General features: G+C 43.9%; 5 protein-coding genes and 1 long non-coding RNA gene across 20 annotated transcripts; 3 read left to right on the forward strand and 3 right to left on the reverse strand.

Annotated features, from left to right (window-relative positions):
* Positions 1–1751: 1751 nt before the first annotated feature.
* Positions 1752–30213, reverse strand: LOC132487503 (uncharacterized). The gene is made up of 3 exons (XR_009531647.1): positions 30006–30213; positions 2397–2587; positions 1752–2267 (listed from the first exon to the last, which is right to left on the reverse strand). It is a non-coding gene; the product is annotated as an uncharacterized LOC132487503 (long non-coding RNA).
* Positions 30214–109087: 78874 nt separating this feature from the next.
* ITGA11 (integrin subunit alpha 11) lies at positions 109088–236075 on the forward strand. Of its 2 annotated transcripts, none has more exons than XM_060097100.1 (30): positions 109088–109476; positions 140715–140826; positions 172206–172306; positions 176526–176617; positions 179128–179242; positions 181849–181976; positions 183104–183252; positions 188001–188145; positions 188518–188683; positions 190025–190095; positions 199731–199875; positions 202428–202576; positions 205695–205835; positions 206064–206267; positions 207141–207271; positions 211845–212011; positions 213392–213534; positions 214977–215087; positions 218512–218597; positions 220184–220391; positions 222789–222887; positions 224448–224524; positions 226244–226333; positions 227131–227221; positions 228494–228607; positions 228810–228896; positions 230191–230301; positions 230399–230494; positions 233793–233906; positions 234593–236075. In XM_060097100.1, exons 1-30 carry the CDS (start codon positions 109425–109427, stop codon positions 234662–234664), a joined length of 3567 nt encoding a protein of 1188 aa, XP_059953083.1. In that variant the 5' UTR covers positions 109088–109424; the 3' UTR covers positions 234665–236075. The 2 variants fall into 2 exon arrangements, with proteins under 2 accessions (XP_059953083.1, XP_059953084.1); XM_060097101.1 differs by having other exon boundaries at positions 235054–236075.
* Positions 236076–242627: 6552 nt separating this feature from the next.
* On the reverse strand, positions 242628–259865 carry FEM1B (fem-1 homolog B). Of its 2 annotated transcripts, none has more exons than XM_060097103.1 (2): positions 258935–259860; positions 242628–249078 (listed from the first exon to the last, which is right to left on the reverse strand). In XM_060097103.1, the coding sequence occupies exons 1-2, from the start codon at positions 259180–259182 to the stop codon at positions 247443–247445; spliced, it is 1884 nt and encodes a 627-aa protein (XP_059953086.1). In that variant the 5' UTR covers positions 259183–259860; the 3' UTR covers positions 242628–247442. The 2 variants fall into 2 exon arrangements, with proteins under 2 accessions (XP_059953086.1, XP_059953087.1); XM_060097104.1 differs by lacking the exon at positions 242628–249078 and adding an exon at positions 253539–253609 and having other exon boundaries at positions 258935–259865.
* Positions 259320–311758, forward strand: CLN6 (CLN6 transmembrane ER protein). 13 transcript variants are annotated; one of them, XM_060097112.1, is made up of 10 exons: positions 294267–294318; positions 294714–294905; positions 297764–297823; positions 301251–301365; positions 304778–304876; positions 306013–306201; positions 306465–306561; positions 308104–308226; positions 309862–310142; positions 311603–311758. In XM_060097112.1, the coding sequence occupies exons 2-10, from the start codon at positions 294760–294762 to the stop codon at positions 311741–311743; spliced, it is 1251 nt and encodes a 416-aa protein (XP_059953095.1). In that variant the 5' UTR covers positions 294267–294318; positions 294714–294759; the 3' UTR covers positions 311744–311758. The 13 variants fall into 13 exon arrangements, with proteins under 13 accessions (XP_059953093.1, XP_059953094.1, XP_059953090.1 ...); XM_060097106.1 differs by having other exon boundaries at positions 294299–294318; positions 308143–308226; positions 310314–311695; XM_060097110.1 differs by lacking the exons at positions 294267–294318; positions 294714–294905; positions 297764–297823 and adding exons at positions 259320–260090; positions 268744–268820 and having other exon boundaries at positions 310314–311695.
* Positions 311759–317725: 5967 nt separating this feature from the next.
* On the forward strand, positions 317726–330035 carry CALML4 (calmodulin like 4). The gene is made up of 6 exons (XM_060097120.1): positions 317726–317835; positions 317936–317966; positions 322772–322912; positions 324506–324694; positions 326042–326134; positions 327365–330035. The coding sequence occupies exons 1-6, from the start codon at positions 317833–317835 to the stop codon at positions 327460–327462; spliced, it is 555 nt and encodes a 184-aa protein (XP_059953103.1). The 5' UTR covers positions 317726–317832; the 3' UTR covers positions 327463–330035.
* Positions 330036–330081: 46 nt separating this feature from the next.
* On the reverse strand, positions 330082–454724 carry PIAS1 (protein inhibitor of activated STAT 1). The gene is made up of 14 exons (XM_060097119.1): positions 454657–454724; positions 427134–427578; positions 379347–379431; positions 378799–378846; positions 375483–375573; positions 374702–374836; positions 366480–366585; positions 355306–355379; positions 343509–343669; positions 341646–341776; positions 340746–340926; positions 336995–337137; positions 334951–334988; positions 330082–334281 (listed from the first exon to the last, which is right to left on the reverse strand). The coding sequence occupies exons 1-14, from the start codon at positions 454678–454680 to the stop codon at positions 333988–333990; spliced, it is 1956 nt and encodes a 651-aa protein (XP_059953102.1). The 5' UTR covers positions 454681–454724; the 3' UTR covers positions 330082–333987.
* Between the last annotated feature and the right edge of the window lie 121992 nt (positions 454725–576716).

Consider the following 576716-nt stretch of genomic DNA (forward strand, 5'->3'; position numbering starts at 1 on the left):
GGAACGTAGTCTAGGGAAAGAAGTTTGAAGACAGAAAGCTAATAGTGTAATTTGCTTAATGTTGGCTGCATTTGGCAAGGCACTACAAAAAAGTGATAAGCTCAGATGTTATGTGGTTAAGGATGGGTCAGCCTAATACATGGGCACACATGGTAGGATGGGATCTGGAACATTTGGGGTCTTCCACCTCCAGCCAAGAGGAAGTAAAGGAATGGATTTACTGGCTTACCTGAAACAACTAAAAATATGAAACAATGGTTTTCAAGACACTGGACCTCAGTCAACAAAGGACAGGGATCCCCAAACACAACAAACAAATAAGATGGCTGCCTTATCATGCTGCCTTGAGAGTTTCCCAGCCACAGTGCAGGGTGAAGGAACACAGGCAGATCCTGGCAGACTCCCTGAGGTGAGGAGACAGAACTGAATCTAGGGAGACCAAGGCAGCTAGAACTTACAGGGCACAGTGCTGGAGAGGAGAGAGCCACACAGAGAAAGGACTGCAAAGATCCGCAGAGAGTCCCCCTCAAGTCTTCAGCAGAGTACTGAGAAGCACACTGTATGTGAGGAGACTACCTGAGCCAGAGGAAGAAGCACCTGAAAGGATAAGAGGTACAGAAGCTCACATAGGGCCAGGAATAGTACTTGTTATCCAGTCAGACTGAACAACCTCACAAATCACAGAGCATTGGGCAAAGTACTCAGAGGGTCTTGCTTCAGTGGTGGGGGATAGTTAGCTCTAAATGATGTCATTTGGGGACTTCCATGGTGGTCCAGTGGTTAAGACTCCCCGCTTGCACTACAGGGGGTGCGGGTTCGATCCCTGGTTGGGGAACTAAGATCCCACGTGCCACGTGGCATGGCCAAAAAACCATTTTTTTTACATGATGTTATTTTGATGAAACTAAACCACCATGGCAATATGATTATGGTATTGACTGCGCTGATGTAGATTCTTTTAGGTTCAGCATATTATTATCTTGTGCTGTGTGATGATCCAACTCCCCTATCACTTTTTCCTCTATCCAAACTACTATAAAACCTTTGTTCATTTAGCGGGTTTGACATCCCTTGGTGTGAGCTCATCATCTGTGTGCTATGCCTTCTGTTCTAGTTTTACTACCCCTTAAAATAAAACAGTATTACTTGGTGCCAATAGGACTCTTAATTCAAATGAAAATTAGGGCCCTGAAATTACATAATGATACGTATTTATAAAATGTTAAATAGATCCCTGATCTTCAAAGTGTGGGCTGCAGAACGCTAGAGGTTGCTGAGACCTTTCAGAGGCTCTACAAAGTCAAAACTATTTTCATAATAATACTTAGACATTATTTTCCCTTTTCACTCTGTTGAAATTTACACTAATGGTGCAAAAGCAAAGGTGAGTAGAACTGCTGGTGCTTTAGCATGAATTGTGGTAGTGGTCCAGAGTGTACTAGTAGATTCTGATTGTGTTTTTCACCACCATGCACTTGCAGAAAAAAAAAAAAAAGCCAGTTTGATTTATGGCCTTGATGAAGCAGTAAAAATTATTCATTTTATTAAATGTTGAATCTTGACTACGTGCCTTTTTAATATTCTGACTCTGTGTGATAAAATGGGAAAGATGCATTAAGCAGTTCTGCTGTATGCAAAAGTATGGGGGCTGTCTAGAGGACAAGGACTTGTGTGACTGGTTGAGTTGTGAGTTAAACTAGGTACTTTTTTCATGGAACACCATTTTTATTTGAAAGACAAAGTACAGCTCTTCAGACTTGGGTATTTGGCAGACACAATCTTGAAAATGAATGAAGTGAGCCTACCACTTCAAGAAAAATAATTGACAATAATTGCTGCCAATTATAAAATTCAAGCTTCCAAGTGCAACTTAGTATTTTGGAAAATGTGTATTTGCCACTGTGAGGTTGACAGCTTCCCAACTGGTTGCAATATTAAGGAATGTTATTTTTTAATATTGTATAACAAAATGTATCAACATTTGGAAGATCTACGTAACTCAGTGAACTAATGTTTTCCAAATGATCAATGCGTGATGTTTCAAAATCACTCACAGGCAAAATATCCATTTAAAGTGCAAGGTTGGGGGCTTCCTTGGTGGCGCAGTGGTTGAGAGTCCGCCTGCTGATGCAGGGGACGTGGGTTCATGCCCCAGTCCGGGAAGATCCCACATGCCGCGGAGCAGCTAGGCCCGTGAGCCATGGCCGCTGAGCCTGCGCGTCCGGAGCCTGTGCTCTGCAACGGGAGAGGCCACAACAGTGAGAGGCCTGCGTAACGCAAAAAGAAAACAAAAACAAAAACAAAATAAATAAAGAGCAAGGTTGACAAGTGGATTTCAATGTAACAGAGTATAGGGAGTTCACTGATATGGTTTCAGAGTCCTCACTGCAACTAACCTTTAAGAAGCCACCACTTGGGCTTCCCTGGTGGCGCAGTGGTTGAGAGTCCGCCTGCCGATGCAGGGGACGTGGGTTTGTGCCCCGGTCCGGGGGGATCCCACATGCCGCGGAGTGGCTGGGCCCGTGAGCCATGGCCGCTGAGCCTGCGCGTCCGGAGCAGAAGCCACCACTTGTTGATCTTTGGTGCACTGTCAAAGAAGAATATTTACAATCACCTTTAAAAACTATTAAAACACTCCTCTCCCCTTTTCAACTACATATCTGTGTGAAGCAAAGTTTTCTTTTTTTTAACTTTTAAAAACAGCTTTATTGAAATATCACTGACATATAAAGATATTATTTAAGGTGTACAACTTGATGTTTTGATATACATTGTGAAAAGATCAGCACTATCAGCCTAATTAACATATCCATCACCTCACACAGTTACCACTGTGTGTGTGTGTGTGCGCGTGCACATGCATGTGTGGTGAGATGCAGACTTTCTTCATTTACTTCAACCAAAACAACATATTACCATAGATTGCAGAAATAGATAGGAGAAGCCAGCTGTCTTCTACCATATCAAACATCAAAGATATTTCCAAAAATATAAAACAATGCTACTTTTCCCACTTATTTTATTTGTCTTGGAAAATAGTTATTTTCATTAAAATGCATTATGTTAATATATAACAGGTTTATTGTTGTTATTTTAAATAATTAATTAGTAAATATTTCAAAAATTTCTCCTTTTTTTTAGTATGGTAATTGTGGATAGACATAGCCCATATGTGCCAGTTATCAACTTGACTCTCAGTTCTAAATTTTCCCTTCACAGCTAGCTCTGCAAAAATGGAGCTGGGCCCTTCAAACAATTTTTCCTTTGCCAGCTGGCACAATGTTAAGCTTTGTCAGTAGAGGGTGCTAGAAAGACACTGCAGGAGGAAGGGGGTTTCCTTTCTGGTTCCAGTGTGCTTTCTTGGTAGGCTTCTGAAGCCTGGGCTTCTGCAGTACCCAGCTCTGTTATATTGTGACTAAACTTTCTCTTTGGTCACTGAACTGTTTCCTATGTTGTAGAAACTTATGGATGTTAAGTAGTATAATACAATTCAAATATATTGCAAATGTTTCAACTTAGGCACAAAAACTGAAACATAAGAGTGTGATTACCATTCTGTGATATAATTTTTTAAAAGGATCAATAATTTTTCAAACCATTAATGCCTCAGGACTTTGGCTGGCTCACCTCATAGAAATGAGGACCCTCGGCCAACTCCCCTTCCCTGATGAGACAAAGCGAGAACCAGATCTGTGACAACACCTAGTCCCCACCAGGAATCCTCCTCTTCTTTCCCACTGGATCTAGGGGAGCTGGAAGACAACACAGCTTTTTTTTTTTCATGTATTCATAAACATGTAAGTTTCTTTTCTCTAGGTAAAGATATATTCACTTAAAATGAACTTGAAGACTAGGCTTTAATCAAAATAGAAGACAGCAAGAACCAAGGAGGGGCCAAATCAGCTGGGGCAATATGGGCTCTGACCACGCCAAGGAAAAGGGAGTGCAGTCCATGAGATACGGCATCCACAAACCCCAGCAATGATGCCGGTGCCACACCCAGTACCTCCTCACAGTCACCAGTCAAGGGAGCACTCAGGACCAGCTTTTCTGAAGCTGAAATCAGCAATTCCAGAGGATACAGCATGAATCTGAAGACCTATCTCTCCCCCAAATGCCACACCTGTTCATTTTTACCTAATGAAACCAAGCATTGTTCTTAAAAAGACTAAATTATTTTATGAACTAAAAATTATTGGGGTAGATGAAATTGTAGTGTTTTTTGCCTCTGTTCCTCAATGAATAGTGACTTGAAGGAGATCAGATCAATTATTGGAGAAGAAAAATAAAATTATCAATTTATCTGATTATCTGAACGTGACATAAGTATGCATGAGACCTTGCTACCTGGGCATACTTTATTGTTTCCCTTAAATTATACCCACTCTATGAACAAGACTCACCCCTAACCCCACATCAGACATCTGATATTCAACATATACTTATTAAATTGAAGTTACTGAACTACAACCATGTGCTCTATAGTAGGAGTTGGCAAAGTTTTTCTTTACAGGGCCAGATAGTAAATATTTTAGATTTTGCAGGCTGCATATGTTCCCTATAGCAACTACTCAACTCTGCTGTTGTATTGTTAAAGCAGCCATATGTAAATATGGTTGTGTTCCAATAAAACTTTATTTACAAAAACAAGCAGTAGGCCAGTTTGACCCATGGGTTCTAGTTTGCTAACCTCTGCTCTAAGGCATAGCAGCCAGAGTCTGCCCATGCTGTTGCCTATTACTGTCTCTGGAGACTAATGACCTCTCCTCTTCTGCCTTTCAAATATCACATGAGTGCCCCTCACAGGCAAACTAATCCAGAACCACATTGAAGGGAATTCTGGGAAATGTAGTTCTTGGCTTTCCCTCTTCAAGAGCATGGCAGTGATGATTAGTTGGCAACAGATAATCCAGTGATGATTGGTTGCCAACAGATAATCTATAAATCAAGAAGATTTATAGACCATGATGCCAGAATGACAGAAACCAAGTCTTCAGAATCATCTATCATTTGTTAGATTAAAACAATGGATTTGGCTTGCTTAAATGAGGCAGTTAAATGAATTCTCTCTCATATCACGTAAATAGGGTTGGGATGGCACACCCCAGTGTCAGGAGCCCAGGCTCCTTCAATCTCAATGCTCCATCATTCATGGCCTCCCTGCAAAAATCAGTTTATCATTCAAGTGGGCTGGCTGCTGGAGCCAGGTCCACATTCCAGCTGCAGGAAGGAGGTTGGAGAGAGGAAGGGCATAGCACCTCCATATATGGACATTTTCTAGAATGTGTGTGTGTGTGCCACTTCTGTTTACATGTCATTGGCCAGAGCTTAGTCAGAAAGACAAACCTGGATGCAAGAGAGGATGAGAATTTAGTTTTAAATTCAGGTGGCCATGTGCCCAGCTAAAAATCAGGGGGTCTATAACCAAGAAAGAAAGGAAGAACAGACATTAAAAGACATCCAGTGATCTTTGACATATCAAGGTTTCACGATGGCGCTTTATAAAGACTAAGGTTCTGAAACCATACCATGTTGCTACATGCCAGTTACATAATCACGCCACATTCTTACTGGCCAAAGTTCTAAATGTTGTGCCATTATATGCCAGGATTCTGAATCACATAAGAGTCTCATTGGCCAAAGTTCTAGAATTAGACAAGATTCTTTCAGGCCCAAATTCCAGATTCACATCAAATTCTCATAAGCCAAGGTTCAGAATCACAAAGTCCAATAAACCAGCCTTCCCAGATCGCATGAGATTATTTTGATCGAGCACCCAGAATTATGAGACTCCTACAGAACAAGCTTTCAGACTCATGCAAGATTCCTATAGGCCAAGGTACGGAAATCAAGATTCCAGAATTACCGTAAGTTTCTTATGGACTAGGCTTCTAGAATCAGATAATATTTTTTTTTTAATAAATTTACTATTTATTTTATTTATTTATTATTTTTGGCTGCGTTGGGTCTTCGTTGGGTGGGCCTTCTCTAGTGGACGCAAGGCATGTGGGATCTTCCCAGACCAGGGCTCAAACGCATGTCCCCTGCATTGGCAGGCGGACTCCCAACCACTGCGCCACCAGGGAAGCCCAGATAATATTTTTGTAAGCAAGTTTCTGAAATAACACAGTGCTAACACAGTAATATTATGATAGGCAGGATCCTGGAATCAAGCATATTTCTTTCAAGCCAAGTTTTCAGAATCATGTAATGTTTTAATAAATCAAGTTTCCAGAATCATGCAAGTTTATTACAGGTCAAGTTTCCAGAAGCACATAAAGTTATGAAATGGCATAACATCATTATTAGCCAAAATTGCAAATCACATAACATTTTCACAGGCTAATGTTCCAGAATCACACATAGCTCTTTTAAACCATTGGATCTAGAAACACACAGCATTCCTAGAGTCTAATGTTCCATAAGCCTATACAATTCTCATAGACCAAGTTTCCAGAATCATGCAGTGTCCTTAAACTACCTGAGTTCTAGAATCCCACATAATTCTTACAGATGACATTCCTGGTTTCTGGTTCCTAAATCTCCCCCTGAGCCACCATCTGAAGTTGACTGCCTGCTCCCAAGTTAGGATTCACAAAACATTACCCCCTCCAATGCAGATGGCAGGCACTCTTCCTCTTTCTAGGCACCTCTAACTGTGGCATAACCCCTAACAGATTCCAGAAGTGTTTATGTATGTGTGAGAGGCAGGAGGACCAGAGTGGTAGCATCATTAGTGTACTGAGGGTTAATAGTAATAACAATTAGAACAACATTTATTGAATGCCTACTATGTGCATCATACTAAATTTATGATGTACTTTATCTCATTTAATCATCCCAGCAACCCTGTGACTGAATTATCATTATGACTAACATCATTGATAATTATCATCAACACCCTCACTTTATAGATGGTCAAACTCAGTCTCAGAAAAGTTAGGTAACCTGTCTAAGGTCATGCAACTATGAAGTAGTAGTTTCAAAATTATAAGCCTTGTTCTTGGTTCCAGGGCCACAGGGAGATGCCTCCAGCTTTGGGGGCAGAGCATAGGAAAAGACAGTCCTACCCTTGAGATCAAAACTACCATCTTCCATTAGCAAAATGATTAAAAGGAGCCATCTACTGAAATGATCCTTCTTAGGAGTGAATAGAAAGAGAGGAGCCAAGGAGACATGGGGAGGCAAGAGTCTAAGTAAGGTGACCAAGATGAACCCTTGAGTGTCCTCTCACGTAACTAAGAACCATGTACCAGGACTCATTGTTCTGGCACATGTGGAAAGAACAGATGCATTGGCAAAGAGGCTGTAACCATCAGTATGTTTTCAAAGGTTAATTTAGCAGTCTTTAATCAGTAGTGATTGGGGAAAAGGGGATGCCTTCATTGGCTGGCATGAGTATTCTGGTCCAGATAAATTCCTAAGGTAGAAGAGAGTATACCGTTCAGCAGTCATTTGTTGAGTTTCTATCATGTTCCTGGGTCTGGAGATAAAATACTATAAAAATGTATAAGGCAAAATCTTTGTCTTTAAGAAATTCCACTTGAACAGGAGGAAGAGGTGAACCAAGATCAAACCTAAGTACAGTTCTGGGGGTGCCCACATGCACGCACGTGTGTGTGTGTGTTTGTGTGTGTTTGTATGTGTGTGCATGTATACATGCATAGAGAGGTGAGTGAAGAAGACTTCATGGAGATGGAGATGGTGGGCTGGCTCTGTAAACACAAGACAGAAGAAGTCTGCTGGGGGTGGAACTGGCAGAGGTGGTGGCAAGCCTTGCCAGCCAGAGGACCCCACCAGACACACAGGTTCCTCAGGGAAAAGGCCACATGTGTACATGAAGAACCACGAGGAACTCTGCCTGCATTGGACAAAGCACTCATGTTGGGGAGCGTAGGGAGCAGGGAGATTAGGGCCAAACTCAGCCTTGTTTGGATCTATCAATGGTTATATAAAGCTACTGAATGTGAGGATCTAAGATGGGGCTATGCCCAAGCATGTGTGGAGACTGGTAGGAAAAGATATATATTGTAAGCTGTAGAACAACCAGCAAGAAATAAAACAAGGATCTATACCTAATTAGTCAATAGTGAAGACTGAATGAAATTAAAACAAAATTCAGTTAATCCAAAGGAAGGCAAGGAAAGAAAAAAAAAAGGTGCAAAGAGCCGATGGGACAAATAGGAAACAAATAACAAGATGGTAGATTCATACCAAAAGTTATATTAAATGTAAATGATCTAAACACCCCAACTTAAAAATCACTGTCAGAATAAAAAGGCAGATCCAACTATATTCTGTCTACAAAAAAACCCACTTTAAATATAAAGGTCCAGATAGTTTGCAAGTAAAAGGAATCAGATATTCCATGAAAACAACAAGCATAAGAAAACTTGTGTGATTGTATTAGTATTGGAAGAAGTAGTATTTAGAAAAAAGAATATTACTAGAGATAAAAATGAATATGTAGGATGGAGACCTTCAAGATGGAGGAGGAGTAAGACATGGAGATCACCTTCCTCCCCGCAAATACATCAGAAATACATCTACATGTGGAACAACTCCTACAGAACGACTACTGAATGCTGGCAGAAGACCTCAGACTTCCCAAAAGGCAAGAAACTCCCCACGTACCTGGGTAGGGCAAAAGAAAAAAGAATAAACAGAGACAAAAGAATAGGGACGGGACCTGCACCAGTGGGAGGGAGCCGTGAAGGAGGTAAAGTTTCCACACACTAGGAAGCCCCTTCACTGGCAGAGACGGGGGGTGGCAGGGGGGAAGCTTCGGAGCCACCGAGGAGAGCATAGCAATAGGGGTGCAGAGGGCAAAGAAGAGATATTCCTGCACAGAGGATCGGGGCTGACCAGCACTCACCAGCCTGAGAGGTTCATCTGCTCACCCACTGGGACAGGTGGGGGCTGGGAGCTAAGGCTCCGGCTTCTTCAGAGGTCAGATCCCAGGGGTTGGCTGTGTGAACACAGCCTGAAGGGGGCTAGTGTGCCACAGCTAGCTGGGAGGGAATCCGGGAAAAAGGCTGGAACTGCCTAAGAGGCAAGAGACCATTGTTTCCGTGTGCGCGAGGAGATTCAGAGCACCGCCTAAATGAGCTCCAGAGATGGGCGCGAGCCGCGACTACCAGCATAGACACCAGAGATGTGCATGAGACGCTAAGGCTGCTGCTGCAGCCACCAAGGAGCCTGTATGCAAGCACAGGTCACTATCTACACCTCCCCTCCCCGGGAGTCTGTGCAGCCCGCCACTGCCAGGGTCCTATGATCCAGGGACTTCCCTGAGAGAACACACAGCGCGCCTCAGGCTGTTGCAACATCACATTGGCCTCTGCCGCCGCAGGCTCACCCCGCATCCGTACCCCTCCCTCCTCATGGCCTGAGTGAACCAGAGCCCCGGAATCAGCTGCTACTTTAACCCCATGCTATCTGGGCAGGAACAGACGCCCTCAAGAGACCTACACACAGAGGCAGGGCCAAATTCAAACCTGAACCCCGGGAGCTCTGTGAACAAAGAAGAGAAAGGGAAATTTCTCCTACCAGCCTCAGGAGCAGCGGATTAATTCTCCACAATCAACTTGATGTACCTTGCATTTCTGGAATACCTGAATAGACAATGAATCATCCCAAAATTCAGGTGGTGGACTTTGGGAGCAACTGTAGACTTGGGGTTTGCTTTCTGCATCTAATTTGTTTCTGGTTTTATGTTTATCTTAGTTTAGTATTTAGAGTTTATTATCATTGGTGGATTTGTTTATTGATTTGGTTGCTCTCTTCCTTTTTTTTACTATATAGATATATATACATTTACTTCCTTTTTCCCTTTTCGTGAGTGTGTATGTGCATGCTTCTTTGTGTGATTTTGTCTGTATAGCTTTGGTTTTACCAATGTCCTAGGGTTTTGTCTGTCTGCTTTTTTCTTTTTTACTATAGTTTTTAGTGCTTGTGATGATTGGTGGATTTGGTTTTTGGTTTGGATGCTCTCTTCTTTCTTTTTTTTTCTTTTTCTATTACTTTTTAATTTTTATTTTTAATAATTTTTTAATTTTTAATTTTAATAACTTTATTTTATTTTATTTTTTTCTTTCTTTCGTTCTTTTCCTCTCCCTTTTCTTCTGAGCCATGTGGCTGACAGGGTCTTGGTGCTCCAGCCAGGTGTCAGGCCTGTGCCTCTGAGGTGGGAGAGCCGAGTTCAGGACACTGGTCCACCAGAGACCTCCAAGTTCCATGTAATATCAAATGGCGAAAGATCTCCCAGAGATCTCCATCTCAACACTAAGGCCCAGCTCCACTCAACGACCAGCAAGCTGCAGTGCTGGACACCCTATGCCAAACAGCTAACAAGGCAGGAAAACAACCCCACCCATTAGCAGAGAGGCTGCCTAAAATCATAATAAGGTCACAGACACCCCAAAACACATCACTGGACACAGTCCTGCCTACCAGAGACATAAGATCCAGCCTCATCCAGCAGAACACAGGCACCAGTCCCCTCCACCAGGAAGCCTACACCGCCCACTGAACCAAGCTTAGACACTGGGGGCAGACACCAAAAACAATAGGAATAATGAACCTGCAGCCTGCGAAAAGGAAACCCCAAACACAGTAAGTTAAGCAAAATGAGAAGAGAAACACACAGCAGATGAAGGAGCAAAGTAAAAACCCACCAGACCAAACAAATGAAGAGGAAATAGGCAGTCTACCTGAAAAAGAATTCAGAGTAATGATAGTAAAGATGATCCAAAACTTGGAAATAGAATGGAGAAAATACAAGAAACGTTTAACAAGGACATAGAAGAACTAAAGAGCAAACAAACAATGATGAACAACACAATAAATAAAATTGAAAATTCTCTAGAAGGAATCAATAGCAGAATAACTGAGGCAGAAGAATGGATAAGTGACCTGCAAGATAAAATAGTGGAAATAACTACCACAGATCAGAATAAAGAAAAAGGAATTAAAAGAATTGAGGACAGTCTGAGACCTCTGGGACATTAAACGCACCAAAGTTCGATTTATAGGGGTCCCAGAAGAAGAGAAAAAGAAATGGACTCAGAAAATATTTGAAGAGATTATAGTTGAAAACTTCTCTAATATGGGAAAGGAAATAGTCATCAAATCCAGGAAGCACAGAGTCCCATACAGGATATATCCAAGGAGAAACACGCCAAGACACATATTAAACAAACTATCAAAAATTAAATACCAAGAAAAAATATTAAAAGCAGCAAGGGAAAAGCAACAAATAACATATAAAGGAATCCCCATAAGGTTAACAGCTGATCTTTCAGCAGAAACTCTGCAAGCCAGAAGGGACTGGCAGGACAAATTTAAAGTGACGAAAGGCAACAACCTACAACCAATATTACTCTACCCAGCAAGGATCTCATCCAGATTAGACGGAGAACTTAAAACCTTTACAGACAAGCAAAAGCTAAGAGAATCCAGCACCACCAAACCAGCCTTACAACAAATGCTAAAGGAACTTCTCTAGGCAGGAAACACAAGAGAAGGAAAAGACCTACAATTACAAACCCAAAACAATTAAGAAAATGGTAATAGGAGCATACATATCGATAACTACCTTAAATGTAAATGGACTAAATGCTCCAACCAAAAGACATAGACTGGCTGACTGGATACAAAAATAAGACCTGTATATATGCTGTCTACAAGAGACTGACTTCAGACCTAGGGACACATACAGACTGAAAGTGAGGGGATGAAAAAAGATATTCCACGCAAATGGAAATCAAAAGAAAGCTGGAGTAGCAATTCTCATATCAGACAAAATAGACTTTAAAATAAAGACTATTAGAAGAGACAAAGAAGGACACTATATGATGATCAATGGATCAATCCAAGAAGAAGATATAACCATTATAAATATTTATGCACCCAACAGAGGAACGCCTCAATACATAAGGCAAATGCTAACAGCCATAAAAAGGGAAATTGACAGTAACACAATCATAGTAGGGGACTTTAACACCCCACTTTCACCAATGGACAGATCATCCAAAATGAAAATAAACAAGGAAACACAAACTTTAAGTGAAACATTAAACAAAATGGACTTAATTGATATTTACAGGACATTCCATCCAAAAAACAACAAAATACACTTTCTTCTCAAGTGCTCATGGAACATTCTCCAGGATAGATCATATCTTGGGTCACATATAAAGCCTTGGTAAATTTAAGAAAATTGAAATCATATCAAGTATCTTTTCCGACCACAGTGCTCTGAGACTAAATATCAATTACAGGAAAAAATCTGTAAAAAATACAAACACATGGAGGCTAAATAATACACTACTAAGTAATCAAGAGATCACTGAAGAAATCAAAGAGGAAATCAAAAAATACCTAGAAACAGATGACAATGAAAACACAATGACCCAAAACCTACGGGATGCAGCAAAAGCAGTACTAAGAGGGAAGTTTATAGCAATACAATCCTCTCTCAAGAAACAAGAAACATCTCAAATAAACAGCCTAAACTTACACCTAAAGCAATTAGAGAAAGAAGAAGAAGAACAACAAAAAAACCCAAAGTTAGCAGACGGAAAGAAATCATAAAGATTAGATCAGAAATAAATGAAAAAGAAATGAAGGAAATGCTAGCAAAGATCAATAAAACTAAAAGCTGGTTCTTTGAGAAGATAAACAAAATTGATAAACCATTAGCCAGACTCATCAAGAAAAAAAGGGAGAAGACTCAAGTTAATAGAATCAGAAATGAAAAAAGAGAAGTAACAACTGACACTGCAGAAATACAAAGGATCATGAGAGATTACTACAAGCAACTCTATGCCAATAAAATGGACAACCTGGAAGAAATGGACAAATTCTCAGAAAGGCACAACCTTCTGAGACTGAACCAGGAAGAAACAGAAAATAAAAACAGACCAATCACAAGTACTGAAATTGTGACTGTGATTAAAAATCTTCCAACAAGCAAAAGCCCAGGACCAGATGGCTTCACAGTTGAATTCTATCAAACATTTAGAGAAAAGCTAAGACCTATCCTTCTCAAACTCTTCCAAAATATACCAGAGGGAGGAACACTCCCAAAGTCATTCTACAAGGCCACCATCACCCTGATACCAAAAGCAAACACAGATGTCACAAAGAAAACTACAGGCCAATATCACTGATGCAAATAGATGCAAAAATCCTCAACAAAATACTAGCAAACAGAATCCAACAGCACATTAAAAGGACCATACAACATGATCAAGTGGGGTTTATCCCAGGAATGAAAGGATTCTTCAATATATGCAAATCAGGGCCTCCCTGGTGGCGCAAGTGGTTGAGAGTCCGCCTGCCGATGCAGGGGATACGGGTTCGTGCCCCGGTCTGGGAGGATCCCATGTGCCGCGGGGCGGCTGGGCCCGTGGGCCGTGGCCGCTGAGCCTGCGCGTCCGGAGCCTGCGCGTCCGGAGCCTGTGCTCCGCAGCGGGGGAGGCCACAGCAGTGAGAGGCCCGCATACCGCAAAAAAAAAATATATATATATATATATATATATATGCAAATCAATCACTGTGATAAACCATATTAACAAACTGAAGGAGATAACCCATATGATAATCTCAATAAATGCAGAAAAAGCTTTTGACAAAATTCAACACCCATTTATGATAAAAAACCCTCCAGAAAGTAGGCATAGAGGGAACTTATCTCAACATAATAAAGGCCATATATGACAAACCCACAGCCAACATCGTTCTCAATGGTGAAAACTGAAAGTATTTCCTCTATGATCAGGAAAAAGACAAGGTTGTCCACACTCACCACTATTATTCAACATAGTTTTGGAATTTTTAGCCACAGCAATCAGAGAAGAAAAAGAAATAAAGGAATCCAAATTGGAAAAGAAGAAGTAAAGCTGTCACTGTTTGCAGATGACATGGTACTATACATAGAGAATCCTAAAGATGCTACCAGAAAACTAGTAGAGCTAATCAATGAATTTGGTAAAGTAGCAGGATACAAAATTAATGCACAGAAATCTCTTGCATTCCTATACACTAATGATGAAAAATCTGAAGGAGAAATTAAGGAAACACTCCCATGTACCACTGCAACAAAAAGAATGAAATACCTAGGAATAAACCTATCTAAGGAGATAAAAGACCTGTATGCAGAAAATTATAAGACACAGATGAAAGAAATTAAAGATGATACAAACAGATGGAGAGGTATACCATGTTCCTGGATTGGAAGAATCAACAATGTGAAAATAACTATACCACCCAAAGCAATCTACAGATTCAATGCAATCCCTATCAAACTACCACTGGCATTTTTCACAGAACTAGAACAAAAAATTTCACAATTTGTATGGAAACACAGAAGACCCCGAATAGCCAAAGCAATCTTGAGAAAGAAAAACAGAGCTGGAGGAATCAGGCTCTCTGACTTCAGACTATACTACAAAGCTGCAGTAATCAAGACAGTATGGTACTGGCACAAAAACAGAAATATAGATCAGTGGAACAGGATAGAAAGCCCAGAGATAAACCCATGCACCTATGGTCACCTTATTTTTGATAAAGAAGGCAAGAATATACAATGGAGAAAAGACAGCCTCTTCAATAAGTGACGCTGGGAAAACTGGACAGCTACATGTAAAACAATGAAATTAGAACACACCCTAACACCATACACAAAAATAAACTCAAAATGGTTAAAGACCTAAATGTAAGGCCAGACACTATAAAACTCTTAGAGGAAAACACAGGAAGAACACTCATTGACATAAATCACAGCAAGATCCTTTTCTGACCCACCTCCTAGAGAAATGGAAATAAAAATAAAAACATACAAATGGGACCTAATGAAACTTAAAAGCTTTTGCATAGCAAAGGAAACCATAAGTAAGATGAAAACACAACACTCAGAATGGGAGAAAATACGTGCAAATGCAGCAACTGACAAAGGATTAATCTCCAAAATTTACAAGCAGCTCATGCAGCTCAATATCAAAAAAACAAACAACCCAATCCAAAAATGGGTAGGAGACCCAAATAGACATTTCTCCCAAGAAGATATACAGATTGCCAACAAACACATGAAAGGATGCTCAACAACACTAACCGTTAGAGAAATGCAAATCAAAACTACAATGAGGTATCACCTCACACCAGTTAGAATGGCCATTATCAAAATATCTACAAACAATAAATGGTGGAGAGGGTGTGGAGAAAAGGAAACCCTCCTGCACTGTTGGTGGGAATGTAAATTGATACAGCCACTATGGAGAACAGTATGGAGGTTTCTTAAAAAACTAAAAATAGAACTACCATACGATCCAGCAATCCCACTACTGAGTATATACCCTGAGAAGGCCATAATTCAAAAAGAGTCATGTACCACAATGTTCACTGCAGCACTATTTACAATAGCCAGGATATGGAAGCAACCTAAGTGTCCATTGACAGATGAATAGATAAATAAGATGTGGTACATAAATACAATGGAATATTACCCAGCCATAAAAAGAAATGAAATTGAGTTATTTGTAGTGAGGTGGATGGACCTAGAGTCCGTCATACAGAGTGAAGTAAGTCAGAAAGAGAAAAACAAATACCGTATGCTAACACATATATAAGGAATCTAAAAAAAAAAAAAGGTTCTGAAGAACCTAAGGGCAGGATAGGAATAAAGATGCAGATGTAGAGAATGGACTTGAGGACATGGGGAGGGGGAAGGGTAAGCTGGCACGAAGTGAGAAAGTGGCATGGACATATATACACTACCAAATGTAAACTAGATAGCTAGTGGGAAGCAGCCACATAGCACAGGGAGATGAGCTCAGTGCTTTGTGACCACCTAGAGGGGTGGGACAGGGAAGGTGGGAGGGAGACACAAGATGGAAGAGATATGGGGATATATGTATATGTATAACTGATTCACTTTGTTATAAATCAGAAACTAACACACCATTGTAAAGCAATTATACTCTAATAAAGATGTTAAAAAATTAATATGTAATTATAATAAAACATAGTTTATCAAGAGGACACAAAATCCCAAATATGCATACTTCTACTAATACAGCTTTAAAATGTGTGAAGTAAAACTTACAGAATTGCAGAGATAAATAGACAGATCCACAATTATTTTTGGAGATTTCAATACTCCTCTCTCAATAGAAGAATTAATCAGAAAATCAGTAAGGATAGAAAAGACTTGAACAGCACTTCCAGCCAATTTGACCTAATTGACATTTATTGAACATCTACTTGACAACAGAATGCACTCTTTTTTTTCAAGTGCACATAGAATATGTATTCAGATAGACCATTTTCTGTACCATAAAAAAGTCTCAATGTATTTTGAAGGACTGAAAACAAAGTATGCTTTCTGATCAAAATGGAATTAAACCACCAATCAATAATAGACAGGTACCTAAAATCCCAAATATGTGGCATTTGAAATAACTCTTGATTCAGAGAGTAAGTCACAAGGGATAATTTAAAAAATATCTTAACTCAGTGAAAATGAAAACTCAACATAAAATTTCTGGGACACTGCTTAATGAAAAAATTCTGGCTTTAAATGTTTATTTTAGAAATGTGTTTTATCAATATTGTAACCTTCATTCTTAAAAACACTAGGAAAAAACAAGCAAATTACACCCAAAGTAAGTGAAAAGATAATAATAAGGAACAGAAATAGGAAACGGAAAAATAATTGAGAAATCCAAGAAAACCAAGAGCTGACTTTTGAAAAGATCAATAAATTGAGAAACTTGTGACAAGATTCATGAGAGAGAGAGAGAGAGAGAGAGAGAGAGAGAGAGAGAGGAAGGATACAAATTACTAACATAATTAATGAAAGAGAAGGCATAACTACAGATTCTAGAGAGGATAACAGCATAGTAAGGGAATGTAATGAAAAACTTTATACTAATAAAATCAACAACTTGGATTAAATGGCCAATTGCTTAAAGACACAGCTTACTCAAGAAGAAATAAAAACCCAAATAATCTTATATATGTGAAGAACATGTTCCTCAAACTTGTGAATGATACCTCATCCTTAGCATTGTTTGTGTTACCTACTGTGACCTACTTTGACTGATATGACTTGTACATGTGAAAGAACGTGAGAAAATAAAATGCTTTGGCTATTTATTCCTAAATTGATAAGCACACAGAGCAAAAAGCAGTGAATAGAGTTATGCTTACCAAGACATTAAATATGGAAGCATATGGAAAAATATTGTATCTCCTGATCAGTCACCATAAGGACACACAGAGTCAGGGGGTAAAACCCCAGTCTACCACACCATCATCATCTACCACTTCCCAATGAGCAACCCATGTGCTGGGCTCTCTGTGTCTCTCCAGAAAACACCGGAATGCCAGATCAGAGGATCTGATAGTGACTGAGGCAGAGAGAATGGCTGACTAATTCAGGAATTCAGGTTTCCTACCCCAGTACCACCTAAGTTTGCTTTGGCCATTTAGCTTTTAAAGGAAATAATTGCTTGAATTTATGAATGCTTAATTAAGTCATTTGTGTGTTTTCTTAGTTCTGCTTCTGCACATAGGTTTTGCTAACAACTGAGTAGTAAAATTGAAATTGAAACAAATCAGAAACTCAAGCACAACACATATTTCATCAAAGAAATTGAATAAATAATTTCAAAGCTTTTCCCTAAATTAAAACATTCCAGATCCAGATGACTTCACTGGTGAATTCCAACCAACGTTTAAGAAAGCAATCATACCAATGCTAAACAAACTTTTTCATAAAAAAGGAGGAGGGCTTCCCTGGTGGCGCAGCGGTTGAGAGTCCGCCTGCCAATGCAGGGGACACGGGTTCATGCCGCGGAGCGGCTGGGTCCGTGAGCCATGGCCGCTGAGCCTGCGTGTCCGGAGCCCGCGTGTCCATGTCCGGAGCCTGTGCTCTGCAACGGGAGAGGCCACAACAGCGAGAGGCCCGCGTACCGCACAAAAAAAAAAAAAGGAGGAGAGAACACTTTATGTCCCAACTCTTTATGAGACCATCATACACTGACACTAAAACTATACAAAGACATCACAGGAAAAGAAAAACTACAGACCAGTATCACTCATGAACATATATCCAAAAATACTTTAAAAATATAAACAAATAGAACTAGTGATATTTTAAGGGATATACACAATGTAAAAGTAAGGTTTATCCAGGAGTGCAAGGTTGCTTTAATATTCAAAAATTAATTAATGAAATTCACAATGTTAGTAAAATGAAGGATGAAAACCATATAACCATCTTAATAGACACAGAGAAACTATCTGAGAAAATTCAGTTTATGATAAAAATTCTCAATAAACTAGGAATAGAAAGGAACTTCCTTGACGTGATAGAGAGGATCAGTTAATTATGGAAGACTACGCTTTGCTTCTAATGTGAGAAACAAGATGAATGTCTGCTTTTATCACTTCTACTCAAAATTGTCCTAGAGATCCAACTCAGGGCAAAAAGGTGAGAAAAAGAAATAAAAGGCTTCTGAACTGGAAAGGAAGAAGTAAAACTGTTTTCACTCATAGATGACATGATTCTGTGCATAGAAAATCCTAAGCAATCTTTTTTAAAAAAACTACCAGAATAAATAAGTGACTTTTGCAAGGTGACGAGGCCAATACATAAAAATCAACTGCTTTTCTCTACTAGCAACAACTAGAAATCAAAATTTAACAAAACACCATTTAGAGCAGTATCAAATAATACTTTTTTGGAAAGTAGTATTACTTTAGTAATACTTAGGGATACATTTAGGAAATACTTCAGGATAAATTTGACAAAAATATATGCAAGACCTATACTTTAAAACCTACGAAACATCTCTGGAAGAAATTTAATAAGGCCAAAATAAATGGAGAGCTGTATTAGGTTCATGGTTTAGAATACTGTTAAGATGTTAATCCACTCCACTTTGGCCGATAGATTCAAGGCAATCCCAATGAAATCTCAGAAGGCCTTTTTTTGAGACTGAGAAGCTTATTCTAAAATTTACATGAAAATGCAAAAGACTTAGGATGGCTGAAACGATTCTGGAAAAAAAGTTGGAGGACCTATATTACCTGATTTTAATACTTACTATAAAGCTACAGTTATCAAGAGAGTGTGGTACTGGCATCAAGGTAGTCATATAGATCAATGGAACAAAATAAAGAGTCAAAAATAACTCAGATAGATGGTCAATTATTTTTGACATAGTTCAAAAAAGGAAAGGACAGTCTGTTAAAACATGGTGCTGGAATATCTAGATGACTATATGGGAAGACAACTCCTCAATCCCTACTGAACATTACACATAAAAATTAACTCAAAATAGGTAAAATACCTAATGGTAAAAGATAAAACTACAAAACCTACATAACATACATGGGAGAAAATCTTTGTGACTTTGGGGTAGGCAAGGATTTCTTAGGTAGGAAAGAAAAAGCAAAAACCACAAAAGAAAAAATTGATAGGGACTTCCTTGGTGGTGCAGTGGTTAGAATCTGCCTGCCAATGCAGGGGACATGGGTTCAATCCCTGGTCCGGGAAGATCCCACGTCATGGAGCAACTAAGCCCGTGTGCCAAAACTACTGAAGCCTGCACACCCTAGAGCCCACACGCCACAACTACTGAGCCCATGCACCGCAACTACTGAAGCCTATGTGCTCTAGGGCCTGCATGCCTCAACTACTGAGCCCACATACTGCAACTACTGAAGACCGCATGCCTAGAGCCCATGCTCCACAACAAGAAGCCACCGCAATGAGAAGTCCGCACACCACAACGAAGAGTAGCCCCCACTCGCCACAACTAGAGAAAGCCTGTGCACAGCAATGAAGACCCAATACAGCCAAAAAAAAAAAAAAAATGATAACTTGGTCTTTGTATTAGTCTGCTAGGCCTTCCACAACAGAATACCACAGACTGGGTGGCTGAAACATCAGGAATTGGTATTCTCACAGTTCTGAAGACTAGGAGTCTAAGATCAAGGTGCCAGCAGGCTGGTTTTTACTGAGGCCTCTCTCCTTGGCTTGCAGATGGCTGCCTTTTCACTGCGTCCTCACATGACCTTCTCTCTATATCTGAGCATCTCTATGTCTCTTCCTCTTCCTATAAGGACACCAGCTCTATTGGATTAGGGCCCCACCCTTATTATATAATTTAACCTTAATTACTACTTTAAAGGTCCTATCTCCAAACACAGCCACTTGGGGCTTAGGGCTTCAGCATATGAATTTCATGGGGAACACAATTCAGTTCATAATGATCTTTATCAAAATTAAAAACTTCTGCTCTTTGAAAATTTCTTAAATAAATGAAAAGACAGGCCACAGGCTGGGGTAAAATATTCACTTCACATACATCTGACAAAGGACTTATATCCTGAATCTGTGAAGAACCCTTAGAATTCTACAATAACAGAAAGACCAACTAAAAATGTTCAGTAGGTTAGAAAAGACACTTCACCAAAGATGATGTATTAATGGCCAATAAGCATGTGAAAAGATGCCCAACATCATTAGCCACCAGGAAAATGAAAATTAAAAACCACAATGAGATATAACTATATACCCACACCTACCCATTAAAAAACTGACAATTCTAACAATTGGAAGGATGTGGAGCATTGTTGGTGATAGTGTAAAATGACATAATCCTTTCAGAAAATTTTGACAGTTTTATTAAGCAGACATTTATCATATGACCCAGCAATTCTGTTCCTAGGCATTTACCCAAGAGATATGAAAACATATGTCCATGAAAGACTCATACAGAAATGTTTGTTAGCAGCTTAATAAAAGCCAAAAACTAAATATAACCAAAATGTCCATAAACTAGTGAGTGGATAAATTGTGGGACATACATATAATGGAATATTACTCACAGTAAAAGGGAATGGCTATTGATACATGCAACCACATAGATGAATCTCAAAATAATTGTGCTGTGTGAAAGAAGCCAGGTACAAAAGAAAACATATTTAGGATTCCACACGTTTGAAACTCTAGAAATTCTAGAAACAACAAATCTATGCTATAGGGACAAAAAGCTGATCAGTGGTTGCCTGGGGCTGGTTGTCAATCACTCTGATTGGAAGATGGCACAAGCATACTTTTGGGGGTGAAGAAAGTTTTTTTTTTTTTTTGGCTAGGAAAACTTTATTATGCTCCACATGTCCAGGGAGCTCATACATGCACATGCACACTCACACAGGCACACACAGCTAATACTGCTCACGGCATTGGCCATGGGCACAGAGTGGCCCTTGAGTTGGGAAGAGGCCCAGAATTCTGCTCTGGTTCCTCCTCACCACAGTCTCCTGCACTGCAGGCTGGGGCCCAGATAGGTATCGTGGAAGCAGCACCTTCACACTTCCAGGCCAGGATCCTCGCTCAGTCCTAGTGCCTGTACCAGGTCCTCTGCGAGCCCACTCTTCAACATCCGTCTCAAAGACTTGAGGTTGCCACGGGAACGCTTGCCTTCCAGAGCAGCTAAGGCACGAGGACTGCTCTTGGTCACTGACTGCACCAGCAGGTCCATGATCGCATCTGAAGTGTCACTGGGTAAACTGGAGCCTGGAGGTTCTTCTCGGGGTACAGTGCAGGGCCCCACTGCTGTGGGCATGACTGGGGAGCTGCTCTGGACCATGCCTGAGGGAGCCAGCCAGATAGGGAGGTCAGGCCAAAGTGTTGTTTTGATGTTGTTTACATGGATTTATACATTTGTTAAAACTCTTTGCACTGTACACTTTAAATGGGTTCATTCTACTATATACACACATATACACATGTATATATAAATGTATATATACATGTATATATAAATAATACCTCAATAAAGTTGATTAAAATAATTTTTAAAATCCAGCAAATTTGACTCTCTACCCAGCAGCCCAACATAACCAATGTTGACAATTTCAATCTTCATGGATTGCAGTTTCTGTGCCGGAGACAGATGTAAATAAGGCTAAATTTGATACAGGAGTTTGGAGATTTTCATTGAGTGAACAAGTAACAGAAATCACACTTCTAATTTTAAACAAATAAAAAATATTTTCCCCAAACTCTGTCAAGAGTTGAGTTACTGGGACTTCCCCAGTGGCGCAGTGGTTAAGAGTCCACCTGCCAATGTAGGGGACACGGGTGCGAGCCCTGGTCTGGGAAGATCCCACATGCCACGGAGCAACTGAGCCTGTGCACCACAACTACTGAGCCTGCGCTCTGGAGCCCGCGAGCCACAACTACCGAGTCCTCATGTCATAACTACTGAGCCCTCATGCTACAACTACTGAAGCCCGCACGCCTAGAGCCCATGCCCTGCAACAAGAGAAGCCACCACGATGAGAAGCCTGCGCATCATGACGAAGTGTAGCCCCCGCTCGCCACAACTAGAGAAAGCCTGTGTGCAGCAACGAAGACTCAATGCAACAAACAAACAAACAAACAAATAAATGAGTTGAGTTACTCCCAGCTTGGTAACTCATAAAGCCTTGTTGAATCCTCCTGTGACTCAGAATGAGGGGACGCTATCCTTTTCCAAATTTTGACAAGCTCACCAGTAATCTGTTTCAAAACATCTGTAGTCCTTCCTGAATTTTTCAGCAATGTTTCACTGCTCTTTTCTTTTCAAATGCTTCAGAATTGACTTTGAAAATAAAGGTTGTATTTTCCCCACTCCTCAAATTTTGAATGACTTATTTCAGAAATGGCTTCAATTTATATGCCTGTCACTTTAGACCATAACAGTCCCCATTAACTGTTAAATGATGTCAGTTTGCTTTACTTTTCGGTTTTAGTGGGGATTTTTTGCTGGGTTTGCTGCCTGTCTGAGAGGGGCAGATTTGTCTGATTTAGTTATACCCAGATGTGCCTAAATAAAAGACAGAGGAGAACAAGATACTGAGTCAGAGTTTCAGTTAATTTATGTTGTGTTTCTCATAAATTCCTGTGGGTTTCTTTTGGCACCAAAATTTATTATTCTCTGTTCCTTTTAAAATACAATCTGATGCAATAGTTAAGGACCAGTGTCAGGCTGGGAGCCTCTACCTCTGATCAGCTGCTGCCACACAATATAAATCAATTCAGCAAGCATTCCCAGAGCATCTGCTGTGCACTCAAATCTTTGGTGAGCCCGATGGAATATTAAGAAGAAGTTCTGGCTTCAGGGAGCCTACAACAAAAAAGAAGCACGAATGGCTGCTAAGCTTCGAGCTCGGATAACTAAATTTTACTTAAGATTCCTCTGTTTAATTAGCAACATTCATTCAAGGATTCATTTAACTTCTTTGCTAAATGAATTTTAATGAGATTCCACATCATGATTTTCAAAATAGGAAAAAAAATCTTTCTATTTATAGGATTGGGGTGGGTTTCAAAGAAGATAATGCTTAGGTTGTCAGTTTATAAAATATAAATGCAATAAAATTGTGAAGTTCATTTATTAGAATGTGATTGGGGAGATAAGCCTAGACAACTCAGCAAAAAGTGTATGAAAGTATGATTTATTTGTTTATGCCCTCATAGAACAGCAAAAAGGGATCAGGGTAAACAATAGTTTCAATTAACTTGAAAATTATTAAAACAAGATTTTAAAAGATGAAAAGGTAGGGATCCACTTTGGGCTATGATGGAATAGCTTGTGTCAGATTACAGTTTTCATTGAGATCAACTGGAAAAGCTGGATAAATTTTTTAAAAAAATCTCTTTGAACCACTGTAGGACTCCCAAGGCAGTCACTATTCAAGGGGCCAAGATTTTGGAGAAAAAAAGAAAGCCCTTTGAAAGATATGACCATTTGTTCATCACTTTTCCCCTTGGGATGTCTGGTATAGGGTGAGAAGCTGAGGGGCCTGGCAGAGGTTACCCACAAAGAAGCAGAGAAGCCAGCAGAGTTTAGGCTATTTCACAGAGCAGAAAAATAAAAGCCACAGTTCTAGGCTTCCAAGGCAGCCAGGATTTGAGGAGTCAGATCTAAGAGACAATGGAGGCACAGAGAAGTGAGCCTGGCAGTTGGCATTTTTCTCCTTGAGATATTTGCCAAGTCTTAGCTATGTAGGGTAAGGAGCTAAGAAGCCAAGCAAAAGGTGGCTGAAAAGTTCCATGGTCCCTGGGAGGCAAAAATCTGAATTTAGGGTTTTCCAAGGATGAAGGACCCAAGAATTACCCCAGGTTCTCAGCTGGGACCCATGGAGGGCTACTGTCTGAAAGATTAACCAGAGGAAGACTGACTCTTAGAAAGACTGAAACCAGGCCTCAGGTCATTCAGCCTTTGATTGAACTGAAGTAGACCAGTGGCCCCTACTCTAGCTGCTTGCCACAGGACAGGGTGAATCCTCTACAGAAGAAGGTGACATCATCCAAAGCCTCCACAAATTTAAATATAAGCTTACCAGTATTCAATCAAAAATACTAGGTGTACCAAGTCACAGGGCCAAGAGAAGAAACAGACAAGAAAAACGGACAGGAAAAACAAACCCACAGAGAGCCTAGATATTAGAGTTATGAGATCCTAACTTTCAAATAACTCTGATTAATGTTCAGAAAAAGAAAGAACAGGATGGAGAATTTTAGTTGAGAACTATAATCTATATTTAAAAATCAAACAAATTCTAAAACTGAAAAATTATGTAATTCATGGTATTAAGAATTCAAAAGATGATGCAATAGTAGATTGAAACAGCTGAAGAGGATTAGTTAAATTGTACTGAAGTCATTAGAAAATATCCAGTCTGAAGTCCAAAACAAATAAACAAAAATACTGAAAACAAGACACATATGGGATATGGTGGAATGTTTAAATATACATCCAAATATGCATATAATTGAAGCCCTGGAAGGGGAAAGAGAGAAGAATAGAGAAGTAGTGGTATTTAAAGAAATAATGACCAAGAATGTTCCAACAATGACAAGACATCAAGCTAGAGATTTAGGAAGTGCTAAACTTCCAAGCAGGATAAATACGAAGAAAATCACACCTAGGAACATCATAGTGAATCTCTAAACACCAAAGAAAAAGAGAATATTCTTAAAAGTGCTTGGAGAAAAAGATGCATACCTTCAAAAGCAGAATAGTAAGATGAAAACCAGAAAAAAATGCAATGATTTCTTCAAACTGCTAAAATAATAATAATAAAACCTAGAATTCTATACCCAGTGGAAAAAATCTTCCAAAAGTGTAGGCAAAATAAAGTTATTTCTACACAGACAAGAACCAAGAGAATTCAGCACCAGTAGACCAGCACTAAAAATACCACTACAGTGTGTTCTTCAGGCAGAAGTAAAATGATCCCAGATGGGGAAAAAAGGACATGTAGGAAGGAATGAAGAACAACAGAAAGGGTAAATGTGTGGATAAGTCTAAATGAATATCGACATAAGATAATGTAATATGAAGTTTCACATACATATAGACTTGCAGTGCATGACAATAACACAAAAAGGAGTAAATGGAGTTTGTGTTCTAAGCGTCTAGCACTGCCTAAGAATTTACAAAAGGACTACTTTCTATTAGACTCTAATAAGTTAAATAATCTAAGGCAATCTCAAGTAATAGTAAAAGAATGTCAAACTGACAAGATAATGGGTAAATGGAATAATGAAATGTATTTTATTATTGCAAAAGAAAAGGAACATAAAACAGGTAGGAAAAATAGAAAACAAATAGTAAGGATGGAAAATATACAACCAAATGTGTCAGCCAAATAATGAAATACTCCAATTAAACGTAAAAATGGAAAATACTGAAAAGAAGTAAGAGATATACGGGGCATGGAATAAATACTCCATTTAAAAGACATAGATTTTCGGACTAGATTTTTTAAAAATACATGTGTCTTACAAGAGACTCACCTTAAATATTAAGTTGAAACATATGAAAAGGCCAATATTCAACCATTTTTTGACTTACAAAAATGGCAGTTTCATATGGTTCAACCTAAAATGAGGGCACAGTGAAGCTGAAGGGACAGAAAAAAATATACTATGCAAACAGTGGCCAAGAGAAAGTAGAGATTAAGGTAAGAAGCATTTCTATCATCAGAGAGATATTCTATAATGATTAAAGTGCCAATCCATCAAGATGACTCAACTATCCTAAATTCTTATGAACCTAATGGCATAGCTTCAAAATATGTAAAGCAAAAATTAACAGAACTCACAGGAAAAATAGACAAAAATCACAATCATAAGAAGAGGCTCTAATATATCTCTTTGTAACTGATGAAACAAGTAACAACAACAAAAAATCTGTAAGGATATAGATCTGAACAACGCAATTGACTAAATTCACCTAATTGGCATACACAGAACCTGCACATAACATCAACAGAAAACAAATTAATTTCAAGTGTACCTGAAACATGTACCAACACTGACCACATGCTAGACCATAAAGCAAATCTCAACAAATTTCAAGTGGTAGAAATGATTCAAAGTATATTCTTTGACTGTAGTGGACTAAATAAAAAAATCAATTAAAAAAAAGATAACTGGAAAACTCCCAGATGTTTGAAAATTCATCATTATGCTTCATATAATACATGGACCAAAAAAATCACAATAGAAATTAGAAAGTAGTGTGAACTGAATAATATGATAAATATGACCTACCAAAACTTATAAAGCTAAAGCTGTACTTAGAGGAAAGTTTATAACCTTAAATGCCTATATTAGAAGAAAAGCTGAAAATCATTTATGTAAGTATCCATCTCAAGAAATTATAAAATGAGTAACAAATTATAGCTAAAGGAAATAGAAGGAAATAATAGATATAAAAGCAGATATTAGTGAAATAGAATATAAACAATAAAAGAATATCAACAAAGTTTGTTGTTGGAAAGACTAATGAAATTGATAAACCTCTAGAAAGACTAATCAAGGAACAAAAGAGAGAGGGCACAAATTACCAAATCAGTAATGAAAGGATAAATATTCATAATGAATTAATATAGGCCACACTGCAGAGTGATTAAGAGTACAGCCTGTAAAACCCGACTGCCTAGGTTTTTGGGGTTTAAATAGAATTAATATTATTCACAATAGCCAAGATATGGAAACAACCTAAGTGTCCATCAAATGGATGAATGAATAAAGATGTGGTACATATATACATACAATGGAATGTTATTCAGCCATGAGGAAGAAGGACCTACCTAACATTGGAAACCTATTTACCGTTTGCAACAACGTGGATGCACCTTGAAGGTATTATGCTAAGTGAAATAAGTGACACAGAGAATGATATCTACTGTATGATATCACTTACATGTGGAATCTGAAAAAGCCAAACTCATAGAAACAGACTAGAATGGTTACTAGGAGTAGGTGGCAGGGGAAAGTAGGAGATGGTGATCAAATGTACAAACTTCTAGTTATAAGAGGAGTAAGTTCTGGGGCTCTAATGTACAGCATGCTGACTAAAGTTAACAATAGTGTGTTGTATATTTGAAAGTTGCTAAGAGAGTGGATCTCAAATGTTCTCACCACAAAAAAGAAATGGTAATTACGTGGTATGATGCAGGTGTTAGCTATGTTGGTAATCATTTTGCAATATATAAATGTATCAAATCAACAAGTTGTACACCTTAAACTTATACATTATATGTCAAATATATCTCAATGAAGCTAGAAACTTAAATTAAATTAAATTAACAACGTAGAATTAACCCATCCGATGGTTTTGGAAGATCCATGGCCGTTGTCTTTTCAAATATGGCTTTTGCTCCATTTCCTCCTTCTGGGACTCTAACCACACACGTTTATGGATGTGTGCTTCTGTGCATTTGCACACTTTCTGAAGTCGGATCTCCTGGGCCCTTGTCTGTCCTGGACACATTCTCTGCAAGCTACTGGGACTGGGTTCTCCTGCAGCGCCCTCTGCAGGATACTTTAGTCCTGGAGTGAGGTGGGGGAGGGGACAGGCACAGCAGAAGTGGCCCTGCAGCAGTGGTCCTGTGCACATGCATGATGAACGGCCCGGTCAGGGGCTCCCCAAATGAGAGGGGCTCGCTGGCACCCTGTGTGTTCTCTCTGCCTTTGGTCCTGTACGTGCAGGATTGGGCTGGAGCTGGACAGCCTGGGTGTGCTGTCTGAAATCAGTGACCAGAGAGCACAGGCCCTGCCCAGGCTCCTGCTAGACTGCGGGTCATCCCAGGGCGCTGAATGAGGGACCTTACACATCTGGCTTGCTCTGTGTCTACACAGGCCCCTTGACCTCTCAGTGTTTACAGTTATGAAGAGAAGCCCTTTCTTTCCTTCAGCCAGGGCACCGCCACCCACCCGCCCCGCTTCATCAGAAAGCAGAAAAGGTCATCACAGGGTTACCAGGGAGCCCCTGGGAAGCCCTCGGGTGGAGAGCAGCCCAAAGTGTGTTTCTCCAGCTGCAGCTGAAGCACATGCCCAGATGGTCCCAATTCTAGCAGCAAGACTGTGGCGCTGCTGATTGAACTCACCACAGAAATAAAGGCCTGGCCGCTGCTTCCTGGGAGCAAGGGGAGAAGAGGCCAAAGGCAAGAGGAGAGACCAGAGATGGGGGAGAAGAAAAAAACAACAACAGCAAGGAAACCGGGAGGGAGCAGCAAATGGAGGGTGGGTGGGAATGGGCAAGACAGAGGGGAGGGAACAAGGCCAGGGGAGGAGAGAAGCGGCAGAGGGGAAACGGAGGAGGGCTGAGAGGAGCGTGTCCCTAGGTCACTGCCACCCACACCTTTCACGTGATGGCTAAGACGATTTGCATTTTACCAAGGATAGAGCCTAAAATCCTAAAGCATGAAGCACGAGTGGTGGGATTCAGGCACAAGAATCTCAAGTGCCAGAGATGGCCCTTGATCTCGGAGGCCCCTTACTTCCCTTCCTAGGTTTAGGATTCATCCCAGGAAACTGCAGCCTAATGCTGGCAACTGAAAGCCGGAAATGGGAGAAACTTTTCCTGCGTTTTCAAAAAGCATCTGCTCTTTGGAAACACATTTCAGTGAGACACTTGAAAACCAGAATCATTCTCAAAGAATAAAACTGCCTCCCTCCAAGCCCGTGTTCTAGATCACAGAAGCTTCTCTGTTACCCTGGGATTGTGTGTTCAGCCTCCCCATGGCTTTGGGAAGACCCAGGAAGTATGAGGAATGTCATTTCAAAGCCGGGACAGCCAGATTATGGTTTGGCTGCTTGGCCCTTCTGGGAATGGGGATTCAGGGCAAAGGAATCTGCCTTAATGGTTTTTCCAAAGGCCCAGTTCTGTGCTTTCGTGATTGTGGCTCTTGGAGGCTCCCTTTACCTCTGCCCGGCCCTTAGCCAGGACCATCTCCTCCCTGGGCCCTCAGACTCTGAAACCGAAGGCGGCTTGTGGCCTGAGAGACTGGCCCTCAGCTGTCTGAGAGATGGATGGAGAGGGCGGTCTGTCCTTTGCGGAGAGGAGGAGAAGTGCTACCAGCTGCAAAACAGAACATGCGAGCCAGGCCACCGCTGGCAGGGGAGGGTGCTTTCCAAGTGGAAAGCGGTGAGAAATATGTTGGAATCTGCCTCCAGAGTCATGGAATTTTCTTTTTTTAATGTCCTTTTCAAACACATACTTTGAAAAACTATTTAAAGGCGGGGGAAATTAATTAGGGCCCTTTGTGCTGGATCCCCTTCCCCAGAGTTCCTCTAGCAAGAGAAGTAAAAATAGAACCTGTGAGGGGTTGCAAATGTACTGCAAACAAAGATCATATTTAAGAGCCCAACGAAGCATGACTGTACAAATAGGAAGAAAGGAGCGAATTATTTCCATCGCTGCAGAGGGAGACGGTGGCAGTCTTCTCGGGGTCGTTGGGAACAGCCTGAAAACTGGAAAAGCCCTAGGAGGCTGGGAGGAAAGGCCTTGCCAAGAGACAGCCCCGGCTTGTGTCCCTCAGATAATCACCACTTTTGTCCCAGCTCTATTACTGAGGAGGACTGAGGAAATCAGGAAGAAGTAGAGAAAAGCAGAGTTTGGAGGATATTAAAAATCTCTTCCACTTACGGAACAATTCGACCTTTTAAATATATTCTTCCATTCATTTCATCCTCAAGTGCCCCCCAAAAACGTAGACATGGTGGGAGTTTTCATTTTCTCCCAATGAGAATGCTTGGCGAGTCCAAAGTAATGCAAAAGTGTTTCTGGCAGGCCACGTAAGGTGGGGAGTCAGATGTATGACTCCCAGGCTGGCCAGGTTTCAGTGCAGCACAGCAGTGAGGAGTGCAGGCTTGCAGCCAGGGAGGCCTGGGAGTGAGGCTCAGTCCAACCACTCTCCTGCAAGTCACTCCCACACTTGGAGCCTCAGCTTCCTCTTCTCTCCTGGGAACATTCTCTCCTGGGAGCATTCAGCCTGAGCAGACCCCCCACACACACTTTTAAAGGCTGTCATGATGATGAAAGGAAAGGAGGTATCTGAAAACTTAGCACGTGCCTGGTGAATAGCAAGCACTAGGTCGACTGTTGCTATCAGCTTTGTCATCGTGCTGGGATGCAGACAAAGGAGAATGATGCTGGAAAAGGGAGGGGGGATGCATACCTTCTACACTGAGGCACAAGTCCTAACTCAAGGAGTCAAAGATCCTTAAGTCATGTGACCTGGGATAAATTACATCATCTTCAAGTCTCAGTCTCCTCATCTGTATAATGGGGATAATAGCATCTTCTGTGGCTGAGACAATGCTCTATGTTCACCCTACCACGTCTTCTTCCTGAGCTCACAGTAGAACTGTATTTCCCAGCTCCCTTGCTGTTAGATGGAGGGCCTAGAACTGAGTTCTTCCCAATGGAATATAGGTGAAAGTGATGCAAGGTATCCCAGCCCTGAGTCTTAAAAGCATCCATGTGTTCCTGCAGCCCGATTTTCTCCCTCAGAGGAGATGGAGATGGTGTAGCTCCAGGATGGAGGAGTCATGACACAGAACGAAGCCACCCAACCTGCAGTGGATTCTGCTGTGAGGAAGAAAGCCTTTGCTGTGAAGAGTCACTGAGATTAGGGGTTATTTGTGTCTCAGCACATCCCAGCTCCTGGTTAACACACCTCCCGGGGTCGGGGGAGGGGCAGGGGGCATGAGGATCAAATGAAATCATGTGGGGCAGGACTCAGCCAAACATGGATGGCTACTCTGCCGGTTTCAGGACAGAGGGCTTGGGCACAGAAACGGTACTAGAAACCCTTGTGTCCCTGGGATCTTTAGGCTTACATACTACTAATACACAAAAAGCTGCCATCTAGTGAGCTTATACTATGTGCCAGACACTGGCTGAGGAGCTTTCTCTGCATTAGCACTCACACTCGGGATGGCCGTGGGAGGGAGGGGATAGGGTGCACCTAGAGGGTCAGCGGAGCATGGTAGTTCTGAGTGAGGACACAGGGGCCCTCTGGCCAGGGTGTGACTCTGGATTTACAGTGTGACTTTGGACAGTTTACTTGATCTTTCTGTGCCTCAGCAACCACATCTGCACAATGTTGTGAGGGTTTAAATGAGTTATTCCACGTAAAGCACTTAGCACATAATAAATACTCTAACAACGTTGGCTATTCCAAGTGTTTCCTTTTACAGATGATGAGGCTCAGAGAGGTAACATGACTTGCCCGTGGACACACGTCTAGTAAGAGGTTGAGCCTGGAACTGAAGACAGTGTGACTCCAGAGCTGGTGCTCATCTCTCTGTATTTGCAGGAGTAAATGCTCTGTGCCCCATCAGGAGACCCCAGGAGAATCACAGCTATCACTCCTCATCATTGACACCATCATCACCACCACCAGCACCCCCTACTTTGTAATAGCACTTCACAGTTTTCACAATGAGTTTTAACATTCTACCTCATTTCATCCTCATAGAAATTCTGATTCCCATTGTACAAACAAGAAAGAGAGCAATGGCTTACCCAGGATTGCTCACTCCATGGTGGGAGAGCAGGGCTTGAACCCAGGTCTTTTACCCCACATAGCAGTGCCACTGGGTGGTACGATGGGGCACCTTCAGGCTTGCCTTAAGCAGCCACATTTCCTCCATAGCCCACTCCTCTCTACCTAGGTTAGCCTCCAGCTTCTCTGTGGTCAGTGGACTGGGGAGACCTGGCCTGGGGGAGCAGGGCAGTGCCATCTCCTGCAGCGGCGCCACCTGACTATGTTGGGAGCAGAGTGACACACCATCCCCAGGGCTGAGTGGAGACCCTGTGAAGGGGCAGGGCCAAGATCTGCCGTGGCGCAGGTTGCTAAGGAGGATCTGGCTGGAGCACATGCTGTACAGATGCCCAGAACAGAGGATGTTTGGCCAGAGGGATCCAGCCTGGGCCTCTCTGCAGTGTACAGGGTAGTGAGAGCTGCTCATGGGGTCAAGGCCAGCCTCACGCCCCACATGAGCTGTGCTCTGGTCCATGGTCCAGCCACACACTGATGTCTAACCCTAGCCAGGACTGACCTCAACCCTGGCCATACACAGACCCTTAAACCAGGCACAGACTGGCTCCAAACCTCAGTCACAGGCTGACCTTGAACCCAGCCATGGTGTTACCCCACCTAGAGACCGACTAGAGACTGCCTCTGAGAATGACCCATACTTGACCCCAGCCCTCAAGGGCTGCCCTTAACTGCCATGAATTAACCACTCACTGATCACAGACTGACCCCTGATCACTAACCCCTAACCCTGGGCCAGGCTGACCCTACAATAGCCTAATCTAGAGCATGAGTCACTGGACATACAAATAGAGGGCAAGTGAATCTTCACTGTACAACACTTAGACCCCCCATAAGGTTGGGGAGCGGGGGGCATGGTCATCTCTACAAACGTATGTAACCCGTATTCTCTGAGGAAGAACCCTGATGTGAGGAAAACACATGGTGAGATGGTCTCAGCTACCTCCTCCAGGCTGGGCAGCACTTGAGTCCACCCTAGTAGAAATCCTAACAGAAAGAGAGAAACCTGCCTAACTCTTTTATGAGGACACTGTAACCCTGCTTTCAAAACTTTATAAGGACATTACAAGAAAATTACAGACTATTTCACTCATTGCCATAGCTGTAGTTCTTCATAAAACATTAGTAATATTATTTTTAAAATAGCACATCATGACTAAAAAAGGTTTATCCCAGGAATGTAAGGATGGTCCAGTATCAGGAAAGCTATCCATGTATCTCAAACATCAATAAACTAAGAGATAAAAATCACATGTGTCTCAACAGGCGCATAGAAATTGTTTGAAAAGGTCATGTCTCTTTATGATAAAAAGTCTTAGAGCCTAAAAATAGAAGGATATTTTTTAAACCCTAAAAAGGTTCTCTACTAAAATCCTACAGCAAATATGCTTTATGATACATTTTTTAGAAGTTTAGATACATCCTTCTTTCGTTAAGGTACAAGACAGTTATGACTACCATTATTCAGTATAGTACAGGAGGGCCTGGTCAATGCAATATAATAAGAAAAAGAAATGAGGATTATAATATAACTATTATAATGGAAGAGATGAAACTATCAGTGATAGAGAATATGATTATCTACAAACAAAAACTAACATCGAGCAGGTAAACTAATAGAACTAAAATACATAGTTTCACAAGATGGCTGGATATAAGATCAACCTACAAAACTCATTAGCATTCCTCTAAAATACCAACCAACAATTAGAAAATTAGTAGAAAATAAACTTCTATTCACAATAGCAACAAATCTATAAATCATATGAGGATTAACCAAGTGAATAAATAAGACGTTTGTGAATCAAACTGTAAAACTTTATAGCAAAGGTAAACACCAGCTGGATGTAAAAGGTGAATTTAAACAACTTATAGAAGACATACTAGAAGAAAAGCCTCATCTGGGGCTTCTTATGTGGCCCCAATGGTACAAACCTTAAAAGGGAAAAATGATGATTTGTCTACATCACCATTAACAATTTTCGTTCAATAAAAAACACAATGTACAAAGTTAAACAAATGATAACCTGGGAGAAAATATTTTCAGTGACTAAAATGGAGTACGGATGTAGAAGATACATAAGGAATTCTTGCAAATCAACAAGTTAAGACACACAATCCAATGCCAATTGATAAATTGTCAAAGGCGATAAAAAAGCAACTTGCAGAAGGAAAATGCCAAATGGCTAAGAAGTATATGAAGGGAAACACAAGCTCATGGCCCTTACAGAAATGCAAAGTCAGACAACTACGACATGCCCCCTGATACCCATAATCCTGACAAAAATTAGAAAGCTGTATAATATCACCCATAACCCTGACAAAATTTAGAAGATTGGAGAAGTGGGGGAGCAGAACTTACTTAGGTGGGAGCATCTATTCTGAAGAGTGACCTGGTCATACTTAGTGAATGAATTTTCTGCAGTACAAGCCCACCACAGGTATACAATCCAGAGAGACTCTCCCACAGGCCTATGGAGAAGACAGGGAAGGATAATCATCCCAGAAATGCTGGCGGCAGCAGAAGATCAGCAGAAATCCTAGCATTCTAAGTCCACTGTTGTTGATATGCACTGTGGAACCTGTGTCACAGGTGGAGCAACACTGCACGTACATACAGCAATTAGGGGTAGGTCTTAAAAAATGTAGCACAGACAGAAAAAATGCAAGGAAGTAGACAGCTAAATCACATTAACATTTATGTAAATTAAAAGCAAATACACATAAAGAGCACTACATATTTCCCCAAGATACATACATATCTAAAGACATATATTACATACTTTGGAGTGGGGTCCAATGTGAGGAAGGGAACTAGACCAGTTGAGGGATGAAAGCAAAAAGTAAAATAAAACAAGACAGGAGTTTTATTAGTTTCTATTACTGGTACACATTTCTACAAACCCAGTGGCTTACAACAACACAAATGTTATTCTTACAGTGCTGGAAGTCAGAAGTCCAAGATCAGTCTCACTGGGCTAAAGTCAAGGTGTCAGGAGGGATGGTTCCTTCTGGAGGCTCCAGGCTAGCACCATGTCCTTTCCTTTGCCTTTCCTTCTAGAGGTTGCCTGCACTCCTTGGCTCATGGCCCCTTCCTCTATCTTTGGAGCCAGCAGTGTAGCATCTTTTCATCTCCTTCACTCACTCTGCTTCCATCATCACATTGTTTTTTCTGACGCTAACCCTCCCGCTTCCCTTTTATGTGGACCCTTGTGATAACATGGAGCCCACCCAGATAATCCAGGACAGTCCCTCCATCTCAAGATCCTTTTCTTAATCACATCTGCAAAGTCTGTTTTGCCATGTAAGATAACATATTCAAAGGTTCCTGAGACTAGTACTCGGGCATCTTTGAGGGACCACTAATTTGCCTACCACAGCGACTTTGCATGGACAGATGATGTTGGAATTCCATGAATCAGAGTAATTCTCTCAAGTCTCTATAATTTAGGCTTTATAGAAAAGCGCTCTGAAGGAGAAGTGTGGAATGCTGAGAGAGTGTATGTCACTGGTACTATGTCCCTCTTAGAAGGCTTGGGATGGTTTGATGCCTATGTTTCTTATGGCTGTTGTAACAAAGTACCACAAGCTGGGTGGCTTTAAGGAACAGAAATTTATTCTTTCACAGCTCTGCAGGCTTGAAGTTCAAGATCAAGGTGTCACCAGGGCCATGCTCTCTCTGAAAGCTCTAGAGGAGAATCTGTTCCATGTCTTTCTCTTAACTTCTGATGTTGCTGTCAATTCTTTTTTTTTTTTTTTTTTTTTTTTTGCGTTACACGGGCCTCTCACTGCTGTGACCTCTCCCGTTGCGGAGCACAGGCTCCAGATGCGTAGGCTCAGCGGCCATGGCTCACGGGCCCAGCCGCTCCGCGGCATGTGGGATCCTCCCGGACCGGGGCACGAACCCGTGTCCCCTGCATCGGCAGGCGGACTCTCAACCACTGCGCCACCAGGGAAGCCCGCTGTCAATTCTTGATTTGTAGAAGCATCACTCCAATCTCTGCCTCCTCATCCCATGGCCTTCTCCCTGAGTGTCCCTGTGTCCGTGTCTCTTCTCTTCTTATAAGGACACCAGTCAAAATGGATGAAGGCCCATCCTAATGACTTCATCTTTACTTGATTATACCTACAAAGACTCTATTCCTAACTAAGGTCACATTCACAGGTACTGGGGGTTAGGACTACAGCATATCTTTTGGTGGGGGACACAGTTCAACCCATAGCAGTGCCATGTCACAGGCTCCCATAGCACAGGCAGCACTTGTCCACTGTATTATGATTGCTGGTCCACCTCCCTACTCCCCTACCAGACCGCAAGTGCTGTGAGAACAAGACCATAGCAGTCATACTCACCACTCCATCCCCAGGGCCTGGCACACAGTACACAAAATATTTTTTGAATGAGCGAATGCCCCCGGAATGAGTAAGTAGATCCCTGCTCCGACTGTACCTGCTTGCTCCCTCTTGCCTTAGTGGCCTGCCTGGATGTGATTGTATCTGGCAATTACTCCCATTTAGCACCACAGGGGAGTCTTAGTTTGAAAGAAATGGACAGCAGTGGTTAGAGTCACACCTGTGGCTTCACACCAGTTCTGCCTGGCAATAATCCAGGTGCAGATGTGTAGGTGAGTGCTGTACGCTTATCCCCAAATTGGCCCACCTGTAAACTCACTTGGAGGCTGCAGTCAATGTTGCAGGCCCAGTTCCAATTTTCCCAGCTGCACAGACTCACTGTTCAGAGGGGAGGTGAAATGCCACACGCCCAGCACCCTGAAAGTCATCTGACTCCTCATCTGAGAGCTTCCTCACCAGTGTCAGAGGTGGGGTGGGCTGGACGAGGTGGGAGGGAAAAGTGGTGAAAAGCAAACCCTTCGCCCTGGCTGTTATTTAGAAACCATGAGTTGCCCTTGTTGACGTCACCTGTGGGAGTTCAAAACAAGGGAGAAGCTGACCTGGCCCCATGTTCACTTGCTACATGGGTTTGTGTAAAGGGATTTGGAACTCTTCCAGGGCACGCAAATGTCAATACAGGAACAGTAACCACAGACAGGAACTAATTATTCCTCTAGATCTAAAAGCACCACCCCCTTTTAATTACTTGGTGTGAGGTGCTGAGGGGGTGGCCTGAAATGAATTCTGTACAAAGGAAAAAAACAGATTATGGGGAACCTTGAACCAAAGAAGCACAAACTCCTACAAACAGTTGGGACAGCGCTGTCTGACCATTACACTTATAAAGTCTCATGGACTCATTTGCTCAGCCGTCTTATGAGGTAGGAGGGCAGGAATTGTACCCAGGGAGCCCCAAGCACAGAAGGCAGAGGAGGATGCTGACCATTCCGGAGACTCAGGCCTGAGCCTGGGACCCCTTGGTACCTCCTGGCTAAAGACATAGTTTATAATAACTGGATTTTGTCCCATCCAGTAAGACCCCTGGCCGTGGTGGTTTCTCGGAGGACGGAGAAGGCTTCAGGGAGTCTGGCTGGGGGACTCTGGGACCCCAAAGCAACGGCTGTCGGGAGGCCGAGAGCTGCCGTGCACAGGAGCTAAAACACTGGCCTTGGGGCCTGCAGTGATCATTACCCCAATGAGACGTGTCTGGCTGTCCAGAACTTTCCAGTCGTTGATGAAAACCAACCTGTTAACGCTTTAGGAATTTGCTGGCTGGCTCCCTCTGCTTCCTCGGGGATGGCGTTTGCAGCAGAAGCAGGCCAGGTGTGGGGTCAATGAAGATGAACAGGAGCGGGTGGTTAGACGGAGTTCAAGGAGAGTGAGCTAGGTGCGGGTTCGGGCGGAACCGCTGACGTCTGGACCGGCTCCAGGGGCTCGGAGCAGACATTAGCATCTACCCGGAAAGGGAAATAAAATCCCCTGCTGGCAACCCACAGAAACCTAAAATTCGGTGGAGGTGAAATGGGGAAAAATTGCACTAAAGGGGTAAGACGAGAAGACGGTCTGTTCGGCCGCGAGGACGGCAGACGGCTTCCGGAAACCGCCCTGCTGCTTCCGGTTCTGCAATCCTTTCCTTCCGCGGTTCCTTCCTTCCGCGGTTCCTTTCCTTCCGCGGTTCCTTCCTTCCGCGGTGACGTACTGTCTCTGACAGAATCCTTTCCTTCCCTCAAGGCAGAGCTCAAAAGCTTCCCCTCAGCGAGGAGACTTGTCTTTTCCTCAGACCCTCCCTGGAGCCACTGTGAGTGTGTCGCCGCGTGAGCAAGTAGCCCCCAGCTTCGTGTGCTGCTGCCCAGTGATGGCCGACCCCGCCCCACCGCGGAGTCTCAGGTACGAGCTCCCTTTGTTCTCAAAGCTGCAGATGTTGTTTGTGCGAGTCCCCAAACACCGCCACCCTCCAGCGGCTCCAAGCATAATCACGCTCTTCATCCTGTTCCTGCCAAAATGTTAGCCCAGTGCTAGGGGCTCTGTGACCCAATCAGGTTACTAAAATCAAAGTCTCTTGGGTGATTGTCTAGATAATTTAAGTATTATTGTCACCATGCACCGTTCTAACTTCTCTTTAACTCTGAATCGCACTCCTCCCCTGCCCCCCTTTTCTGACTTCAAATCCTCTTGGAGGGGGTACTGTGGTGGCCCACCTCCAGCATGGCCCCGAGGGCCCACCTCCTGCTGTTCACACCTTGTGTGGGCTCCTCCCACTTGGTGTCAAGGTTGTGTGAACAATGGTGTGTGAGCAGTGGAATATGGCAGAAGTGAGGTGTGCCACATACAAGATTCGGTTCTAAAGGACACTGCAGCTTGGGGTGTCTCTCACTCTCTCATCACTTACTCTGGGGATAGCCAGCTGCCATGTCATGTGCAGCTCTGCGGAGCTGAGGCCTCTTGCCAGCAGCAACATGAGTGAGATAAGAAGCTGGTCCTCCAGCCCCAGACAAGACTTCCAATGTCTGCAGCCCAGGCTGACAGCTTGAGTACAACTTCATGAGAGGCCCGGAGCAGGGCCACCCAGCTAAGCTGCTCCCAGATTCCTGCCCGTCGGAAACTGTGGGAGACAATCAGTGTTTGTTGTTTTAAGTTGCTAAGCTTTGAGGTAATTTGTTATGCAGCAATAGCTAGCTAATAACCAGGGCTCTTGGGTAGGCGGGGGACCTCAGGCTCAGCCCCTGCCAGCAGCCAGCCAGGGCAGCAGGGAGGGGAGATTTACTCACAGGACTGGAGGCACAGCCAGGAGAAAAGAGCCCCAGGTCTGGGCTTGTTTCTGTGTGATGGCAGCAGCCTCTGCAGGTGGAGGGTGCTGGCTGAGTGGGTGGAGCATGTCCCTGGCCAGAGCACAGCTTTGCATCGCCTTTCTGTGGACAAGAAAGTCCCATGTTCAATAAATAGTGGCTATTGCTGTAACTGACTGTGCCATGCTCTTAGTTTGGACCCTACTGGGGATTTCCTTTGGTAGGAAGGTGTTAGGTTTTTGCAACTTCCAGAAGGTCCAGCTGTTTGGAGCAAGCCTAGTGTGTGTGGACAGAGTTCATTGCTGGGGGCAAGGCTGCCACGGGCTGAGCAGGGCAGGTGTTGGTTGCACAGGGCACTGCAGGGCCAGCCAGGGCAGTGAGTCAGTGGCCCATCTTCCCAGTGAGACCAATGGGTCAGTGAAGAAAGAAGCTGTGACCCGGTCAGTAGACACATCTGCGTCCAGGCTCATCAGGGCCCTGAACACCCAGGGCAGCTAGTGCCAGTCCTCGCCCAGTGCGGGTGAGGATTCTAGAGGACATGCTGCTTGATCAGAACTGGCTCACATTATGGGTGAAGGGGCCGAGGGGCTGTGGCTGAGCAGAGGTGGATTGATAGCTGTAGTATGTGGTCCTGTGGACAGTTCTGTCGTGGCAGGGCCACTTGTCAGCTTTCCTCCATGCCAGCCTTAGAAAACATCCTCAACCCTGGTTTGATGAAGCAGTGAGGACTCTTTCAGCTGCAAGTGGCAGAAACCTAGCTCGATATTGATAATAACCAATACTTACTTAGTGCTTGCATTTCCTTTATGTATATTAACTCAGGGAATCCTCACAACAACCTAAAGGTGGATATTCTTATCCCCATTTTGTAGATAAAGAATATGAGTTAGGGCCTCCCTGGTGGCGCAAGTGGTTGAGAGTCCGCCTGCCGATGCAGGGGATACGGGTTCGTGCCCCGGTCTGGGAGGATCCCATATGCCGCGGAGCGGCTGGGCCCGTGAGCCATGGCCACTGAGCCTCCGCGTCCGGAGCCTGTGCTCCGCAATGGGGGAGGCCACAACAGTGAGAGGCCCGCATACCGCAAAAAAAAAAAAAAAAAAAAAAAGAATATGAGTTAGACTGACCCAGGTCCCGCTGCTGGGAAGTGATAGAGCCAAGATCTGGCTTAGGCAGGCTGCCTCCAGAGCCCATGTCATTAACACCATGGAGAGGAAAACTCTCTCTTCAGGTTTACCTGCGTCCAGAGGCTCAAATGATTTCACCAGTACCCACTCTCCTCACCAGTTCTCAGGCAGTTCCTGGTGTTGATCTAGTCTCTGTCCTCTCCATGTGGCCATCAGCAGCCTAAGGGTTACACCACTCCCAACTGTTTAAACAACAGCACCAGAAATTAGTCTCAGTGAGCTCCCTAGGGTCATATGCTCACCTGTGAGCCACTTGCTGTGGCCCAGGGCATTTGATGCTCTAAAAGGCCAGGGTTGGGCCACAGGCCCTGAGAGCCAGGCCTGGAATCAGAACTCCAGAACCCCATGGCCTAAGAATGGGGAGAGGGGTCTTATTCGCCCAGAAAACAGGGGAGCATGTGCTCCACAAACACAACAAATGTGTCTGAAACAACATTACTGTCTTCCAATATTTTTTAATGGGGGATGAGGGGATATAACAACACCATTAAAGAATGTTCTGGAAACACACCCACCACACCCCCTCTATGCCACACCCAACACAACTCTTTTTACTCTTGCTTATTACCTCCAGGCCTTATCCCCACACGTACATCTTTTAGGCAGTGATAGCCCACAGTACAATTCTCCTGTCTGCAGGGAAGATCTTTAGAGACTAAGGCTAGCCTGGGGATGGTGTGGCTAATTTCCTTTCATACGAGCCATAAAGGAATCTTGTCACTGTGAGCCTCTGACCATAAGCTTATAGTTTCCAGGGTGTTTCTTTGGTTTGTTTGTTTTCTCACGTTGGAATTTTGCCCTTGTGGCTCCGTGAGATCAACAGTGGCTTGTTTCTGGGGTGCTGGAACGGGTAAGATGGGGAGGCATGAGGTGACAGTGCTGGCCTGACCTCCCCCTCCACAAGCCACACAGACAGCCCTTGCCAGGGTCCTGGGCAGGGGTGGCCCTTACCTTGGGCTCATCCACAGAGTCCTTCTCCAGGCACTTCCATGGGGCTGGCTTTCAATGCCTGGGCCTGTAAGCTGATGGCCAGGATCATTCTGTAAGGCAAGTGGTCACAGCAGGAATAACAAGTATAGTGCACTTTTTGGAGCACATTCTCTATATGCCAAGTGCTATGGAAAGCTTTTTTGCACACATTCTTTCACTGAACCCTCATAACAACACTGGGATATAAGTACAATTGTTGCCCCTGTTTCACGTGTGAGGTTTCATAAGCGACCTCATCAAGGTCACACAGGTGGGGAAGGTGGAGCCCTGATTCAGACCCACCAGTCAGAAGCCATGTTCACAACCACTTTGAGAGGGGGAGCAGGAGGTTAAAGGGCACAGACTCTGGACCCTTATTGTCCAGAGATAAATCCAGGCTTTGCCACTTACTGGCCGAGTGGCTCTGAGCAGGCTACTCCATGTCTCTGTGCCTTAGCTTCTCATCTGTAAAATGGGGCAGTGGTGGTGGGGACTTTTAATACCTACTTCAGAGGGTTGTTATGAGGGTACAAGCATTCATGCCCATAAAATACTTCAACTTTGGCCAGGAACAAAGGAAGTGCTCAGTAAATGCTAGCTATTAGTATCATGCTGATGCCAAATCTTGAAAGAGAGTGAGTCTTCACGAAGGGGGCTGAGGACCAGTTCAAATGGGACATGGTGCTTGGCACTGGGTGGGAGTGCAGGAAGGAGGGATAGAGCCAGAGATACATGGATGGAATAACAGATGTGTGTAGTGAGCTCTAAAGTACAGCAGACTGTGATTTGTTCTAACATACCTTTCAAAGACAGAGAGGGAATTGTTTAATTCTGGGTGGAAATCTGGAAGAGTTTCAAGGAAGAGGCAGCTTTTGACTTGGACCTTGATAGAAGCCCAAGACCATGTAGATAGACGAGGAGGAGACATTTTAAAAAGAGGCAAGGAGGTAAGGAGGGTGTGGAGTCCTGGCATGGGAGTGGAGGGTCAGTTCTGGAAGACAAGGAAAGAGGGAGGTATAGAGGGAGGGCTGGAAATGGGGGAGGAACCCAGAGTGCCCAGCAGGGTCCCACAGGAACTTGGAGGTGTGGCTCGAGGAGGAGCTCTGCCTGGCAGCAGAACAGGGGTGTTTATGATAACGTCCTGCAGCCTGGGCCACGCTCCCTGCCACCTTGTCTCTGTGTTTAGGACCCATGCGGGTCACAGCCCCATCTGCCGCCACCTGGGTGGGCCATGCTGCTTCGCCCAGGATCAGTGGCAAACCCCGCCCACACAGACCCCAGGAGGGAAAGCAGTCACTCTGCTCAGACTTGATTCCTCTTCCGGGCCCAGTCCCTGAACAAAGCCAGCATTTATAGCTCGGGCACTGTAGGGTAGGATTACCCGGGCTGTTTATGACTTGGGATAGAGGATTTTCCTGGAGAGGAGAAGCCCCTTTCTGTCCCATTTGAAAGCCATTTGGGCTTTTGGAAAGGGGCTGGGTGATGGCATTTTGCCCTTAAAAATACAGTGAAGACCAGAAACGAAAGAATTCTGATGAAGTCATTCTTCCTTCCAGAGAGCTACTTAGGCCTTGGTGGAACTCCCAGATTTCAGAAATGTGGGAAGCCCACAGAGAATGGCGGTTTTGGTCAGGAAGAGCTGTCCTCCAGGACAGGGGAGACCCGTGGTGCCCTAGCACCAGGCCAGCCTGCTGGAGGCGGGGAGAAGACCCCCAGGCCCTTGCCCAAGTGTGCTGGGGCCCGTCCCTCTCCTGTCTCCTCTCCAGGTGCTCCACCTGCAGAAGGAGATGGGGCTGAGGGACTAGCTGGGCTCCCCTTGTGTTGATGCTGTGCCCTCTTCTGAAGTCCCTTCAGGCCGGCAAGCTGGGAGTGAAGGTGGGGCATTGAGAAGATTTTCAAGCCGCTGCCACTCTCCTTACTGGGAACCATGGCTGTCCCTTTGACCCTGAGGCCCAGACTGAAGGCCTTAGCTCATCTCACATTCCATGGGCTACCCAAGGATCCCAGGCCATGCAGAGAGATGGGTGACCTCTAGCACCCCTCTCCTCGCCAGGGCATGCCCTAAGCTGTCCCCACTTCCTACTGCACTGTGTGAGTGAGGGGCTCCAGGAAACCTCTTTCCTTTCCCAAATTGTTCCTTCAACCCCTGCCATGCTCAGGCATTTCCATGGTCAGAATCAGCACTTGGGGTTCAGGGTCTGTGTCTCCAGAAGGCTCCCCTGCCAAGTAGGCATCACAAGCCAGGCAAGGGAGGAGTGAATTAGGGGCAGGGAACCAGGCAAAGGAGACAGGACTTGGGAGGATTTGGCAAACTCAGGAAAGAAAAGGGGTTTGGAGAAGGTTTTTGACCAGAATTTAAAATCTGGCAGGATGATGAAAAGTAAAGAAGAGAGGAATGGAACTAAAAAGGGAGTAGGAAGGAAGGGATGGAGAAGTAGGAGAGAGAAGGAAAGGGAAGACAGAGGAATGAGAACGAGGAGACAGGGGTCAGAAAGGAGAAAGGGGGGAGAGGGAGGGGAAGGAAAGAGGGGTGAGAGTGATAGAAGGGAACCTGGAAGCGGGGAGGGAGAGGGGGAGGCAGAAGGAACATGGGGCGGGCAGGTCTTCAGGACCTGGCCTGCCCTCTGTCCTGGGTGTCCTGGTGGTAGGCCCTCGGGGGCAGCCAGTGCCTCTCAGTGGGGACTCCTCTTCCAAGGTTCTGGACTGGGGGCTTTTTATCTCTCCCTCTACCCACCAGTTTATTACCAGCCCCCCCCCCAAAAAAAGCTTCTCTTTCCATTTTGGGGGAAAGAAAATATAAGTATTCCCAGAAAAGTAGAGCTCATTAACTGTGGGAAGCAGTTGGTTACCTATGCAGTAGATAGACAGACAGACATGCACACATGCACATGCATGCACACATGCACACTTACATAGCCCTCTAGACCTGCCAAGCTGAATATGGTAGGCATGCTGCTCTGTGTTGTACAGAACAGATATAGAATACTTCCATCATTGCAGAAAGTTCTACTAGACTGCACTGCTCTAGGTTCTTGCCAAAGCCCTGACTGTGCTTAGGTGCTCACCTTCCCACTTATTCTGGAAGGTGATGCAGAGCCCCAGGCACACTCGGGAGCAGGGTGTGGGGGGTTGTTCATTAGCCTAAGCCAATCTTGGTAATTCCCTGCTCAGTGATGGGTTTAGTCTGAGCCTGCGATGCTGCCCTGGCCAATGAGACATAAGGGGAATTCTGCTAAGGGAGAGGGGGTAGCTTCTAGAATATCTTCCTCACTAGAGATACTGGCAGGAAATGCCTGCTCCTTCCCTGAGCTCCATCCTGCCTGTGTTAATCCCCCAGGACTGCCACATCTACCCAGCCGCTCACTGGCAGTGGCAGTGAGCCCCGAATCCACCAGTTCTGGGGTCACTGGACTGCTGGTTGTGTGACGTACATTTTCCTCATATTTTAGTTATGAACTTTTACTTACAGCCAAAAGCATCCTAAAACATATAACAGTTTTTAATGAAAGAATTCACTAGCTACTCTCAGAAAGCTGAGAGATGTGACTGTCTCAGCCACAAGATGGATACTTACGTGGGGAGGTAACTGTTGGGCTTCTGGCAAGTGGAAGAACATTGAACTTGGAATGAGCAGAGCTAAGATCTAGATCTGAACCTGCTACCAACTCACTGTGTGACTTGGACAAGTCAAATACTGACTCTGAGTGTTAGTATTCCCATCTGTGAAATGGGGAGAATGAAATACCCTTCAGAGAAAAGGGTCTCAGGCAGTTATTATTGCTGATATTGATAATTCCTTTCCTTTGTACAGTTGATAAATCATTTTTATTTTCTGATCTATAAAACCCTTTTGAGATAGGAATTACTGCCTTCATTTCAGAGAAGAAAATACCAAGGTCCAGAGTGTCTTAAGCTTTGCCCAAGGCCCCCGTTGGCAAGTTATAGAGCTGGGATTTATACTTAACATCAAATCCTGGGCTCTGTCCACTGTCACCTGGGAGGGGCTGAGTAGCATTCATTCACCCTTTAGAATGAGTTAGCTTCAGACTGTCCAACTGGTGGTCATAGTTGAAACCTAGGCTCTAGGAAACAGGCCAGGGTTAGGGAGTAGGAGGACAGGAGCTTGAGAGGCCTGGAGACCTGGCTCCACGTGAGGAAGTCAGGTGGTAGGCTAGCCTAGGTGCTATGTCAGGGTGAGGGTGCGCGGGCTACTGCATGGAGGCTGAGGGCTGGCACCTTCAGAGGCGACTGATGCTGGGCAGAGTTCTGACTGAGGCCTCAGGAGACTTGGGTTCAATTCCCAACTCTGCTCTTTCTAGCTGTGTGATCATAGGCAAAGTCCCTTAACCTTTCCGAGCCTGTTAACCCACCTGTAAAATGGAAACAGTAATCCTTGCCCATTGATGTTGATATCACATAGATCAACTGAGGTGCTTTATGAACTGTAAAGCATTAGAGACATCAAAATGATTGCTTTAAGGTGGGGGGGGGGAAGAACACTGAGAAAGAAGTCCTATATACAGTCGGCCCTCCATAGCCCCGTCAGCCAATGCCAACTTTTATATAAGGGACTTGAGTACCTGCAGATTTGGGTACCCACAGGGGTCCTGGAATCAATCCCCCAATGCCCTTGGATACTGAGGGACCACTGTATGTCAGCAAAGCACAAGACCCCTTGTATGCTGGGGTCTGGGCCCTGGGGACTGGTCCCAGCACCAGGAGAAAACAGCAGTTTGCCTGGAAAACATTGACAAGAAACCAGAGCACGTTGAAGGGCAGCTTGTTAAAAACCACATATATACAATGGAATATTACTCAGCCATAAAAAGAAGTGAAATTGAGTTATTTGTAGTTAGGTGGATGGACCTAGAGTCCGTCATACAGAGTGAAGTAAGTCAGAAAGAGAAAAACAAATACTGTACGCTAACACATATATATGGAATTTAAGAAAAAAAATGTCATGAAGAACCTAGGGGTAAGACAGGAATAAAGACACAGACCTACTAGAGAATGAACTTGAGGATATGGGGAGGGGGAAGGGTAAGCTGTGACAAAACGAGAGAGAGTGGCATGGACACGTATACACTACCAAACGTAAAATAGATAGCTAGTGGGAAGCAGCTGCATAGCACAGGGAGATCAGCTCCGTGCTTTGTGACCACCTAGAGGGGTGGGATAGGGAGGGTGGGAGGGAGGGAGATGCAAGAGGGAAGAGATATGGGGACATATGTATATGTATAACTGATTCACTTTGTTATAAAGCAGAAACTAACACACCATTGTAAAGCAATTATACTCCAATAAAGATGTTAAAAACAAAACAAAACGAAACAAAACAAAAAAGCACAACCTGGTGAGGCTCAGGGATGGGGTTGTTAATGAGGTGTGATCCCAAAAGTGCCAGACCTGAGTGGATTCTGCAAAAAGCCTGCTGACTTTGATCCCTCTTCTCTTATAAAATGTTATTTGTGCTCTCAACCCCTCAAATTCCTAGACTGACGAATCAGTCTGGGCTGCCCGTGGAATTTGAAAAGAATAAGTTTTCAAAAAACCACATTTGGAAACAATAGTTACCGGAAGTGTCTGGGTCTCAGAGGAAAAACAAATACCCTAATCCTGGCTTGACCCTGTTCTCCAAGCATCCTTCCAACTACTGCCTTACACCGTGCGCCCTCCTAACAGGAGACATACCATTTAATGAGGAGCTACTTCACCCTGTGCTCCTGAGCCATGAAAATAAAACACGACCAGATGCAGCAGCTGTGCCCTAGCAGATTACTCGACACCCTTCCCTAGGGAACGAACGGTCCCAGAGGGCCGAGGGCTGCTCTGTCCAGTCCCGCTCCACCACTGTCTCCTCAGGAGGAGCTTGCTGTGTGGCAATAACAGGAGTCAGCTGGTCTCTTACCTATCTTGAACATTTTAAAATTCTAACCAGAGCTATATACGTTCTTAGTTTTAAAAAATTGAATAATACCGTAAAATTTATAGCAAAAACAGCAGTGTCCTGATTTTGAAAACAAGGCAACCACTTTCAGTACTTTTTGGAGTGCATGTACCTGCATACTTCTATATAATAAGCTTATAGTTCTGATTCTTGATTTTTCAGCTTTAGATTTAGTCATTAACTGTCAAATGACAACTTAGCTCTCTAACACTCTGTCCCAATCCTAACCACGCACACACACACACACACACACACACACACACATGCATACACATGCTTCCCAAACTCCCATCCCTTCAATATAGTTGTATCACAATTTTTACTTAATCTCTATTCAGTATTGACATGATTGTAAGTGTGTAAATAATACACATAGCACCCAGTCTACTATGTTTACATTTTTCTTTCTTTTGAAGAGCTTTTGGGTTTTTTTAGGAGTCAGTAATTGCTTTTCTTTTTTCAATTGTTCACTTTCCATGAATCTACGATTAATTCAGCCCCTAACTTTCAGTCAGAACCATAGACATTTCTCCATCAAATTCAATACACCCTGTAAGCTCAGTTCTCCTTTGCTGGGGCCAGCCCTGTCTGGGCCCCTGTCCTCTTGCTTCAATCTGGTTATGGCTGAGCCTGTGTGGATCTGCCATCTGGGCAATAACAAGAACAAGCCAGGTAAACAGGTTTGAAAACAACTCCTTGGTGAGCACACGCTGCATAGTAGGGGCAGAGCGTGAGGGCCAACAGAGAGTGGCCCAAGCAGCGTGCTCTGCAGAAGAAACGGAAGGGGTTGGCTGAGAGTGGGGAGGTTATAATGAGTATGTGTGAGTCCGGCCGTTGGGAACAGAGAGCAACAAGCATTCATTCTGACCATGGTAATCAGAGAAGGCTTCCCAGTGGAGGTGGCCTGTGAGCTGGACCTTGGGCAGTTAATAACATTTCAATATGCTGAGGAATGGGAAATCCCAAAACCGTTTGCGGCAGAGGAAAGAGTATAAGGAAGGGAGAGCAGAGACCTGAAAGTGAATTGTAAGGAGTGGTTGTGTGTTGCCAGAGCATGAAACGGATGCACTGGGAATGAGGCTGGAGGGGTGAGAGCTGGCCTGGGTGCAGAGGGTGAGGGCAACTGTGCACACATGGGTGCCAAGGAGGGTATGCCAGCGATAGTCACACATGAGCTTGTTTATTTCATTCTAACGGCCTGTAGCTTGACAAGGAACATGCACTTTATCCTTTGCTAAAGTGGAGGCACTGAATATCAAGGTTTTGAGTAAGAGACTGTTCCTCTGCTGTGGGACAGGACGAGTAAGCAGAGGCCAGAGGGGAGAATTCAGGGACAAGAGAATATCCACAGCCAGGAGCTGGAGGAAAGACGTGTGCAAGAAATGTGTTGTTATTTTCTTAAAGTCTGTCTTATTTACCACGGTATCCTTAGAACCTAGATGTGTGTGTGCACACAGTGGGTGCTGGTGAATATTTGATAAATAAATGCATGAATCTCCCTAGTCCCATAGTTCAGCCACTGGCCCAGGGAGTGGACCTCAGGTCCCCACTACCCACAGACCCATCGACTTCCAACTCCTTTCCCGAGAGCTGGGAATCTCCAACATCTGTTGCCCCCTTACCCATCCCGCAGGGACTGCTTGTCTTCTTTTCTGGCACCATCTCCTCTGAAAGCTTAGGCTTTCTCAGACCCTGAAAAGGAGATTGTTTCAAATCCACTCCTCCTTCGTCCCTGCAAATATCTCTGAAGAAGGGGATCCCCAAAGCCCAGCTTTGGTCTCAGATTGGGAAAGAACTCTATGTGAAAAATAGAAACCCAGGGCTTCCCTTGTGGCGCAGTGGTTGGGAGTCTGCCTGCTAATGCAGGGGACACGGGTTCGAACCCTGGTCTGGGAGGATCCCACATGCCGCAGAGCGGCTAGGCCCGTGAGCCACAACTGCTGAGCCTGCGCGTCTGGAGCTTGTGCTCCGCAACAAGAGGCCGCCATAGCGAGAGGCCCGCGCACTGCGATGAAGAGTGGCCCCCTCTCGCCACACTAGAGAAAGCCCTTGCACAGAAACGAAGATGCAATACAGCAAAAATAAATAAATTAATTAAAAAACCCCTACCCCCAACATCTTCTTAAAAAAAAAAAAAAGAACAATAACTGAGAATAATGATGAGTGTCCATTAAAAGAGAACAAATTAAAGCTAGATGACACATCTTTAAAAAAAAAAAAAAGAAACCCAAGGAGATAGCATCTTCCCGATTCTTCCATGGAGCAAAAATAAACACAAATGAGTATCTTCGCACTTTGCCCTGTGCCTGACATGTGACGGGCCCTCAGACCATGCTGTTATTATCAGTAATCAGCACTAAGTGCTACCTGGAGTCACCCAAGGGGCTGTCCTTGGGCAGGATGCTGTGGGACCCTCCCTCCCCTCCCAGCTTGTGGGCAGCAGAGCCCCGGAAATGATGCCGGGTCAAGGTCAGTGCTCCCGGCCACACTGGCGAGGTCTCCACTCTGAGTACTCTGCATGCTCCAGCCACCCCTCCAGACCCTGGAGAGAAGGGCTGTGAGGTCACTTCTGGCAAAGGCATTCCCCTCCACATCCTCCTTTTCTTGAGTCAAAGCAACCCGTGATTCAACCTCCAGGGAAAAGGAGTAAAGAGGAGCATTGAAAACAGCCTGAAGGGCCTGAGGAAAAGAGGTCTGCCTGAGTAACTGATGGGGTTGTATGATGGAAGCAGGGACATTGTTGCTTTTAGAGACAGATTAAATCTCTGCTCTCTGCAATTTACTAGTTTTGTGTGACCTTGGGTAGGTTACAGACCTCTCTGAGTCTCAGTTTTCTCATCTGTACATTGAGAATCATAGTCCCTCACTCTTGGGTAGTTGTGAGGTTGAAAGTGGCCAGTGCTGGTCCATCAACTGTGTTTTTACTGGCCTGCAGCAAGGTAAAAACAGCAACGGGGGAGTAAGTGTTCAGAAATGTTTGTAGAGTTTGAAATTGCCTGACATCCAAGTATGTGATCAGGGGACTTGCCTCACTGAACAGGGTGTGGACCAAAATATTGACCTTCACTGGACTGGAAATACATTCTAAAAACTAAAAACAAAAATCTGGTCCTTCACCACCGATAGTTTGGTAAGCACTGTTGTAAAGAGTATGGCCTCCCAGCACATGAACTGGGGAATGCTCCAGCGGCACTGGGTTGATGTACTTCCCCTGGCCCCAGCTGCCCAGGTTAGTCTGTGGCAGCCTCCCCCTTCCTTTCCTGAGATGTCCTCCATGCCTGGCACTGGTCTTCAGACTGGATCATCACCTTGACTCTTGCCTCCAGCTCAGCCCTCACACCCAACCAGTTGTCAAGTCCTGTCTCGCCTCCTACCTATGTGTCCCTCATTTATGTCCCCTTCCCTTCAGCTACACTGCCACTAGCAGAGCACAGGTCTTCACTGCCACAAGGATGCTGTGGTCCTTCCCACTCAACTCCATCCTCCATGATGCCTGCAGAGGGAATTTTTAATTTATTTAAATAAATATTTGAAATTTGAGAATAGTTTTAGATTTACAGGAAAGTTGCAGAGGTAGTAGAAGGAATTCCATATACCTTTCACCCCTATACAGAGGCTGGAACCTAAAAGGCAAACAAGAATTGAATTTTATTTAAAAGCTCCATCATTCTGCCAAGGGGTTTAGCACTTATAAAGAGGACCCACACGTACACACACACAAAACATATAAAAAACGATGCTGAACTCAATGGACTAAATCATAAATGGTGGAAATTCAGGCACCAGCAAGAGAGGTATTTGGGAAAAGATATTTCCTGTCTGTGCTTCTAGGGTCACACCCATCTGACTATGAACCCTGGCCACAGAGTCCTTGAATCCAGCTCCCCTGGCCCTGGAGAATTCGTCAACCACTCCACAACACGCTGCTGGATTTGATTCCCATACTGACATTGTCTCTGGGGCAATATCACCCAGCCAGTCCAGAAGTCAGCTTTAGGGACTGACACACAGGCCCCATTTGGGCAGATCCAGCAAGCAGGGCTTCCAACCACACAGGCATGCTGCCATCACATTAGTCATCAGATGTGGGCCGTGAAGAGGCCCTTAGACAACATCTCAGTGGACAGATGGGGAAACTGAGGCCCAGAGAATGGAAGGGGGTTGCCCACTGTCAGTCATCATTCATTTGTTCACTTGTTAATTCACTCATTCAATAAACATTTGGGGAACATCTTCTACAAACCAGATCCCATGCTGTTGGAGAGAAAATGAATGTGATTCCACAGTTTAAGAAAAAAGACAAACAGTCCAGGCTCAGTGGTGCAGGGACATCCCCAGAATTCCTTCCAGGCCGCTGCATCCCCCATGCTGGAGGCAGAGTCCTTGGTTCACTGTGAAGACCCGTGAATAGCTCTGGCCAATCTGGATGGAGACTGAATCCCTACAGGCACCATTCCTTCTAGTTAAAGCTTTTTTTCCTCATCAGTCACTGGTCTAGTTCTCTCTTTGCTACTTCCAATCCATTCTGTCCCCTTGCCTGTACCCTGTGTTGATTTTATTTGCCCCTGGAACCCTGGCACCTAGAACAGTGCCCAGCACATGGGAGGGGCTCAATGAATATTTACCAAACAGATGGAAATGCTACAGAAACTTGAAACCACCAGAACTAGCAGCATTGTGGTTGGGAGGGTTGCACGTGGTAGGGTTCAGTCACTGAAGCTACTGGGGAGGTCTTGGGTTCAAACCTCAGCCCCGCTTCTGGTTAGACAACTAGCTGGGTGGCTTAGAACAAGTCACTTCCCCTCTGTGAACCTGTTTCTTCCTCTGCCTCACAAGATCCAATAAGACAGCACTTCATAAAACACCTGGTTCTTTGTGTGCCTGACACATAAAGGATCATCTAGTAAAACAACTTGATTATGTTTTTTTGTTTTTTTAGTTTGTTCTTACAAAGATGGGCAGCTGGATGTTAGGGAAGGAGAACAGGGACAGGGAATAGACTCCAACCAGGGGCTCTCTTAAAATGCTCTGTTGTCATCAGCCACTGAGATCTGGGGATCATTTGTTACCACAACATTACCTAGTCTATCCTGACTAATACAGGACCTCTTTGGGAATCTGATGAAAGCTTGGACCACAAGAAAACTGCATATTCAGGCAAAATTTAGAACCTTTCAACTTCAATGTCATAAGATTTCATCTGTTTCTAAGATCCTTGATGCCACATGGCTTCCTCCTCTCAGCCTTGGAATCTGGGGCACCTGGGTGTGAGTGATGCTGGGTCAGGGGTCATGAAGGCTCGAGAGGTTAAGATATGGCAGAGGGGGACTGACCCTGTCACCATGGCGCAAGGCTTGAGTTGTACAAATGAGTCAGGAGCTGGGGAGAGCTTGAGTCCAAACTTGGTCTTTTTGGATGCTTTCTTGAGTCTGAGCTTGTTTTACAGATGCTTTCCTGAGTCTAAGCTTGTTTTTTGAATGCCTTCTGCTGCCAGCTACATTGTAGCCCCACCTAGTGTGATGACATTTTGCTATCAAAGGGATGCAGAAGAAGGGGTGCTTGTTGCTATTGTGAGCAAACACTGCATAAACAATCAGCTCACATGCATGTGCTTCCCAGAGCATGTGACCAATGGCCTGGAGGTGGCTCAGGCTATGAGGTGGAGGGAGGGGCATTTTGAGGTCAACAGAAACCTCACTTGAGGGGCATCTCCATAGGTGGGAACAGAGGAGAGAGTCATTGCCAAGGCCACATGCGCAGGATCGAGGGTCACAAGTGCTGGATGGAGCTGAGAACAGGAGGGGCTTCACACTCCAAGTGTGACTCTCAGCTTGAGTCACATGTGGAGCCTCTCCTGGGTGATACATTCCCCTCTGGCTGAAAGGGCAAGCTGCTCCAAGGCCAATTGGTGAGTTCAGACAGCTGCCCAGGGATGTCTCTGGCCACTCAAGGGTGTACACTTCAAAGTGGACAGTCAGGGGTGAAGGAAGGACCTCAGCCTGGGGTCAGGACTCTTGGTTCAAATCCTAGCCTCACCGTCAGCCACCTAGGTGACCCAAGGCTAGGTCACCACTCTCTGGGCACCTTGTTTACTGGGCACTGAAGACACTCTCCCAGCTTTGAAGGGCCTCACACAGAGGTCTCCGCCAGCTCAGGGTCAGGGCTGGCTTCTGGGGCACTGGCAAGTGACTGACTGGTGGAGCTCAACCACCCCCTTCTGTCAGATGTTCACAGCTCAGTCCCTGGTCAGGGGCCACAGGAAGCCTCCCTGCTCCCCAGTATCCCCCAATGGTCATTAGTATTCAGTGTAGGAAGAGAAGACCACTCACCTGCAATTGCAGCAGCAACAAAAGACCTACAGTTCCACCATTAGAGCTTCACACCTTTGGATGAAGCAGTGTTTCCTATTAAAATGCAGATGCCCCCAGGCATTCACAAGGTAACTTGTGAAGCTGTTATCAGTTATGTACACTCTCTATGAATTGATAAATAGGCCCTTCCCAAGAGCCAGCTGGCAGGGAACAGATTTGGGTAAAAGGGAGGAAGGAAACTTAAGTACCTAGAGGATGGAAACAAATTTGTGTGGGAGCATGATAATAAGATAGGTAATAGCAAATACTTATACATCATGCATTATGTGCCAGGAACTGTTCTAAGCAATAGATATAGATATGGATGTGGATTTACTCATTTAATTGTGACAGTAGCCCTAAGGGGTAGGTGTTATCATCACAATGTTACAAATTAGGGAAGAGTCGCAGAAAGGTCCCTTGTCCTCTGGCGGGAGGACAGGGAGATCAGAGTATGTGCCCAGCTCCCTCCCCACCAGCCCTTTCAGTCCTGGGCAGAATAACCTCCTCTGTAGGAGTTGCCCCATCCTTTATGAGTTCCCTTTCCCCTGTGCACACCTCTGTAAATAACCCCTTCTGCAAACTCTGTGAGGGGCTGTCTGTTTCCTGTGGGACCCTGCTCAAGATCACTCATCTTGCAAGAGGCAGCACCAGGTTCAAACCCTGGCAACCCAGCTGCAGGCTACCAGGAGCCTCTCATCAAAAAGACCAATGGCCCATGGCCCTGCTGCACACCAGGGTCTATAGAATGGAATCTCGCAGGGCTTGGGCCCTGTGGTCAGTGTCTCACCAGGTGAGGTTTGCAGCCTTGAGACTGACCAAGGGTCCAGAACATTCCTGCCATTCATCTTGAGTGAAATGACAGCCACAGTCTCCCTGCACTACTTAAATTCTCTCCCACGGCCAATCGTCCAAGCATGCATACTCTAATCCTTGGAAGTTACGAAGCCCTTGCTCTATGGAGAAAGGGAGTGTGCAGATGTAGCAAGGTGGTGCAGACCCAGAAGCGAGGGAAAGTTACTACTAAGCTTGCCTTGAAGTCATGGATAGGTCAGGGAGTTCTGTAGAACTCCATCCCCATCTGGCCCAACCCCCTGCATCTAGGTACCCTTTCCTGAACCAGCCTGAGCAGCTGGGCATCCATCTGATTCTCCAAGCTTGAAACCACCTCAAGAAGCCTCCCTGTGTGCCCAGCCAAGCCCACAGACAGCCTTCTCTCCCTCCTTCAAACTCATAGGTGGATAGATTTTTGCCAAAAGTTCCACCCAGTCTTCTGAATGGGAGCCACTGCCAGGGTTCAGCATTCTCTCTATAGTCTTGACAGAGGAATATACCCCTGAAACATAACTAAATAATCTAAGCGCCAGGGTCATGGCCATAGCCACCTCTGTTGCTCCTCCACACCAAAGCACAGCAGACCATGTAGAAAACAGCCAGTGGGGCCTTGAAGTCTTTCAGTCCAGCTCCTCACTTTGCGAAGGGGGAAGCTGACACCCAGAGAGGGACGTGACACACCAGTTCTCCTGGCTCCCAGTGCACTGGTCTTCCCCTGGCACCCAGCTGCCAGCAGGACTATTGGCTCCGGGCAGGTGATGACTGCTACTGGACAGAGGCTAATGTGAGGTTGGCAGGAGGAGTCAGAGCCCTCAGCCTCCCCACCACTACATTCCAAGGCTCCTCCAGCAGATGCTTGCTTTGGAGCCTAAAAGCTGGTAGTTGGGAGGAATTGGTGTGACTCATGTACCAAACACTGTTTTTGTTTTTCCTCTTTCTTAACAATCTCAACTATTGGCTATTTTTATTTCGGGGCCAGATGCAATTTCATCATTTTCTTTCTCCTTGCCTGGGATTCTTTGTCCCATTGCCATGGGAACCCTGGGCCCCCTCCCTAGCTGTCATGAAGGTGCCTGCGTGACAGTCAGGGAGCGGATGGAGGAGCTCACAGCCAGCGCAGCAGCTGCAGCCAAGGCAGGACTGAGCTCGCACACCCCAGCCTCACTCTGAGGCCAGTCCAGGATGCTTGCCTTGCCTGCCCCATGGCATTCCTGCCCTCAGCTGACCCCTCGGTCCATCAACACTTGAGTCTTCCAGGGTCCCAGACCTGCAGCTCCTCACTCAGGCCTTGCCTTTCCCAGAAAGCTTCCTCCACAGGCCCTGTCCTGTGACCCTCCCCCAGCCTCCCTGCCTCCAATCTTCCACCTGTGTCCATCCTCCACAGAGCTACCAGAGTCATCTTTTATGTTTTAATTTTTATTTAACCAAAGTACCACATACACGTTTCTTAAAATTGTGCTAAAAATCGATGAAAGACTGTAGTCCTGTGCCCCCTACTCTCCCTCTAGCGGCACCAGCTTTCAATTCTTTCAGCTCTTTCTCTGGTTGGGACTTTAGATCTTTAAAAAGAAATATGTGTATGTGTGTGTGTGTGTGTGTGTGTGTACACCGCTATTTCTTGAATAGTTTGTTTTTAGCAAAATCTCTTGGCTTCCTGTCATGGTAGTTTGGGATTTAACACTTTTACCCATGACTCTCCCACTTGCTTTACTCCCGTATTTTCAAAAGCACAAATTCTAGTGGAAGTAGTAAGCAGTGTTCCCATTATTAGACCTGTGTAGAAATTGTTCATGATGGGCCAAGTAGTGACAGTGTTTACTGCCTTTGGCCTATAACTCTGTTTCCCCCTGGAGTTCATCCCTCAGACCCGGGCCTCTGGGGTTCCTGTCCTAGGCCCCATGCTGGCCCTCCTGTGGCTACATCTCTGTGGAAGGACCGAGGCATTCACAGGGCCAAAGTGATGTCCCTTCCTGGGGCCCACACCCCTCCCCTCTAGACCATGGTTTGGGTTCCTGGGACCCCAAATTCCCTAGTCAAATGGCCCCAAGCCCACTTCCAGGGAATCTTCTCCAGAACTGTCTCTCCCAAGAAGGGTCCACACTGGTGGGTGCACACCCCTCAGCCCTGGGGGTAGCGAAGAGGCAGATGCTTTCTAGTGGGGTGTGGATGGAACGCAGATATGAAGGCTGTGTGTCCACACACACGTGCACAGGGCCCCATGTGCGGCAGGCTGTGGCAGGCCTGAGCCAGGGGGCAGGACTAGACTTAGTAATGGTTTTCTTCCTGTCTCCCACCCACCTCCATTTCCTTGGTTTTCTATATTCCCATTATTCCCCTTCGTGTTCCAAAAATACCTGTCACATGTTCATCAGGAATTTTACCAAATGCTCCAATTCCCTCAGCCACCTAATCCATCTATTCTGTTTTCCCCCTTCTTATGTGAAGAAACTAGAGAAGAAACACTCAACACCCACTGAGTGCAAGGCAATGTGCTAGGTGCTAGGGGACCATGCAATGAGCAAGGCATAGCTTCTGTCCCCCAGGGCTTGCAATCTGGTGAGGAGGAAACTGGGCTTCGAGGCAGCCTTCTGAACTCTGCATGGATCCAGGCACCCATGATGGCTGAGGGGGACCCAGATACCAGAAAAAGACAGGCAGGTGGGATACAGGCTGTGATGTTTCCATCTTATGGATCCATAAACTTCTTTTAAAAAATTTATTTATTTATTTATTTATTTTTGGCTGCGTTGGGTCTTCGTTGCTGCCTGGGGGCTTTCTCTAGTTGTGGCAAAGGGGGGGCTACTCTTTGTTGCGGTGTGCAGGCTTCTCATTGCAGTGGTTTCTCTTGTTGCAGAGCATGGGCTCTAGGCATGCGGGCTTCAGTAGTTGTGGCACGCAGGCTCAGTAGTTGTGGTGCACGGGCTTAGTTGCTTCGTGGCATGTGGGATCTTCCCGGACCAGGGCTCAAACCCATGTCCCTTGCATTGGCAGGTGGATTCTTAACCACTGCTCCACCAAGGAAGTCCTGGATCCATAAATTTCTTAATTTGAAATTTTTTCAAACAAATTGAATGGGAGAAACATAAAATCAATAAGAGAAATAGAAGCAAGTTGTTTATAGAACCCTGGGGATGGCTCAGAGCATAGTTTGAAAACCACTTCTCCAAGATATTACAGCAAAGGTGTTTATAGCCATGTTGCCTGTTTGCAACTCTAAGTGCCAAATAGGGACATCACTTGTTGCTACTTGCTCCGCATGAGTTGAAATTAAGCCAAGGGCTTCCGTTAGCCAGGGAGATGGGAGTTTCCTACCTCTACCTTAACTCAAAGCAGTAAGTGGCTAATAGTAGATGTGAGGGGCGGCACCACGCTGGGGTGGGTTGTTCAGTTCAGGGTGAGTGGATCCTGTGCTCCTCGAACCATGTCATGGAGACACCCACATACTCCAGAAAGCACCAGGCGCCCCTGCCTGTCTGGTACCCAGCTCTCCATCCATTCCTCCGTCGGCTCACTCATCATGTGCTTGGGGAGCACCAAAGTGTGCAGGTTCTCTGTCAGGTGTTTGGAGCTACAGTGGTGAACCAAATACCTGAATCTTAGAGGTCAGTAAAGGAGACAAGGCACGTGCCACAGAATGGGTACTGGTCAAGTGTTATGGGAACTCAGAGGTGGGAGAAATCTCCTCCAGCTGAAAGGTTCAGGAAGGGCTCCCTGTAGGAGATGACACTAAAGCTAACCATTGAAGGCTGGTGGAACCTGGGGAATCGGAAGGAGCCCATTTGGGGCCAAGGCTCTGGTTGGAAAGGCATGAGGAACAGTTCCTTTCAGCTAGAGCATGGTGGTGTGGAGGTGGGTAGAGCAGTGGTGAAATACATACACACCCAAAGCTGCCCTGGACCCAGACCCATCTGGACCACACCAGCTCATACATGCATCTGTGTCACCTAGGACCCTTTTCCAGCATTTTCCATGTGTGCATCTTGTCCTATTAACTCTAGCTTGAGCACCACAAGGGACAGCACTATTTCATCTTTCGTAGGACAGGTAGCTGCATAAAGGGGATGTGCAATAAAGACTTGCTTGGGACTTCCCTTGTGGCGCAGTGGTTAAGAATCCACCTGCCAATTCAGGGGACATGGGTTCGAGCCCTGGTCTGGGAAGATCCCACATGCCACAGAGCAACTAAGCCCGTGCGCCACAACTACTGAGCCTGTGCTCTAAAGCCCGTGAACCACATCTGCTGAGCCCATGTGCCACAGATACTGAAGCCCGCAAACCTAGAGTCCGTGCTCCACAACAAGAGAAGCCACCGCAATGAGAAGTCCGCACACCGCAATGAAGAGTAGCCCCCGCTCGCTGCAACTAGAGAAAGCCTGCACACAGCAATGAAGACCTAACACAGCCAAAAAAAAAAAAAAAAAAAAAAAAAGCTTTAAAAAATAAATAAAGGCTTGCTTATTGAGCTCCTCCTGGCCCTGTTCCAGGCTCTGGAATACAGAAACAAAAAGATGGTGTCCTTCCCTCATGGCACTGACACTTGAGAGAAAAGCAGCAGGCACAGGCTCTTGCATGGCTGGCTATAAATTCATTCCCCCACTTACCCTGAAGATTGGGCAAAACAAACAAGGGCTGGACCTGGGTTTTAATCTCAGCTCCCTGCTTAGCTGTGAGACTTAGGGAAAACTATTCACCTCTCTGAGCTTGTATCTGAGCTTGCACCCTAATTTATAAAAGTGGTGCTTGTAACCCTTCCCCACAGTGCCATTGTGGGGCTAAGATGAAACAGTCTGGAAAAGCATCCCCCACAGTGCCTGGCACCAGTAGTGGCCGTTTCACAAGTATTGGTCCCTTTCCCTTCCCCAGTTTGAGGTCTCAGTTTTCTCATCTTTATAAATGGCCAGTTCAGGCCAGGTGATCTGCTTGTAAAAGTCCTTCTCACAGCTGTAACAGTTTCTGATTTAAAAAACCCAAAAAGAGGGCTTCCCTGGTGGCGCAGTGGTTGAGAGTCCGCCTGCCGATGCAGGGGATGTGGGTTCGTGCCCCGATCTGGGAAGATCCCACATGCTGCGGAGCGGCTGGGCCCGTGAGCCATGGCCGCTGAGCCTGCGCGTCCGGAGCCTGTGCTCCACAACGGGAGAGGCCACAACAGTGAGAGGCCCGCGTACCGCAAAAAAAAAAGAAAAAAAAAAAAGAAAAAAACCCAAAAAGATAGGGGCAGTTGGAGGGCTTGTGTATTATTGTTCTCTGTGGTAAATCAGCCCCTGTATGAAGTCACTTCACCTCCCCGGCGTTTGTCAGGTTTTCCCTCTGTGTGCTGAGAGGGTTGGGACCTGCCAACCCCCCACCCCCACCCCGAGCCACACTGGCTGCTTCTCTGTGTGTAAATAGCTTTACCATCGTGTGCAGCTTAACCATCCCTCTGCAGTCCCGCAGGGAGGAAAACAGCCCTTCTTATGCAACCCTGTCTGGAGAGACAGACAGCAAATGAGCACAGCTAAAAATATTTCATTTTCGTGTGTGTGGTGTGAGGCAGAGAAGGAGGGGCTGTGGGAAGGTGGGTCACATTGCCAAATGCTCTGGATTTTTATCTGCGCTCAGCTGGGAATACAAGAAATAACAGGAAAGTGGTAGCTCTGGCCACGTGGAATCTATCCCATGGTGCTTTCAGTCCAGGATTCTGATTCCTCCTCCTCCTTGCTAGCTCATGCACCCAGCCTCCAGGTGCTACCCCAGGCCTCAGTCATGGACACCGTCAGTGCCCTGCCCAGATTCTCAAAGCTCCCATCCTCTAGCTTCTTGGAGCTTTGCTGCTAATGGCTAGCACCTGTGACCTTCGGCACGTTGCTCTTGGACACTGGAAACACAAGTGTCCAGGGAAAGCTACACGTGGTAGGAGTTGATCCCTATCCATCCACCCCATAGCCAATGACTGACTGGAGAGGGAGTACTGAGGTGTCATTCACACCTCAGAGCTCCCCCGGGATCGGGCTGAGCGTGGGGGCTGAGCGTGGAACTTCACCTGCAACTCCACCCTGCCTGGCTTCTTCTCTTCCCCTGACGCAACCTGCTCCACCCCTCCCTTACCAGTTTTCCCTGGGAGCACACCTTTAACCAGTCCTTTGCTCCTGACACCTCGGCTCTGAGTCTGCTTCAGGGACAACCCCACTTATGAAGCCTTCCTCCGGGAGCCCATCCTGACTCCAGACCAGCTGCCTTTTCTGCACCTTCCTAATGAACTCTTCTCTGATTGTTGGCAGCAAGCATTTAAGTGCTGTGTTCCTTTGACTCCAGGATGACCTGGGTGTTTATAAGAAGGAGGAGGTCTGCATTTTGATCAGCCTGCCCTGTTCCTCACGTTATTCTTATGCACGCTGTATTTTAAGAACCTCTGTATAGAGGATTCTTGGAGTATTCCTTATCTCTTTTGCCAGACCACAAACTCCTTGTAAGATAATAACTATTTTCTTAATGTTTTGTGCAAAATGCTTTGATATGCATCAAGCCATTTGATCCTCCCAACCACACCATGTGGTAAAAAAATTTTAAAAGTGGTTATTATCCTCACTGTGAACAAGCAAGACTCAAGAATATTAAGTGGGAGGGGTAGAAAAGATTCAAGGGTAGAATGGGTGGTCTAGATGACCTTTAAGACCCCTCCAACTATGACCTTTTAGTCTATTCTGTTTTAAATTTCTCTGTGACTCTATTCAAGTTAATCAGCTGGTTAGGAGCAGAGGAAAGGAACAAAGATGTCTGTGTATGATCTATTAAGTATGACAATCCAATGAGATTGTTATTATTATTACATCTATTTGTATAATAGATAAATAAATATACTTATATATAAGTATATAATAAAACAGGCTCAGAGCAGTTAAATGAAATAATAATAGTTGTACTTTTTTAAGGGCCAGTGACAGAAATCTCACTCAAATTAGCATAAATAGAAAAGAATATTTATTGCAGTAGCTGGCTTCAGGCCTGGCTGGATCTAGGAACTCTAACAATATCAAGTTATTGCTTCTTCCATGTGTCTGGGAAGGAAGATTCCAAGCAGTTCCCATGTCATTCTTAGAGTCCCAGTCCCAGAGGAAAAGAGAGTGCCCTTTCTGGTAGCTCTTGGGGAAGAAAAGAAGAAGGCTTAAGGAAGACTCTAATTGGCCCTGCCTTGATTATGGCCTGGTACCAGAACAAATCATTTTGGCTAGGTTGATGAGTCCTTGAATGCCCAGACCTCAGCCTTGTGCCCATACCTGGCCAGGAAGGATAGGTCAGGCCCATCTGAATCACAGGGGAATGGGAGAGAGAATCAGGGCAAACCAAGGGACTGAGCCACAAATGACTTGCCAAAGGTCAAGAGCTTAGTAAGTGGTAAAGTTAAGATTTGAACCCAGGTCTTTTGTTTTGATGTAGAGAGTTGGTTCCTTTATTCCACAGCTGTGATCCACAGTACCTAGCCAGTACCAGAGGCACCATCACGGTCAACATTAGCAGCCATGGCAGCTGTTAAGTTTTTAAATTTAACATAAAGGGCACCTTTAACTTTTCAAATTACTTTGACCAACACTCTCTTTTTCCCCATCCTCAGAAAACTTAGACATGTAGACTAATTGTAAATTCACATGCAGTTGTGGGAACCAATATAGAGAGACCCATGTATCTTTCTTTCACCCAGTTTCCCCCATGGTAACATCTGGTGAAATTATAGCACAGTATCACAGTAAGGATGTTGACATTGATACAGTTGAGAAGACACAGATCATTTCCAACCACAGGATCCCACATGATGCCCTTTTATAGCCTCATACACTTCTTTCCTGTCCCCATCTCCTCCTTAATCCCTGGCAACCACTGGAGAGCCACATGTTCTCTATTTATATAATTTTGTCATTTAAAGAATGTTGTGTAAATGGAATCATACAGTGTGTAACCTTTGGGGATTGGCTTTTTTCACGCAGCATAATTTTCTGGAGATTCGGCACAGTTGTTGCATATATCAATAGCTTATCCCTTTTTATTGCTGAACAGCATTCCGTGATGTGGATACACCACTAGCTTATTTAACCATTCACCTGTTAAGGGACATCTGAGTTGGTTCCAGTTTTGGACTGTTACAAATAAAACCGTTATTAACATTCATGTACATGTTGTTGGGGTTTTTTTAAGATTTATTTTTTAAATAAATTTATTTATTTGTTTTTTAAAAATTTTTGGCTGTGTTGGGTCTTTGTTGCTGTGCGCGGGCTTTCTCTAGTTCCAGCGAGCGGGCGCTACTTTTCATTGCGGTGCGTGGGCCTCTCATTGTCGTAGCTTCTCTTGTTCCGGAGCACGGGCTCTAGGTACGCAGACTTCAGTAGTTGTGGCTCGTGGGCTCTAGAGAGCAGGCTCAGTAGTTGTGGTGCACGGGCTTAGTTGCTCCGCGGCATGTGGGATCTTCCCGGACCACAGATCGAACCCGTGTCCCCTGCATTGGCAGGAGGATTCTTAACCACTCTGCCACCAGGGAAGCCCCATGTACATGTTTCTATGTGAACACAAGTTTTTGTTTCTTTGGAATAAGTGCCTAGGGGTGCAATTGCTGGGTCATATGGTAGTTACATGTTTAGTTTTTTAAGAAACTGCCCAATTGTTTTCCAGAGTAGCTGTACCATCTTACTTTCTCACCAGCAATGTGTGGGTGATCCAGTCTCTCCGCACTGTCACTATTTTTATTTTAGCCCTCCTGAGAGTCGTGCTATCTCACTGTAGTATTAATTTGCATGACCTTAGTGACTAATGATGATGAACATCTCTTTGTGTGCTTCTTTGCCATCTGAATATCCTCTCTGGTGAAATGTCTGTGCCTATCTTTGCCCTTTTCCTAACTGGATTGTTTGAGTTTTTTATTGTTGAGTTTTGAGAATGCTTTAGATATTCTAAATACTAGTTCTTGTCAGTTACATAGTTTGCAAGTATTTTTCCTCAGCCTGTAGCTTGTTTTTCACCCACAAGGTGAAATAAAATATTTTTTAGAATAAAAGTTTTAATTTTGATGAGGTCCAACTTATAATTTTTTCCTTTTATGGATCATGATTTTGGGTCAAGTCTAAGGACTCTTTGTTTAGACCTAGATCACAAAGATTTTCCCCCTATTTTTTTCCCCAAATGTTTTATAGTTTTATGCCTTATATTAAAGTCTGCAATTCATTTTGGATTAATTTTTATAGAAGGTGTGAGGTTTGGATCAAGGTTTATTTTTCTGCTTATGGATGTTCAATCACTCCAGCACCATTTGTGGAAAAGGCTATCCTTTCTCTGTTGAATGCTTTTGCAGCTTTGTCAAAAATCAGTTGGGTATATTTGTGTGGGTCGATTTCAGAGCTCTCTATTCTGTTCTGTTGATCTGTGTGTCTGTCCTGCCACCAATACCACACAATCTTGATTGCTATAGCTCTTCAGTAAGTCTCAAAATTGAGTAGACTGATTTCTCCCAATTTATTTTTCTTTCTCAAAATTATTCTCGCTATTCTAGCTCTTTTGTCTTTCCATATAAATTTTAGAATAAGCTTATCTATATCAACACAGTATCTTGTAGAAACTGCATTAAACTATATATTAATTTGGGGAGTTTGGACATCTTTACTATTTTGAGTCTTCAGTCCACGAACACAAACATAAACACACAAACAGCACAATACCACTTTTTTGGGGATCTCTTTCCATTTTTCTTTATTAGCATCTCAGCAGCTATAACACATGGATCAAGTAAATAATAAGGTGTTCACTCAACAACAATAACAGCAATGCACATATGTCTACGTATATTTCACATGCATTTAGAATTGGGTATACCTCGTCTCTGCTTCTAAGATAAACAGAGAAGACATTCATGTTAACTAAAACGTCCAGTACTATGTGATATGTGATTTAGTAGGTAAACACAGAAGAAACACAATGGAGAAGATGCCTACATGTTCTCTCAGATCCTATTTGAGTTAGTGATTCTGACTCACAATACCACTTTTATAAAGATTTAAAACAATAACACACTAAAACTAAACACATGTATTTGGTGAACACATTTTTAAAGTAAGGGAATGATGAATACAAGATTCGGGACAGTGGTTGACTCGGGAGGGGGAGGCAGAAAGATGGGATGGGAGAAATACATATGTTACCAGTGTTTCATTTCTTGGTATTGGATGGTAGGTTCAAGGATGTTTATTAAAACACCTACATAAAAAAATAAGCAATGACTACAGCAGTGATGAACCATACTGACATATCCATGTTGTGCAGATCCTGAAGCTTATCTAATTTGGGGAAGGAGAGACAGTGTAAGAAAAAAATATACAAATTATAAAATCAGGTATAAAAGTATTTAGAACTAGAAATCACAAATTGTAAATTTTAAAAATGTGACAATGCAAACATCACAAAATCCAAAAGAATACTATAATATTTTCATTAATAATAATTGCACTCTAACACACCTCAAGGATACTGATACTTTCTTTCCCCTGTATTTTAACATTTCTGACTGCACCCTGTTTGACCATCTATTTATATAATATGGATTTTCTAAAGAGAGGAAAGATAATTCCATTTTCGCTCTGGCATGTGTTATCAAAATATGCTTTGTGTTGTTGGTAATTTGAAAAACTTGGCTTCACAGCTTGTTACTAGTAATATCGCACATAAAACTTCCTGTGAAGTTTCCTGCTCAGCTGGTGCTTTATGCCCAGAGGTTATTCCCCGGGCATCTGGCCCAGCTCAGTCCAGTCATCACCATCACTCCCACCTGCTGGACAGGTACCCAAGGAGCAGGGTGACAGTAAAGGCTGGATCTTAGTGGTGTCTCCTTCAGAGTCTTCTCCATGGGCTTTAAAATCAGAGTTCACATGTTTGGTGATGTCCCCCAGGGATAGGTGTTGGGGAGCTCTATGTACAATACATGGAGTCATGCTGACACCACCAGGGCACAGGTGATCAGGCATCCTGCACCCCCAGCAGAGAATGCCCAGCCTTGGAAGGGCCCAGTCAAGAGAGGAGTCCTGAAGCCTCAGCTTTCTTAGCTCTACTGCCCATCACATCTGGAACCAAGACTCCTCAGAGGTCACTAATAGTGAGATCCTCCATGCTGAACCAGTGGTGGTTGCTACACCTCTTTGGAACTCCCTCTGGAGGGGAAACTTTCTTGGTCACACAACCCAGGGCATGAGAGAGCTGCAAGCCCAATGGCTTACCCACATTTACTGCCTGGCTGTATTTAGTCATTTACTCAACAAAGATACAACAAGCATCTACTATGTGTCAGGCTCTTGTGCTGGGCACTGGGGTACCACAATGGACCTGCCCTGTGGGAGCATCCTTAAAGAGAAGATGGCACCAGTTTAAGTCTGGGCACATCTCCCTCTCAGAGTTAAGTGTTCCTGACCTTAGGCCTCCTCAGGCCCCCGCTCTTACTCCGTCAAACCATCACGTGTCCATCCCAGGCACACTGGGCACGTGCTTCATGTTTCTGTGTCCCCAGTGCCCAGCACACTTGCTCAGCATGCAGCGGGAGTCAACGTTGAATGGCGCGGGGCAGCCAGAAAAGCCCAGGGCAGGTGGACTGGAGGCTGCGTTTTGAAGGAGCCCCAGGGAAGGCAGTAGAGCTTGGCTTTAGCACTGACCTTAGACTCATTCCCAGACCGGTGTGACTTTGGCTTCTGACGCTCCACAGGAACCTGGCCACAACCAAAGTGGATTCCACTCCACTCCATCCCCAGGATGATGGGGAATCAAAGCAGGGAAGCAGAACTTTCCTGAGGAGAGGGGAGGGATGAAGAAAGCGGCGGCGTCTGGTCTTTGGGAGCAGATAGCACTGGACTGAGGCTTTCCCCCTCACTACGCAGCAGCCCCAGGGCCTCCTTGTACCCTGCACACTTATGACCTTCTTCTGTGTGAACAGTGATGGGTGCCGGCCCAGCCATGTCTCGTGGGAGGGTGGAGGGAAGGCTACACATCCGGAAAGGCCAGAGTGACCTTGGTATGGACTCCCAGCCCTCTGGTCCCCACCAAGCCTCCCTGCTACACAGGCCTGATCTTACACAAGAGCAAAAGCTCCAGAAAGGTTGGGGCTAGTCCTCCTCCCCACTGGGCATCTAGGACAGTACCTGGAACATAATGGGGCAAGATAAATATTTATCAAAGGATGGAGGGACAGGTTATTACAGTACTGCAGAATATAATGAACATAAAACTGTATTGTCAAAATAACACATCATTAGGCTAGTTGCTTTGGTTAAAATGATTTCCTAACTATAAAAAATATGACCTCAAAAATGTGTTTTCCACTTTTCAGGAGTACGAATGCCAATTGGTGCTATTTGAAGCGCTCTCTCCTTTGTTGATGCTTTTATTACTAACTCACTGTGAAAAGTTCGATTGCAGACTAGGAGAAGCAGAGAGCTGCCCAGAATGAGATTGTTATAGATCTTCAGTGTAGATGTCATAAAGCAGCAGATACTCTTTCCTCCTGTAACCTCCATACTTCAGGTGTCCCAGTCAACCCCACCAGCAGCTCTGTAGTCCTAATCCCTACTCCATACCTAACAATCTCAGTGTAACAAAGGAAGGAGGGTGACTGTGTGCGCTTGTGTGTGTGACATCTGTTTTCCCGTCACATGTTCAGAATGCATGTTTCACTTGTGCCTCTGCTGAGCCCTGGAGCCCGGCCCTCCACTCTGTCATGTGCCGTTTGTCAGGAGAGGGACCAATGCACCATGTTCAATAGATATGAAACCACATAAGGATGAGCCAAACCTACAAATTATCTGCTCGCTGGTTCCCCAGCCTGGACCCACATTGAAACCTCATCTTCCTGTATACCCAGATTTATAGCTCATGTCCCTAAATATCATGCTTATACCTCCTCACCCTGACATTCACTTCTTTCTCTGTCTTCCTATACCCCCCAGCTACAGTTACTACCTGTCTATAGGCTGCCAGCCTACTGCATAGGTCTTGGCCCCCTGTAGTGTGATATAAGACCCAGATTCTCCTTGGCACAGCCCTAATCACCTTCAGACTCCCCCACTTCTGCCACCCCTCCTGTACCCTTGGAAATCTCCTTTGTGACCTCCTCATAGGTCACCTCTATCTATTATGTCTCAACCCCACCTCCCATTGCATTTTCTCCCCGCAGAGGAAAGCTAACATCATTTACCTGCTACCATTGTCTCCTTTCTTCTTTGTCCTTTGGTCTTATTCATTTTCCACTAGAAATTAAGCTCTTTGAGGGCAGGACGTGTCTGCTTTGTTCACCAAAGTATCCCCAGTGCCAGGCACAAGGTCGGCACTCAATAAATATTACTGAACACAAAAATGCATAGCGTCGTTGAGCAACTGGCCAGTGGGTTTGGAACTAGCTCAATTCGTCAGCTTCTGGGGCATTTTTAGAAACCCTAGTAGCTCCAGAAATGACGTTACTAAAGCCCCAGGAAAGGAACATTCTATTACGTGATAAACAGCCTCCACTCATAAAAGAAAAAAAAGAAAAGAAAAAACCCACTTCTCTCCTCCCCACCACCAACCCCATTAAGAATTCCATCCTTTTTTAGACAAATCTACTTGGGGAGTAAGCACAACAGAATGTGCAAAGGGTCCCAATTTTACTGGGTGCATCTCTGGTTGCCTTAGAACTGTGGTTTGCTATTTTAACTGTGCATCATAAGTCCTGGGGAATTTGTTTAAAACACTATTCCTGGGCCCTATCCCCAGCGGCTTGGTTTTAGTAGGTCTGGGATAAAGCCCAGAATCTGTGTTTTTAATGATCTCTCTAGACGACTTAGAGGCAAGGGGCTCTCACATGTCACATTGAGAGACTGTATCTTAGAGTTATGAAAATTCAACCAGTATTGTCAGATGTGACCTGACACAGAGAAGGTTAAGGGGAGCTAGTTGATGCCAATATGGTGGCATCAGACACTCTATGAACCACAACTGGAAAAGGCCGTATATGAAAACTGAAAGGACAGACAGACACACAGCCAAGGACAGATGCAAAAGCATGATGTGGAATTCTTGACAAGGCTGAAGGCCAGAGTAGACGAGGTGTTTCCTAAAGGAAATTGATATATTTGAAGACTTGCCCTGTGAAGGAGAGTATGAACTTCAGGGGAGCTGCTCCAGGGGGTAGTAGTTACAAGGAGACAGATTTCAGCTCAACATAACGAAAGAACTTTATCACAGACTCACCGTGCAGTGGAGTGGGCTTCATGATTTGCTTAAAAATTAGAGATATTTTATTTACCACAATTTCCTCTTAGAGAAAGCATTCCATAAGACTAGAAAGAGGAGTAATGACCAGCAGCTGGACTTAAGAGTTGGATAAACCTCAAGGGGACCACCTCCATAACCAAATGTGATCACTGGTGTTAAATCACTGCTGGGGAATGCAGGTCTGGGAAACTGGGAGCTTTTACCTCCCTGCATGGTGAATGCGAGTTTGGGCTGGAGCTGATCTGCTGGGCAGAGTAATTAGGAGCTGTATGGAGAAAGGTTGGAGGAAAAATAACACTGTAGCATGGTGGGTGGAGGCAAATCTGATGAGAAGGATGTCTGGAAGCTTTTATTGTTCTGATGTAGAGTATAACGTATAATAGAGCCCTCCCAAAATCTTCACTGAGCTTCATGGTTTTCACTTATGCTTTGGACAGTGAATTTGCTTTTGAGGGACATGGTAAACTCTTGGTTCCTGATTAAGACTGACCTGGGGCAAAATCAAAGTTACTCAGAGAAGAAGAGCCAAATATGGGTTTTAGTTTAAGCTCCTCCTGTATGCCTAGCATGTGTTAACTACGTCAAATGCAGTATTACATTTAATTTTCACCATAATCCTATTAGGTAGAAATTATCATCTCTGTTTTTCAAGGAAGGAAACTGAGGGTCCACAATGTCAAATGGCTTATTCAGTGATGGAACCTGGGATTCCAACCCAGGCCTGTCTGACCTGAAGGTCTGTATTTTTAAATACTGCTCCCACCTGTCACTGGAATGTTCAGTCTGAAGCTGGTGACCCTCTGTCAGGTATGTGGTAAAGGGACTTCTGCACTGATAGGAGTTTGGCCCATGAGATTATGACTACACATAACTACACTGGATGTGAACACACACAGGTACACACTCCAAGGATGCACACATGTGTCTTTCCATGCTTACAAAGGGACTGAATCATCCACAGCCCTCAACTTTGCCATGTCGTTTTCTCTGAGCCCTGTGTGGCCTCCATCAGAAGCTCCTGGGCCATGGGAGTTTGGCACCAGGAAGATACAGCATTTGCTTCCCCCACTCTACAAATAATGACTGGACACTTGCCCTGTGCCCAGCAGGGTACTAGGCACTGGGGACACAGGACTGAAAAAAAGCAGATAAGCTCCCTGCTGTCGTGGAAGAGACAGACATTAACCAAATAACCACAAAGACAAACATACAATTGCATCATGATTCTGCTGTCATGGGGAGGTCTGTGGTGCTATGGAGGGGGTCCCCTGAAGGAGCTGGGCTTGAGGACACATGGACTGAGGTCTGAGGATAAACAGGTGTTGTCAGGTAATGGATAGAGAAGAGCACTCTAGGCAGAAGGAACAGCATGTGCAAGGGTCCTGTGGTGAGAGGGAGTGTGGCCTTGGGGAATTGCAGGCAGGCTGATGTAAGCTGGGCAGTGATGGAGGTGGAACAAGGCCTGAGAGAGGGCTGACCAGGCAGGGCTTTGGAGATGTGACAGTGACAATTCCCTAAAAGCAGTAAGGAGCCATTGATGGGCTTTAAAGAAGGGGCACAGAGGAGTGTGACATATTTACATTTCAGAAAGGGGCCCTGGCTTCCTTGTGGGAAAGAGATGGAGAGGACCTAGCAGGGATGCAATTAGGCCTGCTGGGAGGTGACTGTACAGTCCAGAGCCATCACCACCAGAGATGAAGGTGACAGATGCCAAGGTCTTTAAGGAGTAAATACCAGGACTTCACTGGCCCAAGTCCTCAGCCTCTTCTGCAGGGCGCTGGGGTCCAGGATGGGATGCTCAGCCTTTTGGCCCACCTGAGAACAAAATAGACACTTGGAGGTAGCAAGAAGTCCCTGCTTTGTCCTCCTAAGAACCATTTCCTCTTTGGCTGAGCTCAGGCATTTTGTTAAGTGGTAGGGGAGTGATAGAGGGTGAAGAAGGGAGGCAAGTTCTCTAATTTCTGGGCCATTTTCCCATTTTTTTGTGGGAAAGTGCCGTACAGTTATCTGCACAGATTGTCAGATTGTCTGGCAGGAACACCAGCTGGGGCCCTCTGGGGAGAAGAAATGCATGATTCAGCTGGTGAGATGGAGCCAGGAAGGTTTGCAACTGATGGAGGAGGCTGGAGGGATGCTGGGGGTGAGGGGCAAGGAGTGAGGGGCATGGATTCCTCCAGGCAGGAGAGCTCTGGAGAGCAGGGCAGAGACAGTGAGGAAGCCAGAATGAAGCTGGCCAGTGCCTCAGGCATGCCAAGCAGAAGGCAGGCTCCTGTGTGCCACTTCCTGGAGGCGAAGCTGCTTGGCCAGGGAGCCAAGAAATAATAAGATAGGACTGATCGAGTGACTGATTCAGCAATGGGGTTGTTCTTGGTCCAGGCCCAGTCTGGAAATTACAGGCCTGGGTTGCAGCTTCCGGGACAGCCTCTGGAATCAGGGGCCTCCTGGTAGCTGTGGTTGACAGCCACATGGCCCTGCCTTGCCTTACTGGGCCATGGTCATCGATTGGAGGAGGGGGGTCTCACTCCCGGTCCAGGCTGGAGAGCTGCTCCCATGAAGGCCCTGCCAGGGTTGCCCCAGCAGCACAGATGTCAGAGAACACTGCATCTGCAACCCATTGCAAGATTATCCTGGCCTCACCTGGGTCCACCAGACAAGGGTGGTGAATTCTAAGTCTCCTTCACGGTAGTCATGAAAAATACAGGTCTGTGTAGGTGCCATCATGGTACAAAGGAGATAGGAAGTGGCTCTCTAATCCTAGCTCTGCCCTTGCTGTGTGGCTTTGGAACATTCACTCCCGCTTTCTGAGCCTCAGTTTCCCAACCAGAAAACGGAGATAATAGCATCTGTTTTGGTTCACAAGACTGTTGTGATGGCCAAAGTTCAACACATGGAAGAAAAGCAAGATAAGAATATAATGACCGTGAGGACGTCCCAACTGCCCTTCACCTCATGAGAAAAAGACCCTTAACCCTATTTTAGAGAAAGCAGAGACTTGTTGAGGTTAAGTATCTAAGATAAAGTGGATGGTGAGCGGCTGAGCCAGCGTTCCAGCCACATCCACCGACCCCAAGACAAAGGTTTCCTCCATCCCCCACCCCCACAGGTGTCTGTGGGTTAGTCTGGAGCCAATTTGCATTTAAAGAGGTTTTTTAAAAAATACTAGTCCTGAAATTCAGAACCAGAGACAACAGTTGCCTTGTTAATTTTCAGACTTGAAAGTAAGCGAGACTATTAGGGTCAGCTTATAGCAACCTCTCCATGAACTCCAACTAAATAAAATATCTGGAGGTTTGTCCCCCCAGATCTGTGAAACAAGAGTAGCATGGTTAGAGTTGGATTTTTTTTTTTTGATAGAGATCACCAAGTAGCAGGAAATTTAGAGATCAGGTATTTCCCCCACCCCCATTTTATACATAAGGAAACTGAGGTACCGAGAAGGGAGGACCAGCACAGCGTCATCCTTGGCCAGCTAGAGGCAGAGCTGGGAGTCTTCCCTATTCTCCAGTGATGATCTTTCCAAAATAGCAACTGCCTCATGAATACACCGCATGTGACTGGGTGATCTCAGGAAGGGAGGGGTGACATTTTCAAGGAGTCCTTCAGCAGGTCACAGCGGTCCTTGCCTCTGCTAAGGTACTAAGGGCTCTGTAGATGGAAGTTCAAGGCCCATGCTTAGCCCCACCAGGTCCCATCAACTATCTTTCTTCAACCCTCAAGACTCCCCAGCTCCATCTTTGTGCTCTATCCTGTCCACCAGCTACCACCTCCACCCACTCCTCCCTATTCCCTGCCTCAGTTTCCCCCACTGATGCCATCCTTTCTCTGTATCCAATTTTTACTCGTCCTTTAAGGGAGACATTCTGCCTGCTCTGTGAAGCTTATCTCAGGTTCTCTAGCCCTCTCTCTCTTCTCTGAACCAGGATAGTAATAACAATGGTAATTATTATTATTATAGTAACAATAATAATGATAATATATAATAATTATTATTATTACAGTAACTAACACTTATTGAGGTTTCAAACATGCCAAGTGCTATGCTAAGAGATCACCTCACATAAATCCTAGGTGTGTTATCACTCCCCACTGGGTACTATTTTTATCCCCATTTTGAAGGGGAGGAGGATACAGGGGATCTGGAGAGTTTAAGTAAGTTGCCCAAGGTCACACAGCTTGTCAGTGACAGAGCTGGGATGTAAGCCCAGGGCTGGCTGTGTGAGTCAGAGGCTTTGCTCTGGGACGCAGGCCCAGGGCTGGCTGTGTGAGTCAGGGGCTTTGCTCTGGGACGCAGGCCCAGGGCTGGCTATGTGAGTCAGGGGCTTTGCTCTAACCATCTGGCTTCACTGCCTCTGGGGACGGGGCCTGCAGCTCCTTCAGTCTCTACCACCCATCCTGGCAGCTTCTTACACCCTATCCCATTGGTGTCCATTTCCCTGACTGACCCTCTAGACTGTGACCTCTCAAGGGAAGAATAGGCAAGTATGTGCTCTTTTCAGTCTCCCTGGTTCCTAGAGAATTAGGCAGAATTGGCTCTCAAAAAAAGACCATCCTTACCTTGCCTTCCAGAGAAGGACTCTGCTTCTGGGAAACAGGCAGACTTAAGTCAGCTTGGCCCATCCGCTAGTCAGTTTCCACATTCCCAGAAGACCAGGGTCTCTTTTTTTGCAGCAGCAGAGCAAGTGGCCTCCTCCCATTCCATGCTGTAAATCTCTCAGGTCAGCTGCCTGTAGAATTCCCTCCTTTTTTCTTCTCCTTCCTTGACTCTCAGCAGTGCCCCTCTACTCTCTTATCACCACTGAGCACTTCCAAGGACCTTTTGCTACGTCTGTCTTGTCTGTAGACTGACAGCTCCTCACTGCCCCCAAGGCCCCAATCACTGCTCTGCCTGGCAAGTCTGGACAGCACCGGGAACAAGCTCATGCCTGCTACACAGAGGAAATGGCACCTCCCAGTTCCCTGAGCATTTCCCCCAGATGGGAGGTAATCAGCATCTCACCCTCATGCTACTCTAATGACCACCCCTGGCTGCTCCGTGATAGCCACGTAAGTGCTGTCAGTGCTGGCGACCTCAGGGACCTGCTTGCCAATAACTTAGATCAGGGCAGTAGTAAGCAAAGTTACCTTCAGAGACAGACTGGTCCCCTGTCAGCAAGACTGAGCTGCATCCTGATGGAAAGGTCTAAAGAGAGAATGTGTAGGTCACATGGGGAGGGGTTGGCTAATCACAGAAGAGAGAGACTGGTGGTGTGCCCAGGCCACCACTGGGTAGTGCCTGGAAATACAGGCAGAGGAAGCCCTGGGCCATGGACTGGAAGCATTCTTATTTACATAAATTCATTTCGTTCAATCTCTAGTCATCCATTTATTCATCAAACACACCTGTGCCATATGTTCCTCTAGCATCTAGCATTCACTGGTGAGCAGAATTGATGAGTTTCCATTGCATTTATCTCAATTTATAATTTTATTTTTAGCTCTGTGGTTATTAGTAAATATGTCCTGCTTCCTTGTTAGGCTGTAAGCTCTCTTCTGCTCAATGCTGTATCCCCAGTACCTACCATGGGATCTGGGTCAGAGTAGCACTTGATGAATATTCATTGACTGAGTATAGGACAGGTCACCCCTGTTGAGATGAGAGATGCAGGAAATTGTATCAATAGATTGTGAAGATTCCAGCCTCACTGGCAAGGCCATCCAGGTGTGATGCTCCCCCGTCCTCACTGTGAGTGCCCTGAGCCACTTCCTACTGGAGATAAGGACCCCACTTAACCCCCCTTCAGGAAGAAAATGTGGGCACACTGACAGGAGTACTGAGTTCTACTCTCGAATTAACAATGTAGTATTTAGGTTTATCCACGAGATTCACGTGCTTTGTTCAAGAGGACCTGCCCCTCCCCCACCCCCTTGGATGGAGGATGGGGCTGACAGCTGCAGGTGTCTGGTGTTCCTGGCTGCGGGTCAGTGTAATGAGTGTCCCCTTGAGGCCTTCTGGGAGATGGCTAACCTGAGATCCCCAGAGACCACGCTCAGGGTCAGCCTGGGAAACCTCTCCACTTAAGTGTCCACACCAGGACTGGCTCATGACTGCTCCCCAGTTCTGGAGCACCGTCACATCTATGTTTAAGAACTGCCTCTACTCCTCTATCACTTCCCCAGAGCCGGAGGCCATCTCGGCAAAGAGGACCCTCAGAGATCATCTAATCCAACTCCCTCACTTTATTATTTTTATTTATTGTAACATATATCACATATGCAGAAGTGCACAAGAGATGTGTGTATAGTATATAGAATCATAAAAAGGAACATCATGTACACATCATCCACATTAAGAAATGAAACATTACCAGTACATTAGAACTGCCCACCCCCATTCCATGTAGTAATAACCCCCTCCCCCTAATACACACACTAGAGGTAATCATGTCTTGATTTGGGGTTAATAAATTTTTAATTTTGAAAACAGTTTACCCACCTAATATATATTTATTATTATTGAGATATAATTCACATACCATAAATTTTGCCCTTTCAGAGTTAACAATTCAGTAGTTTTTAGTATACTTACACTGTTGTGCAACCACGATCTAATTGAAGAACATTTTTATCACCTCCAAAAGAAATTCCGTACCCCTTAGCAGTCACTCCCATTCCTCTCTCCCCATAATCCCTAGAACCGTTAATCTACTTTCCATCTCTGTAGATTTGCCTCTTCTGGACATTTTACATAAATGGATCATACAATATGTAATATTTTGTGACTGGCTTCTTTGACTAAGAATAATGTGTTCAAGGCTCAGCCATGTTGTAGCACGTATCAGTTCTTTATTCTTTTTCAAGGCCCAATAATATTCCGTTGTGTAGATGTACCACATTTTGTTTTTCTGTCTATCAGGAAGTGACAGATATCTGTGTTGTTTTCACTCTATAGCTGTTATAATAATGCTGCTATGAACATTCATGTACAAATTTTTTTAATTTTTTTTTGAGGTAACATTGGTTTGTAACATTGTGTAAGTTTCATGTGGCCAAAATTATATTTCTACTTCTGCATATACTATAGCATGCTCACAAAAATTTAGTTTCCATTTGTCACCCTACAGTTTATCATGTGCAAATTTTTGTGTGAACATATTTTCAATTCTGTTGGATATGTACCTAGGAGTGGAATTTGGGGGTCATAGGGTAACTCTGTGTTTATTCATTTGAGGAACTGCCAAACTGTTTTTCAAAGTGTCTGCACCATTTTACCACCAACAATGTATCAATATATGTTCTGATTTCTCTACATCCTCTCTACCACTTGTTATAGTCTGTCTTTTTGATCATAGCCATCCTAATGGGTGTGAAATGGTATCTCACTGTGGTTTTGATTTGCATTTCCCTAATGACTAATGATGTTGAGCATCTTTTCAAGTACTTATTGGCCATTCGTGTATTTTCTTTGGAGAAATGTCTATTCAAATCCTGTGCTTATTTTTTAAATTGGGCAATATGTATTTTTATTTTTTTTTTTTTTTTTTTTTTTTTTTTTTTTTTTTTTTTGCTGTACGCGGGCCTCTCACTGCTGTGGCCTCTCCCGTCGCGGAGCACAGGCTCCGGACACACAGGCTCCGCGGCCATGGCTCGCGGGCCCAGCCGCTCCGCGGCACGTGGGATCCTCCGGGATCGGGGCACGAACCCGTGTCCCCTGCACCGGCAGGCGGACTCTCAACCACTGCGCCACCAGGGAGGCCCAATATGTATTTTTAAATAATAAATTTCCACATGCAAAAGAATGAAGTTTGTCTCCTGCATTACACCATATGCAAAAATTAATTCAAAATGGATCAAAGACCTAAACATAAGAGCTAAAACTATAAAACTCTCAGAAGATGTGTATAGATCTTCATAACCTTGGATTAAAAATGATTTCTTAGATATGACACCAAAAGTACAGATGACAAAAGAAAAAATAGATAAACTGAACATAATCAAAATTAAAACTTTCTGTGCTTCATAGAACACCATCAAGAAAGCAAACATGGGAGAAAATTTGCACAAATCATGTATTTGACAAAGAATTTGTATCTAGAATATATAAAGAACTATAACGATTCAATAATAAAAAAACAAATAACCTAATTTTAAATAGGCAAAGGCACTAAAACTTCTTAATTTTAATGCAGTTAAATTTATCAATCTTTGCCTTTATGGTTTGCACTTATTTTATCTTATTCAAGAAATCTTTCCCTACTCTGAGGTCATAAAGATATTCTCCTATATTATCTTCAAATCTTTTTATAGTTTTTCCTTTTATATTTAAGCCTTTATTCCATCTGGAATTGATTTCTTTTTGTACTGTGTAAGGTAGGAAACTAATTTCATTTTTTTCCATATGGATAACCAATTGTCCTAGTACTGCAGATCTGCAATGTCTGGTCTGTCATAAATCAAGCATGTAATATGTGAGACTTGATTTCTGAGCTCTCTATTCTATTTCATCCCTATGCTGATATCACAGTGTTTATCATATTGCTATGATAAACCCTGATATCTGGCATGATGAGTCCACCATCTGGTTTGTTCAGGTTTTTAAATCAGAGTGTCTTAGCCATTCTTGACTTTTTTGCTCTTTCATATAAATTTGAGAATCAGCTTGTTAAAATTTTTTTTTAAAGTCTTTTTAAAAGTACTGTTGGGATTTTCATTGGAATTATATTGAATTTACATACCTACTTTGGGAGAACTGACATCACGATGATATTGGTCTTCCTATCCAAGAACGTGGTCTATCTTTCCATTTGTTTAGGTCTTCGTTAATGTCTTTCAGTTAAGTTTTATGATCTATCCATAAAAGGCTAACCCATCTCTGTTAAATTTATTTCTAAATTCTTTACATTTTTTGCTGTTTTTGTATTTGGTATTTTTTATAACTTTTTTATTGCTGTATAATATACATTAGAAAAGTACATATATCTTAAGTTAATAACCCACTGGATTGTCACATACTGAACACACCCATCTAATCAAGATCAAGAAGTAAAACATTAATAGCATCCTCAAAATCCCCTTGTGCCCCCTGTCAGTCACTACCCTCTAGGGATAAGCACTGACCCAACTCTTTCTTACCCATCTAGATATCAGTCTAGATGGGTTAGTTATTTAGTTAGAAACAGTCACCTGTTTCTGAAATTCATTTAAATGAAATCATATAGGGTTTACTCTTTGAGGTCTGGCTTCTTCACTCAGCATTATACTGGTGAGATGCATTCACATTGTTATGTGTAATTGTAGCTCACTCATTCTCATTGCAGCATTGTGTGAATATACCACAATTCATTTATCCATTCTCCTGTTCATGAGCATCCCGTAGTTTCTACTACTGGGCCTACTATGAATGGTGTGGTTAAAAAGATTCTGATACATGTCTTTTGGAAATGTATTCTGGAGTGGAATTGCCAAATCATAGAGTAGCTGTATGTTCAACTTTAGGAGATTCTGCCTAACAATTTTCCAAAGTGATTTCACCAACCTACATTCCCCCCAGCAATGTAAGAGGGTTCCGGGTGGTCCCCGCCCTTGCTACTTATTGATATCTTGTCTTTTCTCATTTTAAAATTCTGGTAGGAGTGAAGTTGTATCTCATTGTATGTTTGTTTTGAATGACTTTATTGAGATATAATTTACATACAATAAAGTTCATCTAGCAGCCGCTGGCCTTCTGAGACAGACGGCATTTTGCATTCTGCCTATGGAATGTGTGTCTCTCTAAATAAACTTGCTTTCACTTAAAAAAAAATAAAGTCATATATTTCAAGTGTACAATTCAATGGTTTTTAGTCTGTTTTTTAGAGTTTTACACCTATCACCATAATCTAATTTCAGAACATTTTCATCATCCCCAAAAGAAATTTTGTGCCCTTTACCAATTACTCTCTAATCTCTCTCCACTTCCTGTCCCTCCTACCTCAGTCCTAGGCAGTACTAATCTACTTTTTTCCCTAAAAATCTGCTTATTCTGGACATTCCATATAAGTGGATTCCAAAAATATGTAGTCAATTATGACTAGCTTCTTTCACTTAGCACAATGTTTCTAGTGTTCATCCATGCTGTAGTATATGTCAGTACTCTATTCCTTTTTATTGCCAAGTAATAGTCCATTGTATGGACATACTAAGTTTAATTTATCCATTTATCAGGTGACGAACATGTGGGACTTCTCCCCCACTTTTTGGCTGTTATAAATAATGCTGCTATGAACATCCATGTACAAGTTTTGTGTGGATATATGTTTTCATTTCTCTTGGATAGATATCTAGGAGTAATATTGCTGAATCATATGGTAACTACTTGGGAACTGCCAGACATTTTTTGCATGGTTGCTGTTTCATTTTCGTTTTATGTTCCCACCAGCAGTGTTGGAGAGTCCCAGTACTTTTTATTGTCTATTTTTATTTTTTTAATTTTTTAAATTATTATTCTGGTGTGTGTGAAGTTGTATCTCATTGTGATTTCAATTTGCATTTCCCAGATGACTAATGATATTGAACATCTTTTCCTGTGCTTATTGGCCATTTATATATCTTCTTTGGAGAAATGTCTGTTTAAATCCTTTGCTCACTTTTAATTGGGCTATTTGTCTTTATTATTATTAATGAGTTGTGAGTTCTTTATATATTCTGGATACAAATCCTTTATTAGATTTATGATTTGCAAAAATTTACTCCCATTCTGAGAATTATCTTTTACCTTCTTGGTGGTGTCCTTTGAAACACAAAGTTTTTAATCTTGGTAAAGCACAATTTAGTCTTCTCTTTTATCACCTCTAAGAAATCATTTTTTGACTCGGGTCATGAAGATTTACGCCCATGTTTTCTTCCAAGAGTTTTATAGTTTTAACTTACACTTAGATCTGTGATTTATTTTGAGTTCATTTTTGTGTATGGGTAAAGTAGGGGTCCAAATTTATTCTCATTATGGTTTTAATTTGCATTTCTCTGATGACTAATGAAGTTGAGCAGCTTTTCATGTATTTATTGGTGGTTTGGATTCCTCTTTCTAAAGTGTCGTTCACCAAGTATTTTGTCCATTTATTAATTGAGATTTTTGTCTTTATCTTAATGATTTATAGGAGTTTTGTCTATATTCTGGGTATGAGTACTTTGTGGGCTAACTCACTTTGTGGATTTCATTTTCACTCTCCTGATGGTACCTTTGGATGAACAAAATTTCTAATGTTAACATGGTTTGATTTATCATTTTTTCCTTTATAGTTAGTGCTGTTTGTGTACTATTTAAGAGACCATTGCCTACTCCAAGGTCATGAAAGTGTTCTCTAAAGTTTTCTTCTTCTTCTTCTTTTTTGCTTTTCACATTTAGATTTGTAATCCTTCTGGATTTGATTTGTGTGTGTGAGCTAGTGGAGCAAATACAATTTTTTACACAGGGATAACCAATCAACCTAACACCATTTATTGAAAAAAATGGTCTGTTCTTATACTATGTTATAGTGTTGCCTATATCATAAATCAGGCGATAGAATATTTGTGGACCAGTTAATAGACTCTCTAATCTGTCCCATTAATCTGCTTGTGTATCTACCATGCTGTTTTAACCACTATGGCTTTTTGATTTGTCTTGTTACCTGGTAGTGAAAGTCTTCCAGCTTAGTTTTTCTTGACATTATTTTAAATATTTTAGATTTTTTGCATTTCTGTATGAATTTTAGAATCAACTTGTCTATGTTCACCAAATATACAAATGCACACACATATACATGCATACAGATTTTGACACATTATGATGAATTTATAGATTAATTTGGGGAAATTGACATTTTCGTAATATTAAATCTTTCAATCCATGAAAATGGTATATTCCTCCCTCTTTTTTGGACTTTAACATTTTTCTCAGTATTATTTTATACTTTTCACCATAGAAACCTTGCACATATATTGTGAGATTTATTCCTAGGTACTGATATTTCTTACAGTTTACTATTGTAAATTGTCTTTTAAAATTCCATTTTCTAAAAAAAAAATTCCATTTCCTACTTTTTTCTGGTACATAAAAATAAAATAGATTTTTACTATTAACTTTGTATACAATGACATAGCTAAATTCACTTATTAATTCTAGCAGGTTGTCTATAGGTTATTTTTGGATTTTCTAGGCACACATTCATGTCATTTGTGAATAAAGAAAGTTTTATTTTTTCCTTTCCAATCCTTATGCCTCTCATTTCTTTTTCTTGCCTCATTGCACTTGGTAGAACCTCCAGTACAGTGTTGAAGAGACGTGATAGCAGGCATCCTTGTCTTGTTCATAATCTCAGGCAGAAAGTTCTCAAAATGTTATATTGATAATATAATATCAATGATAACAGCTTATTAAACAATTCTATAATAACAACATTTAAGCATGATGTTTGCTGGAGATTTTTTTGGTACATACTCCTTAACAGTTTAATTATGTTCCCTTCTGTTTAGTTTGATATGAGATTTTTATCATAAATGAATGTTGAATTTTGTCAAATGCATTTTCTGAATCTATCAATATGATCATATGATTTTCCCCTCTTTTGTTAATATTGTGAATTATATCAATTGATTTTCTAACATTAACCCAAATTTGCATTCCTAGAATAAATCCCAAATATCCCAAATCCCAAATATAAATAAATCCCAAATAATCCCAATATAATGTATTGTCCTTTTTTATATGTTGCCAGATTTTACTGATAAAATTGATAAAATCTATTGATAATGATTTTTGCAACTATGTTCATGGGAGATGTTGATTTTTACCTTTCATTTCTTGCAATCCTTTTCATGTTGTAATATCAAGGTGATACTGGCCTTATAAAAAGAGTTAGGAAGTGTTCCTTATTCTGATTTTCTCTGGAAAATTTGTGAAAGATTGGTATTATTTCTTCCCTAAATGTTCAGAAGAATTCACCTGTAAATCCATTTATTCCTAGAGTTTTCTTTCTAGGGAAGTTTTAATAACCAATTAAATTTCTTTAATAGATAACAGACTATTCAGATTTCCTACTTACATCAGTTTTGATAAATTATATTTTTCAAAGAACTTTGTCCTCTAAATTTTCCTTCTTTCTTTTTTCTAAAATTTTATTGAAGTATAGTTAATTTACAATGTTGTGTTAATTTCTGCTACACAACAAAGTGACTCAGTTATACATATATATATATTCTTTTCCATTATGGTTTATCACAGAATATTGAATATAGTTCCCTGTGCTACACAGTAGGACCTTGCTGTTTATCCATCCTATACATACTGATTGCATCTGCTAATCCCAAACTCCCAATCCTTCCCTCCCCCACCCCCCTCCCCCTTGGCAACCACAAGTCTGTTCTCTATGTCTGTGAGTCTGTTTCTCTTTCATAGCTATGTTCATTTGTGTCATATTTTAGGTTCCACATATAAATGATATCATATGGTATTGGTCTTTCTCTTTCTGAGTTACTTCGCTCAGTATGATAATCTCTAGGTCCATCCATGTTTCTGAAAATTGTCCTCTGAACTTTCTAATTGATTTGAATAAGGTTGTCCATAATATCTTCTTATATTTTAAGATCTATAGTGGTGTCTAGATTTTCATTTCTTATGTTGGAATTTATGTTTTCTCTCTTTCTTTCTTGATCAGTCTTGCTAGGGAGTTATCAGTTTACTAATCTTTTCAAAGAACAAGTTTTGGTTTTTTTTTCCACATTGTAATTTATTTTCTATTACATTAATTTCTGCCTTTACCTTTATTCTTTCTATCTGCTCTCTTTGGCATTATTCTGCTGATCTCTTTAATAATTGTGTTAGAAAAGTATATTAAATTTTAGTCTTTTCTCTTTTCTAAGGAACTAATTTAGAGCTAGAAATTATAAATCAACTTTGTAGGAAAAAGTCCCTACAAGTTTTTATACATAATAGTTTCACTATTGTTCAGTTATAAGTATTTTATTTCCATTGTGATTTCTTTGTTGACCCATGAATTGTTTAGTAGCATGGTATATTTAATTTTCTTAATACATGGGTTTTCTTCTAATAATCTTTCGGGTTTTTTTCTAACTCCATTGCATTGTGTTTAGAGAATATGACCTGTATGATACCAGTTCTTTGAAACTTTTGGAGATGGGTTTTGTAACCTGATATATGGTCATTTTTCATAAATGTTTCCCATATATGCTTGAAAGTTTCTGTATTCTTTAATCGCTGGTTACAATGTTCTATATATGCCCATTAGATCAAAATTTGTATACTGTGCTTACTGATTTTTAAAAAATTTTATTAGAGGAAGTGTTTACTAGAAGTGTTTTAAAAATCTTTCACTACAGTGTGTATTTGTCTATTTTTCACTGTAGCTCTATGAATTTCTGCTTTATATGTTTTGAGGATATGTTATATGCATATAAATGTAGAATTTCATATTTACTTGGTAGTTTTTTTCTATCATTATATATTGTACCTCTTTAACTCTACAATTACTTTTGATCTTAAAGTTCTTTTTTGTCTTTTATTAACACAAACATTTCAGGTTTAGTTTGTTGGTATTTGTCTAGCATATCTTTTTCCATGCTGAGACTTTTGATTTTTCTTTATTCTTTGTTATAAATACACCTGTGGTAAACAGCATATGATTGCCATATTCCTTTTTAATCTAGTCTGACAGTTTTTTTCTTTTGAGTTTTGTCTATTTACATTTATTGTGTTTACTGAAGTATTTAGATTTACTCCTAATATCTTATTGTGTACTATTTCTTTTTCCTGCTTTTTTGTCTCTTTTCCCCCCTGCTTTCTTGCTTTCTTTCACATTGAGAGTTTTTTCCTTTTCCCCTTTACTTTATTAGAAGCTGTATGTTCTTCGTCTATTTGTTGAGTGATTGTGGAAGTTATCTGTGTATGCTTATTGAACTTAGCACTTGCTAAAGATGTTTTCTGCCTTCCTACCAGATAATATAAATATCTTAGAATTCTTTAACTCCAGTTACCTCTTTCCAATTCGTTTGCTATTATTGTTCAGTATTCTATTTTTATCTTGTTTCTTCTCCATATTATTGACATTTTATGCAGTCCATATTATTCATATTTTAAGCAGACAGTTATTTTCTATTTGCCTACATATTTACAAATATCTTTACCCATCATTCCTTCTTGAATCTTAAACCTTCCATCTAGAACTATCTTTTTTTCCATCTGGAGTACATACCTTATAATTTCCTTTATGAAGATTTTGGGTAATAAACTTAGTTTTTGTTTATAAAGAAATGTCTAACTTTACCCTAATTCTTGAAGGATAGTTTCACTATGTATAGAATTCTACATTGGTAGTTATTTTCTCTCAACCTTTTTTTTTTTTTTTTTTTTCTGTTAAAACATCAGCTGCCAAACTGTCTTTTCCTCTCTGGCTGCTTTTGCAATAGTTACTATATGTCTAGGTGGGGTGTGCATGTGTGTGTGTGTGTTTATTCTTTTTGGAATTCATTAGGTTTTCTGGATATAAAGAATAGAAGCTTTCAACAATTCTGCAAAATTATTAGTATTTATCTCTTCCAACTTTATCTCTTCCCCATTTTCTCTATTACCTCTTTCTGTAATAAATGCAAAATATATTAAAATGTGTCACTCTGAAGTTAAGTCAGAAAGAGAAAAACAAATATCATATATTAACACATATATGTGGAATCTAGAAAAATGGTACAGATGAACTGGTTTGCAAGGCAGAAATAGAGACACAGATGCAGAGAACAACCGTGTGGACACCAAGAGGGGAAAGCCAGGGTGGGGGTGGTGGTGTGATGAATTGGGAGATGGGATTGACATATATACACTAATATGTATAAAACAGATAACTAATAAGAACCTGCTATATAAAAATAAAATTAAATTAAAAAAAAACTTCTCACTCTGTCTTCCATGTCTCTTGACACCTCCCTCTCTTCATGTTTTTTAGCTCTTTGTGTTACTAGACTACACTTGGCTGTTCTTTGAAACTATTTCCCAATTTACAAATTCTTCAGAGTCTAATCTGCTCATTAACCAATTCACTTGGGTTTGTAGTTTCAGTTTTTACATTTTTCAGTTCTCAATCTACTTGATTCTGTTTCAGACTTGTTTGTTTCTTGCTCATATTTATAATACTTTAAAATTTCTTCAAATGTATTAAACCTAGTTTTTCTGTCTGCTAATTCCAGAATATGAAGTCTTTATAGATCTGTCCCTGCTGTGTGTTTTTTCTGCTGACCCTACATTTTGGTACCTTATTTCCTTGTGTGCTTTGTTTTATTTTGTCTTTACTGAGGCAAAAGTTACTCATTTTCCTTGGAAGAGAGTTGCTAATTTTCCTTGGAAGTTTATTTGTGGGAATTCTTTGAGGGCTGAGTTTAAAGAGTTCCTCCAGAGCACATTTATATTTGCTCCTTCCATTGTAAGACGACTTAAAATTAAATTCTCCATTTGAGGTTTTTGTGTCCCCTGCATTGGCAAGCAGATTCTCAACCACTGCGCCACCAGGGAAGCCCAGTGGGGGCCTTTAACACCTCACTTACACCAGTGGACAGATCATCCAAACAGAAAATTAATAAGGAAACACAAGCTTTGTATGACACAGTAGACCAGATAGATTTAATTGATATTTATAGGACATTCCATCCAAAAACAGCAGATTACACTTTCTTCTCAAGTGCACATGGAACATTCTCCAGGATACATCACATCTTGGGTCACAAATCAAGCCTCAGTAAATTTAAGAAAATTGAAATCATATCAAGCATCTTTTCTGACCACGACGCTATGAGATTAGAAATTACAGGGGAAAAAAACGTAAAAAGCACTAACACATGGAGGCTAAACAACACGTTACTAAATAACCAAGAAATCACTGAAGAAATCAAAGAGGAAATGAAAAAATACCTATAGACAAATGACAATGAAAACATGACGATCCAAAACCTATGGGAAGCGGCAACAGCAGTTCTAAGAGGAAAGTTTATAGCTATACAAGCCTACCTCAAGAAACAAGAAAAATCTCAAATAAACAATCTAACCTTACACCTAAAGGAACTAGAGAAAGAAGAACAAACAAAACCCAAAGTTAGCAGAAGGAAAGAAATCATAAAGATCAGAGCAGAAATAAATGAAATAGAAACAAAGAAAACAATAGCAAGGATCAATAAAACTAAAAGCTGGTTCTTTGAGAAGATAAACAAAATTGATAAACCATTAGCCAGACTTATCAAGAAAAAGAGGGAGAGAACTCAAATCTATAAAATTAGAAACGCAAAAGGAGAAGTTACAACAGACACCGCAGAAATACAAAGCTTCCTCAGAGACTACTACAGGCAACTCTATGCCAATAAAATGGACAACCTGGAAGAAATGGACAAATTCTTAGAAAGGTATAACCTTCCAAGACTGAACCATGAAGAAAGAGAAAATATGGACAGACCAATCACAAGTAATGAAATTGAAACTGTGATTAAAAATCTTCCAACAAACAAAAGTCCAGGACCAGATGGCTTCACAGGTGAATTCTGTCAAAAATTTAGAGAAGAGCTAACACCTATCCTTCTCAAACTCTTCCAAGAATTGCAGAGGAAAGAACGCTCCCAAACTCATTCTATGAGGCCACCATCACCCTGATACCAAAACCAGAGAAAGATACTACAAAAAAAGAAAATTACAGACCAATATCACTGATGAATATAGATGCAAAAATCCTCAACAAAATACTAGCAAACAGAATCCAACAACACATTAAAAGGATCATACACCATGACCAAGTGGGATTTATCCCAGGGATGCAAGGATTCTTCAGTATATGCAAACCAATCAATGTGATATATTAACAAACTGAAGAATAAAAACAATATGATCATCTCAATAGATGCAGAAAAAGCTTTTGGCTTTTTTCAACACCCATTTATGGCTTTTTTCAACACCCATTTATGATAAAAACTCTCCAGAAAGTGCACACAGAGGGAACCTACCTCAACATAATAAAGGCCATATACGACAAAGCCACAGCAAACGTCATTCTCAATGGTGAAAAACTGAAAGCATTTCCTCTAAGATCAGGAACAAGACAAGGATGTCCACTGTCACCACTATTATTCAACACAGTTTTGGAAGTCCTAGCCACGGCAATCAGAGAAGAAAAAGTAATAAAAGGAATACAAGTTGAAAAAGAAGAAGTAAAACTGTCACTGTTTGCAGATGACATGATACTATACATAGAGAATCCTAAAGATGCCACCAGAAAACTACTAGAGCTAATCAATGATTTTGGTAAAGTTGCAGGATACAAAATTAATGCACAGAAATCTCTTGCATTCCTATACACTAATGATGAAAAATCTGAAAGAGAAATTAAGGAAACACTCCCACTTACCATTGCAACAAAAAGAATAAAATACCTATGAATAAACCTACCGAGGGAGATGAAAGACCTGTATGTGGAAAACTATAAGACAGTGATGGAAGAAATTAAAGATGATACCAACAGATGGAGAGATATACCATGTTCTTGGATTGGAAGAATCAATATTGTGAAAATGACTATACTACCCAAAGCAATCTACAGATTCAGTGCAATCCCTATCAAATTACCAATGGCAATTTTTACAGAACTGGAACAAAAAATCTTAAAATTTGTATGGAGACACAAAAGACCCCGAATAGCCAAAGCAGTCTTGAGGGAAAAAAAGCAGAGCTGGAGGAATCAGACTCCCTGACTTTAGTCTATACTACAAAGCTACAGTAATCTATACAATATGGTACTGGCACAAAAACAGAAATATAGATCAGTGGAACAAGATAGAAAGCCCAGAGATAAACCCATGCACCTATGGTCAACTAATCTATGACAAAGGAGGCAAGGATATACAATGGAGAAAAGACAGTCTCTTCAATAAGTGGTGCTGGGAAAACTGGACAGCTACATGTAAAAGAATGAAATTAGAACACTCCCTAACACCATACACAAAAATAAACTCAAAATGGATTAGAGACCTAAATATAAGACCGGACACTATAAAACTCTTAGAGGAAAATATAGGAAGGATACTCTTTGACATAAATCACAGCAACGTCTTTTTTGATCCACCTCCTAGAGTAATGGAAATAAAAACAAAAATAAACAAATGGGACCTAATGAAACTTAAAAGCTTTTGCACAGCAAAGGAAACCATAAACAAGACGAAAAGACAATCCTCAAAATGGGAGAAAATATTTACAAATGAATCAACAGACAAAGGATTAATCTCCAAAATATATAAACAGCTCATGCAGCTCAATATTAAAAAAACAACCCAATCCGAAAATGGGCAGAAGACCTAAATAGACATTTCTCCCAAGAAGACATACAGATGGCCAAGAGTCACATGATAAGCTGCTCAACATCACTAAGTATTAGCAAAATGCAAATCAAAACTACAATGAGGTATCACCTCACACCAGTTAGAATGGGCATCATCAGAAAATCTACAAACAACAAATGCTGGAGAGGGTGTGGAGAAAAGGGAACCCTCTTACACTATTGGTGGGAATGTAAATTGATACAGCCACTATGGAGAACAGTATGGAGGTTCCTTAAAAAACTAAAAATAGAATTACCATATGACCCAGCAATCCCACTACTGGGCATATACCCAGAGAAAACCATAATTCATAGAGACACGTGCACCCCAATGTTCATTGCAGCACTATTTACAATAGCCAGGTCATGGAAGCAACCTAAGTGTCTATCGACAGATGAATGGATAAAGAAGATGGCACATATATACAATGGAATATTACTCAGCCATAAAAAGGAACGAAATTGAGTCATTTGTAGAGACGTGGATGGATCTAGAGACTGTCATACAGAGTGAAGTAAGTCAGAAAGAGAAGAACAGATATCGTATATTAACACATATATGTGGAACTAGAAAAATGTTACAGATGAACCGGTTTGCAGGGCAGAAATTGAGACACAGATGTAGAGAACAAAAATATGGACACCAAGGGGGGAAAGTGGCGGGGGGCGGGGGTGGTGGTGGGATGAATTGGACAATTGGGATTGACATGTATACACTGATGTGTATAAAATTGATGACTAATAAGAACCTGCTGTATAAAAAAATAAAATAAAATTCAAAGAAAAATTTTTTCTTTTTATACAGCATTGTCCATTATTTCACTTGGTAGAGTCCTTCATGTTCTCTCGTCTGCCATCATGCAGGAAAAAGAAGTCTTACCACTTCGCAAAAGAGGATTCTAAGGACGAGGGAGAAGAAGCCAGCTCCCAGGCACACAGATGCTGACACTGTCACAGCAGTTAAATGAGTCCACCGAGAGCACTGCTCATAGAAGAATCCCCAGGGCCAGGCCTCACCTAGCAGGTTGTTTACCATGGCCACTGTGGGCAGGGTGGCCAGGAGAAGTCGCTGATTTATGGTCAAGGAGGGTGAAGTACCCCCAACAGCCTTCTATCATTCCAAGTCTGCTCTTCCCCTACCAAACTTATGTCCCACTGTGCATACCATCACTTTCCAGTTCTCAAGAGCATGGCTTGGGACACAGCAGGAGGACAAGGCCAGTCTAACTGGAGGCAGAACCATGAGCTTCTTTACAATTATGATCCACTCCAGAAAATGCTCTTTGCCCCTTCTCCTCGCATCCATCGGCACTTGCTGAGTTTCCGCTGGCCTCTCCTGGTTCCTGGCCTCCCATTTAGCAGCAGCCACCTAATGTCTAGCCTCTGGCCCTCCGGTGGCCAGCCTGATATTGGCCTGGGTGCCTGGGGAGGAAATCCCAGCCTGGGGAAGTGAAGAGCCACCTTTGACTCCTTATCACTTCACTGTACTTGCTTTCAGGTCTCTGCCCAAGGAAGAGCAATAGATGAAGTTGAGCCGAGCGCTCAGACTCACTACCTTCATCGTCTCGACAGCTCATAACTTATTTACTGAATGCTTACTTTACAGTAGGCCCTGTGCCACATTCTTAACATTCAGTAATTCATCTAATTCTCAAGCCAACTCTGGAGTTAAGTGAGGTTAACTCACTTACCCAAGGTCCTCTATTGGTAAGTGGTGCTGGGATTCAGACTGGATCCGTCTGATTCTAGAGACCATGATCCTAACCCCCTTATAGTACTTTATAACCTGAAGTGACCATTTGAATAATCTAATTTAATACTCTCCTTTTGCAAAGAGGGAAACTGAGACTCAGAGAGGAAAAGCAATTGGCCCAAGGTCACACGGCTTATTGGTGGCAGTGCCAAGCTTGCATGATTTTCCCCTTGATGTCCCAGGAGCAATAGGCAGGTGTGGAAGCCCTCTCTGTATCTTCCAAGGGTCTGGCTCTGGATGAACCACATTCTTTTGTCTGGACAGTTTGAAATCTTTTTCAACCACCCCCCTTCTAGGAACCTGAGTGCTTTCATTGATGAAAAGAACCTGTTTCTCCACCAGAGAGAAGAGAGTACAGGCTGGGGGAGAGTCCCACAACATTGCCCCTATGAAGCCCTGACGCCAGCCAGATTCTAGACACACAGGATCAAGAGAGCCCAGAACCAGGCGTTCTTCTTCACGTCTCCTACACACCCAGTGGGAAGAGGAAGCAAATTCCCTGCCTCCTTCTCTGGATCCTCCCCCAGCTGCCTGCCTGCCACCTACCCACAGGGCTGTGGTCAGGCCAGCCTGGGAAGTATCAGATGCTGCTGGATTTCCATCTTCCTGTCCAGCATTGGAAGGCCCCCTCCCAGATCTTTGGGCAACAAGCGAATTTGGAGAAAACTGCAAAATTTGGCTCTCTTTTCTGAAATCCTGTGGAGTACCAAGCATGGAGTGAAAAATAGAGCTGAGCTGCCAGGCCATGGCACAGTCTAATTTAAAGATGAGAGCTCCATTTGGGGAAAAGTCAAGCTGTCCAAAATGAATGAAGCATGCCAACCTCCAAAGACAGACAAAGGGACAAGCAACGGCCTTTTCTTTCTACTGGGTTTTGTTGTTTGTGTTGCTGTTGTTTCATTATTACTTTCCTCCTGGATGCAATTGTTTGAAGAAGTTGGTCCCTGCCCAGAGGAGTGTGTAGTATAGACCAGAGGAGTATGTAGTATAGACTAGAAGGATGTGGGTAGTGTTTATATGGGGTGGGGGAGGGCAAATAGGGGCCAGTTCAGGGAACAGCAGTGGTTCCATAGAGGAGGGATCTCATGAGACACAGTGTTTAAAAACATAGCTTCAGGGCTTCCCTGGTGGTGCAGTGGTTGAGACTCTGCCTGCCGATGCAGGGGACATGGGTTCGTGCCCTGGTCTGGGAAGATCCCACATGCCGCGGAGCGGCTGGGCCCGCGAGCCATGGCTGCTGAGCCTGCGCGTCTGGAGCCTGTGCTCCACAACGGGAGAGGCCACAACAGTGAGAGGCCCGCGTACCGCAAAAAAAACAAACAAACAAATAAACATAGCTCCAGGGCGAGCTGGAGGGACCCTCCCAGACCACCTAGCCCAGTGTCCTTATTCTACAAGTAAAGAAACTTGTAGAGACCAGCGAGGAGAGGGACCTGCCTGAGATCACATCACCAGTGAGTGGCAGCTACAGTGTAGGAGCCAGAAAGAGTCTCCTGCTCAGGGAAAGTCTTGGTTTATTCAAAGTCTGACAATTGTCAGCCAGGAACCCCAGTGGGAAACTCCTCTCCAGTGTGAACACAGGGATCATCAGCCCCAACTGTCGACAGGGAGGGAACTGGAGATATTTCAGTGGGCTGATTTGGGCATATTCCCAGGGTCTTAACGGCCCACATCCCACCTCTAGGGGTTCTTCCCTTGGTTTGTCCTGGGCCCTGACCTCTTGCGGTACAGCATCCATCACACTGTTCTGCACTCCCGTCATGTCTGTCTCCCCCATCAGACTGCGAGCTTCTGAAGGCCATCTTCATGGTGCCGGCACCATGTGACGTGGTGACACTCAGTAAATGTTTGTTGAATGAATGAACAAATAAGTGGATAGATGCGTGTGTGTTCATATGGATGAATGGATAAGCAAACCAGTACTTTCCCAGTGAACAAAATCTCAGGTCAATTGTAGAAAGTTCCCAGCATCTGGAAATAAAAGGTGGATGTTTAAATCTGAGCTCACTACTTACCAGCCATAGGACCTTATGCAGGTCTCTCAGCCCATGCCTGGCACTTGGCGATGGCTGCACTCACCATGTGCCAGTCCCTTTATTAAATGCCTCACCCACATTGCCTCATTCGAAACTCACAAATAACTAATAAATTAAGCGCTATTGTCCCTATTTTACAGATAAAAAAACAAAGGTGCAACAAGGTTAAGAAACAGTGACGTACTCCCTGAAATTAAGGTTCAATATTATGTACTGTCTCAGTGTCTGGTGAAATTAAGAGGGCCCCAGGTGTCCAAACAGCAAGATTCCCTCTCCACTCTGCTCTTGGGGATAAGGTTCTCTAGTCTATGGGAAGGCCTATCAGATGTGCAATTCTGACTTATCCCCAGATAGCAGGTTACAGTTCCCTGCCAGCCCGCAGAATTAGTCACACAAGCCAGTCACATTGTCCCGTAGGAACCCGGAGAACCACACCCTGCTGACACTGCAAAGCCTGCCTCCCACAACCCCCAGTTGTTCACCCTGCTCCCGAGTGGAACCCCCGTGTGGCCCGGATGGTGTAGGGTGTCCTCCCAGGCTGTCAGTAAAGGTGACTTGAAAATGACTGTTGATCTCATCCGCCTTGTGTTGGGTATTATGTGTTCCTTCTATCCCCATAACCCTAGGATGGTAATCTCTCCCTCACTGATGGGGTGAAGAGGAGGCAATTAAAATGGAAACTTGCCCATGGTCACACAGCTAGTGAGCCACAATGCTGGGACTTGAACCCTAGCATCTGGCGCCAGAGCCTACAGCCTTTACTTTTGTGCCAAACTGCTCACCATAGGCATTCGATCATTACGATCCCACTAGTCTGTAAGCATCATAGGGTCAAGGGCAGTGTCTTGTTCATAACAGCATCCTTAGAGTCTAGCATAGTGCCAGGAGTATTAAGGGACTCGATAAAGTTTTGTTAAGTAAGTGGATAAACGAACCTAACATTTCTGAACTTCCATTTCCTCACCTGAAAAATCAGAATAATCATCTCCATTTACCTTGCTAAAGACAGTTTTTATCAAAGAGAATAAAATCATTAGTTTGGGAACCAGACGTCCTGGGTTTAAATCCAGGTTCCACCAACCACATAACCTTGGGTAAGGCCCTCAACACTCTGTGACTCAGTTCTGCCATAATAAAATAGGATCTACTTCGTGGGGCTTCCATAAGGTCGAAATGAATTCACATATATGAACACTGAATAATATTAGTCATTGCTGTTGGTTTATGGATTAGAATGCATATGGAAAAGACTCCAGGGGAACTGTGGAATGGATGGTTTGTCTTTGGTGACCTCCTCCCTCTACTGCCAACTCCCTGTGGTGAGCACTGCTGGCCATCTGTCCAGTATCCATTCTGTTCCTTCTTTCTTTCTTCCTTCCTAACAGAACCCCACTTTTGTCGAGGAATTTACCTCTGCCCTGCATGACCCAAGGGAAGATGGCCCCATTCCCAGCCAGGAACAGATTATGACTAGTATTGTCCATTGTGGTAATTTTATTTCCTTTGCCAGTGATTGGTATAGGAGAGGGCATGTGACCCAGTTCTGCCCAATGAAAAATGAGGAGAGGTGCTCAGGGGTTTTCTGTTTTTACTCTGGATGTTTCCATGGCTGGATGAGACAAGTGGAGCTTCAGCTGCCACCTTGTAGCAGCCTGAGGACAACGAGGGAAGAGGCAGGGGAGCAGCTGAGTCATCAAGACCTCTGTCTGATGTTCCTCCACCTGTAGGCTTAGTATTTTGTGATGGATAGTTCATTCAGTCATTATTTAAGTCCATTTGGGTCCCGTTTCCTGGTGCTTGCAGACGAGGTGTCACCATTGATGTCATTCTTCTTATACTTGGCACCCTCCTGCTCTTCCTATTTCAATCAATTGTTCTCAATTTTCTTCTCAATCTCGCATCACTTTTTTAGTGCAGCTATTTTGTAATTTCCCTTTTTCTCTCTCTCCTCTCTCTCTCTCTCTGTTTCTCCCACTCTCTTTTTCTAGACCTTAAACTTTGGGAGAGAAGGGAAGGTGTCTGCTCTACTTGCCATTATATCTCCAGGGCCTAGATCAGTGTCCTGGACAGAGCAAATGCTCAATAGATATTTGTTGAATAAATGAATGAACTAATCTCTTAGTCTTCTCGTTGTTATTAGATAAGACTGGATAAAATCACCATTCCAGGGGAACTTGCTTTTGAATAGGAAATTCTAGGAGGTTCACCAGAAAATTCTTATTAAGTTTTATGAGATATTATTAAAGGTCATCTTGAGGAAATGACATTGTCGTATTTTGGATTATGCTTCCAATTTTGGCAGGTTGAGTAACGTAGACAAATATTCTCTCTGAGGAGAATTCAAAAAACTGGACAAAATATTTTCCAAAAATCAGCTTGAAAGTATGGGAAAGCTATTAAAATAGTAAAAAATGACCAGACTGAGGTATGAAAGGGGAAGGAGTTCCAGAAAGGAGAGCTTGGCATTTGGGGCATTTGCAAATGATGCAGCTGAGAAACTGGGAAACATTTTTTTTTTTTTTTTTTTTTTTGCGGTATGCGGGCCCCCCACCGCTGTGGCCTCCCCCGCCGCGGAGCACAGGCTCCGGACGCGCAGGCTCCGGACGCGCAGGCTCAGCGGCCATGGCCCACGGGCCCAGCCGCCCCGCGGCACATGGGATCCTCCCAGACCGGGGCACGAACCCGTATCCCCTGCATCGGCAGGCGGACTCCCAACCACTTGCGCCACCAGGGAGGCCCTGGGAAACATTTTTGACAATATTTGTGGGTGGGGGAAAAAGTTGTAGTTCAGGGTCTGCAGAAGTGGGGATCATGGTGAACCTCTAACATGTTTAAACCCTAAAGGGCTGTACCCTAAGAGTAAAGGGGAATTATCAGTAAACTACATAGACTACATAGACTACATAGACTATCATAGACCCATAGACTACAACCCAGCTCCTAGACATCGGGGTACCCAAGGAAGTCTCGATCCCAAAACATACTTACAGTATTAACAGTGTTCATGTGACTGAATGGCCTTGGGAGCCTAGCAGAAGCAAGTAATGCTTTTTGGAAGATAAAATTTAAGTTCTCAATCTAATTTTACAAACAGTTTTCAAGTACGACGACCTATGTACAATCAAAGATAACCAGTCCCATGAGCAGACAAGACATTATATGTGAGGATCAGGAGTAACAATGCATGGTAGAAACAGACTATAATGACTCTGGTTGAGCAAACCCAGACTTTAAAATAATGATTCTTCTGGTGTTTGAGGAGATAAAAGACAAGATTTAAAATTTTAACAGAGAACTCTAAAGAACCAAATAGAAATTCTCAAAATAAATAACTGAAAGTAAGAACTTAAAGGATAGGTTTTGAGTCAGCTAAGGAAAGACTTATAAACTGGAATATAAGGCAGAAAAAATCCAGAATGAACCAAAAGGAGAAAAAATAATTGAAAAATGCAAAGAGAAGATAAGAGATATGAAGAAAACTATCTTAGTCCTCAGGCTGCTATAACAAAAATACCATAGACCGAGTAGCTTAAACAACAAACATTTATTTCTCACAGTTCTGGAAGCTGGGAAGTCTGAGATCAAGGCACCAGGAGATTTGGTGTCTGGTGAGGACCTGCTTCCTGTTTCATAGATGGTACCTTCTTACCCTGTCCTCACAGGGCAGAAGGAGCAAGAGAACTCTCTGAGGTCTCTTTTATAAAGGCACTAATCCCATTCATGAGGGCTCCACAGTTGACCTAATCACCTCCCAAAGGCCCCACCTCCTAATACCATCACACTGGGGGTTAGGATCTCAACAAAGGAATTTTGAGAGGACACAACATTCAGTCTATAAGAGATACAGCGATAAATTCTAATACATGTTTATTGGAGTCCCCATGGTAAAGGAGAGATAAAATGGGATGGACACAATGTTTGAAGAAGTAATGGCTTATGTTTCCTCACACTGCTGAATGGCTTAAATTCATAGGTAAAAGAAGCCAAATTTATCTCAGGAGGATAAATAAAAATAAATCTACACTGTAGCAAAACTTCTTAAAGCCAAAATGAAAAGGAAACATCTTAAAGGCAGCTATAGGAAAATTAGACATTTTAACCTTCAAAGAAGAAATGATTAAACTGAAAGTGACTTCTCATCAGAAACAGCAAGAATCAGAAGACAATGGCATCATAATTTCAATGTGATGGAAGAAAAAAATAATGCCCAGAGAAAACGTCCTTTAGGAATAAAAATGAAATAATGTTACTTTCATACAAACAAGAACGGACAGAATTTGACACCAGAAAATCCACTCCTAAAGGAAATACTAAATGGTATTCTTCTGGCCAGAAGGAAAACGATTCCATGTGGAAAGACAAAGATGCAGGAAAAGCAACAAAGATGGTAAGTATGTGGATAAATCTAAATAATGACTGGCTGTAAGAAAATAAAGTCTCATGGTGTTTAAAATATAAAAAGAATTAAAATAAAATCAACTGTATATAAATCAGGAGTAGAGCAGCTGCAGTGCAAATGTTCTGAGGCCCTTGTGTTGTCTGAGGGGGTAAAAGCACTTCTTAATGTTGACTTTCATAAATCAAAGATGCATGCTGGAATCTCTGGGGAATTATTAACAAATAGCAAATGACATTACTTCCCACCTAACAGAGGGGGAAATAGAATAATTACAAATAACCTATCCAGAAGAAATCAAGAAGTAAAAAAGAAAAAGGAACATAAATCAGACAGGACAAATAGAAGGAAAATACAAAGATAGCAGATTTAAACTCAAGTATAGTGACAATTAAATTAAATGTAAATTGACCAAGTGCTCTAATTAAAAAACAGTTTAACGGATTAAACTTAAAAACAACTTAACGCTGCTGACGTGAGATAGGTCTAAAACATCAAGATACAGAAAGGTTGAAAGCAAAAGAATGGAAAATGATATTCCATGCAAACACTAACCAAAAGAAAACCTGTGTAGCTATGTCAATATCAGACAAAGTAGATATTAAGGGAAAAAGCACTCCTAAAGATAAAGACACATGAAAGGTTCAAGTCATTAGGAAGATATGACAGTTCTAAACTTGTATGACCTGATGATTTAGCCTCAAAATCTATAAATCGAAAACTGACAGTTACAAGGAGGGATACATGATTGTACAATCATTGTGGGAGATTATTTTTGTTTTTATTTTTATAAAAGCAAATAGCACTTACGATATACCAGGGACTTTTCCAAACACTTTACATGTGTTAGCTCATTTAATCCTCACAGTAGCTACACGAGGTAGGTGAGAATTCCGAAACATCAAGAGCTTAAGTAAGTCACCCGAAGTCACTGAATTACTAAATGTCAGGGCTGAGATTTGAAACCAAGCATTCCAGCTCTGGAGTCTTACTGAAAGGTAGTGGGAGGCATTAACACTGCTCTTTCAGTAACTGACAAAACATGCAGGCAAAACTCAACCAGAGTAGGAGATTTGAGTAGAGTCACATGATTCTCCATTACTGTAGCTCTTCTCAGCCCAAGTTTTATGGCACAATTATGAAGCTGGTGCTGTCTGGTAGTGGCTTGTTGTGAGGTTGAAATGAGATTGCACATGTTTATAAACTGGAAAACGCTGTACAAATATTAGTTCTATTGTTTGACTCTTGGTCTTCTATGTCTACTTTTTTATTTTTGGGCAGTTTTATGGGTTTGTCATATCTACTTTTTATTGTAATCTCTTCAGATCCCTATTATAAAAAGGTAGAGTATAAACAATTAAATTATTGTTGTATCACTGTTTATACAGTTGGGTATAAAAATGTTTGACTATATAGAATCTGAATTAAACTTAATAAAAGGTCATTTGCTGATGGTTCTTTGGCATTTGGGGCATTTTTTTTTTTTTGAGCCCGCACATATGTGATTCAGGCTCTGGTATATCCCTTCAGGCTTGCTGAAAGATGGTATGACAAGAGAGCTAGTGTGGGACCTCATGCAAGTCACTGACCTTTGGGCCTCCGTGTCCTCGTTCATCCAATAATCATGCCACTCTAAATGACCCCCTGCCCTCACAGGGCATCAGGAAGGGTTAGAGAGGACATAATTGGGAAAGCTCTTTGAATTATACACAGGGCTAAACAAATGTCAGGCATTGTGAAGAATCTCAGATGGTGCAGATAGCTCAACTAGTCTGTTTTAATGCCATTTCATATGTTGTTAATAATAAAAGCTAACATTTATTGAGAGCTTGCCATGTGGCAGGCACTGCGCCAAGCCGTTTATAGGCTGCATTCCATCCACTCCTCACAGCAACCCAAGAGGCAGAGTGGTCCAGGGCGCTGCAGCCAGACTGCCTGAGGCCATCTCCAGGCTCCACCACTTATCAGCTGGGTGTCCTTGAGCAAGTTTATGACTCTCCTTTGTGCCTCAGTTTCCTCAACTGTAAAATAAGGAATAATGAGAGCAACAACTTCATAGAGCTGTTGTAATGATTCAGTGAGTTAATAAATGTCAAGTGCTTAGAAGTGTGTCTGGCACTTGGTAAGTGGTCTCCAGGAGCTTGTTTTATCATTTGCATTTTTTTAAATTAATTTTTTTAATTTATTTTTTAAACATCTTTATTGGAGTGTAATTGCTTTACAATGCTGTGTTAGTTTCTGCTGTATAACAAAGTGAATCAGCGATACATATACATATATCCCCATATCTCTTCCCTCTTGCATCTCCCTCCCAGCCTCCCTATCCCACCCCTCTAGGTGGTCACAAAGCACCGAGCTGATCTCCTGTGCTATGCAGCTGCTTCCCACTAGCTATCTATTTTACATTTGGTAGTGTATATATGTCCATGCCACTCCCTCACTTCGTCCCAGCTTACCCTTCCCCCTCCCCGTGTCCTCAAGTCCATTCTCTACGTCTGTATCTTTATTCCTGTCCTGCCCCTAGGTTCTTCAGAACCATCTTTTTTTTTTTTTAGATTCCATATATATGTGTTAGCATATGGTATTTGTTTTTCTCTTTCTGACTTACTTCACTCTGTATGACAGACCCTAGGTCCATCCAGCTCACTACAAATAACTCAATTTTGTTTCTTTTTATGGCTGAGTAATATTCCATTGTATATATGTGCCACATCTTCTTTATCCATTTCAGTTGCATTTTACAGGTGGTGAAATGGTTGTAAGTAGCAAGTAACCAGCTGATGAAGGGCCAGATTGGAATTCTAACCCAGGTTTCTCCGAGCCCAGAGCCCACGTGTCTAACCACTACATTTCCTACCCCCACAGTCCCATGAGCAACTGCAGGGGTCACCAGCCATTTGCAAAGCCTGTTTTGAAGCTCTGCAAAGACCAAGGATGTTGCTATCTCCATTTTCCTTGCAACAATCCTCTGCATAATGCTTAATCTTTGGCCTTCACTGAGAGGGAAGTTCTTAAGAGGCCTTAAGCCCAGCACTTGCATCCATATTTTTCTCACTAATGCTCAGCAGAGGAAAAAAAAAAATGCTCACGGAAGTATTTGTTACCCAAACATCAACTAAAACATCCACACTCACCATACCTATTTCCCCATCCCCAAACACCACCACTTGACCTGTGCCTGTAGCTGCAAATTGCTTGGGAAATGTTTATTTCTGGTACATGCCTGAGGATGAGCAGCAGCTGGAGCAGTCTGGGGAAAACTTCCCCTGGCAAAGCGGGAGGTCGGTCCTCTTTGCAGAAATAAGCATAGACAAGCAGAGTCTCCAGGCAAGCACCCACTGGTGGATGCCCCAGCCTGGCTGGCATTGGATCATAGGGACAAGGGCAACCACTCAAGCCTGTGGCAGAAGAGGAGGGAGAGGGAGGTAGCATCCTTTTAACATTCTAGTCACTGGGTTGAGCAAGACTGGCTGGAGATAGAGATTAGATAGTGGGTTTTGTCAGTGGTCACGTTGTCACGAATGTTTTTTATGGTTTGTCTTGGGCTGTGCTCCCCTGTCTCTCCTCTTTAACTTTCAAGAGTAGTTATGCAACTTGTTAGGTTCAAGGTTGAGGACGTCAGCCCAGAGGGCTAGAACTGGCTCTCCGCTAAATGGGGAAACAGGATGCACTCATTTTTATCACCCTCTCAGCTGCCTTTCTGAGGGTCTGCCTTCTCCTCCTGGGCCCTCCAGCAGTATGAAAGCTAGTGCTCCTTACCTACATTCCCTATAAAATCATACTCCTTTCTCTTTCCTATTGAAGCTCCTATCCTGTTCAGTGACCTTGGGGAGGAAAATGATATGGTAAGTTCATACTATGGGTGAATGGCTGATATTAGCTAATAGGTTTATTTACTTCCCAAGGGGAATTTTCTTTTCCAATGAGTATACCTGGAGCCACAAATTCAAATGGCAGCATTTTCGGCATTCCCACGCATTCCAGATGCTTGGACAGATGTGAGACAGTCTGGAGGCAGTATAATTAGAGTGGTTTGGAGGCACTATCTGTGTTCCACCCATGTCCCCGGGTTCAAATCCGAATGCTGCCACTTTCTAGCTATGAAACTTGGGGCAAGTTGCTTCACCTGTCTAAACCATCTGCTTTATGTTGCAATCTGCGGAAGTAGACCCTGATGCAAGGATTTAAGTGCAAATGTTCGTGGGGTGGAGAAGGTAGGTGATCCCAGGAAGCACTGTCAAGGGAATGAGGAAGTAAGACAGGGATGGGAAGGATGTCTATACCGGGTGCAGTAGTGTGCAAGTGGCTACTGTGGGTAACAGGGGCTCAGTTCCACTGGGCTCCCCAGGAGGCTGTAGAACATCTCAGGGTTGCCCCTCAGGAGGGGTGTCTTAGTCCATTTGGGTTGCTCTAACAAAAATGCCACAGACTGGGTGGCACTTTTTTTCCAAAAAATTTTAAAATTCATTTTATCGAAGTATAGTGGATTTACAGTGTTGTGTTCATCTCCACTGTACAGCACAGTGATTCAGTTATACATATATACACATTCTTTTTCATCTTCTTTTCCATCATGGTTTATCACAGGATATTGCATATAGTTCCCTGGACTGGGTGGCTTTTAAACAACAGAAATGTATTTCTCACAGTTCTGGAGGCTGGGAAGTCCAAGAACAAGGTGCTGGCAGATTCAGGGTCTGGTGAGGGCCTGCTTTCTGGTCCATAGATGACGGCTTCTAGCTGTAACCTTACATGGTGAGAAAAGGAAAGGGAACTCTCTGGGCTCACTTCCATAACGACACCAATCCTGTTCATGAGGGCTCTGCCCTCTGACCTAATCACTTCCAAAAGGCTCCATCTCCTAATACTATCAGCTTGGGGGTTAGGATTCAACATATGAATTTGGCTGGGGTGGGGGACACAAATTTCAGCCCACAGCAGGGGGTGTGGGAGCTCTGGTATTCATCCACCAGCTCCTATCAGTCATTGGTTGAGGACTGCTCCCACTAATTCTGAAGCAAGCCCAGCCTGCTGTAAGAGCTCCAGGGGCCAGAGGACACCTTTGGGCTTGCAGGTGGAAGCAGTCACAGGAATGGTACGTGCTAAGCCCACACATTAGCGTATTGGCAGTGACTGTAACAGCATCCATTCGGTGGGAATAGAGAGACCCCCGAATGCTGAGGGATTGGATGAGATCGTGTCACCACTCAGCACAGTGCCTAAGTCCATGGTTAGTGATGGCCAGTGATGGCTTTTGGTCCTGTTATTCGCATGCTGGGCATGCTGAATACTAGCCACCAGATGGGAGAAACTGGTTTGTTTGGGAGAGAGGTAGGAAACTAATAAGGAAAGCAGGAGTAAGGCTTTGAAGGGCAGGCAGGGCATGGATTTGACCCAGTGGGCAACAGGGCCAGGGTGTGTGGGGCTCCTTGGTGAGCAGAAGGCCTGCCAAGGCCAAGGTGGGAAAAAGACAGCATCTTTATGGAAGCTCAAGGAATGCACATAGAAGCACATAACATCTTGGGGGGCCGTGAGGAGGTGTCTGAAAGATGATCTGTGAGGCAGTGGCATCTCCTCCACAGAACCTTCCTGAACTGGTCAAAGGGCCACAGGCGTCTGTCCTCCTGACTAGTTTGGATACAGACCTCCTTTACCCTCCCCCATCTCACTCAAAAACCTCTGAAGGCTTCTCATGACCTATCAAATGAAGACCAATTAAAAATCCCCCACAATGTGCCCCCACATTATTTTTCCACCCTTGTCTCTTAACTACCCCTTCCCCCTGAAAAAAACTAGGATTTACCCCCTTGGAATTTGACCAAAAGAAAGAAAGTATGAAAAAGATGAAAATGTAGAAGCTTTATCTGGATCTTTTTCTAACCAAAGAGTGTCCTTCAGGGTCTCTGTACCTGGCATCTAAGACATGGATGCAATGACTTATAACACTTAAGCTTCATTTGAAAGTGGGAGAAAGAACCATAAGAACCAACACTGCTCTGAGAAATAATGGAAAATGTTATCTCCAGAATCCACTGGGTAATCTGTACATCTGAGATTTACTTAGAGAGAGACGGTTCTCTTCCTTAATGTGGATTTGGATTGTGCTAAATAACAGCAAGAGTGTTATTCATTGTTGGTGTAGGTGTGCATGCATGTACACAGCTGTGTGGTGCCTGTGTGCATGTGTGTTTGGCCCAGTCACACCCACTGGAAGCCCACAGAGAGGGTGCATATCTTCACATCGCCAACCCGGCTAAAGGACACATTTGAAGTTAACCAGACTCAGATCAAAGAAGTGGCTTCCCCAGGCTAACTCAGGAGCAGACGTGAGGCAAACTCCCTCTCCCCACATATACCAGAGGGAGCTGACCCTTGAAGGGATAGAAACTCAAGGGTTTCCTCTGTTCTTGCACTTTCAACTGCTCACCAGTCCCTGGGCACAGCTTGAATTCCCACTCTCTTGCACAGTCCAGGTATGTTTGCTGCTTCCCCTACTTAGAATGCCATTCCTCACTTCCCTTCTGAAAAACTCCTACTTCCAAGGCCAGGTCAGACGTTACCTCCTTCCCTGACCCTCCTCTGGCATTTGGTCACACTTCTATTATAACACTTAACCACAGTGCCATCTACCATCCAGTGCCAAAAACCAATGAAACCAAGGGATTAGGAGCTCAGAATCTGGGATCAGTCAAGACCACGTTCAGATCCTAGGTCTGCCTTTTACAAATTCTGGGACTTCCTCTCTCTGAGCCTCAAGTTCTTTCTCTGTAAAAGGCAGATAGTAATTATACACTTTGTAGGATTGTCATGAAGATTAAAGGAAATGATGTGTCCAGTGCAATAAGTGGTCACTGATTATTACTGTACATGTTTGCCTCTGCTCCTAGATTAGGAGCTTCATGGAGAGGCAAGAACCACATCTGGTTTGTCATTCCATCCCCAGCGTGGTGCTCAGTAAAATACTTCTTCAAGGGCTCAGCGTCTGATCTCTTGCCCCTGGTGCATGTGCTGTGGGAATTCCTTTCTCTGCTGCCTGTCTTGGTTTAATGTCATGACTCTGCTTCCCAAGGCCCCTCTGTAAGCCCATCTTAACCCTTATACATTCCGTCCAGACCCCTAACTCTCATAGCTTCTCCCTGCCATCTCAGCCCAGCCAGGGCCAGGATGAAAGTTCTGGACAACCACCTGGACTGTGCTGATGACTAAAGGCAATGATGGAGAAGTGGAATTTAGCCCATATGAAGTGCTCAGTGGAAGGCAGTTATTCTTCATACGGTTGTCGCTGGGATGGTTGTTTCTGATGTGGCTCTACAGTCTGGGCCAATGTCAAGGGTTTGCTCATCTAGCTTCATCAGAAATGGCCTCTCAGCTAGCATATTGCCTGCTACCTCTAGACTTTGAAGAAGATTTGTATTCTCCCATACACTTTCACATACTTTTTCTTCAAAAGGATGTTTCCTTATCCATTTTGCGTGTCTGTTTGTGCTGTGGCCGTTCTCCTTCCCTTTGATATCTTTACTGCAAATGCTGTACATACTTGTGGCTTGAGAAATGGAGATCAGAAAATAACTTCCTGGATTTGGTATAGGTCAGATACAGGGCTTGATCTAGTAGAAATCCCAGTCACTGACTCTCTCAACGGGACTGAGACTGGGGCTCAGGCGCAGTGTTTGGAAGGAGGCAGCATCCACCCACTCCAATGTCTTGGATCGGACTTTCTACTTCAAGTGGAAAGTGCTTGAGGCAAACATAAGCTACTGGTGTAAACACATTTGTTCAAAGCTAACGTCCTCTACTCTGTTGGCAGAGATGAGACCTGGCATGACAAACAGAAACCAAGGGACACCCTGTAAGCCTCTATGTACGTGACAAATGCAGTCACCTCCCCATCATCCACGTTATTGGCCCAGAACATTGACACGTGTCATTCAAACAGCAGATAACAAAAGCAATCCTGTAGCTTTCTTTTCTACATCTTTTTGTCCTTTCTTTTTGGCTTTGGAATTTATTATATTATTTTTTTGGCAGAAGATGTGCCTTCCCAGTAAGTTTAAGTTTACTTAAGTTTATCTTAAAAAAAAAAAAAGAGTTTGCATTTTCTAAGCACAAACCGACAGACAAGGCATAGAGAAAGAGGCCATTTCTGTGCAGGAGGTTTGCGGGACCAGGGAGGAGCCGGAGAGCCAGGGTGTGCCTCAAGGTGGACCCCACACATGTTCATATGGATGCTGGCTGCATTGGAGGCACCTGGGAGCAGAGAAGGTAGAAAGAAATAACCAGAGAATGGGAGAGACAGATACCTAAGGGGGAGGGGGTGGAAAGGGAAGTGTTGGAGAGAAAAATGGATGAAAATGAGGCAGAGGTCCAAGACAGACAGAAATAGGGGGACCAATCTGTCCCAGGTGGCCAGGGATTGCCCTAGTTTTGACTCTGAAAGTCCAGCAACCCCAGAAACCCCTCAGTCCCAGGCAAACCAGGACAGTTGATTACCCTAGAGGTGAAAACACAGAGAACAGGCAAAAAGAGAGTGGTGCCCTCCAAAATGAAAGCAGATTGGGCTGCCCCAAGTACTTGCCTGGAAGAAGAGTGTGTGAGTCTGAACTGAACCAGGCCTCTCATCAGTGCCCAGGAGCTGCTGGGTTCCTTGGAAGGGAGTGGCATCTCCCCTTCCTTTCCTTCCTAGAGAAGCCAGGACACTCCCAGAGGAGGGTGCTCAGACTGAGAGCATGAGAGTCAGAGGACCTGCCCACAGGGCTCTCTGGGCTAACATTGCGCCTGAAATACCTGCTTCCCCCATCCAGCTGTGATGCTATGATGAATTCTGAATATGCTACCAGAACACCTGGATTCTAATCCCAGTTCTGTCATGTGTGTGCTGTGGGATCTTGGGTGACTCCCTTGCTGCTTTGAGCTTAGATTTCTAAAGCGGACTTAGTAACTACGAATTTTGTCTGTCCAGTATACTTTGTAATCCCCTTTTTTCTTTTTCCTTTAGGGAACTCCTCTCCTATAATATATGGTCTTGGTGGGGCTGTCAGTCATAATGCCCTTCTCCTCCCAACTTCTCATGGTTGGGCGTGTGCCCCAGATGGGGCCAATTATAATACTGTAGTCTCTAGACACTGATTGGTTCAGTGGTGGGCATGAACCAAAACCCTGAACTTTTCTGCTGGATCTAGTGGGAAAGGCTGTCTCTCTCCCTTTAGAATCTACAAAGTATAAGCTTGGGTCTGCTGGCTACGTTTTTCTAGTAGACAGAGAAATCCTGTATGCTGCAGGAAAAGAGAGCAGAGTGAAGCAAAACTAAGAGAAGACAGAGAAAAAGACAAGTGTCTCATTTGGGACTCTTGATCCAGCCATACCTGCAGCAATCACCTTTGTACTTCCTATTTACATGAACTTGTACATTCCCTTTTCTGCTTAAGTCAGTTTGTATAGAGTTTCTGTTACTTGCAACTGAAAGAATCTTCACCAATATAATCTCTTTATAAAAATGAATATAATTCCTTGCAGGACCCATCTGACCCTCTTTATTATTATTATTGTTTTTGTTGTTACTATTTTATTATTATTAAATGAGATCACAGGTATGAAAGAGATTTCAAAATTAGTAAAATATCATATACAGCCCTCATGCATTGCTGGTGGGAATGTAAAATGGTGCAGCCACTGTGGAAATAGTTTGGCAGTTTCTCAAATGATTAAACATAGAGTTACCATATGACCCAGAAATTCTACTCCTAGGTATATGCCCAAGAGAATTGAAAACATATGATCACAGGGAACTATACTTGACATCTTGTAATAATCTGTAAGGGAAAATAATCTGAAAAAGAATAGATATATCTATATCTATGTATCTGTAGATACATAGATGTAGATATAGCTGAATCACTTTGCTGTATACCTGAAACTAACACAACATTGTAAACCAACCATACTTCAATTTTAAAAAAAGAAAACATATGTCACACAAAAAATTATACACAAATGTTCATAGCAGCATCATTCATAATAGTCCAAAAGTGGAAACAACCAAATATCCATCACCTGATGAGTGGATAAACAAAATGTGATAGAGCCATACAATGGAATGTTATTTGGCAATAAAAAGGAATGAAATACTGATATGCAACAATATGGATGAACCTTGAAAACATTATGCTAAGTGATAGAAGCCGGACACAAAAGGCCACATATTGTATGATTCCATTTACATGAACTGTCCAGGATAGACAAATCCATCCAGACAGAAAGTAGATTAGTGGTTGCCAGGGACTTGAGTGAAGGAATGGAAAGTGGCTACTAATGATTAGTTTCTTTTTAGGGTGATGAAAATGTTCTGAAATTAGTAGTAAGAGTGGCACAACCTTGGGAATATCCTAAAGAATGCTGAATTGCATGGTGAGTTATGGTACGTAAATTACATCTCAACAAAAAAATAAATAAATAGTCTATGTACATATAAAGGATGATTTTTATTATTATTATTCAACTCAAATCCCAGCTTCCATAAAGCCCTTCGTTCAATTCTCTGAACTTCTCCAGACTGAATCTGGATTTTGCATTTGTTCCTCACACACTGCTGCCTTGTGTTATTTAAATAATATTCAATAATCATTAAATAATAAATGGATGATTAAATAACTGATTATGTCAATAAATACGAGGTTATATATCTTTTGTGATTCATTATTGTAGAAAATTAATTTCTTTTTAAAAAATTTTATATTGAAGTATAGTTGATTAACAATGTTGTGTTAGTTTCAGGTGTACATCAAAGTGATTGTTATACATATACATGTATCTATTCTTTTTCAAGCTCTTTCCCCAGTTAGTTTATTACAAAATATTGAGCAGAGTTTCCTGTGCTATACAGCAGGTCCTCGTTGGGACGAGGTTTTGTCTTCTCAGCTTCTCTTGTGTGACTTGCAGAGCACAGGGGCACGGTAGGCACTTAAGTTTGGGTTGAAAGAATAAGTGAGGGCACACTTCTCCCCCTCCCCACCTTCCCGGATTATCGAAAGGCACCTGTCATGTACTGAGGAGCCCCATGCCCCTGATGAGTACAATGTGAGTTAATGAATGGCAGAATTGCTACCTGAAGACCAGCACGCCCACTGCAGAGAGCCCCTTCAGCAAGCAGCATGCAGTCTCAGAGTGAGGTCCTCAGCCCACCTCCACAGCAGAGTGACCACAGTGCCCATCAGGACTCCCTGATCTCGGAGAAAATTCTTTGCAAGTGTTCCAGGCAATTCCCATGCACTTGGAATTTGAGAACACTAGGGAAAGTGTGAATTTGTGTGAGGCAGCGAAGTGGTTTGCAGCCTGCTGGATAGCTGTTATCAGAATGCTCTAAGTTCAAAGCATCCTGACTCAAACTGGCTTAAACAATAAAGGGGACTCATTGGTCACATAACTGGAAAGTTACGGGGGAGTGGACTGAGGGGGTAGCTTGATTCAGGGGACCATCAAGACCCTCCTGGACTTGGTTTCTCCATTCTGTCATCCAGCATCTGCCTCATCCCAAGGCCAGAGCTCCCTTCCCCACGCAGACCCCTATCAACTTCCAGACATATGTGATTCTTTGTCCCAGCCAGGGAAGGGACGTGGGGGTAGGAAAGGAGACACTTAGTTCGTTAGTTAATTCTAGTGGCTCTTTTAGAAGAGGAAGAATGCTTATTTCCCAGAAAAACTTCTTCCTTGGTCATGTTGCCCTTTCTTAAACTATGGCCGGGGGATGGCAATACAGTGATTCATTTCAGCCTAAACCACATGCCTCCCCCAACACACGTGCCAACACACACACACAACACACACACACACACACACCCCAGAGATAGAATCAGCTTCCTCCAAAGACTGTGGCTGAATGGGAGAGGTGAGGATACCAGAATAAAAACCAGGGTAGCTAGCAAGAGGACAGCGATGTCGGGGAGCCAGGCACAATGCCCACTACTATTCCTGCGCGAACCTGGGCCTTCTCAAAACCCAGTCCCCTCCTCTGGGAAACCTTCCAATCCCTCCCCGACTCTGTGCACCCACACACCACCTCCCCTCATCCACCTATCCATCCACCCACTTACTATGTTCCTGGGGTGCTGGGGGCTAAGTGCTCAGTGTGAACCAGAGATTTCTACCCCAGTGGTGTTTTCAATCTGGGCAAGGAGAGAAAAGTTAATCAAATGATTACACTAGTTAATGTCTAGTTTCTCGAGTAAGTACAAGGAAAAAAATGAGAGTTGTGGGGGAGAGAATGAGCTTGTGTCTGGGGACCTGACCTGTTAAGGATGCGGGGCTGGGGAGGGCGGCTTGAGGGAAGGTTTTCCCGAGAAAGTGTTGTGGGACTTCTGCTCTAGTTTTCACCACACTGGCCATCCTACCCTCTGCCTCAGCTGTCTCCCTTTCTAGAAGGGCCAGCCTCCACACCCATGGGTTGTGGTCCAGGGCCTGATTTAAAGCTTATGCAACAAATGTGCATTGAATTTAATTGTGAGCGGTTAGAAGCGCTGGGAAGGAAGGTGGCTAGGTTCCAAAGAAGAGCTTCACTGTTATGGTAACAGTGGGCACAGGGTCCTCCTGGATGCTTTGGAATGCCTCAGGGGTGGGGGGTGGACAGCGTAGAGGTGGAAGGGGGATCTGCATTTATTCCAGGGCCAGGAGAAGCACTGCGGCCTTTACATTACGAGCCCCAGGGTGCAGGAGAGCAGGGGGTTGTCTCAGAATGGAAACTGGACGGACATCCACTCCCCTTCGCCAAGGGAGACCCGAGTCATGGCCCGTGTCCCTGAGTCACCTTAGGTACCCCTCTGAGCTCTCGGAAGCTCCTTCCTCTGGGACATGAGAATAGAAGCCACTCTTCCTGAACAGACTCTGAATTTGGTGGTGGTGGTGGTGGTGGTGTGGAGGCAGGCGCTGCACTGGTGAGGTGGTTCCCAGGAGCGGTTCTCTGGAATTTTCTCCTAAGGCAGAGGTGGGGTGGAGGCAGAAGGAGAGATCCGGAGAGGCGTCGAGGCCGCAGCCCGCCGCCCGCGCAGGTGGCAGAGGGGCCGCGACTGGCCCGCAGCCAGAGCCCAGCGGTGTCCGGGCGCCCCTCCCCGCCGCTCGAGCCCTCCCACTTCCTCTGAAGCAGCCGCGGCTGTCAGGGAGCCGGGCGCCGCGCGCAGTGCAGGCTCGGGGCGCCGCGCAGAGGAGGCTGTCACTCTGGCTCGCCGCCCCCCGCCAACGCTCCGCACCGCGCCCCGCCAACGCGCCGCGGACCATGGACCTGACCAGGGGCCTCCTGGTGGCCTGGGCCCTCAGCCTGTGGCCAGGTACGTGCCCCCTTATACCCCCTCCACCCCCCGCCTCCGGGAGCCCCTCCCTGACCTTCCGAGGCCTGGGATAAACAGCTGCCAGGAGCCGGTCGCGGTGCGCTCCCAGGGTCCGACTTCAGCGGCTCTCGGGGACGTGAGTCCCCCGGGAACTGGCTGCAGTCGAGCGACTCCGCCAAGTTCCGCGCTAGAGGGAGGCTCGCGGAGGCGGCCAGAGGCCGGGACTTTGGTGGAGTTTAAGAGGCTCGAGTTGAAAAGCGCCGAGGGCTGGTGGCCCCGCCGGGCGCCCTGCTTACCTCCAAGCGCCCCGCCGAGCCTTCCGCGCCGCCGCGGGGGTCACTCGCGGTGCCTGGAGCGCCGAGGGCGCGCGTCCTGAGCGAGGGAAGGGGTCAGGGCGCCCGGAGAAAGCATCCCTAAGAGTGGGGAGCGTGCTGCGGCGGTCCCGGGGAAGGGGGGTTGCTGGGGGAGAGCCGGGAGCAAGAGCCGCCCAGGGTCCCTCGGGCCGGAACGGAGCGCAGCCTTGGGGCGGTCGGCGCCCAGGCTCTGGCGAGCCGTCGCGGGCCTAGCCGAAGGCTGCGGAGAGCAGCTCGGCAGTCCAGGGCTCCCGAAAACATTACCTGACCCTCGAGATAGGGACGGGGCATCGCCCCCCAGCCCGCGCTCAGAACTGTGCGCTCATTCAATAATGCGGGGGATTCCGCCATCGCTGAGACGTGCGCCACTGCCTAATGCACTCCAGGTGTCGCGGCGCGGCGGGGACCCCGGGCCGGCGTGGCGCGCGGCCCGGAGCGAGAGGCCAGCCCTGGGCTATCCTCACTGGGGCACCCGGCCCGGGAGTCCCCACACCCCGAGTCCCGGAGTGACCCGCCACTTGGTGGCGGCGGCCAGAGGCGCTGTTCTACGGATCGGGAAAGCTTGCGGGACCCCTCCTTGGCGTGGCCGAGTGCTCTGGCGGGGACCAGCACCTTGGAAACTGGCCGAAGGGCCTAGCCCCCCCTTCTGCGTGGGCTCCAGGTCTGGGCTGGGGCCAGTAGTAGGAGTCAGATGCGGTGGCAGGGGGAGAGGCGCCCTCAAAGAGCACAGGTGGAGATCCCCCAGCCCAAGCAAGCTCACCCAGTCCCCGGGTAGTACGGGAAACAAGTGCACCCAGCGTCGGTCTATAGTGGAGCTTCTGGGAGGGCCTGTAGTTGAAAGGGGCTGTGCTGGTGGGGTTCAGTTCAGATCGTAGAGTCACAACTGAAAACAAACACTGATGATTTAAGTTGGGGAGGAGAGAGCGTTGGGGACAGCGGGGGAAGAGCTGCGACCAGGCCAGCATATATCTAGAAACCCGCTGCCGGAGGAGGTGGTGAAGCCCTCTCTAGGTCATTTAGGCAAGAGGGGGAACTCTAGGAACTGCCTTCAAATCACTAGGAGACCCAGCCATAGAAAAAGAGAATGCACTCCTGTGTGACCCCAGATATGTGGCCCCTCCAGAACTTGAGTTGAAGTGGCTTCTTTAGGGGCTAGAGACAGTCCAGACCTCAGGAAGCTAGGGACAAAAGCTTTGAAATCAGACCTGGCTCTGCTGTTCTGGCTCTGCTGCCCACTAGCCTTACCGCCTTAGGCAGGTTATGCAATCTCTCCAACAGGTATCCTCCTCTGTGAACGGAGATAGATATTCTGAGACCATGAAGTTGTCGGCCTGATTAAGTCAGGCTGGCCCTGTAAGAAAAGTTCTTAACACAGGGTTTGGTGCACAGTAGGGCTGAATCGGTGGTTGATAATGATAAAGCAGGGATGGAGGGGGGTAAGGGAGTGTGGTGAAGGACAGGGACAGGATTTGTGACTCAGAACTCCCTTCATATGGAGAAAACCACTCCTGAGTTATGTCTGGTCAGTCTGAGTTCTTGAAATATGGGATTCATTAAACATATCAATCAGTGTTGGAACAACATCTGCCTGCAAGGAACTGGGGGTGGGGCCCAAGCATGTATGCAGTCAGGGCCCTGCCTGTAGCTAAGAACAAGGTGAGACCAGAGAAAGCTAAATAGAAGCACTGGGGAGTGAATGGCACAGAGAAGCTAAGGGCTGCAATTCGAACAGAAGTTCAGTTCTGCTTGAATAAGGCTTCCTGCAGGAGGAGATGGCATTTGGACTGGGCCTTAAAGGAGTGTGTAGAGTGTGGATAGACCTTAAAGTGGGACTGTTTGTACATTAGAGTGTTATTTCCTGGAACTACAGTAGTTAAAGAACAAAAAGATGAATATTTGAAAACCACAAAGATGACTCTGGTCAGTAGTGACTCTGAAGATTAGAAGGGTCACAGAAGTCATTGGGTCCATTCCCCCAGCTCCAGAGCAGGACTGATGTTGATCTCTCATCTGTGCATCACATGGATTCAATGTGAGGATTATCAGGAAGCTTGCCTACTGGTGATGGCACAGTTTGGCTGGTCAGGGACTTGTCACAGGCCAAGTTGGTGGGGGAGTCCTCATTAAGGCCATTATGAGTTCAGAGGCTTGATCTTTCCAGAGCTTCTGCTGCAGGCTGGGAAGGGTGATGAGATGGGCAGAACTATCAAGAAAGCCAGAAAAAATGTAGACAGGTCCAAAGACTTATAGCTGACGTTCAGAGAGAACAGACCCATTGATCAGAACTTGCCTATTGTAATGCATCTGACGATTAGGAAAAAGAATATATATATGTATAACTGAGTCACTTTGCTGTACGGCAGAAATTAAACACAACATTGTAAATCAACTATACTTCAATAAAATTTTTAAAAATAAAATAAAAGTGAAATCCTCCCAGTTTGGAAGCAGAAAAAAAGAAAAAAAAAACCCTCAGTCTTTACTGAGCACTTGTTACCTGACAGGTGACATAAAGACACATAGGGAGATCAGACAGAGCGTGGGGGTGAAGGCCCTGGGGTTTTACTGCCTGGGATGGGTCTGGCCTCTGCTAATTGGGACTCTGTTTCCTTGGCAAGTTACTAACCAGCTCTGTGCCTCAGTTTTCTCATCTGCAAAATGGGGATGATAACAATAGAACTTAAAGAGTATCCAAAGATTTATGATGTGTATAAAGTACTTGGAAAGTTGCAGGCACATATTGAGCATTTAGGAGTTTGCCTTTCTTCTCCATCATCATCATCATCATTGCTCGTTACTGGCCATTGAGTAAGGGATCTAAGGATGCAGAGATGTAACCTTCATACTTCATACTCATAAATAAACCTAAACTTTCTTAATCCCTTCTCCCAAAGGCCTGGCCCAAAATCTTGGTCATAATGGGAACTCAGGGATTTTTGTTTTTGTTTTTGTTTTTGTTTTGCCATTGAGGCTGTCTTGAAGTCAGTATGATCCTGGCATGAGTGTTTTGTGTCGTTGGAGAGGAGAAGAACGATACCACTCCCTTATGTGTCCTTGTGCGTGGGGGTCTTATTCAGCAGAAAACCTTGTATGGAAAAGGCACAGTACTGGGCACCACAGGTGTGCAAAGACTAAAAAGATCCAAGTCCTGCTCTCCAGCTTGGGAAGAGCAGGGAAGGAGATAAAGTTTGTCACTTTGCCTCCCCAGTGCCCACCCTGCTGGGAGCTTGTCAGCCAAGCCTCTCAGCCACCATCAGCCGTGGAGCTTCTGGACCCTTCCACAGGCAGACCCTGGGGGCCCTAACGAGATGAAAGTAGAATATGACCCTCTTTCTTCTTGTTCACCATGCCCCTATCTCTACCCTGCAGTGGATCCCCCAGAGATGGGATGTCTATCTCCTCAGCTAGACATCCTCATTGTTCCCAGCCCACCCACAGGGCTGTGGGTCCTTGAGAAACTCAGACAGCAGCTCACCTTCATTTTGCCCTCTGTGAACCTCTTTGTCTCCCCTCCTGCAGTGACAGCTTCCTCCAGCAGCAGGGACTTCCCTTCCATCCCCTCCCCTCATTGCTTAGGACAGAACTATGATCTTAGCTGGCGTAGCTTGGCTCTTGCTGTATAGAAGGGAGTTTTTGGAGAATTAAAAAGCCCTCTTTTCTCTCCTTAATGCCTGACTTTGGAGATTCTTGTCTCACTATAGGCTTCCAGATCTTACTTACATTGTTCTATTGCAGTTGCAAAGAGAAAGGATCCATCACAATCCTCCCCAGGTAGTGACAGCCTCTGGCTGACTCAGGGAGGGTCAGCTACAGAACAAGCTTTAAACATGCACTAACACATTCCAAAAACGGTGTCTCATCTGGCCCTCATAGCTTAATGCCCCTATCCCAACACCACCGAACCGTGGGCTACCCTCAGAAATTCATAGCCATTTGAAACTATTTTCCCAAAACAATTATGAGCTCCAAAGTCACCCACATGCCCTTAGTGTGGAGTGCTTGCTCTAGGGAGCTGTGGTCCAGCAAGGAGGGTCCCCATCCCCCAACATGTAAATCCTGAGTGTACCAATTCTTAGTTGAAATCCCAGAAGGTTACCAGCCAGGGGAGAAGGGGAGGAGACTAGAGTCGGTCATCTCGTAAGCCAAAAATAAATAAGCTCCCCCAAAATTCCATGAAGGGTTTTCATACTCTGTACTTATGACCTTCATGAGATGAATAAAATTCCTCCTGGAGAAAGAAGTCAGTGTGGTCAAACATGCCCCCATCTCCACCCCCACTGCCTCTATCCCAAACTTCCTCCACCTTCGAGTTTACTGAGCTGGAGTAGTGATCATTATGTGTGTGGCCTGGGAGCCCAACTGGATTCAAATCCTTTCGGCTTGGGTGACCCTGGATAAGTCCCTCTAGGCCTCATTTCCTCATCTGTAAAATGGGTAGAATAACGACTTCACAGGCTGATGTGTGCTTTAGATGATCTCTACGTGGTTCATTCATATCAAGTGTTTGGAACAGCATCTGGCACCCAGTAAGCCCTCAGCAAACAATAGCAGTTCATTGATCACCCTTCCCATCATTCACTTGATTCATACCAGGCACTGCATCAAGCATTTTCTCACATCTCAGCTAGGCTTTGCTATGGAAGTCACTACAGCAATCACCAGGTTACACGTGAGAAGTTAAATGGTTCATCCAGGGTCATGCTGACTGACTAAGAGGCGATGTTTGGTGTTTGCCCTTAATCTGTGCATAATGTCTCTTCAGGAGGGCACAGAAAGATGATAAGATGCCCTTGCTGGAAGATACTGTCTTCAGGGAAAATGAGATCTGTACGCAAATGGCCATCCTCACATGGACACTGGTCCAGGAGAAGCAGCTCTCTCGTTCAGACTCAGCTAGACAGCGATTTCCCACTCAAGATGCTGGCTTGGTGAGAAGTGGTCCTCACACCCTGCCTTTTAATACGGGAGCCTCTCTCCCTCACTTGCCTCCCTGCTCAGGGCTGAGTGGGGCTCTACCATCTGCCCCCAAGTCCCAATATTTTGGGCCACTCTGACTGCCTCTCCAACCCTCCTCAGGGTCTAGGCTGGGCATTGCTCTCCTCCCTTCCCTGCCTCTGCTTCCCCTAATCAAAACCTGCTCTGAGCTCCAGGCCTAACGAGTTAATTCATGCTGCACAGCACTAATGAGTGATGACAGCTTCATGTGTCCTTCAAAGTGATTTGCATTTTAACTGGGCTGTGCCTTGAGCCAAAGGATCAAGGGGCTAATGATGGAATTTCAGGTACCAGGACCTGAAATAGGTGAGACCAAAAAGTTGAGGCAAGGGACCTGCCTGGCCTGGTCCAGCCCCTTATCCCACTACTCCATCACTGATCAGATGGGTTCTACCTGGGTCCTTGTGGATGATGGGCGGCCTCATCCTGTAACATAGAAGAAGCCAGTCTGTGGCTTGGGTGATGCTGCTCTAAAGCGGGCAGAGGTTTTTCCACGTGGCATGTGGGGTGAGTTAGGCAAGTTGCTATAGCAGTGTGCTCCAGGATTCCAAACAGGATGACACAGAGAAGGGGCTCCTGCCTCCGTAGCTGGGGCTGACAGCTTTCTTCCCCCAGCAGCATCACCCAGCTGGGCCAGGCTACAGGAATCCTGACCCTGCAGATTTCCAGGACCTATTTCTTTGCAGACTGGGCCTCAAGAAGGCCATGGAAAAATCATGAAACGAGTAAGTGGATACAGCTCCCAACAGTCTGCAAAGAGCACTCCCGTATATTTGTTCTGTCAGTCAGAATAGGCCAAGTGAGGTCAGAGGTCCTGTCGAGGCTGGTATGTCCATTAGATAGAGGGGGAAACTGAGGCTTTTCACAGTTAAATGATTTCCTGTGATTTCCCCAAGATCACGTAGGAATTCAGGGACAGATCTTCTGGCCAAAGATGAGATTAGAAACCTAGTTTGCTACACTCGTCAGAGGAACTTAAGGAGCAAACAGTGCTTCGGCCAAAGGAATGAAGTTCTAATGGTAGATTTTCTACATCTGTGGCAGGCAGGTAGGACAAGATCATTGAAATCATTCTCTGTAGACCACTGGGGGTGTCTGCAGTCTCCACCATCTGTCCTTTCTGTCTCGCCCATCCCCAGGCCCTCAGACTACTGCCTTCTCCTACTGCCAGGAAGAAGACCACAAAGTGATGTCCATCTCCTCTCCTTCTACTGGAATTACTCTTTTCCTGGAGCTCATAGCCTCTCATATTTGGTGACTGGTGGCAACCATAAAGTCCCATAAATAGTATGTAGACAGAGCTCTTCTCTGAGTTTATTCCCACCACTTACCACATATGCAGGATCAGCTACATAATCTGTGGGGCCCAGTGTGAAATGAAAATACAGGGCTCCTTGTTTAAAGACTATTAAGAATTTCAAGGTGGCCACGGCAGAGCATTAAACCAAGCGGGGGCCCTTCTGAGTGTGGGGCTGAGCAACTGCTCACAGAGTTCTCCCTGCAGGCTTATGATTTGGCAAGGAAGGCACCAGGATCCCTCTTGACACATGAAGAAACTGTGTGGCTCGTCCATTTGGCCAGTATGTACTGAGCACCCACTAAACCCCAGGCATCTCCAGGTTCTGGAAATTCCAAATCAGATAAGGCCCAGCCTCTGTGAGGGCAGGAAGGCACAGATCACACACAGGCTGCAGGGCCCATGAAAAGTGCTGGTGTCTGTAGATGCAGGGGTGCCCATAGAGCAGTTCTGAAGGCACACAGCCAGGGCTGTGGAATGATTTTTAAGCCATGGAATTCAGAGGATGCTTCTGTCTCCAGTTACAGCCTCAAGACCCCTTTGAGAACCTTTGGGGGGGACCTTCAAGCATTTGATGCTGAGCTCTGGAGTAGCCCTCTTGGCGAAAGCAAGAAGCCAAAACTTGAAATGCTGGCCTTTCCACAGCCACGGGTATTGGTGCTGCCGTGGTCCTGCTGGGCTAATCCTTCTAAATAAGGGGTCACTTCTTGGGTTTTTTACCTGCCCACTTCAGCCTCCCCTCTTGGTCTGCAGACAATCAGCAAGTCCAGTGGTCCTCATTCATGGGTGAACAAGAGAATGATGGTGTAAAACAGAACTTTTCACTGTCCCCACCAGAACACACCATCACTGTCCTTGATGGAGCCTGGCCTTGGCATTTTTTAAAGCTCCCCAGTAATTCTAATGGGCAGCCAAGGCTAAGACTCACCGGTGTCATCTAAACCCAATCCCCAATCAAGCAGAAGAGAAAACACTGGCCAGGGAAGGGAAGTGACTTTCTCAGGGTCACAAACAGTCAGTGGTGAAACCAAGATGTAACCAATTGTCCTGCTTCCCAGTTTTCCAGCCCACCTCCCCAGCCTGCAGTCTCACAGGATTCATAGCCAGGCTGGGCTGGAGATGTAGGGTGGAACCAGAGTTTGAGCGGTTGAGGCACCAGGGGCAACTTGAGATGGGAGTTGGTATCTGGGGGTTATTCATTTAGTGACCCTGTCTGTGTCCCCCACAAGGCCATAGCTATTGATCACTGTGTGGCCCCAAGTGGGCCAGAGGAAAGCCAAAGAGGGGCTATGGGGACACCAATTTGGCTGAGGATCCTGGTCAGAACTGCTCACAGACAGATGGACCGGCACGGTAGGAGGTGTCCAGCAGGGGTTAAACAGAGCCCATTAAGGTCATTCCAACCCTGAGATTCTGGGCCCCACTGAAGCTGTTGTGAGTGTTCAGGTGAAGGAAACACCTGACTCAGGATGGGGACTGTCAAAGAGAAGCCCAGGTGGGGTGGGTAAGGGATGCTCCATCAGGAAAAAGAGGAGAGGCTTGCCTGCGGGAGGCAGAGCAGGAAGCCCCTGGGACCAGCCTGAGGCCCAAACTCAGTTATCATCCTCCCTCCCTCCTGACCCCATCCACCCAGACCTTCCTCAATAGCAGACAAAGTGAGGCTAAAACACAAACTGAGTGTGTAGCCACTTCCCCTGCTTAAAACCCTCAGTGGCTCCCTATTGCCTTAGGTTGAGTCCAGCCTCTTTAATAGAGCTCACCAGACCCTGAATAGCCTGCACTCAGGACTCCCCTCTAGCAGCACCATGTGCATGGGCACGTCTACACCCCTATGGCACCTCCACTAAACTGAGCTTCTTAGTTTCTCAAACACACCAGCTCTCTCTGTCCTTCACTCACATTGTTCCCTATATCCCATCCGACCCCCTCCTTTCTCCTGGCTGTCTCCCATTTATTCTTCAGGTCTTCCTCCTGAAAGCCTCACCTGACTCAGTCAGACCTTGGATCAGTTACTTTTGTGATCTCAAGATGCCTATACTTCTTACAGTGTTATACCCCATACACAACACAGTATTATAATAGCCCAAACAGCTTTGCCCACTGGACTGGAGCAGGGACCACATCTCCTATCAGTCTCTGTATTGCCAGCTTTCCCACAGTGCCAGACATAGTACTGCTCAAATAATATGTGTTGAATGAATGTAAGAACTGTCTAAGTCAACAGAAAGATATTTAAGGGCAAGATAGATGTCTTATGTTTCTTTGCAGATGCACCCCCAAGAGGTCCCAACACAGTGGCCTGTATTAGGTGCTGTGCTAGGCGCTCTGAGGGATAAAACTTAAGAGATAAGTCCTGTCCTTCAAAGAGTTTATGGTCTAATAGGAGAGAGATCTTTGGATAAATAACTAATACAGGGCTTCCCTGGTGGCACAGTGGTTGAGAATCCGCCTGCCAATGCAGGGGACACAGGTTCCAGCCCTGGTCCGGGAGGATCCCACATGCCGCAGAGCAACTAAGCCCGTGCACCACAACTACTGAGCCTGTGCTCTAGAGCCCATGAGCCACAACTACTGAGCCCACGTGCCACACCTACTGAAGCCCGTGCACCTAGAGCCTGTGCTCCGCAAGAAGAGAAGCCACCGCAATGAGAAGCCCGCACACCGCGACAAAGAATAGCCCCCACTCACCGCAGCTAGAGAAAGCCAGTGCACAGCAACGAAGACCCAATGCAGCCAAAAAGAAATAATAATAACTAATACAAGGGAGGAAATAATAAAGCTGTAAGAGAGCTACAGATAAAAGACTCTGGAATTTGAGAGGTGAAAAAGAGATGATTTGTAACTGCAAGAAGAGCAGAGAATATATCTGGGGAACAGCCTGATGTTTGGTTGACAGGATGCTGGAGTATGTGCAGAACTGCAAGAATGGAACATAGGCTGAGGCCACCGAGAGAGGACCGAATGCCAAATAAGGCATTTGGATATAGCAGATGGGAGCCACTGAAGGTTTTTGAGGGAGGGTAGAGCATGTTCTAATCTATGGTTTGAGAAGTTCCTTGGTGGGGGGGAGGGGGATATGGGTGTAGGTTGAATGTGACAGGACAACACCTAGAAGCAAGTGGATTGCTAAGATGGCTACTGCAGCAACCCAGGCAGGAGGATGCCAGAGCCTGATGTAAAGGTGGTGAGAGGAGAGAGGAAGAGGGAACCTGTGAGGGGCAGAGTGGAACATCCTTGGTCACCAGGGAAAGAAAAGGAGAGAATATGGGGGGGGCGGTGTTAAGGACCAGGAAGTTGAGTGGATCCTGGACATGTCGACTTTGTGGGGCTCTTGGGCAGGTGGAAATATTGGCTGGGAGCTTGGAAGCGAGTCTGACTTGGAATGTTTTGACTGGGAGCCTGTCACGTACACATGCTTAGTGGCACGCGGGCCTGAGAGAGGGAGCACCCGTGACATGGGCCCTCCTTTCCCTCTATCCCCTTTCCAGGCCCAGAAGCAGTGATTCATGCCCCAAACTTAAAGAGAACCCAGAATCTGATTTTAAAAAGCCTTTCAGAGCAGAAGAAACCAACGAGAAGGCCAGGCCAGACCACAAGCCAAACATCAACTGTGGAATGTGCTTGCTGCTGACAGTGAGGCCAGCCAGGGGCAGACATGCTGGCAGGCTTGGCAAGAGGCCCCTCTGGTTGTCCGGAATATGTCAGAATGGTCACCGAGATGGTCCCTGCTCTTTCCTCTCTCTTTCGGGTGCATCTCTGCATTTGAGCACATCTTAAAACTAGCCCCTCCCCCCACCCCCAGTCTGTAAGTTGCACTGGTCCCCATGATCCTTGCTGTGAAAGCTCTGGTCTGCCATCCGTCTTCCCACCTCTGCTCAGCCCGGAGGACTAGGACCAGGAGACAGGCAGGGGTCTGGGGGCTGCTCTGGGGGTGCCCAGAAAGGCTCCTGTGGCTTGTGGCAACAGCCAGCCAACTGGTCTCCCTGCATCCGCCCTGTCCCTTGAGCTCCTGCACCCAGTAGCCAGAGTGATGCTGCTTGAATGTGGGTGGGATCATGTCCTAATCCCTCTGCCACGAATTCTCCGGGGCTCCCCTTCTTCTCTGGGTGAGAGGCTTGTGTGATCTGACTCCCCTGCCTTTTCGACCTCATCTTCTACTCCTCCCCCACTTGCTGCATCTGCTTCACCCACACAGTTTCCAGAATGTTCTTCAAACATACCTGGCGCCTTGGGCTTCGCACTTGCTATTCCTTCTGCCTGGATGCTCTTCACCAAAGAGCTTCTCTCGCTTCCTTCAGGTCTTCACCCCAACACCCGCCTCTCATGGAGGCCTTTCCTGCACCCCTAACTAAAATGTCAGCCTCCCCTGCATGTACTCCCTTATATAAACCCCTGTGCCTGCTTTAGTCCCACTGGGGTATTTCTGACTAGCGAGCATTATTACCGATTTTCTTTATTCACCTTGTTTATTGTCTGTCTCCTCCAATGGAGTGTCATCATGAAAGCAAGAATTTCTATATGTTGTTTTATATGTGTATCCCAGGGTCCAGAGCAGTGCCCAGCCAGAGGAGGCAAGTAATGAGTAGTTGTGGAATGAATGAATGAATCAGTGAAAACCTCCCCCCAGCCTGCAGCAGCCTGCAATCCCATTAGTTAATCCCCTTTGAGATAAGTATCACCCTCTCCCCAGTCACCTTTCTTAGGACACCAGTCCCCTAGGCGTTCAGTCCTGACACTTCGCAGGACATTGGTTAGTAAAACCTTTCTTTCCAGACAAGAGTGTGGTGGTAGTTGCTGGTGGGCTGCTGAGGTGGAGGAGGGGATCTTGAACGAGAAGGGCCTTGAAAGGGGCAAAGTGTTCAGAGCAGGCAGCCCAGGCTGGCCCAGCTGGGCCATGCTCTTCAGTGTTATTTACTGTGACTCAGAGAGGACACAAGGAGACATGGGACAGTCCTTGTTTTTACACAGTGAAAACCTAGGTATGTAATGGACTTCCCAGGGAACAGCGGGGTGGAGCAGAAGTTTAAAATGCCTCGTTTCCCACAGAAGGGTAGTGATTCAGACATCCTCCATGGACCGCAGAATGTGGATGTGTCCTCCGGTACCCCAGAAGGAGCTGGCAGTGCCCAGAGAAGATGGCAGGGGCGAAACAGCAGACCCTAATAGTGGACCAGGTTATGGTCCAATCCCTGGGAACCACCAGACCAGATTCTGCCCTGGTGACTGGGGAGATGACAATAAACCCATTGTACAGGTGGGGAGACTGAGTCTGAGCCCAGTGAGGTTCATATTTGGGGCATGTAACCACTGACTTGTGGTTTGAATACCGGCCCTGGCACTTACTAAGTGTGTGACCTTGGGCAGGTCACATCCTGTCTTTAGAATGTATAATGGGAATTATAACGCCTACCCTGTAGGATTAGTATGAATAAATAGAAATAATACTGATTACCAAACAACATGTCTGGCAGGGACGAGGTGCTCAATAAATGTGTACTACTTGCTAACAGTCATCGGGGGCTTCCATGAATCAGGCTTTGTTCTTTTTTTTTTTTTTTTAATTTATTTATTTATTTATTTATTTTTGGCTGCGTTGGGTCTTCGTTGCTGTGTGCAGGCTTTCTCTAGTTGCAGTGAGCGGGCTTCTCGTTGCGGTGGCTCCTCTTTGTTGCGGAGCACAGGCTTCAGTAGTTGTGGCACGTGGGCTCAGTAATGGTGGCTCACGGGCTCTAGAGCACAGGCTCAGTAGTTGTGGCATATGGGCTTAGTTGCTCCGCGGCACGTGGGATCTTCCTGGACCAGGACTGGAACCCGTGTCCCCTGCATTGGCAGGCGGTTTCTTAACCACTGCACCACCAGGGAAGCCCCAGATTTTGTTCTGAGCACTCGTCTTCTCAATAATCCTAAAAGAGGGGTGCTGTTATCTCCCCCATTTTAGAGAGGAGGAAACTGATGCATGTCATTAAGTAACTTACCCAAGATCACCAGGGTCTTAAAGTCACAGCCTGGGATTGGAACCCAGGGGGTCTGACTCCAGAAACTGCAATTCCCAGAGGTCATGTGACTTGACCGAGGTCTTGCAGCTGCCGATAAAAATGAGATCCAGACTCCAAATCCAGGTTTGGTCATCTCCAAAGCCCACCTTCTTTCCTGCTTTAACTGTACTGCTCACACGGCTCTGGCCATATCTGTGTAACATCTGGAGTACGTTCACTTAATAATTTTCATTCAACTGACTTTAAATCAACTCAGTCTTTGCACTTAACCTTCATCGTAAGCAATAATTGCTGTGAAACCTAAGTTTTGATTTGCTTGTAATTTTTTAATATCCATTAAACATGAGTTGTCAAGTTTTAATGTTCACCCTTGTCCCACGTAAACTCTTCTCACCCACTATGCCCTAGGAGACACTAGGTCACCCTGTGCAGCCCTCAGCAAGGACAGATGCCCCCTAGTCCCTACTCATCCAGAACTGAAGTGCGATGGGGCTCAGGTGTGACTGGGGGACGTTTTGACGAGACAGACCTAGACTCCATTCATCTGTGGCATGATTTCTCCACTGCCCTGGCTCTGTCTCCTTGGAGGTTTAGTCAGGGCCCCCTCCAGGGCTAGTATCCCCTTGGCACACAACGGGAAGAGTCCAGAGAAGTTGGCAGGTGTGGCCATTTTCTCTCGTGCTCAGCCCACCCCAGGGTGAGGCCCAGGAGGGCACTTTCCCGCCACCTGGTAGCCAGGTCCCTTAGTGTTTCTGCAGTGCTGTTTGGCTTGGCAATGGCCCCACTGGACTGGTGCCCACTGCTGATGGAGACGGGCCAGGGAAGAGGGGTCTGCCCAGGGTGCCCCACTTATGAGGGCGGAGGGAGCTTTTATGTGGAAGCAGAGGCCAAAAGCCCCAGATCAAAGCTTTGCTGAGCATTGCGCTGGCCTGGAGTTGGGAAGGGGGCAGGGAGGGATGTGTTAGGGGGATAGCAAGGAACCACTGGGGAGGGCAGTCCAAATAAGTCTGTTGTCTCCATGAAAGAAGAGGAAACCCCCAATCCTCTCAGTAACAAATGTCCTTAGAGGATGTAGGTTAAAGTGGAGAGGAGGTTGCTGCTTTCTCTGGGCCCTAGCAGCTCCAGAAAGGCCTCCTCTTCCAAGAAGCCCTCCTGGATCACTGCCAAAGTGATGATCATATTTCTGTGAGCTTCTCTATCACATCAGCTGCATTTCATCAGCTATCATCTTATCAGCTCTACCCTCACTCTCCACAAGGCTGCCTGTCCCTTGAGCAGTGGGCACTGTTCCCTACCTTCCCTCTTACCTTCTCCTCCCCTGTATAGCGTCCCACCATCCTGCCCTACCTCCAACTCTTAGGGTCTTGACACTGCCTCAGGCAGTTCACGCCAGCCTGCGCCCCTCTTCTTTAAACCTTGACTCCACTCAGCCTGCTGGGCAGTAAAACAGCTGCAGACTAATTCACACAGAGGCGTTCATGGCTAACTGAATATTAGACCTACCCTGCCTCTTATTGATTTTATAGGAAAGGTTGTTTGAAATCAGCCATGGCTTAGCCCAGGTGGACCAATCTGGGCCAACCCTGAATGTAGCAGAAGTGGAAACCAAAGCCTGGGACTGGATTACATCTCTCACTAACTGGACCCTCCAAGCCTAGGGTAATGAAAAAGCCCTGGATTGTGGATGAGGACCTCTGGGTCAAGTTTAGGCTCCAGTTCTAGACTTAAGTGAGTCATATGCCCTCTTGAGATGTCCATTCAACCCCTTCTAAAATAAATATTTGGCCTTCATGTTTCTGAAAGCTCTTCAGCGGCCATGCTTCCATGCTTCTGTGAACATTTCCTGAGCTAGAACCTTGACTCTGGGTATAAAGCCACGTGTAACACAAGAAAGAAGTTGACAACAGGAGTTCTATTTTATTTTATTTTAAATTTATTTTATTGAAGTATAGTTGATTTGCAATGTTGTGTTAATTTCTGCTGTACAGCAAAGTGATTGTTACACATATGTATACATTCTTTTTTATATTCTTTTCTATTATGGTTTGTCACAGGATATTGAATATAATTCCCTGTGCTATACAGTAGGACCTTGTTGTTTATCCATTCTATATATAATAGTTTGCATCTGCTAATCCTAAACTCCCAATCCATCACTCCCCCAACCCCCTCTCCCCCTTGGCAACCACAAGTCTGTTCTCTATGTCTGTGAGTCTGTTTCTGTTTCGTAGATAAGTTCATTTGTGTCATATTTTAGATTCCATACATAAGTGATACCAAATATTTGTCTTTCTCTTTCTGACTTATTTCACTTAGTATGATCATCTCTAGGACCATCCATGTTGCTGCAAATGGCATTATTTCATTCTTTTTTATGGCTGAGCAGTATTCCATTGTATATATGTACCACATCTTCTTTATCTATTCATCTGTCGATGGACGTTTAGGTTGCTTTCATGTCTTGGTTATTGTGAATAGTGCTCCTGTGAACATAGGGGTGCATGTGTCTTTTTGAATTATAGTTTTGTCTGGATATATGCCCAGGAGTGGGATTGCTGGGTCATATGGCAACTCTATTTTTAGTTTTTTGAGGAACCTCCACACAGTTTTCCATAGTGACTGCACCAGTTTACACAGGAATTCTATTTTAAAACAACTTCATCTAGAACATGGGTGGACCCAGTGCATGGTTAGCCCTTCATCATCCACAGGTTCATGAGGATTCCTGGGCTTCAGACGCCTCTTGAGAGGCCTCAGTGGCAAGTGTCTGCCTGGGAGGGAACGTGGAACCTGAACATCCCAGATAAGTAGCTCTCCTTGGCTTGCATCCCTCCAATGACAAGTGGCTCACCACCTCACAAGACAGGACTTTGTTTTCTAGCAAAGGCAGAGGGAATCATGAGCCCTTAACTCTCCTAAGGACCTAAAACTGGGAGTGAACATTTGGGATAGTTTTGAAAGCATGAGTAACTGACATATACTGAAAACCAAAGAGTTCTGCATAACCCTCAGAGAACCAAAGCACTTCCACTCCCCGGCATCCTCCATCCCCACCAAGCCTAGCCAATATCATCCAGCTTAGCTTGTGTTCTGGTAGATCTATGTTGAGCTCTGTGCAGACAGAGAACTTTTCAAATGGGTAGGGTGTATCCACTGTAGGGCGGGCCCTGCAGGCTTGGAAGGGATGGGCCCTCACAATTCCTTTTTTTAGTTTGCAGTCAAAGACCAGGGACAGACAGGCCCAGCAGTTCTCCGGGTCCTCACTGCCCTACTTCCTCTCCTTCAAGGGAAAGCCTTGCCACAAATTGCATATCCTGAGCTTTGTCTTGTTCTTACTTTGTCCAAACACCCTCTGGGCTGGGGCTAACCCCAGATGCCCAGGGCTCTTGATCCACACACTTACGACAAGCAGGAGACAATCTTAGGAACTGGAAAACTAAAACCAAACCGTCTGAGCTCTTTGAGCTGGTTAGTGTGCCAGGAAAGGGAGGGACTCACTGTCTACTTCGTCTCCCCTAGAAATGGCCAATGGCCAGGAACAGAGTGGGCAGGGCCGCCACGTACAGCTGTGCAGGCTGCGCACTGCATAACTCAGTCAACTACAATGTAAACAGCCCCCTCTACAGTTGTGTAATGAAGTGCAGTGACCTGGGAGTGGGGGGTACAGAAACTGGTAACTGAGTACATAAATGGGCTTCATTAAATCCAACACAGGGGCTTAGAGATACAGAATCTAGTCCAGTGTGTGCTTTTTACAGATAAAGAAACTGAGGGCCAGAACAAAGAAGACATTGGTCCAAAGTCGTAAAACAAGTTAGAAGCTGTGCTGGGATTAAAACTAGGGCTTCTGAAGCCAGATTCAGTGCTCTGAGTTCCCTCCCTCCTTGAGGCTCTGAGTATCACATTCCCTGTCTACTCCTTGTTAGCAGGTTAGTGTGTGAGGTTAGTGAGATTCTTGGAGGCCTGAATATTTCTATTCTTTCTCTCTCTTTTTGGTCTCATGTTGTCTTATGTGTCAGTAGGTGCATATTGAGCCTCTTTCGTGTGCTAGGCATTGTTCTAGATCCTGAGGATAAAGATACAGTCCCTTCCAGTGGAGTGCTGGTAAATGTTTAACACCCGATTCTGGCTCTTGGAATGGGATGGAGAGAGTCCTTCTTTGTAGCCATTTGCCAGTTACTGTGGTGTAAATCCTCCCACCATGGTCAGCTTTAAGTGACCAACAGGCATCACTGAACGGGAAGATTGCACACAATTGTCTCTTGTGAGCAGGGACCAGCACACCACTCGTTCCTTCCCTTGTAGAACTTAAACTCTAGTGGGAGAATAAGCAAATAGCTCTTGTAGCCATCTGTTATTATGTTTAACTGTAAAAGAAACGAAGATGCTTTGAGGGAGAGGAATGGATTCTCCATAGCATGGTCAGGGAAGATTTCTCCCAGGCTGTGACATTAAAACTGGAGGTGGAGAAGGAGCTGCCTGAGCAAAGATTTGGGGGAGACTGTTCCACACAAAGGGAAAGAGCTTGAGGTGGAAAGAGCTTGGTTTGAGGAGCAAAGAGGAAGGCAGTGTGGCTGGAAGCAGGAAGTGGTGAAGTTCATGGCATAGGAGCAGACTGATCCTGCAGGGCCTGGTGGGCCCTGAGGAAGGGTCTGGAATCTACCCTACATGCAATGCGAGGAACCTGGAGGGTGTGAAGCAGGAAAGTTCCAGGATCTGTTTGGCATTTTTAAAAGATCACTATTGCTGTTATGAAGAGCATAGCTTGGCAGAAAAGGATGAGAATGACTTGGACTGGGTGATGTCAGAGGAAAGAGAGAAGAGTGGATGCACTTGAGAGGGATGGAGAGGGTAGAACCTGCACGGTTTGCTGATGGGAAGTGACAGAAAATCCTGAGGAAGGACCTCCAAGCTTCTGACTTGAGCAATCAGGATGGTACTGCCAAGTGCATCGATGGGGAGACTTTGGGGAAAAACCAGTGTGGGAGGGAAAATCTAGGGCACCTCTTCGGTCATGTGAAGTGAGGGATGCTATAAGACATCCAAGTGAAAATGTTCTATGGGCAGCTGGACATTGACTGTGGGACTCAGAAGGCAGGACTGGGCTGGGGTATGATTGGGGGTTCTTGGGAGCCTGGGCCACTTTGAGGTGAGTGGAGGAAGGCAGCAGCCCAAGGCCCCAAATACTCAGCCAGATCCTAAAGTGGATATTGGGGGTCACATCTCTTGACTCCAGTTTTTCCACGCAGCTTAGGTGTGTATGTGTGTGTGTGTGTGTGTTTGTTAATCAAGACTTCATTGCACTTTAAATGAACTTACAACACAGATTCATAATATCACTGTTGGTGTGTTTTAAAATCCGTCATGGTAGCTCCTGAAAGCTTAAAGAAAGAGCTCCATTTTGATCAGTGTCTCTACCTAGAGAGAAAGAAAAATAATGTAAGGCAGAAAATACACTGGCTTTCATCACCAAGACATCTGTCTTGTTCCTGACGGAGGTGATCCACGTGTTCTCCGAAGGCCTGGGATGGCTGTCCAAGGCTGGGAGTGAAAATAATGTTAATTACAGTAGATTTCAGCCTGGTGTTTCCGTTTTAAATTTTTAGGCCTGTTTTCCATGAACCTGACATCTGCTTAACCAGCATATTGGCAAACTCCTGATTTCTTTAAAAAATAATAAAAAGGGCAGATTTTTGCTCTCACCAGCACTTGCTGTCTCTCCATCTCCCCCCTCTGGATGCTTAGCAGTGTCTCTATTTCAGTCCGCATCTACCTGCCCCTGCAAGCGTTTGGTCTCCACCACAGATCTTAGAGATGGGGCCCTCTCCACTGCAGGAGGCTGCCCAGCCTGTGTCTGATTGTTTCTGATTTAGAGAATTCTTCCTTCGGTAGGGCTGCACATGCTTTGGAGAGTTGAAGCGATGTCGTGATAAGTCACACGTTAGCAAGCATGTGTTTATCTAGCACAAAATAGGACACCAGAACCAGTTTTTGATGAGACAAGGATACTGAAGTAGGGGAGAGAGGTTGGCAGGCCAGGGAAGACGGGGCGGGGGGACTGTCAGCACCCAGCATGTATCATGAGGGCACCGTGGAACCTGGCTGGAGTGCAGAGGGTGAATTGATAGAGGGCCGAGGGTAAAGGGAGGGCTGCCCTGTGTCCCATCTGTTCATGTTCTACTCAGATGAATATTGAGTTAATTTGATAAGCTTGTCCATGGTCATTCGTTCACTTGTTCATTCATGAGTTTGTTCTGTCCACTTTGTTGAGAGCCTGTTGTATTCCAGACACTGTGCAGGGAGCAGAGGTGAAGAGGGAGAGAACCTCCTCAGCTTGGTTAAAGTAGCCTCCCTTTTGGCACCAAAGGTAAGGTTAGCATAGGATCTTCAATGCTTCAACTCATATGAAAGCTTCTCAGAGAGGGCTATCACTGGTCCAGCTGGAAGGGTGTCATTTTCAGGTGTGAGTAGAGGGTCTTATCTGACCCCACCAAGGAGAGCTCTCAGCTGCCCTGCCTGCCCTCTCACAGACACAGCCAGCCTTGATGAGGATGCTCAAAAGCACTAAAAGATGTGTAGCCTGGGAAGCAGACAGGATGAGACCTCGGCACCAGCACCTGGGCCCCAAGCAAGTCAGTCTTGGACCTTTAGTTTCCTCACCTGTTCAATGGGGAAAAAATCCCAAATCACTTGTTAGAATTAAATGAAATACTCTTCTAAGGCACCTGGCCCATCCTGGCACTTGGTAGGTGCTCTGAGAGTGGCAGCTGAATCCCACTGGGAGATTCGGGGAAGGAGTGGAACAAGAGCCCTGCCCAGGGACTGGGGAGGGCTGGATCCCCACTCTACATGTGCCCCACCGGTCAGAAGACTGGGTCCCGGCAGGTAACCTTCCTTAGCCTCCGTTTCCCACTGGTGAAAGAGGCCCCAAGCCCTCCCTTTGTGTGTGTTGACTTCATATTTGTCCATTGCTTCCCCTAGTGTTTGTAACTCTAGGCCCCAAGGGGATGCAGGTGCAGTCCATGGCATGGTTCCGTCCCCTGGACTCTCTGCCCCAGGTGGGGAGGGTTGGCTCAGCAGGCAGGACAGTCAGGGAAGGGCACAGGGTGGGTAGATGGAAAGGGTGAGTGGGACATGCCCTGGGGTCCCTGACAGGCAGGTGCAGGATGGGGCTGACAATATGAGAAGGCATTCGGGGGGAGGGAACTGAGAGCAAAACCTTGGAGGGGAGAGGGGCAGCCAGCACTCCTGCTGTGTGGACTGCTTTTTTTTTTTTTTTTTTTTTGCGGTACGTGGGCCTCTCTCTGTTGTGGCCTCTCCTGTTGCGGAGCACAGGCTCCGGACGCACAGGCTCAGTGGCCATGGCTCACGGGCCCAGCCGCTCCGCGGCATGTGGGATCTTCCCGGACCGGGGCATGAATCCGTGTCCCCTGCATCGGCAGGCGGACTCTCAACCACTGCGCCACCAGGGAAGCCCTGGACTGCTTTTTAAGAGGCCGCCTGCAGGGACCTGATGAGCTGGTGAATATGCGAGCTCTCTCCCAGCTGACATCTCTGTGCACACATGAGGGCGTCCTCCAGACTCGGCTCTAGTGGGACCCAGAACTCTCCAGCCACGGTGGTCCCCCGCCTCATCTCACACACGAGGAAGCTTTCTGATTCTTACGTGTCCTTTTTCACACATTAAGCATTCAGGGGACATCAAAATACATATTGATTTGGGTTCTTCTTCCCTGGAAGGTGGACATGTGGCCACAGAAACCCATGGCACAGCCGCTGGCAAGCTCAGAGCCACTCGTGGCCAGAAACAGCAGTGGGTGTGGACCAGGGATGCTCTGGCTCCCAGATGAGATCACTTCCCTGAGATTCCCCTAAGAAACAAGTGTTGCGCTCATTCCGTGGGGAGGGACGACACCTTTCCACGGAAGTCACTCTCCCAATTCCCTCTGCCTTCCCTCTCTGTCCAGTCTGGGGATAGAGCTGGCCCTTCAGACTGAAGGCACCTCCCTCCCCTAAACCCACCCCTCTCTCTGGACTCTAATGGGGAGAAATCATTGCCGCCTGTCCTTACCCCTCCCCACCCTGTCCTCTCTGGCTAATCCCTTGGCCACATGTGCACGCGCATGCACACACAGCACACACACGCACACAGCAGTTGCTGCCAGCGAGCCGTGTTCTGACCTGCATGAAGCTAGGGGAGCCAAGGATAGGAGATTCCATCCAGAGATAAGGTTCTCTCCTGCTTCTTCAACAGAGGGAAGGAGAAGGAAGAACGGTGGTTGGCTGGTGATATTAGTGGCTGGAGGAGTATGAAGCAGGGTAGACTCCATAGCGTTTCCTTCTGAGGAAAAAGGCAGTGTGATAATGACCAGTTAGCAGAGAGACATGAAGCCACATCCAGAAGGCAGTCATTGTGTAAAAGAGTCAGATGCTGATTAAGTTGATAGAGAAGCTAGGAAACAGGGTGGTCTTCGCCAAGAGTAGGGAGGACGCATTTGTCTCTCTCCTGGGGAGACCCAAGTGTGGGCAGGTTTGCTCTAAAGCACCAGGTGGGCAGCAGGACCTGGTGGTAAGAAAGGGCTTGATATCACCAGACCAACCCCCACCTGATCATGGCCCCCAGTTCTAGCAGCAGGGCAGTGGCAGCTCAGGGCTAAGCCACTGGGGGGCAGCCGGGAGGGTGTTACAGCTCACTTTCATAAGTGGCTTGAAGCTGAGGGGCACTTGTGTTGGACCCAAGTGCTAGAGAGGAGGGAGGGAATGGCCCCAGTCCTGGCAGCCAACCTGATAGAGACCTGCAGGGGCAATGGCCATCTGCTTGCCCCCTTGGGGTGCCCCAGTGTTCAATTGCCTACTCCTCCCCTCTGAAGGGAGATGAATTTGGAAATGAATCCAGAGGAGAAGGGTGACACAGACTCAGAACATCCTGACTGTAAAGGTTTTTAGACCACCCGGTCTACCTTCCTCATTTTCTATATTGGAGACTAAGGCCTGGGGAGAAGTAACTTGTTCAAGGTTCAGCCAGTCAGTGACAGAACCCAGGGGAGGACCCAGGTCTCCTGGTGCCCAACCTAGTTCTACTCATCACAGCAGCCCTAGCTCTCAGGAGGTGGGCATTGTATTCCCATGTCCCCTTTTCTGAGTCCTAAAATCAGCTGTCCTAAGGTCAGTCTGGCCTTTGACCTTGGCAGTGGTCCTCCAGCCATGTCTCCTTCCTAAGGGATTCATGGCTTCCATACCTAGAAGATCCCAGGGAGAGAGAAGCTTTGGTCACTCCAAGGCCATATAGCCATGTACTCAAGGATTCAGTGCGTACCACTGGCATCCTCAATTTTTGAAATAAGACGAGTCTGGAAGGGAACCGTAGTGCCCCCTGCCCACTTGCTCTAAATTTCCTCGCTGAGGTTTTAGCAGCACAGTCCAGCTCCAGGACGAGGTTGGGCTTTCTTGGAAAGGTGATCACATTGCCTGGACCCCCACCAAGACCTTCGTCCCTTTGACATCTGGGTGTGCCCAGAAGCCACAGCCAGGGAAATAGGGCCCTGAGGCCAGGTCTCCACAGTTCAGGCAAGGGGAGAGGGAGCTGGGGCCTGGATAATGCAGAGCATTAGATGACAGTTTTCTTCAACTCTCTTTTGGCTTGGGAATGCAAAATATGATCATTTTTGCCTGGAGAATTCCCCTTCCTAAGTGTGTTTGGCTTCAGCTGACATTAAGATGAGCTTGCATTCCTCCATACCGCCTGGCCTCCAATTCTAAATTGTTTGTGGAGACTCAAGACAGATGCTCGTGTGCCGACAACTGGAAGCTGGCTGTGTGTTTGCTCTAGAGAACCTCTCCGACATGTGCCAGGGCTGGGCCTTAGTAGCAGAGAGCTCAACCCTCTCATTTGACAGATGGGGACACTGAGGCCCAGAAAGGCATAGTGACTCTCCATGGACACTCAGCCAATTTAGTGACAAAGCTGAGATTAGAACGCAGGTCACCCTGCCCTGGTCCAGCCTTCTCTGGGCTTCACTTTGGGTTCTGGTGACATGCAAACATGTCTGTTGGCTCACGCATGTGGCTGCAGACTCTGAAGACCACAAGTCATGGCCCTACTACCCAGCATGGAACCTGGAGCATCGTAGCCCCAAATGGACATTCGTGGAATTGAAGGACTATAGAGCAGGGGTATAGAGAGGCAGTGGTGGTAAATAAAGATGGACATGGTGACCTTGGACAAATCCCCACCCCTCTCCCAGCCTGAGTTCTCTCACTAACAAGGGTCTTAAACACAATCAAGTGGTTCTCAAACTATGTTCCAGGACACCCTGGGGTTCCAAAGAAATGTCTGAGGATTGTCACTGCAGGTGGGGAGTTTCCTTGTCCCCCATCCTTAACCCCAACCTCAGCTTCCTGTGTCTGCTTTTCATTGTATAGATTTTGTTTCCAAAAGATGGGATTCATTGCAGAAAAACAAAGTTTTGAGACCACTGGGTTATTGGATCTATAAGATCCCTGTTTGCTCTTAAGAATAAAATCCTAATAAGTTACCCTTCCCTGATAACATATTTGCCGCACACCATTTTTGACCCTGTGTTAAATTGTCCAGGGTTCATGTCCCCTGGCCATGGGGCAGAGAGAAAATGAGGTACGGGAGGGCCCTTGAGCCCAGCATTGATGCTAGGGGTCTATCTCTATGTCTGTTGTTCCTGTGTCTGCCATTTCTATGTCCCGATGAGGCAGGACAGCCCAGCTCCAAGGCCCTTGGTGCATGGCTCAGGCAGGAGAGGTCATGACCTGCCTGCTAGGCCGCTCTGCCCCCTGACAGGCTAGGTCCAGGCCTCCCCGTGATCTCTTGAGAAGGGAATGACTGGGTTACCACCCCAGAAACCATGAGTCCCCATTGTGTAATTATTCCTCCCCTTCCCTGATTGTCCATCATTTAAGACAGGGGTCTGCAACCCCCGGGCCGAGGACCGGTACTGGTCCTTAGCCTGTTGGAAGCAGACCACACAGCAGGAGGTGAGCGGCGGGCGAGTGAGCAAAGCTTCATCAGCCACTCCCCATCGCTTGCATTACCACCTGAGCCATCCACCCCCTCCCCACCATCCGTGGAAAAATTGTCTTCCATGAAACTGGTCCCTGGTGCCAACAAGGTTGGTGACCGCTGATTTAAGAGCCAGACTGAGTCAGTTACCAATTGCTACAATAATGCCATGTAACAAATAATCCCCCCAACTCTGAGTGACAGACAGTAATTATTTAGTTCATGTGGCTGGGTCAGCTGGATGTCAACTGACCTCAGCTAAGCTCAACTGAGAGCCCTGATGGCCTCATGGGGCTTGCTTATGTATGTGGGGGATGGCTGACCCCAGCCGGGCTTGGCTAGGGCAGTTCAGCTCCAAATATCTCTCATCCTTTTCCTGGGATCAGTGGGCCAGACTGAGCAAATACTTCTCACATTGATGGCCGAAGTGCAAGTGGGCAAGCAGAAGCAGACAAGGCATCCTAAGACCTTGGCTGGAAACAGACACACTTTAATTTCTGCCTCATATGGCCCAGCCCAGCGTTAAGTGGGGATGCTTCATAGGCGTTGTTTATTGTTGTTAGAGCTGAATCTTCTACTTTAGTTCAACACATTTTACTGAGCATCTCTGTGTCCCCAACCCTGCAGTGGGAATGAAAAGATAAGTGAAACCCAGTCCTTGTCCTCACATTGCTTGGAGTCTTGGGATGGGGAGAAGATGTATGGAATTCACTCTGCTCAGTGTAGAGGTTTAACCCCAACCCTTAACAGGTATTCACTAAACTTCACAAGTATTCATTCCTCCATGAGTGGAGGTATAGGCAGAAAGAAGCTCACAATCCAGTGTGATTCCCCTGATGCCCCAGCAGCTCTCAAGGGCAGGGCCCAGAGCCCCACCCTCCAGAGGCTTCCTGGGGGAGGGCATAGTTACTAGGTCTCCTGTGAGGGCTGCAGGCCCCCAAGGGCAGGATCCCTGGAGTCGGAGGGCTCCCTGACCTGGAGCCACCTCCTCTCCAGTGGAGGCCTTCCTGCCTCAACTGGCAGAAGCTTCTCTGATGAGGGGACCGCATTCTCCCCACACCCCACCCCTTCCCTCATATTTCACTAGCGCCTCACTAGGGCCTAGACGGGGGTGAGGGGGCCTCGCGCCTCACCAGCAATGCCCCCAAACCTGACATTGCCTTCTTAGATGCCTGTCTTTGAAACAATGGCTTCAGGTAAGAAGGGAAAGACAGCTGGGGCTGGCAGCAGATCAAGATCCACCAAGCTTTCATTATTTGCCACAGCAGAAGGGGCAGCAATGCAGAGGATGCAAATCAGCCAGGCATCTACAGCTCATCCCATCTCAGGTTGGAATGTGTGATTTTGTTTTCCATAGCAGAAGGAGGTCCACATTACCATTTCTTTTTGCTTAGGGTCTTTTCTTTTGTCAGGGTCTTTTCTCCTGTCCCCCTCCCTATCTGTAATTTGCTTTTAGACATGAAGATTCTTGAGGGGCAAGTAAAACTGGGAAGAGGGAGATAACACGAGAGAGTTCTGATACTATTTCAGCCTCCCTGGGCCCCATCCCAGCTCCCACCATCCAAGGAAAATGAAAGCTCTTGCCTACACAATGTACGTCTGCAACCCAAAGCAGGACCCGGAGAATGAGCAGAGGCCTGGCGGATGGAAGGCGGCTGAAAGATGGTCACTTTCAGGTTCCCCAGAGTAGCTTCCTCCTGCTGTCAAATCTGGTGCTTCATCCAGATTTTCAAGGTCCTTGGGACTCTGGCTGTGTCCTTCTGGCACACCTGGTCCCCTGTATTCTGCCTGTTGTGATCAGGGATGCACCTGTCAGTTCTCTAGCAAGCTGGATCTGAGGCCATGGGACCCAGGATGGGTGAGTTTTTAAGAAAGGGTGGGAGGGAGGAGGACTAGCCTGGCAGTGAGGAGCTCAAGTGACAGAAGTGGGGAGGAAGGCTTGATGGTGGCAGGCAGCCCAGGGCAGGACCGATGAGGCCTCAGAGTGCGACCCTGCCACTTCCTAGCTGCGTGACCATGGCCAGTTACCTGCCTTCTTTGTGCTTCAGTTTCCTCACCTGTAAAGTGAGAATAATAGTATACTTCAAGGGGTTGTTGGGAGGATTAAATAAATTTAGAACAGTACCCGGTGCCTAGTGAGTTCTATGTGCATGTACACTATAATTTTTATTACTGTTATCTAAATGGTAAGGGACTGTCCGTACCAATCAGAGAGCTAGGAAATAAACTAAGGGAAGAAGAGGCCAACAGGTACTGATTCTGGGAACAGGTTCTCAGAGGGTGAGAAATCCATCAGGCAAGTCTCTCTGCATATTCCTGGCACAAAGCAAAGATAAAAATATACAAAGCGGGGCTTCCCTGGTGGCGCAGTGGTTGAGAGTCCGCCTGCCGATGCAGGGGACACAGGTTCGTGCCCCGGTCCGGGAAGATCCCACATGCCGCAGAGCGGCTGGGCCCGTGAGCCATGGCCGTGGAGCCTGCGTGTCCAGAGCCTGTGCTCCGCAACGGGAGAGGCCACAACAGTGAGAGGCCTGCGTACCCCGCCCCCCCCCAAAAAATATATATACACACACAAAGCTACTCCTGAATGTTGCCCTGAATAGTGTGTAGCTGGATAAGAAAGCAGGGAAGATGCAGAAACTACTGTAATCCATGGTAGAAAGCAACAGAAGCTATGAGCAACCCAGAGGAAGGAACACGTTGTAGCAGAGGTGTCATCAGAGCTGGGCCTTGATCTTTGAGAAGAAGGGAAGAAAGGCCTTCAGTCAGGGTGAACAGCATGGGCAAAGGCACTGAGGCAGCTCAGCAGGGAATCTTGATTCAGTTCCAGTTGACCGAGATCTGCGTGCTTTCCATGGACCAGGAAATGCCACAGGTTAGTCACTGCATTCAGTTTTGTCCACCACACTTTGAGGTTGGTATTATTATTCCCATTTTATAGAAGAGTAAACTGAGGACCAGAGAAGTCCCTGACCCAGGGTCACCCATTAGTCAATGAATGCTGGAGCCAGGCTTCTCACATTGAGATCACTAGACAAAATTTGATGTAATGGGGGGGGGGTCAGGGAAGCCTCCTGGGGAGGGGTCAAGAATGGGACATTTGTGCTGAGATTTGAAGGTGATGAGAAGTTCATCAGAGGTGCTGAGGCAGAAGAAATAGCACGTGCAAGGGCCCCAAGATGGGAGGAAGCAAGGTGCATCTAAGGAGCAGAAGGGCGGCCCTGGGCCTGGACAGCAGGGAGCCGGAGGAAAACTTGATGAGACAGGCTAGGGATGCTCTGAGGGCCATGGGGCCACATGGAGACTTTGGACTTTCTCCCAAGACCCTTGGGAAGCTAGTGGCAGCAGTGGGGGGGGGGGGTGACTGGTAGAGGGTGGAGCAGCCCATCATGGATGCTCAGCTGAGTCTCCTTGAGCTCTAGTGAGCACTCCCTGTGGAGCTGTTGAGTCCACAGGAGCTTCAGACATGTGTTGGCCAGTGTGCCTCAGCATTTGGGACTGTGACCACTCTGCCTGGTGATAGGACAGTAGCCTCCACCTTAGCCTGATGTGGTGGGTTTGAGATCAAGCGATGCTCAAACATCATGCTGTGGTTTCAGTACTTTCTTGGGACTGGCTGATGCTTTTTTAAAAGATAAGATTCTGAGAAAGGGAGCAGCAGCTGATGTAACTTTGGCCATAGTCCACAGGAGAGCAGGCCAGGAACTGTGGTTTTTTTCCCCCTCTGTCATCAATATCAAGGGCAGTAAAGTGGCAAGCTGCCCAACCAGGCTCCCACTGTCTCTGCAATCGGCCTGTTGACTCCCATCAAAAACAACTTTGTTTTCTTTTATTGGTATTTGGGGTTCATAAATCTCTGAGAAGAGTACATTCCCCAAGCATGAAAGCCACGTGCCATCAGGGGAGCGGGCCAGAGATCTTGTCGGGAGCCAAGGTCAGGATGTCAGACTTGACATCACTTTTAGGAAATCCATTCTCTGGTTGGTTCGGTTTAGTCAGAAGCAAATGCCAACTCGGGGAAGAAACCAGCACTTTGTAACTTAATGCCCCGTCCCTGAGAGCGTTTGTCCTCTTCCCTGTGGCCAGATTTCACTAATCCTGTCCTGGGGGTTGGGGGGTGGGGACACTGGGGGAGACAGGACTAGTCCTAGACAAAGCCCCCTGGGGGAGGGAAGGCGCACAGGGCTGCCGACCTCCTCTCCCATCTGCTGCCCCCAACCAAACCCAAAGACAGAGGAGGTGGGACCTGAGGGCAAGAGGGAAGACCCGTTTCTCTGAAAAGAATTTTCCCTGCCTCCAGTGGGTCCTTCTCTGAAAAGCTGCTCTCCCAGGGGTAGCACATCACCCCAGTGCCCTAAGCTACCTGATCATGGGCTTGCTCTAACCTCCTCCCAGCTGAGTGATTTGGGGCAAATTACTTAACCTCCCAGAGATATGATAATATCTACTTCACAGGGTTGGTGTGAGATTTAACTAAGTAATATAAAATTACTGGTGAGATACCTAGAATAGTGCCTGGAACATATCAGTGCTCAGTGAATATTTTTTTCCCTGTTACTCGTTGAGGGGAGAGAGCGACCCAGCCAAATGTGGGTCCTGGTCTCTAACCATTCAATCAAGCAGTATCTATTGACTGCTGACTCTGAGCTAGATCTTTATTCAAGGCAGTAAGGATACAGCAGTGAGCAGCCTCTCCCGGCACTTAGAAGACATAAGAATATTATAGAATATCAGCCATGTGACAATAAACAGATAAATATGTAACATGTTAGTGATAAGTGCTATGAGGACAAATGAAGAAGAATAAGGGGGATAAGAGTGACAGGGTGTCCTGGTAAGGGACAAGATGGCATTGAAACAGAGACCCGAATGACTTGAGGGAGTGAGCCCTGCGGGTGACCCAGGGAGGAGCTTTCCAGGCAGAGGGCAAAGATGCTAAGTGGGGACGGGTCTGACACATTCTAAGAACGGCAAGGGGGACAGAGTGGCTGCAGCAGAGGGATGGACGGGGAGGACAGGAAATGAGGGGCAGAGGGAACCAGGTGGGATCATGCAGGGCCTTGCAGGTAAGGATTTTGGCTTTGACTGTGAGTTGGTGGGAAAATGATGAAGCATATGGAGCTGAGGAGTGATTGGATCCGACAGGTCTTGGAAGGATCCTTCTGGCCATGTTTGGCCAAGAAGCACTGATGGTAGAGAAGGCCCTGAAGACACAATTTACGGCCTTAGCTTCACTGGCCCTCACCCACTTGTCGGCCTGGGAGTGGTGGGTGGGTCTGGATTTCTTGACTGCCCAGCATGCCTTCCTCTTGTCAAGGTCACCTCCCTTTGCTGGGCTCAGATGCAGGAAAGGGAGGACCAAGGACCACCAGGGGACATCTCCAGGGGGCACCAGGGAGCCAGATAAAGTATTGCCCCCCAGACAGGGAATGTGCGTGGCTTGTGCATGTGTGTGCATGGATGTGTGTCTGTGTGTGGGCATGTGTGCCTCTCTGTGTGTACATACGTGCGTGTGCATGTGTGTGTCCATTCCTAGGACAGAGTTGGAGAGTTCCTCGTCTGCAACTCCCCTTCTTCTTTGACCTCTCTCTGTCCACCTCCCAGCTGTGCACAGGTGACACTAGTATCTCTCTCTGCTCTGTGACATGCCCTCATTGGCCAAGGACCTGGGCCCCTTCATCCCTCTGTGCTCACCTGACCAGACCCCTCTTCCCCAAGGCTGCCTGCTTCTAACCAGGCTGGTAAGTCCATTCGTGGGCTGGGCTTTGTAAATAAGAGTATGTAAATAACATACTCTTCTTCCCTCACCCCCACTTAGGGCTATGACACTAAGTTCATGTGGCAGATCAGCAGTCATGAAGACAGGGTTGGCAGCTACGTAGCCACTTGCCGTCACTGTCTGCTCCTGTATCCCCAGCAGGTACTGCTCACTGATCACACCAGTCTTGCCCACTGAGCCCAGACTTGACCTCAGAATCCTTCTCAACTCAGTGCTCCAGGCAACACTAATAATCAATTGACATGGATGAGTGAGAACACATGTCTAACATCCCTAATCTAAGGTATTCTAGTGTTACCTCAGGGGACTCTAATTCTGGGACTCTAATGATGGAATTTTTGGCCACTCTATCCATTTGCTGAGCAGAAAAGAAAGCGTAGAAGAAACCTCTTGTTCCTGCCTGCACAGTAGGCCTTATTCAAGTACATGGTCCAGGGCATCACTCTTGAACACTCAGACTCAGGGGGTCCGTGCCAAGGGAAGGACAGAGGGACGCTCAAGGGTACTAGCCTCAGATTCAGAGTCCCTATCCAGCAGGCTTTGGGACCTTGGGCAGGTCAGTTCACCTCTCTGACCCTCGGCTTTCCCTTTGCTGCCCACATCACAGGGTTGTAGTGGAGATCAGATGATAGCAGGCATGTGAGTGTTCTGTGAAATTTATAAAGTGCCCTACACATGAAAGGAACGACAATGATATTCTGTCTACTGTTTTGTTCTGCTGATTGGTTTTCACTTATCTGAGGGTTTTGGCTCATGGTAGGATCCCACCCCTTAAATCCCATGGGTCCCAAGTTTGGTGGTCCTGTAGGTACTGATACGTAATGAGGCCAGACATGCCTGAAAATGCCTCGTGGAGGGAAGGAGTCGCAGAGCGGGTATCTGAGGTCCTGGCTCTGATGCTGCTGCTGACCTGCTGTGTACCCCCAGACAGCCTCTTAACCTCTCTGGGTCTGAACCCCCCTCTGCCAAATGTGGATGATGCTTGCCCATTCCCCCAAAGTCCTGTGAGGGTAAATGATGGCAAATGTGAGGAGACTCAGAACCCTAAGCAGCATACAAGTGTGAATTGCTATTTCTTGTGATTCAGCACAAGAATGCCAAAGGGGTAAAGCTCTTTGCCCCAAGGCTCTCCACTAGGTGGAATCGGTTAATTGACCGATTAGGGGCCAAGGTGAAAGGGTTATGGGAGTTTCTCTCTGCTTTGCCTCAGCTGCTGCAGTGGAGCAGTATGCCAGGCGGAGCTTTGCATATGGATTCAGAAGGAGGTGGTCAGCCAGCAGCGCTGGAGCTGTGGCCACTAGGACCCCAGGCTTGGTGGGGCAGTGGGGGGAGGCGAGAGAGGTGGGAAATCAGCTCCGTGACTCTTTAGCAGGCAGAGGTGAGAGAAGGGAGAAAGAGAGGGAGGAGTGGGGAGTGAAGGAGGTGAGAGGAGGGAAAAGAGAAAGGAAAAAAACGGAAGAGGAGACCAGCAGAAGCTAGAAGAAGCAAGGCTGGAGGAAGGAGTGATGGAGGGGGACGGGGACTGTCTCTTCCTTGTGGGAGCAGGAATTCTCTCGGGAAGGGACTGGGTCTTCCCCTTCAGACCCACCTGGTCTCTCTAAGAGTAGGTTTTATGCCTATGCCATCCCTATCAGATTGGCTCCCCCAGGGCAGTGGCTGGGCCTTTCCCATCAGACTGTTGGCTCCCCAAACAGGAACTGGGGCTCCCCAGGGATAGGGGAACATACTCCATCCACAGCCAAGACCCTGGACCTCCACCTGCCTGACTCCTCTCCTCCCCACCCAGGGTTCACGGACACCTTCAACATGGACATCAAGAAGCCCCGAGTCATCACCGGCTCCAGAGCCGCCTTCTTTGGCTACACGGTGCAGCAGCATGAGATCAGCGGCAAGAAGTGGTGAGTGAGAGCTGCCGCCTCCACCGTAGCCCTGCACTGCCCCGCACCCAGCCCCTCCATCGGCTGGCCACACTGGCCCTCACGTGTAGACGCCCCCCTTGCCGGGGACTTGACTTCTTGTCGTGGCAGGTCAGGGGCTGCCTAGGATCTGCCCCTGTCCATGAAATCATGAGCATCCCATTTCACAGGCCTTGATCTTCTCATCTGAGAAATGGGAATGAACACCCCTCCTTCTCCGGGTTATGGGACAGCACAAGTAGCAGGCACCTAGAACCAATAATGACCCCCTCCCATCCCCTCTCAGGGCCTCAGGGTCTCATCAGTGGGGGCAGTGCCTCTGGTCCTGGCGGCTGGGAGAGCTGTTGGGGAGCGGGATGTCTCTGAGGGGATAGATGTGAGTGTGCTCAAAGCTAAAGTACAGGAACAGTGGGGCAAAGGAAGTGAGAGCAAGGCTGAGTGGCAGGGAGAGGGCCAGAGAGACCCCAAGGACCCCTCTGGGACGGGGGTGATCAAGAGGCGGGAAGGGTCTGCGTCTGATTTTTAATATAACTTTGTTGGATTATATTTTACATATTATATAATTTACTCATTTCAAGTGTTGATTCGGTGATTTTTTTTTTTTTTTTTTTTTTTTGCGGTACGCGGGCCTCTCACTGTTGTGGCCTCTGCCATTGCGGAGCACAGGCTCCGGACGCTCAGGCCCAGCGGCCATGGCTCACGGGCCCAGCCGCTCTGCGGCATGTGGGATCTTCCCAGACCGGGGCACAAACCCGTGTCCCCTGCATCGGCAGGCGGACTCTCAACCACTGTACCACCAGGGAAGCCCTCGGTGATTTTTTTTTAAAAGTAAATTTACCGGGCCTCCCTGGTGGCGCAGTGGTTGAGAGTCCGCCTGCCAATGCAGGGGATACGGGTTCGTGCCCCGGTCTGGGAGGATCCCATATGCCGCGGAGCGGCTGGGCCCGTGAGCCACGGCCGCTGGGCCTGCGCGTCCGGAGCCTGTGCTCCGCAACGGGAGAGGCCACAATGGTGAGAGGCCCACATAACGCAAAAAGGAAAAAAAAAAAAAAAAGTAAATTTACCAAGTTGTGCAGTTCGTCAGTTGTAGAACATTTTCATCGCCCCAATAAGATCCCTCATGCACGTGTACTGTTCATGGCCATTCTCCTCCTGCTGATTGGTTTTCAGCTGTCAGAAGGCAAGGCTTTCCTTCCTTCCTGAGATGGAAAGGACTAGGCCTCTGCTTTGCCCTCTTAGAAGCCCTTGCCGAGTCAAGGGACCATGTGAACACTGACGATAAATGTCCTACCTGCCCTCTTCCCAATCTGGCCTCTGCCTACCCTCCCACCCTCTTCTCCTTCTGCTTCCCCCACCTCCTTTCCTGCGCTCAACACTCTACCACATTGCATTATTTCCATTTTTCCAGTTCTCCAGAGCTTCTTTGCACATGCTGTTCCTTCCTCCCATGATGTCCTCTCCTACCTTCCCCACTCACCCTACCCTACCACTCAGATCTGACAAATTCTCTCATACATTTTTTGGGAAGGAGTATCTTATTATCTTTCTACTGAGGTATAACTTAGATACAGTAAAGCATAGACACCTTAAGTGTCCAAACCGGTGAACTTTTACACATGTATATGCCCATTGTGATCACCTCCCAGAACATGATATAGAACATTTCCAGCTCCCTGGAAAGCTCCTTGTGCCTCCCACCTAGTCAGTTCCCCTCCAGGTAACCACTATTCTGACTCCTATCACCATAGATTGATTTTGCCTGTTTTTGAACTTCATATAGATGATATCACACATTAAGTAGTCATTTATACCTGACCTGTTTTACTCAACATTATGTCTTTGAGGTTTAACATACTGTTGAATGTTTCATACTTGATGTTTCTTCACTGATGTGTAATATTCTACGGTAGCAATGCACCACGTTTTATTTATTTATTCTACTATTGATGGATCTTTGGATTGTTTCCATTTTTGGCTATTTCAAGTAGAGATACTATTAACATTCTTATACATGTCTTCTGATGAACATATGTACTCATTTTTATCCGGTATATACTCAGGAATAGAATCACTGAGTTAAAGGGAAGGTATATGTTTGTAGGACCTGCCAAGCATTTTTTCCCCAAATGGTTTACTAATTTAACCTCTTCTAGTAACATGAGAGTTCTAGTTGCTTCCCATCCTCGCTAACACTTGGTATTATCAGTCGTTAATTTTAGCCATTCTGATGGTGTGTAGTGGTATCTAATTGTGGGTTTAATTGGCATTTTTCTAATGACTAAAGATGTTGAGTAACCCTTGGTAAATTTATTGGCCATTTTGGTATCCTATTTTGTGAAGTGTCCAGTTGAGTCTTTTGCCCATTTTTTAAATTGTGTTGTGTGTCTTTTTCTTATTGATTTATAGGACTTTAAAAAATATATTCTATATACAAACCTTTGTCAGAGAAGAACATTGCAAAGAACTTCTCCCAGTCTATATCTTGCCTTTTCATTCTTTTAATGGTATCTTTTTATGAACAGAGTTCTTAACTTTAGTGAAGTCTAATTTATCTGTCTTTTTTATGGTTAGTGTTTCTTGTGTGTCCCATTTAAGAAATTTTTGCCTCTCCCAAGATGATGAAGATATTTTCCTCTGTTTTCTTCCAGAAGTTTGATGATTTTGCTTTCTCATTTAAGTCAGTGATTCATCTCAAATTAATTTTTGTATGAGATGTGAGATAAATATCTAAGTTTTTTTATAATATGGATATCCAATTGATCTGGCACCATTTGTTGAAGGACTATTTCCCCACTAAATTGTAGTGTCGTCTTTGTTGAAAATCAGGTGACCCTATATGTATGGGTCTATTTCTAGCCTCTATTCTACTCCATAGAATAGAAAGCTGCCTTGGTTACTGTAGCTTCAAAGCAAGTCTTGAAGTTAGTGTGAGTTCTCCATCTTTGTTCTTCTTTGACAAGATTGTTTTAGCTATACTAGGTCCTCTATATTTCCTTATGAATTTTAGAATAGGCTTGTCAATTTCCCCTAATCAAACTTGCTGAGATTTTGATTGGGATTGCATTAAATTTATAGATCAACTTGGGGAGAAATGAAATCTTGATAATACTGAGTCTTCCAAACCATGAAAATGTATATCCCTCCGGTTATTTCGTTTTTAAAAAATTTTTCTCTCAATAGTGCTTTGAAATTTTCAGTGTAAAACTCTTGCATACCGTTTATTATATTAATTCCTAGGTATTCAATATTTTATGCTAATTAAAAATAGAATATTCTTTTTATTTTTTATTTATTTGGTTGTGCCAGGTCTTAGTTGAAACAGGCAGGTTCCTTAGTTGTGGCTCATGGGGCTCCTTAGTTGCAGGTCGCTGGCTCCTTAGTTGTGGCACGTGGGCTCCTTAGTTGTGGCTCATGGGCTCCTTTAGTTGCGGCTTGCTGGCTCCTTAGTTGCGGCACATGAGCTCCTTAGCTGTGGCATGCAAACTCTTGGTTGCAGCATGCATGTGGGATCTAGTTCCCTGACCAGGGATCGAACCCAGGCCCCCTGCATTGGGAGCATGGAGTCTTAACCACTGCACCACCAGGGAAGTCCCTAAAATAGAATATTCTTATTTAATTTTCCAATCTTTTGCAAGTATAGAAAAATACAATTGACTTTTGTATATTTACATTATATCCAGCAATTTTACTAAATTCATTTATTATTTCTAATAGTTTGCTTGTAGATCCTTTTGAATTTTCTATGTATACAAGCAGATCATCTGAAGTAATTGCTTTATTTCTTCTTTTCCAATCTTCATAGCTTTTATTTCTGTTTCTCTTGCCTAATTGCAATAGCCAGGACGTTCAGTACAAGATTGAATAGAAGTTGTGATCCCAGACATGATTTTCTTACTTCCCTTATTAGAGGGAAAACTTTCAATATTTCCGAATTAAATAAGATGTTAACTGTAGTTTATTGATTTGTTTGTTGTAGATACCTTCATATTAAGAAAGTTTTCTTCTATTCCTACTTTTCTGAGGTTTATTTGTGTGTGTTTGTCTCTGTGTGTGTGTATGTAATAGGTGTTGAATTTTATCAGATGCTTTTTCTGCAAAAGATTGAGATATGATATGGTTCTCCTTTATTCTGTTATTATTAATTATATTCATTGATTTTTTTGAATATTAAGCCCAATTTGTATTCCTGGGATAAACTTGGTCACCACATATTCATATATATATATATATATACATATATATGTGTGTATATATATGTATATATATATAAATTGATTATATTTATTAATATATTCTCAGGAACTTTATTTCTATGTACATAAGGTATATTGTGCAGCTAAATGCATCCAATATATTCTTAATTACAAATACCTTGTTTTGCAATTCCTGAATTTCCACTTGATTCTTTTTATAGACTCTAATTCTATTAAAGTAATCTATCTTTCTCCCATTTGCCCATCTTTGACTCTATTTTTTTAAACATATTAATCACAGTTATTTTGAAGTCCTTCTTGGCTAAGGCTAACTCGAATATCTGGATCATCTCTGGGTCTGCTTCTAGTGACTATTTTACCTTATGGTTATCAGTCACTTTTTCCTGATTCTTTGCCTGTTTAATGTATATATTTTTGTTCTATGCTGAACATTGTGAATTGTACACAGTAGAGGCTATAGATTGTGTTACCTTCCTTTAAATACATTTTGTTCTGATGGGCAATTAAAATACTGGTGAAACCACCTAGAACTTAACCACAGCTTGGTTTGGGCCTTGGTTAGGGCAGGTATCTGGTTTTGCCCTTACTTCTAGGGTGCAGCCTTTACTCCTAGGGCATAGACTTCCTGAGGTCTCAATTGAAAGCCCACAGCAGTCATTAAAATGCCTCTATTCTGACTGGGCATGAACCCCAACATCTCCTAAGCACTGAGCAGCCTCTAAAATCTCTGATCCCTGTGGCTCTTCTCTGATAGATTTTCCAGAATCTCACACTACACATGCACAGCTTAGGGGTCAGCCAAGACCCTAAGGGGAAATGCTGGCAGAGTTTGGGGGGTCCTTTCTCTGTGGTGCTCTCCTTTCTGCCTGCTTCCACCAAATCCTAGTTATTTTTGCAGCCTCAGCCCCAATCACTGTTTCCTCTACCCAGCAAGACTGCTGCTATCTGACTGGACTCTATTTCCCTGTGCTGCAATAGGAAAGTGCCCTCAGAGAGAAAGCTGGGTAAATGTGGGTTTAGTGCCTGTACTTACCTTTGCTCAAGTATTGAGCTCTCTAGTGTTATCTATTGCCTGAAAATAGTTGTTTCATGTATTTTATCTAGCTTTCATAGTTGTTTATGGCTGGAATTAAAAGTCCTCTTTCTTTTAAAAATATTTATTTATTTATTTGGCTGCGCCGGGTCTTAGCTGTGGCATGCAGGACCTTCATTATGGCATGTGGGATCTTCAGTTGTGGCACGCGGGATCTAGGTCCCTGACTAGGGGTTGAACCTGGGCCCTCTGCATTGGGAGCACAGAGTCTTAGCCCCTGGACCACCAGGGAAGTCCCAAGGTCCTCTTTCATGTTCTTTAATCAACTTAAGTATCATTTCCTCTGAGAAACCTTCTCTGACCATCCCTTCCCATCACTAGATTAGTTGTACCCATAGAATTCTGGATTTTCCTTTTCATAACGTTTATCATAATGGATAGTAATTGCCTATTTCATTGTCTTTCTTCCTGAAATCAGGGGTATGCTCCCAGGAAATTAGTAGATGCTCAAAAGAACATACTTTGAGAGACTGAATTAATGGTTTGAGTCTCTCTCAACCAGCCCAGACATCAGATGCACAGCATTTGTATTCTATACATGATATGAATGGTCAAAGATTAAATGGGACTGACTTTTCCAAGACTGAATTTGTTTTGACCAATGCTTATTAAGCTTCTGCTAATAAATTTTACTAGACTCTGCAAAATTTTGGTATGGTTTCACTCTCAAATAACTCACAGACCAGTTGAGGAGTTGACACTAATATCCTTGAAATAATTTTAAAATAATGCAAGACAAAATACAACCTGGTGTTAATTACGTTCGTCTTTGTAAGACCACTTTCTCCATCAGGGCTTTCTGGATCCTTTTCCTAGCCTAAAATGGCCTTATCCTTCCTAAGTCCTCTCTCTGATGGCCTATATCATTTCCTACCTTGTGTTGGAGTCACTTATGCCCATGGCTCACCTCCCTTATCAGACACTAGCCTCATATCCCTGTGCATGAGAGCAGCCAGCAAGTTGTCACACTCACAGCAGAAACTCAGCCAGAGTTTGAAAGGAGAAATTTCTGTGGCTGAGGTCTCTGGGAGAGCTTCATAGAAGAGGCACATTTGAATGTGGTCTTGGAGGTTGGGCTTAGATGAGCAGAATGGTACAATAGAATTGACTCATGGTCACTCTTGCTGATCTGAGTGCAGCCGGAAGCATCATGGGAGCCACTGGACCAGAGTGTGTTTTCTGGCTGAGAGAAACAGAGAGGCCTTGGAGGCCCAGGGAGCTGCACCTCCTGCAGAATAAACAGGAGCACACAGGACCTTTCAGGAATCCCTGTCCTCACTTACATAGACCCCACTGCATACCCTACTTGGTTGCTTCCCCTCTCTGCTTTCTCCCCAGGCCCCCATTTTTTCTCATCCCATAGGCAGCATTCCAAGAGTTTTATCCAGACCTAAGACCCCATGGATGTGGATCAGGGGAAAAGACAGGTCAATGTCAATGTCATTTGGGGGACACCACCTGGCAGTTATGCACAGGGATGACTCCAGTGGTACATGTTGTTTGAAGTCCATGCCAGGAGGTACCTCAAAGGAAGGACAAGAGCAAGGGTTTGAAGTCCAAAGACTGCCACTTGGAGGAAGACCTTGGAAGAAGCTCTCTCATCCTCTCCACACCTCTATTTGCTCATGCACAAAATGGATATGAAATTACCTATCTCAGGGTGCTAGGAAAGATCAACAAATACCTAAAACTTGAATGTTATAATCAGTAAAGCAGGAAGTAGAGGATTGGGTTGCTTGCACCCAGCAAGCAGCCAAATCTGAAATCAGGCCCCTGGTGACTTGGTCAAGAGGCTCCCTTTGACCCAGGGTCTTCTGTCTCCTGGGTGTGGACCCAGCTTCCAGCCCTTCAGGTAGAGCTGGCACACCTTGGTCTGCATCTCCTGGGCCTGCAGTGGGGCCAGGGAATCTGTGTTTTAAAGACTTCCCCAGGACTCTAGCAGGGAGACTGGGGCCTCCTGAGGATCACCATTTTCATTGAGGATCGGGAGATGCCAGTGGGAAACAACATCACTCCCCAGCCCCTGACCAAAAATCCAGGTCCCAACATTGCCGCAGAGAAGGACCCACCAGTTGTCTCCAACCACAGGCACCAATGAGGTCTGGCCCCCATTTATCAGGCTGTGAGCCTCCTTGAACATCAAGGGCACCAGACCCTGATGTAAATGGGTTGGAGGACAAGGGGACTGACCTAGTGGTGCTGCCACTTTATTCTCTTAACCCTTCACCTCCTGCCCACCACATTCCCAACTCAGAACTCAAACTCGGCAAAACTGACTGTGCTTCAGACATCTTGAACGGTTTTCTACATGCCTTGGTTTCAGCAACAGTAACAACACTCACAGGCACACAAAAATGAAAAGAGAAGACAAATTCTTCTTGGGCTGAGTATTCTCTGCCCCTGCTTTTTGAGCCCTTTTGTATTTTCAGAGAAATTTAATCCACATGACTCTAATGTATGTACATTGAAATCATTAAGTCAGTTGGTTTTCAAGACCGTTTGATGTCCCAGAAACTCTGGTGTAAGATTTGCAGAGGGCCTCACCAAGGCTTTGGTCCACTGGAGCAGGAAGCCTCCTGGTGCTGAGAGAAAACAGAGCTGGGCCCCACAAATTTCCAATTTGTCACTGAAGCTTTCACCCCAGAGAAAGAAGCCTCAGCTCTCAGGGAGGCGGCGCATTTCACCCTCTCCCCTCAAGGGTGCTGGGAAGCAGGAACCTGGTAGCCCCAGTGGGTTCCACAAGGGGAACCCTTTGGAACTCAGTGGGCTTTAAGAACAAAAGGGCATGTGAATTCCCTGAGCCACAGGTTCGGGGATGTGAGCAGCTTGTAAGAGAAATAGGCTTGTCCCCATTTTACAGATGAGGCAACTGAGACTCCAAGAGATATAACATAGTAAGTGTCTGAGCTACGTCTGGAACCCAGGTCTTGTTAGGCCCAAGACAGCACAGGGCAGAAGCAGCCCCAGCCCAGAGACTGACTGGGAAACTACAGTCAGACCGCAGTGGTGCCCCTCCTGACCAGCGACACTGCTAGCCCCATAAGAGTCGAGGCTGTGAGGTCGCAAGACCCAGCACTAGCAGATTCACATAAAAATGCTGAGTCCAGTCAGAAAGAGAGGGTGTATATTCACAGAACCCCAAGCCCGGATGATAAATACCAAGAGAGGACACACAGAAAGGATCGCAGGAGTTCACGTGAGGGAGGGAATTTCTAATTCAGCAGGACTAGGTGGGGGAGGGAGTCGGGAGAGGGTTGTGGAGGAGGGGGCTTCCACATGGGTAGGATTTCTATGTGTAGAATAGACAGGGATGAGAAGAGTATAACAGATGGAAGGAACAGCATGGGTAAGAGTACAGGGCTGGAAAAGAAGAGGTCACGTTTAGAGAAAGGACACTGTCCCATGTGTCTGGAAAAGAAGGTATGGAAAGCAGGGCAGCAGACCAGACCAGAGGCTGGGAGAGGGAGGGGAGCACCACAGAGTTTCTTAAATACCCGAGTGCGGGGATGATATCTGGGAGGCAGTGGGCAGCCAGTGGAGGTTTTAGAGCAGGAGGGTGGTTCACTAGAGTTCTAATTTTTAGGGTGATCACTTACGCTGCCATATGGGAGGAGATCCTGGAGGTGAAGAGTCTGGTGGGAAGGCTATAGAAGTCTAGGTGGGTGGAGGACCTAAGGGGTGGGGCTTGGAGGAAGGGGCCTGCCTTATGAGTGTCAATAGTTCATTCATTCATTCTTGAGAACCTGTGCTAGGTCCTGGGAATTCAACGGTGAACAAAACTTCGAAGTCCCTGTCCTGATGGGACTTTTCTTCCGGTGGGGCAAGACACATTATGAAGTTGCCCATCATCTGTCACATGGTGATGTGTGCAGTGGAGAAGCATTAGGCAGGTTAAGGGGGCTTGGGAGCAGCGGGTGGGAGGGAGGGCTGCTCCCTTATACAGGCCATCAGGCAGGGCCTCAGTGCTAGGGTGACAGCAGTGAGAGACCTAAAGAAAACGGAGAGTCTGAGACAATCATGGATATCTGAGAAAAGAGTATTCCAGGCGGAGGGAATGGCAAGGGCAAAGGTGCTGAGGTGGGAAGATGCTTGGGATGTTCCAGGAACAGTGTGTGTGGCTGGAGCAGAGTGAGCCGGGCAGGAATGGAGGGGGGCGGGGTCAGAGATGAACCAGGATGAAGCATGACTGAGGACTTGTTTTGCTGACTGAGAAGATAGTGAAAAAGCAAAATCCAGCAACAGGAGACAGACTTTGGGGGAACGGGTGAGCTAATCTTTGGTCCCGTTGGTTTGAAGTATCCAAGGGTCAAAAGAGTGCAGCTGGACAGCTGGCAGCAGGGGACAGGGGCCTTCAGGTTGCCTGTTCCCAGACAGGGAGGTTGGGGTGCAGTGCTGTGAGGGCTTATCTGTGTGTGCCTCTCCCAGAAGCCGCCGAAGGGGCCTAGCTTGGGAGCTTGCAACTCTGGGCAAATGCTTACAGGACCAGCCCTTGAGATGTACGAAAGACTCATGATGTACACTCATGCGCACAGAGTAAGTCTAGAGTTCCTGCAAAGACTCATTGCAATGTACGCGAAACCTGCAGTACCACTCTAGAGCGCTGGTCCTCAAGCCTGGGTGTGCATCAGAATCCCCTGGGGGGCTTGTTAAATCGGATCACTGGGCCCCACCTCCAGAGTTCTGATTCCATAGGTCTAGGGTGGGAGCTGCGAATTTGCTTCTAACAAGTTCCCAGGTGGTGCTGCTGGGGCCCACACTCTGAGAACCACAGCCCTAGAGATTTCTATCCCCGGTTTCTTAGGTTGGTGACCCAGAGACAACTGGGAAGGGGCTGGAGGTGGGGTTGGGAGGACAGAGAGGAGGCTGTTTCTGAGAAGAGCTGCTCACACCTCATTCTTGTCCTCCACCTGAAGCCGCTCCCGTCTCTCTTAGCCCTTCCTCTGCTTTCTCCTACTTTTCCATTTTCTTTTTTCTTCTCTTGGCCCATTTCCTTGTCCTGATCTCTGCATTTCCGTCGCCGCTCCTTACTTGCTCAACTTCAGCCCCCTCCCCTTCCCCATCCCTTCTCCCCTCCTCCCCTCCTCACTTCTTCCACTCCCCTCTTGGCTCCTGCACCAGAATCTCTGATGGAAATGGGCAAGATAGGGGTTTAGAGGGTGACCAAAGCCAAGGGAGGCCACCCTGTCCCTGTACCCCGCTGCCCGCCCTGCTTCTGCACGTAGCCACCAATTTTATTAGTTTCATGGGCCTGACTGCACCCTTGCGGGAAGGGGAAGGAGCCCAGCCCAGGCTTCCTGGCACCTGTCCACCTGACCTGAGGCACCATCCGCAGGGCACTACCTGGCGGCAACCCTGGCTGGGGCCGAGAGAGTTTGCACACAGAGAGGGACAGGGCAGTGAGAGGGTGGGTCCTGGAAGCCAAGAGAAAATGGAGAAAGGCGATCTGGTGGCGGGGAGACTGAGAAGGAAGTTAGATGCACCGGCTCTTGAGGAATGACACCACAGCCTTGGTCTCCCCGATTCTGGGGTGCCATGATGGGAAACAGAGGCTTCTCCTGGGCAAAAGGGAACCTCTTAAACATAACTGTCATCACCCTCTGCAATGGAAGGACAGACTTGGTGGTTTGGCTCATCCAAAGTCACACGGGGTCCTAGACAGCCTCCTGCCGCTTTGAAGGATCCTTTTGGTTTCTTCTGCAATAATTGAACTCAGAGTTGGTGAGGTCAGACGCTGAAGGGCCTATGTGATTGGGTGCCCTGCGGACGGACCTTGAGGCAGTAGAGAGGGAGATCCAGAGACCTGCCGGGCTCGGGCTCGGAAGCAAACCCTCCCCCCAGGGCAGCTCCTGCCAGCACCCTGCCCCACCTCCACCCCTACCTCCTCCCAGAGGCCTGGCACCACACAGGATGGGCACCCTCAGCCCCTAAGGTGGATAAGCTTGGAATGCACCTGCCCGACACAGGTTCACATCCCATCTCTCCCCGGAGACCTTGCTGAAGACATGGTATCTTCACACACAGGGCTATCTCCTTAGCCTGAAAACAGGGTCACCATTGCTGGGGTCTTCAGGGGACCCTGATTCTCAGAGGCAGAGATGGGTTGAGAAGGGACAGGGTGGCTGGGAGCAGGCCCACGAGGTACAGGTGGACACACAGTGAACATGGGTGGGCTTGGCCTTCAGGACTGCTCCCACTACTGAGAGGGGTCTTAGAAATTAATTTAGCCCCAATTCTTTATTTTACAAGCAAAGAAGGCAAGGCCCAGAGCTAGAAGGAGCCTACACCAAGGTCACCCTTGAAACCCAGGTCTCCTAAAACCCAGTCCAGCATTGCTTCTACTTCCTGTAGTACTTCCACCTGCTACATGTGCGAAAACTGCCAAAGTGTTAGTCCACCCACCATCCTGGGTCCCTTGTCTCAAGATCACTAGGTGATATCTACTTAAACTAAATACTCGTAGAATTTGGGTAAGGCATTAATTCTTCTACCATACCTTCATCTACTGACCTTCCCAGATAACAAGTTTGCATTTTCACTAGGATCTTTCATGTCTAAAACCCACTGATGATGGAACTTAGGGTTGACTGGGAAGGAAATCCATGAGGAATAAATCCACAAAAATTGGTTGGCAAGCCTAGGCCCAGGGGGTGATGCCCTTGGGCCCTGTCATTTCCTCCTTACCAACCCCAAGGTTTCCCAGCCTCTCATCTGTGGCCCTTTTCTGCAGGGTTATAGCAATGTCACAAAATGGGCACAGATCTTCAGCAGATAAGTGAAGGCACACTAGGGTGGCCCTTACTGCAGGAAAAGCCTAGGCTTCAGAACCACACAAACCTGGGCTCAGCCACTTTCCAAGCCATGGGAACTTGAGCATATCACATCCACGTCCTGGACCACAGTTTCCTTATCTGTAAAATGGGCACAATGATGCAAACCCCCAAGAGTACTTTGAGGAAGAAATAGGAGATGGTGTGTGAAGTGTCTACCATGGGCAGATACTGGGTAAGTTAGTTCCCTTTGCGGGCCTGTTCCTCAAGAAAGGATATGGTATCCAGGAGAGGTTTCCAGGAAAAGGGCCCCTGGGGCCAGTTTTTTGGGCAGAATGACAGATCTTATCCAAGTCGTTCCCCCTCTTCGGTGACAGTTGTCAGGTCTGGGGCAGCCTCAGACTTTGTTGCTGTGGAAATCTCACTAAGGAACATCCTAAGCTCTTTTCCTGGCTTGGGCCCCCAGAGCGGGCTCCCAACACCACAGTGCATAAATGCCCTCTGCTATTTTCTCTTGGAACAAATAAAATCCGGCACCATGACTCATGCTGGTTAACAGATAAATCACTACAGAAGCAAAGCCCAGGATAGGATGAAACCACCCAACACATGAGAGAGTGGAAGAGAGACAAACTGTAGTCGTTGGGGACATGTTGGCCCAGGGCCCGGGGCCAAGCCACCCAGCAGACCCTGGCAGGCAGGCAGCACATGGACAAGAAAAGAGTGAGCCACAGAGGGCTGGACAGTTATGCAGACAGTCACACTCACAGGCAGGAGCTGGGGGCTCCTTCAAGCCCTCAAAAACACAAAGCAGCATTGAGAGCAGCCAAGGAAAGCGTGTTGGCCCCAGAACGAGCCAGAATTCTCGGGGCAGTGTGAGTATTTAAGATGCAGCCTGCAGATGACCCCCCATCTCCAGGAGATTTGTTTTCTCCTCTCTGCTAGCTCTCTCTCATGCTCTCTCCTTTTTTTTTTTTTTTTTCTTTTTTTAAGTCCTAGACTTGAGGAGTATGTAGCGAGGGCCCAGGTAACCTCTGACACACTCCCAACCTGGTCAACCAGAGTCAGAGCCAAGGCCAGTCCTCAGGGCCATAGAATGACCATAGTGCTGATCCAGGCGGGGCAGGGACCCAACTCCTATGTGCTTTGGGGGTAAGAGGCACAATCTCGGTAGTGGAAACATTGAAAGGAAAGTCTCCTGGTTTCTAACCTCTAAGAAAGAAAATAAATCTAATTTGGGCAGTTCGGGGAAGCCAGAGGGATTTGCCAGCTCAGCATCTCCTCCACCCGCCATCCCCGCCATCCCCCACCCCCACCCCGCGTCAGCAGCCTGTGGCTCTTCCACCTCCCTCCCTCCTCTGCCGCCAACACTGTTCCTTCTGTGACCCCAATGTCCTTCCTAAGACCAGAACAGGAGAGGGAAGGGGAGCTCCTCACATGAGGTGGAAAATAAACTAATGCTGAAATTCACTCCGTCTTGAGAATGGCATTATAATTTCACAGGCTTGAATTTTTACGACTGGTATTTAGTTTTTAATCGCTCCTTGGCACTTTATCTGCAGTCATCATAGCTGACGCTAGGGGGAGCAAGGCTGCCTGGTAACAGCTCTTCTCTCCAGTCATCTAAGCTTCCCATGGATGCCACTAAGGACCACACCTGCTTCCATTCGGTTAGGCTACAAAGTGTGAAAAACTAAATTCCTTATTGAAAACCACAAAGAGGAATAAACATGTTTTAAAGTTATATACAATTAGAAAATCAAATCAGCGTGCTATACGTGCTTTTTCCTCACTAATGTTAACTCTGATCCATCCCTAACCTAACCCTTGTTTGCTCCAGGCTTGGATAGAATGCCTTCTTCTAACTTTCCCTGACTGTTTTGTGAAGAATCAAGGGCCCCTCGGGATATCAAACTCTTGCAGGTGTTTTTTTCTTCTCTTTCAGCAACTTCTCTTCCACACAGCAGCAAGACTCAGATACACAGCCAATGGCAAAGGCTTCTTATTGATATGAGACCATCTTGACAAGGTTTCTGTCATTTTCTGTTGAGTTCCTAAATCCTCCCCACTTTCTCTCTTGAATCACTTCTTCCTGATTTAGCTGTGATGAGTCACCCTGAGCCAATAATGCAGAGAGACAGAGAGAGAGAGAGTAGTAGAAAAAGCCAGTTAAGAGAAATGGAAAATGAAATGGGGAAGAGGGAAGAGGAGAGAAGATGGAATGGGGGGTAAAGAGCTCAGAAAGTAAGGAGAGAAAGGGGGCTGTGGGCCCCAAGGGTAGGGCTTGCTTTTACTCGTCTCTGCATCTTTGATGCTAGGTGCAGGCCCACAGGAGGAGAAGGAGAGAATGGTTCTAGGAGTCTGCATTCTAAATCTCAGGGAGGCCCAAAGCTGGACATTGTTGTTATAAAGAGTCTGGGGACGATGGCCGCATGTGGGAGAGGTGGAGATTTCCTGTCTTTTTCTTTCCCCTGCAAACCTTAGAAGGGCCCAGCTGAAATGAAGTCACGCAGAGGGCAGGAGGGTGGTGGACAGTGGCTTGGCCCACCTGGGATGGCTCTACCTGCGACAGCAGCTCCCCTCTGTGCTCTCCCCTCTGCCTCTCCCCAACCTCTGAGCCAAGGATTTTTTTTTTTTAACATCTTTACTGGAGTGTAATTGCTTTACAATGGTGTGTTAGTTTCTGCTGTATAACAAAGTGAATCAGCTATACATATACATACATCCCCATATCTCCTCCCTCTTGGGTCTCCCTCCATATCCCACCCCTCTAGGTGGTCACAAAGCACCCAGCTGATCTCCCTGTGCTATGCGGCTGCTTCCCACTAGCTATCTGTTTTACATTTGGTAGTGTATATATGTCCGTGCCACTCTCTCACTTCCTCCCAACGTACCCTTCCCCCTCCCCGTGTCCTCAAGTACATTCTCTATGTCTGCATCTTTATTCCTGTCCTGCCCCTAGGTTTTTCAGAACCTTTTTTCTTTTTTTTAGATTCCATATATATGTGTTAGCATACAGTATTTGTTTTTCTCCTTCTGACGTACTTCACTCTGTATGACAGACTCTAGGTCCATCCAGCTCACTACAAATAACTCAATTTTGTTTCTTTTTATGGCTGACTAATATTCCATTGTATATATGTGCGACATCTTTATCCATTCATCTGTCAATGGACACTTAGGTTGCTTCCATGTCCTGGCAATTGTAAATAGTGCTGCAACGAACATTGTGGTACATGACTCTTTCTGAATTATGGCTTTCTCAGGGTATATGCCCAGTAGTGGGATTGCTGGGACATATGGTAGTTCTATTTTCAGTTTTTTAAGGAACCTCCATACTGTTCTCCATAGTGGCTGTATCCATTTACATTCCCACCAACAGTGTAAGAGGGTTCCCTTTTCTCCACACCCTCTCCACCATTTATTGTTTGTAGATTTTTTGATGATGGCCATTCTGACCGTGTGAGATGATACCTCATTGTAGTTTTGATCTGCATTTCTCTAATGATTAGTGATGTTGAGCATCCTTTCATGTGTGTGTTGGCAATCTGTATATCTTCTTTGGAGAAATGTCTATTTAGGTCTTCTGCCCATTTTTGGATTGGGTTGTTTGTTTTTTGATATTGAGCTGCATGAGCTGCTTGTAAATTTGGGAGATTAATCCTTTGTCAGTTGTTTCATTTGCAAATATTTTCTCCCATTCTGAGGGTTGTCTTTTCGTCTTGCTTATGTTTTCCTTTGCTGTGCAAAAGCTTTTAAGTTTCATTAGGTCCCATTTGTTTATTTTTGTTTTTATTTCCATTACTCTAGGAGTTGGGTCAAAAAGGATCTTGCTGTGATTTATGTCATAGAGTGTTCTGCCTACATTTTCCTCGAAGAGTTGCATGGTGTCTGGCCTTACATTTAGGTCTTTAATACATTTTGAGTTTATTTTTGTGTATGGTGTTAGGGAGTGTTCTAATTTCATTCTTTTACATGTAGCTGTCCAGTTTTCCCAGCACCAATTATTGAAGAGGCTGTCTTTTCTCCATTGTATATCCTTGCCTCCTTTATCAAAAATAAGGTGACCAGGGCTTCCCTGGTGGTGCAGTGGTTGAGAGTACGCCTGCCGATGCAGGGGACACGGGTTCATGCCCCGGTCCGGGAAGATCCCACATGCCGCGGAGCGGCTGGGCCCATGAGCCAAGGCCACTGAGCCTGTGCTTCTGGAGCCTGTGCTCCACAACGGGAGAGGCCACAACAGTGAGAGGCCCACGTACCGCAAATAAAAAATAATAATAATAAGGTGACCATAGGTGTGTGGGTTTATCTCTGGGCTTTCTATCCTGTTCCACGGATCTATATTTCTGTTTTTGTGCCAGTACCATAGTGTCTTGATTACTGTAGCTTTGTAGTATAGTCTGAAGTCAGGGAGCCTGATTCCTCCAGCTCCATTTTTCTTTCCCAAGATTGCGTTGGCTGTTCGGGGTCTTTTGTGTTTCCATACAAATTGTGAAATTTTTTGTTAATTTTTTCTTAACTGTTTTGGGTTTGTTATTGTAGGTCTTTTCCTTCTCTTGTGTTTCCTGCCTAGAGAAGTTCCTTTAGCCTTTGTAAAGCTGGTTTGATGATGCTGAATTCTCTTAGCTTTTCCTTGTCTATAAAGGTTTTAATTTCTCTGCAAATCTGTATGAGATCCTTGCTGGGTAGAGTAATCTCAGTTATAGGTTTTTCCCTTTCATCACTTTAAATATGTCCTGCCTTATATGTCCTCAACTCTCCCTTCTGGCTTGCAGAGTTTCTGCTGAAAGATCAGCTGTTAACCTTATGGGGATTCCTTTGTATGTTATTTGTTGTTTTTCCCTTGCTGCTTTAATATTTTTTCTTGGTATTCACTTTTTGATAGTTTGATTAATATGTGTCTTGGCATGTTTCTCCTTGGATTTATTCTGTATGGGACTCTCTGCTTCCTGGACTTGATTGATGATTTCCTTTCCCATATTAAGGAAGTTTTAAACTATAATCTCTTCAAATATTTTCTCAGTCCCTTTCTTTTTCTCTTCTTCCTCTGGGACCCCTATAATTCAAATGTTGGTGCATTTAATGTTGTCCCAGAGGTCTCTGAGAGTGTCCTCAATTCTTTTCATTCTTTTTTCTTTATTCTGCTCTGCGGTAGTTATTTCCACTATTTTATCTTCCAGGTCACTTATCTGTTCTTCTGCCTCAGTTATTCTGCTATTGATTCCTTCTAGAGAATTTATAATTTCATTTATTGTGTTGTTCATCATTATTTGTTTGCTCTTTAGTTCTTCTAGGTCCTTGTTAAACATTTCTTGTATTTTCTCCATTCTATTTCCAAGATTTTGGATCATCTTTACTATCATTACTCTGAATTCTTTTTCAAGTAGACTGCCTATTTCCTCTTCATTTGTTTGGGCTGATGGTTTTTTACCTTGCTCCTTCATCTGCTGTGTGTTTCTCTGTCTTCTCATTTTGCTTAACTTACTGTGTTTGGGGTCTCCTTTTCGCAGGTTGCAGGTTCGCAGTTCCTGTTGTTTTTGGTGTCTTCCCCCAGTGGCTAAGGTTGGTTCAGTGGGTTGTGTAGGCTTCCTGGTGGAGGGGACTGGTGCCTGTGTTCTGGTGGATGAGGCTGGACCTTGTCTTTCTGGTGGGCTGGACCACGTCCGGTAGTATATATTGGGATGTCTGTGACCTTATTATGACTTTAGGCAGCTTCTCTGCTAATGAATGGGGTTGTGTTCCTGTCTTGCTAGTTGTTTGGCATAGGATGTCCAGCACTGTAGCTTGCTGGTCATTGAGTGGAGCTGGGTCTTAGCGTTGAGATGGAGATCTCTGGGAGAGCTTTTGCCGTTTGATATTACGTGGAGCTGGGAGGTCTCTGGTGGACCAATGTCCTGAACTCAGCTCTCCCACCTCAGAAGCACAGACCTGATACCTGGCCAGAGCACCAAGACCCTGTCAGCCACACGTGAGCCAAGGATTTTGTAATCCAAGGAGGAGGACATTTCCAAAAATGTCATGATACGCTTCGCTCTCCAGTGGTTCAAGTGAGTTCTCAGCCTTTGTTTCTTCATGGCTTCTCAAAATGAGAGTAATGGCTGTCAGAGTAGCCGTTACTCATGGTTCAGAAGTGGGGAGGAGTGAAAGCAATCTGAGCTTTAACCCAACTGAAGAAAGTACTTTGAAGGATTCGGCAGAGTCAATGATTCCCTGAGGCAGCTCAGGGCTCCCTGATGGAACACAGGGCTGGCTTCTGTGTACTCTGCTCTCCTACACCCCATCCACCCCCCAGAGATGGGGAGAGGACCAGGAGGGAGAGAGAGGCCAAGGAGCTGTCCCTTAGCCAGCTGTGTGACCTGGGTGAGTGATCTAGCTTCTCTAGGCTACAGTTTCCTCAGCTTCAACACAGACTACTATCTCTCTCTCACAGGACTCTTGCGAGGATTAAGTAAGTTAATGTCAGGGGAAGCACCTAGCATGATCTCTGACACATACTAACCACAGCCCCCCAAACATTCGTTCTTGCATGCTTTCATTTATTTACTTGTTTATATAAAGTGCTTTGAAAGTAGATGAACGCATGACCCACTTTTGTCAACTCTTCTTATTGGGGCACCCTGTCCCCAGTTCCATTATTTCAAAGCCTGATGATCACCTGATAATATAATCTAGGGACTCCCAAAGCTGGCAGAATAGAATTGCCTGTGAAAGTTTAAAAAAGAATACAGATTCCTCAGGCCAATCCAAGACAACAAAATCAGACTCTCTAGAGGTAGGAATATACTTTTAAACATCTCCAAGCAAGTCTAATGCCCAGCCAGGTTCTGGAACCACTAAATCCTTTTTTAAGAGTCTGTGAGGGCTTCCCTGGTGGTGCAGTGGTTGAGAATCTGCCTGCTAATGCAGAGGACACGGGTTTGAGCCCTGGTCTGGGAGGATCCCACATGCCGCGGAGCAATTGGGCCCGTGAGCATCAACTACTGAGCCTGCACGTCTGGAGCCTGTGCTCTGCAACAAGAGAGGCCGTGATTGTGAGAGGCCCATGCACCGCGATGAAGAGTGGCCCTGCTCGCCGCAACTAGAGAAAGCCCTCACACAGAAACAAAGACCCAACACAGCAAAAATAAATTAATTAATTAATAAACTCCTACCCCCAACATCTTCTTTAAAAAAAAAAAAAAAGAGTCTGTGTGTTCCCATGCATTCAGAGGTTAGCTCCTTTCCAGGCTTATGTGGAGAGTGACCCTCACTGCCTGAATCCAAAGGAGTGACCAATGGCAGGAATATAGAGACCAGAAAGCAGGCAGCGATGACCTGATGAGGGGGGACAATGTGATGCTTCTCAACCAGGTAGGCATCTAACCGTCTGTCTAGACTTCAGGCCACTTATGTAGAGTTCTCTGGGCGAGTGAGGGGAGAATGGAGCAGATTTGGAACGTCAGGGAGGTGTGGGTGGCGAGGAAGACAAGGAATGTGTGATGCGAGCCTGGGTTGAGAATGACTCCACCACAAGCTCTGTGAAGACGGGGACTTGTCTGTCCCTCCCAGGCCTAGCCTTCACCACAGAAGACACGTTAGATAACGCACCTAAGCACTGGCACCATCAGGACCCAGCTGTCAGTCCTCCCTGCAGGGCTCAGACCCTTCTTCACCTGAATGACATCTGTCCACCCGGGAGCCTCCATCCAGGAGTTGCCTGCTCCAGGAAGCCTTCCCAGATGTCTGAGCGAGGGCTCCTCCTCTGTGCCCCGACCCCGCCCTGTCTCGCAACAATGTTCTCCACACTCTCAGCCCCACCACACCACTAAGGGTGTAAACTATGCTTCATTCACCTTCAGTCCATAGTGCCTGGCACACAGCAAGGGCTCAATAACTATTTCTTTGGATTGAAATTGTCCAAGCATCTCTTTTTACAGACGAGGAAACTGATGCCCGGAGAGGGCAGGTGGATCACCCAAGGTCACTTAGCCCATCCGGGAATAGATCAGAGCTCACCACAGACAGATCAACAGGTCCAGGACCAAAAAAGAGTATTTGTCCTTTCGCCTCCAGGCCCTCTCCTCTTGTTTGACCTCATCTGAGTCCACGTGGCTGGTGGAAAGAGCCGTGGACACAATCAGAATACCGGGTGTCCCAGTCTTGCCTCAGCCTCTACCCAGAGAATCTGGACATTCTCTGGGCCTTGCTTTCTTCTGCAGTCTGATGGGACTACCTCCCCCTGTCTGGCTGCCTCCCCTGGCTGTGGGTAGGATGAAACAAGCTGTTCAGCGTGTACACTGGTCACATACAAACTATCACTATCCTTATTATGAGCCAAAGGAAACAGGCCCGCCCAGGATGCAGAAGAGGCACATACCAAGAAATTAAAACTATACATTCCACTGAGAAACATCTGCCCACACTATGGCTATGTTTACGTTTCATTTCCAGAGGAAAGAGTTGTGATAAAACTGGGGGGGACGGGGGGAGGGGAGACTCAGCATGACTTGGAAAAACAAGCAAGAGTTTATCAGACATTTTGAAAACAGAAGGGATTTTTATACTGTGGACACAGCCTCTCTGGAGGGACATCAGACCACAGCCACTTTCCTGGGGAGAGCTGGGCCAAGGGCACCCCAAGGTTGGTGGTCCATCTTCAGATGGCACCCAGAAGAGCTCAGCCCAGCTCTGCTCCCAGCTACATCCCAAGCAGAGTGAAGATTCAGCTTGTCTTTGAAAAAGGAGCAGCCTCCTCATTTTCACTCAACAAACAGCTATTGAGCCTTGACTGTGTTCAAGGTACTTTGACCAGCACTGAGGGGAAGATTTAAAAGATGGATCACAGTCTCTCTATGCTATCTAGAGGCAGATTATCTAAAAGAGAGAAAAAAACAGACGAGAGGTACAAAGCATCATGGGAACTGAGGGAGAGCTTTCAGCTGAGAGATCAAGGGGTGCTTCCTGGAGGAAGAGGCACTGAAGCCAGTTCAGTGGAACTGGACTGGAATGGAGCCAGTTCAGCGGTTTGGGATGAGGGGACCGCATGCACAGAGGCAGGAATGAGAATGCCAGGTGTGGTGAAAAAAGGACAGCGGCCCTGTGAGACTTGGCATCAGGCTGTGAGGAGGGGAGGGCATTGAGCTAGATGGCACAAACTGGCCACTCTTTTTCTGACGGTCAGTGGGTCAGGATCTCATTTTCCCTTCAAATGGGTTGAAAATGTGCTTTGCAGTCACCTTCCCTCCCTCCTTGCTCTTCTGTTCTAACTACTTCTGTACATCAGGGGGAAAATGCTATCTGGATGTAAGCTGAGGTGGACCCAGTAGTTTCCAGGAACAAGGCAGAGAGCCAAGCTTGTGAAATCAACAGCTGTGATGATGCTTGTCAGCGGGCTCTGTGACCAAGATGACAGGGCGGCTCCAGGGCCAACCTGCATGGTGACAGGCACGCGCTTTGTACCCACTCCTGGCACTGCTATGCATCGCCACTGGTGCACAGGGGTTTTTTTATTCATTCGTATTGATAAAGGCCTTGTGCAATGGGAAAAAAATTTTTTTAAGCACCTGAACAGTTATCAGTAGGAAAAGGGATGAAACTATTTAAATATCCGTCAATAGGAGAATGATTAAAAAGACAAACATAACACTGTGCCAGCAGTATAAAGGATGAGGCGGAGCTATACTATCCATCTATACCAGGGCCGCCCCTCACATCCAAGGGGCCTGAGTCAAGAAAACAAACGGGGCTCCAGCCCACAGCCCACCATCTTTTCTTCCCACCTCTAGTTCCCTCTTGGTGATCAAGGGGCCTCACACATGTGGACACCCCACCCTATATATCCAAGCTCTGTCCACACCCCCAGCAAGCAGCCGCTCCTTGGCTAGCCCCATCAGTGGTATGATTCACCATCAAAAAGACAGATCCAGGCGGGGCTTCCCTGGTGGTGCAGTGGTTGAGAGTCCGCCTGCCGATGCAGGGAACACGGGTTCGTGCCCCGGTCCAGGAAGATCCCACATGCCGCGGAGCAGCTGGGCCCGTGAGCCATGGCCGCTGAGCCTGCGCGTCCGGAGCCTGTGCTCTGCAACGGGAGAGGCCACAACTGTGAGAGGCCCACGTACTGCAAAAAAAAAAAAAAAAGATCCAGGGAAGAAGCCTGTCCTGAGCTGTTGGAGCAGGAGACTCTGGTATCCCAGTGACCCAGAGTGGGGGGATGTGGGCTCTAGGTGCCTTGACCCCTAGGACTCCTCACCCCATAGAAAGAGGAACAGCCAGAGAAGGGTCAGTGCAGGACCCAGGGCAGGGGCCCCAGTGGCCAGGTCTAAGTGTGGAATTGATATATACTGACATGGAAAGTATAAAATAATTAAGTGAAAAAAGCACACTGCAGAACCATGTGTGTAGAATGGATTCATTTTTTTTTAATTTCCTACATAAACGCTTAGAAGGTTTTCTGCATCCCTGCTGCTAATGGTAGGTGATCTATAGAGGGCTGGGTTAAGAAGGGAAGTGAAAAGCCTTGCACGTTATACTTTGCACAGTTCTGTGCTATGAACATTGTACAAGCATGTATTATTTTTATAATCTAAAAAAATTCTTAAAGAATACTTTTTAAATGTTACTACTTTTTTGTACCAGTTAAAGTATTTCTTATGTGTTTTCTTGTGACCAAAAGAAACAAAACAAAGTTTTTTGAAAATTCAATCCTGGATCATTCCTAGACAGTCAAGGAGGTTGCTGTGGTCATGACCCCCAGATGTAGTAAAAATTCCCCAGACACACACGTTTCTCCACATGTCCAAAGGGCGTCCTATCTGCTTCTTCAGCAGATCTTTCATACAAGGGCTCCCAATCCTGCCTGCACATCTGGGAGCTTCTACAAATAGATTCCCAGGTCCCATCCCCCAACTGGCTGAATTAGAATCTTCTGGAGGTTGTGCCCAGAAATCTGCATTTGTAATTCCCCAGGTGATTCTGATGACCCTCGAAACCCTGGGTGGCAAGTAGCCCAGGCAACGGTTCAGTCCCATTTGGTAGATGAGAACACTGAGGCCCAGGGCAGTTAACAGCCTTGTCTCAGGGCAGGATGGGCAGTCTGTTGGTTCTTCTGCTAGAGCTGGTTCTTCTTCTCTCCCAGCTGAGTTAACAGGTACTGGAAGACAAAAGGGGGCCTGTTGTCAGCCGTCCCAATTTGCAGGCTATCAGATTGCAGCAGTCTCACTACGCCAGGTGATTAGCTAATTTGTTCAACAGCTATATTTGGAGGACCTACTCTGTGCCAGGCACTGTTCTGGGTATTTAGAGCTGCAAACCTGACCAACAAGGTCCTAGCTCCCTTGCATATCAAATTCTGAGAGCTAAGGACGATTAAAAGTCATATGAGGGCTTCCCTAGTGGCGCAGTGGTTGAGAGTCCGCCTGCCGATGCAGGGGACACGGGTTCGTGCCCCAGTCTGGGAGGATCCCACGTGCCGCGGAGCGGCTGGGCTCGTGAGCCATGGCCGCTGAGCCTGCGCGTCCGGAGCCTGTGCTCCGCAACGGGAGAGGCCACAGCAGTGAGAGGCCCACGTACCGCCAAAAAAAAAAAAAAAAAGTCATATGAAAAAGGCAGCATCCGAGAATGCAAAGTGCTATGAGGAAGATAAGGAAGGGTGGGGAGGTGGGGAGTGACAGGTGGTCCGGAAAGGCCTCTTTGGGGAGGTGACATTGGAGCTGAGCCCTAAATGATGACCCGGCTGTGCCCAGCATTCATAGCAGCCTTGGTAAAAGTGGGGACAGACAGGTGAGCAGCAGTGAGATAATATAGAGCCTCAGAAGGCATGATGAAGGGGATGGATTATACTGGAATGGATTTGGGCCTTTGAGCCCAACGAGGGTTCTGGTCGCCATGCCTCTGCTTCCCCTACACGGTGCTTCTCAAACATGAGTGAGTATCTGCATCCCCTGGAAGGCTTGTTAACACGCAGATGCTGGGCTCCACCTCCAGTTTCTGATTCCCTTCCTTGTTGGTCTCAGGTAGGGCCGAAGACATTACATTTCTAATAAGCTCCCAGGGGAGGTGGACACTGCTGGGCTGGGAACCACTCTGAGAACCACTGCTGCATTGTAACGGCCTGTTGACCTGTCTGTCTCCTCTACTAGGCTGGAGGTCTCCTGAAGGCAGAGACCACATCATGGTCACCATTGTGCCCCCTGTGCTTGGTGCGTTCGTAGGAGCTCAGTAGATGCTTAAGATTCAGTGAATGAATGAGGGTGTGGGTCATCAGCAACATGAAATAATATCTGTAAATGCCTTAGAACATACAAGCACTATGTAACTGTGTTAGTCAGGGTTCCTCAGAGAAACAGAACTGATAGATGATAGATAGATAGATAGATAGATAGATAGATAGATAGATAATAGATAGAAAAAGAAAGAGAGAGATTATAAAGAGTTGGCTCATAGGATTATGGAGGCTGGCAAGTCCCCAAATCTGCAGTTTGAGTCAGCAAATTGAAGACCCAGGGGAGCTGATACTGTAGTTCCAGTCTGAAAGCAAACAGGCTAGAGACTTAGGAAGAGCCAACACTTCAGTTTGAGCCAAGGTAAGAAAAAGCCAATGCCTCAACTCAGAGGCAGTCAGTTAGAAAGGATTCTCTCTTATTCAGCGGAGGGTCAGGCTTTTTGTTCTATTCGGACCTTCAACTGATTGGACAAAGCTCACCCTCATTGGGGATGACAATCTACTTTACTCAGTCTACAGATTTAAATGGTAATCTCATCCAAAAGCACCCTCACAGACACACCTAGCATAGTATTTGACCAAATATCTGGGCACCCCTTGGCCCAGTCAGGTTGACACATGCAATGAACCATCACAGTACACATAGTTGTTTAAATACACCCAGTGGATTCTCATCTCTGGTGAGGGAGTTATGGAGGCAGGGAGAGTAAGGAATGTGCTGGCAAACAGAGGGGTTCTCATTTTCCTGGACTCCTCCTCCTCAGGAGTCCAGCCCTGCCAGGCATCTGAGCCACAGTGAACCACAAGCCCCTCCAATGAGCCCAGGGAGACCTGGAGGTGCCAACCCCCCTCGACAGGTCCCGGGTCAGGGGCTCTCCCTCCGCAGCCCACCCCCAGCCAGGACCAGGGTTTGCTGCACTCAGCACTTCTCCAGCCCCATCTTGAACACATTAGGCACCATACTCAGCTGGCTGAAAGGTTACATTTTCCATGGAGAGAGGAGAGAAACGGCCTCGCTAGAGGAATAGTCTCTCTTTGTTCCCTTGAGCTCTCTGCTCCTCAAGTGGGAGCCCCTCCCTGATGCCCCGATCTGATTTCAGGGAAGGAAATGAAGCCAGGAGAGAAATGGAACAAAGGGCCTGGAGTGGGTTTGAGTGGAGGAGGGGTGCAGTCCCAGCTCCGAAACTGACCAGTGTCTCCCCACAGGCTTGCTACATCCACCTTCTGAGCCTCAGATACAATCTGCCCTTCCAGCTCCAAAGCTGTCCTGGTGATCAAAATCAAATGCAGGTCAATCACATCCAAAGGGCTTCACTAAAATGAAAAGAATTGTTGGTAATAATTGGATTTCCTGGGATGCAAGGTCCAGGTCTTGAGGAGAGGAGCAAAGAGGCTGACCAGGGAGGGGATGCAACCCACATCTTGCCTTTCCTAGGCAGTCCATGCTGGTCCCTGGGCTCAGGACCTTCTCCAGGGGCAGGCCCATCAGTTGCAAATATCCTCTTTCCTTCCCCAACAGCTGATGGCCTTTTTGTTCCCGTGGCTTCTGCCGGCCCCATCTGCTGGGGAGCTAAACTGTTCACACCTGCCTTCCCAGACACAGCCAGTCAAAGGCGGAGCAGAGCCAGCCTCTGCCTCCCGGCTTTCCAGCCTCCACGGCTCGGGTGAGGGCGAGGGCACCACCCTGGGAGTCAGGACACCCTGCACCCGTCCTGCTCTGCCACCATCTCGTCTGAGCCCTCATGCACAATACTTCCTATGCCTCGTTGGTATGTGACAAGCCTAGGCAGAGGAGCCTCCACGTTTCCTCCCAGCTCTGATGGTCTGCAAGGCCAGTTACCAGGTAACTAGAAACATCTGGAGTGCAGGGCTCCCTGTCCAAGGGGCTGTTTTAAGTGAGCTGCACACAGAACAGAAGGATTTCTGTTCCCACAAGGCTGGACCAGGGGACAGTTTTATGCATTTAGTTAAACAACCAGAGAGAAATAATATACGTGGTGTCGGCAAGTCTGCCCACCACTCACACAATAAGTATATACCCCAGATGGGACGTGAGCAGGGGTTTATGGATCTGTTCCTCTCTCATTGGTCATGGATACTGTGTTCCTCGTTATAGCATGGTAATATATTGAATTTCTAGGGGTAATTTTAACTATGTGCTTCTTTTTTTTTTTTTTTTTTGCCTTGCTCATTCTAGTTAGGATGTTTTCAGTTATAAATACCTGAAAACTTAACTCAGACTTATACAGTAAAAAGTAGTTATTGCTTATATACCTGAAAAGTCCAGCAGCAGTCACACTTCAGGTATAGTTTGATCCAGGGGTTCACAGTATCCGTGGGACTTCAGCTTTCTCTCTTGATGCTTCTCTCAGTCCTCCTTCTCTCATACCCCTCATCATTACAAGGTGGCTGCTAGCAGTTCCACGCCCTACATCTGTACACTATGGCATCCAGAGAAAAGGGACCACTTTGGTCCCTAAAGCCCAAGAGGAGGTCCTGAGATTGGGGTGACTTACGTCATTGGCCTACTCAATCCCTTCAGTCCAAGGATAACACTGGCCTGGCCTACAGTATATGCTCAGTCCCTACAACTGGGAATGAAGCCAGATTTTCTAGATCCCCAAACAGAAATGAGGACTGTTGGGAAGAGGGAAATGGAAAATCAAGCAACAGTGACTTTAAACAGGAGCTGGGTCACTGCATTGAACCTCTGCGCACAGAAACTATTCAATTTCTCAGCAACCTTTTTTCCAGGCACTGAATCTGGAGGCTCCTCCTAGGCCTGAGGCAAAACTAAAAGCTCTGGAAGCTGCTGCTGCTGTAGACTGTCAGGCAGAAGGTCAGAACAGTCCCTGGGGACCTTTTACCCTGGGCTTCAAGACCATCCTACATTAGTGAGGCAGGGCAGATGAGGGCATCTTGGTCCTCAAGGAATTATGACACGAAAGCACTGGCCACAGCAGTCAGCAGGGATCACATACTGGTTTATGTGGGAAAGCCTGGGCTAATCAGTGAGGGTTTCCTGGAGTAGGTGGGACTTTGTGTGCTGGGTCTTAAAGGGTGGGATGTGCACACCACAGCGGATGCACAGGATGGTATACTGGAGCACAGAAATAAAACGACTCAAGTTCTATTTAGGTTTATCTTTTATCTGAAAAAAATAGGATTACTGATACTCAATACACAGATTGCCAGCTGTACACTGGTATAACTTATATACAAATTTACGTATATTGGGAGTACACATTACCTTTTTTCCTTATAGGAGTGTGCAGTTTAAAAAGGTTTGGAGATTAAATTGCCTTGAAGGATGGAACCAGGGCTAAGGTCCCCACTGGGCCTTGTTGGAGAAGGTGTGAGGTAGGGATGCAGGGGCCCCTTCTCTTACGCTATGTCATGCTGGGATCCCAGGAGCCCAGCATGCAGAGGGGCCACATCCTGCCATCCTCAGGTAGCCGTCCCCACAGTGAGCCTCCTCCCTTGGCAAGGCCCTGCTTAGAAAGCAACCACTAGAGAAGGGTCCTCCAGGGCTATGGCTGAAGCCTGCCACCAATTCTCCCATCCGCAGCAGCCCTGCTCCCCGCCTCTATAGGAGGAAGGCCAGGAGCCCGCAGCCAGTGAGTCACGGCACACAGCCCACGGAGAGGGCCCAATGCTCACCACGACCTTTGGGGTTTACCATCTGGTCCCCATGCCAGAGGGTATAGGGTGTCCAGCCCCCGAGAAGCACAGTGGGCCCTGAGGCTGCAGATGGCTATATAAGGCTGAGGCCGCGGGAGTGACAGGGGTGCCAGACCCCAGGAGCAATTTGGCTGGTCTCAGTGGTGACACAAACGTTTTCCCTGTGCTTCGCCATTATCCCCCAACAGCAAGACTGAATCATATCCTCGAAACCTCAAGCCCGACGGGCAGACGTAATGCCAAGAATCAAGAACAGCAAAGAGGGCTAACCCAGGCCCTCCCTTCATGGCAAAAAAATATTGGGGACAGCACAGAGAAAGCTGCCCCAGGAGAACTAGTGCCAGCTCTGCCGCAAACTGTGGGGCCTGGGTCAGCTCACCTCTCCAGGCCTCAGTTTCTGCATCTGTATGATGGGAACAGTAAGCCCTGCCCTGCTACCTCATGAAGTGCCAAGGACGCCCAGAGGAATCAGGTTTGGGAGAATGGGGACAGGACGTGGGGGGGGGGGCCTCGTTCTTTGAAAAGGACACAGCCTGGTCTTGAGGCAAATTTGGGGTCACAACGACTTGGTGTACTTACTGCCAGATTGTCACATGTTGGCCACTTCAAGGACAGATGACTTCTAGGAAGGCTCCAGTCTTTGTGGACTTTTTGTGGACTCTCCTATATCTAGGAGCTTACCTAGATACACCCCTTTCTGTTTGTCAGTGCCTTGTGGCATCTGTGGCTCCCCAGATGACCCTAGGTGACCTACCCTAGGTGACCCTAGGAGGTAGGCAATAGTGGAACTTTTAACCCTATTTCATGACCAAGAAAACCAAGGTCAATGAACTTCTCCAGGCCACACGGCAAGCTGGTGACAGAATCAGGGTGAAGAAACACCCAGCCCTGGAATCTCAGCCCAAAGATCTTGCCCTGTAATTGGAACTCCACCAAGTTGTCTGTGGGGCCTCAAGAGTTCCACTCTGTAAAATGGGGAGAGTTGTGAGGAGCCTGCCTTGTCAGGCAGCAGGAGTGTTTTCTAGAAGACGCACGAGGATCACTTTTCTAGAAGATGGCCAGGTTTTGTTTTTTCTAATCTAGAACTTGCTGTGCCTGATTGTCCCGGAGACACCCTGCGAGATGTTCCTCGAAGGCATGCTTTCCAGAAAGCACTCACCATCAGGCAGTGGTGTCCTAGAAGGAACATCGCTCTGGGACACTTGGTCACACACCAGGTTGACCTTGAAAATGGGAGCAGCCAGAAAAGCAAACATGCTTTCCAGAAAGCACTCACCATCAGGCAGTGGTGTCCTAGAAGGAACATCGCTCTGGGACACTTGGTCACACACCAGGTTGACCTTGAAAATGGGAGCAGCCAGAAAAGCAACCTTGGAGCCCAAACTTTCCTTACTGACCTCTCTCCCATCTCCTTCTCTCTCTCTCTTTTTTTTTTTTTTTGGCTGGAAAAAATGGAGCAGCCTTGACCACACAATCACTCGCAGAATTAAGTAGCCAAAAATCACATTGTCTAGACAAATAGATTTTATGAGTCCAGTTAATTCCTGCCAGTCAAAAATAGGCATGCTTAATAAGTGGATATATTTAGAATCTGTCATTATCTGGTCCCCAGGGGAGAAACCTCAGCTCTTATTACATAGACTCTAATTTCAAACAGAGCTCTACTAACTCCCACGCTGGACCTTAGTTCTTTCCTGATGGCACAGAGAGGTGGGTGGGAGCTGGGCCGGGAGATACTTGACCACAAGAAGCTACTTAAGTCCTGTGAACCTCCAGGTCTGTCCCTCTCAACCATCTTAAGCCAGAAAATGAGCAATTGCTTCTTCTTTGGGTCATGTTTCCAGTGGGTGGCAAGTTGTCGTGAGAGCAGGGCTATGGAAAGGTCTGCACGCTCCCAATGTGCCACATGTCCCTGTGCCCCTCGGGGTCTGGGAAACCTCCAGGGCTGTGTGAGCCGTGGCACCTCCTGCCATGACAGTGCAGCTGTGCCTGGGAGAGTGGTTCCTGACTTGCTGTTAGCACCAGGGCCTGAGCCAAGCAGGCGGATGGTGGCTGAGAGCAGAACTGACACCCAAAGCCTAGAGGGGTCCAGATGTGCCAGAGGTAGGTGACGCTGAAGGGACACAGTGCCCAATTTCAGGATTTTGCTTCACGTCAGCACTGGGATTCCAGCTGCCTGGCTGGGCCACTCTGGGTCACCTCCAATGGTGCTGCCCGCTGGTGGGCCAGAGATAAGACATAGAGGGGGCTTTGGGGCACTCTAAGGAGAGGGCCTGGGGGCTGTCCAGGTTGTGGTGGGATTCTCCCTGGCCCCGAGGGAGGTGGCACTGCCGGGGCTTCGCCAGGTCAGGAGGGAGTGGCCGCTCTTTCTCTAGAAATATGTGTGCATGTAAGCAACATGCGTTAATTTCCAGTGGGTGCATAACAAATTAGCACAAAGTATTGATAGATGACTTCCCAAAACAGAAGTTTATTCTCTCACAGGTCTGGAGACCAGACCTCCAAAATCAGGTCGTCAGCAGGGCTGTGCTTCTTCTAAAGGATCTAGGAGAAATCTTCCTTGCTTCTTCCAGCTTCCAATGGTCCCAGGCATTCTTTGGCTTGCGGCAGCTTCACTCCTAGCTGTGCCTCCATCTTCACATGGCTTCCTCTTCTCTCTGGGTCTCTCCTTTGTGTGTCTCCTTAAGGACACATCATTGAATTTAGGGCCCACCTAGGTAATCCAGGATGACCTCATCTTGAGATCCTTAACTACAATTGCAAAAACCCTTTTTCCAAACAAGGTCACAAAGGCATATAGGCTCAAGGCAGAAGGCCCAGCTGGGTGTTTGCCCCTTGCCATTCTTTAGCCCAGCTGGCTGCCTTGCCCACCCTGAGCAAAGACTTAGTGCCTCAGGGGACAGCCATGAACACTGTGCAACATGCCCCAGCCCCCGGGTCACCAGCTGAAAGGCTCATGTAAGGTGAGGAATGAGGCCACCCACAGGTAGTGGCAGATGGCCAAGACTCCAAAATCATCCTTCCTCTGCCTGAATGACCCCTATTACCACAGTCCCACCATCTAGCAAACTCATATTCATCTGTTAAGACCCAAATCAAGAACACCTCCTCCATGATGTCTGCCCTGCCCTCTTCTCACAAGGATGGACTCCATCCCATTTGTTGCCAGACCCATGTGGTCTTCATCTCTGTGTCTCCAGATCCTGGCAAGAGCCTGGATAGGCCACAACATCCCTCTTTCAGGGAGATGAAGGTCTGAGTGTGAGGGTATGTGTGGGCTGCCCCGCCAGGATTCCCTCCTGCCCTCCCTACCCTACTCTCCCCTCAGCACTGCCCTGCAGGTTCCATCCTTTGCCAGGAAGGAGAACCTCCCCCAGCATCTTCACTTGTCTTCTTTTCCTTCCCAGGTTGGTCATCGGTGCTCCACTGGAAACCAACGGCCACCAGAAGACAGGAGACGTGTACAAGTGTCCAGTGACCCAAGGGAACTGCACCAAGCTCAACCTGGGTAACTTGGGCCACTGGTCTCTCCACAAGGAAGCCAACCATTGTCCAGGGTGGGGCAGGTGCTGAAACACGTCCCTGCCCACAGTCACACTGTGAGGTGACCTAGCTGGTGTTGCTGTCCCTATTTTGCAGATGAGGAAGCTGAGGCCAGAGAGAGGAAGTGACTTTCCCACAGTCACACAGCTTGTCAGGGGCTGGCCAGGATTCACACCCAGGTCTCCAGTGTCCCAGGCCATGGCTCTTTCTGCCTCATCCACGGCCCCTCAGCACAGGGGAGCCAGGAGCATTTCCTATCTCTTTTTTCTGACTTGGAAATAATAACAATAGCCAACATTCATATGTCTTATATACTGTTCACCACATGCCAGGTACTGGTTTAAGCACTTTTAGGTATTTTTGACTCATTTAATCCCCACAATAGCCGTATGAGATTTAATCATTAACGACAGCCTGTGGAGGTGAGGGGACCTGCCCAGGGTCACCCAGCTAATAAGCAGCAAGGCCAGGATTCCAACCCAGGCCATCTGCAGCCACCCTTTAACCACTGCGCAGCACTGCCTTTCTGAAATGATGACTGTGTTCCTCGCTGAAGCACTCTGGGGCACAGGGGAGACGCTGTGAGCAGCCTCAAGGCCTTCCAAGTCCTTGTAAATCTACGTGTACATGTGCGCGTGTGTGCGCACAGCCTGCGTCCACTAAAGCACACGTGCCACTCCTCTAAAGCACTTCTGCTTTGTTCTAAAGGTCAGACAGTGGCCAGGCTATCACTTTGCTTTCAAAAGGGAGCAAAAGTCCCATTTGGGCTGAGAAGCTGCGATTCCAGGACTGGCCTTCCCCAGGGCAGGACCCTCAGCCTCCCACTCTTCCAGGAGGGGAGCCTCCATCCTAGAGCAATGGAGTGGGGTCCCCTGGGGAGGCTGTGGGGAAGCAGGGCCTGGGGCGGTGGGGGGTTGGGGAGGAAGATGGCAGAGCTTTAAGAGATAAGCAGATGGATGAAAAGGCCACATCAAAGAGAAAACATGTGAAACCAGATCCCCAGGGCAGCCAGCTGTCCCAGCATATAGTGCTGGATGCTCCCTCTGGCCACATCTGTGTCAGGGCCATGGATGGGAAGTTCAAACCCCAGCACAGCCGGGGGCCCAGGCTTCAGTGAGGAAACGGTCCAGGGCAGGCTGGAGTCTGGCTGGCAGCTTATGGATCCCGGTCGTCACCACCCTGAGAGCACAGGCTCCCAAACAAGCCAAGCTGGATTCTCCTTCCAGCTGTACAGTTTCCTCACTGTGTGTCCAGGGGTAGCTCACATCCTCTCTCTGAGCCTCTGTTCACTTTTGTGTGACCCTAGGATCCATCCCAGGTCTAATATGCCCCCCAGCCTTTCATGAGCACCTAGTTTGTGCCAAGCACGATGCCAGTTACTGGGGATACAGCAGGGAACAAGGAGCCAAGGGCTCTGCTGGGAGGGCACAGTAAGCGAGGAGACAAACTACAGTAGAAAGCAGGATCATCTCAGGTGGGGAGAGATGCTGTGCGATAAACCAGGTGTTATGATAAGAGAGGCTGGGTGGGGAGGAGGTAGGGGGCGGGTACTATCTTAGCAAGGTGATCAGGGAAGGTTTCCCTGAGCAGGTAACTTTTGAGCAAAGGTCCGATGGTGAGATGGAATCAAGTGGGACCACAGCATTCCAGGTAGAGGAGAAGCAAGTGCAAAGGTCCTGAGGTAGGAATGAACTTGCTCTGTTGGAGGACGGAAAGAAGGCTGGGGCAAAGGGAGCAAGGGGGTGGTGGTAGACGTGCGCACTGAGCTTGGGGCCTGGGCCACTGAGAAAAGCCCCCGGTCCAGGTGGGGACCAAGACACATGAACCCATCATTTAGGTTCCTCTATTGCTCTGGTTTCCAATGTGGACCTAATTTCCCTCCGAAGGAGGAGGAGCCCCTGCTGACAATGGGAGACACGATGCCATCAGACTCTGAAATGGGGGCTTAAGCTGGGAGGCGGTGGGCAGCAAAGTGCATGGAGGCCGAGGAAGAGTACTGGTCAGGAAGCACCTCATTTGAGGAGTTTCTTTCCCTCCCGATGAGGAGGCAGGAAGACCATCTGTCAGTTTATCCCCACAGTGGAAAACGCAAGGCAGGGAAACCTGAGTCCTAGTTTTTCCTATGGCCTCTCCAGGCTCTGAGCCCCACTCAGCCAAGAATGTTCTTTCCTTTCTCTCCAGGGAAGTGGGTGTCAGTTATTCACACCTCAGTGTTGAAGGGTCTACCTACCTCTGGTGCTTTTTTTTCCCAACACCTGGATGAAGTCAGGGTTTTTGTTGAGCGGCAGGGGCTCAGGGGGAGGGGATGTGATTCTGGAAGGCAAGCCCTGTGTGAGGAGGGGCTTATGCCCCAGCCCTCACACAGACCCACTGAGAAAGGTTTAAGTCTCTCCTGGTCACAGAGGGGAGGTTAGTGACTGCTCCAAATCCACGAGCAGCAGAAGCTGGACTTGAACCTGAATCTTTCTTACTCCAATGCAAGGGTCTTCCCCACCATGCCGTCTGCTTCCTGGCCCACAGTTTCATTGAGGACCTCAGTCATTGAGACAAGGGAGGAAGAGAGGGGGCGGGGTGAGGTGGGGGACGTACCCTTTAAATAAATGGGGGGCAGAATTCTCCAAGCCGCTGAGGGGAGGAAGTTGCCCAGTTGGGGCTTGGAGCTTCCTCTCCAGACTTCTCACCACATCCCTCTGCAGCCACAGCCCTGCTGTCAGGTGGGGAAAGTCGGGATGTAATGTTGGCTCTGCTGGGTTCAAGTCCCCACGCTATCATTTATCAGTGATTGACCTTATAGAAGTCACTAACCCTCTGTGCGCCTTGACTTTCTCCTCTGTAAAATGAAAATGGTGACCCCTGGGCCTCCCAGGACCAAGAGGGGGTCCTGGCAGGGCAGGTGGGCGCAGCACTTTGTAAATGATTAAGGCACCGTAAAAGCACCAGGGTTGTTACTATTATTTTCTCTCCGGTTGCTTTGGACAGACAAACCAGAAAACAATCCCAGGCACCTGTAGAACAGCCAAGAGAGGCTGGATTTCAAAAGGAACCTTACTACAAACTGAAGGAAACCAAGGGGAAACAAACAACAAACACAGCCGCCCCACCCTAGCCCACAGTACAGTGGGGGGTCTGAAGTTCTGGCCTCTGCCCATGCCCAGCCCCAGGTCTTGCTGGCCTGGGCCGCAGAGGGTCGGCCAACTCTTCACACTTCCAATCGCCAACAAAGCTAAATGCTCCTGAGCCCTTAGAGATCACTCCCCTCTCCTGAAGCAGAGAACACATCTAGATCCTGCGCACAGCCGATGAGGACTTCTCGCTCCGGCTTAACAAAATACCCAACTCACTCCCCCCTGAACTCTCCCCGGCAAGTGTCTGCACATGTGTGCGCGCGCATACACCACACACACACACACACACTCTTCTGGGGACTTCAAGCTCACTTCTTTCCTTTCAGTGGCCTGACAGAATGATCTAGTAAAACCTTCCCCAATATAATCTGCTTAGTAAATTTAATCTCCACAACCCTCTCCCTCCACCCAGTTGGCTGATAATTCTGCCCCTGAATACTCCTCTGGGGACCCGCCACACAATGGCATTCTTGGGCAAGACCTTGTGCCTCTAGAAGGCTCTTGTTAAGTTGGCGATTTGCTCCCTGTGAGAAAGAATCAGCTATCGTGTGTCAGTTTATCAGCTGAGCGGAGAACCAGACCCTGAGAGAGTTGGGCAGGGGACTGCTACGTTTGATGGCAGGTTGTCTTAAAGAAAAACGTGGAGGAGGCACTGCATAGAGGAACCAGCCTCGGAGGGAGCCCTGGTTTGTGTGGGGTGGGGCACAAGGGGATGGCTGGGGGAGGGAAAGCTCTGGACGAGGAGATGGAAGGCTCTGCCATCTGCTTCCTGTGTGACTTTGGGCAGTTTGCATGACCTCTCTGAGACTCGTAGTCCTCATCTCACAGAGAGTCGAGAGGAGGTAATTAGACCATATCTGGGCAAGGCCTTAGTAAACTGTGAAAGGTTGCCCTGACCTGCAGGCGAGTGAGGCATCCAGAGGGGCAGGGAGAATGGGGGAGGACCCTGCCTGGTACCGACTCAACCTCTGGCCCCTCTGGTGGCCAGCGACAGCAGCAGAGTCCGGGCGGAGGACAGGCAGAAGGGGCTGCAGGCTGAGTTTCTCCCTCCCACCCCAGGAAGGGTCACCCTATCCAACGTGTCCGAGAGGAAAGACAACATGCGTCTCGGCCTGAGCCTGGCCACCAACCCCAAGGACAACAGCTTCCTGGTAAGAGCCACCCACCCACCCTCCCTCTGAGCCCTTCCTGCCCCACAGGCCCTCTGCTTGGGGCCGCGAGGGGCGTGTGGTGGCTGAGCATGCCCACCCACCGGGCTGCCTGTCCGCGTGCGCTCAGGGAGCAGCCCCTCCTCTGGCTTCCTGCCTGTGCCATTCTGCCTGCTGTGCCCTAAACTTCGGGGGGGTACAATTCAGGCAGGAAAAAGGATTGAGCCCTTTTGTGTACCTTCCCTTTGGGGCTGGGGGGAGTGCAAAGCAGATAGCCTGCAAAGGAATAAGAATAAATAAAGATATTCAACAGTCCAGTGGTAGGGGCATCTATCCTTTCCTTTGGGGAGCCCAATTTGCAAGGCAGAGGCTGAATCTCTGCTCCAGAATTGATGAAAGAAACAGGACACACCGCACACCCTGAGAAGACTTTGAGGGGAAGCCGTAAATGAGTGAACGCAGATTTACTACAACGGAGGGAAGGATACAGAGGGATGGGCCACCTGGACTGCATAGGATCAGATGGGAAAGCTTCCCAGAGGAGGTTTCTGTTTTGTTTTTAAAGAAGAGACTAGTCTTAGCAAGGAAGAAAGAGGAGGGGGTACTTGGGCTGAGGTGGTAGAGACATTCATTCATTTAAACTATTTTTTGAGCACTTACAATGAACGGAGCCTGATGCCAGGCACTGGGAATTCATCAGTCATCAGAGCTCTCGCCCTCCTGGAGCTTACTTTCTGGCTGGGGGAGAGACGATAAGCAAATGAGTAATGTGAACATGGTGTTGGGACAGAAAGGCAGCAGCGGGCTGTGCTGGGAGATCTCTGCACCCCGCCCAGGTGAGCATATGCAAGCTTTGCACACAGTAGGAGAGTACGGGTGGTGTGATGGATTGGCACTGCCTGCCCCTTGCCATCACGTTCGGGTGAACCACCACGAATGTGGGTGAGGCTGGGACTGATAGTTCCTAGAGTAGCTGCAAGAAGATTTCCGAGAAAAATTACCCCAGAAAGCCCAGTAAAATGCACCGCTCATTTTAAGATGGGAGGGCTTGTGTCACTCTCTGTTCTCACCCATCAGTTCATTTCTGTTGACACATGAGACATCTTGGGTGTGAAGCATCAGACATCAGGGCAGCAAGATGACTGGGATGTTCAGAGACTTGACAAGAGCATAGTGGCTCTGCCAGGGAAAGTCCTGAGGTGCCTCGATGTATGGTTGGCCCACAGCCCTCATCATCCCCAACTAAGGGCAACAGGACCCCTGGCCCTGTCCGTGCATACTTGTCAGGGGCTTTGGTCTGACCCTATTCTCCCTCTGAGACTCCTTGTCATATGCCTACTAACTTGATTTCACCTACTTCATAAGGTGGGATGAAGGTCCAAGAGGGATGGTGTGCTACAACCCCTGGGGCCTCTGTGGGTAGGTTAAGACCCTAGTTTATAAATAGCAACTTTTGTTAACTCATTCACTCATCCATTCATCCATTCACTCATCAGCCCATCCCCCAACCAAATGTCCTTCCCTCTATTCATCTATCCATCCATCCATTCATTCATCCACCCATCTGTCTACATGTCAGTCCACCCCCTCATCCTCCCATCTAATCATCCATCCTTGCATCCATCCCCTCCCACATCCATCCATCATCCATTCGTCTATCCATCATCCATCCATCCATCCATCCATCATCCTTCTAGCCCTCCAGCCATTATCCATTACCTACTCTCCCATTATTCATTCTCCCCCACTTCCAAAAATAATTTACCAGAGCTTCAACAAAGGACACAGATAATACAAAACCTTTAAAATCTGAGTTTAAAAAAAGAAAGCTAATTAAAGAAAGGGATTGGAAGTGGAATAATTATTCTTCCAAACCAAGGGAAATTAGAGCACAAATTGTAGTCCTGAGTTTTCCAGCAGCAGGACAAACATGAAGGCAGAAGCTGGACTTTCATTTTTAATGACCCTGACTCTGAGAGGGACTCATCACTCAGTCTGTAAATGAGGGGCTGACATCAATGTTTTTGGTAGCAAATTTCAGAGAAAGAGCAGAGACATTCTTTTTCCTTTCCTTAGTAAGAGCCATGGGCATGTTCTGGGGACCCTGTCCTGGAAGTCTGCCCAGAAATGACCTTCAGGCGACCTCTTCAGAAAGACCCTTTAAGGGTCCACTCCCATGGATGACAATGCTTTCCCGCATCCTGTGTGGTGGGCAGGGGGAAGGAGAGTCACAACCTGATGATGGGGTGGAGAATGGGACCCTTGAAAAGACAACAAAGGAGGACTCTAAGGTTAGTTTTTCTCCATTTCACCTGAAACCAAGGGAACTAGTACACGTTACAGCAAGAGAGATTTCAGTTAGACTCAAAGAAGACCCTCTAAATCCTAAGGACAACACTCAGACGGAGGATTCTGTCTTGGGTCTTGGAGGTCGGGACTGGGCCGAAGGCTATTGGGCCCGGACCCTCCCTGAGGTCCCCCGCTGATTAGGGGGTCCATGCTGTGCTTCACAGGCTTGCAGCCCCCTCTGGTCTCATGAGTGTGGGAGTTCCTACTACACCACAGGGATGTGTTCACGAGTCAACTCCAACTTCAGGTTCTCCAAGACCGTGGCCCCAGCTCTCCAAAGTAAGTGGCTTCAAATCTGCAGACTTGGGCTGAGCGAGCGACAGTCCATGGGAGGCTCCGAGCTCTGGTCACCACTATCCCATGGCTACAAAGCAGAACTTGGACTCTAGCCCCGCCCCACTCCAACTCTCTGGGTAGCCTGTGGGGTAATAATCTTGGCCCACCCTCCCGGGGCAAATGAGCTAAGGTTATGAAGACCATCCTGGCAGCCAGAGAGTTTCACTGCAAAACCACCCTGAGTGAGGAAGAGATTGCTGGCCCACCATGTACAGCAGGCAAGCTGCGTACTGCCGAAGTCTGGGGACATGGTTCACTTAGACTACAGCGTGCATGGCGCCCTCTGACGTTATGGGATGCAGCTGCCCTGTAGGTGAAGGGCCAAGGAGGACAGAACTACCCCTGGTGATAGTCCCATCTAATCAGTGGTCCTGGACATGAGGAAGCACTGCCCAGCTTTCCCAGAGCCTCATGGAACACAAAACCTCCCACTCTCTCCCCACCTGCCAGGAAAGTCTGGGGAAAGAACACTCAGACCTTGCTTCCTGCAAGCCCAGACTGCTTGGCTCCGAGCCTCACTATTTCCTGTAGGCTAACCACCAACACCCAAGCAGCTGCTGCCCGTTTTATTGAGGGTGAGGGGATTAGCACTTCTGGCTAGAGGCAGCCTCCCTCCAAGCACCAGGGCCCAGTCATAGATGGGAAGGTGGTGCTTGTGGGGAGGGAGGAGGAAGGTCAGTCCAGCAGGGGCTGGAAAATGATCCCCTTAGGGGCAATGAGGAAGAGTCGATTCTATTCTTACAGAACGTCAGTGGGAGGGGCAGAGGCAGTGCCGGGGCTGGGAGGAGGCTCACAGCCAGTCACGGGAGGTGTGCCACCCCCTAGAGAGGTTCTTTCCTCTGGGCCAAGGTGTGACCATCTCAGCCTCCCAGAATCTCCTGTGGCGGAGACCTCCTCACCCCGCTGACCAGCAGCGGTGCCCTGGGAGCTCAGCAGATCCAGATCGCAGGGCACCCCCCGCCACCCCTGCCAACACTACGAAGGATCTAATTCAGCAGGTCTAGGATCAGCCACAGGGCGTGTGTATGTGCGCACGTGCGTGTGTTTCAAAGGCGTGTTCTGCCATGTTTAGCAACCACAGAGGTTCTTCCCAATGTGTCTTAAAATGAAAAATTGGAAATCGTAAGAAAGAAATCAGTAATAATAAATGCGTTCTAATAAAATTGGCTTTAAAATAAAAGAAACCTGGCCCCTACCAGTAGATTAGAAACCTCTCCTAATCAAGGAGTTACTGTCTCGTGTCCTTGTGGTGCCAGCACCACACGGCGCTCCAGCACATGGCGGGTGCTCAGTCCACAGGTGTGGGGCAAAAGCACACTGGGGAAGGACAAAGCTATCAAGCACCGCTAGCCTGGAGGTGTAGGGCCATCACATGCTGTGTGCGGCATGTGCAGATGAGACCAGAGTGTACACACAGCTTCTCCTAAAGCGGAGGTGATTCTGAGCATCCAAACACTTCTAAAGTGCTCTCCCAAACACAGAACCTGTGCCAGGTGCCTAGGCTCATGCCACCACCTTCCCCTCCTGGGGAGCTCTGACATCAACATACTACACCTTCCCGATGCAGGAGTTACTGGAATGGTTAACTCACAAAGGCCCCTGCTATATTGCTGTAAAGTAGATTTGAAAACAGTGTGAAATTCTCCAGTAAAAATAAGCAGATGCCCAATATTTCAATGTGATACAGTATAGTGTATATCGTATCAGATTGTATCATCTCCTATTTCAAGGTAAGTCCTGCTGTTTCACAAACAGAAATAAATTACTTAGATGTAAAGAGAAGTTTTTTAATTTGTTAGGTTACCAATGTTTCATGTTTTCTTTGTTGCTTTCTATTATTCATTTTAATTTGGTATTAATATTACAAGAATATAGAGAAACCTTCAGGCTCAAAGCAACGAGAGCTTGACCTGATGATGTCATTGTTACATTAACCAAGTGGTTTGGTTAAAAAAAAATAAAAAGAAGATAAGCTAAGATTCTTGAGCATTTACTTGTGCTCAGCCCTAGAAGCATCACCTTGTTAATTCCTCGTGGCAATCCTCTACTATCATCATGCCTCTTTTACAGAAGAGAAAACCGATGCCAGGATGTTAAGTAACTTGCCCAGGGTCAAAGCCGGGGGTCAAACAGTCTGACGCCAGATTCCACATTCCTCGCTATTACACCATGCCTCCCTCCTAAGAAGTGAAACCCATTCATTTGGGCTGAAAGTGGTAATGCCCACCTACCCATTACAGTAAAATAAACAACAGTGAGGTACTGATTCGGGCACTGTTGGCTGCCTACCAAACATTGGCCAGCTAACGGCGGTCAGTCCCTGTTGAGGCGCAGAAGCAGTAGGGCTCCATTCATGCTTTGTTCAGGCAGCCAGTGCAGAACGGTGGGGCAGAGCCAGGAATGCCTGGGCTCCTCACTCACGTTGCCCAAATAAATGTTCAGCCTGAGGACAGCTCCCAGGCCAGGCTTCCCTGGACAGTCATCCAGGGAATCAGAGATTTGCAGACACTGGCTCCTTGGGTAGCTGTGACCATGTTCCCACTTCCCAGGGTGCCAGACCTACATGGACATCATCATTGTCCTGGATGGTTCAAACAGCATCTATCCCTGGGTGGAGGTTCAGCACTTCCTCATCAACATCCTGAAGAAGTTTTACATCGGCCCTGGGCAGATCCAGGTGAGTGTGGTTGGGACTCTTTCCTCCTCCAAATAAGGCCCCCCCAAAACCCATGGCAGATGCTGCCTTGGGGTGGGGGGGGAGCATCTGTACATGCGCTTGAAAGGTGTAGGTGAAAGGGCCAGCAGCAGGGCCCTGCAGCCCAGGACACGCATCTCTGCTGGGCGCATCATGGGACTGTGTAGGGGAGGCATCACTGAGTGGGTCAAACACTGTCCTCTGGGATAGACACCACCTATTAACAAAAACTTTGATCAGCCAGAGAGTGAGAAGACACTAGCTCCCTGCTGGGTGAGGCACAGGGAGAATTAGACACTTTGGTCTTGGAGAAGAGACGGGAAGAGGTCATAGCTGCCAGCACATATTTGAAATGCTGCCTGGCTAACTAGGGGGTAGATTTATTCCGTATTGTTTTGGCAGGCCAAAGGAGGACCAATGAATAGAACTGACAAGGTGGCAGATTTCAGGTCAATCTAAGAAATTATTTTGTAACAATTAGAGCCGTTAAAAGGGGCGTGGGCTTTCTCATGAAGTAATGAGTTCCCCACCACTGGGAGATCATCTTTTAGGGTACGGTGGATGAAAGTCCAGCGTTGGAAATGCACTTGTACCAAATAATCTCTGTGGGCCCATCCGACAGTGACATTTTTTCATTCTAGTCCTACTATAGGTAGGTTTTTGCTTATTCTTTAAGGTTTTTATTTCGAGACTATTAATATTTGAGTCTTATTAATATTTCAAACTTCTCTTCCAAATTTGAAAGAACCTTAGTTCCAGAGTTTGGTGAACAATGCCATGGCCCTCCACCCACACTGCTAAGATTTTAGACTTCAATTCTGTGCTCAACTTTTGTCTTTTTAAGTAAGAAACTCTATCTGCTGGGCCTTTCTTTAAATCACAGTCTCCTCTCTCAATATGCACCTCCCACCTGCCTCACCAAGCCAGCCATTCATTCCTGGAACTGTGCAGAACCTGCTTCCCTTCTGCTTAGTTCCTCTCCCTTGGGAAGGTCCCCAGCCCTCCTCACTCCTGAACCGTCCCAGAGAGATGACTCCAGGAAACCTCATCACCAAAGGGCCAGCCTTCAGGGGTCAAGATGTCCTGCTTCCCTCTCCTCTAACTTGCAGGTTGGAGTCGTTCAGTACGGAGAAGACGTGGTACATGAATTTCACCTCAATGACTACAGGTCTGTAAAAGATGTGGTGGAAGCTGCCAGTCACATTGAACAGAGAGGAGGAACAGAGACCCGGACGGCATTTGGCATTGAATTTGCTCGGTAAAAAAAAAAAAAAAAAAAAAATTATTTTCTAAATCTCAGATACTGTTACAGTTATCTTTTGCTACCCCACAAAATCTAGTATCTGGAGAGACAATAATTAATCCCTCAAAGTTCTGGGCATTGGCTGGGCTCAACTGATCAGTTCTCCCTTGGGTTCTCTCATGTGGTTGAAGGCTGGTGTCAGCTGGGGCTGTTGTCATCTGAAGTTTCGACTGGACTGGACATCCAGAATGGCACCCTCATGTGGCTGGCAGTAGATGTTGGCTGTTGGCTGGGAGCTCAGCTGAGGCTGGTGATGTGAGCACCCACACGTAGCCATGTGGCTTGGCTCTCTCACCGTATGGCAGCCAGGCTTTGAGAGGAAGCATCCCAAGAGTGAGTTTTCCAGGAGATCCACACAGGAACTCTAAGACTGCCTATGACCTAGCTGCAGAAGTCCCAGAATATAACTTCTGCTATAGTCTTTTGATTGAGCAAGTCACTGAAGCCAGCCCAGGTTCAAGGGGAAGAGAATTTAATTTCCCCTCTTGATGGAGGAATGGCAAGGTCATATTACAGAAGAGCATTTTGGGGCTGGGATTTCCAGTCAACTTCAGGACATATGTTCTGCCAAGAGACCCTATGAAAAGTGTGTGGGTTGTATGAAGGCAGAATCTTCTTGTGGGGTGTTCGTCATCAGTAGAATGTGAAGAACATAGTTAAATCTAACATCTGAGATTGTAGAGCAATGAGGCTGTTCCCTTAAACATCACACCAGAACTCACAATAATAATGAATGCAACTCTAGTCATCCAGACAGATAGCTACATGCTTATTCCAGTAACTCTGCCATGGCTCAGAACACTGTACTCACCCCACTGGAATCAATGAATGATTTTTTTTTTTTTTTTTTTTTTTTTTTGCTGTACGCGGGCCTCTCACTGTTGTGGCCTCTCCCGTTGCGGAGCACAGGCTCCGGACGCGCAGGCTCAGCGGCCACGGCTCACGGGCCCAGCTGCTCCGCGGCATGTGGGACCATTCCCAGACCGGGGCATGAACCCGTGTCCCCTGCATCGGCAGGCAGACTCTCAACCACTGCGCCACCAGGGAAGCCCCCAGTGAATGATTTTTAAAGTCAATTCCCCCAGATCTTTCCAGCTGTGGCCTAAACTCCTACGATAACTATGTCCAAGACATTTAGATTTTAAATGTATAAATTTTACACCTATGAATATGAGCTCTGCTATGTTCATTGAGACCACCGTCCCATTACCTTATAATCCCACCTCACATAGGGTTAGTCGACGTGTTTCGCAGAATGCTACAATGTGAAAGCTATTTAGTAGTAACATGATTTCACGTGGTCAAAAGATTAACTCTTTTTTTTTTTAGTATTTATTTATTTGGTTGCACCAGGTCTTAGTTGTGGCAAGCAGGCTCCTTAGTTGTGGCTCATGGGCTTCTTAGTTCTGGCATGAGAACTCTTAGTTGCAGCACGCATGTGGGATCTAGTTTCCTGACCAGGGATTGTACCCGGGCCCCCTGCATTGGGAGCGCAGAGCCTTAACCACTGCACTACCAGGGAAGTCACCCAACTTCACTACTCTTTATGATTAAGTTACTGCTCCACCAGTGTATTTCTGTTCACTGATAAAACCTGCTCAAGCTTTTTTCCTAAATGAGCATCCCTCTGTGTAAAGATGGCTCTTACTCACCCTCATGAGAAATGGGCCCTCATGGGGGTGAGTCCCTGAGACCCCAAGCAGGCTCTTGTGAAGTGGCCAGGGGAACGGAGGAAGCCCACACCCACTGAGCTATCAGTGAGAAGCTAACTGACTCCCACCGGGATGGAGCACGCTGCTTCCATCTCATTTCGCAGCCCATCTCCCCCAGGTCAAGTGTGTGTGACTCACCTAGTAGTTTGAACCATCATGACTCACGAGCACTGCTGGGGTGTGCGATCTACACCTCAAGTGAACTTTGAAATCTGATCTTCCCGGCCAAGTCTGGGTCCCAAATTACAGCTGGTGCCTTTTAAGGTAAAAGCCTTTCTCCCCTCACTCAGCTATTCATAATGCATTTTTTTTCTGTGTACCTACTAAAGTACAAACATCCAGGCCATGGACTTGAGGGGTTATAAAGAGGGTAACCCGTGACCCCTGGTTTAATAGGGGAGCTCTGGTAAGCATCACCCTAACTCAGTGAGGATGAGAGAGGAGGGCTCCAAGGGAGCGACCAGAGAGGACTGCCAAGATGGGGGATATCTGACAGACCCCAGGATTACAGCAGGGAGAGGTGGAGAGAAGACATTCTGCCCCAGTAAGGGCAGAGGACAGGGAAAGCTGAGGAATGTTTACATTCAGAGCCTTGCTCTGAGCATGGTTCCTGTTGGGGAGTAGTAAGCCCTGCAGCTGGGAAGATGGTTTGGAGTCAGATTGTGAGAGTTATAACATTGTAGCTAAAACAAGCGTGATTGGCCACTGAAGTTTCTTGAATGTCATCATCAAATGTGCACATGAAGGTGAGTCTGGCAGCCATGTGTGGCTTTGAGGGGAGGGGGCGGGACAGCGCTGCAATGCCACCTTCATTCACTGAACACTTTTATTGAGCATCTACTATGTGCCTCACACTGTTTTAGACATTTGGGATAGATCAGTGAACAAAGCAGATAAATATCCTGCCCTTGTGAAGCTGATATTCTAGAGGGTGAGGCAGACAATAAGCAAAAAAACAAATAACAAATAAATAGCTAGTATGCTAGAGGGAGATACAAGCTATGGGGGAAAAATAGAGTCTGGTAAAGGCAGGCAGGCAGGTTGGGGAGGGCAGGTATTTAATCAGCATTAACCAAGTAGTCAGGGAAGGCTTCACCAAGAGCTGACATTTGAGTGGAGACTTAAAGGAGGTGAGGAAGTTGGCCAAGCAGGTGCCTGGCAGGGGAGGTTCCAGAAAAGGGAGCAGCTCAGATAAAGGCCCTAAAACAGGAGCATGCCTGGTGGTTCCAGGATCAGTGAAGATTCCAGCAGGAGGAGGGGCTCAGAGGGATTACCAAGGGTTTCGCCAGACATTATCAGGACCTGGGAGAAATGGGAGCCAGGACAGGTTTTGAGCAGAAAGGAGACGTGATATGACCATTCTCCACAGGGTCACATTGGCTTCCAGGTTCATGGAAACTGTCGTGAGTATAAAGCTTTCACTGCACTCCAGGAAGTTATAGTCTGATTTACAAAGCAACAAATCCAAGTCTTTTACACAATACAAATTCACAATTTTAAATCTGATGATTCATGCCAATATTTATGCTATTACAGATTCTTACAGATATTCACACCATTCCACTCTATGGAAATATGATCCTGAAATTCCCTTGGTTCCATATGTAATAAAGCCTGTTTTTCCCGTGCCATATATTTTCTCCTGGAGTTTTGTTCCTGGACCTGGCCCTCCAATGAAGTCATGGAAGCATCTCGAGTCTCCTTTGAAGGACTAGCAGCGTTCTCCCTCCACTGAGTCAGGCTTAAGCCCAAAATATTCTCTGTATTTTGTCATGTCAAGTGTGCCTCTGCCCTGCTTCAGTCCACGCCTCATACTAAAATTAGAGGAGTTTTTAAAGCCAGCATATCCAGAATATCATAGAATTGCTAAGAGAATGACAGATGGTCTGTTTCTCTTAACTGGTAGCTTGAAGATGCTCTGAACTAATTTATTCCAAGTTTTGTGAATTCCTTAACATCTAAATCACGCACATCAGCTCATCAGCTTGCTGTGTAACAAAAGATACCCCTGGTAACCAAAGCCTTAGGGTGATGGGATTTAACCTGACATCATGGTGCTTGAACCTATGGGTCAGACCTTTGAGGACTCACTGCAGAGTCTAAGGGTAACATTTATTTTTAGGTCCTTATTGGAAAATTCACAACCTCATGGTCTGAAGGAGAGTTGGCCTCACACAGGCACCAAGAGCCAGTGATGGTTCAGGAGCCAGTTTTTCCTGCTTCGTAGATGGGTCACCAGCTCCAAGAGTCCATAGAGTGCCAGCCCCCTGGCTCCTGGTTGGACTGCCCAGCAGACAGGCCAAGCACCTGTTCCGGCCACTGAAAACAAAATAAAAAGCAAGAAAGAGAAATATTTGTCGTAGAATTTGATATTTAATAGTTCCCAAAATAGAATCAAAGTGGTTCTCCTGGGAAAAATCAGAACTTTGTCAGGCTTCATCACACATTTTATGGAACAGCATTGTTTGGCTGTTGAATTGCTCTGGCACGTCACCTTTTCAGAACTGAGGGAAGTGGTTCTCAACTCCGATGTTCATTAGAACTTTTGAAAAATGCTGGTGCCCAGGCCACACTCCAGAAGTTCTGATTTCATGAGTCCAGGTGGGACCTGGGCATCACTTTTTTTTTTTAACTCCCCAGATGATTCTAATGTGTGGCTGAGTTTTTGAACCGTGAAATTAGGGCCTCTAAAGGTCTCACCTGACCCTGAACTCCCCTCCCAGACCCACCCCGTCCCCCTGCTTCCCCCAAACAGCAAGATCATGACTTGAGAGGGGCTTTTTAAAGTCACTCTTTAAAGACAAGCAGATTTAAGACGCATCTGAGCAGCTGGCGAACGAGTAGTCTGGGCATCTCAATCCAGCCGCTTCTTTGGTTTGAGGTCCCAACACCCTGTAGGGTTGCCCGGGGGCTTAGCCCTGGCAGTAGGAGCTCCAGGGCTGCCCCATCCTCACCTTCCTCTGTGACCCTCCGCCTGTGCTTGGGTTCCAGCTCAGAGGCTTTCCAGAAGGGTGGAAGGAAAGGGGCCAAGAAGGTGATGATCGTCATCACGGATGGGGAGTCCCACGACAGCCCAGACCTGGAGAAGGTGATCCAGCAAAGCGAGAGGGACAACGTGACCAGATACGCTGTGGCCGTGAGTCCTGTCCTACCTGTCCTGCCCCTGCCCACCCTCTAGAGACTTCGCCATCAACCCCTTGGGGACTCTGGGGTGGGGGGCGGTTCTGGGCAGTGAACCAGCCATCCAGGCCCTCAAATGGGCCTCTCCTTGTTATATCTTCTAAAGAGCAGTTGAGAATTTCCTTTCCGTCCTACCCAGGTTTATCTGCAACAGCTGTGGGGGGTTTTTTCTCCATTGCCAAGGAGGTTCTGAAACCTCCGAAAACTAGAAAACACTCCCAAGCCCCAGAACCCTGTCTTAGAACAGAGTCCGAGTCTGGGGCCATGGGTGTGTGGGGAGGTCTGTGCCATGTCCCGGTTTGTCGCCCCTGCCCCTGTTCCCTGGCAGGTCCTGGGCTACTACAACCGCAGGGGGATCAATCCAGAAGCTTTTCTAAACGAAATCAAATACATCGCCAGTGACCCCGATGACAAGCACTTCTTCAACGTCACTGATGAGGCGGCCCTGAAGGACATTGTCGACGCCCTGGGGGACAGGATCTTCAGCTTGGAAGGTGAGCGCTGCTTCTTGAGAGGGGTCCACGCTCCTGGGCTCACAGCAGGTGAAGCCCACAGAGCGAAATCCAGCCCCCCGGGATGGGAGGGTTTAGCGGGAGTCCTCCCTTTGTGATGACCGCCAACACTGGAGCGCTCCTGTGCTGGACGTAAGGCTGTGCACTTTCCAGACAGCCCCGGAGGCTCGTTGGAAAAAGGATAATCCCCTCCTTTTACCATGGAGGAAACTGCAGCTCAAAGGGACCAAATGACTTGCCGGAGCTCCAACAGCTCAGGAAGGAATTGGGGTTTGAACGAGCATTGCCAGACTTAGCAAATATAAAATACAACATTTGTGGCCGACTTGTACTAAAAATCCACTAGTAGTTTGTCTGAAATTCGAATTGAACTGAGCGTCTCGTATTTTATCTGGCAACTCGAGTTGAGCCCAGCTGAGCCAGACTCCACCGCCTGAAATGCTCACCCCCCAAGTCCCACTGCTCCCGCTCCACCTTTTTGCAGGGTTTCCTCAGATTGTCTCTCTCCTTAATAATTCAAACTCCATTTTGATTTGCATGGGTCTCGTTTGCACCATATATTGCTGAGGGGCCCTTGCCATACTGGGCTCTACCATATGGGAGGATTGTCAAAAGAGATAGAGGGCAGCATCCCAGAGCCCAAGCAGTCTGCTCTGCACTGGAGATGGTGAGCCACAGACACAGGGAAAGAGAAGAAAAGCCATCATAACCCATGATAAAGGAATAGAAAGTATGAACCTGTTTGACCCTCACCTAAGAATTAAACATCCAAATCAGTGAGTTTGTTCTCGAAATGGTCGCCTTGCGTGACGAGAACGTTGGCTCCAATGACACGTCAGGAGGCCCTGTGCAGGGAGGAGCGTTCAGCACGCATGGGATTCCTGTGCAAATCTGTGGTGGTGACAGGTCTTCCTCCTAAGGGTCAATTTGATATTTGGGAACCATCCAGAAGCATCTGGAACCAAATCTGGTGAACAGTAGGAATGAACAAAGTGGGAAATTCCATTTCTTGCCAACAATGCAGATTATTTCTGTGCACTTTTCTGGATCTTTCCCCTACGTTGACATCCCTATAGTATGTGTGCCCTGTAATATAAGTCGTTTCAAGTCTTTTTCAGCAGGGAGTGAGCTGCTAATAATAAACCTACACGACCACCTGGAAGGTGCCTGCTGCTGGGGCAGATGAGCTGGTTCAGGACCGGGGCCCCCTCTCACCTCCCTGCAAGTGCTTCTGGGTCACAGGTGCTGGGGACTGAGCTGCAGGCATGTCTGGTGCTAAGAAATCAGGTGCGGAGCCAACATCTTTCTGTCCCTCTGTTTCAGGCACCAACAAGAATGAAACCTCCTTCGGGCTGGAGATGTCACAGACGGGCTTTTCCTCTCACGTAGTGGAGGTAAGGACGGGTTTCGAGCTGCCCTCCTGCCCTCTCACTCTTCTCAGCTCTCTGGGTCATCATCTCGCCATTCTTGGGCTGTCTCTCATCCCCCTTTCTCTCTTTCTTGGGGTCTCTCTGCCTCTCGTCTTCTGTGGGTGGAAGAGGGATGTCAAGGTCATCAACTTATAATAAGCTGTCTCAAGCTGCCCCGTGCATGGGGACGTGTCCCCCCAGGACCAAGGGTCCCGTTCAGTCCATAGAACTTCATGCAAAGACTAGTTCAACGTGGCAAAACCACTTGCCTGGGCTGTAATAGTGCCCTGCATGCCCCATGTGGCCTGTGTGTGCAGGGGCACGGCCCTGCATCGATGTTGGGAGGGTGTCCAGATGTGTCAGGTGTGCTCTGGAAGGCAGCCCACGTGGGCTTCTCTCTTTGTGGACTCGGCATCATGTTGCAGAGGTCCCAAGCAGACATATGGTGTACAAGCGTCATGTTCTGTCTGGGGCTTCACCTGGTTCATGTGCTTCACCTGGTTCTGATTCTCAAGATGAGGTTGAAACCTCATAGGATTGTCAGAGGGGCAGAGCGGTCCATAGCTGCATGCTTTACAAGCTGTTTGGGGTGGAGCCCCGCCTGGGAGTACCATGCAGGGAAAGCCTGTGTTGTCAGTATCAGCACATGCCCCCGTGGCATGCTTTGGACAGACAGGTGTCCTGGGTTTGCGTGCATATGCTCTGCCCTGGCTGGCCCCCATGGGAGTAGATTTGCACCTCCTAATTTGCCAGAAAAGGCCTATCAGTCCATCCCACTTATATATCACTTTCAGTAACCCACCGAATTCTCCCAACTCCTCTATGAGGTGGACAGGGCGGGATTCCTTGTTCCCAGTTTCCAGATAAAGAAGCCAAGTCCCAGGAAGGTTGAGTGACCTGCTGAAGTGACAGAAGTGAGAGAAATATTAGTCTCATGCTCTCTCCCCAGCAACGAGCAGCTGCTCCGTGAGAGCGTTTGGAATCTAAGGGGGCCTCAGTCAGAGATCCCACATCGGAGGGAGGGGGACAGATGCACAGCAGACAGCAGGCAGATGGATGGAAACGCAACTCACACTCAGCGTTTCCTGAGCTGCATCTGGACTGTCTCGTGCCTGCTTGAATACAGCAAAATATAAATATAACTGCCCTATATTGATAACAGTCATGGAATATGTGCCGAGCACTTTAATTTTTCCAGAAAATTTCTGTGCCTCATTCATGCTCAGAAACAGCCCTGCAAAGTAGGCAGATGGTAATAGTTGTCCCATTTTAGGTGGTTATATCAGCAAATCTTTTCAGTGCCTTTTCTGTGCTGGGCCCTGTGCTGGATGCCAGGAGGTTCAGAGGTGAGAGCCCTGCCCTCAAGGAGCTCCCAGTCTGAGGGTAAGGGGCCGAGTATCAGGAGGGACGAGGGCATCCATTCGTACAGGTCAGGCAGCAAGTCCTGTGCTCCAGCTGGACTAGCCCTGGTCTCCTGACTCTGGGGTCAGGGCTGATTGGAAAATGCAGCAAGGAAAATCAATTTCATTAAATCCAACAAGCATTTGTCACATGCAACTAAGGTATCAAAAGGAAGCGGAAATTATTCTTGCCAAACAGGAGTCAGTTTGCAAACAATGCAGAACAGCAGTCCTGAGCTTGGTGAGTAAGATAACAGAAACTACAGACTTCTCCTGGGTACAGGCGTTCAACTTCAGGAGCCCCCCCACCATCCATGGAGCCCCTGTGGAGACCCCCTGCTCAATGAGGAACCACCTGGACTCATCTAACACTAATTAAGGCAACATGTGATCAGGATCTTACAGAAGGAAAGGCCCAGGTTAGGGGAGAGGGGTGTCAGGGAAGGATCGGGAGAGGCTGGCACTTGGGCAGGCCCCTGAGGACAAGGATGTCAACAGCCACGGGTGGCAGCAAGCAGGAGAAGCGAGGAAGTGTGTGCACAGGCCTGGGGGAAGTCTGAGCACAGACGAGGTTGGGGAGTGGATCTAGGAGCAGCCCTGATGTTGGGGACAGCAAGAGAGAGTGAATGTCCCATGTCTCCATCTTCCATTTCGAGGTCATTTTTCGAGCATCTCCCCATGTGCCCAGCTCTGTGCGAAGCACTGGGGATGTATTGGGTTGGCCAAAAAGATCGTTCGGGTTTTTCCGTAACATCATAGGGAAAACCCGAACAAACTTTTTGGCCAACCCAATATATAGAGAGACGAAGGCAACATTTCAGCTGACAGCAGCTCACAATCTAGTTAGGGAGAAAGACTCTTAAATGGTAAGTTCAGTCTCCTGCTTCTAATTCTGTGATCTATGTGTGCCCAGGAATCAGGGAACCTAAAGAGAAGGGAGGTTAAGACAAGCTTCAGGGATTCGGGGGAGTTCAGCTGAACCCTGACAGTGGCCCAAGCAGCAGAGTGTGTCAACAAGTTGAGTCCTTGCAAAATCAATGAGCTCCCCGGCTGCAGGGGAGAGACCAGGAGCTCAGAGCCCCAGCTTGTTATTGAGGTCAAGGTCATGTGCTGCCCTGTGCAGCTTCTTCCACGTGCTCAACTCTTGTTCTCTTCTCCTAATCAAAGAAACCAGGGTGCCTCTCCTCACCCTGTAGATACAGACCCCAGTTCTTCTCTCACCCTGTGTCTTGTTTTCAAGTGACGGACATCTGGAAGTTTTTATCTGATAAGACTTTGAAAGAGATAGTGATTACATTTGAATCTGAGACTCTTTTATACTTTTTAAAAATTTTTTCTAAATAAATAAAATCCTTCCAAATCCAAAGGAATTGTGCAATGATGGTGGGCTGTCTGGCGCTGTGACTGACCATTGGGTTGCTATTTTAGAGCACAGAGGTTTTTCAGTTCCAGGCTGCTGATGCCATCATAATTGGCCACAGGGGCTTCCCTGGTGCTTCAGTGGTTAAGAATCCGCCTGCCAATGCAGGGCACATGGGTTCGAGCCCTGGTCCGGGAAGATCCCACATGCCGCGGAGCAACTAAGCCCGTGTGCCACAACTACTGAGCCTGTGCTCTAGAGCCCATGAGCCACAACTACTGAGCCCACCTGCCACAACTACTGAAGCCCGCACGCCTAGAGCCTGTGTTCTGCAACAAGAGAAGCCACCGCAATGAGAAGAAGCCCGTGCACCGCAACGAAAAGTAGCCCCCGCTAGCCTCAACTGGAGAAAGCCCGTGCACAGCAACAAAGACCCAATGCAGCCAAAAATAAATAAATAAATAAACTTATTTTAAAAATAAAATAATTGGCCACAGCTGTCCTGTCCCACGGAGTCCAACCCCGCAGCTCTCGGGGTCAGTCGGACCTCTCTGGGAACTGGAGGCAGGAAGGTCTGGCCTTTCAGCTTTGCCCGGAACTGGTCCTGAGCCCGAGTGAGTCCATCTCCTGTGTGGACCCCTGGGCTCCATCTCCACTGGAAATGCTCCACAGACAGCCTCAGGCAGCTGTTTCCTGCAAATGTGCTGAAAGGGTCTTCAGCTGCCCTGGGCCTGTTGAGCTCTGTCAGAAGGAAAGACCCCTAGTCCCAGGGGAAGGACCCAGTAGAATGTTCGCAAATGGCAGAGGAAAGGCCCAGGGTCTGATAACCTGGTCTGCTGCCATCTTACCTAGCAGTGAAATCAGCCTTCAAGTTAGGAAGGGTGAAAGCAACCAGAGGAAGGAAGGACCAGAGCCCAGGTTAGGAGAGGAGGCCCCAAGACATTCCCTGGCCTCCGGATGCACTAAAGCTCCAGGCCACAGGCATTACATTCCAGGCTAATGGCCAAAGTTCAGAGCTGCTGGGAAAACCCAGGGACCTGGAGCCCCAGGAAACTCTAGTCCTGATTAGCAAAAAGGGGAAAGAGAATATTCCAGAAATTACCATCAGGAAAATTAGCTATGGATCCCTGGTCACATTTCAGAATAGATTTGTAAGCCAATGGTTCCATTAGCGTTTGGAAATGAATGCAAAAGCCGCTAAGAGCTGGAGTGGCTTCTATTAGTGCTGGCTGCTTGCTAAGGTGATGAACTCCCTGTCAAGCTGGGTAACCAAGAAAAAGCTGCATGAATCTGCCAGAAAGCTTGCAGAAGGGATCCATACCTCTAAGTCTGTAATCCCCATGGGCCACAAGGTGTGAAGGAAGGAAGAGGACCATATATAATTGATGCCTGTGGTGATGGATGGAGCTGCAGGGGAGCCCCCTTCCGTGATGGACCCTCCTACACTGCACTCCATAAATCTCCCCAACACCAAAATTTTACAGAAGGAAGCAGTTTTATTAGGGTGGGTCTTGTCTACACAAAAGACTTGACCACTCACCCAAGATGGGAACAGTTGATTTTTCCTTTAAACTACACACTGATGGTCCGGCAGGCCCAGCCTCAGTTACATTTGAAACAAGCCAAGGGGACGGGTTGGGGGTGAGTCTTATTCCCAGACCAACAGCCCCAGCCACCCGCTGCCTCTTCAGCCTGTGCCCTTTTCAGCAGCCCTTCTGGGGCTATGGACGGGATAGCTAAGGTTATTGGCTATTATGTAAGGTTCTCAACTGTTGAAGCCTTACAGTTGTCATCTTTTTTTTTTTTTTTTTTTTTTTTTTTTTGCGGTACGCGGGCCTGTCACTGCTGTGGCCTCTCCCATTGCAGAGCACAGGCTCCGGACACGCAGGCTCAGCGGCCATGGCTCACGGGCCCAGCCGCTCCGCGGCATATGGGATCCTCCCAGCCTGGGCACGAACCTGCATCCTCTGGATCGGCAGGCGGACTCTCAACCACTGTGCCACCAGGGAAGCCCAAAGTTGTCATCTTTCCTAAGAGTTTTGCATTTGAATTCGCTTTGCATATCTGATTCAATCAAAAATAAAAGAAACTCATCCATAATGGTGAAATGAGGGGTTGACACCTAAAGGCTGTAAAGCCCTTCTGAGTCCTCTTAGCCCTAGATGGTGGACTCTTCCCCCTGCCAGCTCTGGGGCAGGCAGTCAGGGCTGCCCCCATATGAGGCCAGGATATGGTAGCCAAAGTCTGCCACCATGCTGTTCTGGATTGTTTACAAGTTGACTCCTGGTGGCAGGAATCATTTCTGGTTCATTGAGGTCCTCCAAAGCCCAGCCCCATGTCCTCAGGCTGTGCTCTGGTGCCCAGTGCCTCACTCCTGGGCCTTGTTCCAAGACCCCTTAGTAGAAATAACCCACCCTCTGATCTGGAATGAGCAGTCAAGTAACAGCGTGCCCTTTGCTCCCCACACCCGCTTCTCGACGCCCCCTCCTTGTGCCCTGACCACTGTCTTCCAGCACCACGAATGGTGTGGGACCCCTCTCCACAGAAATGTTACAGGCCTGTTTCTGAGTCTCTCCTGCCCAACCCCATCTAAAGCTCCAGGCACTCATCCCTTCCTCAGGCTCCACTTTAGGCTTGTTGAAAACATCTTCTACTGTGAGAATCTGAGCAGCTAGTTAAAGCATAACCCACCCTTTTAATGATGCATTTGCCTTAGAAGGGGCTCTTGGGAACAGAGTCCTGCCCGCCCCACGGCCACTCTGGTGATGGAAATGCAGGCGAGGGAGCCTGGGGGAGGAGGCCAGCCCTCGGTGCCCTCTAGGTGGTCTCCCTGTGAACAGAACCACCTCCACCTGCCTCCACAGTCCTGCCTCTCCAATGCCAAGAACTTCTAGCATCTGGTGTTCTCATTCCATTACTACCAGGCTGGAGGAAAGCGCTGCCTGGCCATGTGGCCTCAGACAAATCATTTAACCTCTGTGAACCTCAGTCTTTGAGCAGATGTCTGAAAAATATGTGTGGAATTGAATCTTGAGGCTTGGAATTGGAAGTGTGCCTTTCGAGACTTCCTAATAAGTAAGGTTTTCTTAAAATCCTTTCCTAACTCCACCATGCACCCACCCACCCCCTCGGCTGGTCACCCCCTCCAGTGGGTCCTCAAAATAAGTTGTCCTTGCCTCTATCAGATCATTCCTCACAGGCAGCTGTACTGACTCATAGGTAGGTCCAACTTGACTGTGAGATCTGATTCTTTGACTCCTGCCTCCCTGGAAGTGCTTTATGGGTGAATTAATGAATGAGAAGAAGTACCATGTACCCAGTCCTTATTGGCTGCCAGGTGCCCTGCCAAGGATTCAAAATGCTAGTTCTCACCACAAAACTATTTACAGCTGAGGACCCTTAGGCTAGGAGAGAGTGAGGAACTTTCCCAAGGTCACCCAGCTAGAAGTTTTGGAGCTAGAAGTGGAACTCAGGAATGTTTGACACCAGAGATCATGCTCTAACCCCCAGGCCAGGGATTCTCAACCTCTTGACCCCCTGGGCTGGTTACTTCTTTGCTGCGGGGCTGTCCTGTGTGTCGTAGGTGCTCAGCAGCATCCCTGGTCTCTACCCACCAGAGGCCATAGTAACCTCAACACCACCCCCAGCTGGGACAACCAGAGCTGTTTGCAGGCACCGCTAAATATTGCCTGGGGGAGCTAAACCACCCCCAGCTGGGAAGCACTGTTCTAGAATATGCTGCTTCCTGTGCTGGGGATGTGACCTGACCCTGGCTGGGGACAGGGACTAGCTGGAACATGGAGTTTGGGGAGATATGGCCACACACCAGGGAGCACTCAGCTCAGCTGGGAAGGTAATACTGCTGCAGGGCTGGTCAGAGGGCAGCTGAGAGCTGAGCTGGCAGGATCTGATGGTGAGTGCCAGGCTCAGGCAAGTACAGGTACAGGTCGTCCTCAGGGAGGGCACAGACTTGGCCTTAGACCTCCTGAGGGCCACGAAGCTTGTGTCCTCATTTCTTCACAGAGCACCAGGAAAGTCAGCTGGTGCCGAGAGTCCATCTGTGCAAGGCCACCCAGGTACACCCTGGTAATATCTGGTGGGGGCCCCAGAGGCCTTGTAGGAGAGGAGGCCGTAAGTCAGGGAGCCGGTGCCAGGCCGGGGGCATGGGACACGGCTCTTCCCCAGATGCCCTGCTGTTTGTTTTCCAGCTGGGCTCGCATGCCTGGCTTCTTCTGTCAAAGCTTTCGTCCTTTTCTCAGCTCCACCCTTCCAGATTTTTTCCCAACTCAAAATGTCTGGGCTCCCCCAACTGGGAGAAGATTGTGACAACCTGAGGTTTGCCTTGGTGGCCTTGGCTTGCCCTCTCAGCCCACCCACTCCTCAGTGCGCCCTCTCCACGCACAGCAGGGCCCCCAGGAGACCCTGCTCAGGAAATGGCCTCCCACTAGAGCGCAAGCCTAGAGCCACTGCTGGCTAGAATGGCACAAGGTGAGAGCCTGGGACCCTCACCCTTGCCCAGTGCTGCCAAATGCAGAAATCCCGATGGAATTCCCCAGCCCCACATGTGGTGAGTCAGCATGAGGTCTCCCCAGCTGAATCCCAGGCACCCAGGTTGAGCCAGCCCTTCTCAGTACATTGCAAAGGCTTCCAGTCATCTACAAAGCCAGACATTCATCTTCAAAGGCCTCCCCGTGAAGCAGAGACTGGTCTGCTGTTGCATCAGAAGCAGAATCTAGGGGCTTCTGGCGAAGCAGATAGTCATTTTCTCCTCTGACCAACCCCGTCCCAGCCCTGCTTCTGACTTGCTGTGTGACCTCGGGCAACTCCCTTTCCCTCTCTGAACCTCGGATGCTCATTAGTCTAGTGCAGATAATGAATATCTGTCCCACTTGTCTCTCACAAATGAGTGACTGGATGAGAAAGGGTCCCTCAAAGAATGGAGCACACCCCAAGTGCAAGGAATGTTGGCGCGAGTCCCTGAGGCCCTGGCCCGGATCCTGGACCCAGCAGATTGTCAGACTCTCCCAGGCTGAGGCACACAGAGTGGGAGGGAGAAAGCTAATGAGAAAGTGAGACTTTAAACACAACCCAGCACATTGGACTCACCCAAGAGCAGCTTATTTATAGCTGTAAAAACATCCTGTCTGAACAGTCAGTTCTACCTCTAGAATATTAGGACTTTTAAAAATCCTTATATATGATCAACTTTACTCTTTAAAGTGACACCTTGGAAATGAGAAAAGGAAGCTTAGCTTATTATGGTTCACAGTCTTGCCCTCTCCACTGCCAGTAATGAAATTAGTGCCTGGGGATTCCGCCTGTGTGTTTAGTTATGGCTCTGATTGTCCCAAGGCCAGAGTCACATTTTTCTATTGGCACCATTGCTTTGGGGGCAAGGAGAAATTGAGTGCCTCGGACCACAAGTGGTGGGGAAACCGCAAATCCCACTGACCAGCTGGGTTGAAGGAGGGCTCAGTGGGAGAGAGGTGACTTCACCAGCTTGTGCTTTAACAGCCCAAAGCTGAGAGGCAAAGCTGGATGCCCCTGGCACATGGTCACCAAGGTGACCCAGGAAGGCAGCCCCTCCCTGCTTCCACGCCCCCTCCTCAGCCCTTCATTGTCCCTAGTCACTTCTCTTCCTCTTCTGAGTGCTTGCTGTTTGTCTTCCTATACCCACTAGTTATGTGGATGGTTTGGGGGCGTGGGGATAGGGTGCAGGGGCAACCCAGGGAGTGAGTGGACCCAGTCCTCGGAAATGACCCTGGAGGCTTCCCCTCAAGGAGCCAGAGCTCTCCATCTTCCTGCCCAGGCATCGCAGCATCCACTTACCCTGCAACTAAAGACAAGCTCCTGTCCTTGGGGTGCTGGCTGTCACAAATGTGGACCTGGCTTATATGTCTAGCCTCATATTGAGCCACCTTGCCCTCTTCCTCAAGGCTCCAGCCCCATCAAACAGCTTTCAGTTCCCTAAGCCAAAGGCTCTGAACTCTCTCCAGCCTCAGGGCATCTGCACAATGCTGTAGGTTTGGTGGCCGGACCTCTGGAGCTTTTGCTGTCTGCCTAAACTTGTCCAAACACACAAATCACAGAATGAAGACTTAAGTCATAATAGTTTTCCATTTCCTTAGTTAAGATGAAGCAACCATTTCCGAGAAGGTAGAAGTATGTGACGTTTGTATTAAATTAAACTTAAATATCACCAAAAATTAAATAAATAAATCCCATCCCTCCGGGTGTCTGGGTAAGCATCACTTGCTCAAAGCGCTTTTCCTGAGCCCCCTCTCAATCTAAATTCAACCTCACCATGACATTTATCATATCCCTCATTGTGTGGCATTTACCACAGTTTGCAAGTATTATGTTTATTGGTATATTTATTTAGTATCTGTGAGCTCTGTGAGGGCAGGGACAGTATCCCCAGCACCAAGCGTCTGAAACAAGATAGACACACAGTGGCTTTTTACTGAAGAAATGAAGAAGTAGGATTTACACACTCAGGAAAGCAACTCAGACACTGCGAAGGAACGGGAAGGAGGAAAAGCATAGGGACACCACTTAAAGGAGTGTCAGAAGGAAGGGATGGCGACAAGAGATTTCCTAGAGGGGTTCTGAAGCCCAAAATGGAATGGAGGTTTGGTCCTGGATTTGGAGTTTGTTTCTAGAACATTCCTTCAAAGTTCCTAGCTGCCTTCAAAAGCCAAGAATCCTGGCTGGAAGTTGGGCTATTAAATAACAAACCCAGGAGAAGGTGCCAGAGGGGACAGGCAGATGGATGCTTCATGGTTGCGGACGTGGTGCAGCTTCCCGGCGAGGGGCACCTGGGGGACATGAGCTGATGTGCATCCCCTTCCCAATGTCAGGACGGGATTCTGTTGGGAGCCGTTGGTGCCTATGACTGGAATGGAGCTGTGCTAAAGGAAACCAGCGGCGGGAAGGTCATTCCTCTCCGAGAGTCCTACCTGAAGGAGTTCCCCGAGGAGCTCAAGAACCACGGCGCGTACCTGGGTAAGAGCCAGAGCTGAGGGGTGGCTGGCGGGCGGTGGGCGAGGAGGGGACCTGAGGGATCCAGAACCTGCCCACACCTGAGGCCAGGGGCCTGTCTGCGTATTCTGTGCTGATTCAGGCACAGTCAGGGGTCATTGCCTCTCCAGCCTGGCATCCACCACATCCAGCGCCATGCCTGGCACGTCACAAACTCTCGATAAGCAGGCAGAATAAATGACAAGCAATGCACCCCAACCTGAAACGTGTTTTGGTTGATGCTTCTAGACCCTGGGGCAGCTGTTGTTGTGTTTTCAGGTTTGAGTGCACGAAGCCTGGCTCCCCAAGGCACAATGCAAGTCGAGGATGTGTTAAGCTTTACAATCAAGGCAGAAGTCAGTTCCCATTAAGTACCTTAGAGTGGTTGTAAAAAGAAAAGCATGAATCGTTGACCTGATGGTGATAGGTCCCGGCTGTGAGACCTTTACCTGACAGATCCCAGTCGCCTCTAGCTCTGCAGGAGCAGGGCCTCCACCATCCATGCTGAGGCCCTTCTGCCATGTCCTTTCTGAAAGGGCTGAACAAGAACGAAGGGAGCAGGGGGCGAATGCCCAGGGCTCCCATTGTCTGTGAGTCCTTCTGAGTTTCTGAACGGAGTCCACCAGCTGTGAAGTTACTCATCACTAATGCAGCCTCGGACTCCACTTCTCCGTGAACTTGGGCCATCCAGAGTTGGCAGTGGATCTTTCTGCGGTGAGAAGGTCACTCATCCTCCCAGAAGATCCTGGGGGGTGCAGAGCCAGGATGAATGGCCTTCATGAGGCCAAACTGTCTCGCCTTAACTATAGTCACCACCTTGGGTGTGAGTCCTGAGGGAGTGCCTTTCTCTTCCTCCTCTTCCCTCTGGGGGTTCGTCCAGCGAGGGCAGTGTCTGGGGTCTCTGGAAGTTTCCTCCCGATGTGCCCCAGGAGAGAGGGGGAGTTCGGGGAAGGAGACAGGCCGGCCAGGCTCTCCGCCTCCACACTCGGGAAGCTTATGGACTTCTGGCCAGGGGTCCTCCTGTCAGGCCCTCAGGGAGGCTGCCCAGCTTTCGGGGGGGCCCCGCCTGCTGGTCAGGGAGCCACATGGGAACTGAAACCACTGCCAGCAGACGGCTGGGAAGCAGGAAGCTCTCTCTCAGCGCAGCTTGGAGCTTTGAGAGTCAGCCCACGCCTGCCCCCAGGACACTCAGCCCCCAAGACCTTCCCACCACCACTGTCCCTCCTTCTGAGGAAGCCCAAAGGCCCAGGGCCAAATGAGAACATTTTCAGTAGTGCCACTGAGCGCTCAACTCAGAAGAAACCTTTGCTCCGCACCACAAGCCTAACCCCGCCCTACCCTCAATACACGGTCACATTAGCCACCCGCCATGGGATATCTTGGTCTCACCTACCTTTCAAGCTCCACTTCCCAGAATACATTTCCAAGAGTCAAACACGGTGTGTCTGGAACCAGAGTAGCCCACCCTACTGCACCCACCTTCCCGGCCACTGCATCGGCCCCTCTGTGCATCCCACAGCCAGACTGGAAGCAACCGGTGACCCGAGAGACAGTTACCTACAAACGTACAGGCACACGCACGTGCATGGGCACAAGCTTGCGCACACACACACACACACGCAGGCATGCACACATGGCAGAAGGAGACATGCATTCCCCAGAAACCGCCCAGGAACTGCCAACAAGGCCTGACGCCCATCTAAAAACTGGGATCCATGATCCAGTTGCCTGGCAGAAAGTGGGACTCTCGGCTTTGCACACCTTCCGGGGCCCCACTTTCAGGAGAATTGCCTGAAGATGCTGCACAGTCACTCCCCAGAGCTGGACGCTCGACTGGAAAGTCACAGTGATCAAGCGCAGATCCTAAGAACACGGATTGGTGGCCTTTCCCAAAGAGCCTCTGGGTTTCCATCTCTTTCTTTTTTGAGTGCACTGAAAGAAGCCTAGTCACTCCCTCTTTTGAGTTTGCAAAGCTTTGGGGCTGCAGGAGTCCCTGAGACTCCACCTAAATGCCCCTAGCGGAGCAGTTCCTCGCCTCTGCACAGCCAACTCTTCAGTTTTTGGTGGACCACTTAGCAGGGGGTTCCGGTAATGAAGAGGACACTGGTTGATCCCCAGAGAGACTATTGGTGGGGGTCAAAAACAAAGCCTGCCCAATATAAAAGAAACGTGGCTAGGGTTTGCCTTTCTCTTTCCTCCCTGTTCCATCATGCACTCAACCTGTGAGGCAGGTGAAGCATGTGATGTGCATGTTCCAGGTCAGCAGTGCCTATTAGTGGCCCCACCTGGCTTCCTTGATGCCTTCAAGCAGGGGGTGGGCGCAGTGAGTTCTCCCCAACCTTCAACGGCCCTGCCTCTTCCAGGCCTCCTCAGCTGCGCCTGGGAACTACTGCCCTGTGGTATCACATCTGCTCGGCCTGGTCTGAATGCTCTCCGTTCAGCGACCAGTCCTGTGGCACAGCTGAGCCACACACAGGGCCCTGGTGAGGTCTGCCAGGCCACAGGGCCAGAGACCAGCCTGTTTTCTCCCGTGGCAGGGTACACAGTCACATCGGTCGTGTCCTCCAGGCAGGGGCGGGTGTATGTGGCTGGAGCCCCCCGGTTCAACCACACAGGCAAAGTCATCCTGTTCACTATGCACAACAACCGGAGTCTCACCATCCACCAGGCCCTGCAGGGCGAGCAGGTAATGCAGGGGAGGCTGGGGGCAGGGCAGACGGGTGGGACAGAGGGGAAGGTGGGGCTGGAGGGGACTGCAGCTCAGCTCTTCCCTCTCAGGACTGTCCCCAGACCCACAAACTTCCTTCCTGGTTGGGGGTATATGCCTCCTTCACACCCGCCTTAGAGCTGATGCTCCTTCCCCAGGAAGCCAGGCCTGGTCCCTGCCGCAGCAAGAGAACCCAGGAGAATTTGCTTGCCCGCCCTTCATGGAGCTCTTGTCTCTGGTGCCTTGGCCCAACCTCTGTCCCCAACTACCAGCCTCTTTCTGGTCGTGTCTAGAGTTCAGGGCCAGGGGCAGCATCCAGGCTATAGCCTCCCAGCTTGGGTTGCCAGGGCCTGTAGGCATCCTGAAGGGGCACTCGTGTTCCTCAAGCCACCTTGGTGCTACCAGAAGTGAGAGGAGTCATGCCTCCACCCATAGCACAGCCCCATGGGTTCACCAAGATGCCAACTTCTTTCCTTTTCCGGAATGGGCATAATGCAGAACTATACGGCTGCCAATGTCACCGCCCTGGATGTGGTGGGCAACCAGGCTGTGCTGCTACGAGTCTCGTGTTGGATGGTCATGAATGCAAGCTGGAAAGCTATGATAAGAGTCAATGATGGTGAAAAGATCAGAAAACAGGGTTCTGATCCAAGTCATTTCAACAGCCCAGGAAAACTGTGGTCCTGAGAAGCAATATAGCTTTTCCAAGGTTATAGGGTAGATTCACGGCTGGGTCAAGTTCAGAATCCAGGACTCTTGGTGGGGCTCTCTACATTATGCTACCTCCTGACCCCCAACAATCCCCAAACCAGGCCACGGCCCCTCCTGCCTGGCAGCATCCAGCATCCATAGTACCCTGGGCCTGAGCTGAGCCCTGTCCAGGCCCTTATTGTTATTCTTGGCTCACCCCCGGCCCTCCAGAGCCTGGGAACAGCCCTGTCTCCTGCGTTTTCTACTGCCCTTGGCCTGTCACCATGAGGACATGCTCTTCACCGGCTCAAACCTAAATCCCTGTAGCTACAGGGAGCCATCCTTCCACCACTCCTCTTCCCATCCCAGGGCACTGGCGGACCCGGGCACTGCTCTGGCCCCAGCTTCCACCCTGCCCGCCCACACTCTACCCAGGGCTGGCTCTGTCGGGAATCCTAGGCTAGACCTTGAGAGCTGAAGGGAATTCGCTGATGAATTTATGACATTTACACTGCCTGGTTCCACCTCCAACAGCCGAATGAGAAACCGCAGCGCTGAAGGCAGCTAAGTTAAGTGGATTCCAAATCACCATGACCCACATAGCTGAGGCCACATGTTTAGACAGGGTCTCCCTCCGCCTCCCTCTTTGCTCTCTGTCTGCCTCTTAATTACTTCACGTGGGCACATCTCTTCCCCCCCACCCCGTGTTTATGATTTCCTTTTTCCCTCTTCTGTATTTTTATCGTTCTCCTCGGTTAAAAGCTTTTAATGCTTGAGGATAAATTTCTTCTGAAAACACCCTAAGCCAGGGAGGGAGAATCATTGGCTTGAGTGTCAGATGGATCAGAGTTCCAACCCAGTTTGGCTGTGACCAGCCTTCTGACTTTGGGCAAGTGACTTGAACTCTCTGAGCTTCAGTTCCTTCCCTGTAAAATAAGGACGATAGTCTCTCGCAAGACAATGTGAGGCTCACACAAGCTCACCTGAGGCTGTAAAGCGTCTCACACAGGGCCTGTCCTTGGGAAGGGCTCCTCTTCTTTCCTGAGCGACCCCTTGCTCCTATAAACATTTACTGAGTACCTCCTGCGTGCCAGGCACAGCACCCACGCCTGGAGGGAACAGGACAGGCACAACTTGCACTGGGGGCAGGAGCACGGGGCTGGGGGAGCATGGAGGAGGGACCATTGCAGGGAGTGGAGTAGGGAAGGGCAGGGCTGCTTCTAACAGGCAGTGACCTGAAGGATGATAGACATTACTGGGAGAGAGGGGAGGGGAGAGGGTACAGGTCAGAGAAAAGTGTGTTCAGGGGGAAGCTGGGAACCAAGCTGGAGCCGGGGGGCCTTTCAGAGAAGAGAAATCACTTGGTATGTCGGGAGGGGATGTGGGAGCCAGAGGGTAGGGGACAGAGGCTGGTCTAGGAAGGTCACACTGAAGAGTTTGGACATTTTCCCCCAAAGCAAGGAAGCGGCATGGTCAGCTGCTGGAGGCCACTCTAGCTCCCCGCAGTGGTGGGCTGGAGGGACCATCCTGGAGGGGGTGGGGCTTTGGAAGGTGCCTCACATGGGGGAGAAGCATCGGAGGATGCGGGAAGTAGATGGATTCGGGACATGTTTGGCAAACACCAGGTGGACTTGCGGGGAGACTGCAGGTGGGAGAGGTGGAGGGTGGAGCCAGGGAGGACCCTTAGGTTTCTAACCGAGTGGTCAGATGGTGCCCTCACTGAAGGGGGGAACACGGCACCCATGGTGGGAGAGGAACACGGTAAGTGCTCAAATACTGAAAAGAAATCATAAGTCACCACCCAAGGTGCTAAGCCCAGAGTTATTTGGAATATAAAAAGTTGAAAATGAGCTAAATGTCCAGCAACAGAGGATTGATTAAACACATTTGGTGCACGTGTAATTTGGAATATTATAGAATCACCAGTGATCATGTTGTTGGAAAAAAAAACACGTCGGAGAAAATACTCATGATCCATTGTTTTATTTAAAAAATCAGAATGTATAAACTATACATTCCAGTCCGATCCCAGATTGTAAAAATAAAACCATACACACACACCCTAGAGAAAACAGTCCAGAGGAAAAATATACTGAAACATCCATGGTATAGTTGGTTGTTTGGACCGTGGGTGACTTTTATTTTCTTCTTCATATGTTGCTTTTTATTTTGCTCACTTTTTGCCATTATCATGTATCACTTGCAGAATAAATGGCGATCAATAAAATTAAATAATGGAAAGCCGAGTGGGGGCGGGATGGATAACAGAAGGAGAAAAGAGGGAGGGACGTTCTCATTTGTGCAGCAAAAATTCTGAATCAAAGGCTGTCCTCAGTTTCCATCCACTGGCGAGCAGAGGCTCTCAGTAGCCCAGCCCCACGCCCCTCTCCCCATCCCTGTGCCGCAGATAGGCTCTTACTACGGGAGTGAGATCACCTCAGTGGACGTCGATGGCGACGGTGTGACTGATGTCCTGCTGGTGGGCGCACCCATGTACTTCAGCGAGGGTGGAGAGCGGGGCAGGGTGTACATCTACAACCTGAGACAGGTACGGAACGTGGAGGCTGGCCAGCTTTCCAGGGGCACCTGATCCCTGCCTCGATCAGGTGTCCACACCTGTGGAGTGGGGGAGGATGGGAACCTCTTCTGTCATTGGGCTTATATAGCAGGAGAGAAATGAGGAAACGCAGAGGGGATGCTGCAGGCCAGAGCGGGTCACGACCCAGAGAGCCCTTGCCCAGTCCCCCTGAGCCTTTTCCTGCCACTGGTTTCGCAGAACCGGTTTGTTTACAATGGAACACTGAAGGATTCCCACAGTTACCAGAATGCCCGATTCGGCTCCTCCATCGCCTCGGTTCAGGACCTCAATCAAGATTCCTACAACGACGTGGTGGTGGGAGCCCCTCTGGAGGACAACCACAGAGGAGTCATCTATATCTTCCACGGCTTCCAGGGCAGCATCCTAAAGACACCGAAGCAGGTAACGCCCCCCTCCCCGGTAGATGGATGGAGCTAGAACTTGGAGTCCTGGTAGCTCACGTCCTGTCCTCACACAGGAAGAGAGAACTTGCCTCAAATCGAAATTTTGAAATGGGTGCATTTGTCTTCAAGCCCTTCCCATCACCCCTTTGGATACCCTCTCCCTACGTAACTTTATCTCCCCAGCAACAGCAACAAAATCCCAAGGACTCGAACCTCACTGGCCCTCATATGTATTCATGCAATTGACTACACGTGGAGAATGCCAGTTTGGGCTCCTCTTCTCTGGAAGTGCCTCAGGCTGGAAACAGTGCTCCTCCTAAAGTGACCCATCCCAAGTCCCCTCAGGTCATCACTTTTGCCTACCTATTTTATTAGTAAGATATACCACAGTTAGAGATAATGGTGGGTTACCTGCCAGGTAATGTGTATTTACACCCAGTGGGGAATTCTTTTTTTTTTTAATTGAAGTGTAGTTGATGTACAATATAAGTTACAACACAGTGGTTCACAATTTTTAAAGGTTATACCCCATGTATAGTTATTATAAAATATTGGCTACATTGCCTGTGTTGTACAATATATCCTCATAGCTTATTTATTGTATGCATAATAGTTTGTACCTCTTTATCCCCTACCCCTATCTTGCCCCTCCCCCTTCCCTCTTCAGTGGGGAACACTTTTATGACACACTATGTTAATCCAAAAGAATGACTTAACGGCAGGAATTTCAGGTGCCATAATGGACCAGGAGAGGAGGTAGCTTTGGGCAGGGGAAGCTTCCTGATGATTTCAAACAGGCTGTCTCCAGGGCTCCCAATTGTATCTACCCCTTAGGGTGCCCATGCCCAGCTCTTTCTTCCACTCCCTGCAGAGAATCGCTGCCTCAGAGCTGGCTCCAGGCCTCCAGTATTTTGGCTGCAGCATCCATGGGCAATTGGACCTCGACGAGGATGGGCTTGTGGACCTGGCTGTGGGCGCCCTTGGCAACGCTGTGATTTTGTGGTTGGTTCCCCATTTTTCTTGACTCTTGGGCTCTCCTGAGGGTCATGATGGATACAGGGTTTAAAAGATATGCTTTAGGATCTTTGTCTCTTGTCTTTAATCACTGTGAGTCAAATTCACCCTGTACTTATCCCATTGTGACTACAAATTTCCTTTTTATGGACTCACTGTAAGTTATTTTGAAGTCCAAATCCCTCTTCTCAGTGGACTGCTAAGATTTTAGAGCAATTTAGTGGCAAAAAGCCCCTCTTAGGATTTTTCCTAAAAGTTCTGGCTACTTGGTCATTTCTTCCACTTAGCTTCTAAAGCTACTTTAAAGGACAGACTGAGGATATTCTCATCAGCTGGGAGAATCTCCCTTCTACCCCAGTGTGAGAGAGGATTTCTTTCCTCCAAACCCCATCTGACCCCTGGTTTCCTTTTTCAAGGTCTCATTTCCGTACCATTCCATCAGATATTTGTCATACATTTGCACTTAGGGTCTCTACTTAGCAATGGTCTACAGCTTTAAAAAAGGGGGGGGCGGGGCACTTTCTAAAAGTCCATCTAAATATTTTACCATATGATGTGTCAGATACTTTTAGAACCAAAAAAAATTTTAATTTGAGCTAGTTTTTTATATGTTGATTCTTTTCATTATAAATACAATAACTTAAAGAAAATTTGTCAAATAAATCAGAGTTTCATCACCTTAACATTACCACTATTAACATTTTGGTATATTTCCCTACCAGCCTATTTCCACCTGCATATAATTTTATATAAACACAATCACATTTTTCATACAACTTAAGAAAGACATTAAACAGGTATCCTATGACTTCACAGGGAGAATCTTCATGTTCTTGTTCCTCAAGAATATTACGATCCAGTCGGGAAATGTCTTAGTCCAAGTTCCCAAGAAAACAGAGCTTGAGGTTAAAGCTTCTGCGCCTGCTCCCTGGAAGGGGCTTCAGCCCCAGGGACGGAAGTGAGGGTCAAGGGAAACTGAAGCAGGAAAGGAGGAGAGAGATACGAGGTAGTTAGTTACTGAACGAGCTGCAGCCTCACGCCTGGGGCAGTGCCCTGCTCCAGCATCTCCAGAGAGGAGGAAGGAATACAGCCTCTGCTTCCTGCAACAGTGCCTTAGGGGAGCAATGGGGAGCAGCGTATCTGCGGGCTCCTCATGTCCCCCTGTGCCATGGCCAAAGCATCAGCTGCCCCACGCCTCCAGGTGGTGTCCCCTGGCCCTCTAGGCAAGCAGGGTCTCTGCGGGTCCAGCACCGGCTCCACGGCCTCTCCTTGAAGGTCTGCTCTGCAGGTGGGGCTCTTAGGTCTTTGGTAGCAACAGCAGCTTGGGCTAAATGTATTCACTGCGTTGCAATTCAGGTGAACAAGACCCAGGGTAGGGGGTAGACATGGCCTCTGGGGTCTGTAGGGCGACACATAAACTAAGCCCTTTACAGGAAGCAAGGTGTATGCACACACACATCAAAAGAATCAGTCTCACAGAAAGGACTCCATCAAGCCCTAGCTTGTGAGGTCTAAACCTAAATGCTACCTGAGTAGTGCTGAAACTGTGGGCTGGAGCCCTCTGGGAAGACTTCATAGTCAAACTCCATGAATCTCAAACATGACTACCCTTAGGATCACCTGGGAGCTTTTAAAACTCTCATTGCCCAGGTTTTACCCGGACCACTGAAAGCAGAATTTCTAGGGCAGGGGCCCAGGCAGCAGTAATTTTTAAAGACTCTCAGATGTTTGTTTCCAAACAGAAGGCGTTCTCACTTACCTGCTTTGGTTCTCACAATTCCCCATCAGAGAGATCGTGGGACCTGCCCAGTGCAGCCAAGACTCAAACCCGTCCTTCTCACTCCACAGCACAGAGGAGGCGCCATCCCTCTTCCACTAAGAAGAGCAGAGTATTAGCACAGATAATCACGCTAAAAATCTGAAGCATCTAAAACACACTACACTTATTTCTTTTTACATAAATGCATAGTTTGGAGAGGCAATATTTCCCTTCCCTAACTCTGATTGACTTAGACAATAGAAGTGTAAATTTGCATTTCCTTGGCTGCCTGTATGGGGCAGTGTTGGGATGGATGGCTGGGGGCAGGTCTCTAGAACAATGAGTTATTCTCTACTTTGGCTGCACATTGGAATCACCTGGGGTGCTTTAACACCCATGCTCTCCAAAGTGTGGTCCAGAGACCAACAGCACCAGCATCACCTGAGAGCTTGCTAGAAATGTTGGATCTGCATTTTAACCAGAGCCCCAGGAAATGCGTAAATGTATTAAAATCTGAGAAGCACTGCTTTAAGACATGGTGATGCCTATTCTTGTTTGATCTGACCTGGAGAGCAACTTGGGCATCAGGATGTTTTTAATTTAATTTTTATTTTATATTGGAGTATAGTTGATTTACAATGTTGTACAGGTGTACAGCAAAGTGATTCCATTATATATATACATATATCTATTCTTTTTCAGATTCTCTTCCCATATAGGTTATTACAGAATATTGAGTAGAGTTCCCTGTGCTACACTGTAGGTCCTTGTTGATTATCTATTTTATATGTAGTAGTGTGTATATGTTAATCCCAAACCCCTCTAATTTATCCCTCCCCCCACCTTTCCCCTTTGGTAACCATAAATTTGTTTACAATGTCTGTGAGTCTGTTTCTGTTTTGTAAATAAATTCCTTTGTATCACTTTTTAAGATTCCACATATAAGTGATATCATATGATATTTGTCTTTCTCTGACTGACTTCACTTAGTATGATCATCTCCAGGTCCATCCATGTTGCTGCAAATGGCATTATTTCATTCTTTTTTATGGATGAGTAATATTCCATTGTATATATGTACCACATCTTCTTTATCCATTCATCAGTCAATGGACATTTAGGTTGCTTCCATAGCTTGGCTATTGTAAATAGTGCTGCAGTGAATATTGGGGTGCATGTATCTTTTCAAATCATTGTTTTCTCTGGATATATGCCCAGGAATGGGATTGCTGGATCATATGATAGTTCTATTTTTAGTTTTTTAAGGAACCTTCATACTGTTCTCCATAGCGACTGTACCAATTTACATTCCCACCAGTAGTGTAGGAGGGTTCCCTTTTCTCCATACCCTTTCCATCAGTTATTGTTTGCAGACTTTTTGATCATGGCCATTCTGACTGTTGTGAGGTGATACCTCATTGTAGTTTTGATTTGCATTTCTCTAATAATTAGCAATGTTGAACATCTTTTTGGCCATCCATATGTCTTCTTTGGAGAAATATCTGTTTAGGTCTTCTGCCCATTTTTTGATTGGGTTGTTTGTTTTTTTGATATTGAGCTACATGAGCTGTTTGTATATTTTGGAGATTAATCCCTTGTCGGTTGCTTCTTTTGCAAATATTTTCTCCCATTCTGTGGGTTGTCTTTTTGTTTTTGTTTTTTTTTTTTCTTTTTGCGGTATGTGGGCCTCTCACTGTTGTGGCCTCTCCCGTTGCGGAGCACAGGCTCCGGACGCGCAGGCCCAGCGGCCATGGCTCACGGGCCCAGCCGCTCCGCGGCATATGGGATCCTCCCAGACCGGGGCACGAACCCGTATCCCCTGCATCGGCAGGCGGACTCTTAACCACTTGCGCCACCAGGGAGGCCCCTGTCTTTTTGTTTTGTTTATGGTTTCCTTTGCTGTGCAAAAGCTTTTAAGTTTCATTAGGTCCCATTTGTTTATTTTTGTTTTTATTTTCATTACTTTAGGAGGTGGATCCAGAAAGATATTGCTGCAATTTATGTCAAAGAGTGTTCTGTCTATGTTTTCCTCTAAGAGTTTTATAGTGTCTGGTCTTACATTTAGGTCTTTAATCCATTTTGAATTTATTTTTGTGTATGGTGTTAGAGAATGTTCTGGTTTCATTCTTTTGCATGTACCTGTCCAGTTTTCCTAGCACCACTTATTGAAGAGACTGTCTTTTCTCCATTGTATATTCTTGCCTCCTTTGTCATAGATTAATTGACCATAGGTGTGTGAGCTTATTTCTGGGCTTTCTATCCTGTTCCACTGATCTATATTTCTGTTTTTGTGCCAGACCCATACTGTTTTGATTACTGTAGCTTTGTAGTATAATGTGACGTCAGGGAGCCTGATTCCTCCAGTTCTGTTTTTCTTTCTCAGGATTGCTTTGGCTTTTGGGGGTCTTTTGTTTTTCCATACAAATTTTAAAATGTTTTGTTCTAGTTCAGGCATCAGGATTTTTTAAAGCTCTCCAGATTACTCTGATGTACATGCAGGGTTGAAGTGATGAGAAGGCAAAAGGATGTCAGTATGGTCTGCAGCAAGCACAGCCCCTAGGAAAATGATGAAGGGCTGCCTCAAGGGGCTGTGAGGTTGCTTAGCCTGCCCTTCATCCACCTGTACACTTTTTTTGCCCAATCCTGTGACACCTGGACCCCCTCCCTGCATGCCCCACCACTGCCTCACTCCCAGTGGGGGTTTTACAGATCCCGTTCCATCTGGCTCTCCACCTTTCCCTGGGTCCCAGCAGAGCAGCCTTGTACCCCGCCCAACCCCTGCTTCTCTCCCTCCTCCTGCAGGTCCCGCCCTGTGGTTCAGATCAATGCCAGCCTCCACTTTGAGCCGTCCAAGATCAACATCTTTCACAGGGATTGCAAACGCAGTGGCAGAGAGGCCACCTGCCTGGCGGCCTTCCTCTGCTTCACAGCCGTCTTCCTGGCACCTCATTACCAAACTTCAACAGTCGGTAAATCAAGCCCCTCCCCACTTCCCCAGCTCCATTCTCTCCCCCATGGACTTTGCATTCGCTCTGTTTCTAAACCTGGGCTTTTGCTGAAATGGGTTTTAAGTGCCAGGTCACACCTAGAGCCACATTTGATGACTTCTAGATGCCCATTCAATGCTCTGATTCCAGGGGGCAGAGAGGCGATCTCATGCCGTGGTGAGGATGGCAGTGAGCAGTGGTGACCAACGTGGGAGTGGTTGGGGAAGAAGGAAATAGAGACAGTGTTTGGATCAGAACAGGGGACTGGAAGCAGTGGAACAGTCTGGGGTGTGGAAGCTGTGAAGTCAGATTCAGAGAAAGAGTCAGACGTGGGAGGGGGAGCTAGTAACCAGGGGGTCAGGCAGATGAAGACCCGAGTAGCAGTGGTCATTGCTCAGAGTAGGTGTGAGTCCACAGCAGGGCAGTTTCCTTCTGAGGGTCCATCACTCCCAGCCAAGGCTGGGATCAGACACCTGCTTATGACAGCCCTGGGCCCAGGCAGCCCCACCAAGTGGCAGCTACAGGTTCCAGCACCAGGTTAGACCTGTGCAGGAAATTGGGACCACAGAGAGCTTCTCAGCCAAGGAGCAGGACTGACCAGATGGTTAAAAAACGAGTGTCCCAGAAGGAAGATGAGAACAAAGGCAGGCCTGGGTGGTTGTGTTCTTCTTTCAACTTCTTTCTGTGATAGGAGAATGATGCCAAGAACCTGGTGCACCCAGAGTGCTGCTGGGGTACTGGAGAAGGGGCTGAGCCTTTCCAGCATTTAGCAAAAGATCAGCCTAGTTGAAGGGGAGGAGGCTCCAGGCCTTAAACCCCAGAACAGCCTTAGGTTTGAGGAGCTGGTGGGCAGGACCTGGCCAGCCCTCCCTAGTGTGATGGGAACTGCCACCTGCAGAGGCTCGGACCCAGACCTGACGGGATCCTAGAGCCGAGGGCGAGGCCCGGGAAGGTGATGGGAGAGGTGGAGAGGTGTGTTGACGCCAGGAGTGGCTCAAATAGAAGCATCACCCTGACCCCTCGTCCTGTCTCCCCTCCTCTTCCATTGCATTCACTCTCCCCTCCATCTCTTCCTCTTTCTTTATCCCTTACTGTCAACTCCATCTTCTTTTCTCCTCCTTCTGCCTCCCTCTTCTCTTTAGTTCCTTCCTTTATCCTTTCTCACTGTATCGCTCGCTCTCTGTGTGGGAGTTTCCTGCCTACACTGAGCCTTGCGAGGGGAGAGGAGCAGCACTTCCCCTGGCCAGCCTGGAGGGCTTCCTGGAGGAGGATGACTTTCCAAAGGCTATTTTTAAAGAAAGGCAAACAGTCTTCGATGGAAATGTGGCTCCACCTCCATGGCTTGCCCTCTCCTTCCTCTAGGCATCAGGTATAACGCCACCATGGATGAGAGGCGGTACACGCCGCGGGCCCACCTGGATGAGGGCGGGGACCGGTACACCAACAGAGCTGCCCTGCTCTCCTCCAGCCAGGAACACTGTGAGCGGATCAATTTCCATGTCCTGGTGAGCCAGATGCCCAGCAGCCCCACCCACAGAGCCCAAGCTTCTCCAGGAAGGGGACGGAGCTGGAGGAGGTGCTGCCGTGGGAGAGGCAGAGAGCTCAGCTGGTGCCAGGCTGCTTCTGAGCCCCCAGCAGACCTCAGGAGGCCAGGAAGGGGGCAGTGTCCTGGACCTTGGCCATCCCATACTCATGCCCCAGAGCAAAGGCCACTGGGACACACTACTTCCCACCTCACTTTACCCTCCTCTGAAATCTCTTCTTTGCCAGCTTTCAGATGCCCACCATTTCTTAAGCAGGGGGTGAAATTCAAGGAAGGAGGTGGGCTCAATGATGTCTAGCAGAGAGGACGGTGGTCAGCCAGCCAGGGCCATGGCTCAGAAGGAAGGGATAAGCAGGCATCAGCTAATAATGAAGACCAAGTAAGGGGGACCAGTGGCATGGACAGGCTTGGGGGGAGGAAGAGAGAGATGCCAGACTGGCAGAGGGGGAGAATCAGTGGGGGCCTGGTGCATCCACCCAGAAACTCCAGACACCCAGCCACAGCTCCAGCCTCGGAGACACAGGCAGGGGACACTCAGAGCCCGCCTGACCCCAATAGTCACTGGGCAAAGGTCAGAAAAACAAGAAGTCCTGGTGTCTGTTAATAGTGTTGCCCCTCTGATGTGTTTATGGGCTGGCTCTCAAAGTGTGGTCACCAGACCAGCAGCATCTTCATTACCCAGGAACTTTTTAGAATTGCACATTCTCAAGCTCCATTCCAGACCTAGTGAACCAGAAACTCTCGGGATGGGACTCAGTGTTTTAACCCCCGCCCCCTCCCAGGGTGGGATTCTGATGCAAGAAGTTTGAAAGTCATCGCCTTAACACAAGGAAGCCACTGGTGTCAAGATTTGCGTTCCATGGTGGGGGCGGGGAGGATTGGGAGATTTTTTAGGCAGCTCTAAGCATCCCCTGAATTGCCCCTATTTTGTTCAACTTTGTTCATTCATTGATTTATTGAGCCTTGTCACAGTGCTAGGACTGTGCTAAGAGGCTTTGGAGAGAGGAGGATTGACATACAATCAGATAGTTTGGATGCCATGTAAGTGTGTCAATAACAGGTCTGAACAGAGTGTGGGGATGAGGTGCTGCCTGGCTTCCTAGAAGCCAGGGTGTTGGGGACACAGGTTCCCAGCCTTGAAGGACAAGCAGGAGGTGGTGAAACATGCAGGCAGAGGGGTTGGCATATGCTGAGCCAAGGGCCCTTTCCAGGAGCAACACTCTCCTGCTACGGACCCATCTGGGAACCTCCGTGCACTCACGGATGCTAAAGCTCCATGGACTCATGCTCAGGGCTGATGAGGCAGCTACCCTCCCAGCTTCGGGAGGTGGAAGTTCTCTCAGTGGTCCTGGCCGTGACACGGATGTTCCCTCTGCCCTCGCCCCGTTCTCATCTCCCACACAGGACACCGCTGACTACGTGAAGCCAGTGACCTTCTCGGTCGAGTACTCCCTGGAGGACCCCGACTATGGCCCCATGCTGGATGACGGCTGGCCCACGACCCTCAGAGTCTCGGTACGTCCTGGCGTCCAGGGCAGCAGCTTTGGCACACACCCCACCCCCACCCCTCGCCTTCTCCCAGAAGCCCAGGCTTTGTGACAGGCGCAAAGGAGTTCTTCCCCTGCCTCGCCTTCCCACCTCCGGCCCTGCAAATTCCCAACAGGCTCCTCCCCTCCTTCCTCATGACTCGTGCTGAGCAATTTCTTGAAGGTAAGGACCCGGCCTTCTCCTGTGCAAGGCTCCCGTATCCCCAGCAGAGAGTGAGCCCGGAGTGGGTCCTGAGATTCACAGGACCCAAAGGGACCTTAGTTCTCAATCGCCCACTTCCCTCATTGACAGACGAGGACACTGGAGGCCAGAGAGAATGATTCAACCACTAGAGCCTAGTCTGCGCTGGTTGAATGATCGACTAGTTAACAAACAGTCCTCCTAGCCCGCTCCAAGTCTTCCAAAAATAAGTACTTTTAGCCTCATCATTGGCTTTGCACCCCCCAAACCCACCTTTTCTAATCCCTGGCTCCAAGGGCATCAGAATTTTCTGGTATCTAATATTCAGATGCTCCCTGTATCTGCAACTCCATATAAATCCCACACAAAGAAAACGTCAGACAGTTATCCATTCTGCCTGAGCTGTGCTAGGAGAGCAGGCAAAATAAACCCCAGGGATTTAGGAACAACTTTCAAATATACCACAATGCTCTTAAGACCGTGACCTACGAGGTCCAGCCTCTGAGCAAGTGTCTCTTGAGAATTATTGGGTTGGCCAAAAAGTTCATTCGGTTAATGAATACATTGTTCAATGAAGCTCTTCGTGAAAGTGAAAAATGCGTCTTTTATTTTTACTTAAAACCAAACAAACTGTTTGGCCAACCCAATATATAGAATCCAGCCAGCAAACAACAATTTCAGAATTACTCACATGCTTGCCTGTATTTCTCCTACACAAAAGAACTGTGTAGTCAACAGCAAGGCTTCTGAAAATCCCCTCTCTGCTCTCATTCTCCCCCATCAGCCCCCTCAGCTCCTCCCTCTTCCCAGAGCTCCCACATCCTACCACCCACCCCTCAACCTTCACACCTTCCCTCTTCTCCTGATTCTGCATCACAGATGTGTAAGAGAGGCTGTCTGAAAATGCAGTTCAGGAGACGGGGAGATACTGACCTGGCAAAGCTGGAATCCTCGTTAGTGAGCCAGGAGAGGGGGAAAGCTGGGTACCCTGAATCTTAATATTTTTCCCATCACAGTCATCACAAGGCCACTACAGCAAATGAATGAGTACATGTCACTCATTCTGTAAGCATGTTGAAGCCCATGATGCAGATGAATGTGCAGGGCACTCTCTGCTCTGATGCTGATAATACGGATGCAAGGTGGTGATAAGAGTCATAGGTCAAGTCACAGATGGGAGTAAGCTCAGAGGAAGTGTCATCAAGCAGTCAGATGATAGGTCAGGGGGGACTTTCTGGAGGAGGTAGCTTTCCCCTGGACCTTTAGAATAGACGTGAGATGGGGACGATGGGCTTATTCCAGGAAAGCTGACAGCATAGCCAAGGTGTGGATGTGGGAACAAGCAGGGTAAAGGGAAGTGTAAAGCAAAGATGAGAAATAGAGCTGAAAAAGTCAGTCTGGGCATATTACCAAGGGCTTTGGATAACAGCTAAATGTCTAAAAATCTTGTTAAAATGGATTTCTAGCCCCCAGCAAATTAGAAACATTCTTCCCATCTCTCTGCTACAAATTCTTATTTAGCTTCTCCTCAATGCCCAGCACTGTTCTGGTACCATAAAATCTTGCCTCTTGGGGGAATGAGCCATTCCATACAGTTGAGTGTAACAGTTGCTTATCATGTTAAATTATCCCTTTTAATCAAGTGGATAGAAATTTTTCTGAAGGTTATTATATAGTTTTCACACTTGAACAGTATGCTGGGCGGGCTGGGGCGTATTTCATTGGAGACTTGAAATCACCAAGATGAACACGGGTGCTAGAATACAGTGAAGCCCCCAAGGGCTTCCAAAGTGTCTAGAGCTATGTCCTGGCATTGAATGCCTCGCTTTGCCCTCCTTCATATGGCTCTGCTGTCTTCCTTGCTGGCTGCTTCGAGCTGCAAATCCACCACGTGATGGGGAAGCCAAGGGGCAGGCTTGATAGAAACGTGTCTGAAATAAGAGCACGTGGATCTGAGTGAGGGCCAGGGATCTCCCCTCTGAGAAGTTAGTGAATATAAGGTACGCCTGGCCTCTCCTGTTTCCCCTCCTCTGGTTCATGCTGTGCTCCTGGTGGGGACAGTTTCACTCCTCAGCTCCAGGCTTGAACACCCACCTACCTGCTGAGCCCTTCTCCCTGGATGGGCCACAGGCACTTCAAACTCAGTGTGCCCCAAACAGATCCCCTCCACTTAACCCCTCCATTTATAAGTGAATGGTGCAGCCACCCTTCCAGACACTCAAAAGGAAACTTGGCCAACATCCAGGACCCTTTTCTCCCTTTTAGTCCTGATGAACTCCAGGTCCTTCTGCTCTCACCTCTGGGGTTCCTACTCTGTTTCCCCCCACACACACACACCCACTACCACACCGACACTATCGTCATCTCTTGCATGAACATTGCAGCAGCCTCCTTAGCAGTCTCTCTGCCTCTACTCTTGACCCTTCCAGTCCATCCACCCACAGCAGCCAGAGGAAGCCTTCGATATGTGGGTCTGGGAGGACACAACCTCAAGACCCTGTTAAGACATGACCCCCCCCATCTCTGCATCTCCTGTACCCCTTACTACAGCAACACTAAATAGCCGTCATTCCCCAAGCTTACCATGCTGCTTCATGCCTCAGGCCCTTTGCACAGACTCGTCCTTCCTCCCAGACTTCCCTCTCCCTCTGGTCCATCCAGCTAACTCAGTCATCCTTTGGAACTCTGACCTACTGTCGTTTCTCTGAAGCCTTCTCATCTATGGGCCAAAGTAACTGTTTCCTCCCCTCTGCCTCTTCTATTCCTCATACAGATTTTTTTTTTGCACATTTCACACTATAATTATTTGTTCACTCACTCATCTTCCCCATGAGCTGAGAGCAGAAGCTGTGTCTTCCTCATCCTATATACCCAGTACCAGAGAGCTTGCTCCCCGCAGTAAATGATCAGTCAGTGTTGACTGACACTGGGTAAGTGGGTGTTCTGTTCTAGCAGCTCAGCTAGGAACTGAAAGGGACCTGAGAGGAGTTGAGTTTTGAGCCATGTTCTAAAGAAGGGACTGTCTATGCCAAAGCATGAGAAAAAGCAGCATGGTGCTGTGAAAAAGGCAGAAAAAACAAAGCCTGGGTCTATTGCCGCGGAAAGAGGAGCTGGTGTGCTGTGGAGATAAGGGATGGCCCACAGCAAAGATGGGGTCTGGAAGCTCTGGGTGCCCTATCCAGCCACCTATACCTGCCTCTCCCTGGCCCAGGTACCCTTCTGGAATGGCTGCAATGAGGATGAGCACTGTGTCCCTGACCTCCTGCTGGATGCCCGCAGTGACCTGCCCACAGCCATGTGAGTAGGCTCCTCCCCACCCCCACACTGACTCCTTTCCCTTCCCTGCTGCTGGATCTAGGCTCCCAGGGCCCTGGATGACAATCCTGCACATGCTTCTCCTAGGCAGCGAGGACCAAACACTGAACTTGGAGCATGGTTCTAGCTCAGGCTCTGCCTCTAACTCCTGTGTGACCTCAGGCAAATACCTTGCCCTCTCTGGGCCTCCATGACCTCCTCTGTGAAATGAATACTGTTAGTCTAATCCAACCTCCTCAAACTTTGTTTAGAAAAGGAATCCTTTCTTTGGAGCCTGCACTATAAAACAGATAAAAGGTGGAGACTAAGGACCTAGAGTTCTTGGTGTTCATTGTCTAACCCCCAGACTAGATGACTTCTAAGGTCCATGGACTGACCACTTGGGCTCAGTACTAAGGAGATTAGCAGAGGATGAGCAGGGTGCTCACAGTCCCCTGGAGGAAATAAACTGGCAGGGCTTCCCTGGTGGCTCAGTGGTTAAGAATCCGCCTGCCAATGCAGGGGACACGGGTCCGAGCCCTGGTCCAGGGAGGTCCCACATGCCACGAAGCAACTAAGCCCGTGCGCCACAACTACTGAGCCTGCGCTCTAGAGCCCACGTGCCACAACTACTGAAGCCCACGTGCCTAGGGCCCATGCTCCACAACAAGAGAAGCCACCGCAATGAGAAGCCCGCGCACTGCAACTAGAGAAAGCCCACGTGAAGCAACAAAGACCCAATGCGGCCAAAAAAAATTAAAATAAAATAAATTTTTTTTAAAAAAAGAAACTGGCAGACAAGGAAAAATACTGATCCTATTTCAAATTTATGTAATATGTTTTAAAATAATTTATGTTCAGCTTTTATTCAACTATGAAATGATTAGATAGAAGATACATATACAATAAATGGAAATAATACAACACTACTATATATAAAAATAGATAAAAAAACAAGGACCTACTGTACAGCACAGGAAACTATATTCAATATACTAACCTATAAGGGAAAAGAATCTGAGAGAATATGTGTGTGTGTGTGTGTGTGTGTGTATACATATATATATATATCTGAATCACTGCTGTACACCTGAAACTAACACAACATTGTAAATCAACTATACTTCAATAAAAATATAAGTAAATAAAAAATAGGGGCTTCCCTGGTGGCGCAGTGGTTGAAAGTCCGCCTGCCGATGCAGGGGACACAGGTTCGTGCCCCAGTCCGGGAGGATCCCACATGCCACGGAGCGGCTGGGCCCGTGAGCCATGGCCGCTCAGCCTGCATGTCCGGAGCCTGTGCTCTGCAATGGGAGAGGCCACAGCAGTGAGAGGCCTGCGTACATACATACATACATACATACATGAAATATAAATAGTACATCCAAACCTTGTAGAAGGATGAAGAAGCAAAGATTCTAACCATCTAGGCTAATAATCAGGCTTGTCTCCATATTGAGCTCTGAGCTTCCTGGCAGCCAAAGCCAAAAGGAGAACATGCTGATCGGAGAGGTGATACATGCACAGTGAGGTCTCCCCCTGCATTCCCCATTCCATGTGCCTGATTCCTGCTGGTCTCTTTCCCACAGGGAGTACTGCCAGAGGGTGCTGAGGAAGCCTGCCCAGGACTGCTCTGCATACACGCTGTCCTTTGACACCACGGTTTTCATCATAGAGAGCACACGACGGCGGGTGGCGGTGGAGGCCCTGCTGGAGAACAAGGGCGAGAACGCCTACAGCACAGTCCTAAATATTTCACAGTCAGCAAACCTGCAGTTTGCCAGCTTGATCCAGAAGGTAAGACCTTGGCAGCCTGCCTGGCCTGCCTGAGGGGAAGGGCTGAGGCAGGAAAGGAGGGGTCCAGGTAGGGGGCCCGGCTGCACGTTAGAATCACCTGGGAGCTTAAAGATACCTGTGTTCAGACTTCTCCAGGACTTTCTAATTGATGTGGTCTGGGTGGGGCCTGGGTCAGTCTGCTTCTAAAGCTGCCCAGGTGATGTCAGTGTGCAGCCTGGGCTGAGAAACATGGGGAGAGGGTGGTCTGACCCTTTCAGACCATGGAGAGGAATATCCTTCAGCCTGCGCCCTTGGCCCTTGTTAGGGGCACACACACACATACACATGCCCGCACGTGTGCACACTAGTGCGTACACACCCTCTGCCTACAGTTCATCCTCCAGGCTTTTCCACAACAGTCCTTCTAATAAGAAGGTTCTAATAATAAGAACCGATTTCTCCCCACTTTAAAACCTCCCATCATTCCCAGTTGCTTTCACAACGGATCCCGAACTCCCTGTGGTTGCACTCAAGGCCCTTTCTGCCTCCCCAGCCACACCTGCCACTTCTGCCCTCACCCCAACACTGGTAGTCCCACTGGCCCCCGCTGTTTCCCAGCGCACCTGCCCTTTCCGACCACAGACCTCTGCCTGAGACTCCCTCCCTCATTTCCTGAGAAGCTCCTGCTTCCTCGTGGTAACCCCTTACAACACCTGCTTACATTTCACCCTCACAACAACTCCAGGAGGTGGTGGCAGTCATCGTATCCCCCTTTACAGAGGAGGAAACTGAGGCACAGAGAGGGGTTAAGTGGCCTGAACAGGACCACACAGCCAGCAAGCGGCAGAGCGGGATTCCCACCCAGCAGCTGGCTCCTGAGCCCACGTTTCACGAGAAAGTATGGTCCCCACGCCACGCTCTCTGGGGTGGCTTCCTGAAGCCCCAAAAGGCCACACAGGGCCCCCCCGGCCCTCACAGCTCCCTGGCGCAGCCCTATGCGTGCTCTGTGGAAATCATCAGTGTCCGAGCGCTGCCCGTTATAACCCTGAACTCCCAGAGGGCGAGTGCCCTGTCTCAGCCACATCTGTCCCCAGGGCTGGGCCAGAGCTGGGCACAGAGAAGTCCCTCAAGACATGTCTGTTGAATAAACCTAGGACATCGTTGTCCTGTGTGTGTACTGGGGGGTCCCAGGTCCCCTCAAACACAGTCTCTGTCCTCACAGATCTCTGTGTCCACCTGGAGCCTGGGGTGCAGCACAGGAGAGCCAGCAGGGCCCTTCTGTCCTCACCTCCACCACCCCTTCCTCACTGGACTTGGGAGAGGCAGGACAGGCCCCTCCTCAGCCACACACAAACACACACACACACACACACACACACACACACACACACGAGGTGTTCCTATAGCCAGAAGGGGAAGCTGAGTGGAGTGAGGCCCCCGAGAAAAGAGGGGGGCTGCCTGCCGTGTCCTCCCTTTCCCCTCGGTGGGCCCCCAGTGTCCTCAGACAGACTTCAAGTTCAGTGCAAAGGACCTGAAGGAGGGGCTGTCAGTGCAAAGTCAGTCCCTCTGTCAGGCCCAGGTCCTGTTCCACGGCCCAGAGTGAAGACGACCAGCCCACCTGATGGTCTTTCAAAGGCCTCTCCTCCCAGAGGTTTTGTGTCTGTTTGGCTTTAGGGTATTTAGGGGAAACTGAGCCCCAAACCTGCATCCATCTCTTCCTGCTTCCCTGGCCCTGACTTTCCAAGACCAATCTCGTGCCTATTCATAACCCTAGGGGGAAGGAATCATGGGATTTTGTTTCTGTGACGCAGAAGGGCTTTGGAAACGTGTTCTGTGAAAGGCTGTGTCCGTACACACACAGGCGCGTGAGCACACACACGTGGCAGGTGGTGTGTGTAGGGCTAGCCTGCAGCCTGGCTCCTTCACCTCCCCGCTATCCATCCCCAGCCTGGGAGATGCTCACAGCTGGAGCTCAGCACACCCGCCTTCCTCTCCCCGACCCCAACCGTCCAACAAAGGGACCTCGAGCGGAGGAAGCCACTTGCTGGTGGTCTGCGCTAGTTACCTCCCGTCTCTGGGGCTCAGTGACCCCACCTGTAAACTGGATGATAAGTCCCACCTCTGGGCTTGATCCAGAGAGAATGACAAATCATATACGTGAGCGCCTGCCCACTCTCTCCACGACCCTGCACAGCTGAGCCTGTCCTCCGCCCCCGCACCGGGCTCCCACCATGCTTTGCACTTTCCGCACCCAGAGCCAAGCCGCACCCGAGCCTCCAGGGCCCCTGTGGTCCCAGGATCTGCGGCCTATGCTGCAGCTTCAGCCTGGGCAGTTGGGGGGCTGGGGGCAAGGGTGGCCCCCCTACCCGGGTCTCGGGCCCCACCTAACTGGTGCCCGTGATGCCCCCATCGCCCCAGGACGACTCAGACGGCAGCATCGAGTGTGTGAACGAGGAGAAGAGGCTCCACAAGAAAGTCTGCAACGTCAGCTACCCCTTCTTCCGGGCCAAGGCCAAGGTTGGGGCTGGGGTGGTGAGGGGAGGGAATGGGGCGGGGCGGGGAGGCACGGGGGAGGCAACAGAAGTGGAAGGGAACAGAGCGGAGGACTGGGGAGGGATGGAGAGGCCTGAGGGCGCCTTTTAAGTAGGTTGGTTTTTTCTCCCATGAAATGACCTTCAAGTGACCTAATTAGCCAGCCATCCCCAGGTCTGACAGGGCACCCCAGGAGAGCACCGGGACCCTCACCTCAGGGGGAATCTACCACTTCCACCCACCGCTCTCCCACCTCCTCTTGGCCATTTACCCCACTGTCCTGTATCCTAACCCGTTTTTTAAATGTCCAGCCTCTGTCATGGTGCTGTGCCTGGGGAGAGATGGGAAGAAAAATGAACGTTTCTTGAGCACCTACCATGTGCTTAAAAGTACATGTGAAAAGAGTGTAGGGATGGGAGAGGTAGACTCCAGACTGTGGGGACGTTTGCCCATCACCCCCGGGCAGTAGGCAGCCCCTGAAGGTTCTAGAGCAAGGGGAGACCTGACTGAGGCTGAGCTGCTTGTAGAGTGGGAACCAGACAGAGGGGAGCTTGAGGTAGGGGCCACCTAGAGAGCAGCAGTGTGTTCCCAGGAGCAAGGTCTGCAAGGCTGGGGGAAGGGGAGGAGAAGGGGGAGGGGGATTAGGGCTCCTGACAAAAGAACCTCCCCAGTGCGACAAAAGTCAGGATTGTGGTTTTTGAGGTGAGGCGCTGACGCACCCAGGAGCTCTTGGGTGAAGACCCAGGGGAAGCAGCACACAGCCCAAGCTTCCCCACCCGATCCTGCGGCCGCTCAGGGAGTAGCCATCCCCCACCCCGCACCCCACCCCTGCCACCAGGTCTCCTTGGCAAACCCTGTGAGGGTCAGACCTGGGAAGAGCACGAGAGGTCTGTGCAAAGCCCCAGTAGCACCACCAGGTGGGGCAGAAAGTAGCAAAGAGGGTCAGATGTCAAAGGGCACAGTCAGGGGACCCAGGCCCTACTCCTGGGTAAAGACCAAGGGAAACACCAGGACCTGGGCCGTCAGAGCGGTGGGAGGGCCGCTGGACAAGGAGACAGGTGTGTGACTAGCCTCTGGGTAGCCCGGGACAGCCTTCACCCTTCTCCAGGCCTCACACCTGTTCACATGCAAGAACAGGGGGTGCATGAGGGGGTCTTATCACTAGATTCTGGCCCCCACTTCCTGCGATGCATGTTGATGGCCATCTCCCCTTCAAGTGCCCCCCAGAAATTCCTGCAGAAAGAGTCTGAAGTTGGATTTGCTGCCTTCTGATTGCCTGTACTTAAAAAGGGAGGGGGCGGAGGTCTGGCCTCACAGCCAAGAAGCCCCAGCAGCGGAGCTGTTGACCTCGGCTGCTTCCCGGCCACGGCCCCTGAGCTCAGCTCACATTACTCCAGCACCTGGTCCTCCCTCCCCCAGCCCATTCCCTGCCAGCAGGGCCCACCAAAAGGTCAGGGGTTGGGAGGGGCGGGCCAGGGCTGGTGTGGGCAGTGCTCAGACAGGCAGTTCCCAGCCAGCCCGGCTCCAGCGACTTATTCCTTGTAGGTGGCTTTCCGTCTCGATTTCGAGTTCAGCAAATCCGTCTTCCTGCACCACATGGAGATCCAGCTCACAGCGGGCAGGTCAGGGCTTGCCCGCTCCTTCTCCCTCCCTGCTCGCTACTCCTGGGCCCTGTTCTGCTGCTGGGAACTGCCCCTGCCCACACCAAATCCCCCTCCAAGCCTTGTCCATCGCTGCCCTGCCTGGGAGGGGACTGACCCAGGGCCAACCTGCTGCCCACTGTGCTGCTGCCATTCTTCGTTCTTGGGCAGCTTGGATATAAATAATAATACCCTCAGCTTTCTACAGCATTTTATATAGCAATTATTTAAAAGCCCTACAGTTATAAAGTACTATGCACGTAATATCTCAGTCAGTCCTCACAGCAGCGCCTTAAGACAGGCAAAGCAGGGCTTATTCCCCACCCCACCCCACCCCACCAAGTTGCAGGTAAGAAAAGGAAAGCTCAGAGAGGTTGAGTGAATTTCCCAACAACACACAGCATGTAAATAGTACAGCTGGGAGCTAACTAGTTTTCCTACTCCTTATCCAGTGCTCTTTATGTCCTGGTCACTTCTCTCCCCCTTGGAAACTTCCAATTTTAAAAGACCTTTCCTTTGTGGGTCTGTCTGTCTCCCAGGCCTCCCAGAGGCAGCTTGCTGTAGGTTGACACCGTGAATCGCCCATGTCAGTAATAAACACACGGAGGTGAGGAGGAATTCTGGCTGCTCTGGAGCCTTATAAACCCTCCTGAGAACTTCTCCACACTGAGAAATAAACACTGCAGGCAAACCGAGCACCAACATTCCAACACACACACACATGCGCAAACCAGTCAGCAGTCACAGGAGTGCTGGGGATCAACACAGCGGCATGTGCCTGTATCCAGGTATAGTTAGCCAAACTGTGCACTCTGGTGGAATTCTCACTTGACATGAGGTGAAGTTTGTAAGATGTGTTGATATCTTAAGGCCTCCCTCTTAGAAAGCAGTCTGTTCTCACAGGGCAATGCACGCCCTTGCCTGCAGTGTCCTTAGCAGTGTGGGTGTTGGCGGGTGTTTGTGAGTTAGGCATATATAGGCAGGGGACACTGGGCATCTGGGTGTGTCAGGTCTCCCTTTTCTAACTAAGCACCTATCTGGGGTAAGTTTCCAAAGGAAATCAAACAGTGTATGTAATGAGCAGAAATCATACCTTTTTTATGTCTAAATGATCTGCTCTGGTAGTTCATGGTGCTCAGAAGTGAAGGGAAGCATATTCAACAAAACTTCCTCTAATGCCTCTGAATTTCACTCTCCGGCCTTTTCAAGGCAGCATAGCCCCCATGGGAGCTGGCGCACCCCTAGTCAGCTCAGGGGGGGTCGGCTCAAGGGTCAGTAAATGCTCTGCTGTGAATTCCTCATGCTCTTCCCCTCTCTTGGGCAGACCCTTGCCCTGGAGGCGTCACCTCCCGGGGCGGGGGCGGGGGGTAGGTAGCACAGGATTTGCCCGTCTGACAGATGAGGAGGGCAGACAGGCCGCTGTGACCAAGCTGGCGCCGTCCTCCCAGCCTCCAACCCAGATGTGCTGCACCCAGAAAGAGGGCAGGGAAAGCTGAGGTCTCCAGGTCCCCTGCCTCCCCGGCCCCTCCCCTCCCGGGAGACACCTCTGATGACCCCCCTGGCTGGCTGCACTGGTGCAGCAGACCTAGATGCACGGGGATGCTCCTTCTCAGCCTGACTTGTATCCCTCCTGCTGCCCTGAGCTGGGTGGAGGGAGGGCTGCCCCTTCCTGACCACAGGAACTGCCGGCTCTCCTTGCAGTGACAGTGACGAGGAAGAGAGCACCAAGGAAGACAACACGGCCCTCCTGCGCTTGCACCTCAAGTATGAGGCTGACGTGCTCTTCACCAGGTGGGCCGCGGCCCCAGGGCCCTCATGCTGAGGGACTATGGGAGGCAGCTGGGTATGCCCCTGAGAGTGCACCCCCCTGGTCCATGGAGAGGAGGTGGCGTCAACATGGGGGAGGAAGAGATACAGACCTGGTCCCCAGGGAGCTCCCCGCAGTGGGGGAGGGGGAGGGCTGGAGCAGCAGGCAGTATCCACCCCAGGTGCAGGCTATAAGCGGAGGAATGGTCTGCAGAGAATTTTAAAATAGTAAAACCTGCTAAAAAGTTCATCTGCATTTCATTACCACTTTGCACTAGCAATTCTAAATAGCATCAGTGAGAAAATGCTCCTCCCTGCAGGGCAGACTGCTCCCACCGCCCACCCACCTCAGTCTGCCAGTGGTCCCCAGTGTGCCCCCTGAGAGCTCCCAGGAGGGCGGAGAAGTCAGGAGGTAACCACAAACAGAAAGTTCGGGCCCTCCCTCAGCCACCACTGGAGGCTGGAACGGTGCACAGTGGGCAAGTTCATGATCAAAAGAGGCCATGCCCCTGGGCAGGAGGCAAGGGCAAGGGTGGCAAATAACTTGCTCTTCTGGTTCATGGCCATCCACACACTAGGCAGACATTGCTAATTGATCTCAGAGTTTATTCCTTTTGAGCCTCAGAATCCTTCCCAAGACAGCACTCCCAATGGACACAAGAGGAAACGTATTTGCTGTGGTCTAGGGGGAGGCAGGCGCGTGCCCACACCCTCCTTCGTTCGCTTATCCATCTAGCCTACACTGACTGAGCTCATGGCGGCCCTGTCCTCTGTCCCTGCAGGAGCAGCAGCCTGAGCCACTACGAGGTCAAGCCCAACAGCTCGCTAGAGAGATACCATGGCATTGGGCCTCCCTTCAACTGCGTTTTCAAGGTTAGTCTGGAAGGGAGTCAAGCAGACAGCGAAAGACAGGAGCTGAGGATCCCCCATCTCGGAGGGGAGGAATCTGGAATCATTGCTAGCGCCTGGGGTTCAGCCTCAACCCTGCCACCCATTCACTGTGTGACTTTAGGCAAGTCCCTTCCCCTCTCTGGGGCTCTCAGTCGTCATCTGGAAAATTATGGGGCTGAACTGGGAGGATGTGTCAGTGAAGATTAGGTGTAGCTGCTTATAATTTTTAAAGTATGAAAAAAAACAGTGATCTAAATGCCCTGGGGTTTATTCTCTCCCGTAAAAGAAGTCCAGAGCTGGCAGCTTTACAGAGTCATCCGGGATTGGGTCTCCTTGGGTCTGTTCCACCATCCTCAACATGCAATCATCAGCCTATCAAGTTCACCTCATAGTCCAAGGTGGCTGCAGCTCCAGCCATCACGTTATCATTCCAGGAAGAAGGAAGGGGAGAAGAGCAGACCACACCCCTGCCTACTAAGAAACCTTGGCAGTTCCTTGCACTTCCAGTTACTTCTCATTGTCCAAAACAGTGTGATTCAGCTGTACGGGAGGCTAGGAAATATGCCTTTTTGTCTTGCTTTCTGTCACTAAGGAAGGAGGGAGAATGAGGATTAGGAAGCAGTTTAGAGTCTCTGCCATGGTGTGCCCCAAGATCTCCCCAGCCCTGAACTGCTGAGTGAGAATTGGGAGCAGGTAGACAGCTGGAAACATGCAGATGCCTCAGTGGCTCATCCGAGAGAGATTTAGTAACCTGCCCAAGGCCACACAGCTCATCTGTGGCGGCAGCCCCAGGTTATGTGCTCAGCCTTTCTGATTCCAAAGCCCCATTTGTGATCACTGTGGCTCTGACACCAAATGTGTCACGGCTAGAATGTGAACCAACACACACTCACTATTTACATCCTGCATCAGTTACTGATTATTTCTCACAATAAAGGAATTGCTGTCACCATCTCCACCCCGACCTCTGTCCAGCACCACAGCCAAGAGAGGGTGAAAAGGGAAGTGACCCTTGCTGTCAGCCTCATGGCCCCCTAGTGACCCATCCTCAGCCTCCAAGAGCCCATCCCTTTCAGTTTTCATGCAGTTTCATCCTGTATCCCCCGGCCGAGATCTGGAAGAGCTTTGGAGCATCTACAGTGAAAAAGCCAGGGGGCTTGAAGGGGCCTGGCTGGGGGGATCGCCCCGTGAGCCTCCTCCTCCACCCCCCAACTGCTGCTGGGTGTACTGACACCTCCCCCACTCTGGCCACAGATCCAAAACTTGGGCTTGTTCCCCATCCACGGGGTGATGATGAAGTTCACCATTCCCATCGCAACCAGGGGCGGCAACCGGCTGCTGCTGCTGAAGGGCTTCCTCGCTGACCAGGTATCTGTGCCCTGGGGGGCCAGCACAGGGGAGGGGACAAACATATCCCTAGGTGTGCCCCCAAGTCCCCAGACCTCAGCTCCTTCTCCCAAGCCCAGGGCCAGCCGGGCCTTCTCTGGGCAGAGGAGGAGAGAGGACCATGTCTGGGACGCCGAGTCTGCCAGTGCTGGTGGTGAGGCTGGTTGCGTGTGTCCTCGTGCAGGCAAACACGTCCTGTAACATCTGGGGGAACAGCACTGAGTACCGGCACGCCCCGACGGAGGAGGACTTGAGTCGTGCCCCACAGCTGGTGAGTATCCCCTGCGCCAAGAGCCCTGGGGGATGAGGAGAGGGGGCTGCCTGAGCTCCTTGTCCAGTAGTTTGTCCAGAAGAGCTTGTTGAGCACCTCTATGTCCCAACCTCAAACCGAAAGGACACAGAATAAGGAAAAGATACTTTTGCCCTTAGTGAGCCTACCATCTCACAGGAGACATGGGATTGAGTGTAAAGAAGCCAGGTAGCGAGGCTGGGATACGTGTCAAGTGAGGGGCAGTGGAGCAGACAACCTCGAGTAGAGAAGCAGGGGTCGTGGACTTGCCTCTGTGCCTAAAAGGGCCGGTAGGATACGGACAAGCAGAGGGAGGAGGAAGGAGCAAGACCACACGGGGCTTGTATTGGAGACACTGACCACATCACCTGGGGCCTCCCTGCCCCCAGAGATGGAAGGCAGCCCAGCTCCCACTCCTGAGGCCCTCCCCAAGACATCTGCTAGTGTCCAGGTTTCTGTTCCCAGGGCTGCCTCTGTCCCCACATACCAATTTCTGAGTGTGCCTTCACTATTCCTTACCCAAATAAAAATCTTAGCTATTTTCATTTTGTTCATTTTCAAGTGCCTCACACAAAGCATCTTTGGAGTGTAGTGCACTTTACTGAAGACTTGAACTTGGGTGGGGTGAGGTGGCTGCGAGGGAGCAACACAAATAAGTTTAACCTAATAAATCCTAATTATTTGATGATTTGTTTGGGTTTTCTATTAGGACGGTATCATCTGCAAGTAATGATAGTTTTAGTTTTACCACTCAATCCTTTTAAATTGTTTTTCTTGTCTTATTGCTCTGGCTATAAGGGCAATGGTAAACAGAAACGATGACCATCTTGTCTTGATCCTGCTTTTAAAGGGATTATTTTTAATTTTTCATTATTAAATGTGATACTTGCCACAGGCTTTTTAAAATAAGCACCCTTATTCAGATTCAGGACGTTCCCTGGGAGTTTTTATCATAAACAGAAGTTGGATTTCATAAAAGGCTTTTTTCTGCATCTGTTGCAGTAATACTATCATTTTCCCTTTAATGCATTTGTATGGTGGTGACCTAACGTTGACCCAAAGTTCTGTTCCTGAAATACTCCCAGTTATGCACAACTTCAAGTGGAGCATCGGATATACCGTCCTTACCTTGTCCTCCACCCCCATCCCCTTCCTCTTCCTTGTCCTCTGCCCCTCCTACCTCAGGAACAAAGCTCCACTTGGTCAAGCTGGGCAGCTGAGCCATCTCTATGGTGGCCAAGCCCCTGCTCACCCTGAGACCCACCTTCTCTTTCAGAATCACAGCAACGCTGATGTCGTTTCCATCAACTGCAACGTGAAGCTGGCCCCCAACCAGGAAATCAGTTTCCATCTGGTGGGGAACCTGTGGTTGATGTCCCTAAAAGCAGTAAGTAGAGCCCCAGGGGCCAGGCTAGAGGAGGCAGGTGCTGGGGAGCCTCCCCCGGGGGAGGGGCCAGAACCTGACAAGGCCTCTGATTACACAGCTCAAGTACAAGTTGATGAGAATCACAGTCCATGCAGCCTTGCAGAGGCAGTTCCACAGCCCTTTCATCTTCCGCGAGGAGGATCCCAGCCGCCAGGTGAGTACTGGGAACCCTGCAGACCTGGGCCCGGGCCAGGCCAGCTTGGGGAAGGGTCGCCCCTTCCCTGAGAGTTTTCCTACTCCCCCTGTAGGAGAGAGATGGACAGGCCTGCCAGCAGTTAGTGCAGCATCAGAGGCGAGGGAAAACCGAGACAAACAGGCTGTTAGGGGCAAAAATGGGGAGAACAGGGCCAGAAATAGGCATTGGCGCTGTCCCTCGGAGGCACCAAGCGCTGCACCTCAACAGCCCCCGGAGGCGAGGAAGGAGGGACACCTGCGTATTTTACACTAGAGGAAGCGGAAGTGCAGCCCAGGCCTGCCTGCCTGCCCGCCTGCCCACCTGCCTCAGGGCGGCAAGGCTGGGTCTTGACAGGCTGGCAGCCTAAAACGGCCATCCAACCCTCCCCTCCACATCCATCCGCGCCTCAAATCTAATGAATGAAGTCTGCTGCAAACTAAAATTGTGAAGACCGAGGGATTCGAGCTGTCTCTGAATTGGAACTCCTTTTGAATTGAGTAAAACCAGACTGTCTCAGATCAAACTGGCTTGAATCAGGGTCCAGGAAAGGGGTGAGGCTCCATGTGGTGCTCTCTGGGAAAATGAGAAATTGGGTCTTGAAAAAAAGGCGGGTCCTCTGGAAGGAGCCGGGCGTCTCGGGCGTGGGACGCTGCTGCCCTCCACTGGCCACATCCCCAGCCCTGGCCTGGGCTCCGGCGAGCGTCCTGTACCAGATGCGCAGTCACCCACCAGCCCCACCCCAGGAGACACTGGAGAGCAAACTGGGCCTGGTCAGGAAGCCAAACCTCCATAAGACACAAACGTCGATCCCAAACAGCGTGTGGGTGTGCCAGGCAGAGGGGGAGCAGGCACAGAAGCCCGAAGCAGCATTCAGCAGATCCACCCCAGGAGCTGTTTTATTTGTTCATTCTTCAGCATTTGTCGGGTGTTCATCCTGTGACTCAGGCTCACCCCCCAGATGAATTAGGCAGACAAGGGGGCGAGGACAACGAAGTGTGGGTGCAGTCTGGGGGTGAGCACAGGTGCTGGCATGGGGGTTGGTCAGAGAAAGCCATGTCCAGGGAAGGCTTTCTGGAGGAGACGGTCCACTTGACCTGAATCTTGAGAGACATGTGGGAATTTTCCAGGCAATCAAGCGAGAAGAGGCATGGTACAGACACCCCACGCACATACAAACCACCCCTTTCTCCACACTAGTCCATCTGTCATTTACTAGTTTAAGTGATTTCTCCTTCCACTCCCGCTTCCCACCCCCCAAAACCCCTCTTATACTCTCTGGATGCCTCACTTCTCTTAGAAAGCCAGCAACCCCAAATTTGAGCCCCTGTTGCCTTGGCTCTGTGCGAGGTGCTGGTGTGGGAAGGCGGAGCCAGGTCCCAGGCTTCAGGGATGGAAAGAGCATAGAAGGGACCTGCTGTTGGTGGAGCCCTACCTATGTGCCAGGCGCCGTAACAGACACTTCCCATGTTACCCTGCTTACTCCTCACAGCACTGTGAGGGGCGTCCCCACGTCCATTTTTCAGATATGGAAACAGAGGCTGTGTGAGGTAAGGCGGAAGGGGAGCAAGCTTGCCTCAAGGTGAAAGCGAGTCACTGGCCAAGCCGGGCTCCGCCATGCTGTCATGGGTGCGTTCGTTCAGGCTTTCAGCGTGTTGACTGAGCTCCTGCTCTGTCCCAGGCACTGTTTCCAGCACTGAGGGTAGAGCAGTGAGCAAAACAGATAAAGCCCCTGCTCTCCCTGGAGCTGACACTCTAGACGGGGGTGGGGGGAAGAGTCAACGAACATAAATACATACAATGTCAGTGGTGAAAAGGTCTGCCCAGAAAAACGCAGGTGCATAAGGGTGGAGACGAGGGGTGCTATTTTATACAGGGAGACTGAGGAAAGTGTGTAAGGGGACAGCAGACAGAGACCAGAAGAAATACAGTGGTGTCATGCAGCGAAGGGGGTTGGGGGAGCCCCACCAGCAGAAGGGACAGCGATGCAAAGCCCCAGCAGCAGGCGTGTGCTGGGCGTGTTGGCAGCCGGGTGGCTGAGGGCTGGAGTAGAGAGAGCAAGGGGCAGAGCAGGAGATGAGGCCGGCGAGAGAAGCAGGGCCGGAGGGTGCAGGGCCTTGCAGGCCAGGACAAGGACTCTGTTTTCCACTCTGAGGAAGATGGGAAAACCTGGAGGACGGAGCAGAGAATAAATCCCCTGCCTCTGGCTACTCTTCCAAGAACAGACCGTAGGGGGCGAGACACAAGCACAAGGGGCAGCTAGGTGGCTGCTACGGTCTCCAGGTGGGAGATGAGGGTGCTCAGTCCAAAGAGGTAGCCTTGGTGGTGGCAGGAGTGGCCACATTCTGGGTGTTTCCAAGGTAGAGCAGGTAGACTTTGCTGGAGTCCACGTGGGTGTGAAAGTGAGAGTCAGTGACCCATACAAGAAGCAAGAGCAAGGAAGGACAAGGCTGCCATCTGCTTTGAGGGGAAAGATGTTGAAGGAACAGGTTTGAGGGTGAGGAGTGAGGTCAGGAGTTTATCTGGGGACCTGTTAAAGATGCCAGGCAGGCCGAGTAGACAGTTGGATATGAGTCTGGAATGCAGTGGAGAGTCCAGGTAGAAGGTAGCAATGTGAAAGCATCAGCAGGCAAAAAGGTGGTTACGGCCCTAGGACTGAGTGAGCTTCCCCGGGGCTGCGTTAGGGCTCTCATGGCCCTGGGCACTTCTGCTTTCAGGGCCTTACTCCATAAACAAGGTTTTTTTTTTTTTAAGTATTATTTTCTGACTTGGTCTGTATAAAGACAAATCCAGACAAGATTATATTTTTTGATTCTAACTTTAAAAGAGATTAGAACATTTCTGTGGGCCCCTAAAAGCACCATGGACCCTGGACGCCATGCCCACAGTGCCTAGTCCATAAGTCAGCCCCGAGCTCACCAGAGCCATGGGACACACCAACATTTAGGAAGCAGCAAAGAGAGCAAGAAAGAGTGGCCCATGTGGTAGAAGGAGGAAAGCAGGGAGAGTGGAGTGGCCCCCGGCCCAAGGCAGAAAGCGTCTCAAAGAGGAGGTGGGATCACTTGGTCACTTAAGTCAGGTGTCTGCTGCGCCAGGGCTGGGAGCTCTGAGGCCTCTCGGCAGGCTGGTGCCACCCGTCCCTTCAGCATCTCCCTGAGGAAGGGGATGCAGCTCTCCCACCAGGTGCCCGCTGTCTCCTACCCTCCTGCCCCTCCCCAGGCTGCCACCTGGGCCCCAGAACAGTAGCGCTGTTGACCTGGCCTCACCCCTCACCTTGCAGATCACATTTGAGATCTCCAAGCAAGAGGACTCACAGATCCCCATCTGGATCATCGTGGGCAGCTCCCTGGGGGGCCTTCTGCTGCTGGCCCTGCTGGTCCTGGCACTGTGGAAGGTGAGGGCCCCTGCAGGGTGCGGGTGGGGGGCAGCATCCTGGCTGTCCAGGCCTGGGGCCTCCGCCTCTGAGCTCTGTGGCCAGTCCCCATGTTCTCCTCCGCGTGGGAGCTGGGGCCCACCCAGCCTCCTCCCCAGAACTTGCCGACTCCTCACCACAGCAGGCAGATGGGCTAGGGCCACCAGAGGGTACTCAGCCTACGGCTCCAACCCTTTTGTGGGTCCCTCTGAGAACCTGATGAAAGCTAGGCTTCCTCTGATCAGAAAAAAAGCAAGCACACACAGCCACAAAATTTCTCCAACAATGTCAAGCTGTTAAGAAGTCCCCCAAAAGCCCTTCTCTGTCTCTGAGCCTCAGGCTAAGAACCCCTGATCTCAACGTCCTCCTGTTATAGATGAGGTGAAGGAGGCCCAGAGAGGTGTTGACTAGGGCAGCGTCAAACAGCATGACTGCTTGCCTCTTGACACAGGCTCCGTCCACTTGGTTCCAGCCTCCCTGTCACCAATTAAGTGGCCCGTTGTGCAGCCTGGCGGTGGTAGGGGAGATATGCAGCATGAGCTGGGGTGTTCAGGGAAGGCTTCTGAGGAAAGAAGCCTTAAGAGAGTGAGTGAAGGGAGAGCAGGAAGGGGAGACAGGCCTTGTCCGCCCTGCCCACCCCTGAGATTTCTCCCTTTGCCTTCCCACAGCTCGGCTTCTTTAAAAGTGCCAAGCGCAGGAGGGAGCCCGGCCTGGACCCCACCCCCAAAGTGCTGGAGTGAGGCTCCGGGGGAGGCTGTGAGTTGATGGGGGCCAGGACGCGGGCCCAGGCAGTGTGCAGGCCCATGGCCCACCGAGCTGGGGTGGAGAGGACACCGGCTTGCTTTGCACTTGACCTCATCTCCTGAGAGACCAAGTCTGCTCCCTCTGAAAGGAACTCAAGTCAGTTTTAAGAGGGACTGTCCTACTGGGAGCCATGGCTCCTCCAACACAGATCCCTAGGGATTTAAAGGGACCCCCCCCCCCAAGGTACACCCCAAAGCCGCCCCCAGGCTCTGTGGGGGCATTTGCTGCCCCCATCACTAAGGTGCTAGAAATTCATCATCACCCCATGCTCAGAAGAAACCCAGAGGGGAAGACTACAAATGCAAACCCACTCTGCCCTCTCCAGACCTCTAGTTCCAGTGGGACCTAAGGGGACAGCAGATCTGCACTCTGCGCTGTCCTCCCACCCCAACGCTGTCCATGGCTCCCGAGTCTCCTCACCCCTTCCCCAGGCCGAAGATAGGTCCCCGGAGAGCCCCCTGCCTGAGGGGCCCAGCGGTGACAGCTGTTGGCCTGGATGAAGACAGACTCTGGGACGCGGAAACTGTGATGGACGGGCAGCTGGGACCTAGGAGACTGGGCACCCACCAAGATGCGGAGGTGGGCGGGCTCTCCCGCATCCCCACCGTGCGTTCACACTGACCACCGCCCACATCCCCTCCCAACACGCTCTCGGCAGCTGCAGGCCTGCCGCTGCCACCCCTCCTGCTGCTTTTGTTCCTGGGAGCCTGGCGGAAGTGTGGATGACGCAGTCCCCAGGCTCCACGTTCCCACTTTGTCTTCCACCGCAGCCTGTCCCAATGCGATGGCAAGGCTGCAGGCCGTGGGCAGGGGTAGAGGTGGGGGGCATCCCCTCCCTGCATCACCCCCTCCACACACACACACACACACACACACACACACACACACACACACACACACACACACACACACACACACACACACACACACACACACACACACACACACACACACACACACACACACACACACACACACACACACACACACACACACACACACCCTCTCACGGCCTCCCATCCCTCCCTTCCGACCACCCATCACCCGTGGGGGAGAAGGGCTGGGATGCACTGGATAAAGCCGGTGCAGGAACCCCCGGAGGCTGTGCAACCTTGGTGGCAAATGTCTGATCTGCCAGCCCATGGGACAAGTGGTACTACCAATGACAGCGCCCCGAGGACAAGAGGCACGCCTGGTGCCCAGCCGAGTAATTTATGCCTTAACCTTGTTTTGAGGTAGGAATGAAGGGGGGATACATCAGAGGCGTCTGTCCCCTGTCACATAGTACGACCTTTACTGTCGTAAATATTTTAAAGAAATTTTTAAAAATACAGTGTTTAAAAACAACTAAGAGGCTGCCATCCGTTTTGTGGGCAGAGCATGTCCTAGTGAGCCACACTTTTTGAGGACAGGAGGTGGATGAGGGGCTCCCTGCTTCTTTCCCATTGTCTCTAGATGTTTGGAAGGGACTTGTCCACCCTTTGCTCCCCACAACATCCCCTCCCAGCGGCTGCCTGGTCTGGGATGGACATCTCCAGTGATGGAGCACTCCCTCCCTCTTTCCCTCCCTCCCAAGCCCACCTGTTCCATCTTTGGCCAGTTTAGATGGTTGAAACCCACATGTCACTGTAGCTTCTACCCCTTTGTTCCTGCTCTTCCCTCTCAGGCCTCCCAGATTTCTCTAGGCTGGCATCTCAGTGCTGACCTTCAGACCCTGACTTCTAGTTCCTTCACCTTTACCCACAGACTACTCTTAAAGTTAGTTGTCTCCATGCTATTCTCATGCCTTTGGAATCCCAAGAAGCCAGTAGAATCTTAGAAATTATTTGGTCCCGTTCCCCCATAGACGAGGACGCTCAGAACCAGAGAAGTTAAGGGCGAGCCCCAGGTTCCACAGCAAACTCCAGACTAATCCCAGGACTGCCGTCTCCCAAGCCAGACTGTCATTCTAGTCCAGCCTTAGAAGGGCTTCGTGAAGGATTAGAAGGAATTGATATGAAGTCACGCGTCACTCTTTATGGGAATATGTTTTCTCAAATGGTGAAACCAAAATCCGAAGGTAACATTTTAAAATCTTATTTCGTTTGCGTCATTACCCTCATGAATGGAGTAGTCTGGCTAAAGGAGAATCAATGACCCCGCACCCAAAAGTGCATTGTTTGATCTGGCACCAAGTCTTCTTTCTGTCAAACACCGTCAACTCTGAGAATGCTTTCATGTGAAACCAGACTTTCAGAGATTGGCGTTCACATTTTTAAAATCTGCCATGTGCAGCCACAATGCAGGCCAAACAAAATGCATCTGCAGGTCAGATGCAGCCCAGAGGTCACCGAATTGCAACCCCTGGACTCAGAGGCAGCCTTTATCCCCAGGATGTCATAGTCCCTCCATGTCCTCCCCTACCCTAGGCCAAGAACAACTAAATGGTCAAAAGGTGGAAAAAATGGGAGGCTTGTTTGTATCTTCAAGGCCTTCAGCCCTTGCACTGTGTCGCTCTCCTCTCTCTCTTATCAATTCTCCCTGTCTGAAATTATTTGCTCTGGGGTATAAATGTCCACGACTGGCCTTAAGTGTGCTGGTAGGGCAAGCAGAGAAGATACATTTTACATGGAGCAAAGGCTCATGCTAGAGCAGCGTTTCTCGGGCCTGGCTGCACATTAGAATCACCTGGAAGCTTTAAAAGCTACCTATACAAGGGCCCACCCCTGGGAGTCAGACTTAATTGGTTGGGAGAGGGGCCAGGGCATCATTTGTGTTTCAGAGTTCCCCTGGTGACTCCAGTGTGCTGAGCGTTGAGGTCAACAGGCAGGTGAATATGTAGGCTAGAAAGCTAACAACAAAAAAGGGGTTTACGTGCACAAGTGACCTTCTATGCTGAGTAATGGGAACTGTGTTGTCATTGTAATGCTGTTCAAGTTTACTTGGCTCCCGCCTGCAGTTTAGAAGACTTTCTCGTTGCAGCAAGTCTCCGGAGTGGAATTTGCTACAGGAGATCACCCAGTTCTTGAGTTGGGGGCACATTTGCTAATGTCCGGGGGTGGAGATGAACAGCAGCCTCTGAAGCATTTTTAGCATTTGGTGGCAAGCTGTCCAAAACGCAACCGCAAATCAACGTGAAAATTCATATTATGGTTCATAGATGGGAGTTCTTAGCAATGCTCTCTGTCTGGTAGTTAAGTGTAATTATTTATGATGGAGCTAAGCAGTGAACTCAAGAGTGTTAACATGAAGCATAACCAACTTAAAAACGGTTTAGTCTTTTAGAAGCCTTATCGGCCCATCCTAGACACTACTTCAAAACAGCTGCGCTGATTTCCGATGGCCTCCTGATACTAAAGCAATTCCACGGCAGGTGAGCACGCAGGAGGAAAACGTGCCTGGGGCGAGGCCTGACTCTGCAAACCAAACTACCAGCGGAAGGCGGTTTTAGAATCTGCTCCGTGGACTATCAGGATTTTTTAAATTCTAGGCTCACTGTCTAGTAGAGGGAAAGGACCTCCAACAAGGAGTTGTGAACTGAGATGTGCAAGATGTTCCGGGGGGTCTCGTGTTGATTCTGACATGGTGAGACCCCATGTGGGAGGGGCACCGGCCCTCAGAGAAGATACAGGAGCTGAGGGGCAGACCTTGGGTAGCTTTGAGAGAGGCCTCAGGCCCTTGTGCCATCATCCGGTGTTCTGCAGGGAAGTGGACATCAATTATGCTGTCCCTCAGTTCCGGCCAGCTAAGAGTTGAAAAGGAGAAATTCAGGTAAGAGTGCGGCTTCTTTCTGGTGTCAGATGGTGTGGGCATGTAAGCTCGGAGGGCAGGGTGTGCCTCTTAAAGCAGAGTATCTATCCAGAGCTGAGCTTCTCAAAGTGGGGTCCTGGGGCCACCTAAATCAGAACCACAGATGACGTTCTACCCCAGACCTCACAGATCCAGTTCCTGTGAGGTAATTTTAAGCACATTAAAATTATAGAACCAGAAATCTAGAGCCGTAAGATTTTGTTATTCTCTAGACTTCAACATCAGTTTCTTACAGCATGGCCTTTCTCAGCTGCCCTTTAGCCTGTTTTGGTGGCAGCAGTCATCGGTAAACCCCCCCCAAGGGGTGTCCTTCCAGTGCCAACAGTGGAGTTTCTGGGTCTTCGTTTTGTTAAGAAAGGTGGTGCTTCTTAACAAGATGGGTATCAGGTGAAGGGGGCTAATACAAACACAACAGAGAGAGGGAGGAGAATAATTCTTTACCAGGAAATGTGGGAGAGCTTCTCTGAGACCTTTCCTAGAGGTCTATAAAAGACAAGTTGTGGGCTTCCCTGGTGGCGCAGTGGTTGAGAGTCCGCCTGCAGATGCAGGGGACAAGGGTTCGAGCCCCGGTCCGGGGAGATCCCACATGCCGCGGAGCGGCTGGGCCCGCGGAGCGGCTGGGCCCGTGAGCCATGGCCGCTGAGCCTGCACATCCGGAGCCTGTGCTCCGCAACGGGAGAGGCCACAACAGTGAGAGGCCCGCATACGCAAAAAAAAAAAAAAAAAGACAAGTTGCTGTCTCCATCAGTATTCAAGAGCTTTTAGCATCCATACTCTCCCAAAATAAGACACTAGACTCTTGGCTTTAAGTCCCAAGATGCCAGGCAGCCTGTAATCGAAGCAGCTGGCTTAATCATGCTTCTTTTCTGGCATATGACTCACTGCAACCACACCTCACCCCAAACGTTAAGTGGCCAGGTTTCTCCACCAGATACGCCTTGGGTGATTGACTTAATACAGCCATTAGTAGTGAATGGTCCTGTCTTCACCACACTGGCCTTTGTTTTTACCTTTAGCTAATGTCACGTTGCCCTTTACTCTGCACTACTTCTTACCTTAAAAAAATCCCCCCAAATTATCCTTATGTTACTATTAATGTCAACTAGATCCCTATCAAAGGACAGTCAAGCTTAATCGACCACATTAAATCTGCAGAGTGCTTTTGTGTCACTGTCTATTCCATTAGCTTTGACATCACACTAAAGTAGGACAGCATGTTCCAAACAAAAACTGAAACCGGAACATAGGAGCTTTGCTGGTGTAGCTTGAAGGGAGGGTTACAAGCCTGGCACCTGGCCTCTGAAACTTTTCAATAAGATATAGGCTAAAATGTACCTAGCAAACTCACAAGGCTCAAAGTAGGGTATGAGCAGAAAAATATTTTTTTAAAGCAGATGGGGGCACCATTCCTTAAGGACTCATCCTTTCTAATCAGTTGTGCATGTTCTTTGTTCCTGTCTCCCTGGTACTGTATTTAAAATGATGATGGTAAAGTTTTCTGAAACGTTTTCAGAAGATGGCCCAAGCCAGAGTTCAAAAGTAACATCTTAAACTTTCAAAATTAAAATTTGAGGAAAAATAGAAAATCAGATTTCAAATAGAGACATCTAGCTGGACAACAAGCTTATCAAGGACAGGGACCATGACTCTTATTTTTTGTATTCACATCCTTGATATAGTGCCCGACACACAGTAGGTGCTCGATAAACAGGAATTTCCAACTGTTTCTTCCTACTGGTTGAGGCCAGAGCAAACCCCAGTTCTGTTCTCCGGATGAACTGAGCAAACCAAATTTACAAATCACAGGCAAATTAGAATATATAATTTTGTCTAAGCTTGCCAAAAAGCTAAGATTTTGTGAGCTACCTGAAATTTGCATCTCATACTGAAATTTTCTAGATCAGGTATCTGATGAAATATATTACTGCCAGCATTTTCTTTTGTCTGGACATCTGTTACTTTAATACAGCAGACATTACTTGAAATACAGAAGAAAAAAAAAAGATGATTTAGAATTTGGATGATTTCTGCAGTCCAGTCAGATATTTTTGCCAGGCACAGATATGGCAGAAATGCTAAGATGAGCTTCTCTGGTACTGGTGTGAGAGTCTTACAGTGAAAGAGCACTATTCAGCGGGTCAGTAAACTCGGAGCCTACCTCAGGCTCTGACTCTTGGTCCTTGTGCGACCTTGGATGGCCAAGTCACTTCTTTGTGAGCCTGTATCCTCAACTATGAAGTGACAGAGTTGCCCTAAATGATTTTTTCAGATCTCTACAAAGGGCCTCCCTAAATCTAAATTTGAATGCAAATGTGTGGAGGATGTGCTCCAGTACCACCCTTTAATACCCTTCTGGTAATCTTAACTATCGTAATTAGGTAAGAGAAAGAAATATGAGGTATGAATACTGGAAATGAGAAGGCAAAATCATCATTACCTGTAAATGATGATTAGTGTATCTGGGACATCCAAAATTTTTTTTAAAAAAGGGAAATCCATTAAAATGCCTATATCAAAACATTAACATTTAGAAGTATATACAGTGGAAGAAAGGCTTCTCTCTACAATATAAACAAACTAATGATAAAAAAAAAAAGGAAGATATTTGCAAGACCTTCATTAAAAATAAACTTTCTGGTTAGAGAAAAAAGACAAATGAAACATCAGCCCCACTTATATTAATACTTAACATTTAGCAGGCACTTCACTGTTTTAAGCACTACATTAAGCGTTTTAATTCTCTTACTTGCTCATCACAACTTAGATAATATTATTGTCCTGATGTACAGAAACTGAGACTTGGATCGAGGTCACAGAGCTAGTAAGTGATGGAAAGAACCCAGACTGTATTCCTCAGGGTTCCAGCACACTGCCAGGTCAAGAGAGTAGAAGAGAGAACCCAGAAACAGATCCAATTACTTTATGGGAATTTACTTTATGATTCATATCAGTGGAAAATAAGAGAGTTCTTGGCTGGCTGGATCCTTAACCAAAATAAATTCCAGGTAGATAAAAGGTTAAACCAAAGAAGACGAGAAGGAAAGGATGTGGAGGAGAAGGAAGAGGAAAAAAAGGTGGGGGGGGAGGAAGGGGAGAGAGAAGTGGGAGGGAAAAGCCATAAAAGCACTAGAAGAGAACATGGGTATAAAAGATATATGAACTTGGAATGGAGACAACGTGACAAGCAAGATACAAAATTCAGTAGATACAAAAACTACTAAAAGTCAAAAAACAAACTACAAACTGTGACACGTGACAGAAAATTTCCTTAAATTTGCAAGGAATTTCTAACACGTAGCAAGAAAAAGACCACAACCCAAAAGCAAACAAAAGAAATAAAAAAGGTCAGTAAATATATGTCAACCTCATTCATAATAAAGGAACACAAATCAGAACCATGAAATAATATTTTCCATTTCCATCATCTTGGCAAAAACTAAATGATTAGATAATATTTGATGTCAATAAGAACGTAGGGAGATGGAAGGCAACTGGATCACCTCTGTCAAGATTTTAAAAACTCAGTCACTAAATCAGAAGTTCCAGAGCTAGAAATGAATTTGTTCTCTGAATACAGTATATAAGGATGTTCACTGAAGCAGTATTTGGAATATCAATAAACTGAAAACCTAAAAATCCAACAGTAAGTCCTGGTTAAATAAATTTTAAGTCCATCCATAGAATTAAATGCTATAAAATTGTGGTTTTTTAAATCTATACATACCAAAATGAAAAAATGTCCAAGATATATTAAATGAAAACAAGATGCAGAATAGCACAGGAAAGTTAAAAGTCCATTTCCATTAAAGAAAAAAAAACAAAAAGGAGAAAATACACATATATACACATAAAATTCTGGGAAGCTACTCAAAAAACTAGTGATACCCTCTGAAGAGTCCAAATGGCAGGCAGAGAGAGATGAAAAAGTAACTTTTTTTTTTACTATTTGAATTTTTCTTAACTCTCTGAATTTTTTCCCCATGCACATGTATGTAACTTTCACAACTTTTTAAAAATGAATTCAACAAAAGATCATCTCAACACTGAACAATAAAGACACACACTTCAAGGCAGTTTTTTTTTTCAAACATTTACTGAACACAAACACCATTTTTTCCTATTACACAGCAATATTGTTAGTTTCAAATTAGCTGGGCTATTAGGACTGTCAGTTACCACGAAACTAAAAATGATTCTACATGTCAAACTCAAATAGAAAATGTCATGCAATATATAAATCACTAACAGGCCTCTGGTGCAGTCAGCAAGTTCACTATGTTTATTAAAGTCATGTAAATGGTTTGACAAAAGTGCACAATAGAATGACATCACTGGTTTGTTATAAATCACAGTGAATTACTAGAATACAACAATGTAATTCCTCTACGTGGAAGATTGCAGGATGGGGTGAATATTATAAAGGATAGGATCTTTCAACACGTTAAGCCAGTCAGAGTTTACTCCCCAGCTATATACTTGATTGGTTAGCAAAGCTGAGGTTATTTTCCCTCATCTTTTCTCCTCTACCAATTACTAAGCAACGACAACAAAAAAAGGCCATGCACAAATTTTACAACACCTGATTAAAAAAAGTTACAAAACCTTGTGCATTGCTTGGATGAAGCTTACATCCTTGCTCCTTCATTTTTCTGATTAGGCCACTCACCACATGACTCACCCCTAAATGAAAAGCTGTTAACAATTTAGCACTTCTCACCCCTGCACACACATCAAGATACACTCCCCATAACCATCAAGTCAGTGTCCCTTTCCTATATATTAACACAAATGAACACACCACAAACCTAGGACTAGAGACCACATTTACTTTACAGTTTTAAAAATTAATATATCACCACTATCCATGTAGTATTTATTTCAGATCCCATATTTGTAGAAGGTATTGTACAACCCAGCCCACCTGAAGATTTGGGCAAGTCTGCCAGGAATGTATGAGAAAGCTCGGCAATGTGCCATACACATTAGGAGCTCTCTACTTTCCAGAGAAGGTATCCAGAGCAGGGCTGTGCATCTGCAGAGTCGGAGTCAACAAACAGCTTAAAATCTTACGGACTAATAACTTTTCATAGAGCAAAAGGCAGAGGTTTGTTTTCTCTAACCCATTTTAATGTGATAGTATAGTCAGTGAGGGAAACGGAATAGTCATCTGTACACTGATATATCTGGCTAGCCTGAAAAGGAACATTTAAGGTTTTTACAGAAAACCTACCATAAAAGCAAGTCCTTTATACTTTTATCCATCTACTTTCTAGTTCCATCACTGGCTGCTTCTAAAACCAGCAAACTAATCCAAGGCCCAGCAACTCATTCCTCACCCTGCCCCTTCCCCCAGAAAGAAATGCTTCTGCTTGAATAACCTAAAGTGGCCTTATTCCTCAGCTGAGATGGAGACTAGTGACAGGGTACTGTTCCCCTGTGATTCTGATTTTCAAAACCACTTGCCAAATGCAGAGCTGACACTCACGGAGCTGCTGCCCCCACATCACACTTTACTTCAAACAGTGCTATCATTGCCTAAGCTTCTCATGATTACAGTTATTAATCAATGATCAGGGTAATGCAAGAAAACCCTTCCCAGAAACAAGCAAGACCAAAGTTTGCTTTTTGCTTTGTTTGTCTGAAGTGCCCACAGCAAAGAACCTTAAGGTAGCTGGACTGTGGCCTACTTGAGAGCAATCCAGGGTAGACTGAAAATAATGTTGTGTCCGAGTTCTTATGTCAAAATTTCCTTTCTGATCAGTTGAAGGATGGATTTGCTGCCCATTCCTTGACTTAAATAGTTACCTAAACTCAAGAGTTCAATTTTACCAACTCTTAAGTGCAAAACCCACCCAAGGTTTCACATGGTTTGCCCAGGCATTCATCCACCTGGGCCTCTAGTTAACTAAATTTATATGACAATTACTGAGCAAGACCAAGAAGTTTTGATTGAATTTGTAATGTTATCAAGGAAGACGTACAATCTAAAGCATAATTCTACCAACAATAAACACAAAATGACAAAAGTGGCTAAAAAATGGCAACAGCCCAGAGTTCTCAGCTGAGATACAGAACTATCACCTTTCTTATTTATTTTCTTAAAAAAACAAAACAAAACAAAACTTAAGTTTGGGAAGGGTTTGGCTAAACAGATTTTAAAATAATTCTACCAAAAAAAAAAAAAAGGCATGTAATCACTTGTTTCAAGAATGGTTTTATACAGGTGTTTCACAATACATATTTGGATTCGTTTTACAAGACAGAATTAGATCCTTAGCAATACAGTGCACAATGTACCGCTATACTATAGTTTAAAAAAAAAAAATCTCGGTTACCATTATCAAAGTTCATAGTCCATTCCGCTTGTCTTCAAATTCTTTCTCCAGCTTTGTCAGCATTTCAAGCAGCAATTTTACTCTCTCCAGCATTCAGTCCTCCCTTCTCAAAAACACTGAGTGTCATTAAATTTTGATGTCTGAATATGTACAGATAATCATTATCCTCGTTTTATAAGTAAGTAATATCTAAAATAGTTCTCGTCCTGGGTAGCCAAAGGGATGAAATGGTTTTTAAAACATGCAACATTATCTGATATTTTAAGTTTTGATGTTTAAAAATCATATGCATTAATAATGGAACCAAGTAAATACCAAGTATCATAGCTATTCCTCAGACTGTCAAATAAGCAGGCCTTGAAGTCTGAAAAATACAGGGTCTGATCTGAGCTGTGAAAAAGGCGTGATTCACTCACCTGGAGGATGAGCATTTTCTCTTTCATGAGAGTTGCCAAGAGCAAGGTATAGTAGTTCCCTGATTCACACCAGGAAGATCAAGGCCAGTAATTTTCAAATTAGGGCTCATTCAAATACCTCCCTTTAGACCATCCTAAAAAACCTTCCTTGTAAAAATCTCAGGTTAGGAAAACAGAAATATATTACTATGACAGAATTTACCATCAAAACATTCCTAACTGAAGCAAGAAGACATGTGAAGTATAACAGCACAGTAAAATTATCTTGCGTTCTTGGGGGAAGAAGTTTTTAAAGTACCCCCATCCATTCCCTCCTGTCCTTCAGAGTGTTTCATTTCATGGGGTACCTATTTTATTTAAGGCCCTAGGTGCTGATTTTGGCTTAGTCATTATGTTTTATACTGATCCGGCTGCAACCTTTTTCTTACACTTCACAAAGCAATATCCATACATAAAATGTTAACTGAAACCTTACCAGTGGTTTTTGTTGGGTTTTTTTTAGTTTATATCTGATGTTGCTGCATCATTATAATGCTTTTCATTAAAGAAAAAAAGCTGCAGGTCTTCACTTACAGTACCATGCACTATGAGTAGCTAAGGCATTCATTTGGCACTAGAGAGAAAAATACAGATATAGCTAATTTTATCATTTTTAACATTGAAAGAAATAGGTGTGTACCCTTTACTTGAATTTCTGTGATGCTTAAAAGATAATCACAGGGCTTCCCTGGTGGCGCAGTGGTTGAGAGTCCGCCTGCCGATGCAGGGGACACGGGTTCGTGCCCCGGTCCGGGAAGATCCCACATGCCGCGGAGCGGCTGGGCCCGTGAGCCATGGCCGCTGAGCCTGCGTGTCCGGAGCCTGTGCTCCACAACGGGAGAGGCCACAACAGTGAGAGGCCCGCGTACCGCAAAAAAAAAAAAAAGATAATCACAGAATATTCCTTTGACAGTTTACAATGTTGCCATTAAAACAAAACAAAACAAAAAAAACCCATAAAGACCTCTGTACAGCCTGTCGGAATAAGCGACATTTTGTGGTTCCAAAATTTGCTGCCCTCAGGCAGAAATAATCTTTCCACATGGCATTGAGAATTATTTTTATTATCAAAAACATTGAATTTCCTATACCACACTAGTGATTTTTCTACTTGTTACAGACTGAATAAAGTAAAAAAATTAAAAATATCCCAGTTCCTTTTCATCTGTCATTAAAAACCTTCTTAGGGAGGCACAAATAATGCCCTCTGGAAAAGTAGTTTCCAATTTTAAAAGATACCGCACAAGAGGAAAGGGAGAAGGGGACAAAAGAAGAACATATAACTATATTGTGACAATTTGTTTCCTAAGAGAGAACACAGCATTCATAATTTTTACATGTCTGTGAGCTGAGTCAAATGCAGACTGCTGCAATTTAGATTAATTACATTAAAACAGAGACTTCCACACATTTTAGAATCCAAGCTCAAAGGCAAATAGTTCATCAATATTCTCTGAAAAGTTGCTTTAAGATTACTGCTATGTATGTACCACCCAGCATAATTCAACAATTTCAATGGATTTAACTTTATAAATTTATAACTATTATTAAGTTAACACATTTTTCAGATTAATCTGCAGTTATATTTTTAAAAATCCTCCTGATGTTATAATGCATTGATCTCTTCACATAAATAATGGAAGAGTGAAAACTACCTATAGCAGTTTGGCATGTGCAGAACATCTAGATATTCCATTACTTTTAATGTTCCTTTTCGTTGTTTTTCTTCATGAAATCCTCAAAACTGCTGCAGAGAATAACATGCTGACACAGGCTTAACAGAAATACTTTTCTAGGCAGTTTTTTTTTTTAATTATCAACTTCAAATCATAAGGGCCCTTGTTACATAAACAAAATATTTTATATTCATTCCTTAAAAAAAAGAAAGTTAAGTGACCAATATCCAAACACCTTAGATTATAGTTACACCTAAACAATGTGGTTTTGTTTAAAGTGTATTTGAAATCAGTAATCATATGAGGCAAGAAGACCAAATACAAAACTAAGGAAGGAGGAGTAGGGAGGAAGGGTAGTGGAAAGAAAAGCAGATTTCATGAACACATAATTCTATTGTCTGTGATTAAAGTCCTTTACATTTTTAGCACCACATTAAATGATTTTACATATCCAGTCACTTAATGAAATCCAACAAACTCTTCAAGAGTTCTGGGGATCTGGTCTTGGTAGTTAATGTCATTAGCCCGAACTGCCCGGGCGGCCAGGCACTTGAGACTCATCTTCATTTGAGTTTTAAGTAGTATTTCTGATACCCCAGTTGTACTTTTGTCTAGCGGAGTCTTATTCTGTTTATTTGTCATGTCGGTGTGAGCGCCAGCTTCAACTAGGCTAATGATGATAGAGTGCAAGGTCAAAAAATCACTGATGGGCCTGTTGTACTGAACGATAATGTGAAGGGCACTGTTCCCTTCATTGTCCACAGCATTCACCTCAGCACCACAGTCCAGCAGGAGCTTTGTGACAAGCGCATTTGGAAAGCTGCAGACATCATTGGTGTGGAAATCATCAACTGGGGTATTCGAGTTGACAGCTAGATGCAGCAAGGTGAAACCTTCACGAGTTCTGGGATCAAGGTGAATCAGGTTGTAGATCTGCTTGTTAATTTTGCACTGATCTTCTTCACTGCACTGTGTTTTGGTGGAAATGCACACTAAATACAGAAAAGTATAGAGATTACATTCATAATTGTCCAGAGCACTGTGGACGTCAGCATCTGGAATATTTTTTACTCTGTTCATACTTTGTTCTATTTCCAAAACACTGCATCTCAAAACACATTCTATGTCTGGGGCCTTCACAGTTTCATTCAAATGTATCATCTGTGAAAAAACTTGGGCAAATCGAAGAAGATCCTTATGGGTATTCCTGTTACCTTTCTGTCTGAGGTGCAGGGCATGAAGCCACAATTTGATACACTGTTCGAATTCCATGTTATCTGCATAAACAGCTCCCCTGTAAATGATGGGATGCGAAACATCAATGTTGTCGGCACCTAAAATCCGTTCCCGAACTATAAGGCCTTCCATATGAAGAGCATCTCTGTCTTGCCGAATGGATTCCAGTTCCTGAGGATTTCTACATTCAGTTCTATTCCCATAGGCATGGATTGGTGGGAGAACCTCTTTCTCAAGAATGTTATCACCATCTTGAAACCTCTCCAACATAGCTAAATATAAATAGTGGTATGTCTTCATGATGTCATAGTTCTCACGGTCATTTGCAAAGGAGGCACCCAAGAGCTCCAAAGCTTCAATCCGACTTCTTCGGTCACAATCCGCATGAGAGAGCAACAGTTCGACAACATCAGCTTTACAGCTTTCAGCAGCTACTTTTAATGGCGTCATCCCATGGCCGTTCACTACTATAGCAGCACGCCATTTTATCAGCTCCTTCACAATATCTATGTGCCCAGCTTCAGCTGCAAAGTGCAATGCTGTGGCTCCACAATGTGCTTTAGCATTTGGATCAGCACGTTGTTCTAAAAGGTATCTGACCACATCAGTGTGTCCTTTATATGCTGCAATCATTAGGCAGGTGTTGTCATACTTGTTGGCAATGCTGATGTTGGCATTATTTTCAACCAAGTATTTCACAATGTCCAATCTGCCATCAAAGCATGCTGCCCGTAGGGGGGTTGAGTTAGTTACTGTGGTATGGTTCACGTTGGCTCCATGACTGACTAGAAGCTTAACAACTTCAAAATGTCCTGCCCCTGCTGCACACCAAAGAGCGGTGGCACCATCAATGACATACCTATTCATGAAAAGAACGAACAGTTAGAAAATGGAGGTTACCCGCCCTAACGTAAATTTAAAGGATGTATTCATTTACACTGACCCAAAACCTCAATCTACAGAGCGTTAGCAAAACATTAGTTTGGCTGAAAATAAAATCAGGTAATTTAAGTAAAGCACTTGGCATAGTACTTGTACCTAGTATGAGCTCAATAAATGTTAGCGACTGTTGTTATCACCAAAGTACAAAAAACTAAAAAAAGAAAAAAAAAAACGAATCACTGACTTGCTACTAGCAAAAGTAAATTTCAGAAAACAAAGAGGAAATGTATGGAGTTTTGTAACTTCTTGACCACCAAGCTGATTCACTGGCTCTTAGGAGCACAGCATGTTCCTCCCTCCCAGCACCCCCTAGGTACCACTGTTTCATTCAGTACATCAGTGAGAAAGCCACCCCAATCTCTGCATTAACATTGTGTTAGAAACTGCTTTAGGAAGAAAAGTATTTAAGCAGATAATTTTTCCCTAAGATTATCTAAGCTAATAAGTATTATACTCTACTACAGCAGTGAGAAAGAAACAGTTACTGCCCCAACATGAATGGTACAACCTTATAACACAGGTCAAATTCTATCTCCCTTGAAGTGAAAAAGAGTACAATCCGCCTGGTATAATATAAATATCATAGTTTAACCGCAATTATCAACACCATCTATCACTTCTGCTGAAAATAAAAGACGCACTTTATAAACATGCAAGCAATTACTTCTTCAATTTCAAATAATGATGCAAAATGTTTATAAGCAAAAGCATTCCCAGTAACAGTTACCTATGGGGTTACCTATGGGGTAGAGTGTAGGATTGACTCAGATGAGGCTTAAAGCTACTATAAATGTACTATATTTTGATCTGGGTAGTGGCTACATGGGTGGACATTTAGGGGAAAAAACTCATCAAACTGTACATGAAAGATTTGTACATTTTACTGTATGAAAGACATACCTCAAAATAAATTTGAAGACTTCTGAAGTTTCTTTTTAAAATTTCATTTTTTAATGTCATTTAATTGTTAATTGATTTTTTAAACTAAAGAATGAGTCACGAAAATAAGACATTACATCAGTTGAAATGTTTTAGTGGTTGCCGACTGTACCTTTTGCAAACAATTCAGTTTAATTAAAATTCACTTATTACATTTTTATTTTCATGATTATAAACAAAGTTCAAAAAAAGTTTTATTTCACTGTCAAAAATATACAATTTACAACAGCACCAGAAAATACCAATATCTGATAGTAAATCTAATGAAAAATGTACAAGACTTCTACATTGAAAATTACAAAACATTCCTGAGATAAAGACCCTAAGAAATGGAGAAATCTTCCATGTTTATTGTTTAGGAGATTCAATAATGTTAAGATGTCAATTCTCCCCCAAAATAATCTACAGATTCAATGCAATCCAAATCAAAATCCCAGCAGGGATGTGTGTGTGTGCACATGCACAAATGTGTGCATGCATCCACATATGTGTAGATATTGACAAGCCAATTCTAAAATGTATATAGAAATGCAAAGGGGGACTTTGCCGGTGGCGCAGTGGTTAAGAATCCGCCCACCAATGCAGGGGACACGGGTTCGAGCCCTGGTCCGGGAAGATCCCACATGCCGCGGAGCAACTAAGCCCATGCACCACAACTACTGAGCCTGCGCTCTAGAGCCTACAAGCCACAACTGCTGAGCCCACGCAGCACAACTACTGAAGCCTGTGCACCTAGAGCCTGTGCTCCGCAACAAGAGAAGCCACCGCAATAAGAAGCCCGCGTGCCGCAACCAAGAGTAGCCCCTGCTCACCGCAACTAGAGAAAGCCCACACGCAGCAACAAAGACCCAACACAGCCCAAAATAAATAAATTAAAAAAATGCAAAGGACCTAGAACAACCAAGATAACCTTGAAAGAAAAATAAAGTTGTGGGACAAAATATAGTAATTAAGATAGTGTGTCAGTGGCACAAGGAATATCGATAGAAAACAACAACCCAAAAAGAAAAAAAAAAAAACCCTCCAGAAATAGATTCACACATACAGGATCAGAGATTAATGACAAAAGCTCCAATGAAATTCAGGTAGAAAGTATGTTCTTTTTAATAGTGAAGAAGCAGGTACTAGATATCTGTTTGGAAAAAATTAACCTTGACTGTTTGCGCAAAAATTTGAGAAGTGGTGAAGACCTATAATATGCAAAGCAAAACAATAAATGCTTCTAAAAAAATAGACTACCTTCATGACCTTGGAGTTGATGATGATTTCTTAAACATAATTCAAAAAAAGCACTAACCATAAAAGAAAAAAATTGATTAGACTTCATTAAAATTAAAAACTTCTTTTCATCAACAGACACTGTGAAGAAAGTGAACAGGCAGTCCACTCACTGGCAGAAGACATTTGCAATCGATTTATCTGACAAATCACTAAAAAGGCAAGTCAATCTAAAAAATGGGTGAAAAGATTGAACAAGTATACTTCAAAAGTATATATTCAGATAACCAATAAACATATGAAAAGATGTTCAAGATAATTACTCTCACCAGGAAATGCAAATTAAAACCAGGAGTTACGAATACACACTCACCAAAATAGCTGAAATAAATAATACTGACATGACAATATTAAGTATCTGCCAGGATGTGAAACAACTCAAACTCTCTCATTGCTGATCAAAATTGCTAGTGGGAATGTACAATAATTTGGTTCAACCACTTTGGTGGTTGGCTGACAATAACTATTAAACATACACCAACCTACAACCCAGCAGTTCCACCCCTTGGTGTATACTGAAGAGAAATGAACGCAAATGTCCACCAGAAGACATACACAAAAATGTTCATAGTGGCTTTATTCATAGTAGTAGAACATTAGAAACAACCAAAATATCCATCAACAGAATAAACTGCCATATATTCATATAATGGAATACTACAAAGCATTTAAAAAATAAAAGAACTACTGACACATGCAACTCCATGGATGAATCTCACAGATATTGTGTTAAGCAAAAAGAAGCCAGAGAGAAAAGAGTACTCTGTATGATTCCATTTATAGGAAGTTCAAGTATAGACAGAACTAATCTATGGTGATAGAAGTCACAATAATCATAACTTCTGGGAGAGGAAAGGAGGGGAATTGACTGAGAAAGGGCACAAGGGAAACTTTTAGAGTGACATCAATGTTCTGCATATTGATCTAGAAGGTGATTACATGGATGTAAAAAAATTAAAATTTTATAACGTACGCTTAAGATTTATGCACCTTACTTGATGTTATATCTTAACTAAAAATAGATATAATTAAAAAACAAAAAAGAGGGGCTTCCCTGGTGGCGCAGTGGTTGAGAGTCCGCCTGCCGATGCAGGGGATGCGGGTTCGTGCCACGGTCCGGGAAGATGCCACATGCCGCGGAGCGGCTAGGCCCGTGAGCCATGGCCGCTGAGCCTGCGCGTCCGGAGCCTGTGCTCCTCAGCGGGAGAGGCCACAACAGTGAGAGGCCCGCGTACCGAAAAAAAAAAGAGGCACTACATTACTACTATAATTTAACTTCTAAATCAATTAAAAGAAAAAGTTTAAATAAACACAAATAGCTGATAAATAATTTCCATGTGCCAAGCACTGTATTAAGTGCTTAATATATAGTATATCTTATTTAATTTTCATAATAACCTTCTCCCAATAATCCTATAAGGTAGATACTATTATTACGCCCATTTTAAAGACATATAACTAGAAGGTTTACATGAGATTAAAAATACAAAAGTACTTTGGAAACTATATAATGCATCAAATGTAAGGAAACAATACATGTCATTGTTCAAACATGTTTCAATTTAAAAAGCTTTTTTAAAAAAACTTCTTAATATAATCTATCTAAAAAATCAATACATAGTTAACATATAGTTATATTTACATAGTTACAAAGTTTCCTTGCACGCCTTAAGAATATTAAATTGTTGGGCTTCCATGGTGGCGCAGTGGTTGAGAGTCCGCCTGCCGATGCAGGGGACACGGGTTCGTGCCCCGATCCCGGAAGATCCCACATGCCGCGGAGCGGCTGGGCCCGCGAGCCATGGCCGCGGAGCCTGTGTGTCCGGAGCCTGTGCTCCGCAACGGGAGAGGCCACAGCAGTGAGAGGCCCGCGTACAGCAAAAAAAAAAAAAAAAAAAAAAAAAAAAAGAATATTAAATTGTTATTTGCCGAGAACATGAACATAAACGAAGTAAAAACTCAAGAAATGTTACATTAAAATAGGCATTCACATACATTATCTTTAACTCTTGCAATAACCATACAAGATAAATAGGACCCCCATTTTAAAGATGGAAAAAAAAGAGACAAAAGTAATTAAAAATTTTTTCTGGCCTCAAGTTTCCCAGAAATAATGACATGAGTAAAAATTAAATTACAAGTATATACTTACTTGGTTTTTATAATCGTTTAATACTTTTCCTGGTGTAATCTAATAATTTCCATTTTCCCTATGGTCATGTGACTGGAGCCTAAAAAAAGTTTCAATTACCTATTTTTATTGAGACAATTAAAAATTTTTAAATAGTTTATGACAAAACATATTCACTGTAGAATGTGTTACAGAATGACTAATCCTTCAGAAACATTAGCTTTAGTGATTTTTAAATTTCTACATCTAAATAAAAACATTAAACAGATTAAAGGGAATTATAATTCTAACATCTATGACATTTTTGTCCATAAAATACAGCTAAAATTTAGCCATATATACTGCCTCAAAACAAAATGCCAAACACATTAATAACAAAATGAACAGAAAATAAATTAAAATATAATCAAATTAATGCAATATTAATGCCTATGGGAGAAGCACTATAAAACAATGATCTTTCTAGATTGAGTCTAAAATTGCAATGCAAACTAGCTATTATGTATTTCATCTTAAAAATCAAGAAACTTGGGACTTCCCTGGTGGCACAGTGGGTAAGAATCCGCCCGCCAACGCAGGGGGCACTGTTCGATCCCCGGTCCGGGGAAGATCCCACATGCTGCAGAGCAACTAAGCCCGTGCACCACAACTACTGAGCCTGCACTCTAGAGCCTGCAAGCCACAACTACGGAGCCCATGTACTGCAACTACTGAAGCCTGTGCACCTAGAGCCCACGCTCTGCAACAAGAAGCCACCGCAATGAGAAGCACACGCACCGCAACAAACGGTAGCCTGGGCTCACCGCAACTAGAGAAAGCCCATGCACAACAACAAAGACCCAACACAGCCAAAAAAAATCAAGGAACTTTAATCTGATATTCACCTTTTAAACAAAATGCATGCATCAGATGATGTAAACATTTCACAATAAAAGATAACATTTCTGATCACAAAACTAAACTCATGTATTTCCTGGTTCAATCTGAAATTAAAATGTCTGGTTCAAGCATTTGAAATAGAAATAAAAATTCATTAAATGTAAATGACAACACTTTATTTTAACCAAAGTCCTTAAAATCATGTACTAGATCATATGTAGTTCCTTGAAATATACACTGGAAATGACTTTTTGTGTGTGTGTGTGTGGTACGCGGGCCTCTCACTGTCGTGGCCTCTCCCGTTGCAGAGCACAGGCTCCGGACGCGCAGGCTCAGCGGCCATGGCTCACGGGCCCAGCTGCTCCGCGGCATGTGGGATCTTCCCGGACCGGGGCACGAACCCGTGTCCCCTGCATCGGCAGGCGGACTCTCAACCACTGCACCACCAGGGAAGCCCCTGGAAATGACTTTCTAAATGAAGCCAAACGACGCTGTGCCCCTTACGCCTTTCCTCTACCTGGACATTTATTAGAAGTATTAGTACTAGCAGTGACTTTAAAAGAGCACTCAACAAAAAGCTTCAGAATTCCCAGAGGTCCTGTTCTCCTTCCCATCCATGTCAGCAAACTTCTTCTAGGACAAGAGTTCCCCACAAACTCTGGCACACAGCAGTCAGGTCCTCAGAACTCAAACCAGCACAAAACTCCAAGGTCACATGACACCTCCCCTTTGTTATGTTCCATTTCTATAACATTCTTAACAGCTTCCCATACTCCAACTAAAGGTTCTTCTTTCATTCCCATTCATGTAATTTTTCTTTTTTTTTAAATTTATTTATTTATTGTTCTTTTTGGCTGCGTTGGGTCTTCGCTGCTGCACGCAGGCATTCTCTAGTTGTGGTGAGCAGGGGCTATTCTTGTTGCGGTGGGCTTCTCATTGCAGTGGCTTCTTTTGTTGCGGAGCATAGGCTCTAGGTGCGCAGGCTTCAGTAGTTGTGGCTCGAGGGCTCTAGAGCGCAGGCTCAGTAGCTGTGGCGCACCGTCTTAATTGCTGCACGGCATGTGGGATCTTCCCAGACCAGGGATCGAACCTGTGTCCCCCTGCATTGGCAGGCGGGTTCTTAAACACTGCGCCACCAGGGAAGTCCCAAATTTTCTTCTTATCCACTCATCTATGTCAATTTTGGTCGTTACACAGTAAGCCATAAATAAAATAATCTCAAATGTTACTCCTAAAAATATGTACAAGGACTCAAATATCAGCATCTAGGTGGGTGGCACCGTCCCCCTTTTGAGGCTCTATTATGAATCTACTTTAGTTTTCTAAGGTATTCTAGATGTTTTTAGGCTGAGTATAGGCTTTTTAAAATAAGTTATTTTAATGTCTATGTGTATGTGTCTCTCTATCCCTCTCTCTCTTTCTCTCTCTCTCTCTCTCTCTCTCTCTCTCTCTCACACACACACACACACACACACACACACACACGCAGAGTACCATATCAAACCCCATAATTACATAGATACTGTTGCTTAGGATGAAGCTAAGAAGTGAGACTTTTTTTTAATATTAGGCAAATAACAGGATAGGTGGTGAACGATTTGGCAAAAAATTGTGAAGATGGTACATAAATTACTGAAAATTAGGAAACACTAATCTACTTCAGCCCACAAAGAACCTGTTTGTCCCTATCGGGCCATGGGTCTCAAGTACCAGTGGAATCTAAAGAAGGGGGGTTGGCTAAGTACCTCTCAAAAGCCAGTCCCTGAGGGGTGAGTGAGCTTCATATTATTAACACCTCACTCAGACTAACATTTTCACACTGTCTGGAATGAATGTAAAGTGAAATCATGACATTTGCAAGTAACACTCTCTTCATCTATTTCTGAAATGCCTAAATGACTGGAACAAACTGCAAAATAATCTCACAGGGTGGTGTGAGTGGGCAGAAAGGTGGCCATGAATTTCAATTCTTCTCCTTTGTTAATCTGTAAGCTCCTCGAAAGTAGAAACTTTACATTTTCTTCTACATCTTCCACATTATCTGTGTGGCCCAGGGCTAGGCCCATCATAGGCATTTAATAAGTTAAAAAACAAAACAAAACAAAACTACTTTGACAGAGCAGCTAATAAATCCATAACTGTAATAATCCATAAACAAAAAAAAAGACAGATTGAAGAAGGCTCACACAAAATCTCAAATGATAGAAATCCTTGCAATTCCAGTCTCACCAGTCTGACTCTTGATATTTTACACAAGGATCATCAAAATCTGGCCTCCACCTCACTCTAGTCTCCCACAATCTCTTTCTTAACTTCCCAGGCTTGAACCCCTTCCTGAAACTGCACTGAAACATTTGTCATTGTAAGAGCACCATGCTGCCGTCCCTCTTCTTCACTTTCTACTAACCTTTAAGACTGAGCTCAAATATCACCTCGGCTGTGAAGTCTTCCCTGATTCTCCCAGGCAAAGCTAAGCACTTCCTCTCCCTGTGTTCCCTCAGTAGTCCAAAAGATTTCTATAACCCTAAATGGCATGGCATCTACACTTACTCATTTTCATCAATTTCTCACCTCTGCCATGCACCACGCCCCACCTTCAGCCCCCTCCCAGGGCACCAGACTGTCTTCCTCTGCAGTGGGAACAGTATGTCATTCATCTCTGCAAACCCAATCCCTACTACAGAGCCTGGCACACAGCAGGTGTTCAAAATATGTTTGCTTATTGAACCCTTTAATTTCACTGGCCAGTGCAAAATACTGGGCAAGGTAAGCCACTACACAGGCTCAATGCTACATTCCTAGCCATTTCAGTTTCTCTTAATTGCCACCTCAAAACACCTTTCTCAGGACTTCCCTGGTGGCGCAGTGGGTAAGACTCTGCGCTCCCAATGCAGGGGGCCTGGGTTCAATCCGTGGTCAGGGAACTAGATCCCACATGCATGCCGCAATTAAGACCCGGCACAACCAAATAAACAAATATTTTTTAAAAAACTTTCTCTTTGATGGTTAAGAAAGATAAGCAAAGCCTTTCCAAATGCTTTAGAAAACTATATTTTCTTGCCATTATTCTCTCCTAATCAAAACAGGCCTCAGCAAGCTCCTTAGCAGCAGTGTAACCAGTAGCTGTTACTGCAGAGATTCATATCTCAATGGATGCTTGTGCCTATACAACTGGAATGGTGCTGGAAGTTCAGGGGTCATCCTACTTCACTCCTCCTCTGCGTATAAGAAAGGCTGTGGGAATGCAGGGAGTTACAGAAAGGACATAGAAGCTAGTAAAAGAAAATGAACAAGAATCAGGTTGCCATCTTTGATTAATATGAAAAAGACCATCTCCTTAACGTCTCAAGAGGTGGTACCAGAGGTTAACCACCACCCGTGGGCTATCATTTCAGTAAAATGTAATACCCTGAAATATTTTCCTTTCATCTAAAACAGAAGAAAAAGCTCTTATTATTTCAACCTACAAAAAGAATCAACCAAAATTCAACAATGCCCTAGTCATCTTCAAGAGGAATTGTTTTTTCCATCAGGTTTTAACCAAGCAGTTTTCAATCACCGAAACTAAAGATACGTATACTTATGCTAGGACCACATCTATCTCAAAAGAAGAAAATGCTAGAATAGCTTATGTACTGGTGCAAGTCAACAAAAACAAAAACAATTAATGCATCTTTATGCAGTTGTAATCTGTAAAACAGGTTATAACCATCCAGCACAGAAAAGATAATGTCAAACCTGACAATTCTGCATTCAACTCTATCATACCCCAAAATATGTACAATTAAACCTAAAGGGCAAGTTTTAACTCTGACAATATGAATTTTTGAACTCCCCACCTGGAATAACAGTATATCATCAAGCTTCCCCACAACATCACAGAATAACATGTAATTTAACAATGGCATCACTTCGTCCTACACCAGGTCCAGTGCCATTTTCGCAGCCAACATATCTACCCCCAGCAATGTGTAAGAGTCGGAATCATGTCTTGGGAAGCCTGGCTGCGTGACAACCCCTCAAGAGGCTGCGACTGCTGCTGGTTCTAGGGGCTTATTTTGACATTAAGGTCCCACAACCCACTAAGGGGCTTTATCGGACACTCACGTGAAGGGGTAAAAACTGGGTGGCCAAATAACTCATCAAACAAAGGTCTTCAACGTTAATTGCTGACCTCGTTAATTTCTGATCTCGGTTACAACCCCAGTACTGATAAAGTAAAAACCTGAAAAGGCTGCTACCTCCTCCATACTGCTTCTTCACAAACTATCTAGTAAAGAATACAGAATACCTATTAGGTATCAAGACAGAGGGTGTGGCTATTTACCTATGGAGGGAATAAGGGGTAGGGGCCAATGAGGATGAGCATCAAAACATGGGATGGAGTATTCGCCCTAGAAGATGAAGTGGGCATTAATGAGGCAGGTCAGGAGGTACAAAATGGGAGAAGTGATACCTCCATGAAGCGAGAGAGAGGGAGGGGAAGAACCATAAAGTGGTGGGTGCGCGCGCGTTAGAGAGGAGGCTGGAGTTGGGATGTACCTACCCGTCGAAGCGGACAGTGCCAGTCTGCTGAGTCTGCACCCGGTAATGTTCTAACAGCAAGCGCACCACCTTGGCGTGCCCATTGCGGGCTGCGATGATGAGGGGCGTGGAGCGCTGCCCTCCCTGCTGGCTGACATAGCCAAGCAGATAGCGGATGTCGCTTTCAGACCGGTTGAGAAGCAAGGCGGCCAGAGTCAGCACCTTGCCCTCGCTGGCCGCCTTGTATACATAGCCAGCCAGGCCCTCCATGGCCGCTGCCAACTCCAACACCCGTTTGGTCGCCACCGCTGCTGCTGCCTTGCGCCCCTGGAGGCCGCGTTCGCCAGCGCTTCAAACCTGGGCCCTCACAGCCCATTCAACAGGGCGCCGCCGCCGCCGCCGCCGCGCCCAGGCAGCAGCGCGGCCAGGGGAGGGCGGAGACGCAGAGGTGGCCGAATGCCGCGTGGGGCAGGTCAGCGATCCAGGCCGGGCAGGGAGGAGGGCGGTCAGGGCCTCAGGGCCGCCCCCAAGGCCCCAGACGCCGGCCCTGGGCCGAGGGGATCTCCATGGTGGCCCGGCCTCAGGCTGGACCCCTCCTTCCTGCGGGCTGCGACAGGCGCGTGCCCGAGCTACGGGTCGCCGGCGAAGTCCCAGGAGGGCCGCGCGCGCCCTGGATGGCGAATGATGGCCGCGCTTCACCCGACCCAGCCCGCCGGGCCTAGGGCCTGAAACTGCTTCTGCCTCCGCCTCCGCTCTGCGTCCTCCCCAGCTGGAGGAAACCTGCAGGCCCTCGCCCACTGGAGCTCAGAAGAGCCAGACGCTGTCGATAGCTTCAGAGGTCCACGCCTGGGGAGGCCCCCAGAGAGAGGCGGGACGCTGCGGCCACAGCAACCCCTGGGCTCTGGACGGGGAGGAAGGCGGGCCTCTGCAGACAGGGCTGAGACGGGGAGGGTGCGAGCGGGGGACGGTCAAGTGGGGTGTCTCTTCCAAAGCAGACCGGCCGGCGAACGAGGCCCGATGAAGAAAGGTTCTGCTGCGCGAAGGTGGCCCATCCCCAATTCGGCCCGGGATGTCCTCATTGACCTTGATGCCTGGAGCTTCCAACTCGCCCCCACTAGGCCCTGGGGGTCCCTAGCCAGGGAGTGGGACAGAGTGAAGGCGCTGAACCGTTACTGCCGGTGGGTTTTGGGGCCCGCCCCGTTTTACCGTAGACATTGCGGGGCTCTTCTCAGCCCCTGTTTGGGGGCCCGGGGAGGGGAGTGCGCGGGGGCCGTTTTGAGAACAGGGCGGCGTCTCTGAGCCCCCGAAATGTGGGAGGACTTTGAGGGTCTGCACGAGGCTCTGAGAAGGAACTGGAAGTCCGACCTGCCCTCCCTGGAGAGGAGGATAAAGTGTGTGAGAAAGGTCGGGAGAGATGGGGCACTATGGAAAGGGGCGAGGTACCCTGGGAAGGAAGACGAAGTCTACGTTCGGACAGACCAGGACTCTAATCCTGAATCTGCCGGGACCTTCGGTTTTCTCACAGACCTCACCAGATTGTTAGGATTTGAAAAGATCATTCATCCAACGAATATTAGAGATCTACTATGTGCCAGGCTCTGCTTGGCCCTAGGGATTCAGTGATAGACCAGATAGACACAGTGCCACTTCAGGGACTGTGTTGTTGTGGGGAAAACAGACAATAAATAAGTAAACAAATAATAGACAAGACTGACTGAGTTAGTATCATTCCCATTTGCTACGAAGCAAATGAAATAGAGTGATGGGGGGTGGGAGGCGGAGCTAATTTAGTTTGGGCCATCAGACAAGACCTCCGTGACAGGTAAGGAGAACAGGTGGTATTCTAGGCAGAGGGAATAGCTAGTACAAAAGCCCTGAGGAGGGAACAGTCTTGGTGCGTTCAGAAACAAAGGTCAGGGTGGCTTCAGCAAAGTGGGCCATAGGAAGAGTGATAGGAGATGAAATCAGCAGGGTGCAGGTCATGTTAGGGCCCAGTTACCCATGGTAAAGTGTTTAAATTCTACTCAAGTGTAGTGGGGGCATTTGAAGAGTTTTAAACAGAAAAGTGACAAGATACAATTTATATTTTTTAAAAGATCACTCTTGCTACTATGTAAAGAATAAACTGTAGTAGGCAGGAGTCAAAGCAGGAAGGCCATTTAGGAGGAAAGGTTGGGACTAGGATGGTAGGAGTGGAGGTGATGAATCTCATGGGGCAGTCACAGAAAGTATAAGTTCAATATGGAGGTCACTCCCTCCATACACACACAAAGGACAATATCTACCATAGAGAAAGAACAAATACATTTATTTGGTCCCAAGGGACCAGGCTGGGCTCAATGAGTTCACATAAATTATTTCATTTGAACCCCACCATTCCAATCCTAGTTGGTGAAGGCCTCGTCTTAGTTGCAGAGCTATTGGTGAGGATTTGGGCCACTTCTCAGATTTTTCTCTTCCACTCTACAGTACAACTTTACCTATTTTCAGATCTCTATACTTTTTCACCCGTGTTAAACAAAAGCAACGTTGGCAATCAGAGCTGAAGGTGGGGTTCTACCAGTAGAGTCTCTGAAATAACTGGTGGAAAAGAAGGGTAAGCTGGTTGTTCTCATTCTGGGGCTTCAGGGTTGGAAAAATTTCCAGTTCTTTACAGACTGAGCCAGGCTTTTTGGCCTCTGGGCATTTGGTGGTGACACATTTGGATGTGGGACCTGGGGGCTCCCTTCCAACTGATTTCATTCCTAGGCTCTACAGAGCAACTAGGCTCCTCCTATTCTCTCCCCCTCTCTCCCTCTCCCTCCCTTCCTCCCTCTCCTTGCAGCCCTTTGCCCTGCATCATTCTTTTCACACCCAACTTTTCGAAGGTGATCCAGACACAGGCCCCTTTCACACCCAGCTTTTGAAGGTGATCCAGAGACAGGCCCCTTCTTCCCTTTGGTCTCATTTTCTGAAAGAGACCTGATTCATCCAGCTATTCATTGCTGAGTAAGAAACTTTCTTCTGGGACTTTCCTGGTGGTCCAGTGGTTAAGATTCACCTTCCAACGCAGAGGGTGCGGGTTTGATCCCTGGTAGGGGAGCTTAGATCCCACGTGCCTCTGGGCCAAAAAACCAAAACATAAAACAGAAGCAATATTATAACAAATTCAATAAAGACTTTAAAAACGGTCCACATCAAAAAAGAAAAAAAAGAAACTTTCTGCCTCCTCTTGCCCTTTTGAGATGAATTAGAGTTCATCCTGGTGCTGACAGCTCAATTTGGTTGTGTAACTGGATGAGTGCTAGAAAGGGTGACTAAACCAAGAGTCATGCCAGAGAGGGGCTCAGAACTTGCACTTCAGGGCCTCCTCCCCCAGATGGGAATATACTTATGCTCCAGCAGCCCAAGGTCAGGAACCTTCTTTATTTATCACAGTTGCCTAGTATAGGATTCTGGGCTCCTTGGGTTGCCCAATAGCCATTGACTGGAGAGTATTTGGTAGCCTATATTTACCTGGGCATGGAGGATGATGTTTCTGTGGTCAGGCTGGGCAAATTAAAGAGAGGATGTATAAACAGGACAAGGCTGCTTTCCCAAAGGCCAGAGCCCAGAAATAGCTCCTTGTGCTTCTGACCTATTCCCTTCCCCTTTGACAGAAAGCCACTGAGCAAATGATCAATAGTAAAATATAACTGAAAATAGTTGTATCCAGATGGAGATTGATTTGCTGATGACAGCAAACTGCAACCTTCTACCTGGACAAAAGACAGGACCAACATCCAGCACTTTGTTTTCTGGGGATTGGAGGTGACCTATGAGCAGAATTAGCTGTACCTTCCATAGAATATTCCTTTTTCCAAGCCAGGTCAGCCAAGCCTACAGCTCTGAATCAATGGAGTTTCTCAGATTTTGTATAAAATGTATTCAAAATGTCATTTTTCAAGCACCAGTAAAGATACTTGTTTTAGTCCTGTAAGTCTCCCACATACTCTGATGGAAGAGGATGACTTTTGGTGTTGAATAGATCTGGGTTGGACTCCCTTCTCTGTGGGTTAGCTGTGGCCTTGGGCAAGTTTCTTCATCTGTACAATGGGGGTAATAAATACTTTCCTTGCAGGGCTGGTGTCATGGTGACAGGCAAGCTCCTTCACCCAGCCTCGTCCTGTGAAGGATTGCCTGTCAGTACACATTAGTTTCCCTTCTTCCTAGCTCCCACCCCAGTCATACTTCTATTGTGCCATTAACCTGTTCAAGAAAGGACTTCCCACCCCATCTGCATTCTCCCTGCAGGATGTGTCTGCCTCTGGACACATATGGAAAGTAAATCCATAGTATGCAAGAGGCTGGGGAGGTTAATTGACAAGAGCTGGGAAATTCCAACAGAACCTCCGAAGGAAGATGTCAAAAATCAGACTGACAACCAGTCTCTATTAGCCCAGTTTCAGAGGACTGGCAGCCCACTAGCCTTTGTCTCCTCCTCCTCCCTCTCCTAGACTTCCCCTGAAAAGCAGATGTAATAATTGTCAAAGACAAAACCTAAGGTGGAGGAGAGGGGGCAGGTGGTCTGTGTTATGTCCCGAGCCAGTTCACCCCTGCCAGGTTTAGGTTTACCAGGAAAGTAGACTGAAGTCGACATGTGCCTTCTTTCTTCTGACCCCATTCCTCCCTGAATCATGGTACCAGTCAGGTACCCTGGGATTACAGTAACAGAAATAACAATAGCGAGCTCATATTGAGTGCTTACCGTGTGCCAGGCATTATAGTAAACACTGTATACAGATTAGCATGTTAAATTTGCACAAGTCTCTGAGGGACATGCCATTATTATCATTCCCATTCTTCAGATGAAGAAACTGAGATAGAAATGTTGTGTAACCAGATGTAGAGAACAAACGTATGAACACCAAGGGGGGAAAGCAGCGGCGGATGGGGGTGGTGGTGTGATAAATTGGGAGATTGGGATTGACATGTATTCACTGATGTGTATTAAACTGATGACTACTAAAAAAATTGCACAAAGAACATACAAAAAAAAAAGAAAATGCACTGGAGAGCAGGGAAAGATTTTTAAAAAAAGAAAAAGAAATGTGTAACTTCATCATGGCCTCATAACTAGAGTGTGCTAGAATGTCAGGATTTGGATGCTGGCTGTCTGACCCCCATGCCCTGACCCTGCTACCAGCTTTCTGTTCCCTCTTTATCCCCCTCTGAGTGGCCCCCACCCAGCCTGCTCTCTGCAGCTAGGATCTTGGCTGGAGGTTCCCAAGGCTTTCTATGGTCCTGATCACTTCTCCTGGGGTTAGGCGCTAGTTAGCTAATCTGATCATCCATCCTTTGTTAATGGGAGAGGGCTAGAGGAAACTCTTCCCCACCTGGCAATCCCACACACACCCTGGACATTCCTCATTCCTACCCAGGAACACAGGTCCCAATCCAAAGCTAATGCTATCTCATCCTAGAGATCTTCCTTATTTTGCCCTATGCTCTGTACCACTTTATACCTCTCTTGGAACCCTTACCTCTTTCTCTTTTTTTTTAATATTTGTTTATTTATTTGGCTGCACTGTGTCTTAGTTACAGCACACGGGATCTTTGTTGCCATATGCGGAATCTTCGTTGCAGCATGCTGGATCTTAGTTGCGGCATGCAAACCCTTAGTTGTAGCATGTGGGATCTAGTTCCCTGACCAGGGATCAAACCCGGGGCCCCTGCATTGGGAGCACAGAGGCTTAGCCATTGGACCACCAGGGGAGTCCCTTACCTCTTTCTAATAATAACTCATGTCTGTATAGCCCTTTATGGTCTACAACACTTTCCCATCCACCCAATTCAGCCCCCACCTCCTAGGCTTCTTAACCACCTTCTGTAACTGGGGTGACAGAGAGCATGGTGGTTCAGCACCCAAGGTCTGGAATCTACTCTGCCAGCATCCCAACTCCACCATTTGCTAACTGTGACACTGGACAAGTTGCTTATTTAGCTTCTTCACTCAGTTTTCTTATCTATGAAATGGGATAATAACAGTGCTTCTATCTGGTCATTGTGAGGGTTAAGTGAGATAAACACACACAGAGACACAGAAAAACACACACACAACAACACATGTACACACACAGCAAGCAACTCATTAAGTGTTGGCTATTGTTATCATTATATCATTGAATCCCCAAACCCTGTGGGAAAAACCAAAGCAAGTCAGTTCTTGTCATCAGTAAACACAAGTTTAAACCAGATAATCTCTAAGCTCTCTGCCAGCTCCATCAAGCTCTGATTCTACCATGAATCACGGTTATTTATGGACACATCTTAGTTCTTCTATGCTGTAGCAAGCCCTGAAGGCCCAGCCCTTAATAGAGGGCCTTGTATATAGCAGACTGTCCTGCCAGGTCAGGGTTAGCATGTAACAATAGTCCCTCCCTCATCCAGGCAGTGGGAGGAACTAAGGAGAAATTCCTATATAGCCTTTAGCACAGTGCCTGGTACTAAGTAAGCTCCTAATAAATCATAGTTACTATTGTTCCATCTTACAGTGAGCCTCCCAAACATGGTCCTTAAAAACATAGACTCTAGGGCTTCCCTGGTGGTGCAGTGGTTGAGAGTCCGCCTGCTGATGCAGGGGACACGGGTTCGTTTCCCGTTCCGGGAAGATCCCACATGCCACAGAGCATCTGGGCCTGTGAGCCATGGCCGCGGAGCCTGCGCGTCCGGAGCCTGTGCTCCGCAACGGGAGAGGCCACAACAGTGAGAGCCCCGCGTACCGCAAAAACAAAACAAACCAACAAAAAAAAACATAGACTCTAGAACCATACTGCCGGGGTTCATCTTAGTGCTGATCCTGTGAGACTCTGAGTAAGTTAATTAACCACCCTGGGCCTCAGTTTTCTCATCTGTAAGATGAACACGATGATAACAGCATGTGCCTAAATAAGGTTGTTGCATAGATCAGATGAGTTAATATAAGAAAGGCACATAGATTTGTGCTTGGCATATGCTTGGTGTATGTAAGTGCTTTTTGTCATCGTTTACAAATGAGGAGACCCAGGCTCAGAGACATCAAGTGACATCCCAAAGCAGTAGTGGAGCTGGGATCCAAATCTAACTGAGTCTGTCTGATTCCAGAGCCTCAGTCTTTTTTTTTTAATTAATTAGTTAATTAATTTAGTTTTGGCTGCGTTGGGTCTTTGTTGCTGCATGTGGGCTTTCTCTAGTTGTGGCAAGCAGGGGCTACTCTTCGTTGCGGTGCACAGGCTTCTCATTGTGGTGGCTTCTCTCGTTGCAGAGCACGGGCTCTAGGCGACCGGGCTCCAGTAGTTGTGGCACGCAGGCTCAGTAGTTGTGGCTCCGGGCTCTAGAGTGCAGGCTCAGTAGTTGTGGTGCATGGGCTTAGTTGCTCCACGGCATGTGGGATCTTCCCGGACGAGGGCTTGAACCTGTGTCCCCTGCATTGGCAGGCGGATTCATAACCACTTTGCCACCAGGGAAGCCCCAGCGCCTGTCTTAGTATTAGGATATTTTGCTGCCCCAGGCGATCCATGTATATTTTAACAGGAGTCTTCTCCTATGGTGGAGATCTCAAGAGTGGAGGAGAGTGAGTTGGCACCAGAGACCTCTGGGGTAAGGATGCCCTCAAATCATGCCACAGAAGTGGCTTTTTCCTCACCTTTGTCTGGCCATATGGTTTTAGCGTTCCATCAGGGCTCAGGCCCAGGAGCCCAGAAACATGGCACCACCCACACAGGCCTCTAACCTGGAATCTGCAGCAAAACTCTCATTATGCACATTGATGGCACACTCAGAGCTGGGCCCCAGCTGTTTAACACAGACAGGCCCTGGCCTTGAGGCTTTTTCCATTTCTGAGGCATGATTCAGCCCAGGAGACAAGACCAGACAGACTTGTACCGGAGGAAGGAGGGCTTGGTGGTGGATGGAGGGGGAGAAGAAAAACAAACAGAGGTTAGAGCAGGGGAGTCTCTCAGCTACTGGGCTGCAGGGGGAGGGGGCAGGAGCGAGCAGAGGGAGCCCGCCTGCTGGAGGAGCTGCACAAAACTGGGCCGCCCACTGACCAATGTATCTTCCTTGCAGTCAAATTTATTGATTTAAACATGAATCCAACCATGCTTCTGAAGCCCCAGAAAAACACTAATTAAACACTTCACAATCGTGTAGCACAGTATGATTTCCATAGCACTGCACATAAAGAAGCTCAATTTTGAGCTGTTTTGAAAATAATTGGCTTCTCTTATTACAAAGCACACATGCTTATTGAGGAATACTGGGAAATGTTTTTAAATATAAATTTTTAAATGTCAAATATGTATATATTATACCACTAGCAGTAACGTTTTCAGTAAATTTCTAACTAGGCTTTTTTTCTGAACCTATATACATATATAGGTCACTTAAACAAAATTGGAGGCATACTACATAAAGAGTTTTAGATTTTTTTCCCCACTTAACATAAAATCATAGGCATTTTCTAATGGTGCCAAACATTCAGCTATAAAAATCCATAATGACTGCATTTATCAGTAAAGAAGTGCCACATTTTCTGTAGCCATGCCCTAATTGTTGGACATTCCAGATATTTACAGAAGTGTAGTGTATACCTATAAATAATACTGCCATGAACATCTTTTTACTTACATTTCTGTCTATATATCTGATTATGTCCTAATAGTAAATTTCTAGTAATGGAACTACTAGCTCGAAGGATTTGAATATTTTTGAGTACATAAAGTCGAATTACTCTCCAGAAAAGGTATTCAATTTACACTCCCACCAGCAACGTGTGACAATGTACCTCTCTACGTTTTGAGCCAGTGAGTTAGGTAACAAGCATCTCATGTTACAGATAAGGAAAATTGGGGTTCATACAACTAAAAAGTCAAACTCTAGTGCCCTGGATTTGGTGCCAGGGCCCTTCCCACTCTGCCTTCTAGACAAGAAGAGCTCTGAAAAGGTTTTCCTGAGTAATGGAGTTATATAAAATTTTATTTTTATATCCACACTTATTGGTGAAAATATTTTTGAAAATCTTCAGTTTCTTGACCTTATTTGTGCCATGGGCTCCTTTGGCAGCCTGGTTAAGCCTACCAGCCCCATCTCAGAGTAATGTATTTGTATGCATACAATAAAATACATAGGATTATAAAGGAAATGAATTATATAAAAATATAAAAATAAAATGATGATAGAGTAATACATCTGCTCCTTTATAAATGCATTAATGACAAGATCTAGTACTACATGTAGGAGAGGCAGTCCACCAGGGGTCCTGGACATCCTTGCTGAGTTTACCCTTGTGATATTGAGCGGTTTCAGTAGGTAGTCACTTAGGCAACTGACTAGCTTATTTGCTGCTTACTCAAACAAGTGCTGGGCCCTCGGCTCTAAATTCTTCTTATGTAACATAATCTACTACATGTGCTTGAGTCACCTGGACGTCCACATTGCCCGCTGGGAATTAGAGCTCAGGGAAACAGCACAAATATGCTGACACTCTAGCTACCCCTTTTGCTGTGAGTAATAAAGTCTTACATTTGGGATCCAGGAGTTTTGTGTCTTCTGTCCTTATCCAGGAAACTGTGGCAAGCTGACTTGTTAGCTTGCAGGGAGGGTAAAATCTCAACGCCTTCACAATTCTGACCCTATCATTCATTTCAAAGTAGTGTTAAGCGTAAATGATATTTTGAGATGTATGCAACAGCTAAAATGCAGACTGAAAATACCTGTAATTTTTACTTGTGCAAAAATCACTGCAGTTTGTTGTGCACATTCATAGTTGAAGGAAATGCTCACTTTCAGGTAAAGTTTTCTGAAAATAAATGGCACTTTTTTTTCTCATTCAAGTTCACAGATTTTAGGAGAACTCTTGGCTACTGCCAACTCCTCAAAAGAAGACCAGAAAAACCTGTTGATCAAGCAAAGTAAGTCTAAGTTAATTCAGTATTTACTGCAGGAAGGGAGAATAACACCTTGAAAGAGACTTGGTGTAGTTTCTAAGAAGGAGGATTTCAAGAAAGGGTGTTTATACGGTTTGGAGGCCTGGGCTCTAGTGGTTTAAGGTGGTTTTTCAAAGCAAGAAATTGATGGGGAGTGGGCACAGTTTGTGACATTTAAGACAGTTTAAGATCCATAGACACAGAAAAGCAGGGGTCTTGAAGCAAGTCTCATTAAATAAACTTGGTCATATATGTGAGCTCTTTGTCTGTGTGAGCAGTCTGTGGTCCTGAGAGTCATCTGTCCTGTCCCAGATGAGCAAACTATTTGCCCAGATAAATTAATTTCTTGAAGCAAACAATTAACCTATTTATCCTCCTGGACTAGAATTTCCTAGAGCAGTTGTGTCATGTTGACATGGGCGGTCTCAGTTCTTATTTAACAAGACCAACTTCTTAGCTTGAAATCCCCTTTCTCACAAAAGTGGAAGCCTGCCTATTTTCGCCTGTTTTTGCTCTGTCCTTTCCATACTATGAGTTCACCGGTGTGTGGGGGCTAAATGTTATACTCCTAGATGTGGGGTTCATTTGTTTTCTATATATGTTTACCCAAAAGACCCAGTAAAATACCTTTTTTAATATATGGGGGTATTTATTTGGTGAGGATTCCTTGTGCAGTACACTTTTCCATACATATGTAATACTTGAATAATTAAGATGCGGTTTTTTTGTTTGTAATACCCTTCTGTTGACCCTGATAGCTGTTGCTTTTTTTTTCCTTTTTGCATCAAAATTCCAAAAAAGAGCCATCTGTACTCATTGTTTCTGATTACCCTTTCATTGTCTTTTTTTTTAAATGAACTTCTTTATTTGGAAAATTACAAACATAAACAAAAGTAGAGAGAATTGTAGAGTACGAATCACCTGGATTCAATAATCATAAGCTCATAGTCAGTCATGGTTCATCCATACCCCATCCCACACACATTCCCATTGTATTATTTCAAAGCAAATCTCAGACATTTTATCATTTCATCAATAATTATTTTAGTATATATCTTTAAAAGATAAGATTTTTTAACCTAACCATAATATCACAAATCTGAAAAATAGTACCATATTATCTAAAATATAATATTATAAAATAGCATAATACCATAATATCTTAAAATCAACAGTTAATTCCTTAATATCATTAAATATCCAATCAGGGTTCACATTCCTAAATGTCTCATAAATGATAGCACAGGTTTTTTCATTTGAATCAGGATCTAAATAAGACCCATATATTGCATTTGGATGCTATGTACCTTAAATTTAATTTAGAGATTCCCTATCCCTCCCCCCCTTTTTTTCCTTCTTCTTTTTAAATTTATTTATTGAAGAAACTAGGTCACTTGTCCTGTAGAGTTTCCTACAGTCTGAATTTTGCTGATTGCATCCCCTTGATTTGTTGTTTAACATGTTCTTCTCACCCCTATATTTTCTGTAACTTGTTGGCAGTTAGACCTGGTGACTCAGTCAGATTCAGGTTTGAATGTTTAGGCAAGAATAGTTGAGAGGTAGCACAGTGGTCTCCTATTACAAAGCATAGGATGGATGTCTACTCATCTCTTTCTCGCTTTATCTCGGTCTCTCTTTGCAACCATTGATGATCATTGCCTACATTCATCATTTCCTTAGTGGTTGCATTATTTCTTCTTTATTTAATAATGAGAATACTTTTATAAAGAGAAACTTCCTCTTGTTAACTATTTAGCTATCCTGACGTACAGTTTACATTGAAAAGGCAGGTCATACTTGATTCTTTCCTTTTGTTTTTGTTTGTTTGTTTCAAAATAATGAATTGTTTCCCTAGCATCCTCCAAAAATGAACATTACAGATTGCTGGGGAAGTTTACTGTATTACTACAAACTCATGGACTTAAACGTATTTCACATATTTCTGTTCATTCTTATTGACGGAAATACCATTTTTAATCTAGACAAAGATTAATCTTTGTCAAAGATCAAAAAGTTTGAAAACATACAGCGCTGGGGTGGCTGTGTAAAATGGTTCAACATCTATGGACAGCAATTTGGCAATATTTTACAAATTATAAAGTGCACCTTTCCTTTGACCCAACAATTTTAGGGATTTATCCTAGAAATGGACTTACAAGCACGCAAAGTGATGTATGTACAAAGGTATTAATTGCAGTCTTGTTTATTTTAGCAAAAAAAATGGAAAGAGATATTTATACACACACATTTATAGCAGCATTATGCACAATAGCCAAAAAGTGGAAGCAACCCAAATGCCCATGGCTGGATGAATGGATAAAATGTGGTATATACATACAATGGAATATTATTCAGTCTTAACAAGGAAAGAAATTCTGACATGTACTGCAACATGGAGGTGTTGGTTGCACAACAATGTAAATACTTGATGGTACTGAGCTGTACAATTAAAATGATTAATTAAGATGGTAAAGTTTATGTTGGGTATTTTGCCACAATTAATTTTTTAATTAAAATATATAAAGTAAATTAAAATTAAAACTGTAATTACTAACATGAATTTTACCATTCATCTTTCTATTGTGCAATGCCAATTTTAAATGCAACTATCATAGTATTTCACTCACACACGGAATCACACAATACAGAAATTACACAATTTGTGAGTTACGGTTTGTCCCAAGGGGTGCCTTGAGCTGTCCATAAGAGACAAACACAAGAAAGACGAAGGAAGGTCGTTAGGAGGAAAAGAGCCCTCCCAATCCTGCCCCAAGCTCGGAGCCAGAGTAGGGCGCGCTTCCGGAACACGCGGACACTCTCTAGCGAGAGCGGTCCCCCATGGTGCAACCCTCCTGCAGGGTTGCAGCGAGCGCAGGCCTGCGTGCTGCTGGGTCCGGCTCCTGCCAGCAGATGACCGCCCTAGCCTGGTGGAGTCTGGAGAGGTCAGGCCAGGTGTCTCTCCTGCCCCAGGGCCCCTTGCCCAAACCGGGGCAGACAGGCGACTCCCAACGGTACTGAGACCTCGGCGCCGGTGAAACTCTCGCCCCTGGATTGGGGTGGGCGAGAGACCCTGCGCAGCCAGCCCGGGGAAGGGATAGGCACCATCACACCCCTGACCCTTCCCATGGCCGCGCCCAGAACCCTGCCGGGGACGGCAGGGGGGCAGCAGTCGCCGGGCAGGGCCAGGGACACCGGGAGGCGGAGGGAGGCGGAGGGAGGCGGAGGGAGGCGGGATGGCGCATGAGCCAAGTCTTCCAGCCCCTGGCGCATGCTCCATTGTCCTAGGAGAGTTGCTTCTGAAACGCAAATTCGAAGATACAATTAAGGATTTCGAGGCAGTAACAGCACTCCAGAACATGGGACCCCCTGTACGACTGCACCGGCCACACACCATGCAGCCGGCCCTGGTAGGTAGGGATCGCAAGTCTTGGTGATAACATCTAGAGCTGTGCTGTCCAATAGAAATAAAATGTGAGCCCCACAGGCGAGCCACGTATGTAATTTTAAACGTTCTAGTGTCTAATTAAAAAGGTGAGATTAATTTTAATATATTTTATTTACCCTAACATATCCAAAAATATTATCTCAACATGTAATCAATATTAAAATTACTGAGACATTTTACTTTTTTTTTTTCATATTAGTCCTCAAAATCCAGTGTGTATTTTACACTTAGGTCACATCTCGTTCCAAGACCTCAATTGCCACATGGGGCTAGTGGCTGATCAAGTGGACAGGGCAGGTCTAGAGCATGAAAAAGGAAGCGGGTGGCTGGAGGACCGTTTGTGCTGTTGCCACTTGGTGGCATAACATTGGCTGCTAAAACAGAAATACCTACCAATGTTTGTCAGTCACTTCCTGTGACTGGTGCAATTTGGCACCAGAATTCCTGTGAGTAATTTTGATGACTATTGTGAATATTGTGCTGCTATTTTAACACTGTTACTGATTTTTAAATATTCGTGTATGTAACAGTGTCATCCAGACATTCATTAAAGCAGTGGTTCTAATGCTAATGCTACAAAACCGCCCCTAATCAGTAAACATTAGAAGGGGAAGTTAGATGTGTCAATTGCCAAGAGGGAAACCAAGTAACCAACGTTATGCTCCATGTTGTTAATTTAGAAATGAAACCTTGGGAAATACTGGAAAGTTCTGAAAAATAAAAATCAACATTTAAGCAGATACACTTTTTTTTTAAGTAGATACACTTTTAAGTTTTCAAAAATGGTTACATAAGGCAAAAAGAAAGGAAAAAACAAAACCTGACAACAGAGCTGCAAGATCCAGGTCAGAGTAATGTGCACCTGAGCTGCCCTGGTTGTGCATGTAAACACTCAGAACAAAAAGCCCTGTTTTACATTTTGCATGTGTTCCTACAGGGGAAATTGAGTGCTTACTACAACACTGTCATTAGGTACAGTTTAATTTTCACTAACCTTTCCCAGTCAGGAATCACTTTACTGGCGGACTAGCCTGCCATGTAGTGGTGAAAATGGGAAACTACAGGCCACTATTAAAACATTTTATGCATAGTATTTGAAACATCAAAATAATAAATGCAATATACAATAAACACCTGGAAGTGTACCATCCATCTTAAGAACTAGAACATTACCTATTAATGCATCCACCTGTACACCTTTTTCCTATTTTATCCTGCCTCCTCATTAGAGATAATACTGGCTTGAATTTTATGTTAACCATTTTCTTGATTTTTAAAAATAGGTTGTTTTATCATTTGTATATGCATCCCTAAATGAAATATTGTTTAATTTACTCATTTGAGCTTTAGAAAAGTGCTGTCATGATTTTATGCAGTTTTCTGCAACTTGCCTTTTTCATACATTATATTTGACCATGTTATGTGTGTAGCTGGAGTTGATTCCCTGTGGGAATAGATAGCTATTTATTTATCCATTCTCCTATCAATGGACATTTGGTAGCCTCCAATTTTTTGCCATTTTTAACAATGTGGCAATGAATATTCTTATGCATGTGCAAGAACTTCTTTATAACATATCTAGTTCAATTTTACAAAATACATATAGCCAAAGTGTTTTTCAAAGTTGTACCAATTTACGCTCCATTTGTGGTATATAAAAGGTCCCAGTGATCTTCATCTCCATCAGCACTTGGTGTTACTAAATATCTTAGTTGTTGCCAATGGAGTTGGAAAACTGGATCTTATTGTGGCATTGACTTGTATAATATTTCCTTGGCCATCAATGAGGTCGAGCGTATTTTAATTTTTATTGGAGATTTGTTTCCTTTTTTGTAAAGTGCCTATTCATGTCTTTTGCCCATTTTTAACTGGTTTATCTCTTTGTAATTTTAAGATTAAGATCTTAATCTAGGGAGATATATATCAGTTTCTGTATTTAGCAACCTTGGTGAATTGTTTTGTATTTAGCAACCTTGGTAAACTCTCTCATTAATTCTAATAATTTGTCTGTAGATTCTTTGGGGGTTTTCTACATAAACAATTATATTAGCTACAAATAATGACAGTATTGTTTCCTTCTCTCTCCTTATATCTGTCTTATCCTTGCCTTGTGGAGCAGAAGAGGTGATGGCAGACTCCTTTGCCTCGTTCTGCTCTTGCAGGAACAATGCTTTCAATGATTCATCATTAAGAATGATGACTACTGTAGGATTTTTTAAAAAGATTGCCTCTTAATGTTAGGATGGTTTTTTTTATTCCTGCTTTACTAAGAGTTTTTACCAAGAATGAATGTTGACTTTTACTGACTGCCTTTACTAGATCTATTTAGATAATCATACAACTTCTCCTTTAACCCGTTAATGTGATGAATTAAAGTCATAGGCTTTTATGTTAAATGATCCAAATATTTTAGGGATAAATCCAGCTTAGTCATGATGAATTGCCTTTAATATATGCTGTTGGATTTTATTTGCTAGTATTCTGTTTATAGTATTTCCATCTAATATGTTCATGAGGGATTCTGGTATGTTATTTTCTTTCTCATACTTTCTCATACTTGACTGATTTTATTTCAAGGTTATACAAGCCTCATATGAGTTGAGGAGCATTGCTTCTTTGGATAGTCTTTGTTTGTGTGAAATTAGAATCATTTGTTCCATGAAAATCTGCTAGGAATTGCCTGAAAACCAGCAAGGCTTGATTTTTTTAAAAGCCATTGATTCCTTTAATACTGTTGGGAACTCAAGCTTTCTTGTTACAGCTTCGATAAGTTATATGTTTCTAGAAATGTTTCCCTTTCTAGTAAGTTTTTTAATTCATTGATTAATTCATTAATTCATTTTTTATTCTTTATGGCATGCTCATCTTATCTTTTTAATCTCTTCTGTATTTTCAGCTTTCTTCTGTTCTCCATTCCTATTATTGCTTGTTTATGCATGCTACCTACTACCCTCTTATTTAATGAATCTTACCAAAAGTTTGTCTGTTTTATCTGACCTTGGCTTATTGATCATCTCTATTGTATATTCATTTCATTTCATTGATTTTTGCTCTTATCTTTTTTTTTTTTTTTTTTTTTTTTTTTTTGCGGTATGCGGGCCTCTCACTGTTGTGGCCTCCCCCGTTGCGGAGCACAGGCTCCGGACGCGCAGGCTCCGGACGCGCAGGCTCAGCGGCCATGGCTCACGGGCCCAGCCGCTCCGCAGCATATGGGATCCTCCCAGACCGGGGCACGAACCCGTATCCCCTGCATCGGCAGGCGGACTCTCAACCACTTGCGCCACCAGGGAGGCCCTTGCTCTTATCTTTATATCTTTTCTTGAACTTTCTTTGTGTTTATTCTACTGGGGTTATTTTTCCTCTTAGAGCGAAACTAGCTCATTAATTTTCAGCCTCTTTTCTTTTTTAATATAAGCATCTAAAGCTATACATTTCCCTGTAATTACCATTTTTGCTGCATCCACCAGTTTTGATATGTACAATTTTCATCACATATCATATAGTTGTTTCTATACAACTTTCCATTTCTATTATGATTTCTTACTTCTAAATTATATAGAAATATACTTTCTGGGACTTCTCTGGTGGCACAGTGGTTAAGAATCCGCCTGCCAACGCAGGGCACACGGGTTCGATCCCTGGTCCGGGAAGATCCCACATGCTGCGGAGCAACTAAGCCTGGGTGCCAGAACTCCTGAAGCCCGCGAGCTCTAGGGCCCACGTGCCACAACTACTGAAGCCCGCGCACCTAGAGCCCATGTTCCGCAACAAGAGAAGCCACTGCAATGAGAAGCCTGCACACCACAATGAAGAGTAGCCCCCGCTCGCCGCAACTAGAGAAAGCCCGCATGTAGCAACAAAGACCCAATGCAGCCAAAAATTAATTAATTAATTAATTTTTTAAAAAGAAATGTACTTTCTAATTTTCAGAGCTCAGGAGGGGGTGTCAGTTATCTTTCTGTTAAAGACTTAATTTAATTGCATAAGTTATAACTATGATCGTAGGTCATAAAATGTGATTTATGTGAATCAGATTCTTTGAAATTTGTTGAAACTGGCTATAAGGCCTTTTATATGGTCAATTTTTGGAAGTGTTCCATGTGCACTTGGAAAGAATGTCTATTCCTTGATTGTTGGATATAGAGTGACTTATAAATATCCACTAAATCAAGCTGGTTAATTGTGTTATTCAAATCTTTTTTGACCCATTAATAATTGAGATCATTGTATTGAATTCTCCCACTATGTTAGTGGGTTATCAATTTCTTTTTTTTAATATTTATTTATTTAGTTAGTTTTGGCTGTGTTGGGTCTTTTTTTTTTTTTTTTTTTTTTGGTTGCACCAGGTCTTAATTGTGGCCAGCGAGCTCCTTAGTTGTGGAAGGCAGGCTCCTTAGTTGCAGCACGTGGGCTCCTTAGTTGTGGCATGCAAACTCTTAGTTGCAGCATGCATGTGGGATCTAGTTCCCTGAGCAGGGATCAAACCCGGGCCCCCTGCATTGGGAGTGCGGACTCTTAACCACACTTAACCACTGCACCACCAGGGGAGTCCTTGCATTGGGTCTTAGTTGCAACACGCAGGATCTTTTCTTTTCATTGCAGCACGTGGGCTCTTCATTGCAGGCTTCTCTCTAGTTGTGGGCGTGGGCTCCAGGGTGTGTGGGCTCAGTAGTTGCAGTGCATGGGCTCTCTAGTTGTGATGCATGGGCTCAGTAGTTGCGGTGCGTGTGCTCCAGAACACGTGGGCTCTGTAGTTGTGACGCGCGGGCTCCAGAGTGTGTGGGCTCTGTAGTTGTGGCATGCAGGCTCTCTAGTTGTGGCACGTGGGGTCAGTAGTTGTGGTGCATAGGCTCCAGAGTGTGTGGTCTCAGTAGCTGCAGCATGCAGGCTTAGTTACCCCGTGGCATGTGGGATCTTAGTTCCCCAACCAGGGAACGAACCTGCATCCCATGCATTGGAAGGCGGATTCTTAACCACTGGACCACCAGGGAAGTCCCAGATTAGTCAATTTCTATCCATAGTTCTATACACTTCATTTTATGTATTTGGATACTATTTTAGTAGGTACCCACAACTTTTGGACTATTATATCTGGTGGATCAAACATTTTATCATGAAAATGATGAAAGGCCCTAATAATACATTTTGCCTTATAGTCTATTTTGTCTAATACCAATATATTGCACCAGCTTTCTTTTAATTAGCATTTTACTTTTGTTCATCATTTTACTTTCATCTTTTCTGTGTCCTTTTATTTTAGGTTGTCTAGTTTTTAGGGTTTTTTTTTAAATCTAGGTCTGAGAATCTGTCTTGTTTATCCCATTTATACTTATTGTGATTACTGATAATATTTCTACATCTTAATTTTTATTTTCTATGTATTCTCTTTTCTAAACTTCTTTCAACTTTTTTTTTTCTAAACTGACTTTTTGTTTTTGTTTTCTTACTCTATTTTCTGCTCTACTGGTGTGGAAGTTATACTTTCTGTGTTTTGAGTAATTACCCTTGAATTTTTATTTTTTTTATTTTTATTTATTATTATTTTTTTTTTTTGCTGTACGCGGGCCTCTCACTGCTGTGGCCTCTCCCGTTGCGGAGCACGGGCTCCGGACACACAGGCTCCGCGGCCATGGCTCGCGGGCCCAGCCGCTCCGCGGCATGTGGGATCTTCCGGGATCGGGGCACGAACCCGTGTCCCCTGCATCGGCAGGCGGACTCTCAACCACTGCGCCACCAGGGAAGCCCTACCCTTGAATTTTTACCAGGCATATTTAACAAAGTCTAAAGTCAACAGTACTTGAACCTTCTCAAGAAGAGCTCAGAACACTCTACCTCCTCTCACCAGCCTCACTCTCCTTCCCCCACCTATAAATTATTATTGTCCAGTATTTGTGTCTGTCGTTTCTCAACCCCACAAATTACATGCCATCACCATCTTTCATTAGCTGTTTTTTTGCAGACAGTGTGTTTGGAATTATCTACATATTTACTGATTTCTTTGCTCACCATTTCTTCTTGCATTCCAGACCTTCCTTCTGGGCTCATTTTCCTTCTTCCTGAAGTGCATCTTCTAGAAGTTGTTTTAGTGAAGGTCTGTTAGTGGTAAAATCTTTGTGTTTTTTTCTAAAAATGTCCCTATTTCACCTTCATGTTTCTATCTTACACTTATTCTTGAAAGATAGTTTTGCTGGGTACACAATTCTGGGTTAACAGTTATTTTCTCTCAGTACTTTGAAGATATTTTTCTATCTTTTAGATTCACTGTTGTGGGGACTATATTCATTATCCTGTGATAAACCATAATGGAAAAGAATATATAAAAAAAGAATGTATAGATTCACTGTTGCTGTCACTGTCCAATTGTTTCTCTGTAGACAATCTTTCTTTTCCTTCTAGCTGCTTTTAACATTTTTGCCCTTAGTGCTCTGTGGTTTCCCTAAAATATGTCCCAGTGTATGTCTTTTTTAACCTGCTTGATGCATGTTCTGTTTCTCCTATCCATGGGTTGGTGTCTTTTATCAGATCTGGAAATTTTTAGCTGTTAGCTTTTCAAATATTGCTTCTCCTTTATTCTCTCTATTCTCTGCTTCTGGGATTCTGACTGGATATTTTTTAGACCTCATTCCATCTTCCCTTCTCAGGAGAACTCTTCCCTTCCCCCCTCTCAGTCATATTTCTCATCTTCTTGACTCCCTGTGCCTCATTCTGGGTAGTTTTCTCATATCTATCTCCTGTTCACTAATTCCCTATCCAGCTGTGTTTAATCTGTTGTTTAGCCTGTCCACTGAGTTTTTTTTTTAAATAAATTTATTTATTTTATTTATTTATTTTTCTGTGTTGGGTCTTCATTGCTGCCCGCGGGCTTACTCTAGTTGAAGCAAGTGGGGGCTACTCTTTTTTTTTCTTTTTTGGCTGTGTTGAGTCTTCGTTGCTGTGTGCGGCCTTTCCCTAGTTGCGTCAAACCGAGGGTACTCTTTGTTGTGGTGCGCGGGCTTCTCATTGCAGAGGCTTCTCTTTGTTTCAGAGCACGGGCTCTAGGCGTGTGGGCTTCAGTAGTTGTGGCATGTGGGCTCAGTGGTTGTGGCACACGGGCTCTAGAGTGCAGGCTCAGTAGTTGTGGTGCACGGGCTTAGTTGCTCCGCAGCGTGTGGGATCTTCCCAGACCAGGGCTCAAACCCATGTCCCCTGAATTGGCAGGCGGATTCTTAACCACTGCACCACCAGGGAAGTCCCCATTGAGTTTTTAATCTCAAGAGTTAAATTGTTAAGTTCTATTTGCTTCCTTTTCAGATGTGTCTGGTCATTTGCAGTTGTCTCTTTGCCTTGCTTATTTTTTAAAAATAACAGCTCTATTGAGATATAATTTGCAAATAATAAGATTCACCCTTTGAAAGTGTACAATTCATTGGTTTTTAGTATATTCACAGAAGTTGTGAAACAATTATCATGAATTCTAGAACAATTCTGTCACCCTCAAAAGAAACTCTATACTCGTTAGCAGTTACTACAAATTCCCTTCTACCTCTGTCTCACAAAAACCACTCATCTATTTTCTGTCTCTATGGATTTGCCTATTCAGGACAATTCATATGAATGGAGTCATACAATATATGGCCTTCTGTAACTGGCTTCTTTCATCTAGCAAAATATTTCCAAGATTCATCCATATTGTAGGAAATATCAGTACTTTGTTCCTTCTTATGGCTGAATAAAATTCCATTGTATGGGTCTACCATATTTTATTTATTTACCAGTTGATGGACATTTGGGTTTTTCTTACTTTGGGGCTATTATGAATAATGCTGCCACGAACATTCATGTACTAGTTGTTTTTTTTTTAATTTAATTTAATTTATTTATTTTTTATACAGCAGGTTCTTATTGGTTATCTATTTTGTACATATTAGTGTATACATGTCAATCCCAATCACCCAGTTCATCCCACCACCACCCCACCCCGCCGCCACTTTCCCCCCTTGGTGTTCATATGTTTGTCCTCTACACCTGTGTCTCTATTTCTGCCTTGCAAACCGGTTCATCTGTACCATTTTTCTAGATTCCACATATATGCATTAATATACGATATTTGTTTTTCTCTTTCTGACTTACTTCACTCTGTATGACAGCCTCTAGGTCCATCCACGTCTCTACAAATGACCCAATTTCATTCCTTTGTATGGCTGAGTAATATTCCATTGTATATATGTGCCACATCTTCTTTATCCATTCATCTGTAGATGGACACTTTGTACTGTAGATGGACACCTGGCTACTGTAAATAGTCATGTACTTTTTTGTGTGTGGATATATATTTTCTTTTCTCTTGGTCATATACCTGTATATCTAGGTTATGTGATAACTCAGTATTTAACAGTTTGAGGAATTGCCAGAAGGTTTTCCAAAGGGGATGCACCATTTTACAATCCCACTGGCAATGTATAAGGGTTCCAATTTCTCCACATCTTCCCCAACACTTGTTATTGTTTGTCTTTTTGAACCCTTGCTTATTCCTGTGATCCCATCTTTTATTTCTTTAAACATTTTGTATCTAGTTATTTTACATCTTCTTCTATCGGATAATTGCAATAACTAAAAACCATAGGGATCTAAATGTGTTAACATTTTGTCTTCTCTTCATGGTAGCTCATTTCCTTCTGTATTTGATGATATATTTCTGTGAAAATATAAGGTAGGGTTTTTCTTGTGTTCATTGCTATATCCCCATCATCTAGAACAGTGACTGATATGTAACAGGTGCTCAACAAATTGTTGTTGAATGAACAAATGAGTCCTAAGGACCTAAGCAGGAAAGGAAACCCCAGAGAAGATGTGCATTTGCTTCTGCTTAGTGCCAAGATGCCTATAGACCTACGGCTATGTTAGCCTCTATCAGTCACAGTCTCCTTGGGGAAAACAGAAGCCATATACTCTGTGTATTCCAAGTGTATCCACCTGTGTCCAATCAGGAAACAAACCACACAGTGATTTAAACAGGGGATGGTTAATATAAACAATTATTAAGCTATAATAAAAGAATAACTATAAGATATAAAAAGAACTATAGTGCTGAGAGAAAGTACCCAAGGAAGGACAAACTTTGAAGGGGGGGTCTCCCTCCCCAAAGGTGGGGTTCACACCTCACTGGAGAAAATGTGGTTGCAGACCACTGTATGGCAGAGAAGTTCACAAGGTGGCCTGGGCCAGAGCCTGTCCTCAGTTTCTGGAAAGACAAGAAGCAACCCACTGGAGCACAGGTGAACTGTGCCCAGCGGGCAGGTGGTCAGGCGTGCAGGTGCACAGAGGGAATCTGGCACCACTGCAAGAGGGATGCCTGGAATCCACCGTCTGTGAGCTCCATGGGAGGTGATCACCAGGCCAAGCAGGAGCTGTGAGGTCACTGAGAGACTGTGTGGTCTGGGTGTGTGGCTGGGACAGAGCACCACCGGAATTGCTCCTGCCCGTACCACCCTCCAAAGGTACAGGACCAGCAGGAGAAACGCTTCCTCCCCCAGTGTCTTTCCGTCTACCGAAACAGCTTACCATCAGGCTCATAGTAAGAAGGTATGTTTAGGGCTTCCCTGGTGGCGCAGTGGTTGAGAGTCCGTCTGCCAATGCAGGGGACACGGGTTCGTGCCCCGGTCCAGGAAGATCCCACATGCCGCGGAGCGGCTGGGCCCGTGAGCCATGGCCGTGGAGCCTGCGTGTCCGGAGCCTGTGCTCCGCAACGGGAGAGGCCACAACAGTGAGAGGCCCACATACCGAAAAAAAAAAAAAAAGAAGGTATGTTTAAAGGAATTTTGCCCATAATCACAGAACAGGTATTGAAAAGGGAATTTGGAACAAGAGGCAATAAATTGATAGTTGGCATGCCAAGCATCTCAGTTTTGTCTCCAGGGAAATAGAGGTCTATACAACCTTTGGAAGTGTTGGGGGAGCAAAGGTAAGGGAACCTTCAACCGCAGTTTCAGTCTGTAGCACCCACGCGGGTGATTCTCAGGTTTGCCCCGAGGCCACTCTAATCTCAGGAGCCTCTGGGAAGCGCCCACCCACCCTCTCAGGCAGCAGCCCGTTGTAGGTGATCCTCAAGAAGCACATCCAGAAGCTACTGTGAACTCCTGTCTGCTTGTGAGTCTGCAACCCCTCTGGAGAACCGTGCCCTCTCCCTTTCACCCCTTTCACCCGCCTTCCGAATCTCTCCCAACAGCCTCTCGTTTGCAGCCTCTACTGGAACCCCACGGGGCAGAGGATTCTGGGAAATGTAGTTTCTGCTGCTCCTCAGCGACGCAGCGGAGGAGACCTCAGAAGGGGAGACAGTGACAATACACAATCCCTTAGAGACCTGAGCTAAGGTGGAGTCCTGAGGCAGATCCCCTACGTTGCCACTGGCCCAAGGGCAGGCTTCCCAGGAGTACCTAAAATAGGCATTTGCTCTCAGTGCCGCCCAACCTTTCCTTTGCTTTCCAGTCAGCGCTTCTTCATCCAGTCTCAGGTCCATGATTTTTGTTTGTTTGTTTAATTTTAGTGGTGAGGAACCTTGGTGATTTCCCCTACTATCTGCATACCCAGCAATGCATTAAAATTATTTTTTTCCGGGATCCAGTTGTTTTACAGGGGGGGAGCCCTTCTGGGAATCTAGTCCATCACACCACCAAGTGCAGAAGATCCAGGCTACTTTTTCAAAGAATGATTCCAACTCAGCAAGGCTCTAAAGTCACTGGAATAATTTTAATGCCACTGCTCACAACAGAAAAAAACGTAAGAAATAAGTGATTCAAATTTGTGGCTGTATCACAGAGGCCTGTGAGGATCTGATGAGAGCTAGAGGTTCCACAAAATATATATATCCTCAGAACATGTTGCATACAATTTCAGGTGGTCCAAAGTCCCCTGATGCCCATCTGTGGACCCTGCCCATGGAAAGTAAAAGCTTGACAAAAGAGAAATCAGGTCACGTACAAAATGTTAGTCCAGCTTTTATAAAGAGCCCAAAGCAGTTGGTATTTTTCTCACAATGCTTTTCTAAACATTAATAAGAGCATTTCTAATTAAATGTTCACTGTTTATTGTTTCTAGCATATTAGTTTTAAATCATATTAAAGACATAGTAAAGTTTTTCGTGTTTCATAAAAAAATTTGCAGTGGAAGAGGGCCCCTTGTGTAATTAATGTCTACAATGACTCCATGCCTGTTTCATAAGGACTGAGCATGGCTTTACTAACAAGTTATTATAAGGGTTTGTTTATAATAACTTTACTTGTAAGACATTTTCATCATCTAATTTATGTCAAATCAGGAACAAACTCCCAACTCAAACAATGTTCTTATGGGGAAGACAAAGTTTTATGCAATGGTCAATTCAAGAATGCCCTGGGGGGGGCTTCCCTGGTGGCGCAGTGGTTGAGAGTCCGCCTGCCGATGCAGGGGACACAGGTTTGTGCCCCGGTCTGGGAAGATCCCACATGCCGCGGAGCGGCTGGGCCCATGAGCCATGGCCGCTGAGCCTGCGCGTCTGGAGCCTGTGCTCCGCAACGGGAGAGGCCACAACAGTGAGAGGCCCGCGTACGGGGTGGGGGGAGGGGGGGGAATGCCCGAAAAAACTAGATTGTCTCGTTTCGGGTATTCTAGCCTTGTCCTCCACCCCACCCCAAACCCAGATACCTTACATGTTTCCCCAGGGAAGGGACTGCAGAGCAGGAAGACCTGGGAGTCCATCCTGACTTCTGCTGGGTAACCTTGGCCTCACATCTCCAAGTATCTGTTTAATCATCTGTCAAGGAGCAATGACAATACCACGGAGTGGGTGGGCAAGGACAGTAAGGTTACAAGAAATTTTGGTTCCATGTGTGCTGTCCTGGTGCAGCTCAACAAATGCTTATTGACTGACTAGATACCTGGGAACTGGCTCTGGCTTGTTGTCCAACTAGGAAAAGGGATCCCGCTTTGCCTGCTGGGTCTGTTCAGAGTTATGACTTGCCCATTGTTCAATGGGGGATCCTGTAGCCAAACAAATGAATAGTTAATTTAAAGTCAGGCAACGAGGGCTTTTGGCTTTGGGTGGAAACTTAATTCCCAGATAATACATACATTATGTATAGACTGCCAATACCTGCCTCTGCGCTTGGCACTCAGGCCAGAGCCCTGCACAGGAAGATCATGGAAAGGCAGGGGAGGATGAGACATAGGATGGTGGTGAATGACCCAGTTTAGAGCTCCCCTCTCACATCGCAGGGGTGAGGAATCTCCAGGCCATGGGAGTGAAGTGTACATTGATTTGTCATCAGGGTGATACTGCCATGGTTACCTCTGCTGTCATCCAGAAGGTAATCTTTTTTGCAAGGCAGAGCATCTGAAGTTTTTAAGATTAAAGATCACTTGAAATGGTATTGCTACTTTGGAAAACAGTTTGCAGTTTCTTATAAAGTTAAATGTATAGTTACCATAGAAGCCAACAGTCCCATTCCTAGGTGTTTACCTAAGAGAAATAAGACATCTGTCCACACAAAGACTTGTACATGAATGTTCCTAGCAACTTTATCAAACTGGAAACAACTCAGATATCCTTCAAAGGGATTAACAAACTGTGGTACATCCAGACGATAGAATTCTACTCGGTAATAAAAAGAACTGAACTCTTGAAATGTACAAAAATATGAATGAATCTCAAAAGCATCATACTAAGTGGAAAAATCCAGATGGAAAAAGCTAGATGATTCCATTTATATGAAATTTAAGAAAAGACAAACTATAATAACATAAAGAAAATCAGTGGTTGTCAAGGGTTGGCGATGGTAGAAGGGAGGGACTGAAAAGGGACATGAGGGAATTTTTGGAAGTGATGGAATTATTCTGTATCATGACTGTGGTGGTGGTTACATGAGAATATACATTTGTCAAAATTCATTGACTTATACTTAAAATTAAAGAATTTTATTGTGTGTAAGTTATACTGCAATATAGCTAATTTTTTAAAAACCGTGACTTAAAGCTATCATGTTTATCTCTCAATTAAACCTGAAACTAGCAAAGTTTACTTAAGTTTGATCTTAGACTCATTTTCCAGGCAGGTCAGTGGGCCTCAGAAAAATTCCTAAGGACTCACTTCTGAGCTGGTGGTGGGAAAGGCTGATACAGGCTTCTAAAGCCAGAAGTTATGTGATGTTTTCTGCTTTGGGAGCCCATGGGTTCAAAGCCCAGAAGGGAATTCAGGGGCACTCTTACAATGTGGAGCAGGATACAGACTACATGGTAGGATTTGAGGGGATCCAGAAAGTTCTCCTTCAGATGGCCCCCACGTTGGTGCAGAACTTCTGGCGCTTCCTCTGGATTGAGCATTGCCTTCCCTGAGCTTCCTACCCAGGAAAACACATTCTTGCCACCGGGACAATGACCATGAGTTTTCAGGCTTCTACCACCTTCTTAGAGCTTCCCAGTGACCTTGGAAGGGGGCTGTTATGATCATCCTGATCTTGGGTGGCTGTGTGGTGGCTGCAGTGTGTGGCAGCTTGAAGCGAGATCTCAATTCCCTGGCCAGGGATTGAACCCAGGCTGTAGCGGTGAAAGCACTGAATCCTAACCATTAGACCACCAGGGGTTAGTGGAGCAGGACCCTGGCTCTTGTCTGCTTTGAAGAAAGAATTCATCAAAGAGATGAAAAGTAGCGAGGCAAGTAAAGGGTTTATTAGGAGAGAAGATATGTTCAGAGAAAGCATGGGTAGGCTGAGATAGAGAGAGAGAACCACGCTTTTGGGGTGGTTTAAATCACTTATATGGGGGCAGTTCTTCCAGGTTTCCTCTGGCCAATCCTCTTGCTTCGTCTGTCTTTGAGTCCATGTTTGGTCTGGCTCAGGGCCCTCCCCTCTGTGCGAGCACATCTTTTACCCAAGACGGATTCCACCACAAGGGTCTCTAGGAGGCTAGCAGAACATATTATAGTCCAGTGACCCCTCCCCTGAGGATCTTTTCTGTCCATGTGTAGCTTGAGGGGGTCTCCTTGACCTCAAGAATGAGAAATATGTGACCTCCTTATCTTTTATCTAAGCAGGGCTTAGCCTCTATTTGTTTTTGTCATTCCCATGATCTTGAAGTGTCCACAGGAGACAAAGTCCAGCTGCTTATCATGTTCCTGTTATCATCTTTATTTTCAAAGTGTAAACAGGAGGCTAGTTGTAAATGTCTAACCTGGGGCCCATCTATCTCCTACCTCAATCCCATTTTACAGGTAAAGAAACCAAGAGCAGAGCTTGGGTGGCTTTTCCCAGAGCACACAGCCCTGAGTCAACCTCAGTGGGGCCAGATCCTATCTAAGGCTTATCTTTTCAAAGCCCTCTCTTTCTGAAACATGGCTGTCCACTCACATGAATGACTTTTCTACTTTTTAAAGATCAAGCCTATGAAGATGCCTCTGGGAAAAGCCTAGATTTTCTGACACTAACAGCTCTGGGTCTCTTGAATAGATGATTAATTTCAAAGTCCAGTCACACAGAGTTCAGGCTTAACAATTCTTAAATAGTTTTTAAAGGCAGATATTACTCCTTGCTCGCCATGGCCATGGAGAAACCTCTCTCAAGTCTGCATGGCCTGTCTGGTCAGGCAGCTTGTGTGGTGGTTTCTGAAGAGTACAGGCCCCAGAGGCAGGCTGCCCAGTTCATTGACGGCCACACCACTGACAGGAAAGGCTGTGGGATCTTGCACGGGTGACTCAGCCTCTCTATGCCTGAGTTTCCTCATCTGTAAGCAAGGCAAAATTTATTCCTACCCCTAAGGGCTATTGTGAGAATTAAATGAGGGCAGACACATAAAGCACTGAGACCAGGGCCTAGCACACAGCAATTGTACAATAAATGTTAGCTGTTAAGAGTGAAAGAAAAGGGGGCACTTCCCTGGTGGTCCAGTGGTTAAGAATCCACCTTCCAATGCAGGGGACGCAGGTTCAATCCCTGGTTGGGGAACTAAGATGCCACATGCCGTGGGGCAACTAAGCCCGTGAGCCACAACTACTGAGCCTGCGTGCTCTAGAGCCCACGCGCCACAGCTAAGAGCCCACATGCCGCAACTACTGAACCTACACACTCTGGAGCCCGCATGCCACAACTAGAGAGCCTGCATGCTGCAACTAAGACCCGATGCAGCCAAATAAATTAATTAATTTTTTAATAAAAGTGAAAGAAAAGGACGCTGAATTCTTTTCTGGGCTTTGAACCCATGGACTCCCAAAGCAGGGAACACCACGTAAGTTCTGGTTTTACAAGCTCACATCAGCCTTTTCCACCACAGGCTCAGGAGCAGGTACTTAGAAATTCATTTGAAGCAGTAATTTTGAGGCCCACTGACCTTTCTGAAAAAATGAGTCTAAGATTAAACTTAAGTAAACCTCACTAATGTTTACGTAAGAGCTAAGTATGTGGTATCAGGGCAGTGGCAGGCCCTGGGACCCTGTTAGCAGCAGCTGGGAAGGAGAGGGGGCTAGCTGAGAACAATTCAATGGGGGAGGCAGACTCCCAGACAAGGTTTATAACACATGTAGAAAAGAGTGATCTCTTCCATTAAGGCATGGGGAAAGAGCACAGAATCTCCTATCTTAGGGCTTTTGTTGAAGCCTAAGGTAGTGAACCGTCTCCTTCTTCCCTGGCCTATCTGGCCAGAGAGGGAGCATCTGTGACTGTGCAGCATATGGCCTCACTGACTGGCCCAGGGTGGGCACCTGCCTCAAGCTGAGCCAATTATAATCCCTCCACGAGAACTTAGAATTGGGCCCAGAAGAGTCCAGGCTCATTCTGCTTAACCCCTGGATGAAAGCGAGGTAAACTTGGAAGCTGCCAGCTGAGGCCATTTGCTGCCAATGCTCCCTAGGACACAGGGCAAGCCAGTTTCAGAGAGAGAGAAGGATGGAACAGAAGCAGAGTTGGAGGGAGGTGGCTTTCGGGTTTCTCTAAGTCCAGGCCCTGGTTCTCATCTGTTCCCCAAGGGCCAGCTGCATCCTCATACTTAGATTCCTTTAAAATGGCTTTTTGCCATTAACCTGGCCCCAGCTGTTTCTAGCAGTCACAACCACAAGACTCTTTTTTTTTAAAATAAATTTATTTATTTATTTTTGGCTGCATTGCGATTTCATTGCTGCACACGGGCTTTCTCTAGTGGCAGTGAGCGGGGGCTACTATTCGTTGCGGTGCACGGGCTTCTCATTGCAGTGGCTTCTCTTGTTGCAGAGCACGGGCTCTAGAGCACAGGCTCAGTAGTTGTGGCACGCAGGCTCAGAAGTTGTGGCGCATGGGCTTAGTTGCTCCGTAGCATGTGGGATCTTCCTGAACCAGGGCTCGAATCCATGTCCCCTGCATTGGCAGGCAGATTCTTAACCACTGCGCCACCAGGGGAGCCCCCACAAGACTCTTAATGAAAGCAATTTGAGGCAAACACCTCCTTCTGTTTCTTTCCCCCACAGTGTGGTCACCCTCCAAGCTTCCTTAGGGATGACCTCAGCCTGGAGGAGGGTGTCCTACAGGCAACACCAGCTGATAGGGGAAGCCATTCTCCATCTCCTTCTTTGGTCCCTCCCTCTTCCCCCAGGCCTATCCTCTCTTCCCTGAGGTCTGACCATGTGTAACTCCTGTTTCCCACAAGCAGAGGTCCCTAAATCAGGCCTTTCCTGACTGCCTTTCTCCCAGCATAACTGCCCCTTCCCTGTCCCATTTCTTCTTTGTCTGCCCTCCTTAGTCCCAGCTTCTGAGTTCAGAGGGCTGTGTGTCATGCCTCCCAGGTGGTGGCTACAGCCTAACAAGGGACTTCAAAGCCTTCCAGAGAGATGATGGATATTAGCTGAAACTATTGTAATCATTTCATAATATACATAAATCAAACCATGACGCTGTATGCCTTAAACTTGTGCAGTGATGTATGTCAGTTATTTCTCAACAAAACTGCAGGCAGGGGGAAAGCCTTCCTGGGGCAGACCAGCGTGAGAAGATGTTTTGGGAAAAGAAAACTTTTCAAAAGTTCTTATGTAAGCTTGATAGAAAGATGAGGATTCGTCTCACCAGATTAGGAGTGAGGAGATTGGAGTCTAGCCCTGGCTTTGCTACTAACTCACTGTGTGACTTCAGGCTTCAGTTTCCTCAGCAGCAGAATGGCAGAGTTGAATGAGATCAAAGGCTTTTGGGAGCCTGATAAGGAGGCTTTGGTCATCGCCTTGGAAACGGTAGGGGGGAAAGAGAGATGGTACCTCGGCCCCTGTTTCTCTTCACTCGGAGTAGCCCCACTTGTATCTGTTTTATACACTGAGCCTCCTTCTCAGATCTTACCTTATCCCAGGTTTCCGAAGAAGCAGATCTTGAGGCAGAAGTGTATGTGCTAACACTTTATGATGGAGTATGATGCTAGGGAAGCTGACGTGGGAAAAAACAGGGTGAGAGAGAGAAAAGGAGGGAGAGGGCACAGAGGACTTTGCTGAGCTGGCTGCTATACACCTCCCCTGATGCTAAATCTTGTGGGACCTTCTTTAATGAGGCTGTATGACAGTCCACCCAGAAAGAGGAAGAGAAAGGAATTTATCTGCCAATCCCTGTCTCTTACTGGTCAAAGGTTCACCCCATGGAGTGTCTGACACTCCTGCACTCTCAGGCCAGAAATTTGGGGGATCGGGGGATGCCATTGGCTTGTGCTGGTGAAACAAGTGGCAAGACCTGGAAGACAGGTGTAGCTGAGAGGATCTTAGGTGGGCATTAAAAAGGAGCTCATACAGCTCTAGTTGGAAAAGAGAACTTCTGCTAAAATAAAAGTTGAAACCACTGGTCTGTGTAATCCCAAAGGACCTTCCCAGCTGCAAAGTTCCTTGATGCTGTTCACTGAAATTGCAGCTGAGACCATTTGCCTTTCTGGTGGGCAGGAACCATGTCCCCAGAGAGTTGGAAGCAAGATTCCTGGAAATGTGTATCCCTCAGTGCCCAAGAGTTGGTGCCAACTTTGCTCTATCCCCCACCCCTGGCCCTGCTCCCCTCAATTTCCATGCAGTTTGAGAGCTAACACAGATCGTATTTTTAAAGAGTCCTGATGGGACAGGAAAGAGGTGGGGCTGATAATCCCACCAGGCTGGGGGAATTTTCATCTTGTTCATTCCGAAAGTCCCAGCCTCCCTGCCAGCCTGGACTCCCCTCCACTCAGGAGCAGCTGTCGGCTCCAGACAGGAGGCAGATTTGATGGTATTTAAGGGATTGGAGATTAAGTGAGCCAGAGAGGCCCCTACTGCACAGCCTCATCCTCTAATGGCTGGAAGCCCACTCCTGGGTATTATTAAATCGATGATTACGTCACAGGTACTGCATATCCCTACCTTTGGAGTCCAGCAGGCTTGCAAAGCCAGCAGAGAATGAGAGATTAGGGTCAGAGTGGGAAGCCTCAATCCTTCTTCTCTGGTGTATGCATAGATCAATCTGTAGATGGAAGATCAGACTCACCAAAATTAAATCTGGGATCCAGTCTGAGCATTGTCATTGGCTGACCTTGGGTACACTACTTCAGCTCAGGACATTGGCTTTCCCTGATGCAAAACAGGGACATCCCCTGCTTTCATTTGACATGGTGAGGAACAAATGAGAAAAAGCAAGCTATAAAGCAAACGTGCCCTTTAGTGGGGCTGGGGTGGGCATTGGGGGTGTGACCTGTGGGCTGCTGGAGCCCAGGATGGGACTGATGGAAAATGGTCCTGATGCAGGCACCAGCCACAGTCAAGATGGGACATACGGGCTCTGATCAAAAGGAGAAGGAATAAACCCAATAAAAGTCTCTCAAGAGAAAAGACAGGAAAGAAAATAGAATGGAAGTAGGCATAGCTCAAACCCCTCACATCATGGAGGGAAACCTCAGGTCCAAGGACAAACTGTTGTAAATAACAAACCCACCAGTGCCAGGTTCGGTGCTAAGCGCTTCACATGCATTATTTCACTGAATCATCACAACCCCAATGCAGTAGATGCAACAAGCTTCTCCCTGTTACAGATGAGTAAACTGAGGCTGAGAGGGGTTGAGTAATTTACCCAAGTGTCACAGCTAGTTAGCAACGGTATCAGGATTGAAATCCAGGCAGTGTGCCTTGCAGATTGTTCTCCAGCTTCTTTTTTTTTTTTTAATTGAAGTATAGATGATTTACAATGTTGTGTTAGTTTCTGGTGTACAGCAGAGTGATTCAGATATATATATATATATGTGTGTGTATATATACATATTCTTTTCCATTATGGTTTATTACAGGTTGCTTATTCTTTTATATTTAATATTCTTTTCCACTATGGTTAATATAGTTCCCTGTGCTATACGGTAGGACTGTGCTGTTTGTTCTCAGGCTTTGCCCATTGTTCTCTTTTCTCACAGGGAAGCTGTCTCCCCAGGTAGCCTCTAAGATTCTAATTGTCATCTATATTCCTGTGACTCACAAGTCTGTCTGCCCAACTCCCAAGTCTGGCCTAAGTTTCAGATCCATGGGTCCATCAGCCTTCCTGACCCACCTCAAGCTTAATGTGTCCAAGGATGAATTCTCATTTAGCTCCAACCCACTTCCCAAGGGGCACCTCCACCATCCACCCAGCTGCAGAAACTGGCCACTGCCTGAACTCTTCTCTCCTCACCCCTGACATCCAAGTCACAGCCTTGGTACCTCCCACACAAACTCTTGATGTCATCAATTCTCTCCTTTCCACTGTCACTGTAACCAGTCCAGGACCCTCACTAGAAGAACTGGGCCCCAGTCTCTAGTCCTGCCTCCTCTCAACCACCTCCCCGAACCCCCATGCTGTGAAGGGAAGGGTCTAAAATGCAAATATGTTGGTGCCACTCCCCTGCCCAACAGCCTTAAACTGCTTCCCATTGTTCTCTGGATAAAGGCTCTCCTCCTTTTTGCTGGTTCCTTCCCCAGGTCAACTCCTGTTGCTCTCCCTCCCTGCCCTCTGCTGCTCTCACTGAACTTCTTTCTGTTCCTCCAAACCTCAGGGTCTCTCTGGATGCCAAGCCCCCTGGCTGGCTGTCCCCTCTGACTGGAACACTCTTCCCCACTCCTCATGTGTTTGGTGGACTTCTGCTCAGACTTCACTGTCAGCTCAGAAGTCCAAACTCACAGCTAGTATGTCCATCTGAAGCCAAGTCCCCCTAAACTGAGTTCATGATTAATCTCTCCATCCAAAACTTTATTCCCTTTCTCGTCCCCTCTGACCTCAATCCTGTGCTAACTGAACACTAATCAGCCAGAGTCAGATGACTAAAACTGTTGTTGTTAACATCATTAATGTACTAAAATTGCTACTATAGATATCATCATTAACATACAAACCCAGGTTGTTTCTCCAGGGCAAGATGAGCTAACAGACCCCCCAGCCATGGACCATCTGGTTAGAGAATCATAATCAGAGATATCCGACTCCTGAAACAACAATTAACAAATGTCACAAGACGATGATTAATCCCAGCCTCTTTGTTCTTCCCCTTAAAAAAAAACCCTAACCCAAAGACTAAGTTGGCGTGGATCTGAGGCTGGTCTCCCACTCCCTTGCTTGGCACCTTGCAATAAACGTTGTACTTTCCTTCACCAAGTGGACCAAAAAAAAAAGTTGTCCACTATCAAGCCATCAGCCACTGCAGCTGCCCCCCACGGCGCACCCTGAGGGGAATTCAGGATGGAGAAAAACAGGATTCTGGCCCTAGATAGTTAAGCTGCAGATCAAAGGTCAGTAAGCCCAGACTCTTGCATCTTCCCATACAGTAAAATCTTTAACTTGAGATGTCTGTTTTTTGTGATTAGCGGTAATCTTTTGATGTTCGACTACATTTTTTTTTTTTTTCTCAGCAAAAACTCCTGTGTATCCTGGCTCCTCCCTTACCTCTTTGGAACAGTTCCTCAGAGTTATCTGAGCTATCTGGCCTACAGTTCTCAGTATGACCCCGAATAAAACATAATTCTCAACTTTTAGGTTGTTTTCTGTCAGCCAACAACCACAACTCATTGTTAGTAAATTGGCTTTGCTCCACGTTTGCAAACGGAGTTCAGTTCCCTAAGGCCTCCTCCAGAAGCCTTGTCTGACCCCACCCCCTCCAAGTCTCCACCCTCACAATACTCAGTACCTTCCCCAGCACACCACTTACCAATCCGCACCCCGAACACCCCACGTAAGCCTACTAGGGTAGGGCTCATCCATTCTCGTATGGGATGGGGCGCTGCTCAGGAGTTAATACATGTTTGAATGGAAGAGAAGGGAAGTAACTTTTACAAAGCCACAGAGTCCAAGAAAGTGACAAAGCCGGAAATGGATTCTGCATCACCCTCCTCCCCAACCTGGAAAGAATTCGCTCTTCTTTGCGTCCTACCCTCCTATCCCACCGATTTTTGATTCCCAGCGTCAAAGGCCATAGAGTTGACATTTTAAGGAGTGCTATCTTCCATCTGAGGAAGGAAAGTGCATAACACAGTGGGGAAAGACATTGAACCCGTCCCTCCAAGCCTTCCCGTCCCCAAGGACAAGGGAAATCCAGTCTCGTCTCCTCCCCAAGGGAGCATTTGGGTCGAATTAGTCTTTCCCCACGTCCCTAGCCCACCCTAGACTAATATCTAATATGCGGGTCTCGGGCAGCCTAGGCAAAGCTTCCCGCCCCCGGCCACGCAGGGGACCCCAGCAGATCCCAGTCCCATTAGGCTACACTTTGTGCCCTCCTGCCTCGGTCCCCACCCACTGCCTGGGACGCCACAGTCATCGGGCCCCTCCTTCTCCGCGCGGAGCCGGCCCCGCCTCCCGCGCTCCCGCGGCGCGTCTCTTGTCCCGCCCCCCGCCGGCCCTTCCTCTGGCCCGCGCCTCCGGGGCCGAGCGCTCTCCCGCGGGTCCGCACCCGCGGTGGGTATTTGCTTTCGCGGCAGTCAGGCCAGCCGAGCCCGTCTCCAGCTCGGGGCAGCGGGGCGGAGGGCCCGGCCGGCGGGGCAGCCATGGAGGCGGCGGCGCGGAGGCGGCAGCACCCGGGAGCGGCGGGTGGCCCGGGCGCGCAGCCGGGAGCCTCCTTCCTGCAGGCCAGGTGGGCGCGCGCCGGCGGGCGGAGCTGAACCGCAGCCCCGCCACGTGACGGGGAGGGCGGGGGACCGGGGCCACAGAGCCCGGGTGGGTCGTCCACGCGCTATCCCTGCAGCTACTTCTCGCCTACTCGCCTGAGCCCCGCCTCCGCGCTCCTTTCTCTTCCTGGGGGAGCCCCGTGCCCAGGGAGGCTCAGCGGCGGGGTTCAACGGCCCAGCGGCCCGGCCGGCTCTAGGACAGTCGCTCAGCTGGGGTCCAGGAAACTAAGGGTGGGGACGGCGGCGGCGGGCCCAGAGGACATCTCTGCTCACTAGGGCCCCCAACGCGCCTGCAAGCCCCGGGCGCCAAGCCGAGGTCTCGGGGTGCCTCTGAACTTGACTTGGGTTCTGATGTTAACAGGAGGCTCACTTCTTGCCCCGAGGAACCAAAGAATGTGGGAATGTAAATGGAAGAGACAGCGAAATGTGGAAACTTCCCCCCAGAGAAAGAATTAAGAAGGGCTTTTCCCACACGGTTGCTGTTCCCTTCTCGCAGTAAGGGGAAGTTATCGGTTTATGTAGCTGAGACCCCGTGCTTGGGGCAGAGGAAAAGGTATAGAAGCCACCTTTTAATCTTTCCCTCCACTCTACTTTCATACCATTTTACAAATTATAGACATTCATTGCACAGAGTAGGCATTCATTAAGCATCTCTGTTGAGTCCAGCGCTGTGCCAGGCACTAAAGCGGTGGGTAAGGTGAAGCTGGGAGGGTCCCACAGTCCGGTAGGGCGGGCCTGGGAGGAACAGTCCAGGGACTGAGAGGTCATCTTGGAGGGCTGCCTGGAGGAAGTGGAGCTTGAGAGATCAGTAGGTGACAGGGGAAGAAAGGTTGTCCCAGCCATGGGAAAGCTTGGGAAAGGCAAGGAGTGCAGTGGTGCTGGAGCTTTCTTTGTGTACAGTGGCAGGAGGATGCAGACCGATTGTGAAGGGCCTTGAATGGCAGCAGAGCTGGGACCATAGTGAGAGCCTTGAGTGCAAAAATTAAGGAGACGCTCTCGGGGCACTAGTGTTCAAAAACCTTCCGTGGCTCCCCTATGCCTACTTAAATGTTGGGCCCTGTGTGCCTCACTTGCCTCACCCTAGTTCCTGCCCTAAATGTCAGGTTAAGGATGCAGCTTTTGTTCTGTAGGGCACGGGGGAGCCATGGAAGGTTTTTGAGCACTAGTGTGCTCAGTTTTAGGAAGCTTGTGGTATGATTTGGGATGAGGGAAGAAGTCTGAGAGACTTGGGTAAGACTAGCTCTTTTTCATGCTACTAAGGACATCTCTGTTCCGGATCACCTATAAGTTGGGAGTCTTTGACTGCCTTGAACTGTGGTAGTCCAATTAGAACAGCATGTGAGTAGCAGATATGGTCACCACTTTATCTCATATGCGGGGTTTCCACATGCAGCATCTTACTCGGTCTTTTTGTATTTTGTATATGTGGAAGCTGAGGTCTAAGGAGGTTTACATCATTTGCCGGCAAGAAGCAGGGCCTAAACCCGGGGCTTCTGATTTCTGTTTTCTGTTCTTACTACTCCACTCTGGCTATTCCTCTTTACTCCTACATGAGCTCCCCACCATCCAGGTTGCTCGTGGGGATGGCATGAGAGGCTGGCTCTCTTCCAGGGTGTCTCTGCCCCCCTCATTGGGTGCCTAGGCCGGTTCTCAATATCATTGCTGCACAAGACAGTAGGCAGAATCATCCTAACTCCTAGGATGCTTGGATTTCCTCTGCTACATTCATGCTTTGCTTACATACCTCTAATGACAAGGTGCTCGCTACCTTTCAAGGTACCCTATTCCAGCTTTCACCTGCTCTGTTGACAGTTTTTTGTATTGTAATCAAAGTAATACCTGCCCATGATTAAATACAATTGCACAGACAGGCTTAGAGTAAAAAGCAGTGGCCCTTTTTCCACCTCTCCCTAGTACCAGAGACAACCATGTTAGCTTCTTTTAACTGTTTCTACCAGAATTAAATTCATGTTTCTAAATAATAATAGCAAATACTACGTACATACCACTTTCTGTGGGCCAGGCCCTGCTCTTAAGTTTTTGCATTAAAAGAAAAAAAGTTTTTGCATAATTTAATTCAGCCACAACTCTTGACGTAAGATCTAGTATTATCCCCCATTTTACAGATGAGAACATTGAGGCCAGGAGGTAACTTGCTCAAGATTTGGCTAGTGGTAGAGCTGGGATATGAACCCAGGCAGTCTCCAAAGTCCACACTCAAAAGCTATGCTCAGGGCTTCCTTGGTGGCGCAGTGGTTAAGAATCCGCCTGCCAATGCAGGGGACACGGGTTCAACCCCTGGTCTAGGAAGATCCCACATGCCGCGGAGCAACTAAGCCCGTACGCCACAACTACTGAGCCTGCACTCAAGAGCTTGTGAGCCACAACTACTGAAGTCTGCATGCCTAGAGCTCGTGCTCTGCAACAAGAGAAGCCACTGCAATGAGAAGACTGCACACCACAATGAAGAGTAGCCCCCACTCACCCGGAAAGCCCACAAGCAGCAACAAAGACCCAACACAGCCAAAAATAAATTATAAAAAAAAAAAAAGCTATGCTCAACTGCTATTTCTTGGTTTATCAGTTGCTATTAGCCTCTAAGCTAATGTTTACCTACTAATTTCCTGTTATGATTTGGTTCACTTATGCCTCTCCTGTCTTCACAAGATGGTTTTGTATCACCATTTTTAGTTTTGCTCTTTGTTACCTTTGTAGCCTTAAGGGATACGTATATACCATTATTTCTTTTTCCATCAACTGTAAAGCAATATCTTTTTTTTCCAAAAGTTTACTTATTTATTTATTTATTGAAGTATAGTTGATTTACAATAAGGGCAGTATCTCTTGATTCCTTTTTAAAAGAATATTAGTCTCCTACCCTAATCTTTAGCATTCTTTACCCTCTCCCCAACTCCTGTCATCTATAGTTTTACTTTCAAGTTGTCAAGGTTAACAGTAGTATTTACTTGCTGTGTTTTAACCATAATTGCCTTCCATGTTTTGTCTGTGGATTGATTCTGAACTTTGAAAATCAGTATACAATGTTTTTTTTTTTTTTTTTTTTTGCTGTACGCGGGCCTCTCAGTATACAATGTTTTTATTAGTTAAGCCATGTAAATATTGTTCCCTACAGAGTCCAGTAAGTTTAACAGTTACATTTGCTTTCTTATATTGCTTTTGTTTTTACTGGAGTTTCTAATTGCCTTTCCTTTTTTTCCTCTTATTTTTTGCCTTCATTTTCTCATTTTTTGTTCAAACTTGTCATCATGTCATGTATTTCACCATTGTGTATATAAAACCAAAATCAGTCCCTCTATAGTCCCCATTCATAGGTCCCTGCTTGACTCCACCATGGCTGAGACTGCTGACCGCTTTGAGTATTTCATCTATATGTTATGTGCTTTATGGCAGGGGTCCCCAATACCCAGTACCAGTCCACAGCCTATTAGGAACCGGGCTGCACAGCAGGAGGTGAGCAAGTGAGCAAACCTTCATCTGCCACTCCCCATCACCACCTGAACCATCCCCCGCATTGCTCACATTACTGCCTGAACCATCCCCCCCTCCTCCTCCCCCCCACCGCCCCCGCCCCCTGTCCATGGAAAAATTGTCTTCCACAAAATTGGTCCCTGGTGCCAGAAAGGTTGGGGACCGCTGCTGTATGGTATGCGCTCCCCAACTGTCGTGATATCAGTTTTCCCAGATGGTAGACTTGTAAAGCCGTGGAGGAGATTAAAGGCCATCCTTGTCTTGGGTTACCTGCCATTGTGCTTTCACTGTTGTTCTCAGCAGGAGTTTCTGATGATTGAGGCCTAGAGCTGGCATGGCTGGAGGCTAGGTGTGTGAAGTCTGTGAAGTCAGAAAGTTGGGTTAGGTTTGAGGATGCTCATCCCCAGGAGAGGGGCTGGGGGAGAGGATGCCTTCACCCTTCATGATCTGCCTCCTGTGCTCAGAGTCCCAACAGGAGAACACCAGTCAGACGCTCACCAATCTTGATTCCCAAGTTAGGTGTCTGCCCTGCACCTGCCCTTTTTCTTCCTGCTCTGCTCAGCCAGGCTGGACTCAGGACAGGGATCCCCACTGACTGAGTGCCTCCTGAGGTGGAAGAGGAAATAGGCACTGAGCCCCTAGTGTGTGCTTTGTATCCACAGCTTCCAGAGACCGACACTTAAGTGCTTCCCAGGCTTTCAAAACGCCTTTATTTCCTGTACCAAACATCCTGCTCTTTGCCCAGTTGGAAGGTTTCCAGAATAAAACACTGAGGACTGTCATTCTCCTTCCCCATCAAAGTTCTTCAGGCCCAGAGGTTGCCACCATCTGCTTTTTGAGGCCTTGCCCTGATGGTCACAAAGGGGAAGGGGCATGGTGGGGCTTCTATACCAGTCACTTGTCTCAGACAGTGACTGAATGTCTGCCCCCGTCCGAAGGCCCAGCAGCCCCTCCTCTTCCTTCCACCGATAAGCCAGGCATCTGAGCTCCCTTTAGCCCCTTTCTCACTTCCACCTCCAGGCCTTTGATCCTGCTCTCCTGCTGCTTTTCTGCCTACTTGAATCCACCCATCCTACTTGAATCCACCCATCCATGCTTCCAGGCTCCCTTTCTTCCTGCAGGTTTTGCATACTGCTTCAGGCTACACCAATCCCTCTCTATCTTGATCTCCTGATATGCCACAAAGCTTATAATAATCAGCAACAAAATAGCAAGCTACTTAGAGCACAGGTCTTTAATCCTTATAGACCCAGGTTTGAATTCTCTGCCTTTCAGGACTCCTGGATTGCGAGTGACAGAAAGCCAGTGTGAACTACAGCACCCTTAGCAAAAGGGAATGTATTGGCTCTTGTGGCCAAACCATTGCCTTGGGGACGCCTGGAACTGGGAATGTGAACCCTCTCAGGCCTTCTTCTCCTATTTTTCCCTGCTCTTCTCTGCAGCGCTGCTTCATTCTCACCTGGCTGTCCCTTGAGGCTGGAACCTTGGCCACAGGCAGCCCCGAGCTCTCATCTTTAGCGTCCCAGCACCAGAAAGGAAGATGCTCTTTTCAACTCTAGTTAGAAAAGTCCCACTGCGCCGGCCTGGGTCACTGGCCCTCCCTGTGGCTCAGGATACATCATCTCTCACCAGAAGAAGGAGGGAGTAGGAAGGCTGACAAAAGGAATAGTTGATGCAGCTTCTTACTAGTGGGGGTAACCTTGGTTAAGTCTCAGTATCCTTATCTGTAAAATGGGAGGGTAACAGCCTCCCAGTATGGCTGTGGGGATTAGATGAGATGGTGCTAGTGAAGCTCCTAGCACAGCACACAGTCGACACTCAGTAAGTGGTGGGCACTGAGTAGAGGGGACAGGAAGACTTAGTTGACCTAGGAAAGGCCCACTCCACCTGCCTTGCCTGCCGCTAGAGGATGATGAGATCCTCCAAGAGCTTGCCTCTCTGTGTCTGGGTTGCTCTAGAAGCCCAGTGTGGACCATACTTGGAATTGGCTAAAAAGGATCCCAGAAAGTTATGGAAGCAATAGCAGTGTTGACAGAGGAAAATCTTCATGGTGCCTCTAAGCTGTTGTTTGCCACTAAAACGAATGAGTAACTGGTAACTGAGATTGTTTTATATCAGCCAGTAATCACTGAGCATAAATCAGGTACTGAGCTGAAAACTCTGGAGAATATGGACTCACACCACACAGCTCCTGGTCTTGGCACCAGTGGGACAGTACAACTTACACCTCAGTCGTCTTAGGAGGAGTGGGCTGCTTGTCACTGGAGGTATGCAAGTAGTGGCAGGGACACTGTAAAGAGGATTTGTACTCTGATGGGGAGGTTGGTGAGTTGAGAGAACCTTAAAATCACCCTTCTTCTTGAAGGCCTAGATACGAGCAAAACTCCAGCCCTGTGATGTCATGGCCTGAGTGGGAGTTAGGGATGATGCACTCCCTATAGTGGGCTTTGGGATAAGCTTCATCAGGGAAGGCTTCTTGGAGGAGGTGGCCCATGCACTGGCCCTTTAGCTTCAGCTCATTTGTGAAGAGCAGATGGCTGACTGCTTTGCAGGAGAGACAGGCATCCAAAGTTGCGTTGTCAGATGGTTCTCTTCTTGCCACGTCTCTCACATCACCTTGTCCCTGCTGCCTTCCTTCTTAGGTTTCACTGTGGATTGGTGAGAAGAAGGACACCTGCAGCCCTGTTCCTACCTCCTCATGGTTCAGAAACCAAGGGAAAGGGAGAGCCCCTGTTCATCCCAGTCTATAGTCTGTAAGGCACATCTCACCAGAGGGCTCTGATTGATCCAGCTCAGGTCACATGCCCATCCCGTGGACCAATCACTGTGGATACAATGATGGGTTAGAGGTTAAAAATATAAGCTCTGGAACCTAATCATTTAGGTTCAAATATTTAGCTATGTAACTTTGGGCAAGTTGCTTAACATCTTGGGCCTCAGTTTTTTCACTTGTGTAATGGGGGTAATAGTCTAACCTCAGATGGTTTCTGTGAGAATTAAGAGAGTTAAATGAGATGGTGCATGCAAACAGCTATAGTAGTGCCTGGAATATAGAAAGTGTTCAATGAAGATTAGCTATCATCATCCATCACCATGTTTCATGCTTTTCAGCCACATTCGCATCCTTTGCCCCATCTGATTTCCCCATCATTCTATAGGTAAGAAAACCCAACAGTTATTATACCCTTTGGGCATTTTCCTGCCTGAATCATAGAGAAGCAAAGGTCAGGGCAGATGGAGTCCACTCCCAGGATACCTTCCCATGGACCACAGTATTTCCAGCAAAACCTTTTCCTAGAACTTAATCATGTGTTTCCTCCTGCTCTCAAATCTCTGTGGCTCATCTTTGTGGGGAAGCTTCCCATGGGGGGAGAGAAGAGCTGACCCCTTTTGTCTGCCCCTTTCCCAGGCACAGCTCCGTCAAGGCTGATGAGGCTGCCAGCACGGCTCCCTTCCACCTTGATCTCTGGTTCTACTTCACCCTGCAGAACTGGGTTCTAGACTTTGGCCGCCCCATTGCCATGGTGAGTGTAAAGCTGTGGACAGAGCCCTGACCAGCAGTGAGGAGACAGGGTGACATGAATTGTCAGAGTGACCTCAGACAAGTCATTGCCTCTACCAGTACACTGTGAGAATAGGTCTGGATGCTTTCATGTCCTTTAGTTCTACGACTGTGACCAGTGCGGCAGCTGCCAGCGAGTGGGGGATCCGGGGGGGCCTGACTAGTCATACTGCATCCCCCCATATCTCACACCCAGGTTTAACCAAAGCACCAATTCAGACAGTGGGGTATGAGAAAGGATCCCACCTGCTTTCCCCACAGCCTTGGGATAGTATTGTTTTTCTGGAGGTGAAGAGTATAGGCTGAATTTGCCTATCATGTATGACTTGAGCCTTGGGTAATTTTTAGTGTCGTCTGGTGAAACTGTCCCCTTCCCTCCAAGGCTACTTCATGCATCAGTGTACAGTGGGAGCCTCTACGGAGATTAATACTGGAAGAGCACCAAATCCCCTCACTGGTCACGAATAAGATAGATAGATAGATAGATAGACAGGTAACAGAAGGTGAAAAAAATTGAGTGAGTTCCCACCAAGAACTAAGGTGTTGGGCTTCCCTGGTGGCACAGTGGTTGGGAGTCCGCCTGACGATGCAGGGGGTGCGGGTTCGTGCCCCGGTCCGGGAGGTTCCCACATGCCGCGGGGCGGCTGGGCCCATGAGCCATGGCCACTGAGCCTGCACGTCCAGAGCCTGTGCTCCGCAACGGGAGAGGCCACAGCAGTGAGAGGCCCACGCACCACTAAAAAACAAAAAACTAAGGTGTTAATTTTTGCATGTGGGTGGTAAAAATAACAATATCCAACACTGAAACTGACACCTCATACATGCTAATGCTAATGCAAATTAGCAAAGCCCTTTGGGAAAGCAGTTTGTCAAGGCGATAACTAGTACCTAGAATAGTGCCTAGCAAGATACGTGCTCAGTATACTTGTACTGAATGAATAATAACAGTAAGCTAGAAATAGCGGTTAACATACATTGAGCGCTTACTCTGTTCTAAGCTCTTTATGTGTTTAAACTTATTTAGTTCTCCCATCAATGCTATTATTAATCTCAATTTTATACATGAGAAGAGTCGAGGATAGAGAGGGTAAATAACTGGCTCAAGGTCACCCAGCCAGCAAGTGGAGGAGTCAGCACATGCCCCCAGGCACTCGCCCCAGAGCCCACCCCCTTCCATCATGATTTTATCCAGAACCCTAATATGTTCATCCCTCCTGACTCAGTACGACCCCTTCCAAAAAGGGGTCGTACTTTTGCCCTGAAGATGTAATCAGCAAGAAGACAGCCTCTGTACCAAAGGTGTTCATTGCAGTGTTGTTATAATAGCCAAAACTTGGAAGGGACTTGAGGGTCCAGCAGTAGGGACTGGGTAAATCAGCTTTGCTGTACGCAGTCTAGAGGATGCTACCTGGGCACTAAACAGGAATTATGAATACTCTAGAGCAACCTGGAATGTTTAAGGAGAAAAAAACATGCCTAAGTGTCATGCATATTGACTGCCTGCCAACTAGTAACGGCCCTAACAGTCTTGTATACATGGGATCAAAGACTTGAAGGGGATGAAGAGAAGCTTCCTGGCAATGGTGTCGGGGAGGAGGTGTGGTGGCTGCTGATTCTTCTTTCTGCAGGCTTGCCATAAGGTTTACATGTTTTTTAAATGTAGGTGAAAGTAAAGGGACTGAGCCAGGAGTCAGGGCACCCAGTCAGGTTCATAAGTGACTTTGGGCAAGTCAGTGTCATCTGGGCTTTGGTTCTCTCATCTGTAAGAGGACTGGCTTGGACTAGCTGCTCTGAGCCCCTGTGTAGCATGAAGGTTCCACATACTGGGGGACAAAGGAGCTGCCCATCAGACTGGTGTTACAGGGAGAGGGGAGATGAGGCCAGGGGCAGGCTCATGGCCCTTCTCATTCACTAGGACTCAGCCTCATCAGCTCTAATAGGGGTCTCCTGCAGGGCAAATCACTTCCCCCATCCTGCTCAGAGTTGCTGTGGCCACTATAACCCTAAGTGGGCTCATCAGGAATATACATTTGAAAAACTCTTGTATACACTGGAGCTTTTCAAATGTACCCATGATAGTCCCAAATTTGTAATAACTACAAAATAAAACTTTTTACAAGTTATAAAAGTAATATGTCATAGTTACAACAAGTCAGTTCATACCCAGGGGTATAAAGAAGTGTGAGACTCTCCCTTTCCAGTTCCACCCCTGACAGTTTGAGGCTCATCCTTCCACTCCTTTCTCTACTCATGCAAACATATGTATACATCCTTTTTTTTTCTTCTCTAACCAAAATGAGATTTTACTTTATACTTTATTTTACAACTTGCTTTGTTTTACTTTAGAATATATCATGGATATCTCTCCCTGTCAGTACATATGAGGTGTTATTTCTGTTAATGGCTACTTAACCTTCTATAGAAAAGATGTACTGTAGTGTATTCAAGTAGTCAGCCTATTTCTGGTATTTTGCTATCAAAGAGTGTTTCAGCCAACATACATATCTTGCTATAGATAAAGATACAGAGGTACATGCACACAGCAGGTAAGAAAGAGAAAGATTGAGATTCTTGTATCCTGAGAGTTTTATTTCTGCAGGATGAATTTTTGATAGAAATTTATGGTCATTACACGTGTTCTCAATCAACAGATAGTGGGTGTGGCAGGGCGGAGGTTGTGAAGTGTTTTGACCTCGAGTAGGAATTTTCCCACTGACACAGACAAGGCTGGGACTCACGGCGTAGAGCAGTAGGAGAAACAAGGGCATTCTAGACAGAGGAACAGCCCTGGCCTGCCTGCCTCTCTCAGGGAAGGTAGAAAAGGAAGAACTGAATCTTTGTAGAACTCACTTATTTTCTCCTTTGTTTCATAAGGTATAGTTTTGACCTGATTTGGAAGTGGTCCATCTGCTCAGTGGACAGAGTGTTTTTCCATAGCTGGGTGGCCAGGAGATCTTGTCATCATCCTAGGACCTGGAGTGCCAGATCCTTAAGGGTCCATGTAGATCACCTGGGCCACACTTCATGTTACAGATGGGGGAACTGAGGCCTGAAGAGGGGAAGAACTTGCCCAGGGTCACCCAGAACTTTGGTGCACAACTGAGTCCCAAAGGAGCCTCCAACTCTCAGGCCGGTACCCAGGGACCTTTATTTAGTACCCAGAGGGAGAGGGACACAGGGTCAGGCCCTGGATTTGTGTCTACTGTGTGCTTACCTTCTCTGGGACTCAGTTTGTCTGTCTGAAAACACCTTCACTTCAGTGCTGCTGAGAGGATCCCAAAAGATCACAGAAAGAATGAAGTGTGTGCAGAAGAGGTTCTGAGGGTCTCATGGGGCTGTGCCTAGTAAAAACCATTCCTCCCCTTGCTCCCCAGCTGGTGTTTCCTCTCGAGTGGTTTCCGCTTAACAAGCCCAGCGTGGGGGACTACTTCCACATGGCCTACAACATCATCACGCCCTTTCTCCTGCTCAAGGTACAGTCCAAGGCTCCCTGCCCTCCCTTCCCACCCTCATTTCTTCCTCCACCCGGCAGGGAGCTGGTGCCGAGCCCCGGAAGTGCCCTGAGAATCAGACTGTCCCCTGCCTGATTCTGTGGGAGGAAGGCTGTGATAGAGGGACATGTCAAGCCCCAGGAGAGGCGGGACTGCCTCTGGCCGGGAGGGATGGAGAAGGCCTCCCCAAGGAGGGGCGTTTGATTTGGGCCTCCGCCTGGTGTGCTTGGGGTTGAACTGGGAGAGACCTTCAGGCAGGAGCACCTGACGATAAGGCCGTGCTGGAGGAGCCATAATACATCTGGGGAGGCTGAGGTGGAAGGAGTGGCTGGATCGCCCAGGGTGAGGTCAGGGACCAGTTGGGAAAGCAGGTGAGGGCCAGATGGCAGGAAGGGCAGCAAAGGAGGGTGAACTCTCTCCTCTGGCCTGGAGATCCCTGACTTTGAGGTACCACTGGGAACACAGAGCTGTCTCCTAGATAGCTGCGGGAGATAGATATCTGGGCGATGGTAGCTCTCGGCAATGCTGGCTTTGCATTTTGCCACATAAGGGCTCTTAAAACTATCGCTGTTTATTGTCCCCATCATTTTGTTTTTAGAGAGACATTTCAGATCTCCAAAAAATAGGGAAGGTGTAATCTCAGAATTCAGAGGGTCTTTAGTAAAAGAATTTAGTTTCAGAAGCACCTGCCGCATCCCCGTCGTTTTCATTTTTGTTTGCTTGGATTGCTCAGTTGCTCAGAAATGGGAGGGTCTCCTCAACAGGCCAGCCCAGTGACCCAGGAGCAGAACTGGGGGTGGTGGGAGGGCAGGGCCTGGATGCCTGTGTCACCTCCAGCACAGCCCGTGGGTGTGTGTGATCTTGGGCAGAGCTGGCCCTGCTGAGTGTGTTTCCTCTCCAGCACAAGAGGGTGCAGATCCCTGGCCCCTGCTGGGTTCACAGGGACCTTGTGAGACTCTGGAGGCTGGACTGGCCCCACTAAAGGGACCCACCAATTTGAGAGTGACGTTCCAGCTGGTGGCATCCATCCCACTCTGGGTGTGAGGGAGGGAAGCAGAGGGCGTCTCCTATCATGGTGGAGGCGGGGGTCATGCTGTCGGGCCTCCCTCTGACCTCAGCTCATCGAACGGTCCCCACGCACCCTGCCGCGCTCCATGATCTACGTCAGCATCATCACCTTCATCATGGGCGCCAGCATCCACCTGGTGGGTGACTCTGTAAACCACCGCCTGATCTTCAGCGGCTACCAGAACCACCTGTCAGTCCGCGAGAACCCCATCATCAAGAATCTCAAGCCAGAAACGCTGGTGAGCCTCCACCCCGGCACTGCGGTCCGTCCTGGGGCCCAAAGAGGCTGCCCGACATATCACGTTGCCCTAGATGAGGGCAGGCCGCCCTGCCAAGCTAGGATGCTCCTGTGTTACTAGGTAGTGGCACGTAGGCGCCCACCAGGGCCCCCTCCTCCGGGTAGGGAGGGACTGGGGGCAGCTGGGGGAGGCCTGGGCATTGGGGGGAGCGGGGGCGCCGGGTTGCGTGGGTCCCGCACCCTCCCTGAAGCCCCTCCCCGAAGCCCCTCGCCCTCTGCCCCTGCCTCGCCTCTGCCGCCCCCAGATCGACTCCTTTGAGCTGCTCTACTACTACGACGAGTACCTGGGCCACTCCATGTGGTGAGTAATGGGGCCCGTGGCCCCAGCCAGCTCTGCCGCCGGCCTTGGTGACACTGAACAAGGGCCTGGGGTCTCCAGGTGTCGAGCGCAGCGGCTGGAATGGCGTGCTCTTCCCGGGCGGGAGCGCTGTCACTCAGCTCTGGCTCCTGCCGCGCCTCCTTCCGCTCCCGCCAGCCCGCGGTGCCCGCGGCGGCCACTAGAGGGCAGCGAGTGGCTGTCCTCCCTGGGCCGAGGCTGCAGCGCTGATAAACATCTCCCCCACCCTGGGGACGGGGATGGGGACCCCGCCGTGTCGGGCTGCGGTCTTGGGCATGGAGACGGGGAGGAAGATGAGCAGGTCCGGCTGGACTGGGTCGGGGGTGGGGCGGGGGCAGGGTGCTGTCTGTGCCCCCGCTCCTCCAAACTCCCAGGGGAGCGCCTCCCTCCCACCCCTTCACCCACAGTGGAGGAAACCTCACGAATGCGGGCTCAGCCACAGGAGATGCAGGGCCCAAGCTGGGGGCAGTCGTCTGTTCCAGGCCCACACCTTACACAGGATAAGCTGGGGCCGGTGGGAGGGGGTTTGGCCGTGGGTTGACAGCTAGTGACAGAGCCAGCCCTGGGCCTGGGTGGCTCCACTCCCGAGCGATGTGGGCTTACTCTTGTCGCACTTGCCCTACGCTGTGTTTCTAGGTTCTGTTTGGGGGCCTGGGAGGTCAGGGGCTTCCTGGACAGGCAGGCCTCTTGCCAGTTCTCCCTGACCTGTGCCAGAAGACCCTTCCCGTGGGAGGCTGGGGACGGGAGGAGGAGAGAGGAAGAGAGGCTGGAGAAACGAAGGAGCAGGAGAGGACTGGGAGGGCGCGGGGGCACATGAGGGGCAAGAGGGAAGGTGGGGAAGGAGACAAGGTGGTGCGTGGGAAGAGAAAGGGGGGGGTGTGATGGCACAGGTGCGTGGGGAGAGCAGCCTGTGTGTGGAGAGGAGAGAGGGCGGTACCTTTGGGGTGAGATGGTGTGTGTGTGGAAAGGGGGTGAGGCTGTGGGCTGAGTGTGGGTGAAAGGGCTTCACAGAGCTCCTTGGAGTCCTCTGGCAGGTGCTGTCCCCCCCACCCACCTTATTTTAAACTGGGACCTCGGGCCTCTCCCTCCTCGACCCTGCTGGGTACACCCCTTTCCAGGGCAGTGAGGGGCCGGGACTGCTGGTATTTGGGTGCGTACACGAGGCAGACACACACACACACACACACACACACACACACACACACACACACGGAGTGAGTGGGGTGGCCAGCGCCGTGTGGGAGGGAGCTGCCCCTCCCCGCACCCCCCAGCCTGCGGGGCTCTGACCGGCATGTGCTCAGGGAGCAGACCTCATCTTCCTGCTTCCCTCCTGGACCCCCTGCTCGGTAAAGGCTGCCAGGGAAGAGTGCCACCCGAACCAGGCATTTTTGTAAACCATGAAGTGAGACTGCATAGGATGGTGCTGGGAACCAGTACAAGGATGGGCGGGGAAGAGGCCCTGGGTGGGGGCAGCTGGGCGGCTCAGCACTGGCTTCCCTGCTGCAGGTACATCCCCTTCTTCCTCATCCTCTTCATGTACTTCAGCGGCTGCTTCACTCCCACCAAAGCTGAGAGCTCAATGCCAGGGCCAGCCCTGCCCCTGGTGGTGCCCAGCGGCCTGTACTACTGGTGAGTGGACGCTGGACCTGGGGTGCGGGTAGGCTGGGAGCCCTTAGTGAGCCAGGGAGTGAAAATGTGCTCTTGACCACAGGGCTGCTGTGTGACCCCAGATGAGACTCTCCCTGTTGAGGTCCCTGCTTCCTCCTCTTTCAGTGGGGACTGTGACTGCCTTATGGTGGCCGCTCTGTGACCAGGAAGCCAGGCCTGAGTGTGACCTCTTCACATTCAGAGTGCAACCTCGGGGCCAGTAGAATCCATCTCCAACACCAGGCCCTGTAAAGGCCTCGGGACCTCAATTTACTCCTCTGTGAAATGGGAATAATACCCACCTGTCTCCCTTTTAGGACATGGTGAGAATCCAGGGGGAGAGAAAGGGGCTTTGTAAACTATGGAGCATCATGGAGATGACAAGGACAGATATGTGGGGAATTCCATGGCCTCAGGGGCTACATGCCTGGTTTCCTTTTCCCTCCAGCTCTCTCTTCCCATTCCAGAGGATCCAGGCCTCAGCCAGCCTCCTACCCCTCCTCTGTCACTTCCGTTCTGGAGAAAGGCTCCCCTGGGGGTTGTGGGTGTCCTGGGAACAACTAGCCCTTCTCTGGTGGGAAGCCTCCAGCCAAATGAAAAGGGCCTCCTCTCCTGGGGCCAGCTCCGGCCCACCTCCAGGGGCTGCCCTTGGCCAGCAGTGGGGGTCCACCAGGGCAAATCCGCATGCCCGCTGAGGGCAGGATTAAGAGGAATGGGTGGCAACTACAGCTGGAGGGAAAGAGGTGAGACGTGGGAAGGAACTTCGGCCCGTTCTTACCCATAGCACTACCAGAGTGATAGCTACAGGAGGCCGTTTATTGGACAATATGCTTTTCCAAGTACGTAGTTCTTGAGAGATAGGGCCATTTATGCCCCTTTATGAGCAAGAAAACAGAGGCTCCAAGATGTCTTGTAAATTCCCCAAGGTGACACAGCCACTAAGTTGCAGAGCTATGTAGTTCCTTGAGTGGGATGGGTCAGCATTGCGGTTCTCTCTATAGGCAGGGGAGTGGACGAGATAACCTCTCAGAAGCCCTCTAGCCAGTGTTACTGAGTTCCTGGCCACATGCTAGGTACTGCCTTAAGAGCTGGAGAGAACCCTGGGAGATGAGACTGTCCCAGCCTTCAAGGAGACAGTAATGACAGCTCCCTTCAGCTGAAACTGCATCCGCCAACTCGGACGCCTTTAGGATCCAAGCTGGTAACAGACATGCAGGAAGCAGGCGTCGAGTGAGGCAGTAGGGAGTGGTGGGGCCTGGGGCACAAGCTGCAGAACAATGCGCTCTAAAGGCAGCAGCTGCTTTCTCCTCATCAGTTATTGTGATGTGGGAATACAGGCCTAACGTGAGCAGGGAAACCAGAACTCCACATTGGCAGGTAATCTGTTACTTACATACTGGCAACAAACTCAATGTTTTAACAAATAGTAACTCTACAAGCCAAATCAATACGCTGCGTATGGGCCATGGCTCAGAGTGACGTGGTTGCCTCAGCCCCTCCCTCGACGTGCTAACCTGACCGACTGGGTGGGCAGCCTGGTACTTGGGTAGAGGGAGGGATGCCGGGCAGGATGGGCTGTCACGGCACCCACCTCCGCTCACGCACGGGCCTCCTTAGGTACCTGGTCACCGAGGGCCAGATCTTCATCCTCTTCATCTTCACCTTCTTCGCCATGCTGGCCCTTGTCCTGCACCAGAAGCGCAAGCGCCTCTTCCTGGACAGCAACGGCCTCTTCCTCTTCTCCTCCTTTGCCCTCACCCTCCTGCTCGTGGCGCTCTGGGTCGCCTGGCTGTGGAATGACCCCGTGCTCAGGAAGAAGTACCCGGGCGTCATCTACGTCCCCGAGCCCTGGGCCTTCTACACCCTCCACGTCAGCAGCCGACACTGAGTCCGGAGGGGTATGTGCACCCCAGATCCTCACCCAACCTCAGGCTGCACGGGGTGTCAAGCCACCTGACTGTGGGCAGCCAGAGCCCAGCCCTCCCCGCCACCCACCGGCCTGATCTCAGGGTCTGGCAGTGGTCTCTGATCTCCCTCTGCCAGAAGCTCTCACTCCCTCCCCGCTCCAGGATCGTGGCACCCCTTCGTGTGAGGCTGATTTCAGGTTTCTGAGTGGCCGCCGAAGGCAGAGTTCTCACGCGCTTGCACTGTTCCCTGAGCCGCTCACTAGGGGTGGGGACGTCGTGAGGCTCTTCAGTCAGCTTTGTCTCAGCTTCAGTCTCTGCCTGCCACCAGCAGGCCTGCTCCCAGGAAAGGGGCCCTCGTTCCCCATGGGATGCCCCCCCCCCGCCTCCCCCGAGGCACTGGGGCCCGGTCTCCTCCCTTGGCTGCGGACCCTCGGCCTCATTTCCCAGCAGTGCTGGCCTGCGTGTGTGCAGGGGTCTCGGGGGCCTGCCCCGCCTCCTCTCCTGTGCTCTCAGGGAGCCCTGTGCCTCAGAGCCTCCTTTCACCCCGCATGCAGTGATCCCCCAGCCCCTGTCAGCCCCCGTCTGCTGGCAGCATCAGGGGTGAGAAGTGTGACTAAAGGCGGTGTGGAGCCCAGCCTGGCTGGCTGCTGCTGCTTCTTACTTTGGGAGTGAATTTGGGAGGCAGGAGGAGGGTGGTCCCTGGAGCAGGGGAGGGAGCGGCTGGTCTGGGGCCCAGGCAGGAGCCCTGGGCTGACCCCAAGGGCCCACTCGGCCCTGTGTGGCTGAGAGCAGGTGTTGCCACTGTCCGCTGGCCCTCCATGCCACTTGGTACGATCCTGCGGCTGGGGGTCACCTCAGGAGCAGGAAGGGCCTCCTCTAGGTCCCAGCTCTCTTCAGAGGAGTCTGGGGGAGGTCACAGGGGTGGGGACCAGCATAGGGCATCTCCAGACCTGCCCCTCAGAGATGTCCCACTGAGCCTCCCAGCTGTGCTGCCAGCCTGTCCCAGGGGCTGGAGCAGAGAGGGTGCCCTTTGGGGGAAGGTGGCGAGCCTGGTTTGTGGGAGGTTGGCACTTAGCCTTGGGCAAGTTGTTTAATCCCTTGGGGCCTCAGCTCTTGATCTTTGAGGGTCTCAGCCTCACCACACAGCCACCAGGGGCTTTGTGGGCTACCGTTACTAGAAAACACAGGGGAGGGCCACGCTGAACAGGAGACGCATCATCGTAGGCCATGTTGTGATGAGAGAAACACCTTTTGAGGAAAGCAGCTTTGTTTTTCAGGCTTGCTGCTGAGGCATGTTACAGCACGGTAACCCTCCTCACACCCAGAGTGTGGACATAAAGACTGTAGTTAAGGATTCCCACTTTGCTTTTCCCAGGCACCTTTTAAAATAACCACTCAGCATTTAAACCCATAAAAACCTGGTGACCTCCACCCCTACCGTTTTATGATAGGTGCTTGGTACCCTGCTCTCTTCTCCCTCAGGACCTGGGACGGAGGATGGTCCTTCGCCTGGCTCATTGCGCCCCCTGGCGTCTGGGATCTGGAATAATAAATCTTGTGGCTCTACTTACTTCGTGTGGTGGGTGTATTGAAACTGCCTTCAGTCAAAAGGACCCCATGGGTTTCATTTCCCGAGTGGGAGCTGGATGCCGAGGGAGCTGCCTGCCGCCCCCGCGTGGGTGGCTTGTGCCCCCTGACTCAGCAGGTCACGAGTCTGCACATTCTTAATTCATAAGCCAGCTGCGGCCTTTGAGCACATAAGGGCCCCCACCTGCCCAGCAACCTCGTTTGACTCCTTCCCTGCCTCAAGGCCACTGTTAACTCCAAAGCCTGCTCCAGGCCTGTTCTCCATAGAGAGATATTAATGGATATCGTCTGAGCAGGCATAGGCCTGGTTATGTGGGGTCTGAAGCTTATACAATTTGGGGGGTGCTTGATAAGAAAACAGTAAAAAAAAAAAAAAAGTGAATAAAAAATTAGGTATGAAAACGAGTGTTTAGAATGGTAAAGAAATCACAGCAAGTTATTGGAGCCTTGGAGAGTCATGCCCCTCTTGACCAAGATCTCTTTGGGCAGTTTACTGAAAATGTTGCCCTAGAAATACTTAATTGCAACCTGGCTTCCCTCCACCTAGAAAACTCTAGGCCAATGGTTTTCAAAGTATGGCCCTGACTGGCAGCATCTGGATGGCAGGAGAAAATGCAGATTCTTTTCCCCTTTCACCTGCTGAATCAGAAATTCTGGTGATGGGGCCCTTCAGGTGAACAAAATCTCAGCCCCCAAGTTGCATTGGAGGGGGTTTCTGTTTTGTGTTCTGAGTTGAAGTGTGGCCTACACACAACAAGGTAAAGCGTACACCTTGAGAATTTTTGTATAGTGAACCCTCAGGTAGCCACCACCCCGTGCAGGTGTTTTCAGTCATGAGAAACACCCCTTAGAAACACCTAGAAACACCTAAAAAAAAGGAGTTGGCCAGGGTGTCTCAGTTGGTGTGCCTTTGGGGACACAGCCCCAAACTCTAGCACACACTGACCTAAACTCAAGGAAATGTCACGTGTATGCTCAGGCCATTCAAGATGGCTATTCTCTTGCTCTGTACATCCCCAGCTCGACCAGGCCCTGCTTCACTCCCATGACTATCTAATCCTCTTAATTGTAGGGCTTAACTAGTCCCTGGTAACTGATGAGCCCACCTGAAGTCAATTCCCCTATAACTGGTAACCTCCTTCCCCCGCAGAGCAGCAAAGATGGCTGCCGAGTCCTGTCTGCCGCACGCAGCGCGGTGTTGCTCCAGGATGTTGCTTCAAACGTGTAAGATCCCCTATCCAACAAATCACTGATGTCTCTGTCACTGTCCCTGGGCTGTTCCTTTGGTCTCTAGGCTGGGCCACAACAAAGCTTGCAGGCCTGCGGGAGTGCAGCCCAACAATTGGCGAGCCAGCCGAGAAGCCAAGGAAACTCCCGGGCGCACCGAGATGTCAGGGAACAAGGACGGGGAATGGAAAGTTGTGAGGAATCCGGGGGTGGCCATCCACTCGTGTGCGGGGCCCTGTGGCGTCTGTCCTTGATGAATGAGGGCCGCCAAGAGACTGGCGAATCCACAGACCGCCCCGAGGGTGTTGCAGAGATGTCGCTGCTATTACTGTGGGGAAAAAAGCTAGATGGTGGAAGGGGTGGCTGTGGCTGTGGGCTGGCTGCTGCTTTGGAGGCTGAGAAAGGCCACAGACACTGAGCAAGTGCCCAAGGCTCAGCTTAGGGGCCTACAGGTAGGATGCCAGGCTGGCCCAAACCAAAACTGCCGGAACGTTAATGGCCAGATTGAGGGAACAAGATGGGAAACAGACATTTAGCTCGCCACGCTGCGTGGCTGAAGGGAAGGCAGCTTCCCCGACAGGGAGTCCAGATGGTTGGGGCCCGTCCAAATGGGAACCCCAAGGCGTGGGACCCTACAGAGAGCACTGATGAAGAGGAAGAAGATTGGGACGAGGTCATCGAGCTCCCTGTCCCCCAGGCACAGATGAAGCGCTCTTTTCTCCCCCAGAGTGGAGGCAGCTGACCATCAGGCCCTCCCCCATCATAATGATGATATTCTGTTAACCTCAGGGTCTGTTTCCCGTTTCAAAGTAGCAGCCCCCACGCTTGGAGCTCATTTGACAGCAGAGGGATGGCTGGGGAATGCAGACAGAAGGCAAACACCTGGATGACCTGTCAAATACTTGGGTGTTATCTGGTCAGGTAAGCCCAAAGTGGTACTCAGCAGTTACTGGCAAAATGCAAGCACACCTGTGACCCATCACCCCGAAACAATTACAGACCTGGCTAGGGCTGTTGGGCTATTGGAGGCCTTTCATCCCGCATCTGGCCCAAAATTTTGATCCTTATTCAAGCCTGTAAAGAGGGGAGCTCAGTGGGAGAGGACCCCGGGGGAGGAAGATGCCTTCACCCTAGCCAAGGTGGCTGTTAAACAGATCCAGGGCTTTAGGGATATGAACTCAGGGACAGGCTTGTGAGTTGGACATGGCGAGTTACCTGAGGTTTGGTTGGGGCCTGTGGTAACAGCGTAATCACAAGAGTGCCCTTGGGCTTCTGGTCCCACCCGTGGAAGGGGGCGGGATAACAATGCCGTGTGATGGAACAACAGCTCTGTGCAATCTACGATGCTTCACAACAGGTGAAAGACATCCCAGAAGGCACCCCAGTGACTGTATGTACTCAGGATCCCACAGCTGAGTGGCTAAAGGATACCTTCCAGAAACCCAAGTCCGGGCATGCACAAGTCCAAGCCATAACTAAGTGGCATGTCTGTTGAAGGCAACGTAGCCCTTGACCTACTGGCCCACTGAGTGCAGAGTTACAGGCTGAGGCCTGGTTACCTACACCATGGAGGACCCCACCGGCCTGACAGAGAGAGCTGATCCTCCTGAGATACCTCCTTTAGTGGAAGAAGGCACAGGCTCCATCCCTTGGGAGGTTTCGTACACTGATGGGTTGGCCTGGGGTGATCAGTGCAGGTGAGCAGCAGTGGCCAGCCGGCCTGCAACGGACAGCATCTGGATGGATACACTGGATAGCCCAGGAGTGGATGGTGGCGGGGCGACCCTATGGGGAAAGGGCCCTGATAGCGACCAAGGAACCCACTTTATGGGCCACGAAATTCAGGTATGGGCTGATGAAAATGACAGACACTGGCATTTCCCCCTGCGCTACAACGCCCCTGCTGCTGGGCTAAGCAGAGGGATGAATGGACCACTTAACCAGCTAGTGAGACTGGGAACCCGCTCTCTTGACATGTGGACCAGGATGCTAACTCAGCCCCTCCGAGCTATAACTGAACATACCAGGAGCAGTCAACCCAGTGCCTGCAGCACGTTAACCCAGAAGCAACTAGGCAACACCATCCAAGTTCAACTGTTGACCACCGAAGGACCAGTACTGATCAGGACAGTAACTTGTTTTCACCCTGGCCACCGGACCTATTCCTAGGGGAACCCAGTACAAAATGGCCTGGGGCTCGCAGGTAGGTCTCCGGCGGTTTGGGTTTGCCACTTCATGGGGAATAGGATTAGAAAGGGACTTACAGGCTTCACCTGTCCTCCACTTGGCCCTACCTAACACCACTAAGGTAATTAATCCAGGCCCCTATTGGAGCAAGCACCATTATATGAACCCTATGGTCTGTTATATGCCCTCTCTTGGCTGAGGGGACTGAGGGTGGACAGACGGTGTGGGACTGCAGGCTGGGATGCAGACCACAGGTAGGGATGGTGTGATCTCAGAATGCTGTTACTGCTTGTATTGGCTTCAGGGCCATGATATTCCCCCCATCTTGTGCCTGTAAAACATCTCTATATTTCGTCTCTAGCCTGAGCAGAGGGAATCTGTTTGGGAACTGGGCAGCAATGGTGGCCTCGCCATTGGTAAGTCTGACTGCTGGGTCTACAGCGAGATGCTATTGTCATCCTCCTCTGGACTTCCATGAAAAGTTGACCCAATAAGTGCCTGGCTCCAAAGTCTGCCTACCTCTTGGACTCTTGATACTCCTTAGCAGCTGTTGGCTCTGTTGCATTTGTGGTATTTGGTTGCAGTGCCCTCTGCATACCTGACCCCAGGGATATGGCGGAAGAGGGTCAGACCAAGATTGTAAGGGTCACATAGGGTGTGTAGGGGTGGAGTGTATGGTCAAGCCGTTCAAGATGGCTGTTCTCTTGCTCTCTGTACACCCCCAGCTCAACCAGGCCCTGCTTCACTCACATGACCATCCAATCCTCTTAATCATAGGCCTTAATCAGTAACTACTAACTACCTATGTGTTTTTGCCCCTGCCCCAGCTGCTGGTGCGCCTGGTAACTGAGGAGCCCACCTGAAGTCAATTCCCCCTGTAACTGGTAGCCTCCTTCTCCCCTGGAGTAGCGAAAACTGCCGTGTCCTGCCTGCCACCTTCCATCCACAGTGGGGAGTCGCTCCAGGATGTTGTTTTGGACATGTAGGATCCCCTATCCAACAAATTGTTGTTAATCTCTGTCGCTGCCTCTGGGCTTTTCGGTCTCGAGGCTGGGCTACTACAAGGCCCAACAGTCATGTCTCCTCCAAGAGACCCTTTCCAAACACAGGGTGATTCCGAGGAAGCACTTGGCCCGGCCCTGCCGGCCTTCCCCCCAGGCCTCTGCTCTGTGCTCCCCACCCTCCCAAGCCCCCACCTGACGTCCTGTCTCCTCTTCTTCCGTAAGGCTGTTAGTGAGAAGTTCCCCTCCTCTCCTGCCTCCCTCCGGTCTCTCCTCTACTCAGCCCAACCGGGAAGAGTGCGAATCCTCCAGCTGAAATTCTCTGGGTCTAGAAACGGGTGTGAACAGGTGACTCAGGAGACACGAAGTGGAGGAAAAGAGAACCTTCCACATGGAGGTGGTCTAAGGGACAAAGGAGGGCCCCAGCTGTCCATGTGCCAATTACCGACGCATCCCTCTGCGCACGTGCAGCCCCTTTCTAGGACCCACTTGTCCCTGGTCCGGGAGCTCTGGTGCAGTGCACAACATGTGCAGCCGTACGTGTCGGTCCTGACAAAGTGGGTGGACCCTGGAGTTGGAGCCCACAGGCAGGACAGCCACGGACAAGGGATATAACAGGTGTCTGGGAGAAGAACGGGGAGAACCCAGCTGTGCCCAGCGCTGTAGCTCCAGGGAACTGCCCCCCTCACTTCCTCAGTGGGTGTGGGGAGGGGTAGGGGGCAGCACAAACCACTGAGAAATGGGGAGAGTCAGCAGCTTCTGCCGGAAGGGGTGGGGGCTGCGGTGGGGAGAGGAAGGAAAGGAAGAAAAAGGGGGAGACTTCCCGGCCGGGAAAGTCACTTAAGAGGCCTCCCTCTGAGCCCCCTGGGCAGCCTGTGGTGGGGCCAGAGACCGCAACGCAGGCATCTACTGCATCCCCACCCCAAACCGCCCCCCCCACCAGAAGGAGGGGAGAGAACTGACACATGCTGAGAACTGACAGTGCACCGGCCATTTGACCAAACAGCCCTGTGACGAGGCCCGTCCAGGACACTGAGGCACAGAGCAGTGAAGTGACATGCCAAAGTCACTCAGCAGAGGGGCCTTAGAGCAACAGTGGCTGTGTCCCTTCTGCATAAAGCATCCCAAGGCTCTGGCAGTGGAGGTGGCTGTGCCGTCACAGTGGGGTTTCCTCCCACCTACAAGGTGGTGTGTGATGAGCCTTAAGTAAGGCGGTGTGCAAAGTGCCCGACACCTAGGAGGAGCCTGTCAGCCCCCAGCTTAGTCCCCGGAGAGAGAGAGGAAAGACCCCCGGAGACAGGGCCAGGGACCCCCTTTCTGTGTGTCACTGACCCCTTCTTAGTGTCCACAGAGGGCTCCCAGGAAGGAACAGCAGTGTTTGTCCTCTGGCTACAGAGCATCAGCCTCCTGATGCAGGATCGAGTGCTGGGGAAGCCCTCGTGCAGCCCCGGTCTCTCAAAATCCAACTTGCCGCTAGCCCAGGCAGGCCGGGCATCAGCAGTGCACGGGAAGCTGGAATCTGACCCCTGGCGTTGGGCCTGGTCTCCATGGCAGCCGTGGATTTATAACCGGGGCCTCCACCCAGCTTGGCGGACTTTCGACTTGAAGCCGGGAGGAAGGGGAACAGGAAGGCCGTTCTGGGAGCAGCGAGCACACGGGTGGCAACCGGAGGCCCCGCAATGGTGAGTGAGGGTCTGTGTGGCCCTGTCGGGCTGTCCTGGGCTGGGGTGGCCCGGGGGGCTTTTGTGGAGTCCCTCCCTGACTGTTCTCTCTCTGCTGCAGGCCAAGTTTCTTTCCCAGGACCAAATTAATGGTAGGTTTGGTTTGTTCTTTCATTAGCAACTCACAGCAAAATATGGGTCTCGTTAGGCAATTTGCTCTGCTCATTTTTTGTTAGTGGGAGGGAAGGAGGTTGGTGGGAGAGCTGGGCCCACCCACAGGCGAGGGGCCGGCGGCTGCAGGGAAGGGCTGGGTTGGAGGTGCAGGTTGGGGGCAAAGCTCGGAGGTAAGAGATGTTGGTGCCGCACTTGTCGGTGTGATTTACAAGAGGGAGTGATAGGAGAAGGAGCTCACTGGGTTTTCCCTCAGAACTTGAGAGCTGGATTTGGGGAAGGAGAGGGAAAGGGGATGGACAGAGAGACACCGCTGTGGCTGAGGACCTAACCAAAGGAGGGGGCTTTGTAGCTGGCTGAGAAAGAGAAAAGAGCCCAGGTTTGCACTCTCAGGCAGGATGCTTCTACGCTCTGGGCCTCAGTCTCCCCATCTGTAAAGGGGGGAAGGTCGGCTTAGGTGGTCTCTGAGGTCCCTTCTGTCCTGACAGCAAGCCTAGTTTTGGTGTTTGGAGCACTTTGTTCCCGGAGTCCCATGACCTGCTGGTCCCCAAGCAGGCTTCAGTTTCCCGCAGTGCATGGTTCTGTTTCCACAAGGCCAAGCCAACAGAGTTGGGTTACACGGAACTCAGGGGCCCAGACCTGGCTGGGGAGGCCCATCTGAGCTCAAGTAGGGAGATGAACTGAGGGTTACCTAGGCAGGGATTCCAGAGTTCTGGGTACCAGGAGTTTGGTCTATAAGGGGGAGTAGGTGGGTGGGTTGTAGGCACCTCCCCACAGACCCCTTGATATCCTTACCCCACGAGGGAGAACAGAGCAGGGAGTCTTAAAACACAAGGCCCAGGGCAGGGGCCCCTCTTGCCCAGGTCTCGAGGCAAGACTTGAGGAGTCTCGGGGCTGGAGTCCAGCTGTCAGCCTCAGCCTTCCCCAACCAACACCTGGCTCTGAGGCTCACCTTCCCTCTGGGGCCTCTGAACCTCCCAGAAGGGAAGAAGGTAAGTTCCCCTTTGTATCTTAATGTCTGACACAAAGAAAGTGACCACAAATGTTAATGAATGAAAGACTGGAGTGGGAAGAGCAGGGACCTTGGAGGCAGTGGACCTGGGGTCCAGTCACCTGAGCCTCAGTTGTCTCATCTGTGAAGTGGGGCTAATGATACTGCCTCACCAGGCTGCTGTGAGAGACACAGCAGATGTCAGCCACGTGCCTGACGCTGGGCCTGTGTGTCACCCAGACATACACGGGGGCCAGCTTGCTCTTGCTAGCGTGAGCCAGACGGTACGGTTCTAAGAAATTTGTGAGCTGGTTGTTAAAATCAGCCATTATTAAATAATGGAAGATGAAAGAATGCTCCAATCCCTCCATCTGTATAAACTTTTTTTTTTTTTTTTTTTTTGCGGTACGTGGGCCTCTCACTGTTGTGGCCTCTCCCGTTGCGGAGCACAGGCTCCGGACGCGCAGGCTCAGCGGCCATGGCTCACGGGCCCAGCAGCTCTGCGGCATGTGGGATCCTCCCGGACCGGGGCATGAACCCGTGTCCCCTGCATCGGCAGGCAGACTGTCAACCACTGCGCCACCAGGGAAGCCCTGTATATAAACATTTTAAAAAGATATCTCATGGGGCTTCCCTGGTGGCACAGTGGTTAAGAATCTGCCTGCCATGCAGGGGACATGGGTTCGGACCCTGGTCCGGGCTGATCCCACATGCCGCGGAGCAACTAAGCCCATGCACCACAACTACTGAGCCTGTGCCCTAGAGCCTGTGAGCCACAACTACTGAAGCCCGCGTACCTAGAGTCCGTGCTCCACAACAAGAGAAGCCACCTTAATGAGAGGCCTGTGCACCACAACAAACAATAGCCCCCGCTTGCTGCAACTAGAGAAAGCCTGTGTGCAGCAACAAAGACCCAATGCAGCCTAATATAAATTTATATATATATTAAAAAATCTCTTGCAGTCAATAGTGCTGAAGATTTCAGTTTAATGAATATAATTTGCACAAAGGCCGAGAAGTAGTTTAATAGTAGATCACTTATCAGATGTAATGATAGTATAGTCATTGGGAAAAGAGTGGCATTCATTGGCATGCAGCCTACCTCACTTATGGTTAAATCAAAACTGTAGGTTGGCAATGGCTACAAGAGCTGTCAAAACTCACTGTGATAATCAATTGGCTAGATGGAATTTATAATCGAGTATATTTTATGATTTGTAAATTGTGTGCTGCACATCCTTAAGTCTATAAAACAAACTATGTACATATATCATCACAGCTGGTTGTTACATTCCGAGCATACAACTGGTGTTATCCTAGGCCCTGGGGAGGATTCTTTCTTGCCTTGGGATATTTGTATTTTCAAAGGGAAAACCTAAAGGGGATTTTTAATTCAATTTATTTAACCCAATTTGTTCTTTCATTCAACAGTTATGAGTCCTTTCTTTGTGCCGGCCCAGTTCTAGGCATTAAAAATATAGCAGTGCACATAATAGCCCCAAATTCCTGTGTTCACAGGGTTCACCTTGCAGGGATGGTGGTGGGGGGGGACAATAGGAAAGTAGTAAAATAAACAGGATGTTGGATGGCCGGATGGCCTATCAGAAGGAGAGCCAGGCAGGGAGAGGAAGGAGGTGTGGAGGTCTCAGGGGGCGGGGCAGCGGGTGGAAGGAAAAGAGCCCTGTTGTTCCAGCGCAGGACTCCAAGTTCAGAGCCAGACTCCCAGGTATCTAAAGGCAGGAAGACAGAACGCGTTTTATGTAACTGAGGGGGTGGGCCCCCATTTGACCCTAGCCCTGCTGATATCAGGGACCATGGGCCCCCGTGGTGCAGGGCACAGGGGCGGGGGGCAACGTGCCCCCCGGTAGAGCCTGGTGGATTCCAGGCCCCAAGAATGTGATGTCCCCACCTGGCCACTGTCGGAAGATGGTCAACTGTCATAGGATGAGGTCTCAGGAAGGCAGCGGGCCCACCCCTCGTGCAGAGGCAAACCAGACAGAAGACAAGGTGGGGTGGCCAAGAGCAGTCCCCAGGAGGGGGAAGGGGAGAGCTGAGTTTAAGCCCTGCACACATGGTGGCCCTCTCTCTCTGCCCCCATCCCCACTGGCACTAGGCCTTCTTGGAGGGAATTAGGTTTTGCAGGAACCAAAGGTGGGGTTAGGCCAGGCTCTGGCCCTGCTTCCCCTGGGCCACTCTAGCCCCTGCCACCAGGTCCTGTTGGTGGTCTGCCCCTCCGAAGCTCAGGCTCTGTAAAGTTCTGAAAGGGTGGAAGGTTCCCATTCAACCTCTCCACAGGCACAAAAGCAGCTAATTGTCTCTAAACCCCACTGCCTGCCCTGCCTTTGATTAGCAACCTCCCTGAAATCCTCCGCTGCCAGGAGAGGCCTTAAGGAGGGACCATGAAAGGGCCCTAGGCCTGGGCTTCCTTTTGCCGTCTCTCCCGCTCTGCTGCCCTCTGGTAGCTTCTGCCCAGGAGTGGAGATCCAGTGTGGCCGCCGGGGCAGAGCAGGCTGCCCACTGCGAGTCTTCTGCTGCTCCAGCCTTCCTTGCCCCATCTGCACCATGGGAACAACGAAGGTACCACCCCCACGGGGTCACAGTGAGGATTACACAAGGGCCTGGGGGGCAAGTGCTAGTAGCGGGAGCTGCGGTTGCTGGTTTTGTTACTATCAGCTCAGGAGCCGCTGGTCTAGCCCTCTGAGGAACCGGCTGGGTGTGGGAAGCGGGAGAGAGCAGGGTGCCGAGGCCAGCGCAGGGCCCTGCACGTTCCCAAGAGGAGCTCAAGCAGGAGCTCTACCCCGTGGGCCCCAGGGACAGGACGAGAGGGGAGTCTTGACCAATTCTGATGAGAGCCCTACCCACAGCCCGTGGTCAGAACCTCTGTGAGGGGCCCCTCATCTTCCCAAGCTCACGGCTGGCCTCACTGTGCCTCCAGGGCTGGGGCTCGGGGGAGATGCAGGTGGGGGTCGGTTCTGCTGGGCCTGGGGGGATCTGTGGATCTGGAGGCTACTCTGCCCCCAGCAGGGGAGAGAGGGTTTGGGAGCAGCAAGCAGGATCTCAGCAGAGCCTGGGACGACGTCCTGGCAGCGCCTCTTGAAGTCTTGAAGGGGGCCAGGGCCTGTGTCAGAGAGCGGCTTGAGAGTTCAGCAGCCTGGAGGCCAGCGGCTGGAGCAGTAGACTCAGAAGTGCCCACAGTTGTGATTATTGTCATCACGTATGAGAGCCTCTCTGCCAGGCCTGCCCAGAGGGGATTTCTGGTCCTTCCCAGAAAGGAGGACCAGTAGCCCTGAGGCATTACTGTCCCTGTTTCCCACATAAGCTGTCTTTGCCAAGGTCCCCTGGGAGTCTGGTGCCCTGCTGTGAGCTCCTGGTCTCCCTGGGCTGGCCCTGGAGGGTGAGAGAGAGCTTTCCTCTGGTTTTAGCCGACTGAGGAAGGGAGCAGGGAGGGCGAGAGGGAGGAGGCAGCAGGGAAGTCAGGAGAGGGAGGGCAGAGGGTTGGCAGATGAAGCAGGACACCTAGTTCAATGTAAATTTCAGATAAACAAATACCTTTATAGGTATATCCCATGCAAAACTTGGGATCGACTTAAACAATGAATACATTTTTTAGAATATCTGAAGTTCGGTTTACCCTGGCAGCCCTGGATTTCTCTTTGCTGTCTGGCCACTCTAGGAGGGGAAGAGGAGAGGGGAGCAGGCAAAAGGAAGGGGAGGGGCAGGAAGAGGGGGAGAGGACGGAGAAGCGGGGTGGAGGGTGAAAGAGGGCTCCTGATTCTCCCTTCTGGGCTTTGGCAGAGTACAAGGAATGCTTCTCCCTGTACGACAAGCAGCAGCGGGGGAAGGTGAAAGCCACTGATCTCCTGATGGTGATGAGGTGCTTGGGGGCCAGCCCGACGCCGGGGGAGGTGCAGCGGCACCTGCAGACTCATGGGATAGGTGAGTGGGCTGGGCCGGGTCAGTTGCCAGGGAAGGAGTCTGGGCTGAGGGTGGGCTCTGAGCCCCACAGCTGTGGTCCTGGGGAAGGCCCGGCAGGCAGGTGCAGATGATTGGGGTGTAAACAGCTCAGTTTGAGGGGTAGGTTGCAGCTGGAGCTCACCGGCTGGGTGCTGTGGAGGCACCTAGCCAGGTGTGCTGTGTATCACTCAGGCTTCCTTGAATCCTCACAGCAACTGGTGACACCCCCATCCCAGAGGACCAAGGGATCTAGGCATTCCAACAAGGTTATCACACACCTGCAGTCCAGACAGTGCTAAGTGATCCCAAAGTTGTTTTGATAGAACAATGTCCCTCTACTATTTGTCATGTGCTTAGCTCAACAACCCAATGAAGGAGGCACTATCCTAATCTGGGTTTTACAGACAAAGATCAAGATTCAGAGCCCATTAGGTAACTTCCCCAAGTGCTTACGCCAATGGTGGAATCAGGCTTGGAACCCAATTCTGATCTCCAAGTGGTTTTCTGGTGATGTGATTATGGGATTTTCATTCCCCTTGTTTCCTGTTTTTGACAATGGAAACATGGTACTTTTCATAACCAAAAACAAGTTTTTTTGTTGTTGCTGGTGGTAGGTTTTTATTTTTTAAAGAAAAAGAGGGAGGGATGTCAGAGGCCAGGATGGCTGTTTGCATTGGTGGCTGGACACTCAGGAAGGAAAGAGAAGGGTGGCCTGGAAAGAACACTTGATCAAGAGCCCATCTGGACCTCAGTTTCCTCATCTCTCAGATGGGCTCCCACCATCTGCTAGCGTTATCCTGAGGTCCCATCCGAGGGTGCCTGAAGTAGCACTGGGAGCCCGTCCTGAGGCCAGCCTGGGCCTGGGGGTGGGCCTCTGAAGGCTTCAAGCCTGGTGATGGGGCGCTTAGCAACTGCGATCCGCTGCTTCCATCTCCGAAGGGGTGGTGGTTTCCTCTGACTTCTGTCTCCTGCAAACAGGAAGCTGTGGTCAGGGGCAGTTCTGACTTCCTGCAGTTGTAGCCCAGCCAGGGCCTGGGCTGAGGTCCCCAGGCATGCCTGGAGGAGGGGTGTGGGCTGGGGGGACTGGGGTGGAGGCTGCAGTGAGGTGAACAGCCTGGGTGGGACAGAGGCTTGAGGCCCCAGGTGGGGGCCATCTGCCCATCTTTGTAGATGTGTTACAGTGGCTGCCAAAAGGGGGGCTAGACATGTTGGTGCACTTCCCTCCAGTTCAGGGCAGGAGAGAAGCATCCAGAAGGGGGTAGAGGAGGCAGTGCTTCATCCTAGTCCTGCCACTGCTCTGAGGTGACTCTACGCTCTGAGCTTCTGTCTCCTTAGTGGGCAAAATGTGATGATAACCAGTCACTAAGGGGTTGTTGGGAGGATTAAATGAGGCATATCCATGGTGGGAACTCAGCAGGACAGGCTGCATCCTCTTCCCCATGACCACTGCCTCCATGATGGTGCTTCCTGAGTTAGGTGGCCCTCGAGCTGGCCATGAAGGCCGGAACCCAGCTGCCTTCCTCAAGAGAAGCCTTTTCCTCCCTGCTCACTCTGCTGTGTTTGGGGGTTTCCTAGACAGAAATGGAGAGCTGGATTTCTCTACTTTCCTGACCATTATGCACATGCAAATAAAACAAGAGGACCCAGAGAAGGAAATTCTTTTGGCCATGTTGATGGCGGACAAGGAGAAGAAAGGCTACATCATGGCGTCTGAACTGCGGTCAAAACTCATGAAACTGGGAGAGAAGCTCACCCACAAAGAAGGTAATGGCCTGGGTCCCTCTTTTCCAACAGCAGGCGATTAAGGGGTTGGGGGAAGGACACCAAAGCCCAATCCATGCCACCCGGGTTATGTAGGCACTGCATTTGATGGATGCCCCAGAAGGTTGTGACTAGATGTTGAGCTTGGTGAACTCTGGATTGGATCCCAGAAAAGAACTAGGGACCCTGTGGGTGGCAGGAGAAATTAGCCAGGGTGAAGGGGCGGCTTGGGGAAACCCAGTTATGATCTACTTGGGCATCACACTGTGTTCTAAACTTTCACTGTGGGCCTTCATTTAGTGATTATGACATCTCTGGGAGCACTAGTGTCCCCCTCATACTGATTAAACAGGTGCAGTGAGTGGCTTGTAACAGAGCTAGGAGCTACATGCAGGTCTATTAGACACTTGGACCCCCGCCCCCCAGCCCCTCTCAGGCTCTTTCCTCTAACCACAGCTGTCTTCTGAAGCTGCTACTGCTGCCAAGTTTCTAAACTGAGAAACTTTGCTCCCTTTCCTCACGACTCAGCCAGCTCTAAGAGCTTTTCCAGAAGGGGCGTCCGTGGTGGTCTTTGACTCCTACCTTCCCTGCCTTCCTACCTCAGAGAGGATGAGAGTCTTGGGTCTTCTAGTTAAGCCCGATGTCCATGGTAAGGGCGACCCCAATGTTGGGCCCTTTGCAGGTGTTCTCCCAGCCTGCCTGGTGGGCCCCAGTCCAGCCACGGCAGCCATGCCAGGTTGCTGCTAGAGTCCACACCCACCAACCCCAGAGGCTGGGATTTCTAGTTAGGCCACTGGGCCACTGCCTATGATTGAGGCAGGAGGAAAAAGGCTTCAATAGTGATGGGCCTTTAGCCTTTGGTTAAATCACAACAAACAGACTTGAATCCTGGCTCCCCCTCATTCTGGGGGACCTCAGGTGAGTTTCTTAACCTCTCTCACCCTCCTCAGTTTCCTCGTTGGGAAATGAGGTTACAAGAGACAATCCCTCAGGTCCCTCCCAAAGCTAACATTCTATAAAGCAGTCTGCTGAGATTTTATCTGCAGTCACAAAGGCACAGTGCAAAGCATGTAAAAATAGCTCTACAGAAGGCAGATGGAGCTTCCCCCGCTTTTTCAGGCCGACAGCTATCACGATCTCATCTTTCATTGTGGCTGTTTTAATGTGAACAGGGAAACACGGGCTCTCCTTCCCTCCCCGGCTCTCAGGACACTGCTTGGGCTTTTATGTACCAAGTGGAGTGTTTGTTAGCAGAGGGCCAGCAGGGGCCTTAATTCTTACGGTTAATGATCTGTCTAAAGCAATACCACAGCCCCCAAACTCAAACATATCTCTCATTTGTTTAACCAGTAAAGAAACATTTCAAAGAAACTGACAATGTCTTCCAGACAGAGACCGATGTCCCTTCCTCTGGCTGTGGGAGAAGGAAAGATGATACTAGAAGTAAGACTCCTTTACGCTCAGTGATTGAAAGAAAAGCTTCAGTTTTACTACAGAAGCATCCTTGGAGCTGCTGAGATAGATAGCTGGGAGGGAGGCCTCCTTTGCGACCCGGTTCTTTGTGGGTTCACAGGGAACCGCCGTTCTACCCAGAAGGCATCACCAGACTCCAGCTGCCCCTCTTCTGGACAGTTGGAGGCTGCAGTGGTTGGTGTTAGACCTGTCCATTGGGATGGTTTTAACCAAGTGGTTGATGGGTAGAAGCATCTCTATGAAATAAGATAAATTACAGTCTCAACATTCTGAAAATACTCAGAAATACTATCAGCTTAAGCACAGAGCACAGTAATTACATTTTTGGAGAAGGATGGTTAAGCAGGAAGTCACAGGATATTTTCTAACAGCTACCCAGGATTATGTTGGGGACGCCTAGGGCCGGGGAAGTTAACACAGAGCAGTGAGATAGTTTTGTAAGAGGGTGAGGATGGTCCTGAGAAACCACCGTGGAAAAGTGTAACCTGAAATGGCTCTTCTTGTCAACTCCTGGGACAAGCTAGTATTTTGTCCCAGGGATCCAAAACCAGTAACTGTAGGGGTTTTGGTTTTTTCTTTTTTTGAGCAACATTAGAGAACAATGGCAGTTTTTTGTAGGCTTTGAGCTTAGACACAGTTGAATATATTTTCTCTTATACTACCCCACCCCCGAAACGCACTTTTTAAAAGAGGTGATGGTGGCAGGTACCACTTGTCACTGAGCCCCCTCGGGGTGGGGGGGTGTCAAGCTGGAAGGCAGACTGGCAGGTCAGGGGCAGGCCAAAGACTGGGCTGGGGGGCCCGGGATGGAGCTGCAGAGGGTCTATCTGTTCTGCAGGGGGCTGAGACAGTGGGCTGTAGAAGGTAAAATTCATGCCAAAGCTTTCTGGAAATACTGGCACAGGGGCCAGACGTTTTCTGAAGGGGAAAAAAAAAGCACAAGGTGGTTTCAGTGACTGAACCCTTACCAGTACACTCCTACCCTGGCCCCTGCAGAAAGCCTGATGAACTCAAAATTGGATACATGGTCTCCAAGGGGTAGGGGGTGGGTTGTCCTGTTCCCTCCACTGGTTTATTTCCTCATCTACGGGAACAGTCAATTAGACGCTCAGGGAAGACCTCCAGGGAGTCCCAACCCCCAGCTGGATGTCCTATAGCAACACTAAAGCCAAACTGAAAAATTAATGTGATTTATTGCAGTGGATGATCTTTTCAGGGAAGCAGATATTGAACCTAATGGCAAAGTGAAGTATGACGAATTTATCCACAAGATCACCATTCCTGTGCAGGACTACTGAATGAGGAGAAGGCAAGAGAGCCTCCCCTGGGCCGGAAAACTCAAGACTGATGAATCTTTAAAAAGAAAAGCGTTCCTTTCACTTGCGGGAGATGGCAAACACAGCAAGATGACATACCTGACCACAGGAGAGGGTAACTTAGCAAGGAAACGAAACGATTTCAGCTACAGTATTAGCATGTCTTTAATAAAAGACTGTCACTGATTTTAATAACTAACTACCATCAGTCTAGCCCTTTATATCATGGAAAGAGCCTATGGTTTAGAGTTGGGCCAGGGTTCCAGTCCTGACTCTGCCACTTCCAAGTCAGGTGATTTTGGGCAAATCATTTCACCCCTCAAAGGCTTAGGATCCTTCCTCACTGAGGTTGGATTCCTACTTCTTACCTCATGGAGCCTGTTGAGAATGGGCTTCAAAAGGTCTCTGCAAATTGTAGGGCACTGTGTAATCCTGGGTTGCCATGGCCGTGCTTCTCCGAAAAAGGGCAATTTACCGAAAGACTAATTTGGGTGCTAGAATCATCTTCCGCATTTCCAAGATAAAGCTAGCTGAGAAACAGCAACAAGCAGAGAGCTCAAACTATGGCAACAGTTCTTGCAGCACCACAGGGTCACATACAAATTCTCATTCCCAGTGCATACTAATGTAGTTCAGGATATTCATTCACAAACAGGATAAAAAATAGGTTTAAAACAAGGCAGCATCAGCTAAACCCTGGGAAGAGTGATCTGACTACACCCCAAACCAAAGGAAACCAGATGTGATGAGTTGCATTCACTGAGGCCTTGCAGAGCTTGAGACCTGTTATGATGCTTCGGTCAGAATTCTGAGCTCCTCCCTGACCCATGATCAGAGAGGTTCATGGGACTGGGATGGTCTGCTCAAGTGGGCCGAACTAATGATGGTTTCAAGCCATTTCCTCAGGACTAATGGAAAGTAATAAGGGGATGGAACAGGCCACAGCCATGACCCAGCGAGAGCCCTGGAAAACAATAGTAGGGGTACTGGTCCTGCCGGGAGCTTTTCCAGCACAAGTGGCTTTTTAAGTTAGTTATGTAGCCAGGAGGTGCCAGGCTGGTGCTGCCTGTGCACTCATCAAAGTTGTGGATCCATTGCTAGCGCCAGCACAGCCCTAAAACGGGCTGGCGTCACACACCAGCATGCTGAGCGGGGAGCAAGGCAGAACCCTTAACTCCAGAGATTTTCATCCTTATATGTATCAAAACTGGGATCTCTGGGCTGTGGCTTTTTCTAATTGTGCCTTAGTGGCTAAAGCAAAAGAAAACCAAATTAAGAGGGAGGTGCGTCTCTGGGGAGGTTTACACAGAACACAAATCTAAAGGGCCAGGAACAAGGGAAACTTCAGGGGACAAAACAGTCACAGCCTTAGTGCAGCTATCTCATGATGCTGCACGGCCTCAGACCAAATGGAGGTCCTGAGAAAGGAGAGCCGCTTTCATTTCCCCAACAGTGTAACTGCCAATGAAGTGAGTAGAAATTCCTAGGAGCTGTAGAGACGGCTTCTGTGGGGGCAGGCAATATATGGGCCCCAAAACACCAGCCTGTGATCGTCAACCTGGGGATCTTAGGCTCACACGGTACAGGGGCAGATCCAGGTTTTGTGAGGTCTGAGGGTTATACGATTCGGCAGCCTTCTTTAAGAATATTACAGTAGAAATACAGAATTACTAGGGCTGCTCCTGGGACCCTGGAAGAGACCAGAGCAAGTGAGGGGCCCTGGTGCTTAAACTTCATTACCTTCGTGGTAAATCCATCTGAGGGCTGGTTAGATGTTGGCACCCCATGTTGAACTGCTGTATTTCACTTTCAGGCAAGGCTCAAGGGTCCTAGTGCGCCACATTTCTTTTTAACTCATCGTGGACATGAGGAAGTTAGTCCTGCACAGCCACTCTGGAATACCAAGGATTAGACAGTAGATACCTGTGATTTAGATGGGACAGGAAAAGGAAGTTCTGGGCTATAACAATAAACGAGGGTACGTTCCCTCAAAGCTTTGTCTTCATATGCCACTGAATGGTACCCGTATGGTTTCAAAGCAAGTTTTATGAATCTCATTTGCCTAACAGGAATCTGAAGTAGACCTTGCCAAAAACACATAAGTGGTGTGTAATGGCTTTGAGAACCTGGGGCTCGTGTCCACTGACTCAGTGTTCCTCATTAAGGGTGTTCAGTGGGTAGGAGTCCAAGATCCTGGGATGTGCTCTGATTTAAACTTCTACCGCAGGAAAGGCTCTGACACTACCCCATGTCTGGGTTTCATGCTCATTCCTGAAATTCCTGTTGGTTTACCTAGCACCAAGTATTGTTTGCAAAAAAAGGCCACAGTGCTCTTAACAATCAAATTGCAGATTAAACAGATTTAAAACTAAACGGATGATGTGGTTCATTATAAAGCTAGCCATATTTCAGTAAGAAAGGGGAATGATAGCTGTATATTTGTTACTTACCTCAAAGCATGTTGCAAGAGAATGAGTTACTTGTCATGCTTTGAAATCTCTGGATCAAAGGGGCTCTGGAAGCACAAAGCATTGTCACTTTTTCTCATAGGGATTGTCCCCTTGTATACGCAGCAGTGTATTTTACAGAAGACAAATTAACTGAAGGCTTTTCTTTTATTACATCTAAAGAGCTCTACATAAACAGGTAACATTCAATAGGTAAACAATTTTTTTTCCAATGCATGTAATAAATATTTTCACTTGGTACTTTTATACAAACTGACATTGGTCTACTATACATTTTTAAAAGCCATTTTACTGGTTTGGCATGCGGTATGGAAATTCTAAGAGAGAAAGTTTTAAGGCAATGAATCACAGATTTAAGTTCATGGAATTTATGGTAACTTTTATATCTGTTTATATACATTTTTCCCCTTTGTTAATTAAACAATTAACAGCAGCACACTCTGGGACCACCAGCTATTCTCCCTCCCTCTTTCTGAAATCTAAGCTTTGTGTTTTCTTTTAATTAAAAAAACAGAATTCAACATGTATTGATAAAACAAAACTCTTACTAAAATAATTTCAAATGTGCTTTAAAGTCCTAAAGATCTTGAAGTGTTTTATGTGTTTAAAATTGCAGCTGTTTAAAAACAATATTCTTTCCACAATTAGTAATTTAAAATTGGGATGTATTTTCATTCAGTTTCAGACATTTGACTCAAAGGAAAATCTGCCAAGAAATCACATTTCTCAGAAGCTTAAGTGTATCTTTTCTAAGTCAGTAATAATAGAGAATTGTGATAATGTCTACATTAATAGAAGTAGAAAATTTTTAATGCTCAAAATAAATTAGTCAACCAAGCGTGGCATGGTTAAGGTCCAGATACTTTTAAAAACGTGTTCAATAATGCCCACAAAATAATTAAAAGCCACTTCAACCCTGCTAGTCAAACAGCTATTATACTAAAGATGTGTGTGTGTGCATATACACACACACCCCCACCCACAGTACTATACAGACATACAAACATATGCGCACCTATTATGAGTGACCAAGGCAAGGGGGTGGTGCTAACTTGACTAAAGATTCTGAGAGTCATTATTTGACCACAGCATGTCAATATTAGCATGGGTGGAGGAGTGACGGTGGGCTAGGGAAAAAAGAAATAACTGTGCTTTAAAAACAAACAAACAAAAACTTAGAAGATAAAGATGCAGTGCATGACTCCACTAATAATTACTATGGGTCATAAAAAGTCTGATTGACTAATAGCGGCCATGAGACCAACAGAGTAATAGCTACTACTACTGCAACATTTTAGGAAGTTAACAACTGAAGGGAACAAACTCCTTAAGAGTGGAATGAACTAAAATAAAAAGACAAACTGAATGGTTAGTTTCTCCCGTGGAGACACGACCAAAGCTACTAGACAGACATTTATTTCTCCCTGTTACCTGTTCTTCCCTTCGGTTGGTGTAACGCAGGACCCTGAGGGAAAATAACCCTCTCCAAAACTGGGCTGAAGAAAGTAGAGGGACGGTTTTTCAACTGGATCATTCAAAGAGTTTGTTATTCAGCATCATACACAAAGTTATTGATCAGAATTCTGAGACCACTAACAACAACAAATAAAGAAAAACAAAACTATTCATTTTATCTTAGGTAGCTGAATTAACAGAAACGTTTCCTATAACAATGTGAAATAAGAAGCAACTCCCTACAATTTAAGTAATTTCTATCCCAATCTGAATTTAGACACAAATTATAATACTATTAGATATTAGCCTAAGTTAACATGGCAATGAGAGTTCTAAAGTGTGTACTCACATAACACCAGATTCATTAAAAAACTTAACTATTTCCTGTTTTAACTGACAATGAATTTTTTTTATTGCAAATTGTTTAGTGACTATAACTCAGCCATGTATGTGTGGAATACACATGCGTAGGGAAGACTATATAACTCAGTTGTCACTCACACACACTTGTCTATAAATACATATATACACACACACATATACATATCAATACCAACTTGTTTTTCAAAATTCAAGTCAACAATTTGGTGGCAGAGAGATACTGTAAAAACAGGTATGTTTAGATGCCACACAGTCATGTGAACCATTAATTTCATCAGACAACAGAAGATACAGCCATCTTGAACTCTAACTGGATTAAAGTGGGTCAATTTGTCACCACTGCAAGGTTTAAAATGACAATTTTATACACAAAGGTGGTCCTTCATCAACTCTGAGAACATTAACAGTTGTGATATAAAAATCCAGTCTGGGGCTTCCCTGGTGGCGCAGTGGTTGAGAGTCCGCCTGCCGATGCAGGGGACATGGGTTCGTGCCCCGGTCCGGGAAGATCCCACATGCCGCGGAGCAGCTGGGCCCGTGAGCCATGGCCGCTGAGCCTGCGCGTCCGGAGCCTGTGCTCCGCAACGGGAGAGGCCACAACAGTGAGAGGCCCGCGTACCGCAAAAAAAAAAAAAAAAAAAAAAAAATACAGTCTGGAAAATTGGTAATCGTTATGCCCCTTCTTTATCTTTTCTGTTAAACCTGCTTAAACCTTTCAATCAGATAAACAACACCTTCAGATATCACCTGAAAAACGGACCTTCTCTGACGAGGATTTTGGAACACAAGTAGAACCACTTTTTCCTTCCCTCCAACCCTCACTCATTTCCTGAAAAACAGTTTTCAATATATTTACATTTCCATTATTAATAAGAGTAGATCAGACTGATCCATGAATTCTTAAAAAGATTTGGCTTTCCTATGTCATGCTTGTCTTTAAAAGGTGAAGAAAAATATAAAACAAACAACTAGGCTAAAAAAATAAGTACACTCAGAACCAGAGAGTGAAAATGACTAAGGATCAAGCCCATTTTGAATTTCAACTGTTTATCAGATGATAGATTTCTACAGACTGACATGTGTGGTGCATTGTATTTTCCGAAGAGAATTTACTTTTAAGGATAACTGACTGTCTTTCTTTTTTGAGGTGATGTAGCCTTACCTCTGTCAGCTGCACAAGACATCCAACAGGGCTTTCTAAGCTATTTTGACTTCCTACTTTGGTATGAAGATCTTACATGAAAACTTGTTACCCTGTGGCCAAAAAAGCAGGTGATCACAGACTTGGTTTAAATACATAATACTGGCAATCCAAATTTAAAATAAAGAACTAGACTAAAGTGTATTATTCACAGGTCGGCTAAGCCTACTCCTTACCCAGATAGCTCTACTCCAATCTCTGAAACATATGCTCAGGGGTATCTAGCAAATAAGAGACAATATGTGATGGAGAACATGCAATTGGGATAGTCGATAAAGATGCTCATATGAGAGTTCAAGACCTTCAAAGCACTCTGAAAGAAGCAGGCAACTGATTTATCAACTGAATGCAAACTCGGGAGAAGGAACAGTAACGACACAAAAATACACACAGACACACACACACCCACAAGCTATGTCCTGAAAATACATAGGGAATGCAGAGGAACAGATGAAATTTATAACTTAAGGCTGGATAAAATATGCACACACACAAACAGAATCCAAGTCTGTCATTTTTAGAAAATGGAAATTAAAACTATCCCCCCCAGCCCCTCCCCACAACAAAGAAAAGCCCACAATTTAAAACTTCATACATGCAATTCCTTTTCTGTTATTGCAAATAAAATAATGCCATTGAAGTAAAATAAAACCAAATAGGACAAATGATGAAAAAAAAAATCTTCAGAATCCAGAAAGAATGAACTGAAGGTGGTTTATGGGTACTTGTTTTTTTTCTTTTTTTTTTCTTTTCTTTCCTTTTTTTTGTTTTTTACAAGTGTTTTTTCAGACAGGCAGTCTTAGATTTATATACAAAAGTAAAACTGAAAATATAGTTTTGTTCTCTGTACATTTCTTTTAATTTTTTCCCTAAAAAAAAGGAAAAAAAACACGCTTGTGTACTTTTCTAAACAGAATAAGGTAAAACATAGCACAAAGTTCTCTTCTTTCTACCAAGTCCATTTAATCTGGGGTAGGGATGGAAGCAGCAGGGGCAAGGGAATCAGTCCAATGAGATAATGTCTGGTATGATGCCGAAGATGGATGCTGTGTCTGTGCTGCTCCTATTTGCGACGGTGTGGCTATGGCTCTCCCTTAGGCTGTTGGAGGATACGAGGCTGCTGTTACTGCCACTGCTGCTTCCATTGGTGGTTGGCAGAGAAGTACTGCCTCCTGCACTTAACTGATCAAGAAACATCTGTGAGGAGGTATATGGAAAAAACCGAGACGAGTGTAAGAGGTCTTGATCATCTGAAACCGCTGCTGCTGCAGCGGCAAGCAGGGAGGTGTTATAATGCTAGGGAGGGGAAACAAAACACAGGAAATAAAGTTAATTATACTTATAAATTAATAAACTTTCTTCTCAGCAGAACAAAGTCCTGAATTTAATATATTCTGAGTACCTGGTGTTTCTGAAATATTTAGTAAAACATTTTGCAAAATCAAATGGTCTTATGTAATGATCACATCATTGACCTTTTTTTTTTAATTTTAATTTTTATTGGCACATCACTGATCTTAAGAGACATTTTTGTAGCTAAAACTGGGGGGGGGGTTGTGGGAGGGAATAAAAATATTATTTTTTTGTTTTCATTTGTATTGCAAGCAATTTTCATAGTGCTATTTCCAAAGAGGCATATACTCAGAAGCAGCAGGAAACAGGAAAGTCCACTTTCTTTCTCTTCTGGAGATGTATGGCCAAGAAATTTATCAGTCAATATGACTCACTGCCCTGTTTTTTATAAAACAGTACTGGGAACCAACAAATAGACACTGTAGTTACTATATATTCAGGCACAGCTGAAACAAAGGGACTTTTATTTAAAATTTTAAAACCTTAACAATAATGGGTATAACTACTCTGAATTTCCTAAGGAAATTTATTTTCTTTCTCTTGGCTACATATTATACTTTTAAGTATTTTAACTTAGAATTAAAATAACAGTATTTTTTTCATATAACATACCTGATTGTCTCCTGATAAGAAAGGAAAGAAATCTAATCCTGTGGGAGAAAAAATTATTTTAGTTTAAAAAAAAGAAACAAAAGAAAGAAAGAAAAAGCCTTCCAAATGCCCCAATACTACAAAAACAAATATCTTAAAAAGCTAATTCTAAATTCATTTAGAATTTTATTTAAACATGAAGAGTTGAGCTGAATGTTTTACATCTCTCCCATCTCTAGATTACAAAGCCTGGAGTTCAACCTTTAGCAATGATTTGCACTCCAGTGACTCCATTTGTGGGACTTGGGCCACTGCTGCCCTGTTAAGTCCAACACTGATCCCTTAAATTGACAGAGCACTTTTCACTAGATGCTCTCATTGACTCCCCTAAAGTCAGCTTTCAATCTACTCGAATTTACTCCTCACAAGCACCTCATGAGGTATGTAATTTCTTTGGTCTCATTTTGTGGATAAGAATGTTTTTACATTAAGCAAGTTGTAAGACAGATTTTCTTTCTCAAATTCCTTCATTTCCCACTATCTGTTCCAGATTCTAACTCAGAGACTCCTGAGTGACATGAGAGGGGAAGAGATCTGAGGGGGTGTCTGACTGCTGGCGTGGAGGCTATTACAGAAGGACCAGCTCTCATCCCTGGCTGCCAGGAAGTCATTGTAAGCCGGCCCCTTCCAAGTCACATTCTTGTCCATATTGCCCAATGTGTAATGTGACGAAGAGCAAGTAAACCAACATGAATAAAATGCCTTATTATGATATCTAAACTTGGAGAAAAGTACAACAAGCAGGTATAGATAAAAATATGACAACAACAAAAACACTTTGGGGATCCATCCACTGTCTACACTAGAACAGATTATAACATAAGGATCCTGCAAAATGTATAGTGCTGTGTTTTTTGTTTGTTTGTTTTGGCCATGCCGCAAGGCATGTGGGATCTTAGGTCCCCAACTGGGGATCGAACCTGCATCCCCTGCACTGGAAGCATGGAGTCTTAACCACCAGACCGCCGGGGAAGTCCCAGTACTGCAGTTCTTGATAGTGAGCTTGGCAGTGGGCTAACAGGCAGTGAGAAATGGGGCTACACTGCCTAACAAGAGTAGCTGCTAACCACCTGATGTGGCTATTTCAATTTACTAAGATTAAATAAAATGAAAAATTCAGTTCTTTAGTCATACTAGCCACATTTTAAATGTCCCATAACCACATGTGGCTAGTGGCTACTGTACTGGTCAGATTACATTTCCCTAACTGCAGAAGGTTCTATTGGACAGAGCTGAAATAGGGTTTTCATAACAATCACTAAGAATCCACTCAACTGTCTCAGCTCCCAAGATCCTTGGCAGTGACCCTGAATTTTACTGTAGGAAATGGGTGGAGGGCACTTTGTGCTTCTGTATTATATTTTCTACAATGAGCAGATATGGCTTTTTGTAATTTAAAAAATGTTCTCAGATTATATGGCTAATGTACAAATTATTAAATTACAAAGATAATGAGAACTAGTAATTCTTTTTGATAATGTAAATGATTATTATGAACTCAAAATACATCGTAGAAATGAGTATACTGACATTTCAAATTACTTTCAAAAAGAAGAATCAGGTTCACCCGAATAAAAATTAAAGCTTTCCAATGTTTCAATTCTGCATTATCTAAAATACAATATGACATAGCTACCCACAATGCCTTCTGCATTATAACTGGATTCAGGGAACAAAAAATAATTGCCATAAATATCAAAATTTAAAGCAACATATTGGAAGTCATTAAAAAACAACCTGCAGACTACTTTGAAGCACACAAAACCTAAAGGTCATTGCACTGTTTTTACCACTGGTAGTAAAACACTGGCTACTGATGAAGGTACTAACAAGGAACTGAGTCTGTATTTATTTATGACCACTGTGTGTATTTCTCCCAGTTTCCTAGATCCAACCCCCTCTTTTCCTAATCTTTCGACCTTTCTTATACTTGCCCAGAAGAAGACTATATAGATCAAAGGCATTCACAATGCTATGTGACGACACAGAAGAACCGGTGACTCACCTTGCAAGTCATAAGGCATGGGTGTCATGTGGAAAGGATGTCTGTAGTCTTGGATGAGGGATGTGTTAATATAGCTTGTGTCTACAGCAGGGAGGCTTGGGGTGCGGGACACTGGAGATGCTTGATGTGGAAGACTTAATATGCTAGAAGAAGAAAAGGTATGCAAATTTTCATGAGTCAGTTGAACTTTTAAAAAGGGTTGCATCTCACAATGAGTCCTAGTTTTTGTGCTGAAAATAAAAACAAAAGACAAGTAAAGCAATAGATAATTTAGACTACCATAATTATTAGGAAATAATTTGTATACTTAATAGCATCTTTCAGAGGCTATAGGGAAAAAAAGATGGACGCAATGGTATCCAATCATAAATCACATGTTGTCTTTGGAACAATGTCATCTACACTTTCAGAATGCAGGGGGAAGGCATGGCTGAGCCACTTCAATGGAATGAGTGAAAAGTATCTACAGCAGACAAAATTCTGAAACCTTTAAAAAATAAGCACTAGAGTGCTGGCTAGTAAAAAGTTTAGGTAAATCCTTGCAAAGAAAACACATATTAACAAGACTAGGGGAATGCAGCAATATGAGCAGTGAGGAGTTAACAGTGGCCCTCAGACTTGTAAGATTTACGAGAATAAAAACTAGGTACTGTTTATCTCGGTATATTCAATGTCCGGCACAGTCATTATCACGCTATTTACATAAAAGGCCTGCTGAATGAACGAAGGCAGCAAGACAAGGAGTAAAGATGCTCCATAATGAACAGGTGGTACAGCGTTTTTAAAGGGAGAATAGTATAAATGGAAAAAGAAAAAAAGAACAAAGAGAGGGATTCTGGAAGAACAGAGTGAAATGTTTAAGTAGCTGAGTAGTTAAATCTTTTTTTCTTTACCAAAAATCAAGGAAAAGCAAAAAGGAGGGAGAAATAAAGGAAAAAGAAAAGGAAGAATTAAAATGATTTTGAAAAGAAAAAGAAAGAATTCTAATAGTCCTGAGTGAAAACATAAGGGCCATATGCTATCCCAACCATACAAGAGGCTAATAGACATGTAAGTTATAGAAAATAAAGAGAAAAGAAGGTAGAAACAGGCTGTCTTTTGCTTTTAAAACTTCACGTAAAGTCCTCAGGGTATAGAGATGCAATTTCAATGGTAAAGAATATTTCAAAAGATGCCAAGGTTGGATTTCCAGGAATAGAGTTCTAGTTATGACCTTCTACCATATTTTTATGAATGGGATATGAAGCATAAAATATACTCTCATCCACCTCATAAAAATGTTTTGTCTAATGGAAACTTAACTAAACCTCTTACATCTATAGAAAGTACCATTTTCCATTAGCTATCTCCTCTGACAATACCTAAGGGATTACAAGAGAGACAAAAGGAGTTGAAATGCTAGTCTCTGAAAACATCTTGGTATACCAAACAGCAAAGGTAATTTCTGGATGAACACTCAGCAGCTAAAGACAGCAAAATGTTTTACATTTACTAATCTTTGCCTCTTTATAATTCCTGGCTGGCTCCTTCTCTTTCAATTTTATGATAATATTCTAAAGTGCATTTCCACCTTCACACTGCACAATAACAAATACAATATGCTGGGTTTAGGTTTCTATTTATTGGCTAGTCATTACTGAAAAATGGTCACTGGTACTGAATATGGTGCTATTCTTCTAAAAATGTCATAAACTTTCAGGTTGCCTGTTTTTATCTGAAAATCAAGAGAGAAAGGTCTGGCGTTAGCAAATACTCTATCTGGGTTCAATTAGTCACTGGGAAGCTCAGGAAGTAGTTAATGCATCTAATGTAATTTCCCAAACATAATAAACAAACTATTTCTGGAGAAACAGCAAAGCAAATATTCAAAGAAGAAAAATTAGATTTCGAAACACTCAGAAAGTTTCCTTTAAGGAAAAGTGTTTACATATGTATGACTACTATCAATATACGAAAGAGCAGAACTAACGTATATATAATGATGCATTTAATCCATAAAGTATTTATATACCCAGATTTATGAAATATATTTTAAGGTGCTGTTTTAGGGCATTTAAAGTAATAAAATGATGATATGTTTTGGTCATGCTATGTTAAATCTACCATTTAAAAATATATATAAAACATAAAATATCTTAGGATCAAAATTCTACAGATATTTGCTCTAACTACACCAGCTTTTGCTAATTTGACTCTTCGTCCCTCCCCGCCCCCCACCCACAACTCAGATTTAAGAAAGAAGCTGGTATAGTAATACGGTCGGGCTTGTTGGATAACAGCCATCAACGCAGGCTTTCATCAGAGGTGAATGTTCATAAAGTAGGATGTAAGGCAGAATTAGTGTTTAAATATTCATTTTGTATAGAATTATGATACTGCTTTTAATGTCTTTTATTTCTGTCTCTATGATAAAATAAGCTACGCTAGAGTGAAAATATCAACCTGCGTCATATGTCTGGTTGTACTATAAAGATTCCTGAAATAGTCAAAGTCCTGTAATGAGAGAGGAGCCACATTTATCACAATTGTGCTCTTTTACTGTTGCAACTTCATCTTTCAAGTAACTACAAATATACTCAAATAGAAGATCTTTTTATCTCATCAAACAATATCAAGCTTGAAAATAATTTGACTCCAAGCACAGAAATGCCTGCTTTTGGTCTGGTGTTTACTTTTCCTCTTTAACCTTGAAATCTGTAACAATGCTTTCTGCAGACTTTCCCTTCCTCACTTACATTCTTCCTTCAGGCACTACAGTTTGCTGGAAGATTTTCTGAATAGCTCCTATTCAATTACATCAGGCCACATAACTCTCCTGATATATACCTAAAAGGGGTCACACGTGGATTTCTAGATTTACCTTTGGTGTGCTACAACTGTGCCTCAGCAAAACATGAAGTCTTTTGCTGAGAATCCCCGAAGTGTCTCTTAAGACTAACACTCTGTTTAAGAGTACAGCTAGAGTCAGCTACTTGTTTTACCATCCTCTACAAAATGTTAAACTCTTTAAGGTTGGGACTGTACTTACTTACTTTATTATCACCCATGTTTAGCACAGCGTGTTTTACATAAAGTAGGTAACAGTGTTTCATGAAGTGACGTGAAGCATAACCAAGGTACATTATTACCAATATGAGACTAATGGGAAGTATGGGAAATGAGCCTGCAAAACATAAAGCATTGTGTACTGCAACTTAAGTCCTGCATTTCTTTCATTGCCAGTCTTATACATTCTGAGGCAGGTTTAAAGCATTCATCTGGACTTCCTCTGCTTTCTGCTTGAAACACTCAACTGCGGGTTAATTTTACAGCACACATTTTCCAGTTTGAGTAAATATTTTAAATCCTACGACCAGCATTAGGATCACCTGGGAACTTATTAGAAATACACATTTTCTCAGTTCCTATTCCTGAATCAGACATGGGGTCTAGGGAAGCAATGTGTTTTAATAAGCCCTTCAGGTGATACTGATGTATACCCAAGTTTAAGAACCACTGTACTAGAATCATCTTTTGGTACAATGAAGACCATATCCAAGTGACCCCTTTAATGCATTATTCCAACCCCTTAAGAAACACATCTGAGAAAAATTCAACTTATTCTCTGATTACTAAGTTTTACAATCATTACTAAGTTAAGTTTTACAATCATTTTATTTAGCAGATCTTTTAACCCTATTTGCAAAATTAACTTTCACAATGAATTGTTCTTTTTTTTTTTTTTTTTTTTTTTTAAGATCTCACCACTTACCCTTTATTACTTAGTGGTGATGTGGGAGAGAGAGAAGGGCAGGTTCTCTTGGCAGATGGCTCTTCCTCCTCTTCATCAGATGAACTGTCTATGGTTAGGTCAATCACCTCTACTTTCTTACTTTTATTTGAGGACTGGTGATGAGAAGCCACTTGGTGCTCTAATGTGGAGCTCAAGCATCCTGTGTGGGAATGATTGAAACACAAGGCATAAAAGACCTGTAACATCTCTTTTTCTCAGCCTATGGATTCAATTATCAGTTGTAGTTTAGACTTTATCAGTTACAGTATATTGCTAGGGTCCAAGAATATAAAAGCAACAGTGGCTCTGTTCCCCTAAGCTTAAAACTATTATTTATTATCGGTTGTTAAAGGATTTTTTTGAAAAACAATTCTGAATTAGGGCAAACAATCAAAGTATATGTCCACCTCAGAATAAAAGTAGTCTGAGGGCAAACACTATATATTACACATGTTTACCTGTACAATACCTGATATACTGAGAGATGTTATAGTAACATTTTTAAAAAGTCATAGTTTCCTTCCAGCAAAAACATACTAAAAAAGCCAGGAAAAAAATGTAAGTGAAAAAAGAACATTCACTAACCTGTACCAAGTCTGTAAAAAATTTAAAAGGATACCATTTCAAAAGCATGACTTTAGAAATAACTTATTAGATTATGTTACTCTGAAATCTTATACCACAAAATTTTAAAAGCTGGCAGAAAGTGAATTTAGAGTTTCACTACTTCTGAACATTTAATCAATAATTTAATAAGAGTTACTGAGCTATCCATAAACTGCTGAGTATTCTTAAAATTTTTATGTGTTTTAATATTGAAAACCAAGCCTTTAAAACAACAGGGAGACTGCCCCACTCTTTTGGAAAACTAACACTCACCATCAACTCCATTGTAAGAGGCAGAAACTTCCTGTATTTCCTTTTTTGATCTCATAGGTGCCCAAGAGCCATCCTCCTTAAACTGTATTTCATCACAATCTGTACAGTACTTCAGGATTTCCATAAACAAGCTATAAAAAACATTTTGTCCTTTGAATATCACATTCTAAAGTAAGACCAATTAGAATTATTACTATTCAAAAAACATTCAGACCTTCTATGTTCTGTACAAGTATAAATGAGAAAGAAAGTGTAACAGACAAAGTATATCTGTTCTCAAAATCTAGGGCTAAATAGGAGAATAGTTACTTAAATTATGGTACCTGTATGCAAGAAAATATTATGTAACCATGAAACATGAGGTTTCCAAAGATTTTTTTTTAATAATATGGGGGGAAATATATGTTCACAGAAAGTGTGAAGAGGCCAAGAAAAGAAAACTCTATATTTTAAAAATAAAATTCTGTGTGTGAGTGGTATATAAATAGTGCTTATCTCTCAGTGGTGACATTGTGGATATTTATTCTTTTTCTTTATATTTTTCAACATAATCCAAATTGCCTACAATAAGCACATCTTATTTGATAACTCAAGAAATACATGCAAAAATATGTATTGAAAGTTAAAGCTCCTTGATAATTACCATGCAGATATTAAAAAATGAGATTTTCAAAAATGTGTAAAATTAATGTTCAAATTCTTAGGTTGTAATGTTAAATGAAACCAAAGGATAAAAAATACTAATACTGTATAATCACAAATATGGGGAAAAAAATCAGAAAATAACAGCTTTTTATTTTCGTATGTTTCCAATTTTTCTTTAGGAGTGTGTGTGTATGTGTGGCTTTTATAGTAAGAAAGAATAATCCCAATTGATGCAGGCATCTAGAGTTACATAATATACAGAGTTGGTAAAATATTATTCAATTCTGATTTATTAGTGATCACTGACATCTCTGAAAAATCAAACATAAAACATTTAAGTTACATGTTTACTTCTCCCCATATGTCTGGTCTGACATCTTTCAAGCTCTGGATTACACTTCTATCACTAAATGTATTCCATTCCTTAGGTTATACCTTCAGGCTTCTATGTTTTCTCAAATATTATAGGTAAGTTGTATTAAGCATTTTTCTAAAGAGTACAGGAAATCTCAAGAAGATCCTTCTTTTCACAATTTATCTTTGTTCAGTGGCAAAAAGGAAAAAAAGGAGGCTAGAGAATAGGAGAAAACTGAAAGGGATATTCGAAGATGTTTGGAAGGACAGATAAAATACCAGAGTGTTAAAAAAAATAATCAACTGTTGTGATGCTATAGGTGGAGAAGAAAGACAAAGACAAGTATTTTAGAGAAAACAGAAAAACAAAGAGAGCTGCTATTCAGTGTGTTGATCAGTTTTAGGAGTCCGTATGGTAGGGAGTAGGTATGCTGGCCCACAACTGAAGCACCAGGAAATCTCCAAAAACAGACCAATTTCTGGTCAGTTAGGTTAGCCAGAGTTTCACAGTTCTTTCATTCTCTCTCCAAAATGGTCTGCATGTCTAGGGATAGATGGATTCATGTTAGGAAAAGGTGTAAGTACATCCTACTTAGAACCACTGGTGCTTTAAAATGGTAAATGTCAGGAGGCACTAACAGTAAGGCACACATTTTCCAAACAAGGGCACAGAAAGTTAAAAAGGAAAAATGTTCACAATGTTAATTACTTAGAAAACTACTGACTTCTACAGTCATGAAAATCCTAAAAATACGTAACTCAGAGAACACTACCTATAGAATTTTAATCCCAAACGTGATGGATAACAAAACCAATAATAGATGGTTACTTTGAAGTACAAGGAAAAACTTTAAATTGACATACCCATCAATAATAAGGTGTTCATACGGAGCCTTCTTATCACAGACAGGACAAACCCAAGTTGGTTTTTTCTCATTCATCTGAATATAAAGAGTTGCATCAAAACACTGCAGATGAGAACACGTAAGGGCCCGACATGGAATTGTCAGCCGCATTTTACCAAGCTTTGAAAAAGGGAGACAAAAGTAAATATTAGACAACTGTTATACAAAATTTTTCCTGAAACACAAAGTGTATGTATTCCAATTTAAAGCGTATTCTGTTTACTTTTAACACATTTTCTGTGAAACATCTACCGGTTAAAAATTACAATATTTCTTTGGATGTTAAAATAGAGAGACTATGGAAAGTTACAGCAGAGGTTATTTACCCTCAATCCACAGCTTACAGATCTGCTTTTAGGGGGAAGAACTATGAACGCCTTGAAATTACATGCAAAATCTTGTAAGTGTGTGCATTTTTCCAGGGAAAGTGCTTTCACCAAATTCTTAGAGTAGTCCCTAATCCAAAAATGTTAAGAACCACTTTACTAGGTATTGGGAAAGGAAAAAGGAATGCCTTATTAAATGCTCAAGATACAGATACTCTCATTAAGATATCAGGTTGATTGTAATTCAGAGGTCAGAACAGAATAAGCATTCCCCACAATGCTCGGCATAATTGCCAAACAGCAGCTCTGAGAAGAAACCCAGGTGTGCGCACTCTCTTCCCTCACTGGGCACCATCACAGGCAATTCAGCAAACACCTCTGGACCTCTAGCATCTCTAGCATGTTATGAGACTTGCTCTTCTTGCCCTGCAAATAGTGCTTATGCTGACATAGGTTGAGTCTGCCCTACGAACAATGAAATCTGCTTCATCTGGTCCCTGAAATGCCAGCTTTGGACCAAAGCAGAAAAGCTGTCCAAAGATCTGCCCAGGGAGTTACCATATCATGACCTCCTTGCATGGAAGACACTTCGTACAGTACAGCTGGATAACCACTGTGGGGTCCCCGTAGGTCACAATGGCCATACAGTATAGAAGTCACCTACTTTCAGTAACCACATTTTTTGCAAAATATCAGGAAAAGATCTTCCACATGTTTGTGAGCTTGAAAAACATAAGGCCTTGGAAAGGATATGAGTTAAATGAGGAAAAAAGAGGAAAAGATTCTTGGCTTAGGAGAATTTCACGGAAATGTGCAATTTCCTAGTCTACCAAGGAAATTAACTGTCATTTGGGGCCCTAAATTATTGTTCTCACACCAGTGATTTACTGTGCCTCTAGGAAAGGCACTTAACCTTGCTGGGCCTCTTTTTCTATCTATGAAGTAACATGGTTTCCTCCTTACTTCAACAGGATGTAGTGATGAAGAATAAAAAAGGACCCAGAATGTGTCATCAACTTGAGGGAGTAATGCCAATTTACAGTATCAGAAGTATGGACAGGAGGACTCCCAAACTCATTCTATGAGGCCACCATCACCCTGATACCAAAACCAGACAAGGATGTCACAAAGAAAGAAAACTACAGGCCAATATCACTGATGAACATAGATGCAAAAATCCTCAACAAAATACTAGCAAACAGAATCCAACAGCACATTAAAAGGATCATACACCACGATCAAGTGGGGTTTATCCCAGGAATGCAAGGATTCTTCAATATACGCAAATCAATCAACATGACACAACATATTAACAAATTGAAGGAGAAAAACCATATGGTCATCTCAATAGATGCAGAGAAAGCTTTCGACAAAATTCAACACCCATTTATGATAAAAACACTCCAGAAAGAAGGCATAGAGGGAACTTTCCTCAACATAATAAAGGCCATATATGACAAACCCACAGCCAACATCATCCTCAATGGTGAAAAACTGAAAGCATTTCCACTAAGATCAGGAACAAGACAAGGTTGCCCACTTTCACCACTCTTATTCAACATACTTTGGGAAGTTTTAGCCACAGCAATCAGAGAAGAAAAGGAAATAAAAGGAATCCAAATCGGAAAAGAAGAAGTAAAGCTGTCACTGTTAGCAGATGACATGATACTATACATAGAGAATCCTAAAGATGCTACCAGAAAACTACTAGAGTTAATCAATGAATTTGGTAGAGTAGCAGGATACAAAATAAATGCACAGAAATCTCTGGCATTCCTATACACTAATGATGAAAAATCTGAAAGTGAAATCAAGAAAAAACTCCCATTTACCACTGCAACAAAAAGAATAAAATATCTAGGAATAAACCTACCTAAGGAGACAAAAGACCTCTATGCAGAAAATTACAAGACACTGATGAAAGAAATTAAAGATGATACAAATAGATGGAGAGATATACCATGTTCTTGGATTGGAAGAATCAACATTGTGAAAATGACTCTACTACCCAAAGCAATCTACAGATTCAATGCAATCCCTATCAAACTACCACTGGCATTTTTCACAGAACTAGAACAAAAAATTTCACAGTTTGTATGGAAACACAAAAGACCCCGAGTAGCCAAAGCAATCTTGAGAACTAAAAACGGAGCTGGAGGAATCAGGCTCCCTGACTTCAGACTATACTACAAAGCTACAGTTATCAAGACAGTATGGTACTGGCACAAAAACAGAAAGATAGATCAATGGAACAGGATAGAAAGCCCAGAGATAAACCCACGCACATATGGTCACCTTATCTTTGATAAAGGAGGCAGGAATGTACAGTGGAGAAAGGACAGCCTCTTCAATAGGTGGTGCTGGGAAAACTGGACAGGTACATGTAAAAGTATGAGATTAGATCACTCCCTAACAGCATGCACAAAAATAAGCTCAAAATGGATTAAAGACCTAAATGTAAGGCCAGACACTATCAAACTCTTAGAGGAAAACATAGGCAGAACATTCTATGACATAAATCACAGCAAGATACTTTTTGACCCACCTCCTCAAGAAATGGAAATAAAAACAAAAATAAACAAATGGGACCTAATGAAATTTCAAAGCTTTTGCACAGCAAAGGAAACCATAAACAAGACCAAAAGACAACCCTCAGAATGGGAGAAAATATTTGCAAATGAAGCAACTGACAAAGGATTAATCCCCAAAATTTACAAGCAGCTCATGCAGCTCAGTAACAAAAAAACAAACAACCCAATCCAAAAATGGGCAGAAGATCTAAAGAGACATTTCTCCAAAGAAGATATACAGACTGCCAACAAACACATGAAAGAATGCTCAACATCATTAATCATTAGAGAAATGCAAATCAAAACTACAATGAGATATCATGTCACACAGTCAGAATGGCCATCATCAAAAAATCTAGAAACAATATATGCCGGAGAGGGTGTGGAGAAAAGGGAGCACTCTTGCACTGCTGGTGGGAATGTGAATTGGTACAGCCACTATGGAGAACAGTATGGAGGTTCCTTAAAAAACTACAAATAGAACTACCATATGACCCAGCAATCCCAATACTGGGCATATACATAATTCAAAAAGTCTCATGTACCAAAATGTTCATTGCAGCTCTATTTACAATAGCCCAGAGATGGAAACAACCTAAGTGTCCATCATTGGATGAATGGATAAAGAAGATGTAGCACATATATACAATGGAATATTACTCAGCCATAAAAAGAAATAAAATTGAGCTATCTGTAATGAGGTGGATGGACCTAGAGTCTGTCATACAGAGTGAAGTAAGTCAGAAAGAGAAAGACAAATACCGTATGCTAACACATACATATGGAATTTAAGAAAAAAAGAATTTCATGAAGAACCTATGGGTAAGACAGGAATAAAGACACAGACCTAGTAGAGAATGGACTTGAGGATATGGGGAGGGGGAAGGGTAAGCTGTGACAAAGTGAGAGAGTGGCATGGACATATATACACTACCAAACGTAAAATAGATAGCTAGTGGGAAGCAGCTGCATAGCACAGGAAGATCAGCTCGGTGCTTTGTGACCACCTAGAGGGGTGGGATAGGGAGGGTGGGAGGGAGGGAGACACAAGAGGGAAGAGATATGGGAACATATGTATATTTTTAACTGATTCACTTTGTTATAAAGTAGAAACTAACACACCATTGTAAAGCAATTATACTCCAATAAAGATGTAAAAAAAAATAAGAAGTATGGACAGGAGGGATGCAGAGAAAACTGATAGCTTCCTTCTCTGTGCTCCCAACTCTATACTGCATATGATTACACTATTTATTTATGTGTTTCTCCTCCTACTAGAAACACACTGGGCTCATCTCCTTATCCCTGGCACTGGGAAAGGTACCTGCTATACATACAGCAAGAAGATGGTCCTGTGTACTGATCAGGCTTCAGCTATGCACGCTGGGTAGTTCTAGGAGGCACCATTCATTGAGGGTATGAATCCTGGAAGTTATTTAGCCTCTCTGAGCCTTAGTTTTAGAAAATGGGGATAAAAATAGCATCTATACCATATGACTGTGGGGTCTAAATTATATTTATTGCACAGGGCCTGACACAGAGCAAGTACTCAATATATGTCCCCCATTATTAATTAAAGTACAGAAACATATTTGCTTCAAATCACCCTGTAAGCTAGTAGGAGACCCACTCAAACCTCAGCCCAGTCAGTCTTCTCTGTTATGCTCACACAGTATTAAACAACTCCATTACTCCCTTTCTACACTTCTATTCAGGTTTTATGATTTGATTTACCTAAGTACCTGATGAAAAAGGCACATACACAAAAAGAACAAACTGGCTCTTATAACAGAAATATCATGTATTTGCCATTAGCCAAGACATGCTGCGTTAGTCTAGAAACATCTTCCAAATAACGATCTAGGTGGTGGTGCTAAATTACATTTTTATGTCTTAAGTCACACCTTAACTTATCTGTGAAGTGCAAATTCCTACTGAGTAGGTATATTTGCTACTGCCTTAATACTAAGTAGAGAAATCCTAGATAAATACAGTCATCGTAGACAAGGTTCATGTAACTGCAGAACTAGTAGGCTACTTCTGATAGTTTATGAAGACAATGGATAAGAAGATAAGAAACATTGTTTCAGAATCCAAGCCATAGGCTGTAGAACTTATACTATGAAAAGCAGTTATTCTCCAAAGACCGTCACCTCACATAACTTTAGCCCTATAATTCCCAGCTGTCAGTTCATCTTTTCATTGGGAGAGCAACTCTCAAGCCCTTATATGATCAGCCACACTGACAAGTTTACCTACAGAATTTTTAAGGAACACTGCTACATGAATGGCACAGGAAGGACGTTTACAAATAGGTATACGAAAGGATAAGTTCAACTTCAAATGCAGTTTATTAGCCATCACACAAACGTCTTGCTTCAAAGAATTACAAAGTAATTGTTATATGACCCTCATACTTCTGATTTTTAAAAACAATCACTAAATTCTAAATACTTATCTATGAATGGACACTGAATTCTCTAACTTCAGAAAAGAAGCTGAGCTTTGAACATCTTCATCCTGTAATTACAAATTCCCCTTTTCCCTTTATAGGATGGGGTGGATATTTGCATCATTTGCAAATAAACACTTTGAAAACAACTCCCAAATGCCTTTTCTAATGCCATTAACCTTATCAGTTACATAATAGTAACTGATGATACTTCAAGAGAAAATACCCTACTTAGATATAAGTTCAAACCAGCTTATACCAAAGGACCCTCAAAACATCAATAATATATGTACTTTTTCCTTATAAAAAGAAAGTAGTGTGATACTGAGAATTTTATAACTTTTTCATCATCATCATTATGATAAGTATTTCATGAATAAATTTCCAAGGAGTTTATTTTTTTTTCTTCTATCAACTCCAAGTGATTTGCATTCGAGTTTACAGGTCTAGGGAGTATCTCACAAAGCAGGTTCACAAACATTCTTCCAGCTCTATTTTTAATAAATTAGAACTGAAAAATTCCCAAAGAGCAAAAACATCTTTAATTATTTTCACTGCCTTTAGCTAAACAGCACACAAAAAACAGAAACTCATTTGTTTTGAGCTGTGTATATCACAAGGGTAATTCAAATGCACAGACATCATATTTATATATTTCAAAGGGAACAAATCTCTTTTATTATTCTATAAATTTGATATATAGATGAGTTGCCATTACAAAGTTTTACTTTTTAGAGTAAAAACGTACCTAAAATATATTGTCTTACTGTTCCAGAATAATTGTAAAGGGATTGTCCCTTTGGCCAAATAGAAATCCATAAAACTATTATAATTATGGGTTATATATATAGTTTTTTTTCCTATAATCTGAATTTTGAAAGCATAAGTCAATTTAAAATGAACTGCTGTAATGGCTGAAACTAAAAAGGGAGGAGCAGGGGGATACAGAAAGAAAATTTTAAAGCTCGCCGATTAAATTAAGAGGTGTAACAAGCAAAACATGATTAACATTTTCTAATAATATAAAGATCACCTGAACTATGAAATTCAAAACTAGTTATAAATAAGAACATCAAGATTTATATTGTAGTCCCTATTTATATGAATAAATGTTTCATATAAATGTTAAATAATATAAACATCATATATATTAGTACAACTGTGAACACTTTTAAAATGAGACTGCAGAAAAACAAGACCTTCCAGTGATTTGAATGGAAAATGAAGCTTATGCACGTTCCTAAATTTCTCATGTTCTTTGAACTGGTGTTTTATAATGGACTGGGGTGGCAAGGAATCATGTCAAGGGGGAGGGTGGATAAATAGGTGTTTGGAGGAAAGAGGGTATGATAGGTATATACCTTAAAAAAAAAACTTTGTCTTCTTCCCACCCTCTACTTAGCTGGTCTGTGAACCATTTTTCTAAATGTTAAAAAATACCACATTCCCTTACACCATAGTCTGTTATAACATCTGATTACTTAAGAATCCACCCCATGTCCCCCTGGCCAATATTTTTTATTGTGGTAAAAACATTTAAACATTAGCATTAAACCTACCACCTTAACCATCTTAAAGTGTACAATTCAGTAATGCTAAGTATATTCATACTGTTGTACAACAGACCTCTAGAACTTTTTCATCTAGCAACACTGAAACTCTACATCCACTAATTTGCCCTCCCCCAGCCCTTGGATCCATCTTTCTACTTTCTGCTTCCATGATTTTGACTATTTTATATACTTCATGAGTGGAATCATATGGTATTTATGCTTTTGTGACTGGCTTATTTTGCTTATTGTAATGTTCTCAAGGTTTATCCACATGGCATATGACAGGATTTCCTTTTTTCATGTTCCATACATTATATTCTATTGTATGTATATATACCATATTTGTTCATCTCTTGATGGACATTTGGGTTGCTTCCACCCTTTGGCTATTGTGAATAATGTGATGAACGTGGGTATGCAAATTATTTCTTCAAGATCTTGCTTTGAATTCTTTTAGATATATACCCAGAAGAATCAACAGATCATATGTTAATTCTATTTTTAACTTTTTGAGGAACCTTCATACTGTTTTTCCATAATGGCTGCAGCATTTTACATTCCCACCAACGTCCACAAGGGTTCCAGTGTCTGTGGCATCCTCACTGAAACTTGTCATCTTCTGATTTTTTTGATAGGTGCCATCCTGATGGGTGTGAAGTGATATCTCATGTGATTCTGATATGCGTTTCCTTAATGATTAGCAATGTTAATCTTTTCATGTGCTTGTCAGCCATCTGTATACCTTCTTTGGAGAAATGTCTATTCAAGTCCTTTGCCTATGTTTAATCAGGCTGTTTGTTTTGTTGCTGTTGTTGGGTTGTAGAAGTTCCTTATATATTCTGTATATTAACCCCTTATCAGGTATAAAATTCTCAATTATTTTCTCCCATTCCCTAGGTTGTCTTTTCACTCTGTTAACTGTTTCCTTTGGCAAGAAAAGGTTTTAAGTTTTTAAGTTTAAGTTTTTAAGACCAATGGGTGTATTCCCATTCCCATTGGTCTGTCTTTGCTTTTGTCGCCTCTGCTTTTGGTGTCATATCCAAGAAGTCACTGCCAGATTCAACTGAAGCCTTTCCCCCATGTTTCTTCTAAGAGCCTAACAGTTTAAGGTCTTACGGTTTTGATCTTTAATCCATATTGAGTTAATTTTTACATATGGTGTAAAGTAAGGGTCCAACTTCATTATTTTGCATGTGAATATTGTTTTCCCAATGCCATTTGTTTAAAGAGACCATCTTTTTCCCATTATGTAGTCTTGGCACTCCTGTAGAAAGGCATTTGACCATATTGTTTCTCTCTATTTTGTTCCATTGGTCTATATTATCTACCTCTCTGTCAGTACCACACCATCTTAATTACTACTGCTTTGTAGGATGCTTTGAAATCAGGGAGTGTGAGGGCTCTAACTTTGTTCTCATTAAGATTGTTTTGGCTACTCAAGAGTCCCTTGCGATTCCACAGAAATTTGATTTTTTTTTTTGTATTTCTGCAAAAAATGCTATTGGGATTTGATAGGAACACACTGAATCTGCAGATCACTTTGAGTAGTATGCACATTTTAACAATGTTAAGTCTTCCAATCCATAATTATGGGATATCTCTCCATTTATTTCTATCTTCTCTGAATTCTTTTTTGTTATGTTTTATAGTTTTCAATCTCCTTGGTTGAGCTTATCTCTAAATATTTTATCCTTTTTGATGCTATAGTAAATGGGACTGTTTTCATAGTTTCCTTTTCAGTTTGGTCACTGTTAGTGTATAGAAATGCAAATAATTTTTGACTGTTGATTTTGTATCCTGAAACTTTGTTGAATTCAGTTCAAACAGGTTTATTTGGGGTTTTTTTGTGGAATCTTTGGTGTTTTCTACATAAAAGATCATGTCATCTGCAAACAGAGATTATTTTACTTCTTCCTTTCCAATATTTTTTTTCCTCCTTGTCTAACTGCTCTGGCTAGAACTTCCAGTACTATGCTGAACAGCAGTGGTGACAGTGGGCATCCTTGCTTTGTTCTTGGCCTTAGAGGAAGAGCTTTCAAGTCTTTCCACATTGAGTATGATGTTCATTGTGGGCTTTTCATATATGGCTTTTATTGTGTTGAGGAAGCTTCCTTCTATTCCTAGTTTGCTGAGTGTTTTTATCATGAAATGGTGTTGAATTTTGTCAAATGTTTTTGTCAAGTTTTTTCTGCATTGATTGAGATGATTATGTGGTTTTTGTCCTTCACTTTGTTAATGTGGTATATTACAATGATTTATTTTTGTATGCTGAACCAGCCTTACATTCCAGCTATGAATCCCACTTGGTCTGGTGTATGATCATTCTAACGTACTGGTGAATTCAGTTTGCCAGTATTTTGTTTAGGGTTTTTGCATCAATATTCATCAGGAATACTGGTATGCAGTTTTCTGGGGGTGGGGGTTTGCTTCATTTTGTCTTGTCTTGTTGTGTCCTTGTGTAGTTTTCGGATCAGTAATGCTAGCCTTACAGAATGAGCTTAGGAGTATTCTTTCTTCAATTCTTTGTAAGAGTTTGAAAAGGATTGGTGTTAATTCTTCTTTAAATGTTTGGTAGGATTCTCCAATGAAGCCATAGGGTCCCAGGCTTTTCTTTGTTGGGACATTTTTTATTGCCGCTTCAATCTCCTCACTAGTTATAAGTCTGTTCAGATTTCTTATTTCTCCATGATTCAGTCTTGGTAGGTTATGTGTTTCTAAGAATTTATCCATTTCTACGTTATCCAATTTGTTGGCACAGTAGTGTCTTATAATCTTTTTAATTTCTGTGACATCAGTTATAATGTCTCCTATTTCATTTCTAATTTTAACTATTTGAGTCTTCCCTCTTTTTTTCTTAGTCTAGCTAAGGATTTGTCAATTTTGTTGATCTTTTCATAAAACCAACTCTTCGACTTGTGATTTTTTTGGACTGTTTTTCTATTCTCTATTTCATTTATCTCTGCTCTAATCTCTCTAATTTCCTTCCTTCTGCTGACTTTGGGTTTAGTTTGTTTTTCTTTTTTTTGGTTTCTTCAGGTATAAGATTAGGTTGTTGATCTGAGATCTTTCTTCTTTTTTAATGTAAGCAATTACTCCTATAAACTTCCTTCTTCTGCTGCATCCTGTAAGTTTTGGTATATTGTGTTTTTATTTTCACTTGTCTTCAGATATTTTCTAAATTCCTTTGTGATTTCTTCATTTACTCATTGGTTGTTTAAGAATGTATTGTTTAATTTCCACGTTTGTGGATTTTCCTGTTTTCCTCCTGTTACTGATTTCTAGTTTCATCACATTGTGATCAGAGAAGATACTTTATAATGATTTTAATCTTAAATTTATTAAGACTTGTTTTGTAGCCTAACATGTGCTCTGTCTTGGAGAATGTTCTGTGTGCTCTGAGAAGAATGTGTATTCTGCTTTGTTGGGTGCAGTATTCTGTATATATCTGTTAGGTCCAATTGGCATACAGTGTTGTTTAAGTCCTTTGTTTCCTTATTGACCATCTGTCTGGCTGTTCTATCCATAACCAAAAGTGGGGTATGGAAGTCTACTACTATTATTATGTTGCTGTCTATTTCTCCCTTAGTTCTGTCAATGACTGCATTATATATTTGGGAAAGAATTTAAAAATTTTAAGTAATAATATAAAAAGCCTGGAGTCAAAATACTTTCCCTATAAAAATGACTGGCTATAGTAAGGAATAAAAAGATAGAAGGATATATACAAAATTATACATTTGGTGGTTTTTATTAACTTCACTGTATTTTTTTCTGTACTTTATAGATGTTTAATAGTGAACAGGAGTTCTCTTAGCAATTATAAAACAAAAAAGTTTTTTTTAAAAAGAGCTATGCAAAGTACTCTATTATAAACTAATTCATGAGCTAATGACTTTTTCATATTGTTTGAGGTTTTATAAATTATAAAAGACTAAGATATAAGACAAATAACACTTAATTTTTGTTTAAATTTTTTGTTTAAGAATAAATAACTTCATATCAGATTAGCAGGATTTCAATATTAAAAGCTTTCAATATCAGGCTTGCCTGAACAATCCTGGCAAATCAGGAAAGAGCTGAGTCGCCTTATTTTCCATACTTTCTCCCCAAATTTAAATATGATTAATTTGATTAATTACAGAACAAAAGGCAATCAAAATATCAAAGTAATTTACTCTCAGTTTTTCACATATTTTTGTATGAAAGCATCACTCAACTACCATTCCTACTGTTGGTGGACCTGACATCAAACTAGTTAAGAAATAAACCTTAACACATTTTTGGAAACTTTTTCACTACCAGTTTAATCATTTGGTATGTCTTGAGCCTTATATTTATTTTGTAGAAATGACTGAAATTGTTCTCATTTTCTGGTTTAAAAATATTTCTAGTTGATTTTTATATGCATAACCAATTCAATTATTCAGGCTAAATAGAATAGTTTTTAATTGTTGTTACAGTCATTGTTGGCAAAATGGTTAAACTGAATGTGTGAATAATCATGGCCAGATTTTTATTCAGAAGTATACTATTTTAAAAAATGAAATTTTAATAAATATACTAAGATAATAAAATGCATTATGTGGAGATTTTACACTTAAGTCTGAGAGAAAGTCATTTAATAACCACAAGCAGTATTTAAATATAACTTACTAAGAGTAGAAAATTTTTATAGACATAAATTTGTTTAGATTTCAAATCCTAAGACTACATGATGTCTTTTACTTTTCATAAACTCTAACAAACAAGTGGGCATGTTTCAGTTTAACAGAACTTGTTAAATACTGGAAATACTTAATAACCAAAGAAAATGTATATTAAGCCTCCTGGAGAGCAAATATTAGTTAACACTTACTGGACATAGTAGAGAAACCCTCAGGCTGGTTGTAGCTATTTCACTGTCTGGATCCGCAGTCAATTTCTCTTTAACTGACATTCATCAAAGAGAAAACAAACAAACAGAATAAGTTTATTAAAGATACATCACTGATGCAACATAAGAAAAAGAATGAGGAACTTAAAAAAAAGAACTCAAAAATAATCTGCTCAATTATTTTCCAATCAATTGAATGAAAAGATAAAAACAATTATAAGGTTCATAATCTCTACAATAAGCAAAGGAAGGAAAACAACTGTTTATCTATAGACTGACTACATTTCCTGTAAGTCTCCTATTTCTCACCCACAAAACAAAAACTGCATTGCACTAACATAAAGGAAATTTATTTAGCAGGTTAATATATTCAGCTGATGGCAGACCATCTTCCTTTTATAACTCTAAGATACTGGATAAAGATTTTCTTTCTTTTAAACTATGACAATATTATTTGAAAAGAAACATAAAAAACAACTATAAAACTAACATGTATAAGTTTTTACAATGCTCACATAATATAAATATTTATTGTAAACACATTAATTCTAATTTCAAATTATAAAAAGAAAAAAGTTCAATTGATTTTTTTTTACCATATGATTATTTGAGTTTTATATTTATTTATCCATAGCCTAATTAATTATGCTACCTTGGGCAAGTCAGTCCTCCTCTCTGAGCTTAATTTTACTTCTTGGAAAATAACAGCTTACACTAGATAATCTCTACGTCTTCTCAGTTCAAATTTCCTTTGGTTCTTAAGAGAGGAGGCACTGGTAATTTTACTTTTTTTTTTTTTTTTTTTTTTTTGCGGTACATGGGCCTCTCACTGTTGTGGCCTCTCCCACTGCGGAGCACAGGCTCTGGACGCGCAGGCTCAGCGGCCATGGCTCACGGGCCCAGCCGCTCTGTGGCATGTGGGATCCTCCCAGACCGGGGCACAAACCCGTGTCCCCTGCATCGGCAGGCGGACTCCTAACCACTGTGCCACCAGGGAAGCCCGTAATTTTACTTTTAAAGCTGTTCTGTTACTCTCGGTCAGTCTAACATAACAAGGACCTTTTTTTAAAAAATTAATTAATTTATTTTTGGCTGTGTTGGGTCTTCGCTTCTGTGCGAGGGCTTTCTCTAGTTGTGGCGAGCGGGGCCACTCTTCATCGCGGTGCGCGGGCCTCTCACTGTCGCGGCCTCTCTTGTTGAGGAGCACAGGCTCCTAACGCACAGGCTCAGTAGTTGTGGCTCACGGGCCTAGTTGCTCTGTGGCATGTGGGATCTTCCCAGACCAGGGCTAAAACCCGTGTCCCCTGCATTGGCAGGCAGATTCTCAACTACTGCGCCACCAGGGAAGCCCAACAAGGGCCTTTACACTTCTCATCTGAAAACCTGAGACATGTTACTTCTGAAAACCTCAGAACTTTAATTAAACTTCAGCACAGAAGTGAGACTGGAAATACCTAAACGTAATATTTCAATAATTTTAGAAGCTGTTCCAGAATAACTTTAAAGTCTATATGTGTAAGGGGGCACAAGTGGAGTAGTTGTGGAGTCAATCATAGAATTTCACAGCTGAGGCACAACTGAATGTGACAGGAAGGAAGGGAAGGAGGGAGGGAGGGAGGGAGGAAGGAAAGAAAGATACAAGAAAATGGGAAGGGGAAAAGTACTTGGGTAAGGAAGAATAATTTCAGATGTCTGTTGAACTGGTAACTATTTATAAGAACTAAGAATTCTGGGCTTCCCTGGTGGTGCAGTGGTTAAGATTCTGCCTACCAATGCAGGGGACACGGGTTCAAGCCCTGGTCCAGGAAGATCCCACATGCCGCGGAGCAACTAAGCCCGTGCGCCACATCTACTGAGCCTGCACGCCACAACTACTGAGCCCATGTGCCACAACTACTGAAGCCCACGCGCCTAGAGCCCATGCTCCACAATAAGAGAAGCCACCACAATGAGAAGCCCGTGCATCACAACGAAGAGTAGCCCCCACATGCCACAAGTAGAGAAAGCCCGCGCACAGCAATGAAGACCCAACACAGCCAAAAATAAATAAAAGAACCAAAAAAAAAAATTGAAAAAAAAAAAGAATTAAGAATTCTGCCTTTATTAAACTTGATGATCACAGAGTCTGGATTGTTTTGAGATGGTCCAAGTCTTAGATATTCTATTCAACTGCCTCCATAAACTAGTGGATCTCAACTAAGATGCACATCAGAACTACCTATAGAGCTTTCTAAGTTATAACTGCCCACTGAACCAAAATGGGGAAAAGGGACACTAATAAGTAGTTTTTAAAAAGCTCCAGATGTGATTCTGATGACAGACTTTAAAAAGTCATTCTATGGCCTGGAAATTCAAAAATTTTACAGTCTATATAACTCATAGGCTGTCTATCACATCTAAAAAGGCACACAATCCGTGGGTTTTAGTTTGGAAAATATAGTTATCATATCACTTATGCTAATTAATATTATATGTAAATTATGAAAAGTATGCTTTTGCCATTATAGACCCAATCTTATTCCAACCTTTCTTATAAAGATACATTTAACAAACAGTATCTTTTTAAAGGTGACAAACAATTGCCATACGAAACAAACATGTAAATAGAATTCTAATATGATTCCTAACCATTCTGCATGTCTTCACCAACCACTCCTTAACACCCACCATGCACACAACAATGGGAACAGTAATTGACTTTACATTTTATCTATTTAAACTTCGAGTTAAATGAAGCAATATCATAGATCATAATATCGGCCTTACGCAAAACAAAGTTAATTGTTAGTACTTTGAAAAAAAAATGCAAAAGGAAAGGCAACCTGAGGTAGTGGTTCAGAGCACAGGATCTAGAGCCAGCCTAGGCTGTAATTCAGCCTTAGTCATTTAACTTTTCCGTGCCTCAGTTTCCTCATCTTGTAAATGGGAATAATAACAGTACCTCATAGCATTGTTGTAAGGATTAAATGAGTTAATACAAATAAAATACTTTAAAATAACCTAACATTATACTAAATAAATATTAGTTATCGCAACTTAAAATGTGACTTGTATGTTTATTTTCTCTCAGAGGTGAAAGAATTTTCTGAAATTATTTTAGAATTAGCTTATCAATTTCTATTAAAAAAAAAAACTTTGCTTTTCACCTTTGCCATTATAGACTCAATCAATTCTTTCCTGTAAAGATACTTTTTATTACTTTAGGATCTTGATTGGATTGAATTTAACCTACAGATCAACTTGGAGAGAACTGACATTTCTCCAATAACAATACTGAGTATTCTGATCCATTAACGTGATGTATCTCTTCATTATTCAGGTCTTATTTTAATTACCCTCACCAATGTTTTATAGTTTTCAGCATACAAATTGTGCATATATTTTGTGTAACATATTCCTAAGTATTTCATATTTTAAAAATTCTTATTATTTGAATTTCAATTTCCAGTTGTTTACAGCTAGTAGAAATCCAATTTTTATAAACTGACCATGTATTCTGAAACTGTGCTAAATTCACACATTGGCTTTAGTAGCTTTTTTGTAGATTTTTTGGGATGTTTTCTATACAATGAAGTCATCTTCAAATAAAGACAATAATTATTGTTCATTTCTAATCTGTATGCTTCTTTTTTCTTGCCTTATTGTGCTGACTAGGATCTTAAGGGCAATGCTGAATAGAGGCATTAAGAAAGATATTCTTGCCTTATTCTCAGTCTTAGGGGTGAAGTTTTTTACCATTAAATATGATGTTAGCTAAAGGCTTTTTGTAAATACCCTTTATTACATTGAAGCACCCCCCTTCTCTCTATTTTGCTGAGTTTTATCATGAATCGATATTGAATCTGACCAACTGCTTTTTCTGAATCTATGGAGATGATCACATGATTTTTTCTTTTTTAGTTTGCTGAGATGAGAAGGTGAATTATATTGATAGATTTTTGAATGTTGTATGAACCTAATATTCCTGGAACAAACTCTATTTGATCTCTATGTATTACCTTTTAATATACTGTATTTGTCAAAACAATTCTGAAAAAGAAAAATAAAGTTGGAGGACTACATGATTTCAAGAATTACTGTCGAGCTTTAGTAATGAAGACTGTGTTATTGGTATAAGGATAGATAAATAGGTCAATGGAAGATAATGGAGTCCAGAAATAAATCCATACATCTATGGTCAACTGGTTTTTGACAAAGGTGTCAAGGTAATTAAATGGAGAAAAAATTAGTATTTTCGAGAAATGTTATGGAACTGGGTATCTGTATGGGGAGAAAATGAACCTCTAAAGCTTACTTTGCATCATACACAAAAATTTATTTAAAATAAATTGTAGACCTAAATCGAAGAATAAAACAATAAAACTTCTAGAAGTAAAATGTTTGCGACCTTGGGTTGGACAAAGATTTCATAGTATGCAAAAAGCACAAACTATAAAAGAAATGGAGGGAAAAGTTGAATAGACATTTCATCAAAGAAGCTATAAGGATGGCAAATAAGCACATGAACAGATGCTTAATTAACATCGTTAGTCATTAGAAAAGTTCATATTAAAACCACAACGACATATCACCTACACAGTGACCAGAATAGCTAAAATCAAAGCAGCCTGACAATATCAACTGCTAGAGAGAATGGGGAGAAAACTCTAAATCTCAAATCTTGTGGGTAGGAATGCAAAAATGGAATATGCACTTTATAAGAAACTGCCAACCTCTTTTCTATACATTTATCATGTGACCCAGCAATCCTAGTCCTGAGTATTTACCCAAGAGAAATGAAAACGTATGTCCACAAAACTGATATTCATATGCAAACTGCAAATGTTTTAGCAGCTTTATTCATGGTAACGAAAAACTGGAAGCAATCTAAACGTCCATCAACTGATAAATGGATACCCAAATTACAGTACAGATAAATGGAACACTACTCAATAATAAAGAAGAGCAAACTACATGAATGAACCTAAAAGCATTATACTATGTGAAAGAAGCCAGAAACAAAAGGCTACACACTGTGGGATTTCAAGTTCTGGAAAAGAAAACATCACTGAGACAGAAATCACATCAATGGTTATAAGAACTGGGGGTAAGGAGATGAGACAGAATGCAAAGGGCCACAGGGTAACTTTCTGGGGTGAAGAATGTTACATATTTTGATTGTGGCATTTAGTTCATGATTGCATAAACCTGTCAAATTCATCAAACTGTACACTTAAACAGGTGAATTTTTACTGCTTGTAAACTATACTTGAATAAACACAACCAAATAAAAAAAAGAAGAAAGGTGTGTGTGTGTGGGGGGGAATCACTATGTTAAATTTCATAAGAATGTGAAAAATAAAAATAAGACATCAATATTCATCCTGCTGCATCAACCAACACCGGGTAAATCTTTCAGGAGTTCAGGTTTTCTTGTGTCACTGTGAGCTGCAGCCTTAACAGTATTTTACTATTTTACTATATGATGATTAATTTACTAAAATTAATCTTTGAAAATCCCTGTTGTCATGTGCTATGAGAGTTGGCCACTAGTCACATGTGGCTATATTTAAATTTAATTAAATTTAAAATTCGGTTCCTCAGTTGCACTACCACATTTCAAGTACTCAACAGACACACAGTACTAGTGGCTATCACACGGGACAGTGCAGATATAGAACATTTCCATCACCACAGAGTGTTCTATTAGTGCTGTTCTAGGTTTTCAAAAAAATTTCTATCCTTTTTAGAATTTTTTTTTTTTTTTTTTGCGGTACGCGGGCCTCTCACTGTTGTGGCCTCTCCCACTGCGGAGCACAGGTTCTGGATGCGCAGGCTCAGCGGCCATGGCTCACGGGCCCAGACGCTCCGCAGCATGTGGGATCTTCCCGGACTGGGGGACGAACCCGTGTCCCCTGCATCGGCAGGTGGACTCTCAACCACTGCACCACCAGGGAAGCCCTCCTTTTTAGAATTTTAAGGCTGGAAACAATTGAACATATTAAGTCCAATACTTCATTTTATAATCAAGAAAACAGACGCACAGAGATGTGATCTTTTACTCAAGATCTCTTTTCATCAGTTTACTTAACAAAAGTCTGAGGATCTACTATGTGCCAGGCCCTGAGCTAAGCACTAGGAATTCAAAGAAAGGTAAGATTAAGTTCCTGCCCAAAGGAACTCATAGTCTAGTAGAGAGCAAAGATACTTCTCTAATGTGCTGTAATGGAAACTAGCTGAAAGTCAATGCATCAACTCTGGGGGTTCTGAGATGCCTCCTGGAAAAAGTGAAACATGAAGGATAACTAGAATTTAGGCAAAGTAGGTAACAGGGAAGTTTGAGGCACAGAGAACAATACTGGCAAAGCACTGAAGAAAAGAAAAGAATTCATTATTTTTGGAGTAAAAAGAATGAGAAGAAGAATGAATACAGATGACACGGGAAAGTAATAAGCAGGTGCCACACGATGGAAAGCTGTATGTTTAAGTCATGCTAACAAGTTGGAGTTTTTATCCCACTGGTGTTAGGAAGCCATGGATTGCAAAGAAATGGTAAGATTAGATCTGTATTAATCACTTAGATTGCTACCAGAAGAGAGATATAAAAAGGGGGGCCAATGGGCTTCCCTGGTGGCGCAGTGGTTGAGTCCGCCTGCCGATGCAGGGGACACGGGTTCATGCCCCCCCCACACACAAAAAAACAAACAAACAAACAAAAAAAAACGGGGGGGTGCCAAGAAAGGAGAGGAATATATAATTCAAGAATAGGTTTTTAAAATAAAGGCGGGATATGAGAGCTTAAATGAGGTTAGTGATGGTAGGGAGAGAGAGAGCTCGACAGAGTTGAGAAATATTTAGGGTTTATGTCTGATAGAACTTGGTGAGTTCAGTTTTCACTACCTGAATCTGAGGAACCAGTGGTATATTTCGGTGAAGACAGTTAGCTATGTGTATCTACATTTGAAATTCAGGGGAAGGTCTGGAATGAAAATATGTATTTGGGAGTTGGTGCTAATTTAAACCACAAGAGTAAATGTGATTATGTCTAGGGAAAGTATGTATGTCCTTGTAGAGACCAAGGACAAAAACCCAGGGAAAACAAACATTTAGGATACTACCCTTAAGAGAATCCATTGAAGGCAAGTGATTGAGAAGAAATAGAGATGAGAATTTCAAGGAGAAAGTTGTTGGTATGAAATGCAGCAAAAATATCTAAGACATAAACTGAAAAGATAAACTTTAAATCTGGCAATCAGATTGTCACTTGTGACATCTGCAAGAGCAGTTTCAGTGGAATGATGGGAGTTAAAAGTTCACAATGGGTTACAGTGAGGAGGTAGAAAGGGAAGTGTAGATGACTCTTTGAAGAAACTAGGATGAGAACAGGAGGAACACAGATCTCTATCTAGACAGTAGCTTGCTTTTGTATTTTCTAAAGGATGAAAAAGACTCGACAGTGAAGGCTGACAGAAAGAGCCTATAGAGTGGAGGAAGGAACTGAAAATACAGGACAGAGAGCAGATAAGTGAGCAGAGAGGCCTCGTAATGCTGTTTCTGAGCATCTCCATCTGGATGCCTCATAGACATCTCAAATACCAAAAGTCCAAGAGTGCACTCTGATCTTGCGCCTGCAACTGGATCTTCTCAACACTGTTTTCCATTTCAGTAAACGGTACTACCATGTAAGCTGGTGCCTAGTAAGTAAGGAACCTAGAACTCCTCCTTCACTTCTTTTTCTCCACTCCCCACACGTAGTCACAACTTCTCCCCTTTAACACCTCTCAAACCATCAACTTCTATTTCCATCACCATTACTTCAGTTCAAGACATCATCAGCTCTTATCTGTACAACAGGTTCCTAACTGGCCTCACTACATCAGCCTAGCTCCCCTTCAATTCAGTCTTCTAAGTGAACTTTTTATTGCCCATATCTGATCATACCACTCTGCTTAAAAATCCTTTAAGGGTTTTTTTATCATCTGTCTTTATATCATCTATATGAACTCACCCCATGGTTATCTCTCTGGCCACTTTCCTCCTTTGTTCTCTCCACTCCAACTCTACTGGCCTTGTCTCTTGGCATATTCTCCTCCCATCTGGGGCTTACCTCCTCCTCATCCTTATAATCGTGTCTTAAATACCACAGCACCAGAGAAGACTATGTTCTCCTGCTGTTACCTCCAGAGTTCCCTGTCTTTCTTCTTTAAGACACATGTCACAACTGTAATTTCACTAATGACTTGTACAATCATTTAATCCTGTCTTTCCCACTGGACTGCAAACTTCTGACGAATGCAGAGACAGTATGTGTTTTGTTTAATGCTACAGTCTCCTGTGCCTGGAACACAGTAGACTCTTAATACAATTTCTTGAATGAGAAGAATAAATGAATAAAAAATTAACTTTGGGCAGGAAACTGGACATTTCCTCCTGAGATTGAAGAGAATAAATAAGGATGGGTACAAATGAAGATAAGTTGAAAAGTAGTTATATGACATTAAGGAAGAAATGGGCAATTTAGACAAGTCACATCTTATAGCACCAATTTTCTTGCGCTGACAGTGTTGAAAGAGGGGGAATATTGTTTAAGTATGGCCAAGGTTTAAAGTGATTGCTAAAGTGAAAAAGAAGAGGAGACAAGAACTTGACCAAGAATTAGTAAAGGACTGTTTTGTGATAGTGGTGAGGGGACAACTCTACACAAAGATGGAAACCACAATACAAAAATCTACTAAATCAAATGAATCAGCGTGGATTTCTCTGTGAAAAGTCTAAATACCATTGACTTTATTTCAAGAATAATGTCTGATTTGACTAATAAAATTTTGCCAGTAGAATTCATTGATAAGATTAAGAATGACTTACAATAAACATATTTGTGGGTAATTTGATTCCACAAAAATATCTGAGAAACCCACCAACATTTTCTTCTGTCAAGTTGTTTCACACAATCTTTTAATTACATAATTAATATGTTGGGTAACTTATTTCTTTAGAGATAGCATAAAGGCAAACAATCTGTTCTTTAGTCAATTATGACAAATGTTTTATTGGTAGGATCCAAATTAAAGTTTTGTTGGTTCCCCAAGCCAACAAGATAACATACAAAGTGCCACAAAAATCCAACCCAATCTGCAACTACTCTCCACCTCCAGGATGTATTAGAGATGAAATAAACAGCTTTTGAATTAAGTAGCTTTTGCTGCTTAACAGTGGCTAACAGTGGTTTGTTCTAGTAAATAAAATAACTCTAGGCTCACCTTCCCACTCTCCCTCCAGATGGTGCCACAGCTGCAAGCGGAGAAGAGTTTACAGCTTGAGCAAAGACAGCTTGCCTTATTTATTATTATGCAACATAACAGCTACATGAGCTTTCAGCTTTATTTCTTGGTATGACCTTTTCTACAAAGGCTCACACAATTCCATAATACTTTCTGACTAAATGGAATTCTAATGCTATGTGGCAAATACGAAGATTCTCAGGAGAATGACCAGGAATGGAGTGTGAAAAAAGAAAAATTCTTTTCTCGTGTGCTCCTTCAAAGCAGGTGTCTGTCCCTCCTCTTCTTTCAGGATCCCCCACTCATCTCCTTGTCCTTGCCAAAAGGTGCTTCCACTCCCCTAGACCTCAAACCAGATCTCTAGCTCTCCACTGTCTATCAAGGAATGCCTACAGAGGCATTAGCCACTAGTGTGCTCCTCCTTGACTCAGAATATTTTCAATTTTAAAAGGACCCTTTTAATACAGAAAAATCCTTCAATGAACTCTTGAGGGTATACTGATATTCAGAGGTAATGGGATCTTTTAATCCGGCATAGAAACAGGTTAGAAAAAGAGATAAAAGCTATGTCGCAAAGGGAAACAAGAGGAAAGGTGGTCTTACTACCTTAGTTTCTTCCTACCAGAATGTTCCTAACTACAAATCTGATAGTGGGCTTCATTAATCAACTCACATCAAGAATCCTTAAAGGGTAGGTATCGAACCCCCATCTGTAAAAGCTTTGTTCTCCAAGTGCCCATCCCCATCCCCCAATCCATCTATCTCTCACAAAGAAGAGAATAAAGGAAGAACTTAGTTCACCTCTTTGGAAAGGCCACCAACCTCTGGCCTTAACCCTCAAACACTGAGGCCAGAAGAGTCAATATGCCCCTTACTACCTCTCAAGTTCACCTGGACAAAAGGAACCATCTAGTTATTCCTACCTAAGAACCTAGATTTTGAAGGAGCTTTAGATATCATGTGGTATAAACTTCTTGTTACAGATGAAGAATAAGAGGTTCAGAGTACGAGTAGACTGACTTTCCAAGGCCACATAACTGGTTAAAAGCAGAACCTACTTCATTATTGTATCTACCACCCCACTGACTCTCTTTTTACTTTGTTAATGCAGGGATGTTGTCATCACATATCCTTGGACATTTTTCCTGGATAAACCTTAAATATAAAATAATTCTTGTAAAATATATGCCAAGATTTCCTTTCCATCTCCTAGAATTCCTGAACATTTATTTATTTTTATGAAGCTTTGGTAAAATATTCTTCTGTATTCATGTACTGACTTTACAAAGTTAATTTTAAGATCAGTAAAATATAAATTATAAAATATACGGGCTTCCCTGGTGGCGCAGCGGTTGAGAGTCCGCCTGCCGATGCAGGGGACACGGGTTCATGCCCCAGTCCGGGAAGATCCCACATGCCGCGGAGCAGCTAGCCCCGTGAGCCATGGCGGCTGAGCCTGCACGTTCGGAGCCTGTGCTCCACAAGGGGAGAGACCACAACAGTGAGAGGTCCGCGTACCGCAAAAAAAAAAAAAAAAAAAAAAAAAAAATATATATATATATATATATATACGTCATGACAAAGATATTAAAACTACTCTCTTTTTTTTTGGCCCCACCACACAATGTGTGGCATCTTAGTTCCCCGATGAGGGATCGAACCTGCGCAGTGGAAGCGCAGAGTCTTAACCGCTGGACTGCCAGGGAAGTCTCTAAAACTACTCTTAAGCCTTAAATTACTCTAGCTCACAAAACAAAGTTTTCAGTGTTTTAATCCACTGTGACAAGCTCTAGTAAAAAAAAATAAACCCTAAAATTTCTTGAGTTGAAAAAACACTATTCTAACCTTTACCAAAATAGTTCAGCTGCATAAATAAAATAAGGTTATCATACGTACTTAAAGCTCTAGAATGATCCGGATTCCTTATTCCCTTTGCTCGTAACCTCTGAAGAAGAACTGTTGAGGACAACTGTTTTACAAGATATACTGCCATGGAATAGTTCTGGAAAAAAAAAAAAAAAAGATGTAGAAAGCAAACAACATACGTAAGTAAATAGGTACATCTATTTTAATCCCACAATAATAGGGAAAGAAAATTAACACCTGTTTAAAACACCTACTGTGTGCCAAGCACTATCTTAGGTGTTTTCATGAATGGTAATTCATTTAATCTTAACCAAAAAGCTGCTGAAGTAATCCTATTTTTACGGATGAGGAAAGTGAAGTGTAGAAAAGTAAAAGAACTTGTTCTAATTTTGCAGCTTTCAAGAGATAATGCCAGGTCTGTCATGCTTCTGTATTACCTGACTACCTATGCTTGAAGTTAATCAATTTAGGCACTTATGTAAAGAACACTGTTAAAAATAAATATAACCAAGGCCAATAAGATGTCAAAGTCATCATAAAACATATTTAGCAGGTAACAGTAGCTATTTAAAAAATTAGACTGGCATCCTAATTTATACCATTTAATCTCTCTCTATGCCTTTAACTAGTTTTGAAAAGACCCTACTTGGGCTATTATCACAACAAGCAGAGGGAATATTAAATATTTTCAAAGAGAAGCTGATGGTTTGGCAAAAGAACAGATGAATATCCATTACCAGCAGAGGGACTACCCAGAGATGGTACTAGGAGAAGGGAGACAAAGAAAATAGTTTATCAACAAGCCAAGGCAAAGTAAAGGGTACATGACTGGATAAGAGGAAGAAAAGAGGGCTGAGGCTTATGAAGGGTAAGAGAGAGATCTAAATGAGAAGGCCCACTTTCCACTTGGTGTTGGAATCAAGAGGAAGATCAAGAGATTTGGAAAGAAGCAAAAGGAAAAATAATTATTGCCACCTTCTATTTATTAGCTACAAACAGTTTTACATGCACTCTTAATATATACTATCCACTTCATTTAAACCTCAAAGAAGGCCTGTAAGAGATAAGTAGGGCAAGTATCTTTCTAAGTAAAGGATTGAAAAATGGAGGCACACAAAAATGCTTTTAATTTTAAATTTTAAAAAATATATGTAATCTGCTCATGATCATGCACCTGCTTAGTGACAAAGGTGGCACTAGAAATCAAGAGGAAAGTGTAGGGATGTCAGGACAATGGACTAATGGCCAAGGCCAGTGTAGTTCTCTATAGTTCTTGATTTCACATACCATTTGCTTTGACCCTCCTAACCTAGTCCAATGTACATTCCAACTTTCAGTTACTTTCGCACTTTGGAAAATGCATCCCCCTCTTTTGGCAAGAAGAGAATATATTGTACAATACCCTCTGGAAGGTCAAATTTTCACTTACAGTTCAGAAACCTATCCATGTTCACATGCTACACATTTTTCAGGAAAAAAATGAAGTATCAAAAAAGCTAATTTGGGAGGGATAAATTAGGAGTCTGGGATTAACATACGCATACTACTATATATAAAATAGATAATCAACAAGGACATACTGTATAGCACAGGGAACTCTGCTCAATACTCTGTAATAACCTAAATGGGAAAAGAAGCTGAAAAAGAATGGATATATGTATAAGTATAACTTGAATCACTCTGCTGTACACCTGAAACTAACATTGTAAATCAACTATACTCCAATATAAAATAAAATTTTTCAAAAGCTAATTTACTTTCATTAATAAATCCCATAATTTATTAATGAGGAACAAATAACCTTAAAACTTACCAAAGTTATAGACATACAACATACTAATCTAATATAAAACTAAAAAGCTCCTTTTAGAAAAAAAATCCTTATTCACCTTTATTATTTGATTAATAGTTCAAGTGTGATAGAAACTGGAGAAATGCTAATTAACACTGTGAAATTATTATATATACTTACAGCCTGAATCTTCAGAACTAGTAATCACCCTAAGGCTTTATATAAATTTTTAAGGAGAGGTCAAGTAGAAACTACAAGTTCAGTGAAAAGGTATGTTCACTCTAGTTGAAACACGTAACCAGATCAGAAATTTTTAAAAAAGGAAGCAAAAAGAAGGTCAGGTATTAACAAACACCACTTGTACTGATAATATGGAATTAAATTTTATATCACATGAAAGAGATTCAGCAGCAACCCCCGCCAAAACTTCAGTGGTATAATATCTCTCCTAGGTAGATGATATATTGTTCCTGCTAACCCTTCAAAGCACTACTTAACTCCAACTACTGAAATATATTGCATTACACTGATGTTTTTGTCAAATGCTTTTTCAAAGTCTTCAAAATTGTCTATCAAGTTTATAGGACGTTTTCTTCATTATTAAGATATGATCTACTCATTAAGTGCCCTTTACACCAGTATCTAAATAAAACTTCTCTACAAACAATGACAGTTTAATAAATGCTAGATGCAGTGATTACTTTGAGGTAGGATAAGAAGTTACAACATAGTTCACTTATTTCCCTTCAAGCACTGTACTAGCTCTTCTTTTTCTCTTATATTACAATTTTTTTTAATTGAGCTATAATTGACATATAATATTGTGTAAGTTTAAGGTGTACATGTTGACTGCATAGAGTTATAATATATTGTAAGACGATTACCACCATAGCATTAGCTCTTCCATTTATTTCCTTTGAAGACATAATGCTAACATTTCTCAATGGCAACTAATAATACAGAAATTAATCCCCAAAACAGTAAGAGATCCTACGTGAACTATCCAGAGTATCTTCACAAGCTGAATAAAACTAGGATCAAAAACCAATCTAATAAGTTATCTTTTGGGCTTCAGAAAAGAATAATTTTCTTTCAATATTTTATTTCAAAAAGAAGGTCTCCAGGGCTTCCCTGGTGGCGCAGTGGTTGAGAGTCCGCCTGCCGATGCAGGGGACACGGGTTCGTGCCCCGGTCCGGGAAGATCCCACATGCCGCGGAGTGGCAGGGCCCGTGAGCCATGGCTGCTGAGCCTGCACGTCCGGAGCCTGTGCTCCACAACGGGAGAGGCCACAACAGTGAGAGGCCCACGTACCGCAAAAAAAAAAAAAAGGTCTCCAACTTGTAGATCATGGTCTACACAAATCTTACCTGGGAGACCTGCAAATCACTGAAGATTACTGTTTTCTTTCTGAGGTGTGGAAGGCTTCCCATGGAAGAATATTTCCCCATCTCCTCTAGTGCTTTATATCAGCAACCACATTTCCCTCCTCTCCCACAGTTTGACTCCTTTCATAGTTCACTGTAAACACCCTGGTGTTTATACACTTTTCACACACAGACAAAACCCAAAGCATCTGCAACACCCTCTTCAAAAAGGGGGACAAAAACAGGGAGCCCAAGGTACACTAGAAAAAAACATTTAAAAGGATTTTAAAAACCTAATAGTGACATACTGATTAGGTAAAGAAAAAATATATAACCTTGATAGATGCCAAAAAAGAATTTTGATAAAATTCAAAATCCATTTCTCTCAAAGATATACAGTAAAAAAGAGGACCATAGGATTATGTTATTGCTATAATTAAGTTCTACCAAAATTAACAGCCATTATAATACTTAATGTTGTGACACTAGTATTCTCATTAACATAAAGAACAAGCCAGGTATGTCCACTAGCACTCACATTACTTAACATTGTTCTGAAGGTTCTAGACAGCACAAGAGAACAAGAATAAGAAATTATGGCATAAGTATTAGGATTATCATTATTCATATAATGATACAACTCAGACTCAAAACTGCCTATTTGGAAATACCAAGAAACCTACTAAAAAGCTATCAGAACCAATATGTGAATTTATGTACTAAGTAAATATTCAACAATAACTAGCTTTTAAATAAATCAACAATAAATACATTTTTTAGAAAATATAACAGAAAAAATCTATTTACAATAGCAGTAATAATAATAAACAACACAAGAATCAATAAAAAATATGGAAAATTTGTAAGAAGAAACCTATTAAATTACTGAGGAACATGAAAGAGGATTTGAATAAATGGAGAAACATACAGTTCCTGAAATAAGGACATTAAATACTGTAAATAAGTTAATCCTCTCTAAGTTAATACACAAATTTTAAAGCAAGCTCATTTATTCCCAGAAAGATTTGGGGGAATAATGCAGCGGAATATGTTTTACTCCATTCAATTACTTTTTCAACATTTTCTCTCTCCTCAAGGCCCAGATTTCTTCTCTCACTCTCAGCAGACTTCTCTCACTTCCTATCTCATAGACTTAAGAGAATGCATCAGATCAGAACTTACCACCTCTCCAGTACCAATCATATACATGCATCCAATCCTTTTATTCCACTAAATAAAGAAGTTGTCCCTCCTAGCTACAATGAGTTACTTAATGAAATTCACTACTGATTATTTTTCTCATGTATATTTAATCTCTTCCTCCCAAGAAGATACCTGCCATCATCCTTTATACATGTTTAACACTCTCCCATTAAAGCAAACAAATAACTCTCATCTCAAATTTCCCTCCAGCTCAGCTGTACCTATTTCCAAAGCTACCTTTCTATAACTCACTATCTCCACTGCCTTACCTCTGCCTGGTCACAATCAGGCTTCTCCTCCCACCATCCACCAAAACAGCTCATGCTAAAGTCAACTTTATGTTTCTAATCCAAAAAGTATTTTTTAAGATTTCAACATACTTGACTTCTCAACATCTGTTCAGTACTGCTTACCACCTCCTTTTTTTAAAAATAAATTTTATTTTATTTTATTTACTTATTATTTTTGGCTGCATTGGGTCTTCGTTGCTGCGCGCAGGCTTTCTCTAGTTGAGTGGGGGCTACTCTTTGTTGCGGTGCGCGGGCTTCTCATTGCAGTGGCTTCTCTTGTTGCGGAGCACGGGCTCTAGGAACGCAGGCCTCAGCAGTTGTGGCTCGCAGGCTCTAGAGCACAGGCTCCGTAGTTGTGGTGCATAGGCCCAGCTGCCCCGCGGTATGTGGGATCTTCCCGGACCAGGACTCGAACCCGTGTTCCCTGCATTGGCAGGTAAATTCTTAACCACTGCGCCACCAGGGAAATCCCTGTCCTTCTTTTTTGAAACTCTTCCCTTGGCTTCTTATACCCACCCCCCGTTCTGCCCCACATCTCTGGTACTATTTCCCCATGTCCTCTGCAGGTTCATTCTCTTCTATCCAGTGTTAAAAGTTATAGTTCCTCACGAATGGTAAGTCTTCAATGCTCTCTTCTTTTTACTTGTTACATTTCCCCTTAACAATGTCAGCCTGCTTGTATGGCTCTAGTAACCACCAATATGCAGATGACTCATTTTCTTCTCTAGCCCAAACTTATCCTCTGAGCCTATATGCCCAACTGCCTCTTCAGAATGTCTCAAAGGCATCTCGAACTCAAAAGCTTCAAAACTGAACTCATGATCGTCTCCATGTAGTCCTCCAATACTCCTTCCTTCAAAGCAAAGCAAAGCAAAACAAAATGCACCTAAATTCAGTCCTTTTTCAGTGTTTCCTCTATCTCAGTAATATTATCATTTACTTTGTCACTCAAGCCAGAAACCAAGGAGTCATCCTTGACTTCTCCCTTTCTCTTAGCCCCTATTTCTAATCTATCACTTAGTCCTACAGATCCACCTATTTATCTCCATCCCTAGTGCCACCACTCTAGACTAATATACTATTTCTCTCATTAATGCTTCAGCAATAGTAAGAGGTAACCTCTATGCATGACTCTGGTCTCCATTCAAGCTGTTCACCACTCTGAAGAGTGGCCTTTTCTAAACAGAAATATGGCCCTGTAAACTTTCTGCTTAAAAAGAGAATATCCTTAACATTAACATTACCTCAAAGGTCCTACATGGTTTGGTCCTTTTTTACCTCTCTAGCTTCATCTTGTATCCTATTCTTCCATTCTATGTACACTAGCAATTCCTGCTCCCTTTCAGTTTCTTAAGAAAAACTAGGCTCACACCTGCCAGTGGACTATACTCTGAATGTTGTTTTCTCTGAAACTTTCACCTAACTGATTCCTTCTACCCTTCTCTCAGATCTTATCTCAGTTATTACTTCCTCAGGGAAGCCCTGCCTGACCTCTCTCTAGTGCAAAGTGGCCTTTAATATGCTCTAAAATCACCACACACCTCTTCTTTATATTACTTATAATACAGTTCACATTTTCATGTGTGACTACCTGTCCCCTAGATCCTAGGCTCCAAAAGAGTCAGGACTTTTTTTTCTCACTATGGTACTGCCAGTTTTCAGCAGAGTGCATGGAATATAGCACACATTCTATAAATTTCAAATGAATTAGTGAATTAACATGAGCTCATATCATAAAACTGTAATAATCAAAAATATTCTGGGGCTTCCCTGGTGGCACAGTGGTTGAGAGTCCGCCTGCTGATGCAGGGGACATGGGCTCGTGCCCCGGTCCGGGAAGATCCCACATGCCGTGGAGCGGCTGGGCCCGTGAGCCATGGCTGCTAAGCCTGTGCGTCCAGAGCCTGTGCTCCGCAACGGGAGAGGCCACAGCAGTGAGAGGCCCGTGTACCGCAAAAAAAAAAAAAAAAAATCTGAAATTGTGCCGGAAAAAGAATGCTAGGCTAAGAAACAATACAGAAAAGTTCAGAACACACACAGGATAAATCAAAGCAAATATATAATAATGGTGGCTTCAGAATTAGCATTTATTTAGTTAATGGTATTAGAACTGGCTATTTTAAAAATTAAATTTTTATTTCACACTACACATAAATTCACAATGTATTAAATATTTAAAGGTAAAACTAGAAACCTCAAAAGTCAAGAAAAAAATATAAACAAATATTTATGTAAGACTGGGAAGGGCAGACAGACTAAACTTGATAGAGGCTGACTGGAAAGACTACAAAGAAACAAAACTGTGCAACTAGAGATTATCATAGTAAGTGAAGTAAGTCAGAAAGAGAAAGACAAATGCCATATGACATCACTTATATGTAGAATCTAATATATGACACAAATGAACCCATCTATGAAACAGAAACAGAATCAGGTACGTAGAGAATAGACTGGTGGTTGCCAAGGGGGAGGGCAATGGAAGAGGGTAGGAGTGGGAGTTTGGAATTAGCATATGCAAACTGGTATATATAGGATAAATAAACAACAAGGTCCTACTGTATCGTACAGGGAACTATATTCAATATCCTTTGATAAACCATAATGGAAAAGAATATGAAAAAGAATGTATATATATGTGTATATATATATATATATATATATGTATAACTGAGTCACTTTGGTGCACTGCAGTAATTAACACAACACTGTAATTCAACTATACTCAATAAAAAATAAATAAAAAAAAGAAAAAAAGAAAAAACTGGTTAAGATTTGGCTCTGTAATAATTTAAATCTTCTACACATTAAATAAAGATAAAGGGCAATAAACTAGAAACAAACATTTGCCACATGTAAAAGAGGGTTAAATCAATATATGAAGAACTCATAAACAATAAAAACTGCAATACAGAAATAGATACTGATATGATTTTTAAAGGTGAATAATCACAAACATAAAATATGTCCAACCTCAATAATAATAAGAGGAGTACTAATTAAAACAATGTGGTACCACTATTTACCTATTAAAATTAGTAGAGATCCTAAAGAAAATAAAACTCAAAGTTATCCGTCAACGGGCACGTGAATAAACACAAAGTCAGAGAATAAATCTGTACAACATCTTTTGGTAAGGCAATCTGCCAATGTACACAAAATTTCTTTAAATTCTGATGCTCTTTGACTCAGCAATTCCACTCCTGGGAATTTACTCTAAGGAAATTACCATGTATGTATGCAGAGTTAGAGCTACTAGGATGGTTTTCAAAATGTTCTTTGAAATAGTAATCAATCAACCAAATAAATGTTCAACAACAGGGAATATCATATTGGAATATGATGTAGCCTTTTAAAATCATGCAGATGAACATGAAATGACATAGGAAGATGTTTATGAAAATTACTCAGTGAAAGTTATCAGGTTATAGAACACTGGGTACGGCAAGATCCCATTTTTTTAAATGGGAACATGTTGAAAATTCATTGTGAGACAAAAATAAATCCTTTTGCAACTCCTTTTATTTACATACAAGCTCAGGTAGCCATGGAGATTAACCATTCCTTATAATACAAAAATCTGGTAGAAACAAAAATTTACTTACTCTTCCAATTTCTGCAGTCCATGAAACAACAATGGTGTTTGGTACAGTTGTGGACAATCGGACAAGTGAGGTGATATTAATTGGTCGGCTGGGTCGCTTTGGTTCCACACCATTTTTAGTAGGTGGAAGATAACCCTAAGGATGAAATATAATTTATTTCTACTTATTATTTCCACAATTATTTCAACTTCCATTCCTTAAAAAAAAACCCTAAAAACTACATATGAGAAAATATGAGTATTTTCATTTAAAAGTAGAGAAGTAAACGTTTGTAAGAGTTTCCTGTATGTTTCTCTAAACAACCATACAGTCTCATAGTAAGCCTGAGAAAAATACTGGTGGCAGAACTTAAAAATCTCTAAAATTTAAGAATCAGGTTGAATTCATAAAGAGCTTGGATAAGTATATAAGGACTATTTTAAAGGTGAACAATAACAGCCCCCACTCCTGTTAAAGGCACAACATTCTTCAAATCTCTATTCAACCAAAGCTTCCAGACTCACACGAATACATCTGAGGTTTTGTTGAAACAATCTCGTCTTCCCAAAATTCAGTAAAACACTAAAGTTACCACACCCAACTCCTAGACTATGTCTCCATAGCTAATGTCACAGCTGTTAATTGTACATAGTTGGTACAAGTGTTTCATTCAGTCACATGAATATATATCCCAAATAAAGATGTTTTCTTAATGAAAAAGTATGATTAACAACAGCTGTGATGACTTATTTGCTAGCTATGTTGGCAATGCACTTTTTAAAAAATAGCTTTTGGGACTTACTGGAAGGCTGCAAGGTTTTGTATTCACTTTCACACAAAGATTGGGTGGGAAGTGATCTTCTTGTGGACAACTGGTTTCTGATAAACAAAACCTAAACAATAAAGGACAAGTTTAATTACCTTTATTAAAGGATGACACCACATTAATATTTTTGTTCCATAGCTAATCTAAAAGATGGTCAAACTTAATAACAACAGCAAAAAATTACTAAACCTGAATAAATACATGAAATAGGTTCAAAATAAATAATTCTGTCAATGTAGAGTTTCAGTGGTCACAACTACCAACCTATAGTTGTCTTCATAATATTTCCAGTCATTTGTTCAAGCATGTTTTTGGGGGGAGGAGGTGGGGAAGTGCTCTGTGGTTGAATAAATTTAAGAAATTTTGAATCAAAAAATTAAATTAAGTTTCCTCCATATAGAACTTCTCAGAGCTAGGCTAACAATAACTGTAACTTTTTAAGAGGGAAATATAAATATATAGTAGTTCTCAAATTTATTTGTCTGTGAAACATTTTTTTTGGTTCTCAGCAGACTATACTGAAAATGCTAGAAGTCCATCCCCAGGATCAAGTTCTGTCCACCAAGCCCAGGTACTCCATTATTCCCTGAAAACTGAAGATGCTGAATAATAACATTAATTGTATTATACCCACATATGTTTAGAATACTATTTTAGAAACTCATGAAAACATTTATTTCTAAATTAAATGCGTTATCTTTTGGGAAAACCAAGGACAACTACATAATTTGTACATTCTCACTCCATTCTTACATAGATCAAGAAATAAATTATTAATTTGCTATTTAAGACAACTATTCGTGATTATTATACTTCCTTATTCCCAATACAGAGCTGAGGCTCATTCCACTTTACAGAATGTTCACAGCACCTTTGAGTTACATGTTAAGAAGAATGCTATCTCTGAATTCTGTGAAATATTCATCATGCACAAACATCTTCTCTCAACATCTTGATCTGCCTGCCATGCAATCTGTGTGAGGGAGTGTCCACAAAATGGGACAATTTTCTATGTAAAATTTTATGGGTACATATAAATATATGGTCTTCTTTAAGCAGGGACAATCTATAGCTTCCATTAGATTCTCAAAGGGGTTAGAGATCCATATAAAGGTTGACAATTACTAATCTACAAAGATTTTCTCAAAATATACTTAGCAAACAGATGTCAAACCCCACAAGATTATCTCTAACCCCAGCAGAAGCTTCTATTACAGGCCAGTTCTTTACTTTGCAACAGTAAGAGGATGCCATAAAGTTTTAAATCAATTACTCTGATGCAGAGATAAATTAGAAACATGAACCTGGCTGCCTGAAGCTACAGAAAAGCAATATATGACAAGTTGACTCCTATTCAATTAAGTAAAAAGTGAAAATCTAAATCACCCTTACAAACCGAAGAGAAAAAAACGATTTTAAAAGTGGGGAACAAGAGCAGAAAGTTTCTATATAGGAGTTCATGGGGGTGGGGAGGGGAAACAGATAAATGAAAACAGATTAGGAATCTAATAGAGAAAATATTGATCCTAATTCTGACCAAATTGTTTTCATGTTTTCGATAAAGACTTATAATTAGGATAGTGGAAGGTATACACTCCCAACTTAATACACTAGGATTGCTGTAGGGGGTGAGGAGGGTGGGGATGAAAACAATTTCGTAAAATACAAAGAACCACCTAACAAAATGGTTCTTTTTTCATCAAATTCTGGAGATAAATTCGATGGCTAAGCCATTTTTAACCGTCAAGATCCCCTTAGAATCTCTGCATTGATCTTAGAAAGAAAACCTTCCTTTGGAATGTGAACCATACCTCTTTGCTGCTTTAAAGAATGCATGCGTACGTTAATACTAAGGATAGTAACTAGATCTTTTGTTTTAGAGCTACGGTTTTCAAACTTTATTTCAGTCTTGGGATACTCTCCTCAAATGAAAACTAACCCAGAAGTCAAACATGTAGAACAGATCAAAGCCACATTACTTTGGTTCAGAGTGTATGTATATGTGTGTGTCAGGTGGGGCAATTGGGGGGGTTGGGGGAGAGAAGGTGGAATGGTAGCCAGAGGGTAGCCCCCAAACAGTGGCTCTAAGCAACAGTCTGAAAACCACTGTTTTAAAGGACAAAGTCACATATCAGTATGAACAAAATGTAAACTACTGAGGCAGGGAAGTAAAAAATATTCCAGCAATATATAATTAATTACAAAGGCACCATATTTTAGTCCTTTAATTTATTCAGTCATTATCATAGTCTGCCCCTGACAGAGGAAAAAGTACCTTTTACACAGAAACACCTTTGTCAGTGCCTTCCAAAACCAAGACCTCAGCCTCTCCTCTGCTTTCTCAGTTTTCATCACACTATTTTTGAACCTAGATCAGAGTTTTTCACATTATTCCATGAAGCACTGAGCTGGTGCTTTCATCTCTTTTCTGATCTCCTAGTGTATTTATAATCTGTACATACAACTTAGTATCTGATTATTGACACTGGGCTATCTGCTTGACTTATCCTTCCCACTTTATAGGGAAAACAGCTTGTTGAGGAAAACAACTGTCTTGTATTTCCTCTTCTATCCCTATTGCAACAAGAACAATGTAGGACACTTAGGTTTACACAAGGATAGTCACTGAGTAAAAAGAACAGCATAAGATGGTTTATGTAAGCAACAAGAGAGAGACATATTAACATAAAAGATGTCTTAGATATTCTTAGAAGAAATGGGCTAAGAAAAGAAACTGAATATGGGCAGTAGCATGTTGGAAAATTTTCGTTTTCCAAATTGTAAAATTTCGTCTTTACAAATCTATCAAGAGATGTCTCACATGGAATCTAAATTAGAGAGTATTTAAATTAATGGTTTAAAAATACAGGACAAAACAAATTAGACTATTTTGGTTCTTGTTAGTCCATGAGACACTGTAGACTTAACCTAAGTATTAGTTCTTTCTCTACAGTAGTCTGCCACTCATGCAGATAAGGTCTTTGCTTTCATAAAGCTTGGTACTTCTAAAGAGCTGACCACCATATTTAAACATATCATTAGCTGGAGCTTCTCAACCAACCAAGGGCAACCAAAATAGAGAAATATGGTTAAATATATGGCACATGACTTGCTACATTAAAATCTAACTTTGATAGTAATTAGGATGTATCATAACAGGAAAAGGTTTTCCCTCACCCAAACATCTAAACCCAATACTTTCAATTTACTTACTGAAAATCAGGTAGATTTTTTAAATCTTGAAGGAATATTAACTTTTAAACTTTGGATATGTATTGTAGCAACACTGTACCTTAACTGGACCTGCACTGTGAAGTCACATTTGGTCCCAGAAATATCCCTAGAAAAGACAGAGTAAGAACTACAGTTATTTTAAAGATATACAGAGGAAAGCTGATTCAAAGACACTGTTACTCCAGAAAGTATTTCAAATTTATCAGAAATATTAACAGTTATTAGGGTTAACTAACACTATAATAGTATTTTCTTTCTTTTTTTTTTTTTTTTTTTTTTTTTGCGGTACGCGGGCCTCTCACCGTTGTGGCCTCTCCCATTGCAGAGCACAGGCTCCGGACGCGCAGGCTCAGCAGCCATGGCTCACAGGCCCAGCTGCTCTGCGGCACGTGGGATCTTCCCGGACTGGGGCATGAACCCGTGTCCCCTGCATCGGCAGGCGGACTCTCAACCACTGCGCCACCAGGGAAGCCCGATGTAATAGTATTTTCAATACTAATATTTGCACGACAATAATACTCATCCAATACACTGTTTTAAAAAGTCACTTATAGACAAAACTGGATTGAAAGGTCAAGCTGCAAGTTACACTCGAAGACAACTTACATGGAACTACTGATTTGCTGCACTTGTTGTGGTGTCAATGCAAATGCAAAACAGGTTTCTCGAAAGCGCTGACTGTTGTCTGATGCTAAAGAAGAAAAGAATTATATTTTTAATTACCTTCAAATTCATCAATATAGAACACAACAGCAAACACTACAAAAAAACCCAACCATTCACACACCTTTAAATTAAGTAGGATGGATTCTAGAGTTTAGATAACTCAGTTAAGACACTGAAAAATAAGATATGTGCCAAATATCTAATCATATATATGTCTGCATCTAAAAAGCATACTTGTATAAAAACATGCTGATATTAATTTTATTTAAAATAATATAAACCCATTTAAAGATACATGGCTTCTGAGCTAAGTAACAAACATATACATACACCTTGAGATCTGCACAGGTAAGATGACAGTTGGACTTGAAGGCAAATTAAGAATTTGATCATCTCCCATCTAACTATACCATGCCAAGTTTTATACAATAAATATCATATATAGTTTCTCCTACGCTTAGATGAATTGACATCAAAATGTGCCTGTGGTCACTATCTCAAAGGAGGAAAGGAGTTACAAGAAGGGAAGGAAGGGAATAGAGAGAAGGAAGGGAGGGAGGGAAGTGGAGGTGGGGAGAGAGAAAAGAGCAAGAGAACAGGCAGGGAAGCACAGGTCAGTGAAGACCAGGGATTCTTACAGGGCGCTGCCGTGAGCAACAATATTTCTATTGACTTTTAATACACGTTATGTCTATTTTTAAAATCAGTGGTCAATATCCCTCTTGTTCACTAATATTTCCTCAGTGCTTGGCACAAAGAAGCACTGAATGACTGTTTGTTGAATGAACAAAAGACTAAAAATTAAGAAATACCAAACTTAATTATTTAAACTGTCCTTTCCCAGGATAATTTTCTAGAACAAATGGATCACTGAAAGTTATTACCAAGGAACTCCTGGCCTGTGGGGCACTTAAACTGGTACAGAAAAAGGAGCTGAACCCATCTCTAAAAGGGTTCAAACAAAGTATAAATGGAAGAAGTGAAAGGAAGGTTGAACTCTATCTAGATCAATGGTCTGCAAGCTCATTTGATTATTTATACCTTTCAGCAAAATAATTTAGCATATACCATGTATATGTTATATATGTTAAACTATTATATTGATATTGTATATGCTATAAAACACACCAAAAATAGAAGTTAAAAAAGTTAAGATTTGACATGAAATTTTAGATATTTTTGTGAATTCGATTTTATGGAAAATCTCAACTTTAGAAACTTCTGTTTTACAGGTGGATATATTTTCCTTTATCCCTATGGATCGTCTTGTGTACCCACTGAGATGCATACCCCCAACATCCAGAGGTCATTGTTTCGGATGATTTGCCTGCAAGCAACACTTCCTCCAAAATTACCACCAAACACAAATGTCAAAAAGCTGTACAAATGTATCACTATGAGAAAGAAATGCAAAAGAACACTGTTGAACTACAATTTCATGTCAATATAGGAGTATCTTTTAAAGTCTACATTTGCTTTTCTGCTTTCTGTGATCTGGGAAGGTTTTTTCTTAAAAACTCTATCCCCAAGAAACAGTTAATAACCAGAAAGTTATCTTAATCATGAAATAACAACGTGGCAAAAGGCAGATAACCAAGGACCAGAATGTAGAAAGGCAAACAGTTTCCTCTGTCAGGCAATGAAAGTAACTTCTTTTGCTTCTTAGAGGATATGTTTCTATAAAGATTTTAGTCCAGTAGGCTTATCCTGATTTAGATTTCTGGCTCCATTCTAAAACAGTGCTATTGATAAAATAATTTCCCAAGTACCAAAATTAATATTATTCTCTGGGCAAAATTTCACATTCATTTTAAAATACATGAGTACAGAAAGTTTTGGACACACACACATGCAGATTTAGATAGAGAAGATACGACTAAAATAACAAGGCTGTTTCTTGAGCCAGACATAGAAATCAGGTTTATTACTTAATAGTAACCCCCTTTTACATCCTCTTATATATAAATGCTCATGGGGTTATTACTGTTTACCTGGAAAAGCATCTTTCATACTATTTGATTTTCAGGTTTAATTTTGCTATGAATGCCAGTGAATTTATAGTTTTGGTCTTAGATAAGACTATTTAAAAACTTTTCTAAAAGTTAATTAAGCTATCATCATCGCTTTCAGAAAAGTTCAGGCCAAACAGAATCATGGAATCTTCATACTGAAAAATGAGTCTTACAAATCATCCAAAACAATGACCTCCGATGTTGGGGGTATGCATCTCAGTGGGTACACAAGACAATCCATAGGGTTAAAGGAAAAAATATCCACCTGTAAAATAGAAGTTTCTAAAGTTGAGATTTTCCATAAAATCTAATTCACAAAAATATCTAAAATTTCATGTCAAATCTTAACTTTTTTAACTTCTATTTTTGGTGTGTTTTATAGCATATACAATATCAATATAATTGTTTAACATACGTAACATATACATGGTATATACTAAATTATTTTGTTGAAAGGTACAAATAATCAAATGAGTTTGCAGACCATTGATCTAGATAGAGTTCAACCTTCCTTTCAATTCTTCCATTTATACTTTGTTTGAACCCTTTTAGAGATGGGGGAAGAGAAGCCATCACCTTGTCAAGCAGATGACTGGTGATAAACAGTGTAATTGTAAGAAAGCTTGCAGCCCAACAGAGTAGCAAAGTTTAGTGGAAAGAGATGAGATCACATACACCTGGATTCCAAACTGGTTCTACCACTTATTTGCCATGTGACCTTAGGTACTTATCCACTCTGAATCTGTTTTCTTCAATATTTAAACATAAACATACACGAGCACAAAACCCCTCATAGGATTATTTTAAATTTAAATGAGGTAAGGTATTTAAAACAAGCACCAATTTCCTTTTCTGTCTCCCCTCCTCCTTATGCCCTTACACTGAATCAAAATATATAATGCTGTAACTCCCACCCACTGATGTCATATATCATATCCAGTCATAGCCATTCTTCAAATATTTTAGACAGCATTAATGTGCCCCCTCTCTCTCCATCGACTCTTGCCACTGTACGTCAGGCAAGACTTCAGAATTACTCACCATTCTAATCTTTCTCCTCTGGACATATCCCAGTCTATCACACTTTTAAAGTGACAGCCAGAATTGAACACACTCTGCCATAGCATACTATTTCTCCAAAATATTTGCTGCCCCTCTGTATTGGCCCATCCCCACAGGAGGAATATGACCCAGTGCCACCGATGCCTTGGCCAATGAAATATGAGTAGAAGGGTACCACTGTGGAGCAGACCTCTAAGAACTATCCTTGGGTTTCAACATCTTTTTCTTTCCAGTCTGCCTTGATTCTAGAGTGGAGAGAACAGAGCAGAGCCACAACCAATCCACAGCTAATAAGCAACGTAAGCGAAAAATTAATCTTAGTTGTTTGCCATTGAAATTTATGATTGCTTGTAAGCTGACTTATTATTCAGATGTGATATGACAAGAACAATATTTTTATCAACAACTATCATCTACTACTGTTAATCCATACAACAATCATAAAGAAATGTACTCTTTTTTCAGATTTAGAAATTGAGGTTCAAAGTAGTTATGCAACTGTCAAGGCCTCATACTAGGTAAGTAGAACGCGAACTCTAAGTCAGATCTACACATTTCCAAAGCCCATGCTCTTCTCAAAACATAGGTCTATTAATTAGCTACCCTGATCTAAGTGTGCTGTACTTCTATTAATGCAGCCTAGCATTATACTGAATCATAGAAAACAGGAAAAGAATTACCCACTATACCCTCATCATAACTGCTTGTCATTTTTACATATTTTTCAATCAAATTACACATAAATTTAAAAGCTTGCTTTAAAAAAATTATTCACCACATTTTCAATTACAATCTCTATTACCATATTTTAATTATTGCATTGCATACTATATGTGGGGTGTATGAAAATTTTAATTGCTCCCTTGATAAACCATTTAGGTTTTTCTAATTTTTCATTATTTGAAATGACTCTGTATACAGGGCTTATACGTTTGTTTTTTGGAACAGGGTGGGAGGGGGTAGCTATTATTTTCTTTGGATCAATTCCCAGATGTGGGTTTTCTGGGTCAAAAAGTATGGAGATTTTTTAAAATGAATCTTGACATATCACAAGAGTGGTTTGCAAATGCTTGTAACACTATAAGACCATTAGCAATTTGTGCATCTACTAAATGCATCCTAGTCTGGCCTGCACGGGAGTTGCTGCTAATTTAATGGGGGATCTGGGCAACTCCTTAGTGGTTTAGTTTGTATTAAGAACTTTTTTCTTGTTTTTAACTTCTTATTTAGTTAATTGTCTAATCTTGTCCTATGCCCATTTTTACATCTGCATAAGAGTTTCATATATAAACAATATTAACCTTTTGGAAATCTGCTGCAAATATTTCCCCCAGTCTGTTATGTTTTTTCATTTTGGCTACATTTTGGGATGATACAAAAGTTAAGTTTTATGTAGTCTAATCTGTCAACCACCTCCTTGTAAATTCGTGTTGTTCCCCCTCTTAGGTTCAATCAGTACACAATCAATTCTTTGGCTTCTTGTTTCTATGTAATTATCAATCCATCTGGAACTTATTTTAGTATGTGATATTTTTAAAAAATCTATATTTTTTGTTTCTCCAAATTGCTTAGTTATACTAACACCATTTGTTAAATAATCCTTCTTCCCTATGGATATGTGTGCTTCCTTTATCATATATTAAATCCTTATAACCAACATGTTCCATTCCCAGGCTATTTTCTCATTGGTCTTTTTTATCCTGGTGCTGGCACTCTGTTTTTTAATTGTTATAGTTTCACTATGTTTTAATATCTTCTATCAGGTTTCTCTCCATCCATTCTTCTTTTTTCAGAACTTTAACATCAACTCAAATGTTTTATCATCTAGATAAACTTCTGAATCCTTTTGCCATGATTCTCAAAGCTCAATGGTATTTTGAGTAGAATTACAATAAACCCATGAATTATTTTGAGGGCTGACATCTTTATATAACTTTACAGCTTTAATCTTCCCATCCTGGAGTACTGTATCTGTGTCTATTTATTCATATCCTTAAGGTTTTGTCATTTTCATCATATAAATTAGTCACACAGTTCCCATTAAGATTATTCTTATGCAAAATATCAACAATAGGAGAATGACTGACTAAACATTCACATAATGGAATACTCTGTAACCAAAAAAATTGAGAAAAATCAACAACACCAGAAGCTAGTTTCTTTTTGAAGATCAATAAAATTGGGAAACCTCTAGCAAGACTACTAAGGAAAAGAAGAAAAGAAAAATAAGAATAAGGAATAAGAGGTAACATCATTACAGATTCTATAAACAAGAAAAGTTTATAGGAGAATATCATGAACACCTTTCGGCCAAAAATTGACAACTTAGAAAAAACAAATTTCTTGAAAAACAAAAACTACCAAATAGATAACCTGAATAGCTCTATATCTAGTTTAAAGTTTGAATTTGTAGTTAAATATCTTTCCTGAAAGAAAAGTCTAGGCCCAGATGTTTTCTCTGTGGAATTCCACCAAATATTTAAGAAAGAAATAGTACCAATTCTACATAAACTGTTTAAAAAAACTGAAGAATTCTATCAAACATTTAAGCAAAGAGTAATACAAATTCTAAACAAACACTTGCCTCCAAATTAAAAAGAGAATATTTTGCAACTCACTTTATGACAGTATTACTCCAGTACCAAAACAAGACAAGGACATTAAAAGAAAATTACCAACTGTTACCTCTCATGAACATAAATACAAACATTCTTAACAGAACTTTCACAAATCAAATCCAACCATATAAAAAAAAAAGGATAATACATTATAACCAAGAGAGTTTTATCCCAAGAATGCAGGGTTGTTTCAACATTCAAGTCACTAGATTAACAAACTAAAAAAGAAACAATATGTTGTCATTTCAATAGATGCAGAAAAAGCATGTGACAAAAATTTAACATCCATTCCTGATTTTTAAAAAAACTCTCAGCAAACCAGGAATAGAAGTGAACTTCCTCAACCCAATAAAGGATTTCTATGAAAAATTTACAGTCAACATTACACTTAGGGACTTCCCTGGTGGTCCAGTGGTTAAGAATCTGCCTTCCAGTGCAGGAGACATGGGTTCAATCCCTGGTCAGAGAACTAGGATCCCACATGCTGCGGGGCAGCTAAGCCTGTGTTCTACAACCACTGAGCCTGCGTGCTCTGGAACCACAACTAGAGAAGCCTGCTTGCCGCAACGAAGGGTCCCGCATGCTGCAACGAAGATCCCACGTGCCGAAATAAATAAATTAATTAAAACAAAAAACAAACAAAAAAATTACAATTAAAGATGAGAGACTAAAGAATTAGAAACAAGACAGTGACATCTGCTCATCATTTCTATTCAGCAATGTACTGGACATTCTTGCCAGTGCAATAAGGCAAGAAAAAGAAAGAAAAAACATCAGGATTGAAAAATAACTAAAACCATCTATTCACAGACAACATGATGATCTATGTATAAAATCTGATAGAATCTACCAAAAGGTATTAGAATAAGTGAGTTTAATAAGGTAACAATCATATACAAAAATCTGTGCTATTTCTATAAATTAGCAGTAAACAATAAGAAATTGAAATTTTAAAAACACATTTATAGTAGCATCCCCTCAAAATGAAATACTCAGGCATAAAACTGACAGAAGAGGAGCTAGACCTGTGCATTGAAAAATGCCAAATATTGCTCAGAGAAATTAAGGACCCAAATAAATGAAGAGATAGACAGTGTTCATGGATCAGATGACTCAATGTGGTTAAGATATCAGTTGTTTCCAAACTGATCTACAGATTCAATGTAATCCAATAAAAATCCTAGCTAGTTTTTTTTTTAAGAAATTGATAAGGTGCTTCTAAACTTCATGTGGAAATGCAAAGGACCTAGAAGAGCTAAAACAACTTTGAAAAAGAAGAACAAAGCTAGAGGGTCAATACCACTTGATTTTGAAACTTATTATAAAGCTACAGTAATTAAGACAGTGTGATGTTGGTGTCTAGATTAAAAAAATAGATCTATGGGGCTTCCCTGGTGGCGCAGTGGTTGAGAGTCTGCCTGCTGATGCAGGGGACACGGGTTCGTGCCCCGGTCCGGGAAGATCCCACATGCCGCGGAGCGGCTAGGGCTGTGAGCCATGGACGCTGAGCCTGCGCGTCCAGAGCCTGTGCTCCGCAATGGGAGAGGCCACGACAGTGAGAGGCCCACGTACCGCAAAAAAAAAAAAAAAAAAAAAAAAAAAGAGGAAAAAAATAAATCTATGGAGCAGAATAGAGAACCTTGAAATATATCCACATATATATGAACGACTGATTTTTGACAAAGGTGCAAAGGCAATTTAGTTGAAAAAGAACAGTCTTTTCAATGAATGGTGCCAGAACAACTGGATACCCATATGCAGTGGGGGGAAAGTGCTTTGAGTTATATAGTACACCATATGCAAAAATTAACACAAAGTAGATCATAGGTGACATCAGAGAAAATGGTAGAATAGAAAGCTCCAGGAGTTAATTCCTCCTCCCAAACAACCATTAAGCTGGGGGAAAAAAAATCAGAATCAATGATTTCAGAACTCTGAACCTGATCAGACACATAGCAACCAGGGGAATGCTTGATGAAGAAAGAGACTGCTGAATCTGTTGAGAGAGCTGTGTGAGTGATCTAGCAATTATCCCCTATTCCTCAGCCCCACTGTAGCTGTAGGGACTGTAGCCTGTCATCTATCACAAGATTTAAAGAGATGTACACACTTTTGGGGGGGCAGGATGAGGGGTGATTGGATGTTTGGAGAAATCTCCATCAGATCACAGGCCGACTGAAGAGACAATGGAAGAGAAGCTTCACAGACCACACACAAGGAATACAGACTTTGCAAAAGTAGTAAAGGAAAGTCACTATAGTCCCCTTGCAGATCTAGCTCCAGCTTCTCACTGAGGGTCACACTAAGTTGCTGAAGACCTCTTTGGACTCCCCACGCACCTCAAATCCACAAAAATTGTGAACTGTGGGCAAAGCTTCTTCCAAACCCCATTCATGGTGATGGCTGTAACCTCATGGCAAGCAAAGTCAATGTTTTTTATGGCCTTGTAGATGTTACAGTCCCTCCAAAATTGTTGCAAGGTTGTTCCTGATTTGTCACTCACCTTTACTGCCTGACGAAAAGTGTGATGTAAATAATATTTCTTGAAAGTCGCTATAACTCCCTGGTCCATAGGTTGGACAAGCGACGTAGTATTCGGTGGCAGATGCACTACTCTGACGTTGGGATGAAAGTCATCTATGAATGGCGGGTGGCCCGGAGCACTGTCAAGCAGCAAAAGAATGTTGGAATGGGATGTCCTTCTCCAAGCAATATTTCTCTACCTCTGGGATAAAGTGGTAGAAAAACCAGTCCTGTAAAATGGCCTGTGTAACCCAGGCTTTGGGGTTACTCTTCCACACAACAGGAAGAGAGCCCTTGGCTATGTCTTTAAGGGCTCTTGCGTTCTCTCAATGATAAGCTAAGAGAGGCTTCAGCTTCATATCACTGGAAGCATTGCCACCAAACAACAGTTAGCTTATCCTTTGCTGCTTTATAGCCTGGCATCAACTTTTCCTCCTTACTGATGTAGCTTTGGTCTGGCAGCCTCTTCCAGGATAGTTCTGTCTCATTCACATTAAGAACCTGCTCAGGTAAATACTCGCCTTCATCAATAATTTCTCAAAGCGTTTCAGGAAATTCCCGGACAGCTACTGTATCTGCACTTGCTGCCTTGACACTTACTTTTACATCGTGAAGGTTGGCTCTAGCCTTGAACTGATGAAACCAGCCAAGGCTGGCATTAAAAGATGTGCAATCTGATTCTTCACTGTGTTTCTTCAAGTCCTCATAAAGGCTTTTAGCTTTCTCTTCAATCAGCATTAAACTGAGTGGGACTTGATGCTGATACTGCATCCATACACTGAGAAGTTTCCTCATCTCCTCTATCACTTTTCCATGTTTCTTTGATATTAATGATATTGTCCACTTCATCGGCACAGCAGACTTTACACGTTCCATGATCTTGTCCTTGTTCTTTAGAATCATGCCAATGGTTGAACGATTCATGTTATAAGAATGAGCGATATCTACCATCTTTTCGCCTTGCTCCACACTCTCAATTATTTTCACTTCTGTTTCCATTGTTATCACTTGGCACTTCTTAGCAGTACCAGCTACACCACCGCTACTTTTATGCTTGCTTCCAGACATCCTGGGCTGGAAGTAATGATACTGTACTACGGTACTCTATACAGTACTGTACAGCCGGGGTCCCCAACCCCCAGACCAGTACTAGTCTGTGGCTTGTTAGGAACTGGGCTGCACAGCAGGAAGTGAGCGGCAGGCGAGCGAGCAAAGCTTCATCTGTATTTACAGCCACATCCCATCACTCACATTACCGCCTGAGCTCTGCCTCCTATCAGCATTATGGTGAGTTGTACAATTATTTCATTGTATATTACAATGTAATAATAATAGAAATAAAGTGCACAACACTTGAATCATCCCGAAACCATCCCCCCCCAACCCTGGTCCATGGAAAAACTGTCCTCCACGAAATCAGTCCCTGGTGCCAAAAAAGTTGGGGACCACTGCTGTATAGTAAAGTACACAAAAGCCCAACCACTTGTAGAGAATGCACGCACATGACAATGTACACCAGACACGTGATCTTACATGACTGGACATGAAAATGAGCATTTGCATCTCTGAATTTTCGCAACTTGAAGGTTCGTATGTAGGGGAATTACTGTACACAAAACCAGAACCACTTCAAACTGATGAGGATGGTTACAATTAAAAACAAAACAAAACAAAATCACAAGAGTTGGTGAGGATACGGAGAAACTGGAACCCCTCATACACTGATGACAGGAATACTAAAATGGTACAGATGCTGTGGAAAACAACCTGGCAGTTCCCCCAAGAGTAAAACACAGAATTATCATTAAGACTCAGCAATTCCACTCCTAGGTATATACTAATGCAAAGAAATGAAAGCAGGGACTCAAACAGATACCTGAATGCCAATGACCATATCAGCTTTATTCACAATAGCCAAAAGGTAAAAGAAACTCAAGTGTCCATCAAGCAATGAATAGATAAACAAATATCTATTCCAGGGATGGATTGGGAGTAAAGATTTCTTTAGGTACAGTCCCAAAGCATGATCTTTTTTTCAAGTGATGAACTGGACTTCATCAAAATTAACAACTTATGCTCTTGGAAAGACACTGTAAAAAAAAAATGAAAAGAGAAGCCACAGACTGGGAGAAAATATTTACAACTCACATATCCATTAAAGGACTTGTAGCCAGAATCTATAAAGAACTCTTACAAGTCACTAACAAGAAAGCAAACAACATAACAAAATTTGAATGTGCAAAAGATCTGAACAGACACCTCACCAAAGAAGATAAATATATGGATGACAAAAAAGCACATTAAAAGATGTTCAACATCCTTAGTCTGTGGGAAATGCAAATTAAAACTACAGTGAGATACACACCTATTAGAATGTCTAAAATCCTTAAAATGACAACACCAAGTGTTGACAAGCATGGAGAGCAACTGCAAAGTTCATATGCTACAGAAGAGAATGTAAAATGGCCTAATGGTTTAAAAAACAGTTTGGCAGATGCTTACAAAGTTAAACCTGTATCTATCATCTAACCCATTTACTCCATTCCTAAGTAATTTACCCAAGAAAAATATAAGCATATAATTATACAAAGATTTGAGCCCAAATTTTCATAGCAGATTTGTTCTCAACAGCCAAAAACTGGAAACTCAAATGTCTATCAGTGGGTATTCGAATGAATAAATAGTGTTATATCCACATAATAAATACCACTCAGCAATAAAAAGCAACAAACTACTGATACAACAACATGGGTAAACCTTAGAATATAATCTTGAGTAAAAGAAGTCAGCCTCGCCCCCCCTACCCCACCCCCCCCAAAAAGATTATATATTCCATGATACCATTATATAAAATTTTAGAAAATGCAAACTGATCTATAGTGACAGAAAACATCATATCTAGGGGCTGGTTGGGAATAGAAGGGGCAGCTGGGAGGAATTACTAATGGGATGAGGAAACTTTGGGGAGTGATGGATATGTTCATTATTTTTATAATGATGGTGATTTCACATAGTCAAAATGTATTAAATTGTACATTTCAAGTATGTGAAGTTTATGGTATGTCAAGGATATTTTGATAAAGTTATTTTAAAAAGTAGTAACTAAAGCAAAATGGTGCACACACGCACCCACACAAAAAAAAACCGGCAGATGGTGAGGGGGACTGAACAACAGAACAGAACCCTTGTACCACATTTAAGGCTCAAGTCAAAGAAGAAACAGCCAGAAATTCAGAAAGAAAAACAAGAGGAAATGGCGACCTTGACATCAAGGGAAGAAAGAATTTCAAAGCGGCAGTGGTACACGCTCAGAAGTCAGGGTAAGAATTGAGAACTAGACTTAATAACTAGCAAGACACAGATGATTTTGGCTGGACCCGTTTCAGTGGAATGTGGAGCAAACGTCAGATTGCAACAGATTCAGGTATGAATGGTTATTGATTTTAATACTTAAATATGAGAATTTTGTTTTCATATCTGCAATAGGAAATTAATATCTCAGATTTGTGAATTAATTACTATTCTGTTTTGAATCACTACAGCCAATTCTGAAGGTCTCCAAAGTTCTATAATGTAATTTGAAATTTTGCTAAGATAGGACTTTGAATATTAGCTGTTTTGAGGATGTAGGATGAGTGTCCCAGGTAATAACTCAGCCTCTCATTGTGGCCTAAATTGTATACTTGTCAGTAGCTCTCATTGAGGGTAAAAACAGTCATTCAGATTTCCACCTTTTCCAAACTCCAGTTCAGAGAAAGGATGAAATGTTCTAGTGGAGTTCGTAATTAAGGATACCTATAAAGGTCGTGGAGGATATCTCTTGTGAATATTAAGGGCTCACTGTACTTATAGGAGAAGATTTTCAACAACCCACCCTCCCCCCATAAGTATTAATTACCAATATTTCATCTGTAAGAAAGAAAACCTTTGCCTATAATAACCAGAATATAATTATCATTCAAAACATAAAATGTACAGAGAAAAAGTTAAGGCTTTAGAAATTTCATTTTTTTTAAACATTGTTCCATAGAGAGATGAACTAGACTAAAAAGAGAAAGAGGAATCATGTTGCAATTTACATAAACTAAACATATTGGAAGGCAAAACCTAGATACATAACATAAACAAAGTTATTGAGATTCTGATGATAGAAACACTAAGCTAATCTAAGTGGTTGTACTTTCAACTGCTCTAAAAATATTTGTTATTCCACCTAACCAGCAGAAAGAAAAGCTAAAAATAGTCATCTTTCTGTTATAGAGTATTTCTTGCTGTCTTGGGGAAAGTGAAACTAAAGTACCTATCTACAAATGTCAGTCTTAAAATCTTTATTGAACATTTTGGTTTATTCAAAAAAAACAAAAAACAAAAACCTGGACAATAAGGTAATTTTAAAAAATATACCTGAAATTACATAATTTCATCATTAGGCTGCTCTACCATGGAAAAAGAGGTTGCAGAGAATTTGTTTCCCCCAATAAAAGGCATATACAGAATCATCAACGAACTTATACTGCTTTTGACTATCTATCTTTAATATGGGAAGTATTTTAAGCAAACAAAATATAATGACCTGAGAACACAGTCATAAAATATTAAGGTAAAAAAGGCAAGGTATAAACCTGAAATGTACAGCCTAAGTAAATTTATTTATATATGTGTATAGAGATGTATATAAGATCAAAAGAAGCAGAAAAAACCGGTTTCTTTGTAACTTAAAAGTTTTTTCACATTGAGTATGCATTGCTTTTATAATAATTTGTTTTACATATCTTATATAGAAACCAATGTAATATCACACATACACGTTAAACACACAGCTATGATGTTCTACTGCTAGATTTTAAGAATTCTCATGGTAGCAAATATTCCAAAATATTTGCCTGGCTAAAGGCAAAAGTTCTTTGGGGGTACAACAAAAGCCACACATGAATTTTTCCATGAAGCAGGAAAGAACACTGTAACATGCAATTCTGTTGGACTCTAGCTCTATAAAACCCTCTGATATCATTTTATCACACCCTAACTGTAGGTTCCTAATAAATTCATTTTCAGTAAGCTTACTATGCTTTTCATCATCTTTCTCCTCTGGAATTTAACTCTACCTGTCCTATTTATTTTGTCTTTATAAGTTCTCAGATAGTTTACTGAGTTAGTCATCTGGTCTCCTGAAGGACTTAAATTGTTATGAGCCTATACAGACTCCTGAGTAACTTTAGAGCAGCTAACAGTATGGTAAATATTATTATCTGGCCTATCTATTCTTTCACAGCTGGCAGGCTATAAGGCTATTTTAAGTCCAGTGGGGATAAGAAACAAGACTGGGTCAAACCAAGTCAGCCAGCTATGAACAAAGTCTGATGATCAATGTTTAAATGCAAAAACAGAAAAAGGAACAAGACTATAATTGGAAAGTTAGTTTTCTTTCTTTTGTAAAAAATTTTCATTTTCTTCTTTTTCTGATGTTGGCAATACAACCAATCCAAGTTAGAAAAACCCTAAAATTCTGCCACTTATAGCAGCTAAAAAACATTTTGGTATCCATTTTTCCAGGTATTTTCCCATATATACACACTGTGTATATGTTCATCCATGAGTGTAATATACACAATGTTTCCCACAAAAATTGTTCTGAATACTTTTCTCATTTCAAAATGTGCAGTAAAAATCTTTCCATGTCAATAACCTATCTCTGTCATCATTTTAAGTGGCTACATGGTATTGTATTATATAAATATGCCATAATTTAACTAATCACCTATTGTTGGATATTTAGGTTGTTTTCAATATTTTCCTTTTATAAACTATGCCTTGATGAATCCTTTCCTCTCCCCCTGGGGGTGTGTGTTTGTATTTGTGTGATCTTTATTTCCTTAGGACATACTCTTAGAAAAGGAATGCGTGGGTCAAAAGATATACACATTTTTAAAGCTTTTGTAGAAGTTGCCGAACTGCTTCCAGAAATGCTGTTCATTTGCATAAGTAAGTGGTATATGAGAGCTCCTTGCCAACACTGGGCACTAGATGAAAAACATCTTATTGTCTTAAATTTGCATTTCTTTGGCTACTCTATAAGTTAACTACTTTTCATACCCTTATTGGCTTTATGTTGTGAGCCACTCTAATCGTACCAGTCACATTTTAATTTTTTCTTTTGATGTTTCAAAACTGAACAATGGGGCTTCCCTGGTGGCACAGTGGTTGAGAATCCGCCTGCCGATGCAGGGGACACGGGTTCGTGCCCCGGTCCGGGAAGATCCCACATGCCGCGGAGTGGCTGGGCCCGTGAGCCATGGCCGCTGAGCCTGTGCGTCCGGAGCCTGTGCTCCGCGACGAGAGAGGCCACAACAGTGAGAGGCCCGCATACCGCAAAAAAAAACCAAAAAAAAAACTGAGCAATGACTTGCTTTTAGTGACATAATGGTCACTGATGACCTAGATTACAGAAGTTTCTTCGGCATGGGTTAAGTGAAAACCTACTTGGAAAGGATTCATGAGAGAAAAGGGAGGAAAGAAATCAGAGACAGTGAATCGAAACACTCCTGGCAAGGAATTTTGTGGTGAAGGAAAAGAAAACGGGGGTAGAGCTGGAGGGAAATTAGGAGAAAAGTAGTTTGTTTTTTAAGATGGGAAGTTAGCACAAAATTGTATATTAATGGAATGATCTAGTACACAGGCAAAAAACTGATGATGTACGAGAGAGAAGGAAGAATTAATAAGCAATGTCCTTGAATAAGCAAGTGAATGGGATCTAACACAAAAGTGTAAGGATTGGCCTTAGTCCAGAGACCAAAGAATTCATCCAGAGTCACGGAAAAAACATCTATAGCATATGGTCAGAGACGTAGGTAGGTGTGGCTAAAGTACTTATGGGGTGGGAACTTTTAGAAGTTAACTTTTGGGGACTTCACTGGTGGCACAGTGGTTAAGAATCCACCTGCCAATGCAGGGGACATGGGTTCGATCCCTGCTGTGGGAAGATCCTACATGCCGTGGAGAAACTAGGCCTGTGCGCCACAACTATCGAGCCTGCGCTTTAGAGCCCGAGAGCCACAACTACTGAGCCCGCGTGCTGCAACTACTGAAGCCCATGTGCCTAGGGCCCATGTTCCGCGACGAGAAGCCACCGTAGTGAGAAGCCTGCGCACAGCAACGAAGAGTAGCACCCGCTCACCACAACTAGAGAAAGCCCGCACACAGCAACGAAGACCCAACACAGCGAAAAATTAAATTAAATTTTAAAAAAAGAAGTTAACTTTTGACTGGTTCCATTTTCCTGGTGAAGAAGAAATAACAAGCACAGTCATAAACAAAGAGAGTGGAAAAATAGCTGTGTGAGAGAAAAAGTGTGTTGTGACAGAATAAGATGAAATAGTCATTCAATGAAGTGGAAAGAGTGTATGAACTAGGGTAACACTGTCTGATGGCTGGGTAAGATTAAGCACTCCTGTGCACACATCAATTATTCTAACAGCCTCTCATATATTAAAGATTTGTAATATGGTCATATATTGTAAATATTTTCCCTTGGTTTATTTATTTTGCCATATAATGTAATAAAAAATTTTTGAGTCCTCACAATTCATGTTTTTCCTGAAGAAAAATTCCTTCCTAACTCCAGTATTATTTAAATATTTTTATGCAGTGTAATACATTATTTATGCATCTATTTAAATGTAACCTATATTTCCCTCTGACATCACTATAGTTTCATTTTTAAGCATTTAAATCTTTAAGCCATATTTTGATATTATTCTGACAAGTTGCAAGGTAGGAATTTAACTTTTTAATGGTTAATTAGGTACTCCTGAACAATTTAATGTCTAATTCATGCCACTAATTAGAAATTTCACTTTTGTTATTTTAAAGTTATATTTCTACTTCATTAACTGCTTATTCAGGCATCAGTTCCACAGTTTCAATTATTATACCTTTGTCATACATACAGACAGTATATTTTACATGTGTTATGCCATACACCTATTTTTCAGAATTCCTCTATTCTTATTTTTTCTTCTAAATTATACTGGCTATTTTAGTCATGCTACCTACCACATCCAAATTTCCCTCCTAGTTGAACCTTCCCAGCCCACACCTTCTACCAGGAAAGCAGCTATAGGCTGTTTTCTGTACTGGACAGCCATTGATAGCAACAGGCAGCATAATTTTCCCAGGGGTGGCCTATCCACTGGGTAACCCATAAAATGACTATGCCTGAAGGTATCCATCCATTAGCAACATATTTACTAAAATCAATTCAAACTAGCTTCTTCCAGGATTTGGAGTATGGAACATAAAGGGTCTCCAAGAGCTCTCTGTAGTCAGAGGCAAACAAACTAAATGCCTAGAAAGATATAGAGGTGCCATAGAGGGAGAGAATATACATAACCAGACAGAGAAAGTACATAATCATAACTTTCTAGTTCTTAGACAACCTTAAAATAAACCTTTCTTAAGTGGCCTGAGGTATTACCCTTTCTTGCAATCAAAAAAACCTACAACACAAAGGAACTTTGGAAGTCATTTGATAAAGCTCTCTTTCTCTTCCCTTTACCTCCCTATTAAATTGGATTTCTAATTACAACTATGCTAAATTTATTGAGAACAGACATCTTTCAAAGGACTGTGTCTTTCTAAATATTCAAGTTTTTGTGGAATCAAACATTTTTTCTTCTAAAAAATCCTGTAAATGTGAAGAGTATTCCTTTGTATTTTTTCTTTTGTTGCTGTTGCATGAGATTTTTCTTCAATTTTCTAACTAGTTCTTAGCAAACGTAACAATATTTCTCATTATGTGGGCCATGAGAATATACCATGAGATGTTCTAAAGGGAAAAGGCTTCCATGTTCAAAGAATTTGGGGAAGTTGTTGCATAAAACATATCCCACTTAGAGATTCATAGAGTACATTATTATATTTAAAACCCTGAGAAATTCTGCAATAACAAAGCTTTTTTAAATTTAAGTTTCCAAAATTAATGGGACATGGTCAAAGCCTACTGACATCCCATGGAACCAGTATCCAAGGATCACATTTTGTAAAACAGTGGTATACAAGCTAGTAGACATGTCTTGTATTCAGCAGCTTCTATTCCCGCAACAGACATTTTTACTTGTGACTTTACTTCCAGTCTCAGAATGGAGCATATGACCAAAGTCTAGGCTGAAAAGGGCACCCCATTCCCCTGAAGGGTTGATTGGTCAAGGGCAGGACATGGCATTTAAAGTAGTTCAATCATAGTGAACCTCAGGATCTTTTCCTGGGGATACTGGGACAAAGACTTTTTCTCTTTTGGGCTAGATCTGAATCTGGAAGTATTCCAGGAACTGCTGGGAACTATATAATGACTAAAAAAAATAAGACCAACAGAAAGAAAGCAGAGTCACAAAATAACATGAAACAGATTTGTTACACAAACATTCATTCAACAAATATTTACTGAGCACCTAACATGTATAAGACATTATTCTAGGTGCTTGGGATAATCAATGAAGAAGAAACCAAAACCTCTGCCCTTATGGGACTTATATTCTCACAGGAAGAGAAAGATAATAAATGATATCATAATAAATAAAGTATGTTAGAAAGTGATAAACATTACAGAAAAAATAGCACAGGGTAATAGGGATTAGAAAGAATGAGGTGGAATTTTAAATAGGGTAGTCTGGGTAAGTCTTATTAAAAAAAATTAGTATTTTGGCTTGAAGGAGGTGAAGGAGATAGCCATGTCAATATACTGGGAAGAGCATCCCAGGTAAAGAAAACACCCATGCCAAGGCCCCAAGATAAGAGCATACAGTGTATCTGAGGAACAACAAGAAAGCCACTGTGGTTAGAGCCAAGTTAAAGAGAATACTAGTAAATAATAATACTGGACGGGTAATGAAGAGAGGGCTAGATCATAGGATTTTGGATTTTACTCTGAGTCACATGAGAAGCCAACAGAGAGTTTTAAACAAAGAAGTAACGTGATTAAAAGAGTCACTTAATGGAATCACTCTGGCTGCTAAACTGAAAATATTGTAAAGGAGGGAAATGTAGCAGCAGAAATCAATGTAATAATCCAGGTAAGAGATGATGGTGGCTCAGATCAGGGTAGTGGCAGTGCAGGTAATGAGAAGCGGTCAGATTCGGGATATATTTTAAAGATAAGAGTCAAAAGAATTTCTTAACTAATTGACTGGGGCATAATAAAAGAGCAGAATCCAGGGTGACTCTAAAGATTTTAGCCTGAGCAAGTAGGCAGATGGAAGATGCCCTTAACCAAGACGACGACTAGGGGTAGAATTTGTTTTAAAAGAAAGAACAAAAATTCTTTGCTGGACATATTAAGCTTGGAATAGACATGTGAATAGTGATTTTATATGGGCAGTTGGATGAGACTCTGGAACTCAGAGAGGACTTGGCTAAGATATAAATGCTATTTTGTCAAATAAATGTTATTTTGTCATATAAATGTTATAAATGTCATTAATATTTAGTTACTATTTAAAGCCTTGAGACTAGATAAAATCACCAAAGAAGTGAGGACAGCAAAGAGGTCTGGGAGAAAAAGAGAAACAAGAAAAGAAGTGTAGAAGACACACAGATGGCCAAGGGGCACAAGAAAAGATGTTCAAAATCACTAATTACTAGAGAAATGCAAATCAAAACTACAATGAGGTATCATCTCACACCGGTTAGCACAGCCAGCATCAAAACATCTACAAAGAATAAATGCTGGAGAGGATGTGGAGAAAAAGGAACCCTCCTACAGTGTTGGTGGGAATGTAAACTGGTACAGCCACTATGGAGAACAGCATGGAGGTTCCTTAAAAAACTAAAAATAGAGCTACCATATGATCCAGCAATCCCACTCCTGGGCATATATCTGGAGAAAACCATACTTTAAAAAGATACATGCACCCCAATGTTCACTGCAGCATTATTTACAGTAGCCAAGACATGGAAGCAACCTAAATGTCCACTGACAGATGAATGGATAAAGAAGATGTGGTACATATATACAGTGGAATATTACTAAGCCATAAAAAAGAATGAAATAATGCCATTTGCAACAACATGGTTGGACCTAGAGGTTATCATACTAAGTGAAGTAAGTCAGACAGAGAAAGACAAAATATGATATCGCTTATATGTGGAATCTAAAAAAAATGGTACAAATGAACCTATTTACAAAACAAACAGAGTCACAGATATAGAAAACAAACTAATGGTAATCAGGAGGAAAGGGGTGGGGGATAAACTGGGAGATTGAGACTGACATATACACACTACTATCTATAAAAGATAACTAATAAGAACCTACTGTACAGCACAGGGAACTCTATTCAGTGCTCTGTAATGACCTATATGGGAATGGAGTCTAAAAGAGACTGAATATATGTGTATGTACGGCTGATTCACTTTGCTGTACAGCAGAAACTAACACAACATTGTAAATCAACTATACTAAAATTTAAAAAATTATTTAGAAAAGAAGTGTAAGAAGAAATGACCAGCAAGATATAAGGAAAACCGGGCCTCCCCGGTGGCGCAAGTGGTTAAGAGTCCGCCTGCCGATGCAGGGGATACGGGTTCGTGCCCCGGTCTGGGAGGATCCCATATGCCGCGGAGCGGCTGGGCCCGTGAGCCATGGCCGCTGGGCCTGCGCATCCGGAGCCTGTGCTCCGCAACGGGAGAGGCCACAACAGTGAGAGGCCCACATACCGCAAAAAGAAAAAAAAAAAAAAAAAAAGATATAAGGAAAACCAAGAGAGAGAGAGTTGTGTCCTGGAATACTTTGTCCAGTGACAAAGTGCTGCAAGTAGGAGAACCTGATTAACTGTGTCAAATGTTGCTAACAGATCAAGTGAGCTGGGGACTGAGAAGGGACCATGGGCTTTGGCATCAAAGATCTTCCTGACAAAGGAAGTTTCAGTGAAGTGACTGGAACAAAAGCATGACTGGAGTGAACTTACAGGAGAATGCAAAGTGAGGAACTGGAGACAGAGACTACAGAAGACTTGTTCATGGAATTTTGCCACAATAAGGAGCAAAGCAATGGGGGTAGAGGTTCACAGGGTAAGAGTAGAGGGATAAAAAAAGGATCAAGTGATGTCATTGAGCTGAGCATCAAGCCTCTTATTCTTTGGTTATATAAACTAATGGATTAGTTTTTACATTTATGCCCAGTTTTAGGTGGATTTTTCTATCATTTGTAGTAAAAAGAATACTGATTTTTTCCCCCACAATAACCTTTAATTAGCTCTCACGCTGAACTCAATTAGTTCCAACATGTACAAATAGCTACTACTATCCTGGACTCCCATCCCTAAGCAGAGAACCTATAGGTTCAAAAGTAGAAATATCATGAGTATCAAGGTTAATTTAATGGAGTTGACCCAGAAGAATCCTCAAGCAAGATGTATGTACCTCTCCTAACAAGAGCACCTCACCATGCTCATTATGATTCTAGTTTTTTAAAGATCCATTAATAATTTTTCATACAACGACCCTAAAGATAAGCCAACTTCCTCTGTGTTCAACCAATGAAACAGCAATCTGACCCAATGCTGGAGAAAAGCTTACTGTGCTGTATATCTATTTAAATATGGTACACTATTATAACTGACAGACAATTTCAGGAATTCTCAGTAGTCAGGCTAATACACTGACTTTTAGAACCAACTCCCTTCACTCTACAGATCAGATTGTTTTCTTATTTCACAGACAACATTAGAAAGAAAATGGAGGGGTTTTGTGGAGGTTAAGAGGTACATCTGCAGGCCTGGAAAAAATGCCACAGTAAGGAGCTAAAGACACTAGACACCTAAGAAGAAGGCAGGAGGAGGTGGGAGAAGCATGAAGAAAGACAAATGGGAAGATGCCAAAGACAACTTTCCACTGAAATTTGGCCTGGGCCAGTTTTGCACACGAGTAAGAGAATAGTTTCTTCCTGCTCCTCAAGTTCACCTTCTTGTACCACAAAACCCTCCATTCAGAAAATCTAGAAGGCCTAGAAGCAAAGGTTATTTTCCTCATGCGCACAGAAACAGGTGTTTAACCATCATTTTTAGCCTTGATGGGGGGAAAGGGGGGTGCAAATACTTTAATATCTCTAATGTACACATTCTCATTTCTTTCTCCTATTCTTTTGAACTCCGGGTGCAAATGAATGCACTCTGTCTCTTACACACAGACATTCTTGTATGCAAATGTATTTAAAGTGTATTAAAAGTGTATTAAAAAAAATCGAACGGAAAAATAAGTATCACCTTTAATTGAATCAGTATCTAAACTGTAGCTTGCCATACAGCAGAAAAAGTATGCTTTGCAATGACCTTCAGTTGAAGAACTGAATTAGATTGATAATTATCATTTTTTTAAAGGGCAAAATGTTTAACTGTGTGAGGTGGTTTCTTAGGTATCAAAAAAAATTAAGTGTCTACCCTCTAATTTTATATATTAATAGAAAATCTAATATATGTAGGACAATAAGAGATATAACAAACTACTATCATTAAGAACTATAATTTCATTTTGTAAAAGTTAAAACACATTTCAGAAGTTACTTTAAAAGCATAATGGGGGTAAAAGTAGAGGTGAAATGCTAGATTGGGGAGCAAAGTAGTAAGCTGCAGACAGAAAGACTGATATAGATTACTCATTAGGTAGTAAAAGCTCCAGCCTTTTAATTCTAGTCACACTAAGTTAAATGTCATTCTCCAGCCTTCTGATTTAGCAAATCCAGATCTTACGGTGGGAAGGTGAGAATTAACATGAAAAAAATCATCACATATATGAATACAATTTTGGCTTTAAACTGACTCAAAAGCACACCAAAATCTACACAAGCATAAGAAAGTTATACACAAACACATAAACAATAAATACACACATATGACCTTATTTACTTTATCTAAAAGTAACCATGGGGGACTTCGCTTGTGGCACAGTGGTTAAGAATCCACTTGCCAATGCCGGGGACACGGGTTTGATCCCTGGTCCAGGAAGATCCCACGTGCTGTGGAGCAACTAAGTTCATGTGCCACAACTACTGAGCCTGTGCTCTAGAGCCCACGAGCCACAACTACTGAGCCCACATGCCACAACTACTGAAGCCCACATGCCTAGAGCCTGTGCTCCACAACAAGAGAAGCCACCACAACAAGAAGCCCGTGCACCGCAACAAAGAGTAGCCCCTGCTTGTCACAACTAGAGAAAGCCCACGCGCAGCAACAAAGACCCAATGCAGCCAAAAATAAAAATAATTTTTAAAAATTTTTAAAAATTAAAATAAAAAAATAAATAAAAGTAACCATGGGATGAATTCTAAAGAAATTTCAGCCTTAAGTAGAAATATAAGTTACAGCATCAAGGCTATCTGTTAAAGAATAATGTATTATTTCTATTAAAAAGGAAGTTAACAATTCACATCTTAGGTGAACTTGAAAATATGAATTACCTAATCTGCTTAATGGATAAAATTGCAATTTAACATGTTAAATATTGTTAGAACTCCACTCTTTTGGCTGAGTTTTAACTAAATTCACAATGTATTCATCAGATTTTCTAATCCCCACTCAACCTACTTTGATTTGAAAGACCGCTTGTTAGCTTTTGGATTCTATAGAGACCTCTCAAAATAATCTGAAATAAACCACTAAAGTGAATGTCTGTTTCTCCATTTGACAGAAATTCTTTCATAACCATAATTATTGAATCTATTAAGATTTCTACTCTTATCATGCAATGAGGGAAAATGCTTCTTCTGTCAATGACTCTCATGTAAGCTTTAATTGTTAATATAAACTTTGAGGAAATAGCCATCAACATATTTCTGATTAAATAAATCAATGAATAAATTAACGAGGGGGAAGGAGAGGCAAGACACATTGATTACACTGAAAAATTAACAATGTTGGTAAGAAAATTTAGGTTTAAATGTGCTTGGTAAACTTTAACTAGTAACTACTTAAGGAAACAAAGATGGCAGAACAAAGACCAAATATAACAGTGACAACATAAAAATGAGAATATGTTACATTTTTAGATTGAGTTTTTTTAAAAGCCAGCTAGATGCTTGCTATGTATAAGAGCAAAAACTGCCACAGTGAGATACCACTTCATACCCACTAGGTTCCCTATAATCAAAAAGAGAATAACAAGTGCTAGCAAGGATGTGGAGAAACAGGAACCCTCACGTATCACTGGTGAGAATGTAAAATGGTACAACTGCTTTGGAAAACACTCTGGCAGTTCTTCAAAGTTTAGACAGAGTCACCATAAGACCCAGCAATTCTGCTCCAAGATATATAACCAAGAGAACTGAAAATACATATCCATACAAAAACATGTATATGAATATTCATAAGCATTATTCATAATACCGAAAAAGTAGAAACCCAAATGTTCATCAACTGATGAATGGACTTTAAAAATGTGGTATACCCATACAATGGAGTATTATTTTGCCATAAAAAGGAATGAAGTACTGATACACGCTATAACATGAATAAACCTTGAAAACATTATCCAAAATAGGCAAATCCATAAAGACAGAAACTGCATTAGTAGTTCCAGGGGCTGGGGAGCTGGGACTGGAAAGCGACTGATAATGAGTACAGGGTCTCTTTTTGGGGTGATGAAAATGTTCTAACATTGACAGTGGTGATGGTTGCACGACTCTATGAATATACTGAAACCAATGAATTGTACACTTTAAAAGAGTAAATTTTATAGTATGTAAATTATACATCAATAAAGCTGTTATTTAAAACACAGAGAACATCCTAAAATAAAATGCCACAAGAGGTTGAAAAAAACAAAGAACACAGCTTTTATCAGGCAAATGATAACAATAAGGAAGCTTAAAAAAGAACAGTAACACAAAACAAGGTAACTTTATGAAGAAAAGTCTGAAAGCAGGTGGGAAAAAAAAGTTTTCTTGAGACTTTCACCCTAAAATTAAAAACAAAGGATGGTAATTCTCACCATCAGTATTCAACACTCTGTTGGAATCCCAACCAGTTAAAGATAAGATAATGGCATAGAAAATGGTAAAAGAAATAAAACTGTCCCTATTTCCAGATGACATTGTAATCCATGTAGAAAATTCCAAAAAACTTACAAAAGCCTTCCTAGAACTAAGAAATGAGTTCATCAAGGTCACAAGATACAAAATCAACAACAAAAAAAATCAACTGTACCTGTATATACTAACAACAAACACATGAAAATCAAAATTTAAAATACAATAACATCTGTAATCACTCAAGAGACTGAAATACTTACATATAGCTCTAATAAACATGTGCAAGTCTTGCATACTGAAAACTACAAAATGCTGATGAACAAAAGAAAAGAAAAAAATAAATGGAAAGACATACCATGTTCATATATTGGAAGACTCAACAGAAAAACTTTTTTTTTAAACATCTTTATTAGAGTACAATTGCTTTACAGTGGTGTGTTAGTTTCTGCTTTATAACAAAGTGAATCAGCTATACAAATACGTATATCCCCATATCTCTTTCCTCTTGTGTCTCCCTCCCACCCTCCCTATCCCACCCCTCTAGGTGGTCACAAAGCACCGAGCTAGAAAAACTATTAATTATCCCTAAATTAATTTGGAGGTTTAATTCAATTCCTATCAAAATCTCAGTAGGGGGCTTCCCTGGTGGCACAGTGGTTGAGAGTCCACCTGCCGATGCAGGGGACACGGGTTCGTGCCCCGGTCCGGGAAGATCCCACATGCCGCAGAGCGGCTGGGCCCATGAGCCATGGCCACTGAGCCTGCGCGTCTGGAGCCTGTGCTCCGCAACGGGAGAGGCTGCAACAGTGAGAGGTCCGCGTACCGCAAAAAAAAAAAAAAAAACTCAGTAGGTTTTTTTTGGTAGAGATAGACAAGATAATGTTAAAATTTGTATGGAAAGGCAAAGAAACTAGAATAGCTAAAATAATTTTTAAACAGAAGAATAAAGTTACAGAAATTACTCTATCCAATTTTATGACATTATATAGCTAGTAACCAAGATCTTGTGATATAAGTGGGAGACAGACTACAAATCAGTGGAACAGAACAAAGGACCCAGAAATAGACCCATACAAATAAGGACAACTAATTTTTGACAAAGGTGAAAAAGCAATTCAATGGAGGAAGGATAGCCTTTTTAAACAAATGGTACTGCAGTAGTCAGACACCTATAAATGAACCTGAACCTAAACCTCACCTTATATAAAAGGTAACAACAAATGGGTCATAGATTTAAATGTAAAACATAAAAATATAAACCTTTTAGAAAAAAACATAGGAGAAAATCTTTCAGATCTAGGGTTGGGCAAAGAGTTCTTAGACTTGACATCAAAAGCACAATCTATAAAAGAAAAAAATATTTAATTTTGCTTTGCAGAAGACCCCATTAAGAGAATTTTAAAAAAAAACTACAAAATTGGAGAAAATATTTGCAAACCACATACCCAACAAAGGACTAGTATCTAGCATATATAAAGAACTCTGAAAGCTCAATAGTAAAAAACAAAATAACAAAAACAAAAACCCAAATACTCCAATTAGAAAACGGACAAAAGTTATGAAGAGGAAATTCACCGAAGAAGATATTCAGATGCCAAATAAGCAAATAAAATGATGCTCAATATTATTAGCCATTAAGGCAATGCAAATTAAAACCACGAGATATCACTGCACATCTATCAGAATGGCTAAAATAAAAAATAATAATAATACCAAATGCTGGCAAGGATGCAGAGAAACTGCATCACTTATACATGGCCAGCAGAAATGCAAAATGGTATAGTTATTGTAGAAAATAATTTTGCAGTTCCTTTTAAAACTAAAAATGAACTTACCATATGGCTCAGCAATTGAACGCTTGGGCATTTATCTCAGAGAAAGGAAAACTTATTTCCACACAGAAACTTCTATATGAATGGTCATAGCAACTTTATGCATAACAGCCAAACACTGAAAACTATCTAAATGTCCTTCAGTGCATAAAATGGCTAATCAACAGTATATCATACAATGGAATACAACCCAGCAATAAAAAAGAACTACTGATAAACACAATAACTTGGATAAACCTAAAAGAAATTATGCTGAGTGAAAAAAGCCAATCTTCAGAGGATACAAGGCATGATTTTTTTTTAATATAACATAGCTGAAATAATTTAGAGATAGAAAACTGATTAGTGGTTGTCAGGGACTAGGAACAGGGCAGGAGGGTAAGTGAGGCTATGAAAGGGTAGCAAGATGTGGTCTTGTGGAGTTAGTAAATATCTTTATTGTGGTGTTGGTTACATGAAGCTACCATGTGATAAAATTGCAGAGAGGTATACACACACAAAGAGTGCGTAAGTAACTGATATAATTTGAATAAGCCCTGTGAATTGTACCAATGTTAATTTTCTGGTTATGATATTGCACTAAAGTTAGAAAAAATGCTAACATGGGGAGGCTGGGTGAAGGGTATATGGGATAATCCTTACTGAAGACTTCTTCGCAACTCCCTATGAATCTATAATTATTTCAAAAATCAGATGTTTTTTAAAAAAGAAACACAAGCTATACCCTGGAAGAAAATATTTCCAAATCATGTATCTAAGGACTAGTATCTAGAATATATATTGCAATGCTTAAAATTCAACACTATAAAAACAAACATTGCAATTTAAAAATGTGAAAGATATCCACAGATATTTCAGCAGGGAGGCTACAGAGACAGCAAAAACACACATGGAAAGATGTTCAACATCATTAGCCATTAGGGAAATGCAAACTAGAACACAAGGAGATATCACTACATACCTATTTAAACATCTAAAATAAAAAGCGACAATAACAAATATGCTTGCAAGGATGCAGAAAAACTGGGTCTCTCATACACTGCCAGTAGAAATGTAAAATGGCATAGACACTCCGGAAAACCGTTTGGTGTTTTCTCAAAAAACTGAACACACACTTACACTTATGACTCAGAAATCTCACTATTGGGCATGTATCCAGAAAAAAAGGAAACTTATGTCCATACAAAAACCTGTACAAGAAAAAAAGAAACAAAACCCCTGTACATGAATGCTTATAACAACATTATTTGTGATAAACAAAAACTGGAAAATACTAAAGCACCCTTCAACAGGTGAAAAGGCAGAGAAACCATGACACATGCATACTATGAAATACTACTTAGCAATAAAAAGGAATGGAATGCAAATTTCCAATACCAATCATAAATAAAGTCAAAAGATATCACACTAGAAAAAACAGCTGCAATTTATATCATGAAAGTGCTAAATTCCTTAATTCTACAAATCAGAGAAAAAAGTCCTATAAGCCAATTTTTAAATGGGCAAAGTTCACAAACAAAACAATTCAGAGAAAAAGAAATACAACCATCTCAAACAAACTTCACCATCACTCTTAAGAGAAATGCAAGTAGAAACTATAATGAGTTACAAATATTCACCTAATAATTTGAAATGATCAAAAAGTTTAATAACACAGCATTGCTGAGGCATAGGGAAAAAAACACTCTCAACATAGCCACTAGGATTATAAATTCACACAAACCTTCTCTGGAGGGAAATTTGGCAACATCTATCAAAATTTTAAACACACATTCTACTTCTAGGAATTTATCTTATAAAAACATTGGATATATTTAGACATGTGCATAGAGATATATATCACAGGACAATCTCTATAATGCAGTTTTTTTTGTTTTTTTTGTTTTTTTTTTCTTTTTGCGGTATGTGGGCCTCTCACTGTTGTGGCCTCTCCCGTTGCGGAGCACAGGCTCCGGATGCGCAGGCCCAGCGGCCATGGCTCACGGGCCCAGCCGCTCCGCGGCATATGGGATCCTCCCAGACCGGGGCACGAACCCGTATCCCCTGCATCGGCAGGCGGACTCTCAACCACTGCGCCACCAGGGAGGCCCTATAATGCAGTTTTAATAGCAGGAAACTATCTAAATATCAATCAACAGGAGAATATTTAATAAAGCACACTCCAATCAACTACATACTAAGTAGATGCTAAAAAAAATGAGGCAAATATGAGGATGAGAACTTTCTGGACTGACATAAAAGGAACTGTAAACAACACCTCTGGTTGAAATAAAAGTAGGAGAGGGACTTCCTTTTCACTATAAACTCTTGTAACTTTCGACTTTTGTATTAAGTAAAAATGTATTAAAATGCATTTTAATTACAATAAAAAATTAAATATAATAATCACGTTAGTGCAGAATATATAAACAGATCAGGAGAACAGAATAAGGTCTGGAAGAATATTCATTCAAAAAAAGTTTTGGGGCTTCCCTGGTGGTGCAGTGGTTGAGAGTCCGCCTGCCGATGCAGGGGACACGGGTTTGTGCCCCGGTCTGGGAGGATCCCGTATGCTGCGGAGAGGCTGGGCCCGTGAGCCATGGCCGCTGGGCCTGCGTGTCCGGAGCCTTTGCTCCACAACGGGAGAGGCCACAACAGTGAGAGGCCCGCGTACGGCAAAAAAAAAAAAAAAAAAAAGTTTTGGAGAAAATAAGAGCCTTACAATCATATAAATAAAAATAAAATCAAGAACTGATGCAAAACCCCCCACAAATGTCAAACAAATGTCAAATAGAAAATGTAGGCACTTGCAATTTACTCATCTAGACACAGGATAGGTCATCAAAAATCAGAAGACAAAATCCATAAGTCACACTGTTTAATATAGGAAAAGCAATCAATATAATAAAGAACAAAAACCACAGAGACATCTCAACGAGAAAAAACATTCAAACAAATTCCAACATACTTTCATGATTTTTAAAAATTCAACAAAAAGAATATCTATGAAAAAAATCCACAGTTAACATCACACTCAATGGTAAAAGACTAGATGCTTTCCCTCTAAAGAGCAAGATTAAGAATGTCCACTCTTCAAATTCAATAGCACATGAAAAGGATTATACACCATGACCTAGTGGGGTTTATCGTGAAATGCTAAGATTAAAATATGACAATCAAACAATGTAAAATACCACATTAAAAGAACGGAAAAAAACCAAAACATGTGACCATCTCATTTGATGCAGAAAATGCACCTGACAAAATTCAATACCCTTTCATGATAAAAATACTCAATAAACTAAAACTAGAAGGAAACTATCTCAACATAATTAAGACCATATACGAAAAACCCACAGCTAACATCATACTGAATGGTAAAAGACTGAAAGCTTTTCCTCTAGATCAGGAACAAAGTAACTTTCTATTCAACACATCATACTATAAGTACTAGCCAGAGCACTCAGGTAAGAAAAAGAAATAAAATGAGGTAAAATTATCTCTGTTCACAGACAACATGACATATATGTAGAAAACCTTAAAGATGCCACAAAAAACTAGTAAACAAATTCAGGAATGTTGCAGAACACAAAATTAACACTCAAAAATCAGTTGCATTTCTATACACTAACAATGACCAATCGGAAAAGGAAATTAAGAAAATAATCCAATTTTCTATTATAGCATCACAAAGGATGAAATACTTAGGAATAAACTTAACCAAGGAGGCAAAAGACTTAACATGCTGAAAATTACAAAGCATTGCTGAAAGAAACTAACACAAATAAATGGAAACACATCCAAGTGCTCAGGGATGGGAAAACCTAATATTGTTAAAAAATGTCCATATTACCCAAAGTGATTTGCAGATTCAATATAATCCATATCAAAATCCCAATAGCATTTTCTGCAGAAATCGAAAAAAAATCATCTTAAAATTCATCTGGGGGCTTCCCTGGTGGCGCAGTGGTTGAGAGTCTGCCTGCCGATGCAGGGGACACGGGTTCGTGCCCCGGTCCGGGAAGATCCCACATGCCGCAGAGTGGCTGGGCCCGTGAGCCATGGACGCTGAGCCTGTGCGTCCGGAGCCTTTGCTCCGCAACAGGAGAGGCCACAACAGTGAGAGGCCTGCATACTGCAAAACAAAAACAAAAACAAAAACAAAACAAAACAAAACCAAAATTCATCTGGAATTGAAAGGGACTCCGAGCAGCCAAACAATCTTGAAAGAAAAAAAAAAATCAGAGGTCTCATATTTCCTGATTATCAAAACACATAACAAAGCTATAATAATCAAAACAATATGTACAAAAACAAACAAGAAACAATGTGGTACTCACATAAAGATACATATAGATCAAGGAAACAGAAAAGAGCCCAGAAATAAACCCTTGCACATAGGGTCAAATGATCTTTGCAAGGGTGCTAAGACTACACAATGGGGAAAGAATAGTCTCTTCAACAAATTGTGTTAGAGAATCTGGATACCCACACACAAAATAACAACGTTGGACCACTCCTTTACAGCATACACAAAAATTAACTAAAAATGAAATAAAGACCTGGAACTATAAAACTTCTAGAAAAAAATATAGGGGAGACACTTCATGATACTGCATTTGGTAATGATTTCTTAGATATGACACCAAAAGCACAGGCAACAAAAGCAAAAACAGACATTTGAGGCTACATCAAACTTAAAAACGTATTCACATAAATGGAAACAACAGAGTGAAAAGGCAATCTATGGAATGGCAGAAAATATTTAGAAATCATATCTGATTGGTGTTTTTTTTGTTTCTTTGTTTGTTTTAATTTATTTTTGGCTGTGTTGGGTCTTCGTTCCTGCACGCAGGCTTTCTCTAGTTGCAGCGAGTGGGGGCTACTCTTTGTTGCAGTGTGCGGGCTTCTCATTGCAGTGGCTTCTCTTGTGGAGCACGGGCTCTACGCGTGGGGGCTTCAGTAGTTGTGATACACAGGCTCAGTAGTTGTGGCGCACGGGCTTAGTTGCTCCACAGCATGTGGAATCTTCCTGGACCAGGGCTCGAACCCGTGTCCCCTGCATTGGCAGGCGGATTCTTAACCACTGCGCAACCAGGGAAGTCCTGATCAGGGTTTAATATTCAGAATAAATTAAAAACACCTACAACTCAACAACAGAAAAACAAATAACCCAAATAAAAAAATGGGCAAAGGACCTGAATAGAGATTTCTCCAGAGATATACAAATGGCCAACAAATACATGAATAGATGCTCAACATCATGAATCATCAGAGAAATGCAAATCAAAAGCACAACAAGATATTACTTCATAACCATTAGGATACCCACCATTAAAAAAAAACAAAAACAGAAAATAAGTGTTGGAGAGAATGTGGAGAATCTGGAACCCCTGTACACTGTTAGTGGGAATGTTAAATGGCATAGCCATTATGGAAAACATGGCTATACCATGTATGATGGTTCCTCAAAAAATTAAAAATAGAACTACCATACGATCCAACACTCTCACTTTTGGACATAAATCCGAACGAACTGAAAACAGGATCTCAGCTATTTGCACAATAATGTTCATAGCAGCATTATTCACAACAATCAAGAGGTGGAAGCAACCTAAATGTCCATCCAGGTGAATGGTTAACCAAACGTGGTACATGCATACAACGGAATATTAATTAGCCTTAAAAAGGAAGGAAATTCTGTCACACACTACAATATAGATGAAACTTAAGGGCACTGTGTTAAAAGAAATAAGCCAGTCACAAAAAGATAAGTACTGTATAATTCCACTTATATGAAGTACTTAAGTAGTTAAATTCTTAGAAATGAAAGTGCAATGGTGGTCACCAGGGGCTGGGGGGAAGGAGAAATGGGGAGTTGTTTTTGGGGTATAGAGTTTCAGGTTTTTGTTTCTTTTAACATCTTTATTGGAGTATAATTGCTTTACAATGGTGCATTAGTTTCTGCTTTATAACAAAGTGAATCAGTTATACATATACATATATCCCCATATCTCTTCCCTCTTGCATCTCCCTCTCCCCCACCCTCCCTATCCCACCCCTCTAGGCGGTCACAAAGGACCGAGCTGATCTCCCTATGCTATGCGGCTGCTTCCCACTAGCTATCTATTTTACATTTGGTGGTGTATATATATATGTCCATGCCACTCTCTCACTTCGTCCCAGCTTACCCTTCCCCCTCCTTGTGTCCTCAAGCCCATTCTTTATGTCTGCGTCTTTAAGATAAAAAAGTTGTAGAGGTCTGTTGCACAATATGAATATACTTAACACTACTGAAATGTACATTTAAAAATGGTTAAAAGAGAAATATTTTTACCACAACTTAAAAAAACTTTTAAGGGAATCAGACATATACCACTAAAAATAATTATATATACCAACCTGCAAAAGAATGAAGTACGGATGCATGCTGTAACATGGGTGAACCTTAAAAACATTACGCAAGTGAAAGCCAGTCACAAAAAGGCCATATATTATATGATTCCATTAATATGAAATAGCCAGAATAGGCAAATCCATAGAGACAGAAAAACAATTAATAGTTTTCAGGGGCTGGGAGGAGGCGCAAATGGGAGTGACTGCTAATCAGTATGGTGTTTCTTTTGGGGGTGATGAAATTTTTTACATTAAATAGTAGTGATGGGTACACAACTCCATGAATATACTAAAAACCATTGAATTGTATGCTTTAACAGGGTGGAGCTGTTACTTGAAAAATCCGAACACCATAAAAGTAATAACAGAGTTGACAGCTTAACTTTTTTCAACTTCTGTATAATGAAAGATATTAGAAATTACATAATAAGATTTGTAACAGACCAAGATAAAATATTTACAACATATAATAGAGAGCTGGCTAGTATGCAATACATACAAAGTACAAACCAATAAAAAAAAGAAATATAGAGACTAGAAAAATGAGCAAAGAATATAAACAAGCAATTCATGGATGACAAATGGTTAATAATCATTAAAATGTTTGGCTTCAGCAGTAAGCAAAAATATATAAATTAAAACAAGATGGGGCTTCCCTGGTGGCGCCGTGGTTGAGAGTCCGCCTGCCGATGCAGGGGACACGGGTTCGTGCCCCAGTCCAGGAAGATCCCACATGCTGTGGAGCAGCTGGGCCCGTGAGCCATGGCCACTGAGCCTGCACGTCCGGAGCCTGTGCTCCACAACGGGAGAGGCCACAACAGTGAGAGGTCCACGTACCGCAAAAAAAAAAAAAACAAAAAACAAAAAAAACCAAGATGGTTTTCATCTTATCAGTTTATAAAAATTATTTAAAGTATTGATAAAACTGTGGATAATAGGCACTTTCATAACAATGTTGTTGGTCGGAGTGTAAAGTCTTTTGGGGGGCGGGGGATGAAATTTGATAGCAAATTAGAAGTATGCATATCCTTTGACCTAGCAAAATTATTTTAAATTAAAAAAAATACATAATTACAAAAATATATACTCATATATAAGGATGTTTGCTGGAAGAGGAGCAAAAAATAGAAACAACCCATATGTTCATGAAAAGGAGAAAACTTAAGTTTACGACTATACTATGATACATTCCGTAGGAGTTCAAAGAAATAACATGATCTACATGAGAAAGTTTTTATAATGTACTATGATGTTAAATACAATTCAGAAGATCTGGAGTGTGGAAAATCTCTATTTTTTATAAGCACCCTCAGTAATTCTGACTCAACTACTCCACAGGACAAAATGTTAAATTCATGCTCCCTGGTAAATATAATCTCTTTAATTTTTATCCTTAGGTTATGCCTTTTAGTTTACTTTCCCTTGTGTTTTCTAAGATGAACTATGTATGTTTGACTCCTCTACTAGATCATGAACTCCTTGAATAACCATGTCTTATTTTTTCTCAGAAACCAGAATGATGCTTGGCACAAAAAGGAACTTAATAAATATTAGTTAAATGAATAAATTTTTAAAAAATCAAAAATATTATATTTTTGTATCTATGTTGTCTAAAACATTGGGAGGAATGCATGGAGAAGACTATACTTTCATGACCATGGGTATTTACATAAAAAAGAAAACATGTTTTATTATGATCTTTGTTCTTTTGGAACATTTTACAGTGGCTTGATCCGTATGGAAAGGATAAAAATGAGCAAAAAAAAAAAAAGAACTGGGCTTCCCTGGTGGCGCAGTGGTTGAGAGTCCGCCTGCCGATGCAGGGGACACGGGTTCGTGCCCCGATCCCGGAAGATCCCACATGCCGCGGAGCGGCTGGGCCCGCGAGCCATGGCCGCTGAGCCTGCGCGTCCGGAGCCTGTGCTCCGCAACGGGAGAGGCCACAGCAGTAAGAGGCCCGCGTACAGCAAAAAAAAAAAAAAAAAAAAGAACTAAAGAAAAAATAACCAATAAAATAATCCTCTATAACTTCATTTTATATTTCTCTTTTATTTACGTAATTTTAGAAGAACTTTAAACTTTTTATTTATAATTTTTTCCCTATTGTTTTTGAGGAGTCTTAGAATCTTCATCTTATTTTTAAGGTCTCTTTATATGTTATAAAATACCATAAATTGGGCTTCCCTGGTGGCACAGTGGTTGAGAGTCCGCCTGCCAATGCAGGGGACACGGGTTCATGCCCCGGTCCAGGAGGATCCCACATGCCACGGAGTGGCTGGGCCCGTGAGCCATGGCCACTGAGCCTGCACGTCCGGAGCCTGTGCTCTGCAACGGGAGAGGCCACAGCAGTGAGAGGCCTGCATACCGCATAAAATAAAATTAAATTAAATTAAAATAAATAAATAAATAAATAAATAAATTTTTTTTCTTTCTTTAAGGCAAACAAGGTTTTGCTCCCCACAAATATCAGAAGATCAGGGAGATTGAGATTAGCTACACATACTTGTCATTTCAACAGAATGAATTTAGCAAACAACTGAAATCTACACTGGGTTGAAAAAAACTTAATTCCTCTTTAAGATACTGAGTTATGAAGGGTCTATAATTCTAACACCTTAAAAAAAAATTCTAGGACTTCACTGGTGGTGCAGTGGTGCCTGCCAATGCAGGGGACACGGGTTCAAGCCCTGGTCCGGGAAGATCCCACATGCTGCAGAGCAACTAAGCCCATGCACCACAACTACTGAGCCTGCACTCTAGAGCCCGCAAGCCACAACTACTGAAGCCCACGTGCCTAGAGCCATGCTCCGCAACAAGAGAAGTCGCCACAATGAGAAGCCGGCTCACCGCAACTAGAGAAAGCCCATGCACTGCAACAAAGACCCAATGCAGCCAAAAAAATAAATAAATTTTTTTTTAAAAAAAATTCTAGTGACCAAGATCTAGAGGTGCTAAATCAGAATTCTGCACATGTACTGTGAATTTCACACAGGTCCAAACTGATCTATTGAAATAAAACTCCATTTACAGTATGTACTGGTAAAAATTATCATGTAAAATTAAATTGTCAAACCCTCTTTCAATGTATGTATGAAGTACAAAAGACCTTCAGTAGTTCTCCATACAGTAAATTTCAACACAATGATCCCACCTGTAGATCCAATGAATTCTACTGGAAAAAAAAAAAAATCAAGAAGACTTCACTAAATAAAAATGAGAGCAAAAGATGTTATAAAATTGCAAAATTATTTTAAAGAAAAAATTTTTAAATACTTTCATTTATTTTTAATATATTATGTTATACAGGAGCATTGGCTTTGGAAGCAAACTTAACTTATTTTCAAATCCTGACACCTTCCCCTCATCTCTGTGAATTACCTTCTTCAGATCTCAGCTACTACCACTTTCATAAAATTTAGGCTATTGGTCTAACCGTCCAAAGCTGTTTGGAGGTTTAAGTGAGATAACAGAATAAAACTCCTAGTTTAATGCTTATCAGAGTAGATAATAATTTTTAGTTGTGTTATCTAATTTCTCTCCTCATGTATTAAAGACTTTATAATTTTAACTGATCCTTAAAATATTCTCTATAGTAAATATATCAGTTTAATTAAATGCTATTCTATAATTGGATATTTAAGTTATTTCTAATTTTTATACTGGAAATAATGTTGCAATGAATATTCTTAGGCTTTGAGTTCCCAAAGGTGGAACTAATAGATCAAAAAGTATTTTTAAGCTCTTCCTGCATATTGCCAAAATGTACTCTCAAAGAGCTGTATTATAGTCTATATTGCTACCAGCAATGAACCTAACATTTTAACACATCTCATGGATACTGTATAGAAATTCATATATATTTTAATGTAAGCTATAGACAAGATTTAAAACTTCATTATTGACTTATTTTGAATTTTGGTTAAGAACTAGTGAAATTCAGTGTCTTTTCATGTTTCCTAGCTGCACTTCCCCTTTAATAATTTACATTTTCATACACTGCCTAATAGAGTCTTAGTATCCTACCCCATATTGATTTGTGAGTTCTTTCCTTCAGTCTTACATTTGATTCAAATATTTTTATTCGGTATTTACTCTGACACTTGGGCTTTAAGAAAACAAAAAAACTGATGCATAGGGGTTTGACATTTTTATGTAATCAACTCCATCATTTCCTTTTGAGGTTTCTTAAATTGTATGTAAACATGAACTGCTAATTTTACATTTAAATTTTACATGGAGAGGTGGTGAAAAGAAACACAAAATGCCACGAGTACTTATAGATAAGTGATTTTCCCCTCTAATTCATATCTTATGTAATAAACTAATTTTAAAATTAATAAAATTTAAGAGCAGAAATAAAATATTCAAAACTACAGCACCAAAATAATGAAACAGAATTCTAAGAACTGCAGAGAACATGTAGAGGTGATAAATTGAATTTGTTAAAATAATTCAGCCTTTTTATTTTTACCTACCTTAAAGTGATTTAATTGTAATAATACATTCAACATCCAGCTTCTTTTAAACTGCAAAATCCCCATCTTTGGAATATCTAAGGCTTATTTACATTTTAGTGTTAATACGTTTAGCAAGAGTAGTGCCCAAAAACTAGAATGACTAATTGCCACTCAAAACCATTGGGGTCACCTGCAAGCACTATCAACACCGAAATAGTAAGGCTCAAGAAAGGGAATGGCGGTCCAGTGGGACTCTGCAATTCTACTGCAGGGGGCACGGGTTCGATCTCTGGTCAGGAAACTAAGATCCCATATGCCACAAGGCGGCCACAAAAAAAAAAAAAGAGAGAGAGAAAAAAGGGAATGGCTTAAAATTACCTTCCAATCACCCAGATATCTAACAACAAAACTTCTGTTTTAAAAAAAGCAAAGAAGGGGCTTCCCTGGTGGTGCAGTGGTTGAGAATCTGCCTGCCAGTGCAAGGGACATGGGTTCGAGCCCTGGTCTGGGAAGATCCCACATGTCGTGGAGCAACCGGGCCCGTGAGCCACAACTACTGAGCCTGCGCGTCTGGAGCCTGTGCTCCACAACAAGAGAGGCCCGTGCACCGCGATGAAGAGTGGCCCCCACTCACCGCAACTAGAGAAAGCCCTCGCACAGAAACGAAGACCCAAAACAGCCAAAAATAAATAAATATTTTATTTTATTTTATTTTATTTTTTTTTGCGGTACACGGGCCTCTCACTGTTGTGGCCTCTCCCGTTGAGGAGCACAGGCTCTGGACACGCAGGCTCAGCGGCCATGGCTCACGGGCCCAGCCACTCCGCGGCATGTGGGATCTTCCCAGACTGGGGCACGAACCCGTGTCCCCTGAATCGGCAGGTGGACTCTCAACCACTGCGCCACCAGGGAAGCCCTAATAAATTTATTAAAAAAAAAAAAAAAAAACAATGCCAAAAATGGGTTCTCCCTTTGCGGTACCATCCTACCTGTACCACCATTACCACAACCAAGTCCTCCAGCTGGCTGGTCTGCAGCTCGTATGGTAACTCAACTTGTGCTGGGAAGACTGGACCAAAGTGGTGTAGGATTCATTGGCAAATTCTGAAATGCTACATTTCAAGCACTATATATTCTACATGTTTGATCTTTAAATTTTATCCCAATAAAGTCTTATATGTTGGATTTCTCTGTAAAACTATACTTGCTTGCTTCTGAACCTAAATGGCTGGCTCATTAATCTCACAATTAAAAATTTTAATGTCATATTTACAATTATACACAAGGATTCTTTACTGATTCTGATCATCAAGATTCCTTCCCAACAACAACAAAGTCCATCATTCTAGTTCCCAAGATAACAATCAAGAACACAAAGATTCATTTATTAAAAACATAATAGATGGCTTCAGGCTTCTGGGTCACTTAAACAAACGATAATAAAAATATTAAATTAGGGCTTCCCTGGTGGCGCAGTGGTTGAGAGTCTGCCTGCCGATGCAGGGGACATGGGTTCATGCCCCAGTCCGGGAGGATCCCACATGCCGCGGAGCAGCTGGGCCCGTGAGCCATGGCCGCTGAGCCTGTGCGTCCGGAGCCTGTGCTCCGCAACAGGAGAGGCCACAACAGTGAGAGGCCCACATACCGCAAAAAAAAAAAATATTAAAGTAAACTCACCAGATAAAAAGACAGATTATCTACAACGGGATGTACATTGAGAAGTAAATTTTAGATTTTGTTTTGAAAGTTAGAAATCAGTGCTGCTCTCCAAAAAAAAATTGCAGAGGAAGGAGCACTTCCAAATTCATTCTATGAGGCCACCAACACCTTGATACCAAAATCAGACAAAGATACCACAAAAAAAGAAAATTACAGGCCAGTATCACTGATGGACACAGATGGAAAGGGCCTCAACAAAATACTAGCAAACCGAATCCAGCAATACATTAAAAGGATTATACACCATGATTAAGTGGGATTTATCCCAGGGATGCAAGGATTTTTCAATATCTGCAAATCAATCAGTGTGATACAACACATTAACAAAGTGAAGAATAAAAACCATATGATCATCTCAATAGATGCAGAAAAAGCTTTTGATAAAATTCAACATCCATTTATGATAAACACACTCCAGAAATTGGGCATAGAAGGAACACACCTCAACATACTAAAAGCCATATACGACAAACCCACAGCTAACATCATACTCAATGGGGAAAAGCTGAAAACATTTCCTCTAAGATCAGGAACAAGACAAGGATGTTCACTCTCACCACTTTTATTCAACATAATTTTGGAAGTCCTAGCCCAGCAATCAAAGAAAAAAAAGAAATAAAAAGAATCCAAAGTGGAAAAGAAGAAGTAAAACTGTCACTGTTTGCAGATGACATGATACTATACATAGAAAATCCTAAAGACATTACCAGAAAACTACTAGAGCTCATCAATGAATTTGGTGAAGCTGCAGGCTACAAAATCAATACACAGAAACCTGTTGCGTTTCTATACACTAACAACGAAAGGTCAGAAAGAGAAATTAAGGAAAGAATCCCATTTACCATTGCATCAAAAGAATAAAATACCTAGTAATAAACCTACCTATGGAGGCAAAAGACCTGTACTCGGAAAACTATAAGATGTTGATGAAAGACATCGAAAATGACACAAATGGAAAGATATACCATGTTCTTGGACTGGAAGAATTAATACTGTCAAAATGACTATTACTACCCAAGGTAATCTACAGATTCAATGCAATTCCTATCAAATTACCAATTGCATTTTTCACATAACTAGAACAAAAAATTTTATAATTTGTATGGAAACACAAAAGACCCCGAATAGCAAAAGCCATCCTGAGAAAGAAAAACGAAGCTGGAGAAATCAGGCTCCCTGACGTCACACTATACTACAAAGCTGCAGTAATCAAAACAGTATGGTACTGGCACAAAAACAGAAATACAGATCAATGAAACAGAACAGAAAGCCCAGAAATAAATCCACACACACAGTCAATTAATCTACAACAAAGGAGGCAAGAATATACAATGCAGAAAAGACAGTCTCTTCAATAAGTGGTACTGGAAACACTGGACAGCTACATGTAAAAGAATGAAATTACAACATTCTCTAACACCATACACAAAAATAAATTCAAAACGGATTAAAGACCTAAATGTAAGACCTGATACTATAAAACTCCTAGAGGAGAACATAGGCAGAACACTCTCTGACATAAATTACAACAATATCTTTTTGGATCCGTCTCCTAGAGTAATGGAAATAAAAACAAAAATAAACAAATGGGACCTAATCAAACTTAACCAGCTTTTGCACAGTAAAGGAAACCATAAACAAAACAAAAAGACAGGCTTCCCTGGTGGCGCAGTGGTTGAGAATCTGCCTGCCAATGCAGGGGACATGGGTTCAAGCCTTGGTCCGGGGGGATCCCACATGCCACGGAGCAACAAAGCCCATGCGCCACAACTACTGAGCCTACACTCTAGAACCCGTGAGCCATAACTACTGAAGCCTGTGCACCTGGAGCCTGTCCTCCGCAACAAGAGAAGCCAATCCCACTGAGAAGCCTGTGCACCGCAACAAAGAGTAGCCCCCGCTCAACACAACTAGAGAAACCCTGCATGCAGCAATGAAGACCCAACACAGCCAAAAATAAAATAAATGAATTTTTTTTAAAAAGGCAATCTACAGAATGGGAGAAAATATTTGCAAACGATGCGGCTGACAAGGGATTAATCTCCAAAATATACAAACAGCTCATACAGCTCAACAGCAAAAAAAAAAAAACCCAAACAACCCAATCAAAAAATGGGCAGAAGACCTAAAAAGACATTTCTCCAAAAAAGACAAACAGATGGCCAAGAGGCACACGAAAAGATGCTCAATATCGCTAATTATTAGAGAAATGCAAATCAAAACTACAATGAGGTATCACCTCACATTGGTCAGAATGGCCATCATCAAAAAATCTACAAATAATAAATGCTGGAGAGGGTGTGGAGAAAAAAGAACCTTCCTTCACTGTTGGTGGGAATGTAAATTGATATAGCCACTATGGAAAACAGCAAGGAGGTTCCTTAAAAAACTAATAATAGAGCTACCATATTATTCAGCAATCCCACTCCTGGGCATATATCTGGAGAAAACCATAATTCAAAAAGATAAATGCACCCCAATGTTCATTGCAGCACTGTTTACAATAGCCAAGAATGGCTAGCAACCTAACCATCAAGAGACGAATGGATAAAGAAGATGTGGTAAATATACACAATGGAATATTACTCAGCCATAAAAAAGAATGAAATAGTGCCATTTGCAACAACATGGATGGACCTAGAGATTACCATACTAAGTGAAGTAAGCCAGACAGAGGAAGACAAATATCATATGATATCACTTATATGAGGAATCTAAAAAAAAGGATACAAATGAACTTATCTACAAAACAGAAATGGACTCTCAAACATAGGAAACAAACTAATGATTGCCAAGGAGAGGAGGGGAGAGGGATAAATTAGGAGTCTGGGATTAAAATATACACATTATTATACATAAAATAGATAACTAACAAGGACGTACTGTATAGCGCAGGGAACTATACTCAGTATCTTGTAATAACATATAATTGAAGAAAATGTAAAAAAAGAATATATATATTTATATATATGTGTGTATAACTGAATCACTTTAGTATGTACCTGAAACTAACACAACATTGTAAATCAACTAATTTCAATAAAAATTTAAAAAATAAAGATAAATAAAATAGCAATTTATAATACTTAATGGACACTAGTTTATGGTGATACTGTTGTATACAACAACAAATGTAATTAAAATGCACAAGCAATAAATTAGTCAAATTAGCCAAAGTTTAAAATAAATAAATAAATTCTCTCTACATCTCTTAAAAAAGGAAAGAAAAGGAACCAGTGCTGCCAAATTAGGAAGAAAAGTTCCTAGGGAAGAAACCTGCCTACAGAAAAAAATAGTGCTTTTGATTTCCTAAAATTCAAGCACAGAAGAGCACAGCTTGTGTTGAATTGTTAGAAGGCAAATTTTCTAAAAGCAGAGTAGAGTAAATCACAAAACCTCTGAATGCCCTTCACAATACTTATCAGAGTCTGTGTCCTTGAATTTGCATCACCTGATCTTTAGGCACTGGCTATTAGGCATGTGGAGGAAGGCAAACTCAATTATAAAAAATGAGAAGAGAAGGAAACTGTGAAATCTAATCCAATGCCAGTCGAGCCCTTGGCAGAAAACACTGGTAACCAATGTTATTAAGATGTAGCAGAAACCTTACCCACACTGCACAAAACAAGATGGATCGTTTTAACTATTTAGGAGTGCTGAAGCATCTGCTGCCTTGTTTCCTAAGGCAAAAAACCAAGTGCATATATATAAAACATATACATATTAATTCAAATCTTTTCTATAAATTATTCATACATCTTCCCAAGCCTAAAATAATTATAATTTTCTATATACAAAAGTTCTACTTTAAAAAGGAAACAGACTGACCTAGCTTTCTAAAATACTGAAACTATAAACCCTATACACCTAGGATGTTGGACATCCCTAGGAAATACCAATACACCGTCCCACATCAGATTAAATTATAACTACTTGTAACAGAACTCAGGAAAATCAAATATGTAACTCAGAGAAGAGATATTTGTGGTGTTTAATGGAAAAGATTGTTTGACAAACATTAAAACTTAAATAGAAACCACCTTCCAAGACCTAAAAAAAGAGGGAGGGAGGGATAAATTGGGAGACTGGGATTGACATATATACATTACTATATATAAAATAGATAAGAACCTACTGTATAGCACAGGGAACTCTACTCAATACTCTGTAATGACCTATATGGGAAAAGGATCTAAAAAAGAGCAGATATATGTATAACTGATTCACTTTGCTGTACAGCAGAAACTAACACAACATTTTAAATCAACTATACTCCAATAAAAATTAATTTTTAAAAAGACTTAAAAAAAGAGAAAGAAAAAAAAATAAGTGACTTGTTTCATGACAAACTGAAGAATGACATCCATATCACCAATTAAAATGTCTCAGTGTTTCAGATTCTTCAGTATGTAGCATCCAAATACTTTGCAAAAAACATTAAAACAGACTTTATTGTATTTAAATAAATTGGAGAGCTAATAATTGTTTACTGTGGTTACCACATAAGAGGTTCATAGCTCTGTGTATTATGGGAATATACAGATGAACGCAGAAGAGCTGATTTTGAGGAACTAACAACAACAAAATGTTATTAAGAGCATGCAGGAAAGTGAAATTGATTTGGATGGGGGAAAGAACAGACAGATATAAGGGGGGAATCTTAGAAAGATTAATGGAAAAGGTTTTTAAAAGCATTTGAAACGGGATTTTAATACTGACAGACAAAAATACACAGTAAATCAAGCATTTTACTTTACAACCACCTTTACTTCATCTCCCAATTAATAAAAAGAATTCTCTTTAATATGTGTTCCAAAATGAATAAAGACCTTAAAATTACTTATTGTTAAAGAAATAACAAGATGATTATAAAAATGGATAAGAATTATCTAATAAAATGGGGGAATACCAAAATTATTGTTTTGATTTTAGTTAGAAACATGAAACACATACAAACATTCAGCTTTCACTAGAACACCTTAAACTCTGTTTAAATCTAGTGCTTACAGATAAAATGGAAGGGGAGAAAATGAAAAATTAAATTTAACCATCACATTCTGGACTCAAGTGATTAAGTGTGATGAACTAGCTAAGTACAGGTCAAAACTAAACTCTTAAGAGCTTGTAATGATTTAAAATGTATTCAATATGTATACTAAGAAAGAGAATGCTGAAAGCCATTTAATTTTTCAGAGAATATTGTTTTCCGAAACTACAAACAATCTACTGGCGAAAGTAATCCCTTAGAAAACTGAATTCCATGATGAAGTAGTCATTTCATTTAATGAAGTACAGAGATAGTCTTTTAACAATGTTAAAAATCTTATAGATTCCTTTTTTCTTTCTTTCTTTTTCTTTTTTTTTTTTTTTACTTAACAGGGCCTTAAAATATGTTCATCCTAAACTCTTGCAGATTACTCAGAATCTTTTTTCAAATTCTCTGAGTATTTCCATCCCCTGAATAGTTACTGAATCAATAAACTTCCACAAATTACTTTCTGGTGATCTTTTTATGCATAACCAAAATGTTTGCTTTTATTTTAGTTCTATGATAACAATGAGAAATTAGAAATCTACTTACATACCACCAAGCAATTCCATACCACCTATTCATTTTGTGTTTATATCACAAACAATGGATTTATTCATGAAAACTGGTGTTCTATAAAATTGCCACAAACAATGAGTTAGTGAATACTGAACCACTGCTCCTAGGAGAAATACAGGGTTAGGTTCCTGCAAGCCTCTGAGCACAACATTTTCATCAACTGATCAATACCTAACCTTGTTTTATGTGTGCTTCTCTTTAAAGACACCTTATTTGATATATATTGATGATTCATTCACACTAAGCTCATTGCCAACAGCACTGTAACTCAAGCCTGAAGCAAACTGATCTAATACATGTATTTTCTACATAATGCACATCATAGCCTTTGTGCATACAGGAACACTAGATAAAACTTCAGCACTATGCTTGGGGGCCATTTTAAACAATCCAATCACCAACAAAAAGCACAGAAATGCAAAAACTGTGGCATTAAGTAGAGTGCAAAGAGGACATTTGTTTACAATATGACAGCAGAAAACATGAAAGCAAGAACCACCTAGTTCAACCACAGGTGGGAAAGCACACATGAGCCAACTCAAATTCTTTGCAGCTCTGTGCATGTCTATAAATGGCTGTGAAACTGTTGTGAGTAGTGATTTTGGATTTACTGAGATAGCAGGCATTCATCCACTAGCATGTGCAAATAATGAGGCTTGACAATACAAAGAAAGACCAATTAAATAAATCTTATGGGAAATATTTTAGTACTTCAACCAGTCAATTTTGTAAATGCAAGGGTTTACTTAATGGTTATCAAGAATGGGCAAAACTTTATGACATTGTTCTTAAACTGCTACACAAAAATACCCCATTGAAGCATTCTATAAATTTTCAGATGAAGAGTAAAGACAGAAAAATTATTTAAAATTTATTGACTATTCTTTAAAAACAGTCATTAGGGAGAAAATAGTATAAAAAGAAAGCAAAATCTGCAGCTTTTTTTTTTTTTTTTTTTTTTTTTTTGCAGTATGCGGGCCTCTCACTGTTGTGGCCTCTCCCGTTGCGGAGCACAGGCTCCGGACGCACAGGCTCAGTGGCCATGGCTCACGGGCTTAGCTGCTCCGCGGCATGTGGGATCCTCCCAGACCGGGGCACGAACCCGCTTCCCCTGCATCGGCAGGTGGACTCTCAACCACTGCGCCACCTGGGAAGCCCTATCTGCAGCTTTAACAACACAATTTCTTATGAACTACCTGCCTCTCATACCTTTTTAGGGAAAAACCAGATGTTTGCCCACTATTATTACACACTAAAAAGTTCATAAGGATAAAGTACCCTGAAGTATTAAAACAATAAGACATAAATTATGATATATTAAGTTAAACTGCAAAGGCATAAAAAGACAGTGTAGACAATTAGAAATGAACACATAACATACATATTTAAGCAAAGTACCTCAGTAAAATAAATTTAAAATGCTCAATTTTTATTTATTAATATTTAAAATATTATCCAATATAATCAGAATGTATGTCCTGTTTGCATTTCTACTTTTCATAACAAAATTTAGATACGTATGTAAACATCACCTATTCACACTGGTACTTGAAATTTATATTAGTGAAACTGAAAACAAGAAGATATGTTAATTATTAAGACCCAAAGAAAATTTGAGAGCTGGGAATCAAATCAAATAAAAGCCACTAACATTCTTTTCCTTTCAAATTTCAGATGATGTTCACTATAGCATGTTTTTGGCAGCGAAAAACTAGAAAATACATCTTTTAATAGAGGACTTATTTAGAACATAAAATAATACACAGTCTTTAATAAGAAACGAGCTCATATATATATACACACACATGCTCACACATGTACACATAGACACTATATATACGTGTGTGTACATATAGCCTTCAATTAAAAATGGGGGCCTCCCTGGTGGCGCAGTGGTTGAGAGTCCGCCTGCCGATGCAGGGGATACGGGTTCGTGCCCCGGTCTGGGAGGATCCCATATGCCGCGGAGCGGCTGGGCCCGTGAGCCATGGCCGCTGAGCCTGCGCGTCCGGAGCCTGTGCTCCGCAACGGGAGAGGCCACAACAGTGAGAGGCCCGCATACCGCAAAAAAAAAAAAAAAAAAAAATGGGACAGACAGACAAGGAGAAATGTCTATAATATATTAGTAAGGCAAAAAAGGGGGTAGGGGCAAGTCACAGAACACTATGTATTGATACAATATGATTCCTTCTTAAAAAACAAGAAACATAACTTGCTTATATATATGCATATATACTGTACTAACAAGAAGGGACTTTGGCACTTTCATTTTTTATAATGAGCATGTATAAGTTTTAAAAGCTTAGTCGGTTCTCAGCAAGTGTTGTTTTCTTATTAATGGCTATTTAAAAAATAAAGTCATGTGAAAAAATTCATGTTGTTTGAAAATGACTCCTATAATCTTAATTTATTCAGTTATTCTGCTAAAAATAATTTAAAACAAACATTTCCCAGTTCAAAGAATTTCTGTAAATGTTCTCAAAATTCAACACTCACCAATCCCCCAAACTGAAATGTTTACTGATTTGTAACAGGGGTTGGCAAACTTTTTCTGTAAAAGCCAGACAGTAAATATTTTAGGTTTTGCAGACATACATGGTCTCTGTTGCATATTCTTCTCTGTTTTTGTTTTATTTTACAACTCTCTAGGAATATTAAAAAAAAATAATAAATCTTAGCTCAGATCCACCAAAACAGGCTGCAGGCTGATTTCCCTTGCCAGCGATAGTTTGCCAACCACTGATTTATAACAACAAACCAGCATCTGGAAGTCTGATATTTTAAATATATTACACCAAAGGTAGCAGAGATCCCAACAGGGTCAATTTTCTTCTACCTTAAATAAAGTAAGGTAGCATTATAGTAATTAAAATTTCAAGTTGATTAATACATCAAATTCTATTAATAGGCTAGGCACTTATCAAATGATGGGAAAACATAGTACATGAAATTTCAAGTGTTTATTACTATTATATAACCATAATCATGTGTGCACCTGCAAGGTACACATATCCACTTGAAAAAGTCAACTAAAATTAAAATACTACACATCAAAGCTCAACTCTCCTTTTATAAAAATTTAAACCATTTACTCATTTAAATAATCAGAAATAGTCATTTATTTTAGATGTCATCAACCCTTGAAAATTAAAAACTGAATTCAGAGACTGATAGTAATTACGGGGTTTTAATTTTGTAAGGATTATTATAAAATAGTAATCAACAACCTAAAATATTACACTTTAAAAACGTTTATATTCTTGGAAAGTTTTTAACATTTACTGTGTCAGCAACCATCATGGAAGACTTGAATATGCTTTTTTTCTGTCTAAAAGACAGCTTTTATATATTTGATTTTGTCTAAAATTGAAAGATCCTTTTTACCATCTGGGTCCTACCACCAAATATAAATTTTATTATGAATAATAATCTGGGTCAAATTCAAACTCAAAAATGAAAATGTATCCTCCAAAAGTAACCAAATAATCATTACAGAATAATCTTACCTAGACTGGTGGGTTTTATCAGTTCATCCAGTAAATCGTAAAATGGTAATTTTTGAAGTTTTATATCCGGATGGACTGGGTGAAGAGCTGATGTAAGATGTGGGAGTTCCAGTTCATGTTTAGGTCCCAGAAGAGAAACAGGGAGTAACGGTGATGATGCAGGGTGACCATCATAAGTGAGTTGTGGAATGGTAGATGGAGACAAAGTTGCTGGCATAGGACTTGAATGTACGTTGGGGATGGACAAGTCCGCAGGCGTCATGATTTTCTGGGGGAACCTCCGCCTATAGAGTTCTTTAATTTTCATTTGTACAGCAGGACTGCAGCCAGCCTTTAGCAAATGCAGGGCTTTTGTGAGAAGTTCGTGTTTGCGTCCGTGCTTGTTTCTCCCAGCGTAGCCCAACAGTACTTGGAGTTCAGAAACTCTAAGGCTCATAACCATTTGCTTAGAGACAAAACAAAATGTAAAACATTAGTATTCCAATGATATAATTTACAACATTAAATGATACTTTATTATAACACTTCATCCTTATGGTTTGTTTACAAAGGTCAGTTCATTTAGAGTCAATTCCAGTTATTTCAAACTTAAAATCTAATCATTTGATATAACCAAAGAAATTTAAAATTAATATTCATAAACTCACTAACTTCTACCTAGGGTTATGAAAGATGTAAAATAAGTATACACCAGGTAGAACCACATCTCACCTTATTCCATTGTTATAATGAAATTTTCAGGTATTTATCAAGCACTTACTAAGTCTCTAGGAGAGTACCGAGTGTTATGTGGACGGGAAAAGATAATGAGCCCTCAAGAACATTTGTTTTCTTAGGGGAAAATTATATAAGTACATGTGAAACATATAAACAGTCCACTTCAAGCACCAGATGTAGGCAGGATACAAATAACATCATATTACATCCTATACTGACTTTGGGATTTGGATTTATAGGGCTTAAACTATACCTTTTTTGACCTATTATATACCAGATACATTTGATATTTTCATATGGGTTGTCATTAAATCTTTACAACTCCACAAGGTGTTACCCTTCCTGCTTTACATGTGAAGAAACTAGTTAGGAAAGGTTAAACAACTTACCTAAGGCCACCACATAGCTACTAAGTATCAATGAGGATTCAAACCTAGTTATGTGTAATTCTAAAGCCCATGCATGATCTTTCCACTAAACCATTAGGAAAAGGATGACACTGGAAACATATTATTGACACTCTATTGGCAAAGCCAGGCTAAAAAGTCCAGGAATTGGGAATTTCCTGGCAGTCCAATGGTTCGGACTCTGGCTTTCACTGCCAAGGGCCTGGGCTCGATCCCTCATCAGGGAACTAAGATCCCACAAGCCACGCGGCAAAAAAGTCCAGGAATTCAATCCACATGCCATAATGCGTAAGGGTGAAGTAAAGAAATCTATTTAACTTTAACTGTGTTCCCAAACTTATTTCTCCTTTCTCCCCAACTACTAAGAGACTACCAACAGGAAATACCCACACCACTTCTCCCATTTTAAAGTTGAGGAAAATGAATTCCAAAGGGAAGACAAGATCATACAGCTATTAACAGAAGAATCCTGACTTTACCACCACTGACAGGGAGGTGTCAGGATGAAAGACACATGTAAGGATACCATTTACTCTCTATTTGCACAACTATTTTATCCCCTCACCTCATCCCAAATACCACAAAAGCTAAGCTGCCTTCCCTAATTTACCACCACTCCCTGGGATAACATCCATCTCAAGCCAATCATCTAGAAGTTATTTGCAGTTTACAAAACAATTAAGAAAAATAAAAATAGTGAGAAAAACAAGTGTATAAAGAGCTTTATATGCAATATAGCGGGTTAATCAAAGAAATATGAGCCCTTCCCCTACCTTCCCTGGCCTGGAGAATGCTTTGTTTCCTCAAAGCCCAGATTTTGTCAGCCTTGCCCTTTAGGCCTGGCAGAACTAAATGACTCTCTTTTCACTACTCTTACTGGCCATTTTTCATACTTTTATTTTAGCACTTATCTTGCTGTATTATAATTTTCTTTTTTTACAAATGATTCCATGACCCGACTGAGGTCCTCTATGGCAACAGTCCCCAACCTTTTTGACACCAGGGACTTGTTTCATGGAAGACAATTTTTCCATGGACCAGGGAGGGGGGGATGATGGTTTCTGGATGATTCAAGTGCACTGATTTATTATGGTCTCTGTGGAGTCAAACCTATCTGCTCATGATAATCTGTATCTGCAGCCGCTCCCCAGCACTAGCCTCGCCGCCTCAGCTCCACCTCAGATCATCGGGCATTAGCTTCTCATAAGGAGCACGTGACCTAGATCCCTCACATGCGCAGTTCACAGCAGGGTTCATGCTCCTATGAGAATCTAATGCCAGGATATCCATTTCTCCCTACTATCCAAACTGTCCTAAGAGTACAAAATAGTTTTAAAGATTTTTTTTTACTTATTTTAAAAGCAACAAAGATTTCAACAGAAAAGCACTGTATTAATGTAAGCTTCTGCTCTTAGAGAAATCACATGAATTATGCTTCAAAGATTATAGGTTAAAACTCAACTTAAGTTGGCATTGGTCAAATGTATTTTGTTTTACAGAGAAAACACAATAAATTTTTAGAAAGAGAAGAATGTCTTTCCATTTCAATTCAGTTCCATTCTCTTAAGTCAAACACAAAAACCGAAACTCAGCGGTTACCATAAACTTATGACAGCTTTTGTCCTAACTCTATGTGTATAAGGGTTTAAATGCAGCACAGATGTATTATTGTTCTATTTCTATGGAAGAATACATTGACAACTCGCATAAAATAAAATCGCTTGCTTGATGATCAAAAGAAAAAAGTTAATGACATAGGCATAATTTTTGTTGTCATTTTCACAGGATGCATAATTAATCATCACAATTATAAGGTAAGTATTGTCCTCAATTTACAGATGGGAAAACTGAGGCCTAGGAAGGTTAAGAAATTTGTTGAATGTTACAAAACTAGTTCTACTCCAAAGTACCTTTACACTGTTAGTGTCTTTTAGCGAAAACAAACCACATGCCTTTTAATTAGCAAAGAGAAAAACTTCTAAAAGATCAATTTATTTAATATTCAATCTCAACTTCAAGCTTCAACATTTTACCTTTTAAGAAAATTGGTGGTTAAGATAAAAGAAAACATCTGGATTCAAATTAACCATTGCACCTTGTAATCAGGTACAGTGAAAGATGAGGTGCTATCTATTGCTATTATTGGAGCAGCTGCTGCATAATCTTAAGGACTGTAATAAGCATGCACTATTTAAAAAACCAAATAAAAGAGAGCAGGAAATGCAACCATCTGAAGTATCTCTCAACCAAAAAGCTTCAAAGACGCATGGAGCAGTCAATTCACAATGTAAAGTGTTGACAGCATAGAGGAAAACTAAACACTTAAATGTGAAATGTTGAAATGCAATGTATCTTAATCTTTCATGTGTTTAAAATCTCCATTTGTTAGCACTACAACAAAATGAATATTTATAACTAAGGATAACATCAACCACTGCTATTACTAGAAATCATTGCCTCCTTGGATAGCATTCTGCTGACTCTACATCCCCAAATGATAGAATGCCTGAGAAATGTGTATATTCTGTACAGAAAGCATTCTGTGAGGGTCAACTTTTTTAAATGAATCTTTTTAATCAGAAAGACCTGCACACCGTTTTAAAAGTCAAACAGTTTTACAAGAAAAACAGATGTCACTTGCCCTGTCCCCATTTTTCACATCCCTAAGGCAACTACCTTCAAGTCTTTTTAGCTATTTCTTCAGGCGTTTTTTTCACTATTTCTACTATATAGTAGGTCTATTAGTTATTTAAAATATTTTCCCTTTAGGAAAAAAATTGACTTCCTATTAAAAGGTAATGATTTAGATCTGTTACAACTTCCCATCATCATTTTTGGTTGACTCAATTGTTAGTTTATAATATTACTATGGCTGTAAATAATATTCACAGACGAGCCAAAAGTACATCATGATTACTGTTTCTTTTTTTGTATGACCTTGTTTTCCTTCTAGTTAATAACTGCACCATTTTTGCATTTGCAAAATTTTCTGTGTAACTACGGTTAATTCATCTTTAAATTGCTAGTGTTAACTTTCCTCTCAACGTATTCAAATATATCAGGTAAATCTCTGTTTTAATTTCTTTTTTTTTTTAATTTTATTTTTGGCTGCGTTGGGTCTTCGTTGCTGCGCGTGGCCTTTCTCTGGTTGCGGCGAGCAGGGGCTACTCTTGGTTGTGGTGCGCGGACTTCTTATTGCAGTGGCTTTTCTTGCTGCAGAGCATGGGCTCTAGGCGCATGGGCTTCAGTAGTTGTGGCACACGGGCTCAGTAGTTGTGGCTCGCGGGCTCTAGAGCACAGGCTCAGTAGTTGTGGCACATGGGCTTAGTTGCTCCGCGGCATGTGAGATCTTCCCAGACCAGGGATCGAACCCATGTACCCTGCATTGTCCTAACCACTGCGCCACCAGGGAAGTCCTTTAATTTCTTTCTTAAAAATATACTTCATACAATCCTCCATCAAGTTCCAATTTAGACTGCTTGCTCTCTAGGCCTGGTACAAAACTATGGTCATGGAATTTCCCTTTAACTTATCCTGGGAATTCCCTTATCACTCTTCGTGTTGGACCCCCTGTTTCCTTGATCTCACTTCTTCCTATCTTGATTTTCTCTTTTTAGTGGGGTATTTCCTCCAGTAGCTTCCTGAGAAGGGGGCATGGGAAGTACACTTTTTAAAAAATCCCTTGCATTGTCTAAAAATATCTTCATTTACTCATACTTAGTAACTGAGTTTGGCTCAGTATAGAATTCCAGACAGGAAAGTATGTTCCATCAGAATTTTGAAGGCCTTTCCTCATCATCTTCTCTTAAGAAGCCTGGCACCATTCTGATCCGCAGTCTTTCACAGTCAACTATATATCCTCCTCAGGAAGCTTCCAGATGCTTCTCTTTATGTGTTCTGAAATTTTACAATATTGTATCTTGGAGTAGGTTTTTTTTTTTAATTGTATGAACTGATAATTGCTAAGTCTTTTACATTTATAGATGTATGTCCTTCAGTTCTGGGAAGTTTTCTTTTTAAAATAAATTTATTTTTGGCTGTGTTGGGTCTTCGTTGCTGCATGCGGGCTTTCTCTAGTTGCGGCAAGCAGGGGCTACTCTTCGTTGTGATGTGCGGGCTTCTCACTGCTGTGGCTTCTCTTGTTGTGGAGCACGGGCTCTAGGCGCGTGGGCTTCAGTAGTTGTGGCACACGGGCTCATAGTTGTGGATCGCGGGCTCTAGAACACAGGCTCAGTAGTGTGGCACATGGGCTTAGCTGCTCTGTGGCATGTGGGATCTTCCCGGATGAGGGATCGAACCCGTGTCCCCTGCATTGGCAGGTGGATTCTTAACCACTGTGCCACCAGGGAAGTCCCTGGGAAGTATTCTTGCAGTAGTATTCCTTTGACTTGTTTCTGTTCTCTTTCTTGTATGCCTATTATTTAGATACTGGCCTCAAGGCCAGTAAACTGTTTAATTCTTTTTTGCTCTGTTTTCTTTTTCCTCTTGCATTTACATCTCTTGTCTTTAGCTCTATTTTCTGGGAGATTTCCTCAACTTCATCTTCTAACTCTTCTATTAAAATTTCAATTCCCATGAGCCCTTTTCTGTTTGCTGCATTTTTCTTTCTCTTTTTTTCCCCTCTACATCTTGTTCTTATTTTACATGAATGTAGTATCTTCTCTCTTTTTTAAAAATTTTATTTTATTTTTTACTACAGCATCTTCTTTTCTCTTGAGAATATAAATAAATAGGGTGTTTGACGTCGTTGTTTTCTTCACCTGCCTGCACTGTCTCTGTAATCTGAGTTCTTTCTTGCTATTTCCTCTGGTCTCTGCCTTTCATGCTTGACATTTTCCTCAAGTAAGAGGGAACCTTTGGCTGTACATTTATATCTAAGAGTAAGACACGAAAAAGATGATCAGATGAACTGTGTGAGTGAGCAGACCGGAGTACTGCACTCTAGGATGATAAGGCAGGAACTTGGCTATCATGAGGATTCCATTTTTTCCTTTTATCTGATCACTTTTGACACAGAGGAATCCTCCAACCTCTTGCTTTGGCAGTATAAGGTTGGCTTCCAGTGTTCTCAGGGCAGAGTAGGGGAATGGGGAGGGAGGAGGGGAAGGTCCTCACCATTCTATCAGAACACATTTCAACTTAATCTCCTTCTCAGATATGTAACATTTTACACACACACACACACACACACGCACGCACAGTTATGTGTGTGTGCCTGTATAAGAACACCATTCCAACTACAGAGGCAGGGACCATATTCTGAGAAAAAGAAATACAATAGTCAAGCAATATCAACAAGTATTGTAGACAGAGAGCTTTTTGAGATTAAATAAAAAGTGCCAGGGCTTCCCTGGTGGCGCAGTGGTTGAGAGTCTGCCTGCCGATGCAGGGGACATGGGTTCGTGCCCCGGTCCGGGAAGATCCCACATGCCGTGGAGCAGCTGGGCCCGTAAGCCATGGCCGCTGAGCCTGCGTGTCCGGAGCCTGTGCTCCACAACGGGGGAGGCCACAGCGGTGAGAGGCCCGCGTACAGCAAAAAAAAAAAAAAAGTGCCAATGTTACTGTCTCATTAGCTATGACACTACGTTATTAAAGGTCATACCTAAATTGTGAATAAGAATTAGGTACTTCCTGTTGAACCACCTAATTACTCTCGTTCACACATCCCACTGCAGTATTTTAGAGGATGAATCATAAAGCAGACTCTATATTATGAATCTTTATCTGGTATCAATTTGTAAACAACTGTAAACCAAAATGAATTCTAAAGACAGTCAAAATAGGCATTTAACAGTGTCATAATATTTCATTTATACTTTTACTTTCTACCCACAAAAGCAATCATCAAAAATACTCTAACTGCATAAAGATTGTACAGTATTATAAAAATATTTTATTCATTATTTTCAAAGTCAGATTCTTCATTCAATGGAACTGACTTTAGGATCATTTCTAATCCTCTCCACTTGAAATAGTTAATAAACAGCTGTTAGATTAGCAATTTGTCAACAATGTCCAGTCCAACCAGAAAACCTAGTTAGACAGTTTCTACTAAAGCAGCAAGTCACACTGGTTACACACTTCTCCATAATCTTGTTCCACCTGATTTTTCATCTGTTATTTATTTCTCAATATAAGATGACTGAAAAATGACGTGTACTGCCTACTCCTCTAGCTGATTATCTTTCTCCCCTTCTGGTACCTTCCATCACATGGGATGCATTTAGCTCCCACATAATGACAAAACATGAAGATTCCATTCTCCTTCAAGCAAAGTATAAACCTAACACTCTGTTGAAATGGCATACCATGGCTTTGATTTTTGATAGATAGTTTAAATATTATCCCCATTTATGTACTACCACATTTCATGAAACCCATGGATATGTCCTTCAAAAGCTCCTTCTAGATGATAACTTGAATACTAAAAATAACAAACCCAAATCAAAACAGTTTAAAATTTAGATTAAATATTTTTTACAATAAAAAAAAATTTAGCTTAATTTAAAAAGAGTTTAAAAAGAGTTTAAAATTCTAACACGTTGCCAAACTCCTTATGCAGAGGTAGGACAAATATAACTTTAAGTAAAAAGCTGCTCTGCACACAGATGTTCAATAAATGCTTTTTGGATCCATGAATGAGCTGTAAATGAGTTGTAGAAAGGGAATATAGGAACAAACAATGAACACATAGAGATAAGCTATTCTTCAGAGACAGAGACTCATAATCATATTAATTCAATTCTCAAATGTGCTAGGTACAAATACAACATAATATAGTACTAGTATATATAGAATTTGGATTCTGATACTAACTCGGCCACTAATTTACTGAATCACAATCTTCCAGGGTCTATTTTCTCTCTTTAAAAAATGACAGATTGACTAGAGCTTCTCAAAGATTCCTCAATTTCAAAATTCTGTAATGCTGTAACTATTAAGTGAAATCTTTCTTTTCGTTCTACTCTTCCACAGGTTAAGGAAATACAAACAATCTGTATGGTCAGTGAAATCTCTCAATGAGCAATGTGCTCAATCAAAAATATAAGTGTCGGGGCCTCCCTGGTGGCGCAAGTGGTTGAGAGTCCGCCTGCCGATGCAGGGGATACGGGTTCGTGCCCCGGTCTGGGAGGATCCCATATACCGCGGAGCGGCTGGGCCCGTGAGCCATGGCCGCTGAGCCTGCGCGTCCGGAGCCTGTGCTCCGCAACGGGAGAGGCCACAACAGTGAGAGGCCCGCATACCGCAAAAAAAAAAAAAAAAGTGTCGGGCTTCCCTGGTGGGGCAGTGGTTGAGAATCTGCCTGCCAATGCAGGGGACACGGGTTCGAGCCCTGGTCTGAGAAGATCCCACATGCTGCGCAGCAACTGGGCCCGTGAGCCACAGCTACTGAGCCTGCGCTCTGCAACAAGAGAGGCTGCGACAGTGAGAGGCCCATGCACCGCAAGGAAGAGTGGCACCCGCTCACCGCAACTAGAGAAAGCCCTCTCATAGAAATGAAAACCCAACACAGCCAAAAAAATAAATTTATTTTAAAATATATATATATGTGTGTCATACATGAGTTGATACAGTAAAAATAATGATAAACCTAATACGTATTAAATGCTTATAATATGCCAATTACGTATTAATTATAGTAGCATGAGTATCTTACTTAACCCTCACATGGACCCAAGAGACAGACCAATATTATTCCCATCGTATGGATAAGAGAACTGATGCTAAACAGTAAATAAGTAAATAAGTGATGGAGACAGGGCTCAAACCTGACCTGACTCCAGAGCTCAAATTTATAACCACTAACCAATACAAGTGTCTTATCACAAATCTTAGCCAGGACAGAGTATGTGTTACACTGGGATGGGGGCACTAAATGACAGTGAGAGAAATTAGACTCTACAGAGTGAACAAGCAGCAGAATAAATGCTTATTTGGGGACAGTAAACGTTATAAAAATAGTTTAAGGTTATTCAAGTAGCCACCTATAGGATGGATGAAACAAGACTAAGAAATAAGACTTCTAGCTAAAAGAGATGGCAACAAGCAAGAATTATTTATCTACATGTAAGAAGAAACTGTGACAGTGGAAATAGAGGAGACAGGACCAAGAAATACTGCAAAGAAAATCTGCAAGAGGGCCTCCCTGGTGGCACAAGTGGTTGAGAGTCCGCCTGCCGATGCAGGGGATACGGGTTCGTGCCCCGGTCTGGGAGGATCCCATATGCCGCGGAGCGGCTGGGCCCGTGAGCCATGGCCGCTGAGCCTGCGCGTCCGGAGCCTGCGCGTCCGGAGCCTGCGCGTCTGGAGCCTGTGCTCCGCGACGGGGGAGGCCACAACAGTGAGAGGCCCGCGTACCGCAAAAAAAAAAAAAAAAAATCTGCAAGAACATTCAATAATCTAGATGAGGTGCCTTTTAAAAAGCAGTGCTATACATGATCATGAGAACAATCGTTCACTTTTCAAATAAAAATCTAAAATTTTAAAATAGTAAAGCTTTATGGACTTCCCTGCTGGCACAGCGGTTAAGAATCCGCCTGCCAGTGCAGGGCACATGGGTTCGAGCCCTGGTCCAGGAAGATCCCACATGCCGTGGAGCAACTAAGTCCGTGTACCACAACTACTGAGCCTGCGCTCTAGAGCCCACGAGCCACAACTACTGAAGCCCACGCACCTAGAGCCCGTGCTCCTCAACAAGAGAAGCCACCGCAATGAGAAGCCCACGCACAACGAAGTGTAGCCCCCACTCGCCGCAACTACAGAAAGCCTGCGCGCAGCAACGAAGACCCAACATAGCGAAAATTTTTTAAATATATAAATAAATTTATTAAAAAATAAAATAAAATAAATAAAGCTTTAAGAAATTTGAAGTCTATCAAATTATAAAAGAATGAATATTTTTTCACAAACTCCTCCAGCCAAAACCAAACAACATGTTGCATTTACAACAGGAGATATCATCTAATTTAAGTCTCAGACAAGATGCAATGAAAGATACATTATACTTTATCTGAGAGAAAGTTAAGAAGTGTAAAAGGAAGAATAGATAAATATTAACAGAACAAAAAGTGAGAAAAAATGCATTCTGTAACTCTACAAAATCTTTAAATCACAGCCTTCAATCTGGGTCCCAAGTAAAAACCTTAGAGGGAAAGTATCAAGAGAACTATTTCAGAGTAACAGGTGTAACCTATTCAATCAAAGTTAGAGCTAGTAAATAGCAGAGCTCAGACTCAAAAGTCAGATGCCAAAGTCCACACAATGCTGTCGAGTACTAACAATTACAGACATTATTAGGGAATTTGAAATGAGTTTTTTTTTTTTTTTTTTTTTTTGCTGCACCACGTGCCATACGGAACTCCCCTGACCAGGGATCGAACCCAGACCCTCTGCAGTGGAAGCACGGAGTCTTAACCACCGGACCACCAAAAAAGTCCATGAAATGATGTTTTTCTTTTTTTTAATTTTTGTTCTTTAAATTTTTATTTTTGGCTGCGTTGGGTCTTCATTGCTGCACACGGGGTTTTGTTTTTTTCTCTAGTTGCGGAGAGCGGGGGCTACTCTTCATTGCGGTGTGCGGGCCTCTCACCATGGCGGCCTCTCGTTGCGCAGCACGGACTCTAGGCGCACGGGCTCAGTAGTTGTGGCGCACGGGCTTAGTTGCTCCACGGCATGTGGGATCCTCCCAGACCAGGGATCGAACCCGTGTCCCCTGCACTGGCAGGGAGATTTCCAACCACTGCACCACCAGGGAAGCCCTGAAATGATGTTTTAAAAAATGGTAGAATCACAGGATCATAACATAAAATAGGACTTTATTTTTTTTATTTATTTTTCTTGAAGTATACTTGACTTACAATGTTGTCAGTTTAAAACAGAACTTTAGCAATCATCTTGTCCAACTCTCCATCTAATATACGAAGTTCTACTGTAACCTCCTTAATTGATGGCCTCCCAGCCTCTGCTGAAACACTTACATGAGTTCACAATCTAATCTTAAAACAGCCTACATTACTGAAAAGCTCTATGAATTTAAATTTTCCTTAAACTTCTACCCAATGGTTCTAAAATTTCATCCTTTTGGTATAGACCCCTTCCCACCCTGGCCATCGTACTCAGAGTGAATGAAATAATCCAGATAATAGTTTGACTACTCTTAGTACTATCTCTCTTATTATGAACAGAGCTATTTCTACCAGTGCAACCTAATAAGGCATTTTAGACGGGCCTGTTTTATTTAGGCAAGTGGAAGGACGTTGTACGTTATGTTTTTCTTTCAGCAGGGACAGGGAGTCACGTCCACATCATATTGTCGCTCACATTAAGCTTGAGGTTAACTAAAACCTTTATTCAATTGTTTTCACATGAAATGCTACTAGGTTAAACCTCCTCATCCTCTAATACAATTTTTAAAATTTAAAAATAGAACTTTATATACAGTGCTGTTAAACTTCTTTTCCAGGTTCATTAGTCCAACCTTTCAAAACCCTGAAGAACTGCACCCTGCACTCTCTACTGTAGCATTTATCACACAGTGTTGTAAACAGCTGATTTTCTAGTCTATGTCCTGCCCTAGACTTTGAGCCTTTCAAGGACACTTTTCTCCATATCACCTATGCTAAGTATGGTAGATGACATCTAGTAAGTGCACAGGAGATGATGATGATGATGAATTAATTCCTCTTGATTTTGTCATCTAACATTCTTCCCAGTTTTCTGACACCAAGAAAATCTGAGAGTTTTGCTTCTTAAATATTCATATAGGTCATCCTTAAAACTTGGGATATAACAGGGTCAAGACTATAGAGCCCAGTGGCACATGATAAGAAATTCCCCTCCATATAACAAAGTTTAAGGTTACAAATAAGATTGTTCAACTACTTAGAATTCAGATGATTATTATTCCTCAAGATTCTCCAATCTTAAGGTAATTATTCAATAAACACTATCCAGGGTGCACAAAAAAAACAAATAAGGTTATCATATGCTAGTCTTGATTTAGGGCTTTCAGAGAAAAATAAGCTTAGAAAAAGATATATACAATTTTTTTTTTTTTTTTTTTTTTTGCGGTACGTGGGCCTCTCACTGTTGTGGCCTCTCCCGTTGCGGAGCACAGGCTCCGGACATGCAGGCTCAGCGGCCATGGCTCACGGGCCCAGCCGCTCCGCGGCATGTGGGATCTTCCCAGACCGGGGCACGAACCCGTGTCCCCTGCATCGGCAGGTGGACTCTCAACCACTGCGCCACCAGGGAGGCCCTTTTTTTTTTGGCCACACTACAAGACTTGCAGGACCTTAGTTCCCCAACCAGGGACTGAACCCAGGCCCTTGCAGTGAAAGCGCTGAGTCCTAACCACTGGACCTCCAGGGAATTCCCACAAATGTTCTGTTTTTAATTTTATTTTATTTAAAAAAATTATTTTCCATTATGGTTTATTACAGGATATTGAATATAGTTCCCTGTGCTACACAGTAGGACCTTGTTGTCCATCCATTCTATATGTAATAGTTTGCATCTACCAACCCCAAACTCCCAGTCCATCCCTCTCCCACCTCTCCTTCCCCGTTGGCAACCACAAGTCTGTTCTCTATGTCTGTGAGTCTGCTTCTGCTTTGTAGATAGGTTCATTTCTGTCGCATTTTAGATTCCACATATAAGTGGAATATACATCATATAGTATGTCTTTCTCTTTCTGACTTACTTCACTTAGTATGATAATCTCTAGGTCCATCCATGTTGCTACAAATGGCATTATTTCATTTTTTATGGCTGAGTAATATTCCATTGTATGTATATACCACATCTTTATCCATTCATCTCTTTGTGGACATTTAGGTTGTTTCCATGTCTTGGCCATTATGAACATAGGGGTGCATGTATCTTTTTGAATTATAATTTTGTTCAGAAATACACCCAGGGGTGGGATTGCTGGATCATATGGCAAGTCTATTTTTAGTTTTTTGAGGACCTCCATACTGTTCTCCATAGTGGCTGCACCAACTTACATTACCCCCAACAGTGTAGGAGGGTTCCCTTTTCTCCACACCCTCTCCAGCATTTGTTATTTGCAGACTGTTTAATGATGGCCATTCTGACCAGTGTGAGGTGGTACCTCACTGTAGTTCTGACTTGCATTTCTCTAATAATTAGCAATGTTGAGCATCTTTTTCAGGTGCCTATTGACCATCTGTATGTCTTCTTTTGAGAAGTGTCTATTTAAGTCTTCTGCCCATTTTTTGATTGGGTTGTTGTTGTTGAGTTGTATGAGCTGTTTGTATATTTTGGAAATTAAACCCTGTTGGTCACATCATTTGCAAATATTTTCTCCCATTCCATAGGTTGTCTTTTCGTTTTGTTTATGGTTTCCTTTGCTGTGCAAAAGCTTTAAGTTTGATTAGGTCCCATTTGTTTATTTTTGTTTTTATTTCTATTGCCTTGGGAGACTGACCTAAGGAAACACTGGTACAATTTATGTCACAAATGTTTTGCCTCTGATCTCCTCTATGATCTCTTCTAGGAGTTGTATAGCGTTTTGTCTTTTTTTTTTTTTTTTTGAATTTTTGAATTCTACTTTATTTTTTATATAGCAGGTTCTTATTAGTTATCTATTTTATACATATTACACGACCACTACACCCCCCACCACTTTCCCCCCTTGGTGTCCATACGTTTGTTCTCTACATCTATGTCTCTATTTCTGCCCTGCAAACTAGTTCATCTGTACCATTTTTCTAGGTTCCACATATACGCATTAATATACAATATTTGTTTTTCTCTTTTTGACTTACTTCACTCCATATGACAGCCTCTAGATCCATCCACATCTCTACCAATGACCCAATTTCGTTCCTTTCATTCCTCTTTATGGCTGAGTAATATTCCATTGTATATATGTACCACATCTTCTTTATCCATTCCTCTGTCAATGGGCATTTAGGTTGCTTCCATGACCTAGCTATTGTAAATAGTGCTGCAATGAACATTGGGGTGCATGTGTCTTTTTGAATTATGGTTTTCTCTGGGTATATGCCCAGTAGTGGGATTGCTGGATCATATGGTAATTCTATTTTTAGTTTTTTAAGGAACCTCCACACTGTTCTCCATAGTGGCTGTATCAATTTATATTCCCACCAACAGTGCAAGAGGGTTACCTTTTCGCCACTCTCTCCAGCATTTGTTGTTTGTAGATTTTCTGACGATGCCCATTCTGACTGGTGTGAGGTGATACCTCATTGCAGTTTTGATTTTCATTTCTCTAATAATTAGTGATGTTGAGCAGCTTTTCATGTGTATAGCGTTTTGTCTTATATTCAAGTCTTTAAGCCACGTTATTTTTGTGCATGGTGTGAGGGTGTGTTCTAACTTCACTGATTTATATGCAGCTGCCCAACTTTCCCAGAATCACTTGTTGAAGAGACTGTCTTCTTCTCATTTTATACTTGTCTCCTTTGTTGAAGATTAATTGACTGTAAGTGTGTGGGTTTATTTCTGGGCTCTCTATTCTGTTCCATTGATCCATGTCTGTTTTTGTGCCAATACCACACTGTTTTGATTACTGTAGCTTTGTAGTATTGTCTGAAGTCTGGGATGATTATGCCTCCTGCTTTATTCTTTTTCCTCAGGATTGCTTTTGCAATTCTGGGTCTTTTATGGTTCCATACAAATTTTAGAATTATTTGTTCTACCTCTATGAAAAATACCATTGGTAATTTGATAGGGATCACATTCAACTGGTGTATTGCTTTGGGTAGTGTGGCCATTTTAACAATATTAATTCTTCCAGTCCAAGAGCATGGAATATCTTTCCATTTCTTTGACTCATCTTCAATTTCCTTTATTAATGTTCTATAGTTCTCATCATATAAGTCTTTCACCTCTTTGGTCAGGTATATTCCTAAGTTGTTTTTTTTTTTTGGTGTGATTTTAAAAGGTATTGTTTTTTTAAACAACCCATTCAAAAAATGGGCAGAAGGGCCTCCCTGGTGGCGCAAGTGGTTGAGAGTCCACCTGCCGATGCAGGGGATACGGGTTCGTGCCCCGGTCTGGGAGGATCCCATATGCCGCGGAGCGGCTGGGCCCGTGAGCCATGGCCGCTGAGCCTGCGCGTCCGGAGCCTGCGTGTCCGGAGCCTGTGCTCCGCGACGGGGGAGGCCACAACAGTGAGAGGCCCGCATACCGCAAAAAAAAAAAAAAAAAAAAAATGGGCAGAAAACTTATATAGACATTTCTCCAAAGAAGACATACAGATGACCAAGAGGCACGGGAAAAGATGCTCAATATAGCTTAGTATTAGAGATGCAAATCAAAACTACAATGAGATATCACCTCACACAAGTCAGAATGGCCATCATCAAAAAGTCTATAAACCACAAGTGCTGGCAAGAGTGTAGAGAAAAGGGAACCCTCCTACACTGTAGGTGGGAATGTAAATTGGTTCAGCCACTATGGAGAACAGCATGGAGGTTACATAGGAAACTAAAAATAGAGCTACCATATGATCCAGCAATCCCACTCCCTGGGCATATAGTCAGAGAAAAACGTGGTTCAAAAGGATACATGAACCCTAATGTTCATTGCAGCACTACTTACAATAGCCAAGATGTGGAAACAACCCAAATGTCCATTGACAAATGAATGGATAAAGAAGATGTGGTACATATATACAGTGGAATATTACTCAGCTATTAAAAAGGATGAAATAATGCCATCTGCAGCAACATGGATGGACCTGGAGATTATCATACTAAGTAAGTCAAACAGAGAAAGACATGTATGATATCACTTATATGGGGAATCTTAAAAAAAGATACAAATAAACGTATTTATAAAACAGAAACAGACTCATAGACTTAGAGAACAAACTTATGGTTAGCAGTGGGAGGGTTGGAGGGGGAGGGATAGACTGGTAGTTTGGGATTGACGTGTACACGCTGCTATATTTAAAATAGATAATGAACAAGGACCTACTGTATAGCACAGGGAACTCTGCTCAATATTCTGTAATAACCTAAATGGGAAAATAATTTGAAAAAGAACAGATTCATGTATATGTATATCTGAATCACTCTGCTGTACACCTGAAACACAAGGTTGTTAATCAACTATACTCCAATCAAATAAATATTTTTTTAAAAATACAATTTTTAAAAAGGTATTGTTTTTTTACATTCCTTTTCTGATATTTCATTGTTAAAGAAATGCAACTGATTTCTGTATGTTAATCTTATATCCTGCTACCTTGCTGAATTCATTTTTCAGTTCTAGTAGTTTTTGTGTGGAGTTTTCAGGGTTTTCTATATATAGTATGTCAGCGGAATATAATGACTATCTTATGAGGTTATTATTTTTTTTTTTTCTTTTTTTGCTGTATGCGGGCCTCTCACTGTTGTGGCCTCTCCCGTTGCGGAGCACAGGCTCCGGACGCGCAGGCCCAGCGGCCATGGCTCACGGGCCCAGCCGCTCCGCGGCATATGGGATCCTCCCAGACCGGGGCACGAACCCGTATCCCCTGCATCGGCAGGCGGACTCCCAACCACTGCGCCACCAGGGAGGCCCTGAGGTTATATTTTTTAAACTTCAAATTTTACTCATTGTAATAAAGTTAGCTGCCCAGATATGACAAAACAAAATCCCAAATAAAACTTAAAACTGAGAAGTAATCTGATTGAGCTTCACATTTAAAAGCTCCAATTTAAATGACAGGATACTCCAAGTCACCATTTTCCAAACTACATTCATACGGTTAATAGATATTCAGAGTAAATAGGGTGCTGGGGCAAAACCGGTCCAGGAGGGAGTTCCCTGGTGGTCCTGTGGTTAAGACTTTGCCTTCCAATGCACAGGGTGAGGGTTTGATTTCTGGTCAGGGAGCTAAGATCTCACATTCCTTGGGGACAAAAAACCAAAACAAACAACCAAAAGCAATATTGTAACAAATTCAAATAAGGACCCCCCCCCAAAAAAAAAAAAAAAAAAAACTGGTCCAGGAAATTCAAGCGTCTATAATTCCCCATCCTGCCCTCCCTTCTCAAATAACATTCACACTAAAGGTCCTAAGAAGTCCAGCAGAAGAAGTATGTTAACTTTGCATCCAACATTTTGCAAATTTACTTAGCCACAAAACTCTTCTTTATTATTATCATTTTTAAATCACTGTCATCTCATTTCTTAGCACTTCACAAAAAAAGTATTTTAGAAAAAATTACAAGATCTTCAAGTTTTCCATTTTACATCTGTTGTTCTAGCAACATTATTAAAAGCATCCCCTTCCACTCTTAAAAGTGTCCCACTTTGGTTGATAAATTATATATGATCACCCTAATACTCTAAAACTAAATACAGGGACTTCCCTGGTGGCACAGTGGTTAAGAATCTGTCTGTCAATGCAGGGGAAATGGGTTTGAGCCCTGGTCTGGGAAGATCCCACGTGCTGCAGAGCAACTAAGCCCGTGCACCACAACTACTGAGCCTGCACTCTAGAGACCGCGAGCCACAACTCCTGAGCCTGCGTGCCACAACTACTGAAGCCTGCACGCCTAGAGCCCATGCTCCGCAACAAGAGAAGCCACCGCAATGAGAAGCCTGCACACCACAACAAAGAGTAGCCCCTGCTCGCCGCAACCAGAGAAAGCCCGTGCAGCAACGAGGACCCAACACAGCCAAAAATAAATAAATTTTTAAAAATAAAATAAAAGTGGATAAGATGCTAAATTTTAAGTTTTGTATATATTACTATAATTAAAAACTTTTAAAGAAAAAAGAAAACAAAAATTTTAAAGATTTGTCATTTAAAAAATAATAAATTACTTAACATATATCAAAATATTAAATTAAAAAGACTATTCCAAGACAAAAAAAAATTGTAAAAATAGTCATTATTTTACATTTTTGCACATCTCTTTAATGTCTGGTTTAAAAAAGACAGCCTCATTTTCATATCCACTTTCACATTCAATCTGCATTAGGTTGTTTTGATTGAAGTACATGAAGAAAATTCAGCATCATGCAGATATGTAGTGGAAAAAGATGGCGTATTTCAATAGCTTTCTCAGATAACTGTGGATATTCTTTGGTCCTTTACCAAAACTCAACAAGTGGCAGTTTCTTAAAGGCTGTTCCAATATGGAATCTGAAACCACATCAATGAACATTTCCTACTCTGATATACTCAAGTCCGTTGGTTTGTCTTACATTTCCAATGGATCTTTTTACTACTTTGCAATACTATGCATTGATTATTTAGAAAGTATTGGTTCAGTGAGTTATGCAGTTCTTCCAAATGTTGACCCTTTCACTTTACAACTTCAATATACAACATTCATTAATACCACCCTGGAGACTTCCCTGGTGGCACAGTGGTTAGGAATCCGCCTCCCAGTGCAGGGGACACGGGTTTGATCCTTGGTCCAGGAAGATCCCACATGCCGCGGAGCAACTAAGCCCACGTGCCACAACTACTGAGCCTGCACTCTAGAGCCCGTGAGCCGCAACTACTGAAGCCCACACACATAGAGCCCATGCTCCACAACAAGAGAATCCACTGCAATGAGAAGCCTGCACACCGCAACGAAGAGTAGCCCCTGCTCACTGCAACTAGAGAAAGCCTGTGTGCAGCAACGAAGACTCAACACAGCCAAAAAATAAATAAAATTAAAAAAAAAAAAACACCACTGATCTTATCCAAAAAAAAAAAAGTCAAGTATTGGGAAACTGTCAAGCTCAAAGCGGCAAACACAAGTCTTCCAAAATTTTATTTCACTTGAAAGCTGAAATTTTATCATTAGCAACAAATATTGTCAGTTTGTCTTGCTGTGACAGGCTCACTTGGTTTAGTTTTGAGAAAATGTCTGCCGAATACCCAAGTCTTTATAACCATACTTTGTCAGCCATTCTTTCAAATAAAAATGGTATCCCATTAAAAAAGTAGCTAGTTCAGCATGCCAACTCAAACAACTGCACAAGTTCTTTTTCTTGAATTAACCATCATCAGCTTTGGTGTTCAGTAAAAGTGGTTTACAGGACTTTTCATCACACAAAATATATTTTAAAATGTATTCAAGAATTGAGACATAATGAAATTAATAAGTTTTATTGCTTCATCATCTTAATCCCAAGTGCATGATGCCGTAAACTAGTACAGTTTAGTGGTACTGCCTTAATTCATGTAATCTTACCCACCACTGATTTTGCAAATGTCAATATAGCAAATAATGTCTTATTTCTATTGAGAAAATAGTTTTGACCTACAGGATCCCCAGAAAGAGTCTGGAGAACTACCAGAGGTCTGGGAAACACACTTTGAGAACCACTGTAATAGGCAGTGCATTACTTGGATGATTAAGAAATGAATATTTTTAGTACATATCCCACTATAACAAGTGTTTAAATAAATACACACATTTATATGGTGATATGCTCAAACCAACTGATAATCTGGTATTTCACATACAGTCGGAACTCAAACATATAATGAACAACAGAATATGATACTTCCTGAATAAATAACAAATAATTACCAAATACCTACTATAAGCTAGACTCTGACCTAAGTGCCTCTACGTTCTCTTTCTTGGGTAACTCACAGAAGCCCATAGACCAAACTGATGATTTTAATACATGAGAAAAATATTTACCCTGAAATCTTTCAGATCTTAAGATTAGACCTACATGGCTACAAGAAAAAGTCTTAAAATTCACCATAATGCACAAGATAGCATGTTTAAATTCTATTTTAAGCACTATGCCATGAAGCTAAAAACAGGCTTGCTCACATTCAGAAACCCAAATACAAAATGAATTGCTTTGGCTGTGTACTGCCAGCACCCCATGAAGAGCCTACATTCATTTCTCCTCAAGCCAAACAACCCTTACCTGTTACAGTTTTCATTCCTATTTTTAAGTGAAACTCCAATATTAATATTATAGGAGTTACATTAAATGTGGCAACTATTTAAAATATACATATATAGTAAACCATCAAAACAAGTTAAGAACTTTTAGACATATACATTGATAAATTCAAGAGGTAAACCTCTACAAACATACATATGAAATATCTGCACTGTAAAAAAGAAAGAGACCATCTCATTTTGGGACATGTCATGGAAAGAGCTTCAATATAGTATACAGTTAAGTGAAAAAAGTCAAACGATACTGTATATAGTAAGATTATGTATAGTAATACATGTACATTCATTTAATAAATATTTACTTACTGGGTTCCATGTATGTCCCTAATTTGTTCTGAATCTAGACATACACACATACAATAAATTACAAATGTTATACAGACATACATAATTAAATGTCCAAAGAAAAATGAATAGGTCAGACACAAAAGACTACATATTATAGGATTCCATTTATACGAAATGTTCAATACAGGCAAATCTATAGGGACAAAAAGTAGATAGTGGTTGCCTGAGGGTGGAATGGGTTGTGGCAATGGGGTGATAGCTGAAGAGTGCAAGATTTCTTTGGCGTGCGGGGGGCGGGGGGGATGGGTAAGACAAATATTCTGAAACTGGTTGCGGTGATGGTTACACAACTTTGTGAGTATATTAAAATACCATTTAATTGTGCACTTAAATGGATGAAATGCATGGTATGCGAATTATACCTCAATAAAACTTATGCTCTCTCCTTCTCAAAAAATAGAATAGGTACCAAAGAGGTTGCAAGGGGTAAGGAGTGGGTGGGGTGAAGATGAAGGCCTTTAAAATTTTATTCTACTTACTGCTATAACATTACAATGAGAAATGTAAAAGGTAAACCTAAAACAGTCTTTCATAAATTACCTGGATTTAATGTTATTCAAGTTCATCTACGCAGCAGCCACGAAAAAAAGTATGAAGATATGACCCTATCGCCGAACATTCACAATTTAGACTTGTCATATAAACATGTGCATCTGCCCCCTCACTAACAGAAACAAATCTTGAATGTAATTCATTTCACGAATATATCTTAGGCACCTACTGCGTCCACAGGGTAGGGATGAGGGAAAATGGAGTGGTGTACAAAGCAGAACACTAGTCAACAACAGAAAAGCAAACTAACAGCTCTGGCTTTAAGTTAAAAACTTTTGCTATACAGTGGAGGAGACAAAACAGACACATGAAATGTACTGGAGTCAGACTATAGAAAATCTTGAATACCAAACTGAGAGCTAAGACTTTATCCTGTTTTCAATGGAAAGCCACTGGAGTGACAGGATGAAAGGAGTGTTTGGGGAAAACTGACCTGGCAACCAAAGGGGGGAAATTGAAAGCAGAGAAGAATAGCAGGAAAGGTAAGAAAGAGATGAAGCTTTTAAAAACGGGAACATATATTAACAGTCCTGTGAAAGTTATTGATATTTCAAAGTTACTAGTTAATGTTCAAAGGGTTTGTGTTTGTTTTGTTTGCTTGATCTAATGTGAAGTAGAAAAGGAAAAAAGGTGATTTCTTCATTTTGACGAATTTTAGAAGTTCATGGCTAAGAATGAAGGTTTACCAGAAAATTCTGAGGGGAGTAGGGGCTTAGGGAGTTTTTATTCACGTGCTACCACGAAACCAAGAGTAGAGGGAATCAAAAGCAATTGGGAGTTCCACAATTTTTAACATGGAAGAGGAAGTAGCACTCAAACATTTTGCAGTAAGAATAGCAAAAAAAAATGCATAACAATTAGTACTATTTCTGAAATTGATAGTAAAGGACAACTAAGTATTTTTAAATATCTCTATCACCTATTTCTGAAAAGTCCTAATGATACAATTTGTTATATAAATGCTAAAGATTTAGGTGAGGAACAAATTTAACATATCAAATTTAGAGTATGATCAATTTCATACCCTTAATTTCATCAGCTGTTCCTTCTACAGTGCAGTACTTTTTCAGATGTTGCACAAATAATATTAATTCAATTCACACATGCATTTATTAATTGATTTAACCCATAAAGGTTCTTAAGATAGAAAAATGTTTTCATTGCCTATGTAACCTCCTTTCTCTAACAGCCTCTCTGAAACAATGTCACCTACCAATCTTATACTATGGCAACACTTTGCTTTGAGATTAAAAATATGGGTAAAGCAAAAATTCTCATAATCTATTTCTATTTTTGTAATCTATTTCATACTTTATCAAATGTTCTGATTCAGAGCATTTATGTTTACTGACAGATTTACAGGAACAGAAATAATAAAGGTATAAACAACGAACAAATCAAAAATTACTTTTCACTCACAACACTTCATCTAATCAAAATCCTACCTGCACTGTTCCCTGAAGCACAAAAAAAAAAGGTCTGTAGAATAAATATATTTAGTTAGAATAAAACATTTTCAGGGGATTCCCTGGTGGCACAGTGGTTAAGAATCCGCCTGTCAATGCAGGGAACTCAGGTTCGAGCCCTGGTCTCGGAAGATCCCCCATGCCGCGGAGCAACTAAGCCCGTGCACCACAACTACTGAGCCTGCGCTATAGAGGCCGCGAGGCACAACTACTGAACCCCGTGAGCCCAGAGCCCGTGCTCTGCAACAAGAGAAGCCACCGCAATGAGAAGCCCGCACACCGCAACAAAGAGTAGCCCCTGCTCGCCGCAACTAGAGAAAGCCCACTTGCAGCAATGAAGACTCAATACAGCCATAAATAAATAAATAAATAAATAAATAAATAATTTTTTTTTAATTGCAAACTTTTCTATCAGGCTGTTTGTCAAGGCATTGTTTAAAATAGCAAAACAGAAAAAACAGTGGAAGTAATCTGATTGTCCAATGATAGGGGACTAGCTGAATAAAATACAATGTTACCTTTCAAATGATCATATAAAACCTGTATTTACTAACCTGGAAAGATAGCCATGAAAATAGCAGATTACAAATAAAGAGTAGTACAATTTCTCTTTTGTGATGTATATACATACACATTTACTCACAGAAAGTCTAAATGGATACCCAGATGTTAACCATGATATTTCTAAGTGCTGGGATTACAGGTGCTGTTTATTTTTGTGCTTACTTTTCAGTATTCGCTGAAACTTTCTCAAGTAAAATGATATTTGCAAGAATTAATGTCTATGATTCCAACTAACAAACTCAAAAATCTTCCTTGCAAAAAGCCCAAGGAATATCCAAAAATACCCCTGGCATAGAGCAAGAGGGAAAGTATTAGCAACAACATAACTAGAATTCTTTGTGAGCGAGGCACCCTAGAGGGCTCCAGGACTGACATGGCACCTTTAATGCAGCCTACAGTACAGGATTTTGAAATCACAAGACCTACGCTCAAGTCCCTGCCACTTTTATTTGTATGACCTTGGGCTAGTCACTTACCTTTTCTGGGCTTACTTTATTGGTAAAAGGGAGATATTACCTGTCTTTCCTACCTTAAAGAACTGATGGAAAAATCAAATGAGATAATGTGATACATTATGAACTGCAAAGTACCATATAAGACATTATTCAAACATAAAAAAAAAAAGGTCCTTAATGCCAGAGCAGAATACTTCAGAACACAGAATCAATTCTATTAAGTAATGAACCAGGGGTTTGTTTGTTTTTAAAGGCTATGTCTCATCATAAACACTGCAGTTTTCCAGAAACTTAGATAATTCTTCCCATCCCTACTACAACTCTAAGACATTTTCTTTTCTTATCCCTAGTTACAAGCAAGAAAGGGTGCAAATTACACTGAACTCAAAAGCCTCAGCAAGAACCCTGGAGCAGCATGTTGATGGAGTTCACCAGGAGAAACCCAAGGTTAATCAGCTATGGACTCACCCCTAAGCACTACTGCAATCAACAGGGATTACAAGAGACTCTTTGAAGAGAAAGACAATACAATCATCCAGGAGAAAACGGAGGAGGAAAAGGAGATATTTCAAAACAATTATATGAAATACTTAAATATTAAAGTGTTTTACAAATTTTTAAATATTGTTCATAAAAATGGTGACTTAAAACAAAAGCCATCTAAATGTGGCACTTGAGAAAAGCAAGTTATGGAGATTCAATTCAAATCCATGAATAAATTGTCAGATTTACTTGCTTCTATCTGAAATAAAAGCAGACAAATTACACCACAAAGATCAAAATTAAGTGGCTAGTTCTTGAAAACAGAGAGGCAGAATATGACAACAGAATTTACTGACACGCTTATACAGATACTACTTTTAAAGGTATGGTTTTTGAAGTATGATTTCTCTTCCCCTTGAATTCCATTATTTACTCCACTAAAATGATAATGAACTTCTTCCTTCCCACTGTTCCTCCGGTGAGTTAAAAACGGCAATATAACACAATTTGACTTTTAATGCAAAAAACATTTGTAATTTTTTTTAAAGTACTTTAAGAGGAGCTACATGAAGCTGTCAGATTAACTTCCAAAATCATCTGGCCATCACACCCTCCTGCTTTTGAGTTCCTAAAGACAATAAAATGCTCACTCTCTACATTCTTACAAATGTCATTTATGGGTATTCCCCTAATGAAAAATTAAACCTTTCATAAACAAATTAGTACAGAGAACTTTTTGATATGTATGACTCACAATCTAATTTTTATTGGCAATATCTTTAAGTGTTGCAGCTTGCACAATTCCTACAGGGGGTACAGATCTATCCATTTTTCCCATCTGATCTTGCAGACCTGTTATAGATTTAAAAGGACTCACTAAAATGGGTCATGAGGAAAGAAATTATGAATACAATCCACAGCAAAATGAAATGTGGGTTGTAAATTAAGATAACAAAATCACTATTTACTCAAAGCCTCATAGTTGGAAATCCATTGGAATACTTTTGTTTTCACCTAAAACTTTAAAAAATCTGAGTTTTTCTTAATTCTTACTCTGACCTTTCATTCCTTATTAGAAATAAGTGCTACTTACCTCCAAAAACCACAAAAAACAAACAAACAAAATACCACTCAGAAAGTATAATTTCAAAAGGAGTTATCTTCCAAAGCTTACTGCACAGAAAATTACATATACACATTCTTAAATAACTATGGTAGGCGTTCCTAAGATCATCTCCTCCCCTTCAAAAAAAAAAAAGAGCAAAAGTAACCACAATCAAATATACACATGTTTAACACAGCTATTACTAACTAAGCAATTTATCACAGCTCCTCAAAGTACTGGGCACACACAATGACAGATCAGTAATGTCAAGAGCAGTTATTATAATCTGGAGAAAAAAACTGTACAACAGAACATAATATTAGAAAAAAAACTCCTTTGGAAAAACTCAAGTAGCTTTTGGAGAGAGCAAAACAGGAGACCAATTTTAGAAAAATAATGTTTCCCCCCAAGTGTTTAGCGTTCATCTGATGCAGGCTCATTTTTGTGAAGAGAAACTTTACCTAACGAGACTCACACCAGGGATCTCATCTATCCCCAAAGGCACTTTCTTAAAATGAGAAAGAACAAAGGAGGAAATCTCCCAGCATGTGCTTTCCATACCAGTTTCTTTGGACAGCATCAAGAGTGACAACATAGCCAGCACAAGCTTTTCAGCTTTAGTCTGTAGTCCACATAAAACAGAACTGATTAGCTATCATTCAAAAGGATTCCTAGCAAAATAAATATTAGAAGGCAAAGATCACAGCAACATAGTGACTACATTTTAAAACTACAGAAAACATGTATCTTAAAGTTGCACACTTTTTTACTTCAAGAGTTAATTACCTCCAAATATTCAAATTCCTGGGGCTTTTTCATTTCAGTCAATAGTTTGCAACTGGGAAAAAACGAAACCATCCATTCTAAATCTGCTCTCCCTTAATTTGCAATTAGAAGTAAATTAAAAAAGAATGACACTCAAAGGCAGAGCCTAAATATACAAATTTTGGAATGTTAACATTGAAAAATTATTGGGAAAAACGATCTCTCAGCGAAGGTTTCCACTGAAAAACTCTCCAGAAGCCTGGCGTTTGCTTGTTCTAGGAGTTGTCGTTTCATTATAACCGAGATAATTCTTTAAATAATTTTCATTAATTATAAAAAGACGACTCTCCCCAAAGATTTACAACTATATCCCAATCTCCACTCTGACAGAGATGTCAGTTCTCTGGGTCAAGATTTAACCAACTACTCGGTTCACACACAGGAAGCCACAGAGAAGGGAATATCGCGTTCACAGCCTCGAAATAATACGCGTTAGTTAAAAACTGCTTGCTACTGAACCAAAATTATTCAAGCGGAGCCCCATTTGTCACAATCCAATCATAAGGGTTCCACCCCCCTCCCCCAACTGCTTGTGTAGTGGCATATCTGCTTCGGTAAAGAAGCCATCATCAGGTAAAGATTGGGGTGGGAGAAAAAGCGGGGAAAAGGGGGCACCCTTTCATCCAATTTCGCGAGGCGAGAGTAATTGGTACAGTTGAGAGGAAGGAAGGAACGTGCTATTTATTGGGGGTTGAAGTAGGATGAGGGGAGAATTTCGTTCAAATCAACATGGCCAGCAAGATGTCCCTACAAACAAAAGGCAACGGGGGGATATAAACACTAACCATTCACCTCCATCAGCTATAGCATCGCCATCATGGTGTGTGCCGAGACCCCCGAAGGCTCCTCTCACCCTCCACACCAGCCAAAAGGAAGAGACGAAAAAAAAGGGAGAGTAGATGCTTCCCACCACCTACCACTGCTTCCAAATACACACCCTTCGAAGGGGTTTCTCCCCCCGGTTGCCCGGAATCAGAGAGAAGGAGTACCGTCCCGCCCAGACAGACTCCCCCGTCACCCCTCAGTCGAACCCCAAAGCCAGCCCGGGGTTCGCTAAACTTTACTGGAGCTTCTCCCCCACATCCCCACCCCATCGCCCCAGGATCGCGCTGCCCACAAACGGGGCACCCTGGGCGCCTCCTGACAGGCGGGCAGCCGGGGAGAACCGAGTCCGGGGCGGGGGCGGCAGAGAGCCCCGGAGGGGCGGGGCGGCAGGAGCCAAGTTCCCGGGGGTCTGAGGAGAGCGCCTGACAGGAGTCCGGGACTGCAAAGGAGGAAGAGGAAGCGGCGGCGGGGAGCTTTCCCAATGCCCCCAACATGAACACCCTGCCCCTGCCCCCTCTCCCCACGGGGGGCGGGGAGGCTGCCTGGAAGGTGAGGAAGCCGAGCCCCAGGGACAGCCGCGGCCCCCACCTCCCGACTCCCGATCTCTTCCCCCGCCACCCCCGCCAGAGGCGCCCACAACAATAACACGCTGGGGACTACCCGTCAGCGCCCCCGAGGCACCCGGGGCCCGCGGCCCGCCGCTGCCGGGCCCCCTCGGCTGGGGCCCGGCGCGCCGCTCCTCTCTACAACTCCAGGCCCCGTTGGAGTCAGGCCCGAGCGGCCCCCCAGGGTCGGACGCATCCCCCCTGGCACCAGCGGCACAGTCTCCGTGGCCGAATATTAGAAGTGAATTCGAGCTGCGCTTTACCTTTAGTTCCGCACTGTCCGCCATCTTGCGTCTGTCAGCGCAAGCGCAGTGAACATCGCCGGGGACCGCCGTCAGACCCGCCCCTCTAGCCAGCCTGGCCCCGCCTCGGCCCATCCCCTCTCGCCCCTCCACCTCCCCGGCCCGCCCCCGGCTTCCGCCCCGCTCCGGGGGCTCGCAGCCCCGCCCCGGGCACGTACAGCTGCGAGATGGGCACGTACTATTTAAATAATGGCGCCAAGCGAGGAGGTTTGACAGTTACTCCCCCCCAGGCTCACCGCCCCTCCTCCTTGCCCGGCTGGCGCCTCCGGGGAAAGGCCGGAGCGGGAGGGCTTCTGGCCTGAGCCCCGCCCCTCCGCGGCCTGCGGAACCCTTCTGCAAAGCTTCGAGGTTTATTTGCTCAGATCCTCATTATGACGATGCGGTGAGGTAGGCAGGGAAGAGATTACAATTCCCGTGGTATATGTATGTATTCAGACATAAAAGCTCGGAGAGAAAAAGTGACTTGCCCAAGCTAGTACTTAAAAGAGGTTGCCTCTAAGACAAAATTCTGAAGACGTTTATTCATTAACTTATTTGTTTTAACAAATAATTATTTAGTGACTATGTACCGGCCCTGTTTCTAAGGGCTATATATACATTGGGAAATTAAGTACAACAAAGTTCCTGCCTCCCTGTAGTTCTCTAAAGTGGGAAACAGACAACTGAACCAAAAAAGATAGTTACAAATGGTGATGACTAACAAAAACGAGCAAACGGTCCAGTGAGAGAAAAGGGGGTTGGGAGGAGATGTACTTAATCCTGGAAGGGCTTGCTCCACGAAATTGACATTTAAGTATTCGTGATGAAAGAATTATTTCACACCCTCCCCTCTCTACTAAAAGCCTCCTCCCAAACCACTTTTTGCTGTTCAACTTTGTCTCACACCTGATGGAAAAGATATCAGATGCGAACTCCTTGTCTTCTCACCACCAAAACTACTCTTATAGGCATAGTAACATTAGGGTTACTATGAATGAAGTTTCCCTGTGCCTATGAAGGCCTGTCCCTCCACCAGGGACCTGTTTATTTTTCCCTCCCATGTTCCTAAGGATTTTACTCCTACAATTACCCCTCCCTCCAACATCATTACATTCTCTCCCCACCCCCATTAGATTATTTCTATCTGCATATAAACATACTGAAGTTCCTCCCATCTGAAACAAACCTTGACTCCAAATTCGCCTCCAGAACTGCCCGATTTCTCGACTCTCTTCACTGCATAAATTCTCGGAAAGGTTTTTCAAGAGCTCTCTACAGTGCGTGTTCCCACTTCCTCACTTCACATTCACTCCTCAGCCTACTGTGATCCAGCTTTGACTTCCCTCATCAAGATCACTTATCAAGATTACTAATGATCCCCAGGTTTCCAAAGCCAACTGCCAATTCTCTATTCTTATCTAAATTGACCTCTCAGCAGAATTGCAAACAGTTGACAGCTTCCTTTCTTTTGAAACACTTTTCCCCCTGAACTTCCCTCAATATCTTATTCTCCTGATTTTCTTGTTCCCTCACTGAGCCTCATTTTCAGAATCCTTTGCTAATTTTTGCTCTTTGGCTCAATCTTTAAATGTTGCAGTGTTCCAGGGCTCAGTCCTTATACTCTTCTCTACTTTACTCTCCCCGGGTGATCTCCTTGATGCTAAGTCTACAGACTGATGACTCTCAGATTTCTGTCCAGCCCAGACCCCTCCACCAATACCCAGATTCACAAATCCAACTGGCTACTTAATATCTCTACTTCATGTCTCATGGTCATCTCAGATCCATAGCAGAAGGCCTTGATTTTACCCCCAACCCTTCTTTCCCAGTATTCTCAGTGGATGGCACTATCATCCACCCAGTTGTTCAAGCCAAAAATGTAGAAATCATCCTTGTTTTCACTGTTTCATTAACCTCTCATATCCAATCCATCGGTCAATCCAGCTGACTCTACCTCAAAAACATATCCCAAGCCTGTCCATTTCACTGTGTTTCTACTACCATCACCGTACTCCAGGCTGCCATAATTTCACAAATGGACAGCTGGGAAGGCTACTCAACTGACAGGACCACATTGACTTTTGTGGCCCCAGGCACTTTTGCCTTCTAGGGACTGTGATATATAACAGATATTATTTGACCTTGTCCCTGGTTCCTAGCACAGAGTTCCTAAAACCGTTATCTCCTGAGTGATAGGATTGTCTTTTGTTAATCATAACAAGCCCCTTTCCACCACACCTGAATTTATGTTAATAAGGTGACTCAGGGTGGGGCTCTTGCGTAGTTTAAGGATGGGAGCTGGTCAATAGAAAACCAAATGTGATTAAAGAGAAGTCAGTGAATAAACGGAAGCAATGGGAGGCATATCGGGAGGCAAGGTGGGGTGCCTGAAGAGGGTGTGGAAGCTTTGCATCCCCTCCCCCCCTGCCCCCCTGTACCTTACCCTATGCATCTCTTCCATTTGGCTGTTTCTGAGTTGTTTTATTTATAATAAACTGGTAAATGTAAGTAAAGTGTTTTCCTGAGTTCTGTGAGTCATTTCAGTGAATTATCAAAACTGAAGAGGGGATTGCAGGAATCCTCAAATGTGGTCAGTCAGAAACCGATGGAACTGGTGACTGGTAGCTGAAGTAGGTGCAGTCTTGTGGGACTGAGCACTAAACCTGTGGGGTCTGATCTTACTTCTGGAGTTAGTGTCAAAATTAAATTGTCATATACCCAGTTGGTGCTGGAGAATTGATGTGGAAAGACTCCACATATTTGATGTCAGAAAGAACCTCAGAGGCTCTTTCTTCCATAAAAATTATATATATATATATATATATATTTTTTTTTTTTTTTTTTTTTTTTTTGCTGCACCACACGGGATCTTAGGATCTTAATTCCCTGACCAGGGATCAAACCTGTGCCCCCTGCAGTATAAGCATGTAGTCTTAACCACTGGCCCGCCAGGGAAGTCCTAAAAGTGTATTTTACATCTGCATCAGTATAAAGACTAATGTAATCCAAACAGAGTGTACTTACTTTTCCTTTTGATTTTAAAGATTTAGAATATTTTTGTGAGACCCTAAAACAATTGTGGGTCTCACTCAACACTTAAAAATTAACCCCAGGAACCCTCTTGCATCGTTGGTGGGAATGTAAATTGATACAGCCACTATGGAGAACAGTATGGAGGTCCCTTAATAAACTAAAAATAGAACTACCATATGACCCAGCAATCCCACCACTGGGCATATACCCTGAGAAACCATAATTCAAAAAGAGTCATGTAGCACAATGTTCATTGCAGCTCTATTTACAATAGTCAGGACATGGAAGCAACCTAAGTGTCCATCGACAGATGAATGGATAAAGAAGATGTGGCACATATATACAATGGAATATTACTCAGCCATAAAAAGAAACGAAATTGGGTTATTTGTGGTGAGGTGCATGGACCTAGAGACTGTAATACAGAGTGAAGCAAGTCAGAAAGAGAAAAACAAATACCGTATGCTAACACATATATATGGAATCTAAAAAAAAGAATGGTTCTGATGAACCTAGGGGCAGGACAGGAATAAAGACGCAGACTTAGAGAATGGACTTAAGGACACGGGGAGGAGGAAGGGTAAGCTGGGATGAAGTGAGAGAGTAGCATTGACATATATACACTACCAAATGTAAAATAGATAGCTAGTGGGAAGCAGCTGCATGGCACAGGGAGATCAGCTCGGTGCTTTGTGACCACTTAGAGGGGTGGGATAAGGAGGGTGGGAAGGAGATGCAAGAGGGAGGGGATATGGGGACATACGTATGCATATAGCTGATTCACTTTGTTATATAGCAGAAGCTAATATAATGCTGTAAAGCAATTATACTCCAATAAAGATGTTAAAAAAATTAACTCCAAATAAATCATAGACCTAAATATGAGTTAAAACTATAAAACTCTTAGATGAAAACTGTGGAGTAAATTTCAATGACCTTGGGTTAGGCATAGTTTCCTTAGATACGGATCACACATACATTGTTGATAGGAATAGTATAGCCACTTGGAATATAGTTTGGCAGTTCATTTGAAAACTAGAAATGTACTTACCATATAACTTAATTGTGTCCTTGGGCATTTTTCCCAGAGAAACGTGGGAAGTTGTACCAGAAGTTTCATAGCAGCTTTATAAGAGCCCCAAACTGGAAACTATCCAAATATCCTTTAGTGATTAAATGGCCAAATAAACTGATACATCCATACCATGGAATGCTGAAACTGCACACCTCAGGTGGGATTTGATCCCAGTCAAAACTCAGATTGGGTCTTGAACCCATGGGCTGGGACTCGAACCCACTGTCTTTTAATTAAAATCACTCACCTGGTGTCAGGACTTATGGAAGCTCAGGTTCTTCATGTCTCAGCACAGAAGGAATTCAGTGAGAGGCAAAGTGATAGGCAAGAAGTAGATTTATTATATAGAACACTTGTGAGGAATACAAGTGGGCAGGCAAGGAGGCTCTGCCCCAGGAACTAAGTGGGAAAGCAGGTTTATTTAGGGAGATACACATTCCATAGACAGACTGCAGTCAGTCTCAAAAGGCAAGAGCAGCCCCAAAGTATGGGGGGTGGTTAGTTTTTATGGGCTGGGTAATTTCATAGGCTAATGAATGAGAGGATTATTCTAACTATTTTGGAGAAGGGGTGGAGATTTCTAGGAATTGGGCCACCACCCACTTTTTGGTCTTTTATGGTTGGCCTCAGAACTGTCACGGCACTTGTGCATGTGCCATTTAGCATGCTAATGTATTACAATGAGCATATAATGAGGCTCAAGGGCTACTGGAAGTCGAATCTTCCACCATCTTGGGCCTAGTAGGTTCTAACAAGTTTTTGTCATATTCACAATGCCTATGTCATTCTTTTTTTTTTTTTTTTTTTTTTTGCGGTACGCAGGCCTCTCACTGTTGTGGCCTCTCCCATTGCGGAGCACAGGCTCCGGATGTGCAGGCTCAGCGGCCATGGCTCATGGGCCCAGCCGCTCCGTGGCATGTGGTATCTTCCCGGACCGGAACACGAACCCGCATCCCCTGCATTGGCAGGCAGACTCTCAACCAGGGAAGCCACCAGGGAAGCCCCTATGTCATTCTTTTAAAGGTTGTGCCCTTCCCCCTTCCTTCCTGTCTCAATACTACTCAGCAATTTAAAAAAAGATCAAACTATTGATACACACAGCAACTTGGATAAACTTCATGGAAATCATGTTGAGTGAGGAAAACAATCCCAAAAGAATTGCATGAATTATTGCATGATTCCATTTATGTAATATTAATGAAATAACATAATTACAGAGATGGAGAAGAGACTAGTGATTGCTAGGGATTAGGGATAGAGGGAGAAAATAGTTCTTACCTGTGTCAACTTCCTGGTTTTGATATTGTACTGTATTTCCATAAGACGTTAACTTTGGGAGAGAATGGGAAAAGGATGCATGTAAGTTTCCTGTACATTTTTTTTTGCAATCTCCTGTTAATCTACAATTGCTTGAAAATAAAAGTACATATATTTTTTCATATATGTTTGAAAAGTATATATATATAAATATATATATATATATATATATATATATATGTATTAATATATCAAAATTTGTGGAGAGAGGGACATCAACAAAATAGCAGAGTAAATAGCTCCAAATCCCATACCACAAAACACTGAAAAATTAGCCAGAAACTCTCAGACCAACTTTATCAGAACTCTGTCTGGAAAACAAAGGTTTACAGCAACCAAATGCTTAATTTAAAAAAAAAAAAAAAAAAAGGCAAGTTAAAAATGGTAAGAAAACTTTATGACATTTTTACTTACCACTGCCCTACTCCCTCCCTGACTCAGCAGCAGTCTTAAAGACAGAAGCCCACCTTCCCAGGATGGAACCCTGGTCCCTAGTAATCATTGTGTTTGTCTGTTCCAATCTGTCTGGGGGCTAGCTGAAGGACTAATACAAGGCTCTTGTCTTCATTTTGCCAACTCTGGAACCCATAACAGAAAAGCAGTGGTCATTGCTTGAAAACACTGTAAGGCGAACAAATAACCTGCAACTGCATGGAGCCAAAGATTACAGTTGGTACATACAACAGACCACCTAAAGCCTGGAAGTAAAAGCTGAGGAGATAAATTTGCTAGGAAATTACGGCATTCAGATTCAAAAGTGCTTGTGCACACAGGGCGTTTAGAAAGCTACTTACATGCCTGAGACAGGATGCATGCTCAGGAAAGACCTGAGAAGATCCTAAGATCTGAGAAGATCTTAAGATTCCACCACTGGCTGATTTATATGCTCAGTGCAACCAGGAAGTGAAGGCTGAGGAAGAATTTCAAACAGCCTGGCTAAGTGTTAAAGGAATACAATGCAAAGATTGGGAAAGGTGTTTGTTTGTTTTAAGTTCTCATTGTTCAAGAATATACTGGCTGAACACAAGCTGCGGCTTCAACAATCAAGAACAGCAAACCCTGGGCATCGGAGAGAGTTTGATTTCCAGAGATAACCCATTATAATATTCAAATGTCCAGTTTTCAATGACAACAACAACAACAACAAAAATCACACAATGTACAAAGAAACAGAAAAAAATGGCCCATTCACTGAAAAAATAAAAACTGACAAAAACTATCCCTGAGGAAGCTCAGACATTGAACTTATAATACAAAGACTTTAAAACCACTGTCCTAAATATTCCTCAAAAACTAAGGAAAACTGGACTTCCCTGGTGGCACAGTGGTTAAGAATCTGCCTGCCAATTCAGGGGACATGGGTTCGATCCCTGGTCCAGGAAGATCCCACATGGCACTGAGCAACTAAGCCCATGCGTCACAACAAATGAGTCTGCACTCTAGAGCCTGCAAGCCACAACTACTGAACCCACGCGCCACAAATACTGAAGCCCATGTGCCCTAGAGCCCATGAGATGCAACTACTGAGCCCATGTGCTGCAACTACTGAAGCCCGCACGCCAAGATCCCATGCTCTGCAACAAGAGAAGCCGCCTCAATGAGAAGCCTGTGCACCACAACGAAGATAGCTCCCACTCACCACAACTAGAGACAGCCTGCGCACAGCAACAAAGACCCAATGTAGCCAAAAAAAAAAAAAAAAACTACAGGAAACCAGGAAAATGATGTATGAACAAAATGAGAATATCAATAAAGAGAAGGAAAAATTTTAAAGAAACCAGGTAGAAATTTTGGAGCTGAAAAATTTGATATCTAAAATGAAAAATTCACTACAGGGGTTTAAGAGCAGATTTGAGCAGTCAGAAGAAAGAATCAATTAACTTGAAAATAAGACAATTGAAATTATCCAAACTGAGGAGCCAAAAGAAAAAAAAGTAATAAAGAAAAGTGAACAGATTCTAAGGGACCTGTGGGATACCATCAACTGGACCAACACATATGTTATGGGACTTCCAGAAGGAAAAGAGAAAGAGAATATCTGAATAAATTATGATCAGAAATTTTCCAAATTTGATGAAATATATAAATCTACATATCCAAGTATTTCAATAAACTCCAAGTAGGATAAACTCAAATAGATCCATGAGACATATTATAGTCAAATGGTCAAAAGTCAAAGACAAAGAGAGAATCTTGTAAGTAGTAAGAGAAAAACAATTTACCACATAACAATTATCCTCAATCAGATTAAAAGCTGATTTCTCATCAGAAACCATAGAACCTACAAAGCAATAGGATGGTGTATTTAAAGTGCTAAAAGAATAAAACTGCCAAATAAAAATTCTATATCCATCAAAACTATCCTACAAGAATGAAGAAGAGGACTTCCCTGGTGGTGCAGTGGTTGAGAGTCTGCCTGCCAATGCAGGGGACACAGGTTTGATCCCTGGTCTGGGAGGATCCCACATGCCACAGAGCAGCTGGGCCCGTGCACCATAACTACTGACCCTGCTCTCTAGAGCCCACGCACCACAACTACTGAGCCCATGCGCTGCAACTACTGAAATGCTCTCTAGGGCCCGCATGCCACAGCTACTGAAGCCCGCATGCCTAGAGCCCATGCTCCACAACAAGAGAAGCCACGACAATGAGAAGCCCGCACACTGCAACGAAGAGTAGCCCCGGCTCACTGCAACTAGAGAAAGCCTGTGCGTAGCAATGAAGAGCCAACGCAGCCAAAAGAAAAAATGAAGGTGAATATAAGACATTCCAAGATAAATAAAAGCTAAGAGAGTTCGTTACTAATAAACCTGCCCTAGAACAAATGCTAAAAGAAACCTTTTAGACTGAAATGAAAGGACTATAAACAATAACTGAAAGCCACATGAAGAAAAAAAGAACACTGGTGAAGGTAAACATAAAAGTCAGCATTATTGTAGTTTTGGTTTGTAACTCTTATTTTTTCCCTATATGATTTAAAAGACAAACACACAAAATAATAACTATAAATCTATGTTAATGGGCGCACAAAATATAAAGATACAATATATGACAGTAATGATATAAAAGAGGAGGGGCAGAGATTTATGAGAGCAGAGTGTTTGTATATTATTGAAATTTAGTTGGTACTATTCAGATCAGGATGAAAAATAACTAAAATATGTACAGAAAAAAGGAAAGAAGAAGGGACTCAAAACAGAGTACTACCTAAAAATCAACCCAAAAAAAATTTTTAAGGCAGTAATGGAGGAATTGAGAAATAAAAAGTATATAACCCATACAGAAGATAGTTAAATGACAGAAGAAAGACTTTTCTTAACAATGATTACTTTAAATGTAAATGGTTAATCTCTCCAATATGAATCGCTTGGTTAAACTTATTCCTAAGAATTTTATTCATTTTAGTATTATTATAAATGAAATAATTTTCTGAATTTCCTTTTAAAATTGTTCATTGCTAGTGTACAGAAATACAACTAATTTTTGTGTGTTAATTTTGTATTTCACACTGTTGCTGAATTTGTTTAACTCTTAAGTGGCAGTTTGTGTCATATAATTTACCACAATAAAAAATTTAAAAAACAAATAAACTTAGAGGGAAATTTATAACCATTTATGCCTATATTAGAAAATTTTAAGGTTGAAAATCAATTATATAAGTTTCCATCTCAGGCAGACATTAAGAGATGAGCAAATCAAACTCAAACTGGCAGTAAGCAAATAATAAAAATGAGAGCAGAGATAAAATTTAAAATAAATATAAAATAGAGAAGATCAGGCTTCCCTGGTGGTGCAGTGGTTGAGAGTCCGCCTGCCGATGCAGGGGACGTGGGTTCGTGCCCTGGTCCGGGAAGATCCCACATGCCACGGAGTGGCTGGGCCCGTGAGCCATGGCCGCTGAGCCTGTGCGGCTGGAGCCTGTGCTCCACAACAGGAGAGGCCACAACAGTGAGAGGCCTGCGTACTGCAAAAATAAATAAATAAAAAAATAAAAAAAATAGAGAAGATCAACAAAGCCATAAGTTGGCTATTTGAAAATTTTAATGAAATTGGTTACCCCTAATAAAACTGATCAAGAAGAAAAAAAGAAAGAAATTGTCATCTTCATGAATGAACAAAGGGTCACTACAGATCCTATAGACACTAGAAAAGATAATAAAAGAATACTATGAACAGCCTGATTCCAGTACAGCTGATGATTTAAATGAAATGAACAAATTCCATAAAACATACAACTTACCAAAACAGACTCATATCCAAGAACATGAGACCAGTCCTACATCTGTTTAAAAAGTTGAATCGATTATTTAAAACTTTGTTACAGAGAAAACTCCAGACACAGATGATTTCACCAGTGAATTTTCCAGACAGTTAAGAAAGAAATAATAACCAATCTTAAAGTCTTCTCAAGAATAGAAAAAAGAGGGCTTCCCTGGTGGCGCAGTGGTTACGAATCCACCTGCCAATGCAGGGGACATGGGTTCGAGCCCTGGTCCGGGAAGATCCCACATGCTACAGAGCAACTAAGCCCATGTGCCACAACTACTGAAGCCCACGTGCCTAGAGCCCATGCTCTGCAACAAGAGATGCCACCGCGATAAGAAGCCTGCCCACCCCAACGAAGAGTAGCCCCCGCTCGCCACAAATTCAGAAAGCCCACACACAGCAACAAAGACTCAATGCAGCCAAAAAAAAGAATAGAAAAAGATATAACATACTCAACTCTTTATGAGGCCAGGACTGTAAGACGAAAACCTGACAAGGATATTACAAGAAAGGAAAAGTATAGACCACTCTCTTTCATTCCCATAGAGTGAAACTCTTAAACAAAATATTAGCAAATTGAATCCAGCAATATATATATTATATATATATATCTCCATTATATATATATATATATATATATATATATATATATATATATATATATATATATATAATGGAATATAACCAAGAGGAACTTATTCTAGGAACACAAAAAATTGTTTAACATTTGAAAACCAACCATTTTAATTTACCACATTAACCGAACCAAAAATAGAAAAATGATATGATCACATTGATAGATGCAGAAAAATCATTTATATATATATATATATATTTTTTTTTTTTTTTTTTTTTTTGCGGTATGCGGGCCTCTCACTGTTGTGGCCTCCCCCGTTGCGGAGCGCAGGCTCCGGACGCGCAGGCTCAGCGGCCATGGCTCACGGGCCCAGCCGCTCCGCGGCATACGGGATCCTCCCAGACTGGGGCACGAACCCGTATCCCCTGCATCGGCAGGCGGACTCTCAACCACTTGCGCCACCAGGGAGGCCCAGAAAAATCATTTAATAAAATTTAACACCTATTCATGATACTACTTCAATAAACTAGTAATAGGAGGAAACTCCTTTATATGATTATAAGTATCTACAAAAACCCACAGAAAACATAGTTAATGGTAAAACATTGGAAGTATTTCTTTTGATAATGGGAATGAGACAAAGATGATAAGGTAAGTAGAAGAAAAAATCAGGATTAGAAAGGAAGTAATAAAACTGTCATTCACAGAGAACATGATGGTGCATGGAGAAAATCTCAAAGAATTCTCAGAAAAACTATTAGATATTACAATTCATTAATAAGTTAATTTCACTGGATACAACCTGAGCTAACAAAAATCAATTACGTTTCTATATATCAGCAACAAACAAATAGAAGATATAATTCAGAAAAAGATGACAATTACAGTTACAGTTTAAAAATAGCAAAAAATATATTGGAACACATTTACAAAAAAAGGCCTCTACATTGAAAGCTATTAAATTTTTGCTGAAATTAAAGACCTAAATAAAAAGAGGGATTATACTCTTCATAGATAGGAATACGCAATATTGTAAAGATGTCAGTTCTCCCCAAATTGATATATATTTTATTGGAATATATTCAATGTAATTGTAATCAAAATTCTAGTAGATTTGTTACAGATACTAGTAAACTGATTCTAATATTGATAGAAATGCAATGATTCAGAAATAGCAAATATAGTCTTTTTTTTTTTTTTGCGGTATGCAGGCCTCTCACTGTTGTGGCCTCTCCCGTCGCAGAGCATAGGCTCCAGCCGCACAGGCTCAGCGGCCATGGCTCACGGGCCCAGCCGCTCCACGGCATGTGGGATCCTCCCGGACCGGGGCACGAACCCGTGTCTCCTGCATCGGCAGGCGGACTCTCAACCACTGCGCCACCAGGGAAGCCCACAAATATAGTTTTGAAGGGAAGAACCTAAGTGGAGGCCTCACACTATCAGATATCAAGACATGTTATAAACCTAGAGTGATTAAATCATTATAATATTGGCACAAGGATAGACAGACCAAGGAACAGAAAAAAATAGTTCAGAGACAGTTGGAAAAGGCATGTTCAATAAAGATACAGGTCAATCACATATCATTTAGCAATAAATGATGCATGACCCCTACCTCAAATCATATATTGAAAGCAATTACAGACAAATTATAAATTTATATATGAAATGTAAAGTAAAAAAATTTTCCGTAAGTTAACATAGAAGAATATCTTTACGGCCTTAAGATAGGCAGAGATTTCTTAAATGAGATGCAAAAAGTGCCAACCACAAAGGAAAACAGTAATAAATTGGAGTATATAAAATTAAAACTTCTCTTCATCATGAGACACTATTAAGAGAGAGAAAAGGAGGACTTCCCTAGTGGTCCAGTGGTTAAGACTCTGCGCTTCCACTGCATGGGGCAGGGGTTTGACCCCTGGTTGGGGAAGTTCTGCATGCCGGTGGTGCGGCCGAAAAAGAGTGAGAAAAGCATGCCAATAGTGGGAGAACATACTTGAAATACATGTGTCCAACAAAAGAGATCACCTAGAATATTATACAACAAGTTTATAAAACTTATTCAAAGCAATTCAACAAAATAAAAAGCAGACAACCCAATAGAGCAAATAGACAAGAGGACTGAGTTGGCACTTCACTAAAGAGCATATTCCAAATGGCCAATAGATATATGAAAAGATGCTCATCTTCATCAGTCATCAGGAAAATGCTCATTAAACCCACAGTGTGGCAAATTTTGGGAAGAGGAAGAAACAGGGTTGGTTTAGCTTAAATGTTACTCTTTCTGAGATGTCTTCTTATCTAAAGACAGTACTTGATAGCGTTTATTTCACCTCTAGTCAATTTTGCCCTATTTTTGGTGACCCACATCTAAGTCACCTCTATTGTAGTAGACTTCACAGAGGGAATTCCCTATGGTGGGGTGTTTTTGTAGGAAGCGCATGTCCAGAGCTAACCACCCAACATGGTGGCCAGAAGCTGAGAGAGAACAGCTTCATGGTTCAGGTAGGGGGACAGTTGTGTGAATCAAGCCCATTCAAGTAAAACCTTGTTGTTGGTTCCCTGGTTCTCTGCTGAGACACAGAGACACAAGGGCAGAGACCCAGTGAGCACAGTTTTCTGCAGCACCACCTTTTCAGTGGTTCCTGCTACCCAGTCTCTGGACCACTCAGGGTTCTAGTTCACTTTCCAAGTCCACTTGTCCAGACTCCCTTTGATCCTAAGAGTTCCCAATTACCTTCTTTTTTTTTTTTTTTTTTTTTTTTTTTGTGGTACGTGGGCCTCTCACTGTTGTGGCCTCTCCCGTTGCGGAGCACAGGCTCTGGACGCACAGGCTCAGCGGCCATGGCTCACGGGCCCAGCTGCTCCGCGGCATGTGGGATCTTCCCGGACCGGGGCACGAACCCGCGTTTTCTGCATCGGCAGGCGGACTCTCAACCACTGCGCCACCAGGGAAGCCCCCCCAATTACCTTCTAACCTAAGTGGATTTGCTTGCTTACAGTCAAGTATCCTGTCTGATGCATCTTTCTCTCATTCATTTTTTTTTCATTATAGTTATTACAGTGTACAATTACTCTATCTCTTTGTCTACTTGGTGCTGACCCTTACCTAAGAGTAAGCTCCAGGAAGTCAGTGTTCATATCTGTCTTGTTTTCCACTGTACCCCCTATACTTAGAACAGGACCCGACATATAACAGGAACTCAATGAATGCTAGCTGAATGAATGAATGAATGGATGGATGAATGCCTCCTTTGCTTACTTCCCTGCCGTCTTGTCTGTTTCTTCACAGACAAGGGGTTTTCAGCAGCCATCCCCTCTGTAATGTTTAACTCAACATATTTTCTATCAAGGCATTTTCATCCAATGATTAAGAAGCCTGCATTTAGGGAACCTAGCTTCAAGAGAGACCTAGGATTTAATTTCAGGATGAAAGATTAGAAAGCTGCCTCATGTTGCTACTTCTCCAATATGCCCAGATATTTATATTAACCTTTTAGTTGCTAAACAACAGTTCACTTTTCTCTCTCACTAACAGTCTTCCGTTCCACAAAGTAGATCATAACTTTATGAATATCCATCATCTTAGGGAAATAAACTAAGCCATTTTAAAATTTTGAACAGAAACAAAACAAGACTTTTGTTTTGAATAAAAACAAATTTTTAAATTTCTCTGAATTGACCCTCTTGCGAAACACAGTAATAACCAGGGTTTTCAGTCTTTAATAGAATTGCAGAATGAAGTATCAGGTAAGGAAGAAGGATAGAATAAGTAGATATCCTAATTATAACTTATTTTGAGTGAGTGTGGTTTAGTGGAAGGAAGTCAGTCTTAAGGATTCGGTATTTTTATTCAGCTTTAAAGCAAAATTAAATTTTTTTGAAGGTGGGCTCAGAACATGGTGGCCCATCCTCAGAACCGTAAAAATAGAGTAACAGAAGTCCTACTTGGAGTTAAAAAACTAGACCCAGTGATGTGGATAATGAGAGGTTGTTATTGTCACCTATAGCCTATTTCACTGCAATAAACCCACAAAACAAAAATACCTGTGAGAGCCGTTTGTGAGAGCCACAAATATCCAAGTGTTAGGAGAAGGAAGATGTGTCACTTCTAGGCAGAGTCATGGATCTGTGCCATATCCCCCCCCCTCCCTGCTGTGATGATTGTAGAAGCATATGCTGAAGTGGACCTTCCATCAGCTAAGGCTCCTGGGTGACTTCAATGAACAGATGGCCCTGCTGACCCACAATGGACATGTAGCATAGGCAAGAAATAAACTTCTATTGTTTTTAGTGATTGAGATTTGGGAGTTTGTTACTACAGCATAACCTACTTTATCTTGACCTGATCCCTAAATATGAGATGCTGCCAGAACAAAAACCTAAAATGTGTCATTGGCAGTGACATGAGTCACGTTACCCATTGGTGAAATATTTGGTAGAGCTGTTGCCTGAAGTTACTTGGAAGGTAGGTCATGTACCTAGCGAAGTTGTAGCTCTAGAAGAAGTAATTATAAAAACATAATGTTAACAGTATGATTTGGCTGTGTTTGACAAGTTATTACAGAGAGAGAGAGAGAGAGAGAGAGAGAGAGAGAGAGAGAGAGAGAGAGAGGTTGCGTGGTTTGCAAGCAGGAATGAAAGGCAAAAGAAAGAGTCCAGAAATTCAGAGATTTGTGGAGTTGGAAGACAGACTGCTTCTCATAACGAATAAAATAAGAGATCAAACAATGAAAACCCAGTCTTACAGCAAGAATCTAATCAAGGCTATTCCTTCATATCCACATTTAAAACCTCCGAATGGATTAATATGTGGGAATAAATGTCCAATCAGAATGGGACTTTAGGGTTAACTCCCTTCAAAAAGGGTGAGTGAGAATATTTGGATTGTGGGAAAGGCATTTGGTGGCTGAAATGTGGATTATAGTAGTCCTCATGGCTTTTCACAAACATTTTGGTTTCCTTCTCCTAAGCACATAGTAGGATTGTACTTCCCCTATCCATCTGAAATTAATCCTGACCATGCCACTGAATTTGGCCAATAAAATGTGAAAGGAAATCATGGATGTTGTTTTGGGGCAGAAGCTTTTTTTGTTTTCTGGGGGGTTTTTTTGGCCACACCGCGCAGCATACAGGATCTTAGTCCCCCAACCAGGGATGGAACCCGTGCCCCCTGCAGTGAAAGAACGGACTCCCAACAACTGGACCACCAGGGAATTCCCAGGGCAGAAGCTTTAAGAGCCAGTGCTGATTCATCATGTCCTCTTCCTCTTCTTCCCTCTGTGTTGGTGTCTGTAGAAGCACGTCTTGAGACACAACCTCCTTTAGCATGGGTTCCTGAGTGACTACAACTCATACAGCTTTCTGCCCACCCAACACGTAATGTAAGCAGAAATACTTTTACTGTTACTCCACTGAGATTTTAGAGGATTTTTTTGCTTCTTATCACAGCACCCCTAACCTATCCTGACCAATATAGTGACCAGCGTGTTTATCTCTGTAGGAGGAAAACATTAAGCAAAAAAGGAAATCAAAAAAAAAAAAAAATTAAGGGCTTCCCTGGTGGCGCAGTGGTTGAGAGTCCGCCTGCCGATGCAGGGGACACGGGTTCGTGCCCCAGTCCGGGAAGATCTCACGTGCCGCGGAGCGGCCAGGCCTGTGAGCCATGGCCGCTGAGCCTGCACGTCCAGAGCCTGTGCTCCACAACAGGAGAGGCCACAACAGTGAGAGGTCCGCGTACCACACACACAAAAAAGGAAATCCACAGCCATAAACTTAAAAAAAAAAAAAAAGCTACATTGGACTATATACTAAGTTTAACTTTTGTATGGTAAAAGACACTACAAAGAAATCATATGCTAGAAAAAACACTTGCAATACATATATAAAACTTTAAATTAGCTATCTTCAAAAACCAACAATCAATTGATAATAAAACCACCCAACAGAAACAACAGGCAAAGGATACAGGAAGTTGAGGTGGACATTTGTTGTTTCCTTCTCCAGCATTGTTTTTCCTTCTGCCAAAAGCACATAGATTTTCCTTTGGAGGAACTGCTCATCTTACATTCTGAGGCATGTGACTGGGTAGGTTTGACCACACCCTCAGCTCCAATGGGTCCCAGACTAGATTGAGTCACATGCCAAACTCTGAACCAATCATTGAGATTGGGAATGATTGGATAAATGTTGGCATTTCCATGAGATATTTCTGAACAGCTTTTTAAAAGTGAGATTGCTCTAGTACGCTTACGTGGAAACGTGTGCATAATATATAGTTTAATGAAACAAGCAAGTTTCCAAGTAATGTGTATACTCTGGCCACAATTTTTTCTAAATATAGAGGGGGGAAACCCTATAATACATGTGAATATATCTTTGTATGAGCACAGAGGAAAGCATGTAACATATAGACAATATCGTTAACACTGTGTGCTTGTTGTTAGACCATTGTTTCAGGTCCAGAAACCTTTCATTCTGCTTTGTGATGCTAGGGCTGAGACTCCACAAACAGCATTTCTGGTTTGCCAGCTGCTGTCTGTCACACTCTGTTAATACGGGGTGCCAGAGGGACTTCCTATTTGCCTCCTGAGGGCTTCCTGTTCCTGTCAGAGTAGCCCCAGTAATTTTTCACCCTGGCAGCAACAGGATTTTCCACATCCCCAGAGTGACCTTCTTGATGACCCTTTAGAGCACTGGCACTCCAGTGCCCGCTCTTCAGAGGTCTGGGTCCCATCTCCACAAGGCCCCTTCTCCAAGTTTCTGGGTTCAAACAACCTTGGCCAATTCCCTTTGTTCGCCAGCCCTAGGAGAGGGGAGCCACTTCCTGCGGCTTCTCTGTTATCTCAATGCCCCCTTTTGCCTCCTCAGTCCTCTAGCACCTGTTAAGTCAATTGTACTAGTTTGCTATTGCTGCTCTAATAGGTTATCACAAACCTAGTGACTTAAAACAACACACATGGTGGTGCAGTGGATAAGAATCCGTCTGCCAATGCAGGGGACACGGGTTTGAGCCCTGGTCCGGGAAGATCCCACATGCCGCAGAGCAACTAAGCCTGTGCGCCACAGCTGCTGAACCTGAGCTCTAGAGCCTGCGAGCCACAACTATTGAGCCCACATGCCACAACTGCTGAAGCCTGTGCGCCTAGAGCCCGTGCTCCGCAACAAGAGAAGCCACAACAATGAGAAGCCTGCGTACCACAACGAAGAGTAACCCTCACTCACCGCAACTAGAGAAAACCCATACACAGCAACGAAGACCCAATGCAGCCAAAAAATGAATAAATAAATTTATAAACAAACAAACAACACACATTTATTATCTTACAGTTCTGTAGATCAGAAGTCCAAAATGGGTTTCATTGGGCTAAAATCAAGGTGTTAGCAAGCCTTCATTCCTTCTGGAGGGGCTAGAAAAGAATCTCTATCCTTGCATTTTCCAGCTTCTAGAAGTTGCCCGCATTTTTTGGTTCATGGCCCCCCTCCTCCACCTTCAAAGACATCAGCACAGGACCTTCAAATCTCTCTCTGACTCTCCTGCTTCCCTCTATTCCTTTAAAGGACCCTTGTGATTACACTGGACCCACATTAATAATCCATGATAATGAAATTTCCACATTTAATCATGCAGGAAAATGTTAAAAATATATGAACATTTAATGGGACATTTACCATATAATGGGACTATCCCATTTTAAAACAATAGATACCCTACAATCCAATTTTCAAAAGGTGTATTTATACATGGAAAAACTATGGACAGGTATATTCTAACACATTAAACAGTGGTTATCTCAGAGTATGGGGTTTTGAGTTATTTTTATTTAAAATTTTTATTTCCTTGTATCTTTTAAGAGAAAAGTTAGATGTGTCATACACACACACATACACAGAGAGAGATTGATTTATATATATCTTTGAGATACAACTTAGGGACCCTACTGCTTTTTCACCTATAACTCTTTAGCTATAGAGTAATATTACAATTCCTAAGTTACTGCTTTCTGCCTCCCACACAACAAGGTAAAACAAAGTAGCTCTAAGAACCAACAAGCAGTCCTGATCCCAGCAAGAACTGCCTAAGAACTAGCCAGCTATTCTTCAAAGCCTATGGCAAACAGCAATCTTTCCATCCATCCCCTCCTCCTCCCACTCCAGGTGACTGTCACTGCACCTCCTCTGCATGCCCTAGGCACTTTAGTGGCACCTCAGAGGCATTCATATAAAGAATCCTCCCACCTAGAATAGAAGCACCTTGTGGGTAGGAATCCCATTTTAGTTTGAGAATTAGTCTCAGTTCGTAATATGAGTGATAGCTTTGGGGTCATTAAGCCCTACTTAATCTCCGGCAAGTGTCTTGAGTTCTTTGAGTCTCAGTGTTCTCATCTGCAATTTGGGATAATAAGGTCCACATGACATGACCATAGAGGTGTAACTGCTAAGAATCAGGGCTTTGGAGTTGAACTGGGCTTCTTATCCAAGCTCTACCACTTGTGTGCTTTGTATCCTTAGGCAAGTCACTCTACCTCTGAGCCTGAATCTCCTCCTCTACATATGAAGAATCATTGTAATACCTATTTCTGAGGTTTGGTGGAGGGTAAATGAGAATGTAATTGTGATGACCTCACTGGTCCAAGGATCAGCATCACCTTTCCCCCAGTTGACGGCATTGGCTTCCTCACGTCTCCATGCTTCTCCCTCCAGTCTCTGCTCAACACAACAGCCAGGGTGCTCCAGCTGAAGCTCCATTACATTCTGTCATTCCCTGCCAGTGGGCATCAGCAAACTATGACTTACAGGCCAAATACAGCCCATAAGCTCAAAATAGTTTTCACATTTTCAAATGGTTGGGGAAAAAAAATCAAAAGGGGAATAATATTTTGTGACACATGAAAATTATACAAAATTCCAACAATGTACATAAATCGAGTTTTCTTGGACCACAGCTACACTGGTTTGTTCGCACAGTGTACCTCCATGGTAGATGGCAACTTTTTGAGTAGTTGTGACAGAGACTATACCACCAGCAAAAGCTAAAATATTTACTATCGGGCCCTTTACGGAAAAAGTTACCAACCCCTGCTTTAAAACACAGATTAACAAAACAAAACAAACTAAAGCACCCTGAGGGCTTCCATCACACTCAAATGTCACTTTCCCAGAGAGACCACCTATTTAATATTCAATCCCCCTCTGTACCTACTAATGTAGGCACTCCTGATCCACCTAACTCAGCTCTGTTCTTTTCCACAGTAATCGTCATCTTCTAACACTCCACTTTATTTACTTATTTATTACCTCTGTGGGCCTGTCTCTCCCACCAGAATGAAATCTCTTCCAAGGCAAGGATTTTTGTCCACTGATGGTTCCCAGCACTTACACCTAAAACAAATGTGTTGAATAAATAAGTGAAGTAAAAGAAAACATAGAGCATTAAGCACTGTGCCTAGACCATAGCAAGTGCGTCAAAGCACTTACTGTTGTTTTTATTATTTTTGTTTGTTTGTTTGTTTTATTTTTAATTTTTTTTGCGGTACGCGGGCCTCTCACTGCTGTCGCCTCTCCCGTTGCGGAGCACAGGTTCCGGATGCGCAGGCTCAGTGGCCATGGCTCACGGGCCCAGCCGCTCCGCGGCATGTGGGATCTTCCCAGACCCGGGGCATGAACCCGTGTCCCCTGCATCGGCAGGCGGACTCTCAACCACTGCGCCACCAGGGAAGCCCGTTTTTATTATTTTTGATTGATTAGTAGTATGTATACAAGTGCCTAACATAAAACAAACTCGTAGATTTTAATTTCCTTCCCTTCCATTTATATCTTACGGCACTTGGAAAAGTATCTTATCCTTACTAAGCCCTCACTACTCTGATGACTTTTCACTCACCGCTGTGCCCATCCGTATCAAGCCAAATACTGGGCCTCTAATCCTTGTCCTGTCCAGCTCCCAACATTCAGCTCTGTGGCTCTGTCACCAGGGGGATAGTCTGCATGTGATTGAAGGGATACCAGTGGCCCCATCTTACCAGATCTGCCTGAACTACTGTGGGCGGTGCTGTAAAGAACTCTAGTTCTGATACCAACCTCAGAAAGACTATTCAAAGGCAAAACACTTAGGAGGTACGGATGCTTGTACCTAAGATAAAACTATTATAAAGTCTCCAGGGTTTGGAAAAAACCTGGCTGTGTAATCACCATGGCTTGGCTTTGTTTAAATAAGAGTGTTTGAGGAATGCGTTCAGGACTATTTAAACTCAGATTGTTTAAATTCTAAAGAATTCAAAAAATAAGGGTAAACACTTAAATGATTTTAAAGATAAGCAAGATAGGAGACTATATAACTTATAGAGCTTCCACCCTTCGTTCTGAGGATCAAGTCATTTTATGTGGAATGTCTGGGGGAAATAAAGGTACGGGGTGGGGGAGATGGAGTCCAGGTGTACAATGAAGTCATACACCTTGGATTTTCTGGGGGCACACTTAATATCAAATCTTGTGGCATTAGCAGACAGTGTATCTTGGATTTTTATTTCTGAGAATATGGCCATTTAAATCCATTTAGATCATCTATTCCAACACCCTTATTTTACGAAGAAGAACATGAGGCTCAGAGAGGGATTCACAAATGCTAGGCACAGTTCCTGGCACATAGGTGCTAACCAAATATTTGCCAACTAACTAAAATTGGACCAATGACTTGCTCAAAATTAGTAAGTTGAGGAGTTAGGACACTTCCTTAGGCCCTCTCAGCTAGAGACCATCAAGCCCGCCATGTGCAGCCTCAACTCCACACAGGTACCAGGCCAGTATTGACCACCATAGAGAGAGCATTAGCCAACAAAGGTCCTTCAGGCAGGTGAGTTTGGGATTAAGTGAGCTTCTGCACCCTTGTTGGGGCCTCTGGGCACCAGTTATATATTTCTCCAATGCTTATCTCACTGGTAGCACGTGATGCCATTTTAAAAAAATTAACAATGATTTCTTTTTAAATTTAATTAATTAATTAAAATTATTATTTTTATTTTTTGGCTGCATTGGGTCTTCGTTACTGCACGCAGACTTTCTCTAGTTGCGGTGAGCGGGAGCTACTCTGCATTGAGGTACACGGGCTTCTCAGTGCGGTGGCTTCTCTTGTTGCGGAGCACGGGCTCTAGGTGCACAGGCTTCAGTAGCTGTGGCCCGCAGGCTCTAGAGTGCAGGCTCAGTAGTTGCACATGGGCTTAGTCCCTCCATGGCATGTAGGATCTTCCTGGACCAGGGCTCAAACTCGTGTCCCCTGCATTGGCAGGAGGATTCTTAACCACTGTGCCACCAGGGAAGCCCCAGTGACACCATTCTTACAGACCCTTTTGAGAAAGCTGTCTTGCTCTGCGTCAGGTAGCTCTGCAACCTATGCCCCCATCTGATTAGATAGAGGATAAGGCCCAGGTCAATGGTGGCCATTTTTATAGACTGGAAATACGGGAAGTCTGGAGGGTGCCAGGCATGAGACTCTGAGAAACAGGCACCTTCTCCACAGCAGAGTGCCTGGTGGACCCACCAGAACTACTCTTTAGGGCACAAACAGAAGATGCTGTCATGTGCCACCACATCCCCCCTTCAGGATTGAGGCACTCATTTTTCCCCACTGCAGGCATTCTTGACTATTCACAACCCACCCTTCTCTTAGACTTGCCCTCGGCCAAATTATACCCCTTCCCCAGGAGCAGCCAGCATCTAATGCCTTGTGAGAGTACAAAGGCCTGACCCCATTGTCTCAACCTGAAGCACCTTTGAAAGGCCATTCCAGCTCCAGAATTCCCCATGGGGTTGGCTGAGGCCTTTGTATTAACTGCATCGAAGTCCAACTTCTCCCTTGTCTCTTACTCCTCATAGGTATTGATCTTGAGAGTTCTTTGCAATAAACTTCCTGCAGACAAATAGCCACCTCAGAGTCTTTTCCTAGGGAATTCTAAGACAGAAGGGGAAGCAGACAGTGGAACAGAAGCCTAGACACATTCAGAGAAGACACTGAGCAAAAGGCATAAGGTAGCAGACACCATGTCCTCGCAGAAACCATTCAGAAGTCAGGAGCTACAGTTAAAAGGAGAGAAGAAAAGTTGAGAAAGCTCAAATCACTTTCCCAATGCATTGTTAAAATCAGTTGAAGTAACCTGGGTTGTCTCCTTTCCTTCTAACCAGAAAGAGCCTTAGGACCACACTCAGCTGGGCATCTGCCTCCTGTCCTTATTGTTTTTCCACTTCCTGCCTTGACTCTGGGACCACGTGGCCAGGACACTCTGCCCACATTCGTCAGCCTCTCCCTTTGAGGAACTGGCCAGTATTCTCTAAACCCCCAACTTCTGGCTGCCGTCTTCTTCTGAATCAACTGATGACCCAGAACAAAAGTGCTTCCTCCTGTCTTATGAGTACTGCATGTCCCTTTGGACACTGTCTTGGATTGCTGCCCACCCTGGGGGCTAGTTTGATGGCAGGGTCATTTTCCCTAGCTCCATGCCCTCAGGCTCTGGCTCCCCTTCTCTCCCCATTATCCCATGATGTTGAGGGTACAGCCAAGTACACTCAGGTTCTATAATCTCCTTTTCCTTTTTGGCTTTAGTTTCACCTCTAAGAAAACACAGACATGGCTTCTTACAATTTTAGTTTTTTCCCCCTCATTTCTTGCTCTCCTTGTCTGCATGTCTCATCCTTTAGCAAGAAACCTTCTTAAGTTTTAAAACTTCATTAGGTCAGAACTAAGGGTTATGGAGAACATCTAACTAGTAGAATAAAGGGTTCACAGTGAGTCTGAAATACTAGTTCAACTATTTCTTGTCATAACATAAAAGATGATGGATCATAAAAAGTTGCTTTAAAATGGATTTATTTACTTATTTTTTTAAATGTTAGTATGCAAAAGTTTAAACATACACAAAAGAAATCATATAATACTTCATGTACCCATCATCCAGCCTAATTTATCTAAAATATACATATTTATTCTACTTTGTTCAGTTGAGTGAACACAGTCAATAGATGATGAATCAACTAATTTACTTGCAGGTAACTCAAGGTCAACCTAAAATGACAACTACTGATCACTTTGTCTGACTGACCTGCGCATTCCGTGACTCCCACATTGAATTGGTTGGCAAAAATGAATGATTCTTCTACACATCTCTTGACTTTATCCCCTTCTGTCTCCACCCTACTTCTATAGTTTAGGGACCTCAGTCGTCTCTTGACTGTATAACTAGATTTTATATCTTGAAATTTTAATATGTTGTCAGTTCCCACCCCCCCCATATTTGCTCCTCTCTATTCCTCCCATTCAAGCAGAGGGTCAGCTCTGAACTCTGAAATCTTGAGAAAGATCTGATGCAGAGCAGAAGGCAGAAGCAGGCAAAGCTTTCTCACTTTTGTTTTCCCAAAACCCAAGGAGCCTGAGGGAGAATTAGAGGGTTTGCAAAGGAAAGAAAGGAAGAACGATATTTGCAGGTATAGATAGCGTCTAGGGGCAAAACCAGAGTTCCTTGGTGGGGGAGGTCCCTGCTCCACAGGGAGCCTGGTTCTGATTCCTGGGAGGTAGCAAGTCCCCAGGGAGGAATGGCTACTGGCTGCATCTAGGCTGGGTGACTATAAGCAGACTCAATAGATGCCCAAATCCCCAGCGTGGCACAAAGATAACAGAGAATTGCTGGGCCTAAAGGGGCCATATGGGCAGGACTGATGGTTGTCTCAGTGGTACCACATGTCTGATGGGAGCACATTGCCACACACCCCCACCTCAGCACTGGGGGAGACTCGGGAGCTGTACAGCACCACCCCTGTCGGTGAAGCAGGGAAGAACTCAGTTCCAAGTCTCAGCGGGATGGCCAGTGAATCACTTAAGTAACTTGCCCACGCTTATACAACTGCTAACGCATGGCAGAGCTGGTATTTAAGGCCAGGTCTCTCGGCTTTACCCCCCCAATTACTCTATAGAACTGCACAAATTCAGTGCCTTAACACCTCCATCAGCTTCCTGATGCTGTCCCAGAGGCATGAAGGTGTATCAGACACAATTTCAGGTGACCCCTCTCCTGAGGCAGCTGTGGAAGGTGAAGGAGCTCAGGCTGGCATAGCCGCAGACTCTCTAAGACTCACTGAGCCATGTGACGGTGTCTGGCCTCAGGCTCCTCATCTGTGAAATGGAGCTACAACACCTACATCATAGGGTTCCTGGTGAGCATGAGATAAGATAATGGAGATGAAATGTACTATAACAAATGTCTGGGTTTAGGAAAAATATCAGGAAGAACAATAACAACTAGCACTTTCATAGTAATAGTGACGCCCTGAGGCCTGCTGGACCTTCTAGGACAGTTCAGTTCCTGGAGGCCGAGCTCTCTGGGATCTCAACCTCTGCAAAGCCTGCTCCCTTTTCCTGGAACATCTTGCCCTGCCCTGCCCTCCCCTCCCTTTGCAAACTCCTATTGATCTGGTCTCACTGTAAAATGTCATTGCTTCTGAAGGCCCTCCATGAACCATGTGTAACAAGTCCCTTCTGTGGGCAGCCCTACCTGCATGCATTGCCCCTTTAGCACTGAAATTCCCTCACTCACCAGCCCATCAGCACACTCCTCTTCCCCTCAGCCTCCCCTTTCCAACTAAACTAGCAAGCTCCTGGAGAGTGGGGGCTGTGTCTTGTTTATCGTTGTATTTCTAAGGTCTAGAAGAGGGCCTCACATATAATAGACACTCAGTATTTCAAAATCTGTTAAATGAAGGAAGGTACAAATATACCCTCTGAGTCATCAGACACAGATTCACTTATGGCCCCCAATAGTTTCAGTGCCAAGTATGTCTTACTATAATTGAATTTCCTAAAAATTGGTAATCCAAATACAGTTTAAATATAACATAGCTAGTCACCAACCACCCATAAGCAGAACATAAGTTGCTCCTTGAAGGGCCTGATAATTCTTTGGCTTACCTAAGAAAGTTCAAGAAACATTTGCTGAAAACATTCTCTGACATAAATCGTACCAATGTTTGTTAGGTCAGTCTCCCAAGGCAAGCTTACAAGCTTGCCTTGTGCACAGCAAAGGAAACCATAAACAAAATGAAAAGACAACCTAAGGAATGGGAGAAAATATCTGCAAACCATGTGACCAACAAGAGCTTAATTTCCAAAATATACAAATAGCTCATACAGCTAAACAACAAAAAAACCAAACGATCCAATTGAAAAATGGGCAGAAGACCTAAATACTGTAGACATTTCTCCAAAGAAGACATACAGATGGCCAATAGGTACATGAAAAGATGCTCAACATCACTAATAATTAGAGAAATGCAAATCAAAAGTACAATGAGGTACCACCTCACACTGGTCAGAATGGTCATCATTAAAAAGCCTAAAAAGAACAAATTCTGGAGAGGATGTGGAAAAAAGGGAACCCTCCTACACTGTTGGTAGGAATGTAAGTTGGTGCAGCTACTATGGAAAACAGTATGGAGGTTCTTCAAAAAACTGAAAATAGAATTACCATATGATCCAGCAGTCTCACTCCTGGGCATATGCTCAGACAAAACTATAATTCAAAAAGACTCATGCACCCCTATGTTCACAGCAACACTATTCACAATAGCCAAGACATGGAAACAACCTAAATGTCTATCAACAGATGAATGGATAAAGAAGATGTGGTACATATATACAATGGAATACTATTCAGCCATAAAAAAGACCAAAATAATGCCATTTGCAGCAACTGAATGGAACTAGAGATTATCATACTAAGTGAAGTAAGTCAGAAAGAGAAAGATAAATACCATATGATATCACTTATATGTGAAATTGTTGGGCTGCACCCCACAGGCCTACAAGGCCTGTGCTTGCCCAGCCTCAAGACTGAAGAAAGAGTCCAGAGTCAGCAACAGAGACATCAGTGGTTTAATGGATGGGGGAGCTGACACAGCTGAAGCAAGGTCCTGGAGTGACACCCCACCGTGTGCGGTGGACGGCGGGCAGGACATCATGGTGGTCTTTGCTCCTGAGCGGGAGGGGAGATTATCAGTTATAGGGGAATTGACTGTCAGGTGGGCTCATTAGTTACCAGGGAAACCAGTAGAGGAGCATGTCCCTCAGTGCCCCTTTGATAAGAACAATCACTAGCTGGGCCCTGGGGCAAGTATGTAGGAAGGTCAGTCATGTGTAAGACATAGGTGAAGCAGGCACTGGTCAGCCAGGGGATGTACAGAGAGCAAGAGAACAGCCATCTTGAGTGGCCTGACCATACAGGAATCTATAACATGACACAAATGAACCTATCTACAAAACAGAAACAGACTCGCAGACATAGAGAACAGACTCGTAATTGCCAAGGGCGGGCGGGATGGGGGTGGGGCAATGGACTGGGAGTTTGCGGTTAGCAGATGCAAACTATTATATATAGAATGGATAAACAGCAAGGTCCTACTGTATAACACAGGGAATTATATTCACTATCCTGAGATAAACTATAATAGAAAAGAATATTTTTAAAAATGTATGTATATGTATAACTGAATCACTTTGCTGTACAGCAGAAATTAACACAACATTGTAAATCAACAATTTTAAAAGTTCTTGAACCTAAGAAAAAAAAAGAAAGAAAAAAAAACATTTGCTGAGTAACTGTTCAACATAATATATGCTTCCTTGACCAGTGTGGGGACAAAATTCACTGCATAAATTCTTACTGCTCACCACAAGGTGAGGTGTGTTCTATGTTTCATAAATTATAGGAATTGGGAACAAGTCTTTTCCTTTTAAAAAAATATCAAAGTCTAGTATATTAAGGCCTGATGCCAGGAGCTATGAGATCGTTGGGGTAATCTAAAGTCCAGATTCTAGACAGTCCGGCCTTCAATATTTTACAGTCTAATACTGGAAGATAATAAAGAGTACACCATTCCCATCTTAACCTTGGCTTCTGCTCAAGTCCACAGACTTGTGCTCCTGTCTTCTGTACCTGAACTGGTCAATGAGAAGTTAATGAACTATGAAGTCAGCCAAGCCCTAAACCGACAACTGCCCTAAATATTGACTAGACTGATCAGCCACAGACATTTCACAATGAATGATGAGGGAAAATTCAGTCTTACCGCAAACAGAACCAGATTAAAATGTCTCCCATAACATCATGGCAAGCAGCTGGGCCATTAAAATCACGAATTGCCACTTAGTCTAACGTATTTTGTTTGCCTGATGCCCTCTGGAGCTGTTTATCTCTCTGCAGAGATGACACAGGTATGTGATATCCTGGTTTTATCTTAGGTTGGAGTGAGAACAATGAGGTCTTCTATAAAGTTTTCGATGGCTAGTCTCTGGAGAGCTGTCTTTTGCAACCCCCAGTGAACTCAGAGTACAAATGATACATTTACTCCTAAGGAAAAAAATGGACATAGAGTTACAGAGTTTTTTCCCTGTCCAGCTTCCATATCTCCCTCAGCTTTGTCTTATAGAAGAAGAAACTTTTATGGGTCCAGGGCTGGGTATCCGGAGCAAGCTGAGCCAAGAATCGTCTTCCCTGGGAATCTAGAACCAAGACAAAGAGATTCCATTTTCAGTGGGACTGGTTTATAGACAGGACTTAAAACTCAGGATCTGGGAGTGGCGACTTCTGCCACATGGCCTGTAGAACAAAGAAAGCCAAAATGCAGTCAGAAAAAAGGAAAGAAGGAGAGGATGAAAAATGAGAGAGAAACTTCTGACAACATTCCATGTTCTTTTCTGAAACTTGGCTACTTATTGGGATTCCGTGAGGCTCTTCTGTACCTCATAATAGATCCCTTTCTGCTTAAGTTGGCACAATTTGGTTTCTATTACCGATTTGTAATTACCAATTACATTTATTCTACTACCAATTCGGCTTAATCTATTGGTCCGAAGATTCAAAACTAATACACAGGCAATTTTGTGGTAAATATAAACTGCAATAGGAATTTGAGCACATACAATACAATGGTGCTCGTACACTGTCAAGAAATTCTTGTGGAATGAATTGAGATCAGTGATTTGCTGGTAAATGCTTAACAAAGGGCTTTGTTTGTGGGGAGATGGGAGGGGTAAGCCCTAATTTGTAGCATTTGCCAATTTCCAAGGTGTAAATGCTCCATTCATGGCCAGTTTCAAGCTATCTATGTGAAGTCAGCACACACAGAGTTAGAGCAGCATACTATTATATAGTATTTCTACAATACACATACAAAGGATGTAAATTACCTGAAGAGCATTGCTAATAGTAACATGTAGTAAAATAATTAGGAAGTGATGAGTATTGAATAAGTATTTATCACTTTTGTTTTAAACAGAATGTATTTAATATATTCCAGTTTATGCAATTTAATTTTTATAATGGTTGTTTAATAACTGAAATTCCTGTAAATTTGACCATCTGCTTTTGCAAACTTGTACAAGCTGACTCTAGCACACCACTGATTAAGATGAATGTTTGTTGGTCAAGTTCACATACAGGTTTAATACTGGGTTAATATAATAGCTATTACAGAGTAATCTCACCTAACTCTTCACTGCTAGTGCTTGACATGACACATACATTCTTTTGTTGTTGCTGTTCTTTCTAAGTCAGAACTTTCTCATTCCCTTTGGAAGCTTCTAAATTTTTACCCATCCTTCTTTCAAAAGAAGTGATGCCCCACCCTTTCCAAGCCCTCATCCCCCAACTCCAAGCTCAAGCTCCCAACCATCTCCTCTGGGACATCAGGTCATTAACTGCAGTTAGCACATCCCAAACCAAACTCATTATTTTCTGCCTGAACTTGCTCTTCCTCCCCCCTCTTTACCTATTTTACACCCTAACCACAAAGAACTATTTGTTTCCTATCTCATTTAATACCATCCCAATTCACTCTGTTTACCAAGGTGGAACTCTGAGTGCAGGGGCTCCCAGCCTTGGCTACATTCAAAAATACCAGCACCACGGGCTTCCCTGGTGGCGCAGTGGTTGAGAGTCCACCTCCCGATGCAGGGGACGCGGGTTCGTGTCCCGGTACGGGAAGATCCCACATGCCGCGGAGCGGCTGGGCCCGTGAGCCATGGCCGCTGAGCCTGCGCGTCCAGAGCCTGTGCTCCGCAACGGGAGAGGCCACAACAGTGAGAGGCCCGTGTACCGGAAAAAAACAAACAAACAAACAAAAACAAAAAACAAAAAAACCCAGCACCTGAGTCCCACAGGCAGCAATTCAGACTTAATTGGTCTGAGGTGTGGCTTGGGCATTGGGGGCGGGGAGGCTTAAAAGATTGCCAGGTGATTCTGATGTTCAGCCAAGTTGCAAACCACTGCTTTAGTGTCAACCTTACCGACTCCCTCTTAGCATTTATTATTTTAAATTGGCTGCCAAAGACCAATCAATTCTGCCTCCAAAATGTCTTTCAATTCCACTGCAAATCTCCATTCCTACTCTCCTTGCTCCATCACTCCCTCACCTGGACTACCATAACTGCTTCTTGACCCGTCCCCCACAGTCAATCCGTCCTCCTCTAGAACCTCCTCTTGCACTTACCAGAGTGATCTTTCCCAAACACAGGTCTGGTCGTGTCTTAACACGCACTGAAAAGCCATTATAGTGGCAAGCAGTTGCATCACAATATTTAGATGCAAGAAACATCGCATCTCATTATCTTTCTCAATCAAATTAAATTGACTTTGAGCATCCATTTTCCAGAAGAGTGGCTTATTATTGACTATCTTCTTTCCTAGAATTATACAAGAATCCCAGGAGGCCCCAACAAGACAGAAAGTGTGGCCCTTCTAGGTCCATCTTGGTCACTCACTGCTGACATGCTATTTACCCAACTTATGAGCCAATTCCACCCCCTTTGAGTCAAGCAGGTCACAAAGATCTTTCACCCAGACTTCCAGGCCCCAGTGTCTAGGGTCTGGCTTCCCTGGGCCACCCTCAATCTGGGGCACTGTGTGCCAGTGGTTGCTCAGGAGTTCACCACCCATGAACACCCTATTCCAGAACACTCTGTCCCTTGCCTGTCTTGGGGAAACTGATTGCCTCCTCAACCCCGGAAGACTTCCTTCTCCCAGAGAAACTAATTTCAGAGTTCAACACAAAGTCCTGTTTGCTGAAGGGTACCTGGCCTGGCAGGATGAAGCAATCCACTTGGCATAGAGGAGAATCCTGCCCCTGGCCTGGTCTGAGCAGGTCACATACCTGGGCCCAGAAAGAGTGTGGGGCTGGACTTTCCTGGTGACGCAGTGGTTAAGAATCTGCCTGCCAATGCAGGGGACACAGGTTTGAGCCCTGGTCCGGGAAGATCCCACATGCTACAGAGCAACTAAGCCTGTGTGCCACAACTACTGAGCCTGAGCTCTAGAGCCCGTGAACCACAACTACTGAGTCCATGCACCACAACTACTGAAGCCTGCGTGCCTAGAGCCCGTGCTTCCCAACAAGAGAAGCCACCGCAATGAGAAGCCTGCCCACCACAATGCAGAGTAGCCCCCCTCACTGCAACTAGAGAAAGCAATGAAGCAACGAAGCACACACAGCCAAAGCACACAGCAACAAAGACCCAACACAGCTAAAAATAAATAAATACGTAAATTTATTAAAGAAAAAAAAAAGAGTGTGGAACCAACACCACCAGTGCAGGTAGTTATGACTCTCCCTTTTCTAGGCTTTTGTTGTGGACTCACCCATTGTCTTATCAACACATATCTCTTTTACTTAACCCTGTGGAGTTGCAAAATAATAGAAGGAAGGAGTGGTTTGTCAATGATTAACCAACCTATTGTTGGTCACATTCTTGCAGAATCTAGCATCAGCCCAAAAAGAGCTGGGAGTTTGGGAGGAGTGCCTCTACTCTATTCAACTGGTCCCTCAGCACCTTCTTGGCCACTTCCAGCCACTCTCCCTGGGTACACAGGGAACGTCGTAATGAGTTACCTGTAGTTCGCCAACCATGCACCCTCTTGTGGCCTCCATAATTTTGCTTATGCTGGTCTCTGCCTCTAATACCTCCCCTCCCCCTTTCTATACCTGATGAGCTCCTATTCTTAAATTAACACTCACTTCTATGTCATCTTCTCTAAAAATCTTCCAAAAGCATCTCACAAACACTTGATACATACCTCCATCTTAGGCTCCATCACGTTACTATCACTAACACTACGCATGTTGCTTCACCTTCCAAGTACTCACAGGCAGGCCTTGTGCTAGTGAATATCTTATGGACAGGAATTGTGTTTTCCTTCAGCGCCTTTCACAAGTCAGGCATATGTTAGACGCATTCTAAATTCCAATCTTCTAGAATCATCACGGCCTCACAAGAAGAATCAATGGCCCATTTTTAAAGCCTTTGTGTGATAAACGATTTCCTTTGCCATGTATTATGCATCCTATTAACCAATGCTTCAAGGAAGGTGTTTATAGGCAAGTTATCACTGTGTCAGGATTGCAGAAACATGTACAGCAATTATCCGGGTTTTTTTTTATTGCTTTAAAAAAAAATTTCCCCTATAATATTGTGTGGGTGTTTGTAAAATTAACAGGCTTGAGTCTGTGCCACAGAGCTCTGCCAGTGTGCCTCAGTGAGCAGTTCCAACCTGCAAAAAACTCTTCCAGGCTGAAGATACTAAGGAAGTATCTTTAGTTTCTTTTGACAAGGTCTGGTTTGGTTTTTGTTGTTGTTGTTTAATTAATTAATTATATTTATTTTATTTATTTATTTTTGGCTGTGTTGGGTCTTCATTGCTGCGTGTGGGCTTTCTCTAGTTGTGGCGAGCAGGGGCTACTCTTCGTTGAGGTGCGCAGGCTTCTCATTGCGGTCGCTCCTCTTGTTGCAGAGCACGGGCTCTAGGCACATGGGTTTCAGTAGTTGTGGCACACAGGCTCTAGAGCGCAGGCTGAGTAGTTGTGGTGCACGGGCTTAGTTGCTCCTCGGCATGTGGGATCTTCCCGGACACAGGGCTCAAACCTGTGTCCCCTGCATTGGCAGAGGTATTCTTAACCACTGTGCCACCAGGGAAGCCCTTTGTTGTTGTTTTTAAATAATCCAGGAAGTGGACCAAAGCACTCCCTTCCTTTATAAGCCACAATGCATTGAGATGTAACTTCGAGGGTGGAGGCATTTGCTTATTCTTAAGCAGGTCCTGGGTAGTTTCAAATTATAAGGGAAGTAGTTGGAAATTCTTAGGGTCAGATCACAATTGCCTCAGGAGTAAATGCATATTGTGAATTCCTGCAGAGAGGATATTGTCAATTCCATTACAATCACAACTCTTTTTTTTTTTTTTTTTTTTTTCTTTTTCGGTAGGCAGGCCTCTCACTGCTGTGGCCTCTCCCATTGAGGAGCACAGGCTCCGGACGCGCAGGCTCAGCGGCCATGGCTCATGGGCCCAGCCGCTCCTCGGCATGTGGGATCTTCCTGGACTGGGGCACGAACCCGCGTCCCCTGCATCGGCAGGTGGACTCTCAACCACTGCACCACCAGGGAAGCCCAGTCACAACTCTTTAAATCGAACCTTTTCTCTCCTTTCTACCATCACCACCCTAAGTCAGGCCTCACCATCTCTTGTATGTACCATTGCTTTCGCCCTCTAACAAATTTCTCTGTCTTCAGTTTCAACCCCTCGGACCCAGTTTTTTGTTTTGTTTTGTTTTGTTGTTTTTTTGTTTCACATCTTTATTGGAGTATAATTGCCTTACAATGGTGCGTTAGTTTCTGCTTTATAACAAAGTGAATCAGCTATACATATACATATATCCCCATATCTCTTCCCTCTTGCATCTCCCTCCCTCCCACCCTCCCTATCCCACCGCTCTAGGTGGTCACAAAGCACCGAGCTGATCTCCCTGTGCTACGTGGCTGCTTCCCACTAGCTATCTATTTTATATTTGGTAGTGTATGTATGTTCATGCCACTCTCTCACTTTGTCCGAGTTTACCCTTCCCCCTCCCCTTATCCTCAAGTCCATTCTCTAGTAGTTCTGCGTCTTTATTCCTGTCTTGCCCCTAGGTTCTTCATGACCTTTTTTTTTTTTTTAGATTCCATATATATGTGTTAGCATACGGTATTTGTTTTTCTCTTTCTGACTTACTTCACTCTGTATGACAGACTCTAGGTCCAGCCACCTCACTACAAATAACTCAATGTCATTTCTTTTTATGGCTGAGTAATATTCCATTTTATATATGTGCCACATCTTCTTTATCCATTCATCTGTCGATGGACACTTAGGTTGCTTCCATGACGGACCCAGCTTTTGAGCTGCTGCTAGAGAGGACTTTTGCAAATGCACTTGAGTACTTGCAAAGTGATGGTAACCAAAAGGGCCTTCTGGGACGCTGATCTGGTTCTGTTTCTTGATTTGCGTTCTTGGTTACATGGATGTGTTCGCTCTGTGAAAAATTCATGAATCTGTACGTTAATGATTTGTATATGTTTCTGTCTTCGTGCATCACTCTACCGTGGCTGGTTTATTTGTCCTGTTAGACTGTGATCCAGGGATGCTTCTTTCATCATCTTTGTATCCAGTATCTAGCACACAGTGGTTATTCTACAAATTATTGTTGAATGTTATAGGCATAAATAACTAAATGAATAAATGGAGTTGAAGACTCAGGTGTCAAGGGCTATAGGATTTTATCTAGGGTGGGATGATTAGATATACAAGAATGGAATTATGAAAAGTGGGGGAGTGAGTAGAGTAGAGGGCCGGTAGGAAGGTTATTTAGAAGTGTTGTGTTCAGACAGGAGGAAGGCCGAGTGAAGTGAGGCACTCATAGAGCACCTGCCAGCACAAGCCACACTGGCATCCCCATACCCTGCCCCACTTTAGGCCAGCTCTCCTTCTTTTTTTTTTTTTTTTTTTTTTTTTCTTTTTGCGGTATGCGGGCCTCTCACTGTTGGGGCCTCTCCCGTTGCGGAGCACAGGCTCCGGATGCGCAGGCCCAGCGGCCGTGGCTCACGGGCCCAGCCGCTCCGCGGCATATGGGATCCTCCCAGACCGGGGCACGAACCCGTATCCCCTGCATCAGCAGGCGGACTCTTAACCACTGCGCCACCAGGGAGGCCCCAGCTCTCCTTCTTGACGTCCCTATTCTGGGACTGCAATCCTCCCAGTCACAAAGGCACCAAAACACCAAAACTCCTCCTCTTTTCTCTCTTTTTTGTCCCCCTCCACCTTCCATTTGCTGCCAAACTAAATGTTTCTTTAATCAATCCTCCTTCTATTCCCATCACTGGCCCCCTTGTTAAGATTCTCCTGGATTCTTAGTCTAATTGTTCCAATCTGGTCTCCCTGTTAGGACTTTATGTGACATAGAAATGGACTGATTTTTTTAGAAAAGAAAAGAAAAAAGACTGGAAGGGAAGATTCATTAAAAGATTACAGGGATGGGGCTTCCCTGGTGGCACAGTGGTTAAGAATCCACCTGCCAATGCAGGGGACATGGGTTTGAGCCACACCCTTGATCAATTCACTTCATTCATTTAACCTTTAGTTAAAATGGGAAATACCTGTAAAATACCTGCCTCACAAGGTTGTTAAGGGACTAAATGAGATAACTGTATGAAGTATAGTGTCTGGGTCAAGTAAGAGTTTGATAACAATTAGTTAATTTTGTTTATTATTAAAGGGTGTTCTATAATGTTTACTAAATGAATGAGTGAATACAAAGAAAGGAGGAGGAAGAAAATAACTTGGAGAAAATCTACGTAGACATTTGCTGAAAGCAGAGACCAGGAGTTATAGGATGAGATGCCAAGTCCTGTGAATTTCATAACTCTGTCATCCTTTTTATGAGTGTTTGCCCATAGTAGGCACTCAAAAAATGCAACTCTTCCAGAGACCAAAACGGGACAGGAGATAAAGGAAATAGATGTCTTAGACTAGGGCAACTGTTCTCAAATCATTTGGTCTTAGGATTGCTTTACCCTCTTAAAAATTATCAAGGATCCTAAGAACTTTTGTTTATGTGGGCTGTATCTGTCACTATCTACAGTATTAGAAATTAAAAATGAGGACATTTTAAAATATTGTTTTATTCTTTTGAAAATAACAATAACAAACTCGCATTACATGTTGACATAAATAACATCGTTTATGAAAAATAACTATATTTTCTACACAAAAAATGGTGAGAAGAGTGGCGTTGCAAATTCCTTTGATGTTTGGCTAACAGAAGACAGCTGGAGTCTCCTATCCGCTTTTGCATTCAATCTGTGATATGTTGTTTTGGTTGAAGGACATGTAGAAAACCTAGCTTCACACAGATATGTAGACAGAGAAGGGAAGAGTATTTTAAAAGCCTTTTCAGATAATTGTGAATATTCCTCTTTGTTACCACTCTAAAACTTATTAAGTTTAACTTTATTAAATCAAATAAGTTTCTTAAAGGTCAGTTTCAATGTGGATTATGAAACCACATCACGAACCTTTCCCACTCTGTTATATTAAAATCCATGTACTTTGAATGGATCATTTTACTCGTGTGTGATTTTGTAACATTATGTTTTGGTCATTTAGAAAGTATTGGGGGCCTCCCTGGTGGCGCAGTGGTTAAGAGTCCGCCTGCCGATGCAGGGGATATGGGTTCGTGCCCCGGTCTGGGAGGATCCCATATGCCGCGGAGCGGCTGGGCCCGTGAGCCATGGCCGCTGGGCCTGCGCATCCGGAGCCTGTGCTCCGCAACGGGAGAGGCCACAACAGTGAGAGGCCCGCATACCGCAAAAAGAAAAAAAAAAAAAAAAAGAAAGTATTGGCTCACTGAGTTATACAGAACTTCCAAATGTTGACATAGCTCATTGTATAATATCAAAAAAAAATCACGTTTGTTAATATCGCCACTAATCTCATCAGAAAAGCCTTTCAGTGTTGGTAAGCTGTCAAGTTCTCAATGGCAAATACAGGTTTTCCAAACTTCTAGTTTTTGGTTAAAAACCTGAATTTTATCATTGGCAACAAATGCTATCAGTTGCTTTCCTTAAGGTGACTGGCTTACTTTGTTTATATTTAAGAGAATGTCTACCAAATATTCAAGTTTCAATAACCACCCTTGTCAGTTTTTGTCAGTCTTCTTTCAAGTAAAAACAGTGTTTCAGGAAAAAAACAGGGAATTCAGTTTGCATCTCAGAACAATGGCACTTCTCCTTGAGACAACTATTGTTCTTCAGTAGTTAGTAGAAGTGCTTTACCTGTACTTTCCATTTCATCATACAGGATAGTATTAAAAAGACAGGTACTAAAGGGTCAAGATTTAATAAAAGTAATACTTTTACTGCTTCCTTAAGGACACTCTTAAGTGAATCCAGCTTTTCTTTTCAAACTGAGAGTGCAGAGTGGTGAAAAATGCAACATCTACCAGTACACTTTGCTGCCACTGCCTTACTTCATGCTAGGGTGCCAGCAATTGTGCCCATCACTGCTTTTGTACCATCACGTCATTGCTTTTGCACCATCAGTGCAAATGTTAACCTTGGGAAAAAAGCCAATTAACATCTTCGTATTATTATGAAAATAGTCTTGACAGACCCCCTGGAATGGTCTTGGGATCAACAAGGGTCCACGAACCACACTCTGTAACAGCTGGACTATAGAAAAGAAATTGAGAAAACAATAAGTCATAACTCAGGCTTCCCTGGTGGTGCAGCGGTTAAGAATCTGACTGCCAATGCAGGCAACACCGGTTCGAGCCCTGGTCTGGGAAGATCCCACATGCTGTGGAGCAACTAAGCCCATGTGCCACAACTACTGAGCCTGCGTGCCACAACTACTGAAGCCCACAGGCCTAGAACCTGTGCTCTGCAACAAGAGAAGCCACCGCAATGAGAAGCCCATGCACCGCAACAAAGAGTAGGCCCTGCTCACCATAACTAGAAGAAAGCCCACATGCAGCAATGAAGACCCAATGCAGCCAAAAAAAAAAAAAAAAAAAAAAGTCATAACTCAAAGGATTATGGCCTAGAGGAGGGATTTGGGGAACTACAGGGAAATTTGAAGACAGAGTCCCTGGAAGGGACCATAGAAGACCCCTAGGGTTGGCAGATTTCATAACTGAAGTTTTGGTTATCTTTGTTTTTAAGTCCTCTAGGGAGACCCCACCCCTTTATGGCCTGTACGTGGGGAGGACTGCTCCCAACACTAGTTCTTTTTTTAAAATTTAATTTAATTTATTTTTTATACAGCAGGTTCTTACTAGATATCTATTTTATACATATTATTGTATATATGTCAATCCCAATCTCCCAATTCATCACACACACACCCCTTTCCCCCCTCTAGTGTCCATACGTTTGTTCTCTGCATCTGTGTCTCTACTTCTGCCTTGCAAACCAGTTCATCTGTACCACTTTGCTAGATTCTACATACATGCGTTAATATACGATATTTCCAACACTAGTGCTTGTTACGCCCCTGTTTTTTGTTTTCTGGTCGCACAGGGAGATCTTAGTTCCCCGCCCCTGCAGTGCAAATGCTGAGTCTTCACCACTGGACCACTGGGGAAGTCCCTACACCCCTCTTTTTACGAGACCCTGAAGGCCTGTGACCTGTCTGCTGTTCTCTACCCTCTACCTCTTTTTTACTTTATTATTTTCTACTTTGGGGCACACATGCATTTGGGGGGAGGTGACATTTGTTCTGTAATTCATCAATTCTGATATGTACATCATTTTCACATTATAACATCCCTGAAATTGAGACATCTATAGCAATCAATGGCATCTTGTAATTGCTTTTGGCCAGTTAGGGGTCATGGCACAGTTGGCACCGCCCATGCATATGTGAACTTGGTTATTGTTTCCTGTGACCTGAGTAGACTGCCGCAAACTGCCAATGTCTCTGTCAACACACCATTTAGAAAACATTTCAGGAAGGACCATGAGTCCTGCTTGTTGTTTGAAAACCTCTGTTGACATCTTCTGGTAAGATCAACTAACAGAATGGAAGGCAGGGGTTTGTCAGAAACAATTACAGAGTACTCCTTGAGGATACATTGCATCACTAATGCTCCTGGTGGCAGAGAGGACAATATTGTGTGGAAAACAGACTTCGATTACTCTCAGCTGAAAAGTGACCTAGGAGAGTTGGCCTTGGAATGTGAAGATATTTCAGGAATACCTTAGCCAATTTATTTGTCTATATTTCCCTTTTTGTACATGAATGCTATGTAATAAAAGCAAATGTCTAAATGAGTCTGAGAGAGCTCTTTCAATAAGTATAAAATGAGAAGTCTAATACAGATGGCCAATAGGCACATGAAAAGATGCTCAGCATCGTTAATTAGAGGAAGGCAAATCAAAACTGCAGTGAGGTACCATCTCACACCAGTCAGAATGGCCGTCATCAAAAAGTCTACAAACAACAAATGCTGGAGAGGACGTGGAAAAGGGAACCCTCCTACACTGTTGGGGGTAATATAAGTTGGTGCAGCCACTATGGAGAACAGTATGGAGGTTCCTCAAAAAACTAAAAATAGAGTTGCCATATGATCCAGCAATCCCACCCCTGGGTGTATTTCTGGACAAAATTATAATTCAAAAAGATACACGCACCCCTATGTTCATAGCACACTATTCACAGTAGCCAAGACACGGAAACAACCTAAATGTCCATCAGCAGATGAATGGATAAAGAAGATGTGGTACATATATACAATGGACTATTACTCAGCCATAAAAAGAATGAAATTATGCCATTTGCAGCAACATGGATGGGCCTAAAGACTATCACACTAAGTGAAGTAAGTCAGACAGAGAAAGACAAATACCATATGATATCACTTATATGTGGAATCTAAAATATGACACATATGGAACCTCTCAGAACTCTGCTTTTTAAGGTAGGTCAGAGTTCTAAGGGTAAATTTCAACAGGCCAATTTATCATAATTTAAGTTACTGAGTTAGAAAAAACAAAGGTTTAGTTTCTAGGCTAAAATAAAGAATTTCTCATTTTAGGATATCTAATTGAAAGCCACTGATAGAATTTAGCTATCAGAAATGTTAAAAGACTGGTTTATAATAGTCTATTTCTGATACATGAATACTTACAATAACCATGTACAAATGGAAGTCAACAGTATACCATGCTTCTTAAATATTAGCAAACAGGGCCACGACTTGCAAATTTTAAAATGTGCAACTACTTTTAAACTACAAATATGTTCCCACCAAGTGCCGATAAATACTTTTATAGTACTTGTTAAAGAAATGTTTAAATATGTATTAAACAAGCAGCCCTAAAAATATGCAACTGTTCATACTTTATGGAAAAATTAAAGACAAACAACATATAAAATATGACACATATGAACTTATCTATGGAACGGAAACAGACTCACAGACAGAGAAAACAAATTTGTGGTTGCCAAGGGGCAGGGGGAGGGATGGATTGGGAGTTTGGGATTAGTAGATGCAAACTATTATATATAGAATGGATAAACAACAAGGTCCTGTTATATAGCACAGGGAACTATATTCAATATCTTGTGATAAACCCTAATGGAAAAGAATATGAAAAAGAATGTATATATGTATATAACTGAATCACCTTGCTGTACAGTAGAAATTAACATTGTAAATCAACTATACTTCAGTAAAATAAAATAAAATGAAAAGTCTAAGTGATAAGGAAGTATTGTGTCACAGTTTATTTGGCAGCATTTTTTTGTTCAGTCTTAGTGATACATAAAATGATGGGTGTATCTTATAACTGAGGTATTTTAGATTTGATGAATTATGGTGGTAATATTTGCATTTAGGTATATCTGAAGTTTTGAAACATGGCACTTGTGAGTGAAGAGACTCTAGTATAGTTGTTCCTTGTTTGTTTCCTTATTGTTTTCTTCCCAATACAAACATTTGCATATACATCATGAAAGATAAAACCAATTTAGAAATGAAAGAGAAAGTCCCCCATCAACTTGGTCCCCAGACATACCACTGTAAACAGAACAGTATATATTCTTTCAAAAAATAAACTAAAATAGGGGCCTCCCTGGTGGCACAAGTGGTTGAGAGTCCGCCTGCCGATGCAGGGGATACGGGTTCGTGCCCCGGTCTGGGAGGATCCCATATGCCGTGGAGCGGCTGGGCCCGTGAGCCATGGCCGCTGAGCCTGCGCGTCCGGAGCCTGCGCGTCCGGAGCCTGCGCGTCCGGAGCCTGTGCTCCGCAACGGGGGAGGCCACAACAGTGAGAGGTCCGCATACCGCAAAAAAATAAAAAATAAAAAATAAACTAAAATATACTTTTAAATATATTAATTTATTTTTAAGTATTTGATACTTATAAAAGAATATATGTAATGTATATGTTAAGTTACAAAGCATAAAGCTAATACCCATGAACCCATCTCCCACTTTAAGAATTATAAATCCCGATAGCACTGCATCTTTTTGTATATGCCTTCCCAAGCCCATACCCCAGTTTCCCCACCAGGGAAACTGATTTTGTTGTTGTTGTTATTTCTCTTGTTTTCAGTATAATTTTACTATATATGTGTGAATTCCTATACAATGTATTCTGTTTGTTTTCTTGCCTTTGAACTTTTAAAAAAATAGTATTATTCTGTATATATTCTTCTGCAACATGCTTTCTGCACTCAACATTGTATTTGTGAGATTCATCCATATTAATGCCTATAATTCAGGGTTTCTCAACCTTGACACTGTTGATATATTGGACTGGATAATTTTTTGTTGTGGGGGGCTGTCCAGTGCATGTTAGGGCCTGACACATAGTAGCTTCTCAATAAATGTTTTTTCTTTTGTAGCCAACTTGTACACCAAAGTGTTCAGTAATAATATTTGTTGAATGAATGAATGAGTGAGTGAATGAATGAATGAACTAAGCCTTTACTCTTCTGGGGTATCTTCTTAGGGCTTCGGCTGCCCTAGCTTATCACTCTTGGCTTGGTTCTTTCACTTAAGCTTTGAATTCTGACTGGATCTGAATTAAATGGTGGCCTTTCACCATAGCTCATCTCCCTGTGGGAAGCCAAAAGCAACCAGGAGAATACTTGACTTGTTCAAAGAAGGTGGCTTCTGGTCAGTTCCACCTCAGTGTCAAAGGCCAGAATCTTCTTATTTTCAAGAGAATCCCCAAATTCCGGATTTTATGGATATCTTCTGATATTTAAACATTTGCAAAGGATTCAATTTCTTTTTTTTTTTTTCACATCACATAGGACAAATTAGAAATGCCTAAGCTTGGCTTTGGCCCTCAGGAAGCCAGTTGACAACCTTTGCTTCAAGCTAGCCACCATGGTCCTGCTTTCATGTGACCACGGAGGTAATGGCTCTTGGCCTTGAGAATAGGACCTTCACATAGGGCCCTAGGACCCTTTCCACTGGAGCTTCTCCGGGCCAAAGACTAAGGGAAGGGGAAGAAAGCCACCATTTGTAGATGCACCCTGCACAAGATTCCCATTCTTTCCTTCAACTGCTGCAGCAACCCTGTGAGATAGGTGTTATCATTATCCCCATTTTGACAGAAACAAAAACTCAGAATTACAACATCACTTGCTAAAGTTCCACTTTGCTACTAAGTTACAGGCCTAGGATTTGAACCCAGGACTATCTGACTAGACTATAAACTCATTTAGAGAAGAGAGAAACAGTGCCCTATTCCTCTCTGTATTCTTCCAAACACAGGTCTGGGCACATAGTCAGTGCTCAGTAGGCATGGTTGATTGATGATCAATTGATTGTCTGGAGAAAGACATGCTTATGGCTACATCTTCTCAACACTTAAACAAGAATTTGAGATTCAGTTTGTCTAGGCCCGATAGTCAAACTCCCCTACCAAACAAGAAAAACAACACACATGTACAAATACATTGAATTATCTGAATTGAGTTCTTATCTGAATTGGCATCAAAGAGATACAGAAGAGATAGAAATATTTCAAAGAATAGAATTGTGATTACCTACCAGCTTTTCATAAGCTCTTTCCATTCTCCCTGCTTCTCAGCCCCCTCAAAAGAACATTTTTGTCATTAAAAAAAAAAGACTCCAATTATTCTTTCATGAGCATATCCTGAAAAGGATTCCATATACTGAATTAGTGTGAGTGGCTGGTGGTGATGACAATGACACCTCAACTCTGAGCAGTGATTAATATTTCTATGCCAGTATTTTACAATATGGAGCTCAAATTACAGACTTAATCCAATGAAAAAACATGAGAGGTATTTATAGTCAGAATACTTGTTGAAAGATTCCCCACCTATAGAAACATACAGGATAGCTCCAGGGAGTATATCATCATTTTCCTAAAGTTTTGGCAAGAAGCTGTTAGGAGTCCTGATATGGCTGGCAACATGGAAGAACATTTCCTCCTCTTGATGGCACCCAGCCAGCTTCTGACAGCCCTGTGCCAGCTTCCCAGAGCTACAAATGGCTTGGGGTGATTTTATCTTGACTTTATTATCCTAACTCACAACCTATAGAAGTAATAAAAGAGGAAACACAACGGATGAAATGTGAAGCAACAGCAATGAGCCATGACCAATTTAAGATGAAGTTCAAAATGCATAACCAAGCAACAGACTTAATCCAAATTCAAACAGTAGGTAGTAAGGTGGACAAGCCCCAAAGATAGTAATGGCATTAGAAAACTATAAGGAAAAGAACTAAAATATTCCTTTGACTCCAAGTGGGGCCAGAGAGGCAGAGATTCTTTTTCCTCCCTCTTAGGAGGCTTGAAATGGAAGTCAGGGATGAGAAAAAATTATTTCCTATGTAGTTCATTGTGCTCAGATATCATTTGTAGTATTATAAGAGACTGGCCATAATTTATTCATGTGTTCATTTTAAAGATATGTTTCAACAGATGCATGTACCCCAATGTTCAGAGCAGCATTGTTTACAATAGCTGACATATAGAAGCAACCTAAGTGCCCATGAACAGATGAATAGATAAAAAAGCTGTGGTGTATATATATATATATATATATATATATATATATATATAAAATAGAATACTACCCAGCCAGAAAAATGAGTGAAATTATGCCATATGGAACAATATGGATTAAGTTGGAGGGTATTTTGCTTAGTGAAATAAGTCAAAGAAAGACAAATACTGTATGATATCACTTACATGTGGAATCTAAAAAATAAGACAAAGTAGTGAATATAACAAAGAAGAAACAGACTCACAGATACAGAGAACAAACTAGTGGCTACCAGTAGGGAGAGAGAAGCGGGAGGGGCAAAAGAGGGGTAGGAGATTAAGAGGTACAAACTACTATGTATAAAATAAGTAAGCTACAAGGATATATTGTATAGCACAGGGAATATAGCCAATATTTTATAATCACTATAAATGGAGTATAACCTTTAAAATTTGTGAATCACTATGTTGTACACCTGAAACATATAATATTGTAAATCAACCATACCTCATTAAAAAAAAAAAAACTCCGAAGGAAAAAAAATATATGTTTTGACATCTGCCCTATCATATTTCTGCCTTCAAATCCCTCACAGTCCAGGGAGGGGCTCAGTCATGAACAAATAGCTACAAAATGAAATAAGTTACAGATCAAAAAAAGTGGGAAGCACAGAGGAAGGAGCAGCATGACTCCTCCCTTGAGGATGGAAACAGGGGTGAGGAACTGAGAATCTGGGGCTGGGGCAGGGAATTCCCCATCACAGATTGCTGAGCCACCAAAACCAGAAGGTTGACCCAAGTCCAGGGTCCATGCAGAAAGCCAAAGTCCCAAGTTGGAATGAAATACCTGGCATGGACAAGGCAAAGGGCTCAGAGACATCTCAGTGTTGGAGCGTAGAGCCCCAGATCTGGGAAAATAGGGGGGCCAGATTGACCACAATTGCCCGAGTACCCCCTGCTGCTCCTACATCCCTGTCCCTTCCCTGGGACCTCCCCATGATCCAGCAACCAATGGGTTCAGATGGCCCACCAGGGGCCCCCAGGACGGAGTTGTGTGATAGTAGGCCTGCTTCTGTTTTGATGGCTTTTACATGCTTGCCGCGGGCGGGGGTGTGATATGCAGGTGGATCAGCCAAGTTTGATGGTTTAGGATGCGATGAAGGGAGTATCTTGCCCTTTTGGGGGGGAAAAGGAGAAGTTTTCTCGGACACTTTGATAAAGAGGAAGGTATGGAGCTGGTGGAAATGGGGCATGAGGGAGTGTGTGCGTAAAGGCAGAAAGCATGTAAGGGGCTGGGCTCTGAGCCTGAGGGGCTGTGGGTACCAATGAGCCTGAGCCAGTGGGCTTGAGCCACGTTGGGGAGCCTCAGGTGAGGCTTCAGGGCTTAGACTTTATCCTCTAGCCAAAGAGGAAGACTTTCTTTCCAATTAAGAAGAGGTGGTTCTGAACCCAGGAGCTCTCATTGCCTTACTAGATGGGTCTGAATGCTGGTGATAGCCATGTTTTTTTCTGTGTCCCAGAGAACAAGCCACTAGGAAACAGACACAAGCTGTCTGCTGCTCTGTTACTGCCTATGTGCTGAGTAGGGCTGCAGATGTCCCAGTCACAGGAAAGCTTTGCTTGAGAGAATGCCCAGAGGTGTGCAGACATTAGCAGTACCCAGTGATCACGCCCGGGGGGCCTCAGGAGGGTAAGCAGTCCCACTGCCCCAAGTCCTGAGATGCAGCCATTTCCCTGGGCCTTGACCTTTGGTCTCTCAGGCTCCCAAGGGCTGCAGAGTCTGTTTTCACAGGCCCAAGAGGTAGTTTTCAGAGACCCCTTGTGGCAAATCATACATCTTCTATAATGAAAGAATGCTATCTTACTAGAGACACAGCTCATTTGTCCCTGGTCTGTTCCTTGGGGAACTTTCTGTACAGAAAGTATAAACGTCATCTGAGCATCCAACAGACTTTCTTTCCTTCCCATCTGTGTAAAAATTTACCCGTAACACCACTTTATGCTGCTCAAATTTTCAGGGACTTGGAGGGACCATTTCAACCAGCTTCGTGGCGGCTTGGTGAGGGAGGTGTCATCACCCCCTCCTATAGGGGAGAAAACTGAGGCTCAGAGAGGGTAAGTTCCACCGTTTGTGAAGTTGAGATTCAAACCCAGACTTGCCAGAAGCCCCAGTCCATGCTCTTCCCACTGGCCCACATTTTCTCTCCTCCCAGGGAAGAGATGCTGATGCAAGGGCTACTATTTCCAAGGGCCTGGAGTTCCTCTGAATGTTTGCTTATCAGTTTGGTTGAGTTTAATAAGACAAATCATTCTGACTGGGCCTTAAAGACAAACATCTCATGACAGTGAAAAGTGTGAGAAGGGAGGGTTCATCATAATATTTTGCATTTATAGGACTCTATTTTCCCAAGCATTTTACAGTTTCCACTGCACTGAGTCACCCAACCCTCCTGTGAAGGGGCTGGAGCATTTATTACACCGGCTCCTTCTGAGGGTTAGGTCAGGCAGGCTACTCCAAATTTCTGCGGCTTCCCCTTTTCGGGATTACAGTCCTCCATGGTGTATTAGAAAAGAGGGAATTTGAATAGCAGGGACCCTCTATCACCATGTACTCCTCTCTCCTCACTGGGGCCTCCTGGGACCTTTTCATGGTCCCCTTGAGAGCAAGCTGCTTGCTCCAAATGGGAGGGGCAGGCCACTCTCACTCTCCTGCCCTCTCCCTTTGTTCTTCACCAGCATCATCATATGAGGCTAAACTAGGAGGGTAGGGTAACTAGGGACAATCTCAATGTAGCAATGGAAAAAAATTTAAGCATGCATGCTAAATATGATTTCTTCCCCCATAGATTGAGAAAGAGTGCCAAGAAGTGAAACCAAGAAGTTTAGGACCAAGAAGTCATCCCAGGTATGTCTGTGGGTACCACAGGCCTCCAGGGCTGCCACACTGCACAGCTCAGCCCCACCTGGGGCCTTGCCAGTCCCTAACCCTGTGCCCTAGCCTCATATTTCTCTGAGAAAGCTTCTTCTTTTTTACTTCTGCCTTGCAGATCTGACTTGCAAATCTCTCCACTCTGCCTCAAAAATCTGCTCCCACTTTTTAGGAAACCCCACCTTTAAATCCCAGGACTTGATCTCACTTTACAGCATTCCCTACCCCAGCAGTACAGTTCCTTAGGTATGAGTTATTCAGTCTGGAATGATAGCCAGAGTGCGGGAGGACAGACCACACAGGGTAGTGGCACTCTCTTCCACAAGATAGTCAGAGGTTGGGGAGGGTCTCACCAGTTTCCTCTAGAATCCACCCCTCCCCACTCCCCACTACCACTACCCTGTGAGAATCAGGTAGGCTTCTTTATTTTTCTGATTAACCAGTTGGTAACTTTAGATCAGATATACACTCATCTCTAATGGACAGAGTTTTAGTCTAAAGCCGTAAAGCTAAATAAAGACTGCAAACATCTTCTATTTGGTGAGTGCTGTGTTTTCAAAAATGTTTGAGAATTTGAACTCCTTTAAGTAGGGCATGCCTTCTCAATTAGCCACAGTCCCCACTGTTCCCTAGTGTCCTACACCTAGGCTGATTCACTCATTTATATTTTCTGTGTTGTCCCTATAGGCATCTGTGTTTGCCACTACTCTTCCAAACTCACAAGGAAGAAGAGAAACATTTTCCTAATTGTACCCTAATTTGCAAACCTGCTTCTCTCTCAGTGGAGCTAGTACTGCACATTATTACTGCATCATGCTTGATTTTTTCCTTAAACCCCCTTCCTCCTTTCAAACAAGCTTCCTTGGCATTTTAAAATTTCATTACTGAATGGACAAAAAGCACACGAAAAGTGTGCAACATCACTAATTATTAGAGAAATGTAAATCAAAACTACAATGAGGTACCATCTCACACCAGTCAGAATGGCCATCATCAAAAAATCTACAAACAATAAACGCTGGAGAGGGTGTGAAGAAGAGAGAACCCTCTTGGACTGTTGGGGGAATGTAAATTGATACAGCCACTATGGAGAATAGTATGGAGGTTCCTTAAAAAACTAAAAATAGAGCTACCATATGATCCAGCAATCTCACTCCTGGGCATATATCTACAGAAAACCATAATTCGAAAATATATATGCACCCCAATGCTCATTGCAGCCCTGTTTACAATAGCCAGGACATGGAAGCAACCTAAGTGTCCATCAACAGAGGAATGGATAAAGAAGATGTGGTACATATATACAGTGGAATATTACTCAGCCATAAAAAGAGAATGAAATAATGCCATTTGCAGCAACATGGATGGACTTAGAGATTGTCATACTGAGTGAAGTAAGTCAGACAGAGAAAGACAAATGTCATATGATATCACTTATATGTGGAATCTTAAAAAAAAGGGTACAAATGAACTTATCTACAAAACACAAATAGAGTTAGAGATGTAGAAAACAACTTATGGTTACCAGTGGAGGGGAAGGGAGGGAGGGATAAACTGGGAGATTGAGATTGACATATACACACTACTATATATAAAATAGGTAACTAATAAGGACCTATTGTATAGCACAGGGAACTCTACTCAGTACTCTGTAATGGCCCGTATGGGAAAAGAACCTAAAAAAGAATGGATATATGTATATGTATGACTGATTCATTTTACTGTACACCTGAAACTAACACAACATTATAAATCAACTATACTCCAATAAAATTTTTTTTTAAAATTCCATTACTGAACTGCTTGTCCCTTAAAGGTTGCTCCTGTAATTATACAAACACATGGCCAAAGTTTTGAAATCATCTCTGGGTTTGGGGCAAGATGGTGGGGAAGAGTAGGCAACACCATATTCCTATCACAAACTGAGCAGGAGAGAGGTCCTGACCTGGCTCTGGGACTGCCCTGCAGACCGTGGTGTTCTTTTCAGTGTGAGCAAAAAGAGCTTAGTGAATCAATTCACTAAGACTTGGGAGAGCGAAGGGGCAGCCAAGAGCATCAATAGCAGTAGAAGATTCAGGTCAGGTTAACAGGAGGTCCCAAATGTTGCAATGTGAGCCACTCTCCATCCCACACACTCATTCCCACAGCCTGGCAGACGTGATTAAACAATCTCAGCACTCTTTCCCACCAAGTGGACTACTCCCTCACAAGCCTTCTCTGTCCCTCACTCCAGGCAGCCACCACAGCCTGAGCAAAGCTGAAAATTATGATGAAACCTATTTCCTATCCTTTAATTACACTGGATGGCTAATCTAAAGACCAGGACTCTGGTGTTAACCCTGCCATTGACTCACTGGGCTATCTGGGGCTTGGACAAGGCTGCTTACCTCTGCAGACCGGTTTCTTCATCTGTTAAACCAAGTGGTTGGGCAGTTGATTAATTGATTTCCAACCTGATGTCAAGGTTAAGTGAGTAGAATGATGATTTAGGTGAGGAGGGCTGGAAGAGTACAGAAAAGGAAGGGATCCCTGTGGGTCAGTTGTCCTGAGAGGGTCTCTGACTTAGTAGAATTTATAGTAGAATTTATGCAAAGCTGATGGCCACATTTAGAGAAACAGGAGGGGGCTCCAAGCAGGCATCATGAGCAAAGGCATGGAGGTGAGAATGTATTGAACAGGGAGAGGGCCTGTAAATTAACAATAGTCCCATAAATCCCTGTGTTAGATGCATGCAATCACTCACTCAGTAAACCTTTCCTCTGTCCTACCATGTGTTGGGCATTGTGTGAGGTGCTGAGGTCCTACTGTGGATAGAAGACACATACAGAGCGACTGTTGCTGTATGCTGGCTCCTTACCCACACTGCAGCGTCAATAGGACTGGATGCAGCTTGCCCTCTGGCCCTTCCAGACGGGCAAGGAGATACATTTTAATGGCTGAGTGAGTACAGCCAAGTCACCTAACTGCTCTCAGCACTTTTGCAGATAAGTGAGGCACTTCATGTAAAAGGCACTTTGTCAACTGTAAAATCCTCCACAGATGTTGTCTATAAATCTAAATTGTAATAATAACAACAATTGAATGAGATGCTGATGGTAGAATTTCAGGCAAGGGACCTTAAGTGGCAGAAAGCAGTCAAAGCCCCTGGAAACCAACTCATCAGAGAAAAGCTGACTTTGACCCTTGCTCCCTGACCGTCCCACCTTCAACGTTTTGACCCAGTTTAGGCTTCCTTTTAAAAGCTCATAGAAATATTTTCTCACTATAATTACAGGCAAGGCTCAGGATCTCTGTCGTAAGAAGAGCTGATAGAAAAGCGACAATTAATCAAGGCACATAACTGAAGGGTAGATAAATATATCCGGTGGCAGATGAGGCCCCTTCCTATTGGATACTTTTCCCAGTATCCAAGGGCAAAGATAGGAATGTGCTTCATTTAGACCAGAGGGTGCTGAGCACTTTATAATTAAAGGCTCCTGTCAAGAAGTGAGGTGCACGTGAATGTGGGTGATGGAGACTTCTGGGTGCCTCCTGCATGGACTGAGTCAACATGCTCCTTTTCCTACCCAGGAGGCTCTCCGTACGGCTGGCAGTGGCTCGATTTTAAAAAGTCGGCCAATCATGAGATCAGAGGGCATGTCTGGCGTAGAGACAGTGTGACTCCTGTCACCGAGCAGAACAATGAAAAGTTCAAAAATAGTAGTATCTGCTAGTGGAAAACCAATAAACATATAATTTCCAGGTAATTACTATCATATAATTAGCTCTCTGCTTTCATATGCCCCAGCAGAAATTGAGTTGGGGAGCAACTGTAACACAGCTTAATAATCATGGCACATTCCACAGCAAAATGAAGACTTTCTTTTCTCCCAACAAAAACTGAGGGTCAAAGAGCACCAAGACTGGCTGAGCCTGGGCCTAATTCACATGGACTGGTGAGCCGGGTTCTTGGGTGACATAAAATGGGCTCTGGAATCTGAAGAGCTGGTTTTCATTCCAGCTCTACCTGATCCCCTCTTGTGACCGTTCCTCCAGTTCTTGGTGTCCTTCTAATCAGTAAAATGATGGTGTTGGACTAACTCACACATTCTCATCACACTCAAGGGGGTGAACATTGGTTCTGGAGGCAAAACAGTCTTAGATATTACAATGGCTTGTGGCCCTCCAAAGCTCAACCCTATCTGGCAAAATCTTATTTTTTAGTGTTTAACTTATTTCTCTCATCAGGTTTTCTTTGTCATTATCATTAAGTCCGCAGAGGATACACAAAATGCATGCAAGATCAGTACTGCAAAACTACAGGGGATGGATTGGAGGACTTTCTTTTCATCCCTCACTCCATCACAAAGTCCTATCACAAGAGGTGGCTCGTGTGTCCTATTGGCTGCCATTCGCCGCCTCCTGGGTGGTGTTTATGTGTATTTCTCAGTGATTTTGTGTGTGACTTGGGCTTTGAGAATTAAATAAAAAGTTGTATTTTACTATTTCATTCTTTTAAGTTATTCAATCCATGAATAATTATGCCAAGTGCTGAAAAGAAAAAAATGTCAACAATATCTGAAAGAATATCTAGCCAAGTACACACACACACAGTGCATAAATGGATATACAATACATCTGTGATATTAAAATTTCATGGGAGCAGCGATTAGGATAAAAAAAAAGTCTAAAAACACCCTTGGTGAAGGTAATAATAGGTTGAGAATGCTGCACTAGATGATTCTAAGAGTCTTTCCAGCTATGAGATTCTGTAGGTCCATGATTAAGAAGTATCCTCTGAGTTGGTACCCACCCAGCACAGCAACGTCACTTACTGTCCTGTGAATTTGGGAAGGTTCCTTAACCCCTCTGAGCCTTGGATTTCTCACTGGGAAAGAGGACATGCGTACATGCCTCAATAGGTATCAGCATCTTTCTTCTAGGGGAAGAGGAATAGACCAGTTTGAGCAGGGTCTTCATTTGTGTTCTCCTAAAATCAGAGCCTGAGACAAGGACTTGAGCGCAGGTAGGTTTGGGGAGATGATCCCAGGAAGCAGGATTGAGTGAATGGGGGGAGTGAGACAGGAAAGGGTGAAAAGTCAGTAAAGGGTGTGAGTTGGTTACTGCCGTGGGCAGGTGGGCCTCAATCCTGCTGGCAAATCTCTGAAGAATTATCTAGAAAGCATCTTAGAATTGTTCCTTTGAAGGATGGGAGGCTGGGGCATTTGAGCACTGATTTTCATCCTCCATGGCAGAGGGTTACCCCTGGGGATGTTGACTCCTCTGCACTTTGAGGCTGCCCTGCACTTAGGCTGAGTGAGCTTCTGCAGCTTTGAGAAAAGATTTGAGGCAGAACATGAAAAGATGCTCATCATTGCTAATTATTAGAGAAATGCAAATCAAAACTACAATGAGGTACACCTCACACCAGTCAGAATGGCCATCATTAAAAAGTCTACAAATAGCAACTGCTGGAGGAGGTGTGGAGAAAAGGGAACCCTCCTACACTGTTGGGAGGAATGTAAATTGGTGCAGCCACTATGGGGAACAGTGTGGAGGCTCCTCAAAAAAACTAAAAACAGAGTTGCCATATGATCCAGCAATCCCACTCCTGGGTGTATATCCAGACAAAACTATAATTAAAAAAAATACATGCACCCCTATGTTCATAGCAGCAGTATTCACAATAGCCAGAACATGGAAACAAACTTAATGTACATTGATAAATGAATGGATAAAGAAGATGTGGTACATATATACAATGGAATACTACTCAACCATAAAAAAGAACGAAATACTGCCATCTGCAGCAACATGGATAGACCTAGAGATTATCACACTAAGTGAAATTAGTCAGAAAGAGAAAGAAAAATCCAATGATATCACTTATATGTGGAATCTAAAATATGACACAAATGAACTTCTCTACAAAACAGAAACAGACTCACAGACACAGAGAACAGACTTGTGGGGAGGAGGGGTGGCAGAGGGATGGAGTGGGAGTTTGGGGTTAGCAGATGCAAACTATTACATATAGAATGGTTAAATAACAAGGTACTACTGTATAGCACAGGGAACTATATTCAATATCCTGTGATAAACCATAATGGAAAAGAATATAAAAAAGAATGTATGTATATGTATAACTGAATCACTTTGCTGTACAGCAGTAATTAACACAACACTGTAAATCAACTATACTTCAATTTTAAAAAGATTTGAGGCAGAAAAAGAGATAAAATGCCTGAGGTGGGACATGGTCAGTATGCTTGGAAATATCCATCATGGCCTCAGTGGTGGCCCAGAGACTCTGCCCAACCACAAAATAGTGTGTGTTAAGGGGTACTCCTGGCCATAGCACCGTCCATCCATCCATGCATCCATCCATACGGGACCCATGCACCATCCATTCATTCAAGCATCCAGGCATCCAACCATGCATGCATCTATCCATTCATCATGCTCCTTCCTACTATGATAAAGAATTTGAAGTGAGACACAAATATGTGCTAATACCCTGGAAAAGTCATTCCCTCTTTTTGGGATTTCCTTCTTCTCTGAAAAAAAAAAAAAGGTGGGGAGGGATTAGGATGCTTGGTCTTACAGCCCCTGGCCAGCTTTGGGGTTTAAAGTGTAGTAAGAACAAGAATTGAAAAGGCAGCCCACCACAGCTGGAGAAATGAAGTACAGATGTGTTCTGGTGAGGCTGGCTGGTTGTCCAGAGAGGCAAAGCCCCGGTGCAGGCCCTCACTCCAGAATCTGGTCCTCTGCACCAGAGCTTTAGACACTTGGGTATAGAATCTGGATGTGACTGGCTTCTGGAAATGAAAGTAAAGGTGGTTGGGGAGCTATAAAGTGGGCCCTGATTCAGAATTCCCAAGTTCATCAGATACACCAGAGGCCAATTTATTAATTTATTAGCATGAGCTATAACTGCCAAGAGAATCAGAACCCTTTGTGGGCTGATCAGCACATACAGACGTCAAATGCCAAACACAGGCTGTTTGGGGAGCTTGATTCAGAACCTTTGGGAGGGAGCAGGTGATTTCACGGCAGGTGTCACTAGGCTATGACAGTCTGATGCACCCAACTCTCTCTGGAGGCAGGCTCACGGGGGCTGACAGTGAGCCCACCTTCTCCCCTGATAGTGTGGAGACACGTGGCCAAATTCTGTATTTTGAGTCCCCACCCAGCTGTCCATACTCCTATTGAGAGTTCTTACAACTCCCAGATTGGATACAATACAATTAATTTTGAATCAAGCGCTTTAACTGAAATCACATTCCAGGTCTGCTTCCCAGGAATGAGTCTTGGGTGCACTCACACTTTTCAGTCACCTACCGAGGGCTGCTTTAGAGTGGCTGATGGCATCCATGATGTGTAGGTTTTCCTAGTTTGGCTCTCAGAGTGTACTGGCTAGCCATCCCCTGCTCCCTGGCAACACACACACACCCTACCCAGAGCTATTCTCTGCTCTATTCCGTGCCCCAAAGTCTGCCTCTGTGGATGCACCCTTGGCCTCCTTTGCCAGTTCACTTGTGGTTGGCAGGAGATTGGGGACAGGAAGAGATATGGGTCAGATCTTTTTCTTTCCCTCTATCTCCCTGCTGTGATGGCCTGTTTTGGGCTGCCTCCCTCCAAGGCTATAGCTCCTGATGGGAAGTCCTTGATTTACTCTTCTTATCCCTTCAGACCTAAGGGTGGTAACAGCTTCCCTCCCTCTCTCAGATGCTGCTCTCTGAGTGCCCCAACATCCCTTGTTGGTTCCCTGAATTCTGCTCATATCGCTGTATCTCCCTCTATCAAGTATCTTTATTTGAACCACCTGGGGGGGGTGAATCCTACTTCTTAGTCTGACCCTGATCATTACAGAGGGTATCCTCATTCTCAAAGTCCTGGTAGGTTCCCATAATAGTTTCCCATATCATCACAAAAAGGGCTTTATGTTTTCATGTGACAACGTGTGTTAGTGTAAGAGCGAAAGCAATTGACATTGACAGGTTTAGAAACCCTGGACAAGAATAAAGTGTTTCAAGAAATGTCTCAGGGCTTCCCTGGTGGCGCAGTGGTTGAGAGTCCGCCTGCCGATGCAGGGGATACAGGTTCGTGCCCTGGTCAGGGAGGATCCCACATGCCGCGGAGCGGCTGGGCCCGTGAGCCATGGCCTCTGAGCCTGCGTGTCCGGAGCCTGTGCTCCGCAATGGGAGAGGCCACAACAGTGAGAGGCCCGCGTACCACAAAAAAAAAAAAAAAAAAAAGAAATGTCTCAGCTGGACAATGGCACATTAAGGTGGAGATAATTATGACCATCAGTGACCTTCTCAATGACACACCAAGGAGGGTGTGACTGTCCTGAAAGTAATCCCATCACATTTCACTTTATGAGAAAATAGAGGTATCAGATTTAGAAATTAAATAGCTTATCAAATTTTAACTCTCAATCATAAGATATTAAGGTTATTAATTATTAAAGTTCTAGTCATGCATTAAGATACTTTAAACATTTAAAAATACACTGAGCTTCTAACAAGTTAATTTTACAAAAAGAACATTGGTTGAAATGAACAGAAGTTAATTTCTCTGGGCCTCCCTTTCCTCTTTTGTTTGGCAGAACAATTTTTATTATCCTTCTTACTAGTTTAGGAACATCTAAGACTCCATGATCCGTGGAGATTCATTCTGCCCATCAATGTATTCATTCTACTCAGCCTTTCTTCAGCTTATTTGATCAACCTACACTGTTGCATAAAAAGTACTGTGGAGCCCACTAAGGGGAGGGCTTTAACCCACACCCACACCCTAAATCTTCCTCTGACAATCCTGGCCATAAAATCTCACCACCCTTTTCCACATCAACACTTGGAATTTGCAGAAGGGCAAGCAGTGGGATATTTGGGCACTCCTTGGAGGGGAGGGGACAACATGATGGTGGGAGATGAGGTGCTTCAGAGGCCCTTGGTGGCCTCCTGGAGCTGGAGTCCTAAGACATGGGTCTGAATTCTAGTTTTGCCTTTTCCTTCACATCAACCTTTGTGAGCCACCATTTCCTTATCTCTAAAACAGGAACAATAAGACCTATTTCTTACTGCCTTTGGAAGGATTAAACAAGGTAACGAATGGAAGAGCACCAGTTTAATGTCCTGCCATACCACTTACTGGTTATGGGATATTAGACAAGTTACTAAATCATTCTGAGCCTCAGTTTCCTCATGGGACAATAATAACGATACTTAGATTAACTTATGCTTAGAATTTCATAGCAAGTCTTCTTCCTCTGCCTAAATGATATGCATCCTTCTTTTGAATAATTATGGAAGGAATTGTATTTTCTTTTTTTCTCCCTGGCTGCCAGGAAGCTCAGAAGCAAGTCTGATACCCAATCCCAGAAAACATGGGACCCCTTTTGTGAATGTCTCTGCCATTTCCTCCTCCTGGACTGCATTCTCCATGATACTGCTCTTACTTTAAGTCTATCCTTTGTTGTAAAGCTTTGATTGTTGGTTCTTTTTTTTTTTTTTTTGCGGTACGCGGGCCTCTCACTGTTGTGGTCTCTCCCGTTGCGGAGCACAGGCTCCAGACATGCAGGCTCAGCGGCCATGGCTCACGGGCCCAGCCGCTCTGCGGCATGTGGGATCATCCTGGACCGGGGCACGAACCTATGTCCCCTGCATCGGCAGGCGGACTCTCAACCACTGTGCCACCAGGGAAGCCCCTGTTGGTTCTTTTTTTTTTCCCCACTCAGCCTGCTTCTTTTCCATGAAAGTATATACTCTTAGGAAACAGGAGTTTTAATGCTTGCAGAATATTCTTATAAATTGAAGCAACTTTAACCAGTCCCTTGTTGCTAGAAGTTTAATGATTTCCCTTCCTCATAGACAGAAGATGGATAGGTAGACAGACACACAGATGGGGAAATAAAAATAAAGAGATATATAGGTATCAATATCCAAATTTATGGCAGTGCAGCACTAAATACCACCTGAACATTTATTATTGATTGTTATTTAATTTTTAATTATGTAAATAATAAATGGATACATTCTCCTTGTAAAAAATTGAATACTTCTGATAAGGCTAAAGTCTTTTTGGAGCCCCTGACTCTGGTACCCTTCCTGCCTCCCCAGAGGAAACCATTATTATCAGTTTGGTGTGTAAACTTTGCAGCCCTTTTCTATGGGAATATATACATTTCCATAGAAAATGGACTCATCTTTGTATTTTGACAGCTAATCTTCTGGGCTGTGCCTAAGCTTGTCCTTCATATTCATGATTACTTTTTAAGACAGGCCACATGTATATAAGTGTATGTAAGTGAAATAATTTATGAAACCTAAGAGAGAAAAGGTATCACATGGAAAATATCTCTAGAAACTCCACAGCCTTTAAGAAAATAGAGAGTTCATATTCTCCCAATAGCTTCCAGGTACTTTCTCTTTTCTGGGTTAGTCTCTGAGTACTGAGGGCTTTCAGGAGCTGCCAGGGCAATGGACACACTTTGTGTCCAAAGGGTAAATGTGTAAGAAGGAAAGATTCTTGGAGATCACTCCCAGCTCCCATTCTACAGATGGGGATATCAAGACCAAGGAAGGAAGAAATGAACTTCCAAGGTCACACAATTGGGTAGCAGCAGGGCTGGGGTAGAAACCCAGGCTTCCCGATTCCCAGTCTAGTACCCTTTCCACACTCACATGCCCAGTTCCTGCTTTCCCTTTGGAAACTTGCCCACAGATGAACCTGTGTGCAGTCACTCAGAGGTGATAGCACTCAGTCGATTCTTGTACACACATTGTGCACATTTTAGATGATGTGGGAAAACTGTGATATTGAAGGATATTGTATGGATGTGCTCATTCATTCACTTATCCCGATGTTCACAGAGTGCCTTCTCTATGCCAGGACCTGTGATAGGTGACATAGGGATTCAGGGATGCATCAGACCAGGTCCTGCCCTTTAGGAGCCTACAGCCTAATTGAGATATATGACAAGTGCAGTAATAGCCGCAGCGCCAAGTCTAAAGTGCCGAGTGCTATGCAAGAGGTAGAGAGTGCAGAGAGAGCCCAGACACCATTGCATCTAAGAGTGGGAAGTCAGAGAAGGCTTTTTGGAAGAGGTGGCATCTGAGTGAGGCTTTGAAGGATGATTAGGTTAGTTGAGGGGCAGTAAGTCAAGGGGACTCCAGGCATAGCAAAGTGCCGAGAAAGAAAAGCAAGAGGGTTTTAGAGAAAGTGCAGAGCTCAGGTTGGTAGGCAATGAAGAGGCTTGTAAAGGATGTGGGGGCCAGGCTTAGCCCCCTTGACTTGGAATCTTGAGGCATGTATCTTGTTGCCTTCACTCGAGTGTATGCCCCCAGAGGAAAGACAGCTGGCCTCATCCCTCTGAATTCTGTTCATGCCTGGCAAAGTCACGCATACGTTACATTATCATGGATTATATTATATTAATAATGATAATATGTAACATTATATTATAATGCATACATTATATGTGTGTGTATCTATCTATCTATCTATATTATATATACACACTACAGATTATATATGTATACATATATTTAGTAGGGAGGAGCGGGGGAGATGTGAAGAGGGAAAGAGGGGAGTAAGTAAACAAACAGGCAAGGAGATTACTTCCTTCTGTCACCTATTCTTTACCCTTCCCTGGAGATATTGTGTTTCTTCATTCTAAATAAACTGTCAGTTCAATCTTGTGTGGTAATGTGTTTGTGTCACAAATGATTTGACTACATGCTCTAGTATGGTAATCACTATTTATTACTTCTTAGAAGTTATATGCGCTTTGCTATTCTCACCCCCAGGAAGAATGTATGACTGTCACAAATCCCCTCAGGAACAAACACAAAATCTATTCTTCTTAGGGAAAAAAGAAATCCTCTCCAGTGATTAAGGAAATGCCAAATTAAAACAATACAAAATATAATTCCCCTCTTTCCCCGCAAATTAGTAAAATTTTTAAATGAATGAGAACATGCATGAACATGAGTGGGTTATTCCTATTCATATGAATCAAGTATGTATTAAGAATCTTAAAATGTTCATAGTCCTGGACAGTAATGAACATTTCTATAGAGTTATCCTAAGGAAGGAATCTGAAATGTGGACAGAGTATTAAATATAACAGTGTTCATGTCAGTATTATTTATCATTGGGAAAAATGAGAAATAATAGGATGTCCAACATGAAGTTTACGATTAATAAATTACAGCATACCCAGCCAGTGGAATATTATGCAGGTCCTACAATGCATGTTTATGGAAGACTTTTTAATGGCATAAAAATATGTGCCTGTGTGTGTGCGCATGTGTGTGTGCGCATGTGTGTGTGTTGATTTGTTTATCAATAAATACTCAGTGTGTTTTTTCTAAAAATAAAGACTTTTTTACATAATGTGCGTGTGTGTGTGTGTGTGTTGGTTTGTTTATCAATAAATATTCAGTGTGTTTTTTCTAAAAATAAAGACTTTTTTACATAACAAGAAGCAAAGAAAGTCAGGAAATTAATAATGATACGATCCCATCACTTAATCCACAGACAAACATTTCACCAACATCCCAGCATGTTCTTTATAGCAAAAGTGGAAAAAAATGTTTCTTCTGGTTCAGGATACAAAATTGGGTCACACGTTGCATTTAGTTGTCTTTAGTCTCCTTTAATCTGGAACAATGTCTCACTCCTTTTTGTCTTTCATGATTTTGGTAACTTTGAATAGCACAGGTCAGTTATTTTGTAGAATGTCCCTCAGTTTGTGTTTATCTGATGTTTCCTCATGATTAGATTCTGGTTATGAATTTTTGTCAGAAACATGACAGAGGTGATGGTGTGTCCTTATCAAATCAAGAGGCATATGGTGTCATTTGGGAGATGGGGATTGACATATATACACTAATATGTATAAAACAGATAACTAATAAGAACCTGCTGTATAAAAAAATAAAATAAAATTCAAAAAGAAAAACGAATAAACTGGAAAAAAAATTATTTGGCCAAAGAACCAAGAAATGTCTTCCTCCCCTACAATTTCATTTTACAGTTTTTCCATATTGTTGTTCATTTAATTTTTTCTGAGTATGTGAAAATTAACATGGTTCAAGGCTTGTGGTTGCCAAAGGGGATGGGGGAGCGGTGGGAGAGGGAAGGATTGGGAGTTTGGGGTTAGCATATGCAAACTATTATATATAGGATGCATAAACAACAAGGTCCTACTGTGTAGCACAGGGAACTATATTCAATATCTTGTGATAAACCATAATGGAAAAGAATTTGAAAAAGAATGTACATAGATGTATAACGGAATCACTTTGCTGTACAGTAGAAATGAACACAATATTGTAAATCAACTATATTTCAATAAAACAAATTTTTAAAAAGAAAAAAAAAGCAAGAGGCATATGGTGTCTCCTTGTCACATAACTGGTGATGTAATCACTCAGTTAAGGTGGTGACTGTCAGGTTTCTCCACTGTAAATTTACTACTCTTCCCTTTATAATTAATAAGCATCTCATGGGGAGATACTCTGAGACTATATAAATATCCTGTTTCCTGATAAATTTTTACCCACTAGTTTTAGCATCTGTTGATGATACTTGTTTGAAACATTTCTTACTATGGTGGTTGCCAAAGAGCAATTTTCTGATTCCATCAGTCCTTTTTTACTAGTTGTAATTCTGCCTTAAGAAAGAACTTTCCCTCCTCCCCCATTTATATATTTATTCATTTTTTATCAGCATGGATTGTTATTTATTTTTATTTTATGGGTTATTATTTATTATATCATTATTTACTTTGATGCTCAAGTTGCCCCAGATTTGGCCAGTGGAAACCCCTTTGACTGACTCCTACATCCTTTTGATAGAACCCCATCATTTTTTCTGGCACTTCCATACTATCTGATGCAACTAGATAGTACTGGTAAGTTCCAGGCTTACCTTGTACTGTCCGGGCCTCAGTCCTAGAATCTGTCATTTCTCCAAAGAAGACTTGGTTACTTTTAGTGGATAATAGTATTCAGAAACCAAGATTTGGACAATAAGTGTACTCTCTACTACTAAAGTATCACTGCCTCTGGGCCCTGTCAGCAGACACAGCTAGGAAATACACACACACACACACACACATGCACACATTTATACTCACATATCTGAAAATATGTTTTTAACAGAATATTAAGTTGAAAAATACAGAATTACATATACATATATGGCAGACTGAGCCCACGCCCAGCCTTAGAAAAGATAGGGGGGACAAGATATAATTCAAAAACAAGTGCACGCTTTCTTTATGCTCCAACAGTGTGAAGGATCTCCATGAGACTGAAAGCGGGCAGGATTGGATTAAAGAGAAAATCAGCAGCAGCAATAGCTCGAGTGAGCCACCCCAAAGGAGGGAAGAACATCAAGGTGTTCCATGTCCAGAGGTGATGGGAGAAAAGTGAAAAAAAAAAAAAGTGCCTATGGGGAGACTGATGGGGGGATTTTGGAGACTTGTATTTCTCCACGTACCTTGGGTGTAAGAGCTCTGGGGGTAAGTACTTGGATTAATGAGAAAGGGCCACGTACTGAGTGGCTGTCAAAGTCTGGAAGGAATGAAAAACATCCAAGCCCAGAAGACCAGCTGCCGAGCTTCCACCCAGCAGCAGGTCCTGCCCATCAAAGTGTGGAGTACAAGTCCCAGCAGCTGTTTTGCCCTTCTCTATAAGCAAACTGCTCAACCAGAGACAGCTGTCAGCCTACCCAGACACTGCAACTGCAAAAATGCATGCACAGTCAAGAATCGCCAATTGCTTGAGATGTGCAATATTATAAAAAAGAGATCATAAATCTAACAGATAAATGCACATCTGAGAAAAGGGAGTTAATAGGGTAACCAGAACTCGACTTTAAAATAAATGTAATGATAAATCCTAAGAGAGATAAGGAAGAGTACTTCATTTAAGAAAAAGAAAGAACTGGTTGTAAAAAAGAAACAATTAGAGATTTTGTAATAAAAATATAATTATTGAAATTAAAAAATAGATGGGCTAATATCAGAATGAGCACATTTAAAGAGTGAACAGGGGAACTGGACGATGGGATCTAGGAATTTTTCTGGAATGCAGCACAAATAAAAGAGATGGGTGGTAAAAAGAAAACTTAAGGATACAGGGGATAGATTCAGAAGTGTTAATATTTATCTAATAAGAGTTTCAGAGACATAGGGCAAAGACAATAGAAAGGACACACTATTTAAAGAAATAATAGCCAGAGATTACCAGAATTTTTTAAAAAGTAAGTCTTCAGATTGAAAGGGTCCACCATGTACCAATAAAAATTTTTAACCCACATTTGGATTCATCATAGTGAAATCTCAGAACATGAAGGCTAAAGTAGAAATTCTAAATTAAATGCTCATTTAAAAAATGAGATTTACCAACTGTAAAAGAATGAAGTCAGGTTTCTTTTTGGCAACATCAGTTCAATATCTTCAAAATGCTAACCGTAGAGACATTTGAATTTATTATTTAATAGCCAAATTACTATTTAAATGCGAGGATAAAAGAAAGACATTTTCAGGGGCTTCCCTGGTGGCGCAGTGGTTGAGAGTCCACCTGCTGATGCAGGGGACGCCGGTTCGTGCCCTGGTCCGGGAGGATCCCACATGTCACGGAGCAGCTGGGCCCGTGAGCCATGGCCGCTGAGCCTGCGCATCCAGAGCCTCTGCTCCGCAACAGGAGAGGCCGCAACAGTGAGAGGCCCGCATATCTCAAAAAAAAAAAAAAAAAAGAATCCGCCTTCCAAGGCAGGGACGTGGGTTCGATCCCTGGTTGGGGAACTAAGATCCCACGTGCTGCGGGGCAACGAAGCCTGAGTGCTGCAAACTACAGAGCCCACGCACTCTGGAGCCCGAGCACCACAACTAGAGAAAGAAAAACCCTCATGCCACACTAGAAAGAAGCCTGCGCACCCCAGGCTTGAAAGATCCTGCATGCCTCAACAAAGATCCCATGTGCTGCAATTAAGACCCAATGCAGGGCTTCCCTGGTGGCGCAATGGTTAAGAATCCACCTGCCAATGCAGAGGACACGAGTTCGAGCCCTGGTCCGGGAAGATCCCATATGCCGTGGAGAAATTAAGCTTGTGCGTCACTACTGAGCCTGTGCTCTACAACCCATGAGCCACAACTACCGAAGCCTGTACACTTAGAGCCTGCGCTCCACGACAAGACTAGCCACTGCAATGAGAAGCCCACACACCGCAAGGAAGAATAGCCCCTGCTCGCCACAGCGAAGACCAACGCAGCCAAAAATAAATAAGCTTATTAAAAAAGACCCAATGCAGCCAAAACAAAACCCAAAACAAACAAAAAGACCAATTAGATGCTGTGCTCCAGTTAAAGAAAAAAAAATCCAAGAGGAAACTGTCATGCAAAGACCAGAGGAAAACAAAGAGTTTAAGAAATCATAATAAGAACTTCCTGGAAAAGTTATAAAATAACCACCTGGAACTAAAATTTTAGGTATCATCAAAGTCAACATATATAGAAATATCACACAAAACGTGAAGGAAAACAAAAATTTTCTTAATAGAATTTTGGCCTTGTCTGGGTGAGGATGTAGATTCTAATGAATTCTTTAAAAAATATATTTGCATATGTGCGTTAAAAATGAATGTTAATACAGAAGTTGGTTGCATTTCTTTATACTAACAAAGAAATATCAGAAAGGGAATGTAAACAATCACTTTTAAAATCGCATCAAAAAATAAATTAAATACTTAGGAATAAACCTAACCAAGGGAGGTGGAGGAGTTACATGCTGAGAACTACAAAACATTAATAAAGGAAACTGAAGGTGATTCAAAGAAATGGAAAGATATCCCATGCTCTTGGATTGGAAGAATTAATATTGTTAAAATGGCCATACTACCCAAAGCAATCTACAGATTTTTAAAATAAATTTATTTTATTTATTTTACTTTTGGCTGTGTTGGGTCTTTGTTGCTGTGCTTGGGCTTTCTCTAGTTGCAGCGGATGGGGCCTACTCTTCCTTGCAGTGCATGGGCTCTAGGTACATGGGCTTCAGTAGTTGTGGCACACGGGCTCGGTAGTTGTGGTTTGCAGGCTCTAGAGCGCAGGCTCAGTAGTTGTGGTGCATGGAATTAGTTGTTCTGCGGCATGTGGGATTTTCCTGGACCAGGGCTCGAACCCGTGTCCCCTGCATTGGCAGGTGGATTCTTAACCACTGTACCACCAGGAAAGCCCCCAATCTACAGACTTAATGCAATCCCTATCAAATTACCAATGGTATTTTTCACAGAACTAAAACAAATAATCCTAAAATTTATATGGAACTATAAAAGACCCAGAATTGCCAAAGTAATCCTGAGAAAAAAGAACAAAGCAGGAGGCATAACCATCCCAGACTTCAGACAATACTACAAAGCTAAATCAAAACAGCATGGTATTGACACAAAAAGGCATATGGATCAATGCAACAGAATAGAGAGCCCAGAAATAAACCCATACACCTATGGACAATTAATCTTCAACAAAGGAGGCAAGAATATACAAGTGGTATATTCAGCAGGTGGTATTGGGAAAGTTGGATAGCTGCATGTAAATCAATGGAGTTAGAACACACCCTCACACCACACACAAAAATAAACTCAAAATGGCTTAAAGACTTAAGTATAAGACAAGACATGATAAGACTAGAAGAGAACATAGGCAAAACACTCTCTGACATAAATCATACAAATATTTTCTTAGGTCAGTCTCCCAAGGCACTAGAAATAAAAGCAAAAATAAACAAATGGGACCTAATCAAACTTATAAGCCATTGTGCAGCAAAGGAAGCCATAAACAAAACAAAAAGACAACCCACAGACTGGGAGAAAATATTTTCAGATGATGCAACCGACAAGGGTTTAATTTCCAAAATATACAAACAGCTCATACAACTCAATAACAAAGAAACGAGCAACCCAGTCAAAAAATGGGCAGAAGAACTAAACGGACACTTCTCCAAGGAAGACATACAGATGGCCAATAGGCACATGAAAAGATGCTCAGCATCGCTAATTATTAGAGAAATGCAAACCAAAACTACAATGAGGTACCACCTCATACTGGTCAGAAAGGCCATCAATAAAAAGTCTACAAATAACAAATGCTAGAGAGGGTGTGGAAAAAAGGGAACCCTCTTACACTGTTGGTGGAAACGTAAATTAATGCACCCACTGCGGAAAATAGTAAAAACATTCCTCAGAAAACTAAAAATAGAGTTGCCATATGATTCAGCAATCCCACTCCTGGGCATATATCCAGACAAAATTATAGTTCAGAAAGATACATGCACCCCTTCGTTCATAGCAGCACTATTCACAATAGCCAAGACATGGAAACAACCTAAATGTCCACACACAGATGAATGGATAAAGAAGATATGGTACATATATACAATGGAATACTACTCAGCCATAAAAAAGAACAAAATAATGCTATTTGCAGCAACATGGATGCAACTAGAGATTATCATACTAAGTGAAGTAAGTCAGAAAGAGAGAGACAAATACCATATGATATCACTTATAATGTGGAATCTAAAATATGATACAAATGAACCTATCTATGAAACAGAAACAGAATCATAGAGAATAAACGGGTAGTTGCCAACGGGGAGGGAGGTAGGAGAGGGATGGATTGGGAGTTTGGGATTAGCAGATGTAAACTGGCATATATAGAGTGGATAAGCAACAAGATCGTACTGTATAGCACAGTGAACTATATTCAATATCCTGTGATAAACCATAATGGAAAAGAATATGAAAAAGAATGTATATATAACTGAGTTGCTTTGCTGTACAGCAGTAATTAACACAACACTGTAAATCAACTATACTTCAATAAAAAAAAAGAATGAAATAATGCCACTTGCAGCAACATGGATGGACCTAAAGATTATCAAACTAAGCAAAGTAAGTCAGAAAGACAAACACCATGTGATATCACTTGTATGTGGAATCTAAAATACAACACAACTGAACATATCTATGAAACAGAAACAGACTCACAGACATGGAGAACAGATTTGTGGTTGCCAAGGGGGAGGGGGGAGGGGGGAGGGAAGGATTGGAAGTTTCGGATTAGCAGATGCAAACTGTTATATATAGGATGAACAAAAAACAAGGTACTACTGTACAGCACAGGGAACTGTGTTCATTATCCTGTGATAACCATAATGGAAAAGAATTTGAAAAATAATATACATATGTATAACTAAGTCAATTTACTGTACAGCAGAAATTAATACAACATTGTAAATCAAATATACTTCAATAAAAATTTTTTAAAATGAGTGTTAATAAGCATAGGAAAATGTACTCAGCATCATTAGTCATTAGGGAAATGCAAATCAAAATTATGAGATACCACTTCACACCCAGTAGGATAACTATAATAAAAAAGATAGATAATAGTAAGTATTGGTGAGGATGTGGAGAAATTGGAACCCTCATACATTGCTGGTGGGATTCTAAAATGGTACAGCCATTTTGGAAAACAGTTTGGCAGTTCCTCAAAATGTTAAATATAGACTTACTATATAATCCACCAATTCTTCTCCTGGTATATGCCCAAGAGAATTAAGAACATATGTCCACACAAAAACCTGTAAACAAATGCTCATAGAAGCATTATTCATAAGAGCAAAAGAGTGGAAACAACTCAAATATTCATCAATTGATGAATGGATAAACAAAATGTGGTATACTCACACAGTGGAATATCATGCAACCATAAAAAGAAATGAAATTCTAACACATGATACAACATGAATAAACCTTGAAAACATTATGGTGAGTGAAATAAATCACACACAAAAGGCCAAATATTGTATGATTCCATTTATATGAAATGTCCAGAAGAGGCAAAACCATAGAGAGAGAAAGCAGATTAATGGTTGCTAGGGGCTAATGGTAGGGGAGAATGGGGAGTGACGGCTAATGGTTTGGGGTGTTTTTTGGGGGATGATGGAAATGTTCTGAAATCAGACAGTGATGATGGTTGGACAACTCTATAACTATACCCAAAATACTCAATTGTACACTTGACAAGGGTAAATTTTATGGTACGTGAATTATATCTCAATAAAGCTGTTATTAAAAAATTAGTGTCAGAATGTAATATTACTCAGACTAAAAGTAGGAAGGACATTCTGAAAAATGTTACAACATGGATGAACTTTGAAGACATTATGCTAAGTGAAATCAACCAGCCACAAAAGGATAAATAGTATATGATTCCATTTGTATGTGATACCTAGAGTAGTCAAATTCATAGAGACAGAAAGGAGAATGGTGGGTAGCAGGGGTTGGGGGGGGGGGATGAATGGGGAGTTAGTGTCTAATGGGTACAGGGTTCCAGATGGGAAAGATGAAAAAGTTCTGGAGATGAATGATGGTGATGGTTGTACAACAATGTGAATGTACTTAATGTCTCAGAACTGTACTTTTTTTTTTTTTTTTTTTTTTACTAAAATGTGTAAGCAGCTTTCCCCACGGTGTTCAAAACCCTCTGCAAAGGGGACCCTCTGTGCCTGGGGACTGGCCTGGGTCTGAGCTGCCACTGCCCATTCAGCACAGAGATCACACTTGCCCATCAGGCGCCTCCTCGGTCTGCTTTTACTCTGTCATGTCTAGTCTGCACAGAGACCCAACATAATAGGTGGTATCATGCACAATTTGCAGATGAGCAAACTGAGGCTCAGACAGACTGCTTAAAATCCCAGAGTAAATAGTGGAGCCAGGATTCAAGGCTCCACTCGAATCTTGTGGAGGAAGGATTCAAATCCTTGAATCCCGAGCAAAATGGAGAACTGTACATTTAAAAATGGTTAAAATAGTAAACGTCATTTCAGGTACATTTTACCACAGTAAAAAAATGAATGTTAACCACTAGAAGTCTCAAATAGAATATGCAAGTTTCAAATCAGTAGATGAAAAAACTGAATTAATAAAATTTAATGATTCCAAAAAATCAAGGAGAGTGGGGGAGGGGGAGGAAGTTGGAGAAAGCATAGAAATGGTAATACAAATAAGATGGTCAAGAATAAGTGCAAGAAATGTGGTGTCCTGGATTCAGTCCTGGAACAGAAAATGGACATTGGTGGAAAAACTGGTGAAACTGAAAAAAGTCCGGGCTTTAGTTAACAGTAACCTACTAATATTGGGTTTTTTAGTTTTGACAAATGTACCACAATAATGTAAGAGGATAACATCACAGGAAATGAAACTGGGTGTGCAGTATTTAGAAATTTCTGTACTATTGCAACTTTTCTGTAAATATAAAAGTATTCCAAAATGTTTATTAAAAAAATAAGTGCAAGAATATCAATAATTATCAAAAATTGTGGTTAATTAAACTGACCCATTAAAAGATAGTGTTTTCATTTTGGGAAATTTTCAAGAATATTGTTATATATTGTTCAGATAGAAAATATACTTTTAAAAATTACAGAGGAAAGTTGAAAAAAAAACACCTGGAAAATAATTAGCAAAAATATTTTTCATAGTGACAAAAGGAATAATTTGCTAAGAAGTTATAACACTTATGAGATTGTGTATACCTAACAGCATACTATGAAATATACAGTAAGATTTTATAGAATTACTAAGAGAAATTTATAAATTGATATTTATATTGAGAGACTAACACACTTCCCTCAGATTTGACTACTATGTAAGACAAAAATTATAAAGGTATGTAGTATCTGAGAGCCAAAAATGTTTATCAGTTTAGGTCACATTAGCATCTATAACAACAACAACAACAATAAACCCTAAATATCAGGACCTTAAACCTTAAACAATAGAAGTTTATTTCTCTTTCATGTAAAATCCAATCTTAGTTCACGGGCTACTGAGGAAGGGTCTCTGCTCCAGAGTCAGTCAGGGATTCAAGCTGATAGATACTTTGCTAGCTTCAAAACATAACTTCCACGGTCACCTAAGTATTGTATCCTGGCAGACAGTCATGGTAAAAGAGAGAATGGAGACTCACATGTGAGCCAGTCCTGGAACTGACACATTATAAATTTTATTCATGTTCCATTGGCCAAAACTCAGTCATATGGCCACATCTAATTGCTAGAGAGACCATGAAATATAGCCTTGTTGTATGCCCAGGAAGAAGGTGGAAACAGGTTTGTTTGTCAGTTAGCCAGTCTTTAACACAGTAATTAACAACTTATGAGGGACTCCCCCAGCGGTCCAGTGGTTAAGAATCCATCTTACAATGCAGGCGACGCTGGTTCGATCCCTGGTTGGGGGACTAAGATCCCACATGCCTTGGGGCAACTAAGCTGGCGCACCACAACTACAGAGCCCATGCACTCTAGAACCCGGGTGCCACCACTAGAGAGAAGGCCGCACGCCGCAATGAAAGATCCCGAGTGCAGCAGCTAAGACCTGATGCAGCCAATAAATAAATAAATAAAACAAAAACTGATTTAACAAAAAACAAAAAAGCCTATGAACCTAATGGATACGTATAGAACTCTGAACCCAACAGAGAATATATGTACATTCTTTTCAAAGACAATGGAACATTTACAAAAATTGACTATTACACTGCACAGTAAGTCTCCAAAATTTTTTTAATTGATGTAATATAAAACATTTATTGCCAACACAGAAATAAAATTAGATGTCAACAACAGTATAAAGATAACTAGAGGGCTTCCCTGGTGGCACAGTGGTTGAGAGTCCGCCTGCCAATGCAGGGGACATGGGTTCGTGCCCCGGTCTGGGAAGATCCCACATGCCGCGGAGCGGCTAGGCCCGTGAGCCACGGCCGCTGAGCCTGCGCGTCCAGAGCCTGTGCTCTGCAACAGGAGAGGCCACAACAGTGAAAGGCCCACGTACCGCAAAAAAAAAAAAAAAAAAGACTAGAAACTTGTATACATCTGGAAACTTAAAAACACAGTTCTAAATAATTAATGGGATGAAGAAAAATCATAAGAGAATTAGAATTGAATGAAGTACTACTTTGGAATACAAAGTAGTTTTTAGGGAAATATATAGACTTACAGGCACTTATAAAACAAGAAAGATGAATGATGGATGAACTTAGCTTTCATATTAGAGATGCCATAGCAAATTATCACAAACTAAGTGGCTTAAAACAACAGTTTATTGTTTCATAGTTCTAGAAGCTACATGACTGAAATAAATGTATTGGCAGGGCTATGCTCCCTCTGAAGGCTCAAGGGGAAGATAATTCCTTGTTTCTTGCTACCTTTTTTTTTTTTTTTTTTTTTGCTGTACGCGGGCCTCTCACTGCTGTGGCCTCTCCCGTTGCGGAGCACAGGCTCCGGACACACAGGCTCCGCGGCCATGGCTCGCGGGCCCAGCCGCTCCGCGGCATGTGGGATCTTCCGGGATCGGGGCACGAACCCGTGTCCCCTGCATCGGCAGGCGAACTCTCAACCACTGCGCCACCAGGGAAGCCCTCTTGCTACCTTTTGTTGATTGCACGCAATCCTTGGCACTCTTTTGCTTTACACATCCCTCCACTCTCTCCCTCTGTCATCACCTGGTGTTCTCCCTGTGTGTCTGTCTTTGGTTCCAGAGAATGATTTCTCTTTTCTTACAGGGACACCAGTCATATTGGATTTAGGGCTCATCCTAACCCAGTAAGACCTCATCTTAACTTGGGTACATGTGCTAAGACCCTATTTCCAAACAAGGTCACATTTACAGGTTCTGGATGGACATCAATTTTGGGAGACACCATTCAACCCAGTAGAGCTTCAAATAAAAAAATAAATTGAAAAAAACCCCTATGAAACATAAAGAAAGTATTTAGAATAAATAAAAATAGCAAAGACTGCAGTAGAAAGCAATAAAATAGGGAAAAAAAGTTAATAAATAAATACTGATTCTTTGAAAAGTCTTAAAGAACTTGATCAATTGAAACAAAGGGAGGGCAAATTAACATATAGATTATATTTTATATTATATAGATTAACAAAATGGTCAAACTACCAACTACTGACTCAGAAGAGATTTTAAAGTTATAAAAGACTACTAAACAACATTATGGGGACTTCCCTGGTGGCTCACTGTTTAAGATTCTCCTTGCCAATGCAGGGGACACAGGTTCAAGCCCTGGTCCGGGAAGATCCCACATGCTGCGGAGCAACTAAACCTGTGAGCCACAACTACTGAGCCTGCGCTATAGAACCCTCAAGCCACAACTACTGAGCCCATGTGCCACAACTACTGAAGCCCGTGCACCTAGAGCCCATACGCCACAACAAGAGAAGCCACCACAATGAGAAGCCCATGCATCACAACGAAGAGTAGCCCCCACTTGCCACTACTAGAGTAAGCCTGCACTCAGCAACAAAGACCCAAAGCAGCCTAAATAAATAAATAAACCAATATTATGCAAAAAAATGAAACCCAGATGAAATGGAAACAGGAAAAATTAAATTATCAACCACAAAAGAAATTGAAATTATGGTCAAAGATCTATCCACTAAAAAGATACTGGTCCATGTAGTTCTATAGGAGAGTTTTACCAAACATTAAGGGGACCAATAATTCCTTTCTTATATTAACTCTTTCAGAGAAGAGAAAAAGAGGGAAAGCTACTCATCTTATTTTCTAGATGAATATTCCATGTGAGCCTGAGAAAAATGTTTATTCTGCTGTTGTTGGATGAAGTAGTCTATAGATGTCAATCATACCCAGTTGATTGATGGTGCTGCTGAGTTCAGCTATGTCCTCACTGATTTTCTGCCTGATGAATCCATTTCTGACAGAGCAGTGTTGAAATCTCTAACTATGATAGTGGATTTATCGATTTCTCCTTGCAGTTCTGCCAGTTTTTGCCTCACATAGTTTGACACTTTGTTGTTAGGCACATACATGTCAAGAATTGTTATGTCTTTGTAGAGAATTGACTCCTTTATTATTATGTATTGCCGTTCTTTATCTCTGATAATGCTCTTATTTTGAAGTTAGCTCTGTCTGAAATTAATATAGCTATTCCTGCTTTCTTTTGGTTAATGTCAGCGTAGTATATTTTTCTCCATTTACTTTTAATCGATATGTGTCCTTTATATTTAAAGTGGGTTTCTTGTAAACAACACATAGTTGAATCATATTTCTTCATCTACCTGGACAATATCTGTCTTTTAATTGGTGCATTTAGACCAATGACATTCAAAGTGATTGTTGAAATAGTTGGATTAATATCTACCATATTTGTTACTAGTTTTCTACTTGTTGCCTTTGTTCTTTGTCCATCTTTTTGTCTTCCACTCTTTCCTCCGGTTGTGGTTTTAATTAAGCATTTTATATGATTTCATTTTCTCTCCTTTCTTAACAAACCAGTTATACTTCTTTTAGTGGTTTCCCTAAAGTTGCAATATACATTTGCAACTAATCTAAATCCACTTTCAAATAATCCTATACCACTTCACAGGTAGTGTGAGTACCTTATAGTAACAAAACATCCTAATACCTTCATCCTGTCCCTTGTATCATTGCTGTTATCATTTCACTTATTATAAGCATATATATATATACACACACATAAGCAAAATAATTGAACACATTGTTGCTATTATTATTTTGAGCAAACTATTATCTATTAAGTCAATTAAGAATAAGAAAAATAAGTTTTATTTTACCTTCACTTATTCCTTCTTCAAAGCTCTTTTTTTTTTCTTAAACGTAGTTCTGAGTTTTTGACCTATAGTTGCCCCTCCATATCCGTGAGTTCCACATCCGTGGAGTCAATTAACCTTAGATTGAATTTATTTGGAAAAAATCCAGAAAGTTTCAAAAAGCAATACTTGAATTTGCCATACCCTGGTAACTGTTTACATAGCATTTACATTGTATTTACAACTATCTACATAGCATTTACACTGTATTAGGTATTATATGTAATCTAGAGATGATTTAAAGCAGTGGTCCCCAACCTTTTGGGCACCAGGGACCAGTTTCGTGGAAGACAATTTTTCCACGGAAGCGGGGAATGGTTCAGGCGGTAATGAGAGCGATGGGGAGCCACAGATGAAGCTTCACTCACTTGCCTGCTGCTCACCTCCTGCTGTGCAGCCCAGTTCCTAACAGGCTGCGGAGGGTTTGGAGACCCTTGATTTAAAGTATATGGAAGGATGTGCATAAGTTATATGCAAATACTGCTCCATTTTACATAAGGGACCTGAACGTCCATGGAGTTTGTTATCCGTGGGAGGTCCTGGAACCAGGCCATTTTACATAAGGGACCTGAACGTCCATGGAGTTTGGTATCCGTGGGAGGTCCTGGAACCAGGCCCCTGCAGATACCAAGGGACAACTGTATATTATTTTCCTTCTCTCTAAAGAACTTCTTTTAAAATTTCTTGCAAGGCAGGTCTACTGGCAACAAATTCCCTCAATTTTTGTTTATCTGAGAAAAATTTTTAGTTCTCCTTCACTTTTGAAGGATAATTTTGCAGTATACAGAATTCTACATGGCTGGATTTTTTCCTCTCAACACTTTAAATATTTTGCTTTACTCTCTTCTTTCTTGCTTGGTTTCTGAGGAGAAGTTGGATGTAATTCTTATCTTTTTTTTCCTCTATAGATAAGGTGTATTTTTCCTCTGGTTTCTTTCATTTTTTTCTTTATCTTTAATTTTCCGTAATTTAAAAATAATATGCTAAGACATTGTTTTTTAAATATTTATCTTGCTTGGTGTTCTCTGAGTTTCCTGAATCTGACATTAAATTGAGAAAATTCTGTCATTATTATTATAAATATTTCTTCTGCTCTTTCTCTCTTTCTTGAGGTATTCCCATTACACATATGTTATACCTTATGTAGTTGCCCCACAGACCTCAGATATTCTGTAAGTTTTTTCAACCTTTGTCCTCTTTGCTTTTAGCATTTTGAGGATTCTATTGAGACATCCTCAGGCTCAAAAATTCTTTCCTCAGCTGTGTCCACTCTACTAATGAACCCATCAAAGGCTTTCTTCCTTTCTGTTACAGTGTTTTTTTTAAAATCTCTTGCCTTTCTTTTTTGTTCTTTCTTAGGATTTCTATCTCTCTGCTTACATTGCCCATCTGTCCTTACATGCTGTCTACTTTTATCCATTAGAGCTCTTAGCATATTAATCAGACTTATTTTAAATTCCCAGTCTGATCATTCCAAAATCCCTGCCATGTCTGGTTCTGATGCTTGCTTTGTCTCTTCAATTTTTTTTTTGTTGTTGTTGTTTTCGTTTTTTGCCTTTTGGTATGACTTGTAATTTTTTCTTAATAGTCAGACATGATGTACCAGGTAAAAGGAATTGCTTTGTTAATCATTAGATAAAAGTTTTTAAATTACAATATAATATACTCTGTACCAGGAAAAAAGTATAGAAAAAAGACTGAAAGGAAATGTACAACAATGTTGAACAATGGCTGTACTGGGCAATGTGTTCATGGGTGATTTTGTTTTTTGCTTTTTTTTTTTCTTGTACATTACACATTTTCTGGAATACCATGTGTCACTTTATAATTAGCCATGAAAAATGTAAAATAAAAATAAAGAGCCTTTTAAAAACCCACTGTCAGATTCAATCTTTAAAGAGTAGTGTGTTTACTCCCCTTCCCCCTAAAGGAGGCCCTGACATTTAGAGACAATATAAAACACTCTGAAGCATCAGTTAATCCTATTACTCTTCTGGACCTCTTATAAACCAGGGGATGATCCTTTTGGCTCTTTAAAATAAATCTCCCAAGGTCACCGGGCTTGTCTGTAACAGAGGGGGTTGAAACTCCCAGGCCAGTGCTCCTCCCCCTGCACCATCTGGCACCGCGGAATTTCATCAAAGACTGCTTGAGCTAGCCAGAGAGCCAAATGTTCAATTTTTTCTTCTTTCTAAGGGAATATTACTCCCTCTTACGATCATTCCACTAACAAGCCATTGCCCCCTTACTGGGCCTCAGTTTCTTCCTCTGTAAAATGAGGGGCTTGTGTTGTCCTGTCTCCCTGTTACCTCAAGGGTTCTGTTTTTTTCTGCTGGCTCTGTCATGGTCCTGGGGAGGCCATCTCCCATCCTGGTTCTGCCACGAACTCATTTACTGGGTATCCTTGATCAAGTCAGTGACCATCTGGGGACCTCAGTTTTCCCATCTGTACTGTGAGGGTTTGGGCCCGGACCAGAGATTTTCACATTCTGGGTGTTGCAACTCTAGAGTCCTGGGGATGGTGGAAGGAGTGAGCAGCACCCTCTGTGTTTGGTTTGCACATTGCTGTTCTGGGTAAGATTTCCTTTGAAAAAAGGATCTGTTGCTACAAAACTGCTTGAAAACTATTGAGCCAGGAGACTCTGCAAATCTTTTTCCAGGGCTGACATTCTATTTCTCCACCAATTGCAGAACACTGGGTACCAGGGTGAAAGAACAGGGTAGACTCCGCTTCCTTGTAGGGGCTAAGCTATTGGGAGAAGAAGTGGAGATGGTTGCTACTAGGTGGTGCTAAGATCTGAGATGCTCAGATCAACTCAGCCCACTCAGCCACTTCTCCTTCATTCCCCTACCCTTCCCCGTCACCTAGGCAACCAGGCGGGACACTGGGCCTGCGGTCCCTCCTTCCCCCTCCCTCCCCACCCACTCAAACTCCAGGCCGCATTCCCACCCCTCTGTCTGTCCACAGCTTCTCTGCGTGGAGAGATGCAAATCCTACCTTTAGGGCTGTCTTTTTGTGAACATGAAACCCAGATTCCAAGTTGGGGGTCCCTAAGTCCTAAAATAATTTTGGCTTGCATGCGAATTTGCCTGTTTTCCTGGAAGGCGTGCTGCAAGCAAAGGGTCTGAACTTGCCACTGCAGTGAGTGCAGAGCTCTGGGAGGCCTAAGGCCAGGGATCTCTCATTGGAGACCAGGGTTGCCATCGGCTGGGGGTAGGGGGGTCTGGGGGGCAGAGAGGGGGTGGACAGAGGCGGTGGATGCCACCAGTGGTTCTCTGCTGCAGGTAGGAAGTTGGGGGTAAAGTGTCCTGGGGTTTCAGTTTTGAGAGTTATCTCTGCTACCAAGTGGCCAGAGCTGAGGGCCAGGGTCAGGGTGGGAATCCAGATAGGCTCGTGATAATAGTTAAATGGAGGCAAACAGGAGGCAGAGACTGGGAGGTTGGAAGGGATGGACAGGGGGCTTTGTAGAGGGAACTTGCTGGAATTTGTGTCTGCATGTTACACTGAAAAATTCCGGGTTCAATTCAGGGGGTGAGCTGGAGTGCTAAGCTGGGTGGTGGACGTCGGGCCATAAGAGTCAGTAGAACCGTGGGCGAGTCCCAGCTACTTGGTTTCTTCAACAATTAAATGGGGATGAAAGAAGGTGTGTGAACTAGAGCAAGGGTCACATATCAATAGCAACTAGAGCTAATAAACAAATTCAGCAAAGTTGCAGGGTACAAGACCAACATGGAAAAATCAGTTGTATTTCTATACACTAACAATTAACAACCAGAAAAGGAAATGAAGAAAGCAATTCCATTTATAATAGAATCAAAAAGAATAAAATATGAGGGTCTATCAGAACTCTCCTTACTTTCTGCTCATTTTTTCTATAAAACTAAATGTCCCCCCAAAGTCCATTAATTTTTCAAAAATAATAAAATACTTAGGAATAAATTTAACCAAGGAGATGCAAGACTTACATTGAAAATATTGCTGAAAGAAAATAAGGAAGATCTAAATAAATGGAAAAACATTCTGGGTTCATGGATTCAAAGACTTAATATTGTTAAAATGGTAATACTGTGCAAAGCGATCTACAGATTCAATGCCATCTCTGTCAAAATCTGAAAGGCCTTTTGCACAAATGACTTCAAATAGCCAAAACAATCTAGAAAAAGAATTAAGTTGGGGGACTCATTCTTCCTGATTTCAAAGTTCACTGTGAAGCTACACTAATCAAAACAGTGTGGAACTGGTGTAAGAATAGAAATACAGATCAATGGAATAGAATTGAGAGTCCAGGAATAAACCTGTACATCTATAGTCAATTGATTTTTGAAGGGTGTGATGACCATTCAATGGGGAAAGAGTCTCTTCAACAAATTTTGGTGGGGAAACTGAATACTTCCATGCAAAAAATGAAGTTTGAATCCTACCTCACCCCATATTTAAAAATTAACTCAAAATCAATCAAAGACTTAAATGTAAGATCTAAAACCATAAAACTCTTAGGAGAACACAGAGGGGGAAATCTCCATGACCTCAGATTTGGCAATTTTTGGCCCAAAACACAAGGAATAAAAGGAAAAAAATAGATGAATTGGACTTTATCAACACTGAAAACTACTGTGCATCAAAAGACACTATCAAGATAGTGCAATGACAACCCACAGAATGAGACAAAATATTTGCAAATCATATATCTGACAAGAGACTTATTCCCTTATCAGAATATATTAAAAACTCCTACAACTCATCAACAAAAGACAACTGGATTGCAAAATGGGCAAAGGGCTTGAATAGATATTTCTCCAAAGAAAATATTCAATGGCCAATAAGAATATGAAAAATGCTCAGTATCATTCGTCACTAGGCAAATGCAAATCAAAACCACAATAAGATACCATTTCACACCCACCAGAACAGCTATAACAAGTATTGGCAAGGATGTAAGAAAATCAGAACACTCACACATTGCTGGTACAAATGCAAAATGGTACAGGCACTATAGAAAACACTTTGGCAGTTCCTTAGTAACTTAAACATATGACCCAGATATTCCTTTCCTGGGTATATGCCCAAAAGAATTGAAAACAGGTGTTCAAACAAAAACTTGTACAAAACTGATCATAGCAGTATTATTCACAATAGACAAAATGTGAAAACAATTCAAATGTCCCTCAACTGATAAACGGATAAACAAAATGTGGTATATACATACAATGGCATATTATTCAGTCATACAAAGGAATGAAGAGCCTCCCTGCTGGCACAGTGGTTAAGAATCTGCCTGCCAATGCAGGGGACATGGGTTCGAGCTCTGGTCCGGGAAGATCCCACATGCCACAGAGCAACTAAGCCCGTGCGCCACAACTACTGAGCCTGCACTCTAGAGCCCGCGAGCCACAACTACTGAGCCCTCGTGCCACAACTACTGAAGCCCGCGCACCTAGAGCCCGTGCTCCACAACAAGAGAAGCCACCACAATGAGAAGCTCGTGCACCGCAACAAAGAGTAGCCCCAGCTCTCCGCACTTAGAGAATGCTCGCGCACAGCAACGAAGACCCAATGCAGCCATAAATTAAAAAAAAAAAAAAAAAAGGAATGAAGTACTGATACATGCTACATCAAGGATGAACCTTGAAAACATTGTGGTATGTGAAAGAAGCCAGGCACAAAAGCCTATGCATTGTATGATTTCATTTATATGAAATATCCTGAATAGGCAAATCTATAGATGCAGAAAGTAGATTAGTGGTTGCCATGGGCTAGGGAGAGAGGTTAATGGAGAGTGATTACTTCATAGGTATGAGGTCTCCGGTTGGGGTGATGAAAATGTCCTGGGACTAGGTAGTGGTGAACATTGTACAACATTGTGAAGGTTCTAACTGCTGCTAATGGTAAATTTTACATTATCTGTATTTTACCACAATAATAAAATGTTCAAAGAATTTTTTTCCAAAAGAAAGCGAACTCCCTAAAACTTTTGCTCACCTCTCCATAAACAAACAAACAAACTTGTTTTAACAGAAAAACTATTTTGTTTAAGTATGAGCTTATGCAGAAACTCCATATCTGAAACAGATTAAAGTGGAGGTCCTGGGACAGGGAGTGTCTATGACCATTTCACCTCATATGAAAAGCCCTGAGCAACTGAATAGATTGTGAGATGCCTTCTAGCCCTGATCTCCTGAGTTTGAGGTGCATAGTAGATCTGTGTTCAAGGATTGCTCGGCTGAGGCCACCAGAATTAAAGGGTCCTGGATTGGTGACCAGGCCAGAGCTCCAGCTCTAGTCCATGTCCACTGTGGAATTCCGGCCAGAGCCTGCTGAGCTCAGCGCTGGATGGCATTCTCTGAAAGATGACAAAATGAACTATAGCGAAGGGCCTGAGAATGTCTGGGGTAGGGAGGAGGTAGGTGCGGCACTTAGGAGTTGGGAGCTCTGGACCCAGTCTGCCTGGCTTTGATTCCCGCATCCATACTTACTAGCTATTTCCTGGAGTTAAGTTCTCAAACCGTCTGTTCACCAGGGGTTAATAATACTGTGTACGGCATGGTGGTGTCATGGGGGTTAAATGCCTTAATTGCAGTAAACACTTAGAACAATACCTGGCATATAGAAAGCCCTCAATAATTAATCTTATTTTTATTCTAGAATTACAGGGGTCCCTTTCATCATATGACTCAATACAGTCAATCCTATGGTGACTGAGAATCTCTCTCTGAGGAGGGTCCGAGAGATGACCTTGGGCCCCAACTTGCCCTTCATCCTTGTTTCTCCTGTAGTACACATGGCTGTGGCAAACTGAGGTTTCATCTCCAAACTGTCTGCATAATTTGGTTGTCTTGAGTGTATTTCAAACCGCTGGTCTTAACCCCTTGGTACTGAAATCAACTGAGTGGGTTGTGAGCAGTTACAAACACTTCAAAACATGGAAGAGAAAAGAATAGAATGGTAAACAGAGTGCAGCGTAGGTAATTAGGGTAAATATTCAGTATTGTTTGTTGAAGCTTCTGTTTCAGTTTGTGTGTGTGTGTGTGCCCACGCACACATGCTAGTGAGCACATGTGTAATGGGTTGTGATATAACGTGTATTTCTTGCTGAGGGTTGCAGTAAAAGAAGTTTGAAGACCATGATCTGGTAACAGCCAGGGGCTTCCCAAAGCTCCCTGAGCTGAGCAGAGGAGGGCTGTCTGCCCTAGGAAAGCAGATCTGATTTGGTGGGCAGGACTGACTGAATGAACTCAGGTAATTTGCCCATCCCCCAGCAAAGCTAGGACGGTGGCTTGCATTGGGGACTGGAGGCTGGGAGGAGGGAAGAATCTTCAGCTGGGAGGTGGGGAGATTCAAAGGGTGGGACAGGTGCCCTGATACTTGAATCAAGTCAATAGAACTTGGAAGACTCCCCCCCCCATACACATAAATACACACTAAGATCATTTAGGCAAAAACCAAGGGCCTGTCTCAGGTGTTTGGCTGTCTCTTTCATAGTATTTTGTATTTTCCAGGCTACCTTATTCCCCAGGTTTCTGTTGTGGTTCCAGAAGTCCCCACCTTCCCCTGCCTTTTAGATGACCCATGCAGACTCATTTCAAAACTACTAGCTTTCCTGCTCCCCTTAGCCCCTGCCTTCTCAGATGTCGCTGGCTTCCCTGGGTTCAATTTCTCCTGGTAGCTTTGGCCCAACACAGACACCTCCTCCCTCCACCCCAGCAAGGAAGACTAGCACCCCCTCCCCTATATACAAACTTAGACTCACTGCAGGTCTGGAGTCATTGCCAAGGCCTGGGCAAGGGCTGTCAGCTTTGTGGAAGGGGGCTTCTGGGGATTTCCCAGCTGGGGACTTATCCAGAAAAAGAAGAGGCAAGAGGCGGAAGTATTGTTGAAAATGTGGCCAGTGGACAAGCTGGACTACTGTTTGGTATTGCTTAATCCACAATCAAGTGGGTGGGAGGTAAAACTGCCTTCTAGTGTTTGGGACTTCAAACCCCTACCCTCACTCACTCTTAATGGGTCTCCTGGGAGTATGGCAATTTTCTGAAGCTGGGACATCAAAAGCCAAAAGGAGGGGGACTTAATCTCAGCTGGGGAAGTATACATTGAGACCCAGTTTTTAAGGACTATTCATGTCCTTTAAAGAGGGTTAATCACATTGAAGTCTTCAAATCTAGTCCTTATGACAACCTGGGTATCACGTATGTTGACCACACCTTTGCTTTGTAAGGATAAAAGAAACTAACATGTGAAAATATCCTAGTACAGTTCCTAAAGCAAGATAGATGCGTCACAGATCAATCAGTTATCACAAGCATCCTTGCAATATCACATTTTATCATTGATATCACATTTTATAATTGGTTGAAAATTAGTGAAAACACATAAAACAAAAACCACCCACAAGCCATCTTTTATGCTTAAAAAGAAAGAACTGTATAAAGACCTCACAAGACCCCACTTTCCACTTCCCAGATTAATAATTTGCTGTGTCTCTTTATTTTTTTCTTCAAGTTTAACTGGACCTACTTATTGGTCACTCCCTCTCTCTCCAGCCTTTTTAAAAAGATGGAAATTGAATCACACAGTCTATCTAACTAATGTTTTAACTTTCTTTTTTCACTTAATGTATCATGAACAATGTATGAGTGCAGCCATTCCTTACTGGGTATTATATGCCTTTTTAGTTTTTTTCCAATCTTATGGGCAAAAAATAGCGTCTCATTGTTTCAGCTTGCAATTCTCTGATCAAGCATCATTTTATGTCTTCTGGAGGTTTGCATTTTCTCCTCTATGAATTGCCAGTTCAAACCCTAACCCACTTTTCTATTGGGCCTTTTCTATTTTTCTTGTTAAACTGTACATCACTCTTTGTATAGGAAAGACATTTACCTTTTGTCTGTTACATGTGTTGCAAATATTTTTCTTCCATTCTGTCCTTTGCCTTCTGACTTCATTTTGGTATCTTTTGTTATTTAGAACTTTTAAGTATTTTATGTAGTCAAATGTGTTTATTTTTCCTTTATGGCATCTGGATTTCTTTTTGGGTTTTTTAGCAAGCCTTTCTTTTCTGGCTTTCCTGGACCCATTGTTATGTTCTCCATCCACTCCTGGGTGACAAGCTGGCAATGAATGTCCTCACTGACCCCTGCTCTGTCCCTCATGCCAGCACCTTGGGCTCCTTATCTATCAACACGGTGTAATCATTGTCTGGTGTTGGCAAGTATTACATTGTGTCAGAGAACACAGAGAGAGGCAAGGGTGAAGGAGCCAAGACAGTCAGAGAAGGCAGTGAAAGAAGTGGAGTGGCAGTTGCTATAGCTGAAAGGTTGAGAAAGCAGAGAGGAGGAGGGAGAAGAATTTCATGACCTTGAATGGAGCATCTAAAAGTCACACTAGCTGATACTCTGAGTAGGAATTTTAAAGCGAACGGCATCTTGGAAAGGAATTTCGTTTAACTTTTTTCCAACTCATTTCATTCTTTACAAGCACTACATAGTGGCTGGTCCCCACACCTGGGAGGTAATATAAAAACCTCCTGCCAGCCTCGAAGTGAAAGAAAAAGAAATTGGAAAATAGGACCTCAGCTCAAAAGTATGTCTCTCCTTGAATAAATTTTAATAGACATTCCAGGCTCCATAGATCAAATGCTTAAATTAAGAAAAAATAATCAAGAAAGTAATGGTACTTTGGTTAGAGTGAGTCTGAGTTCCTTACCTCTCCACAGTTCACCTTCCTAAATGAATAGACGAAAACAGGTCAGGTCACCACATACACGGGAGCACCTACCCCGCACCAACTACCTCTCATGAAAACAGCCCTGGAGGTAAACAGGACATGGTGTAGGGTCATCTGAGATCACTGCAGCACTGATGGCTGGAGCATTGTCTAATGGTCCCTGACGTCCATTGCCCCTGACTCTGGCTCCAGAATTAGGCAACACAGTTACTCTCTGCCTCTGCAGTTGTGGCCCCTACAGCCCTGGGGCTTCTGATCACTGCCTTCTCTCTGCACCACTGACTTCTGCCTCCTTCCAGGCCTCCTTCGCATGGGATGCCCTCTTGAGACTCATATTCAAACTCTCCAAAAGATAGGGTCCGACTGGTTCTAGTTACTAGTGTCCTTTGGGGTTTTTCTCATCGGCAGCTGGTCAATCTACGGCCAACTCTTCTTGGGTTTGTTGCCCACCCCTGCTCCATGGTGGCAGGGTCACATGGCCAGCTTTCCTCCAAAGGAGCTCCATATGGGCATTAAGGCCTCAAGAGTAAAATAAGCTGCTTTCCAATACTTACTCCTTCCAGCATCATGCCCACTGCAACAAGGTGTGACATCTGGCTACCCAGTTTATAGTAGACTAGAATGTTAAAGAGGGGAAATGGAAGATGAGAAAGCATTTACAATCATAGTCAAATATTATTCATTAACCACCATTTGTTAGCATTTCAACATTTATCATTTTCTAAGGAATAAGATACGGTTTCTTAAGGCCTACAGTGAGGAAATAGGCCATAAAGTACAATATAAAAAAGTATAATTGACACATACGAACTCAAGAAGCTACCAAATGGGTCCATGTAGTGTCGTGACAAGCTTTGCATCCTTCTGTGATGCCAGTCTACCCCTATTTTGCAGCACTGAATAATACTTGAGATGCAGAATAATACTTGAACCGTGGAATTGCTAAGCTGGGTTCTAAAGACTCTCTCTACTCAGTGGTTAAGAAAAACTTAAGTTTGTGATTATTAATGTGTCATCACCCCTTCATTCCACTGACAACAGTCATCTGTAGGGCACCTTGCAGAATCTTAGTGCAGACACCAGGCAGAATACACACATTTGCCAGAGCACTCAACTTGGGATATTCTGAACAACCATTTCTTGAGATAATTCTAAACTCCCTCTTATATCTATTTGGACTCATAGCAATCTTTCAGATTATACCATTTTTATAAAAAAAATACAGGATTATTATTAAAAACAGCCATAACTAACACTTCTACGTCATTTCTAAGCTATATGTGTCACTCAGGATCCCTGCAGGGGATCTGTGTGATTTGAGGAAAGTTTATAAAGGGATTATTTAAAAAAGTTTGAGGGCAGAGTTTAGGTAAACTACCACGGGACAGTGCAGCACCCTGGGGCTAGCACCCATGGGGAGCAGTTACCATCCCTAGGCTTAGAGGGGAGAGAGCATAGGAAGTGGTGACAAGAACCAGGACAGGGGATATGTATGGAGAGGGTCCGCTGACAGGAGCTGTAGCCCTAGCTAGAGGCACAAAGCCAAACCATGGTGACCTAGCAGAGAGGAAACCAAGGAAATATATCTCTCTCCTCACTTTCCTCTGGCCCTCCTATCTCCAGTATTTCCCATTTGCCAAACCCTACTGGAAGCCTGAGTGCAAGAGATAGAGTCCACGAAGGTCAGTCTCCTAGGGCACAGAATAGGGTGGAAAAAGATGAGGGGTGGATATAGAGGGGCAAATAGAAGATGTCCACTGCTTCTGCCATTAAGGACAACAATATTAATAACACCTTCCATATGAGCCCCTGCTTTATGCCCTTCATGCCAGTTTGCTTTTTACAGGTAAGGGAAGGATGGTTCACAGGCTACTGTGCTCTTCAGTGCCACTGGTAGGACACAGTTGAGATTACCTTCTGAGAAGGAAATTCATAAGAATTAAAACAAAAAGCGATGATCTCAATCATCTAGGGTATATTAGTTATCTGTCGCTGCTAACAAATTACCTCAAAACTTAGTAATAAAAAATAACAAACATTTATTATTTCACACAGTCTCTGTGGGTCAGGAGCAGCTTGGCTAGGTGGTTCTAGCTCAGGGTCTGTCATGAGGTTGTCAAGAGGTTGGCCAGGGCTGCAGTCCTCTGAAGGCTTGATTTGGGCTGAAGGATTCATTTCCTATGCAGCTCATTCACTGGCCTTGCAAGTGAGTGTTGGCTTTTGGCAGGCCTCAGTTCTTCACCACGTGGACCTCTCCACAGGACTGCTAGAGTGTCCCTGGGACATGGCAGTTGGCTTCTCCCAAAGTGAGTGATCCAAGAGAGCAAAGCAGGGAGGAACCACAGTGCCTTTTATGACCTAGTCTCACAAGATATACACTATCATCACTTCTGCCATATGCTACTCATTAGGAGCAAGTCACAAAGTCCAACCCACTCTTGTGGGGGGAGAGCAGGTACATGGCAGGGATTAAATGCCATCTTTTAATGAGATTAGGAAAGACTTTGTGAACATATTCTAAAACAACCACATATCACAATAACAATATCAAAGATAATGTGGTTATATGATTGAAGAACTTAGGGAAGACTTTAAACTACACTGAAACTTGACCATCACCAAGCATGGTGAAATCTCCCAAGCATACTGTGCTCTGTCTGAAGAAAGAGCAGGTTAACAGAAGAGGGCTAATTTCCAAGGCATCTATGAAAAGATGGCCCAGAGGGGTAATACTGTGCAGAGAATTGTGAGCCCAATGGACACAAGTTATCTGATAAAAGGAGAGGCATACTTGGTTTGGGGACAGGAATGGATCATGTCTGGATGAAATATCTGTCAGGATTATCCATTTGCCCTGGGTGGGAGATGCCTTCTGGCAAGGTAGTGTCCTAGGCAGTAGGTATGAGGATTTCAGTAAATCTAAAGAATCACCTCCACTTAATATCAATTAATTGCTAATGCTGGATGCTCAGCAGTGTCTTATGAGTGTTGCTAATGTGACTTGGGCCTGAGCATTTCCAGACCTGAAAAGCTAAGGACTAGATAGGCCCATGAATATAGATGTTCCACCCTGCAGAGAAATTACCGCCTTGAGTGATGTCCTTATCTTGCCATTCCTTTTGTTATTGCAGAGCCCCTTCTATAAAAATTCATGTGCCTTTTGCCTCCTTGCACCCCTGAAAGCAAGCTGGGTCACTAGCAGTGTTACTAGAGCCACCTGGGAAAATTCAGCCAGGGTTCTCACTCTTGCTGTGTCTGCTCAAAACAACACGGTCTGATCTGGAATTATGGCCTCAATATGGGCCACCAGTGTTTCTGTCAGTACACAGAGGATACAGTCTTCATCAAGTCAGGCTAAGTGATTTTCCTTGAATGGATCACCCAAGACACCTAACCAGTGAATAAACAACGCTAGCTCTTTGTACATAAAAATTTTTTTAAAACAACTTCAAAAACAAATTCATGTGATTTTATAACTAAATCACTTTGCTATACATCTGAAACTAACACAACATTGTAAATCAACTATAATATAAAATAAAAAATTTTTAAAAACTAAAAAATTCATGTGATAATAGGGCACTGTTTACAACACTAAAAATAGTGCAAAAAACCCAAATGTCCAGCAATATGGGACTGGTAGCTTTAACTATGTTACAACCACACAGTTGAATACCTTAGCTGTATTGATGAAAGTATTCTACCCTGCTATGATGAAAGTATTCTACTCTGTCCAATATGGTAGCCTCTAGCCACAGGTAGCTACTTAGCACTTGAAATGGGGCTAGTTCAGCCAAGGAATTAAAATTTAATTTTATTAATTTTATTTTAAATAACCATATGTGGCCAGTAGGCTATCTTAATGGACCCTGCTCCTCAATACATTGGTATCATATGATCTCCAAGATAGATTTTGAAGTGAAAAAGCAAGATGCAGGAACTGTAGACCAATGTACATAGGATATTACTTTTTGTGAATAAAAGGGAGAGAAGTAAAAAACATATTTGCATGAATTTGCACAAACCCAGTGAAAGGATAAATGAAAAAGGTTACCTCTTGGACAAGGGGAATAGGCTGGATGGGGACGGAATGAAAGACTGCTTAATGTGCATCTTTTTATATTAATTAGATTTTTTTTTACCATACAGATGTATTGTCTACTCAATAAAATAGAATAAACCAAAATAAAAATGTAAAGATAATAAAGAAAAATAATTAATGTGAGGATATACTCAGCATATGAATGTTAGGAATAGATCTTTCTCTCTTTGGGTTCTCATTGACTTCCTGCTATCAGATAAGGCAAGATATATAAATAACCATGTTTCTTTTTACCTTAGTTGCCTGGTAGGACAGAGCAAAATGTAATGCTTAGTTACAGTATCTTCCATTTATCTAGATCTCTAGCGTATCACCTCCCTACAGTCCTACCCCTTACCTGGCTTTTAAAAATTTATCCATCTTTTTTTATTTTTAAAGTTATTGTTTGTTTGTTTGTTTTGCTTTTTTAATTTATTTGGTTGCACCAGGTCTTAGTTGCGGCAGGCAGGCTCCTTAGTGGCAGCACATGGGCTCTTTACTTGCGGCTCCAGGGCTCCTTAGTTGCAGCTTGCCAGCTCCTTAGTTGCAGCATGCAGGCTCCTTAGTTATGGCATGCGAACTCCTAGTTGTCGCATGCATGTGGGATCTAGTTCCCTGACCAGGGGTCATACCTGGGCCCCCTGCATTGGGAGCACAGAGTCTTATCCACTGCTCCACCAGGGAAGTCCCTTATCCTTCTTTCTGACTTTCATTGTAAGTCCTCTCTAAACCTTTCTGAGGCAAAATGGTCAAACAAGAAGGGAAAGAATAAACATAAAATATGTGATTTAAGAACATAAGAAAGTGGGCGCTCTTGCACATTTTTGAAAGAAGTTTAAAATGATGCAATCTTTTAATAATGTAATTTAGAAGTGTCTATTAATTTCCTAAATGTACATGGTATTTGATTCAACAGTCCTTCTAGGAGTTTGTCTTACTAAAATACTTGCAAAAGTGCGTAAGATATAAGTATAAAGGACATTCACTGTTCATTGTAAATAATAATGAAAAATTATAACCAATCTAAATGTGCATCAATCGGGGAGTGGTTAACTAAGTTACAAGAAAACATGCAGTAGGACTTCCCTGGTGGTACAGTGGTTAAGAATCCACCTGTCAGCACAGGGGACACGTGTTCGAGCCCTGGTCCGGGAAGATCCCACATGCTGCGGAGCAGCTAAGCCCGTGTGCCACAACAACTGAGCCTGCGTGCCGCAACTACTGAAGCCGCATGCCTAGAGCCCGTGCTCTTCAACAAGAGAAGCCACCACAATGAAAAGCCCACCCACCGCAACGAAGGGTAGCCCCTGCTCGCTGCAACTAGAGAAAGCCCGCGAGCAGCAACGAAGACCTAACACAGCCATAAATAAATAAATAAATAAATTTATTGAAAAAAGAAAAGAAAAAAAAGAAAACATGCAATAGTGAAAAAGGGTGCGCTAGACCTATGTTTACTGACATGTGGTGATGATCAAGTATGAAACAATATATAGAGCAGAAGTTCTCCAATTTTTTGGTCTCAGGACTCCTTTGTACTCTTATTAATTAATTAGGATCCCAAAGAGCTTTTTTTTAATGTAGGTTATGTCTATTGGTATTTACCATATTAGAAATTTAAACTAAGACATTTAAAAAATGTACTTCTTAATTTATTTAAAGTAACAACAATAAACTCATTACAAGTTTATGTAAGTTACATCCTTATTATAAAAATGAACTATGTCAAAACAAAATTTAGTGAGAAGGCTGACATTGCCTCACATTTCTGCAAGTGTATTTAATCTCTGGCTTAATAGAAGACAGCTGGATTCTCATATCTGCTTCTGCATTCAATCTGTTGTGATATGGTGTTTTGGTTGAAGTACAGGAAGAAAATCCAGCCTCATACTCATATGTAGTCGGAAAAAGGAGGATAATTTAATAGCCTTTTCAGAGCATTTTGGGTATTCTTCTTGGAGAGTTTACCAAAATTCAACAAGTGGTGGTTACTCAAAGGTTAGTTGCAATGTGGATTCTGAAATCATATCAATGAACATTTCTTTTTTTCTTTTTTTTTTTTTTTTTTGCGGTACGCGGGCCTCTCACTGTTGTGGCCTCTCCCATTGCGGAGCACAGGCTCCGGACGCGCAGGCTCAGCGGCCATGGCTCACGGGCCCAGCCGCTCCGCGGCATGTGGGATCTTCCTGGACCAGGGCATGAACCCGCGTCCCCTGCATCGGCAGGCGGACTCTCAACCACTGCACCACCAGGGAAGCCCAATGAACATTTCTTACTCTGTTAGTTTAAAATCCACCAGTCTGGGACTTCCCTCTCGGTCCAGTCGTAAGACTTTGCCTTCCACTGCAGGGGGTGTGGGTTCCATCCCTGGTTGGGGAGCTAAGATTCCACATGCCTCGCGGCCAAAAAAAAACCCAAAACATAAAACAGAAGCAATATTGTAACAAATTCAATAAAGACTTTAAAAATGGTCCACATCAACAAAAACAAAAATCTTGGCGCTTCCCTGGTGGTGCAGTGGTTGAGAGTCCGCCTGCCGACGCAGGGGACACGGGTTCGTGCCCCGGTCCAGGAAGATCCCACATGCAGCGGAGCGGTTGGGCCTGTGAGCCATGACTGCTGAGCCTGCGTGTCCAGAGCCTGTGCTCTGCAACGGGAGAGGCCACAACAGTGAGAGGCCCGCGTACTGCAAAAAAAAAAAAAAAAAAAAAATCTTAAAAAAAAATAAAATCCATTGGTCTATCTTCCACTTTGAATTTGAATGATTCTTTTACCCATGTATGACTTTGTAACATCATAATTGGTCATTTAAAAAATATTGGTTCACTGAGTTATAGAGATGCTTTGTATATTGACACATTTTATGAATAATATAAAAAATCACATTTTTTAATATCACCACCAATCGCATCATTAAAGTTTTTAAGTGTTGGCAAGCTGTCAGCTCACAATGACAAATATAAGTCATAGAGCGCCCTTTGAGAACTGCTGTGTAGCTTATAATCTCTTTTCTGTTAAAAAAAAATCCTCATTTTTGCTTGAAAGTTTGAATTCCATCATTAGTAATAAACACTGTCAGTTTTCCTTGAAGTGACAGGCTTATTAATTTTTGAGAAAATGTCTGAAAAATGCCCAATTCTGACCCGCCATAGTTTGCCTGTCAGTCATTATTTCAAGTAAAAATATTTCTCCATGAAAAAAAAAAAAACAATAGAATTCAGTTTGCAAGTCAAACAATGGCACAAGTACTGCTCCTCCAGACCATCACTGTACCTTGGAATGCATCTGAAGTGTTTGATGTGTTCTTTTCATTTCATTATACAGAATCTTAAAAAGACAAGCACTCCAGGGTTGAAATTTAATAAAATAAATCAGCTTTACAGCTTCATCAAGGGCATTCTTAAGGAAACTGGCACTTCTGTTTTTCTGAGAGTGTGCTGGTGAAGGATACAATGACCACTAGGACAGTTTGGTGCCAACACCTTGATCCAAGGCACCAGCAGTTTTACCCACTTTCGCTTTTTGTAACATCAGTACAAATGTCAATACTGTGAAGAAAGCAAATAATGCCTCAGCATAATTATAAAAATAGCTTTGGCCTTGTGAACCCTCTGAAATGGTCTCAGGGACCTTCCGGAATTCATAAGACCACCCTTTAAGAACTGCTGATGTAGCCTATGATCCCTTTTTTGTTTAAAAAAAAAAGAGGCGAAAAACAAACAAACAAACCAAAATACATACCGAAGTGCTAACAGTGGCTATCTCTAGCAGTAGAAAGTGATAAAGTGATGTTTACTTGGTACTTCACATACTTTACTCTTTTTTACATCCTTTACAATGAGTATGTATTTCTTAAGTAATTAAAAACACTAAAGAAAGGAAAAGATTAAATTTAAATGATAAACACCAATTACAACACACTCAGAGAATGTAAAATGCCCCCTTGGACCTAACTTCATATTGAAAATATGAAGAGATTAGATACATAAAGCCGAGAGCTTAAATTATTAAAAAACAAAACAAGACACACCAAAAACCTCACCCTGAGAAATACCTCATTTCCCACAGGGCTGGAGGAAGGACGTGTCACGGTGCCTTACTGCTGAGGCATCCACCAGACCCAGGTAGCTTAAATGAATGACCCTGCTGATATCTTTACATGCAGTTTGAAAATAAATCTAAAACACATTCTCTCTAGAAGGCAACAGGATTAGACTTGAAGAGTGATTTGACACTTTAGAAACCTCCCAGCTTCCTTCCCAGAGGAAACAGAAAATCAGGCACAGGACCCATGGCTTACAAAGCAGGTATTAAGTTTCTCTTTGGTGCCTTAAGTCTCCTAGCTCTGTGCCTTCCTCCCTCTAGACTGAGCCTGTCACCTCTTGCCTTTGCAGGATCCGGTGCTCTTCTAAGCTTCTCTCCTCTGCCTCCCATCCCGCCCACCTAAACCTCTAGGTGTCAAAAACCATGATATCAGTCATCCATGCCTATCAGTCATCTACACCCTAGCATAAATGAGTTTCCATGACCACGCTCCCTCCCCCACTGCATTTGCCTGTTAGGCTGATCTCTGATGATGGACTAGAAGGCTGGGTGCTGAAAGAAGGCAGCTGAGGCATCAGCAGTAACTGCTGGGGAAGCCCCTGAAGTGGAAGTCTCTGAAATCATGGGGCTTCTGAAATCATGCTCTACGGGCAGCTACCTTCAGCAAAGCTTCTTTCTGCTGTGTGACATCAAATAAGTTTCTGACCCTTTCTGGGCTCTGTAAACCAAGTGGGTTGGACTAGTGACCTCCTAGGTGGCCCCTGCTCTGGGTTTCTGTGACCGAGCTCCATCAATGTAAGGTAGTGCGAGCTCAGTAGGCCTTGGGAAACGGCATCTTGTTTTCAGTTCCTGAATTAAAAGAAGATTTGGAGGAAGCTCCCCACATGCTCCCTGCAGTTTGCCCCCTTCCCCCTTCTCTTCCTCATGACCTGTGTCTCCAGGGGGAAGATCAAACAAAGAGGCTGCAGAGGGTGGTGGAATGCTGTGTTTGCTTAAGTCCCAGGCTGGATGTGATTACAAAGTTCCTGTGACTGGGGAGACGTGGTGGGGAATGCGGTGGGAGGGGTTCTGAGCTCCGAGATTGCGCTCAGCCACACCCCACACACACCCTGCACATGCATGCGCACAGGACTCACAACACAGTTGTGAGTTGCTGAAGTTTGTGCTCAAACCCCCAGCCCCATCCCATGTGTGCCCACCGCCTCCTTAAGAGGTCTTGTTCCGGGTATTTGTTTTCTTCCATAAGGGCGATCAGAAGACCGAACAACTCTCACAAATTAAAGCGACTTTTAAATAAATAAATAAGTGACTTTTCTAATATGGTTATGTCTCAATGTCTGTCTTCCTAAAAATGCGGTGAATTCTCAAGGGCAAGGGTCACGGTCGACCACTCTCTTTATCCCCCCCACCGCCACCCCTTTCATCATGCCTAGCACATGTTCGATGCCTCCCCCCGTTTTGTTCCATGTACAAAGGAATGAATGAATGGAGAAATGACTGTTTCCATTAAGGTTCAAAAAAGTCTGTTTAAAGGTAATGGGTTATTCCCGTCGAGTGTCACCATGTCACTCAACATGTCTTCTTGTCTTCATCTTCTTTACCATAATTCACAAAAGACTGGCCCTGGGAGAGAGTTCGTGGTAAATAAGGGAGAGCAAAATAAGGACCCTGTGCTGGCACTTCTAGCTTTGTGACCTTAAGAAAGTCACTCACCTTCTCTAGACCTCAGCTTCAACTCAAAAATAGGGTTGAAAATACCTGCCTCTAGCCTAGAGGGGCTATATAAGCCTATATGAGACTCCGGAACAAGGTTTGTCAGGGCCACCCAGCGAGTTAGGGACAGTGAGACCCAGGCTAGCTGACAGTACACCCCCAGACTGTGCTCCGCACTTGGTGCCTGGCTTCCTTACCCCCTTGAAGACTCACAGCAACCTAAGAGAAGGGAGTGCTTTATCTTCATCTCCCACCAGCCCCTCAGAGCAGCTGGGACCATCAACTCAACGGGGTATTCTGGAACTGTTTGTAGGGAGATGGTTGTCTGGCTGGGAGGAGGCCAGAGTCATAGACTCAGTCTGTGCCCAACAGATGGTTTTGCTGCCTTCTGAGCCTGCTGCACCTGCAGACAGCCTGGGCTGGCAGTGAGGGACTAGGGATGGCAGCGTAGATGTCCCTCCAGCAGATGCTGTCAGTGCCCCACCTGTATCCCCATGGCCCACGCTGGAGGTCACCTACAGATGTGGTGGACAGTCCCTGCATTCACAGGCTTTCCATGTCAAAGCCTGCTTCTCTCTGCCGAAGGGCTCTCTCTAGCAGCAGGAGCACAAGGAAGTCCAAAGGTGTAGAAAATCAGTGGCCCAAGATGTAAACCTCACCCAGTGAGGAACAGTTGTTGATGGATAACAGCTTCCTGGCCCCTTAGAGGACTGAGCCCCAGTTGTCCAGAGGAATAATCTGCTCATCAATACCTCTTAATAAAGCGGTGACTTTTCTACTTTCCCTGTCCCACGACCCCACTCCCTCACCTTGATTTCCTGGGATCATCTCCTAAATAAGTAATTGCCACCAAACTTGTCTCAGGGTCTGCTTTAGGGAGATCAACCTCCTCCAAGCTTTCCAACTAGCTGGGAGGGCAGAGCATCTTATTCACATACCCACCCGACAAATCCATTCACTGGGCAAACCTCCTTTGTGCAAGACCGCCTAACTGCAAAACAGGAGAACAACCTCCAGGTCCGCTTGATCTTTGGTCTGTTTGTTCCTTCCTTCATCATACATTTTTTGACAGCCAACTATGGGCAAGGCCTTGGGCTGGGGGCGCACATGCAGCGGTGAGAAACAGACACGTCTCCTCCCCCTGCGGGGCGTTTCATCAGCTCAGGCCTTTGAACAAGCTCTCTCTCCTTTCTGGGCTGAACTAGACCATCCCTAAGGCCTTTCCAGGCTAAACTAGACCATCCCTAAGGCCTTTCCAGGCTGAGCATCCGTGCCTCTAGGACAGGCCCCTGCCCTCCAGCAGCAGAAACTCTAGGTCCTCAAGGGCCTGAATTGTCCCTGTGGGACACTGGACAGCATAAAAGTGGTCAGTGTTACAATGCACAATGGAATTTCTTCCCTTAAAAGAAACATATAATGGAAAAGAAGTTTAAAAATTTTTTTAACTTGGCAATAAAGTAGCAGACTCTTGCTCTTCTGTGCAGAGGGTACCATGATCATGGATCCCCAGCTGCCAGAGTCCCATGCTCGGGTCAGAGAGTTCAAGGCCTGGCTACAAGTGACGTCTGCCTGAGGCCCTGCGCACAGTGTTATCAGCCCCTGTTGCACAGGACGGCCCGGGGAAGCTGGGGGCAGGAGACAACAATTTTGCCACCAAAGGGACCTCAGCAAGGAGCAGTCACCACCTCAGACTCCAGCCCAGGAGTCAAGGCAGGGTGTCCTGGGGTCCCACCCTGTGCCGGTCCTGGATCCCTGGCCAGTAGTGTCAGGGGAAAGGCAGGAGCGCCCACAGGGTGGACAGTTCGGGTTAGGATAAGGTCATGAGGACAGGTTTGGCCAGGGCCAGGCTGTGGCGCCCAGGCACAGCCACTGTGCCATCTGCTTCTCTGTAACTGGTAACATTCTGTAGTACCCTTGATCAGATGTCGTGGGAGATGTAGCAGCCGCTGTTCCTCTTTGTAAAGACACTAGCAACAGAGTTGGTTTTGAACCCAGCCGTGGCCTGTGGGGTACTGGTGGTGGTGGGTTTCTCTGCCCCCTGCCCCATCCCTCTTGTCTATATGATGAGTAGGAGAGTGGAGGCTCAGATCCAGCTCTGTTTGTTCTCAAAGCCCACAGTCTCTGCCTCTACAGTACAGGGTTATGGGGGCAAGTTGTCTTCAAGACCCCTCCTCCTCTCTGGGCCTCTTTCCAGCAGCCCCAGCCCCAGGTGGCCAGGGTCCTCTGGGGAAGGAGAGGCCCTCCCCCCTTAGGAGGAAGGCAGCAGACAATAAACTCATTTGGGCTGAAATTTTGTGGATTTAATGAATACAATTTCAAAAGGGGAGATGAACAAGAACGATATTTAAGAAAAATGGCCTAATTAGCTATGTGGCCTTGGGTTATTTACCCAACCTCACTGAGCCCCAGTATCTTCATCTATACCATGGGAATAACACTATTTTTGCCTTATGGATGTAATGATTAAATGTGGAAAATGCCCAGAACAGAATAGGAATCCATATATGTAGCATCTTAGACACAACAAGAGAGAGATTCGGGCCTTCTTTACTGATTTCCTTCTCCATCATAAGACCCACCACACTGACTTTAAGCTCTCTGCATTTACCCATGGAAGAAGGGGCTCTCTTTCCTCTGAATACTTTTTAACAAGTTTGCCCATTTTTAACAAGGTAGCAGTAATTAGGGCCTGGGAAAGATGTCAGGGACAGCAAGACTCTGCGAGGCTCCTACTTCTAGCTTAACCCAAAAAGGAATTTGAAGGTAGACGGAGGAGGGGACCTGGATTAGAACAGTCTGTGTAGTTTAATCAAAGCTCCCAACACCACTGGGCTGTGTTTCTCGAAATTTCCACCAAAGAACCATTTATAGCTGCAGAAAAGAATGTATACTGCCAAGAGGTTTAGATATGCATATGGAATTGGCTCTCTGCCCGTAGGAAATTTCTTAGAATACACTTGTGTTCGCATAAAAATTCCTGCAGATTCTTCTATTCTATGCCAAAATATATATGTACTTAATTTAAAAAAAAAAACAGAAAAACACCCAAACCAAAAAATGACAACCATGTCTCCCTACCCCCATAAAATCTTCAAACTGGCACTTCGAGGAGACACAGTGTGTTCAGCCTATGGATTCATGCTCTGCCTGTATCTGCCACAGGCCCCCTTCCATGGCTGTGCAATCCCAATTTGACAGTGTGGCTCAGGACCTAAGGTATGAATCCAGCTAACCCCACGATCTCCCTTAGCTCCTAATACTCGACCTGGCCTGCTCAACCCCTGCCCACACCCCATCCACAGCATAAATAAAACGCAGCAGGACCACACATATGCACACAAACTGAGAAGCCTGAACCATTGTCAGTGGAGGAAATGGGGCTTGAAAGACTTAGGTGGCATGGGTGCCGTATTACCTGGGGTCTTAGGTGGTAAGCAACAGAAATTGACTCTGGGTAACTTACCCAGAAAGAATTTTATTGGAAGATATGAGGCAACAGAGAACTCAAGGAAAAGCTGAAGCCAGGAGGATAGGCAGGAGGGCAGTTCCAGGAATCTGGGAAGCAGAAGCCAGTGGGTAGTCGCCAGAACTAGCATGAATTGGCCCCAAATAGTTTCTGTTTTTGTATCATCTGCTCTCTTTTCCTAGGAGAGAGTATCTGATTGGCCTAACTTGGGTGGCACGGCCCATCCCCTGGCCAGGGACGATGAGGTCCCTTGATGGCCAGTCCCACCAAAACTGTATCAAATGAAAGACAGGTCAGTTACTAAGGCAAAATTGTGGTGCTATCACCAGAAAGGTGGGCATTGAATGCTGGGCAGAAGCAGTTCACAGCTATCCACAACAATATTGTGCTTAGTGAAGTCAGACAGAGAAAGACAAATACTAAATGATATCACTCATACGTGCAATCTAAGAAAGAATACAAATGAATCTATATACAAAACAGAAACAGATTCACATAGAAAACAAACTTGTGCTTACCAACAGGGAGAGGGAAGGGGGAAGGGACAAATTAGGGGTATGGGATTAACAAACTACTATATATGAAATAGCTAAGCAAAAAGGATTTACTATATAGCACAGGGAATTATACCCATTCTCTTGTAATAACCTGTAATGGAATATAATCTGCAAAAATACTGAATCACTATGCTGTACACCTGAAACTAACACAATATTGTAAATCAACTACACTTCAAACAAACAAACAAACAAACCAATGAAAGTTATCCACAATGGATCCTACAACTTGTCTCCAAAGCCAGCCTGGCTCTCCCCAAGGGACTCACAGGTCCTCTCTAGGGAGAATCTGCCATCACCAGATTACCAGCTGCTGCTGAGTTTTCCTTTCTCAGGACACAGAGCCTTTCACCCCAAGCAAGAAGGTCCAGCATAAAGTATAAAGGCCCCAGGGGAGAGGAAGCCCATCTGGAGAGAACCTTGTCCTCAGGGAGATAATCCACAATCAGAATCATTCAAGGGAATGGGTTTCAGGGAGACAGGAAAGGGGACACGCCCACAAAGGGAGAACCCAGACAGAGAGGCCTGGGCTCCTGTAGGCAGCCCGACTACCTTCATAATTTGGCCAAAGATAGGTGCTAGTCTAGAGGTCTTCACTCTGAGAAGTCTGGAGCCAGGCCTGGTTTGTCAGCCACAGTCTTCTTCCTGCAATGCCCCAAAAAGAGATATAAGCAAGCAAAGAAACTCACAACAGCAACACTAGACATTGCAATACACACAGCATGCATTATAAAACATTCAAGCAGCGCAGAGCTATGTAGAGGAAAAAATTAAAGTCTGTAGAATGATTCTTTCATTCCCCCAAACTCCCCAAACATGAGCCCCATTTTAAGGAATCTCCAAGTACCTGCTTCTCCCTTCTCAGTGGACCCCAAGAGGAGTCCCTAGAGTGAAGGGACAGAGGGGACAGAGTAGGGGAACTCCAAGTGCTGTTCCAGCTGAAACAGAGCAGAGGGGAAGGCAGGGCTGCCTCAGACACATGCTGCACCCGGGCACCCGGGCAATAGGGAGGTGGTGAAAAGAAGGGAAGGCGGGGGTTGGGGGAGAGAGAGAGAAAATTAAAGTCCCCTGCACTCCCCCATTCCACCCGTCTTACTTCCTCCCAGAGGTAGCAACCGTTACCACCTTTCCTTACTCACTCAAAGTGGCAGATAATCAGATGAGAAATTGGACGATATTTTCCTGCAGGCATCTTATGAAAAGACAAGCTCCTCGTCCTCTCAAGTAGGCAAATCTGCTTGGAGCCCTGGAGGACCAGGGCTTACTTCCCCGTTGTCTTCCTCTGTAGAAAGGGCAGGACGCAATGCAGGACCCTGCTCTACGGGGCAGGAGCTCTGTTTCTTTCTTTTTAATAAGACATTTTTTTCCATGAGGAATTCTTTTTTTGTGTGTTTTTAATAAATTTATTTATTTAATTTATTTATTTTTGTCTGCGTTGGGTCTTCGTTGCTGCACGCAGGCTTTCTCTAGTTGCTTGGAGCGCGGGCTACTCTTTGTTGCGGTGCGTAGGCTTCTTTTTTTTTTTTTTTTTTTTTTTGCGGTACGAGGGCCTCTCACTGTTATGGCCTCTCCCGTTGCGGAGCACAGGCTCCGGACACGCAGGCTCAGCGGCCGTGGCTCACGGGCCCAGCCGCTCTGCGGCATGTGGGATCTTCCCGGACCGGGGCAGGAACCCGTGTTCCCTGCATCGGCAGGCGGACTCTCAACCACTGCGCCACCAGGGAAGCCCGGTGCGTGGGCTTCTTATTGCAGTGGCTTCTCTTGTTGCAGAGCACGGGCTCTAGGAGCGCCGGCTTCAGTAGTTGTAGCTCACGGCGCTCTAGAGCGCAGGCTCAGTAGGCGTGTAGTCGTGGCGCACGGGCTTAGTTGCTCCGCGGCATGTGGGATCTTCCCAGACCAGGGATCGAATCTGTGCCCTCTGCATTGGCAGGTGGATTCTTAACCATTGCGCCACCAGGGAAGCCTTTTGTTTACTTCCTTCTCATTTCTCCCACACTTAGAGCTTGGAATATAGTAAGCACTCAGTCAATATTTTTGAGTGAATGAAATTTCTTGTCTCTCCTCAGATGGAGATTCCTTTCTTGCCACTCAGTGATCCCCAGCTGGAGCCTATGGTCTTGCTCGTGCACTCTGAGATAGGGAGCACGTGATGGAGCTGGAAAAACAAGGCTAACCTCGTTAGGTTTGGAGACAGAGAACCTATGTGTAAGTTCCTGCTCAGCCACTAGCTGTGGGCTGGAGAGAAGTAGTGGATATTGTGGTGAATCACCCAGAGCTCCTCTGCGGGGCTCAAGCTGTGCTTCCCCCAGTAGCTGGTAGTGCTGAAAGTCAATGGCTCTCAGCTGAGTCCCGTGGGGGACTTGCCCTTGGCTGAAAAGGACCACCTGTCCTTTTAATTTCAAGCCCAAGGACTGCCTCCACACAGGAGTACAAAGGCTCAGCCCCCTCTTGGCAGCAGGGACAACCCAGAAGAGCCACCCCAGCTCCAGAGCAACGTGCGGGACTGTCCAAGGCCTACGTGATGCGTCACAGCCCAACCTCTCTCTCTGCCCAGTCCCACCTTCTTCACTCCCTGTGGGGTGCCAATCCTGAGAGCACTTCCCAATCAGCTCCCTGCACGTCACTCTGCCACAGAGCCTGCTTCCCAGGGAACCCAGAATGCAGCAAGAGGCCACTTAATTTCTCTGTTCCCAGGCTCCTTAGCTACGCAACACAGGTATTAGAGAAGACAGGCTTTGAAGTGAGACAGATGTAGATTTTAATCCAAACCCACCAACTGCCAGCTCTGTGTTAACGGTCAGCTTATTTAACCTTTCTGATACTTAGTTGCCTCGTCTGTAAAATGGGATAGAGCAGACACCTCTAGTGCCCTATGTCATATCCCCTCAACTTACCTGTGATACAGCTACATGGAAGCTGAGACTCACCTGTGCTGGCAGTGTTCCACCATTTGTTCTTTTTTTTTTAAATTTAATATTTATTTATTTAATTGATTTATTTTCCTTTTTTTTTTTTTTTTTTTGGCTGCGTCGGGCCTTAGTTGCGGCACACAGGACCTTTGTTGAGGCATGTGGGATCTTTTTGTTACGGTGCGCGGTCTCTTCGTTGCGGCGCTCGGGCTTCTCTCTAGTTGTGGTGTGCAGGTTTTCTCTCTCTACTTGTGGTGCTGAGGCTCCAGAGTGCAGGGGCTCTGTAGTTTGCAGCACACGGGCTCTCTAGTTGAGGCACGCAAGCTCAATAGTTGTGGTGTGCAGGCTTAGTTGCCCCACAGCATGTGGGATCTTAGTTCCCTGACCAGGGATTGAACCCGCATCCCCTGTACTGGAAGGCAGATTCTTTACCCCTGGACCACCAGGGAAATCCCCACCATTTGTTCTTTACATCCTCTACTTTGGAGGGGATGTCCCCAGGCCACTCGACCTCTATACACTTCACTGATATGTCAGACCCTAAATCTCGGTAGGATTTATATCCTCCTCTCTAGATTAAATGCATCATACTTGTCACTTCCTGCTTATCCGGTCTCATTAACATGAGGTCACTGATACGGTGCATTAATGTGCTGCTCTATGGAGTGTCCAGATGGTCCAGGTCCCTTCAGACTCCATTATGATAGAAGGTGGGGGAGTTAACATAGTCCTGATACAAGACACAAATGTATCCTGTCCTCTGCTCCACGTGTATTGCTTTGATTCTCCTTTCTGATAGGGATAGAAAAGAAAGCAAGAAACAGGTCGACGGGCATGCACCATGTATTGGAGGCTGTGTTGATCTGCTCCAGCAAAGATACCCTACCTGGCAAAACAGCAACAACTGGGGCTCCTGCTTGGTTAGGGTTGTGGTAGTTTACTCTCATCAGCCATTTTATCCAGTTTTTGTAGGGGCCTGACGGGTGAGTTAAATGGGAATATGACAGAGACCACCATCCCTACAGTCTTTCATCGTTGAGGGTGGCACTAATTCCTGCCATTCCCCCTGGGATACAGTCTTGTATTTGATTTACCATCTTGGCCAGGGAGAGGGAGCATTTTAGAGACTTCAATTGGCTTTCCTTACTGTACTAGCTCTTATTCCATAGGCCAAGGAACCAATGTTGGGGTTCTACCAAGTATATGTATTCCAATACATACCCAGGAACAGATATATAACCACAGTGGACCCATGAACTCAATGTGAGCTGGAGCAAGGCCAGGACTCCATTATTCCCTAGCCCCCTCACTCTAATGGGGGCATGACAGCACTTTGGGGTCATGAGATACCAATGCCAATTCAGACCCTGTGGTCAAAAATTCTTCCAAGTCTTTGCTATCCCTCCCTTCTCATGCTCAGTTACACAAGTAAATGGTCATGGATTCTTTTTGGAAAGGACTTGGGGGGAATACCACTGAATACACTTGCCATGATGTTGCATGTCCTATAGTCAAAGGCTCAGGTCCAGAAATGGGTTAAGGAATCATGACATTTTACTGGGGGTGGGTGCCTTCAGCCCTCTGATCATCCATCCTTGATCTCTTTTGATTGTCTAAATTAGCAATATACTGTTGGCCACCCATCTATCTTGCCTTTAGGAACACTGTGTTCTGCTAACCATCTCCATAGCCTTCTGTATGTCAGGCCCTCCTGACTGCTGTTCAGATTTTTTTTTTCTTTTTAACTTTAAAAAAAATATATTTTATTGGAGTATAATTGCTTTACACTGTTGTGTTAGTTTCTGCTGTATAACAAAGTGAATCAGCTATACGTATACATATATCCCCATATCCCCTCCCTCTTTTTTTTTTTTTTTTCTTTTTTTTTTTTTGCAGTACACGGGCCTCTCACTGTTGTGGCCTCTCCCGTTGCGCAGCACAGGCTCCGGACGCGCAGGCTCAGCGGCCATGGCTCACGGGCCCAGCCGCTCTGCGGCATGTGGGATCTTCCCGGACCAGGGCACGAACCCGTGTTCCCTGCATCGGCAGGCGGACTCCCAACCACTGAGCCACCAGGGAAGCCCTCCCCTCCCTCTTGCGTCTCCCTCCCACCCTCCCTATCCCACCCCTCTAGGTGGTCACAAAGCACCGAGCTGATCTCCCTGTGCTATGTGGCTGCTTCCCACTAGCTATCTATTTTACATTTGGTAGTGTATATATGTCCATACCATTCTCTCACTTAGTCCCATCTTACACTTCCCCCTCCCCGTGTCCTCAAGGACATTCTCTACATCTACGTCTTTTTTCCTGTCCTGCCCCTAAGTTCCTCAGAACCTTTTTTTTTTTTTGAGATTCTATATATATGTGTTACCATATGGTATTTGATTTTCTTTCTGACTCACTTCACTCTGTATGACAGACCCTAGGTCCATCCACCTCACTAAAAATAACTCAATTTCATTTCTTTTTATGGCTGAGTAATATTCCATTGTATATATGTGCCACATCTTCTTCATCCATTCATCTGTTGATGGACACTTAGGTTGCTTCCATGTCCTGGCTATTGTAAATAGTGCTGCAATGAACATTGTGCCACGTGACTTTTTTTAATTATGGTTTTCTCAGGGTATATGCTTAGTAGTGGGATTACTGGGTCATATGGTAGTTCTATTTCTAGTTTTCTAAGGAACCTCCATACTGTTCTCCATAGTGGCTGTCAATTTACATTCCCACCAACAGTGCAAGAGGGTTCCCTTTTCTCCACACCCTCTCCAGCATTTATTGTTTGTAGATTTTTTGATGATGGCCATTCTGACCGGTGTGAGGTGATACCTCATTGTAGTTTTGATTTGCATTTCTCTACTGATTAGTGATGTTGAGCATCCTTTCATGTGTTTGTTGGCAATCTGTATATCTTCTTTGGAGAAATGTCTATTTAGGTCTTCTGCACGTTCTTGGACTGGGTTTTTTGTTTTTTGATATTGAGCTGCTTGTATATTTTGGAGATTAGTCCTTTGTCAGTTGCTTCATTGGCAAATATTTTCTCCCATTCTGAGGGTTGTCTTTTTGTCTTGTTTATGGTTTCCTTTGCTATGCAAAACCCTTTAAGTTTCATTAGGTCCCATTTGTTTATTTTTGTTTTTATTTCCATTTCTCTAGGAGGTGGGTCAAAAAGGATCTTGTTGTGATTTATGTCATAGAGTGTTCTGCCTATGTTTTCCTCTAAGAGTTTTATAGTGTCTGGCCTTACATATAGGTCTTTAAGCCATTCTGAGTTTATTTTTGTGTATGGTGTTAGGGAGTGTTCTAATTTCAGTCTTTTTAAAAAAAATTAATTAATTGATTTATTTTTGGCTGTGTTGAGTCTTCGTTTCTGTGCGAGGGCTTTCTCTAGTTGAGGCAAGCGGAAGCCACTCTTCATCGCGGTGCGCGGGCCTCTCACCGTCACGGTCTCTCTTGTTGCAGAGCACAAGCTCCAGACACGCAGGCTCAGTAGTTCTGGTTCACGGGCCTAGTTGCTCCGCGGCATGTGGGATCTTCCCAGACCAGGGCTCAAACCCATGTCCCCTGCATTGGCAGGCAGATCCTCAACCACTGCACCACCAGGGAAGCCCTAATTTCAGTCTTTTACATGTAGCTGTCCAGTTTTCCCAGCACCACTTATTGAAGAGGCTGTCTTTTCTCCATTGTGTATTCTTGCCTCCTTTATGAAAGATAAAGTGACCATATGTGTGTGGGTTTATCTCTGGGCTTTCTATCCTGTTCCATTGATCTATAATTCTATTTTTGTGCCAGTACCAAACTGTCTTGATTACTGTAGCTTTGTAGTATAGTCTGAAGTCTGGGAGCCTGATTCCTCCAGCTCCGTTTTTCTTTTTCAAGATTGCTTTGGCTATTTGGGGTATTTTGTGTTTCTATACAAATTGTGAAATTTTTTGTTCTAGTTCTGTGAAAAATGTCATTAGTGGTTTGATAGGGATTGCACTGAATCCGTAGATTGCTTTGGGTAGTATAGTCATTTTCACAATGTTGATGCTTCCAATCCAAGAATGTGGTATATCTCTCCATCTGCTTGTATCATCTTTAATTTCCTTCATCAGTGTCTTATAGTTTTCTGCATACAGGTCTTTTGTCTCCTTAGGTAGGTTTATTCCTAGGTATTTTATTCTTTTTGTTGCAGTGGTAAATGGGAGTGTTTCCTTAATTTTTCTTTCAGATTTTTCATCATTAGTGTAAAGGAATGCAAGAGATTTCTATGCATTAATTTTGTATCCTGCTACTTTACCAAATTCATTGATTAGCCCTAGTAGTTTTCTGGTAGCATCTTTAGGATCCTCTGTGTATAGTATCATGTCATCTGCAAACAGTGACAGTTTTACTTCTTCTTTTCTGATTTAGATTCCTTTTATTTCTTTTTCATCTCTGATTGCTGTGGCTAAAACTTCCAAAACTATGTTGAGTAATAGTCGTGAGAGTGGGCAACTTTGTCTTGTTCTTGATCTTAGTGGAAATGATTTCAGTTTTTCACCATTGAGAATGATATTGGCTGTGGGTTTGTCATATATGGCCTTTATTATGTTGAGGTAAGTTCCCTGTATGCCTACCTTCTGGTGAGATTTTATCATAAATTGTTGTTGAATTTTGTCAAAAGCTTTTTCTGCATCTATTGAGATGATCATATGGTTTTTATCCTTCAGTTTGTTAATATGGTATATCACATTGATTGATTTGCATATATTGAAGAATCCTTGCATTCCTGGCATAAACCCTACTTGATCATGGTGTACGATCCTTTTAATGTGCTGCTGGATTCTGTTTGCTAGTATTTTGTTGAGGATTTTTGCATCTATGTTCATCAGTAATGTTTGCCTGTAGTTTTCTTTTTTTGGCACATCTTTGTCTGATTTTGGTATCAGGGTGATGGTGGCCTCGTAGAATGAGTTTGGGAGTGTTCCTCCCTCTGTTATATTTTGGAGGAGTTTGAGAAGGATGGGTGTTAACTCTTCTCTAAATGTTTGATGGAATTCGCCTGTGAAGCCATCCGGTCCTGGGCTTTTGTTTGTTGGAAGGTTTTTAATAACAGTTTCAATTTCAGGGCTTGTGCCACTCAGATTTTGCTGCTCACTACAACCATTGCACCCACCTGGGTTCTAAAGGCTAAGCACTGACACCTGACCTCTGTTATGTTGGCATCCTCTAATCCCCATGGGTATCAGCGAGCCCAGTTCTGTAATAGTGTCTCCTACTGTGCCCTCCCCCCCACCAGCTCCTTCCTTACTGCCTCCCACAGAACAGAGTTGGCTGGTGGGTTTTCTGGCCTCATGTACCACAAACACTCTGACATGCCCACTCCTCTGGGCCTTTTGTTCTGCTCCTCCACCATCTGCCACGGCAGCTCTGACATTTCTATTTCACTTGTGTGGACCATGGCTTTTCCTATGCTTCTAAAATCCATCTTTAAAGTGTATTAGCACAACCTCCTGGGTTCCCGGCCAGGTTGTTAAATCCTGTACCATGGTAAAGTACTTCCATATCAACATCTGCTCTTATCCAACTTCACCTTCCTCCCCTCTTGATCCGGCCCCCTCAGGATTCAGTTCTGTGCACACTTTCTGCCTGAGTGTGTGAGCCGGATTCAGCATATAATCACTCTCCCCCTAGCAGGCCCGGCCATAGCTGGGATCTGACTCTTTTTGTCCATCAGATACATAAAGAGGAGGAGGTAGGCTACGAGAAAGACAAGCTTTATCTTGTAGGGCACCTGCCCCATTTGAAATGGAGTGCAATCTTCCTAGAAGGGGGACTACTATTTGCCAAGAAGAAGTGGGTCACTGGGACTTCCCTGGTGGTCCAGTGGTTAAGACTTCGCCTTCCAAGGCAGGGGGTGTGGGTTCAGTCCCTGGTCGGGAAGCTAAGATCCCACATGCCTCGTGGTCAAAAAACCAAAACATCAAACATCAAACAAAACCCATAAAGTCTTTAGTGTAATAAATTCACTAAAGACTTTAAAAATGGTCCACATCGGGCTTTCCCTGGTGGCGCAGTGGTTGAGAGTCTGCCTGCCGATGCAGGGGACAAGGGTTCATGCCCCAGTCTGGGAAGATCCCACATGCCGCAGAGCGGCTAGACCTGTGAGCCATGGCCGCTGAGCCTGCGCGTCCGGAGCCTGTGCTCCGCAACGGGGGAGGCCACAGCGGTGAGAGGCCCGCGTATCGCAAAAAAAAAAAAAAAAAAAAAAAAAAAAAAAAAGAAGTGCGTTACTTCTCCAGGCCCAGTGGGTTCAGAAGAATCTGAGAGGTCAAGGTTCTCAACTGCATTTATTCATTTATGCCCAACCCTGGTCTCAGGTTCCCACCCCTTTCCTAACAGGGCTCTGACCTTGGCACACAAGGCCTGAGCACACAGGAAGATTCCATCTTCTCTGGAGCTCTGCTACTCTTCCCAGTAAGTCTTAAGCCTGGTCCTCCCTCTGCAGGCAGGATTTCCTCAAATGTTGCCCAGGAGGTCCTCTGGCTTTTGCCTTTTGCCTAGGTGACTTTTCACTGAGAGTGTCATTACCCCTTGTGAGCAAATCAATGGGCTCAGCAAAGGCATTCATTTCTATAGTCCTTACGCTCACTACTTCCCTCGATCACTAAAGACATTGCACCAGCCAGTGTGACCTCTTCCACCCATATCCCAGCCCAGTTCACAACAGTGAGTGAGTTTTAATAATCACGAGGTTACGGCATACCAGGGACTAACCTTACTTCTATACCAGTTATGGCGTCTTCACTGATACCTGGCTGGCAAATGGTCCCTCTCCAAATTCCCATTTCTGCTTCCCAGGACCACTTCTGGCCCAAACTATCTTGGTTTGGGTTCCCTGAAAGCAGACTCTGAGATGGAGAATTTTCTGCAGAAGGTTTATCAGACAGTGCTCTTGGGAGATACACCTGTAAGTGAGAGAACAGGATTGGAAAGAGGGAGAAGCTGATCCCAATGTGGTTGCAACCGGGGCCTCAGCTGATCCTACAGGGAGCTCTGAGCTGGGATGGCCCTTCAGAGGGTCCCGGAATGAGGCAAGGAGGCCGGGGCATGACATTCCCACATCAACCAGTTACTGGCTGCGGACTGCCCCATATGGGGACTGGGCCTCGCCTTTGTGGAGGCAAAAATTTGTAGCCAGGACAAGCCCCAGGGAGGGAAGGAGCAGTGAGACACCAGTAGCCAGTATTCCCAGCAGCTGGGAATGGGTTTGCGGGCCCTGAAGCGGGGCCCAGGAGGAACACTGCTACAACCTATTGTACCATCTCAGCAAGTTCTTGTGAGAACTGAATGAGAGAAAATGTGATAAGAGCTTAGTTTAGCAACATGCCAGGCACATAATTTTTTTAAAGGTACCTATCATTGTTTTTATGCATAATAATAATTATAGTTGTTTTTATGCATGATAATAATTATAGTTATAGTTTATACAATAATATTCAGTTGAACCATGTAAGTTGTCGACATTTAACCACATTTGATCTTTAAATATAGAGATTTCATATGGCTCATCCTGTTAATAAGAACAATTAATCTAATATCTGTCCTACCTATCTTATAGGATTATTTGAAGATCACCTAGAGATGGGCATATGTAAAAATGCTTTGTAAAGTGAAAAACCCTGGGAATTCCCTGGTGGTCCAGTGGTTAGGAGTCCACGCTTTCACTGCTGTGGGCCTGAGTTCAATCCCTGGGTTCCTCAGGGAACTAAGATCCCGCAAGCTGTGCATGTGGAAAAAAAAAAAGTTCTAATAAAATGTTGACACACTAGTTTATATTATCAACTTTTACTACTACGACATCTAAGAGAATGGCTCTGTTCAGGCATCCCCAGCCAATGATAATAAGCTGTCTTATCTCCTTTAAATACTCAAATTACAATTTACTTTGAACCCTACTGTCCCTCATGGGAACCCCGCCTCTGCCGAGTGTTCCAAGCTATCTTGGAGAGTCCCTCAGTGCTGGGTTACACCAGCCCCAGAGCTCGCCCTTTCTGTTCCTCCCCTCCAGCTTCCTCAGTGGGCCCCACACCCTCTGTGAGCTCCCACCCAGCTGGGCCTGGCTATCCTCTGTGGGTGGCTGCCACCACTGAGCCCGCCACTGGCCTCCTCGTAGCCACTCAGCCCCAAGCATGTCCGGGGCACTTTTCTCAATGCATCATACATAACAGAAACCAGGCACAGCTTCTAGAAGGAGCTGACAAAATTTAGGGGACCATGCAAGAAGAGTAAAACAAAGAGAAATACTCACAACCTTGATCGATATGGTTTTTCTCAGAGCCCACAGATCCCAGGCTGGTACCCAGATAATCTCACAGGGCCACCTACCTGGCCAGCCCTGGCTTGCTCCACATGGCAGGGCCCAGCCCAGCACCACCTCCAAGGTTTGCTTGGACCGTGTCTTCCATCAGAGGGCAGACACAACTTTCTTCAAACAGGGAGAGGAGGAGGAGGAGAGAGAGACAGAGAGAGAGAGAGAGAGAGAGAGAGAGAGAGAGAGAAACTTCCGCGTCATTCCCAGGGCCCTGTCTTGAGTCCTCAATTTCTGCCCCAGGACAGTCTTCCTCCCAGGATGACTAGCAGTGGGTATTTTCCTTTAATGGCATTTACACCCCTGCTAAGGCCGTGGCCTTGCTCTTTGCAAACAGCAGGATGATTACAGGAATACAGAAAGTCCAAGATCAGTACAGTTCAGGATACTGTGTATATATCATGGTTGTCCAGCCCAGCCTGGTCCAGGCCCTTTTCACAGTTTCTGTTCCAGGTGACAATCAGGTTCAAATGTGCTTTCTGCGGTCCTCTGGATTGGAGTTCCCCCAATCTTCCAAAACATCCATTCAAAGCACCCACAGTTCCATAAAGAACAAGCAACAGTTGATGGCCCAGTGCCCTCTTGATCAAGACAGAACCAAGAAACCTTTCTCTACCCTCCATGCGCCCCAAAGAGCACAGTAACAGCCGAGTGCCAGGTACATGCCCCCCGCACAAAAGACCCCTGCTTGCAGTAGCTTCCCCACCAGCAGAGGTAAAAGACATTAACTCGTCAGCCTATCCTCAGAGCCCCGGTTAAAGGGACAAGGGCCCATCCATATGATGGAAGGCTGGGCGGTACGCGGGCCTCTTACTGTTGTGGCCCCGTTGCGGAGCACAGGCTCCGGACGCGCAGGCTCAGCGGCCATGGCTCACGGGCCCAGCCGCTCCGCGGCATGTGGGATCTTCCCGGACCGGGGCACAAACCCACATCCCCTGCATCCGCAGGCGGACTCTCAACCACTGCGCCACCAGGGAAGCGCCCCCCACCCCCACCCCAGCATGCTTTTTGTTATGTGCTGCGAGAGAAACGTGGTTGGCAGCTTCTGAAATAGCTCCCAGTGATCCCAGCCTCCGGAGATCTACATTCTTGTGTGATCCCCTCCTTGCGTGTGCGGAGGGGTGTGGTGGTTGGAGGGCGGGTGGAGAACAGCCAGACCTAAAGCCTTCTTCCAACAACTAGAATACGACAAAGGCAAAGGAGGTCACTCGGAGATTGGGCTCTAAAAGCCTGGGGCCCCTAGCTTGCTCACTCGCTTCCTTCTCAGGGCACTCCCCTTGATGATGTAAGCTGCCGCGTCAGAGAGGCCATGTGGCCAGGGCCTGAGAGGGGCTAAGCCAAGGGTCCAGCAGCTCCCGAGGAACTGAATCCTACCAACAACCCCATAAGTGAACTGGGTGTCTGATTCCATTCGACACCTTGATGGCAGCCTGGGAGCGGCCTTGAGCGGAAGGCCCAAGTATGCAGTTGCGACCTACAGAAACTGAGATGTAAATGTTGTTGTCACAAGCCACTAAGTTTGGAAGTAGTTTGTTATGTAGGAAGATAATTAGGATGGGAATAATCTTCAAGGTGTGTTCTTAAGTAGAAAAATCAAGGTGCTGAAAAGGTGCATTACATGTTATTATTTGTATAAAAGGGAGAAATATTTCCATTATGTGTATGTGTGTGTGTGATCCATATATATGTATATCCATATATATATTTGCTTCTATATGCATAAAATATCCCTGGAATGATATACATTAAATTCAGAATTTGGGTTGCTTCCAGGGAGAAGACCTAATGTTTGGGGGAGGGAGAATTTTCACTGCATACTTTTAGATCTTGATTTTGTATCATGTGAAACTGTTGACTCTTCAAAAAGTAAGCACAATATTTTTTGAAAAGAATCAGTCAATAAACCACCCTGGAAAAACAAAATGAAGATAATGTTTTTAAAAAAGCAATTAATCGGGCCTCCCTGGTGGCGCAGTGGTTGAGAGTCCGCCTGCCGATGCAGGGGATACGGGTTCGTGCCCCGATCTGGGAGTATCCCATATGCCGCGGAGCGGCTGGGCCCGTGAGCCATGGCCGCTGGGCCTGCGCATCCGGAGCCTGTGCTCCGCAACGGGAGAGGCCACAACAGTGAGAGGCCCGCATACCGCAAAAAGAAAAAAAAAAAAAAAAAGCAATTAATCAAACTTCAAACTGAGGAGCTATTACCAATTTTGTATCTGCCTCTTATCCCCCATATCCAAGTGCTGTCAACTCTCCTTTCAGAATATCTCAAATCTGTCCCACTTCTTTTTTCTAACTTATTATTTTATTTTTAATACAATTTTTAAATGTCACACTCCATTTACAGTTATTACAAAATACTGGACATATTCCCCATGTTGTACAATACATCCTTGTAGCCTATCTTACACCCAATAGTTTGTACCTCTTAATCTCTCATCCCTATGTTGCCCCTCCCTCCCCTCTCCCCACTGGTAACCACTGGTTTGTTCTCTATATCTCTCAGTCTGTTTCTTTTTTCTTATATTCATTAGTTTGTTGTATTTTTTAGATTCCACATATAAATGATATCATACAGTATTTGTCTCTTTCTGTCTGACTTGTTTCACTTAGCATAATGCCCTCCAAGTCCATCCACGTTGCTGCAAATGGCAAAATTTCATTCTTTTTATGGCTGAGTAGTATTCCATTGTATACATGTGCCACATCTTTATCCATTCATCTGTTGATGGACACTTAGGTTGCTTCCATATCTTGCCTATTGTAAACAACGCTGCTGTGAACATTGGGGTGCATGTATCTTTTCAAATTAGTTTTTTTTTTTTTTTTTTTTTTTTTGCAGTATGCGGGCCTCTCACTGTTATGGTCTCTCCCGTTGCGGAGCACAGGCTGCGGACGCGCAGGCTCAGCGGCCATGGCTCACGGGCCCAGCCGCTCCGCGGCATGTGGGATCTTCCCAGACCAGGGCACGAACCCGTGTCCCCTGCATCGGCAGGCGGACTCTCAACCACTGCACCACCAGGGAAGCCCCTCAAATTAGTACTTTTTTTTCCAGACACATACACAGGCGTGGGATTGCTGGATCATATGGTAGTTCTATTTTTAGCTTTTTGAGAAACCTCCATACTGTTTTGCCACAGTGGCTGCACCAATTTACATTCCCACCAACAGTATATTAGAGTTCCCTTTTCTCCACATCCTCCCAACATTTGTTATTTGTGTTCTTTTTGATGAAAGCCATTCTGACAGGTGCACAGTGATATCTCATTGTGTTTTTAATCCTGTCCCACTTCTGTCTTTCCATCTTCACTCCAACTACCCTGGACCAAGCCACAAGCATCTGTTCCCTGGCCTATTGCAATAGCTTCCTAACCATTCTCCCTGCTTCCTTCCCCACCTCCTTTCTTGATCACATTGCTCCCATTCTTCATACTGGAGTTTTCAAGCCAAATTTTCACTTTCTCTTTTAAAGTGAATTTTGGTATAGGTGATAGTTACCAATTATAGAAATACTCCTGCAAAAACAAAGAGAGAAGGGAACTTATACGTACTAGGTGCTTATGTAAAGCAGACTTTACATATATTATGCTGTTTACTCTTCATAACAGCCCTATGGTGTGGGCATAATTACTGTCCCCATTTTACGGATGAAGAGAGTTGAGGTCAAGGAGGCTGCAGTATGTGTCCACGGGGATTGTCTGCTCAGCATCCCCTTCTCCTGGGAATGATCTTTTCTTATTGTAGGAGCTGCCATCATCTGCAATTATCCTGCCTCCAGGCCACAGCTGATTAGTTCAAGAGCAGGTATCTGACCCAGTCTTGGCAGCAGAGCACCCCCTGTCCTACAGGGATCCCTTCTCCAGCTGCTAACAGCTGCAGAAAGACCCAGTAATCCAGATCAGAGAGGAGCCTTTGATGCCCATCACCCTCAACTGAGAAGACGTTGAACTGTGGTGGTCAAAATTCCCTGGATTTGGACCAGGGAACCTGGCTACTTCTCCGCCTTCTGCCCTGAAGTCGAGGTTGTCACTTTCTCTGCACTTTGGTACCGTGTTTGTAAAGTAACAGGGTGAGGACCAGCAGAGTGGTTCAGATTGGAGGGGATGATCTCCAAGGACCCTAACTCTTCTGTGTGACCTTGGGAATGTGTTTCCCCACTCTGGGCCTCAGTTTCCTCAACTATAAAATGAGAGTTGGAGATGGCAGTGGGGGAGAAAGTGGGGAATGGATGAGACAATCTCTAGAAGGACTTTGCAGTTCAAAAAGTCACGGGGCCATCACATCAGAGGTAAGTGGCTGCCTTCCTTCTCAACAGGAGAGGCGTCTTTCCCCCTAACCTTTGGCTGAGCCCCTCTTTAACAAGAGGATGGTGGACCCTCTAATCTGGGACTTCTGACTCGGAAGGGGCCAATCTCACTCTGAACAAATGAACCACAGAGACAAAAACCATCTGTGGTGTGGTGGAGACCCTGCCAGAGGCCCCTTAGCAGCCTGCCTCTCACCAAGACTCCCAGCCCCAGCCCTCTTGGCAACCCCTGTTGCCCCCCCAGATTTGATTAAATTTTACAGTTCCCGTCATGCACTTGGGCCTTCTGCTGCGAGGTTACTAGCTGCTCTTAAGAGTTCTTTATACAACTCCACTTGGGCTGCCAGCCACCAAATTCTTCCTGCTCATGCATTACTTAGATTAGCTAAGGATGTTGGCATTTAGAGCCCAACGCCGACATTTATCTCGAAGGCGGCCTCATGACAGCCATGGCTGTCTTTCAGTACAGCACTCCTCTGCAGACTGTTCTTTGTAATGTAAGGTGTTACACAAGCTCTCACTGTATCTATAATTCTGCATATTTTTATGATTAGCTGACTAGGAGTACATACATTCCACCGTTGGCCTCTGGCATATGAATTGGTCCAGGAGACAAGGCATCAGATTCCAACTACTTTTGTTCCCCAGCTCCTTTTCAGATGACCCCACCTTGCCTCTCAGCTGAGACAGAGCAGGTCTAGTGCCCTCCACTGCCCAGGATGCTGAGAGGCCCTTACACTTGTATGACATTTGACAATGTATGAAACTTTCACTTATTCCTCATACTTCCGTGGTTGCTATTTTACAGATGAGGAGGCAAGGTCTTGCAAAGGAAATCTTTGTCAATTATAATGCAAAGCACAAAATGTTAATTATTTTCATTAAGCAAGCAAATTTCTTAACTCTGAGTCTAGGGCTCTTCCCACTATACCACAAATGTCTATTTTTTATTGAAAGGGAACCAACTTTGAGAAATGGATGCCCTACCCAAGATGGTCCATACCAGATGTTAGGGCAAGGCTCAGCTACTATCATAAAGAGATCTGATAAAACCACGGGTTAGGGGGTAAAAGAGTCTATTTTTCTCTCATGTAATAGTCCATGATGGCTGGCAGCTCAGCAGCACACAGTTTGTCAAGACCCAGCTTCCTTCCAAGTTCTTGCTCTGCCATCTCTGGAGCCCATTTATGAACTATTTGCCAGACTGAAGCTGGTTTTGCAGCCACATCTGGGTTGCAGCTGGTGGGAAGGGAAAAGAGGAGGAAACATGTCCATAATTTTAAGGCCTGAGCCCCCCAAAGCTACATATCATTACCACTCACATTCCAGTGGAGAGAATTTGGTCACATGGCTACCCTTAACTACAAGGGGGGAAGGAAAATATGATCTAGCTACGTGCCCAGGAAAGAAGGGAGATGGATTTGGCGGCGTGACTATAGCAGAATCTCCCACACAAAGCACTGAAAGTCTCCAACTATTCTTCATACTTTCCTTGACCTCCTCCCAAGAAAATAACTCTCTCACTCACCTCCTTGTATCTAACAACCAACCATTTAAGGGCCACCTTTGCATTTTGAAGGCCCTTTGGTCTTCTAGCAATCATTTTTTTCTTGGTGCCAATTTTAAATACAGTTTTATTTAAGACATTGCATTTTCCACTTACAATACAGTGCAATGTTATTGCACTTATAAAGTGCAATGTTATTTCCTTTCCCTGTGCACATATCCATATTCAAGTATCAAGAATGACCAGTCAGGGCTTCCCTGGTGGCGCAGTGGTTGAGAGTCTGCCTGCCGGTGCAGGGGACATAGGTTCAAGCCCTGGTCCTGGAAGATCCCACATGCCGCAGAGCAACTAAACCCGTGTGCCACAACTACTGAGCCTGCGCTCCAGAGCCTGCGAGCCACAACTACTGAGCCTGTGAGCCACAACTACTGAAGTCTGAGTGCCTAGAGCCCATGCTCCGCAACAAAAGAAGCCACTGCAGGGCCTCCCTGGTGGCGCAGTGGTTGAGAGTCCGCCTGCCGATGCAGGGGATACGGGTTCGTGCCCCGGTCTGGGAGGATCCCATATGCCGCGGAGCGGCTGGGCCCGTGAGCCATGGCCGCTGGGCCTGCGCATCCGGAGCCTGTGCTCCGCAACGGGAGAGGCCCACATACCGCAAAAAGAAAAAAAAAAAAAAAAAAAAAAGAAGCCACTGCAGTGAGAAGCCCATGCACCGCAACAAAGAGTAGCCACTGCTCGCTGCAACTAGAGAAAGCCCGCGCACAGCAAGGAGGACCAAACGCAGCCATAAATAAATAAATAAATAAATTTATGAAGGAAAAAAAAAAAAAGAATGACCAGTTATTTACCATAGCAGCTCAACTTTAAAAGTGCCATGGAATTTGGGGTCCTTCAATGTTTTGTGTGGAACAATGCTAAATCTGTATGCTAGGTTGGCTTAATCAACCTCTTCAGTGGCGGGCCCAGGAGAGGCACCACCAGATGGAGGCGCTCTGCCACCAGGGAAGCCCCCATGCATGCCTCCTGCACTCTGGTATAGCTTGGTAATGATGGGGTTGCAGACTTTTTCCGGCTTCTTCTACTGTTCAAATTCTTCCTTCTCTGCATTCTGGTTCTTATCAAGCCAGTGAATTATTTCATTACACTTATCAGAAATCTTCTGTTTGTCCTCATCATTGATCTTGCCTTGGAGTTTTTCATCTTCAACAGTAGCTTTCACGTTGAAAGCATAGGATTCAAGCAAATCCTTAGAAGACACCTTGTCCCGCTGAAGTTCATCTTCAGATTTGTACTTCTCTCCTTCCTGGACCAGTAGCAATGATTATTTAAATATTTTTTCATTCTTTCAATTACCATCCATCCTCTATAATGAGCACCTAATCGTATCATCTTTAATCCTCAAAATACCCCATTAAGAGAGTGTCACTGTCCTCCTTTTTATAAGTGAGGAAATTGAGACTCTGGAAAATTGAGTGGCTGATCCAAGGTAGAGTCAGAATTTGAACGCGGTTCTGTCTGACTCCAAAGCCCAAACCGTTTCTGCCACATCATAATGATCCCAGACTGATGTATTTTCTTCGTCACTATAGTTTTTCTTCTTATCCAGAAACACCTTCTGAAGACTGAGTACTGGTCCAAAAGCAAGGTCTGAGGGACCACAAGAGACAGGCTGATGAGGATTTGAGGCCTCTTTTTAGACCCCCTGCATTGCCATGGGAGCAGCGTGGGGCCCCAGGATAGTAGCATAATGGAGCATCTTTTTTTTCAGGCCTGTGCTGCAGTTGCCATCCAGAAACTCTCCAGGGCTGTGACCCAGACTCTTCACATTAAAAATAGTTCTTTTAAAAAAAAATTTATGTATTTGGCTGCACCGGGTCTTTGTTGCTGCACGTGGGATCTTCATTGCTGTGTCCACAGGATCTTCACTGTCACATGCAGGATCTTTTTTTTTTTTAGTGGCAGCATGCAGGATCTTTTAGTTCCTGGCATGAGAACTCTTGGTTGAGGCATGTGGGATCTAGTTCCCTGACCAGGGATCGAATCCGTGCCCCCTGCATTGGGAGCGTGGAGTCTTAGCCAATGGACCACCAAAACCAAAGCACGTGTTTTGGTTCCAGATATTGTTTTACAGAAAAGACTAATCGGATAAGAAAAACTTTCTTCAAAATCTTGGAAAAGCCCACTTCTCTTATAACCCATGGACCAACGTGACTTTCAGCCTATGTCCACTGTGGTTTTAGACAATCTTGTAATTAACTTCTAGGATGTTGATACTAGACCCAATGGCAAGGAGGAGGGACCGTGTGTTTAATGTCTTTGTGTGACAAACTTATTCTCTATCTGATCAGTCAGCATAGGCAGAGTCCCCAATTCCAAACTAGATGGAACTTAAGGGTTATCTAGAATGAGGTCCATACAGGGCTGCCCTTTTTTCTTACTGTATCCATCCCATCCTTGGACCCATTCACTCCCAAGTCACCACTGTACTTCCGGGCTGCTCCTGAAACCTCAACATTTTTCTTTCAACTCAACTGACATCTTTTTCTCGAAAACCTTCATCTGTTGGCCCTGGTGTTCCCTCTTGTATCATCAAAAGCAAATCTAATTCCCCTCCCATGTGACAACTCTTTACATATCTAAAGATATAGCCCTATCTCCCAGAAGTTTCTCTTCCTTGAGTGAACATCCCAGCTCCTTTAACTTTTTCCTGGATAACAGCTCTTAGTTTCCCAATCCCACAAGCAGCCTGGTCCTCCCTCTGCAGAAGGGATTTCCTTTTATGTTGCCTAGGAGGCAACCCATTTACCATTTTGTCCATCTCCCTTATATTGGTCAGGAATAGAAATCCAATTCAAATCAAAGTAAGACTAATAACAAATAAGGGAAAGGGGTTGAGAATTTATTGACACACAAAGCTGACAATTCCAGGAGCTAGATCTTTGCCTTCAGGCATGGATGGATCCAGGGAATCAATGTTATCAGGACTCAGTGTCATTTTGCTCATCTCTTAATTCTGTTTTCTTCTGTGTTGCCTTCATTCTCAAATATAAACTTTCAATGCAGTAGGTCATAATAACTCAAGGCTAACATTCTCCCAGTTCTACAGCCTCAGTGGCGTGGCTGCATTTCTCCCCATGATTGCAACAAAAGTCCCAGCCCTGGGTCTTATTGGCAGGCCTGGGTTGCTGTGTTTCCTAGAAGCCAGAGGATAAGATGGATCCCTCAGAACCACATAGACTGAGAGTGGGGAAGGGAGACTCCCCAAAGGAAAATCTCATTGCTATTATCAGAAAAAGCGGAATACAGAAGAGAGCATAGGCAAAACATTCTCTGACATAAATTGTACCAATGTTTTCTTAGGTCAGCCTCCCAAGGCAATAGAAATAAAAACAAAAATAAACAAATGGAACCTAATCAAACTTACAAGCTTTTGCACAGCAGAGGAAATCATTTTTTAAAAAATGAAAAGACAACTACAGACTGGGAGAAAATATCTGCAAATGATGCACCCGAAAAGAGCTTAATCTCCAAAACAGACAAACAGTTCATACAACTCAACAACAACAACAAAAACAACCCAATCAAAAAATGGGCAGAAGACCTTAATAGACATTTCTCCAAAGAAGACATACAGATGGCCAGTAGGCATATGAAAAGATGCTCAACATTGCTAATTGTTAGAGAAATGCAATCAAAACTACAATGAGGTACCACTTCACACCAGACAGAATGGCCATCATTAAAGAGTCTACAAAAGCGCCATGGCCACGCTTCTCCTCAGCACTTGTGAATCTTCTGTGTTTTTCAGAAGATTCACCTGCTGAGAAGTAAAGCCAGCTCAGGTTACCTAATTTTTGGAGGCAAAAAAAAAAAAGAGTCTACAAATAACAAATGCTAGAGAGGGTATAGAGAAAAGGGAACCCTCCTACCCAGTTGGTGGGAATGTAAGTTGGTGCAGCCACCATGGAAAACAGTATGGAAGTTCCTCAGAAAACTAAAAATAGAATTGCCATATGATCCAGCAATCCCACTCTGGGGCATATATCCAGACAAAACTATAATTCAAAAAGATACATGCACCCCTATGTTCATAGCAGCACTATTCGCAATAGCCAAGACATGGAAACACCTAAATGTCCATCAACAGAGGAATGGATAAAGAAGATGTGGTACATGTATACAATGCAATACTACTCAGCCATAAAAAAGAACTAAATAATGTCATTTGCAACAACATGGGTGGACCTAGAGATTATCATACTAAGTGAAGTAAGTCAGACAGAGAAAGACAAATACCATATGATATCACTTATATGTGGAATCTAAATTATGGGAAAATGAACCTATCTAGAAAACAGAAACAGACTCACAGACATATACAACAGACTTGTGGTTGCCAAGGGGTGAAGGGGAAGGGAGAGGGATGGACTGGGAGTTTGGGGTTAGTAGATGCAAACTATTACATTTAGAATGGATAAACAACAAGCTTCTACTGTATAGCACAGGGAACTATATCCAATTTCCTGGGATAAACCAAACCATAATGGAAAAGAATACAAAAACAATGTATATATGTGTATAACTGAGTCTTTGCTGTACAGCAGAAATTAGCACAACATTGTAAATCAACTATACTTCAAAAAATAAAAAAGGAAAGAAAAAGGGGAGTAAATGATGGGTACAAAAACACCAGTGAAAACAGATAACCACTCCATCACTTTTACCCTCTCAGCTACATGGATTTCACTATCTTATCTTTCCATCCTCCAGAGTGTTTAGCACAGTGGGAGCTAAAAATTGCTTGCTGAATGTACAAATCATGCTCAGAGAAGAAGGCCAGCTCTTTGCAAAAAAAGGAATTGCCCCAGCAGGAGGCAAGTTACTCAACAAATATTTATTGATACTTTGTGCCCAGGCACTGCTCTAGATGAACAAGCAAAACAGACAGAGCTCTTGCCCCCAAGGACCTTACCTTCCAGTGGGGGGTGGGATAGGAGACAATAATGATCATAAGCAAATGCACAAACAAATAGACAAAATGCAGGTGATATGAAATTCTGACACATGCTACAACATACATGAACCTTGAAGAAATTAGGCTAAGTGAAATAAGCCAGACACAAAAGAACAAACACTGTATGATTCTACTTATATGTGGTAACTAGAGCAGTCAAATTCATAGAAACAGAAAGGAGAATGGTGGGTAGCAGGGGTTGGGGGAGGGGTGAATGGGGAATTAGTGTCTAATGAGTACAGAGTTCCAGATGGGGAAGATGGAAAAGTTCTGGAGATGGACGGTGGTGATGGTTTGACAGCAAAGTGAATGTACTTATCGCCACCGAACTGTACACTTTAAAATTGTTAAAATGGTAAATTTCCCATTAGGTACATTTTACCACATGTTTTTTAAAAAGGCGGGTGATAATAAACAAAAGCAGGAAAAGGGAAATAGGAAATGCCCTGGAGAAGAAAATGTTATTTTAGATGAAGGGTCAGGAAAGCTCTTTCTGATGGGCTGCACATTGAAGTACAGTCCTGAATGAGGCAGGGGGTGGCCCACTGACTATGTGGGGTGGGGGGTCAGGGGAGAATGTGCCAGGCAGAGCAACAGTAAATGCAATGGCCCTGAGGCAGAAGTTATGGGCTTGGTAAGAACAGTGAGGAGGCAACTACAGCTGCGACCCTGAGAACAGGGAAGAATAGCCAGAGCTGAGACCCAGGGGTATCTGGGGCCAGATCTCACAGGGCCTTAACGGCCACAATAAGAGCTTTGGGTTTTACTTTAAGGAGCTAGGAAGCCATAGAAAGAATAGCATAATATTACTACCCTCTCCCCTTTTTAAAAAAGTTTCAAACATATGTAAAAGTAGGGAAAGTAGGATAATACATACTAGTGAAATCGAGCAGGACCCTGTGGGGCTCCTGGGCACGGAAACCTTTCTGTCCCGTTTCTTATTTTTTGGGAACAGATTCCAGACTCCATGACCTTCACTGAGTCCCAAAGGGCAGATTCAAACAGTTGCTAATCAGGGAAGGGAGGGGATGCAGAGACAAGGAAGGAGGAGCCAAGAAATAATAGTGTAGCCTTGGGACAGGGTCCTGATTCACTTCAAGGGATACATATAACAATATCTTTTGAGCTCTTTTTTTTTTTTTTTTTTTTTTTGCGGTACATGGGCCTCTCACTGTTGTGGCCTCTCCCTTTGAGGAGCACAGGCTCCGGACACGCAGGCCCAGCGGCCATGGCTCACAGGTCCAGCCGCTCTGAGGCATGTGGGATCTTCCCGGACCGGGGCACAAACCCGTGTGTCCTGCATCGGCAGGTGGACTCTCAATCACTGCACCACCAGGGAAGCCCTTGAGCTCTTTATAGAACTAAAACCCTCAACAAATGGAAGGTGTTAGCATTCTTCATTCCAGGGAAGACCACCTGAGTCCAGATTAAAGGAACCAGAGAAGCTCATTAGGAGGAGACCACCTGAGGCCACATTAAAGGAGTGCAGGCCCTGTACACACCCTAATCTTATCAGCAGCCCCGCCCTTGAACTAGAGCTATAAAACTCCTCACCAAAGCATCCTGGATTGGGACACACAGATTTTCCAGGGCATGAGCCTGCTGTGTCCCCTTTTGCCTGGCAAAGCAATAAAGCCATTCTTTTCTACTCCACCCAAAACTCTGTCTCCAAGATTTGATTCCGCACTGGTGAATCAAATCACGAAGGCAGAGTTTTTGGTATCACTACCACCTGGATTTAATAATTATTAAATTTTGCCATGTTTGCTTCATCCTTTTTTTTCTTTTGCTGAGTTTTTGGAAGCAAATTTTCAGACATTGTGACATTTCATCATAATTAAATATGCATCTCTAGAAAATGAAGACATTTCCTACATAACTGTAAGTCTGTTCCTAACAAAATTAATGATTCTTTCATATCTGTATTCAAATCTCACCAATTGTCCCCAAATTGGTTTAACTTGGGATCAGACATTGCGTTTGTTAGTGTGTTTCCGAAAATTTTAAAATCTAGGACAGTCTCTCACCCCATTCCCCTTTTTATCATGCTTTGACTATCAAGGAGGTTAGGGCAGTGCCTTATGGAATGTCCACATTCTGATACTGTGATTTACATGTTTAAAGGCCCCCTCTTGCTTCTGTGTCAATAACAGACTATAAAGGGACAAGGGTGGAAGCCAAGAGACCAGTTGGGGGACATCACTGCAGTAAGAACAAACTCTAGGCTCAGAAGGATAACAGTACAAGAATGGAATCAATTGGGGGAAAGAGTTGTCAATATGTTAGGAGGGTGAAAAGCTGATAGAGGGATCCAGTCTGTCTTATCAGGGTAGCAGAAGCCAACTCTTAAGAGATTGATGATACCATGAGAAGCAAGCCCATTCACCCTGTAGAAACCCAGAAAGGCTCAGTAACTGGGGGCACCAGGTAATGCAAAAGGCTAAAAGCAAGAGGCTCAGTGGATAATGACACTTAAGGGTTTCCTCCAAAAAATACTCTCCCTGCTCTATTCCCTTCAGTGTGGCCCACCAGTTGATAACCCTCTCTATGAATACAGAACTTCCGTAAAACTTTTCAGTGACTCACTCTTTAACAAAGATAGACAAAGATTTCCAGTAAGTTGAAGAAAGCCGCCAACATTAAAGACAGAATAAAACAAACAGAAAATAAGAACTTGGAGGAAACAAGGACAATGCAGAGAGCAGAATGAAACAAAAAGTCCCATCCATATTTAATATCTTCAGAAAAGTAAGAGAAGATCCTGTGAATGTATAAAAAGAACATGATGCTATAAAGACAACAAAGAACAAGACAGAGTATTGAGAAATCAAAAGTATGGTAGCTAGAATAAAAACAATTTAAATAGAAGGACTGGAAGTTATAGTCTAGGAAATTCCTCCAAAAGTAAATTAAAAAGAAAAAGGCAGAAAATAGAAAAAAATCCAATTAAGGGATCAGTCCAAGAGGTCTAAAAGCCAATGAACTGGAGCTTCAGAAAGAAAGAACAGAGAAAATGGAGAAAGGAAATTATGAAAGAAATATCACAGGGAAATTTCTCAGAACTAAAGGACATGAATGTTCAAATTGAAAGGGTCCACTGAGTGCCTGGCACAATGACTAGAAATTAGGCCTCACCAAGTTACCTCATATGGAAATTGCAGAACACTAGGAACAAAGAGAAGAACATAAATGCTTCTAGAGAAGAAAAAACAGACTGCATACAAAGAACTGAGTATCCAAAAGTTATCAGACTTCTAACAATCTGTATGCTTTAAAATACTGAGGAAAAAATGATTTCCAGTCTAGAATTCTACACCTTGCAAAACTATCATTCAAGAGTGGTGATAGATTAAGGACATTTTCAGATATACCAAATTTCAAAATTTTACCTCCCATGTACCCTTTCTCAGGAAGCTACTAGAGGATGTGCTCCAGCAAAATGAGGAAGTAAGTCAGAGAAGTAGACATGGGATCTTGGAAAAAGAGATCCAACACAGAAAAGAAGTTAAATGGATTTCTCCTTTTTCCTAGGAGAAAGGACATCCTAGGATAAGAGCTGAGCCCAAGCCCAGAGGGAGTACCCAGACCACATTGGAGCAGGAGGCTGAAGGGCTCTGGGAAGGGCTCCAGTAAAACAATGTCACGTGTGGGCAGGGGTGGCAGGGAGAAACACTGATACACTCTCTGTTTAACCATGTAGAAAATTATCTGAGAGAGGCTGTTGAAGGTCAAAGAAATTATGCAAATGAAAAAAAGAATGAAATAGTTATTAAGTCCAGGTAAAAACAAAAGCTGCCTGAGAAAGGAAATAGGAAATGTCACATAGCATACTACTTGACTCAGCAGAGAATAGTATTTACTCAGTCACAATAATGCAGACATTGAATAGTGATTTAACTGATAATTATGCTATAACTCTATTAGGATGACTTGGTGAGGATAAATAACTGCAGAGAGGGTAAATAAGAAAGGTACAGTCTTATCTGCTCTAACAGAAAATTAATAGGCAATGCCTAAAATTACAAATTAAGAAAATTAAGAAATAGAAGTTTAAGCAATTAGAACAAGCTACAGTGCACAGACCAAATCTGTTTTTGTAAATAAATCTGTTTCTGTAAATAAATCTGTTTTTGTAAATATAGTTGCATTGGGACATATCTCTACCCACTCATTTACCTATATTTCCTACGCTGCTTTCTAGCTACAAGGAGAGTGGAGTAGCTGCAACAAAGACTGTATGGTCCACAAAGGTGAAAACATTTACTACGTAGCCCTTTACAGAAAAAGTTTGCCCTTTTACAGAAAAGTAAACTGCTGATTTCGAATAATGGAGATAAATACATAAAGAAGTAGCCAAAGGGGTTAAGGGGTTGTCCTGGGATGCGGTCTTCTTGCGATGTCTCCAAATACTAGTTGACTTTTAAAATTATGTACATTACTGCTTTTTTTTTTTTTTTTTTTTTTTTTTTGCTGTACGCGGGCCTCTCACTGCTGTGGCCTCTCCCGTTGCGGAGCACAGGCTCCGGACACACAGGCTCCGCGGCCATGGCTCGCGGGCCCAGCCGCTCCGCGGCATGTGGGATCTTCCGGGATAGGGGCACGAACCCGTGTCCCCTG

This window comes from Mesoplodon densirostris, chromosome 4 (genome assembly GCF_025265405.1).
Source record: "Mesoplodon densirostris isolate mMesDen1 chromosome 4, mMesDen1 primary haplotype, whole genome shotgun sequence".
NCBI classification, from domain to species: domain Eukaryota; kingdom Metazoa; phylum Chordata; class Mammalia; order Artiodactyla; family Ziphiidae; genus Mesoplodon; species Mesoplodon densirostris.

Coding starts and splice junctions, on each gene's coding strand:
- CLN6 (XM_060097105.1), top strand. CDS start 294,760: ATGGAAGAGACAGCGAAATGTGGAAACTTCCCCCCAGAGAAAGAATTA. Junction 297,824..301,250: donor ACCGGGCTGCACAGCAGGAG/GTGAGCAAGTGA, acceptor CCCCTTTCCCAG/GCACAGCTCCGTCAAGGCTG. Junction 301,366..304,777: donor TTGGCCGCCCCATTGCCATG/GTGAGTGTAAAG, acceptor CTTGCTCCCCAG/CTGGTGTTTCCTCTCGAGTG.
- CALML4 (XM_060097120.1), top strand. Junction 317,967..322,771: donor TTCCCAGGACCAAATTAATG/GTAGGTTTGGTT, acceptor GGGCTTTGGCAG/AGTACAAGGAATGCTTCTCC. Junction 324,695..326,041: donor GAAGCTCACCCACAAAGAAG/GTAATGGCCTGG, acceptor TTGTTTAACCAG/TAAAGAAACATTTCAAAGAA.
- FEM1B (XM_060097103.1), bottom strand. CDS start 259,182: ATGGAGGGCCTGGCTGGCTATGTATACAAGGCGGCCAGCGAGGGCAAG. Junction 249,079..258,934: donor GGCACTGTCCGCTTCGACGG/GTAGGTACATCC, acceptor TTTCATGAATAG/GTATGTCATTGATGGTGCCA.
- ITGA11 (XM_060097100.1), top strand. CDS start 109,425: ATGGACCTGACCAGGGGCCTCCTGGTGGCCTGGGCCCTCAGCCTGTGG. Junction 205,836..206,063: donor ACATCTACAACCTGAGACAG/GTACGGAACGTG, acceptor CTGGTTTCGCAG/AACCGGTTTGTTTACAATGG. Junction 233,907..234,592: donor TGGTCCTGGCACTGTGGAAG/GTGAGGGCCCCT, acceptor GCCTTCCCACAG/CTCGGCTTCTTTAAAAGTGC.
- PIAS1 (XM_060097119.1), bottom strand. CDS start 454,680: ATGGCGGACAGTGCGGAACTAAAG. Junction 375,574..378,798: donor ACAGTGCAGGTCCAGTTAAG/GTACAGTGTTGC, acceptor TTTATTGTTTAG/GTTTTGTTTATCAGAAACCA. Junction 343,670..355,305: donor GGGTTTCTCTACTATGTCCA/GTAAGTGTTAAC, acceptor CCTTTTTCAAAG/CTTGGTAAAATGCGGCTGAC.